Source organism: Plectropomus leopardus, chromosome 8 (assembly GCF_026936395.1).
Source record: "Plectropomus leopardus strain MGB_pleo_1.0 chromosome 8, ASM2693639v1, whole genome shotgun sequence".
Lineage (NCBI taxonomy): Eukaryota > Metazoa > Chordata > Actinopteri > Perciformes > Serranidae > Plectropomus > Plectropomus leopardus.
Window position 1 is genome coordinate 4993218 of NC_142183.1, and position 576716 is coordinate 5569933.

A 576716-nucleotide genomic window follows, 5' to 3' on the forward strand; every position below is an offset into this window, starting at 1 on the left:
ACTGACAATCAGGGTTGGAAATTAACTTTTTTGTCCACCTGCTGCTATGGCTGAGGGAGTCCAAAATCTACCAGCCACTCAATAGATTAGGAGTGTTTTTTTGGCTTGTGAGTGACACAAATCTAGCAGCTGCTTGCTCACTTTGCCAGCATTTGGCTGGTGGTTGGTGCTAATTTCCAACTGACAATACAACATTACAGCCATTAAAACTGAGTAAACAACAAGTTGACTAAAAACACAACAGCAAAAGTGAAAACAAAAACATTAAAAATTCTACCAATTATTAAATATTTCAGGGTTTCCTGCACATTAATGTATTTGTAGCGGCTCACCATAATTATAACATCTGCTGCCACAAATTAATTTTATATTTGGCCACAATTCAGCCTGAAAACATGGGTTTTCATATAAAAAATCAAGAGTCCAGCTGCTGTGCAAGAAAATAAAATATATGTCAGCGAAGGGAAACATTTAGCCTACCAAACTTTGACACTTTATTTAAACAACTAAGTATCTGACCACAGTGAAAACACCTTTTTTTTTATTTAACAACCATAGGTGAAAATGTCTAGAAAACTATTATAATTATAATAATTTTATAATTAAAATTATGTCTCTGAAAATATATGATAAAATAAACATATTTTTCAGCACTCTTTTTATTTTTATTTTTATTTATTTATTTTTTTTGGCGAATTTTCTTGTAACTTTTTTTCAAATTTTTTGCTAATTTTTAGGTCGTATCATGTCAAGCAGCATTTTGCCTTCCCCCTGTGTTTTTGAAAGAAATCAAAACAATTTTCTCAGGTTTCAAAGAGTTAACGCAGCGGCATCAGCCTCTGCAACAAACCTCTATCTGCTGTTTATTTATACGGGAAAAAAAGAACAAAAGATTATTTTTCCAGCTGTTTGATGGTGCTGAAAGCAGCAGCAGGGTGGAGGTTCGTTCACTCACTTCTGCGTACAGTATGTTCAGTTTTGATATGAGCCAGCTGTTAGAAGATAAGTCCCTGCTCCCTCTCCACGTCTTCCTTTCTGCGTCTCTGAAATCCAAACGAGATGTCGGACACAAACGCAGCTCCGGTCTCGTGCTCTCTGAGGTTATCTGCCAGCGATACGCCGCTCTGCAGGCTGGGGGAGTTTCTACTCTTGGCTTCACTCTAAAGCGTTTCTGTGTTCGTCCTGTAAGCAGACAATAGGCTATTGTTGCACCGGATATACTTCAGATAGACGCAGGCGGCAGTCAAAATAGAGAGAGAATTTCTTTTTGTAGTTGATGAGGGAAAATATTTGAGTCTGGGGCCAGATAAGGTCCTCATGCAGCATGCTTTCAGACCTGTGGTGGTTCAGCAAACTTGATTCTCCTTCAGGTGGTTTAGTTTAATCCTTCGAAACCTGGATCCACATCACATTTCTTGCGCTGCATTAAGAGACCATTTACAAGTTTTTAGACCTTTGAGCCCTGAGCAAAATGGGAAAATAGGCATGAGCAACTTGGCAAGAAATTGGCAGATATAGATTTTTTTTTTTTTTTGAAAATAGGGAACATTTCCAGAAAATGACTTCTGACTAACGTAATTTTACATAAAATCATTTTACAGAATTATTGTTTTGAAAAAGTCATGGAATTTTGTTTAACAAACCTGTATAATAACACATTATGTGTTCAAGGACCGTTGGAAAAAAATTGTCAAGTAGAAAATTATCCTGAAAAATTCCAGAAAACTATATTTTTAATGTTTTTATGTGTAAAACTATGTTACAGAAAAAATATGTACATACATATTTATTTATTTTTAATTTGCAGCACTTTTGGGGTAATTTTCTATTAAACTTTTCTTTCTTGCTTATTTTTAGATAATTTACTTGTACTTTTTTTCCTAGTTTCTCTGTCATTTTACTTAAGTTGCTCATTTAATTCTTCCCATTTTTTTTAACAGGGTTAAATGTGGCTGCGTGTTTTGTCTTCACCCTTTTTAAGGAGTCATCCTGTAAAGTTCATTACTTGCAGTTCAAATTTGACATGAGCTTCAGAAGTCAACGTTTGCCCGCGCACAAACAAAAGCCCGTTCTCATAACATCTGTCTGTCAGAGCATCATTAACGTGTTCATCACGTCTCTTTATCACCGCGCCGCTTTGTGCCGAGCAAACACTGCTGTTTGTTCAGCTTTCCTGCAGCTTGACACGGCGACATGCCGGCCGGCCGCAGGCTGGATCCTCCACCTCCTGATGGAGCCTTTCAGCTGTCAGGAGGAAGAAAAGGAGAAGACAAGCTTAGTTTATTTTGATGAGCATTTTCCGCGAGACGGGCCGTATTCTCAACTTGAACCACATGCAGAACGACTTCAGAGCGTACTGCAGCACAGCCTGGACACTCAGTGGCTTTCGACATAGATCCGTTTTCCCTGAATACACTAAATCACACAGCTGGTGTTTTAAGATTTTAACACCCTGGAGACTTTCTGACTTGTTCTCTTGGTGAGAAAATGTGTGCATAGTGTGGACAGAAGGCTGAAATCTGGATCTTCTTAAAAGTGAACTTATGATCCTCATTTTTAGGTTCATGCTACAATTTTTATCACACTGTCTGTGCTTGAACTTCGTTTTCACTCTGTGAAGGGTCCGTTGTATCACCTGTCTCTTTAAGGACCCTGACACACCAGGCAAACAGTCGGTCATCAGTCAATGCCGCCACAGTTTTTGCAATGTGCCCCACACAAAATTTTGGTCTCCGTTAATATGAACATCAGACTTTGTAACATTTTAACATTAAATGTGTAACTTTTGCTTCATTAAAGGTTTTATACCTCGAGTTTTACCACCTGAGGTCTCATTAGGCCTTTTGAAAATTCACAAAAACAAACAAGCAGTGACACGTTTTTCTATTTTTAATTGTTTTTAACCTTTGTACAATCCCCCAGAGCAGAGCTTGAATAAAACAAATGCGTGTTCTCAGGATTTACTGCTGCCTAAATGAACGAAACTCTGGTTTAACTGCTGTGTTTTTGGAGTTGAGTTCAACACTCCTCCATAAAAAGGTGGCAGTTCTTCAATCTGTTGTGCTTGGCCAGCAGCTCCAGCAGACTCCCTCCTCAGAGGAGTCCGTTACCTACTGAGGGCCCCCTGTGTTTGACGTGGATCGTATAAATCCACCCAGTTACGTAAGAGATCCTGCCTTTTTGCTGCTGCTTTAAAGCGCTGTGCTTCCTCTGTGTTGGTTGGATCCCCGAACCGACTCAGGAAGTCGTTTCCTGCTGTCAAGCCTTGGCTTCCCTTTCTGGCTGTTCGAGATGTCTTTAGCACTTCCTCTCTGAAGGTGTGCCTGAGTGTCGGAGAGGAAAAGAACAGAAAATATCATGGTAGAAATCTCCCTGTCGCCATACATGTTCTTATATGAGTTAAACTCGGTTTCTCTACCACCATGGTTCAGAGGTCCGATCCCAGTTGGGGAAGCCTCGCTAAAAATACCTCCACACATGTTGCTGTAAACCAGTTTGGATTTGAAAACAGACTTTTTGTTGTACTAATGTTTGAAACCCAATTTGAGCCAAAGAGCAACATCTTCTCTGAGGTACTAAAGGCAAAGTCCACACTGCAAATAGTCCACCAGAAAAACTGAAAACACAGGACTGAATCTTCCTGAATCGCCAGATTGGTTGAAAAGTTGTTTAACAGCTCAACCAAAACCAGGACATCTGACACCTTCTGGACTCTTGCATGTGAAGGAATTTTGGAAACATTCAACTAAAATGAGAGACCCCATAGCAGTCCCAATCAGCCCATTCTCATCCCAAAGTTGTCATGCCAACATTTTTTTGTGCTTTGGGCATAAGATCCTGACACCAAAAGCCACCTTTTGCAGCCGCATGATACACCGGTGGACACCGTCAGCTGAGAATGCGGCCAGACAGAACTGTTTCCAGTGTTATTATACCCCATCGGAAACCGGTATGATACCTGCTGCAGCAGCAAAATACGTGGACAAGTGAGTTGAGAACACAGCAAGACAGAAACTGTCACGGCCCTACGATATGCTGCTGTACAGCATCAGGTGGAAACGCTGCCAGTAAAGACGTAATACAAGGAGCACGAAGGTCCCTGTAGGGTGGTGTGAGAGGCGGTGGGTGGATCCAGCAAACCTCGGACTTGCATGTGGGAGTCTGGTATTCACTTCAAAACAACCTGAAAGAGATGCAAAATGACCATAAAGAGACGCAAAACAACCACAAAATGACCAAAGAGAGATGCAAAACAACTCCAAAGAAATGCAAAACAACCACAAAAAGACACAAAATGACTACAAAGAGATGCAAAAAAAACCCCAAAGGGATGCAAAAGGACCAGAAACACTCAAAATGTGCCCACAAAGATATGGAAAACAACCACAAAGGGATGCAAAACAACTGAAAAGATGCAAAATGTCAACAAAGAGATGCACAAGAACCACAAAGAGATCCAAAACAATCTTTAAGAAAAGAAGAGGACCAAACAAAGTGACCCAAAATTGATGAAAAACTACCACAAAGAGATGCAAAATGTCCACAAAGACACATAAACCCAAAGAGAAGCAAAATGACCCAAAAGAGATGTGAAATTACCCCAAAGAGGCACAAAACCACCACAAAGAGATGCAAAACAAGACAAATATTTAGTGTGATATATTTTGCTAACCATCACGTTTCTTTATTTTCTCCCCGCGTTCTGTATCTCAAAATTTGTTTGAACAGAGTTTGAATCTGATACATTTAGAAAAGTATAAGCAGGGCCAGAAGAACATTTTTTATTAGTGAATTCTTTAAAAGTCACGGAAAACTTTTGAAATTTTGTCCATGAACGTGTGTGGGAACCCTGTGTGTTCCTCAGCCGTCTATTGTCAGCACTCAGTGACACAGCAGCCTTGTTTCAGCCTCAATCTGAATCAGAGTCTTGATTCCCAGATGTTTTTGTTAGACGAGGGAGTGTGTGACTGACACTTATGTAACGGCCATGTGCAATAATGAACTCTCTCTTCCAGGCGTCGGTCCTGACTCGCGGCTTCTCTTTAATGAAAACAAGTCTCTGTGAATTACGAGTGCTAAATGGTGAGGAGACGGAGGACAAGGCTGCTGAGACAACCGGAGATCTGTTTTCCCCGTTTCCCACAGGACACACAGATTTATTAATAGGAACCTGGTGTACATATCAGATCCTCCGTGGATTTACTGTCTCATGAGGAGGAGGAGGCTCCTTTCTGAACACAAAGCTCAGTGTTTGTGTTGGATTTTCCTCCTCCTTTTCTCTAGCGAGGTTAAACCTCTTGGATTTTGTAGCTTTTTGTGGATTGTTTTTTTATTTTTTGATCTATTTATGACTTTACAAAGTTAAACATTCCTATTTCAGTCATTTTTGGAGTGATTAACTGCGTAGATCTTTTCACCAGAACTCCTTTAAACCTTTAACCCAACCCAGGTGGAAAAACTGTCACTGTCCTCAACTTTTCTTATGCCTAAATTTAAGTATTTAAGGAGCAGTGTGTAAGATTTAGGGGGATTTAGAGGCATTAAACAGTGAGTATTATAGATTACAACCAGCTGAAACTTCTCCCTGTTAGAATTCCCTCTGCGTTCAGGTGCCAGGTGCTGAATTATCTGCAGAGGTCTCCTTCTCTCCAAATTAAATGGACCAGAATAAAGCAGTTTCATACCACAAATCAGTTTTTTTGACTGAGCTGCTAACCAAGCTCATGCTAATTTGGGCTCACCTTTTTTCTTTGATAAGCCCTTTTAATACAGAGATGGCGCTTTAGGGCTGCAGTCCGTCTTCACTGCGTCCTTTGCATTTTTACAAAGAACCAAACAGATCATGCCGCCACAGTGTGTTATTTTAGACAGCATACCGGCATCGTGAAAGTAAAACAGGCATGATGGATGTGATGTATAATACATCAGCCTCTAATGTGATTTATGACATATGTGTCAGGAACGTTTTCTAAACAATAAGAAATTACCCTAAAATAATAAAAAGTTTAAATTTCCACAAACAAAATAATAGAAAAAATGTAGATGTAGATATAATGGCATTCTACAAAAACACTTTGATTCTTGTTTTCAGATTATACCCAAAAAAATATCTATATCCCCCTAAATCCTACCCGCTGGACCTTTAAAAGTTTGACCTTTGACTTAGTTAAAAATGCTCTTAAAATCCAGTTGATGGAATAATTTAATGGAATAATGTTTGATTTATTATACCGGCAAAGGTTTATTATCAGTGGTCAAAAAAAATGATCAGTACTTCAAAAGAGTTTTAAAGTATTTTTTCCTGCAACAGTGATGGTACTGAGTTGTATGTGCTTGTACTGTACTATACTGTACTGTGTACTGACATCAGTCTGCTGATATGATGACATCATGCCTCTGACTCAGACATCAACAGCTGTAAACGTGACTGAGCATCTGTATCCGAGTCGCGAGTCCGACTGTGAGAAATCCCAGGAGCTCCACTGATGAGCGTTCGTGACGAGACTTTGACACTCGTACCTGTAATTACGTGTAAAAACAACATTTTACTGCGTGCCTGTATGATGCAATAATGCGTCTCGCCTTCAGACTGTGAGGGGATGATACCATGTCTCGCTGCAGGAGCGCCACACGAGATCAACATGATTCAGACTTTTTGTTTCGAGTGCGATTACCTCAGGGCTGCTTTATTTTCCCCAGCAGAGGTCTCGTCCTGAGGGAACACGGTGACTTTTGACCCAGATACACAACGCTGCTCTTCACCCTTTGAAACCTGGTTCAACATCAGTTTTCTTTTTTTCAGTGTTCAGACGACTCTCACAAGCTATTTAAATTTATACATTTATATTTTTCATTTATTTTTCATAATAATATTAATTTATATATATTTTTTTATTTATCTTTTTTTATATTTTTATTAATTTTGAAACTTGACTACATTTTTTCAAAAGGCATTGACCAACTTGGCAAGAAATGTCCCACAAATTGCAGGAAAAAAATAAAAGGTGACTAAGAAAATGACCTAAAAATTAGTTTGTAGAATTATTAGAAAATTATCAAAAACAAGGGAAAAAAATCCAGAAAAACATATTTATCATTATGCTTATATAATTAAAATAATGTCACAGAAAAAAAAGTTATATATATTTTGTTTTAATTTCCTGCCCTGTTTTGTTGGGTTTTTTTTTTCTTGTTATTCTTTGTTTTTTTTTTTTACTTTTATTTTATTTTTGTTTATTCTCAGGTAATTTTCTTGTACCTTTTTACTGCATTCTTGCCATTTTTGGGCCATGTGTTGTGAAGTTGCTCATTGCCTCATCCCCGTGTTCTTGCTCAGGTTTTAAAGAACAAAATGCATTTACTTCTGTTTTGCTTTGGTGACTGTTTCTCCGCCCACTACAACATATTTTTGGGTTGTTTCCAGCTGTGTTCAGCTATTAGATTTCCTTAATGTATTAAATTTCGGGAGAATAGTGTCCTTAAACAGCATACTCAAAATCCACTATATATAAGAATACTTAATTTTGTTACTTTTGCCTTATGCTCGTAATCACGAAACCTTCTTTTTGATATTATGGATTTGGGACACAGGTAACGTCTCAATAATCTCTATAAACAGATTCTGTTTATCAGAAGTGTCCTGGTTTCTGTTTGTGAGTAATGTTGACCAATCCAGTTTAAGTTTTGTTGAGACAGAATAAATCAGCCGAAATTCAATCTCAGAGCCCATCTATCATTTGATGATTTAGCTTTATATAAGCTTTTTAAAAAAATCTATCTGAATTCATATGCAGGTCATATAAAGCCGAAATGACTAGTACACGGAAGAGGAAGTCTTAGCTGGGATATCCGCCGGCTACGCTGGATCAGCCCGAAATATTGGCCCTCGCCCCCAGAGGTTTTATTGACATCAGAGCAATAGCAGATGGGTTACGAGATTGATTTCTTGACCCAAAAGAAAAACGGAGGAAACCTGAGGACTGTTAAATTCAGCTGTTAAGGCGTCGACAACGTAGAGAAAGAGACAGATAATAAGAACTAAACAGGCTGTTTTAACCCTTTCAAACCTGAGCAAATAGTTGGATTCCTCTCAAAAACATGTAAAAGAGGCAACAAGCAGCTTAACAAGACATGACCCAAAAATCAGCAAGAAATGTTGAAAAAAAAATTCACTTTTTTTTTTTTTTAACATTTCTTGCTGATTTTTGCTGAAGAAAATTACCTGAGAAAAAGCAAAAAATAGATACAAGCAAAAAATTATACGAATGTATTTTATATATTTTACAGTATTTTGTATGTAACATAATAAATATAGATTTGTCGACATTTTTCTGTATTTTTGGGATAATTTTCCAGCAATCCCACCCTCTTTTGTTAAAACTATTTTTTTTTCTTGTCACATTATACTAATTTCTAGTAATTAGTGAGTAATTTCTTTTTCTTTCATTTTTCTCACCAAGTTTTTTAAGAAAGAAGTTAAGAAATTTGCTGAGGTTTCAAAGGGTCAAATGGCCTGTGAGAGGCCTCTGATCGCAGCACAACAAAACTGATGTCGATCTCGGACTCACAGTATTAAAAACAGAACAGTGTTTCAGATTTATCTGGACTCTCTGAAAGAGACGACTGACCGGGAATAACGTCACCAAGAAATAGTGTCACATAAAACAGCGTGCAGATGACAAGAGCAAACGCTCTCAAAGATAACATATCAAAGTATTTAAAGGTCATTAAGTACACGAGCAGTTTCTGCACCAGTGTATCGCTGTGTAGTGTTGCAGCAAAAATGCATTTAAATACACGTCCTCGGCTCTTCAGATGGAGCTGAATTTTGTTTTCTGTTTAATGAATGATTAACAACATTGTTTTAGTTGATTTTATGTATTTTTCTGCTAATTTGTACTAGTGCTGAAGTCAGCTGGCATTTTGTGGCATTTCCATCACATCATTCAGAACATTTTCATGCACAGTTTAGCTACATTTATAGCTCAATTAGGCCGTTTATACTGTCCTTGTCTGGTATACAAGCACTGGAGGAGTATCGATTTATTGACGGAAGTTTGTCCGACTTCCCAGAGGCAGGTGGAGATACGCTCCCTTTCAGCCAGTTGCTGTTGATCTGTATTTTATATACAGTCTATGATACAGACCGAATCATAACTGGTTTTTTTTACAATAACTTCCAGGTCGAAAACCGCTGAGTCATAAACAAACTGCGCCGAGCAAACTCTGCCTTCACTGATTAGTTTGAAGCCACCTAAAAAAGGAAAGCATACGTTTACAGAGATGTTTCTGTGCATCCGTGCAGGATCATAAATCCAGCGTTATGATCGTGTTTCTCTAACATACAGACCATAACGAGGCTGCCGATCGTCACACAGAAAAACGTTGGCTCACAAATGATTCGTTTTATTTCCTGCTCCGGCTGGAAATAAAAGGTCATGACCCGTGATATTTTTACTCTGGTGTTGGACTCACAGCCACTCGCTGTTATCACAGTGTTTCTCTATTTCTGGCTCTTTATAAGTCCTGTTACCCCTCAACACACACACACACACACACGTGCAGTAGAAGGAAAGCCACGGAGCTGTTCAGCGTGTCAGCACTCAGATTATCTGTGTTTATTTATGTGAAGATTCAGAGTTTCTTCCCTCAGTAGCTGCACGACACTGACTGTTGCCAAAATAAACTCCTCCTGTTGTATGATCGCGGCGCTAAAACTTGTTTCTAGTCAGTCTCGTCTGTCTGAGGTTCTTATGTTGCATTCATGTTTGGTTTGGTTTCATTTCAAACACGTAAAGAGAAATGATACAAGTATGAAAATACAGCTAAATAAAGAATTATACAAAACAAGACGCACACACACACACACACACACACACACACACACACACACACACATACACACCATAAATCCCTAAAGATTAGTTATCCAGCTTCCTATTAACAATAACAAACAATGTAAACTGATCCAATTATATATTTCTCCTTTTCAATATGATGTCAGAAGGTCGTAGTTTCTGAGTTGGGAAGTCGTTCTTCAAACGTCTTTGCATTTATGTACTCTGAGGTCGTACATTTGGAGCTACATGGAAGTTAAAAACTGATTGGTTGGATTTTAATGCTAAGAGCGTTGTGTTATATTTTTATATATTATTTTAGTTCCTTACTGTTGACCAAACATGTTTATGCATTAATGACATCAAGTCAGCAACTTGTGTCATTAAATAATGTTGTTATCAGTGTTAGTCTACTCATCTGGCATGCTTTATAGTTCAACATTTACTGGCTTGCTGCAGCTAACAGATGCAGATGCAAAAATGTGCAACTATTGAAAGTTAAAGACAGTTACAAAATAACAAATTATGTAACATTTTTTACTATTATGTAACATTATTTGTTGACTCCATGCTTCTTGCCATTTCTGCTGCCCTGAAACGCCACACAAACGTCACAATTTGGCGACTCGGTTATAATCGAAATTTCCCACACTTAATTATTTGGGGGGCTGTTCATGTGCTTGTAACTCATAAATACTGTAAATATGATATTTCCAAGGAGCACGTGAAGGCAGCAATAGTCCTCACATAGATTATCTTCTTTTAAATTATTAATAATAAAAGTTAAGCATCTGTGAAGCCAAATTTTATAGTAAATCTTAAGTTTTTATTTTGTTTTGAACAGTCATAATGACTTTGTTTAAATATTTAACCTTTATTGATATATCACAGCTAGATATTAGTGTTCAGTTGCCCATTTAAATTCTTCCAAGTAATAAAAGATTTATATTGATAATATTTTGGATTAAATTCACCAGTTTGATTTGATTTTTATTTCACAATTACGTAAAAAAAACAAAACAAAAAAAAAATAAATAAATAAATGGCATACTAGAAAACAATACAACATAGTAATGAAAAATAAAAGATGCATATAATACACAACCTGTCAGATATACAAACTTAACTTAAATAAAAACAAAAAACATCAGTCCAGGGTAAGGCCAACAGGCTGTTTATATATTTATTTATGAAATAACAATTTCCAGTCTACTTCTACAAATTCACCTTTTTATCGAAGTTATAATATTTCTGATTTTACATCTGACCCTTTGCATCTTAAGCATGCGTTCCTCTTTTTTAATTTTCAGATTAAGGTTTGGATACTTTCAGGCCGTCAGAGATTAAACTGTGAGCTGCTCTGGAGCTAAAATCAGAAGCAAAGAACAAAGGTTACATTTCATGAATTATGTAAACGGTAAAAAGAGTCTACAGTATGTCATTTAACAAACATGACTGTGCTAAACATAGTTTACGACGAGGCTCTCAGAGTGAACTTTGGATCGCTCGTACTTTCTTATCAATGAATACGACCTGATTGATCGTCAGCAGCCAATCAGCTGTGACGGCAGCAGTTTCCGCCATATTTCACAGAACTGTTTGTTTGTCATAAACTGACAGCTTGTTATCAGCTGATCACCATAAGCTGCGTCGCCCGCAGGCACGATAATCATCATCTGTGTGTGGAGGACAACTTTCATGTCTGTCTCATGTGACACAAACACCTTATGAAGTTGTTAAGAAGTTAAAGTTTTACCTCCTTGAAATACCAAAACTGGGACATATGGTGGTTCTGATCATCTGGTTAGATTTTGGTGATTATTTGATCTGCCTGCGGTATTTATTTTTTGAGGTGTTCAGGTGCTTTTGGAGCGTCCAACATCTGGCAGCTTCTTGCCGCTAAACTCTTTTGTATTTTTCGTTGTTTATTTGGAAATCACATTGAGAAAACCAGGAATGAATATACATAACTGTTGTATGTTTTGCTCTGGTTTGTTAAAAAAAGGTCTGTTATTTTGAGTTTGTTAAGCCTGGTGCGCTTAAAACACACAGGCAATTTGAGATTGTTAGAATTTGCACATTAACATTTTTTTTTTTTTTTTACGCTGTTGGACTGTCTGTCAAGGTCGGCGGACACTGGATTTGTAATGTTTCAGCTGTATGTCCTGCCAAGCATTGTATCTGGATTATTTTTGTGCCAGGTTGTTTTGAATATGACCAAAACGACAGAGATAAGCTGTATCAGATAGTAAAACCTCATTTTTATTGCTCAAAAGGTCTCATATCCATAGATAGATTACTGAACAGGGCTACCGGGCCCAGGAGCCCAAAAGTGTCGAGCACCCCCACCCCTGGCCTACACCTCCTAATTTAAGTGTCACTTAAATTAACAGGTACCAACAAGAAAGGCACTTAAATAGAAACACCAAAAAGAGATGCAAAGAAACTGCAGCAAGATAAAAAAATTTAAATCAATAAACTCAAATAGACACAAAATCACCACAAGGAAACACAAAATTATCTAAAAGAAACATAAAATAACAAAAAATACACAAATTTTCCCCAGAGACACAAAATAACTACAAAAAGACCACAAAGAGATGCAAAGAGACACAAAATATCTACAAGAAGACCACAAAGAGATTTAAATAGACCAAAATTGACAACAAGGAAACAAAATTATCTTAAAGAGACACAAAATAACTACAAAAAGACACAAAATTCCCAAAGAGACACAAAATGACTACAAAACAGCCCACAAAGATATGCAAAGGAACTGCAAAGAGACACAAAATAACTTCTAAAAGATGAACATCAAACAAAGAGATGCAAATGAACTGCAAGGAGACACAAAAAAGTGGAGGATAAATTACCACAAAACACAAAATTATCTTAAAGAGACACAAAATGTCTAAAAAAATACACAAAGTTTCCTCAGAGACACAAAATAACTACAAAAAGACCACAAAGAGATGCAAAAGAACTGCAAAGACACAAAATGACCACAAAGAAACAAAACAAGATCTTAAAGAGACACAAAATCACTACAAAAAGACAACATTTTCTCAGACAAAAAATAACTCCAAAGAGACACAAAAGACCACAAAAAGATGCAAAGGAACTGCAAAGAGACACAAAAAAACTACATAAAAACCCTGAAATTTCCTCAAAGAGAAACAAAGTAACTCCAAAAGGCAGTAATTTACTCCACAGACACAAACTCACTACAAAAGACCACAAAAAGTTGCAAAGGGACCCCAAAGAGACACAAAATAACTAAAAAAAAGACAAAAATTTCCCCAAAGAAATCCAAAATCATGTCAAAGAAAAGATGCAAAACCACCACAAAATCTAATAATACGCCCCTGCTTATATTCCATCTTCTTCTGTGGTGTCTTTTCCAGTTAATTGCAAAACACAAAGAAATGTCTCCACATTTTCTTTCATTGTATTTTTCGTTCATGCCTAAAGGCTTTGCGGGCTATCAGATATCAACATCTGTCTCCTTATTCTCATAAATCTTAGCGCTGTGGGATCATTTTTTCAAATTGGCTCAGACTGCACTTTTTACTACAAATAAACAACGCTGTGGAAAAGAACAGCCCTGAATTAAACAAGATCACTTTTCCGGATTAAACTTGAGGAGAAAAACCCTCTGCAGTGTAAACAAACAGTTCCAGGCTTGTTAAACAGGCCTGAAAAACGATGATCTTACATGTCAAATACAGAAGATCCCAAACTATTGTGCAAATACAACTGTATTAAAGGATAAATAAAAAGATCAAGGCATTATTTGCCACCAAAATCCAGGCAAGAGGAAATCACCCAGCGAGCTTTGCAGTCACTTAAAGTCGAGTTTTCAGTGAGTCCCACGTAATTACGGGTCTAATCAAAATCCAAAGATAGCATCAAAAGGAACTGAGGAGCATTATCAGGCCCGTATTTACTGTTTCTACCACGTGAAATTCAACGTGCTCGGTCAGTTTCCTCTGCACAAGATTCACAGCAACAACCAGCTTCTGTCTGATTGAGGTGAGTCTGTAAATATTCTACTGTTAAAGCTGCATACGAACATCAACTGGACAGAAAAGCACATAAAAGTGGTGTGTGTGTGTGTGTGTGTGTGTGTGTGTGTGTGTGTGTGTGTGTGTGTGTGTGTGTGAGAGGAGGTTTATGACTCAAAAGGACTACCTTTGTAGTCCTGCTTTAAACATGTGCCTCCCACTTTGTCAGCATTTTTTATGAGAAAAAATAATATAAACAAAAAGATCAACCTGAAAAAATCGCCTCAATATTCCTGCTGGGGCATAAACAACTTGTGTTGTAGTTAATAAAACTGAGTTATGACGTGATTTATGTCTTTAGGTAATGTTTAGTCTGCATTTTGGTATGTTTGTCCTATTTTATATTACATTTTTAATATTCCTTAGCATAGATTTAAGATTGGGATTATGGGATTAATGTAGGATAACAGCTGTTTCAGTGTTGAAGCCATTTTTGTTTTTAAAAAGTAAATTTGCTGAAAATGTCCCACAGGAATCATACAGGGATATATCGCTGTGATAGTACGTTAGTTACCAGTTAGTTAGCAGTTGTAAACCAATGCAGTTTTTCGGTTTATTTTATGTTGCGTAGTATTCCTGTTCGTAGGCGACTTACTTATCCAGTTTTAGGTTTCTGGTGGCCTTTATCCCTCGTTAAGGCATTTATTTTGTCTTATAAAGTATTACAAGTAGATATTTAAGTACATTTTTTACTTACTTATACTTATTTATTTATACTTATATTTATCTTTTTTTTGGTTTGTTTGTGTGCTGATGCAACAACCTAATTTCTCCTCTCTGCATGAATGTAATTTTGGAGTTATAGTTGGACATTTTGTGTAACACATTTGTTTGATTTCTTGCAGGACGTCAAAAAAGAAGAGAAGATTGATTCCACCTTCGTGCTTGAAAGTAGGCTGTTTCTTTTCGTTATTAGCTGCAGCTCGCCTGTTATAACAAAGACGCCGTGAGGCTGAAACTGCTGTTTACAGCTGATTTTTTTACTCAGCTGTGACAGAGTGCCACAGGGATGACGTTGTTTTGTCGGCTGAGGCGACAAATTAACACTACTGTTTATATTTTTTAAGCCTAAATGCAATTGCCAGAAATAAAAAGCTAATGTTAGGCTACTTCTCATTGCTCATATTACTCCGAGATCTAAACCATCCTTTAACTTAAAGGGCAGCATTGCATATAATGTATGAATTAACCATTAATGAAATTACCTTATATGTCTAAGTATTTAGAGAATAGGGTTATTTACCAAATAAAATAAATCATCCTAACAATATATCTCATCTTAAATACATTCTTCAGGTGAAATGTCCTCATTTAAAAATAAATAAATAAAAACTTTTTTAAAGAAAAAATAAATAAACAAATTAATCTCATGCTACAATAGTCTTTGATCAGCAAGAAAGCAAACAGCCATATTTATAAAATTGTCAAAATACTCCTTTAAACATTGGTTAGTGGCTTCAGTAACTTAAAATCTGTTACAGATTTTTATTATTTTTTATTCAATTTAATCATCATATCAACATGAAAATGGAAAAAGACCCAAACACTGCTAATACTGAAAAATAAATAAATGAAAATCAACTTTGGTGCCCCCCTGTAGCAGTATCAAAAATGAAACTGTGTGATCGTAATAATTATAATTTTAAATGACATAAAAATTTTACACATTGAGTCTTCAGTTTTTGCTTTAACTTCCCGTTATGTAATATTGTATAAGCTATGTTGATATTGATATATAGTTATTATTAATATCCTACATATTGAGTAATTTTTTTTGTGTAAATAGCAAGTATTTTCTCTAGCCTATATGCCAAATATTGGAAAAAAAATTACATTAGATGGAAAATTGTAAAATTACAAACTCCACAGCAAAAGTTTCAATTCAGTGCATGACTGTGGGATCAAGTTTGATTGGCTTTCAATGGCACATTTTTTGCACTTAACAGCGTGACTGTAACAATATTCTTTCCAGTATTTTAGACTTTTAGTAGGAGTTGAGCTGGAAAATCCAAGAATAAACAAAAATACACAATCTGGACAAAATTATGCTGTATGCATAAACACAGCCAAAAATATGAAAATACTAAGAATGAAAAGAGCGTAAGGGTTAATATCCCTTTAAAAGAAGATCCGTAGCTGTTACAACAAGGCCACTGACTTTATTGTCTTCGTGATAACACTACAGGTCAATGAAGTTGATTTGTCCCTGATCATTTTTACCTGTAGTCACTGTAACGATCGTCCTGTAATATTCCCGCAATGTTCCTTTAAGCGGTGTGTTTGGCGGTGTTGTGCGTTTTTTAGGGGGCGGGCTCTGCTGGTGGGAACGGCCTCATGACGTAACTCTGTTGACAGTAGTAAAACCTCCACACACACACACCCACCCCCTAAACACACACACAGCCTCCGCTTCGCTCACACACACTCCCGCCGAGCTGCCACAGAGCCTCCGCCGCTCCGCGCCTCTCCATCTCCGCGCCGCGCGTCCAGCTGTGCGCACATCCGGCTCCGGAGCTCCAAACCAGGGCTGAAGAAGAAAAAACTCCCGCACGGGCTGAAGGAAGCAGGAGGAAGAAGGAGTATGACCTCTAAAGATATGGACAGTATGAATCTGTCGGGGTACCAGAGCAATGTGCTGGAGGAAAATTTTAAAAAAGTCAGACATCCGGCCGGGACGGAGCTCATGCTGATCGCTGCGGAGGCCGGGCTGTCAGAGGAGGAGACAAAAGTGAGTAACATGTCAATACTTTCTCCTTTTCTCCTTGAACAGAAAGAAAATGTGTGCAATTAATTTTAAAAGTCTATATTTACAGCTTTTTTTAGGCTGAAATGTATTCATGAGTGTGTTGTAGAACAAACTGTGTGCAGCATTCCATAATTACTGACCACGTCTGGTCCTTTAAAATAAAATCAATTTGGGATTTATTTGACTTTTATTTTTAGGATGGTTTTTCAATATTTTTGCAGTTTACAGTTTTTTTTTTTTTTTTTTGAGGTGGTTCTCCTCAGGGCTGATTGAAAAAAAAATCAATACAGTATCATACTTATAATATTTTTCTTGCAAATGTAAAAATAAATGCAAAAAAGAAGGAACATAAAATCAATAAAAAAAATTTAAAAAATGCATAAAAAGAGTAGTCTATTGCTCACGAACATGCCTTTCATTGTCTTTAATTGTTGATGCATTTTTTAAGTGTTGTAATACATCACTGAGTAGTTTAATCTAAAGCAAGACATAATATTTTATAAGTTAAATCTGTAAAGTATCTAGCTGAGGAGCAGAAATTATAGCACTCGTATAAAGTGTTGCCAAAATAATACTAAAAGTGTCTAAAAATTGTGCTGAATGGTACATTAGTAAATGTGCTTTGCATCTTAAGTTTGCTTTGCATCAAAATGTGATAAAAGAAGTAGATAATAACAAACATTGTGCAGGAGGGGTTAAAAAAATGCAAATTTTCGTGGTTTTGCTGAAATCACCAACACATACAAGACACAATGACATGCAATTTGGATACAGGAAACTTGACTTTATGGTGTGACAGCTTGGTGTGAAGGGAGTTAACAGGCTGAGGGTGTTGTCAGTGTCATTATCAGTGTGGCAGTTCTGATGAAATGCTGCTTGAAAGGAGCAAAACAATACGATCGTGCTTCTGTTTGCAGGAAGACATTTTCCCTCAAAGCAAAAGAAGACTTTAAATCTGACATTGAACCTGGAGCTGCTCCGCTGACAGTGAATGGAGTCTGTGGACGGTGTCTAATAGCTATTATAATGGCTAATATATCTGTTAAAATGTCACAGTGTGATGAAATAATCCTTTGGGGTGAAAACAGTCACCACAAAGGCAGCAGCGCCCCATTGATGGTCAGTGGAGCAGCTCCAGCTCGTTCCTGATGAAGTCATGTCAGAGTGGCGTTTCTGTCGTTCAGGCTCTCAGACACTGATTCATCTGCACAGGGTGACTTAAAGTTTAAAGAGACGACTTTAAGGGAAGATCATGTGTCAAACAAACAGTGAGGGAAGGACTGTGACTTCAGTTTCTCTTGTGGTCGCTATCGACGCTGGTGTTTATGCTGCGTTCATATTTTGGTCGGATGTGGGAAACGTGGTTTTAACTGACTTGCTGATGAGCAGGAGGGACAGAACATAGACAACAACTACTTTAATGATTCATGGTTTATGTACATTTTCAAGCAAAAAATGCCCCAAACATAACCTAATTATATAAAACATCACATTATCACTCAGGTATTTAATCTCCACCGACCCTGCTCTCCCACATGTAAACACTCCCACCACCCGTCTATCTGAGGAATGTCTCACTGTAAAGTCTGTGCAACTGTCACATCAGGAGCCAGATGTGAAGCCTCAGAGCGCCGATAACACGCTGAAAGTGCTCTTAGGCTCTGCAGGCACCTTCAGTAGCATTCCTCCGATAGATGGATCACTGCAAAAGCACTCTGAGAATTTCTGCTTTTGAGGAGTTAATGTTTAAAGTCTCGTTTTGGAATAAAAATCATCAGTTGGTAATCCCCCTTCAGGATTTGGCAGGGAAACAGCGTGACTGTTTGCTTAGCTGTACTCACAGGGAGGTGAAACCCTACATGTAAATTCAGTCATTTCAGTCATTTGAGTTGACGTAACATCAGCTTCATCTCACAGGCAAATTTTCTGCTCATGTTTGATCTCAAAGGCCAACAGACGCGTTCATATTGGCATAAAAAACAGCTCTCACATGCCATGGCACGTGTGTCCTTTTCATAATTAGCTGTCACAGCACAAACACTTCATCGGTTAATGACTCGTTTCTGTCACACAAATACTTTTTTTCCACCCAAACTCCACAAACCAGTTCATCTAGATTTCTCAGGGCTGAACGCAACTCAGGCGCAAAAGATCTGCAGCATATCTGATCGTTGTGTGCAAACAGGTTCATCAGATCATGTTTATTGTGTTGTAATTGCAGGTGTAGCCTATTTTACACCTTGTTCTCACCAGCTGTACAACAAAAGCAAATCACTGTGGTTACGCATGTTTGAAGCAAATACTTGAAGCTGACAAATGCTTTGAGTTTCAGTTATTTGCATAAAGAGAGAGTGAAATGCCGTTATTGTCAGCTGCACTGATTTAAAGACTAATATCAGATGTGTATGAAAGATTGTAAACCCTGGATAAAACCAGGCTGTTCTCATGTTTGTACGTCTCCCCATGAAAATAATGAAAAAAGAAAATAAGATGACCCATGTAATCCTGAGCCAGTAATTCAGATATATCCAACATAATTGTGAAGGCTACAATTTCATGATCAGTTCGCTGACGGGAGTAAAAAAGGAAATAGTATGCAGAGTTCATGTAAGGTTTAAATTGGGGTGGTGGATGGGTCTAACAAACACAGGACTTTCACACAGGAGACTGTTGTTTGTGTGAAATCAAGTGAACTTAAGTTATTTTATTGTATGTCATCACTTCATCTTACATCAAGTACGTAACTTTACATTAAGTAAGTAATGTGAAACGCTCAGTCATGATTGTTTTCTTAACTGTAACATAATTTACTTAACCAACGTAATTTCATGTTCAGTATGTAACTTGAAAACGCTCGATAATGTTTCTCTTCCTTAACCCAAGCTATGTAACTTTACTGACCTAAACCTAACCTACGTAACCTCACGTTCACTATGTAACGTAAAAACACCCAACCATGTTTTTTTTCCTAAACCTAACATGCTTAACTTTACTTTTGTACACCTAATCTACGTAACTTTACGTTAACAACCCCTGACCATTTCTTTTCCTTAACTAAAGCTACGTAACTTTACGTTAAGCACGCAGCCTGAAATGCCCTACCACGTTTCTTCTCCTAAACCTAAGCTACATAACTTAATGTTAAGTACGTAAAGTGAATTTCTCAACTTTGGTTCTCTTGCACAACCTAAACAAACGTAATTCAACATTAAGTACGTGAAATTCCAAACCATGTTCTTTTTCCTAAACCTTAGCTACATAACTTTACTTTCCTAAATCCAACCTAGGTAACATAACGTCCAACCATCTTTCTTTTCGTAAACTTAAGCTACATATCTTTAATTTAAGTATCTAACATGAAATGGAAAACTTTGTTGCCTTTCCTAAATCTAAGCAACGTAACTTTACATTAAGGACATATCGTTAAAAACTAAACTGTTTCTTTTCCAAAAACCTAACCTATGTAACTTTACATTTAAGTATATAACATAACATTATAACATATTGTGACGACTCTGAACCATGATTTTTTTCCTAAACCTAAAACCCAAACTGGTATGAGTGCTAATTCATGAGATATCATCTGAGCCATCGTATTAAAATACGTTGATAAAACAGGAGTTGTGTGTGTAAATAAGTTTCACAGGAGACACAAACAGCTGTCCTGTGGTCTAAAGTCCATGTTTGTTTGAACCTCCTGCCCTACGAAGAACTTTTGCTCTTCATACTTAATTCGTGTGTCCACCACGACAAAAGATCCTCATGAAATATTGCATCGGCATTGTTTTCATGTTGCCGGCATGTTAGTTTTTAACACATTTCATGCCCAGTGCCAGAAAGTGCATTATTAAAAGCTTGTGTCCATTTAACATATTTCTGCAAGAACAAGCCATCCAATTAAATAATCCCCATCTATTATTAGTCGGTAGTTTTGTGAAGATTTTTGACACGTGTTTCTTCTCGCCCACAAACCTACGCAGCTGTCAGGAACCTCTCTGCTTCAGCTCGGCACCAATCAGCACTATTTTTAAGAGAATTCGCACATGAAAAGACGGTAGCTTTGAAAGATAGCGTTTCATATTTTGCTCCGTCTACTGAGGTTTATTATTCTGCTTTTCCCGCCAGCAAAACATCTATGAAAGTCTTTCTAAACTAAAACTGCACTGCGCTGCCTCCTAATTCCTCTTCCAGTGTTAGTGACTGTTTCCATTCATCGTATACAAAGGTGGGAGGTGCGGGCCAACCTGACCGGGGAAGCCTGCTGCAGGGTGAGGTAAAGGTCTGGCCCCTCATCAAAAGACCTGACTTCATTTCCAGCTGATGTGGAGTTTTTTTACTGGCTTTCTTTTTCTTCTCGCCGCTCCACCCCCCCCTGTCGAGCGTTAACAAAGCTCTCATTGGAGAAGGTTTAGCTGAGGAAACACACCCCGACTACCACTCCCCGTGTCACATTAACAACATTTACAATGAGCTTCAGCCTCTGCGCCGCATGTTTGAGCTCCTTTCATAGACCGTGTTTTATTTGATTTCAGCGCTGCAGTCAGTAAAGGTAGAGTTTGAAAGGCCACGTTATGTAATCCAGTGCCAGTCATTTGGAAAAAATGACATAAGTACCATTGTATGGTTCAGCAGGATTATAAAGCTTATTATTGTTCTGGAGTGGTATGTGTGCAATGCTTTTAAAAGACATTTGAAGGTATTTTGCACTTTGAAAAAGCAAACAAAACAAAGTACAAAACAACTAACTTACATCCAAAATATCATTTTTTAAAGACTAAACCTTTGTAGACTGGATTTATTGATAAACTGTAGGAACTTCTCCCCCAAATTTATGTACTGCATCATGAAAATGAGCTACACGAATATGAAATCCCAAAACACACATAAAGAGCCAAGTTCAGAGAGCAGAGAGCAGCTCTCAGATTGATTTTGTCTTGAGTGCAAACCCAGACGACTCCAAATGAGAATCTCATGTGTTTTCAGGACAAAATGTGGAAACCGTCCCTCCTGCCAGGCGCACGTACGTCCCACAAACCCCGCCAGGGTCTCGTGCCTTAACGCCGTCGTCCCGAATCCCTCCCTCTCCCCTCGGCATTATCGAGATGATGTCAGCATTGTTGTGAATCCCTTGACAACGCAAACCGCAGCGCAGCAATGTGCCGGGTCACGGGTGTGTGTCGAGGCACTCGGCGCAGTCATCATCTGGTCAGAGTTTCAGTGAGCAGTTGTTGGCGGAGCAGTCTGTTAAAGCTGGATGGAAACATTGGTCTTTTGTGGTTTCCCTGATACAACTTCGCCTCGGGGTCACTGCGTGTCTGTGTGAGTCAGCGACCACGCTTACATGCTCCAAAAACTATGACTGTAATGTGTTTATGAAGATAATGAAAGTCTGAAAGAAAACATTGCTGCAGTTAATGATTCTCTTACGATGATAGATTTTATATTTGGAGTTTCTGTTTTGGTGATTGGACACAGAAAAACAAAAAACTTCGTTAAAAAACTCAAAACTGCTCGTAGCCAAAGAAGATATTTCCATTGTCCTTAATGATATTTACCAGAAACCTTTTTCTTATTTAATTTTGACCAAATTAAATAATAATAATTACTTTAGATGGCAAAACATAGCTTAAACTATCCTTAACATTTTTTTGTGAAAGAAAAAACGTTTTTGATTGTTTTAGGGAACGTAGCCCGAAGTTTAAGAAGAACGTTCTGGGAACTAAAAGACAACTGAAAACATAACTTTTGGAAACAAACACTTCTAGCCGCGTTGTTTGATTTGTCTAAAAAATCCTGAGATTACTGCATATAAAACGTTATGTTTTAGTCAGTGTTTAACATTACAGGGACATGATTTAAAATGATAAACATCCTTAAAAATATTCTTTGAACATCAGATTAAAATGTTTTCTTTAACACTTTATTGCAGCTTGCAGGTAATGTTAGCCTGTATATATTGACATGAATTATTATAATGGCAGTTGAATTCTCAGTAAGTTATTGTTGTGTACGTAAACGTAACCAGTGGCCCGAGGATGGAAACAGTGTAACAGTGAATTTGGAGGACAAAGTGATCATTTCTGACAATACAGCAACTCCACCTTCTCAGGAATATTAATGTCATGACTGTTTTCTGTCGGCTGCACCGGTTACCTCATCGCTATTGTGTTTCAGTTTGTTTCTGAACAAAACCTCCTGTTACCGGTCTCTAACACGTCTCTTTTTTGTTTATTGTCTGTCCTCCAGAAATGGTTCAGCCTACGTAACGCACAGTGGCGGCAGAAGGAGGGTCTTCCGGCTGAACTGAGATCAGTGTTGGACCTGTCCTGAACCTCCTGGACGCCTGAAGCTCTGCGCCGACCTTGTTTCTCCTGGAAAAAATGGACCCTATCACCTCCTCCTCAAACACTTCCCCTCTCCATGTATCATTCTCTCTTTTTTATTTTTAAATCTATGAAGCTATTTTAACTTGCTGTACGGAATGTGAAGGTGTTTGTGTGTTGTTGCCAATATAACCGCCATGTTTACAGAAATAAACATATTGTTATTATAAGTTAAAATGACTTGAGTGGTTTTTGAGGTTGTACAGTGGTATAGAAAGAGTCGGGGTCGTTGGGGACAGCGTGCTTTTGTTTCCAGGCTTTGTTTACGTGTCTGTCAGCAGGGGAGCGGAGCTCGACGCTAGGCCGTTCACAGGACTATAAAAGATGTAAGGAAGCGCTGGGACTACAATAGACGCTGCTGGAATCGGCTGCCGCTGTCCAGGAACTTCCAGGGACAAATCTGGAAAATGTCCAGTAGTGGAGGAGGAGGAGGAGGAGGAGGAGGAGGAGGAGGAGCGGTGGACATGTGAGCCAACTGAGCTGAATGGCATCATGGGCTAAACAAAAGACAGGTGATGTCAGTTCATTGTCCTTTTTTCCCCGTGATCATGCTTTGTAAATAAGGATGTGATCTCAGCAGCCAGTTTGAGCTCAAAGATAATCTGTATTTTTCCTACAGTTGAGAAATTCAATTAAAAAAGATCCAAACCAACAATGAATTCATCCTGATAACAAGCTTTGTCCCGTACAGGGCCGTAAATACAGACAGTGCAGGCAGGGCAGCTGCACTGGGGTCCATGGGGTGAGGGGGCCCTCTACAATATTTTTGGCAGAAACTACTAACAGTTCAGGACGGAAACCTGGATGGACATCAGTTTCTTTTGTTGTGTTCAGGCGCCTTTCACAAATGATTAACCCCTTGAAACCTGAGTAAATTGGCTTAATCTATTTCAAAAACATGTCAGGCAATGAACAAGAAATTACCCAATATTAGTAAAGAATTAGTTACAACAAAATTACCTGAAAATTATCACAAAAAACAGCAGAGAGAAATGGTGAAAAAAAAGAAAGAAAAAGAAGGAAAAGGCTTATAAAATGCTAAAAATGTGACAATTCACTTTAAATATTTAATTAAAATTAAATAATTATTTTACAATATTTTTTTCTCTGCCTCTCTTTTTATCTTTTTTTATTTTACTAATTTTTGTCACATTTTCAATTTCAATTTTCGAGACATTTTTGCCAAGTATTTTTTTGCCTTTTAATCCATATTTTCAAAAGAAATCGTAGTTGGAGTATTAAAAGTTTGTTGTAGATAAAAAATGACCTCAAATAGACTTAAAAAGTGGAGCAAGAGAGTGAGAGGGGCTGCAGTTTCTCATTTCACAGGACAGAAGAAATCCTGAACTGTGTGAAAAGACTGAAGAAGGAGAGAGAGAGCGAGGGATGAGGTTTCCTGCCGATGAGCCTGGAGGGAAAACGCTGTGATTGTGGGAAGCTGCTGCACGACGAGCTCAACAGAAACCAACACCGACCCAACAGGTAATTCAACTGCTCATAAAACACACTGCTGCTTTTTAACATGCTGTTGTGAGTGGCATCTGACACACACACACACACACACACACACACACACACACACACACACACACTCGTAGAAAATTAGCACATTAGCACTCATAATCACTTATATGACATTTTCTTTGTAAATCCTGAAACTGTAACTTTAATTTTAACGGCAAAAACTTTCACTTCCTTTCAGTTTTTTTCTATTTGCTTATCAGGAAATTTGAATCACACACACACACACACACACACACACACACACACACACACACGCACACACGCACACATGGTGTAGTTTGTTTCCTGAGCCCAGGGGTGTTTTCCTCTGTAAAACTGAGAAACAAGCATATTTGTATATGGTATTTGCACAAACACACACACACACACACACACACACACATACACACACACAGAGTTATGCCCCTGCCTAAAACCACGTGTTATGTCTGAGACCCTGCCCCTCGCCCACACACTCATAAATCACCATTTTATTTCACAGTTTGGATTGCATAACACCAAAAATGTCTAAGTGTTATTTCACGGGTGATATGATATGATATGGGTGAAATGATTTGTTGCTGGCAGCTATAATGTTAAAATAATACTGAAACCCACAAATGAACAATTTCTCAACCAGGTGATATTTGCAGTGAGGTAAGTTTATTTATTTGTGTATTTTAAGTTGTAGACTCTAGAAAAATACTTGGATAATCCCCAAAGGGAAATTAAATCGTCACAGTAGCCCAACACATTGAAATACAACAAAATTATTTATTTATTTAACCTTAATTTAATCAGAAAAAACCCTGAAGATTAAAAATCACTTTTTCAAGAGTCTAAAATGATTTTCCAGGAAATATTCTATTTCAGGATATAGATCAATACTACAGTATATAATAATATTAGGCCTAACAGTCAAAGAATCATTTATCCATAACCATAAAATATATATATAAAAAACAGATCATTAAAGGTACAGTATACAAATAAAGAGAACATTAATATAGCAGCAAACAGCTGTTTTGCATGCAAATATAAAGTAATTTCTTCTTGTTTTGATGCACGCTTCTCTTTCAGCTGTCTTGGTCGGCGGTCTGGTTGAACGTGCACGTTGTCGTCCCACGGAGGCATGAAGTCCACGTTCCCTCAAGGTGAGTGAGAGTTTACCCTCATTAACACCGTTAGCTCTGTCAGCACTGTTGGCGTAGTTATGATAGTTATCTGTGAGGGCAAAAACAACCTCTGGGTTGTTTGTAATTCTTTGAACCAATCACGATTGTCTTGGGTAGCTCAGCTAAGCCAAGGATTCGGTGTAGGTTCTCTTAAAAGTAGTATCAGGAGGGAACTTGTTTTGTCACAGAAAAGTCATGGAATTTTCCAGGCCTGGAAAAGTCATAGAATTTGATAAAATGACTGAAAGTTTTGTAAGTCATGATTTTGTAAGCGTCAGTACGACAGAGGATTAGTACTATATTAAAGGGGAAAAAAAATCCTTAAATTTCAAGAATAAAGTCAAAATATTTTGAGAATAAAGCTGTAGATTTGAGAGAAGAGTCGTAATATTTTTCTCAAAATATTAGAACTTTTTTCTCAAAATTTTTGATTTATTCTTGAAATTTAGCAGTTTTTTTTCTTTAGTATTGACCTAATCCTCTATCATTGAATGGCATTTGACACTGAAAAGTATGAGAAAGCCTGGGCTATATACATATATATATATATATTTATATATATATATATATTTATATATATATATATATAAACAAAATGTACATAGAAACAGAAAATGCTCAAATGTAACATTTACTGTTATCGTCAGAATTAAGACCTTAAATATTTGTGATTTTCGACTTGCAATGTTATCTGTAAAAACTTACTTAAAGAAAACAGCTGTGATATTTCCAACCTATAACCAATATCGGAAATATGAAAGATTTATAACATTTTAACAAATAAATGGAATTAGGGAGTAGAGTTTCAAACATTTTAGACGGTCATTTTTAGCTGTGCGGAAAGGAGGAGGAGGTATTTAAAAATATTTTGCAGAATAGATATTTAAAGCATGCAGCTGAAGACTTCAAGTGACTTCACAGTAGAACTGAAAGTATAAAAATGAATCTGTCAGAGGTCAGGAAGCCGTGATGGTGCAACAAACGTTCCTGCTCTGATACTGTATGATCGAGAACATGTGCCTCGGCTCGAGTCACTCGGGTGAAACGATGATCCGAGTGTCTGCTGGTGTGCGGCAAGAGTCTGTAAGAGTGTGTGCAGCATTTGAATGCAGTCGGGTTTTGTCTGTTGCTAAGAGGACTCTGCAGAGCTGTGAGGAATCTGCCATTTACGGGCTGCCAGGCTCAGTTTGTGTCACTTTCTGCAACCTGACTTTTGGTTCTGCTCACTGCTGGACTTCTCCAGCTTTTGATGACTGAGTGCCAATTTAGTGAGCCGGCATATTTGAATAATGCACATAAAAATTATACATGTAAAAACAAAATATATGTTTTCCTTTGTAATGCCAAATGAAACTGCCAAACTGTCCAAAGAAAATACCCACTGCAGCTAGCGGCAATAGTACTGATGAAGGTAATGCCTGTGACACTCACTAATATGATGTTTTTATGATATTTTTTGTACCCTGCTTTACTATGACTTTTTTTAATGATATTTTGAATTTTATGCTATTCTATGACTCTTTATAGATACTTTTAACAACATACTTTAATAAATATATTTTTTTACATTTTGAATTTAATGCATTGGTATAATTTTTGATGTTTTTTTCTCTGCAACATTTTGGACGATATACTAAAATATTATTTTTGGCAGAAACTAACAGTTTCCAAAAACATACTATACTATGACTTTGTATGACATTTTGGATTACATACTATATTGTAACGTTTTTGCAACCTTTTTGATAACATATGCTATAACTTTCTTGCAATATTTTTGATGACTTGAATTATTATTTTGTTGCACATTTTTGGACAACACAATATGCAGTTCACTTTTTCGAGATTTTTTTTTGATGACATGAAAAAAGATAATATGATATGACCATTAATGATGTTTTTCCAGACGCATTATACCATGACTTATTTTGTGGTATTCTGTACAGGTTGCAGCAGAAGGAGGAAGCTTCTTCGCTCTGATGGCTGGTCAACTGGGTGCTCCCCGATGAAGCAGGTAGGTGTCCAGAAAACAAGAGACTTTTTTCCAGGTAGATATCCTCATATGTTTATTCTTCTCACACAGAAGAATCTAACAGGCCAACACGTATTTATTTTAGGTTATCAGGGTTGCACGAAGATGAAGCGCCAGGCATTGATGACATTTTTTATGGTGTAGACACTTCGTCAGCAAGCACTGACAGTCTCAGAGGAAAGTACGATGCAGGCTCTATTTCCTGAGGTCCTACGAAGCTCCTGCTAAGATATTCTACCAGTCAGTCGTCTCCAGCGCCCTCTTGTATAGATGTGGCTGCAGAGGAGGATGTTCAGCAGCAAACTATAAGTCCTGCTCGACAGACAGACTGAGAAAGTTTTTTTGTTTTTGTTCCCCTTGCAATACAGTTATACAATTCCTCCCAGCCATGGTAAAGTAAAACTAATTGAATGTTCACCTACATTTTCAGTCAGTCACTTAAGGGTTATGCTAACCGTAATGTCCAAGAAAACGCCATAATTTAGCGTGGAAAAATCTGCTAGAAATTGCACAGTAAGGTATGGCAAAAATGTCAAATTTTGACATGTCCCAAAAATGGCTAAAAACGACATATTATAGTCTTTAAAGACGTGTCATAGCATACAAAGTGGAAACGAGGGCAAAAAACGTCATAATTTAGCATGTTGACAAATCAGTGAAAAAATCGCATAGTATAGTAAGGCAAAAATGTCAAATTTTGACATGTCCCAAAAATGGCTAAAAACAACATATTATAGCCTTTAGAGACGTGTCATAGCATACAAAGTGGAAACAAGGGCCAAAAAAGTCGAAAAACGTCATAATTTAGCATGTTGACAAATCAGCGAAAAAATCGCATAGTATAGTAAGGCAAAAATGTCAAATTTTGGCATGTCCCAAAAATGGCTAAAAACGACATATTATAGCCTTTAGAGACGTGTCATAGCATACAAAGTGGAAACAAGGGCCAAAAAAGTCCTAAAACCTCATAATTTAGCATGTTGAAAAATCAGTGAAAAAATCGCATAGTATAGTAAGGCAAAAATGTCAAATTTTGGCATGTCCCAAAAATGGCTAAAAACAACATATTATAGCCTTTAGAGGCGTCTAATAGCATACAAAGTGGAAACAAGGGCCAAAAAAGTCCAAAAACCTCATAATTTAGCATGTTGACAAATCAGCGAAAAAAATCGCAGAGTATAGTAAGGCAAAAATGTCAAATTTTGGCATGTCCCAAAAATGGCTAAAAACAACATATTATAGCCTTTAGAGGCGTGTCATAGCATACAAAGTGGAAACAAGGGCCAAAAAAGTCCAAAAACGTCATAATTTAGCATGTTGACAAATCAGCGAAAAAATCGCATAGTATAGTAAGGTAAAAAAATGTCAAATTTTGGCATGTCCCAAAAATGGCTAAAAACAACATATTATAGCCTTTAGAGACGTGTCATAGTATACAAATAGGAAACAAGGGCCAAAAAAGGCCATAAACGTCATAATTTAGCATGTTGAAAAATCAGCGAAAAAATCGCATAGTATAGTAAGGCAAAAATGTCAAATTTTGGCATGTCCCAAAAATGGCTAAAAACAACATATTATAGCCTTTAAAGACATGTCATAGCATACAAAGTGGAAACAAGGGCCAAAAAAGTCCAAAAACATCATAATTTAACATGTTGAAAAATCAGCGAAAAAATCGCATAGTATAGTAAGGCAAAAATGTCAAATTTTGGCATGTCCCAAAAATGGCTAAAAACAACATATTATAGTCTTTAGAGGCGTCTTATAGCATACAAAGTGGAAACAAGGGCATAAAAAGTCCAAAAACATCATAATTTAGCATGTTGAAAAATCTGCGAAAAAATCGCATAGTATAGTAAGGCAAAAATGTCAAATTTTGGCATGTCCCAAAAATGGCTAAAAACAACATATTATAGCCTTTAGAGGCGTCTAATAGCATACAAAGTGGAAACAAGGGCCGAAAAAGTCCAAAAACGTCATAATTTAGCATGTTGACAAATCAGCGAAAAAATCGCATAGTATAGTAAGGCAAAAATGTCAAATTTTGGCATGTCCCAAAAATGGCTAAAAACAACATATTATAGTCTTTAGAGGCGTCTTATAGCATACAAAGTGGAAACAAGGGCCAAAAAAGTCCTAAAACCTCATAATTTAGCATGTTGACAAATCAGCGGAAAAAATCGCATAGTATAGTAAGGCAAAAATGTCAAATTTTGGCATGTCCCAAAAATGGCTAAAAACAACATATTATAGCCTTTAGAGGCGTGTCATAGCATACAAATTGGAAACAAGGGCCAAAAACGTCATAATTTAGCATGTTGAAAAATCAGCGAAAAAATCGCATAGTATAGTAAGGCAAAAATGTCAAATTTTGGCATGTCCCAAAAATGGCTAAAAACAACATATTATAGCCTTTAGAGACATGTCATAGTATACAAATTGGAAACAAGGGCCAAAAAAGGCCATAAACGTCATAATTTAGCATGTTGAAAAATCAGCGAAAAAATCGCATAGTATAGTAAGGCAAAAAGTCAAATTTTGGCATGTCCCAAAAATGGCTAAAAACAACATATTATAGCCTTTAGAGGCGTCTAATAGCATACAAAGTGGAAACAAGGGCCAAAAAAGTCCTAAAACCTCATAATTTAGCATGTTGAAAAATCAGCGAAAAAAATCGCACAGTATAGTAAGGCAAAAATGTCAAATTTTGGCATGTCCCAAAAATGGCAAAAAACGACATATTATAGCCTTTAGAGTCGTGTCATAGTATACAAAGTGGAAACAAGGGCCAAAAAAGGCCATAAACGTCATAATTTAGCATGTTGAAAAATCAGCGAAAAAATCGCATAGTATAGTAAGGCAAAAATGTCAAATTTTGGCATGTCCCAAAAATGGCTAAAAACAACATATTATAGCCTTTAGAGGCGTCTTATAGCATACAAAGTGGAAACAAGGGCCAAGAAAGTCCTAAAACCTCCTAATTTAGCATGTTGAAAAATCAGCGAAAAAATCGCATAGTATAGTAAGGCAAAAATGTCAAATTTTGGCATGTCCCAAAAATGGCTAAAAACAACGTATTATAGCCTTTAGATATGTGTGATTGCATACAAAGTGGAAACAAGGGCCAAAAAAGTCCAAAAACCTCATGATTTAGCATGTTGAAAAATCAGCGAAAAAATCGCATAGTATAGTAAGGCAAAAATGTCAAATTTTGGCATGTCCCAAAAATGGCTAAAAACAACATATTATAGCCTTTAGAGGCGTCTTATAGCATACAAAGTGGAAACAAGGGCCAAAAAAGTCCAAAAACGTCATAATTTAGCATGTTGACAAATCAGAGAAAAAAATCGCATAGTATAGTAAGGCAAAAATGTCAAATTTTGGCATGTCCCAAAAATGGCTAAAAACAACATATTATAGTCTTTAGAGGCGTCTAATAGCATACAAAGTGGAAACAAGGGCCAAAGAAGTCCTAAAACCTCATAATTTAGCATGTTGAAAAATCAGCGAAAAAAATCGCATAGTATAGTAAGGCAAAAATGTCAAATTTTGGCATGTCCCAAAAATGGCTAAAAACAGCATATTACAGTCTTTAGAGTCGTGTCATAGTATACAAAGTGGAAACAAGGGCCAAAAAAGGCCATAAACGTCATAATTTAGCATGTTGAAAAATCAGCGAAAAAATCGCATAGTATAGTAAGGCAAAAATGTCAAATTTTGGCATGTCCCAAAAATGGCTAAAAACAACATATTACAGTCTTTAAAGACGTGTCATAGCATACAAAGTGGAAACAAGGGCCAAAAAGTCCAAAACCTCATAATTTAGCATGTTGACAAATCAGCGAAAAAATCGCATAGTATAGTAAGGCAAAAATGTCAAATTTTGGCATGTCCCAAAAATGGCTAAAAACGATATATTATAGCCTTTAGAGAAGTGTCATAGTATACAAAGTGGAAACAAGGGCCAAAAAAGGCCATAAACGTCATAATTTAGCATGTTGAAAAATCAGCGAAAAAAATCGCATAGTATAGTAAGGCAAAAATGTCAAATTTTGGCATGTCCCAAAAATGGCTAAAAACAACATATTATAGCCTTTAGAGACGTGTCATAGTATACAAAGTGGAAACAAGGGCCAAAAAAGGCCATAAACGTCATAATTTAGCATGTTGAAAAATCAGCGAAAAAATCGCATAGTATAGTAAGGCAAAAATGTCAAATTTTGGCATGTCCCAAAAATGGCTAAAAACGACATATTATAGTCTTTAAAGACGTGTCATAGCATACAAAGTGGAAACAAGGGCCAAAAAAGTCCAAAAACCTCATAATTTAGCATGTTGACAAATCAGCGAAAAAAATCGCATAGTATAGTAAGGCAAAAATGTCAAATTTTGGCATGTCCCAAAAATGGCTAAAAACGATATATTATAGTCTTTAGAGGCGTGTCATAGCATACAAAGTGGAAACAAGGGCCAAAAAAGTCCAAAAACGTCATAATTTAGCATGTTGACAAATCAGCTAAAAATCGCATAGTATAGTAAGGCAAAAATGACAAATTTTGGCATGTCCCAAAAATGGCTAAAAACAACATATTATAGCCTTTAGAGGCGTCTTATAGCACACAAAGTGGAAACAAGGGCCAAAAAAGTCGAAAAACGTCATAATTTAGCATGTTGACAAATCAGAGAAAAAAATCGCATAGTATAGTAAGGCAAAAATGTCAAATTTTGGCATGTCCCAAAAATGGCTAAAAACGACATATTATAGTCTTTAAAGACGTGTCATAGCATACAAAGTGGAAACAAGGGCCAAAAAAGTCGAAAAACGTCATAATTTAGCATGTTGACAAATCAGCGAAAAAATCGCATAGTATAGTAAGGCAAAAATGTCAAATTTTGGCATGTCCCAAAAATGGCTAAAAACAACATATTATAGCCTTTAGAGACGTGTCATAGTATACAAAGTGGAAACAAGGGCCAAAAAAGTCCATAAACGTCATAATTTAGCATGTTGACAAATTAGCGAAAAAAATCGCATAGTATAGTAAGGCAAAAATGTCAAATTTTGGCATGTCCCAAAAATGGCTAAAACAACAAATTATAACATTTAGAGACGTGTCATATTATACAAAGTGGAAACAAGGGCCAAAAAGGCCATAAACGCTCATAATTTAGCATGTTGAAAAATCAGCGAAAAAATCGCATAGTATAGTAAAGGCAAAATGTCAAATTTTGGCATGTCCCAAAAATGGCTAAAAACAACATATTATAGCCTTTAGAGACGTGTCATAGTATACAAAGTGGAAACAAGGGCCAAAAAAGTCCATAAACGTCATAATTTAGCATGTTGACAAATTAGCGAAAAAATCGCATAGTATAGTAAGGCAAAAATGTCAAATTTTGGCATGTCCCAAAAATGGCTAAAAACAACATATTATAGTCTTTAGAGACGTGTCATAGCATACAAAGTGGAAACAAGGGCCAAAAAAGGCCATAAACGTCATAATTTAGCATGTTGAAAAATCAGCGAAAAAATCGCATAGTATAGTAAGGCAAAAATGTCAAATTTTGGCATGTCCCAAAAATGGCTAAAAACAACATATTATAGCCTTTAGAGGCGTCTAATAGCATACAAAGTGGAATAAAGGGCCAAAAAAGTCGAAAAACGTCATAATTTAGCATGTTGACAAATCAGCGAAAAAAATCGCATAGTATAGTAAAGGCAAAATGTCAAATTTTGGCATGTCCCAAAAATGGCTAAAAACAACATATTATAGTCTTTAGAGGCGTCTAATAGCATACAAAGTGGAAACAAGGGCCAAAAAAGTCCAAAAACCTCATAATTTAGCATGTTGACAAATCAGCGAAAAAAATCGCATAGTATAGTAAGGCAAAAATGTCAAATTTTGGCATGTCCCAAAAATGGCTAAAAACAACATATTACAGTCTTTAGAGTCGTGTCATAGTATACAAAGTGGAAACAAGGGCCAAAAAAGGCCATAAACGTCATAATTTAGCATGTTGACAAATCAGCGAAAAAAATCGCATAGTATAGTAAGGCAAAAATGTCAAATTTTGGCATGTCCCAAAAATGGCTAAAAACAACATATTATAGTCTTTAGAGACGTGTCATAGTATACAAAGTGGAAACAAGGGCCAAAAAAGGCCATAAACGTCATAATTTAGCATGTTGACAAATCAGCGAAAAATCGCATAGTATAGTAAGGCAAAAATGTCAAATTTTGGCATGTCCCAAAATGGCTAAAAACAACATATTATAGTCTTTAAAGGCGTGTCATAGCATACAAAGTGGAAACAAGGGCCAAAAAAGTCCAAAAACCTCATAATTTAGCATGTTGACAAATCAGCGAAAAAATCGCATAGTATAGTAAGGCAAAAATGTCAAATTTTGGCATGTCCCAAAAATGGCTAAAAACAACATATTATAGCCTTTAGAGACGTGTCATAGTATACAAAGTGGAAACAAGGGCCAAAAAAGGCCATAAACGTCATAATTTAGCATGTTGAAAAATCAGCGAAAAAATCGCATAGTATAGTAAGGCAAAAATGTCAAATTTTGGCATGTCCCAAAAATGGCTAAAAACAACATATTATAGCCTTTAGAGACGTGTCATAGCATACTAAGTGGAAACAAGGGCCAAAAAGGCCATAAACGCCATAATTTAGCATGTTGACAAATCAGCGAAAAAAATCGCATAGTATAGTAAGGCAAAAATGTCAAATTTTGGCATGTCCCAAAAATGGCTAAAAACGATATATTATAGCCTTTAGAGAAGTGTCATAGTATACAAAGTGGAAACAAGGGCCAAAAAAGGCCATAAACGTCATAATTTAGCATGTTGAAAAATCAGCTAAAAAATCGCATAGTATAGTAAGGCAAAATGTCAAATTTTGGCATGTCCCAAAATGGCTAAAACAACATATTATAGCCTTTAGAGGCGTGTCATAGCATACAAAGTGGAAACAAGGGCCAAAAAAGTCCAAAAACCTCATAATTTAGCATGTTGACAAATCAGCGAAAAAATCGCATAGTATAGTAAGGCAAAAATGTCAAATTTTGGCATGTCCCAAAAATGGCTAAAAACAACATATTATAGCCTTTAGAGACGTGTCATAGCATACAAAGTGGAAACAAGGGCCAAAAAAGTCCAAAAACGTCATAATTTAGCATGTTGACAAATCAGCGAAAAAAATCGCATAGTATAGTAAGGCAAAAATGTCAAATTTTGGCATGTCCCAAAAATGGCTAAAAACAACATATTATAGCCTTTAGAGACCTGTCATAGTATACAAAGTGGAAACAAGGGCCAAAAAAGTCCATAAACGTCATAATTTAGCATGTTGACAAATTAGCGAAAAAATCGCATAGTATAGTAAGGCAAAAATGTCAAATTTTGGCATGTCCCAAAAATGGCTAAAAACAACATATTATAGCCTTTAGAGACGTGTCATAGTATACAAAGTGGAAACAAGGGCCAAAAAAGGCCATAAACGTCATAATTTAGCATGTTGAAAAATCAGCGAAAAAATCGCATAGTATAGTAAGGCAAAAATGTCAAATTTTGGCATGTCCCAAAAATGGCTAAAAACAACATATTATAGCCTTTAGAGGCGTCTTATAGCATACAAAGTGGAATAAAGGGCCAAAAAAGTCGAAAAACGTCATAATTTAGCATGTTGACAAATCAGCGAAAAAAATCGCATAGTATAGTAAGGCAAAAATGTCAAATTTTGGCATGTCCCAAAAATGGCTAAAAACAACATATTATAGCCTTTAGAGGCGTCTAATAGCATACAAAGTGGAAACAAGGGCCAAAAAAGTCCAAAAACGTCATAATTTAGCATGTTGAAAAATCAGCGAAAAAAATCGCATAGTATAGTAAGGCAAAAATGTCAAATTTTGGCATGTCCCAAAAATGGCAAAAAACGACATATTATAGTCTTTAAAGACGTGTCATAGTATACAAAGTGGAAACAAGGGCCAAAAAAGTCCAAAAACGTCATAATTTAGCATGTTGACAAATTAGCGAAAAAATCGCATAGTATAGTAAGGCAAAAATGTCAAATTTTGGCATGTCCCAAAAATGGCTAAAAACAACATATTATAGCCTTTAGAGACGTGTCATAGTATACAAAGTGGAAACAAGGGCCAAAAAAGGCCATAAACGTCATAATTTAGCATGTTGAAAAATCAGCGAAAAAATCGCATAGTATAGTAAGGCAAAAATGTCAAATTTTGGCATGTCCCAAAAATGGCTAAAAACGACATATTATAGTCTTTAAAGACGTGTCATAGCATACAAAGTGGAAACAAGGGCCAAAAAAGTCGAAAAACGTCATAATTTAGCATGTTGACAAATCAGCGAAAAAAATCGCATAGTATAGTAAGGCAAAAATGTCAAATTTTGGCATGTCCCAAAAATGGCTAAAAACAACATATTATAGCCTTTAGAGACGTGTCATAGTATACAAAGTGGAAACAAGGGCCAAAAAAGTCCATAAACGTCATAATTTAGCATGTTGACAAATTAGCGAAAAAATCGCATAGTATAGTAAGGCAAAAATGTCAAATTTTGGCATGTCCCAAAAATGGCTAAAAACAAAATATTATAGCCTTTAGAGACGTGTCATATTATACAAAGTGGAAACAAGGGCCAAAAAAGGCCATAAACGTCATAATTTAGCATGTTGAAAAATCAGCGAAAAAATCGCATAGTATAGTAAGGCAAAAATGTCAAATTTTGGCATGTCCCAAAAATGGCTAAAAACAACATATTATAGCCTTTAGAGGCGTCTAATAGCATACAAAGTGGAAACAAGGGCCAAAAAGTCCAAAACGCCATAATTTAGCATGTTGACAAATTAGCGAAAAAATCGCATAGTATAGTAAGGCAAAAATGTCAAATTTTGGCATGTCCAAAAAATGGCTAAAAACAACATATTATAGCCTTTAGAGACGTGTCATAGTATACAAAGTGGAAACAAGGGCCAAAAAATGCCATAAACGTCATAATTTAGCATGTTGAAAAATCAGCGAAAAAATCGCATAGTATAGTAAGGCAAAAATGTCAAATTTTGGCATGTCCCAAAAATGGCTAAAACAACATATTATAGCCTTTAGAGGCGTCTCATAGCATACAAAGTGGAAACAAGGGCCAAAAAAGTCCAAAAACCTCATAATTTAGCATGTTGACAAATCAGCGAAAAAAATCGCATAGTATAGTAAGGCAAAAATGTCAAATTTTGGCATGTCCCAAAAATGGCTAAAAACAACATATTATAGCCTTTAGAGGCGTGTCATAGCATACAAAGTGGAAACAAGGGCCAAAAAAGTCCAAAAACGTCATAATTTAGCATGTTGACAAATCAGCGAAAAAATCGCATAGTATAGTAAGGCAAAAATGTCAAATTTTGGCATGTCCCAAAAATGGCTAAAAACAACATATTATAGTCTTTAAAGACGTGTCATAGCATACAAATTGAAAACAAGGGCCAAAAAAGCTGAAAACCGTCATAATTTAGCATGTTGACAAATCAGCGAAAAAATCGCATAGTATAGTAAGGCAAAAATGTCAAATTTTGGCATGTCCCAAAAATGGCTAAAAACAACATATTACAGTCTTTATAGGCGTGTCATAGTATACAAAGTGGAAACAAGGGCCAAAAAGTCCATAAACGCTATAATTTAGCATGTTGACAAATCAGCGAAAAAAATCGCATAGTATAGTAAGGCAAAATGTCAAATTTTGGCATGTCCCAAAAATGGCTAAAAACGACATATTATAGCCTTTAGAGAAGTGTCATAGTATACAAAGTGGAAACAAGGGCCAAAAAAGGCCAAAAACATCATAATTTAGCATGTTGAAAAATCTGCGGAAAAATCGCATAGTATAGTAAGGCAAAAATGTCAAATTTTGGCATGTCCCAAAAATGGCTAAAAACAACATATTATAGCCTTTAGAGGCGTGTCATAGCATACAAAGTGGAAACAAGGGCCAAAAAAGTCCAAAAACGTCATAATTTAGCATGTTGACAAATCAGCGAAAAAATCGCATAGTATAGTAAGGCAAAAATGTCAAATTTTGGCATGTCCCAAAAATGGCTAAAAACAACATATTATAGCCTTTAGAGACGTGTCATAGTATACAAAGTGGAAACAAGGGCCAAAAAAGGCCATAAACGTCATAATTTAGCATGTTGAAAAATCAGCGAAAAAATCGCATAGTATAGTAAGGCAAAAATGTCAAATTTTGGCATGTCCCAAAAATGGCTAAAAACAACATATTATAGCCTTTAGAGGCGTCTAATAGCATACAAAGTGGAAACAAGGGCCAAAAAAGTCCAAAAACCTCATAATTTAGCATGTTGACAAATCAGCGAAAAAATCGCATAGTATAGTAAGGCAAAAATGTCAAATTTTGGCATGTCCCAAAAATGGCTAAAAACGACATATTATAGCCTTTAGAGGCGTGTCATAGTATACAAAGTGGAAACAAGGGCCAAAAAGGCCATAAACGTCATAATTTAGCATGTTGAAAAATCAGCGAAAAATCGCATAGTATAGTAAGGCAAAAATGTCAAATTTTGGCATGTCCCAAAAATGGCTAAAAACAACATATTATAGTCTTTAGAGGCGTCTAATAGCATACAAAGTGGAAACAAGGGCCAAAAAAGTCCTAAAACCTCATAATTTAGCATGTTGACAAATCAGCGAAAAAAATCGCATAGTATAGTAAGGCAAAAATGTCAAATTTTGGCATGTCCCAAAAATGGCTAAAAACAACATATTATAGCCTTTAGAGGCGTGTCATAGCACACAAAGGGGAAAAAGGGCCAAAAAAGGCCATAAACGTCATAATTTAGCATGTTGAAAAATCAGCGAAAAAATCGCATAGTATAGTAAGGCAAAAATGTCAAATTTTGGCATGTCCCAAAAATGGCTAAAAACAACATATTATAGCCTTTAGAGGCGTGTCATAGCATACAAAGTGGAAACAAGGGCCAAAAAAGTCCAAAAACGTCATAATTTAGCATGTTGACAAATTAGCGAAAAAATCGCATAGTATAGTAAGGCAAAAATGTCAAATTTTGGCATGTCCCAAAAATGGCTAAAAACAACATATTATAGCCTTTAGAGACGTGTCATAGTATACAAAGTGGAAACAAGGGCCAAAAAAGGCCATAAACGTCATAATTTAGCATGTTGAAAAATCAGCGAAAAAATCGCATAGTATAGTAAGGCAAAATGTCAAATTTTGGCATGTCCCAAAAATGGCTAAAAACAACATATTATAGTCTTTAGAGGCGTCTAATAGCATACAAAGTGGAAACAAGGGCCAAAAAAGTCCTAAAACCTCATAATTTAGCATGTTGACAAATCAGCGAAAAAATCGCATAGTATAGTAAGGCAAAAATGTCAAATTTTGGCATGTCCCAAAAATGGCTAAAACAACATATTATAGTCTTTAGAGGCGTCTAATAGCATACAAAGTGGAAACAAGGGCCAAAAAGTCCAAAAACGCGTCATAATTTAGCATGTTGACAAATCAGCGAAAAAATCGCATAGTATAGTAAGGCAAAAATGTCAAATTTTGGCATGTCCCAAAAATGGCTAAAAACAACATATTATAGCCTTTAGAGGCGTGTCATAGCATACAAAGTGGAAACAAGGGCCAAAAAAGTCCAAAAACGTCATAATTTAGCATGTTGACAAATCAGCGAAAAAATCGCATAGTATAGTAAGGCAAAAATGTCAAATTTTGGCATGTCCCAAAAATGGCTAAAAACAACATATTATAGTCTTTAGAGGCGTCTAATAGCATACAAAGTGGAAACAAGGGCCAAAAAAGTACTAAAAACTCATAATTTAGCATATTGAAAAATCAGCGAAAAAATCGCATAGTATAGTAAGGCAAAAATGTCAAATTTTGGCATGTCCCAAAAATGGCTAAAAACAACATATTATAGCCTTTAGAGGCGTGTCATAGCATACAAAGTGGAAACAAGGGCCAAAAAAGTCCAAAAACCTCATAAATTAACATGTTGACAAATCAGCGAAAAAATCGCATAGTATAGAGGCAAAAATGTCAAATTTTGGCATGTCCCAAAAATGGCTAAAAAACAACATATTATAGCCTTTAGAGACGTGTCATAGTATACAAAGTGGAAACAAGGGCCAAAAAATGCCATAAACGTCATAATTTAGCATGTTGAAAAATCAGCGAAAAAATCGCATAGTATAGTAAGGCAAAAATGTCAAATTTTGGCATGTCCCAAAAATGGCTAAAAACAACATATTATAGCCTTTAGAGGCGTGTCATAGCATACAAAGTGGAAACAAGGGCCAAAAAAGTCCAAAAACGTCATAATTTAGCATGTTGACAAATCAGCGAAAAAAATCGCATAGTATAGTAAGGCAAAAATGTCAAATTTTGGCATGTCCCAAAAATGGCTAAAAACAACATATTATAGTCTTTAGAGGCGTCTAATAGCATACAAAGTGGAAACAAGGGCCAAAAAAGTCCAAAAACGTCATAATTTAGCATGTTGACAAATCAGCGAAAAAATCGCATAGTATAGTAAGGCAAAAATGTCAAATTTTGGCATGTCCCAAAAATGGCTAAAAACAACATATTATAGCCTTTAGAGACGTGTCATAGTATACAAAGTGGAAACAAGGGCCAAAAAAGGCCATAAACGTCATAATTTAGCATGTTGAAAAATCAGCGAAAAAAATCGCATAGTATAGTAAGGCAAAAATGTCAAATTTTGGCATGTCCCAAAAATGGCTAAAAGCAACATATTATAGTCTTTAGAGGCGTCTAATAGCATACAAAGTGGAAACAAGGGCCAAAAAAGTCCATAAACGTCATAATTTAGCATATTGAAAAATCAGCGAAAAAATCGCATAGTATAGTAAGGCAAAAATGTCAAATTTTGGCATGTCCCAAAAATGGCTAAAAACAACATATTATAGCCTTTAGAGGCGTGTCATAGCATACAAAGTGGAAACAAGGGCCAAAAAAGTCCAAAAACGTCATAATTTAGCATGTTGACAAATCAGCGAAAAAAATCGCATAGTATAGTAAGGCAAAAATGTCAAATTTTGGCATGTCCCAAAAATGGCTAAAAACAACATATTATAGCCTTTAGAGGCGTGTCATAGTATACAAAGTGGAATAAAGGGCCAAAAAAGTCCAAAAACCTCATAATTTAGCATGTTGACAAATCAGCGAAAAAAATCGCATAGTATAGTAAGGCAAAAATGTCAAATTTTGGCATGTCCCAAAAATGGCTAAAAACAACATATTATAGCCTTTAGAGGCGTGTCATAGCATACAAAGTGGAAACAAGGGCCAAAAAAGTCCAAAAACGTCATAATTTAGCATGTTGACAAATCAGCGAAAAAATCGCATAGTATAGTAAGGTAAAAATGTCAAATTTTGACATGTCCCAAAAATGGCTAAAAACAACATATTATAGCCTTTAGAGACGTGTCATAGTATATAAAGTGGAAACAAGGGCCAAAAAAGTCGAAAAACGTCATAATTTAGCATGTTGACAAATCAGCGAAAAAATCGCATAGTATAGTAAGGCAAAAATGTCAAATTTTGGCATGTCCCAAAAATGGCTAAAAACAACATATTATAGCCTTTAGAGGCGTGTCATAGCATACAAAGTGGAAAAAGGGCCAAAAAAGGCCATAAACGTCATAATTTAGCATGTTGAAAAATCAGCGAAAAAATCGCATAGTATAGTAAGGCAAAAATGTCAAATTTTGGCATGTCCCAAAAATGGCTAAAAACAACATATTATAGCCTTTAGAGGCGTGTCATAGCATACAAAGTGGAAACAAGGGCCAAAAAAGTCCAAAAACGTCATAATTTAGCATGTTGACAAATCAGCGAAAAAATCGCATAGTATAGTAAGGCAAAAATGTCAAATTTTGGCATGTCCCAAAAATGGCTAAAAACAACATATTATAGCCTTTAGAGACGTGTCATAGTATACAAAGTGGAAACAAGGGCCAAAAAAGGCCATAAACGTCATAATTTAGCATGTTGAAAAATCAGCGAAAAAATCGCATAGTATAGTAAGGCAAAAATGTCAAATTTTGGCATGTCCCAAAAATGGCTAAAAACAACATATTATAGTCTTTAGAGGCATCTAATAGCATACAAAGTGGAAACAAGGGCCAAAAAAGTCCTAAAACCTCATAATTTAGCATATTGAAAAATCAGCGAAAAAATCGCATAGTATAGTAAGGCAAAAATGTCAAATTTTGGCATGTCCCAAAAATGGCTAAAAACAACATATTATAGCCTTTAGAGGCGTGTCATAGCATACAAAGTGGAAACAAGGGCCAAAAAAGTCCAAAAACGTCATAATTTAGCATGTTGACAAATCAGCGAAAAAATCGCATAGTATAGTAAGGCAAAAATGTCAAATTTTGGCATGTCCCAAAAATGGCTAAAAACAACATATTATAGCCTTTAGAGACGTGTCATAGTATACAAAGTGGAAACAAGGGCCAAAAAAGGCCATAAACGTCATAATTTAGCATGTTGAAAAATCAGCGAAAAAATCGCATAGTATAGTAAGGCAAAAATGTCAAATTTTGGCATGTCCCAAAAATGGCTAAAAACAACATATTATAGTCTTTAGAGGCATCTAATATCATACAAAGTGGAAACAAGGGCCAAAAAAGTCCAAAAACCTCATAATTTAGCATGTTGACAAATCAGCGAAAAAATCGCATAGTATAGTAAGGCAAAAATGTCAAATTTTGGCATGTCCCAAAAATGGCTAAAAACAACATATTATAGCCTTTAGAGGCGTGTCATAGCATACAAAGTGGAAACAAGGGCCAAAAAAGTCGAAAAACGTCATAATTTAGCATGTTGAAAAATCAGCGAAAAAATCGCATAGTATAGTAAGGCAAAAATGTCAAATTTTGGCATGTCCCAAAAATGGCTAAAAACAACATATTATAGCCTTTAGAGACGTGTCATAGTATACAAAGTGGAAACAAGGGCCAAAAAAGGCCATAAACGTCATAATTTAGCATGTTGAAAAATCAGCGAAAAAATCGCATAGTATAGTAAGGCAAAAATGTCAAATTTTGGCATGTCCCAAAAATGGCTAAAAACAACATATTATAGCCTTTAGAGGCGTGTCATAGCATACAAAGTGGAAACAAGGGCCAAAAAGTCCAAAAACGCGTCATAATTTAGCATGTTGACAAATCAGCGAAAAAATCGCATAGTATAGTAAGGCAAAAATGTCAAATTTTGGCATGTCCCAAAAATGGCTAAAAACAACATATTATAGCCTTTAGAGACGTGTCATAGTATACAAAGTGGAAACAAGGGCCAAAAAATGCCATAAACGTCATAATTTAGCATGTTGAAAAATCAGCGAAAAAATCGCATAGTATAGTAAGGCAAAAATGTCAAATTTTGGCATGTCCCAAAAATGGCTAAAAACGACATATTATAGCCTGTAGAGGCGTGTCATAGCATACAAAGTGGAAACAAGGGCCAAAAAAGTCCAAAAACATCATAATTTAGCATGTTGACAAATTAGCGAAAAAATCGCATAGTATAGTAAGGCAAAAATGTCAAATTTTGGCATGTCCCAAAAATGGCTAAAAACAACATATTATAGTCTTTAGAGGCGTCTAATAGCATACAAAGTGGAAACAAGGGCCAAAAAAGTCCAAAAACGTCATAATTTAGCATGTTGACAAATCAGCGAAAAAATCGCATAGTATAGTAAGGCAAAAATGTCAAATTTTGGCATGTCCCAAAAATGGCTAAAAACAACATATTATAGCCTTTAGCGACGTGTCATAGTATACAAAGTGGAAACAAGGGCCAAAAAAGGCCATAAACGTCATAATTTAGCATGTTGAAAAATCAGCAAAAAAATCGCATAGTATAGGAAGGCAAAAATGTCAAATTTTGGCATGTCCCAAAAATGGCTAAAAACAACATATTATAGTCTTTAGAGGCGTCTAATAGCATACAAAGTGGAATAAAGGGCCAAAAAAGTCCAAAAACGTCATAATTTAGCATGTTGACAAATCAGCGAAAAAAATCGCATAGTATAGTAAGGCAAAAATGTCAAATTTTGGCATGTCCCAAAAATGGCTAAAAACAACATATTATAGCCTTTAGAGGCGTGTCATAGCATACAAAGTGGAAACAAGGGCCAAAAAAGTCCCAAAACGATAAAACAGTAAAAATGTCAAATTTTGACATGTCTCAAAAATGGCTAAAAATAACATATTAGACAAATCAAGTGAAGTAAATTTTATTTTTAAAGCCCATCATCACATTACATGGTTTGCTTCAGAGTGTTTACATTGTACGACATCCCTTTAAAAAAGAACCCTTTCAATGGGGGTAAAAAAGGGGTGAAATCTCAGGAAGAGAAGCAGAGGATGATGACAATCGTGTCAAAAAGGAAAGAGAAAGGGAGAGGGGAAGAGAGGGGGAGAGATGCACAACAATAATGGAAACATACACGTGATATTACAATAATGATTGATGTGAAATTACTAAGTACACACTATGATAATATTGAGGGTGCTGCTAAGAGTCTCATTCGTATATTGATAGTGGAGGAAGGTCTAATAATGGTAGTAGAGGGTTGCGTCGAACGCAATCACGGCATTGATGTAATCAGGACCCACGACACAGGCGTAGCTTCAGTCAGGACCACAGCAGTGGAAAAACCAAGATCACGATCAGCCCGAGCCGGGGGTACAGTATCAGTGCAGCCACATCATGAGCACAACCAAAGGCAGGGTCACAGCGCCAGCACAGCTATTACCATGATTAAGCGCAGCCAAGATTACAGCCAGGATCCGGGAAAACTAGGAAACAAAGCAGAAAGAAAACTCCGGAGAGGCAACGGTGTAAGCGTAATGCAGTAAACGTAGTGCAGTAAACAGACATGAGTATTTTCAGATGAAGGGAGTGTGACAAGGAAAAGGAGTTCAGTGTATCATAGAAAGTCCCCTGACAGATTAAACCTATGTCAGAAAACCTAGGGGCTGGTCCAGGCAACCAGAGCCAGCCCTAATTATGACCTTTATCGAAGAGTAAGGTCTGAAATCTAACCTTAAAAGTGGAAACAGTGTGTGCCTTCCTAGTAGAGCTTCTAGAGACACGTCATAGTTTGCAAAGTGGAAACAAAGGCCAAAACATCATAATTTAGCATGGTAAAATAATGGCAAAAGATTGCATGCTATAGTATGGCAAAAATATCAAAGTTTGACATGTCTCAAAAATGGAAAAAAACAACATATTATAGCCTTTCGAGACGTGTCATAGCATACAAAGTGGATACAAGGGCCAAAAAAGTCCAAAAACCTCATAAATTAACATGTTGACAAATCAGCGAAAAAAATCGCATAGTATAGTAAGGCAAAAATGTCAAATTTTGGCATGTCCCAAAAATGGCTAAAAACAACATATTATAGTCTTTAAAGACGTGTCATAGCATACAAAGTGGAAACAAGGGCCAAAAAAGTCGAAAAACATCATAATTTAGCATGTTGACAAATCAGCGAAAAAAATCGCATAGTATAGTAAGGCAAAAATGTCAAATTTTGGCATGTCCCAAAAATGGCTAAAAACAACATATTATAGTCTTTAGAGGCGTCTAATAGCATACAAAGTGGAAACAAGGGCCAAAAAAGTCCAAAAACGTCATAATTTAGCATGTTGACAAATCAGCGAAAAAAATCGCATAGTATAGTAAGGCAAAAATGTCAAATTTTGGCATGTCCCAAAAATGGCTAAAAACAACATATTATAGCCTTTAGAGGCGTGTCATAGTATACAAAGTGGAAACAAGGGCCAAAAAAGGCCATAAACGTCATAATTTAGCATGTTGAAAAATCAGCGAAAAAATCGCATAGTATAGTAAGGCAAAAATGTCAAATTTTGGCATGTCCCAAAAATGGCTAAAAACAACATATTATAGTCTTTAGAGGCGTCTAATAGCATACAAAGTGGAAACAAGGGCCAAAAAAGTCCAAAAACGTCATAATTTAGCATGTTGACAAATCAGCGAAAAAAATCGCATAGTATAGTAAGGCAAAAATGTCAAATTTTGGCATGTCCCAAAAATGGCTAAAAACAACATATTATAGCCTTTAGAGATGTGTCATAGTATACAAAGTGGAAACAAGAGCCAAAAAAGGCCATAAACGTCATAATTTAGCATGTTGACAAATCAGCGAAAAAAATCGCATAGTATAGTAAGGCAAAAATGTCAAATTTTGGCATGTCCCAAAAATGGCTAAAAACGACATATTATAGTCTTTAAAGACGTGTCATAGCATACAAAGTGGAAACAAGGGCCAAAAAAGTCCAAAACCTCATAATTTAGCATGTTGACAAATCAGCTTAAAAAATCGCATAGTATAGTAAGGCAAAAATGTCAAATTTTGGCATGTCCCAAAAATGGCTAAAAACAACATATTATAGTCTTTAGAGGCGCGTCATAGCATACAAAGTGGAAACAAGGGCCAAAAAGTCCAAAACCTCATAATTTAACATGTTGACAAATCAGCGAAAAATCGCATAGTATAGTAAGGCAAAATGTCAAATTTTGGCATGTCCCAAAAATGGCTAAAACGACATATTATAGCCTTTAGAGACGTGTCATAGCATACAAAGTGGAAACAAGGGCCAAAAAGTCCAAAACGTCATAATTTAGCATGTTGAAAAATCAGCGAAAAAATCGCATAGTATAGTAAGGCAAAAATGTCAAATTTTGGCATGTCCCAAAAATGGCTAAAAACGACATATTATAGTCTTTAAAGACGTGTCATAGCATACAAAGTGGAAACAAGGGCCAAAAAAGTCCTAAAACCTCATAATTTAGCATGTTGACAAATCAGCGAAAAAAATCGCATAGTATAGTAAGGCAAAAATGTCAAATTTTGGCATGTCCCAAAAATGGCTAAAAACAAAATGTTATAGCCTTTAGAGACGTGTCGTAGCATACAAAGTGGAAACAAGGGCCCAAAAAGTCCAAAAACCTCATAAATTAACATGTTGACAAATCAGCGAAAAAATCGCATAGTATAGTAAGGCAAAAATGTCAAATTTTGGCATGTCCCAAAAATGGCCAAAAACGACATATTATAGCCTTTACAGAGGTGTCATAGCATACAAAGTGGAAACAAGGGCCAAAAAAGTCCAAAAACCTCATAATTTAGCATGTTGACAAATCAGCGAAAAAATCGCATAGTATAGTAAGGCAAAAATGTCAAATTTTGGCATGTCCCAAAAATGGCTAAAAACGACATATTATAGCCTTTAGAGACGTGTCATAGCATACAAAGTGGAAACAAGGGCCAAAAAAGGCCATAAACGTCATAATTTAGCATGTTGAAAAATCAGCTAAAAAATCGCATAGTATAGTAAGGCAAAAATGTCAAATTTTGGCATGTCCCAAAAATGGCTAAAAACAACATATTATAGCCTTTAGAGGCGTCTAATAGCATACAAAGTGGAAACAAGGGCCAAAAAAGTCCAAAAACCTCATAATTTAACATGTTGACAAATCAGCGAAAAAATCGCATAGGCAAAAATGTCAAATTTTGGCATGTCCCAAAAATGGCTAAAAACAACATATTATAGCCTTTAGAGGCGTCTAATAGCATACAAAGTGGAAACAAGGGCCAAAAAAGTCCAAAAACCTCATAAATTAACATGTTGATAAATCAGCGAAAAAAACGCATAGTATAGTAAGGCAAAAATGTCAAATTTTGACATGTCCCAAGAGTGGCTAAAAACGACATATTATAGCCTTTAGAGGCGTCTAATAGCGTACAAATTGGGAACAAGGGCCAAAAAAGTCCTAAAACCTCATAATTTAACATGTTGACAAATCAGCGAAAAAATCGCATAGTATAGTAAGGCAAAAATGTCAAATTTTGGCATGTCCCAAAAATGGCTAAAAACGACATATTATAGCCTGTAGAGGCGTGTCATAGCATACCAAGTGGAAACAAGTGAGAAAAACGTCCAAAAACATCATAATTTAGCATGTTGACAAATCAGCGAAAAAATCGCATAGTATAGTAAGGCAAAAATGTCAAATTTTGACATGTCCCAAAAATGGCTAAAAATGACATATTATTGTCTTTAGAGACGTGTCATAGTATACAAAGTGGAAACAAGGGCCAAAAAAGGCCATAAATGTCATAATGTAGCATGTTGACAAATCAGCGAAAAAATCGCATAGTATAGTAAGGCAAAAATGTCAAATTTTGGCATGTCCCAAAAATGGCTAAAAACGACATATTATAGTCTTTAAAGACGTGTCATAGCATACAAAGTGGAAACAAGGGCCAAAAAAGTCCAAAAACATCATAATTTAACATGTTGAAAAATCTGCGGAAAAATCGCAAGTATAGTAAGGCAAAAATGTCAAATTTTGGCATGTCCCAAAAATGGCTAAAAACGACATATTATAGCCTTTAGAGACGTGTCATAGTATACAAAGTGGAAACAAGGGCCAAAAAAGGCCATAAACGTCATAATTTAGCATGTTGAAAAATCAGCGAAAAAATCGCATAGTATAGTAAGGCAAAAATGTCAAATTTTGGCATGTCCCAAAAATGGCTAAAAACAACATATTATAGTCTTTAGAGGCGTCTAATAGCATACAAAGTGGAATAAAGGGCCAAAAAAGTCTAAAAACGTCATAATTTAGCATGTTGACAAATCAGCGAAAAAAATCGCATAGTATAGTAAGGCAAAAATGTCAAATTTTGGCATGTCCCCAAAATGGCTAAAAACAACATATTATAGCCTTTAGAGGCGTGTCATAGCATACAAAGTGGAAACAAGGGCCAAAAAAGTCCAAAAACGTCATAATTTAGCATGTTGACAAATTAGCGAAAAAATCGCATAGTATAGTAAGGCAAAAATGTCAAATTTTGGCATGTCCCAAAAATGGCTAAAAACAACATATTATAGTCTTTAGAGGCGTCTAATAGCATACAAAGTGGAAACAAGGGCCAAAAAAGTCCAAAAACCTCATGAATTAACATGTTGACAAATCAGCGAAAAAATCGCATAGTATAGTAAGGCAAAAATGTCAAATTTTGGCATGTCCCAAAAATGGCTAAAAACAACATATTATAGCCTTTAGAGACGTGTCATAGTATACAAAGTGGAAACAAGGGCCAAAAAAGGCCATAAACGTCATAATTTAGCATGTTGACAAATCAGCGAAAAAATCGCATAGTATAGTAAGGCAAAAATGTCAAATTTTGACATGTCCCACGAGTGGCTAAAAACGACATTTTATAGCCTTTAGAAGCGTCTAATAGCATACAAAGTGGAAACAAGGGCCAAAAAAGTCCTAAAACCTCATAATTTAACATGTTGACAAATCAGCGAAAAAATCGCATAGTATAGTAAGTCAAAAATGTCAAATTTTGGCATGTCCCAAAAATGGCTAAAAACAACATATTATAGTCTGTAGAGACGTGTCATAGCATACAAAGTGGAAACAAAGGCCAAAAAAAGTCCAAAAACGTCATAATTTAACATGTTGAAAAATCTGCGAAAAAAATCGCATAGTATAGTAAGGCAAAAATGTCAAATTTTGGCATGTCCCAAGAGTGGCTAAAAACGACATATTATAGTCTTTAGAGACGTGTCATAGCATACAAAGTGGAAACAAGGGCCAAGAAATGCCAAAAACTTCATAACTTAGCATGTTGAAATATGAGCGAAAAAATTGCATAGTATAGTAAGGCAAAAATGTCAAATTTTGACATGTCCCAAAAATGGCTAAAAACAACATATTATAGCCTTTAGAGACGTGTCATAGCATACAAAGTGGAAACAAGGGCAAAAAAATCCAAAAACATCACAATTTAGCATGTTGACAAATCAGTGAAAAAACAACATATTATAGTCTGTAGAGACGTGTCATAGCATACAAATTGGAAACAAAGCCCAAAAAAGGCCCAAAATGTCATAATTTAGCATGTCAAAAAAAAAGTCCAAAAATCACAAAAAGTCACATAATACAGTGTCAAATTTTGACATGTCCCCAAAATGGCTAAAAACAACACTTTATAGTTTGAAGAGATGCGTCATAATATAAAAAGTAGAAACAAAGGCCAACAAAGGAAAACAAAAAACATGACGTGTCCTAAAAAAAGGGCTGAAAACATCATATTATAGCTTGTAGAGACACGTTACTTCATACAGTGTCGAAATGAAGGCCCAAAACATCATAGCTAAAAACCCACACCGTAGTATGTCAAAAAACGCCACATTTTTTCATGTCGGAAAAATGTCTGAAAAAGACATAATTTGGAGACATAAATTATAGTATAGCATATCCAAAAACCCGCCAAAAACGTCATAATATAGCATGTCACAAAAATTTGGTTTGATCAACAGTATAGTTTGTCAAAATAAATTTGACATGTTAAAAAAAGGGCTGAAAATGACATATTTTATCGAAATAAGTGCTGAACACGAAATTGCATAAACATACTATACTTTGACCTTTTGGAGTCATTTTGGACGACGTACTAATCGACAATTTTTCTGACGACAAATATGCTGTTTTTATGACATTTTGGCCGAGATAATATACCATACAATTTTTAATATCTTTTAATAAATATACTATAATGATTCTATGCCACTTCGGCAACAAACTATACTATGACGTTTTTTATGCGATTTTCTTCAACATACTATGGTATGATGTTCTTATGCAAATTTTGAAGCCATTTTTGATAACATACTATGATATGACATTTTTATGTCATTTTGGATGACATAACCTTTTAGTGACCTTTTAGTGAGGACAGACTATACTATGATGCTTTGATTCCATTTTGGACGGCATACTACACAGACTTTTTTGCAACATTTTTTGCGAAATACTATATTGTTGGGTTTTTTTGTTTTGTTTTGTTTTTTACCACATTTTGGATAAAACACTACACTATTTTTTTTCTGCAACATTTTGGACATGATATGACTTTTTTGTGTCATTTGGGACCACACTGTTGTATGACTGATTTTTTTTACACTTTTTTGGGAAACATAATATAATATGACTTTTTGTGATATTTTGGACGACACATTATACTATGAGTTATTTTGTGTGATACATTTCCTCCCAACCTTGGTGAGTTAAAATGAACTGAATGTTGACCTGCATTTTTTTCATTAGTCTGCTGGACTGCACTGCTGGTACTGACTGGTTCTGTTCACTTGATGCATGATCTGCATTCGTATTTGTTCATTTATTTATCTTCAATTTGTATTTCATATGTTCCACAGAGCTCATAATTCATGGACTGTTTTTCATTTTAATTTAATCACTGCACATCTGTAATACATGCACTGTTAACCACCTCACATTAGCACAACCAGCATTAAAGCATCTATCACAGCTGTCTGCTGTGCTCGACTATAAATTAATTTCTGTGTGTGTTTGTCCTAATGTTATTATTCTTGATCAATGTGTATTTTTCGTTTTTATGCCATGCACACTAAGATACCAGATGTCAAAAAGTACCTTGGGATCAATGATGAATCAATCTCTTTCTTTCTCTCTAACCATCTGTCCATGACTTTTGTTATGACATACTATACTATGAATTTTTAACGTGCTATAGTTATATATATAAATTAGGATTAATAAAAGATTATTTTATTCTTATTTATTTATTTATTATGTATTATTTTATGACATTTTTATATTAACACAACCAAATAAAAAAAACCCTAAAACTAAAATTTAACAATCCTTGGACTTATTTTAAACACCTTTAGATAAACTCTGACATCCACATCTGTTCCTCCTGTTTTGGACCATTCTGGCAAACGAATAAACCAAAGCAAAACCATATGGATGCACCTCATCTCATGCAGCATGAGTGATGATTTATCATGTAAATACTAAGTTGGCAGAGTGAAGTCCAGTCCAGCACATGTATTGCTCCAACTGGTTCTAGTTCAAAACCACACAGCACAGACGTGGTGCTGCTGCTGCCAGTTTCTCACAGCTCAGGGAATATTTACCAAAGAGGTTTTTGTTTGGGGAGAGTTCCTGTAACTCCACCCTGACACGGTTGTTTGCAGAGTCACAGCACGCAATCAAAAAAAAGGGTTAAATTAACTTAAAAAACTATTCAAAACGAAACTTTGTGAGGGGGATTCTAGGTTTTAGTTTATTTGATTAAAATAGCAGAATTTTCTCAATCGTTAAACTGTCGGATTTAAGTTATATTACTGAGGTGTGAAGCAGGAAGGTATCAAAACAAGAACATCACACCTGTACATGAAGGCTGAGGGACTGTCTAATCATCTCACATAGCAGGGTGACAGCATGAGAGCGTCTGGTTTTAACTGTTTCCTGTGTTTAGCAGAAGATGTGGGCTGCACACATCCTGTGTGAGTCTGTTGGCACAGAACAGCTGACAACAGTGAACTAAACCGCAGAGTGCATCGACGAAGATGAGCGTAAATTGGTAAATTTACTTAATATTATTATCGGTAATTTACTGCTAATATTATTTTCAGCATCAACCTATCTATTATAAGTGTCGGAAAATAGAAAAAAAAAAATAAAAATCAAGTTATATTCAATTTACAAGAGAGAAAAAAATGGAACTAGAAAATACTTGGCCTTTTCTCTTAATAAATGATGATTATTAAAATATTATTAATTTTTATGGTGACCGACTTTAAATTAATGGAGTAATTGTTTAAGATTTACATAATAACAGCAAAGTTTGTACTGAAAAATGCAAAGCAACAGCACAGCAATAAAAACATTTACAAAGGTCCTTTAAAAATTTCGTCCATGTTCCAGGTGAAAATCATGAGGAACACCTTGTATTACTCCTTCTCTGCCAGTGAAATATTTACATTTTGTTTCTATAGAAACTCCAATCATCAGCAGATGTTAATTTAATCAGGAGTTTTTGTCAAACAAAAGGACAAGAACAAAATGCGAACACGAACAAAAAAGCCAAACAAGGAATAAAAGTAGTAAAACAGGCTGATCTCAAAAGGCAGTTTAAGTAATAAATGGATAAAAAAAATCTAATGTAACAATAAAAGCAAAAAAAGACGATAAAAAATAATATAAGAAATCAAATGGAAAGACGACATCACATCAGTGGGGATCAAACAAGGTTGAGAAGATTAAAACTAGTATTTAAAAAAAAAAAGAGACGGGAAACAAATAAGTAAATTTAAGAATGAAAGAATGATGAGAACGGGGAAACAAATACAGAATAATCTTACTTGTCTTACTCATTGTTCCCCAAAATAACTTATAAAAGGCGCCTAAAGCTCCCTTAAAAAAAGACCACTTACAAAAAAACAGAGGTCGTGACCTCGGTGACCTCACTGGTGGGTACGGCAACACACACAGGGTGTTTTGGTGACAAACACGAGTGTAAACACAGCTGTTTGACTGTAAAATAAAGATCCTTTAGCTCCACCTGAAGGCTGCACTCAAATTTCTGCCTCTGAGAAATATTTGGCTAAAAGGCAGTATTGTCCCCGGCTCCTGCTCACTACCTTGTGGTCTCAGGTCATGATCGCGGGAAGCTAATCCCAGATTAGCCTCCCAGCGGGACGTGGCTTCAATCCCCTTTGATGTCTAGCCGGGCCGGTCCAGAAACCTGCACTGATCTAAAAGCCGTCGCTGGCTGCCACCGCCTGCAGCGCTCCAAATCAAATTACAGCAGCGAGTCTCCACCTCTGAACACATCAACTGTGACTACTTTTATGTAATACTCACTGACACAAGTGTAAGTGGGATTACAGCGGATTTTCCGAACCGAAGCCTCAGCACCCTTTGTAACCTTAACTGTGGCCAGATTGAGGTTTTCCAACAAGTCATGACCTCTAAAGGGGAAAGGGGAGCTTCTGAACGGCTCTGGTGGAAATTTTCTCACACTCAGACTGCACATGCATGCACGCAGTGGCCTGAAGTGACGCTGTGACAGATCTAAAAGTAGAAAAAAATAAAAACTCATAGCGGACTTACATCTGTCCCAAATCAAAAACTTCAGAGATGTAGAGGAAGTGGTGAGACTGATGTCACCTCAGAGGAAAAATTACGCTTAAATGCTAAAAAAAAACCTAAAGTCAGTGAAAGATTTATACACACATGGTTGTGATATAAATGGGGTTCCCACACGTTTATGGACAAAATTTTGAAACTTTTCCATAACTTCTCAAGAACCCGTAACAAAAAAAAAGTTTGCCCCACTTGCCAAGCTATTTTTTTAGCATATCAGATTCAAAGAAGTCAAAAAACGAAACAACATAAATGATGGTAAACAAAACGTCAAACGCATATTAGAGCTACGATTCAGCAAAATAAATTTGTCATCATGTTAAATTACGTTGGAGGTTATCCACAGAAAAATACTGCAACAATTTCATTAAATTCCATGACTTTTCTAAAACTTTCAATGATTTTCAAAAATTAAGAGACTTTTTCCAGGCCTGGAAAATCTGATTATGTGCCGATAATCGGCCGGGCCAATAATCTGTCGACCCCTAGTTCCTGCTCTTAATTTTGGATTGAACTCAAAGAATCCTGACTGGAAACGGTTCAAGAACCAGAGCTGGTTTGGTTCAGACAAAAGCTGCAGATCTCAGACAGACATGTTTTTATTCCTAACATTTTTCATCCTCTGCTCTGAAATTCAAACCATCAATCTCTCACAGTCTAAAAACGCAGTCCAAAACTTTTATTCATGGTTTTATAAACGTGGTAACGATATCAACAGCAGTGCAAAGAAACAGACGCTCCAGTTTGGGTTGTTCTCACTGACATTTACCCTCCAGACGCCTCAAAATAAGTTTTACATTTTAACATATCTATCTTTCGGCTGGGTTTTCTAAGAATCTATGATTCATTCACAGTTCATTTTTATTTGTTTTAGTCCAGTTTTATGCCATTATTTAGGTCCTGTTACTAAATTTGGGTGTGTATGCTTGGCTTGGCTCTTAACTTCCTTTTTTGTCATTTTATGGTGTTTTATTACAAAAACTGCTCGTCGTAAAGCTTTGTCGTTATTGTTGGCTCAAAACTTTAAATGCACGGTGCGAATAAAGCAGCAAAAGAAGTTAAATGTCCAAAATGATTATCACTACCATCTTTATCGTTTTTAAAAATCAAGATCACATATATCTGACATCTCCTATCACATTATGAGCGTTTGCTGTTTCAGGCTGAATGAAGCACTGACCTGGTCGTGATGTTCAGGGAAGCTCAGACGGACAGGACGTTGTTTCGTCTCCACTCTGGTTCTCGCGGCGGGATGTAGTCCTTGGAAAGCTGTTTTGGAGTCGCCAGCATTTCAACTCGAGCGCTCGCCGTGGCGCTCTTCGCTGCCTTTGAAACCTGATGTTAGAGAATCAGATGTTTAGTTTCAGTACTGAGAAAAATTTGACTTTGGCCCAAAAACTGAAGTCTTTGAAGAGGCGAATCACACTCAGCTGCATTTCAAACAAACGGTCATTTGTCATTATACATTTTTCTGTAAATGTTTCATATGTCAAAATAAGAGCCAGACGGCAAAACCACAGATCATACGGACGGATAGCCAATAAAAATCTGGCGAAGGCGTGTAAGCAGACGATCATGAAACAGTCGTTTGGAATTTTCCAAACACGTTCATCAGCCAAAGTTAATTAAAACATTTTCTCATCATGTGAAAACAAGTTTATGACAGATGGAAAATATTTTAATTGACTGTGTTTGATGTCAAACTTACAGCCAAAACTGTTCCTGCTTTGTTGAGCTGTTTGTTTTAACTAAGATTGTACTCGTGGAAAACATTCTTTCAAAATAATAACTACTGGATTTTGAGTCTTCTACTGTTTAACCCCCTGAAACCTGGGCAATTTGGATTTGGATTTGATTTTTCTTTTTTTTTCAAAAACACAGGAAGAAGTAGAGAAATGACACAGAGATTAGAAAAAAAAAAAACAACAAAAAAAACCCAAAGTACAAACAAATGGAGGATAAAAAACAGGAAAATTACCTGGTAAAAAAATCCTTAGAAATAATAATAATTCTGTAAAATAATTTAAAATATATGATTATGATGATTAGAAGTGTAGGCCTCTGAATGTTTCCCCCTAGCTTTAAAAAAAATAAAATAAAATGTATTTATTTCTTAAGAAATCAAACCTATTTGCTCAGGGTCCGGAGGTTTAAATACTTGTGAAAGGTATCTGAATGCAGCACAAGAAAAGTGACCTTGATCCAGGTTTCAAAGGGCTAACAACGTTTACAAAATACTGCACAAATACTTAAAGAAGTGATTTATCAAAAGGTGCTCTTACCGTCCAGATTGAATCCACCGGGTGTCCGAGCTGGAGGCAGATGTTGCTCTGCTTCAGTCGGGGCAGCGACAGCTGGACCAGCCGCTGGGAGACTCGAGCCGTCTTTGAAGCAAACGAGACGACGGATTTAACGCTCTGTGCAGCAGAAAGACAAATTTAAATTCAAACACTGAAGAACTGAAGAAAAACTGGCAGCTGAAGGTCGAGCTGAGATCATCACTGGCTGTTCAGAAAGTTTTCAGAAAACTAAAAACTCATTTCAAATGTTTCCCCGATATTTATGACCAAAGGCATATTACAATGTGGGAGTTAGGAAACGTGATTAAATCTGCACCACAATTTAAGTAATTTTACACAATGATATCAATATTTACTGCAATATAAAATGCATTTTCTCTATATTTAATCTGTACATTTATATTAGTATTTAATTTTCAGCAAATCCTGTAAATTAAGGGCCGGGAAATAAAAGGTACTTGGTTACATTAATGCATTAATTCTGCAAGACAACAGACCTCAATGAATATTTAAAATCGGAGGAAAGAGGCTTTTTTTAACAGAAATCAACACGGTCAAAAATCTACATGACTGAAAGACAACACGAACACCTCTTTTTTTGTCTGATGCAGAGAGTCTAAGAGTCTTTTTTTCAGTCTATTTTCATTTCTGTTTTATTTGAATTATATGTCATAAAGCGCTTTAGGATCTCACCTGTCTGTTGCTCTGGAAGTCCGGATGGTTCAGTTTGGGGTTGGAGAGCTGAAGCAGCCGCGGTGTGATCACAGCAGATTTCACTCTGGGATTAACGTGCCAAACAGGACAGTTATTCTCACACTGAGGTGTGTGAGGAGGCCTGTGGGACCAACGGAGAAAAAACATTTTCATATAAAACTGCGAGAAATAAACGCCTGACATCACGTGTTTTCTCACTGAGCTGTTTTTGTCATAAAGGTGCAGTTCACCCTGAATTCAAAAGTACATATTTATCCTCTTATCTGCGCTGCTGTGTATCGTTTTTTTGTTGAGAGTTGTCAGAGATATCGGACATGGAGATGTCCGTCTTCTCATTGAGGTGCTCAAAGCACCAAAAAAAGGAAAAACTCAACAGCAATGAGCCTCATGTAAAAAACAACATATTAACATTTTCTCTTATTTTCGCACATATCCAGGATTGTTCTTATTTATTTATTTTTTAAGATTATTTATTTGGCATTTTAGCCTTTGTTAGATAGGACAGATCAATAGTGTGATAGGGGGACATAGAGTGGGGACAAAATGCAGCAAAGGGCCTTGAGTGGGAGTTGAACCTGAGGCTGCTGCAGCAAAGACACGTCTTTAATCATGAGGCGCCTGCTTTATCCACTCAGCCACCGACACCCTGATTACTCTCTGTTTGTTAGTGCCCATTGATTTTTGGGATTCACCAATTTGTGTTCACCAATGTTTTGAGTTAGAGAAAATTTTAAGTTATGGTCGAGGACACTCGTACCAAGATAAGAGAAACATCCTGTATTCACAGGCCACAAGAAAAAAAAGGTTTTATATCTGTGTAATGTTTTTAAAAAATGCATGAATAGAATTTAATCAAATTCAGATGAGGTTTTATAATATTCATAATGACTGGATCAGAGGACGAATAATGCAGGACACATAATGTCAACATAAAACAGACCAAAAACAACAATAGAAGCAATTAAACCACAAATAAAAGGAAATTAAATTGAAAAATTGAATTAACATAAGTAATTTTTTCTCATGATATTGGGAATTTTTCTTGTACGTCTTTGTCCTTAACATGTTTTTTTTCTCCACTTCTAGAAGATTTCTAATAGAAATTACATCTATTGTAAATATTCAAAACATAAAGGCCCACTTATGAGATTTTAGTTGTATCCCACAGAGGGCCAGAATAAGACATTTACTGACATTTTCTGAGAGCTGAGAGACGAGTAAACGGACATTTGGAGCACAAAGGCGTCCCTGTGGAATAATGGCTGCATAAGATGCACACCGTGAAACTGGAAGATCCTTATTTTGACCCCTCTTTCTCTCACTATCTAATAAAAGCAATATATAATAAATAAATGAATAAATAAATAAATAAAAACAGATTTGTGTCACAGAGGTTGAGAATGAATCCCAACATTTCCAAAAGGTTTAGACTTTTGTTTGTAAGAAAAACAAGACTTCAAAGTCTAATACAAACTGATGACAAGCTAAAACCTTTCAAGACATATTTTCTGCAAAAAAATAAAAAAATAATTATTATTGGGTAGCTCAACTGGTAGAGCGGGTGACCCATGTACAAATGTTACATCCTCACCACAGTGGCCGCAGGTTCAACTCCAACATCGGCCCCTCTCTCTCCCCCTTTCAGCTGTCCCATCAAATAAAGGCAAAAAAGCCCAAAATATTCTAAACAATAATCTAAATAATAATAATAATAATAAATGATCACAATAATAATAATAAATAAATAAATCAGGCATATAATTACCTTTAACAGGACTACTGTATTATTAGTATTTGAGTATATAATTTGGTTTATACACATATTGCCAGCAGGAAGTTTGTAAGCAAACAGCTTGTAAAAATGATTATAAACCCCTAAAATAGCTCCCCTACAGTAATCTTTTTCCTGCCATGTGCTGCCATGTGTTTTGTCTGGTTTATTTATTTATCTTGTTTGTGTGTTGTTTTTTTGGAGCAACAGGATGAGGGGATTAAGGACAGCTGGTGATGATTATTTTGGTGCAGGGCATTAAAAAAAAAATCAATGTAATGTCTTCTATCTAAATGATAAAAAACAAATATTTGTGTTGCATGTTGGAATCAGAACATAAATGCCCGACAACACGTTCTGCTGCGGCGTTCAGGATTTATAAAAAGACTTCCTTGGCTGTCTGCGAGTGTCCCAGGGGTCCTGAACTTTGGACAATAAGCTCTATTGTCTCGGCTCGTCTCTCTCCCACAGTCTGACACTGAAATAACAGATGTCCAAACGCTGGCTTCCTCGCACAGCGTGGAGACGTTAGTGTTGGAGCTGAGCCTGTTAGACTTCTCATATTTAACTCTGTGACAGGTTATATTCTGCAGCGATTAAATTCTAGACTTTGGATCGTACGTGGGCCCCCTGAGGGTAAAGAAAAGATTTAGACTTTCAAGTCACAAATCTGCCAAAAAACAGCGAGATGGAGGCCAACATGGAGAGCTGGATGTGGAAATAATCTATAAAACAGAAGAGTTTGTCATGGTGCTGATGCACAAGCTGTACACATTTTTTAACATTTAAGTGGGAACGAGTTGATTTTGATGAATATGTGTCCGATACTTCAGATTATGAACTAATCTGTGTTCTGAAAATGAAAAAAAAAAAAACATTTAACACTGGGAAAAGATCCACTTACTCACAAAAAGAGGGCAAATTGCACTCAGCTGCCAAACTTTGAGCGCGTTTTGGCGTCGGCAGATAATTTGTGCAGATTCCTCTGTGAACAGGGGGCTAAAACAGAGCAGATCGCTGGTCCTAATTCTGCGCAAATCGCGGATCTGGCTCTATGGATTCAAATTTTTTGGGTAAATGTTTTACTGGAAACACCACTAATATCACTTTCCCTGGTAGGAGACAGTGTTTATCAACAGAAGTTGCTGATTGATTTACAAGATTTATCTTTTTGTCTATTTTCAAACAATTTATTTGAAACTGTCATAATAACAGTGATTGTGATGATTTCCAAGTAAAATCGACACTTACTGAGCTCAAAACTCAAATATGTAATGAACCTCACAGAGTCCCAGCAGCTTCAGGCGAGTTAGATTTGAGACTTTTAAAGACTTTTTATTGCCACTCAAAATTAAATTTAGGGCCAGAAACCAAAACTGTGTGGGGGTAAAAAAAACATAATCAACTTTAATTACTTAATATGGACAATTTAGGTCAAACCTTTATTTCAACATAAAACATAAGAGGATCTACTTTAAATGCTGAAAAAAAGTAAAACTTTCTAAAGTGGAACAAGAGGACAAAAATGAACATGTGTCATAAAAATACCGGTTTGGTTTGCCTTGAAAAGTTCTTTATTTTTTCATTAACTTGGATGTGGTAAATCTGACTGTTGTTGGTTCCTGTAACCTAATCTGCCTGATGTTAAATTTGGAAAATTACTTAAAAAAATAATAATACCAATTATTTTGAGATATCATGATGTAATGTCAGAAAAAGTAATATTTATAATTTTCTCTAAATTTTTAAGAGTTTTAAAAGATTTATGTAAGACACTTTAATACCAATTACGACCTTATTTTTAGATTTTATTTTTAATAAATTAAATGAGACTTAAAGACGTTTTAAGGATCTGCGGGAACAATGCTTCCAAATAACTCTGAACATCAGAGGACTAATCCGACCCGAGTTTGTTTGCTTCAGCTGCACTTGTCCTCACTTCACCGGCGGTGTTTGATGTGTAATGAGGCTTTTACCGTGCTTCCTGGGAGCTCCTGGCTTTGGGTGTTGACAAGCGGACAATGTGCTCGTACTGCGAAGTCTTGGAGGAAGGACGCTGGGTCTTCCTGGAGGAGCTCGCCTCCTCCTCCTCCTCCTCCTCCTCCTCTTTCCTGCAGGAAAGTGGAAGCTATTACCACATCCATTATATGTTGTGCTGTGTGCCCGGGAGAAAAGATCGTCTTGAGCCAGAAAAAGGAGGAGATACAGAACAATGCATGAGTGTCAGTGCACGGCTGATGACGGAGGTACGAGTGGAAAATCATCTGCACCAACAACAAAAACATTTAAATTTGTTTAACATTTAGCCGAGACAGCAGGATGACACATGAGCAAGGTCGACTGCTCCCCGCTGATGGTTTTATTTTGGCTCATTGTTCTGCTCATGTGTGGTCAAAAACAGAGCGTGTTGAAGAATTTAAGGAATGCATCATCTCTGCGAAGTCATTTCTGAGTGACTGTTAAGAAAAAGGCTGGTGACAGTCTATACTTTTCCTGTCAACAAATTGCATGAAAATACCAAAATAAACCATAAATTGGTCCTCGTAACAACAAACTTCCACTGAAAATAGATGAACTATGTACTTGTTTAAGTCTTGTCTGCTTGAAACTACTGAGCTGATTTTAAAAGTGACAGATTATTTGAAATCTATTTTCAGGATTTACATCTTTAGTAGGAACCAAAGAGTCAGTGCAGCAGACAGACATGTCTTTGATGTACGATAAATAAACTCAGCAAATTATCACATCTGAGAAGCTGCAAACAGTAAATGTTGCCAAATTTGCTTAATATATGATTTTAAAGTGGGTGACTTTTAAGTTTTGTTAGCTTAGCTGTTCATCTGTGTTGATTACTCATTAGCTCTCATTCTTGTTAAGTATAATAATAATTAGTATTTTTATTGTTATTATTATTAATAGTATTACTATTATTTTTACTATTTCTATTTTTAGCATTCTTATTGCTATTATTATGATTATTATTATTATTATTTATCTTATTTTGGTTTTTTAAATTTAAAAAAAAAGATTTTTTTTGAGGAGGTGGGTGGTGCCTGAACTTGTCTGGGGTGCTGATTTAGTTATTAATTAGTTAGGTCCGGTACTGGCAGTGTTTGACGCTCTTCCTTTGGTGCCATAAATCAAGATATGCCAAAATTAGATATTAATCAAGATCTAGTCTTCACTATTGCACAGTGATGTGAGGTTTATGGAGAAAAAAATCTAACCATTCACAGATGATATTTTTATTTTAAAGACTATTTCCACCATAAAGATTAATCAATGATCAAAATTAAAAAAATAAAATAAAAAAAAACTTTAACTTAATGGACAGAAAATTCATAAATACTTTAATATCTAATTATTATCACTGTAAGTAATTTCTCGAGTAAAAGTGTCTTACATACACTGGCTCCAGCTTGCCAAATGTGAGGATGTTTCTGCTTTTCTCTGTTTACAATGATTGCAAATGTTGTATATTTGGGTTTTGCATCATTGGTCAGACACAACAAACTATATGAAGACGTCAGCCTTTAAGAAACTGGGATTCATTATTTTTTATTTTTTATGTGGATTAATCCATAATGAAAAACAAAAGTAGTTGCAGTCTCAGATTAAATAAAAGCACCAGCTGCCTTGGCCTACATTTTTGCCACACTACTGATACTGAGATATTGCACTAATAATGTTGTGATATTTGATTTCGTGGAGCTGCACCAGACAGTCTGCCAGATAATCTGATTAGAAATTAACAAAATGGACTAGACTTCTTGGCTGCGGAGTGATGAGATTAGATGTGGAACAGCAGTGTGTTATTATCAGAAATTATTACAATCTCAATTTTGGATTCAACTAATCAATACAAAATGTGTCCTTACTGTGTGTATTCTGCAGCCTGAATCAATAATATCTGCTCACAGCTTTTCCACACCGAATCTCTGACGAACATCCTGCTTTGAACCAAACCAGCAGGTGATCGCTGCCATCCTCAATTACAGTAAATTATCGTTATTTGTTCTGGGAGCTACACTTCCTGGGTGAGCTTGTGATTGAATTACTCCACAGATTACTGTGCTTTTAATCTGACAGCTGATAGAGGGGAAAACAACAAACAATATCAAAATAAAAGCCTCTGCCGTCACAGCCTCTCGCGCACTAATTGATGCCGACAGCTCTCAGGGGTGATCACCTCTGATCGCCCTGCAGCTGGCATCAGTCCTGAACATCACTTTGCAGCTTGCATTTCCAGAATCAACTCTGTGCCAAAAAGCATCAGAGAGGCATCAACGTCAACATTTTTCAAAATATGTCGATGCAGCTAAACATAAAAAGCTTTGTGTACGGTGCTCTGGACACACAAACAGCCCTCATGCCTTTTTGATAAGTCATCAATAATGTTCAGGGTGCAGACGGGCTACAGTTACCTCCGGTGGTCCTCCCTTGCTGAGAAGTCTCTTTTGTGCCTGGCGAGGTATTGGATTCTTGCACTTGGAACGGCTCCGAGCGCCGCAGTGGAGACGGGCCTTATTGGCTGCTGGTTGCCCCAGCTCAGCTTCTCACTGATCAATGAAAAAGAGGAAAAGTTTCCAATAAGGAGATGAGATGATGACAGTGTTGGTGCAGAAGCAGGATAAATATTTTCCAAGCAGGCGATTACCAAACGAAAGTGATACTTTCACTCGAATGTGACCGCTCTTGTTCATTTTTCCCATTGTTTCGCCTTTTTAACTGCAAATTCAAAGCGTGCCAAACATCTGTCTTTAATTATGTAATTTAGAGAAACTGCACTCAAGGAAGGAAACACTGACCACAGAGGCTCCTGGACTCTTGGAGTCAATTTCACACCAGATCAAAGAACAAGCATGCAGCTTCATATGATGTAACAGCTGGAAAAAAAACCTCCTGCAACGCTGAAGATGTTTACAGACTTTAAAACCAATAATGTAATAAACAGAGGTCGCTGTGATGTGGCTTGTGGTATCAGAAATGTTGTGTTGTTTTTACATTCACTGATAAAATCAGTAGATCTGCTTTTTTTTTTTTACATCTTTTCTTAAAAAAACATAAAATCAATCAAGTCATTGTCTTCTTTGTGCATCGAGCGCTGTGATTGGCTGTTAAACAGTATGATGTCACTGCTAAAACAATAAATTACTCTCTGCTACACATATAAATAAAATCAATGCAGTAAAACAGAATCAAACATCTTCTAAAAATGTGATTGTTGCAGTTGAGCCTTCAGCTGTTTGAAATAATTTGGATTCTTCATCCGTTAAAATTTGACAAGTTGATTTTATTTACAAACATTTAGGAAACAGATTGCCTTGAAAAATGCAAGTAATATAACAATTAGTCTTAATTTATGTCAAATTTATATCAAAATGTTAAGTTTACTTAAAAATCTAATTATATTTACTCTTTTTTTCCAAGTTTTTGCAACTTAAAAAAATATTATTTATGTATTATTTTATTATAATTTAAAAAAATATATATATTTATTTTAATTCAAGTTTAATTAAATCGATGTTTCTGAATTTGAGCAACTTCAATAAATCAAGTATGTTTTGCTATATTTCTATATTCTGCTGGTTGCAAAGTACTTAATCATATTTGTTTTTTCTTGAAAGACTGAAACAGTACAGACGTCGCAGAACTTTACCACTGAAGTCGCTAACATTTATCATTTTTAAGTTGCAACAACTTAAAAAAATTAAGTAAATGCAGATGACTTTTGAGTAAACTTAACAATTAGATATAAAGTTGACATAAATTAATTTTAATAGTTATATTTACTTTCCATTTTCAAGGCAAATCCGTTTCCAAAATTATTTTAAGTAAGATCAATTTGTCAAATTTTACAGTGTATGTAAGAAAAAAGCAACATTTTAATCAAGAGGAAAAATTTCATATGACTCACACACTCACCAAGGAGTTGTTGCCCAAACAGTTTTTGAGGTTTTGTGCTGCGCCAGCTCCAAGATCCTGCCAAGAAAACACAACATTCCCAAAGCACACAATCAGCTTTAAATACGAGTGTAATTCAGATACTTTCGGGCCCACGGGGAACATGCAATCACTCCGTGGGTTTCCCGTCTGTGTTGAGGGTTTTCTTCGTTCTGAAGGAGCTCTGACATCAACACACTGGTCTCACTCTTCGGTTCAAAAGTTGGCTTCAAACTTAAAACCTCAGTGTGGCCACTAATCAACCCAAAGACGCAACAGTCAAATTTTATCTGTGAGTCGTATGAAGTTTCACCAGAGGAGGAATGACTGAAAGAGAAAAGTTTACATTTTTGGTTTCAGCTTTTAAACGTTTTTTTTATTCCACTGTGACCGCGTAATGAGGTACAGTACACGGTCACATAAAAAAATACTTCAACACCCCAGATTTACCATTTTAAAAGCATGAAATACACAAAATAAACCATTTCTAACACATATAGGTATTATGATGTACAGTATTTTCAACATAACTTCTTTTGTGAATAAATATAAACTAAAACTGTGTTAAATAATCCTTAATAATCCTCTTAAAGACACTTAACAGATGGAGTTAAACTTGGTGACAACATCAAGTAGCCAAGTTTACTCTTTCAATCTTTTTTAAATTAATTTTTGCTTTTAGCTAAAATTTTGACTGTTTATTTGCAATTTTAAGCAAGTTTTTAGTTATTTCAACTACTCATCCATTACTTTTAGCTAAATTGTTTTCCATTATTTTAATTTAAATTTATCAATTTTTTTAGATAGCTATTTATTTCAACTGATTATCTATCACTTTTAACTTATTAACTTTTACTGGCTTTTAACTATTTTAACAGTTTTTCTGATGCTTTTAACTTCTTCAGCTGTTTATTACTATCAGCTGACTATTTAAGTTTTTCTGATACTTTTAGCTTTTGTTACATTTAGCTATCGTTAAGTATTCAGACTGTTTATTTGTTACTTTAAGCTAAATATTTTAACTGTTAAATCATTACTTTTAGCTAGACGTTTTTTTCTGATATTTAATTTCAGCAAAGTATTTAATTGTTAATCCATTACTTTCAGCTATTTTAATTTTTTATTCGTTATTCTTAGCTATTCCAGCTGTTTATCATTTATTTTTAGATAGCTATCACAACTGTTAATTCATTACTTAAAGCTAAGCATGTCAACTTTTTTTAAAATTACTTTAGGCTAGCAATTTTCACTTTTATGTTACTTTTTACTCACCATTTAACTGTTTACGTTACATTTAACTCACAATTTCAACTGCTCATTCATTACTTTTAACTTAACTATAAAATATATTATTATGTATTTTATTTTATTATATATTTTATATATAATGTATGTTTTAATAAAGTATATCCACAAAAGTGATTTAAATGGCAGGTGAATTAGCAAATAAATAAACCAGTAAACACATTTCAGTAAATATTCAATAGATACTTAAAAGTGGTCTTTATTATCTTACAAATACAAATAACTTATTGCAATTGGTAAACTTTTTGATGTAGGGTTAAGCCATCGTAGTTGCATGTAAAAAAAATAAAAATGACGTTACTTCACCTGTTTGATGGCCCAAATCTGGACTGAATCCCTGCAAGAATCAACAAGAAAAGAAATTAGACTGAAAATATGAGACTATGTTAACAGACTGTGATGCACATAAACAGTAAATTTACCTTGTTTTCCAGACATCATCTCGACTTGCAGCAGCAGCAGACCGGACGTGTCGGGCTCGCTGCCTGCTGATGGTGGCACACTAATCTCCTGCTGTTGCTGTGGAGCCAGGAGTCCTTAGCAACCAACTTCACACCTGAGGACGCCTTGAAACTGGAGTCCGTACAACTCAACCTGTCTCAAGACTTCCGAGGCATGATGTTAAAAAGAAAGTGATACTTTAAGGTCAGCGGTGAGGCCGGCTGCTGCAGTATTTCTGGAGAGCTGCTGTGTGTTTGGATCAGATTGCAGATACAAAAGTGCTTTGATGGTCTGACGGCAGAGAAAATGTCAGGAGGTATGTTAGGACACGGCTGTTTCCTCACGAGAAGTCCGTCTGCGTCCCAAAATAAGCTGTTTTTATCAGTTTTACACCTATAAAAGTGGCACCACAGAGTGTCCTAAGGGTTATAAAGTTACACTTTATATCCACGTCTGTGAAAACAATAGATGCATCACACACATCTTCAACCAGCAGCACAGAAGATCATTGCAACAAGCACAGTTTCAAAATTAGTGTCACCAATTCAGCATCTAACCAACTGTGTCCCCTTCTGTTCCTGATTTATGGCCAGAAAAGTGTTTTTGTGTAATGCTTTTAATTTCTTTTGCTCCTTTTATTTGCTTTATTCCTGTTGACCTTTTGTATACGCATTTTGCTCTGGTCCTTTTGTTTGACTTTTCTGGATGCGTGTTTGGCATGCGTGTTGATGTTTATTTTATTATACCCTGAGTTCTTGCCTTTGCTTTGTCTGTCAAAGCACTTTGTTAACAGCTGTTTTTAAAGGTGCTTTATTAACAAAAGTTATCATCATTATATCCTAAACATTTATGTGAAATTTTCACGTATGAATTATTGAGTTGTGGCCAAAAACATGTTCTATGAGTGGACATTTGTGCTAAATTTGAGGAAACTCCCTTAAGGTGTTAGTGAGATATCACATTTAAAAGAATGAGACAAATGCAAGGTCATGGTGACCTTGACCTTTAGCCACCAGAATCTAATCAGTTAATTCTTGAGTCCACGTGTACGTTTGCGCCAAATTTGAGGAAACCCTTCAGACTTTAGATTTCGTACCTACAAGAATGACATGGATGAAAGGTCACGGTGACCTTGAAAAAAATTTAATCAGTTAATTGTTGAGGATGTTTGTGCCAAATTTGAAAAAAATTCCCTGATGGTGTTCAAGGTATTGTGTTCACAAGAATGAGACGGACACAAGGTCACACTGACCTTGACCTTTCACCACCATAATCTAATCAGTTGAGTCCAAGTGAACGTTTGTGCCAAATTTGGAAAAAAAAATCCTCAAGATGTTCTGATCACATTCATGAGAATGCGACACACAAGGTCACAGTGAGCTTGACCTTTGACCTATGACTACCAAAATCTAATCAGCTTATATTTGAGTCCAAGTGGGTGTTTGTGCTAAAATTGATAAAATACCCCAAGTCACACCAATCAATTTAGTGGAAACAATTTATTTAAGAAAAAAAATTAAATAAGACAAACTGTTCACACAATACTGTATGATGGACGTGTTTTGTTATTGGGGACAAAAAAAGTGGTTAACATATTTGAAAAAAAATAGTGCTCTTCAAAAACCTTTACATTCCTCAAAACTGGTACACATTAAGGCTTTGCACACAAAAAATATGTATTTCCCAAAAATGAATGGACAGTGAATTAAATAGATCTCACCATATAAAACGGCATTAAGACAAAATAACAAAAGGGCAGGAAGATGTGCGTTTCTCTCTGAAAAGGAAAAAAATGTGGTTATATTCTTCTTTTCAATTTTTTTTGTTTTTAAATAAACCCACTTTTGTAAACCCTAATAAACTTGTGTCATAAAAGCGATACTGTTTTTAAAGCTGTAAACCACCAAAAACACACAGTAACAATATTATAGGATGGTATTATTGTTTGGTGACTCCGCTCATTCAATAATAAAACTACGAATTAACGGCTGATTATTGGAGCAAACTCGCCTCATTCAATAACTCTTTCATTTAAACCTGACATGGTTGTGGTGTCCTCTTGAAATTTTGCTTTGTTATTTTTTAATTCTAATATTAACGGCCACATCAGAGTCTCAGAAGTTTAATGTTTTTAAAGCTGAAAAACTCAAATTTGCACGTTGGCGGCCCCAAATGGCAGAAAGAGGTCACTGTTTTACCAGAAATCAAACGTACCATCACAGACTTAAAGCCTAAAGTTTTGGTTTTCGCTTTGAATTTTCAGCACAAAGTGAGTGAACGTAACAGATTTTTAGATCTCTTCGTATTGCTGTGTTTGATATGAAAAGTTTGCCCTGTTCAGCTTAAAGTGGAGGTATTAAATATGCTGTTCAGTAATAACAGTGCTTTTGTATTTTGTTGTAACAGACTGTTTGCTCGTTGCTGGTGATAAAGCTGCACGCAGCAGCGACACAGATGGCGCGAGTGAACCGACAGCCTGAAATAAATCCACTGTGATTCGGTACCGCCTGACGCTCCGCACTAAAACTTAAAGGCAGCTTTAGAGCTGCTCGTGTTTCATCATCCACAAGTGAAGCACTAAAGGATGAAAATAAATCTTTGAACCCCAATCCCACCGTAACCAAAGCAACAAATAAAGTTTTCTCATGAATAAATTAAAGACTTTCAGCCAGCCTGGTGCAGTGAAAGCGTTTCAGTGAAAAGGTGCAAAGAAAACCCATTAGCTTTTCTCAGATGGATTAAGTGACAACCACCACGCTGTGTTTTATCTGCCGTCACAAACCATCTGGATGATCATGTCCCGCGCGTCCTGGACGCCTGAGCTGAGCTCCGCCTCGCCCTTCTTCACGTAAGTGCCGATGAGGTACAACCTGCGGTCTCCGACCTCGGAGAGGGACAGAGCGTCGTGGAGGTCGGTGATGCTGCAGGCTCCTGGAAGGTCCTGGAAACGTGAGACAAACACGGTGGAGATTTGAATCACTCCTCTTTACTTCAAGATGCATCAGAGGATACTTCGATCAGTTCAGTTCACTTCAGCTTTACTTATTTTATAGTACTGTTACAGTTTTATAACATGAAACATACTGCATATATTCTTACTTATGCGTATCTCATAGTTCATGTAGCGTTGCACACGTATTTATATTTTTTGTATTTTAAACTTACATACTAGTTTTGCACTGAAGCATAAGGCACAATTTTATATGTTACGCACTTTACACACTCAGCACATTATCCATATTATAATTTAAATATATTTACATACTTGTGCAAGTTGTCTATTACTGTATGCATACTTTATTTACATACCTGTGCGATCTGTTTACTATTACTGTTATATATATATATACACACACACACACATACGAGTATACGTTCACTTTAAGCATTTTAATTAAAGCCCCTTTGTGTATATTTTGAGTAAGATTGTAGGATCTTTGTAGTTTTTACAGCATGATTTTACAGTAAAATGAGACAATTCTTGTGAAACAATTATGCAGTCTGTGCATCAGTTTTGACAATCAGGATTTTTAAAATCCTTCAAACGGTGCCTTTCATTGTTGGACATATTTCAGTGGCTTGTTTTACTCCTGTGTTTTTGCATTAAACTTTTCACAGATTTTGAGTAAATAAAACTACATAATTAACTGCATTTACTGTGGGACAGTGCAAGTACAGCTCAGCTATTACACATCTGTTAATCTGTTACACAAGACAAATACTAAAAAACGCAGCCGGAGCTCCTCTGACTCGGAGTTACTCCTCCGATTAAACACTGAGTCACACTTTTACAAAATTCTGATCTGAAACAATAAAATCTCATCCGCACGCGACGGCTGAAACGGTAAGTTGGTTATTATTTTTGGGTTACGTGGTGGACATTTGGAGACATCACGTTGGTTCATGAGAAACTGTGTCGGACCATTTCTCTATTTTCTGAACATTTTTAAAACAAACGAAAAATCAGAAAACTTAATCAATGATGAAAATAATCGTTTGTCGCGGCTCATTCAAAGACAAAGTCTCGGAAACTGTTGGAGGACGAGAAGGACGCAGGCTTTTGTCTAAACCGACCTGGAGTGTTTTTCTGTCACGCTCACCTGTTTGTTGGCCAGGACCATTAAAGGCAGCTGGGGGTCAAAGGTCAGCAGCTCGTGAAGAAGCCTCTTAGCGACGGAGAAAAGCTGCGAGTCAGACGAGTCGACCACAAACACCAGCAGCAGAGCTCGAGACATGTACCTCTGCCAGTACTGACGCAGCTCCTGCTTACCTCCGACTGAGGGACAGACAGAGGGACAGAGACAGAGAGAGACGGACAGAGAGAGCCGGATAGAGACAGAGACAGAGACAGAGACAGACAGACACAGACAGGACGACAGACAGAGAGAGACACAGAGACAGAGAGAGACAGACAAACAGAGAGACAGAGACAGAGACAGATGGACAGAGGGACAGAGGGACAGGACTGTGACTTCAGACTGATAACTGACGCGGTTAAGACGTGCGCCGTCACGTTGAGAGTTCAGACTTACTCTCCAGAAACTCGACGTGCAGGTCGTCTCTGCTGATGGACACGGCGTTGAAGCCCTGCGTCGGCTCCACGTCCCGCTCCAGGCACCCGGTGGCTATACAGGACAGCAGGCTGGTCTTACCGGCTCCGTCCAGACCCAGAACCAGAACCTGAGTCCCCGTGGACTCTGCAGGTTTGGACTGCAGCACAGAACAGAACGAATCAGATTAAACAGACATTATGACACAAAGACACTTATTTCATACTTAACCCTGAGGAACGTGGACATGTGTGTCCTACACTGTTTTGTTTTACAACACTATGCCAGAAAAAAATAAAACAAAGCTTTTTTTTTGTTTTTTAAGCATTTTGAAGAGTTTTGACAGTTTAAGACATTTTTATACTGATTAAGGCCATATCTTTAGATTAATGAATTCAATGCCTTTAAAGTCTTTCTGTATAATCCTCTGGCTTCTTGACCTCTACTGACACTTTTTTAAATAAAAGTTCAACTTTTCAGTTTTTTATCGTGTGTAAATAAATAAATAAAACTGATATTAGACCATCTTTGGTAATCTGTGATTCAAAATCACTACATTTGTAACAGGAAACTGCTTTACACAGCGTTTCGACTGGTTTGAATCACCTAGTCTGTTGTGTTGGAGAGGAAGATAATTTTCTGCAGATAATTTAATAACAAATAACAAACACTGAACAACAAACACTGAAGGAAATCGTACTTGGAGAAGTTAAGCTGGTTGCATCTTCAGTCCTCATTGTTGGATGCCACTAAATCCTCCTAAATCTTGCATACTGTTCCTTTAATCCACAGATTATTTTCTTGATTAATAGATTAGTCTTTTGTCGTATACAGTATCAGGATTTGGAGGGACAGATTGACAGATTTGGTGTCACAGGAATCTTAAAAAAGTAAATATTGACATTTGATTGCATGCAACTTTAGTGTATTTTTGCATCTTCCAGGGCTGGAAATAAGCACCAGCCAAATGCTGGTAAAATATACATTTGGTTACTAGATTTGCTTCACTTACAAACCAAAAAAATATTTAGAGGCTTGTAGATTTTGGAATCCACCATCCATTGTGGCAGGTGGACAAAAAAGTAAATTTTCAGACTTAGCATCTTTGCTTTAAAAAGCAGACTTAATCGATAAACTGATTTCGCAGGACTAACCTTTGTTTTTCCCATTTTAGACAGTATAAACCTACATTTCCCAGAATTCCACACTGCAGCCCCCTGAAAACTCGCCTAAACTTGTTGCTATTGTAACAATAGAAATGAAAGGTATTAACCCTTTAAAACCTGGATCACATCACTCGTCCTGTTCTGCATCTATACACCTTGTAACCCAAGTAAATTGGTTTTATTTCTTTCAAAAACATAAGAAAACAGCAAAGAGCAACTTTGCAGGAAATTTCCCCCAAATTGCAAGAGATCGGTGGACTTGTACAATTTATTTATTTTTTAAAGAAAGAAAAAAAACAAACCCATTTTACATTTTTTTTTTTATTATTAATTTTATTTTTTGCAAATTTCAGGTAATCTACTCATACTTTTTTTGTTGTTGCTAATTTTGGGGTCTTTTTTTCTTCTCATTGCTTTCTCGTGTTTTTTAAAGAAACTAAGCCAATTTCCCAAGGCTCCAAAGGTATTAACCTGGTTTTAGTAGTATTTATAAACTTTGAACAATGTCTATAATTAAGGCAAAGGTTTAAAGACAAAAAAATCCCCTACGGCTGCTTTAATTTGGTTTATTTTAGGGTGTAACGTTAGAAATGTTCTGTTTTTCGTCGACTGCATGAGTCGGCACGTTAAACTGAATCCCAAAATAAACATTGTCATGTGCTTTTTTGACTTTTTCACTTTTAAACATATAAGTTTATTTTAGAGGTAAACGAAGGTGAAAATCCACCGGTGGTTTCCAGGAGTGTCCGTTACCTGTCCAGTCGCTTCAGCCGGCGTCTCCTCGCTCCTCTGCTCCCCATCTCCCTCTCCTCCCTCCCGGCCTCTTCCGCCGTCTTCCTCCGGCGGTGTTTCACGCTTCTTGTCCCGGGAGGAGGACGCGTAGTTCCAGATCAAATAGGTGAGTCCAGCCGCCAGAGCCGCGGAGGCTCCGAGGGCTCCGGCGAGTCTCAACCCGGACATCGCGCTCAATCGCCGGGCTTTGTTTTCACCAACTGCCGCTGTTTCTCCGCCCGTTTACGCCATCGTTTGACTTCACGTGAATCTTTAACTCTGCGTCCTCCTCTTCCTCCTCTTCCTCCGCGCTCAACAAGTGGACCACAGACAGGAAGCCGAGGAGGAACTTTGCACCAGATTTCCGGGAGAAGTTGCTTTTTTTTTATCTGCAGGGTTACAAAGTCGCCGCTGAGGGGCGCAACTGTTCCCGCGATATTTTCAAGATATTAACCCTTTGGAACCTGAATAAACTGGCTCGATTTCTTCTCAAAAATTACCCCAAATTAGCAAGAAATTATGTACTTTTGGAAAAGTTACAAGGAAATAGCATGGAAATTGGTGTTAAAAGTAAAAAAACAAAGCAGAGAAATAATGAAACGGCCCGGGAAAAGGTGCTGAAAAGAAAACATATATAAATATGAATATAAATAATTGTTTTAAAGATATATATGTTTATAATAGTCATAAGATAAAAATGATTATTAATTTTCCCGCTCCTTTTTTAAAACCAATTTTTAGGTAATTTTCTTGTGTTTTATTTTTAAATATTATTATTATTACTATAAGCACTTCTTTTGAGTTTGCCTTTTTTGTTTTCCATTTTTGTTGATGCTGTTTTGTGTTTACTAGTTTTTTTCAGGTAATAATATATATTAAACATCATGTTACAGAATTGTTTGTTTTTGGGTTTTTTTCTTGAACTTATTGAAATTATTATTATTTTCAAATAATATTGCCAAACAATGCCATAAAAGAATTAAGGTATTAGTTTATTTTTGTGTATTGTCCTATAATTTAAAAAATGAAGAATTTACAGCGCACAAAAGCAGTTTAAGTGATTTCAGTTTTCTAATTCGTCCTTAGAGCTTATTTTTTTTAAATAGTCATTTTTAATGTAACTTACATTATTTCTAAAATTAAAATTCTTAAATCTAATGAAGCAAAATGCTGTTGTTATTTTCTTAATTTTTCTTTTTTTTTTTAATTTTTTTTTTTACTAATTTTCAAACAGTAATATATATTTAAATTATGTTAGTTATTTCAATTTTTCAAGCACTTTTTTAAATTGCTTGTTCTTTTTCTTTATATATATATGTATATACACACGTAATTTTCTTGTCCTTTCTACTAATTTTTTGCTACTTTTTGAGGTAATTTCTTCTTTCATTGCCTTCTTCCCAAGTTTTTGAAATCAAATCAAGCCAACTTGCTCAGGTTTCAAAGTGTTAAGAGTGAAAACGAGAGGGTGGGGAATAAAGGCAGAGTGAGTGAATACATTTATTAACAAATTAAAGGATTCTAGTTGCAAAGTGAGTGAAAATCAGCTCAAATCCAGCTGTTTATAAAAATAAAAGGTATTTTCCAAACCAATTAACTTCATTTAAAGCAAAGCACAGAGCGTCTTCGTGCGTCTGAAACTCTTTCCTCCCATCATCCTTTGAAAGGAGCCGTCTGGTTGGTCCTCTTCACCGGCAGCTTCTCCTGCTGCTCCGGAGCGCTCAGCAGCCAGTTCTGGAGCTTGCTCTCCTTCGCCGTCACCCCGAGACTCTTCCAGGTGCGAGCCCGCAGCGAGGGAGGCCTCTTTTTTCGGTGCAGACCCACAGTCTCCTGGACTTGCTCTGCCCCTGAGCTGGAGTCCACCGTCTTGGCCTGCCGGTGTCTCCTGGACTTGGACGCCTCCTGGTAGTTTCCGTAGCTCTTCTGCTTGATGGCGGACACGAGTTTGGCTCTGCTGCTGCTGGACTCCGTTGGCTTCTCCTCCTCCTCGTCCTCCTCGTCCTCCTCCTCATAATCATCATCATCACGAGACTTCTTGTCTTTGTTGTCCTTTGAGAAAGTCTTCTGTTGCCAGGCGATGAACTCTGACATGCACTCTTTCAGGCCGGCGGCAAAGTCTCGATGTGTCATGGTGGCCTGGCAGCTGACCTTCACCGTCACCTCCTTCAGCTTCTCGTACTGGCTCTGGATGTTGTTCAGCTCCTCCAGGATTTCGGCAGAGAGGAGCTCCTGGATCGCCGTGCTCCTCCCGAGAAACTCTGCGCACACGGGCTCCTTCTTCGGCTTCCTCTGCTTCTGGAAGGTGAGAACATGAGACATGGCGGTGTAGTGTATGGCTTTGCTCGCAGCAAGCTTCTCAAAGATGTAAACGACATCGTGGTGCTCAGCCTCCGCAGAGTCCTTCACAAACTTCTGAATCAGACCCCAGTCCCTCAGAGCGAGTCTGATCTTCACCGGCGGAGCTGCGAGCTGAGTGTGGTACAAACCAAACATCAAATACAGGCCTCCCACTCGGATCTGGTAGCTGTACGGAGGCAGGAAGTACTTCACGGCTGTGGCCAGCGCCACTCTGCAGAATCTCTTCATCTCAGCCATGCTGGTGATACCTATGAAGACGTCAGAGAAGCCCATCTCCCTCCAGATGGCCGAAAACACCTCGTACCGGACGGAGTCAGTCTGCTGGAAACGAGCCAGGAGTTCCTCCACGTCTTCAGTCAGAGGAGCGTAGAAGAAATCAGAGTAAATAGGCGGCACGCGAGGCATCGTGGCCACGAAACAAAACCCCAAACAGGAAACAGCGAAACTCTCAAAGTGCCAGTCAGAAGTCTGAAGGAGCTCTGGACGGATTCAAAGCAGGTGACGCTCATCATTGGCAAATTACCCAAAAACAACGCCCACAAGTGGCGGGAGTCAGTCATAGCGTTTGACCCTCAGAAACTCTTGATTTCTTTCAAAAACATGGAAGAAGAAATGACCCAAAAAACTAAAATGAAATTAGTAAAAAAAAAAAAAAAGTACAAAATATTACCTGAAATTTCAAAAAAAAAAAAAAAAAAAAGATTAAAAAATAGAGAAAAAGCAAAATAAAAAACAAAACTTAAAAGGAAATAAATTGAGAAAAAAATGTTTGGAAAACATTAATTCTGTAACATATTTTTAAAACATCTAATGATGACAATTATACATTTAGTTTTCTGGACATTTCTCTTAGGTTTTTTTTAAAAAAAAAAAAATGTTCTAAATCTCCTTAATTTTTGCAGTTTGCAGGACATTTGGGGTTTTCTTTTAAATGTCTTTTCAAACCCTTCATTTTACCATTTAGTGCATACATATACCCAAATATAAAGTCAATGATACTGGATTGGATATTGGATAAAAGTAAGAAAGCAACAACAATAATAAACATAAAAATACTTAAATAAAGACAGAAATTAAAAAAAGAAGAAAAACAAACAAAAGACGATGAAAACAAAAATGCAGGACATTTCTTGCCAAATTACTAGCTGCCTTATTTCATGTTTTTGAAAGAAATCAAACTGATTTCCTCAGGTCTCAAAGGTTAAATTACCTGTGAAAGGTGTCTGAACGCTGCACAAGTGATTTCAATCCAGGTTTTAAAGAGTTAAAGAGACAGATTAGCCCAAAATTCAAGTTCATGTTTTTTCTCTCACCTCATTTGAGACGAAGTACGTCTCACCTCGAGGGTGGATCACGGGGTGGTGACAGAGAGCGGCGGTCGAGTCGGACGGTTCCCGCCAGCCTTCAGTCTGTGGAGGAAATCACAAAAACACTCACATCCTGTTAGATATTGATTTATCAGACGGTGCGTTCTAATACTCATAAAAAGTCCCAATTTGTAGTATGTCAAATGCATTATACCAAAAATACCATGATGTTATATAACATATGATTGCAGTTTGCAAGCCAGCATGCTTTTCTGCATTTTCTGACCCACAATTCTCTGCACGGCGAAGGATTCATCACATCGACTGAGCTGCAAACAGACAACTTACAGTCAGTGACGCAGACTGAAAAAAGATTGATAACCGATGACCAGTCGAATGGTAATAGTAGGAATAAAAACTGTCTAAGTGAGCAAAATTATCAGAGATTACAAACAACAAAATGAAAGCAAACATTGACAGAGAAACAACTAATTTTATCGTAATTAATACAAAATATAAGAATCTAAAACGTATTCATCCACAACTTAAAAGTTAAAACTACATATATCGCAAAGTTACAACATGCAGAACTCTTTTATCTCCATGGTAACAAATTTATGAGCAAGAGGGTCAAAGTTCAGGGCACACTGTTATAAAGAAGTACTACTCACTTTTATGTGTACTCTTCATGCAACAGTACATACTTTGTAGGAGCAGCCATAGAATCTACTACAAGTAAAAAGAAAAAGTACACATTTCCAAACGCAGACAATATGTTATCAAAGCTGTATAACTTCTGATTTAAAAATCAAATTACACAAACAATACTGTTCTCAGAGGTGGATGAAGTACCCGAAAGCCGTACTTGAGTAAAAGTACAAATGTCTTACCATAAAATTACTTTGGTAAAAGTTAAAGTTACCTGTTAGAATATTACTCGAGTAAAAATCTTATCTGATATTTTCTGCACGTAAGCATCAAAAGTAATTTTATGATATCTAATGTACTTAAGTATTGAGAGTAAAAGTACAAGTAAATGCTGTTAATAAAGAAGCAAGCAGAATTATGAGAATTATAAAGATTATTTCTTTGTAACTTCACCTTAAAATAAAGCGTACATTACACCTGAAGAAAAAAAGTTTGTTTTTTTTTGTTTTTTTAGAAAGATTTAAAGAACAAAATCCTGTTTTTTTTCTTCCTTCAGTCATCCCTTCCTCCCTGTTTTGTAGTAACTTTCTAAGATATTTAGGGGAAATGTTGTAGAGTACATTTACATTTTTTTATTTGTGTAAATATATAGTTATATTTTTAATGTAGTGGAATAAAAGTGAAAGTTGACAGAAATATAACAACTCAAGAGAAGTACAAAGACTCCCCAAAAATATTTAAGAACTTTAACAAAATATTATTAATTTGCTACATTACAGCGCTGCTGAGTTGTGCTTAGTGTCAGTATATTTATGTGTGGCATACAGCACAAGATATTTTAATATATTAATGTACTAGTTAGTCAGTGCTGAACTCCAGCTGAGATGTATTCTGACAAAACTACAGTTTTACCTACTTTTATTCTGAAAAGAAGATCCATATTCTACCATTTCTGTAAATTTTTTTGGAAAATCACGTACATGTATTTTATATAAATTACAAAAATGATGTCTAACATGTGACCACCAGAGGGCTCCATGTGTTTCATCGAGGAATAATTCAATTCAAATTCAAACTCTAAATTTACTCAGCACGATTTCATATAAAAATCAGATTTTCAATAATCATTAAAAAAAAGTCTCTAATTTTACTTAAATAAGTGGATAAAATTCAGTCCTATCAAAAAATAAAAAGTAAAAAAAAAAATCATTTAATATCAAAGTAATACCTCGACAGATCTCAGTACAGTTTTGGAGCGGGGTCATGTAGTCGGATGTTGTAGGAACCACAGGGGTCGTGTGTCATTGTTAAGGGTTTTATTAAGACTTAACAAAAGGGGACACCTGTTCGGTCCTAAAACATGCGTCTGAAAGAATTCAACAATTTAAATTCTTTAGCTTGAGTTTGGGCCAACACAAGGATTCAAAAATAAATATTCTTTAACACCTGTCTTTGCAGCTGATTGAAACTAAAGGGACAATTTAAGGAAACATGAAGCAAAAAGCCAGAGTATGATATACGATATATAATACTCAGAGCCAAGAAATATTAAAGGACAAATCCCCCAAATTTAACTTCAGGTTGCCTTTCAAAAGCAGGTTGTTTCTAAAACCGCATAATTAACGATATTAACAAAAACGTGAAAACCGAGATGACACTGAATTACACGTCCTGTTACTACCTTCAAAGGTCCAAAAAACTGTTCTTGATATCAGGAGGAACATGATTTTACAGTTTAATTAAAACTTCACTGAACAGAGGTTGGCAGGATCAACCCCCAAAAAATCTATTTTAACATTTTATTAAAGAAGCTGTTTCTAAATGTAGTGTCTCTAAAAACCAGACACATCACAAGGTGAAAAATGTCATTCTGAATATAAACAAGAGCACTCGTTAACAGTAAAGACGTTTTTATGATTCATCTGAGCTTCAGTGAAAAATAATAACTGTAGTATTTTTGTTCACTAAACTGTGACCTCAGAAGGTCACGACGAAAGTAAAAACAGCTTTTGCAGAGCAACACAAAGTTAATTTAGGTGAAAATGTCCTTTAAATTGTCTCTTCTGTACCTTTAACGCGACAAATCAAAGACAGAAGAGCAGAGGGAGCTTTTGGTTTCACGTGTTTAAATGATCGGCCGAAACTGAAGTAAAATTTAACTTGGAACATAAAAAAAGAGACATCAGTGGATCTCGTGGCCCCTCTGCCTCACGCTAGTTTCCCTCCGACTACCAGCCTCCTTTGCCTCCCTTCTTCTTCTTCTGTGGTGCCTTCTTGCGTGTGGCCCCTGAGGCTGCAGGTTTCTGCTGTCGTGGGGGGACCACGTTGCTGGCGGCGGCTGCGGATGAGCCGGATGCAGACCCTGGTCTGGGGGAGGTAGGGGGGCTGCTGGCTGTCTTACTGGCGTCCCTGAAACAGAGAAAGACAAAAATCAGCGAGCGCTCTAAAAAAAATAAAATGTTTGATCATTCTGGAAATATTTTGCACCAAAAATTCACCGTTAAACACTTTAAACAAGTTGAATTGTGCCGTGTGTGTTTCTGTGCACTGCAAATTCTTTCAAGCCACTGAAAACCAGGGGTCGACCGAAACCCCGGTTTTTCGGGGCTGGTACTGATTATACCGATATTTGGAACCACTATGCATTATCAAGAATTGGAAATATAAAAAACTCTAATGCACAACTTTGTTTAAATGTCTTAAAAGTGTTTGGCTTCCAAAATCATACACAGCAACTTCCTTCTATAAAGTCAAGTGAAAATTAAAAAAAAAAAAAAAAAAAGAATTTACGAAAATAGCTCCCTGAGGTTTTACAAAGTAAAAGTTCCTCTCATGCAGTTTTAAAATAATTCATTTTATCGGACATCATTAAAATAAAATGCTGATTCAGATCATCGGTAAAATGCCAAATGTTGGCCAGGCCGATAATCTGTCGACCCCTACAGGAAACCCAAATCCATAAGATTTTTGTTGATGCTCAAAGAGGAAATCATCTGTGTTATTATATATGCATTTTTAAGGTGTCAAACCTTAAACCCCATCAAGGGTTCAATGATATGAGTAATAACCCTGATGTAAAAAATAAATAATCAATTATTAAAATAATGTTGATAATTTGTCTATATGCAGTGAGGGGAATTTATGATGGAAGAGTAATTTTAAGAGCTGAGATATTTGATATTAGCAGTCAGTTGATATTTACTCACTTTCTCAAATGTAGAAGCCTTTCTGAAAGTCGTAGCGTATGGATTTTGACTTTGGCTGAAACTAATTCTTATTCTGGCTAAAATAACCTGACAGACAGACAGACGCTCTCGCAGGTGACGTGCACATGCATGTGGTTCAGTACTCACAGCTCGGCCGACGCTCCGGCCGTCGCTCCCTGTGTGCCTTTTCCTATCTGGTCCTTCTTCTTGCCCTTCTTCTTGCCTCTGTAGTACGAACGCTCCCTCATGGGCAGCCACCGCTCAAGGTCAGGGGTCGCTTTGGGGTCGTAGTTTTTGGGTAATTTGCCTGAAAAGAGGATGGGGATGCATCACAGAAGAGTGGCGCTCATCTCAGAATAGTGAGTGAATAAATGAGAGATCTGAGGTCGATAAAAGTCTGCAAAACTTATTATAACGTTCACTGAGTAAGTTTCACACGTTTTAAATACAGATGTGACGATTCATTATCTTCATGTATGTCAATCAGAAACTTTTTGAAGAGTGATAATTTGTTTTACTTTAATGCTAATGACACTTTGTGAGAGTGAGCGCCTTTTTTCATCATTATTTTGGAAATAATCTCTCACACAAACAATATTGGATCAAAGACCTACCTCTCTTTTTCTTCTTCTTCTTTTTGATCTCGCCTTGGCTGTTAGGAAATTCACACACGTTAGCATAAAGCAGGGGGAAGAACAGCCGCCAAAACTCATCCTGCCCACTCTGCTCAATAATATATTTTCAACAAGAAACTGAAAACAAACAAAAAACTGAGTAAAGAGGACTGACCTTTGTTCTTTGGGAAGGTTTTCTCCTGTGACCTTAGCAGCTTTTTTCCTGACGTAGGTCGCTCCGTGCGAGTTCTCCAGCTCGTCCACGTCCACATTGAAGGCCATTGTGTCCGCGGACGGTAGGTGTTTGCTGAGGCTGGAGAGGACCGCTGAGGACAAAACTGTTTTGCATTTCAAATGTGCGCCTTCACAAGATCATCTCAGTCCCGGCCTGAGGGTTTTTGCTTTGTTTTTGTTCGCCATTACAGCGACGCGTAAGAGAACTTGCAATAGTTGCAAGCTTCATGCCAAATTTCAGCCTCTGGGGGCAAACATTCAGATAAATGTTTATTAATGTGCACTGCCCATGTAATCTTAAATTGTAAAAATAAAAATGCAAACAAATAAAAAAAACTGTGGCCACAAAAGGCTGGAAACATTTTCATGGACTGGCCAACTAACGAACCGACCAACAGAGCAAAAATAATGTAATAAATCCCATTATAATTTCACCAAACCCCATATAGTGTCTTCATAGTCCTAACTTTATCTGATCATTAATCCAAAACAACAAAAATATTAATTTATCACAGTAAAAGGGCAGACAATCCTCGCATTTCAGAAGCTGAAATCAGAGAATGTTTTTCTTTTTGCTTGAAAAATAATTATCTGATCAGCAAGAGCTGAAAATGACTAAAAAACACAATTGTTTCGTCTCTAGTTTCTTTCATTTCAGTTATTTCAGTAGATCAAAGGATACGATTTGGCTTTATCCGTGTCCACAAGAGAATACGCCGAGATGAGCTGTGCCAATGTGTGGATGTCGTTGGTGTTTTGCCTGTTTTCAAAAAAATTAAATAAATGAATCTGCATCATTGTGACAGAAGGAATTCAAACAAACATCACCTGACAAAGACTAACACAAAAAAGCAAAAGTTAGACATCAATGTGCATCAGAAGTGCATCAATGTGTAAATGAATAAATTCTTCGTCTTCACATAATTCTGTTTTTTCCTGCTGTGTATGCACATTATAATAACGTTTATCGAGCTGTTTAATAATTTGATAAACATAAGCTGCTTCGTGTCAACAAGACTGAGAATCAGCAGCTGGGAGACCTCTGAGGAGCTCATTGTGTGTTTTTCTGCACTAAATCCTCCACATGTTGAACTTCAGAGTGTTATTTTGCAGGACTGTAACTCACTTCCACAGCTGCTCCAGATCACTAATGGCTTCTTTTTTCCGACCGTACTTCAGTTTGAAATTAGCAGCTTCTCGTACGAGCGCCAAGTGTGCGGCAGATCCGGGCTGCGGAGGAGGAAGAACGGACCGATTACACAGCGGAAACTTTCACAGAAGAAAATTAAAAAAAACCCTAAATAAAACAAGAAAGTAACTTGAATAAAAGTAATCATGCAACATAGTTTTAAACATAATATAATTATAGTTTTCTGGACATTTCCCTCTTGCTTTTTACATAAATGATTTCTTGCAATGTAGCACTGAACCTCCTTTCAGTCAAAGCCAGTGGGATGTAATGTCAGAGTGTTTTTTCTTTCCTGAATGAGACATTTGCTCAGTAAAAGGCATCTGAATGCAGCACAAAAAGAGTTATGAGTTCGCTTCTCAGCTCACAGGAAATCTAGCTGGAGTCTCAGAATAATCACCGCCGTCTTACATCATCTGGCAACAGATATTTTTAAAGATGTGAAATGAACATCAGACACAAACCTGTTCAGACTGGTAATGACCAATAGCTTGTTTGAAAACATCAATGGCGCTGTCAATGTCTTCTTCGTGGGAGTACATCGTCACCAGAGCTGAAATCTAAAATGTCAATGACACCGTTTACGTAACTTGTAGTTCACACAGTTAGCGGTACGAGAACTCTTTATTAATAGAAAAACAACATTTTAATCCAAGTGCTGGATCAGAGATACTATAGTGTTTCATTTCAGACTTACCATCCCTGCTTTGTGCTTGAACTCTTCAATGGACCGCAAAACATCACAAGCTTTTGTTACGTGACCTGAGGACAGAAGAAATGATTTATTATTTACACTTTACGAGTATTTTAACAAAATATGCAGCCATTGTGAAGTGACTTTAATTAAACTCATAGAATCAAAATCAAAATCACTGCAAACGTAGAAAGCTTACTACTGGAATACTAAATTTAATATTACATTTTAAAAAATGTAATTCTTCCAAGAGAACTGTACTCTTGTTAACTAATATTTAAGCCATCAAATGATTAAAAACTGCATCAACTGCTCAGTAAAATCGTAAAATATGCTTTCATTTGACAAAAAATATTTGAGTGTTTACAGCAGAAAGCTGGGAACTGGAACATTTAACTGATATCCTGTCCTGAGAGGGTCTGTCTCAACATATCAAACTTCTTTACTCAATGCAAAGTCATGCCAGTACCTTGTATCAAATAGAGTTGTGCCATAGTCAGTTTGATGCCAGATGCACTTTCTGGGTGTTGGTCTGAGAATTGCTGAAAAACAAAATAACAGTCAGGCAGAACGGTTTAAAAACAACACAAATTACTGTATACACACAAAACCATAATTACTGAAAAAAAGATGGCATAAAAACATAAATTGTATTATTTCTGGGCGTCATTCTGGACTTTTGTCATTTTTACTTTTTTCCATCTGATGTCATTTTTTAAACCTTATTTGGCATATGAAGACAACGTGCTATTTCCACCCGGTGCATTGTCACAATCAATGTTGCTGCAAATCACTGACATATCCCAGGCTGTGATAACAAAAAAATCTACTTAGCATGTAGTACAATGAAAATAATTCTTTTTTTTTTTATCACTTAAAAACATAGTAGCATCATGACACAGACATGGCATTTAAAGGGTTTAAGTTTTTCAAAATTAATGGATACTTAATATTTATGACTAGGACTGATTTGGGGTTAAAAAATAATTCAGTGAAAGTAGAAAATAACATTAATGTATATTTTTTAAAGCTTGATTTTTAAACACCGCATTTTGTAAGCAGAGTGATACAAATGTGTGTAATATTAAAGCGGGCCCTAAGGGTTAATTAGGTTAAATTCTAAAGTTCATGACTCAAGGCCACAACAACAATTTTAAAATTGATGCTATGAAGAGAATAGAATATAAAATACTTCATTGTCTATTTTTTGCATGCAAAAGGCAGATATGTCTTTGATTTGCACGTGCAAAATCTGCTATTAAAAAGTCTAAATTAAAACACATCATCACACTTCCAGACAGGACGCATCAAAATTTACACAAAACACAGAAGAAGAAATAAGGAGCATTTAGTTTGTGTTTAGGATGTTTGTCAGACTGAAGTTAACCAGCAGCGTTCGTCGTTTCTACCTGGAGCAGCTCGATGGCCCTGCTGTGCTGCTTCTCTCTGCACAGCTGAGCAACCTGGATGAGGACCGGCCGCGGGTGACCCGGATTCTGGGACTGAAGACTGGATGAGAGTTTCCTGCACTGGTCAGCCTGTCGACAGCAAACGGCAATGAATGCACCAATAACACGTGGTCAGCTATGAAATGTAAAATTCTGAAAAACCAGCCATTACTGTTCTCATAACAGGTTTTTTTGAGCTACCTGGTTCGTGTACATGGCCAGGAGGGCTTTGTTGAAGTCGATGGCCTGCAGCTGCTTTTTCGCCAGCTTGTATTCAACACCTTCAGCGTTCGTCAGTTTCACCTTTTTCTTTGAGTCAAACACGTTTTGGTCCTATGAAAACAGACAAAGCTTTAATTTAAAAAAAAAAAACAAAAAACCCAAACAAACACTTGATACAGGAGGAATTTTGCTGCAGCTTTAATAGTGACGTTTTCCACTTGGTGAGAATATCAAACTCTCACCTTGTTTATTGTAATGATATTATTAGCAGTCACAGCGAGCAGCCCCACATCTGATGGCCTGCAAATTAAGAGCATATTTTAGTATTGATTTGACATCTGAACTGTTGACACTGAGTTTTTTGGTAAATTGATGGAGAGTCAGTGCATTCACAACACAACTTCAAACTAGAAAACAACAATATGGATGAACCGTGGACTCACTTGAGCTTGATGACCTGGTTGTAGAGCTGCAGAGCCTCGTCTGTCCGACCTTGTAACTGCATGACGTACGCCATCTGAGAATGGATGACAGCCAGCTCTGACTCGATGTCCTCCTCAGTCACATCCTGAGAGAGACAAACCAGCAAGACAGCGATTATGCCGGGAAAAGTATGAACCCATCTGTCATTTTTTTCCAACGCATGCTCTTGCAAGATCAAATCAAAAAAGTATGAAGCACCTTCTATTGTCTTTTATATGAAAATGTAAAATTGAAACGGCTGATTTGCTTGAAAATGGATGAGACTTATGAATGATGCTTAAATGTACTCACAGAATCATCTGCCAATGAGACTCTGCAAAGCTCTGCAAAAGAAAACTTTAATCAGTTCAAGTCAAATCCAGGGCGGATAAAACAGCAGGTTGACAGAGAAGACAGAGCGGAGTGGGACTGACCCTCTGCTTGTCGTAGTTTATTTAGGGCCTCTGTAAGCTGTCCTTGGCCAATCAGAGCGCAGGCAGCATTGTAGCACAGCTCATACGTCGACTCTGGAAGACCCAGATCCTCCTGTAGGTGACGAGAGAACACATCTTAAAAACCATGTAAAACAATAAACACAGAGTCATTTTCCCAGTGAAACATCAAGGCTGACTGCAGTTCAGTAATCTTGAGCTGAGCGTGAACGGACTGTCGGAGCTCTTCTACTCTGGTAAAAATACTACAGGCGTCAAACACAATTGAACAATTAAATCTCCATGACTTTTCCATGACTCTGGGGCAACTTTTCAAGACCATGCATTCTCTGGAATGACCACTGACACTCTTTTCACTTTACATTTTTTGGGGCTTTTTCTTTGCAATAATTTTTTGGGCAATTTGTCAAGACAAGATTTTGCTCATTTTTTTGTCTGTGAAATCTTTGTCAGATTCTAAAGAAAACACACCATCCAAACCCACGGACCATGTGTACTTAAAAAAAGACAGCATTTACCAAATTCAGAAACTGTAAAATCAGAAATTATTGTTGGAATTTCAAATTTCTGATATAGCTTAAGCGCCATGTGTTATTATATGGTTTTGCAAAACAAAATATTATGACTTTTCCAAAACGTTTAGGGTATATTTAGTTTTCCAAAACTTTTCCAGACCTGGAAATTGCTATTTGCAAAGTTCCAAGAGTTTTCTGGGTTTTTCATGAACATACGAAACCTGAAGCTTACTGAATACATCTAGAAAAGTAGCTGAATATGAAAATCAATCCAGAGTAATGATACTAATTTAACTGACTGGAACATTCAGACTGTAAACTTGCTTGCGCAACAGAGGGATAAAAAATGCCTTTTTTAAAATTTCATAGAGGAGTGCTTACCAACGGAGCTTCCTCCCACTGACTCATAGAAGCGACCACAGCAGCGAGGTTGGTCTTCCTCTCCTCCTCGTACTCGTCCTGGGAGTTCCTGATCAGATCTGTGTAGACGGACTTGCAGTCATTGTAGCGCTCCAGTCTGTACAACTGGACCGTAAAGACAGACACAATTCCAATCAGAAGGAGTGTTTCATGTCAAATCATTGCTCAAATGCTGTTTCAAGGGTTCATGTGTCATATTAACAAGAGCATTAGCAGAAACATGTTCTTCTTTACGCTTGAAAGTCTCAAAAGTATACAAATTACAAATGTGAAGCATCCAGGAATAATATGATTTTCTTCAGCCGTACCACTTGACCGTAGAGCTCCTTCAGCTTGTCTGTTTGCTCAGGAGCACTTTCAATGGTCTTCAGGGCACTTTCCACTCTGTTCAGCCGGTACTCGCAGTACGCCTTCTCAAACACAACATCACTGAGAAAAAAGAGTATAAATAAAATACGATGACTACAGGGAGATGGTGCAAAGCGCAAGACAAGTATTAAGTACTTTGTTAGTTGTTTGTAAAGCATGAAACAGGCACTGCAAATGTTGTATTCAGTTATAATATTTCTAACTGTTTTAATATAGGAATGCACAATAATACTGGTAACATCATCAGCATTGGCAGATACTGACTTTAAAATGAAACATTGGAATTGGACAATAGACTAATTTCTGCCAATATCACAACCCAATTTTTTAAAATTATTATTATTATCTGCGAAGTGAGCATGTTCAGAACATCAACCCTAAGTTGGCATATTATTCTTATTTAACATTGGCATTTAAATAAATCTTTGTGCTGGAGTTTCTTATATTCTAAATTCTAAATATTGACTGATAGATTTTCATTTTTATAGTAAATGAACATCAGCTCCAAATATCTGTTTTCAATCTCTCAGTAACCAAAACAAAAAAAAACCAAAACAATATCTATCACCCCTAACCTCTATATGTGAAACATTGGTTATTACTGCTTGTTTGTTAAATGCTGAAGTTGTACTGTGTTAATTTACATTATCCCTATCAAATGAGCTATGTAAACAAATAGATAAATAAATATCAGCTGTCGACTGACCTATATATCAATCAGACTCTAAAAAACAACAACAAATACATTCAGTATACAGTCAGAATAGTGCAGTCACAAATAAGCAATAACAACAGTTGGCTGTTTACCTGCCGAGCACCTTTGAGTGCGTGTTCATGACATTCAGCGCCTCTTTGAAGCTCCCATTCTGCACAAGGCAAACGATCTTACAGTGAAGGGCCGTCACATCGTCCCTGTTTTCGTGCAAAACTGCGACACGAGGACACACAAACACATTGTGAATTATCAAAACAAATGCCAACTACACGCAGATACAGCATGGACTGAAAGCTGGATGATAAAATGCAGAATAAACAGTCACTAAACGGGTTGGTGACAGCTGACTAACAGCTGCTTAGCTTCGGACCATGATATTAGCTTCAAGGCTAGGGACACGTCACTGATCAGAGAAGGACGGCGCATTTCGGGAGAAAATATTACTTAATAACTTAAAATAAAAGCTACATTATCTAGTTTGGTTTTTAACCATAACACTTAATTATGTAAATTTAAGCACATTTTTGGCATACAAAGCTAACTCGGTGTTTGAGGGACCCGATAAGTAGCAGTCTAACTGCCGTTAGCTTAGCCACATGCTAACAGCTGGTCATGCAGCTGGGCGCTAGCTTTAGCCGCTGAAGAAATCAACCGTTTGTCTGCTTTCTGACGGCAACTCCGGTCCAGTTTGAGAGTGAAAATGAAAGAAATGGATACCTACTTTTAGTTAGAGCTTTCAGGGCTCTTGTAAAGTCTCCATTCTGCCCACAGCGGTTCACTTCAGTCCACAGCGAAGCCACAGAGACTCCGCCGCTCGCCATCTTGGCTGAATGGGCTCACAGTGACGCCGGAAGCAGAAAGTGCACACATCCGGGTTACCGGAAATACTATTTATTCAAATATTTGTGTACTATAATATTGCATAATATATAACATTTATTCAAATATTTATATATGTATTATATATATCATTAATTAGCAAACAAGACGTCTTTAGGCGTCAATTAAAAGTTTATATTTAGTACCGTTGGTTGATTTATCGCAAATGACGGTTTTTGCAGAGGTACTTCACCAGTTAACCCTTTAAAACCTATGCAAATTTTTTCTTTTTTCTTTTTCTTAAAAAAAATCTAAAACAAACAAACAAACAAAAAAGCGAAAAAAAGCAGCTCAACGAGAATTACTAAAAAAAGTAGCAAGACATTTGTAAAAAAAAAAAAAGTGACAATATATGTTAAATTACATATTTTATCAGTTACTAATAGCCAGCATTACTTGATTACTTGTACATAGCATAACTTAACATAACATAACATAACATCTTTATATAATCTATGATTTATAAAGATGAGTAGCCAAAATAAGGCGTAAACATGCTTATATCGATAGTGGTGTTATTAACATGTTACAGAATAGTGAGTAAATAAACAATGAGACATTTAATTATATAGTAAAGTGAATGTTTGATGTTAGAGAGACAACATTTAACAAAACGTTATCAAAACATTTAACTTGTTATTTGTGCTTCATTTTCCTAAAAATCTTCTCTGTATTTGCGAATCCACGATGGCAAAACATTAAGTTTTAGATCAAAAATAAACTGACAATTTTGTCTCTGTGATGTAACCCTTTGAAACCTAAGCAAATTGGTGTATTTCAAAAACGTGGTGAGGAGGCAGTAACAAGAATAAGAAAATTATCTTAAAATTGAGCAAAAACAGAAAGAAAATCCCGCTAAAAGTTATAATATTAAAAAAATATCAATGTATACATTTTTTAATGTGATAGAATTTTAAATATAACATTATAATTAGCAAAAATATAGTTTTCTAGACATTTTTCTCTTCTTTTTTTGGATAATTTATACCCTCACCTTCTTTTCAAACTAATTTTTGAAGTTTTTCGTCACCTTTTATACATTTGTGGGACATTTCATGCCTAGTTGCTCACTGCCCCCCCAAAAAAGAAACCAAACCAATTTTCCCAGGATTCAAAGAGTTAACAGTTACATCACGCAGTCCTGTAATACCAGATGGAGTCACTGGGGGCGATATAGAGTTTATTTTCACACCGTCACTTTTTCGGACTAACGAGCCGTCAGAGACAAGTTTTTCTTCTTTTTATCTTAATTTAAAAATTTGTATTTGACATCGGGACGTCTTGGGGTAAGTTAATGAAATACTTCATATCTTTTATTACAATGGTAGACGCCTCTCGTACCGACAGTGTCAGTGTTTTTTTAGTGTTTTTTTAGGAGTTTGACGTGTTTTGGTGTTGATGCGTCACCGCCGAGATTTTACCTTCAGGTCTGTTTTTGGCGAAGTTTTCACTAAATTGTAGGAAAACTAACTGTGCGTGTTTAAACTAACTAGTTTGTTATTTTATTTATTTACTGTTTGGACGAATTCAGTCACCGTGCTCGTCGGCCTACTATGGGTTAAAAAGCGTTTGGACTGAGGCGCATTTCGGATACAGTGAAGCGGAAAATAAAGCCGCTCGGTTTTCTGTGTTTTTGTCGCAGTGAAAGTACACATTAATCTTTTCAGGAAAACTTGATTTAATAACATTAATATGTTGAACAAAAAACAATGTCAAAACTTTGTCTATGTCAATTTAATTAACTTTTTTTTTTTGTATTTTTGCACACGGCTGTTGTTATGTTAATAATGCAACAGAGGGTGCCGCTGCTCAGTTTCTAAATTATTTAAAGGACACATTATGTATATTCAGTTATATAAAGATCCTTTACTTAAAGTACTAAAAGTAAAAAGTAAAGTAAAGTAGGAAAGTACTCATTTATCGCACTGGATTGCATTGAAAATGTATTAATATCATAAATATGAATTAACTTTCTTGATGTGACAATCATCTATTTTTCATTATTTTATTTTTAACATTAGGTGTAATTTGAATTACTGATTATTTAATGTGTACATCACTTCAACGATGCAGCTGGTAGTGGTGGGATAATGTACTTACCTGATATACTAATGCTTTACTTTTAGATTTACACCCTGAACCACAATTAAAGTCTTATTTTATCTCATAGAAGTCTAAAACATAATAATTTATTTGCGTATGTGTAGTATAATTAATCCGAATATGCAGAGTAACAAGTAGCCTAAGGAAGACTATAAAATTAATTTAGTGAAGGAACAGTGTAGTATTGGTATTATTTGATGGTGCGGTGATACTCAAGTATGGGGTAGTAATACTTAAAGTAGGGGAAAAAGTATATTTTTCTCGTGTAGCAACGTATAAAGTAATAAAGTAATTGATTTGTAAGTAGCTGTAAGATAAATGCAATAAAGTAAAAAGTACACTTCCCTCTTAAATGTAGCAAAGGATAAAATAACTTATTCTGGGGGTTTGTCACCTTTTTTTAAAGCAATATAACATAAAAACACATGAAAAGATATTTTTAGTCTTTGCTATTCAAATGTGTATTAACTGCAGTTTGATCTCGTGTCCACTAGAGACTTTTGGAGCTCAACGTGTTTTAGTAAACAGAGACACTAAATTATAAACAACACTTATTTATACACACGGAGGACTTAAGATTGAGAAGATTAATCCTGTAAATGCTGACATTTCTAAAGAATAATAAACACATTTTTATGTGTTCTTTTATTGTTATAACTGTGTTTTAACCGCTTTAAATTCTCATTGGATTATAAGGCAGCACGTGACCCGGAAGAGTCGGCGAGCCACACGTGTTACATTTAATTTTAAGATGAAATACTTTGTAGCGAGTCTGTGACGTTTTCCTTCACTGATGTTTGTGTTATTTTACTGACATTAAACAGCCTGTGTGGACATTATGTGTTGAGCCTTTTCCACCGTCAGTGAGATGACCGGTGCGGAGAAAGACTCCTCTGCTGCAAACACAGTGACAGTATCGCTTCTCGGCCTTTTGGCTAAGATCAAGTGTAGTATCTGTTCTTATCAGTTTAATATCTGATACGTCCCCTACCCGGGGACCATATATTAAATTGATTTTTGGAGCAGGGAGATGGAATAGGGGCTTGCTCCGTCCACTCCACGCATCGACCTGGTATTGCAGTATCTCCAGGAATGGTGCACCCCCCTAAATATGTGAAAATATAAAGAAATGGATTAATTCAGAAATACTGTGAATATATATTAACGCTGTATGTTCTGTCACCATAAAGGTAAAAATAATGTTTTTTGTTATTATTGCTATAACAGCGTTTTAATAGAACAGGAGGCTGTAAAATAGACAGGTGTTTCCTGCTGTGGAAAGTACAGTGGCGTCATTAGGCGTTCAATTTTCAAAGATAACAATACATCCAAGCACTGTTTTTATTATTATGATTATTATGATTATTATTATTTAATTAAACTCCCCCCGTTCGCCCCATATGATGTGTTCATGCACAATCGGAATTTTGAATATCGACCTTAATATCTGTTTTTACATTTTCTCTTGGCTATAACAAATGGTGTAATTTTGGAGATTGTTAATTTGGCGGGCCCATGGGTTTGCTAGTAATATTTGTGTTAAAATGTACCGAAAATTTCAAATAAGAAGAGGGACTTTTTTTTAAGTCACCAAAAATGTTTAAACAAAAAAGAAATTGCCAGAATCGCATGCTCGCATGCTTGGACGGCATATAATATTACATACAATAATATCAATGTAAATTTATAAAAATACATTATTATTGATAATAGTTATAGTAGTAGTAGTAGTAGTAGTAGTAGTATTACAGTTTTATGGCACACTGACTTTGACTGTCTTTTTTGATATACTAAATTATGACTTTTTTTCCCCCCTTCTTTTTTCAACAAACATAAGTATAATATTTAATAACATATAATTACCATCCTATTTATAAAATCTATGTATAATCTTTTATTAATATAATCAAAATATCATTGATAATAAAAAAAAACTATGTATATATATATATATATATATATATATATATATATATATATATATATATATATATATATATATATATATATATATATACACACACACAAAGTAGCCAATTGATTTGTAAGTAGCTGTAAGATAAATGCAATAAAGTAAAAAGTACACTTCCCTCTTAAATGTAGCAAAGGATAAAATAACTTATTCTGGGGGTTTGTCACCTTTTTGAAGCAATATAACATAAAAACACATGAAAAGATATTTTTAGTCTTTGCTTTTCAAATGTGTATTAACTGCAGTTTGATCTCGTGTCCACTAGAGACTTTTGGAGCTCAACGTGTTTTAGTAAACAGAGACACTAAATTATAAACAACACTTATTTATACACACGGAGGCCTTTTTCAAGATTAATCCTGTAAATGCTGACATTACTAAAGAATAATAATCACATTTTTATGTGTTCTTTTATTGTTATAACTGTGTTTTAACCGCTTTAAATTGTCATTGGATTATTAGACAGCACGTGACCCGGAAGAGTCGGCGAGCCACACGTGTTACATTTAATTTTAAGATGAAATACTTTGTAGCGAGTCTGTGACGTTTTCCTTCACTGGTGTTTGTGTTATTTTACTGACATTAAACAGCCTGTGTGGACATTATGTGTTGAGCCTTTTCCACCGTCAGTGAGATGACCGGTGCGGAGAAAGACTCCTCTGCTGCAAATACAGTGACAGTATCGCTTCTCGGCCTTTTGGCTAAGATCAAGTGTAGTATCTGTTCTTATCAGTTTAATATCTGATACGTCCCCTACCCGGGGACCATATATTAAATTGATTTTTGGAGCAGGGAGATGGAATAGGGGCTTGCTCCGTCCACTCCACGCATCGACCTGGTATTGCAGTACCTCCAGGAACGGTGCACCCCCCTAAATATGTCAAATAAAAAACTAATTAGCTTTATCAATTAACAGCAAAACGAAGTCGATTACATGCGTACAACATCGTTATTACTTTTTAATACCACGGCTTTTTTTCTCGAGCAGGAGGTTGTAAAACAGACAGATATTTACTGGTATAGAAAGTTTCGTGGCGTTATTGAGCCTCAGCGTCCGATTTTCAAAATTAAGAATACGCATAAAGGATTTTTTTTTTTTTTTATTATCAGAGGGGTGGCTGTTATTTATTTTATTTTTTACACTCCCAAAGCAACAAATGAGTGACGGAGAAAATGCATGGAGCGTTCGTCCCATATGATGTGTTCATGGACAATCGGAACTAGGGTGTCGTAAAATTCACCGAAAATTTCAAATAACATCAGGTACAATTTTTGTGGTGAAAATGAGAGACATACAAAATAGTCATTTTTTTAAAGTCACCAAAATTTTGAAATGAAAAAAAAAAAAGTTAGAATCTCATTTACATACAATAATATCAATGTTAAAAATAAAACAATCAATAAAACGAATAATAACAATAATTTAATTAAATTATTTTATATTATACAATAAATTATTTTTTATTATTTTTAGTAATAGTAGTATTACTATTATTATTATTACAAGTTTTATGGCACACTGACTTTGAGGATGACTTTTATGATTTAGTACGACTTTTGCTTGTATTTTTTTGATACACTAAAGTATGACTTTTTAAACTTATTTTATCATACTTTACTATTAAGATATATTAATATATTACTAGCATCCTAATTATCATGTACATGTATTTTTTTTTTTAATGTAATTTATATATCATTATTAATACTAGACGACAGATCCTGCATATTGGAATATGTAATTAAATAATTAAAAAAAATCTAATTTTATTTATTTTTTTCCCCTCTGTGTAATAATAATATAATTCCGATGTTTCTCGTAGCACATGAAGGCAACACGGCAGGCCGGTTCGGGCGGAGTCGGGCGGAGTCGGGCGGACTCGGCAGCCGAAGAGGGGGGCACTGTTTTCATTCGTCAGGGCTGCGTGTCGAGCTTTTGTCCAGGAGAAATGGCTGGGATTAAAGGTAAGACATGTCCACTTTTCATTTCGTGCATAAAGCCTCTGAATTTAGGCTCAGGTTAACTATCAAAAGTCAAATTATCCGAAAGACAAACGGATGCGTTTGTCACGTCCGGTAAGCTAACGGTAACGTGAAGAAGTAGTCAGCCGCAGGGCCAATACATCCGTTAGCGTTAGCGGAATAAGCCTTTATCCTGTGGGTTAGAGGCGGACGCTACTTAGTCAACACAATTAAATACATAATAACGCGATGTGACACACTGCAGCCACGTAACTACACGTTATAACACCGTATTTTAAGCTATCCCCTTCTGTTAACATAATAACGTAGTAGTTACCGTTATAATGCTAATGCTAGCTGCACCTTAACTTGAGTTATTACAGTCACTGACTGAGATGCTTTCTGCAGGTGTGCAGCCTGGATTATTAGCTGCTAACGAGCGACCACACAGCCTGTGTTTGTGCTCTCAGAGTTTAACACGAGCCTCTAATTATAAGGCTTAGATTGCAAATGTAGCTGTTACACGTGAAATCAGCTGATTCATCACATGATAGCAACAGTAGCCAAAAGGGCCCTGCTGCTGAGCTGTGAGGGGATACTCAGATTTACTGAGCACTTCTGTTCCCACGGTCATGGAAAACCTGGAAATAGTCATGGAATTTCACAAGCTTGTTTTTCAGCTCTGGAAAAGTAATGGGATTACTGAAAATCATCACATTTAAGATAGGATAAGATAAGATCAAGAGTCATGAGCAGGGGAAAATGAAAAAAAGACAAAAAAAAAAACATGTTTTAGTGCAAAAAAAGTTATTACAAAACTACAAGTTAGATAATAATAATATATATACACTATATACGCCGTGTATTCATACAGATACTGTACGTTTATGATTGACAGTCGCACAGGAATACTGAAATACACATTAAGTGTGTAGTATATTTACTGTAAAAAATATTTAAATATATCCTATGAATAATATTATTGCACAGTGGGAAATTGCATTGCATGTTACTCAGTACTGATAAAAAAATATGAAAATGTGTATATATTTATTTTAATGATCTTCTAAAAAGTCACAGAACTTAGTTGTGTTATTAAATTAATCGGTACAGTGATTCTCTGTAGATAAAATTATACGGCATAGTATTGCATTATTTGTGCGTGTGTCAACATCATATTGATATACATGGTATTAATAATACAAATTAGACTTTTAACCCTTTGAAACCGAAAACAACATCATTTTTTTCGTGCTGCGTTCAGAGAAATAGGCACAGAAGTAACATTATCTTGATTTGTATTGTGCTGCCTAGTTTTACCGTTTAACTGGATTTCGGTTTGGGATTAAGAGACAGAGAGAGGCGCGGGTCTGTCTGTTGATCTATACTTTTTGTGTCCGTGGTGGCGGCGTGGGTGATGGGCAGTACAAAAATGTAGAAGCACAGCCTTTAAGTTTGAGCACTAGCCCAACAGCTTGCAAAACTACACTGGATGAAGTATTTTTCACCTTTGTGGGGGAGTAGGGATATCTAGGCGCAGGTTAGATGGAGAGAAGTTGACCACAGTTCATCTATACTACCCACAATGCTTTGATACAAAGCTGGTACAATACAATGATAAAAACCTTTAACATTTGGAGTACAGTATACCTCACTGTTCTGTTCGGGTCATCCTTTTTAATTATGGGTCCTTGAAAAGCCACTGAAAAGTTTTGACATTTTTTTCCCTGAAAATGTTTGTGTGTGACATTTCTGATGCCCCTCCCCCTCCCCCGCGTCTCCTGCAGCTCTCATCAGCCTGTCCTTCGGAGGGGCCATCGGCCTCATGTTCCTCATGCTAGGATGTGCCCTCCCCGTGTACGAGTAAGTACCACCGCCGTCACACACACCCCGTCAGCCTGTTAATGTGTGTGAGGGAGACTGTTCACACTTGGCACTCAGGTGCACCCTGGGTGATCTCATCATGGGTTTACAGCTTTAAATACAGGTGTGAATGCAGAGCTGGATTAACCTGCTCGGGGGCTCTTGGATACTGACGTGTCACATTAAAAAATATTCCACCTTTGTGAACAAAAAAAAGTTTTTTCTGTGACATTTGTTTCGTATTTCATGGAGGAACATTACAAGCTCCCCAGGTTCACGGTGTGGTCATTTGTGATATATACCTGTCCCACCAACGTCAATTTCAAGCTGCATTTCCACTGCCTGTTCAAGACGGGAATATCACGCCGGTATGCCGCCTCGCAGTTCTGTAAAACGTCCGATCGCGGAAAGAGGGGACAGAGTGTTGGAGGTAGTAAGAGCCCCAAAACGATTTCTGTGTAAAACAGAAAGTTTGAAAGACGTGACCATGGGTGGCACGAGTGTGACGTTTTGATGACGTATTTACGCGTGACCCACCACGGAAGTTTTAAAAAGTAGCCGTTAGCTTTGAGCAAATTCAGAGAAGAATAACAGTGGCCATATATGTCCACACACTGGACAAACAACGAGATGTCAGAAATCTGTACCCCCCCGAGCAGAGGACGAGATCAGCCGCTATGTAACAGAGAAGGTAAATGGTTGCGATTGACATGCGATGCCGTTTCTTAATGTGTGTAAAGTGCTGCTGATGCACATATTATTTCTCATGCTACAGACCGATGCTCGTGTGTCCTCATTGTCCTCATTTGGTTCTGTGTAAAACGCAGGGGCGGTATAAAGAGGGACTTTGTAGCGGCCCTATAGCACGATCTCTGCGTAATTATTGGCCCGACCTATTTTAATTACATGCAAAAAAATCTAAGATGTAAGGCATTTCAAAAGTCTGGCACCAGGCTACTGCGTAAGGACAATATAAGCTGAAATGATGACGGTCTTAGAGCTTTATTTCAGCCTGCAGGATCACATTTTGGGGCAATAAAGCTCCTTAAAGTGATAGTTTGGGATTTTGGGGTCTGTGTGAGATACTTGAGAAAATAAGACATACTTTGAATGGATCCTACAGCAAATTGACTAAAATATGGTCTCTATTTATGGATCATGTAAAAGGACTGACTCTGATACGCTATGCCATGTCACTGGTGATTTCTTTATGTTTAGACACTGCTACTATAATTAATATATTGGACCCCCCCCCTTTTTTTCTCTTGTTTTTAAATGTGCTCATATATCAGGGGAGATGGTATACTGTAGGCCTGTTTGTGTATAATGTGAATATATCTGTATATTACAACTGTCTGTCCAGTTCTATGTGTTTGCATTAGTGAAAAAGTTCTCTAAATAAAGTTATGTATAGTCAGTGTAATAGATAAAGTCGCTGGCGGTCGCCACGCTCCAAGTTTGCAGAAACAGACTCGCACCCCAAAGCTCAGCATTACTCTGCTGTGGAGTGAGGTCGACATTAAAATGTAATTTTAGCCACTTTAAATAGGCCTACCTATAACTTCTGTATTCCCGCACAGAGGCCCACCTGTGCCGAGCATCGTATTACGATGCCGCTCAGCTGTTCGGAGCTGTTTTTAATACACTGACTTTATATAAATATCACAAACAGCCTCACTTCAAAAATCCCAAACTATCCCTTCAAAGCATCATCCAAAGCAGGATTTTGTACTTATGTGTTTCATTTTACAAACAAAGATGCAGTTTTTAAAATGACCATAAGGCAGTTGTCAAGCCTGGGCGTTTTGGGGTGGCTGGGCAGGTGACTGCTTTGCACAGTCAGTAATCCAGCCCTGCCTGAATGTAAAAACACATCAAGGATGCACCAACGTGAAATCTAACGGTGGAATTAAACAGATGTTGTGTGGTTGATACAGTGAATTTGTCAATTCAAACCGAGTCTGTCTGACGAGGTTTTTCCGTGCGATTCCTCGAGCCTCAGCGTCAGATCTGCCTCATATAATCTCATTTCATTTCAGTCGTTATCATTATACGAAATGACAGCCGGAGCGCTGCAGAAAGAAGGGGAAGAAGGCTGTTAGAAAATCAATTAGTGATATTTATTAGTCGAGCCTGGCTGATAGTATCAGCTGATTTTAGCGAATCATAGATGAATAGTATCTGTGTAATTGTCTGCCAATGATTAACAGGAAATTACAGCTCTGAGATCCAGCAGATCCGGTTTTAAAGCCGTTCATGTAATGTTCATCGTGCAGGTTTGTCCACTTCAAACGCTGTCTTATTTAATGTTTTTGTGTTATGTAATTGTCTAATTCAGATTTTAAATATGTATATTTAGGTTATGTTTGGTTATATTTTGTTGCACTTCTTGATGTGTATATATAACTACTGTAGTTTCCAATCTGGTTTAACCCTTTGGGACTGTTTGGTGCATTTTATGCACTTTTCATTCTTCATTTTTTGATAATTTTGGCTGTGTTCATGCATATGGAGTACAATATGGAAAAATTGTGTATTTTTGTTTAATCTTAAAATTTCTAGCTCTGCTCCTACAATACGTCTGAAATACACAAAATTGTGTAAACAATTGTGTAAACAAAGTTGTTACATTCATGCTGTTAAAGTTAGCGTTGGTAACTTTTATCTGTTCACACAAACTGTTACATTGGCTGAAATGGTCTTTCCGCCCTGACAGCAATCAATGACTTACGAGCTCTGAAAAAGGTCCAAAAAAGATGCGTCATCTGTAGCCAACCAGATGCGACCGTACCGTGCTCGAGCCTGCAGTCTGAGCGTGCCACCGCCGCTTTTGCTGCAGCTGCAGGAATAACTTTGTCAAGAGTTTACTGAAGAATGGAAGTGCAAAAACAAAAATGACCACTGCCACGGTTACTAGTTACTGCTCGTCCTGCTAAACAGGCAAATAAATGAAGAACAAAAGCAGAAAAAGCTGCACGAAAAACGTTCTGATAAAGGAGGAGGACAATGTAAACATTGGTATTGCTTTTCAGAGATGGCGACATCTGAGGGAGTTGTTTGTTTGTTTTAGGTGTTTTCTTTCCGCTGAATGAGACATGGTTTACGAAGTTCATTATTCGCATGTAAAACATGACTGTGAAGTTGGATAATGTGCCGAGAGCTGAACGGTGTTTATTCTTTTATCTTTCACCTCACTTGACTGCATCCTTTGGTTTTCTCTCTGCAGTAAATACTGGCCTTTGTTCCTGCTCTTCTTCTACATCCTCTCCCCGATCCCGTACTGCATCTCGCGGAGGGTGGTCGACGACACAGACTCGGCCAGTAACGCCTGCAAAGAGCTGGCCATCTTCCTCACGACGGGCATCGTCATCTCAGCCTTCGGCCTGCCCATCGTCTTCGCAAGAGCCGACGTAGTAAGTCTCAGTGGAGAGATCACTCCACCAAAACTGGAAACCTAAAATCAAAATCAAAGGAAACAAGACAACAAATGCAAAATCAAAACCTCATTATTTCCACATCCTGAAAAAGTGGAAAGGATACAAAGAGTAGATCAGTACCACCGCACATCAAAAAAAAATAAAAAGCCCCATATTCTGTCTTTAAAAACATAGAAATGCTCCTCTTATCTGTCACATTTTGCAAGACTGTCTGAATAACGCTTGTGGCTCGTTGTCGACACTTCAAGAACCTGCGAAGCTCAAAATAATTGTTTCACTTCTTTGTGTTCGTTGTCAAACACACACGTGTCTTCGCTGTCTCTCAAGTTCTGTCTCACCTCAACATCCTGTTTTAAAGAGCTTTATTAAGAACAGTGACGAGACAAAATCCAAAGCCAAGAGTGTAAAGTTCAAAACTATATATAAGAAAGTAAGAGTACATTAAGTAGAGGAACATGCAGGTTACTTATATGATATTATTTATGTTATTAGTGTCAACATAATGAAAGCCAATAATCAACTTCAAATTTAACATTGAGAGCCCTGCTGCCCTGACCTCAGCACATTACTAACGGCATGCAATGTTTCCAGGCTCGTGATGCCATGTAGTCTGCATTACGTGCAATTTGAATTACATTTTTTAAAAAATGACTAATAAATCTACCTTGTACTTTGTATGCAGCTGCGCGCACCAGATCGTGACCTCAGTGCAGTGACGGTTTGGTGCGAATATTTGAACTATTACAGACGGTACAATAGTGAAGTCAGAAAGTTTTGGTTGTCTCGTGATTTGATGAAAACAATAAAAATGTAGAAAATTACCAGCTGCATCTCTTGATGTAGTACTAACTAATCTGGGCTGTTGGGTTCAGATGGAGCGTGCAAAAAGGCATATTTGACAAATGAGAACATTAAGAAGAAAAAATCAACAAAAACCAAAGAGGCAGTTAATTAAAATGACTTATTAAAAGCATGTTTAGCCACAGAGCAGAGGAGCTGACGCAGCAGACACGCAGCAGACACGCAGCAGACACGCAGCAGACACACGCACAGACACACGCAGCAGACACACGCAGCAGACACACACGGACACACGCAGCAGACACACGCACAGACACACGCAGCAGACACACGCACAGACACACGCAGCAGACACACGCACAGACACACGCAGCAGACACGCACGGACACACGCACGGACACACACGGACACACGCAGCAGACACATGCACGGACACATACAGCAGACACGCAGCAGACACGCACGGACACACGCAGCAGACACGCACGGACACACGCAGCAGACACACGCAGCAGACACGCAGCAGACACACGCAGCAGACACACGCACGGATACACACAGCAGACACACGCAGCAGACACACGCAGCAGACACGCACGGACACACGCAGCAGACACACGCACGGACACACACAGCAGACACACGCAGCAGACACGCACGGACACACGCACGGACACACGCAGCAGACACACGCACGGACACACGCAGCAGACACATGCAGCAGACACACACGGACACACGCAGCAGACACATGCACGGACACATACAGCAGACACGCAGCAGACACGCACGGCACACGCAGCAGACACACACGGACACACGCAGCAGACACGCACACGGACACACACAGCAGACACACGCAGCAGACACACGCACGGACACACGCACGGACACACACAGCAGACACACGCAGCAGACACACGCACGGACACACGCAGCAGACACACGCACGGACACACGCAGCAGACACACACAGCAGGACACGATGAGCGTTCAGCTGCTGGCTGCTGCTAATGTCTCGTCCTGCTGTGTGTCCTGAAAGTATAACTGTCGAGCAGCGTGTGGAAACGACTTTGTAAACTGTTGCTGCCGCCAGGCGCCAGATTTTGGCCTAAATATGCAGCCTGGCAGCATGTGCAGCAGCATTTGTTAACCTGAATTATTAATGTGTTGGTTCACAGATCGCCTGGGGGGCGTGTGCGCTCGTGCTAACGGGTAACGTAGTCATCTTCGGGACCATCCTGGGCTTCTTCATGGTCTTTGGATCCAACGACGACTTCAGTTGGCAGCAGTGGTAAAGCAGCAGCAGCGGGAGGGAGGGGGACCTTAGTCTGAACTGTTTTTATTAGCATTACTATTATTATTATTATTATTATTATTATTATTATTATTATTATTATTATTATGGTATTACTGTTTGGTTCTTGTTGTTGTTATTTATATGATGACGCCCATCCATAGACTCACACCAAACCAGTGCAATACTTTGTTTTGTTTTTATTTTTTTTACCGCCTGCATAGTATTGAACTGACACAAGTGGGATGGAAAATGCTGACATTCAGTTGGACTTTTACTCTTTTTAGTTCTTCTGTGTTTGTGAGTTTTCTCCATTTGTGTGTTTCATTATTGAGCGTTGTGAGCTGACGAGCGCTGGTGAAAAACTGCTCGTGTTTATCTGTGAAGAAAATATGTTTAAAAGAATCCAATTGAATGTTGAAAAAGGCTTAAACTGACCAAAAGGACGAGGTCGCACCTGTCTGACTCCTTCCTCTATTTAATAGACACGCTGGAAGACGTTTTCGACACTGAGAGCATAAATGGGAGTTCATCTCCGGTCAAAGTGCTGAGCTGAGTCCACGTCAGCAGAAATCTGAGAGAAAATCTGCACAATATAAACTCAAATGGCGCCAGTCATGATGACGAAAAGCTCTATTTGCTTTTAGATTGAAACTGTGTCTATTTTTCAACCCGTCTCATCCCCAGGTAGTCAATTATTGACGCTTTGTCACGCTTGTTAGTGATATTGACACTAAAGGGACTCTTAAGTGTCTTTTTAAGATGCAGCAAGTTTCAACTATTTCTAAAATCGTATTGTATTGTCGTTTCAGTGTATTGTGGTATTTTGTAACGAGCAGAACAAAGAAACGCGAGCAGTATACCGATGTCTTGGTAGCTTGGTTAGCTAGCTAATGTTACATAGTTTCTACTGATTTTGCATGATAGTCCTGCATTTAGAGATATTGTCGTGTCACATTTCCCCCATTTGAGGCATATAATGTGCAAAATTTTACTTGTCAGCGCAGTCTTGTAGGTTTGGAGCCTGGCTTGCGACTGTTTGCCCTACAGAGGACTGCAAGTGGCCTGGTAATGAAGCAGGGTTATTTCTTTTTTTTAAATTTAAGGACTTGTGTGATCAGCTGCAAAAGGTGGCTGTCTATAGCCAAGAAATCACCACAGCAAAAGCTTTTGTTAATGTAAATGCCATAATAACTACCGACGACGTATCCAGATCTTGGAGGGTTGTCCCATTTCATGGGGAAGATTTCGACCAATATCCCTCGTAAATCTGCTCTTAGAGAAAAGTGGCACCGGAAAAAGAGGGGCAGGAGTAAAAGTAAGAAATGGGATTGGGCCTAAACCCAACTAAGACCCTTTTTACTACATAAACGACGTGTGTTTCAGCTGTGCGTCACATAGACACTAAAGAGTGCCCCGTCAGTCGCTTTCAGACGTGACAAAATCTTTTTTTTTTTTTTTTTGATGACCTGGAATTGAGGACAGGTTGACTTTTTCTCACAGTTTAAGGTGAAATTTCGGCTGATAGCATTAGTTTTCTGCTGATGTAATTCTACCGTCGCTAAGCTGTGAAAGTCTGAAGATTAGCGAGTGTTTGTGAAAGAGTTGGGCTGTTAATGCCATCGCTCGTCTTTCATGTTACATGTGAAAATGTAACCAGTCCAGCACTCTTTTCCTTCTTTTAGTTTGGGCGCATGTTGGATTCAACTATTATTGCTCGAACATGTCGCCGCTTTAATTTATTTTATGTCTGCATTTCATAAAAACAATGAGGAGACGGTAGTTTCCTCTCTGAACTTAGAGGTCAGGATTCATTTTAACGCCCTCACCATCCCGCAGAGATCAAATTAAACCGACTTGGTGATTTCCCAGGTGCCATCTGGGTGCAGGCTGCTTCTTCACCGTGTTATTTTGTGTAGCTGTTACCTCTCTCTCTGTGTCTGGGTGATTCTCGCCCGTGTCAGGTCAAGAAAGCATGAAGAGCCTTTAGTAGCCGCCAGCTAGCGTAGGATTAGCTCGAGGGCAGCAGCCTTGTTGGAAACTGAGCCAAGCTAAGAAGCGGGCGACTTATAAGCGAGGCCCGGTCGGTCACTGACAGCCGCTAAGCTTCTAAATGTGACTCCTTCAAAATAAAAGAATCCGGCGTCAGCCTGTGCTCAGTGTTCATGTTGTATTTCTCTCCAGAAGCACATTAGGTCCAGATTTGGCGCACACGCCGTCGCATTTCCTCTCACCAGCATTTTCATGTCAAATATTCTGTTTTATGATTTGTTTAGACGTTTTTTTAATGTTCTCCGGCCGGTCTGAAGGAACTTTGAGTTGTGTAATCTGCGGCAGGCTGCGGCCGGTCAGGTGCAGCTCTCCTGTTTGCTCTTTAACTGCATTAGTGGGAGCTGAACAAGGAATTTAGCATCTGCTGCTCCGAAGCGCCGCAGTGTTCATGGAGGGTTGAACATTTTCTTTAATGTTTGTTTTTGTTGGGGGGAGGTTTGTTTCTGTGGATGGTTCAGTTTGAACATGTGCTCTCTGGAAGAAAAGAAACGTGATTATTAATGAGGACTAATGTTGATGTATTAGTTTTTTTTTGTGTTCCACTTTTTCAAAACTGACATTTTCTTTAGATGGTACTTTTGCCAAAAGTGTCCACGCACAGCAGATTTCTAATGAAAGTTTAAGCTCTTAATTAAATTGAACATATTTTCCGCTTTTAGAGTCCCTTTTTACAGAACTTCAAAACACAGACAGTCTGCCTATAAAGGCCAAAAATATGTCTCTAAAACACTTTTAAAGCTTATTATTTAACATGATGCCGATCACAGAAACATTTCTTAAAAAAATTGCACTGCATGTTGTGATGTAGTGGGCATTTTTTTGTTTGTTTCTTTCTTTATGGTTTTTTTTCAATGCAGTCGCCAGAGTTAGTGAAAAATTGGCGAAATAGTTGCAATTTTTTCGTATATAATTTATTAATAATCAAAGGCAACTTGCTTTACTGAGAATAAAACCACTTTTTTCAGAGTTTGTGATTTCAAACTGCACTAACTTTATCTTTAACCATGCATATTAAGCACATGTGATAGATGTGGATGCAACAGTGATTTTTTTTTGTCTTGTCTGTTGATTGAGCAGAATTCATAGGGAGTGGTTGAATTTACATCCGTTGTTGCCATGGCAACATCCTGAACGTCCTTCTACAAACAAATATATGGAAATAACAAATTGTGGTTTTAGGGTGTTTTATGTGCAAATGCCGTAAACAATGCTAAAACCACGCAAGTCATTTTTATATTCCTGCTTGTGTGAAGATAAAACAAACAAGATGATACAACACGTTTATCAGCAAACCTTTAAGATGTTGATTTGTGTCTCTTTCTGTTTTGTTTTTTTTACCTGCTTACTCCTGTTGTAAATCTTTATGTTAAAATAATCACCTCTTGGCTCCGCTTGACTTGAGAATATCTGTTATCTCATCTAAATCACTGAAACATCTAAAGTTTATATAGAAGAAAAATTACCAATCAGTGTTTTCCGCATTTGTCCCTGTCAAATAAACGAGGAGATAAAAAAAATAAAACTCTTAAATGAATCAAAGTATTTCCTACAGGAATTAAAAACGTATACCGGAAAGAGAAAAATCATTAGAAATCTGCTGAGGGAACCCGTGGCTAAAAACGCGACCTCAAATGTGTGTTTAAACACTAAAAATCAGCATCAGCTCGTCACACTCTGTTTTTTTCTTGTCCGACTCTTCCAGAGATCACATCCTCAGTGGAGGCACTGATTGTGTTAAAAGCACCATAACGATGGCAGCTTTTTACTTCCCGTTAAAACGTATGAAACTAAGTTACTGAATATTGAAACTACTGACATGATTTGTGCGTATTGTGTAACACTGCTTTGAATCTAGTCGATGGCGCTCTGAACAGCAGGTTTTCCCGCTGGTGGTCGCCTGTAAACCAGTCAGCAGAGTGACTCCGTATCCTGAGCGTCTGCGTGACACTGAATGAATTTCCTCTGTTCTGACGCTGAAAGTCCCTGAGCGATGTGACAGAGTGTGGTGTGTCGCTGTGGGACGAGTTTCTCTGTGTTTCTGTTTTAAGAGAAATGTTAACGCTTTGTTCCTCACAGATTTGGGATGATATTGTATTTATTTAATTTATCGGACGCTTGGTGTCGATGTCTAACGCCATTTTCTATCTACAACTGTTCTGTTAAAGAGGCAGAAGTCAGCATGGTGGTTTTCTTTTCTTTTTTCTTTTTCTTTTTTTTAAATAAATGCCATTTTTGAACATCCTCTTCCTTTGAATGACTACAGATGCATTTGCTTTGCTGGATCAGAAAAAGCTGACTCACTGGAAACGAGCTGAACTGACAGCGTCTGTGTGTTCGAGGTAGTTTGTCCTGTTGGTCCGCAGCTCTCAGCAGAATCAGCCCTGAAGTAATCAGAAAAAAAGAGTCAAAATATCTCATCGTGTCAAGTAGAAAAAAGGTTCTTTTAAACATTTACAGTGATTATTTTATTAAATCTGTCATATTTATGTATCTACTTTGTACACAATTAAAACTGCATAAAATTCAGTAAAGAGCTTGACAACAACAAACAGTACAAAAAAAAAAGAAAAAAAACCCAAAACCCCCAAATTAACATTTTACATGAAAATACAACAAAAGATAAATGACAAACAAAAAATAAAAAAAAACAACAACCAGTGAGTCAACATCAGTCAAGTTGATTTTCTGTATCTACACCAGCAGTTTAGTGAATGATTTTACAGAAAATATAAGTCTCCTGATGTAGGTTATTTTATTACATATATTATTTTATTATTCTATCTTTATTTAGTTTTTTATTAGCAGTATATAAAGATTAACATTTATTTGCAACACACTATGTTGTTGTTGTAGTTGGCTTTAAGTGCTTATAAATATTAAATAGGGAACTTAATATGTTTTTGTAAATGTTTGCACATTTATTTAAAAAAATGGGAAAAAATATTTAATCAAATCTCTCATTTACAAACGTGTTCAGACGTCCTCGAGAGGCTTCACCTTTTGTTTCTCCTTAAAAGTGTGTTTTCTGTGTTATTGGATGTAGATTGATGACTAAAATGGTTACATTTTTAAAAATTATACCACGAGAAATATATAACACAACAAAGTGTGCAAACTTTCCAAAACCGCTGTCAATAATCTGTTTTCCTTTTCAATGCAATAAATGTAATAACACAGGACTGATATTTTTAAAAAGACAAAACATTTACCAACTTTTTGAAGCAGGCCTCTCGACGTGGGGTTATTACAAACTCATGAAGCATCACTGAGACTTTAACCGGCTCTTTTAATTTCATCCATATAAATGTGCTGAGTGAACTTTTAAAACAAGAAATGTATGATTTTAAGGATGGCAAATAACCTGAAATAGTGTTTTATGAAACTATAAAACTCTACAAACTTGAACTGAATCACAGAGACTGATAATAAAAAAATGTTTCCTGGTAGCTGCTCCTGCAGGAAGACTGAGCCTCAACATCTCTTAACTGAGTCAGTAAAAAAGTGCTTTTATGTTGACAACAACTTCTAAACTCACTGAATAAATAAAAACATAAATAAACATACACTGGTTTCCTGTCAGGAGGAGCTGTACTTTGTCTCCCTCTGCTGGCGTCGTATATGAAGTAAAAGGTGCAGTTAGACTGTCGGCTCCTTTCTGAGAAGAAAAAAGAGTAAAGTGAGATCACGAAGTCTCATTCACAGAAATGTAAACAATTCACAAAATCACAATTATTGTTTAACCCTTTGAGACCTGAGAAAATTGTCTTGATGACATTTAGAAACATTTTGAAAATCGAAGATCAGCTTGAAGAAATTACCCCAATCAATCAGTCAATCATCTTAAAATAAAAAAAATAAAAATTAAGGATTAAGAGGAATTTAGCTACATCTAGTGGTGAAGACTGCAGATTGCAACCAGTTGAAATTTCTCCCAGTTAGAATTCCCTCAGTGTTCATTGTGTAGGTTTTTTTTTTTTAACTGGCAGCTGAATTATCCACAGAGGTCTCTCGCTCTCCAAAACAAACAGATCAGGCGATTAAAACCAGTAAAAACACAGAATAAAACAGTTTCATGTTGAAAATCTGCGTTTTTCTAATTCAGTTTGGCATGACAGAAACTGCTGCTAATGTTTGCTCAGCTTATTTCTCTGACTAAAATCAACAATATTTAGTTAAAAACAACCAAGATCTGACATGCATTGTTAAAATGCAGCTTTGAACTGGATAAAAAGTCAAATTACATCAGCTTCTTGCAGACAATCACAGAACGGACACAAGCACAAATGACCAAATGACACAGACTGCGTATTGATGAAAGCTGAGTGTGAACATTGTTTTCATAATTTAAATAAACAAATCATCATCAGTTTACATATTTAACATGGGTCTAGTGGCTTTTAGGCTATATAATACACAGAAGCTGCATATTATCTTGCAGTATCTCATGAGAAAATGACCAGAAACTAAACCGTTTCAGAGTATGTTCAACATAAAAGTTCTGAAACGCAATAATGACACATCTGATGCACCAAATAAAAGACGTAATTAGATGCCAACGACATTTTCCTCTATAAAATCACTTACGCAATCCTAAATCATAAAAGAACTAACCCGAGGCTGCTGCCAGACGCAACACGCCCGACCTGCTTCAGCTCACGACGCCTTAGGAGGAAAAATCTTAAAGACTAAATTTGCATTTAACGTCAGATCAAGCCTTTAATCTGCGCACAAAACAGGTCATAGTTTTCCTATTGATACAAGCAGGGGACCGGTGGAAACAAAACTCACCAGGTGTGAACACACACACACACACACACACACACACACACACACACACACACACACACACACACACACACACACACACACACACACACACACACACGCCTCGCCTCCGTGTTATGAAAACAGCAGCTGGGATTAATGCTTAAACTTGCCCTTTCGTAGGTGTGCTCAGGTACAGATCTGCTGTGAGACAGACTCTGTGCACAGCGAGGGGGAAATACAGCAGAGTCCAGTCTGACCACACCTGCCCGGAGGATCATGGGACGCTGGACGAAGCTTTAAATAGAGGTCACAGAGAAAAGTTCAGACCGCGATGAGCATGAGGAGGTTTTTCCGAACGCACAGGGACGAAGACTACAGTCAGATCCAGTATCTGACGGCCAAGTGCACCCGCCTGGCTCAGGACAAAGGTAAGCTTTGACCTCAGAGAAGAAAGTTACACATTTACAACATAAAATCGTGACTCGACAACACGGGTTCAGACTCATCTTGACCTCTATTATTCCTGGTTTGTCTGTTTTGGTATTTGTCTTCTCTCATTCATTTATAAAAACCTTTGAAACCAGGATCAGCATCAGTTTTCTTTTGCTGCATTCAGATGTCTTTTAACCCTTTGAAACTGGAGCAAAATGAGGTGGATTGCTTTCAAAAACATGAAAAAGACAATGAGCAACGTAACAAGAAATGACCCAAAAATTAGTGAGAAATAACAAAAAAGGGTTACGTGAAAAGTATAATGGAAAGAAAAAAATGAAAACCAACGATGAAATGACTGGGGGGAAAAATAATCATTAAATAATGTATATGAATAAAATATTTATTCTTTCTGTAACAATTTTAAGTACATACTTATAGAAATTAGAATTATAGGTTTTTGGACATTTTCTCTTTTTTTTTTTTGATAATTTCTCTCTTAACTCAGCTTTCTAAAATGTCTTGTATTTTGCAGGACATTTCTTGACATATTGTTGATTGCCTTTTACCTGTTTTTTCTTTTCTAAATAAAGAAATCAAACCAATTTGCTCACATTTCAGGAGTGTTTTTGCTTATAAGAGGCATCCAAATGCAGCACATGAATGCTGATGTCAATCCAGGTTTCAAAGGGTTAAAAGCATTTAAACCCTTGAAACCTGAAAAAAAAAATCTTCATTTCTTAAGAAAAGATGAGGAAAAAGGGCAGTGAGCAACTTGGCAAGAAATATCCCTCAAATTAAAAAAATCTTTAAAATGTGACATGAAAATTACCTGAAATGTTGCTTTAAAAGAAGGAAACTATAGAGATCATTTTATATTTAAAATCATGTTACAAATAATGTTATTTCATTTGATTTAATTATTATTAATTATTCATATTAATTAATTATTAATTAAATTATTATGATAACTGTTTAGCACTTTTTGCAGTTATTTTCTTGTTTTATAATTTTTCTTATCCTTTTTTATTTTCAGGTGATTTGCTTTTTACTTTTTGATATCTTGCTAATTTTGGGGTCATTTCTTAAGTTGCTCATTGCTGTCTTCCCATGTTTCTGCTCAGGTTTCATAGGGTTAATTGCACTGAAGCATCAATAAGTACAAAGACCCAGATTCTGTAACATACAGAGGACCAGATGTCATGTAAAGTTCAATTTAACATATGAAGTTCATGCTTCCTGCTTTTTTCTGGATTTCTGAATGTATCAGGTCAATTTTCAAATCTGTTGCCACGCCATAAAATAAATGACTTACAGAGAAAAAAAATAAATTAATAAAAAGTGTTTTAATGACTTCAGAAGCAGGATTTACCTGTGAATTTCCTCAGTAGATGATAAAACTTAACTCCTTTCAAAGGTCACAACTTGAAAATGAAACTGTGCCACGTTGATTGTAAAAGTGTCTCTCTTGTGTATTTACTGCTTTAAATATCGTCAGAGTTAATGAGGAGGAAATAATATTTAACAGAATTATCATCTGAAAACAACAATTACATGACAACAGATTCATTGTGCAAACAAAGGTGGCAGAGTGCTGCAGATTTAAGAAAAAAACGATATATTCTGGATCATAAAGAAATGCACACTCTGCACTGTGTACCGTATCTGAATGAATGTGTTTATGGGGTATAGGATGAGGCAACACTTAAAAAAACATCCCATAATCATCATGGATACAACAAAAAGAGGCATAAGGATAGTAAATTATCGATATAACGAGGAAACACATTTTTACTCCCAACTCTCAAATAGCGACACATGGTCAGTGACCCTACACGCCGAAATATGACGTGCTAGTTTCCCGTCTTGTGTCATTTTTGGATGCTGAGGGACAGTGTGTGAATTTACGTGCAACTGGTTTGATTTCTTTTAAAAACACAGGAAGAGGGTGATGAGCATCTTAATAAGACATGGCCCGAAAATTGGCAAAAAAAAAGATAAAAAGTTACAGAAAAATTACCAGAAACAAAGGAAAAAAAAGACGCAGAAAAAAGGCTGAAATTTGAAAAATATATGTAGATATTTTTTGGTATCATTTTAATAATTAAAGATACAGTTTTGCATCCAAACGCAACACAAAAAAACTGATGTCGGTTTCAAAGGGTTGAAAATAATGAGCGGTCCAGCTGCAGAGATCTATCAGTGGCGGTGGATGATTGAGTTGTGGCGGCCTGCAACAAATAAACGAATGTGCGGTTAACCCTAAAGCCGTTTATGTCGTTATCTTGAGATGAAATAATAATTAACTTGATCTCGAGATAGCAGCATTTCAAAATAACTGCAGGAACAGTAGTGATAGATAGTGTAGAAACACGCATTTTCTCAAACCGCACTCATGGAAATCAAAGGGTCACCTACACAGTTATTATATTTTTCATGACCTGTTTTTTGAAATTACTATTTTTCTTAATATTTTATTAAAAGAGACATGTTTAATGTAAATGTTTTCTTGTTATTCTGTACACAAGGAATTAAATATAAAGATTTGAACAACTGCTGTTTGTGTGTTGAAAATATTTAGTGGTTTTACAGATTTGTCACAAATGCAGTAAAACATGAAACAATTTTCCTAATACTGATTATTGGATTAACCCTTTAAAATCCTGATTATTATTATTATTATTGTTTTTTCAAAACATTAGGAGACGGGCAATGAGCAACTTGAGAAGAAATAACTCAAAATTAGATTAGATTAGATACAAGGATTTTTTTTTAAAGAAGAATAAAATAAAAAAATATATATATATAATAATAATAATAATAATAAAGAAACACATGTACATATTTCTGTCACATGATTTTAAACATGTAAATATGATTATTTTTTCTGACGATTTTCTCGTGTGTTTTTAAATACACTTAATTTTATTTCTCCTTTAAAAAAAAAATGAACAAATGACTAATTTTCAGGTCATTTTCTTGTCATCTTTTCCTACTTTCTTGCAGTTTGCGGGGCACTTTATTTTTAAAGAAATAATGTTGTTATCAGCTGTTGATGTGTATTTTCCTCTGCAGATCTTTACATGTAAAAATACATATTTTTCCTGCAATTAGGTTCAATAATCTGTACTTGTTTTCATGGATTTAGAACAAAGATTAATTTCTTGTTTCCAATTTAATATTACGAATATGTTTACAAAGTTTATATTGTTTAAGATTATCATGTTGATTTGTATCAGCTGGTGATCAATCGTCACCAGGTTTCTGGTCTCTGATCGATAAGGGTCACACCCAAAATGTCAGAGTAAAGCTGAAGAAGCCTCGGGCTGAACCACATCAGTGTCCGTCTGCTGCTGCGCATTAACAAACAGTATTAAATAATTATCTGTGAAAACGTCGAACTGTAAGAGCCATTAAGAAATCTGACTTCCAACGACCTCTGCTGGTGATCAGGAGGAGCTGCAGCAACAACGTGCACGATGTGCACAGTAAAGTGTGAGACGAGGACGGCAAACTGAGCAGAGATCCAGAGATATGTGTGTAAAGAATCAGGACACACGGTGCAGATATGAGGTTTGAAAAGAGCCAGAAGTGTCTGCAGCTGATATACAACCCCACGTTTAAAGTGTTGTGGTTTTCAAACATTACACTTTTTCTAAACAGGTCCAAGTGGCGCACGTTCAGCACATCTTCTGTTTGAATGAAACCATTACAGTTATCACAGTTCACAGTTACAAACCTGACTGGTTGTTGTTTGCGGCTGCAGCGATGCTCGACAGGGAGTTCCTGCTGTCCAGAGACAGAGAGAGGAAGCTGCAGAAGGATCTGGAAGCTGCGACCGCCCGACTCCTCCAGCAGGAGCAGCTGAACGCGGAGCTGAGGATGAGACAAGAACAACTGATGAGCAGCATCCAACAGCAACAGGTGGGCAGATCATGAATTCAGTGTCTGTCAAAGGAAAAAAACACTACTTGTATACAGTTAAAATCACCTAAAAATACCTCTGTTCCACTTTATTATTCCCACAGAGAGGTTAGGTCAGATACACCATTAGAGGGTCCACAAGAATATTCTAGGCCACTTGGCATTTATTTCTTTCCTTTGTTGAAAACAAGACAGCTACCAAAAAATAAAACAAAACAAAAAAACAAAACAAAAAAAAATTGTGTGTTTTCTTTTTTTTATCTGGCTGTAAAATTATTAAAGATCTGGGAGCTTGTCTTAGATGCATCATGCACAAGCGAAGAGCCTAATGGAAAAAAATCACCTGAAAATTTGCCAAAAAAATACAGAAAAACAAACAAGAAAATGACCCAAAAGAGCTGAAAAAAATGATATATGTACATAAATGTGTGTATATTTATTTATATTCATATTCATATTTATACTTATATTTCATTTTATATTCATATTTTATATTTTATTTATTTAATATTTATTTTATTTTATATTTATATATTCTGGGCTGCAGGGGACTTTTTCACTGCAATACCAGAAGTGGAAAAATAAGCGTCAAGGCTGAGCTGGGTTCTTGGGAACTTATTGATCATAATGTAAAATTGGCTTCAAAGCCCACCGCTCGACCGTTCAGATTACGACACACAGAGCGAGCATAACTTCATTCTCTGCTCATATATTTGTTTTATGCGATATTGATGCTTTGAATGTCGTATATAAAGAAACACATGTGGCTCTTTAGTTGCTAATGTTCCATTTTTCAGCAGCTTTGTTGTCCTCTGTTTGGCGCTGGAAAAAGATTTTTATCAGATTGATCGCACTTTTGTTTGCCTCTGCTGGGAACGAGCCACACAGTAAATGTGCTGTAAAACCAAAACTATTAGTTAAAAAAAGGTAAAAAAAAAAAAAAAAGCTCCACAAAGCTGCAGATTTAGCTGATAATTCACCATCATGAGCAACTTCTTTCACCAAACTCCCAAAACAACATTCAGCTCCATTTCGACCTCAAACGTCGGTTTGGCAGTTAGACTCTTGTTAGGAAACACTTACCTGAACGTCTCTCTAATTCAGTGTAATTTTTTAAAATTTGTGTTATTTGAACTTGTAGCGTTTAACCTCATTACAATCCCATAATTTAAATGCACAAAGCCGTGACCGTACCAGCCGGCCACCTATGCTGCAATTACTGAAATTACACTGGAATTAGGCGACCGGTAAGTGCCAGTGTTAACATACTGTAAATGCAGAGGCTTTGGCAGTACCTTTTTGGGTTTTTTGGCTCTTGGACACAGACTGCACAGGTATGAGCTGTGAGCAGTTTTTAGAGTCCGGGGGAAAAGCAAAGACTTGAGAAAACTCAGTGGAAAATTCACCTTATTTTAATTTTGTGAGGCAGAAATAAGTTGTCTTGTTCTTCTGTCATGTCAGGTCAAGTCAATTTTATTTACATAGCGTGCTCCCACAATTATCTTTGACATCCCAGATTTATCCCTGCTGCACAGTAAGACCTCAGTGGTATTTGTTAGAGATGTAGAGAGTATGACTCACTCGCTCTCCCCACAAAGATCTAATATGGTGTCAGGTTTGGGCATGTCACAAACTCTTTGACCTATAGTCATGTTTGACATCATTTTTTGCAGTCTGTACAAGATAATAATGCTGCGAAACAGGACGTCTCTTAAAAGGTCAGGAAGTACTGAGGAATATCACATTAAAATGCACGGTCAATACGTGGCATTGGTGTATATTTTGTCCAAATTTGACGAGATGAAACTTTAGGTATCAGAATTTAGCAGAGAAAAAGAAAACCAAGTTGCGTTAAATAGCGGAGGAAGCAGAACAAAAACAATAAAAACTATTAAAAAAATAATTTGGTTATTTAAAAACATTCTGCAGAAGGTATGTGTGTTAGTATATAATATCAGGGACTCTCGACCTACTTTGCTTTGGGGCCACTTTTGCTAAATGGCAGGAGGCCAGGGGCTATTGCTAGCATTTTAGGAAGTTTCTTGGATTTGAAGACGTATTTAGGGGTTTAGGACATTTCTGGGATTTTAGGACATTAAGAGCTTAGCTAGGACCTCTGTGAGGGGGAGATCCTCCACTGGCACTTTTCTTTTTATAACTGAGCTCTATTTTGATGCTGTTTTATGCACTCTGACACCTTATGTATATGAAAAGTACAAAAAAAATCCCAGTATGTATCACCATTTTTTTTTTGTTAACTGGAAAATGGCTAACGGTTAACTGGCCCCTGGGCTGTATGTTGAGTATCAATGACTTACATGTATGTCTCCGTGTTTCTGCCCCGCAGGACCTGGTCGACTTTCTGCAGCAGCGTGTGGTCCTGCTGGTGGAGGCAAGCTCTCGGGACGAGGAGCTGCTGCAGCAGGTCGGTTCAGAGCTGCTGTGCCTGCAGAGCTCCGAGGTGAAGCTCGAGGGCCTGGTGGAAGAGCTGCACGCGGAGGCCCATCACAGAGCTATGGCGGCAGAGAGCCTCCAGGCGGAGCTGCACGTTGAAGCTGAACGGAGAGCAGTGCTGACAGACAGCCTGGAGGCAGAGCTGCACAGGTAGGCCCACTTTTCGTGTTTCCTGAAAAATAATAACAGATTGAAGATCCAATGTGGAGGATTTAACAGTTCATAATGCAGCATCAACGCAACATCATCTTTTCCAGAAAAAATGATTTTATTGTGAACTGTTTTTATTTTAATTCACCTTGTATTCTCTTACTGGTGTGCATCAATGTGCACAACTTTTTAGTTAAAAGCACAGCAAAAACTTCACTGTGCTTCAGACGGGAACCTGTCACAGCTCTGATTTGTGAAGGAAATACCTGACAAAACGTCTGCGGTAACCTCCTTATTTTCCTTAACCATGTTGAATTGTTGATGGTTTGATTTGAACACATTCCTTCATGTTTCACCCAGCTGTTAAAACCGAACCAAGTATAAAAACACGCATCAACCCAGATAAGACCGCAGACTAAAAGAAACATTCAAATTAATAATAAAAAACCCACACTAACGTTTGATTACCATCTCCAGCAGACTGAAGCCAAGCGAAGCTGTCACCAGCTGAACTTCATCTCAAACTGTCGTCTCAGGACTGAATGAAAACATCGATTTTAGAGTCAGCAGAAATGCAGCGCCGTGCCTCAATCTGCTGACTGTAAATCCCCGTGGGGAGTTGGCTTAGTGTCAGAATACTTTATCACTTTAAGATTTCAGCCCGCAAGTCAAGAGGATGAAAGAAATGTTAACGTTAGCAGAGAGGTATATATATATATATATATATATTACATTTGCCTTTTAAATTCTTTTTAACGTTAACATTAAATGCACTAAAACAAATCATGAAAATGAATCTCAGTTGCTTGTCTGTGACAGAGTAGAAAGGAGCATGTAGGGCTGTGAACACAAATCAAGATGAATAAACAGATCTGTAGAAGAAACACCTGGAAAAACAGTAAAGAATAAGGATTATTATTTTAGTAATGAGCGCTCCAAGCACCAAACACTCATAGTTTGCAGATTACTTTAGATATAAAGTAATTTAAATGAATAGTATTCTTGCTACTTCTTTCAATAAACTTAACCAATGACTGTTTACGTCAGTTTATTATAAAAAAGTTAGGTATTTTAATGTTTCTTCTCATTCCAGTGGGTTAAAAAATAAGTTCTACTGCACCAATTAAGTTATTATTTCAAACACAAATCTATGAAATGATTTTATATGTAAGGGTATTAAAAAACAGAAGTTATGTTTTTGTTTATTAATTTAAAAGATCAGATGGATGCAATTTGATGGATACGATACGATACGATACGATACGATACGATACGATACGATACGATACGATGCGATAAGATAAGATAAGATAAGATAAGATAAGATAAGATAAGATAAGATAAGATAAGATAAGATTGACAGTGTAGATAAAAGGAAATATAGATAAACAATTAAAATTTGCACATATGCGAAATGTAAGCACATCTTATGAAGAAAATTGCTCTTCGATTAAATGAAGGACATGGACAGATGAGAATAAATAACTCTAAAACCCTAAAAACTGTAAACCATAAAACTATATAACCATACATAGTAGGAAAAAAAAGGGAATGCCAAAATGTAAAAATCATTATATACAGTCCATTAAAAGGCAGTTTGAAGTAGTTTTCCGTCTTGCAGAATGATGCTGACAGTTATGTTGATATGTCTTTACCCTGGCAAAATCAAACTGTCTTTAAGAAATGTGTGAAGAGTTATCGCAGATTAAATCTTTGTGTATTTGTCTCCAACAGTAAGACGGTGGAGCTGGAGGAGCTTCAAGACACAAACCGAACTTTGACGGAGAAGCTGAAGGATTTACGCTCGGCTCATCAGAGGGAGGTGAGAGAACAGAAACCTCTGACACAGTCTGGGTCTGTAAAGTCAGTTATTACAGCTCTGACTGTAAAAAACAAAACTAAACAAAAAAAAGTAACGATAAAGTGTAGCTCGATTAATCAAAATGCAAAGTCAAGATGGATCAAAACCTCAAAAGAAACTCCGTTAGAAGCAGAATCCACTTTTCCACTGTTAATACGTGTGTGTGTGACACCTTTCAAGCCTTAAAACATCGACATTTGAGGTTCAGTTGCAGCTATAGATTTTCATTATTGGTCAAACTGACGATCCTCATCAAAAGGTTAATCATTTGGTCTATAAAATGCTCATTCCAAAAGATCCCAAAGTCTAAAATGATATATTCAAAATGCTTCTTTTGTCCGACCAACAGTCCAAAATATAACATTAAATTTTACTATCAAAGAAGACGAAGAAAACTAAGCAGATCACATTAACATAAGGTCACTTATAGAATAATGATAAAGACTGCACAGTATTGATTAATATTTTTCGGTGACAGAAAGAAACTGACCAAAAAAATACCAATTAGTTGTTACTCACAGCATGACGGTTCAAGAACACGGTACGTTTATTATCCTCCCGAGACCCAGGAGAAAAAATGTTTGAATATTTGGATTTTTTCCATAATTCAAGTAACTGTGACGTAAGAAACAAATCACAAAGTTGTTTTTGTTCCTCAAAAAAGATTATTCATTAATGTTTTATAACATTTCCTTTGCAGTGGACATTGGGTCAATATTTTTGAACAAAATTGAATTATAGTAACTCAAAGTGCACTTATAAAATAAATGTCTCAGTGTCACGTCCTCCCACACAGGACAAATACGAATCGACGGGGCTCTTACATTAAATCATTAAATGCAATTATGATGGGCCTGAAATATGAAACAAAAACAGAAAAATAAAAAATTCAGCGTGTCATGATAAAAAAGTAGCTGCTCTGACATTGTGGGCTGTGTTTGTGTGACTATATATATATATATATATATATATATATATATATATATAGTGTGATTAAAGAATTTATGGTTTTATTTTTCTTATTCTTATTTTTTTATGAAATTATTCATACACAGTAATTAGTAACAGCTCAAACATTTAAAAACCAGCAGCAGCATCTTAATGTCACAATAAAGAAGTGAGAGGTTGTAATGTGACTTTAGTCCAGCAGATGTCAGGATTGGACATTTTAGTCAGAAGTATTTGCTCCTCTGTGTTTCAGCATAAATAGATAAGTAATGCACTTTTAATGGTTTTATAATGAATGTGGGGTATTTCTCTCAGTCGAACTCACGGCCAACTCCTCCAGAAAAAATGCAGCGCAACATCATCCTGATGCCAGCTCCCCAAATCACAGCTCATGGTTTAACACCGTTCTCAGGCTGGTTTGGGTCAACGTGTCCGCGCGCCAGTAAAAAACAGAGAAAATAACAAGTCTGCCGTTGCATTTTGAATAATTAATTTCATGAAACATAAAACCTCGGAGTTCAAAATTTATGTTCTGCGGCCAAATTTGAGAAACTACAACCACCCCGGAGAGAGAAAGCACTAATTCAGATGTTTTTCTGGCTCTGGGTTTGTGTGAATGTGTGTTGAGTCTGGGCATTACTGAAACATTCCTACACACTGTCAGGGTTTTCTTCTTTTTATTTACACTTGGCTTCAAAGACTCACTCCCCTCCTGGCCTCAGTTTCAACCAGTCCATCAAACAGCAAACAATCCAGCTCTATAATTATCTCTCCTATGAGACGGCTGCGCACGTCCAACAGGACACACCGCGTTGTCAGTGAGAAACTCAATGAGAACATTTATTTGCGGTGGATAGAAGCGGTGAGTTATTGTGAAAGTCCTGGGAGTCGGAGATGAAGCCTCATCTTTCCACATGACGCCACTGAGTTCAAGTGTTTTTTCTCATTTGTATTTCTCGTTGTCTCAGTCACATCCTGGTTAAAAAGGGAAATATAAAGTGATGTTTGTCTTGTTTTTGAGGTGAGGGAGCTGCAGCTGGAGAACGAGGGCAGTCTGAGGAAACTTCAGGGGACGGCGGAGCAGTTTGAGTGGCTCTGTCAGCAGCAGCGCTACTGGATGTGTTATGTCAAGAGGTTGGTGTTTTCTCCCGCAACTTTTACAATCACACATAGTGTCTGAAAACTTTTACTTTACGCCTTCAAAAGACATTAAAGAAAAAAATAACTTTCCTGGCGGCCTTAACACTGTTAATGTCAGAGCGATGAGGTTATTTCATATCAGAGGCTCCATTATTTGTGTTTTTCTTCTTTTTTTGTCTCTTTTTTTTAAAACTGATCTCTTTACTTGATTGAACGGGCAAAAACACAATAAATGTGATGAACACCTAATAGAATTTACTCCCGAGATACCATCCACCTGCCCCCAAAGGCCTTTCCTTGACCTCTGGCTCCTAAACTTAAATACATACAAACAAACCCAAACAATACCCAAAAATAAAACCCCACACAAGACTTGAAGCAAAGAGAGACAGCAAGCCTGCAAAAGTTCAAAAGTATGTCACCCGACACCTTTGTAGCCTGTTATTTAAAGAAATACTTTGCACTTAAAATAACTACTTGTCAATCAATTTCTCACCCTGCGTAACGTGAAATTCTTAGTTTTTCGCTCATGCCTCCATGGTAAACAGAGAATCCTAAAAAGGTGAAAATTATTCCCCAATTAAAGTTTAATACAGCAAAACTATATCAAAGCACCAGTTTACAAACTCTCACACAGCTCGTGCAGAATAATCCATGCTCATCTCTCCTGTCACATGCTCAGTACTTCATTAACACATTTTTGCTAAAACATTATGATTTGAAACTAATCAGTACAAACAGAGGAGCACGCCTGGACACAAGAATAACAAAATTCTAATTTTTTAAATCACAGATTCAAAGACTGCCTGACGGAGGAGAGAGATGCTCTGCTGCGACAGGTCATTGTGTTGAAAAAGAAGATAGAGAAACTACAGAAGAAGTCACGTGATGACAGTCCGACACAGAGCGTCCTCTGTCCTCTGCAGGACAATAAATGCTGCGACGGGTAAGAAAGCAGACAGATGCAACAAACAGTAAAGTAAAACTGCACGTCTTTTACCAGAAATCAGCTCTCAAGTGTTAAAAAAGACTGAAAAAACCCTCTTCATCTCCCGTCATTTCTGTATATTTGACCTAATTCTAGTGTCTTCAAGTACAAAATGGTATTTCTGACACGTCTAACCTGCTTCTCTTTTGCAGCAGTCTGACATCGTGGGGTGCAGATGCAGTGGCCGACCTGGAGCCTCAGCTGGAGAAATCAAACAAACTTTATAAGGAGCTCTTTAACCAGGTACCAGTTTCATCTTTCTGCTTCTTAACCCTTTGAAACCTGAGCAGAATTGTTTGATTTCTGAGAGAAGGCAACAAGCAACTTACTAAGATATGGCTGAAAAATTTGTAAAAAATGGAAAAAAGGAAAAACTTGAGAAAATTACCTGAAAATAAGAACAAAAAAGAGTAAGAAAAAAAACAAACAAGAAAATGAATGAAGAGATGGTGCTGAAAATAAAAACAGAAATATGTATATATTTCATTCTATATTTGTTTCCTGTAAAATAATTTTAAATAAGAAATTATTCTAATTATCAATATAGTTTTGTAGACATTTTTACCCTTTTTTTGGATAAATATCTAATAATCCTCCTCTCTTTTAAAAAAAAAAAATTAGGTAATTTTCTTGTCCCCTTTGACCTGTTTCTTGCGATTCTGGGACATTTCTTACCATGTTTGCCTTTTCCGCCATGTTTTCAAAAGAAATCACACAATATTTGCTCAGGTCTTAAAGGATCAAATAGCTTGTGAAAGGAGCCTGAACGTAGCGCAAGTAAACTGATGTCGATCTGAGTTTTAAAGAGTTAATGGTCGTATGTTCTTGTCATGTTCACAGTCTTTTTGTAGCGTGTTCAAGGAATGTTCTGCACCGTGCATGTCGGAGCGCACCGCTTCAGTGTTTTGAAATCTTTGTGTGGGAGAACGTGCAAACCTCGGAGGGAAAATATTAGAGATTTATTAGGGAGGGCTAATATTCATCGGAGTACGGTTTCTAATCCCCGGAGGAGTTACTCTGCTGTCAGTTCTTACAGAAACTAGAAATACGTCTTTAACAGCGGAGGTTAAGTGTGTTTTTCTGCAGCCTGTTAAAAGTAAAGGGGCTTTGAGGTACATTTAAGGGTTACTAAAAGCTCTTTGGCAAACATACATGGAATGCATGATTATTTTTTTTATCAAATAATCCATCTGTCGTTTTCTCCATGATTTGACTGATTGTTTTGTCTAGAAAATGTATGAAAATTCTAAAAAAAAAAAAAAAAGCCTGTTTTCCCACAGAACACGAAGATGTATTCACACTGATTATTACAGTCCCAAAGATATTCAGTCCATACGACGAAAAGCATCATTGTCACATTTGAGAAGTTGGAATCAGAAAATGGTCGACATTACTGCTAGAAAAATGGTTAAAACCATTCACTAAATTACTGAAAAAGCTGACAGTTTATTTTATTTCATCAACTAAACCAACCTGCTTCATTTGGGGGACCACCACCCCTTATAAGTGTCGAAGATATAGGAGAGTTTTAAGGATGTTTCTCAAATTTTAGGACATTTCCAGGATTGTATGACATTTCTCAGATTTTCAGACGTTTCTAGGATTTTTAGACATGTCTAGGATTTTACGACATATCTTGAATTTTAGGACATTTTTAGAATTTTTGGGACATTTTTAGGATTTTTGAAATTTTATCAAATTTTAGGACATTTCTCAGATTTTTAGTCGTTAGGACATACTATCTTGAATTTTAGGACATTTTTAGGAATTTAGAAAATTTGTCAAATTTTAGGACATTTCTCATATTTTCAGACATGTTTTGGATTTTAGGATGTTTTGCGGGTTTAAGATGTTTCTTGGATTTTGGGACATTAGGGTAGCTAGGACCTCTGTCAGGGGATGCGGGGGATCCTCCACTGGCCCTTTTTTTCGAAATACTAGCTCTATTTTAATGCTGTTTTATGCACTCTGACACCTTATGTATATGAGGTATGTAGGTTATAAGTACAATAGCACTAAACTAATAGCATAATTGTGTTTTTTAGAAGAAACCTTCCAATAATCCAATAGCTCGTTGGCTCTTTGTATTTTAAAAGCACCCTCAGATGAGCCTCTATTGAAAGAGCGACCTCATCTGTATTTAAACACTTCTGGATCAAAGACAAACGCTGATCTGAAGACTGAAATAGAAGACATCCAAAAAACAGGACTAATATTCATCTGGGTGCGACTGCCAGTCCCTACAGCGGTTGTCACACAGCCAGAGACTCCATGGGTACTGGAGTCTCATCATTGTTGTCTTTTAAAGGTTTCTTTGTCTTTGTGCAATCACTGAGTGACCGCAGAGTGTTCCTTAAAGAAGAGCTTAATGAACCAACGGAGAGGATCTTTGAGTCATGATTTGTGACCCTTTCGATCCATCCAGCCCGACCTCTTTCGCAAGTTTTTACAGAAGCGCATGAACATCACGTTTCTACTGAACATCAAAGCAGCTTAAGTCGATATTTTAATACCAACAATATTCATGATGTAAAAGCAATGTGACAATGTTTGTCGCTACCCCCAGGTGGCCAAAAAAGGTCTTACACCATTATTATCAATCCATTATCAATCAATTCTGGAGCTATAAAAATAAAAATAAAAATAAAAATAAAAATAAAAATAAAAATAAAAATAAAAATAAAAATAGAAATAGAAATAGAAATAGAAATAAAAATAAAAATAAATATAAAACAAAATAATAATCATAATCACCATTATTATGATGATGATTATTATTATTAAAACAAAATACTGTTATTACTACATTATTATTATTATTATCTTTTATCATTATATTATTATTATTGTTATTATTTTTTTTTAAAGAACTATAATAATAATAATAGTAATGATACAAGTACTTATGACAATTATTTTTATTATTATTATTATTTATTTTTTCTGTAATCTTTAAAAAAAAAGCTCCAGCATTGATTGATAACGGTGTAAAATAGACCTTATTATCATCATCATCATCATCATTGTTGTTGTTGTTGCATTAGGAAATAAATGATAACCATTAACTTCAATTTTTGTTTAATCCTTCCCCTACTCATTCCCCTTAGGTTTAATTTTGGTGCCCGTTTATGTCTCCTGTGTGGAGATCCCCCACTACATATGAGGATTTATTTAATCTTTTAGGGCTAAGGTGCAAAACTACTGAAGCTGGATTTTTAGAAGCGATCCTCAACCTTTACAGTGACCGGTTTAGTCTTTACAAACTGCTGCAAATCTCAGGGGTGAAATTAGAAATTCAAAACACTCAGATATCCATCTGAGGACGGCTGCCAGTCCCCTGTGGACTCACAGTGCAGCCAGAACATTCATAAAACTTCATGGGCACTGGAGTCAAATCAGTATTTTATTTTTTCTGTCCGTCTGCTTTCAAAAAGTTCGAGGCCTTTTAGGAACTTTTGATTGCAAAGCCGTTTTGCAATCAAACAGGAACCCCACAACGTCCCACAAAGAAGTCCTTCAGGAAGCCCTCAGTAATCCTGACAGGACCTCAAACACTTCATCCTCCTGAAGGATTTTTAGAAAGGTGTTCGCCGTCCGCGTCGGGATTTTTAAAAGCTCCCACATCTTCAGAGTGACAAGCTCAGTGTTTTTAAAATCTGCGGATAAGAGGAAGCCTGACAGACGGAACATAAGGCTGATGCTCGTGTGCGGATCGCTGCCAGTCCCCAGAGGAGCCGCCGTGCTGCCAAAGCCTTGAGAGATCGCTGATGCTTTCTGGGCAGCGGAGTCACATCGGGCCTTTCTCTGTCTGTCTGTCTGTCTGTCTGTCTGTCCGTCTGTCGGCTGCACATGGCTTCCTTCCCAAGCCGTCTGGGTTTCCTTCCAGAGCAGCAGAGAGATGACTAATAATGACTGCAGGGAGGTGATTGCCAATAGCCTCTGTGCTTCATTCCCCTCACCTCTCACAGGCTCTGCGCTGCATTTCTTTGGATAATTATTCTGATTGAGTGCAGATGATGCAGGGTGTTTTTTTTTTTTGGTAGAGCTGAGAGAGGGAGGAAATGTAGCTGGAGGAGCGGGGACCGCCGGAGACATAGAGGAAACAACCATGATAAAACACATAACCAGCTCTGACGTGATTTATATGAACTGTAGGCTCAAACTCTGTAGGTGTGAGTATCGTTCTTTGTAGATAACAGGAGTTGGGATCTATTTCACATTAAGATATATTCAAATAAATGCTGTTAAAACTGTCCCTGTAACAGCACATCAACCCCGAGCAGCTTGCAGTTGTTGTGACGTGTCAAGGTCTTCTGACAGACAGTACATACTGGTTATTATATATTATACCACAGCTAGTTTCTACCAAGCATTCTGATTGGTCGAGGCATTCCAGGAGTGATGATATACAGTACAACAGCACTGGGACTTTTAACTTTTAACTCTGCATGTATCACTCCGCTTCACAGCTGTTCTAAATCCGTTAATTAGGCTCACACTGACGGTCAGTAGTTATCTAACGTTACCGCAGATTGTGTCAATGTTTTAAAAGCAAGGAAATCCCGTCTGACCGACATCATCTCAAAAAATAACTGAAAATCCTGCCTGATGCAAAAGCCCTCGATGTGCAGCTCGGGGGGTGGGGGGCTGTGACGGACAGGTTTTGGTAAAACTCCATTCACTGGGAGAAAACCAGCTGTCACAGATGTTACAAGGATGTGCAGTGAGACAGGGACACACTCGTCTTACACTGACCGCAGCCTGAGAGAAACTGACTGACACACACACACACGCACGCACACACACACACACACACACACACACACCCACAGGTGATCGAGGATATCACAGCAGTGAGTGGACACACCGCAGCGACGAACTGTCTGATTAAACTAACTCATCTCAATCTCACAGGCCGCCAAAGATTAGCAAGCAGCGTGCAGTAAAATGTTTGTGTTGCTAAGCAACAGCTGTCACTTCCAGCAGTTGAGGAACGATTTGTGTCGGCAGAGCCAAAAAAACCATTAAATAAACTCTTATTAAAGTCTCTTATTACTGTTAACTAATAAAAGAGGCTTGTACAACTGTTGTACGAAACCATCATCACACTCGAGGTCGTGATGTTGGACTGTATATCACCTTCAGCACTGAATCACAGCAAACATCACTCAACATTTCTGAGGCAGCAGCACCTGTCATTTAACCCTCTGAAATTCAAGCAAAATAGCTTCATTTTTTTCAAACATGGGAAGAAGGCAATGAAAGAAGAAACTTCCAGAAAATAGCAAGAATTGAACAAAAAGTTACATTGAAGTTTGTAAAGAAAAAAAAAGGAACAAAAGTTTGAAAAAAAAAACAATGATATAACCTATGATAATTCTAAATTAACTATAAATTTCCCTAGCTTTTTCCTTTTTACCCTAGACATTTTTCCCTAGCTTTTTAAACACACAGTAGTTTTAATCCTACAAAGCGACTTGTTGCTTGCTGCTAACTCTATAAGTGAGTGCACAAACGCGAACACGACTCCTACACTGGGAACTACAGGCTACAAAAAGGCTAAAAACATGATGCCAGTGACATTTTTCAAAACAAGTTGGCACGTTGGGGCTTCAGGATACTTGGATTATGTCGGACAAGCAGTATGGAGGCATTTTGTGGTTTTATTTTGCATTCTTTTAACGTTTGAATCCTGTTCACCATGTGCTTCAATTGTTTGGGAGATGAGTGCAAAGCCTTTTCCCTGTGAACATCAGGCGGCGTTTTTTTGGCTACAAATATTGACCCAACCTTCCATCAGCATAAGGATGAGTAGATAATGACATGAAATTTCATTTTTGGGTGAACTGTCCCTTTAAGCCCGTTTTTAACTATGATATCAGGATGATGGAACAATCCCCCAAAAGGCATTTATCTCTCTGATTTCACTTTTTGCACATCCTCTTTAATGTTTATTGTCTTTGGTCATCTTCACTTACAGTTTATTTTTCTGTCCTCAGGCAGGGAGCCCGATCAACGGATACCAAAAACCTCCGTGAGGACAGAAGCCTGGAGCCTGAGCTCGTCTTCTTTTTCTGTTCCCACCTCCTGCAAACCAGAAGATAACCACTACATGTTTGTGTGTGCGGTTAGCTTTGTGGAATGCGTCCCAGCTATTGTCATAAAAACCAAGAAATCTTGGAAAATCACACCTGTGAAACCACACATTCACTGTTTTTCTTCCACTATTGTTCACCTGTCTTGAAAAGAATCTGCTTCGTGATGTATGACTGAATTAAACGCCTGCACAGCGCTCCTGTCCTCCCTCTGCTGTGACACATGCACATCACATGTGGTTCCTAAAGTCACCGTTTCCTGTAATTGTCCATTATTCAGACCTTGTAATCAACACCACTAACAACAGCAGAAAGCACCTGAGAATGTTCTCTTTTGTTGTTTTGCCAATGAACCCTCGGAGGGGAAGCAGCAGCAGCTGGTGAGCAGAGGAAACAACAAACGTGCTGTTTAGACCAAAATGAAGCTCCGCTGATTGTTCCCCCGCTGAGGATCTGCTACGACTCTGATGATCAGATCGCTTCTTATCATTTGTCAGCTGAATCTAAAACGTATGTGAGGTGATATCGGCTCACATCAGGGGCTTCATCACATGCCAACCATACGATGCACACATGCAGTTCACACAAAGCAAATGTTTGGGCAAAGACATCTGACGCGTAGATTAAATCACACTTAACTGTAGATCAACTGCATCCAGCAGTGAGTCCATCCAGGACAAAATGTTGGACTCTGTCATTAGCAAATTGTCTTGATTTCTTTGACAAAAGGGAGACAAAGAGCAACTTCACAACACATGAAATAAAATAAGCAAATTTGTTTTAAAAAAGGTAAAAATATACAAAAATATAAGAAAATAAGCAAAAATAAATAAATAACAAAAACAAACAGGAAAATGTCCTAAAAATGGGCTGAAAATATATATTTATTTCATATATCTTATTATATTTTATATTATATATAATTTTTAATATAAAATTGTTATAATTATGAATAGCCTAAGTTTTTTTGACATGTTAAAACTTTTTTGATAATTTTTTTAATTATCCAATTATTATCCAATTTTTTGAACTAATCTTTGTTTTTGTTTTTTCGCAATTTATGTGCTTACCAAGTTGGTCATTGCCTTTTCCCCCATGTTTTAGAGAGAAATCGCAAAAGGCATCTTAACGCAGCAAAGTAACACCGATGCAGGTTTTAAAGTGCTGCACGAACAAATAAGCAGCATCTTCATATTATATTCTCTACAGGCTGCAGGTGCTGCTCATCATCATCCTCCTGTGGCTTCAATTTTAATGCATTTTATTCATATTCATATCATTACATTCTATTTTCTATGATATGCGTTGATTGATCTTTTAATGTTTGTAATTTGCAATTGTGTCTTATATAAGTAATGTTCATGAAAAAAAAATTGCTTTCACATTTTAAAAAAGTTTGCTGCCAGCTTCAATGTAACATTGCCAGGATTTTGTGTAACAGTTAACCCCCCCAAAAAAACTGAAAAAAACCCTGCACATTGTTGATCACCTGTACTCACTCTTCAGTGCCACTTCCACAGACTTTACAGAAATAATTGACGAAGCCACGGTGACGTCACCCATTGCTTTGTGCACTTTGTGCTTTGTAGCTTCAAGTTTGGCATCTTAGATTTTTGGAATTGTGGATTCAAAACTTTCAGATTAAGTTATGTGATGCAATAACAGCTCTTGTAGCTCCTGCTGCATCATGAGGGAGCCAGTTCCTACTGACAAGCTCATAGCCATAGCATCATGTGACCTAGAAAAGACTAAAAAGCAAAAATGTTTTATTTGAATCAGCTGAAATACCACCTCAAAACGTTTTTAAGATAAATGGTTTTGTTTGGTTTTTTAAAATATTTTATATTCACAAATTCATGCAATTTGAGGACTAATGGAAACCTGCGTACTGACTGGGATTTTTTTTTCTAACAAAACAATAAAATTTGCTGAAAGAGAGTAAAAAATCTTCTGTCCACATAACTGATTAGTTTTACAACATTCCTAACCAGAGCTGTAAACTTCATCCAAAACAGCTCCGATTCCAACTACAGCATGAGTAACATTTTAATGCTCACCTTTGGGCACTTTGGCTAAAGTCAGGAAAAGATGGTGGTTTTCATTATCTACTAATAAAGTCAACATGGACTTAACCTGAGGTTTAGTTCAGCATCTTCCTCCACGCACTTAACAGGAGGTATTTTACTTATTAAATATTCAACAAAACCACAACCTTTTTCCTAACCCCAATTACAGGTTTTAATTGCCTTAAATCTTAAGCACCCGGGCAACACAGGATGCAAATTTTGGTTATAGTTGCCCTTAAGTCCTGTATTTTATAACATTAAAGAAGAGGCATTGGATTATGCAAAATTTTAAAGTCACAATCGATGCAAAAACTACATACTTTTATAAAAAGTTGCTTCAAAAGTGAATAGTTTCCACTCACTCTTGTAAACAGTTTGCAGCCTGAAGTTCAGTTTAGTCATCTACCAAAACACTGACTTTCATTATCTCTCCCTGTGTGTAGTTAGGGTGAACGCCAAAATTAATCCGAGATATTAAGGTTGACTTTGCATTAAGTAGAAACACACTCTTTGTTTGTTCACTCAGTGTTAGGTAGGTCATAAACCTATTAAACACAAAGCTGTGGGGAAATATGTGGATTTAAAAGTGATTTAATGGGTCAAAATGTTGCAGATATCTTCTAATAAGTTCAATATTACAGACCCAGTGCTCTACAGGAGATATTAACATAAAAAATGAGCAACAAAGGAAGTGAGGATTCCTCGTTTTAGGAAAATCAACAGATCCACTGAGATTTTAGGTCAGACTTCGAGCAACACTTACTGTTTGTATGGTAAAAAAAATACGATTAGTCAACAATTGTCAGCAAACACCAAACAAGCTGTGGTGAGTACCGTTAGTGGGATCAAGAGCTACTTTGACATTAAGATAATTAAGTTTTCAAACATTTAAAAAGTCTTATTTAGTGACGAGTGAGGATTTCTGCATGCTTCAGCCAAAAAAGCAGTCTACATTTTGAAGCTCCGCTTACATCAGATCAGACGATGAACCTGAAGGTGACGTTTTAATGTCGTTTAGGGGTGTCCATGGACATGTCACAGTTTTACTCAGAGTTTTTGGGATGTCTAGGACAGATTAAGACATATTGACTTAGAGTGTAAAAAAAAGACACAACAGACTAAATTTTGCATTTTTCTGTCCAGTCTTATCGTGTTTTTTAAATCTCATTTTGGGGTAAAAAAAACAAACTTGCTTTTCTAATACTTGTAATATGTTTTCTGTAATATTACTTTCGTCATTTAAAGTGATTTTGGATGTTGTTGCATGTTTTATGTTTAAATGAACTGAAAAGATTAACCGTAATTATGTCAATGTCAGTTGATTAAAGAAATGAAGGGAAACAAATATAATTGTGGCACACTTTTTAATTTACATACTTTCTTTTAAATCTAAGGGCTCGGTAGAAGGCATTAAGTATTTTCAAGTCAAAAGGCTCGAGTCAAAGTAAAATCACAAGTCACTGGTGTCCAAGTCAAGTTACAAGGTTTTTAAAAATTTTAACAATTCGAGGCTGAAGTCATCAAATTTGTTTCATGAGTCTGACTCAAGCCTCAGGGGCCAGTCGCAGAGGCTCCATACGCGTTTCAATTTAGAGCATTTCTAGAATTTCAGGACATTTCTAGGATTTTGGGATGTTTTGAGGATGATTTGTACATTTCTAAGATTTTAGGAAGTTTCTCAAATTTTAGGATGTTTCTCAGATTTTAGGATTTTTTAAAAAATATTTTAGGACATTTCTAGGATTTTAGGACATTTCTAGGATTTTAGGACATTAGGGGCTTAACTATGTCATCTGTCGGTAGGTGCAGGGGACTGTTTTGATAAAAGCTCTTTTTTGACGCTGTTTTATGCACTCTGGCACCTTTTGTACGCTGAAAGTACAAAAAAACCCAGTTTGACTCAACTTATTGTTATTGTGACTTAGAATATGGTTGGAGGGGCCACCTGACAGCCTATTGGGGGCCAGATTTGGCCTGCAGGCCATAAGTTGAGTATCACTGCCATAGACAGTGAATAGTTTTATATTTTATTTCACATGGTAACTGGGCCAGCTTTGAGTCTCAAACTTCCAGACCCAACACTATCGAGTCGCTCCAGGTGGTCCGTGAGAAGCTGCCCTCTGAAAGCACCACGAGGGATGTGTGCACGTTTTTGAGGGTTGTGTAAGACATCCAAGTCTGGTCTGGAGGTTGAGTTGGTAACAGAGGCGAGGCGATGCTGCTCTCAGTTAGACGCCACGTCCCGTCAGAAAAGTGTGGCCCCAGATTTGCGGCGGCGCCGATGACCACGAGGGACCCCGGTGGCAGCGGCGGCAGCCTGCCCTCTGACTGGAAAGCGCTAAAAGAGTCTGACCTAAATGTGCCGTGAGTGGCAGAGGTGTAGCGAAAGATTAACAACGTGTGGCGGCTGGAAACAGGTCACGTTTGCACGCAATAAATACTGCTGCACCCGTCCATGCAGAACGAGACTCAGACATTATAGGCGTTATTAATAGAACAATTTTAAGTACGGCAAGAATAGCATGTTTATGTCCAGCCGTCGTCACAGCCAGGCAAAACACATTACAGATATTTAACACCAGGATAGACCCATTAAAAAAAGTGAGACTTGTTAAAACGGAGGCCCGGAGACTTGTATTTCCACGTGTGACTTTTGTCTGTGCACTTGCTTGTACAAACACAGAAGTACGTACTGTACGCAGCTTATATGGATTATAAATAACACCACATGGGTTTTTGGAAAAGCTCGGTGAATAGAGAGCGTTCATTAAACATTTATGAGAGCTGGAGTCCATTTAGAGAAATATTCGTCTGTTTCTGCTCACAAAACAAACCCGGGGATGTTCAGCACATACTTGTTGCGGTTCAGAGCTTAAACTAAAAGACAAAATGTTAGTGAAACATGGAGTCACGTCTTATTCGCCCCTCGTGGAGATGAGACTTCAATCCAGCTGAGTTAAAAGTTGTTTACCACCGTGTCCTCTGTGTATACTGCTGTTTGGTTTCATCAGATTGATTACTATGGATGTTTTGGGACTGTTTCTGCCTCTCGGAGGAAGAGGCAAACTGCTCGGGACGCATGCTAATGTAAAACAGAGCGGCATGATGCGGTTTTCCCTCTGACACTGTTTGGATGGGTATGTAAATGTTTAACAGTGGCGTGAGTAAACACACACAAGGGTTAGGTGTCGGGGTTTTGAGAGGGTCCTGTTTGGCGGCAGAGGATCCTTTCTGTTAATGCCCGTGCTCCGAGCTGCGAGCAACTCAGCGGCACAAAGCTGTGTGTAAACACGAAGCTATTCTTACCCTGAAGAAACACTGACATCACATGTAGAGGAATCCTCCACATAAACAAAATGCAAACCTGGCAACGTGCTAAAGAGGGAGTTCAGGTTCTTAACCCTTTGAAATCTGAGCAAATTAGCTTGATTTCATTCAGAAACATCAACAAGAAATAACCACAAAATTATCAAGAAATTTAAGAAGTTACAAGAGAATGACCCAGAAAAAAAAACATCGAAAAATAGAAAACAAAAAAAGTAATAAATAAAAACAACTAAGAAAATAAAATGACCTGGAAAATAAATAAAATAAAATAAAATAAAATAAAATAAAATAAAATATATATTATATCCGTAACATAATCTTAAATACATAATTACAGTAATTAGAGCCAAACTTTTCTGGACATTTCTTCCTAGTTCTTTGATATTTTCTAGTATTTTTTCCAACTTTTATATTTTTTTTGCATGTTGTAGGGCATTTCTTGCCAAATTGCTGATTGCCTTTCCCCCCTGTGTTTGAAAAAAAATCAAATGGATTTGTTAAGGTGTGAGAGGTTTAAATACATGTGAAAGGCATCTGAATGCAGCACAAGACAACTGATGTTGATCCAGGTTTCAAAGGGTTAAACAATAAAGCAAATTCATGCACCTGCATCACTAATGGATGTAGGTGCTTTGTTTTAAAACAGTGATCAGAGCTTTTTAAGGTGGAAGTTTGCCGGACTCAGCCACAAAACACTGTGATCACAAACAATCACAAACATATCTTAAAGTTTCCCTAAAACGAGTTAAAAGGTACATAATGAGTAAGAGGAAGCATCAATGAATGCTGGATGAAATGTTTGCGGCACAACTTGCTGCAATGATAGAGGAACTTGTTTTGTTCGTCCTTCTGCAACATGTTTTGGATTATGTCAAAAAGACTATTGACAAGTGATTTACTGTCATGCAAGTGCAGGATGGTCGTCATCTTGTTTGTTGTCTTTGTGGTGGGCATGTCAGTCGAAAGCAGGAAAAGCTGCACGAAATGTCTTTTCGTTCAAACTTGTTCACAATGATTACATGTTGTTGTTGTACAGAGTGCATTCTGTGTTTTTTTCTTCTACTTTCATCTTTCTCTTGTTGACTGATTGTCAGTGTGTTTATGAAGGAGGCAGAAGAGACAGCGATTGGCTGGGGCATAGCTCAGGTCAAGGAGGGTCATCAACAAGGAGCTGGGTGCAAATGCTAGGTTTTAAGATGCAGGTTTGCAAGGCTTTTTAAGGTTTTTGCAAAACCATGAGGAAATATGCTGTTTAACATGAGTCAACACAATCTCATCTCAAGTCGTCACATATTGTTGCTTTGTAATTGACTTCTGCGTCCTCATATTACGCTCTAGGTATCCTTCTGCGTCTGCTGCTGACGTCCCGGGATGCTGCTACCGTGATGATGGCACGTACTGCAACGTATAGTTAGGTTTACACAAAGGAGGCACACAGTAAGGTATAGAAAAAACCCCCAAAACATCTCACTCAGTCAGTAAGCGAACACCGGACTCCCAAATGAAAGTCTGGGGTTTGTTGGATCCATCCACCACCCCACCTGGTCACCATATAGGGACCTTTGTTCCTCTTATGTTACGCTGTACATGCAGCGTTTCAACCTGACGCTGTCAAGCAGCGTATCATGCAGACACAACAGGTACCGTCTGGCCACATTCTCAACTGATGCAAACCACCCACATATCATGCTGCCACGGCAGGTGCCATCCAGCCATCTGACGGCCATCCAGCGGCGTATCATGCAGACTTAAAAAGTGGCTTCTGCTGTCAGGATCTTACACAAAAGTGGTTGTACTTGACGACAGAACGATATAACACATTGCAGTCTGTGTGTAAGGTTTCTATGCATCTTTGCAACATGCAACATCTTTTTTTGGTTGATGGATTAAAAAAAATACAAAACACAAAAAACAGACTCCAAAGGCACTGAAAGAGGTGGTGTTGTTAAATGTTTTTAAATCTAAAATAAAAGACTCAGAAGTTGTTTTAATAGGATGATGTTTTTAGCCTACCTGAAGGTACAACTGAATCCCAGAAAGTTCTCTTTTAAAGCAAATTTTAGTGTTTGTGAGTTGTATTTTGTCTCCCTTTGTGTGTCTGTCTGCAACTTTGTGTTTTTGCTGCTGACTGTCTTGGCCACATCTCCCTTGAAAAAAAGAGATTGTCAATCTCAATGGGACCAATGTGGTTAAATAATGGTCAATTTAAAACTGAATTATATAAAACGCCTTAAAGGGCCTTTTCCACCAGGAGTTGCTCACAGTGTCTCTATGAATACTTTAACCATTTCACTGCTTCCTGGCTCATTTCCCTTCTTTTATACAGATTCGTTAGGCTCTCTGCAGACAGGAGATGATTGATGGAGGTTGTAGCACCATCTGAGCGGGTGTGTCTTTGTTTTGTTATCCAAATGAGAACCAGTGTGAGGTCAATTTGGCTGCTCTTCACTTCTTTAAGGAGCGTTTATGGGTTTGGACTCGAGTTCGGTTTAAGGTAAAAGTTGTGGTTAAGCATGCAGAGCTGGAAGGAGAACAGTTTGAGGTTTAGGGAACGAATGTAGACAATAAAGACTCTCCCCACTGTAGTAACGCTAACATGTGTGTGGCTGCTTGACAGTGGTAAGATGTTGACACACCGTTGACCCCTGGTTGGCATGTGGCGGCAGCTTATTTTACAGCCCGTGGGGTGACTGGAGGGTGACGGTGAGTGTGTGCATGTGTGTGTGTGTGGCGGCGGCGGCGATGAGCCCCAGACGGCTGCCGCAGCCGTGCGGACCATCGAGTGCACAGGTGAAGCACAGCGACAAGGTCGTTCCAGCGTCGGCGTGCTGGGAGGAACAGCCTCCCTTTACTGTCGTACGAAGCCTAATATCAATGGTCTGGAAGACAGATGTGTTTTATGTTGAGAAATACACTTTCCACTCGACGGAGTGTTTACACTGGCACGGCGTTTTGACTGATATTATGCTGGCCATTTCTCTTTGTTATTACATTGTCAATATTGCCAGTGTTCTTTGCTAAATGTTGATAAATTGCTCCGGAGGAGATTTCCAGGATGACCAGATGGATAGAGGAGAATGCTTGAACCCTAATTTGATTTTCAGCTATTAAATGGACTTTTTTATGATCTCATTCATAAAGCGGTGATGTCGATGAAGGCACGTCGACAGAAAACTTTTTAACTCAGAGACACATAAATTGTGAAAAAGAGGGTGAAAGTTCAACTATTCAGAACGTCATGTATGATTCTCGGATGTAAATTTTTTTACACACCAATGAACAAAACTGACAAATCCAGACAAATTGGAATACATTTTAAAGGAACACTTTGACATTTCGAGAAATACACTTTTTGCCAAGAGTTAGATTAGAAAATTGACCAGTCTCGTGTCTACAGAGAGCCAAAGTCGTGTCCGAGTTAGCCCCTGTTCCACCTGCTTATGTAACGCAATGCAGTCATTTATTTTTTCAGACATTCTCAAAAAACTAAGCATGTTTTGGGGTTCACTCTCCATATTTTAAGACCAATAAACTCCACTAAAGCAGGTGCTGCTAAAAAATTAAAACTTAAAACTTTGCAAGCACAGAAAACCAGTGAAAGTTAGCTGCTCAGTCGCTCTTGTTTGCACTCTGAGGTCATAAATCTCTTGTGCGCCTGCTCTATGAGACGCACAATGCAGAAATAGTGCTGATCATCCGGGTAATGTTATACCAGACCGTTGAGTCATTTCGGCTTCATGCACCACTGATCAATTCTCATCCCGCCTCGTCACATGGTGCCGCTCTGTTGGTGACCTTTTGCATCTACTTATGACATTTTAGGTATCCTTCTGCAGCAGCTGTTTACGCCCCGAGATACCGTTATGTCAACAAACGCACATGGTGGGACGATGCAGCAACAGCTGACACAGACCGACACGATGGTTTGGATTGGGCAACAAAATCACAGATGCTTAGGTTTAGGCAAAAGAGTCACGTGGCAAGATGTTAAAAAAAAACCAAAACAAAAAGTCCACACTGGAAGCAAATTCTGGACTCCTGCACTAATGTCAGTTTTTTGTGGGAGCCGTCCACCACCTCATCCGCCTGCCCTATAAGCACACTTGCGTGCCTTATATTATGTCTTCTCTGAGAGTGTTATTACGCTGTCCTTCGGCATTCATGCACAAGCGACAGGTCCTATTCGCTCGCATTCTCAAGTGATGCCGCCTGTGTATGTTACACATGGACATGCCCAGCATATAATAACAACGCCATCTGATGCCGTCCAGCTTTCCGGATGGAAACGGAAGGTGGCTTTTGGCATCACGCTCGCACGCCGAAAGCACTGACAGAGTGGATGTGCATTAAAGCTGTATCCAGGTATCTTTATTTATCCATGACGAAAACTAAAAACAGGTAGAAACATGAAACCTCTTGGCTGTGTCCAAAGGGTAAAAACTAGGAAGACTTATGTTTGCTAATGAACTATTATCTTCACCACAAAACCACAACTGGTCGTTTTTACACTTCTTGTTTTGTGCAGATTAAAAAAATGGCATAAGCAGGCGTGTTACGTAGTGAGCTTGAGAGGAGCTGTAGCTGCATTTTGTTGTTTTTTCGGCTAGCTGTACGGACTTTACTGTACGGACACAAGTTTGTTATCAATCTTGAGAGAGGAAAAGTATATTTTCAAAAATACTGAACTATTCCCTTAAGGGGCTAAATATTTCTTGATGAGACTTTCTTTTTGACAGGTTGATTGATCAATGCCTTTTTTTTGCAAACTTCTCAACTAAAGTCACTTTTTCAGTGGATTTTCTCCTTCGATGTAACACCAGCGAGACATCAGGCCGCACTGCTGGCACCAATTTGGTGTACAAGGTGGACCAGGTTGTAAACATTTCCTCCTCAGGTTTTTGGCAGCGACATCTGCAATCTATTTTCTCCCAGACCTGAAATGCCTTTTGTGTGCCAGGGCAGGACTGTTTTGGAGTTCATTTCTTCACTCCATCTCTTTTTTTTCTCATCTTTTCTTTTACAGACATCCAGCTATTCTTTTGGCACTTTAAAACACAAGATGAGGTCTGTGAAGGATCCTGGCAAGAGTTTCAATGTTTTTTTGTCAGATATCAGTAGTTAAGGATGGATGTCTTTCTTTGACTTTTCTCTTTTTGGCCATTAAACATCAGTTTAGCTCAGGCTGCCTGGCTCCTAGTGGGCGTATCTCATGCTGTGCGGAGTAGAATTATTGTCAACTCTCTTTAAATCAGGTCGCTCTTCCTCAGCATGTGAAGCCACGCTGAAAGCTCTGGTAAAGCCAGGCATTAAAAGGCTCAGTCAGCTCACTCTCAGCCTCACTTTTCCAAACATGTCAGGAACCAGAGGAAAGAATTTGAGCAGCAACAGAGGATCGTGAGCATGCACACATATGAAGAAAAAACTTAGTGCCACTTGGCCAACACATCCATATTGACTCGTATATAAGACAATATTTTTATTCCTTCAGTGTTCATCGTTCAGGAGATCTTTAATTGAGAGCCAAATTATCCAAAGAGGTCTGTTCCTCTCAAAATCAAACAAAACTGGTAAACAACGAATAATGTGGTTTAATGTTAAAAAAAAGTCTGTATTTCTGCAACACTTTTCGCAAGGAAAGGGCTGGAATCGAGCTGCGAGACCAAGAGCACCTGACAAAGAGACGGAGGAGAGCCAGCATCAGGGCGAGGCTGACCCAACTTGGACCGAGAGCTGTTCCTCTACCAAGCCTGGCTAATGTTCGGTCGCAGGAGAATAAAGTGGACGAGATACGATTGAGACTCACTCAGTAACAGGAAATCAGAGACTGCTCTGCACATCTTCACAGAGACATGGTTAACCCCTAACACCCCAGATCAAGCTGTTGCACTGGATAGGTGGACTTTGTTCAGAGCCGACAGGACACAAGTGGCCCGATCCGTCACCATTTTTTTTCTCAGCTCGATTACTCAGTCTGGCATCAAGTACATTACATGACTGATCAATCTGTGAAAAACAGCATCCCTGGCTGTGGCAATCCTAGACTCTATGGTGGCCCCAAGACAAGAAGCCTGTCAAATGCCCCCAACCCCCCTTTTTCCTTCTCTTTTTGTTATTTACTTTTTTTTTGATGACAGTTACATCAGATGTTGTATGTATTGTACATTTACAGGAAGAGAACTGACTGTCCTGACAGTATCCATCTGTCATATGGCAGCTAAAAGGGCCCCACCTATGGTATTTGGGGGCAGCAGTGGTGCACTCTATAGTGCCTTTGTGGGAGGTTTTTGGGGGGTTTCTTTGTCATTGCATGTTGTGCCAAAATGAGTGGCCATCGGGGGACTGTTTTCCCAGATTTCTGGGGTAATCCCCAAATATTCGCCTAATTTTCTACTCCTGATTGTGCACCCTGACTGTATAGGCATGTTCCTTGACGTCTCATGTCACGTTTTATTTATGTTAACTGTTATTGTACTTTCAAATACAAAAAAGGATCTCATCTAGTAAGATGTTTTTATTCCAGGCTCTTTTAAGTGAACTTAGTTTGCACAACATCAGTTTGGTTTTTCAGTATTAATGCAATACTGTGGCCATTAACCCTTTAATCAAAAGACTAAAAGAAAATAATGCATGTTTTAGTCCAGATTCCCATAAACTGTCAATGAAGTTAAACCCTTTGAAACCTGGGCTGACATCACTTTTCTTGTGTAGTATTAAACCTTCAAAATTTGAGCAAATGGATTTACTTTCTTTTGAAAACATGGGGAAAAAAGCAATAACCAACTTGTCACAAACTGTTCTTTACATATATATTTATAGATATAAATATGCATTTAAAATTATTTTACAAAATTATTCTGGCATTTTTTGACATAGTTCATTTTAATCTCTGTATGTTTTTGGTTGTTTTTTCTGTCTAATTTTCATTGTTTTTTGCACTTTTTACTTTTTTTGTGCTAATTTTTTCTTTAACTGCTTATTGCCCTTCACCTATGTTTTTGAAAGATGTCAAGCCAGGTCTTAAAGGGTCAAACCATCTGGAAAACCATCTAAATTTACACTATTCCTTTAAAAGTCAAGGCAGCTGAGGTAGTTATGCATCCGTGTTTGATTCTAGAGAACTCAGTCAGAACAGTGTTTGTGCTCTACATCACGCCGGACATGTATTTCTGACAGTTTAACTTCTTATGATTGACTCGACCACTGGAGGTCCCTCTTGCACCAGGATTGTGGGATTAGTGAAAGCCAGTTTGGCACACAGTGAGACATCTCTCAAATGTGTCTTCAATTAGCAGGCTGCAGTCAACACCATCCTCTGAGCTGGAATGTCAGCTGAGCTGGAGATAACCTTCCTGGTTTTTCTTTTATCTCACCATAAAAACCTCAGCCAGGGGACAGCTCTGTTATAGATGTCCTGCACACATTTTGAAAAGCACATTCAAAGTTGCTCCAGGATAACAAAAAAAGAGAGAGGGAAAAAAGAGCCACTTCTGAGGGAGACTTTTCACTTTTTTCTTCACTTTTGATGTGACTCGTGTTGGCATTAGTTGAGTTATGATCTGCCACTGCATGAGGCGTTTTCTTTTCAGCGTGTACCAGGCGGGTAACCTCGTAATCAACGGGTAAGATGAGAAGACGAGCTCGCCCGGTGCACAGGTGAAGATTCTTTAGCAGCAGGGTGCATGGATGAAACACATGCATGCGTTACGGTTCCACCAGCAGCGGCTTTGAAAGTGGTTACGGATATAATGTCCTGATATTCAATATCCATAAATTTGGCAAATTTAATGTGCAAAAATGACAAGAATTCAGTGTTTTCCCTGGAATTTTATTCACATCACCGTGGGAAAGTCTTTAAGACCATCACAGGACACTAAAACACTCTGACAACAATAATTCAGTTTTTTCCCCCAGTTTTTTAGAGCAGGAAAACCCACCACACATATGGTAGAAGAACTGAGATTCAAAACTTTCTGTGATACTCAGCTGTTTTTGTTTTTTTTACTTTTGGCATATATAGGATGCCAGAGTGCATAAAACAGCATCAAAATAGAGCTTGTTTATCAAAAAAAGTGCCAGTGGAGGATCCCCCACACCTCCAACAGAGGTCAAAGTGACTGTTACGCTGCTGTTTTACAGGACACTTTAGTATTTTTGGGAAGCAGGGTGTTGCATGGAGGATTTGAAGCTCAGTCAGAAGCTTGATTTAAAGTCTTGTAATTATCACTAAGGCTACCGCTGTTTGTTTCTCTGTCAGTTTTCTTTTAGAAATACAGAGAAATAATTTGCCATCAGCTCCCAAGGGAATTCAGAAACTGTCATTTGAATGGCAGTTTTCCCCCAGGAGGACGTGTGTTACACATCAACAAGACCTGCTTAACAACAGTGATGGGTCTTGCATCTTCAAATAAGTTTGTTTTTTTGCCAATATTTTGTTCATATTGGTAAGAATGTTTGATGCCAAACTGATGCAGGCTGTCTCGCTGGTTTAAATATTATTTATCAGTGAGGAGGAGATTTGAATAGCTCAAACAATTGGCCTGTTTACGGGTGTTTTTTATTGATTTATATTGGATCGCTGATATAATGGTCTGCATCTGAGGAACCACATTCTGGTTCACCAATTAAGCACAAAGACGGCAGCATCTGCAGAGGGAGCCAGCAGTAAAATAGAGCATTAGGCCACGCTTAAATGAGAACAGCCCTTCCAAAAATGGAAAAGTCTTTTCTTTGCGTTTAAAAAAAAATTGCCTTGATATGATAACACTGCGAGAACAATCCTTATGTACACGAATCTTGCACAAACAACCAAAAATGCTGTAGTATGCACGACAGGCCAGTAGTTGGCAGTGTAACTTTGTAATGAACCATCACAGAAGAACACCACACGCGTAAGTGAAGTGCGGCCGTGGCGTCACAGTTCTCACAGGATTTACACGGTGACAGGATGGGTTACCTTATCAGAAGATTACACTCTGGAACTCGGTCTCAAAAGTTCGCATTTTCAAGCCCCCAAAACGGCGTTATCATGTGAGCAAAAGGCCAAACCACAATAAAAGTTTAACTTTTCATGCAAGAACTGTTGTCATGTAAATGACCCCTTAGAGTATCTGCTGACGGAGAACAGCAGGCAAGACCGACGTCAGGTGAGCGTCATGCAATGCCCCTCGTACCCCCAGTGCCCTTTGGGTAATGTAGTTTATTTGGGGCCGTTATGAATCGGCAGGAGAGCGTACTGTCAGTTTGTGGAAAGTGTCGCAACAAATAAATAAACAAATAAATCACAGTACACCAGAGAGTAACATGTACAACTGATGGATACTACACAGAGGTAAGTACTGGCCCACTTCAAGCACTGACTGGTATTAACACGGTCAGTGATGCTTAAAATTAGTGTGACAAACACACACAACATGGAGAAAATACTTCTCATTCCAGGTTTGTTTGTGTCTCTGGTCATAGCATGGTGTGTCGGTTCACTGGTAATATTTCACACATCAGCTGACGTGAACACATGCAGTCAGTCTGACACACATGCATGTCGAGAATGTACATGTATGCACTCAGTCACACACACACACACACACACCCTCCCTTTACTCCTGCGTAATATTATTGTAAGGTTTCCCACCTGTCTGCAGCTGTCAGCAGGATCTTCTTGCTTACAGACACCTCCCACCTACTGTGCTGTTAACACACACACACACACACACACACACACACACACACACACACACACACACACACACACACACACACAGTAACCTCCTCCCCAGCAGGACAGAGCCCTATGAGCATGATGACCGACTCGTCCACCGCAGGAATTCAGCTGCCCTTCTGCCAAAATCAGTCACGACAACAAACCTTTAAACATTCAGCAAACAATTATTGATCCCTCAAATTTTAACGAGGCCCACTTTCTGAAAACAAATTTTAAAAAATCACTGGGAGACCCAAAACTATTTTTCCCTCCAAGTAATTTCAGGGTTTTTCCAAATTCTTCCTCCCATGTCGTCACATCGCTTCCAAAAATATGTTTCGAATAAAGTGGAAATGTGGTGCGAGGCTCGGTCACTGTTGATATAATGTGAAAAATATGACTGTAATTAGGTAAAAATTAATAGGTTCAGGGTTGTGTGTTGTGTGCATGTTTTTGTGTACTTTTCACACAAACATTGTGTTGACCAAACGATGAGTGATGTAGGAAGGCGGATGACATCGCTTTAAAGAGCTTTTTAAGCGTGACGAAACAAATATTTGAATAATCAAACAGTTGACAGGAGAGGAATTGGAAACAGAATAATTTAGGCCATCTGTCATGAAAAAAATGTAAAACATTTGCTCGTTACAGCTTCTCGTATATCTGCATATGCTGCTTTTCTCTGTTTTAAATTATTATAAAATTAATAATTTGGGGTTTTTTTTGGACAGTTGGACAGAAGAAATTTGAAGATCTACCCTTTGGCTCTGGGAATTGTGTTTCTGAATTCTCGTGGTTGTATGTTTCCGCCAACCATTCAAGTTGCAGATTACGTCCATGTCTGTCCAAACTTAAATATGTTGTGAAGACACTGAGAGTATTTAATAAAAGGTATTAAGTGTATTCTTTTGGCAAAGTAGAAGTCATCAGTGTAATAACATTTCTGATTCCAGGGAGAAACATGCTGTCTTCACTGAGACTCGTTTACAGTCTACAGAGGACTTGGAGAGATTTTTGTCACATGGTGCAGCGACAATCATCTGAAGCTCAAAATAAGCAAAACCAACGAGCTCACGGTCGACTAACAGAGGAACCGTAGAGGACATGAAGCTGTAGCGTGACAGCAGACGATGCCTCAAATATGGATGTTGCTGCAAAGAAGTTGCTTAAAATTAGTGTCACCAAATCAGTATCTTTCCTTCTGCTCCTGAGATAGCAGCGATGGCCAATAAAGCGTTTTTGCAGATCATGATGATGTCACAGTTGACTTTTGACATTTGGATATAAAATGTCATCACTTCACCATTTTGTGTGAAATTCTGTCATTAGCGCATTTAGCGCACAAATTCTTGAGTCGTGACTGAAAACAGGTTTTGTGACGTTACAGTGACCTCTAACCACAAATTCATGGTCCAAGTAAACGTTTGAGTCACATTTGAAGTAAAATCCCTCAAGGTGTTGCTGAGCGTTAATGAAAATGGGACGAATGGACGACAAATCATAATGGCTCTGACCTCGGCTGGTGTCGAAGCATAAAAATATTCCACTGGGTCATCGATAATGAAAATAGCCTTTCTGTGAACCCACATAAAAGAATTTGTTGTGCTGCCTGAAAGATGAACTGTTTTTATTAAAAAAAACTGCAATTACAATAAAACATATACTGTAAATGGACCTACACTTGTATAACGCCTTCCTTGTCTTCTGATCACTCAAAGCACTTTTACACTACCAGTCACATTCACCCATTCACACACACACATTCACACACATTCACACACATTCACTAATTTCTAATTTCATTTTCTAAAATCTAAACAAAAACTGCATCATTTCATCTGACTCCCTTCATGCACAAAGTTAAGTAACTATTGGTAAAAACTGTTATATGCTGTCTCTCATACTCTGTAGAAGACCTCAAGTTGATTATATGTTAATTTATAAAAACAAACAGCATAAACATTATCACAATGTTGCTAACAGCTTTTCCCTCCTGATAAGGCGAATTTCCATTACAGATTTGCACAAAACTTAAGTGATATTTTCAAAATGTCGATAAAACACAATTGCAAGATGACTGTGTTTCCACTGATGTTATGCGACTTCTCCTCTCATCATAACATTCAAGTAACCGTGGTGACAGATGTTCAAAAAATTAACAGATTTATTTCTATTGCAGCCACCGCACTAGCTGTCATTATTTCCACGTAGGCGTGTTATTGAGCGGTAATGGAAAGTGAGCCCCTTATACGTGGGAGTGGCCACGTATAAGGGATTTCTGGGAGGTGATAGTTGATGATATCACAGAGGAATTGTGGATTCAAGACTTCTGGATGATCCACTAAACTTTTGAAGAGTGTTGCAATAACAGCTCTTGTAGCTCCTGCTGCATCATGAGGGAGCCAGTTCCTACTGACAAGCACATAGCCAGAGCATCATGTGACCTAGAAAAGCCAAAAATGTTTCCATTGCAGTTGTGGCTTTTTCTGATTGCGTGAAATGTCACCTCATGTGAGCATAAATCCTTTTTGCGACAAATGTGAGATTTTTCTATATCGACGTGAAGGTCAACGGAAACCTGCATATTGTTCATCCCTCCTTTAATGAACAGTTTAAGCGCCACATGATGATCTGAAGGTTGTTTTTGTGGCTTTTCCACTTTGGGTGGAAACACTCGGATACACTCTGTAACATGTTTGCATGGGTTCTTTTGCGTTGATGTGATAACCTGCCTGGTGAGTCACCTGTATATGTAGTTACATTTCGGTGGCTTAGCCTGAAGCTTAATCTGCTGCTGCGCTTCAAGTGTCTTTGGACAAGAAAGTCAAGTAAAAAATGACACTGTAAATGAGAAAAATGTGTGTGAAAGCTCCTCACACACACATGCGTGACAGTGTATGCTTTGGATCCTATTTGTGTGTGCATCTGTAAGTAAGGATGTATATACACGTATGTTGGGTGTCGGTGAGTAAATCCTCCTCCACTTGCTCCCCGTCGTCTCTGCCAAGCAGACAGGGTGACATGAGAATTGAACCATCTGCGTCTCCCCCGCTGGCCCGATCGCCAAACAGCCAGTAACTCACTCCAGCTGTGTGGGAATGGAAAAGACGATCCCGAGACGTTCCAAATGAATGGCAACCGCGATACAAAAGAATGAAGGATGGAATAAAAGACGAGAGCGACGTGAGACGAGGCAGATGTGAGATGGTACTTTCTTTAAGCTCTCTGTCTCTTCGGTGACCAAAGCAAACCTTCAGAGGCCTCCTGACAACGTGGACACGACAGGACGGCAGGTTGAACCCGTGTTCTTGTGATGCCTCCGTGTCAGGACTGTCAGAGACACAGCAGGCTCTCCATAGCTCCCGAAAACATGGAGAGTGAGATGAGCTAAAGGCCGTAAAATTGAAGATACACGTGTCGCTATCACAGCAGCTGTATTTCATACCGTTCCAAGTACTTGGCTTCGTAGCTTCGAGCTGGACAACAATGATTCGGAAAATTAAAAACACTCTTTCCCTCCGCTACTCAATACAAGTCAGATTCAATATTATCACAACTGCAGCTAAAATATGATCTTTTATCGGCATAAAAAACTGTGATGGAACAAAAGCATCCACTCTCCTTCACTGATGCCCCACAGGCACAAATGCACAAATGGATTTTTGGCACCAGATACGAACACTTGATCTCCATCTGCAAGAAGTGAAAATTTGGAATTTAACCCTCTGTAAACTGTAATGAAAGCACATTTTTTGTGCTGTATTCAGACGCCTTTTGCAAGTATTTAAACTTTTGAACCCAAAGCAAATTTGGTTTGAATTCTTTTGAAAACACTGGAAAAAGAGCAATAAGCAGCCTGCCAAAACACCTCCCGCAAAATGAAATGAGGTAGTTGATTTAAATTTTTTTTTAAAAAAGCTAGGAAAAATGTGTAGTGAACTATATTTAGAATTATGTATATATATGTATATATATATATATATATATATATATATATATATATATATATATATATATATATATATAAATACATTCATTCTAATTCATAACATAGTAGCAATGATTGCCTCCATCAGCTGTTGTTGAAGGTAAAGAGGACACAATATTCACATGTGATGTTCACTTAAACTGGTATTGATTTTTTTTAGGTGGCTACAGCAGCCTTTGTTTTGCTGCAGCCCGTCCAAAGCAGGACATTTCTCAGCTTCCGTTCCGGTGTTGTGGGACTGCACTTTATTTGTCAGAGGACGGGGTTGGCTGGGGTGTGACTTTAAAATAAATATTAATTACGACCATTTAAAGTTGTATGTCCCTCATCTAAGACAAAATTACAAAAGTCCCTCCTCAGTGCTTACATTTTTTAAAATGCCTGACCAGTTTTGCATCGCCTCCTCCCCGTCATAACGTAATGAACAGTCCCTCCGTAAACACTGAGGGAGGCGGGGCAGCGGCGAGGAGCACGCGCAGATCAACGACTCCAGTTAAAGTCAAACTGACATGTTTACATGACAGAATAGCTCGACTTCCACGAATCATCTGGATGTGTTCGTCCGATTTTAACTTCTTTTTAATTTGATTTCAGTCAGACTAACATGTTTACGTGAATTTTAAAAGTCGAGTGTTAGTCGGACTTACACAATAATTCCACTTTTTCTAAAATCATGTAAATGTACTGAATGTGTGACGTCACAGTGGTTTCATCCGGGATTTTATGCAGCTTTTGGTCCAGAAACAGCTGAATTCACCGTCGTGACTGTTTTCTTTCATCCCTTTCTGGAGTTTGTATTAACCGTCACAGAGCGAGCTGACGATGTGAACACACCACGTACATGTGCAAAGTTGATCAATGCAGCGCTCACATTAAAATAACAATGACAATATTGGCGCCGCTGAGTAAATGATGAGCAGACGATCCTCACTCAGACGTTAGAAAATGGGGAAAAAAAGAGCTGAATAGTTGAAAAGTTTAGTTCAGCTGAGCCACTGTCAAAACAGTTGACGCAACGCTGTCAAAACAAGCAGCTGTGAGTAAACCGTTGATTACAGAGGGAGATGTGTATCTCCGTGTTGTTATGGAAACCTGCACACTGCTGCACGGTCTCTCCTACAAAGTGCTCTCGTTTAACCCCTTTGGTGACGTTCAATCGTGATGCTATCTGGCCGCAAGCTCAGTAGCCTTCAGCTAAACATGTTAGTGATGCTATCGCTGCAGAGTTATTCGCTCTCACTGTTTTATAACACGCTGACAGCAGGAATAAAGCAAACTGCTGCAGAACACTTCAGGCTCGAAGAAATATGGAATGCAGGTTTAGATTTTGTTTACCCGCCATCCAAAAATAAGTGGTTTGGATGATGATCTGCAGCTCATGGATGAGCGTGTGTTTTGCTTCTCTCTGCATGTAACATCACAACTCTGTGCGTGTGTCTAAACTGTGTGTTTGATTTGTTAATTCAGTCCAAAAGCTGAATCATAAGGGTGGTATTCAGGGTTTGTACAGTCATAAAAAAAAAAACTGGAAAAGTCATGAAATTGGCAAATAGCAATTTCCAGGCCTGGAAAGGAATTTGGAAAACTAAATATACCATGAAAGTTTTGGAAAAGTAATGGAATTTATTTCGCAAACCTGGATAACAATATTTGATGTATTTAAGGGCTTTCAGAAATGTGAAAATCCAACAATGATTTTTTTTTTAACTATTTCTGGCTGTGATAAATGGTGTTATTTTGGTGATATAAAAAACGCAAGTCCCTCCCCATTACTTAAAAAATTATTGACATGCCTCTTCCTTCTTGCACCACCCCTCAGCTTTCATGAAAAAAGGCACATTCCCTGAGTCATATTTAAATATTATTCAATTTGAACTGATTATTTTTTTTTAAATATATTAAAAGCCATTATACAATGATGACAAAGAAGTATCGATGGTCGTTTCAGAGAAAGTATGTCCTTTAAAATTTGCCTAAAAGTCATGGAAAAGTCATTGAAATGTTTTGGTAAAAACATGTATAAACCCTTTGTAATGCACAAAATCTCAGTCGGTGCAGAGGAACAACGTTTTCAGCATCAGGCAACAAAGTGAGCCACAGGGTCATAAATCAGCTCAATGTTTCCTGGCTACAAAATGTTCCTCGGCGATTGTAAGAGTGCTGCTGAGGCAAGTGTTTGCACGCCGTTTCTCTCCACCGTGGCCAAAAAAGCTGCCCCGCGTGTCACTGCAGCAGGCACGTTTTAATGCCACCGATGCACAAAAGTCTGAAGCCCAAAATTTGGTATCAAAACACGAGGAACATATTTTAATACTATTTTCTGCACAGTGTGGCTTCTGTACATCCATTAAATTGCCTCAGAGCCGACGTCCAAAGCACTTCAAGACCGCAAGCTCCCCAAAGAAAAACAACGCATTGGAGAAGAAGAAAGAATACCTATTCATCTGTCGGCCGAGGTATTTTCTTTGCGGTGCGCTTGTGACTTTTTTTTAATAATCCTATGTGGGCAGGTTTAAATCTTGACTTTATAAACGTCTGTTTTCCCTCCAGGTATTTTCATTGTCAATTAACCCGTATGGATTGGTGTCAAGGGGTGGTGGTTGACTCCTGGACCCCAGACAGGTTGGAGAATGTCTGGCTGTAAAAAGAGAGGAAGAGGCGTCTGGGTGTGGAGCTGGGACTTGTGGGTTTTGGAGTCGAGGGATAAATGTACTATCCAGGAAGATGGTTTTCACAGCATCTGCAAAGTCTGTGCTTTTAAGAGGCAAACTTGATTTGGTTTTCACCAAAACTGTAGCAACGTTGGGCGTTTTTCACCACCCGCTGAAAAGATGAAATTTCTTTCTTCTTAGCCCTCTAATAGCTAAACAAGTTGGCTTGATTTCTTTCAGAAACATAGGAAGAAGGCAACGAGCAACTTGAGAAGAAATGACGCAGAAATTAGTAAAAACGTACCAGAAAAATTACCTGAAAATTGACAGTAACTACAAAAAACCCCAAAAGAAAATATAAATATATTAAAAAAAAGGAAATTACCTAAAAAACCTTCTTAAAAATTATAGTAATTATTAAAACAATATATAATTATGATCATTTTAAATAGAGTTTTGAGGACATTTTCTCCAAGCTTTTTAAAAAATTATTTTCTAAAATGTCTAATTTCTTGCAATTTGTAGGACATTTCTTGCCAAGTTGCTCACTGCTTTTACCACGTTTCTCAAAGGAATCAAACCGAACTGCTCAGTGTTTAGAGGTTTACATACTTGTGAAAGGCGTCTGAATGCACAGCGAAAAAAGTGACGTCAATCCAGGCTTCAAAGGGTTAAGATAAAACTTAAGATACTGGTGAAGGAGACCCAGTGTTTTCCCATGACCGGTTACACTCTGAGTGTCGCTGAATTTACTCGAGGAAAAGTTCTTGTGCTTCCCGTCTTCCTGAGCGAACTGTACACGCTCACTGGTACCGTTTATGTTTTTCTTTCAGTAATGAACTCTAATGTACTGTACTTGGACTCTTTCCAAAACTCCTCAAGGAGCATTTTGTGTTGAAAAAACACCAAATTGAACTAAAAATCTGATTACAAATCTACAAGCATAGAAAGTAATTTCCACAATCTGTAATCTAGAGCCGAGGATCTATCAGTGAGCCCTGCATTGTTTATCGTAGCGCACCATACATGGTCTGCACAGTTACCAAAGAAACAAGTGTTTTCAAACAACAGACCATCTCCACTAAGCCTTGGAGGTAATTAGCGTGGGTTTGAATAAAGGCCAGTGCAAACTGTAGCATATTGCACACTGGCGAGGGCGAGAGGACACGCTGCTTTGATGTAACATGGATTGGAGAGGACTGAACGGTGGCTGCATTCCCAAAATACGATGTGACCTTTATGAAGAGTCCATCCAGAGCCTGTCTTCAATCTGCTCTGGGATCAGCGCATGGGGTCACAAGCCCACACCGCGCTGATTGTTGATTACAGAAGCCAAAAAAATGATCTTAGATCCACAATTTCTACTAGCTTTCTCCAAAAGCGGAGAGAGCTGGTGGGACGTCAAACGCCAAACTCACTGTACTTCAGTCGAGGCACGAAATGGATGTAAACTTGGAGGTTAGAGATGTCGGCGTGTGGTTGGGAGGTCACAGGGTCGGATCTAAAGGCCAGCTGGAGCACTCGGTCATCTGCTCTTAACCTTTAGTTAGACACAAAGTCTCCAGTGGACAAACTCAGCAGCCAAACACCAGGACTCTGTCTTCATGGCAAAAAATAAAAGCCCTCCCTTCTGCTGCTGATCTGCAGCAACAATAAAAGGTTTGTTGGTGGGTGTTTTCAAACACTCAGTAAGTCGGATTTTTACTATCTCGGTGTTAATTATATTTATATATCACATAAGTCGAAGGAGGGATGTTAGTTTCGGTTAAAACTGCATTCAGGCTGGACTTTACAAAACATTCCCGAATGAATAACCGTGTATTTTAGGGAACTTAAATTTTGATGTGACAAGCAGTTGTCTGACCAACAACCATTATAATATCTTTTAATATTTTCTGTTACTTTTATAATTATACACATATATTTACATTTTTTTCTGTATTTTCTAAAATTTTATTTACTTTTAGTAGTTGCACACTTTAGCAAATGCATCTATTAGCTGTAGCAAGCAAGCAAACTTTTAACTATAAAGCGTGCCAGGCGAGTATACTAACAATGATAACAACATGAACTTAGCTAGCTAAGGTTTTTTGGTTTGTTTTTGCAAGTTCTTGAGTCCTCACTAATACTGAATGCAAGAACTTGAATGCGGAAACAACTTAAAAAGCCCCTCCCGAGCTGATGAAAGGGCTGTTTCTAAAAACACTTATTGTTATGCATTTTCTCGCAGCTAAAAGTGCCAGATATATACAGATATATTTTCTATTGAAAGGTCTGGCTTACGCAGGTTAGCTGATCATGCAATATATGAGTTTGGCGAAATAAAATATTGGTTATATTGATCCATGATAGTTGCTTTGCAAAACGATACAAAAAAATAGTTTTCATGCTTTTACTTTTGCAAAAAAAGGCAATTTCCACAGAAAATAGCTGCAATACAAACTGTTAGAGACAGAGATGTAGTGTGTGTGTGTGTGCGTGTGTGTGTGTGTGTGTGAGAGAGAGAGAACATGGGAATACTGGACAACAGCAGGTCAGGTTACAGGAGAAATGAGGGAATGATTGCAGCTGAACGTTATATAATATGACATTTTCAAATAAACAGATCTGCATTCTGCTACCCTCCGTCACTGATTGCTAAAACACAATTGTGATTCAGAATACAGCCGGTTCATGGAAGCTGCTACAGTCGCTGTTCCAAACGCACAATGTTTGATTGGTCTCTCTCAGGAAAAATGTTCTGGCTGACAGACAGAGATGTGATTTACAGTTCGGCTCCAGTCTGTGAACAGAGGAATGAGCAGAAACTCACCGTGGCCGAGCAGAGAGAGAAAGTAGAGCGCCACCTACTGAAACTCTTCATCAACAGAGAATAATTGAGAAGACTCTGATTCACAAGTTACAGCCCACAGGCCGTATCTTCCCCCTGATAGGGTGCCGGGTGGCCCCTCAACCTTTTTCTGCTTCACAATAAAAATAAAGTGATTCACACTGGGAACTGTTTATGTACTTTTAGTGTATATAAGGTGTCATAGTGCATGAAACAGCATCAAAATAGAATTTGTTTATCAAAAAAAGTGCCAGTGGGGGATCAAATGCACCCCCCACCTAGCTAAGCCCCAAATGTCCTCAAATCCAAGAAACATCCTTAAATTCAAGAAATCTCTTAAAATCCTAGAAACATCCTAAAATCTGAGAAATCTAAAATTGTCCTAAAATCCAAGAAATGTACTAAAATCCTTGATTTGCGCTAAAATTTGAAAACCTATAAAATGTACAAAAATCAAAGAAAAAATTTTGTGTTTGGCTGTTTTCATTTTTTATTAAACTTTAATCCAAAACTGTTGTGAATGGTGAGGAAAATACTCTGGCTGTGACAGGATTGTTACAGTAGTTAACATGTTCGCTAATGCAACTAATAAGCAAATGTTGGACAACCACACGTAATTTATTTTAATAAATTTGAACTCCCATAAAAAGCCTTTACCGTGTGACTTCTGTCACTCTGGATTTTTTGCTGCTCATTCTCGGGTGAATCCTGAAACTCTCTGATGCCACTTTGAGAGAAGATGTGAGACTGACCTCCAGGAGCTTTGAACGACTGGCTTGAATAAATAAAAGTTTCTCACCGTGTTCAAACAATTCTGCCACCTGAATGCCAAACACTGTTTACTCAACCTCCTGTGTCAAAAACACAACCATCATGTCCTCCGTTTAAAGACAGCGTCTGATTCTGTCGTTTCTCCAAAAAACTACTTCTGGGAGAAAAAAACAGAGCTTTGAATCACTTGATAAAATCTAAGATGTGGGCAAGAAATCAGAGATTTGGACCCAAGCACGCATTTCTTATCAAAGGTAAACAGGAGCCGTGAGACCGACATTATTTACAACACATACCAAACCCAAAAGGGCTCCCGAATATCATATTAAAACTATAAATCACTACGAATTCCTTGAGGCTTTTTGTCTTTCTTCATTCCTCTTACACACATTTAGGTCCGGGATAGAAGTATGACAACTCTTTCACAAAATCTTGTTCACATTTCATTCGCCAAACATTTCTGACTGAGTGTGTAATTCAAAAAAATCCTCCTCAGGTGACGTAATTACAAAACCAGTTATATAGCAGCCTCCTTGGACAAAGGCAGGAGTCCGGAAACAATGAAACGAACAGAGCCAACAGGCCGTAATGAGAAAAGCAGTGCTCTACCTGATCCAAAAACTAATTCAGCTGCGTTGTAAACCTGGTGGTGAGCATAATGGCTGCGATGGTGAACATGTAACTCTGATTTCTGGGCAGAAGACGTCGACTCGCGTGCCGGAGAGAGCGAGCTGAGGTGTGCGTTTAAGAAAAAAGAGAGAGCGAGAATTCATCCAGGGTGGCCTTTTCCTTCCCTCTTAAACTTTTTCCATCAGAGACAATGTGTGAAACCAGGAGAAAACTTTCCAAATCTTTTATAACTCTTGGACCGGAGCAGGAGAACAGACGAATTTCACCGTTATTATCGAATAAATTGCAGTCTGGAAGGTTCCAGACGTAAAGATCTCATGTGGTGCAGTCTGTAAAAAAAATAAAAAAAAATCAAACAATCTTTCAGCAGGTTTGATATGAAAAATAGAAACAGAGACTTTTGAAGCTGGACCAGATGACAGTTTATGGATTTCCCGTTTCTTTTTCCCCCTCGGATGCAAATAACTCTACTTCACGATAACACTTGATGGATGTTGCAAATCAGATTTTGGTTCTTGGGGTTCCTGGCGTGCTGGAACATGTGTGATGTCTCGGTAACACCCGGAAAGGGCGCTGTGGGGTGACCCTCGAGGTGAGAACAAAAACTGTTGGCTGAGGTTAACACAGATGTAGACTTTGTGTAGCTTTTCACTTTTAACTGTATATTGTCTGAGCTTCTGATTCTCTGAGGATACTTAGTCTGTATTTTCTTACCTAATCCCATAAAAGGACCAACAGCACATTAGTTTTTCTCTCATGTGAAATGATTTATCTATAAATTGCAGACCATGTTGAAGGAAAAAATGTTAATCTGTTTTTGTTTGTCTTTTAATTAGTATTTTTATTCTGTTATTTTTGATCGTGTTGTCGTGATCGTGATTTCTGTGTTTACAGCTAATATTCTTTGAATTGTATTTACTCTTACTGGTATGGGATGTACCTGTTATTTGTTGTGTTATTCTTCCTCCTTTGTTTATTTCTACTTAAAAATGTGTTATCTATTTGGGATACTTCACATGAACGCACATCGGCCCTGGTATTAAAGTTATGCTGAGCATGTTATATCTTATCTGTGAAAACGTGCTGAAAATGCATGCTCTTCCCAGGCCGTCCAAAAATTATGCTTTTCATGGTTTTTGCATCTTATACTGATGCAGAAAGATTCCCTTTGTTGTCTTTTAACATCTGTATGTAGGTGCCAGTAACTATGGCGATGGATGTTCAAAACATTAGCAGGTTTATTTCTATTGCAGCCACCGCACTAGCTGTTATTATTTCAAATCTAAGGCCACGTACGCATGTAATGCCAGATTATAGAAAGGCAAGCCTCTCATACGTGGGAGCGGCCCCGTGTGAGGAATTTTCAGGAGGTGACAGTCCACAATTTCACAGAGGTATTACTCTTCACAACTTAAGATGATCCGCTCAACTTTTGAAGAGTTATATGATGCAATAACAGCTCTTGTAGCTCCTGCTGCATCATGAGGGAGCCAGTTCCTACTGACAAGCACATAGCCAGAGCATCATGTGACCTAGAAAAGCCAAAAAAGTGTTTTCATTGCAGTTTTGCCGAATACAGCATTTCTGAATCGCCTGAAACACCTCCTCGTGTGAGCGTAAAAACTTTTTTGTGATAAATGGGAGTTTTTTTTTTAAATTGACGTGTTCCCATTAGGTGTATTTTATATTCACAATTTCAGTTTGTGCAATTTGAGGGTTAATGGAAACCTGCCTACTGTGGCTTATTGATGTGTTTTTAATGGACAGCAATGGAGCGCTGCAGCACAGGGGAATAATATATATCAGTGTTTGGCTACACAGGCAAGTCTTGTTAGTAGGATCAATTTATTGTTGGTTTTGGTCTTTTAATGGAAAAATAAAGAACATCATCAGCATTGAAAAAAAGTCTGCAGGATGCAGTATAATTCATTTTTAGGGGACTTTCACTACTGTTTTTGAGCCACCATGATTGGCTGAGTTAATGCAGTCTCAATGTGATGAAAAAAAGGCACACAGTGTGGCACAGTGAGCAAAATATCGCCCAACTTGCATTTCCCTGATGGAAAAAAAGCACACCGAGACTGCAGACCAACAGCTGCTATTTCCTTTAACAGAAAATAACATTAAATACTGCTCTCTGTTGCCTCTGCAGCAATAAACTGTTAATATTAAGTAGGACAGCTAGGAGTATGGAAACAATTAATGTAGGAAAACAGACAAGCATATGACTTAAATACATGTTGTGTTTATCTGTTCAAAGCCACAATAATGTGTAAACAAAAGGTCTGGTGCTTGTGGTGCTCAAAGCCAGAGGCAGTCAGCATTTTTGTAAGAAAACAGTATTATTTTCAGTAAAAACCAGATTTTTTTTCTTTTAGAGATTTTTCCTCTTGACGCCGCAGAGACAATTCACAGCTTTGATATTATCAACTGTAGCCTTTTTCTATCCAACGGCAAACACATTGGTCAACAGTTTAAAATAAGACAGTGAACGCATCATGGAAGCAGAAGAAAGAAAGGAAAATCTGAGCCATTACTCTGATTTCATATGGGAGATTTTCAGCACCGAAATCAACTTCTGTGTCCAAAAAAAGTCACTTCAAATGAGGCAAAACATTCATAAAAGCTGTAACGCTGCCCATTAGTTTAGAAATGCAGCAATGCTCGTGTTCTGAGGTTTTATTAAAGCTTGCCAAAATATACCAATTTATCCTGAAATGTCCAAGATCTCGTGGACTATTTTTACTCTCCCTCTCTGGGAGTGGAGACCTCCAGACCAACGTAATTGAGCAATTTTTTTTCTGTTGAGGAAATTATTCGCCAGCAGTCTTTCTTCTCTTTCTTAAGAATTGGCCTTTTTTTCTTCTGCATTTATTTAGTTAGACTGACCCCTGCGGTTGTGAATCAAGGTTGTGTGATCCCTCCATTTCTATCTGAACTTCCTGCAAAAATACACAGCACAGAGGGTCTTCCTGTATTTCCCCTTCTCTTAAACAGAGAGAGGCCGGAGTCACCGCAGCGCTGACCCGAATGCATTCACAGAATTCTCTCAAATTGCACAGCGAGACGGGTCTGACGGCTGTGTGGTCTACAGCCGAGCGTTTCCTCGCGCCTCTCGCTGGCCCTCTGACCAGTGACGTTTGTGTATTCTGGGCCACAGCGCAGTCCCGAGTCCAGCCGGTGTCAAGGCTTGGCCAGACAAAGCAGACAAAACTGGTTCAGCCTCCAAAGAAGGAGCACGACCAAGATCAACAAACAGACCCAAATACGCAGGAGGAAGGCAAAATAAGCACGACACGGACGGCGTTTTGCAGCCTGTTGCAGGAGGGTTGGATCAGCCTTGGAGGTAATCCCGGGCCACCGCCTCGGAAATTGATTGGCTAAGAAAAACAGGTCTGCAGTGGGTGAAGCATTTGGGTGATAGTTTATCTAAGAAGTGGCTATAAGCCGACATTATGATAATTAGATCAGTATGTTTTTGATTATTACTGTGAAACGAGACACCTCATATATCGGCCCCCACAGGCAAGTGACAACAACGCCGCAGTCTTTTTCAAACTCACAGAGAGGAAAATCTCTCAATCTGGTTTGTGACAATTTATAGCCAATAAATAATTAACAATGCCATCACACTGTGTGAGCTGTGAGCATTTAGATCAAAACTGTATTTTCGTGCACACAGAGTAGGATTTGAAAAAAGTAAGAAAAAAATGAGGAAGCAGAAATGTTTTTAGCCGTGGTGACAGTATGACTCTGTTATGATGGTTCACCACTTGGGTCCAGAATGAAATAAATAAATGCTATTGGATGGACTGTCTTAAAAAAATTGTACAAACATTTATGGTCCCAAGAGGATAACTCCTTATCACTTTGGCGATTCCTTCACTCTTGATCATGTGTCATCAGAAAGCCAAACTTTTAATTCATGCATTGAAATATCTCAACAACCTATCCTGAAACAATGTTTAAGTTATGTATACTTAAACTTAAGTTATAACACGTTCTCATCCCAACCTTTATTTAACCTGGTTGGTCACACTGAGATCAAGAATCTCTTTTTCAACGGAGACCTGGCCAAGACAGTCAGCAGCGAAAACACAAAGTTGCAGACAGAGACACAGAGGACAAAATACAATTCACAAGCGCAAAGATTGCACTAAAAGTGAACTATCTATGAGTCAAAAGAGAACTTTCTGGGAGTCAGTTGTACCTTCAGGCAGGCTAAAAATACTGATATCCGATAGAACTTGCTTCTAAGTCTTTCATTTTAGATTTTAATGACACCAGCTCCTTGAGTTTCAAGTCATTCTGCAACAAATTCCAGGCTCAAGGTGCAGAATACCCAAAAGCCCTTTTCCCAATATCTGTCTGAGTGTTGGGACAGAGAGGATAAAGAGGTGCTGAGAACATGGTGAATACTGCCTGGTACTTTTCTGTGTGATAAAAACACAGAGGTAGTGTGGGAGCAGATCAAAAACTGCATTATATATAAAGATGTACCAATGCAAGAGCCTTCGGGACACCAGAGGAGGCCATCCTACCCAAGAGTGCAACTTACAACGGTGAGTCAGAGCTTTGCAATTTGTAATGAACCTCAACGACACATGGTGAGCTGTAGCAACCGTACGGAGACCGTGAGCAGAGGTGTGCATGTGCAAAAGATCACTGTAGTCCAACACAGGTGAAAAAGTTGCAGCAACAAGATGCTTTTTTACTTTAAAAGAAAAACACAACTTTTTTTGGAAATAAAAAAACACGTGGTACAAAAATAAAGTGAGTCATCAATCAAAATACTCAGGTATTTGTCAAAATTAACAACCTGCTGCTACCGTGATGTCAACACAGGCACATGGTGGGATGAAGCTGCACGGCATTATTTTAAGGCAACAGAAGCACATGGCAACCAACCGGCAACCAACAAACGACCAGCCGGGTCGTCAACAAAATGCACATGCTAGCACGAATGGTTAGGATTAGGTAAAAGGACACATGGTAAGATGTAGAAAAAAAACATCACATTCAGACAGGAAATAAACACCAGACTCCCACATGAAAGTCCGGGGTTTGTTGTATCCATCCATCTGATGCTGCATTTCCAGCAGATGTGAAAGTTGGCTTCTGGCTTCCCCATTTTGCACCAAACACTGTCAAAGCGGCGGCATTTTACAAATTTGGAATGAGAACAGAGCTGTAATGTTGTTTATGGAGTTAGTATCGTTAGCTGCTAGCTGCTGAGAGCTGTGTGCAGACAATTTCCACACTCTGAATTTTGCACATAGCCTCTTAAACTCGGTAAACATCAGCATCTTAACACTGTCTTTGTGCGTAAGTTAGTGATTGTTTTTTTAGCATTTGGCTCTGTGCCAAAAGTCAGCCTTGCAGAACTTTATGCTTCCTTTTTCTACTTTTACTTTTAACCATTTCACAAACCATCTGATTCATTTTATGTCCCTCTGGGGAGCCATGACGCCCAGGTCAAAAAACAAAGCAAGACAAAACACAGTTCTAAACTTTCATTAAATCCATTTTAAGGGCACTTATCAGTCCACTGAAACACTACAAAACAATGCCCTCTCTAAATATCTCTCTTTAAATGGCAGTTGTGAGTTGGTGGTAAAAATAGAGGCGCTGTATCCATCCCAACTGTGTAATTTGAAGGTATATCATTCACAGAGAAAAAGATGGCCCGAGGATTTAGACTGGGAAACCCTTTTCGGATGTGTGCTTTGGTTCTGTAAATAGTTTATAGTGCGTGTGGTTTCAGGATCTTTATGGTGCAGGAGGCCACCTAGCATAACCTATAGAAAAAAACAGCAAACATGAGCGAGAGAAGGGCTTCTCTGGGTTGTAAAGAAATCATGCTTTGTGGTTTTGTAAGACATACAGTAGAGCAGTAAATCATTACTTTGAATGCTACCATGACATTTATCAAAAGCAGCCAAAAAAGTGAGGTCATAATACGATTAAATTTGTGGTGTTTTTGCACCGCAGACGTTTCATTTATGATTTTCTCTTTCTTTTGATTCCTCTCTGCTCTCGACTGCGACAAAAACTCCTCCAGCAGCAGCTTTTTCCTCTCCGCTGTTGTGCGGTCTCCACAGTAACGGCGACCTTTGACCCCTCCAGGAAGAGGGGCACGGTTGAGCTATGGGTTCGAGTAACTTAGTAGGTCCATTTCAGCGCAGTTCAACCCTAAACAAATAACTCAAGGCGTGTATTCTTTGAACCTCACAGCTCCCCAGATTTCCAAGGTTAACACCACTCCTGCTTTGGAGAGTGATCTATAGTTTCACGCTTTGTCGTTTTTATCGAGCCCTCTGCCCCTGCCGTCACACGGGGTCATTTCAGTCGACCACATGAAACCACGAGAGGTAACGAGAGTGTAATTTCCCTCGCTGAAAACTTAACGGCTACACACACTTAATAAAAAGGATACTCAAATAGCTCCTTGGACGTAGACCTGGTGTAAGAGTGGAGTCAAACCGAAGGTCGCGGTCTGGATTTCTTGAAAGCGATCACAAATGTTGAATGAGTGGGAGTCAAGGGGGCAGCTGTGATACGTCTCATAACTCTCGGACGCGTCATCGTCAATCAGCATCAATCAGCAGGACTTCGCTTTACGGCGAATGATGATGATTTTGAACCAGTGTCAGCGCTGCCAATCTAAAGAGCCTCCATCTGCTGCGTGTGCGGAGTGTAATTTGGAGCTCTGGCAGGAAAAATCCTCACAAGAGCCATGAATGTGTGAATGACTTGTGAAGACGGCGTACCTGCACAGCCTGCGCCGCGGCCTCGCTTTCCCAAGGTCATTTATAATTTTTATTGGCTACTTTAATACTTTGGTTTACAAATGAATGGCTTCTTTCCAAAATGCGATTCATCCACTTTGGAAAATATGTCCGTGTGCGCGTTATTAAATATCCTGTGAATGAACAGTTTTGAAGCAAGAAGTTGAGTTACAGGCTGTCCTCTGACAGGATGCGATCATCCTAATTAGTTCTAAATTTGCGCCAACGATGACTCTACTGGAAAAGGTGTGCGTTATTTGAAACAATGGATGTTTTCTTTTCAGACTTAAACTTAAACTCGTATATTTCAAGCCAATCGTCAGTCAGAGCATCCATAACTTCGGCCCGGCAGTTCCAGCTGATATAGGATTTCTTTCCATGATTGTTTCAGGTGATCTGACATACAGAAGATGTTTTTTTTTTTTTTTTGTACAGATTTTGCTCGTCATCCATTACAGCTGTAGCCTGGTTTCAGACCTACACCATTAATGCTAATGTTTTTTTTTTCCCCAAAAAATATTTTTCATTATTTATTCTCTTTTAATTGAATTTAATTAATGTAATTTAAATAATATTCTCTTTTAAATTTAATTTTTAATTTAATTTTAATTCAATTTTTAATTTAAATTCAAATTTAATTTAATTTAAAAGGGATACTGCATATTTTATGATATTAATAACAATAGAAACACCGAGAAATAAAGAAAAAGGAAAATAAAAGAAAGAAAAAAGAAAAAAATACATCTCGTACAGAAATCTTTTTGTAAAATTGTAGAGTTGTAATGTAACATTTTACAATTCATGCTACAGTTACGTGAAATATTCCACAAACGACATCAACTTTTAACCAATTTTTTGTTTAATTTATGCAATTTTCAACTGTTTACCCTGCAACAGTCGTTAAGGGTGCCATTTAAACAACAATAAAACAATTTATGTAAAATCATAACAGGAAAAAGTAGCTGAACAAAGATAAAACGCTTAAAGGGGAATGGCAAGCGATGTGCAGAATAATCTCTACAAACAGATTCTGCAGGAAAAGATTTTGGTTTTGGAAGTTCTGATTTCCATCTGCAGTCTGAGTTGATCAATCACATCTGAAAGACGGTAAACTTTCTCCGTGGAGAGGCAAATCACATTGGCCGAAATGCAATCTTGGAGCCCGCTGAAATCGTCTGACATCGAGTCGGTTTTATATCAGCGTTTAAAAAATGTATCTGCATTCATGAGCATTTATCTGTTTGTGGAGATCAGTCAAAATGAGCTGCGCACGGAAGAGAAATTCTTGGCTCAGTTATCTCCTGGCTACACTGGATCACCCTGAAATATTCGCCTCCGGAGGCTTCATCGTTGTCAGACGGTAGAAGATGAGTTAAGAGATTGCATGCAAAGTAGAAAATGTACAATGCGAGCGATTAATTCAAAAATAAAAACTAAACTGACAAACTGACAGAAACTGAAACTCAGACAGATCTTTGTCGTATCTTGTAGTGGATTTGAATGATAAAGTCACATTTTTGCAAAACAGTAAATGCAAGACTGTACTAGCTTGTTATTTTTTTGAATTATTATTAAGCTATTACATTTTTTTGCACGCTAGCAATTTACCCTTTACCATCTGAATGGACATCAATTTTCTTGTGCTACAATGAAACACCTTTCACTAGCATTTAAACCACTGAAACCTGAGAAATGTTGTTGTTCAAAAACACAGGAAAAAACTTAGCAACTTGACAAAAAATGTCCGCAAACTGCAAAAAAAAGAAGTTATAGATGACAAGGAGGTTATCTGAAAATTAGCTGAGGGGAATTATTAGATATGTGTCCATATGCTGATATAATGTCCATACAACTATACTGATATTTTTCTTAATTTTGTATTTTAAATTATGAGTCCAGAAAGAAAAAAAGTATATATATATATATATATATATATATATATATATATATATATATATATATATATAATTATATCATTTTATATTTTAGCATTTCCTTGAGGTCATTTTCTCATCTTTTAAATTTTTTGAAATTGTTTTTAATTCACTTTTTCTTTCATTTTTTCAAAACTCATTTTCATGCAATTCTCTTGTAACTTTTTACTTATTTCTTGCTAATTTTTGGGCCATTATTTGGTAAGTTGCTCATTGCCCTTTCCCCATATTTTTTGATAGAAATAAAGCCAATTAGCTCATGTTTCAAAGGGTTAAGGGAGTTTTCAAATCTGAGCACTTTGCCAAACCACCAGTACTGATAACCCTGGCAGGTATCATAAAGTCATTCGGGTGCTATGCAACAGTGAAAATATTTCTCGTTGCATCTTAATATCCAGGGAGGAAAGATAACATTTGCATTATATCCAGTTAATCAGGACTTTATCTGTAATCTGCACATCTCCCCTGTGTTTTACGGGGACATGCTTGATGTGGGGGAGAGCAGTAGTTCATGGAAAAGTGTGTGCTTAAGTGTCAGCTAATAAATATTTAACGAGGACGCCCTATTAGATATTGGTGGAGTCGCTGCTTTACTGCTCTCTATCAGCTCAAACATGCAACACTTGGATTGGATTACCATGACGCTAATGTCTTTTGGCTCCTCTCGTAGGATATGATACAAGAATGGGAGTGATTTTGGTGGGAAGCGAGGCCTGGGATATAATAAATAGCCCCAAAAAACTTCTAAGCTTATCAAAAATCGGAGCAGCTGTGGTCAGCGAACAGGGAAGCAGCGCTCTGAGCCCGCTGACGGTCACTCAATCTTGCCAGCGGTGGTTAAGAGGATGAAACGCAGCTGCTTCCTTTACAGTTTGAGACGTTGAAGACGGACTGGATGGACATGAACTGGCTTGTGTGCGGTCCTGAGGGGAGAAAAGAGACCCAAACCACAGCTGCAGGGCAACAAGCCATGTACAAGACCCGCGTCTCCTCACTTCCCCGCGCGCCCGTTTCCTGTCTGAGCCGGGGATATTTTGCAGCTGATAATGACACGTAAAATAATAGCCGCTCACATGATGAAAACACTTGACCTCCGACCTCAGGGGGATTTACATCCGACCTCAGCGGTGCGGAGAGCGAATCTGCTGCCGAATCAGTGCCTTCCCGTCTTGTTGTGTGGCCTCAGGAAAGCGTGAAAGGAGGCTGATTTCTGCAGCCTTGATTCGGGATGAGACAGAGGAGCTGTGGTCACGACTCAATCTGTCCCATATGGGGAAAATATGGAGCTCGAGGGATGAGCAGAGCGAGGGGATCTGTGAGTGTGGGTGTGTCTCCGCAGACAGGGACACGACTGAGGCAGCTCCGTCACGCTGCAGTGGAGGAGGACCGTAGTGTGTCCACAACAAAGGCCAGATGACATTTACCCTTTAATACTTGAGCAAATTAGCTTGATTTTATTCAAAAACAAATGAGCAGCTTAACAAGAAATGACCCAAAAATTATCAAGAATTTTTTTAAAAAGCTACAAGAAAATTACCTTAAAAATAGCAAAAAATAGAAAGAAGAAAAAGGTTAAAAAAATGAAAACAAATAAGAAAATGACCTGTGAAAAAAGTTCAAATAAATTAATAATAATAATAATTTTTCACCTTTTACAAATTTCTTACATTTGTGGGACATTTCTCCTCAAATTCCTGTTTGTCTTTCCCCCATGTGTTAAAAAAAAAAAATCAAATAAATTTGCTCTGGTCTGAGAGGTTTAAATGCCTGTAGAAGGCATCTGAATGCAGCACAAGAAAACTGGCTTAATTAATAAGGGTTAATTAACTTTATCAGCAGCTCATTTATTGAAAGAGTTTAAGCACTGCTGATTGATGGTTTCTACATGAAAAACAGTGAAAAATAGATCATGGTTTATCAGGAGTGGGGAAAAACATAAATACAGCGTAGTATCACAATATCTTGTGTATTTTTTAAATTAAATAAATTAATTAATGTTACAAATACAAGTTTAAACTTTTGGTAGCATACTAGAATAACACAATCAGTCCATCTTTTTCAGTCCACTAGAAATATTTTGCGGCGTCACATTTGAAAGCGGTTGAGCGGAATCGGTTGCGGGTGCATGAAACACTGAAGGACAGCGTCAGGTAACAAAGCTGCTGGTAACAACGTAATATGTGCGAGTGTGTTGATAAGGTGGATGGGTCCCACAAACAACTGACTTTTGTGCGAGATTGCGGTGTTCGCTTCCCGTGTGGATGTGCAACACGTTCTCACTCCGAACTCGTTCTCACTCCGAACTCGTTCTCACTCCGAACTCGTCACATGGTGCCGCTCTGTCAGGACCTTCCCCGTCAGCCTGGGACATCCTTTAGAGTCAGTTGTTTACGCCACGCGATGTCGTTACGGTGATGTCAACAAAGGCACATTGTGGGATGAAGCAGCATGGTCCTAATTTTCTAAAAGTCCCCTCTTTTAAAAAACAACCTCAGGCAATTTTTAGGTAATTAGGTATTTGTGACTTTTTTCACCACCAGTTTTTAATGTGGCCATTACATTTTATTCCCTTGGTTTCAAAGGGTTAACAGGTTTTAACCAGATTTTGTTTCCCCATGCACACAAATGTTATTGTGGTTATTAAGCACAGTTTACTGTAAACTTGCTCTCTCGTGACGAGGATGGCGCAGAATGAGAGGAAAAAGAAAAGGAAAACAAAGATGCAGAAATTATGGTGAAATAATGGGCCCTAAGATGGAAAGACAGACGGAGAACTTTATTAATCCTTGTGGGAAATTGGGGAATACCGCCGTGGTACTGTTGGCGAAGCCTGTACTTTCAATCCCGACAACAGCCGATCCATCAGATGACATGTTGAAGTGCAAGGCTTTTAGCGAGACAATGAAGCCCTCCTCCCTGCTGACGTCGTCACGGGAACACAAGCCAAAAGCCTAAAACGCATTTATAAAATGTAAACTAAGAAGGCTGAGAAATGTGTGTACGGTAAACTTTAGAGGATGACGTTTCCTCCTGGAAAGATAGCGACCTTTCAGACCAAGAGAAAACTACAGGATGCCCGTACTGCGCTATGATTGAGGCCCTGCTACGAGTCCCAGCAGACACCCGTATCATCTGTCTCCTAAAATAAAAAGAATAAGGGACTGCTACAGGCGGAGAGGCTGATACGTTACAGCTGCGATCACTGCACAGAAAACTATCTCTGTCCTTCGCTGGGTGTTCGAATAAAGGTGCAGGAGGGTCTCGTCGTACAGCTGAGATGACTGGAAACGGTTTGTAATGAGAGTGAAATGAGCCGTGTAGCATTATCATCATGAATAACACGCTGTAATTACCTCATTCACACATGGACGCCATAACATTTTGAAAAAGGCCAGCGACTGTCTGTGGATGTGTACGAGTGTGTGCGTTTGTGCAAATATGACTCACTGCCTTTGAACCCAAACACTCGCTAATGAATACTCAACAATACATACCGTGTGTGTGTGTGTGTGTGTGTGTGTGTGTGTGTGTGTGTGTCTGCAGCTGTGTTTAAAGCACTCCAGATATTTAATAGCAAGAAGGAAATCTGGCGCTCCGTCAAGTCAAGTTGGTCTGAGACCACGGCGAGGGACCCGGAGAGAAAATTAATCTGCGCTATATGATCATCCTCAAGGTCAAAGGTCGCTCTCCAGGCTCTGAGAATGCCGTTCATCAGGTTGACACTCTTGGATTTGGCTGTTGGGAGTCTGGATGAAGAGCGGCTGATGGAAACTGACCAGCGGAGAGCTGCTGCTCCAGTTGTGGTGCAGTAAGGAGATATTTAAAGACACAGAGGGCCGTCTGGTGTCAAGTGGAGACCACAAAGGGACCACATCAGCTGTGACGGCTCATTTTTACGTGAGCGGATTCAGCTCTTTCGGTTGTTTTTAGCAAATCCTATGACTGGTCCACCGCTGTGGTTCAGACTAAAATATCCCAGCAACTGTCAGATGGGTTGTCATGGAGCTTCGTACAGACATTCATTCGTACACGAGAGGATGAACTTTAATGACTTGAGGTTCACAACTATGGTGAACACTATGGAAATGGCTAAAAACAAAACTTCTTAATAGATTGCAATGAAATTTGGTTGAGACACACACACCTTTAAGATATTGACGGAAATAACCCACTACCAAGTAGTAATGAAACTTTTGAAGACAAACTACTCTAATTTTGTAGCCAAACATATACATAAAAAAGTATATAGTTTTGCTTGAAGCCAATGACTGCAGGCTTTCTTTGATGAATTACAACATGTGACATACAGTCCGTGGTTTGGTGACGTCAAGCACGATGTATTTGACAAAATTTGCTGTCCAGTGTGCCAAAATCTCACTAAAATGTTCAAAAGTATAGCTAAACGACACACCTGTGGCGTCTGATAAAAAATAAAAATAAAAAAAAAATTTAAAAGGAGGGATTATTTCAAATAAAGTATTTTTTGGCATTGGTATCACTTTACATTGGCACTGGTACTGTAGTTTTTTTTTTTTTACCTATGCTCAGCCCCAGATATTACAGAATATAAGATGAATTTAAACAAAATTGATGATACCTTAATTTTCTTTTTAGCACGATAAGTGGGTCAAACTTTACTTTTGTTTTGCAGGTACAAAAGGTTTCAGCTACAATAGCAAATGCATAAATAATTAGCCTCCATGGTGTAAAAACATCTATTAACGAAGTTACTACTGTTTACTGACATTAGTTTGCTATTTAGCACATGTAAAGTTTGCTTTGGCTGACAGTGTAAAGGAACAGAACTCCCCAAAAAGTTTCCTTTTCTTTCTTTCACTGCAATGAGTGTGGAACTGCAGGATCTAGCAGAGCACACTTTTAGTGAGGGGAGCAGTCAGGAAAAAGTCATTTCAAAATGTGCAGTAGTCATGGTTACAAAAATCCAAGTGTATCAATAATCCAAAATAAATAAATAAATAAATAAAATATATATGCACTGTTTTGCTATCTCATCCAAAAGGTTACAAGATGACATAATGCAATTCAACGCAAAAGTGCATCAGGCAAACAACACTCCCAGGGGGACGTCATATGCTGTAAAGGCCTCTGACGTAAACCGTGTTTTGTGATTATGGGCTTTATAATTAAATTGACTTGACTTGTCTTGACTAGAACGTAAGGTGCTGCCTCTGGATGAGGTACAACCAAGATTATACGTAGTCCCGTAGGTGAAAGGCCACACTTTGAAGTGGAAACGCAAAAGCCATTAGTTTACTGATTCGATTACATTAAGACTCCTTCTTGATTGCTGGCTAATAAAGCAAACTGGATCTATTTGTTGAGATGGCATCGAGACTGACCACATTTTCAAGGACAAACTGAAAGAGAATAAACTAAAAGGAAAGTTTTGACAACTGAACCTCCTTCTCAAAAGTCAATATCCATACACCATGCTGATTGATGACAAATAAATCACTGTCAAAGTTCTCCAAAGTTTAATTAAATCAAACTTTAATTCAATTTCAGCTGATTTTTACTTTGTTGCTGTCAGCAAATCTTCTGATTGGTATAAACATTGGTGTGACTGTAAAGACTGCGGACATGTTGACCTTTTTAAAGGGAGGATCATGTTTGTCCATTTGCTTTTAATGGAAAAAGACTCCTTTTCTGTAAGCGGATACATTAAACCCGACTCAAAGTTGAAGAGAAAAACACTTAGCAGCCATCATGAGACATTTCATATTCCCTCTGAACCTCAATGTCCAGTTTAAGAAGACGGTTCAAGATTCATTTCAGTGATGTCTTGTTTTTGGGGAAAAAGCTAACACCTAGCTCCGGGCAGAAATCCCCTTTCCCAGTAACGTCTGGGGAGTCTTTGGGAGAGAAGGTGAAACCCCTGATTTCCAAATACAGTCCAGCTCAGCCTCGTATGCATGCACTGAATCCTTTTTAATAGGCAAACCCAAGCATGGGCCGGGCATCACTCTGCCATTACACCTTCCTCCTCGCACCTTTGGAAGCAAACACCGAAAACATGTTGGTAATAAAGTCCCTGTCTAATGATGGATGGCTTGCTGAGGTTGGAGCACTGGCAGAGTGTCTGTTTGATTTGGACGGCCACTCTAAGCATCTCTCCAGGCTTCGTTTTTCACTGCGTCCCGTCTGCTCATTTTACCTCTTTGTATGTTAGTTCAGCCCTCGTTCTCTCTCTGTGCCTTTGATATTTTAATCTACGGTCACAGTGCGGGCAGGGACAATAAAACCATGTGGGGTTTGAGTGCTAAAAGCTGACAAATAGAGCTGGAAGGAGTTTAATCAAGTCAGTGAAGGAATTTTGATGATTAAGAGCAGATGACAGACAATAAGGTGCCAGGTGCCCCCCCGTCCATTTTATAATTCTCAAAAAATATAAAGTGATTCACACTGAGGAAAGTTTTTGTACATTTAGTATACAAAACGTGCCAGAGTGCATAAAACAGCCTCAAAATAGAGCTTGTTTATCAAAAAAGTGTCAGAGGAGGATCGCCAACACCCCCAACAGAGGTCTTAGCTAAACCTCTAATGTCGTAAAATCCCAGAAATGTATCAAAAACTGCCAAATGTCCTAAAATCCGAGAAATGTCCTTAAATTCTAGAAACAGCCTAAAATCATATACATTTCCGAAGACCCGACAAATGTCCTAAAATCCGAGAAACATCCTAAAATCCTACAATTGTTTGACAATCCTAGAAAGACCCTAATAATCTAGAAATAACCTAAAATCCTAGAAATGTCCTAAAATCCTAGAAATGTCCTAAAATCCCAGAAATGTCCTAAAATCCTAGAAATGTCCTAAAATCTTTGAAACATTTTTGGGGCTGAAGCAAGTTGAGTATCCCTGATTTAGGGCTTCATTTTAGAAAAGTCATAAAAACAAGGATGCAGCATGTAAGAATTCATGGTTTGATGTCTTATTAAATTTTGAATTTTATGGCGTTTAGGACGTGTTAACAAGCTGAATTCATCACGGTTTGTTGGGCTTTTAAAACTGGGAGGAAAACCGCTGCCACCACATATCAAAACACAACAGTCTGTTTTCAGTCGTCTCGGTGTTACCTGCAGGTGAACTCGGGTCTACAGCCAACGCGAACACACACACAAAGAAAAGGATGTTTTATGGTATTGACATTGAGAGCAGACCTTCTGTTAACATAAATAAAAAACTTCTGGGAGGAGACGTATCTGTAAGGCAGACTGAATCCTGCACGCTGATTGTTGTAAGCCCTTTGTGGCTGCAATCACGAGGAGCCCCAGAGCAGCAACGCAAGCCATCAAATACAACTCCAGAATCCTTGAGATCAGGAACGGAAACAAGTTTCTTGTCAATAGGCCAGAGACTCTAGTAAATTGCAGAATTGACAGGCTGCATTCAGTTTTTTTTATTATCAGTTTTTAGGAGAGTACGGCCTCAGTCGGCAGGTTTACCTGCCAGAGTACTCATGTCAGGAAAGATTTAACAGCGTTGGCTTTAGGTTGTCACATTTCTTTGATCTATACGTGCTGCATTTACTGCATAACTGCAATTACTGTTTAAAAATACATACGATGGTGTTCAAGCCAGGATCGTCCCATTGATACTTTTCTGGGAGGTCACTGCTTCATTCGAGGGCGGCGATAAATAATGTTTTGAAAACTGTACACCATACAGCAGCCCTGAAATAATATTAAAACAATATATATTCATATTAGGTATAGCTACTTTAGTCTTCAATTACACTACAGAAAATCGTCTTTTCATTCCTGTCAGGTAGAGTGTGAGTGTCAGTGTGTAAATGTCTATCTGCAGCTAATATTAGCTATATCAGCCCAAAGACCCAACTTTAGAGCAGAAATAAGCATGTTTACAGCCTGGTCCAAAAAATGGTTTGGGTCTCTAAACCTAATTCAAACACTCATGTCAACTATAGTGAATTTATTATTAGTATTTTTTTATAACTCCACATATAACTTAACATTGTTTGAAGCTTATCATATCACATTACATTTTCATAAAAATGGTCTGTAATCTCAGTCCTCAGTAAAACGTTCTGAATGTTGCTTTGAAAGTGTTCCTCTTTTGTTCTCATGTAACATTGTGGGAACGTTTCATTAAAGAACATCCTATGATCTGTCACCTCTCAACATCACAAACACATCCTCACAATGTTGCAGTTAAAACATTACGTCTTAGTCAGCATTTAAACTTACAGGAACATTATTTGAAATGATAAACATCCTTAAAATGTTCTTTCAACATCACATTAACATGTTTTTAAAAAAAAAAAAAAAAAAACTATTGCAACTTGTAGGTAAAGTTGGCCAATGTTGTGGGAACGTCCTCCACAAGCTCAGACAGTCAATGCTCCTTTTAAACCAGCAGGTCGCAAGTTTTTTGGAGATTGAGTCAGCTAACTACAACAAGGCAGGCCACATTTTGGCTCAAAAACTGACATTCATTGAAAAGTTTGTGTCATTTTGAACCTCTTCATTTGCAGATTAATTCTTTATTTGACACATTATGATATGCACACTATGAGTTGAATAAATCCCAATTTTTGTCATCTATGTCATCATCTGGATTGTCAGGAGCCAGAGGGGAGGATTCCTGCGGGCGCAGCTGTGCCCCGTTCTGGCTGCGGCTCAGTTTCGTACCTCCTGTCGTATCAGGAGAGTTTCGCCTGCCTGACTTGCAGATTTAGTTGATTTAGTTAAACAAAGTGAATGTAATGTTAAGTTATTGAAATAGCGTGTAGTGCAAATTTAATGAACTGCTGACAACATTATTTTTTCAGGCTGGGGAGTGGGGGGCTTGATTTTTGGGAAAAGTGACAGCTCTAAAAGGTTATCATGCAATGGTTTCATTGGCCCATGAACCAAAATGAGTTTGATACCTTTGGCTATCTACTCAGGAAGTACAGTGATGAAAAATGACATGAGCCGGCAACTGATGATAGAGCTTTTTCAGCTGACTAACTCCCGGCTTTGTTTGTCTTTTTGAACTGTAAAAACATGAAATTCTCCTTTTAAAAAGTCAAAATGGAACAGAGTTGTGTTTTTCTCCTTTAAGCCACAGACACACCAAACTGATGTCAAAGAACTAGAAGCCATGAAGACTGACTGTGTGTTGCCTAACATCACCCAAGTTTCGGCCAAAAAGACGCACAAGAGCAGACCGCAAAGACTGCAGCCAACGGCCAACCAGCTCATATATTCTGCGCCTGCGTGAGAGGAAACAACTCTCCACACCAGCAGACAGCGATTATCATTTATCATCATAACCGTCATTCAAAATGGAAAACCAGAAGACCATCTTGACGCTAGTTACCCACTCAGCACAAAAACAACACAATCCAATGTTGACAGAGAAAAGCATATTTACCTTGCGCCAGTAAACAACAGCAACATCAACCAAGAAAACTTTCTGCTGAAGAGTTCAGCAAAAAAAAAAGAAAAATCAATCTTACCTTATGTAACAAGTCCCTCTCGACTTCAGTCGTTTGTTTACTGTCCTCAAAGCTGTTTCTGTACTCGTGCGCTGAGCTGAACGGCCAATCAGAGAGATTTCATTCACCGCCTGCCTCCGCTGTCTCCAACGTTGATTCAGCGCGCTGCATCGTCTGAAAAAAAGCAGACAGTGACGGTCAAGAGCCAACGTTACATAAAACGCCACAGCGACGAGGCCGAAGACGCTCACCGATGGTCCAATATTGACCAACAGCCAACCATCGGCTTGGTGTGTCAGGGCCAAACCATCTTTGGTGAACAGACACAAGCTTTAACAGCCAACGTTTTAATCGTGTAGTTTGGTTAACCCTTTAAAACCTGGAGTGACTTCACTTTTCTTCCATCAAACGCCTTTCAAAACTATTAAACCTTTGAACGCTGAGCAAAGTGGTTTGATTTTTTTTTCAAAAACATTGGACAAAAACTAGGGAAAAATATCATCTAGAAAAAAAACATCTAGGGGGAAAACTATATTTATAATAATCATAATTAGATATTTAAAAGTATGTTACAGAATTATTATAATACCTAAAGTGCTTGTCTTGTTTGCCTTGAAAAAAAGGGCAATAAGCAACTTGGTAAGAAATGTTCCACAAATTGCAATAAATTTGTAGATTTAGAAAGTTTTTTCAGAAGCAAGGGAAAAAATTTAGGGTAAAAAGAACAAACCTATAGGGAAAAAAACTATCTTCATTATCATAATAGCATAATTAAAGTTAAGCTGCAGAATTATTATAATTTTTTAAAGAATCTTTCCCAAGTCTTATTTGCATTGTCCTTTTTTGAAACATTTTCTTTTTTTTAAAATTGTTTTGTTTTTCTAATTATCGGGTAATTTTCTTGTACTTTTTAATAATTTCTCGCTAAATTTTGCGTAAAATGTTGCTCTTTGCCCTCTTTCCATGATCAAGTATGAAAGAGTTAACTCACAAATTTAAAGTTGATACAGCTGATAAACTCTAAAAATGAGCAGCTGTGGTCCTGATTTGATTTTATAGGGAAGTTTGGCACAGTGAGATTATAGTGACAGGACATTAAATCTTTTTTGTGTTAGACTGTTATTGTCACAAAGGCACGCTCTCAAACCCCAAATCATTTTAAGATCATGAAGAAATGTTGGAATTTAAATATCTCCACAGATTAATGCAAAACCGTTAATGTCCACATGCATTTTTCATATTGCTGTGCATCAGCAGACCTTTCACCACATGAAGCCCCCTCTGGATTTTCCCATTTCTCCAGCACATAGAGCACTTGGTTTTCATCTACAAACTCCGAGACAGGAGACGGATCATCACTCATCCAAAACGCTGTGTGCAAAAGAAACAGTAGTACAAATCAGCTCATGAGTATTAGCCGTCTCGAATCCACATGTGAGGCATGGGGATATGCTGTCCTTGGAAAAAGCAGCTTTCCGGCACTTCTGCGAGCCAATATGCCCTTTATTTAGCCGCCAGAGCTAATCACACATTCAGCCAGATTCAGCAGGGTGTGCTCTGGCATTTATTTACAGTCGAGTCCGCAGCCAGGACATATCATCCAGTGATTCAGTAATTCAGGTCTGCAGTACAGGCTCAGTCCCTCAACTGCCACATTCACAGTTACAATTATACTGTTACTTTGGATGGAGCTAAAACATGAGATCACTGTGAATGAAGCCATCTACGGTATCTGGTGATTGTGCGGACTGGCTGGGAGTGCCACCGTGAAATGACCTTGTAAATGTCACATCCAGGCGCTAATTTTACAGGCACAAGGGGACTTTGCCGTTTTCTCCACCCGATGACCAATATTAACTTCTTAATTTGATACCAACGGCAATAAAGGTCTCGCTGCACATGGAGAGAGGCTGAAAATCCCCAATCACCAGCTTACAGAATCAGACCTGGATCAAATTATACATTTCAAAATAACGTTTTAGCCTTTTTCTAAATCTTATTAAAGCAGCAGATGTGTGAAGGTCACTGTATCGAGACAAAACAGTGCCAGAGAAGATGCAAGTCAAAGAAAAGCTCAGAGGATTTACAGCAGTGATACTCAAATCTGGCCTCCAATAGGGTGCCTGGTGGCCCCCCAACCATTTTTTAATTTACAACTAAAAATAAAGTGATTCACACTGGGAATTGTTTTTGTATGTTTAGTATGCATAAGCCCCTAATGTCCCAAAACTTCTAAAATCCTAGAAATGTGCTAAAATCCTAAAAATCTGTGTATCATGCTGCTACAGCAGGATACGTCTGGCTGCGTTCTCAACTAGCATCTCATCTGGACATGGCAGGTGCTGTCCGACCGTCCAGTGGTGCATAAAAACATTGTGAATAGTTCTGTTTGGTCGCGTTCTCAGCTGATGCTGTCCAGCTGTGTATCACACAGACGTGAAAGGTGGCTTTTGACATCGGGATGTCACGCCAAAATCACCACAAAAGCAGCACTGTTTAATGACTTGATTAAGAAACGTGTTGATCTTGAACGCTTCACCTTTAATTTGAGTTTGGATATGAGTGAAGTCAAATGAAAATACCACAGACACTGGCGAATATTTCCTGAGCTCACAGTTCAAACCACTGCGTCAAAATGAGCTAAAATCTGTCCAGACGTCTTTGGACTCCCACTGTGTGCTCACATTTATGTCCTGAACATGCTGAAGCAAGTCACAGTGGATACAAAAAAAATGCAACTGCATAGACTTAGAGCAGTGGAAAAACAAATTGTGAGATTCGCATTGACATGGCTTCCCAGCTGCAGGTAGAATGAATTCAGCTTTCAGGGGCCAAAGGCCCCCAAGTACATAAACATAAGGCCTGGAGCCGCACCAAACTCCATGGCCTCAGAGCTCCATGTTTTGCAGCATTGGCAAGTTTTGATTCCAAAAAGGAAACCTTGCCATTACAAGGCAAGTGGGCAATGAAAATTCAATTAAGGTCCCACACCTATGCTGCTGCACAGCAGCAGAGTGAAACTGTGCAGCGCTCCATTGGAGGACCTTCTTTTTCACAAACGCGGCTCCTGTTACGCTTTGGATGGAAAGCACAGTATTCCATATCCAATTATCCGAACACATCGACACATAGCTGAAATTATAGATTTCAGCTTGTGGTTCAGTAGAGTGTGGTTCCGTGTGGTCTCATATGAAATATGTCATGTTTATGGTTTACTGAGAGAGGATAATAAATAAACAAAACCACTGTGGAGCGAGTTGGCTTGTCAAAAATGACGGATGCACTATTGTTGAAGGACGTCTTTCTTTAAGAAATGACAAATAAGAAACATTTGGTTTGGGCTATATTACCTTCTATTAAATAATATATTCTTCAGACACTGAATTAAATAAGCACTACCTCTGTGACAGAGCTGAAGCAGACAGTGAAATTCTCTCCTCTGGCAGAATTACAATCCAATTGTTCAATTTAAGAGTGCCTCTAAATTTTCCTCTTTTAGCCGCCCGGAAAGGGAACACATGGTGTTTTTACTGGACATTTTTGTTCCAAGCCAAACATTTCTTTCTGGTATTTAAAGTGCATTTTCAGATCTATACAGTATTTAATCCTTTGTTTTCTTTAGTATTTGCACTATATTTGTACCTTAGCCCTATGGCGATGGAAACAGTAATGAAATGTATTTTGGCTCCAGTTTCAACATAACAGTTTGGAATAACATTTAGCATTAGACTGGGACTAATTTCTCGGGCAACATAAAGGAAGCTTTCTCTTGGAAGCACACCTGTTTTCCTACAGTATTTACATTTAGCTTCATTTTATGCTGTACTCTGTTGACTGAAGCCATAGTTTGTACTGTATACAAAACCAACATGTAATTTTCCTCTGAACCAGTTCCTATTAATCTGCGCTCATAAATCTCTGCAGTTTCTACCACGTTTTATCTGTTTGTATTACACTGGGAAATCAGTAATTATGTCTCTAAAAACCTCCTGTCAGAAGAAAAGCAACTCAGCTTTCTCGGATATAAATGAAGCCACAGATTTGACTGATACAAATTGGAGGCTACATTGGGTTACAAGCAAGCGGCAACCTCCAGATTAGCAGACAAATGGAGCCAGGGGGAAAGTGCTTAAAACTGCAGTTCCTTGAATGACCACTTGAGGCTGGCTCCAAATCTCCAAATCAATCTCCATGGACCCCCATGTCAAAATGCCCAACGTTAGAGCATTAAGATGCTTACAGCCTGATGCAAAAATCAGATTTTATTGCTGTAGCTTTCCCCATTTATGAAAACTATGTATAATATACCCATATAAATTTTATCAAGATTTAGAGTTATGCATATCAAGGGCATGGCTGCTTTGGATGGTATTGGTGCTGCCCTCTGATTACCTCATAACATAACAATAACTTATTCCAAGATTCACAAAGTATAGCTGTTGTTATTTCCTGTATTGTCAGTTTTTAAAAAGAAAATTATCACATTTTGGTTGCCTAAAAGAGTCTTGTCTAGCATTTTATCAAACTTAAAGAACCTCTACGGAGCTGAATATTCATTTTTTTTTTGGTAAATACATTTTGTTTTAATGGCTTTAAGCCTATTTTTCACTAGAGAAAATTAACATTGCATTATTGCAGTTACCCGGAGCTGTAAATGCACCTCGACAATCATGCCAACAACTAAGGGTTAGTGCCACCCTCTAATGCAATTATGAACAATCCAAAAATTCAAGACGCCAATGGACAAAATATCAAACTCGAGGCTTAAAAACAGTTCAAAGTAGTTCACAAACAAATGGGAGACGTCACAATGACTTTGTCCATTATACTATACTGTTAACGGTTATAGGTATTATTCCATTACTTCTGAGCCAAAGTTATTAGACTTAAACATGTATTAAAAAACGTCTCTTAGCCACTGAGAAACAGCCAACATAAACACTGATATATTACTACATCATCAGCGTAAAGTTGAAATTTCAGAAGTCTTCGCAGATGAGTTTGATGAAAATTTTAACAGTGAACAAAAACTGTAAAGTTAAGGGCTGAAAATCCAAAACAATCAGCTGAAAGACACTAGAGCGCCTTGTAGAGCTAACAGGAAAAGCACATTCATTTGATTCCTTGTTAATGTAAAAATATTGATTGATGCAGCTTTAAATAAGTTATAAACCTGAGTCTATGTAGCATTATATTTTCAAAGCGTTGAATTTCCTGAGCTCATTGCCAAAACTACTATAATTTATTAATTAATTTTAGGGTAAGCTCATTCCAGACTTACTAATTTATCACAGTTATAAGTTATTTGTTGTAACAATGCTAAAGACAAGGAAAAGTATTAGATCATACAGTATGTAGATTAGATTTTGAAACGTACTCTATAAAGGTCAAAACTTATTCAGAAACAATCATGCTCTATGCTGAAAACTTTAATTCTTTTACCTTCCACCTTTACGTAATACATGACCTACTGTACACTGTAAAGTCACCAATAGTTTGCAGCCCCCACTCACTCCTCACAATACCCCCCAAGCGTCACTGCTCTCTGTAAGCAATTAAGAATAATTTATTCTCTGACTTGATGCAAACCATATTGATATTTCCTCTCCCTCTCCTCTGGATGAATGCAATGAGGAAAAACATGGGCTTAAAGGTTGTAAACATGAAGAGGATCTGGTTGAGAGATAATTACAGCAATTTCCATGATTCAGTCATAGCAAAGCATGCCGATAACGTCCATGAACTCTACAACATAATGACGACATCGAGGGATGCAAAGGAAACGCTGAGGTTTAATGAATCACATGCAGCACAGACACTACAACGAACGAGTAAACAAGAGAGAACCCGTAAAGGGACTGCTGCAGCGGTGCTGTACTTCTCTAAAGCAGGAGCCATGACCTCACTTCTTCATCCCCAAAAGCACTTTGATGCTCTAATCTCCAGAGTCCCATCCGGTCACAAGCTACTGCTGCAGTTTAGGTGAACACAAACAGTTCCTGTGACGCTGCCTGAACTCTGAGCTACAAAACATTTAATGAAGCCGAGTCTGAGTGCACAAGATGATCCAGGGTCAGGCCTCAGATCAGTCTGTAGTTTATTAAAGTATGGCCGGCGGTCAACTTTTTAATATTGTCTTTCCCATTCCTTATCTGTGTTCTATTACTACCACAACTGCCACTACTAGTACTGCTCCTTCACCATGTTTTGCTACTGCATACTGCTATTATTTCCGTTACTATGGCCGCTACTGCCAATATGTCTATAGTAGCCAATCGTCAATAACTGCTGCTGCAGCTTTAATATTACTACTGCTTCTATATACTATACTATACACTACAGCCATTGGTACTACTACTACCAGGACAGCCATTATGACTACAAACACTACAACATTTCTACAGCTACAGCCAATACTTCTTCTTATTCTTCTTCTACTACTACTGATACAGACTGTTTCTAGTATGATGAAGATTGCCACTACTTCTACTACAGCCACTATAACTACTACTGATACAGCCATTACCACTACTACTGGTACTACTACTACTACTATTACAGCAACTAGTACTACCACTAAGACAGCCATTAATACTACAGCTACTACAACATTTATACCACTACAGCCAATGCTTCTACAACTACTATAGTCATTCTAACTTTTCTATTACTTGATACAGCTTTTGCCTAATTACACAACCATTACCACTACAACTACTGCTGTGATGACTACTACTACTACAAGTAGAGGTACAGACAACAGCCACTGGCAGTATAATAATACCATTACTCACAGTAACACTGACATTTCAACAAATTCTATGTTTACTCTACTAATTCTGCTGAAACTGCTGATTCAAACAACAGAACGATCAGATAAACACAATTTGTGTAACACTTAAAGAGTTACACAGAGATTTACAGACAATAAAACAGAAGAGCCACAAAATCAAACATAAAAATGAGATTCATTTTAAACTCTGTCAAACAAACAGGCACAGACGGCTGCAATGAAATGAAAAAAACAAAACAAAAAACTGAACCGAACTCCATCACTTGAAGTGTGTTTTGAGAAGTCATTTACAGGATGACACTGGATCCTTTTTCTCATTATGCAGCTCTGTGTTTGGCTGTCCAGACCCTCGGGCTCCTCCTCCTCTGAGCTGGGTCTGCTTCCAGCTATGACGGCTTTGTTCTTCCAAGGCCTCTTTGGGGCCTGCTAATGCAATCAGGGCGAAAAAGCTCGGACATAAAATATAATAGGGGGGAAAGGAGCAGGAAGAGTTATAGGGCTGGGATGAATAGTTTCCCCTTTGAGTTGGTTCCGTTTTCGTTCAATTTATTGCTCTCAGCTAGCTCCTGACCAGAGAGCTCTCTCTGTTTCAGCTCCACGCCGGAGGGGTCTACTGAGTCTGCAGCAACACTGACCTCATCTGTGAGAGCCAAACACATGTTCTGTTCTGCAGGTTCTCCAGTCAGCTACCCCCCGCGCACTGCAGCAAACTTAGATTAATCCGTCTCAATGCTAACACTACTGTGTGCTGTTGTGGAACGTCCTAACTGCAGATAAATGTGACTTTAAAAAAGGCAAACATCCAAAATCATTAAGGTGGAGGAAAGCTGTGTTTAAAACTGTGGAAGGGCATGAACTTCAGCCTCTTTATAAAAGTGCATGAGTAGTTGGGCTTCACGCCAAATCAAAGTATTTACACTGTCAAAACATTGAACAACAACAAAAAAAAGGTTACGCCTGCACACTTACTCCAAGTGTCCTGAAAAAGATCCAGGCAGGATCGAAATGTTGTCTTCAATAAATTTGTGTGGCATGGCGTAACTTTTTTTCCCCACTGTCAAAATATTGCCCAAAAAAATCATTTAATTTCAACTTAATCAGTTATTAGATCGGCAATCAGTGCAAAATTTTCAAGTGTAGTTTGGAGAATTCTGGAGCACAAATTTGTGCTTTTTACCAAATACAAATCAGTCCAGATGGAGGAAGCTATCGTAACTTCTTAGCTGTTTTTTACCATTCACTTTTATTTAAATTCCTCTGTAGCACGAACTGATCGAGAGTTACGAGATGAAAACGGAAAGTTTGTGAATTTCACACATCTCCACAGTTGAAATCCATTGCCAGTTGTTATAAGTTCTAATTACTGTTTTAAAATAATTCTACAAATAACAATTCAGTAACATTTAAAATATTTAAAAAAATAAACATTTTTGGGTTGTTATGTGACTATTTAGCTTAATTAATTTAGTATTTCAACAGTATAATACAACTGAATAACCACTGACCAGGTTTTATAACCTACAAACTGTTTTATCTGTAAATGCGCTCATATTCCAGTCGAGAGCCACATATTGATTTTATTTGAATGATTTTTTTAAAGAGTTTAAACGTCAAGTCAGCTTTTAATGTCCAAATTAACCCATTAACAGCTATTTAGTGAAGCCTGAGTGCTGGAAAACCAATGGTTCCCTCCATCACGATGTTTCCCCCCTCAGGAAATAGACGCAAAACCCAACTGGAAACGTGCTGATTAAAAGCAAAAATAGCAGCAAGTGTTGAACTCTTTGAGATGTGTTTAGGTGTGAAAAAAATGAGTCACCCCCTAAATGTTCCAAAAACTGAAAAGCATCACTTCTAGACTTCTGAGTTGCTCCTATATCCTCGCCCACGATGGGCTTGGATGGAGTTGGCATCGATGCCGAATGACATCAACAGACTCTCTGGTTCCAATCTCAGCAAGGACATTTATTTCTTTGCTATACAGTCAAACGGGCTGTTAGGAGATCTGAAATGGAACCACACGCATGGATGACTTTACTGATGATTTACCTTTACTGCTAACAGTTTGAGTTCTGCGGTTCCACTTCCATTGATTTCCCTCCAGCAGGCTTCATGCTGTGAGGTGATGTATTGATCACAACAGTCTGTGTCACTGCCCTGAACACTGCTCGACTGCAGTGATGCCAGAGGCCCAGAAGGCACTTTGTAGTGGCAGTAAAGTGGTGCCTTGTTGAAATTGGGATTTCTTTTTTTTTTGTCTCCATCAAGGGAGCCAAACTGAGTTGATTTAGTCTCAGTGGATATTTGGAGCTCATCAAGTGAAAAAGGCCTTGAACCCTCTTTGGTCCTGACTGTATTTCAAACTATTTCAAGCAAAGACGGACATCCTAACATGAAACGCAAAAGATTGACTGTAATTGCAAAACTTAAAGTCCAACATTGGGATAAATCATAGTCCGAAAATCATCTTTATGCAGTATACAAAGATTACAAAAAAGAAAAGTACTAAAAAGCAATGACCCATAACTTGGTCTACAGAAAGCCTGTATATGATTGATATGAAAAATGTAAAGGTCATCAGCATTCAGAGTTTTTCATTAATGCAACACAAAACAGAGGACAGAATTTTACTTAATTTAACATCAATTTGTTTGTTTAAATGTTCAGCCCGTTCTCATTTTGAAGTCATCAAATACAGCTGCTTTTAGCGTAAGATCCCGACACAAACAGCCACCTTTCATGTCCGCATGATACGTCGCCAGACGGCTGTGTTATTATATGCCATTGTACGGCCGCACAGCAGCTTTCTCGGCAGCATTAAACATGCACGGTCAGTGTCAGACGGAACCTGACACATGTGCATGATATGCAGCTTGATGGCGTCAGGGTAGATCGTAACGGTAAAAACGCATTATAGTGAGCACAAAGGTCCCTATAGGACGGGTGGAGAGAGGCGGTGGATGGATCCAACAAACCCCGGACTTTCATGTGGGAGCCTGGTGTTCGCTTCATTTCTGAACGTGATGTTTTTTTTTCATCTTACCACGCACCTCTTTTGCCTATAACTGACCATCCATGCCAACATGTGCTTTTGTTGCCTAAACATAACCACGTGCAGCATAATCCCACCATGTGTTTGTGTTTTGACATAATGGTAGAGGCATCCAGAAATGTCAACAGCAGACACAGAAGGACACCTAGAGCATAATATGTAGACATGGAAGTCCACTGACAAAGCAGAAATATACGACAGTTTGGGATGATAACGTGTCGCTAATGCAGTTTGCCCGCCGCACATTTGAATCTCAGATTTTAGGGAAGCGCACAGACATCGCTCTCTTCAGTAGAGGAATGTAAAGACTTTGCTCTGATACATGTCAGCTCAAAGTCTGACATTTTAGGGGACATGAACATAAGAAAAACACATTTGTGAGTGAAGGGGGCCTTTTACTTTTTTTTCCACTTACTTAAATAAACTCCCGTACAAAGTGAGCTGCTCGTTACAGTTTCCTCCTGCCTGGTTGGTCTATTGCAGAAGCTCTTTGTGTTGTATAAATTTTGGCTAACCTTCTTGCAACACAAAGACTTGTAGGTGTGTAGACACATTACATCTGTTTGAACTGAAATCATGTTACTGCAAATTGATGTACTTCCTTAGAAAGAAACTAGTATTTTGGGTTAAAATCAATCGAGTTCCTTGATGCTGAAACAGTATGGAAAGCATCAGATCTGAGTTATATGAGGAACGTTTTATTGGTTTTCAGATGCAGTGAAATTGCAGAGTGCAGCTTCAATAAATTTGTGTCTAAATAAATCTTGTGGGGAAGTCTTCATCACGCAGTTATGACATGTGCTACATGCTCCTCGGTGAAATGACATCACTGCGTTTGGGCTGACAGTATAAATCAGGTTGAATCCAGGCGGCTCTTTACTGTCTGATCTGATCACTGCGGTGCTACTTTTTACACGTGTAATTGCTGCTCTGTGTCCTCCGCTGAAACGCTGTCACCCCATGAGGCCATTGTTATAAAGTGATTTACTGGACCAAAACTTTTCACACCAAAATTTACAGCATGCTCTGTTGACACAAAGAAAGGTCTAGAAATTATATTTTCCACCCGTCAGTAAGAAGAAAAAAAACCCAAAACGGATATTTTCAAAGTTGGAAAGCGGATTAAATTCCTGATTGTATCTGTAACATTTTGGTTTCAGGCATCGTTGCATGTTAAAAGTGAAGTCGGTTTCAGTTTGGGCTGTAAAACTTCCCCTTTCTCTTTCTTCACTTTGGTGTAATCATGTAATATGTTTTAGTCTCTGGGTCTGCTTCACCTCACAAAACCATTCGGGAACCGTTTCACTGTCTGGCTTTCATCACCGAGCGCTCTGTCACTCCTCCTCGACCGCTGCGCTTTGTTTAATCATCCTCACGCCGAGTCGCGCATCACTGCTCTTGGATGGCGTTGCCTCGCTTGCAGACATGTTGGACTCGAGGATTTCACCGTGACGGTTTTAAAGTTCTGACGTTTGCCTGAACACACGGGGACGGAGCCACGTGCTAATTCTGACACACTGATGCTGCTGATTGATGTGATACAGTTGATAATTAATATTCCAAAGTCAAGGTTTTCAACATATTCTTTTAAATACATTTTAATTTTGTCAAATCCGTCTACTGATTACTAAAACACAGCAATGATTCAACCTTCACGTTTGCCGTCCAGCTTTAGGGAACTCCAGTTTTAAATGTGGTGTTTTGAAGAGTTTGGTGTTTTATGAGGAAAATCTTTGGGCTCACAGGAAGTAGCCTAATACATTTTATGATTCCAGCTTTTTCTGTAATAAACAGAAGAAGAACTGGACGAGTTCAGTCCATGAATTAATAAATCTTTAACACCAAATCCTTAAGTGTGTCCAAGTGGATCATAATTGACTGAGTCAGCAACTTTGCACACGAGAGTTACACTGCATGGTAACCAAGTTTGGGAATATAACAATATAAATACAGTGAGACAATACTGTAGTGTCAGTAAAGTGGTGCTTACAATAACACACTAGGGGCTACAGGCTACAAGAAGGCTAAAAACATGACAACGGTGACGTTTTTCAAAACAACTTGGCACCTCGGGGCTTCAGGACACTTGGATTAGTTCAGATGAGCAGTATGAGACATTTTGCGATATTTTTTAAACATTTGAATCACAATTTTCTTTAATTGTTTGGGAGATGAGTGCATGGGTTTTGTGGACTATAAAACTTCACCCGACTTCCATCAGCATGAGGGTTAATAGCTGATGACTGAATTTTCATTTTGGGGTGAACTATCCCTTTAAGTGCAGGACCTGAATGCTTTAATGCCAACAGCAGTAAATCTCCAGTCTTGAAAATGGCACCTCACAAAATGATTGAGCAGAAAAATCAAAACATTTTGGTACTTTTTAAAGGGGTAATCATCAACTTAAGCCCTCGCTTGACAAAACAAGACTGCTTAATTTCCCATTATGGAAGATGAATTATGAGTGACTCCACGTGTTTCCAAAATAGATGGACAGTATTTTGGAAATGGACTCTTTAATTAAAATTCCCTCGGTAATGTCTGACATTTAACTTCATAATTAGGAGAGCCGCAGTGGGGGGCTCACCCCCACAACGCCTCTCCGCCTTTATCCAAATCTTGGCTCACGGGGCTGCTTAGTCATGATGCAACAGCGCCTGGACTCACTGCGAGGGGTAACCATCTGTTTTCACCTCATAAGGATGCTGAAAAATGAACGAGTGCACGAGTGACCCCTCGCTGTAGACGTCCTCCAGACGAGCACGAGGGAGAGATGATGGAGGGGAAATAATCCAGAATGCAAAAGCCGCAGATGTGCTGCGCTGAAACCCATTCAGGCAGCGGATAAACTAGGCTGACAAAAGGTGGAGATGTTGTAAGAGGTGGAGTTTGAGGTTTTTGGGAGAAGGTCTAAAGACTGAGGCTACATTCACATTGTTGAGACATTATGCTCATTCCTCTCCCCTCTTCTTGGACGTTACTCATATCGTGCAGCTGCAAACAAAACACATGAGCAACTTAACAGTAACAAGATGTCAAGTTTTCGAACCTTTGTTTTTCTCACTTGTTTTGAGCCATTTGTTACAGAATGTGTGGTTAAGTTGTTCGGCCGATGTGGTCGGAGATGTAATGTTTTGGTCAGAGTACAGCGATGACATGTGCGGCTTTTGTAGACACATCGATTTACACTTGACCAATTTGTGGCCAAACTGCTCCCCTGAGGCGGCTTCAACATGAGATTTCAATCACCGCCCTAATGTGTCCTGGTTGTATTTACACTCGGCCTTTAGGCTATTTAACGGTGATTCAATCATTCCAAGAACGATCAAGTGGTTCAAAATGATATTTTGGTTTTGAATCGAGAAAAATCGAGGTATTTCTCTTCATTGTTGAGATGATTTCTGTGTCTATTTCATGGTAAATGAAAAACAGCCCGATGCAGTCATGTTTTTTAGTCTTCTTGTCACAGTTAGGTTTGACATCTTTGTTTCTGAAACTGCGTTGACGCCCTTACTAAGAAAAATGTTCCAGTACCGATGCCAGCATCAAAAATTCCCATGATACTGACACAAATGCAGAGTATCCGCGAGTATGCAAATCTATGCACCAATCTGATACCATTAAATCTTTTAAATCAACTTTAAAGTGGTTTCAAACCATGATGAAACATCAGTTTTCCCAAATCTCAGTTCTCTAAAACAGTAGCCTAAACAAAGTGTTGCACCGCAGCCTCTGGCAGCTACTGTTAAAGAGCGGCAAAGAAGAATTCATTTCCGATAAATAGTATCACATTGTCAAAATGTCAAAAACTCTGGGCTCATCCAGCTGGTGCCCCATGTGCACAAGCTATGTTTCTCTTTCCCCCTTTCATGCTGTAGCTGTCCTGTCTAATAAAGGCCAAAAAAGACCCCAAAAATGAAAAAAATATGTCAAAAACTTTGCAATATTGAGCACTGGAAAGTCCCAATGGTTTAAGGTTGAACCTAAGCGATGCCATAAAACAATGATAGCAATCATTTTATATCCTTAAAAGGTTTATAGCCATGATAAAAGTGAAAAATCAAATTTTGAAAATGAAATTTTCCTCCCATACATGCTGTAATTTCATTATTTACTGACTAGGGACGGGCACATACGTACAGAAATCCCCATCAGCAGGTCACTTGTGTTTTTACTGCATTTATTCCTTCACTCTCTGTTGTGGAAAGAATTTTCTTTTATAAGAAGCTCTCCTTTCACTGTAGCATTTAACTGCCTTCTGGCAAAAGGAAAAACAGGTCTTTAGCACAGCTTGTTGTTGGTCAAACTAAACAAAAATATCAGATCCATTTGATATACGGGGACATATTTTCACATTTTCAGCTGCAGTGTGAACAGAGCCTGCAGTAAGAATCCTCTGGCTTCAGGGGGGAGGCCAAACAGGGAGGAGGATGTGTTCACATCCAAGAGAGAGCGAGAGGGAGGGATTTAAGACAGAAAAAACCTGACTGTATGACAGCGAGAGTGAGAGAGCGAGCGGTGGAGGTTGAGTGTTTGTGGATGCATTCCAACGAGGCCACAACCTCCGCAGCAGATTTGGAGTTTGAGCCACGATGCAGCCGAGCCGAGGGAGCCTTTTGCAGAAACAGGCGGCTGATTCGGTGCCAGATCGCTGAGAGACGAGGGGCTGAGTGGTAGCAGGCACTGACCTCTCTAATGTTTGAAAACAACTCTTCATTTTACCTAAAATAATACCCCCTTTGTTTATAGCATAATATAAAATATGAAATATGGACGCTAAAGTTTTCGACATTAGATTTTTTGTTTGTGTTTGGCATCTGACCGCTTTAAAGATTTTGCAAAGATGATGTCAAAACATGACGGCGCCATAGATTCATAAAACTTAAGATATGTTTGCCATTAAAGACTTGCATTGCAATCGCTCCTCCAGACAGTGATGCAGACTTCCGGGCGGAGTGAGTGATTATTCTGCCGGTCGTGGCCCTGCAAACCTCAAATGTCAAAAACCAGAGGCAGCCTCAGTACTTTTAGTATAGACAAGGTGCCAGAGTGCATAAAACAGCATCACAGTAGAGCTTGCTTATCAAAAAGTGTCAAAATCCTAAAAATGCCCTAAAAACTGAGAAATGTCCTAAAATCCTTGAAACCCCCCATATCCCAGAAATGTCCTAAAACCAAAGTATGTCCTAAAAATCTAGAAATGTATTCAAATTATGCAAATGCTCTAAAATGCTAGAAATATACAAAAATCTTAAAAATCCTAAAATTGTAGCAATGTCCTAAAATCTTAAGAATGTGCTAAAATTCTAGAAACATCCTTAAATCCCAGAAATCCTGTAAAAGTCCTTAGATCCTAAAAAGTCCCTAATATCCTGTAAATGTCCTAAAATCCAAGAAATGTCCTAAAATCATAGAAACCTCTTTAAAATCCTAGAAATGTCCCAAAATTTGAGAAGTGTCCTAAAATCCCAGATATGTCCTAAAGTCCTAGAAAAGTCCTAAACTCCTAGAAATGTCCTACAATCCTGAAAATGTCCTAAAATCCTAGAAATGTCCTACAATCCTGAAAATGTCCTTAAATCCTAGAAACCTGCTAAAATCCCAGATATGTCCTCAAATCCTAGAAAAGTCCAAAAATCCTAGAAATGTCCTAAAATCCTAGAAATGTCCTACAATCCTGAAAATGTCCTATAATCCTAGAAACCTGCTATAATCCAGGGCTGCTGCTTATTTCACAAAAGTGGCCCCATACCAAAGCGAGTTGAGTATCCCTGCTATATGAGGAAGGAGCTAAACCAGAGGCTGAGGACACGCAGCTGTGGACAGGATCTGACACTGTCTCGCCTGGCCAGGGTTTAAAAAAAAAAAAAAAGCCCAAAAGGAAGTGAAAAACCCTTAAAATCTGTCCTCTCTGGAAGACGCCGAGGATCTGACTCCATCTCTGGCAGCTGGAGTCTGATTGACTGCAGATTTCGGTTCCTGACGGTCTATATAAGTGTTTACGATTCCAGTGCATCGCATGTCCTCCGAGTCCGCTGTAAAGATCTGAGCGTCTGCTCGTGGCAGCGGTACAGCTTTCTCGCGGGCCAGATGCTGTCGTCTGAGATGACATTCTCGCTCCGATTCTGCGTGTTGCGGAGGCTTCGTGTTGACCAAACAATCCCTCTGAAACTGATGGAAAACAGATCAAGACGAGGCCCGGCGCTGCGCATACACTCGGGTTTTATTACTCTGACCTTCAGACTGTTTAATGAGCCTTGCACGAAAAATATCGATACGTTCACTGCTGCTCTGCTATTGTCTCCAACTCACTTCACCCTAATTGTCTTTACGGCTAATTGAGTTATCCTCCAATTGTCATGTTAGCATTTTTGCGGCTAGCAGACCTCCTCCGGCTTGTGCAAAGAATCCTCAGCCGTTTTTCGGTTGAGTTGCACACTGTCCTCGCTGTGTGACGGGCGTTTGGTGAAGGAGAAAAGCAGACTAGAATTTTAAAGTGTTTTCTAATCCCCTCTGATTTTCACGTCTCTGCTCGGGCCACAAATCACTTGCTGTCGCTGCAGACCTCCCCTTTACTCTGAGCCAGGGGCGTTTCTAGGATTTTAAGACACTGGTGGCTCAGTCCTGACCCCTCCAGGGGGGTCCACGGGGATCCTCCTTTTTGATAAAAAGCTCTACTTTGAAACCTTTTTATGAAAAGTTTTGTTTTTTAACTGTTCGTTATCTATGAGAGGGGAGGGCCGCTGCAAAAAGGGGGAGGCATTTCAAATTATTCTTTAAGTAGTGGGGAGACTTGTATTTTTAAATCCTTTTGTTTGTTTGCTTGTTTTTACTGCTGATTTCTAATGAAAACATGCTTTCTTTTTTTTTTTTAATTTATTTTTGGCAATTGCTCTCTCTTTTAAAATTTTTGGCAATTTTTTGTTTTCTTAAAAATGTTTGGTCATTTAAAAAAAATCTCAATTTTTTTCCTGATTTGTTTTTCTTTAAAAATCAGTGACTTTTTTCTCTCTTTCAAGACTTGATTTTTTTTTTCTTTTAAAATTTGGTGATTTTTTTTTTAAATGGCAACTTTTTCCTTTTAATATTTTTGAATTTTTTTTCTTTAAACATTATTGGCAATTATTATTATTATTATTATTATTATTATTATTATTATTATTATTATTATTATTATTATTATTATTATTATTTCTACCTGTGGGCCCACCAAAAATTCAAGAGACTCAAAGGATAATATTTGTAGCTTTGGGGAGGGTCAGAAGAAGCCACCCCCGTCTTTAGAAAAGTAAAGAACAGTCCCTTAGGCCTATTTCTATTATATATATATATATATATACATGATTAGATCCAGGGCTATTTATAAAACATTAGGACACCCAGGCCTAATGGTGCCATTGCTCCAAGCACCACACTGCTATCAGATGTGCACCAGTGGCTCTCAATAGATAAAACTTTGGTCTACAGCAGCTGCTAATGACTTGAAGAAAACGTTTTTTCTCAAGTCTTGAACTCAACTGTAAAGCTGCAAATGTGGCTGAACAAGAAAGCCCGTGTGAAGCAGATAAATGGTTAAAAAAGAAAGATCAAATTGTTGGCGTTTGATCTCAGAGATGCAGAGTTATTGTACCCCGAACGCCACGAGCCTCTGCACGCATGTAACAGAGATCCAGAGGGATGCTGTTTATAGCCGAGCAATTTCACGGTGGCGGCGAATCACTGATGGCGGCCAAAAAGCAACAAAAAAAGTGATGTAAGTGTTGCGTTTCACCCACACTTACACAGAAAGAGCAGAACCCACACAATGACTTACTGTAAAGTAAAAAAAACAATCAAAACGACTGTATTTAGTCTGCGATGAGAACCATCTCCAGGGCCTGAGTACACATCATTTTCTAACACAACAGAGGAATAGAAATATTTACTCTGACCGAGCCAAAGACAACAACCGTGCTCCGAAGAAACTAACAATGGCATCAGGGCTGTAAACTCCCGAAACTCTCTTTGAAATGTTTGCTTTTCACATCACGACCAGAGTCGCGGTCGGCTCGCACCAGATCGTGGTAATCTGAGAATCCAGGAGTCGGTGGGTCGCGAGCATCAGTTTTCAGTCTTGGCTGGAAAACTGAATTCTTGACCTGATCAGTTTTAAAACACAACAAGCGGTTTACAGTGTCACTGACAGTTATGTAAGCAGATCTGAGGTCTGTTTCAAGACGCAGGTTTGGTGAGTCAGATCTGAGTCAGCAAAACAAAGAAGTGCTTGTTTTCCACAGATCTTTTTTCCTGTTTGTTTGGTTGTTTTCAGGTTTTAATCAGCAAATTCACCCAGAAAACTCTAATTAATGCATTCATGCTTGAAAATGTAAAGCACTTATACAGGTTTCTGCACGAGAAGTCCCTCGAATCCACACAATCAGTAAAAATTAACTCTTAAAATCCGTGGTGCGGTCCAACAATTTCAGTCACTATACCAATACCGAGTACCGATCCCAAACGTGTTTAATTAACCCTTTGAAACCTGAGTAAATAGTTTTGATTTCTTTAAAAAACATAGGGAGAAGGAAATGTCAACCTAACAAGACAAGGTCCAAAAAGTAGCATGAAATTAGTAAAAAAGTTACAAGCAAATGACCTGAAAATAAGCACAAAAAAAGAAAGAAAGAAAGAAAGAAAAGCAAAAACATAAAGAAAAACCGCAGCAAAAATTGCTACAAAGTTTAATGTTATTATTTAAGTTACATAATTTTAAAAATATAATTAGAATATGTATAAATATAGTTGTCTTGACAATTCTTCTATTTTAAATAGTGATTTTCAGAGCATTTTCTTGTCACCTTTTACTAATTTCTTGCAATTTTTTGGAACATGTCTTGAAAAGTTGCTTTTCCCTGTTTTTGAAAGAAAATCATTCTTTCGGGATTCAAAGGTTTAAATTCTGGTCAAAGGTGTCTGAAAGCAGCACAAGAAATTAACCCTGTGAATCGACATTTCAAAGGGTTAAAGAGTAACCTGAAAAAAATAAAATAAAGCAAAAAAGATTCCTCTACTTTGTTGAGTATGAATGTCTCCACAAAGATGTTTTCTTAGAGCGAATGACATTTATAAACTGTAATTCAATCAAACTTTGTTTATACAGCAACTTTTAAAGTAATCTGTGCACTTCAAAGTGCTTTACAAACAATCAACAAAAAGGACGTTAAAAAAAGTTAAATGTTACTAAAAATGTTTCTTTTATAAAAGAAATAATTGTTATCAACAGTAAAGATAAGAACATAAGTATAAAAATACAACCACAAAATTATAAAACCACGATGTAAAAGCCATGATGCGTTTTTAGTTTATGTTCAAACTCTGAACGCAGCATCTCCAAATGTTTTTGTTCCGCTTTGTGGAAGAGTTAAAAGAGAGTAACGGATGTCATTTCAATCAAATCAAAGGCCAGCACTTTTATTTTTTGAAGAAAGCATTAAAGTGAGAATACGTTGAAACATAAGAAGGAGACGTTCATAACAAACTTTGCTCATAGAGGATAAAAAAACCAGAAATGTCCGCTCAATGTGCATCTCTTTTGTAAATTGTAAATATTTTTTGTGGGTTTTTCAAATGTTTTGGTCGCACTTCCTCCCTCGCTGTAAATAAACGCTCGCTGCTTTGACGTCTTACTCTACTAAAATAAAAGCAGATTGTTTCAAACTCTTGGCGGAGGATAATTTGTTCTTCGTCTGTCATTACATAACGTGGAATGTATCGACTTTGGTCAGCAGCTGACGTCAGTTATTGGTTCTGGTGAGACGTTGATAGGCTTCAGTGTGACTTGATGACAATTACAGAGTCGTTTCGGCAAATCTAAAAATGTCCTGCATGTGAGAGCGTTGCCAAAACCGGCATAATGAGAGGGGCGTTAGACCGAATGGTTCCTCATTTCCCATCAGTCACTGGGAGTTTGTAAACCACGCCGAGATCTGAAATAAATGTTTGTGCTGCGTGCTCGTGTCTCGGGGTGTGGATCCGTGGAAACACCACTTTCACATGGAGAGAATCAAAAGATGTAGTGTTTTTCAATCTCGGCAATTACACTTGGACATGTTGGGTTACACACAGCCCGCGCCGGCTGGAAAATAGAGTCCCCGTACTATGTTTTTTTTTGACAATGGAGACTTTGAAAGGCGTTTTGTGAATCAGCATTTTACCCCCGCCGACAAAGCTGAAAGAGCAGTCTGAAATTACCTCGGCAAACCGTTGGGGAGGCACGAAAAGTGTATTTTTTTTTCTCCGTTTGGCAAGAAAGGTGTTCATATATTTCCTCTCGTCTCCACTGCCTGAACCGCATACGCAGGTACAACAAAAGCAGACTGTGCATCAGATAAGTGCGTCCTGTGGAGACGTGTCCCAAGCCGCAGAGACGCAGGGAGCCGGGATGTCGTCCACGCTGCTGTCTGCAGCTTCAGGACTCTGTAATTAAGCTTCATTAAAGACGCCGTGACGGACGGACGGCAATAAAAGTCTCGTACGAGTGTTTGTGCTTGAATGTGTCTCGTTGTCAGAGCTGTCAGCAGCTCGTCCGCTTCTTCATTTCCTCTAACCGCCGCGGCCACGAAACCCCTCTGTTTCATTTCCTCTCGGTGCAGGTAAATCCTTTTTCCCGTCATCTGTGTGTTAATGCGGGTCACTGCTTCACGTCTGCCCATCAGATAAAGCAGGTTCCCAGTTTTATATCATCTTTAGAAGCGCTGTATGTTTAGGATTGACACAACAAAGACTAAAGTGAGGGCTGCGGCCAACCCAGCCATTAACTCAAGAGAAGTGTTTGTGATTCTTAAAGAACATGTACTGGTTTGAACTTAAAAAAAAAATGTGGTTTCTCTTTAAAAAACATGGGTAAAAAGGCAATGAGCAGCTTGTAAGAATTGCTCTTCAAACTGCAAGAAATTAGTAGATTAAGAAAATTATTTTTAAAAACCTAGAGAAAAATGTAAAAGGGAAAAAAGACAAAGGCAAGGGAAAAAAATATATTTATCATTATCATGATTTCATATTTAAAGTTACAAAATTGTTAGAATTTTCAAGCACTGTTTTCCAGGCCATTTTTTAAAATTTTTTTTTGTTATTTATTTTTGTAATTTTTGCTAATTTTTGTGGCTCATTGCCTTCTTCCTGTGTTTCTGAAAGAAATCAAGCCAATTTGCTACAATTTCAAAGGGTCATGGAGGTCTTTAAAATGTTTGCATAAAGTTAAGTTAAAAAAAAAATGGAGAAAAACTTGCGACTCTGTGAAAGGGATCCCTTGTAGTGAAAACCATCAACTGAATCTACAACACGTTTTTACTACCAACCCGTCAAATAGCTCGTTCAGTGGACGAGCTAGAGTAGATGTAGCTATCGTGATGTCGCTGACTGGTTTGTGGACCGCCATTTTTTAAGCCTCTCGGATTTTTGGAGCCAGAAGTGACCATATTTGGGGCGGGTGGAGCTGCTGACATTTTACGTAGCTTATTTCAGATCATTTCCTTTTTACTTTTACATTTTTTTTAATTTAATTTTATTTTTTCGCTGTTTGCAGGACACTTCTGTCCAAGTTTCTCATTAGATATATATTTTTTTTTTCCCAAAAAAATAAGCAGATTTTCTCAGGTTTCAGAGGTTTAAATTCTAGAAAAAGGTGTCTGAATGCAGCACATGAAAACTGATGTTGATCCAAGTGTTAAAGGGTCAATAAGTTATACAATAAAAAAAAAAAAAAAAATAGATACTTGATACATAACGCAAAACCATGTAGTATTACTTTTTTCTCCCCGAGTTTACTGGACAAACTGGCTCCTCAGGCGAGCTGTCTGACCGAGTCAGAGTCTTATATTCATTTACTGAAGGGTTGTTGGTTTGACCTCTGGCTCCTCCTGACATGTTCCCGAAGCCCAGCTGCTCCTGATGGATCAGGCCAGCGGCTCTCAGCCCCGTCCAGCAGAGAGACTCCGGTTAAAGACAGTCCACAAAAACCGACATCAAGAATCTCAGAATATTCAGGTTTACTGATAATAATATGGATCTGCGTCACCACAGCAGTGTTAGTTTCCATGTAATTATGCAACAAAAGGAAAAAAAAATCTGTTTTACGAATAAACATAAACTGGGGAAAGTTTAAAGACATTTTTATCTATATATTTAAGATATTCCTGACGATGTTTATGTGTAGTGATTTCCATCTTTAAAAAATGTGCACTAATATAATGTTTTGGATTTTTCCGATGCTGTGTGATGAAATATCGTGGAGGTTAAAGGAAGTTTTGCTTTATTTACATTCAAACTCAGTTTCCTGCAGCATGAGGCTTCCTAAATGGGCTGGTCGGCGTTACATTGTTTGCATTGGGCGGACCCACATGTATTACTGTGTAGAAAAACATCACACCACATGCCACCTGAAAATATGATGTGTTTGTGCTTTTATTATGTCAAAGGAGAGCTTTATTTGGCACGGGCCGCGGCACATTGTTTTCGTCTTTCAATAAAATAATGACTTTTAAATATCAGCCGACCGCGGCTCGAGATATAAAATGCATGTCACTATTTTAATGCATGAGATGCGGTTTACTGAACTGCCCTCGGTAGGTTCACTGGATGGTCAGCTGCTCCAGATTGGTTTTGGTGACCACAAATTTCCACTAACTTCCTTTGAAACCTAATCAGGTCTTCCTGTTGCACTTGGAATTCAAAGATAGGGCTTATCCCACTGCACTGATTAGCAGCAAAAATAAAAACAAAAGCCTTTTTCCCAGTTTGCTTTTTGGTCCAGTGGCCTCGGACTCTACGAGGAATATGATTCAGACTTTTAATTTGTGGTTCTCGGTGCTCTTGATCTCATTTCCTTTGGTCTTTCATGCAACTGATAGCAATGACAGACACCAGTCCTACATTAAATGCTGGTTATTAACAGTAAAAGCCAAAAGGTGCCAAGAAGGCTACATTTGTTGTGTTAAAATACTTTTCATGCAGCAGTAAATGATGAAACATCCGCGGCTGTAGACGCGCTGGTATGTGGAGTTTATTGTTGACTTTGGACGTCTCATCAGAGAGGCGGCTTTTGAGGGTTTTAGATAAGACGTCTCGCAGAGTGAGCGGCGATGTGCGGTGTTTATAAAACATCATCATGGGTTTTAGATGGTTTTATGGGCTACTGGATTTTGCACAAAGAATTCACACACTGTAAGTGCAACAACCGTACGTCATGCTGCAGGTGCTGCTCTCTACAGACACTAAACCTAATTTCCACAAGTGTCATTTTTTTATTTAAATATCTCCTCACTTTGTTTTTAAGTCAGCACAGTTTCCATGTTAGTATTTATAGATGGTGTGCGTAGCACCTGTATTTTATTCATTGATTCATGTTCTCAGGGACGTAACAGGGGCATTTAAAAGGGAAAAAAATACAGATCTGGGAAGGAAACACTCTCTGGATTACCCAGATTAAAGTAAAAACTTAATGTCTATATTGTTCTTTGTCAAAGCGTGTCGCTGCACTTTACAAAGCTGGATCATCCGAAAGTTTTGAATCCACAATTCCTCTGTGAAATCGTGGACTATCACCTCTCAGAAATCCCTCATATGTGGCCTCTCCCACGTATAAGGGGCTCGCCTTTCCATTATCACTCCATAAGACGCCTACATCGCCTTGGATTGGAAATAACAACAGCTAGTGTGGTGGCTGCAACAGAAATAAAGCTGCTGACGCTGTGAACATCCGTCGTGATGCTTCTTGGAGCGTTAGCGCGAGAGGAGAAGTCGTATAACATCACTCAGTGGAGACGCAATCATCTCGCAATTGTGTTTTATCGACATTTAGAAAATATCGTTCAAGTTTTGAGCAAATTAGTAATGGAAACCCGCCAACTGTTAATTCAAAAATATTAATCAGCGGAGCTTTAAAGATGCGAGCTGTTCTCGGCTACTTTGTTTGCTGCTAAAGTTGCACAACTGTGGTCATTATTTTTTAACCAGAGGTCATTCAGAGTCACAACACTGGAGAAATTTAAGTATAAAGGACCGATTGTCAGTCAAAGCGCCACAATTTGGGGTTGCATGTTTTTTATCCCCCTTTGACAACAGCAATATGTCAGTCACTAACCCCCATAAATTATAACAAAGTGGTTTATTCCAAACGGGTTTTTCCAGCGTCGCAGCGCGGCCGGTGTGATCTCATGGCTCAGACAGGTGGCTCGCAGCTGATGGAAACCTTACTCTCACTGTCTCGGCTCTCCACCTCCAGCTCGCCTACTGCGTCAAGGTAAAGGCCCTCTGAATTATGTGGAGGTGAATTCCCGGCGGTGGCAACGGGATATGGTAGCAGGGGGCACCAAACGGAGCTCTTTGGAGGAGCAGCGCGCTCATGAGGCGTCGAGTTTCATATCTTGTTGACAGCTCACGGGGAGAATTACCATGTGAGCCATTTGATTCCCCGTACGCCTGTGGGACTTTCTCTGATTTAGCTCCTCGTCCTAAACCCTCCGTGGTGAGACGCTGGCAGAATTATGCGAAACGAATCGCCAGCAGTTGTGGGGTTTCGCTTTCAGGCGTTGTTCATGTCGTGTGGATGTGACACTGATGGAATAAACCCACCAGGAATGTTTTTTGTGGTGTGACACAGTGTTCATTTCCGGCTGTCTCCGGCGTGCGTGCGGATCCTTAAAAAGAGCGAGCCATAACGCAGCACGGTTGGTGACAATAAAGAGGGAAAACATCTTTTAATGCTCGTGTCTGCTCAAACACACCAGCTAACTTGAAAATAAGATTTTAAACATGTGTGATCTGCTTACAGAAGGTTTGTAAACTCGTCAGGACGCACCGCAAACTCACACAACCTCTTAATGGAGTCAGCGTGACTCACGTGGCGCACATATCCAGGGCTGTTTTGACAGAAGGTCGATGTTAGAGGGAAGATTAAACAGTACCTGCGTGCAGCCGGCAGGTATGCAGCAGCTCTGCAGGCCACACACATACAGCAAGAGCCTTAATCACGTCTTTATCCACTCTGACAGAGAAAGAAAGGAAGAGAGAGAGAGAGACTAAAAGGCAGCAAAGCAGAAATAAAAAGGGTTATTGTGCAAGACGAAACTGAAACAGAGAGGAAGGACCTCTGCTCAAACAGCACCGTTACCAGAGGAAAATGTTGGCATTACGAATATGTCGAACACCACTAATATGTCACATTGGTATGTCTTAGAGGTCGACAGATTATTTCGGCCTGGCTGATTATCGGAACCAATTTTTGGCATTTTGCCAATTATCTCTAGCATTGTTTTATTTTAATGATTGCTTGCTTGGTTACTTTGTAAAACCTCAGGGAGCGATGTTTTATTTATTTATTTTTTATATTTATGAATTCATTTTTTTAATAAAAAAATTTCAATTGACAATAAAAAATTTGCTGTATGTGATGTTGAAGTGTCACTTTTGATTAATCATTTGTTAAAGGCATTTAAACACAGTTTTGTGTTAAAAAAATTATTTTTTTTTTTTCTGTCAGGAAAGTGCCACAAAAAGCAGTCGATTTTTACCTGAGACACCATTTTACCAAAAAACTGCTGCAAATCTTGCTTGGATATTAGAAATAGCGACTGTTTTTCACCAAGACATTGTTGTGTTTCCTGGCAGGATTGTGTGTCCAAAACTGGGTATTTTAAGCCAAAACGCCTTTTCCTAACCATAACCAAGTGTTTTTTGCCTAAATCTAACCACACGTTAAAACGTAAAGTGTCAACGTATGAGCTATATAATAATGTACAAGTGTAATGTATCTGCAGTTTGCAGAAACGTACAATGCCAACATTTTCTCGGGGCTTAGGTTGTGATTTTGCTCTGCCATTAAAGCATGTGTGCAGTCAGTGTTTGGTCGTGTTGTTGTGACGGAGACCACACCAATGCTCCTCCATTTCAAGGCATCTACAAATTGTTCTTGCATGTTCTTATCCGAGATTCAATCAGGGTCGACCTTTTAAATGTGAGCTCCAGGCCTCTAATCTGCCTCTGCTGAATGCATCAATCTGTGTCAAATCTCTGCAGAACAGTTCGCAGTGAGCTCACTGTTTGAGTGCCCAGCTTAAACTGCTGGATTACTTTTTCTCTCCTCTTTTTCATCTTTTACTCTTTCATTTACCGTCATCTACTTTTTTGCACAGAAAGTTTTGAAAATATTTCATAGATCTGCTGTGCAGCAGGAAAGAGATACGAGATGAAAGGGCAACAGTTAAATGAGCCATAAATTAATCATAAATGCTGAGAAATACAAAGAATTTTTTTTTCTCTTTTTCATATTTTGACTCAAACTTATCGCCATCAAAAATGTTGGCATTGTACGTTTCTGCAAAACACTGATACATCACGACTGTTCATTATCATGCAGCGGAAACCTTGAAACTTAACATTTCAACAATGCTATGATTAACTTGTGGTTAAGCACCACTTGGCTGTGGTTAGGAAAAGACCATGTTTTGGGGGTGTGAAGTAGTTCAATTGGTAGAGCGAGCTCCCCATGTACAGAGGCTACGACCTCGCCGCAGGTTCAATTCCAACCTCGGCCCTTTGCTGTGTGTCATCCCCTTTTTCTTTCTCTTTCTTTTTACTTTGTGTTACAGTTTTTTTTCATTTTTTTTCATGCACAGTACCCTTTTTTTCAATTTCTCTCTTAAGCTGCCTTATCTATTAAAGGGCCATGATGCACCATCCACTGTCCCCTCATCTTCCAGACAACAAAGACCACTCACAGACGATGTCAACTGAGAAACCTTGATCTTATGCATATGAAACATGCAATTGTTAGATAAACATTGAAAATATTAATTTATTCCACACTGCTCTACAAAATCTTCATCAGCAGAACTATTTTAAAGAAGATTTCAAATCAAGCGTAAATGAATAAATCTTTATAAATTAGAAACAGATTCTATTCCTAGTGGTTTGTGGAGCGGGCGCCCCATGTACAGAGGCTACGTCCTCGCTGCAGCAGCTACGGGTTCGATTCCGACCTCGGCCCTTTGCTGCATGTCATCCCGTTTTTCTCCCCCTTCTTAATCAAACAAAGGCAAAAAGCACAAAAAATTATATTTGAAAAAAATAATAAATAAAAACAAAAATAAACACTTCTTTGGTGAGGGTTTTAAACTGTATACATATATATATATATATATATATATATATATATATATATATATCCTGATTACTTCCTGTAAAACAGTACAGAAAACACTGGTTGGTAAATTCATTTTCATATCCAGCAAACAGCCAAGAATGACTAAAAAAATGTTTCTCCTGTATAATGCTGAACAAATTTATTAAAAAATTCCTTTTGGATACTTGCTTTCTGGGTGGCTTGTGCCGTAATCTCAAACATGAGGTGATTGTGGAGCGGCTCCAACACAAACCTCGCTCCCAGACAATAGCTCGCCTTGGTAGGTAATGTCCTGACTCTCTGAATTCCTCACAGTTTGCGAACACAAAGGCAGCTTTCCTCCCCGAACGTAATCACTTTATGAAGTATGTGAGAAAATACCACCAATAACGTGGCGGTAAACAACATTATAAGGGAGCCGGGGGTTGTCTTGGTGAGGTTACAACCCTGTTCTGCGGGGTTAAACAGAGTTCGGCGTTGCAAAACACAATCTGATGACTTGGATAAGCGGCAAAAATGGTTCGCCATTACAGTCATCCTGTTGAACGTATAGTGTCCCATTATGTTGGTGAAATTACACTTAATTAATTTTAAGGGGAGGGCAGCTGGGGTTGAGGGCAGACAGCGTTCCCATGGTTCATATCAGCAACGGAGGCTCTTTCTAATTTCACTCCCTCAGGCCGGCCGGGTGAATGGAGGGGCCTGTTCCTGATGTGTGGGCGAGTGTGTGGGCCTGATCTTTGGGCCACTCGGGGACGTGATGCCGAACCTGCAGAGCGCTCAGCCTTAATGCCGCCTGACAGCTCATGGCTGCGGCTCAGCTGCTGGCGTTTATGAAGGGAGGTCTCGGCTTACGGAGGAAGCTGGCAAGGGCGGCCGGGGTGGAGCGCCGAGGTTCACCGAATCCTCCGACGGTAGCAGAGCGCCCATGCTGTGAGCTCACCGCGCCTTTCCACAGGCTTCAGCTGTGTCTCAACACCCGGTGTAACATTTCACCACGTAATTAGATTACAAATGTAGTGTGAAATGAAATTGAGGAGGTGTTTCAAGGCGATCTCCGAGGTCACGCTTGTTTTTTTTCTCGAAGGTGCCAGTAGAGTCCATGGTTTCTTTCACGGCGTTACAATGGTGTCACATGTGCTGCCTCCAAGGTCTCCTGCACTTGCCAGTAAAAACAAGTGTCTTATAAATGCCTACTCCGACCCCCCCAGTCCATCTCGAAGGTGCTCTCACACTCACTCCAAGGTTGTTTCAGAATAAAACAATTATACGCCGAGCGCACACACAGGTTGTCGTGCCTCCGTGACCTCCCGAGCACTTACAATAGCTTCCAGCTGTCTCTTTGGGACTCTCAGGGAATATTTTTTAAAGCCAAGTCACTTTACTAATAGCCTTACAGTTGATTAGCGAGGCCTCATTCCAGAGGTGAAACATAATTGTCCCCACCTTGAGGCGCCAATAAATTTCATTATTTAGTTTGCAATGAGGAGAGCGTTTGTCCAAACAGTGAAAAATAAAACGTCATTACAGCAAAAGTAAGAGTTCATTAAAGCAATAAATTACATTAGCTGCACTTTACACAACCCTGTGTGGAATAATGGAGGTTTAGGGTGAAAATAGAGAAGATTAGAAGTTTATGTGCTGAAATGATAAATCAACAATCATTTTATGAAGTCATTCATCAAGAAAAAATGCCAAATATTCTTCAGATCCAGCTTCTAAAATCACCTCAGTTGTCACATAGTCGGAGTCGAACATGCGGCTGCTGCGGCGAGGACATAGCCTCAGATCATGGAGCGCCGCTAAGCTCCCGGGACGATATTTAGAAGACAGGTTGATTTAGAAAAGTCTTGATAGCAGCATCTATACTGTTTATACCACTTGTTTTTATTAATACTCCCCTTTTTTTTACCCCAATTCTTTATTAAGCAAGGACCATGTAAAAAAAACATTAATCTCAATATGAAAAGAGAGCGATTAATGCCAGATTTACACCTGCAGTCTCTGAGCAGGTACAAACAGAACAAACACCGAACACTAAAAACAATTATCACACGCACTAAAAACACGACATTACAGCGACCATACAACTCTGGCTCATGCTTCACTATGGCAGTCATACCCGTTGCCCTGATCGGCTAATTGTTAATTCCTGCACGTCGCCCACGGATCGTCTTCCATTTTGTCGCTTATCACGATGCCAAATGAATCAGCCAACTCGAACTCGGCGGAGCGGCCTGTTGCACGAGTTGTGCATAAGTTCTCTTTTAAGTTTGGGTGCAAAGTCCACATGAAACGTTTGATACAGGCCGCAAATGTTGTTTTCACTTTCTGTGGCCAATCAGTAAAAAACAGCACTATTCTTGATGTGGTGTTTATGAGAAGGTCATGTTGAAACTTTGTCCCAGTCTGTCAGCAGGTTCCTTTCATTTTTCATCAACGCAAACAAAATGACTCCAGAGCGCCGTTCCTTTCCGTCTCATGTTGTAATTCAAAAGTAAATAGATCAGTTATTTCTGTCTGCTTGGCAGAATTGAGCGTGCATATCAACAACATTAAATTATCAAAAGGATGCAGCCTGTCAGGCTGAATGTGCCACTGAAAGTTGTCATCATCATCAAAAAACCTTTTAAGTTAGGAATGAGTTAAGAATGACTCTATGGTACGGGGTAGGTGTAAATGTTAGGTGATATCTTAGCCTTACATCAGACCTTGTATGGTGCAACCGCTCAAATGAAGTTATAGCGTAAATCACCCGTACGTTATAAATGAAGCTACGCTCAAACTCACACACAGCTGGTGCAACACGCTGCGGGACTCTGGCAAACTCAAATGTGAATATTTCTATTTTTTTCTGTTTTGTTTTTTACAAAAGTAAAGTGAATATTTTGGGTTTAGGACTGTCGGCCAGACAACACAAGACATTAAAAAAGAGCAACTTGTGCTGGAGGTAACTGTGACTTTGTGACTGCTTTCATGACAAAATAATCAGCCGAGTAAAAACTAATGAAAGTAATTAAAAGTTACAGACTTAATCAAATCAAAGTGGGTTGTACAAATTGGTGAGTCATGAGTAAAAGATTAACAGACTGGGTTTTCACAAAAGTGAAAATAGCTTATTCTTTCTATTATTAAAAACCAACCAACAGAAACAAAGTCTGAGTCATTCAAAGGTTGAAAAACTTTGATAGAGGGATTTTTTTTCGGTGTCGTCTGGACGGTAAAACACCAGCGGCTGAGGCACCTTCAATTAAGCCATACTGTGGAAAACTCTTTGTTGGGTAAAAAAGAAAAATAGCTGTAGAAAAACACAAATAAATTGAATTTGCTGGGTGTCAGTGACCCGGGGAATGACTAATGTGAGTTGCGGGCCTCTGTGGGTGAGTCTGCGGACATTTGTAAGAGTGGGAAACTGAGCTGACGGAGGTTTGAATGGCACATAATGTATTTTTCTTCAGGAAGGAGAGTTTTCTGAGGCTTGGAACCCATTTCCACATCATGTCAGCTCCAGAGAGCTCCCAAAAACTGCACGTCACTTTTGTAAAATCACACTCCATTCACTTCCTTTATGCGTTCCCCAATCGCTCTTTTTCTCTCTGCGCACGGGCGTATTGAACAGAAAGTATCTCAGACCTTGTACACAGACAGGAAGTGTCCTAATTTCCGCCACCATTACCGAAACCTGGCCGTAATCGCCGCGTTTCTGGAGAATGCGTGCAGCATCACACAATATGCAGGATGCAGAGGGGAACATCTGGTGACAATCAGGGGTATCGGTCTTGACAGCGTAACTGTCAGCACGCATCTCCTGCAACTAACCATCGACTGCCTGCTCGGTTACGTTACCCAGAGGCCGTTTCTTTGTTTCCCCTCCTGTGCGGTTCGCAGGGAGCGTGTTTGTACAGATGACTCCCTGATTGCGCGTTTCTCACAAGGGATAAGAGGGCCTCGACCTTCAGAGTGCACTTTGCCAGGCGGTCGTTACCCGTTTACTGTTAACAGCGCTGAAGGTTGATGTGCTGAACAAGACTGTTTTCATTCACGGCGTATGCTGCTGTATGAGTTTAAATTAGAGACTTGCAAAAGAGTTAGAGATGCACACATCCACGAAACGTTGAGGAAGGTGCTGGAAACACATAAAGTGCAGACATATAACAGGAGGGTCTGCACACTTCAGCTCCCCAGCAGCTACATGCTCTTCTTCAGACTTAAACAATATAAGGCCGCCTTCAAAAATAGGTAAAATAGAAAAAAAAATAAAAATGAGAAATAAGTAAATAAATAAACAAGAATAATAATAATAAATAATAAATGATACTGACAAATAATATGGATAAATCAAAAATAATAATATATTTTTTTATCCTTATTTTTTAGTATCATGTACTTATTATTTATTTATTTATTAATATTTTTATTTCACTATTTTTACTATTTTATTTTGAGCCTTTAATGTTTGTCTTGTCTTATGACACTTCTGTTGTAGAGTTGAAAACTTCTTGGTATCACATGACCTGTCAGGTGACCCGTTCATGCTATTTATGGGGTGTGTCTCTGTATTTCTTCATGTTTGAGGAAGGGCTAATGCCCGACACGTCACACATGTGGAGATAATCAAATAAAGTTTCATGGGAGCATGCACTAGTGTGCAGACTTTATTTATTCCTTCATTTTTATTTTTGGTCCAGCACCGAGTTTTTATCACTTTTGGATGTGCGCTCTGCTTGAACTTTTCTCTGCCATCTAAAACAGGCCCAAGTCTTCACTCACATGAACACGTCACCTGATGTGAACCATAAACCCAACACCTCCAATAGTATTTACGTAAAATATACAGTCAGATAATTAAAAAGGAACACAAAAGACTGGACACAAGATCATAGAAATATAGAAAAATACCTCACAGCACAAGCCTCTAGAACATGTAGAGGCGCCTCTGTTTATATCCAGCTATATTAAATGTATGATGTTTGGGACGCCTGGTGGCTCAGTGGATAGAGCGGCTGCCCATATACAGAGGTTGCAGCTGCGGCCGCTGGTTTGATCCTGGCCTCGACTCTTTGCTGCATGTCGCCCCCTCTCTCTCTCCCCCTTTCACGCTTGAACTGTCCTGTCCATTAAAGGCAATAAAAGCTGAAAAAGAAAAAAGTATGATGGTTAAACTCTATAATTACAATAATTACAATAACTATCTACATAGTTTTCTGGACATTTTACTATATTTAGAAAAAAATCTAAAAAAAAATCTACCCTCACGTAATTTTAAAGTCAGTTTCTTTCACCTTTTATTGTTTATTTTTTTGCACTGAAATTTCTTGCCGAGTTGCTTATTGCCTTTTTCTCATGTGATTTAAAGAAATCAAAGCCATTTCTCTGGTCTGAGGGGTTTAAATACTTGTGAAAAGTGTCGACCAGACTGACGCTGATCCAGGTTCTAAAGGGTTATACAGAAAACATATTTTACACTGAGAATACATTTACTTCCAACGGAGTACTTCAGTGCTGATTTACTCAAAAAAAATATGACAATACTTCCTCCACTACAGATGACAACTTTTTTGGTCTGCATTTTGCAGTCATTAAGCTAAAGAAAACGCCATCTTGCGCCCGAAAGATCCAACAGTGAACAAACACAACACAATACATAAATACACTAAGTCTGACAGCTGCAAGTACGTAATGATTGTCTGAGCAAATACTTTAAATATAATTTTTTCATTACATCATTTCAAACACATTTCTCCCAAATTTTGCTTGACATATTCGTGTCCTGGGAAAGTCTGGGATGTCCACTAAAATTTAAAACAAGGTTTTGTTGGTTTGGAGCGAGTCTGTCTGCACAGCATGAGTGTGTAGCGTCTGACCCACAGGCTCATCAGTGAGGTCTAAGGAGTTTAACTTTGAAGAAAAAGTCAAATATGACATGTGAGATGCTCGAGGAAAACCTATTCTGCTAAAAACAAAACCGATACTTAAACAATTTCTCAGGTTTCCTTTTTTTTCCCCTCAGTGAGCACCTCTGTGAGCCAAGCCTCCCTCCTCTGCGGTGCTCCCCGCAGCGCTGCAGTAGTCCCACATTTCCATGTCAGAGGAAGAGAAAACATCACTTTTGTTGTGATCACACTGAGCACTAACCAAACTGATCATTTTCAACAAGTAATGGTTTCAGGACTGCTAATAGACAGTTAGGTTTCATCCAGCTGGGATGAATTCGGCCACTTGTTGTTTACATTTCCCAAAATGACATATAGAGTTTCTCCAACATGTGCTGAGGAGGTTGGAATATGGCCGCTCTGTAGGTGGGAGCTTTTTCAGCTCTGTGTTGCAGCTGCTCTGCAGTTTATTAACATGCAGGACTGCGCAGAACGAGGGCTCTGTCTGCTTCTGAAACAACACTACAAATATCACTACAGTGTGGGCACGCTCTGTGCTTCGGTGTTTAACTCTGCAAAAACATTTTCCACGCAGATACTCGAGCTTAACCAAACACCGCTGCCACTTTAAAACTGGAAATTATGTACGGACAGGAAATATTGAGTGACGTTTTGCAAGATTCCTGAGTTAGCATAAAACTCAAGCCCCGTTTAAGCGCATTAATTGGTTATTTTAGAAAAAGAAAAAAAAAGAAAGCGTAAATGACATGTTATACAGCTGGGCTGTATAATGAAAACAGTGAAAACACCTGAATTTTAACAGCACGACCCAAAAGCCAGAATATAAGTGAACCACAGGGAAACAGGCGCTCCGAGGATACGGTCAGTGCTGCGTTTGGGAACAGGCAGGTCTTTGGCTGAAAGGTTTGAGTTTCCAGACGAGCTGTCAAGATCTGGGTTCAGAAAGTGTGTGTGTGGATGTTGTAACTGTGACGGAGGTCGAGATGTGCTCAGACGACCTTCATTCACCTCACTGAGGAGATTTGTGACAGTCTTAGATGAATTAAAATGTTAAATTGGGGGATAAAACCACCTATAGGGATGCACGGTTCCCTCTTCACCTTAGAGTTAATTACATTGTTTTTTTCAATGTGTTTTTATTGTTTTAAACCACAGACACACTCTTTTTGGTCAAAAATCTGGTTTAAACCTGATTAAATTAAACTATTGGCTTCAATTTAATGTGCAATTTATACTGTTTTTAAATGGGTGGTATTTATTATCTTACACCACCTGTTTTGGAAAAAGCGACTGATTCAAACCTGAAATAAAGTTTTAAAATGGTTTTTAACTGGTTTAAACTGGTTTTAAACCTGAGTTTTACAGTTCACTCTTTACCTTAGAATTAAAAGTTCGTAAAACCAGTTTGAATTAAGGTCGTCATCGACCAATTGAATTTGCTCAGTTGTCCTAGAAGTATCGATGTTAAAACCGTTCGAGATTTGACGTACTGGTTTAAAGTAGTTTTAAACTGGTTTTGACCCGTTTTTAAACGTGAGAGAGACATGTTTAATTTAAATGTAAATGTGTCATGGTATTGAGTCACGCAGATAGTTTTGGTTTTCTTTGCTGCTGTTTTGAGATTTCCATCTATAGGATTTCTGTCGCCACTGCGGGACAAAAAAATTGGACTAAATTGTGTTTGTGGTGCTCAAAGCTTTGAAAAATTATATTAAAAAATTGAAACAGCAATGTGTCTTTCCAGAAACTGCATTCTTAGCACGTCATAATCCACAGACTTTAACTGGAACAATGAAATTAAGACCGAAGAAAGTCCCTGAAACGCGTCTTACCTCTGTGATTCAACTTTAAGGTTTTGTGTGAATGCGTCAGGGTTCAACCATTTAGACCGAAGTCTCTGAAGTCTTGTTGATGCAGTTTGGTGTTGGGAGTCACGGGGGTCACACGGGTCATGACAGGCCATTTCTGAGGAAGTGGTGAGCTGTGGAAGTGGCGTGACCTGCAACAAGAAGTCATCAGAAAACAATGAGATGGGATCCATATGCATCCCATAATCCTTCACAGTCAAAAAACCACTCTCCTCTCGCAGTGATGGGTGTAGCTGTGGGTTCAAATTCCATACGTCAGACACAGAGCAGAGCGCTCCGAGTGTTTGGCTTTCCCTCCAGACTCTTTGCTGTTCCTGTGATTTCTTTATGATTCGGCAATAGACGGGAGCATTAAATCTGTTTGCACTGGCTCCGCTCAAAGTATGTACACATGTTTTATCTCAGCTTAGATAAATCCACATCTTGTCACTCCCTCCAGTCTGGGACAGTGAAAAGTGTTTGTCTCTGTTCTCTCCTTTATATGTTTTAAAAAGGTTTAATGTCTAAATGTATTTTATGTAGGATGATGGAGACGGCATGAAAGGATTACCCAGAGAGCCGAGGGGTCAGGGGCCCGTGAGCCGGAGCCTCTGTCTGAAGTGACGGTAACATATCTTCTCAGAAAGTCAACTAAATGACTACAAAGAGATGTGAAACGACCACAAAGTGATGCAAGTGGCCACAAACACAAACAAAATGACAGCAAAGAGACACATGACTTCTAAAACAAGGCAAAATAGCAACCACAAAGAGACACAATTTAACTTAAAAAGACACAAATCAACTGTAAAGACACAAAACTTCCAAAATAAGGAAAAATAGCAACCACAAAGAGACACAAATCAACTTAAAAAGACACAAATCAACTGTAAAGACACAAAACTTCCAAAATAAGGAAAAATAGCAAACACAAAGAGACACAAATCAACTTAAAAAGACACAAATCAACTGTAAAAGACACAAAACTTTCAAAATGAGGAAAAATATTAACCACAAAGAGACACAAATCAACTTTAAAAAGACACGAAATGTCAACAGAGACACCCAAAAAGACCGCAAAGAGAAACAAGCAATTATAAAGAGACACAAAGCAACTGTAAAGAGACACAAAACTTCCAAAATGAGGCAAAATAGCAACAGCAATGGGACACAAATCAACTGCAAAGAGAGCAAAACAACAGCAAAGACATCCAAAAAGACCAGAAGAGAAGCAAGTGATTATGAAGAGATGCAAAGCAACTGCAAAGAGACAATAAACTTCCAAAACAAGAGGCAAAACAGCAATCACAAAGAGATGCAAACTGACCGCAAAGCTACACAAGTGACCAAAAAGAGACCGAAAGCAACTGCAAAGAGACATAAAACTTCCAAAACAGACAAAAATAGCAACCGCAAAATAATGAGCACAAAGTGAATCAAACAGCCACAAAGAGAAGCAAAATTACAACAAAATGAGGCTAAAAGACATAAAAAGACGGGTTTCCATTAACCCTCAGTAAGTCGCAGAACCTCACTGAGAGGAAACGCTGTCATCTCGCCATTGTATTTTATTGACATTTTGAAAATATCGCTAAAGTTTTGCATGTCCTTTGTTCTTACATTTAAGCTCACAGTCAGAGTGCCCTCAACGTACATCATAAAACGTTCAGGACCCTCGTTACTGACCTGATCTGCCATTAACAGAAAAGGTTTATACCACACTTGAGTAAGTCATGAGGAAAAGTCAAAAACAACTTTTAGTTTTATGAGTCCAAACAATAAAATTTGGGAGATAAATGTTCCTGCAACAGTCAAAACCAAAGAGACTTTATGGGAGATGACGTCCTTACACATAAAGGTTTAAGCTGTTGTATAATTTGGAAATTGAGCCATGTGTTCCACTTCAGGACTGAAACTTATGCTTCAATATTCCCATGAAAGAACACATTTCAGGCCACTTGGCGTCCCCCAAAGAAAGCCATTGCATCTCCTTCAAACTAATCGGGTCAAATTGCCTTTGGATGCTGATCCAGGGTCTGCTTTGCAATTTCCTCAGCAATATTTTAGGTGAGGGGTTACAGCAGGAATCCTGATTCCCAGTCAGGGAGTCCAGGGAAGAAAGGGACGGCGTCCAGCAAGTTTAATTCTCTTAACCTTTCATTTAATACAGCGGAGAATTCCTGTAATTAATCAAACTGTCATCTCACATCCAAAGTAATAAGACCGCAGAGCCAAAATATCAAAGTACAGTACAGTCCAAATATTTATCGAGCTCTGTGTAATAACAGGAGTCTTGCTTTATGCTTTGGGCCCGCTAACACTGTTTGATAATAGTGGAAATAACAAAGACCTTCATGAGATTATTCATCATTGAGCTGAAGGAAGAAAAACAAGTAAGTTGTGGAAGAGTTTGTGTCTCTTAGGAAGACAAAATCTACGAAAGTAAATCTGTTCCATTTGATTTTGAAATTAAAAAGTTGTTGAATATCTAGCAACATTTATGCATTGAAATTATTTATCAGATTTTTTTTTGCCTCTGAAATCAATTCTTCAAATTTTCATAACTATTTTTCACCTTTATTTTCCAATTTTCACAAATTCAGAATCAAAAATTGAAAAAATACATTTTCAAGTTGCTCAAATTCAACAGACCAAATTCAGAGGGCAAAATATGACGTACACAATTCAGAGCCAACATTTGGGAACCCAAAGATGAGTAGTTAATTCTGCATCAAGTCAAACCAACATCCGGCCACTCAAAGTTACACCTCAATGGTCACGAGACGCCGATGCAGGAAGAAAAAAAATATTTTTTTCCATTTGTGTACTTCACTCTTGTAAGATTCAGTAATAAATAACACACTTATACATCAACAAAATTTATTAGACTCCTGCACGAAATCCACTTGTTTGTGGGACCAATCCTCCTCCCATCCGTCCTGAGCACACTCGGGCATCTTAAATCACGTGGTTGCTGGCAGCGTTGTGACCTGACGCTGTCCTTCAGTGTTTTATGTGCACGCAGCTGGTTCTGTCTGGCTGCGTTTTACGTGACGCCACCCATGCGTGTTGCATGTAACGTGCTCTGTGCCACCAAGCTGTCCATAGACGTGTAATAACAACGCGATCCTTATCCGACGCTGTCCAGCCGTGACCCAGTTGGACGCAGAAGGTGACTTTTGTCGTCACGCTCGTATGCTGAAGCAGTGACAGAGCGGACGCATTTGATGAGTTCGGAGTGAAAGCGGGCTTGACCATTCAGGGTCACGCAGTCATGTCATGTAGTTATGATGCTGTTATTCAGCATCTTTATGCCAACCCCGTCAGGCTGATGGATTATTTTAGGAATCACAGATTTTAACAAATTTGTGACCAAAATTTGAGAGTAAATATCAATTAAGTGCTGAAAAAAGTCTTTCACATAAATTGAAATTGTGAATATAAAATACAGCTGATTAAAACTGTTTTTTTTTTTTTTTGCTTTTCCAGGTCACATGATGCTATGGCTATGCACATGTTGATAGGAAGTGGCTCCCTCATGATGCAGCAGGAGATACAAGAGCTGTTATCGCATCGCATAACTTCTCAAAAGTCAAGCAGATCATCTGGAAATTTTTAATCCTCAGTGAAATCGTGGACTATCACCTCCCAGAAATCCCTCATTCGTGGCCACTCACGTATAAGGGGCTTGCTTTTCCATTATCGCTCACATAACACACCAAATTCAAAATTTCAGAGCAATATATCTATTAAGTGCTTTAAAAAGTCTTAAACTTAAACCTGTGAAAAATGGGAGCAAAAACAAAACAGCTGCGTTTAAATTTTCAGTCAGTATATATGTGCTTACCATCAGAAGGTTTAACTTCACTGTAACACTGATTAATATACATCACATGCAGAAAGATCTAAAATTGTCCCACTGATCAAACGCAGTTATCTGGATTTTTTAAAAAGGAGAGAAACACATTTGCAGACCAACAATCTGGGAAGCATTATGTCCCAAATATTTGACTCGCAGTGAAAAGTTGAGATGCTTTCGTCTGCTTGCTGACAGCGGTGCGCACTGAGACTCACCATGGCCCGTCTCTAAATTTCCACTTTTTTTTAAATACATATATAAACCAGTTCCAGAGGCTGCAGCTTCCAAGAGGAGTTCTGGCCGTTATATCAGACTCATAATCGCCTCTAATTGGCGAGAGCGACCTGGAGCGTGAGGAATTCTGACTTTGTTGGTCACTGCTGACACGTTACAAGACAGTTACACAGTGCAGGGCTGACAGAGCGCTGCAGGTAGAGGACAAAAGGTAAGCGGACCGCACAAACAGCGAAGACAAGATGATAGATTGTCTTCATGCTGTGCTCTCTTTCCAAACTTTTTACACGGTTTCAGCACTTATGGAATTTTTTTTTATGATTTGAGTCACCCTCGGGGCCCAGAAATCTGTCAGACACGCGCAAAAACAAAATATACAACACACAGAGATAAATAAACACAGTTTTTTGAATTTATTTATGCCTGTTTTTGGCATATTATCTCACGTGACAGTCTCAGCGAAGGAAAAAAACCATCAATATTCTTGTCAAAAAATTCCCAGACATCCAGAAAGAGCCACGGGTGGGAAGAAGACGCTTCTTGTTCGAATTATATGCAAATGTGAGCAATCTGCAAAAGCAATGTGCGTGATGGGCCTCAATAAACCTTAAATGACAAATGTTCTTCTTGGTTGCATGAAAGAAAAACAAGAATAGTCCCGTGACAGTGGCTGCGAGCTCTTGGATGCGTTTTCGACCGCGGCCCTCGCGATGACACAGCGGAAGGAACGGGACCTGAGTGAACCGGCTGAACCGAGGCGCTGCTGAGAACCGGCCCTTCCTAACCACAACGCATAGCTGAGAAACTGTTTTTCACCACATGTCACGTCATCAGGCAGATGAATTTAATAACACCTAGAAGGGATGTTTGGAAAGATAAGTAATTTAAAATTGCTATAGTGATGGAAGGATAACAAACATGAGGTCAATAATGGGCTTCATCTGAGTCAAAGTGTGACCGTAAATCCGTCCGTCGGTTCGTTCTGGTCTGAGGATTCGCCACAGAGGGCGATGTAATCTCTTCTGGAAATCTTAGACGACCACAGGAAAGTATTTAAAGGGGAACTCCACACAAAATCCTATTTTTGAGTGTAAACATTTACTCTCTGAACTTAAAAAGATCACATCTTTGCATTATAATGGATTCAAATAGTGAACATAGAGGCAGTATCCAAATTTCCTGAGGAAAGGACAGTTCACACACAAATAAAAATGCAGATTTTTCCTTAATACACACACACACAATTGTAAAACAAATAACGTCTCTTTTATGAAAAACCATTTACATTTTTTGGATCCATGGACCCTTACAGACTATGCTATACTACTTTTTTAATATATATATTTATTGGCATCAGCTATTAATGTCTTAAAATGTGCATATTTAAGGAAACAGGTCACTGATAATGATGGCAAGGATTTTTTTTCTACAAAATAACAGCTACATGAAAACATGTCACAGTTATTTAAAAAGCAGCATCATGTCAATATATTCAGAAATGAGAACGCTACTGAAATCACAGCCTTGATATTTGAATATTTAAGGCAACAGGCCAATGATAATGACATTAGGGGAATCCGAGGGCTTTTTTCCACAAAGTAATGAAAGTGAAAGTTGTGACTGGATGTCACAGGCACATAAAAAGTAGTTCCATGTCAATATATTCATAAATGAGCACGCTCTTGGGTAATCACAACCTTGAAATGTGCACATTTAAAGCAACAGGTTGCCGATAACGATGTTAGGAGAGAAATAGCAAACAGGTAAAAGTTAAAATATGTATTCTAATTTTGAGGGTGAAGTATCCCTTTAAACCTTCATAAATCATAAGCAACTCTCTGGTGTTCATCAGTTTGTTCCAAACATATTTTCTAGAAGATAAGTCTAAGACTTATTAAATTCTTTTAAGTGCAGCTCAGAAACACAACAGCAAAAAGTGCTTGGCACCAGGGTTAAATAAAACGAAATAAACGGAGGAATAACCACATCAATGCCAAAAATTACTATGAATACAGTTAAAAGCATCTCTGGCGCTACATCTCAGCATCAGTTTGACTTTCATAAATGCTTCAGCCTTTATTATGATTTTCCAGATTGAGTGTAAGAGATTTCACAGTACCTCTCTGCAGCGCTCACGTTTAGAGACGAGTTTTCTGGATGGCGTCTGCCGCCGACATGTCCAAATATATGAGGTGTGGCGTGGCGGTGCCCCTCTCTGTTTTAACAGTGGCTCTTCCCAAACACCCGGCACTTTCACCCTGCATGACTATACATTAATCCATACCCTCTGATTTATGTTGTCTGGTTGGCTTCGTGCCTCATTGCTTAGATTAAAATGTCTCTAAAGCGGATTAATTCAAGATAAATGAGGTGAGCAGAGTGCCAGTTTCAGAGCTGATGGAGGGAGGCGGCATAGTTATTTTCACGTGGGAAAATAAATGTAAACGGGTGCGTATATCACCACTGCTGAGCTAAATCACTGCTTTAAGGTGTTTCTGTTTCATACTACAAACACATCAGGGATCCAGACTTTTCTGTAAAACTGAACTATCTTTATCTGAAACACATACTGTAACCAGACGACCGCTGACGTATGCACTTGTTTCACACAGTAACACAACGCATTTATTTCAGATTATTTCATTGTAGAGTTGCACGTGGCTCATTTGCTCAGGCCTTTTTGGTTCTTGTTCTGTTTTCTCTCTGACACAAAAATTATCTCGCTAGCTGGATCTCAGTCCGCTGTGGACTGATTCCCTTGAAGGAGAGTAAGCAGGAGCTCAGTTTGCAGCTGTAACGTACAGCTTTAATCAGGTCCAAAAATCATGTGAGGAGGAGGAAACACTAATTTGAGGCCCTAAAACGATAGCAAGAGAAATGTGAATTTGAAGCTGCAGCTATGAGCCGCTGGCTTCGATTAGCAGAAGGCTAAACTATTAGTGGCATTTTTTCTCAGTCTTTGAAATGCTTTGTCAATGTTGATACCTATTTTGTGTCGTTTATCGTCAGAATCTCTTACCGATAAGTCCGTCTTTCTTTTATGGGTTTTATGGGTCGGTGGTTGTCCCGCTGGTGTCTGCTCTGCTCTCATTCTCTTTGTCCACTCTAGTGCCATTGTCGGTGTGCACTCCGCTTTCATTGTCCGCCAGTGTCTGCTCCGCTCTCATTCTTCGCCTGTGTCTTCGCGGGTGTGTCCACTGGTGTCCACTCCACTCTTATTCTCCACCGGTGTCTCCAAATGTCCGCTCCGCACTCATTGTACGGCAGATGTCTTCAGCAGGAGAAGAGCCTTCTAACCTGCATCTACACATCTCTGAAGCAGCTCAATTTAGACAATTATTTGTGGTCTTTGAGAAACTGTTGTTGTTGTTGTTGTTGTTGTTGTTGTTGTTGTTGTTGTTGTTGTTGTTGTTGTTGTTGTTGTTGTTGTTGTTGTTGTTGTTGTTGTTGTTGTTGTTGTTGTTGTTGTTGTTGTTGTTGTTGTTGTGCAGGTCTTAGTCAAATTAAATAAAGTGAGTTTGTTCAGTGCTGCTTTACATGAAGTAGAATGAAACTACAGACTAAATGCAGTGGAGTAACAGCCTGGATTCACTGTTTGAATCCAGCTGCAGGTCAGACAGCAGACACCAGCGGCGGTGAAAAAGTCTAAATTTAGAGAGGGGGCACAGAATGATAAAACAGGGACACACACAATAAAAACACTTAATTCCTCTAAAAGTTAATATGTAAGCCCTAATACAAGTCAAAAAATGCCCTGTTATTAACACGAGGAAACATCACTACCACGATCACACCACATACCGCATGAAAAGAAGATGAGCTCTCGTCACATCATTATCATTTTTTTCAAAGTTTGTATCTTACATCAAGATACTTGACATTCTCAGAGGCTTTCAGGCACATCTCATGGCCGTCATTAGTGAATGCACTCAACCATCGCCTCAGATTTTCCGAGCTGCAGGAAATGTCAAGTATGTGGAGTTTATGTTAAGAATGTTTTGTCATTCTGATATTTCATACCGTCAATTATGGACCTTCAAGCTCAAGCTTAACCAGTTGTTCAGCTCGTTATGCAGCATCTTGACTATTAATTGTTGCTATGGTTACCTGCAGTTTGAAATACCCTGCACACTTAACAGCTTATAGGGTTGACCAGATGTTTGTTCACAAGTTTTATGGAGCTCTACCAGCCATTCAGACACAAGTATTTCATATGACCTCAACAATTAAATTGAATTATTCTTGTGTGCGCATGAATCACTTTCAAAGTTTTCTCTAAGTGGCTGATTCAAGGATGTTGTGACATCTATGAAATGACAGTCAGCTGTTGAAAAGCTGTGTACTCATGCAGAACTCAAACTGCTGGAGACTCTGATTCAGAGAGGATACAAACGAGCAGACGGATTTTTACATAAAGAGTCATTTGGAATTTTATTTAATTATATTTTGCATTGAAAAGCAACTGGAAATTTCAAAGAAAGTTTATGCTTCCTGTACATTACCACGTCACATCATAACTTTGACAAAAAAATAGGCAACATCTTGTTGCCTACTGGCTCTGTCAATTGATTTTATTTTTTTTTTTTATTAATTTGCAGAAATATGCGAAGTGACTGCCCAGTCGCCAGAAGAAAACGTTTATATGTTTCTGCAAATCACGGACACATATTTCAATTTCATACACGTCACATTAACATTTCTAAAATAACATAGTATATGAGATAACTTTATCATCTGGAGGTCGAGAAACCTGTGCAAGACAGCTGCCAAGCTGCAGACGAATACTGTTTGAGACCAACGAAACAACAAAACCTGCTGTTTTTAGAGTCATTGCTGTGTTTCCAGTGGTTCTTTAGCTGCCAAATGTGGGCTTTTTTTTGAGACCTGTCTTTGCGCTTGAGAAAGTCAAAGTGAAAAGTGTAATGGTTTCCATCCCAGACATTGCTGCTTTTCCTGCCGGGATACTGACACAAAAAGTGTCTCTTTCTAACTGATTACTCAAACATAATAACAACAACACAAATAATAAAAATTATTTATATAGCACCTTCCACAAAGGGAATGCAGCTCAAAGTGCTTCACAGAGAGATAAAATGTGCTATATGAAGGCCTAAAGAAGAAAATAGCAATAAAGGATATAAATGATAAGAATCAGAAGGTAAGATTAAACATATAAAAACACTGCAGAGTTAATAGATCCAAAATCAGAGACAACAGACTAATATGTGACCAATGAATCAACATCATGTCACAACTGAAAAGAAGCAGTGACGTAAAGCGGTAACCAGTGTAATAAGGTTTTTGATCTAAGGGAGGGCCAGAGTAAAAAGGTGTGTTTTGAGCCGTTTCTTTGTTTTGTCGCCTGCCAGGTTGCTGCAATGAAAACTGGTTGTTGTAAATCGAAAGATCACTGACTCTCCAGCAAGGATATTCCCATCAAACGCAGGAATTCAAAGCCAAAATATGACCTTTTTCGAACCATAATCGAGTCATTTTTGTGCATAAATCTAACCACACATTCACCGCGGTGTTGAGAAATGTAGAGAAACATATCTGCTTCATAGTAACGTACAAATGTAACATATTTGTGGCTTGCAGAAACCTACAATGCCAACATGTATTCTGGTGAGTTGGTTACAGTGAAGGCTGCTTTTCTAAAACGGCTGCCTGACCTTTGACCTGTGCTGTAACAGCATTACAGTGTTACACCTTATTTTTCCTTCACAGTTCTCGCAGCTGTGTTGTGTTTTTGATATCACCGGTGATGACCACAGTGCCCACACGTAGCCACAGTGAGAGCTAATGAATGCTTCACTGTGAACAAAATCAAAGGTTATTATACGACGCTGAGCATTTAAACTCAAATTACTCTTCAGGAACGTACAGGAACCTTCAATTTCCAATAAAAACGGACTTTAAGCAGAGCCTGATTGGATCAAGTCCAGTCTGCTGAAAATAGTTGTTTTTCAAGTAGTTGACACATAATGATCCATCGCTGCCAGGCCAGCCGTGTATACTTTGTCCCTCAGGATCCTCCTGAATGTTCCCATTCACTGTGAAACGTAATCCTCGGATATATGGGAGGCAAAGTGGTTTCCTCCCCTTATTAGCGTCCTTGTAAATCAAGCCAATGGGGTGTCCCGTCGTGAACGAGGCCTCCTCGTCTGCAGAGCTGATGCCAGTAAAGGATTGAGGCACTGAGGAGCCCAGAGGACGGACTCCCATCTACCTGAGTACTTCACAGTATTCTGGTACTACCATGGTGTTTTTGGTCCTGTTGACCCTTTGAGACCTGAGCAAATTGGCTTGATGTCTTTCAGAAAGACGGGAATAAAGGCAATGAGCAATTTGGAAAGAAGTGATCTGCAAATTGGAAGAAATTAGAAGATTTCAAATTACCTTTTGGCTTGGGGAAAAAAGATAGGAAAAATTATCTATGTGGGGAAAAGTTAGTAAAACCATAAAACTATGGTTCTACTAGAAACTAGTAGATTGAGAACATTTTTATCATGGGTGAAAAAAAAGCTTGGAAAAAATGTTATGGGGGAAAAAGCTAGAGAAAGAAATCTTTAAAAAAAATCTTAGAAAAAAAGTATAAATACCATAATTAAATGTTCAACATTATGAGGGCATTTTAATTTTTCAAGCAATTTTCGTGTACTTTTTACAGATTTTTTGCCTATGTTTGGTAATTTTTTCTTTCGTTACTCATTGCCTTCCTCACATGCTTTTGAAAGAAACCGGGCCAATTTGCTCAGGTTTCAAAGGGTTTATGCTAAAAACAGGTCCCATGGTGGACCACGGCTGCAAACAAAGCAGCAACTCATCTGCCAATTTTTGATCATAAACACTGTACAAAGCTGTGGTGGAATTTTATCACTGTAGTAAATAGTTATTTTGATGAGCTGTTTTAAATATCAAATTTGAGTATTTTACATTACATCAATTGCTGTTGGGCTGATATCAGAAAAAATGGGCCCTGGTGGCCCCTCAATGGACGGCCAACAACCCCTGCTGTCTCTGCCTGGAGTGACAATGTGATACACACACAACAAACTCAACGACTGTATTTTTCCAGACAGCGTTTCGAAGATGATGTGAATGGAAAAATCAGTACATACTCCTCATGTGAGAGAAAACTGTCTCTGCTCATCACAGCGGGGCCAGACTCAAATACTTTTGGGAAGCCGGGCAGCAATCAAAGCAGCACATAACACACTAACTACATGATGTATATCACAATAAATGCCTACATGCATTCAGAGCATTTGAAGACTTCAAACCAGCATCGATTATCCCGCTCCCCTGACGTTTTTGAATAACCACGCTGCCAGTCAAGAATCCCGACACTGTTTGTGCCTCAAAGACAGACACTTAGCGTCCTACTGTGTCCATGTGGTGTTTTTCAAATCAACTGGGACTCCCTCCGGCCAGGCGGTAAACCGAAACCATTCCTCTTGCCCTCATCAGTCAAGTGTCTGGTTGTGACCTAGACGTCCTATTTTCTCAGTGAGGGACATAAGCTAGGGTTCAGTGAGAAGGGAAATGGTGTGAAGGGGTGAACTCAGCTGCAGCAATTTAACTACAACGACTTTTATGGCTGCGTCTGACACCTTCACTGTTGACCGGGATGGATCGCCAACAGCCAACGCCACTACTAATGATGATGTGAGCACCGAGGGCAACGACGAGGCATCCATCACATCAAATGTGTCGTGAACTTTATTGATTATCCGCGATTGCTGTAATCCTTCACACATGTTGGGCTTGTTGTACAGTGGCAGAGGATAACAGCAGGGCGGCGAGCACCGGTGGCAGCAGCTACTGTGACCTAATGCCTTTAACTGTCAGAGGACCTCTCCGTTTCTTCTCCTCCACGCCGGCTCATGCATCACCTTCCAAAGAAATGCACAGAGGTAGGAAACAGCTGCTCTTTCAGACAGTCGCTGCTTTATCCTCTGATGTTCAAACCAACTGAAGAGGAGCTGGTGAAAGCTCTGCAGCTCTCTCAAACAGCCCGTTTATCCTCTATTCGCTATGACGACACAGATGTTGAGCTTCTGACTGAGTGTTACTCTAGCCTCGAGTCACAGTGGAAGAAACAACAAAATGTCTCGGCTAAAAGGTCAAACACATGAGCCCAGACTTGCGCCAATGTAATCAGTGCAAGTGTTAAAGCAGTGGAGACCGATGATAAAGAGGACGAGACTGAGAGTCTGCAGCTGTGCTGCTGATTAGGATTTCATTCAATTTCAAGGTATTTGGTCATAAAGCAAAGTGTTGGACAATTCAAGTTTTTAGACCCCATGGGGGAACCAGATGACAAGTCAGGAGGGCCGTAGTCACCCAAAGACAATCTCGGTTGACTGAAATTCTACCTACTCTTCAATGCATTGATTGGTCAATGGTGGACACACGGCGTTATTAAAGTAACCCCAACGACTGTCCGACCAACGAGAATTTGGTTGCAGAAGACTGTATCTTCCAATCGGCCAGAAGGTGACAGCCCTAAAAGTCAGTCTTTTAACTATTTATCCTGTAAGAATTAGTTCAGGTAACACATTATAAAAAGCGACAAAGCCCACAAAGGGTCAGAGTGGATGGACGGGTCAAACAAACCAACTCGATCTCACTCCGAACTTGTCAGATAACGCCGCTCTGTCAGGGCTTTCAGCGTTTCAACTTATTAAGTTACATACGCATTTGTTTGCATTTGTTACTTAATAAGTAACAAATGCAGACTACTTTTACTAAACCTAACTATGTCAAGCATGGGTTTACCGTTAAAACCGGCAAAATATGTTGCTTTGGGAGTCTATGTTATGTTTATGTATGAGAATTTAGCTCTTCAGGGTCGTATAAGAGGGCAGGATCAAATTAATTAAGTAGTTATAAGGGAAGGAGGACTTTTTGGTAAAAGTATAAAAACCCCAAAGTATGTGAAATGTTTCATACTTGCAATCGTTAGGTATAAAAAGCTCAATTTAAAGTCAGCAGCCTTCTTTTTAGATGAATGTCACTGTTTCAGAGTCAACATTGATCACCTGACCTTAAGTACAAATTATAAACTGTTCATATAAAACTTCATAAATGTGCATTTCATCAAATGTGGGTGTCATTCTGCCATAATTTCTGTCACTTTTTAGACCAATACTATAAAAGCAACAGAGACGTTAAGATTAAACGAGATATGTAAAGTGAAAACATAATATCAGTGTTAATCGTGTTTCATTTCAGCCCAACAGGATTGATAAATATCGCTGCAGTTAAAGACCCTTTACTTAGATGCTGACATTAAATAAATCCCAAAATAAAAATGCAGCAACTACTCCTGTATCCATCAAAGTGCTGCAGTAATAACTGTAATTATTGCTGTCTGGACGGTCTGCATCAGGAGAAAAAGAGGTTGGCAGATGTATCACAGCACATGGCCAGTTTGGCGCAAATCAAAAAATGTTCCATAATTGTGTTTATTTTTGTGTGTGTGTCTGTTATGTTTGATTTTCTCTCTTTATAATTTAAACGATTACAGTAACATCAAACATCACTAATCAGAGCGTCAGTTCATGACAAAAGAGATATCCATTAAAAGATGCAGCGAAAACACAAAAAAGAATAAAAACCTCGACAAAAAACGTATACTTTTATATTCTTCCTGCATGTTCTGGAGCTTCTTACGACACTCCTAACTCTTTTATGAGGCACTTGTTAATCCACAATTATTTCTAAGAGCGACTCACTTCACAACGCTTTGGGGAAACTCTTAAACCGAAGAGTTTGTAAAATGGACTTTATGATCGTCTAAGACTTGAAATGTTTTTGGGGGAAACGAGGCCCAGGATTTGCTCCAGTGCAATCTCTGCACAGGGAAGTGTTTAGCAGCCAAGACTGATGACAAAGAGAGAGAGAAAAAAACCCGAAATATTCAGCGCTGCATGCAACAGTCAAAAGGGGGTCACTTTTAAATTCCAACTTTTCAAGGAGCTTCCAAGAAGAAAAATCACTAAACAAACACATAAGGCGCTCTGTGGCACCGCTGTGAGACAGGGCGACTGCTCACGCACATTTACACTCAATGAGAGAACTTTACACGCAGTTTTTCCCACAATCTGATTGGGCACAGAGACTCGGCTTCATGGTGGTTTGTCGTCACTTACACACGACGCCCTCAGCTTTGCACCACGTTGTAAAAAAGTCGTTTCCAGAGGGCATGTCTCCATGAGGGTTTGCCCTGACTTCAGCTATTAGCCTGTCCCTGTTTTATAGCTTTCTGAGTAAAAACAATGGCGGTGTTTGATGGGAGTGCACGCTGACTTGACGTACAGGCCCTGTTGTGAAATTATGTGAAAGCATAAGAAGGAAACCTCAGGACCTTCTGGCACCAGGAGTCCCTGCAGGCTGGCAGCTCCCGTGATTCAAGATGACACCGCATCAACTTTCCAGCATCTCTTTTTGCCATAAATTTTAACGAGGACGGGTCACTTGATCCATTGTGTTCATTTTAATGATCTGGCTGCATCCAGTGAGGTAAACAAAGAAACTCTCCAGACATATTTTAACCCTTTAAGTAGTAAAATCTACCAAGGAGGTAAGATTTATTAGCGGGGAGAGGTTATGTCGACTGCAGCTGGTGTGACTAATCAACAAGAATTTGCACACTCACCATTCCCGTCTGTCATAAACTCATTTTAATGAAGTGGAGAATCATCAGGCTGTAGACTGCTGCATCCTGACTGTGGTTTGTACAGTGAAGGAGGATAAATTGAGTCCACATGTAAAATTACTGTTTTATAGTGTCTCATCATCGGGCCGAAGAGATTGTCTCCTGCTGCATATTCTTATAAACAATAATCCCTCAAATCAAGACCATTTAAAAAGACATAACAATGATTGCAAGAAAATAATCAGAGTGACACATAGTTAGAGATTATCTAAAATGACTGTAGCTGAAACAATGTTTGAGGAGGTGAATAATGTTTGTATCAGAAGCTTCAATTGCTTATTTTAACTCTGTGTTAAAAACTTTATTTAACCCTTCCGAATCCTGAGTAAACTGGCTTGATTTCAAATCACAAAATTTTTTTAAAAAAAAATTACATATAAAAATACCTGAAATTATATCCCTGAAAAAGAAAAAAGAAACAGGAAATTAACTGAAAACAGTGCTAAAAAAATAATATGAATATTACATATTTATTTATTTTTATTTATATAACTTGATTCAAAATGTATAATAATCATAAATATCATTTTCTTGATTTATTTTCTAGTTATCTGATAATTTTCTTATGATTCTGTCTCTTACTTTAAAAATCATTTTTAGTTCATTTTCATGCCAAGATGCTGACTGCTTTTTCCCACGTTTTTGGAAAGAAATCAAACCAATTTGCTCATATTTTAAAGAATTTAAATGCTTGTGATGGCATCTGAAGGATTCATAGGAAAATTGATGCTGATCCAGGTTCCGAGTGAAAAATATATGTTTTAAAATATATGTTTGTTGTTTTTTTTGCCTAAAATTTTGGGGGATTTTTAAAAACTTTTGGTGATTTTCTTTCCATATTTTTTTGGCATTTTTTTTCTTTTTGATTTTTTTTTTTGGTGATTTTTGTTTCCTCTAAATTTTTGGTGATTTTTGTTTAAAAAAAAATCGTGATATGTTTTCTTTAATTTTTTTTTTCTTTACGTTTTGATGTTGTCAAATACAATACTTTTGGCATAAGCTTCCAATGCCAAAAGGCACCTTTTAGCATCCACATGACACGTCCCTAGACATCCTCAGTGGAGAACGTGGCTGGACATAACACCGCCGCCGGACAGTCAAAAGGCAACTGTCACAGCAGCATGATAAGAGTGGTCAGCTTCAGTGACAATGCGGACAAACAGAACTTTTCGTGGTGAAACAGTATACCGCTGGACATCAGGACGGCTGGGCAGCACCTCCGCAGCGGCATGATATGCAGACCGGCGGCATCAGTTGAGACGCGGTCGGATGAAACCGTTCACGGTGATAATCCGAACATTTTTAGGCTATTTTATGTGAGTTACTGGATAAAAGAATTTACCCATAAGGATGAATATTCATCTATTCATTTATCCATCCATCCATCCAATAAAAACACATTTTAAAGGGTGCAAACACAGGTGTTATGAACGCAGAAAAAGTGTTCATAACTATTTCAAAAATCCGATAAAAGATTCACTTTCTTGTTTGCATCATGTCAGTTTACATGAACTAAACACTTAAACAAATGATGGTAATACTCTAACATCAGGTAAAAGACTCTCACTCTCTTGTTTATGTTGCTTCAGTATGCAGTCAGACAGTCCAGGAAACTGAGACCGGACAGTTTTCTTGCTAACATCTCTGCATCTCGTGTCTGCAAATGACTCCCAGGCGGCTTTTCCTCCCCTGCAACACGGAGTGGGATTTACAATGAGATTATGGTGCTCCCCTTTGACCCCAGGGGCTGTGTTCAGCTAGAGTCGACTTTTTCTTTCAAAAAAAAAAAAGACTCAGTCAGAGATCCCTCCCTCTCTCTCCCTCTCCCTCCATCTATCCGTCCACCGACTGCATCAAGAACAATGGCTTATTCTCCTGCGCCAGCGCTCCATTACTGGGCCTGTGGCTTGGCAGAGCAGCGAGCCTCAGATTTCAACCACATGTACTGCACTCAAATCAAAAGAGTCAGCCCTGGCAGTACGGACGCATAGCTGAGGGAGACACAGAGAGAAAAAGTCCAAGCAGAGACGGGGAGGGAGGGGAGAAAACAGGGAGGAGGACTGAGAAACAGAGGGAGAGAAAATAAAAAGGAGTGATGTAAAGAGTAAACAGTGGAGGGGACGGAGCGAGAGGAAATATGGAGACAGTAGGAGTTAAGAAGAAACGAGAAAACACAGGTTATGGCTTTAGCGCCGCGAGGTCAGGACGCAGAGAGGTCACGTCTCAGGGGAGCCATTTTGGACGTCAGTGAGGGATAACCTGGCCTTGACCTCCACGTTGGCTGCTCTCGTCACGCTGTAATTTCGGACAGTAGCATTTCAATACAACGCTCAGGTTTTTATTTCTGCAGGGTTACAAATGTGTGCACACTCATCTGGGACCAAAAACAGATCCAATCTGAGCGCACCGCAAGTGACTTGCAACAATGTCAATTTTCTGAAAAACACTTTATTTTGACGTACAATGAATTTGCAGCACAGAGAGAGTTTCCTGCAGTAGAGTGAGAGAGCTTCTTTTGAGAAAGCTAACTATTTCACTGCCCTGCGGCTCAGTATTATGCGTTTTTTTGTTTGTTTGTTTGTTTTTTAAAAAAGAAAAGGCCTAGGGGACTGTTCCTTATTTATCAGAGGAGGGCGGTGTCTTGGTTTTTAGTTTTTTTTCCTTCCCAAAGCTACAAACTTGGGAAAAATGAATTAAGTGTTTGCTCCATAGGATTTGTTCAAGGACCATCCAAAACGTGGAAATCCAACAATAATTTCTAGTTTTACAGTTTCTGGGTGTGATAAATGGTGTCATTTTTGGTGGGTTTTTGTTTTTGGCAGGCCCACAGGTTTTCTTTAAAATCACTTAAAATAACAAAAGGAAATTTTTTTTGAGAAAAAGAAAATCGGCAATTATCTAAAAAATAATACAAAAATGAAAATAATAAAAGAAAAAATAATTGCCACAAAGTTTAATAGAAAAACAACAACAACAAAAAAAGAGCCAATTTTTTAAAAAATAAAACACCAACAATTTTAAAGGACAAAAAATACCCTGAAATTTTAAACAATAAACAATTAATTTCACAAAAAAAAAAACAAAATTGCCAAAAAAATCATCAAAAGTTTTTTAGAAATCAAAAATGAAACAAATAAACAAACAAAAAATCTAACTTTTCTTTTTCCTGCAGAGGTCTGGGCTAAGCCCCCAACATCCTCAAATCCTAGAAACGCCCCTGGTGTTACCTAATTGCACTTTTCTCTTGCATTACGTTTTATGTCATTCTGTTTTAAGCCTACACTTTATTTTCATTTTGTCAAATTAAATTGAATATGTGGTAATTTTTCTTATGTGCGGATTTTGAACTAATGACTAAGAAGAAATCTGGACCCAGAGGCAGGATTACTTGGGAACCACTGCTCTAAAAGTTTACTAAGAGGTTAAAAAGTGAGCTGAAAATGAAAACACCGGGTGTTGCCAGTGTTTTCCAAATGATTGCTCAGTCGTCTGGCACCGACGCCGGCGTCTACTTGGGCCCGCGCCGATACATCTGTGCCTCGGAAGTTCACTGTCAAATGCAATTTGAACGTCAGAGGCGATCGTGTCATTAATGTGACAACCCAAACTTGGAGACGTCCACCTTTCTTCCTCTGGTGTGAAAAAAGAGGAAAGGGGGAACATCACAAACACATCATGACGCGTTAGGAAATGTGTTTTTCCAGTGAGATCTTCACCGGTCGACCCAGCAGATACTTGGACGCCGCTTTGACAGTTGACATGATCTATCTCCTTTAATATCTGCTAGCGTGATGTAGCTTTCACTGTCCATATTTCATGGGAGAAATACAAAGAGGTTATCGCCGCGTGAAGCACGGAGCAACAGCTTTCCTGTGGGAAAAGAGTCGACATTATCGGAGTAGTTAATCTAACCAAATTGAACGCCCAAATTGCAGCGACACAGAAGTCCCCGAGCAGCTCTGTGGGAAATAAAGAGTGCATGCGGGGACAGAAAAGGTTGAGTGTAAGGTGAGCACATTAAGTCTTGGCCTCGGCTCTGCGGTTGTTTGTAAAACAGTGGACAGCGCCTGGAGGGAGCGGAGGGGCATTTGGCAGCCGCCCGGTGAGGTAAACTGCGGGCCTAACGAGAGCCGAAGCAACCCGACACCCCAACAGATGTTCCAAAATCTCCAGAGACCTGCTTCCAATTTGACATCATTTACTCTCACTCCTCTGCACCGCTGCTTAATCTTAATTTCTAATTTCAACCACACTCTTAGAAATATAGGTGCGACATAGAACCATATATGGTTCTACAGCTTCTTCCTGTTGGAGAACCCTTTTTGGTTCCCTTTGGATCCTTTTATTAAGGTTCCAACTTGAATACTTTCAGAGGGATCTACCTTGAACCCAACATAAACGGTAGTACATCTGTGACAGGTTTGAGTCGTAACCCCCTATGAAAGGTTCTACAGAGAACCCTTCTATGGTGTAACCCTCTCTAGGTGTTCTATCCAAAAGCTATCCAACCTCTAAAAGCGCTAACAAGAACCCACCTAAGGGATTCTACTGAGGATGATTTCATATTACAAAGGTTTCATCTAGAGCTTACTCATGGGGTTCTGTTGAGAACCCATTTATATTGCAAGAGTTTCATCTAGAACTCAACCAGGGGATTCTACCTGGAACTTTTTTGTATATTTCATGGGTTTCATCTAAAAGCCTCCAAGGGATCTTACCAAGAACCTTTCCAAGGGTTTCATCTAGAATCCACTGAGGCGATTCTACCAAGAACCCATTCAAATTTACAGGGTTTAATCTAGATCACATCCAGGGGGTTCTATCAACAACCCTTTGTATTTCAAGGGTTTAATTAAGAACTGGCCCAGGAGGTTCGACTAAAAATCCATTTATATTCCAAAGGTTTCATCTAGAACCCAGCTAGGGAATTCTACCAAGAACATTTTAATATTCCCGGGGTTTCATCTAGAACCTACCCAGGGCGCTCTATCAAGATCCCGTTCATTTTCCAAGGATTTCATCTGGAACCTCAGCCCTTCAGGCTGAAGCTTCTCAGTACCTTTATTTCTAAGAGTGAAGCAGGAAACTGGTGGGTTCCCACTCAGAGTTTCCTCATTACACAATCAGACTTAACGACCTTAAATCGGGGTTGAGGGTTAAGTTTGACGTTGGGGGGCGAGTCCGTAATCAGAGCGGACGGTGAGGATGAAGACGTGCGCTCCTGCAGTGACACTTTCCTGTAAATTCAGAGCATCTGCCGCAATGAAAACCCCAAGTCACGATTGTTTGATGTCAAGCTGTTTGATGTCAGCTGGATTTATTTGGATAAAATGTGTCAGAAAAACAGATTGTGCTCAAAGTTCACGTCCTCCGAGTTGTAGCTTTTGCTCCATAAATCTGTTCAAAGCTCACCGCAGATAAAGCGAGAGTCACATCTGTTTCGGTTGAATCTAAATCAAATGTCATTTGCAGGGGAAGATAATAATAAAGAGCAGTGGTCCTTGATCCAAACGTTTCACCCAAACTTTCATCCGTGTACGTCAAAGTAAACACTGAGGATGTCCAGAGCGCGTCCAAGGAATAAAAAACAAGGTTACAAGACAGTCGGTCAGTCGGTGGCAGCGATCCTGTTCTCACAGAGACGATATCGCCAACAAGTTAGAGACATCTGGAGCTCAAACTTGGCCAAGTTTTAACACAAGTGTTTACTATGTAGAGATTTACAAATCACTAAATTAAAACAGGTTGCACCACATGAACTAGAGTTAAAGTAGAAATGAGTCGTTGCTGAATCTTTACACCCAGTAACTGCCAGGTGTAGCTGTTGGTCAGCTAACTGAGCTAAATGGTGTTCTGACAGAAAGTAAAGTAAATTTTAGCTGTAAGCCAGCTTGAAACATACTATTAGTATTGGAGTATTGGAGATGTTTCTTCATTTCAGTTTGTGTGTAATTGCATCTTTGACTTTGTATGAACTTTGATGTAAACCTGAAACAGTGGCACATTTCTAGGATTTTAGTACACTGCATTTTTGGATGTTTGTAGGATCTTAGGTCGATGGGAATTTAAGACGTTTCTCAGATTTCAGGATATTTCCTGGATTTTAGGAACATATGTCAGATTTTAGAAAGTTTCTTGGATTTTAGGATGTTTCTAGGATTATCAGCACTTCTGGGATTTTAATAGGCTTCTAAGACTTTAGTAAGATGTTCGGATGTTAGGACATTTTCTAGAATTTCAGGATGTTTCTGGGATTTTAGGACGTTTCTAGGATTTAGGATGATTGTCAGTTTCAGCACTTTTCAAGGACTTTCGGATGTATCTCAGATTTTAGGATATTTCTTGGATTTTAACACGTTTCTAGGATATTAAGACACTTGTGGGATTTCAGTGGGTTTCTCAGATTTTAGGATGTTTTCATGATTTCAGGACATATCTTTGATTTTAGGAAGTTTCTAGGATTTTAGGACACTTGTAGGATTTTATGATAGTAGGGGTTTAGCTAGGAATGGGGATCCTCTGTGGACACTTTTTTTTAAATAAACAAGCTCTATTTCGATGCGGTTTTGGGCACTCCACCACCTTATGTTTACAAAAAGTACAATATCTTTGGGGGGGGGTTGCATACTTATATTAAACTGCATCATGTGTTTCCTATCAAAACTCATTTAAAAGCACTAGCTTGAAGCCAGGTGGGAGTCGCTTCAGATAGCTGGCGAGACCCAAACCAGGTCTACAAACGTCACTGTACGAAGGCTGAATATATTTCCTTGTGTTACATATTGAAAGATTCTATATACAGTCTGGTGTGACGATATTAAGGACCAAATCTATCGCACAAATATTTTCTGGATTTCATGTTAATCTGTGGAATCTCCGAAAGGATAAACTGAATCTCATCTGATACTCACTCATTTAAATGAAACACAATCCATCTAACTTTTCTGCAGCTAAAACTGAATCCTCTTTAGCGTCACATTGTCCCAACAGTTGGCCTGCGGAGTGAGTGTTGCTGTGCAGATGGCAGAAAAATCCTGATCTGCTGTTTTTCCTCAGCAGTAATATGTTATGTCTTCAGCAAGTGGCCGGTGACAGTCCGCACTCCACTCCTGTAACGGGACTCGACTGGCAAATCTCCCCCTTACCCTTTGACTTCTCTTTATTTTTCCAATTCGGCCATATAATTTAGGACTGTAAAATTGGACACAGTTTAACATGCTTGGTAAATCTCCAACTACTGAGCGCCGACTCCTGACAGACGTTGACCACACCTGTGCCGTTCAAACATTATTTAGTATTCTGCGGATGTTCAACACCGATGCAAAATTAATAAAATCTATTTAAAATATTTCAGCGCTGTACAGTATAAAACAGAAGGGCTTTGTGTCAGTGTGTGAAAACATTTACATGAAATAGTCACCGGCTAGAGTTCATGTCAGGAGTCTATATTTTACCCTGAACAAAGAGTTAAATGTGTGTAATAGCCAGATGAGGGTACGCTGACAGATTCAATTAGGAGGCTATTTTAGAGTTGTGTAATATTTGCAGTGTTTCTGACAATCCTCCACCCCCTCCCGCCTGACTTAATAATCTGAATTATGTCTTTTCGCTCTGCCAGGCCCTAATGGCGAGCTAACACAGCTTGAGTTCCTGTTAAAGGCCGGGCCTGAGCAAAAGCTAACAAGAGAGGTATTTACATCCAGATCTCTGGTAGAGTACTTGTCCATGTGGCACAAAGGCCTGACGCTGAGAGAAGTGGCCTTGTGGTCAGGAGGTGGCCTGTTTGAATACATGAAGCAGCTGCTAAAAAAGCTCAAGTTCCTTTATCCGTCAAGTGCTCTTGAGCAAGGCACCTCCAGTATAGCTCTGTTAGCGATGCGCACTGTCATGAGACTGAGGTAAAAGAGCAGCTGTTCTCATGTAACAAAAACATGAAAAACTTTTACCTCAGGTCTCTACTGAATATCATGTATTCATTGGAACGAGTCATAACAGAAATCAAATCGTGATTGTGCATTTGCAACTGTGGCGCTCATTATTTTGGGAGGTCAGGGGAAGGTTAAGTATAATATAAGCTAAACGTTAGCTACACCAGCAAGCAAAGCAATATGATTACTGGGCCTCATGATATCTGACTCCCTGTACACCTTTCGTTAAAATGAGTTTGGGTGATCAAATTGCAATTGGAAAGTGTTCAAACACTTTCAGCAAGTGCATGACGGAGATTTAGGGCAATATTGAGGAAAACAACTATTTATTGAGAATGCGAGAACAAAGTCATAATATTACTTGGAAAAAAGCTGTGATTTTATGAGAATAAAGTCGTAATTCTAAGAGGAAAAAAGTCTAAATTTTAAGAGAATAAAGTCTTAATTTCACGATAAAGTGGACACTATATTATGGAAATAAACATATTGCCAGCCTGTTATTTTGTGTTTCTTTGTAATTATCTTGTGACTCTAATTTTGTGTCTCTTTGTAGTAATTTTGAGACTATTTGTAGGTATTTGTGTCTATTTGGAATAAATTTCAGATTTTTTTGTAGGTATTTTGCAGTAATTTTGAGGCTATATGTATTTGTTTTATGTCTCTTTGTGGTCATTTTGCATCTTTTTGTATTTTTTTTTTTTATCTTTTAGTTGTTTTGTGTTTGTTTTTCTTCTTCACTTTGGGCCCCTGGGACGGGAAGTACTTCAAGCATGTGAAACGAACTGAGGAAACATTGTGATCATATCCGCCACCTCAGGCCACATTGAACACAAGTGTGAATGCAATTGTGTTTTCATTTCACAAACAAAAACTACATGGCTGGAAATATAAACACAACGCTCTCCCTCACCTGACACTAAAGCTGTGGGGCACATGACGGTGTCTCTATCATCTGATGTGAGCAATACTCGGTCGTCTCCCTCAACTGTAATATATCATTGCTGTCGATCACCGTCTTTACAATCAGTAGACCTGTCTCATCCTAACCTCACTGTTGCCTCAATCATCCCACCTGGCTCTGACATATAAAAACTAAGAAAACCATTTATTTACCGATGTCTCATTGTGTTTTTTGTAACTCAGCTCTTTACAAGAGAAAGCTACACTCTCACAAAAAAAGTCCTGTATATAAATCACATTTCTGTGTTGAATTTGCAGGCTTGGCATCTTTCCTCGGTGCCTACAGCGGTCTATTTTTAAAACACAGGTAACAGGTGAACATTCAGTTGAATGGCTTCGGGAGGTTGGACGCCTGTGCTACAAAAACAGCAGCCAAACCCCTGAGCAGCCGTGAAACATTCAGCAGCAGCACGACTCAAATATGTTCTGGATTTCTGCTTTACGGTGACTGAATTTATTATTTGGAGCTGCACTCTTTTCCCTCTCGGTGTCCTTAATGAGACCTTCAGACTGAATGGTATTTGCTTGGAGGCATCTACATACAATAACATCCCATGTACACCTGAACACGGCAAAGCTCGACTCCCCCCGCGCTCTTTCCCCCCAACGTTTAGGCGTTGTTTCATTAGGGGAGCTTAGACAAACTCAGCGCACATGGCAACGTGTCGACTGAGGAGGAATAACGACGGGAGACTCCAGTTTCAAATTCCTGACCACTTGTCCTGAACAGCAGACGTCCCTTATGAACAAAGGGTGCGATGACAAAATAAATACAGCAGGAGGCTAATGAGTGTATTTAGGTTATACGGCCTGAAGAAACACACAAGGATACACAAACACTGCCTCGCACTAATTACTCCCCAGATGACTTGTAAGAAATAATAATACTGATAAACTTTATTTGTACAGCAGGTTGAAAAGCAGTGTTGTGCAGAACATGACAAAATGTCATGTTAAAACAAGTGAAATGTAGAACAAATATTTTGTTTGCTACAAAAAAAATTACTTGAAATCATGCAAAAATAAGTCTTAGGGGAGACCGGGGACAGTTGCAACACTTTTTGCATTTCTTTCAGTTACTCCAAGACTGTTTAGACTATATCAACAAAATTCTTACAAATTAAACTTATATTTGTCTGCTAATTACATAACAGATGTTGCAGGGACAGTTGCACGCCGCACATTAAAAATACACCCAATTTCACCATTTAACTTAAGTATTACGAAAATAAGCATCATTGTGCAATAATATTAAAATTATAATCTGCTAGTCAAACACACTGACCCAGACGAATGCTTACAGATCACTTAGAAGTCAACAAAACAATGATTCAAACTAAGTAGTTTGTCTAATAATTTGCATATGAATTTTTGAGTTATAGCCAAAGACGTGTTTTGTGAATTCACAGTGACCTTAACGTTTGACCTTCAACCACCAAATTTTAATCTGTTCACTCCTGAGTCCAAGTGGACGTTTGTGCCAAATTTAAGGAAACTCCCTCAAGGGTTTCTTGAGATATTGCAGAAGAATGAGATGGACGCTACATCACAATTACTTTGACCTTTAACAACAAAATTGTAATCAGTTTATTGTTGTGTCCGTGTGGACGTTTGTGCCAAATTTGAAGAAATTCCCACAAGGTGTTCTTAAGATATTGTGTTCACAATGTCTCTCTGTGACGGACAGGGTCACAGTGACTTTGAGGTTTGATCATCAAAATCTAATTAGTTCATTGCAGATTTTTGTCAAACTTTAAGAAATTCTTTCAGGGTGTTTTTGATATATCTCATTAATGAGAATGAAACAGATGCAAGGTCACTGTGCGTTTGACCACCACAATCTAATCATTTCATTGTGAAGTCCAGGTGAACATTTGCGCAAAATTCAGGGAAAAAAAAAAAAATCCTCAAGTTGTTCTTGAGATATCACGTTGTCAAGTTGGCCACCAAAATCTAATCAGCGTAATATGAAGGCCAAGAAGATGTTTTTGCTACATTTGAATAATTTCCCTTAAGGCATTCTTGAGACATCTCGTTCACAATAATGGGACGAACATACAGACAATCGAAAATACAAAAATACAGGTAATGAAAAAATTACTTTCATACCTCCGAAGATTTTTTTAAAAATAAATACAAGAGTGACTGTTGAATGTGTCCTCTGTCTTCCTGGTGAGATCGAAGGTCCTACTACGCATGTGCAGTATCAGTGTCATCACTTTAGTATGTTTCTGATTGGAAGAAGACTTTTTGCAACCTTCCAGTGTGGCAACTGTCCCCCGTCTCCCCTATTCTGTTGCTTTTGTGTGGTCACGTATTAAATTTGTTTATTTACCTTGTGCTGTGCTCTGTAAATCATTACGTTACGCTCATGACTTGGACTGATGGATAATTGCTCTCGATTTCCATGACGTTTGATCACAAACAGCAAACTTAATAATTAGCGGCTGAATGGAGGTAAAGAAAAGTTACAGCTCAGTAAATGCAGACGTCCAAATCAGAGGCCACCAACGCTCCGGCTTAAACGCACCAACAAGGCTTTTTAATGGTGTTATTTTCAAATTAAGTGTGTATGGAATAAGTACAGGTTATTAAGGCGTTGGACGGCCGGTTGCAGCTTGGCAGGCTGTGAGCAGTATATAAACAATGCACAGGGCAATTATTTTAGACTCGCTTATTAAAAAGCCTACAGATGTGTTTTGTACTAATCACTGTGGTTATGGTACCCTCCATTTTCTCCCAATTTTCTTCCTCTCCTCCCTGAATAAGGGCAGAGTGCTACATGTAATTGTCACTGTGTCTGCAGGAAGGACTGCTTATTCCACATGTGAAATAAAAGTACCAGGGTGTGCTTAATTAAAATACCTGACAGGAACTGAACTCTGGTTGTATTTTCCAGGGTTACATGTTTAAGGTTTGGCAGCCAGCGTTGTTTATCTCGGCATGTTTTAAGGTAACTTCGATTTTGTTGTATTTCTCTTTTAGGGGATTCCCTGTTTAACATATACATCCATGGATTTATGTCTCTGTGTGTTTTTTTTAAAACATTTCTGCAAAAGCAATTGCCCACTTTTGGGACAAATAAAGTTGAACCTTGAACTGTGATATACAACCTGAGCTCACAGCAGAGGTCTTTATGATAAATAACAATCCAGCCTTAAAATTAAATCACTTTTTATCATTTTTTGGGTAGAAACCTCAGGAAGAGAGACTGAGGAGGAATCCCTCTTTCCAGGATGGATAGACATGCAATACCTATGTTTGTATTTAAAGGGAGTATAAATAATCACTAAATTTTACACACTGTTCCTTTAACATTACATGAACTTTGGGTTTTATTCCAGGTTTTGTGTCTAATTTATATTTTCAGTCTGAAGCGCTGACAACAACATGCAGTACATGCAGTTAGTCTTTTTCTGTGGTATGACGTTCTTTAACTTGGCATATAAACATGCTGTCAAATGATGTGTTGTTTAGGCGTGACTGTTTTTAGCAAAGCAATTCATCATATTTACATCACTTTTCACTATAATAACCCTTTATTCAGGTACAGTAATGTCCTTACAGGCCACTGTGGTGGAAAGCCCCTAAATTCTATATTCTGATGATTAGATCAGGTTGACTTTCTGCGGCTCAGTTGCTATAAAAACAGCGTCAGTTGCTCCTGATGAAAGAAGTATGGCCCTAAAGTCATTTACTGGCTGTGAAACCTCTAAATGTGTATCATTGTTTTTCTTGGGATTAAGTATTTCTCAGGTGTAAAGTTACATGTGAGAAGATTTTTGGAGCCGTTATAAACTGTATGAACTCTGCAGAACATCAGTTTGGACATTTAACAAAATGATTTCCGTGTTTATGTTTTAATTCAGTTTAATGCTCACTGTATGAAACTGGCAACCAGAGCCTCATGTGATAAAAATGAACGTACACAAAGCTGCAGTCTGTTGAAAATCTAGAAACAAACCATAAAAAAAACAAAGTGCGGCAGGGAAAACTATTTTGCTTCAGCTCCCATAAGGAGGTGAAGGACTGAGAAGACAACGTATACATCATTGGACAAAACACAGGTCTGAGAACTTTCCACTAAGACAACAGAAAGGGGACAGGAAATGAGAGGAGAGAGGAGGGACGATGTGCAACAAAGGTCTGCTGGACTCTTGGAGACATTATATATAAAGTATAAGACTGCACTGTCAATATGTATTTTCACTACATTCTCATCACAACTCGTCACATGGTGCCACTCTGGCACTCTCACAAGGCCACCTCTCAGTGACCTTCTGTGTCAGCTTTTGACGCTCCGGGATGCCGTTACCGTGATGTCAACAAATGCACACGGTGGGATGATGCTGCTCGGTTTACACAACAGCACACGGCATCCAATGCAACTCTCATAACGGTTAGGATTAAGCAACAAAGTCACGTATGGTAAGATTTAGGCAAAGGTGTCACATGGTAAGGTGTAGAAAAAATAACCAAAAAACCCACGCATCATTCCAGTCCACACAAAAGTCAGGTGTTTTTGGGACCCCTCACATTCCCTCACAGCCGTCCTATCAGTGCACTCGCAGTCCTTATATCATGTCGTCACCGGCAGCAGTGTTTCATGCACACCTGCCCGGTTCCATCCGGCTGCGTTCTCAAATGACGCCGCTCATATTTGCATGCAGTATGGGCGGCGGACATATTTAATGAGTTCAGAGTGACAAAGGTCCGGTATTTTACAGGGCTGGCCCCTGAAAGTAAGTGATTCAAATCATCATTTGTCTACTGAGATTCTTGTAGAGGGGTGTAAACAGCCTAGTAGCAATACAGTTTATTCAGAATAAGGGCAAAAGACTGAATATTATGTGCCTGTACAGTGAATGTAGTCATGTAGCTCATTGACAGGAGGTGTTAAAAGGATACTTTATCGATTTTCAACCAGCTTTCTGTAAAACTGTTTGGGTAGTGTGTGCTGATGAACTGTAGTAAACTTTCCTCCATCTAAGAAGCGCCACCTGAGCAAAAATGTCCTTTTTGCCTGTTTTTTTCTGGTCATGTAGCACCAATCCCAAAAGTATTTGTCTCTTTTTACTGTGGAGACGGCCCCATTGTAAGTGAGGACCTCCATATCAGTGAATTACTACTTCAATGTCAGCAAAGACACATTAGCTGCTGTCAATTGTTAAAGACTTTCACTTTGTCAAAGAAAATGTGAGTATCACAAAAGTAAAGGCAGGATTAAAAAGCACTTTGCTGCAAACAAACGAACAATAGAGTTCCGGTTGGCTTCGCGGACCACAGAAGTTCAAGGGTTAAAACATCAGAGAAAGAGACTTTGAAACTTCAGCTCTCAGAGTTATCATGTGAGGGCGAGGGATGCGTGAATTCAGTCTGCGTCTGACTCCTAAACGCTAATCATTTTCACCAAAGGTGCAGTAATTTCTTTTCAGGTCTGAGCAGTAAAGGCATAAGAAAGCGTTTAAAGTGTTGAAGCACTGAGACGTCGCTGTTAAACTGAACGCCAGCTGGACTCAGATGATTTTACAAGCCCTCACTGTGCCACTAAATTAAGTGCTGTGCTGTATACTCGAAAATATTTTGTTTTAAGGTAATTGACTCGGCCGAGAAATAGCATGAATCACTGTCAGATTTGTTGAACTCTTGAGGTGAAAGACAAATATGCAACAGAAATAGCAGCTAATCTGCTTTATTTCTGCTTGAAATGCCGTAAATTGCTGCTGTTACAGTCGATTCAAGTCGGACTACACGTTTAATGGTCAGGAATGAAGTAACACAACAAAGTGACAGATGTATTACATGAAATCTTAATCTTGATTTAATCTACAGAATAATTTAAGAGTGAAATAAACAGCAGGTATCCATCTGTAAAGAGACATGACTTCATACAAATTGGAACGTCAAACCTGCTCCAATATTCCATATTTACTGCTGTTTGGGTCAAAACATTCAGAGTTTAATTGGCTATGGCCGATATGGTTGCTTGGTTTAATTTCCATGTGCATGATGTCACACACTGGTAACAGTCGAGATGTGCCAGCGGTGACAACTGTGGATGACTAATCTTAACACGCTGCTGCCAAAGAGGCCAAGAGAAACAGGTAGCAGAGTGCCTACCGACTTAGAGCAGCTCGCACAGTTTCTTGGAAGAAACGTGTTTTTCCTGACGATTCCCATTGGGCGCTTTAAATCAGTGAACTTGTCAGCAAATGTGTTTATGAGGTAAAATGTTGCTGGAGGTTTTCCAGATAGCAGAGCGGACATCCAAAAGTTACATCTCATGCGTTTTGTCTCATGGGAAAAGTAAATTATTTTAGACTAAAGCAAAGTTAAACTATTAAAAGCCACTACATGTAAAAAAAGCACCTTTTAAATTATTCTGATCTTAGGGTCAAGAGGTCTTTGAAGTCTTTGAGGAAATGTTGTATTTGATAGTAAAACTGGAGAGCAGCAAAGTATGAAATCTGACAATTCAACACATAGTAGCTTTAAAGGTGTACTAGGCAGAATTTTCCTCCAAAAGACAAACAAACAAAAAAAAAACAGTGTGCAGGTGTTCTTCGCAAATGGCTTAATAATAAAGCGTACACCTCAAAGGAAGCTACAAAAATCAGACACGGTAGCGAAAAACGGCAATATAGCGAAGAAAAAAAATGTGTAAAAAGCTCATTCCAAAACAAAAGTGGATGTGGTTAGTTTCACTTTTGCTGACGAGCATTAAGGGAAGGGTTAAAAAATTACGTGGATTTGACCTGTTTTCCGCTGGACGGGTGGCTTGGTTAGTTTGATAAAGAAATGTAAACGTTCCTACAATAGTACCAAAACGTTCTCATCCCAACTCAGTCAGTGAGAGAGGCCACCTCGTTAATATCTTTAAAAGAAAACTAAATACTAAAAACTTATCTCTTCACTTTAGCCTTTAACGCTCTGACTTAGCTGCTTTGCAGTCTGCTCTGCACTTGCGTGCTGCTGCAGATTTTTAAGATGTTGTATTTTCCTTTTATGCTTATTTTATTAATAATGTCAGTGGGTTATATTTTATTAATTTTATGTTATGCATTCTGTGCACTAAATTTGTATCCTTATTTTATCTTACTTTTACTAGTATTATCAAGTTGATTTTATCCATGTGAAGATGCATTCTGTGTATTCTATTTTGATTTTATTTTATTTTTACATGCAGGTTTTATTATGTCTTTTTGTCTTTTATGTGTTTTGATGTGAAGCACTTAAATGTGCATTTCATTTCTTTGTTGTAAAGCATGTTGGGCTGAATTTCTTGTATGAAAGGTGCCATAGAAATGAAGTTTATTATTATAATTATTATTACTATTATTAGTAATGATGTTTGAAGTATCCTTCTGCATCAGTTGTTTACACTTCAGGATGCTGTTACTGTAATGTCAACAAATGCACATGTTGGGATGATGCAGCACGTTGTAATGTTTACACAACATAAGTCCGTGGTAACATGGTAACCATGGCAGCAAAGTCACAGATGGTTAGGTTTAGGCAAAGCAGGTCATTGTAAAAAAAAAAACAAACCTCACAATTAGTTGTCATTGCTGCTCAGATTCATCATGAGCTCCCTAAAACAGCAGAGCCTTTTCTGTCAAAACTAACTATATTTGCTATAAAAACAACAAATCCTTGACCTCAGTGTCCCCGCCTACACTCTGAATCTTTTGGAAACAAAAAAATACATTTTTGGAAGAAATCTTATTTTTCACAGAATCAGTCCTTTGGATGTGTCATGTCATTGTTTGTCTAAGATGAGGTGACTAACCCGTCTCTACGTAATGTCACGCATGTCAGCATAAATACTGATCTAATACTGATGTGTGAGTCACAAACAGGGCTGAGAATCAAACCTCAATAAATTTCTGGTGCAGACTGAAATGTGTCTGTAGCACCAAGAACTGAAATCTGTCAAGTACACCAAAAATCTAAAATGCCCGCTGAGATTTGTTCTTTTTACTATGAGACAGACAGATTCAAATGTAAATTTGTCCAGATTTTAGACTGATTTAATTAAAGTCGCAAAACTTTCCACTTGTTAATGTTGTCTAATACAAACAGTACTGCAGTGACTCTGAAACCTCAGCTCAAAGGCTTGATTTCTTTCAAAAACATTCAAAATAGGCAATGAGCAACAAAAGAAGAGATGACCCCAAAATTAGTCAAGAATTAGTGAAAAGTACAAGAAAATTACCTGAAAATGAATAAATAGATTAATAAATTAATTAAATTAAATTTAAAAAGAAAATACCTGTTAAAAAATAAAGATTGTGACTTGGAAAAAGTGCTTAAAAAATTAACATAACTTTGTAACATAATTTTAAATATGTAATAATTATTGCAATTATAAAAGTTGTGCATCCTTAACTTTTATTCTTTTTTTCCCCTTGACATTTTTTCCCAGCTTTTTTTTCCTTTTTTTTAATGTTTCCTTAAATGTACTGTCTTATTGAAACTTCTTTTTGCCAAGTTGCTCATCGCCTTTATTCCCATGTTTTTTAAAGAATCGCACGCTGACTGACGAAAGAAATCAATGTGCTCAGGGTTCAAATGTTTAAATACTTTTGAAAAGTTATCCTAAAAAGTAGAATTTTCATATTTATAAATGATTGCAGGGAAAGCCACAGTCTTAATGAAGTCACACCAGTTTCCATCCCTCCGGCTGATTCACACAGAGAGTCAAACAGCAGAAATAAAACACTAACTAAAACACCTGAGTCAGGAGTACTGTGATATTCACACACCCATCTGTGTACAGCGCCCTCCCGTTGTTCCCACGCTTAATTGATTTCCTGAAGGTGGGATTTTCCTACGAGCTGTAAATTAGGATGAAATTACGTGCAGCCGAGGTTACAGAGTGCAAAAAACTCAGTTTACTCCTGGAGGGATTTTTTCTTTCTTCAAATTTGCAAAGATTAAAAAATATGAGCTCTTCACACCCTAATGCTCTCTTTATTTTCACTTAAATTCAGCCAGGAACAGTACTGACATTTTAAGCGTTCACTGATGAGCGGCGCGGAGAGCTGCAGTCGAGGTGGGAACATCGCAGATACCTGACACTCTGAGGAGCTGAAATAAATCCTCTGTGACGACGAGAGAGACGAGACTCGATGTGTGTGGCCTCTGGTGTTCATCTTTCAACAGTTTGGTTTCTTAAACGGTGAAGTTAACAGCATCTTTGTGGATAAAACCTCACTCATTTACAGAAAACCCTCCAAATCTAAGAAGTAATGGACTCATGAGTGACACTAACTGATTTCTTACTCTGCAGCCTCGAAGAGTAACAGTGTCGTCAATGTAAACACGTACGTGTCATTTTTAGTTTCTGGAGAGGCCGGTGTTGGTCTGTCTGTGGGTCTGTCTGTGGGTCTGTCTGTGAGTCTGTCTGTGGGTCTGTCTGTGGGTCTGTCTGTGAGTCTGTCTGTGGGTCTGTCTGTGGGTCTGTCTGTGAGTCTGTCTGTGGGTCTGTCTGTGGGTCTGTCTGTGAGTCTGTCTGTGGGTCTGTCTGTTGGTCTGTCTGTGGGTCTGTCTGTGGGTCTGTCTGTGGGTCTGTCTGTGGGTCTGTCTGTTGGTCTGTCTGTTGGTCTGTCTGTTGGTCTGTCTGTGAGTCTGTCTGTGGGTCTGTCTGTGGGTCTGTCTGTTGGTCTGTCTGTGGGTCTGTCTGTGGGTCTGTCTGTTGGTCTGTCTGTGGGTCTGTCTGTTGGTCTGTCTGTGGGTCTGTCTGTGAGTCTGTCTGTGGGTCTGTCTGTGGGTCTGTCTGTGGGTCTGTCTGTGGGTCTGTCTGTTGGTCTGTCTGTGGGTCTGTCTGTGGGTCTGTCTGTTGGTCTGTCTGTGGGTCTGTCTGTTGGTCTGTCTGTGGGTCTGTCTGTGAGTCTGTCTGTGAGTCTGTCTGTGGGTCTGTCTGTGGGTCTGTCTGTGGCTCTGTCTGTGGGTCTGTCTGTGGGTCTGTCTGTGGGTCTGTCTGTTGGTCTGTCTGTGGGTCTGTCTGTGGGTCGAGCTCTCACTGTGGTCAAGAATAAAATATATTTCAACAACTCATGAATGGATTTGAGCTCATTTTAAGGATAATTTCTCCAGACTGTGTGGGCACATCACGTTTTGATTGACACCTCCTTGGATCCCAACTTTGTCAACTGTCTCTTGTCTCCATGACGACAGCCATGGAGCAAAACAGAGTCGGTGTGGTGCAGCTCTATCTGATGCAGCCCTCTGACTCTAAATCCCATCTGACGCTCTGCACTAAAACGAGAGCTGTTGTTCAAAGCCACTGAGCGTCTGTTTCTCCATGAGTTAACGAACGGTTAAGTTCATCACACAATTACTCTGTTCAGCACTTTGCTGCTCCGTCTCCCCAGACAGAGTGCCAAGAGTCGCTCTGACACTCCCAAAGTGCGGCGCTCTGGATAACCAAGCGGTTCATTCCAACAGAGTCATTGCAGTGTTTCTGAACGCAGCCTGCTGACGATTTCAGACTGTCGTGTTAAATTAGCATCAACTGACATGAATTTTTGTTTGGCCCAAATCAACCACGTATCAGGAAACTATGATAAAACTAAAGTGGCAATATTTCAATTTAGATTGATTTATTTAGACTCATTTAGATTGAGGCTAATGTCTGATCAATTTAGGCATGTAAGACCAAAGATTCCATAGTAACAAAGATTTTGGTGATCTGGGTTCCCAGGGGCTTTAAGAGACTGTGCAGGTCTCAGCTTTAAGAAATGGTGGAGTGATTCTTTTAGTGATGAGATGTGCTGTCATGTAAATTTGAGCACATCCTAAATGTCTTGTGGAATTATCAGACTGCTTGGTCGGACCTACATAGTGTATAATACATCATGTAAAAGTGAAAATATCCTCCATTAGGATTTGTCTTGACAGCGTAACATTACCAAGCTATTAATCTTCTAGAAATCTGATCTGTTTTACAAAGTTTTGTGTGCAGCGTTAAAGCGTGTGGGAATAGACGCAGGATGTTGTAAATGCACGAGAGCGATTTTTAAACAGCTACCGGTGAGGATTTTCTTTTTATTCAAATAAAGTATTTTGTGGTGGTGCGATACTGTTTATTGGTAGCAATCCATCACTGTCACTTTTAATGATTGCAAGGTCATATAAAGGTAATTATCGGAGTGATTCTGATTTGAATTTGGCGTGTTTGTGGGCAGCGGAGTTCCCCCTTGTGTCTTTGTGCTCACCCACTCTTTGCCTGCGAGCCAGGAAGTATAAAAACCAATCGGTTGTAAAACCATCGCTTATAGGAGATTGCATGAGAGTAGCAGCGGGCTGGCAACGGGAAAACGTCTCATCTTACAATAATGAGCCGAAATATTCCTCTCCACAGTAAACATGAATATAAACAACATGTCGAATTTGTCAGCAGACATTTCACATTCTTCACTGGGAGCTGCAGAAGTCCGGAGGCTTTACATAATCTGCAGTATTTTCCACCTCTCTGTGTTCGGCTGAAGCGTTGAATGATCCTCAAACACACACACGACCACATGATCACAACACCTTGGATTCCAGTTACTCTCTGGATGAACTGTTGGAGGGAGATTCCTCGGCCGTGTTTGATTTGGACGGACTTGGCTTCTCTCAGGTTTTTGACGTCTCTGATTGATGAACTTCTCTGGATATTCAATGTCTGCTTAATTAGAAGGTTGAGTTGAGCCACTGGAAAATAGTCTGTGTTGTCTTTGGTTTCCCTCCTCTGTTAGGATACAAGCAGCATTCACACGTCATTCTTTTCCCCTGTATCACCCAACTACTGCGGCTCACTCAACATCCCTCTTAAAAGTCTGTCATATGTCAAATTAAAGAAACAAAACGGAGCACATCCACTCTGCCCTACTGAGATATTAAGCAAAAAGTACATTGAGTGAGTGACTGAGGAAAAAGTTTTAGGCCGACCCGGCAAACTGTTTCACAGATATAGTTTGCAGTGCTTTATTTTAGGAATTTTCAACAATTTTCAAGGACCCTTTAGCTCAGTGGGGACCCCCTACTATAAAATTTAGCTACACTTAAGGTAACTGTAAATATTTGCAGTTCTCTCATTCGTGCTTGCCTGTAACGTTGTTTTGTGCATTAGCCTCACTAGGTGGGTTTCCATTAACCCCCAAACTGCACAGATTGAAATTGCAAATATAAAATACGCCTATGTGAATTTTGAAAAAACTCCCATTTATCAGAAAAAAGGTTTTCAGCTCGCATGAGGTGGTATTTCAGGTATTTTGAATAAAGCCATATTTCGCAGAACTGCAATGGAAGCACTTTTTTGGCTTTTCTAGGTCACATGATGCTATGTGCTTGTCAGTAGGAACTGGCTCCCTCATGATGCAGCAGGAGCTACAAGAGCTGTTATTGCATCACATAACTCTGAGAAAGTTGAGCGGATCATCTGGAAGTTTTGAATCCACAATTCCTCTGTGAAATTGTGGACTATCAGCTCCCAGAAATCCCTCATAAATGGTCGCTCCCACATATAAAGGGCTCGCCTTTCCCTTATTGCTCCCATAACACACCTACGTGGCCTTAGATTGGACAGCTAGTTTGGTGGCTGCTATAGAAATAAACCTGCTGATGTTTTGAGCATCCATCGCCATGGTTACTGGAATATTATCGCCAGAGGAGAAGTCACAGGACATCACTCAGTGGAAACGCTGTCATCCGCTATTGTGTTTTATCAATAGTTTAAAAAAACGCTTAAGTTTTGCGCAGATCTATGATGGAAACTCACCTATTCTCAGCACGTTCACCGCTGCTTTCTCAGGGTGGACGGTATTTTAAAGTTCTTGCTTGAGAAGTTACTAAACGATCCACTGTAGCTCACAACAATGTCAGTAAATGTGAAATATTGATACAGCTAATAGGCCAGTATGTTTCAATAGCAGAGTTTCAATCATTTCGTAAATAATTTCATTTATATATTTTACAAAATCTATTTTTCTGATCATTTCAAAAGAGTCAAATTTATTTAATATTTTCCAGTTTGGCATCCCATACTACAGCTGTGATTAAAATATCTAATTTCTTGTTATTTTCCACATCTGTGTTGTAGAGAATAACAAAAGGAAATATTCCTTGAATATTTCACTGTCACCTGTCACCATCTGGTCTCTGAAATCACTGACGACAGACAGCCGTAAACCACTTGGCACCATCCTCCTTCAACATATTATTGTATTCGCAAACCTACACCACAAAACTGAAGGATTTATGAAGTGAGACAGACAGAGAGGGATGACTCTGGTTCTGACCTGTGCACACATGTCGAGTTTACCACAGGAGAGTTACACAACACTGGATTCACCAGGACGGAGCCAATAAAAAGGCAATTTGTCAATTTGGTTCAGGCCTTTTTTTAATTTTTTTTTACTTTGTTGGAAACCTGCAGGGGTTTTTAAAGACATTTCGATACAAGCAGCAGCAGCAGCTCAGTGTCATTAACTCAACTACTTCCTCTGTCAGGTACATTACACTCTATTTATTCGTGTCTCATAAACGTCTAACGTGTTAACAGCCTGGTGTATTTGGTGACACCCCGACAGACACACTTTCCCAAAGAAAATACACTTTTGTCAATTAGAAGGTGTGAATACTGACTTTTGCACCAGAGAAGTCCTGCTGCTCCCTTCTTTTTTTTTTTTTCCTCGCACTGGTGGAAAAAGAACAAATACCTCGGCCATGTGTTCCAAATCAAATGGAAATGATGGAATTAAAATGAAACGGGGCACTCAGATAACCATTTAATTAGCGCTTGTGGTAGCGATCAGGATGGAATCCAAGAATAAAATCATGTGGTGTATTTCTTCGCCATCAAGACTATTGCATGACCGTCAAACCGGTGCTTTCAAACCTCTGCAGCAAAGGACTCATTTCACGGCTGTTAGATCGCTACAGCACCTGGAGCCTGACAGTCGATCAATGTGTGGGAGCCGGGATTTGGATTTCTTATATGTTAATTTAGATTAGATTTTAGTGGAGTTTCCTATCCGCCACATAAGCCAACGCCCAAATAAAAAATGTCGAATCGAAGATCTGCTTCCTCGGACTGCACACTTCATTGACTGACAGTTTTTACACCCGTCAGATTTTAAGAGCCATGAAGGTATTCGGGACTACTGTGGCAAGGCCTGAAGGAAAATAAAGACATCTTTCGCCTCAGCCTAAACACGGGCGCATACATAGTAGCACATAAACAATGTGAAGTTGGAACGTCACACCGTTTCAATCAGGCCTCGTAGCCAAAACACAAACGTAAAGTCTTCCGGGAGTCGGGGCAGGGCCTCCTGAAGCCGGCTCAAGTGCTGAGAGTCCCACACATTTACAGTGTGTTTAATCAGTGCCTGCCCCGAGTGATGAAAGGACAATTAACAAGATGAAGCTCATAATGCAACAGACAGCCATCAATTTCTCGTTTACAGCTTCCTCCCAGCTGTGGAGTCAGAGAACTTGTCTGTGTGACAACAGGAAGCGGTTTCAAGGGCCTCCCTAATCTGAGAGCTGCCAGACTGAAATGCTTGATAAGATACAACAGGAAAATGCAACTAGGACATTCACAGGACTGGAAAATAGGGATGTATGATAATATCGGTACTTTATTGAGGCCGGCAGATAACGGCTTTAAAATGTAATATTTGTGTTGGTCTAATGAACATTGCTGACTATATGACAGGCCAGTAAGGTGACGCATTAATTAAAGAAGTACTGAAATAAATGAACTGAAATAAAGAGAGCCCTCACATAAAACCAGGCCACCTATGCAGTAGAAAGATGCAAATACTTTGGGAATTGGTGCTACATGAGCAGAGGAAAAAAGGACTTTTGCTTAAGAGGTAGAAAAACTACAACTACCAAAATGCTCCGTGCCTTCTCAGGAGGTACGCTGTATTCCCATTGTTCTCAGAACTCGAGGAAAAAACTACCTCCGGCTCAGAAAAGTGCAACTGAACGGACAGTCAAGTCGGGACTCCGAAACTTGAGTCGGTCAAATTTACGTCACAGCAATATGGTGGTGGACACGGTGAATAGTAAGCAGAGTTACCTGTTAGTCAGTTTTTACTTTTAAGTTGTGTTTGTGTTGAGAAACGGGCTACAACAACGTCGTAGTGGCATTTCCATTTTCATTCAGTCGATCTGTGTTTGATTTGCGAGAACGTAGTAGCCTACGAGCCTACTTGTCTCGTCTCTGTCGGCTACCTACATCAGACAAAGATACAGCACACGCCGTTTCTCTTCGCTGATGATGCTATGGTAGCTCATGTAGGTCCTCAGTACATGCTTCTGATGTTCAGTGGCTCGCCAAACAAACAGAAGTTTCCTGCAGACATCCATGTTTTCCTGAGAAGATGCACTGGAACGCATTTAGATCGAAGTCCGAAAAACCAAAACGGAATTATCGAATTCTGACTTGCAATGGAAAGCAGCAGAAATATGGAATAGTTATTAATTAACAGTGTTATTACCTGACGCTTTCCTTCAGCATTACACGCACGGACGCCGGTTCCATCCGGCCGTGTTCTCATGTGACGTCACTCATGCGTGTTACACGTCAAGTAAAATCGCCATCGGTTCTGTCAGAAGGTGGCTATTAGCGACACGCTTGTATGCACTGACAGAGTGGCGCTATTCGACAAGCTCTGAGTGAGAACAGGCTGCCTGTCGACGTCATTGTTAAACTTTTTCATGGTTCTGCAGCTTTACAGGAGTGACAACATGTTACAGTGCTTGTCCCTAAAAACTCGTTCATATTTTCGTAGATTCTTTTCTAAGTTAATTCTTTTAAGAACTAGAACTCCACAATAATGCCAAACATTTTAAATGATAGTTTTTACAACTTATTTATCATCCACTGATAAATGGAAAGATGTTCAATTAGCCTCCAAGATTATGTTGTTTTATATTTGCTTTATTTTTTAGTGTTTAGTGCAAAGACAAATTTTCTACCCTGTGTGGTACTATTGTGGTATTACTAATATGCTATATACTATATCCTATCTCAATCGTGGTACTGTCTCAGGTAGGTTTAACATTGGTGCTAACGCAGCCTGTCTCTGGTGTTTTATTCCTGCTGGAGTCATCAGTTCAGATACTGACATAAATCCGAAAGCATCGCTGCATGTTGGCTGTTACAGTGTGTGAAACAGAGCATCTCTTCATTGTACGATTAACCGTTAATGTTTATCTCATAAGTTCTTGGAAGGTTTTGTCGTTCTTGGCTTCGTGATGAAGGGGAGCGTTTGTCTGGCCAATTTGACTCAACAAATATTGTGCTGAAATATAACTCTTTGACTTTACGTGTTTAATATCGCTTCCGCTGTTGAAAAGCTGTGTGCTGCGAGGCCAGCCAGGCCTTCGCTTCCTGCTATTGACTGCCGGCCTGTTGTTTTTACCTGCTCAAACAATAACTTGGCACAAAGGCTCTGACCGAGAGACGTCAACATGTGCAAATGCAGAAGCCTGTGTGTGTTTAAGGACTATTCAAGCAGTTTTACTTTATATACAAACAGCAGTGGGTTGAAGTCAACTACTGATAGATTTCTGAAAGGGGGCTGCTGATCTGCCTGAAAATCCTAAACGTGTCATTTTTTCCCTTTTCAGCAACGGCTGCTGACGTCACATGAGCTGGATGCTTTTTACCTCCAGTTTCTAGCAGCAGAAAGCTGTGGTTTTATTGGGCAGCACCCAGGTGTAAATGTGTATAATGTGTGTATGAATGTGAGGCGGAGTGTTTCTGGGAAAAAGCAGTGCTCAGCAATCCTCTCCTGGATAGCGATGAAGCTGGAAGGCGCTCAGCAGAGAACAAACCTCCATCAACACGGAGAGCTTCTCCAAAGCAGCAGCTTCCATAAAAGTTTGTTTGTTTATCCTTTGTCCTCTCGGTTTGATTTTCTGACAAAACAACATGCGGGTGCAGTTTCCTTCAGCCAAAGACTTGGAAGGTCTGGACGCCTGACTTTCTCATCAACACATAAATGTAGCACCATAAATAAAAAAAACAAACAAAAATAGATAAGAGTTGGAATCTCACATCCGGATCAGCACCAAGTACTAATCAAGTAATCTGTCTGCTACATTAAAGCCAAATCCATTTATCATCAGCAGACTAAAAGCGACAGCTCCACACTCAACATCTGTCCATGCACACAGATATTTACAGATCAGACAAGACAAACCGTTCCAAAAAAGATGCGCATGTCCTTATCTGTTTGTCTGACATGAGCAGGAGATGGTTTGTCCAGTTCTCACAGCAATCTAACTGTATTTTTGCAGCCAATAAGCGACAAAATATGATGCTCACAACAGAGCATAACAATAAGCACATCTAAAACACGAGTCTTGTGGTGTTTGAACCTATGATCATTCCCCCCAAACACTTTTATGCACGTTTTATTGCACCCTTTAGTGTCTCAATGCCAAAGACTTCAGCATCTTTATGTTATGTGCCTGACTTTCAACTAACTTAAATGCAAAACCATCTGTGGAAATACCTGATATCAAAACTTTCCCTGCCAGAGCATTATTATGAAATTGCCAGCCAGCGCCAGCAAAAGTCAATTCTTTTAACCCTTAGAGCTCACTTTAATAATAAAAAAATGATGCATGAAAACTGAACTATCAATAACCTCTGCATCCAAAATGTTGCATTCAGCCCAAAAAAATGAGACGCTAGCATTAGGTTGATTCATTTTTAGCCATTTTGCAATAATCTCTAAGTTTTGAAAGAAAGGTTCATGACAACTTGACGAAATAGATTTGTTAATGCTGAAATTTTGTTGCACTTTTCTATGAGAGCCATCTGCAGCCTGCATCATCACGTCTCCACAGCAACAACACTCTGGCACAGCGAGCCGGCGGCGCAGTTACTGTGTGAGCTGTCGGCCTTAAGAATATATCACCTCTGAATAAATCAAACCACGACTCTGTTTGTTTTGGCCCGTGACCGCGTTCGTCTGTAGTGCTGCCATGTAATGTGGTAACACCTATGTAAAGTCGTGTGAAGAGTTCTGGGAGCCATATGTGGAATCTGCACAACATCACGGCATGATTCAATAAAAGGTTTGACTTTTGCGAAAAAATTAATTTTCAACAAATGTGATGAATGGCTTCATGGCCAAGTATCATTTCAGATAATAAACCATCGCATCTGTGTACTTGATTAGGGCCGCTTTTGAATGGGATCCATGCTTTTGCACGCAACTGTGTCTCTAACAGGTGCTCCAGTGATGCATGCATGCAGACTGTTTTATGTATTATGTTTTTGTTACTGCATTACCACACTATGAGGTCAGATAAGCAGGTTTCCGTGATTGGGAGGTTAGAGTTTATGGCTCGAGACCACAAAGAAAATCTAATATGATTTTTTATTATCAGGGATGTGGTGGGTCATAAAACAGAGGAATAATGTGTTCAAAGACGAGAAAAAAGGAGAAATGAGGTGAACAAACTAATTCAAGTATGTTTGTCTTTTATCATTAAAGACCCTGCTTTTATACATTTTACAACAGCAATGCAATAATGCAAATAAACAAAGAAACCTCATAAACGGTCAAATATAAAGAAGCAGATCTATGTGACCTCTGCATTTCTCTGCAGGGAAAAAGTTATATATATGCATGTAGGGCTGGGCAGTATGGAAAAAAGTCTTATTGCGCTAATTTTTTTCATACCAGTCAATATCGATATATATTACGATATATATCAAATCATTTTCTGTCAAGCATAAAGGTTCCTGCCTGCCAACATTCCCAGTTAGAGAAAGGGTGAAATAAGGTCATGTGCTTGTGGCCCAAGGCCCCCAAAACATTAAATCTGCCCCTGGTAATAATAATGAGAGCTCAGCGTGAGCGGCTGGATGAGACACAGAGCGATGTGTCCTGGTGTTTCTAAATAATTTATTTAAAGTCTGATTAAACCTGAAACTAACATAAAGTAGTCTGTAGAAGTCTAAAAAAAGTCATCTCTGCAAATTTGGCTTTTGTGAGGCCTATGTCTGATCATTTTTATGCTATTTATTATTCATGTAAGACCCTACATTCCTACATTCTATATTAATAAAGTTTTTGGTGATTTGGGTTTCCAGGGGCTTTAATAACAGCCAAACAATACCAGAAGATGTTTACAAACTCTCACAAATCTCATGCAGTATAAGTCTCATTTCTCCAGTTGTATGCTCAGTACTTCCCAAACATGTATTTTCACTAAAGTCATGCAAAAGACTGTTGGTAACTATGTGTTTTAAGTCTTTATGTTTAAGCAAAAATACATGTGTTTGGGAATTACTGTGCATAACACTGAGGAAAGTTTTTGGATTTACTGTTTATTGTTGAGACATGCAAGAAAAGCATTCAAAAAGTTAAATTAAAAGGTTTTCTTCATGAGTTCAAGGTAACGCAGTGAAAAATTGATATACAATTGGTCATTTTGCTGGTAAAGTGCTCCTTTAAACTCAACACATAATGCAAAATGGTGTTTATCTTAATTTAACTCACTTCACATTAGTTCAGCTGCCTGAGTGCACTGACCTCACGGCTGCAGCATCAGTCAAAAACAAAGTGAAGTGATGAGGGGGAGGTAGTAATGAGTAATGATAAACATGCGCACCACATGAAAACTGCTTCAGCAGAGACAGTTACCAGAATAGAACAGTCACCAAAAGAGACTGAAAGACACAAAACAGGATCTTCAATTAATCACCACTGAATCAACTCTGTCAAATCAACATTATAATATTATATTCACTTTTGTAGTCGTTTGACCACTCAAAGTGCTTTCACACAACCAGTCACATTCATCCATTCACACGCACGCGCGCACACACACACACACACACACACACACACACACACACACACACACACACACACACACACACACACACACACACACACACACACACACACACACACACACACACACACACACACACACACACACACACAGGTGGCCGAGGCTACCATACACAGTGCCACCTGCTATTCAGTTTTTTTATCAGGAGTAATTTGGGGTTCAGTATCTTGCCTAGAGAATACTTCCACATGTTGACTGGATGAAATGAAATGGGGGGGGAAGCAAATACCAACTTGGCAGGAAATGTCCCACAAATTGATAGATTTTTTTTTTTTTTTTTACCAAAAATTCATTGAAGAGGGAATATAATAAAAAATTAAAATATATGCATTTTTTTTATTTTCAACACTTTTTCTAGGTCATTTCTTTTGTTTTTGTTTTTGTTTTTTTTTTTTGCTTATTTTTAGGTAATTTTCTTGCAATTTTTTTTTATTATTTTTGCTAGATTTTAAGCCATGTCTTGTCAAGTAGTTTGTTAGTTTGTTGCCTCCCCCCTATGTTTTTGATAGAAATCAAAACAATTTGCTCAGGTATCAAAGAGTTAATTCCAGGGCTCACCTCCTCGTGTCCAAATGTTTTACGCAAACCAGTTGCCTTACAGAACCATTTTGTTCAGGGCACCACCCTGCATCCTGAGTTTAGTGCTGCAGATGATGACTGTGATTGGTTTAAAGAATACAAATAACCCAGAGCGTTGTTTTTACCTTAGTGCAGATTTCTGATGGGTTCAGCCAGACTAGAGCAAAGAGAGCAGGACTTCTGGCAACTGAAACACAGTTAGGGTTTGGGAAAGATTGTGGTTTTGGTTTGATATTTTATTGTTTTTCTCAGTATTTAACCAAGTCGACAGTCTATCCCTAACCTTCACCAAGTGCTTCGAGATGTTTAGACATAATTAGACAAGTATTAGCTGATCATTCTGTCTTCTGCCAGAACAGCGGATATTGTTGGAAAACAAATGAAATATGTTCGCTGTGAAAGTTTTGCAAATACGTTCAGTATGACTATTTTGCATTGGCAGTACTTTTACAACCCGCAGATATAAACATGTCCTTTTAATATTGATTAAACATATGACGCTGGCAGCAAGTTCTTGATGTGAATTAGTTATATTTGACAGTTTTAGGGCTCAGCCTATAAAACTGAGTAAAACTAATAAAACTGTGGGTAACCTGGGATTAAGTTAGTTAACTTCTAATTATTATTGTTCCCCATAAATTTGTATGTGATTATGTTGCATCCTCTATCTGCACAAAGAGATAGTGTATCAGTAATTAGTCACATGTGCTTGTTGCTGAGCTGCTCTGCCTCCAGCTGCCTATAGCAGCTCAGGCCGAGGCCAGCTGCTGCTGTAAGTGATAAATGTGCAGGTACTGTTCGTGGAAACAGCAGGAGGCCGGGAGGTAGTAATTACCTGAACTTAACAACAATATACACTGGCAAGGGTTCACACTCTGTAAAATATCCTAATATTTACTCCATTATTTCCATCGTTTCTTTTGGAAATTATGACCCTTGTCTCTCCGTCTAAAACTGCTGACCTCCCAAGGGAGGCCTCATTATTCCCGCAGCGGCTGCCTCTCTATCTTTGATTCCAAATATCACCTCTGCGCAACCCTGACCTTTGACCCTGAGTAGTAAATTCTCTGCTTGCTCAGGTACCTCGGCGCCACGCTCCTTCGGGACCCGAACAGCGCCTTTAATTGCTTATCCTCATCTCCGCACAGACGTTTGTGGCATTGCAATTGGTGCGTCGTATAAATTTGTGGGCTTGACGTTGGGTTCGGAGGAGGACCGGTGCCAAGGAATATATGTGAGTCTCTGTGGCCTCCTTGTGTGTCTTGGACAAGAATACAGTCATGAAGAATAGGAGTAGTCGGGTTCAGGGCTCTGTGAACTGGGGCAGACTGAATATGAATAATTTTGCGCTCACTTTGCTATAAAACAGCTACTTTACACTCAGAGGAGCTTTAACGGGTCTGACACATGTTCTCTGATGGATCGCTATCTGTCTCTTCACTGTGGTTAAATTAAAGAGCAAATTATACTGCCGATAAAGTCTGAATAAAGTAAAAATAAATGTGTATTCTGAGTTTGTGACAAAAGAGAAAAATGTGTTATGAACCACCAAGACAAGTTTGAATGATTAAAGTATTGCCAAGTATGTAAAATTAGGTTAAAAAACTGTATTCTCTGCTCTGACATGCTGAGGGCGTGTCCACTGAAGGACAGTCTTGCTCATCCAATATGGCAGTGACATGGCAGCAACGAGCCAAAGCAATAAATGGATAAAGGCCCGATCCCATTTTTCATTTTTATCCTTACCCCTTATTTTGGAGTGCCACCTCACCCCTCCAAATAAAGGGTGGTGCAAAAAACCTTCCCCTATTTAATGGGACAACCCTAAAAGACACTCATCAGTACACACAGTCACTAAAAGTGTTGCAGGAGTTTGCAAATATGCCATCCTCTGCAGTGGGGATTTCTCTTGCTCCAGGCAGCCATTTAAAACTGCCATGAAGCTCAAGATTTATTCACAACTTAAGTTCACACTTTAAAACTATCAAACAAGTCATCAAATCAAAAAGAACTCTGTTTCATTACCAGGCCAATAGTGGTGCTTTTGTAGGTTAGTAAGCCATGCTCCTACCTTGCTAGTCTGCACTGATATTAGAGGAGCGGTAACAAGTGCTGCAACTTTGCTGATGGTCCTCAGTTAAATTTTGGGCATCATGTGCCATTTAAGGTGAATGCAACGTGGAAATTTTGCTGATTTTCAACCAGCTCTGTGTCACTGCAGAGCAAGCAGGCAGTGTGTGCAGATGAAATGTGTTTCAATGATTTCTAACAACACTCAGTTTGGAGGGTGCCTCTGAAATACCTTTGTTTGCAGCAGGTAACACTTTACCCCTACCCCTCTATTCCAACAAGAATCAGCACACCCTACTTCTAGACGTATTTGCCCATTTTCAACCAGCTCTGTGTCACTGCAGAGTGTACAGATGAAATGTGTTTTGCTGGCAGCATGAAGGAAGGTTGAGCATTGTTCATTTAGATGATCTGCACATGTTGCAACAAAATCAAAAAGTTTCCTTTCCACCTGTTCTTACTCCGTCTCTCTCAAACACACAAGTTGTGATGCTCAGTCTTTTTCTTTGTCTGTCTCAGTCCACAGTCCTGACAATTGTAAATCCACAATAATAAATTAAGTTGGCAGTTTTCAGGTCAGGTTTGGGTGGTTGATTAACACATGCAGATAAGCTCTAAAAATAGGTCTTGTGGATGTTAGGGTGTGGTAAGTAAGGAGAGAAGCACTGATGCTATGCGCTCTAGTGTTTATAGTGTATGGATGATGCTGTGGTAAAGGTGGCGTCATCAAGCCATGTCTTTCAGCCTGGCCAAAACAATTCCAGACACAAAAATGGTTGTGTTCAAGTTCAAAACTCCAAAATTCAGAACTATTCAAAGTGTTTTTACATGTTTTCAGCAAGCATTTTTTTAAATTCATAATGTGTTCAGCAACAAGTAAATAATTTGTTTTACCCAGACTTTAAAAAAGGGCAAATACTCTTCATTATAGACATGAGAACAGGCACCAGCTCTGTTCAATCTGCCAGGTTTTAATATAATCCTAAACTGATCATTAAAATAAAATACTGTGTAGTTCACATTGCACATGCCAAGAAACAGGGAGCCGACACTGCTTGTGATTAGCAGTTCATTTCAGCATGCAAACAAATAAATGCAGAGTCAGGATTTCAGCCTCCTCCATCCAAGTTTGTCCAACACTCTGAACTGCATGTCCTCGATAGTCCCGGTCCAAGCCCCAGACCGCACGTTCTTATCCTGGGAGTCCTGTTTTTCGGGGAGTTGTCCAATCACGGCAGCGGCTCGGGGTCCCTCGGTCGACGCGGCAGAGCCAAGGCCCCGTCAGGGACCTCAATCGTTCCTGTACTGCGTCTTTGTCGCCAAACCCCTGGAGCCGACCTTCGCAGCCAGAATGTCCCGTAAAAATAAAAACTACAAGTGGAAAACAAGAGCAGTGAAATGGCGACAACTCTGTGTTTGTACTGTTACTTCCTATAAAAGAAACTCCCCTTCTTCCTCTTTTTTTCTCCCTCAGAGACAAGGAGGCTTAAAGATTTCACATTTTCAGCACTGGATGAGCACATTTTCAGGTTTCCACGGTCGCTCCTGCTTGCAGCCCGAGGCTGTCTTTTTCCACATTCAGCAGAGGTTCGGTTCCATCTTGGAAGGGGTGATGGTGCTCCTTCTTTTTCAGGCATATTATCCTAATCGCTGCCAATGTGCCACAGGCAAAGAGGGCAGCAGGATGATTTATGCCTAGCTTAAGTGATTTAAAAGTTCTTTAAGATATTTTACTGGTCTGCTTCTGCTATAGGATATAAAAACATGTATGGGAGGAGACGGTTACGGGCTGACGGCACAGCTTGCTGTTCCTTCACCGGGATACGCATCATTTATTTGTACTTTAGGTGAGCAATTATGAGCAATAGACGAAATGGGTGAGGGCGGTATCTAATTGAATTATTTAGGATAAGGTAATTCAGAAATTGCAGATATGGGAATTGCCCTTTCCGGGAATTTTCAAGGTAGTTTCAGAGACGTTTTCTTGGCTCCGGGTTGGAGAAATGAAAAGTGTCTGTGGAGAGGGTGAGGGGCTCTGGATCTGCTAAGCTGACATTGATGAAGTTTTTCACAAAGTCATAACCATGCATGGAAAGTCCTGCCCACTGTATCATGCTACCACACACACACACACACACACACACACACACACACACACACACACACACACACACACACACACACACACACACACACACACTCTCTGTGTTAGTTTTGGTGGCTGCAATTCACATTTCCACACATCTGTGCCCGTGTTGTTCTTTAAGATGCTGTGAAATGATACATCACCAGAGCTGTCGCCAGGGACTCAACACCACAAGTACGTGGCGATAAAATTCAAACTAGAACTACCGCCACGCAGTCTTGTGCCTCCAGTCGAGTCGCACATCAAGTTCACATCCATGTCTGTGAAAACATGGACGCTTTGCACACATCTCCCCACCCTCACAGTTAACAATGGCCAGAAAATTTGACTTTCGACCACCACATTCTAATTTGTTCATTCTCAAGTCCAAGTGCATGTTTGTGCCAAATTTGAAGAAACTCTCTCAATGCCTTCTTGAGATATTGCATTCACAAGAATGATACAGACAAGGTAACAGTGACCTTTGACCACAAAATTCTTATCAGTTCGTTGGTCACTAAAAGTGGACGTTTGTGCCAAATTTGAAGAAATTCCCTTAAAGTGCTCTTGAGAAAACTAGTAAACAAGAATGAGACAGATGCACGGTCACAGTGACCTTTCCCTCAAGGCCTATTTAAGATATTGCATTCATGAGAATTAGACGGACACAAGGTCACACTGACCTTGACTTTGGACCAACAAATTCTATTCAATTCATTCTTGAGTCCATGTGGTAGTTTGTGCCACATGTGAAGAAATTCCCTCAAGGTTTTCTTAAGATATTGCATTCAAGAGAATGATACAGACAAGGTCACAGTGACCTTTGACCACCAAATTCTTATCAGTTCACCCGTGACTCAAAGTGGATGTTTGTGCTAAATTTGAAGAAATTCCCTCAAGGTGTTCTTGACAAGACAATGACATAGATGCAAGGCCTCAGTGACTTTTGACCTATGACCACCAAATTCTAATCTATTCATTCTTGAGTCCAAGTCAATGTCTGTTGCAAAGTTTAAGGAAATTCCCGCAAGGCTTACTTTAGATATTGTGTTCATGAGAATGAGACAAATGAGGTCACAGTGACCTTTGACCACTAAAATCAGCCTCATTGTTGAGTCTGAGTGGATGTTTGTGCCAAATATGAGGAAATTCCCTCAAAGCATTCTTGAGAAAATACGTTTACAAGAATGAGACAGAAAAGGGTACAGGGACCTTGTCCTTTTATCTATGAGCATCAAAATCTAATCAGTTCATCACAGAGTCCAAGTGAGCATTTGTACTGATTTGAAAAATCCCCTCTGGATGTTCTTGGGATATCTCGTCACAACAATGGGACATACCAACCTGAAAACACAATGCCTCCAGCCACAGTTATCTCTCAAAGCATAAAAAGCTATTTTTGATAATTTTATCACGACGCTGCAGCTACTCTGTTCTACAGCTCCTCGGCAGATACAACATGCAGAAAGCCTTCAGTCACTGCAGGCCTGATCCCATTATGGTGTGGAAGCAAAAATAATCAGAGCACAATGTGTGACAACATAATTCAGCCGTCAATACACATCTGTGTTACAGTTAAGGGCATAAAAATGCCAAATCTTGACACATGTTTATACAAAATCCAATATGTGGTATTTACTGTTGCTTCACCATATGGACAGAGCAGGGCTTTGGTAATCTTCATTGCTGTGGTCACCAACTATAGTGGAAATGTTTGTATAGATTTAAATATGTCAACCTCGCTCAGGCTACAGCCCCAGGCATGTTGATGCTGCGGGAAATGCAAAAAACCCGGGGGTAAATTCATGTTGATGTATCATTTTCACTTTTTGAACTCACTTTAATTCTTTTAATCACAAACAACACTAGAGTGGAGCTCACTCCAGTGAGTGTTGGAGGCTTTGCCAGGGCGGCAGCGGGCCGACACTAGATGGCAGCAGCACACACTGCTGTCTGCTCCTCCGCTGCATGAAAACTGAGCTCCAGCACTAAATAGGTGTTTGCATAAAGAAGGTAAAGCCATAAAAATTGCACCTCATTTCTATTTGAGAGCAAAGACAGCTTGGCCGCCAGGGTGTGAGAAAACTGACATTGTCACCTGTTAGCCAGACCTGCCTGTCATCACCCAGACTGTTTTCTTTTCAATCACATCCTGGACTAAAACAAAGCTCTAGGAATCCAGTCAATGGAAGGAAAAAGAGAGGAGGAAAATGTCACAGGAACAGCTTTTTTTTTGCATCTATCTTTTGCACACTGGAGCGATGTTTGGAGTGGAAACACCCCGGGAGAGATAAGGTGGGACGTCATGTCTGGCTTTCATCAGGGCACTGCCTCCTGCATGTTGTGGCCACAGTGGTGCAAAGAGCCTAGGAGTCGCTCCAACTCTGCTAAACTCCCACTGCAGGAATCTGAGGTCACTCTGCTGAAGCATGGCAGAAAATATAGCACGCGGCACACTTTAACCCTTTGAAGCCTGGATCGACATCAGTTTTTTTGTGAAGTGCTGAGACACCTTTCAAAAGCATTTAAACCTTTAAAACCTGAACTTTTTTTTTTTTTTAAAAGGCAATCAGCAGCTAGGCATAAAATTTCCTGCCACATGCAAGAAATTATTAAGAGGTGATAAGAAAATTATCTGGAAATTAGCTTAAAAACAGAGAAAGAATAATTAGAAAATGCAAAATTTTCAAAACAATACATTTAGAATTATTATAATTATTATTATATATTTCAAATTAAGGTTTAATAACATTATTTCTATTTAGCATTTTTTATTTTATATTTTTTAGGTCAAATCCTTTTTATCCAGTTTTTTTTACTTTTGTTTTTTGTGCTTTTCTGGTGACTTTTATTATTTTGGGTTTTTTTCTCACTAAGAACCTTTCAAAAGCATCCAATTCTGAGTAAATTGGTTTGATTTTTTTTATTTATTTTTTTTTATTGGCAATCAGTAAGTATGCATAAAATGTCCTGCACTTTGCAAGAAATTCTTAAAAGGTGACTATAAAATTACCTGGAAAATTAGCTTAGAAAACTGTCCTCCAATGTATGAGGGAAATATTTTTCCTGAAAATTATATTTATTATTACTAGAATTATATATATTTTAAATTAACATTAATATTTTTTTGAAATCATTTTTATTGTAGAACTTTTTTCAGGTCATGTCCTGTTTTTGTCTTTTTATTTTTCTTGTTTTGTGTAAATTTTCATTTTAGTTTTTTGTTAACTTTTTACATATATTTGGGTCGTTTTCCACTAAGGTGCTCATTGCTGCCTCCTCATGTTTTTGAAAGAAATCATGCCACTTTGCTCAGGTTTAAAGGGTTAAAGGGGCCTTAATAAATTGAATGTGCTGCTATTAAAGGAGCCTACCACAACACTGGAAGTAAATGTGTTCAGTGAAAGTATTTGCACTTTTTGAAGTTTTTCTTCCAGTAGATGGAGAGTCACACATGTTTGTTTACCTCGAGGGGAGGGCTGAGATTTATATCCCAATCTTTGAGCTGATCCCCAGAGGCACAATTCATCCTGACCGCTTTTTACGGCTTTCAATAAAACACGCTTTAAAAGATGTTCCTTCTCTTTGTCTGCAGCTCTGATCTGATCACCAGAGCTCCTCAGACCGAGGGCCTTGGCCTGGTTTCCCTTTTGAATATGATCACATCCTTCTCTCCCTCCACTTCCCCTGCGATTGAATTTGTTTTCTTAAATAACCACTTAATTCAAATGTCCCCTTTTTTTGTAAAGCCGTTTAAATAACATGCCCGAGTTATCCCACAAATAAGAGATCTGTCAGTCTGCCAGTGACGCTCAGCGGCGGCTGAGAGTCGTCAGTAAAGATCTTTTACCGCCGTGTCATGATTGTGGCATCAAACGCGTCTCTAATTTATAGTCTCACATCCTGCAGCGGCCCTCCCTCGATGTGTTTTGTTTATAAACGGAGGTAAACTGAGAAGCGGGCGCTTTGCTTCTCACGAGGTCGGGCTATATTTCATGCTATAGTTGACCTTTGACCTCGGAGAGCGGGTCAGACCCCGCAGATTAAGTCGAATATTTGAGGCGAGTGCCACATGGGCCGTGAGACGGGACTGTTGAAGGGTTCGTCCATTAATCACAGCTTCAGCTTTGACAGAGTTTGACCTCCGGAGTCAGATTTCCAGCCCACTGAATCAAAGTTGGTAAATGTCACCTGAAGACAAACGAGTCGGTGACTGCGGACACTAAATCAGGACGGAAATGTGTCTTGTTTGTCCAAATGAAATATTAAAGACTTTGATTTAAAAAAAAAAAAATACACTCAGTAGTATAATGACATTTTAGGTTAAACTATACTTGCAGCCCCATCTGTTCAAGTACACAGTGCTGCTTGATATTTTTGCTCTAAATTTTCGTCATGAGTTTAATTTGGTTATGTCATAAGGGGGCGGGGGAGGGGCTATAAGAGTTTCTGATATTTCAGATTCATTCTGAAAATGTTTTAATCTGAGAAGTATTTTGTCCTTATTTAAATAAAGATCGTTATTAGTGGTTGTGGTAGCAGCATTGTTATTGTTTTAATATTGTTATAATTAATATAACTATTATTAGTTTTGTGGTATTGTAAGTTTAAATACATTTACATCATACTGTATAAGCAGCACCTTGTTACAAACCCCCCTGTTACAGTGTTCTTCATGGTAATGCTATGCAGGATTTTATACACAATGTATATTTTAATACAGAAGAGTTAAGACCCCCTTGCAGTATGTGGTGTGTATTTTTCTGTAAATACTTTACATTCTGACAGTATTTCCTTCGTATTTTCTGGGTTCAGGATGTTTATGGGTGTGGCACTCATGTGAGGTTGTGGCTTTACAAAAAGTTAGCAAACCAAGTGGCGGACTGTAAGCAGCAGACATCCAAGACACACAACGCTGAAAAAAACACAATCATATGGAGACGCCAAATGAGAGCGAATCTAAGGTCGGTTTTTACTTTCACATTCTGTGGCGAGCCTGTAGTATACTTTTAAAACTTTATTAGCTTCAATGGAAAAACGAAAAAAGGATTCAATCTCAGTGTATTTACAAATGTAGGTTTGTCACTCAGTCAGACAAACAGTTTGAACTGTTGCTGCTTCCTGCTTCACAAAGCTTCTGAGAGGGATCGTTCAAACCAGAGCTAATGTTAGGCTGCTAACATCAGTAACGTTACGCTGTATATCACATCATCACCAACAAAGTTAGCCTCTACAGTGTTCACTATATCAGATTTTTCACATCAGTGTTTTTCAGCACATGATGGACTCACACAAGCAGCTCTGGCGGAAAAGCGGACTGCACAGTTTATTTTTTAGATAAAATTGCATTGAAGATTACATTTATTTTTCACTCAGCTTAACTAAACACAGAGTTTAGTGTTAATGTCACCCAGTGACAGGAAATAAACGGCTTTGGCGGACATACAACGCTACCAGGTAGAGCGCACTCAGCGCACTGTGGTGATTTACTTATCCAGAGATAATTTGAAGATATTTGTTCCCCCATCGATTGGATATCTATTGGCTGAAGAGTAGGTGGAGTTTAATGATTAAATCGGGTTTCTAGTTATGCAGTATTTAAAGACTCTAAAGGCCCAAAGACACCAAACTGTCATCAAAGAACTCGCAGCACCAAAAGCAGACTGTTGCATCACCACAGCCAAAAAATAGATATGAACACACTGCAAAGACTACAACAGACAGACAGCACGCATTTTCTGCGTTTGACTGAGAAGAGATAATTCTCCACAACAACAGACTGCAGCAGTCTGTAATCGTCAATGAAAAAGGGAAACCAGAGGACCGCCTTGAGGCTAGTTGGCACATTAACCACACAATCCAATGTTGAAAGAAGAAAACATATTTACAGTGTGGCAGTAAACAACAACACAACCAATGAGGAAACGTTCCTGCTGAAGAGCTCAATAGTTTAAAAAAAAAACCAGTCTTACCTTATTTGATAAGTCTGCTTCAACCTCACTTCCTCCTGAATTTATTATGTTTTCGTGTGCTGAGCTGGACTGCCAATCAGAGTGACTTTATTCATCCACAGACTCCGCCGTCTCCAACACCGATTCAACATTACGAATCACCTGAAAAAAAAAAGACAAGGGACGATGAGGGTCAAGAGTGCAGGACAGACTGCAAAAACAAGGGCAACAGTCTCACAGTCGACCCAACGCTGATCAACGGTCAGCGTCTGCAGTCGAACTCATATCAATAATTGGACTGATATGTTACATGAAAGCTACATGGGTTCATGTTCACTACAGACACACAGAAAACCCAAACACACACACACACACACACACACACACACACACACACACACACACACACACACACACACACACACACACACACACACACACCTGTCCAGTCATCAGTATTCTAACACTTCCAGCTGTGCAGCTGCAGACCGTCTCAGTGTCAGCGTCAGAGCTCACTTTAGTATCGTCCATTGTCAAAATACCACGTGAATAACGCAGTGTGGACGTGCCTGAGCAGAGAGGTCAACTCTTCAAAGCAAACACTTGACAGGATTTCATCCTCTGCCATGTAAATGTGACACCTGTTTAATCCGACATTCACAACTCTCAGATCCCACATAATCTCTCTGCAGTGACGGCGACGCTGAACAGCAGAGTCTCTGTTTCACGGCGCATCTGTGAGAGGACAACAAATTACAGTGTTGTGCTTCTCAAGCACTGACACCAAACATGAAACCATGTAAAAGTGACACTGCACCCAGCATCTGTGTGCTGGGTGAAACACACTCACCCCCTGTGGAGTCAAAGGCTGGTTGAGGAAAAATTAAAGGCTCCTTCCTCGTGGAGAGTTGTCTGTGGTCGGCCCGAATTCATGTCTACAAGATACAAGCTACAAGTTCAGGGTTTCCCGCAGAACTTTATAGAGTGGAGATACGCCGCCTCGCCCCTGGGCACAGGACGGTTGGTGCTGAGTGAGCTGCAGCACCCCCTATTGACAAGAGGTGAAACAACTCAGTGTGTAAATAGTTATCAGGTTATCTGAACATTTTTTTAAGAATATTTTTGGCTTTTGCCTTTATTGGGACAGGACTGTATAAGTTTGAAAGAGGGAGAGAGAGGGGAGAATCGAACCCGCGGCCACTGCGGCGAGGACATAGCCTGTTACGTGTGGCGCCCCATCTGAACAGTTTAAAATATTGAACGCATATGATGCCTGTCAGAAATTATATTAAAAAAGGATTTTCGAAATGTTTAAATGTAATTATTTCCATCAATTTGACATAACAACACCATCTCGTCAGGTCAGAGGTCAAGGGTCGGGGTCACCTGTGGGGCAACTGAACTTTTGGAGAGATTTGCAATGTCTTAAAAACACACTGTGCGCATTAAAGCTAACTTTAACCTTGGCTTGATTGAGAAATTTGTCTTTGTCTTAAAAAATAAGCAATATTTTAAATGTAGCTGAACTAAAAAGTCTATGTGCTGTGACATAAAACTGAACTTTTCTGCAGAACAAAAAGATTAAACTGCCTCTTTCAACTATCAGCAGCTTCGTATTTTTTTATCCTCTTACTTTACATCAATACGCAGTGTCTCCATCACTGCAGTATAATCCACTTCTTCGCTGTCTGCATGTTGTAAACAACTCCAGTTTAAAAAAATATGACTAAGGAGCTTTTAAATGACTGGAACATACTGAGCATGAGGTCTGACGCTGGGATAGTTTGTTTTCTGCAGACTGGTTTTGTTGGTGTATATTACTAATAACCTATAAACCATAATAATCAATGTTAATAATGGGGCAGACACAAAATCCTGCCAACGTACAGCTAACACACAGACAGAGGTCAATATGTAATTTACCTATTGTACAGATCATATTCTCTGTGCTCGATGTGCATTGTAATTGCAATATTTGCCTGCCAGAAATGGAAAAACCAGATGAAGTTTCATTGATAATGAAAGTATCATCAGGGATCTGCGGCTGTTTGAGAGCATCCTGGCTGATTTGCTGGCTCACATACAGGAGCTCCAGAATGAATTTATTCCCTTTATCTCCGCGGATGCCAAGAGTCGTGGGGTTCCACAAGGCGGCCCGAGTGCTGCACCATTTATTTATGTTTTTTGGAAGCCTCTGCAGCCATGAGGCAATCCATCATGTGAGTTTTATCTGCAGACAGAAGAGTTTGAGGTAAAAAGGGTTTAGAGACCAAAAAAAAGAGTCTCATCCCTCCTGTTGGCTTTGTACATGACGCCTAAGTAGGCCCAAGTTTTGGAAAAAAGACAAAATCTTGATAATGCGGTTTGGAGCGGTTGACACTGAGTCTATGCAAAAACAATCAGAGTCATTAGTGGGAGATAGTCAAAGCCATTGAGCTGCACCCCCCCCTTGTCCTCCCCCTCCAAACAGACCTTGAGAACCTCTTCACTGAGTTTTTCCTAAGCCTCTTGTGCCGAGAGACGAGACTCTGGCACAAGACGTGCAGAGAGGAAGCATTTGTTCATTTAAAAAAGATGCTGTAATGTTCATCAGATGTGGTTCACATCAGATGTGCAAATTGAATCCTCAGTGTTTTGTTTTAGCCCGCTCGCAGTATCTGGGCGGAGGTATCAACATACTGTAAAGACAACAAACTGAGCGGCCAGAACCTGCAGATAATCACAGCAGATTGGTCGAGAGTCAATTTCATTTCATTTCATTCAAAAGAGTGACATCATCTTTGATTTGTACTGATTGATATGAAGAGACTGAAGCTGTTAATTGGGACTCTGTCTCACTGTAAAGGCATTGTCAGTGTAAATAACACTCAAAGATGCTCTGATAAGCCTGATTTTTTTTTCTTAATATTTGAGATAAGTGTGGCGTATCAAAAGGAGCCGTAATCACATCAAAAACCTCCCTGAATATTCCTATGTGTACATTTGAGTCACTATTGTGTCTTTAATTATGAGCTTATTTTTTGAGATCAATGGACCAAATGATGGAACAACATTTAGACCATTTGGACACAATTTAATGTAAAGATTGATGCCATTTCATGTTTGAAATATTTACACAAAATACATTTCATGCATGTTATATTCAAGTGTTCGAATCACGCTGTGGCTTTGCAGGAAGCAATATTTTTGGGGGGTGGGAGAGTACTGTGCACGTGCACACCTACATGCAAAAATATACTATTGATACATTTTAGTTCATGAGGAGAATATTTAGCCTGGGACAGCAAAGACACTTGGGTTGGGTAGGGTTCACATTTTAACTGATCGCTTCTTTCAATACTTTTTGAATATGTAAACAAAGTCATCACGTGTTTGATCGTTTCTTTTAATTATGTTTTGATGTTTTTTTCATTGTCTGTAAATATTACTTTATGTCTGTCTGTCTGCTTGTTTGTATAATAATTTCTCTATTTTCTTTTTTATATAATGCAGCAGATGAGCGCTGGAGCAATGGTTTTGGCTCACTGGGTAGCCAACTGAGCGGCCAATGGAGCAACCAATGGAGGGGCCAACAGAGCGGCCAACAGAGCGGCCAACAGAGCGACCAACGGAGCGACCAACGGAGCAGCCAACGGGGCGACCAACGGAGCAGCCAACGGAGTGGCCAACAGAGCGGCCAGCGGAGCGGCCAGCGGAGCGGCCAACGGAGCGTCGCTTCAGGAGCTGCTGCCTCCTGTCTGAAGTTGAACTCAGCAGCTCCTTGGAGCTCCACGAATGGCTTCCGAGCCTCGGAGGTCCTTGCTGCACTTGTGCCTCTAGTCCAAAGCGAGTTTTGTCAGCCAGATGGACTCTGCTAACATTTGGCAACGATGGATTTTAGGCTTTTCGGCACTAAGTGGTATCAACATAATTCAGATACCCTTAAAAACACTGAGTTCAGTCATCCTTAAACAAACACAATTATTTACCATCGTAATGTTTTGAGGCAACACAGAAGAACTTGTAGTGTTTGGACAAACTGAAACCACATTAACAAAAACTTTACTGTGCATTTCTTTTCTTCTCCAAATACCCACACTCTCTGCTTCGAACTACCAACCCCCCCCCCTCTCTCTCTCTCCCATAAGAGTTAAGCACTGAGTTATTCCTTTTTATGAAATTGACAAAAAAAGTATCAAGTTGATACAGATCTGTATGTGTGTGTTTGTGTGTGTGTGTGTGTGTGTGTGTGAGTGTGTTTTCTTAAATTTTATATCATGTCTCTGCACTGGAGTGTTTTTAATGTTTATTCACCAAACCACAAAGTCAAATTCTTTGTAAATAAGGAGTTACTAAATGATAAATCATTTCTGATTTTGAATCTGCCTGAAATTCTTGATGGTTAGTAGTTAGATTTTGGTGAACTTCAACCGTCAATATAAATGAAAAAGGTTCTACAGCCAATAGCGTTCTTTTGAACGGCGACTTTCAAAGGGTCTATCCAATCTTATACTTATCTTTCCATATATGTCATTCTGTTGTTGATTTTTTCTGGCTGCCATGGTTGCAGATGGCCTTTTTACTCAACAGTGCCAACAATTTACCCACATTTGGCTGGTAGCAGGTGGACAAATTTCCGACCCTTTATGTAACAAATGCTCTCGTTAAAATAATTGCCCACACATGCAACTTGCGATTAAATTTAAGGATAAAAAGATCAAAAGTTAAGAGTGCAACAGTAAAAGATGCAGGTGATAACTTCTCTTTCTCTGCTGTGATCAGCTTTAATACAAGCATTGTAGAATGACAATGAAAGACACGATATTTTATGCAAATGGAGAGAGAAAAACATAAAAACATATTCAGCATAAGGACTTCAGGAGTCTCAAAATATCACAAAAATTAATGACAGCATTAACTAAGGACCAGATGTACTACTGAAGATTACAGTTATTTCAAAAATAAGGTAATTAGCTTTCCCCTCGAGGTTATCTGATCTAATTCTGCGTTAACTGTTTATTATATCATCAAAAGCAGCTGCTAGGCCAACGCGAGTCTTTTAATAACTATTTCATTCCTGCTTCACTCTTTCTTCTCTCCTCCCAGAGTAATCCAGCAGGAGCCCTGATTAGAAACGGATGCTTCCTGACTTTTTTTTTCTCTTTTCTCCAAGTTGAGGTCAGCAGAAAAGACGTAACGCGAGAGATTTCAGACTTGATTAGCCTCCACTGACAGGCTGGATCCGATGCCTGCATTGGCTAATTGATCGCACCGCTGTTCTGCTGTCGGTGCCAGGGGAGTTGTGTTTTGTTGCCACGCGAATCGCTGCAACTCTCACAGCGCCACGTGTGCTCGCTCTGCACCAAGCTTCAGATCGAGGCCATGGGAAAATATAGTTCCCCAGAGCTCTGCAGCTTGATGTGTCATGGTGGTTTTAAGGGAAGGAATGTGTGATGTGTATTACATGCAAATATTCGTCTGCACTGACAGACAGTTTGTCAGCCTCAAAAAGCTCAGGTTAAATTTTCCTTTATATTTTCTGTATTTTAAGAGTATTTTTAGCTGTGATTATACAGCAGCTGTAGAACTGAATACTTGTCCATTGTCAATGCTTGGGCTTTTATTGAGTGAGTGTTTAAGAAAGAAGTTTGGGATTTGGTAGTGTCTAGCTTTGAACTGCAGATGGCAACCAGCTAAAAACTTCTCCCACCTACAATTACCTTAGTGTTCATTGTTTAGGGGGTTTTTACTATCAGCCGAATTATCCACAGAGGTCTCTTCCTTTACAAAACCAACTAACCAGGTGATTTAAACTGATAAAACATCAAATAAAGCAGTTTCCCCTTAAAAATCCACATATTTCCTATGCAGTTTGGCATGTCACTGCTGGTGGCTGGTTCGACACAGGCTAATGTGAGCTCATCTTTTTACTCAGATAACAAAAGATCCAGATGTTTTCACCAGAAGCTGAATCATCCAACACGTTCTTATCCCAAGTCATCACATGTTGCCACTTTGCAGTGGACCCCTGCATCTTCATATTACGCCCTTGGTATCCTTCTGTGTCTGCTTTTTATGTCCAAAATAGCGCATCTGTGAAGTCAACAAGAGCACATGGGAACAAACGGCGGGACGTCTACAAACACAGACGCTGGCAGGGATGGTTAGACTTAAGCAAAAGAGGTTCCAACTGGTCGCACTTTCGACTGATGCTGCCCGTCTGTATGCTGCTGCAGCAGGTGCCATTCGGCTGTCTATAGGTGTATCATAACACCGCCATTGGTTCTGTCTGGCTACGTTCTCACTTGACGCTGTCCGTCCAGCAGTGTATCATGCAGACGTGAAAGGTTGCTTTTCACTGGAAAAGCAGCAGTATTTGATGACTTCAGAATGAGAATACCCTCAGAGGTCTCTTCCTCTGCAAAACAAACTGACCCAGCGACTTAAGCTTATAAAAATACTGAGTAAAGCAACAAGCACTCAATAAAATATAATAGAATAAAGCATACAAATCAAATAAAGCATGCAACTCCAGCGGTGGTGCAGATAGGCTTCTTACTATGGTGACGACCCAAAAACGCAAATGGCCCCATCTAGAGCCAATGTTTGGTTTGTCCATTCTGGGTTACTGTAGAAACATTGCAGTGCAACACAGTGATCACCGCAAACAATGACCCACTCCATACGAAGATACAAAAGGCTCATTCAAAGGTTAAAAAAAACAACAACTATTTTTTATCTGATTGTACTGTGAAAAATACACTTATTATACCATATTCCATTTCTGCTGATAAATCCCCCTAAACTCTACACACTGGACCTTTAAGTGAGTGTGATCATCGATGAAGGAAAGAATGACTGAGTGATTGACTGACTCGCTGAAATGGCTGGTTATACTCAGCTTTTAACTCTGCGGTCAACTCCTCTGTGTATTGGACCAACCAGTAATCTGAGCAGTGTAGCCTGCAGACGACCTACACACACACACACACACACACACACACACACACACACACACACACACACACACACACACACACACACACACACACACACACACACACACACACACACACACACACACACACACACACACAACAAGGCCTATCAAAAGTCCAGGAACAGGGCCTCATCCTGTAACAACTCCTGCCAACAAGAGAGCCGATTCACGCTGGCACCATCAAAGAGAAGCTCGGCGGCAGGTGAGAGTATTAACATTCTTCGGTCTGAACATGAGGATGTGTTTACTCTCCTCTGCATGTCTAATGACGGCATCTGGAAACCAAGAATCTGTTCTTCCTATTCCTGTCAGTTCGCACATAATTGGGATAGTAACATTTGGCATTGCTTAAAAGATCGTAGGTACGCACCTGTTTGTTTCATTATGTCACAACCGCTCACAGACACTTGTGGTTTTCACAGGCGGGTAACACGTTTTAAGTTGTGTCACTCATGAGCTCTAAACTACCTGAGTGAGGTTTTTTTTTTTTTTTGAGTGTGGTTGGAGTGGCAACAAAGGAAAGCTTTTCCACTATACACGTGGTCTATTTTAGGACATTTGTGGCTGAGCTTTTCTTTACATGACCTTATTGTTACCATCTGAACTACTGGCCATGCTGGCATTTAACATCTCAGTGCGAAAAGGTTGATTTAGTTTCCACAAAAACGTATTCATTATTTTCTTATCCACATGCTAGTAATTTAAGATGTTTTTCACCTTGACTGCTTTTGATTTGCTGCCTTTCCCTGTCTTGCATTATAGTAGTTAAAGTAGTCTTACATTACAGTAAAGTCAGTGTTTTTTGGGGTTTTGGACTATTGAATGGACAAAAAAAGACATCTGATGACATCATTTTGGGCCCTACGAAATTATAACAGACTTTTTTCACTGTTTTCTGCAATCAACAATCAAGCGATTATCTGTGGAAATTTAGAAAGTAATCAATAATGGAAATAATTATTAGCTACATCCCTAAGAGTTTTAGCATATTAGCATGTTAGCTTACTCTGTGGGAATTACTCCCAAATAGGTGTTCAACTAACCTGTCCTGTGGGTGGAAGGAGATGAAAATATCAATTTTAATGTCATTTCAAACAGTAACTGACAATGCCATATTATCCAGACATCAAATCCCAGTAGCTAAGACCCAATAGGGTGATCCCAAATTGAAGTTCCAATATAGCGTTTTGTTTTTTTTGTCTTTTTATTATAATGTGAGTATAGGTGCTTTCAATACTGTGAATGTATCAAAATGCTCAATCCACAAAGAAACGCAACTGTCCGTATCCAGAAACAAGCCGTCAGGACTTGTGTGAGGTTGTGATGTCACAACTATACAATACAAAGGTAGAAACTGACATTGCAGTCATTACAGTTACGGTCATTTTCTGGCTGCAATAACAGTGCCGAGAGCGAAACGGAAGATGGAAGATGTTGACCAATCAGAGCAGACTGAGCTATTAAGGAGGGGGGCTTGAAGAGACAGAGCGGTTCAGACAGACAGTGAATACAGGTATATTTAGGCACAGAATGAGGAAAATAACTTGTTTTTTTGAATAGAAGAACACATAAACTTGCACAGGAAGAAACCCAAAATACAAATATTAACCAATAAAAGGAGCATAATATGGGACCTTTAAATTCTGTGGACAAGCACAGAACTACACATTTAAACTCAGCAAAACAACATTTGGTCTTCTAAAAGAAAAGTCTGGACTCATAAATTAAACTGGCATAAACTTCGTGTTTTATCTTTGCTTGGAGAAATTAGGATTGCAACAGAGCAGGCGTCAGCTGGCTGCCAAATTGAAAACAGTATCTGATTTTATGAAATAAATGTTTGAATCCACTTACTTTGCGCTCTACAATTCAGCTGTCCAAATCCTTCAGAGGGATTCATGTTCAATGTCCTGCCATATTCAAGGGTCATATTTCATTTATACATCATGCTCTAAATCCTGCTTGACCTGAACCCGCTTTTTACTCGACAGTTTAAATCCCTTCATAAATTGGGGTTAAGAAATTAGAGGGCAAACTTCATTGTTCATCGATTAAACAAACAGCATTAATGAAAAACTGTGATGATTTATGCAGCTGCTGCGTTTGAAACGATATTAATCCCACTTTTAGCTGCAGAGGAGCTGCTTCCAGTATCCCCAGTGAGAGACGCCTGGTGAAATGTCCCAGGGACAAACTGCAATGTCCCTAATGTGGCTCAGAGAGCTATTCTGCGGCATTGACAACTTTCCAAAGTCTGCAATTAAGGCTCATCTCTTTGCCCACAAAATACAACACGGGTCAGCATCGACTGGTTTTATGTGCAAGTCACGGTGCAAAGCTGCTCTGTGTGATTACGTCAGGGACGGCATGAAGAATTCAAAGTGTCTCTTTCTCACGGACAAGCCCACATACACGCCCTCTGCCTTCTTAAACATTAATTATGTGCTGCCATTAACTCACAAAAGGAAGTGAGCTGATATACACGAAACCACATTGCATGGGAACGTTTGTTATGGGAAATCTGGTTCTCCTCTATATGTTTCCCTGTTTATGGATCCACCTGGGGGGGCTTTATGAGTCACAACTGACTCAGCCATTCTTGTATGTACAGCGAATGGGCCACTGAAATAAGAGCAGTCATGATAGAAATATTCAAGTCCTTTACTTGCATAAAGCAGCGATACCACAATGAAAGAAAATTGCCCTATTATCTAAAAAGTTCTGCATTCATGATTGTACTTAAACCTGCAATTACAGATCCTCTTTAGACACTTGGGGGCTGCAGAGACAAGTTGTGAACTAATCAGTGACTTATAATAAGCTCTTATATTGGTGATCTTTTTAGCAAACAGTTGCTTATTCACATATTCGGCAGTTGCAGTGCAACATTATCAGTCATTAGGAATAGCATTTCAAGCCATTAGAGTTTTTATTTTATTTATTTTTATTATTATCATTATTATTATTATTTTAGGATATTAGCTTGATTTCTTTCAAAAACATCGGAACTTAGAATGACCCAGAAATTAGCAAGAAATTTGTAAAAAAATTAAAAATTTAAAACTAAGGCACCTTTCACAACAGAGTTTAAAAAATATATATAGAAAAACAACATAGAAATATACTTTAAAATTAGCGAAAACACACAAACTGAACAAACACAAAAAACATATTACTATTATTACTACTACTATTATTTAAAATGATTTTAAATCTATAAATATTATAGCTATAGATATACTTCTCCAAACATTTCCACTAGCCTTTAAAAAAAATGTAAATCTACTAAAAGTATGCCAATACAGTTCCAAATTGTTAATTTACATAAAGCATATATTTAATATGCCAATCATTAGCATATGATCACATGCATTTATTATTTTGAAGAAACCACTAGCCCTTTACCAATAACACTTATCAAGTAATAAGTTAGAGTTAAACTGAAATATTATATTGGAGGAGGGCGTGTGGCTTACTCAAACTAATGAACTCATGTTATGGTATGCTGGTGCGGGATTGGAAAGGGTCCGTCGAAGAAGGTGGGCCTGAGCATGGAGCTCTGCAGCTGGACCCTTTCCGAAAGACACTCATCTCAAAGTACCTGCTAATGTTGCTCTGTCGGCTGAATCAGTGAATAGGAACTTAAGCTCGTTTCACTCAAAATCACTTAGTAAAGCTTTGAGTACAGCACATGAGTAAATGCACTCGGTGACCTTTCACTACGAAACCAGAGAGCAATAAACATCTCACAGATAAAGTGTAAACTAAAACTTTTATTCACTTTGGAAACATTTTTATAGTGTAGCTTAAAAATAGGAGGTCAGTGGACACTTTCACCAGTTAGGAATGTTTTTCCAGAGCAGGAAAAGGTTAAGTCCAATTTCAAGCCTGCGTGTTGCTACTGCTTATTTGGCCAAAGCATCTGTAATAGCAAGAAATGTAGGCCACGGCAGCTGAGGAGCCTGCGGCCCTCAGTCTGTGATGTGCAGGACCAAACCAGAGTTGTGACTGATATTGTTGACAAGCATCATTAACGTCCCACTTGGTTTTCCCATGAAAGCATCCAGCGATGAAGTCCTCTCCGCACTATGTGCTGCAGTGCACTTTGACATCTGAACGTGTCAGCACCATAATCAGCACGGCAGGTTTGACCTCATCTGCTCTGAGGACAACTGACGGTACAGAGCTATAAATTTCTGGCTATTTACAATCAGTACAATGAAAATAAGTTTTAGTATCATGTCAGAGCCAGTATAAATATGACATGGGTGTGTATCCGAGGCTTTGGTCGGAGTTATTGCACTCAGATGTCTGGAAAAAAGAAGCGGGCCTGTTGTTCTCTATAAAGAGAAACATTTGGATATCCTCAGGTAGCAGATGACCGAGGGTGTGACTGAAATTCATTTCTGCTGTTGAAGATACTTGTCGGTTTCGTTTAAGAGGCCTCGGCTACAAAAGGTTCCCTCCACAAAGGCAGAAATCTTGTGAAATTAAATGTGTTTGTTGAAACGTGGCTGAGAAAACTGCAAACTCAATTTGGAGAAAAGGGACTCAAAAGATATTTCTGGTTTATTACAACTTGAATTTTCATTTTATTTATTTTAATTATTTATTTTAGTCATGCAAGTCTGTAAATTGTAGCATGGCCGTGTTGGTTTGATGGTTGGTTTGTTGGTCAACCAGTTTGGTCCAGACTGAAATATCCCAACAACTATTGAATATATTGCAATGAAATTTGGTAAAAACAATCATGGCGCCCAGAGGATAGATCATATCGACTTCTGTGATTGTGACTGATGGATTGCTGTAGAATTTGTTAAATTAAGTAAATCCGTTAGTATGTTTATCACTAATATCACAAATCATGATCGCAAATGTTAACATTGTATTTTTTAACATATTTCTACTTATGCGATAATATTTCATGTTTCAATGCTACACAGCACGTGCATATAACAATGATCTTGTGGAGTCATCGATCATGGCCATTCTGTCTAAATTAAAGGTGTTTATTTGACTTTTTTGAATCTATCCTTTTTGTATTTTTTTTATCTTGTGCCTTTGTTGTTATTCTTCAATCACTTTTTAGCTTTGCTTTTGTTTCTTTAGGTGCTTTAACATGTGAATTTACCCAGTCATTGATAATGTGTCTTATCTTACATTTAAGCAAGATGGTGAACATGCTATCTGCTAAAAATCAGCATGTTAGCATGTTAATGTTAGCATTTGTTGCATGTACAGTCTCACAGAAACACTAGTGTGACTTTATACTCTTACTTTAGATCTTTTAACAGTTATAATTATGATATCGTCCTCACAAAAGTAATTACAACAATATGAAAACATGGCATCATTGTAAATTAAAATCCAATGGAAAGACGCTCAGTTGACGGACAGGTTATAAACAAACTTAAAAGGTTAGCTAGATTATTTTAAGCACTTAATTTGGCGGTAAAACCAAAAGTGAGCGAGAGTGAAAAGTATTTGTGTGCATCACTACAGTGCTGACTATAGCTTAAAGCTGAACCAAATGGTATGTAAACTGTGGTTTACAGTGGACAGTTTGTACCCATATTACCACTGACATCTGTATTCTCTTCCAAGTAAGTTTGGCAAAACTGAACGTTTTTTTTAAAATGCTGCTTGGACAAGAAACACAAACAGTCATATACCTATTTTAAGCCGTGTCACCACAGTTCCAGATCCCGGCAATTATCTCAGAGATGTTGTTTTTACCTTTAAAAATGATGGCCAAAACTACAAAAAAGACACCTATGTTGTTGCAGTTTAAAGTTCGTAAATGTCTCCACTGATCCGTCTGATCCGCACTTTCCACCAAACCATTTCGATGTCAAACAACTGCCTGTTTCCACATATGTCCCCTCCACTCAGTCGTCTTTTGGCAGGGACCAGACTGACACCATAATACCAGCTTTTATTAGGTCATGCTGCCACAATTTCAGATGTGACCGTGGTTTAAAGGCCAAAACTAGCTCGAAATTAATCGGGAGTTCTGTTTCTCTCTAACGGAGATCTGCTTTTAGTAGTTTGGTAAGAGCACCACAATCGTTAACATCTAAGATAAGACTAACGACATGCACGCAATGAAATTCCACCCGGATCAAAACCAAGATGATTAAAGTTGTGACTGATCTCCACAAAGGCAGTCGGTTAGTGAATCTGCAAAATCTGACGAATGGCATATCATTAACCCTTTGAAAACTGAGGAAATTGTTTTGTTTTTTTTTTCCTTTTAAAACATGGGAAAGAAAAGAAATGACCCTAAACTTAGCAAGAAATTAGTAAAAGGTTACAAGAAAATGACCTGAAATACCTTGTACATATGTGGCTTTGATATCCCTTTGCTGCTGTAACAATGCAAATTTCCCTGTTGTGGGACTAATAAAAGATTGTCTCATCTTAAATTAGCTTTAAAAAAGCTGACCTGACCTGACCTGAAAAAAAACTAAAATAAGAGAATACTTATGAGAAATAAAGTAAATATATTTTTTCTGTAACCTCATTTTAAATTATTATAATTATATCTTTTTCTTGCTATTTTTCACTTGTTATTTGGGGATTTTCTATTGATTTTCTTTCTTTTTAAAACTAATTTCCAAGTCATTTTCTTGTCACCTTTTACTTTTTTTTTTCTTGCAATTTGCAATTTGCAATTTGCAGGACATTTCATCCCATGTTGCTAAACACAGCAGTAAAAAAAAAAAAACTTGATATAGTGTTAAACAGACATTGATTTTTTAGGTCAAACGTTTTACATTGGTGAGCTTCCATGTTAGACTCATGCCTGCTTCTCCAAAGTGGGGGCGTGCTGACTAATACAGCTACTGTATGTGATACACTGATCATGTATAAGTACCCCATAAAAGTCCATTTAAAAAAGTCTGAACTATCCCTTAAAGTCAGATAATTGTTGTGATTGTAAGTGCAAACAGGGAGTAAATACGCCAAAAAAAAAGTCTTAGATGAATAGAAACCAACAGCCAAAAGGAGGTGATCCAATCCCCGATGAATTTGCACAAAAACCCTTAATGAGTTAATCTGCATAATCTGAATAAACGCTTCACCCAGTGTACACATACGTGGCATGAAACGTGGAGTGCAGCAATTTTAAGATGAGCTGGCAATAACCTCACCCCACAGGTTTCAAATGATTAATTCCCAGTCATGTGTTGCTGATCATCTGAATATTTCCACAGTACAGTAAAGAAGAATCCTAGCATGACTCAGATCTGCATGCAGCTGCACCACCGAACACATCAAGGAGAAACGGGGGGAAAAAATGGCAGGCATGTACAGAAGCGTATTGACTTACGGTACACCCTGCAGAGACACCGCAGCCACAAAGTAATACAGTCAGACCCCCATCTAATGGAAATGCTAAATGTCACGGGAGTGTGGTCAGTGCCCAGATGATTACCACAGATTTAGCGGTGACCCCAAAGCACATAATGAGCCAGGAAAGAAGCTTGCTCAGATGAAGCAGAGCTGGTCTGCAGGCCTCCTGAAAACTCTGGAGTTTCCAGGAGCTCAAACAGAACAAAGAAGCTGTTTAATTTAGAGCTCAACTTCTACTTCAAGTCCAGATGAAACAGCATTTTGAAGGCATTTTGCCTCAGCATCGTGACGTATTTCCGAGTGAAACAGGATAGGCAGGCGGGATGTGATGTTTGGAGGAATTTGATTTGATTGTTGAAAAGTGGGAGTCAAAACAGTGAGGCGCTGATAGTGTAATGCAGGTGGAATATCGCACTTACACTTTAAAATGTTGTATTTTCCTCAGTGTTATGCAATTTATACACTGTATTTTTAGCTTTATTTTAATTAATATTATCTCAGTGGGTTTTATTTTCCATCTGATGTTATGAATTTTTTGATCTTTCTTTTACTGGTATTATCAAGTGAATTTTATCCATTTGAAGATACATTCCACGTTTTCTGTTCTGACCTTATCTCGCTCTAATATCTGACGTTTTCTGCGGGTCCGTAAATGCAGCGCAGCAGGCGGAGTTCTTTTTATGGCCGGCTGCCAAAGTCTAATTTGGTTATTAAAGAGAAACACTGGACTTTATTTGACTTTATAGTAACTGCAGTTCATTAAATAATTTTGTATTTTAGTATTTAACTTTAGTTTAGGACATTAAAAAATATCAAGAAATATATTGTGTACTGCGATATAATCTTAAATGATTGCAGTATTATTTTGAAGCCATATCGCCCAGCCCCATTGATGTTATTTTCATCGCCAGCATTTGTGAAAGTCACTTGTTTATCTTCCGTTGTTCAGTGAACTACATAGGTATGAGACGTATTAAAAACGTATCTTTGTTGATTATGTGGGAGGTCAAAGCAAAGGATGTGTTTATATGTGGATTGTTGTTGAAAGACGCAGACGCAAAAAAAAGGGGGGCAAACAAGAAGTTTTAGAGCTGCTACTTTAATCACTGCTCTTTTAAATGTGGGTCAAAGTCTGGTTTAACAAACAGTGCAGAATCACTGGTGGTCAAAAAAAAAAAAAAAAAATCCACGGTTTCTTTCAAATTGCGAAGCTGAACCGCATCGCCCCAACACAGACTTCTGTATGTGGAAGGCAGGGCTCTAAAAATGCCATCCAGCTCAGAGAAAATATACAGTAACTCCGCACATTCAGGAATTACGCTCTGAAATCTTTCGTCTCAGAGTCTGTACATCCCTCCCTCTTAATTTAAAATTCATTTTCGAAGTGTTTCTTATGCCGGGCTCCAGCGATTGATAGCAGCTGTCCAGCAATTCGTACCATATGTGAGGAGTTTTGTGTAAATATTGTACCACGGGAAGCCTGCTTTACATTTCAATTACTACATTTATACAGTCAGCAAACATGATACGCAGGAAAAATGGCAGAAACCCGACTCTGCCCGCCATAAGCGCAATTTATCAGGAATATTTCATCAGTTGTTACGGCACTGGAGGTCACCACACTGCTTTGGCACACTTTGAAACAATGATTAGCGATCACTCTGCTCAGTGTCCTGCTTCGTGTGCAGTCACAGGAGGCTGCTGGTAAATTTGATTTTTGTCAATTTGCACTGCTGGAGTCCTGTTTAATGCTGGAGCGCTTCCATTTGCACAAACTGAGATAAATATTTCACTAAATGTTCAAAAATGTTTATAAGTCCTTGTGTCATTTTTGTTTAAAACTTTGTCACGGCTAATAGAGGAAAGAGGAGTTTGATTGTTATCAGATTGTGGAGCTGAGCACTTTTTAAGTGCTTTATTTTTCATTTATTCATTGCCTACATGCATGTGTAACGCACTGTATTTGACTGCAGTCTGCGCTGAAACAAAAAACACTGGCTCGTGCCCGCTGAATTACCTCTGGCACCTAAGGCGGAGTATTAGAAGCCAGAGCAGTCAGAAACACTAGAGCACCTTCAGGAGCGTTTTGGCGTTTAAAAGCATCAAGCTTCTTGGCGGGTATTAGGGGGATTACAAATGTTACCCAAGATGAATGTACTGAACAGTAAGTGTTGTGATTCTCTTAGTTTTGGCTGGTTTTTGCTGATATTTTAAAAGATGCTTCGGTTGCAGCTTGGCCTTGGCTATGAGGGATTGCTGAGTTTCGGTAAGAACAGGGGTGGTAACACATCAATGACATCATCCAGCAGCAAAGATACAGTTACAGCGAAATGACAGATTGGCAGCAACAACCTGTAAGTTATAGAAAATAAGAAACCTTTCAAAAATGACCTGGTTTTAATAATAATTCATGCTGGTGCAGCCAGACCACGTTATTGAGCTGTAGCTTGCAGGTAAGTTTAGAGATTTTACAAGCACTTTCCAAGAAAGGCAATATGGATAAAACCTGTATATGCAATTTTATTATAATAAATGGGTTTTTGGAAACTAGACTGGAAACTAGTAAATATATAAAATAGTTTTATGGCAATTAAAATAAATACCCAACAATGCACAGCAATTCATTGCTGATTATATGCATTATATAAAACTTTTTTTGGGGATGGGAATCTTTGGAAATCTTTTTGATCCATGTTTTTGTTTTTTAATTCTTGGTGTCGTGTCTATCCTGTTACCTTTATAGTTTATTATGTCAACATGTGCACATAGTGCTAAACACAAAGTACAGTTGAGGCTAGGGCTTGGCAATATGGCTGAAAATAATATTGCAATATTTTAAGGCTATATCGCGATACACATGATATATCTTGATATTTTTAAATATATATATATATATATATATATATATATATATATATATATATATATTTATATATTTAAAAAGGCCGCAATACCTTGTGTATATTTGATATACAGCCCACGCCTAGCTGATTTGCTGATGGGGATGTCATTATTGCATGATTTTGGTCATGAACCGATGTACTGTACAGGTGAAAATGTTGACGCAACCGACACATTCTCATCCCATGTTGTCAAATATCAATCTTTGGTCAGTGTCCCTTCACATCAAAATATAATGTCCGATGTACCCCCCTGCATCAGGTTTGAATATTCAGGGATGACGTGTCAATTTCGCTCATTACATGCATTGTGTCACTTTCAAATAAAATTCTGATTTAGTTTAGGCAAAAGCAACCACATGGTTATTCTATTTATAGCCTATTATTATTATTATTATTATTAATAATTACATTTTTTAATTATGTGACAGAATTAACATATTTTTCTTTCCTTTTCTTCTTTTCTTTTTTTTTTTTTTTTTACTTTTTTCAGGCAATTTTCTTGTCCTTTTTTAAAATCTAATTTTATTGCTCATTTTTGGGTCATTTCTTCTTCTGTTGCTCCCTTAATTGTCCCCATGTTTTGAAAGAAATCAAGACAATTTGCTACTGTTTTAAAGGGTTAAACAACCAGAGATTTTAAAAAGTACTCATGAAGGTACCTAAAAACTATGTACGGGCTGACAAATCTCCATCACCACACAGAATATCATCATAATCCTCAGCCCCATTTCACTCTTATCCTCTCGTACAAATCAGACTGAAGAATCAATGAACCCCTAAAAAGCAGGAATAAAGTAGGAAAATGGATCAGGAGCACTTTCTGCACCGCTGCTGCTGCCCTCAGCATATGCCTTGAAAAGCGTTCAATTTATGGTCATATCTGATCTGCTGCGATAACCAGAGGTATGTTATTTTAATCAAAACATCAAAATACGCTTTCCAAATGGACCTCATGTTGCCAAAAAACTAAATCCAATTTGAAACTAATATGATGTGGATACCTGTGCTGCCTCATAAGGATTACTTTAAATTGGAGAAAAAGTGTTGCATGACTGATGACAACCTGTTTACAACATGGAAGCACATGTTCAATCAATTGCTGATATTGCCTTCCTGCGTTACACGCACACGGGCTGAAACACAGTTCCATATTCATAATACAGTCAGTATTAATGTCTCGCTGTGCGTCCTCGTGACATCTTGAAACAAGAGAGAAAGAAGGACGAGTGAATGATTTACGTCTTTCTGTCCAAGTTCATGATGTTTGAATGGAAAATGACTGATTATTTGGGGTAATCTCACAATGCTGTGTCTGTTAAAAACCTCAGAGCGGTTCATGTAAGTACAGTAGGCACTCCCCCCGCCCTCAAAAATTCAGCCCAGAGCAGTGGAGGGAAGCTATGCGCACTGCAGCGAAAAACTCAAACATAAACTCCACAGTTCATATCACTTATCAGCTCGTTGGTGGGAGCATGTTTCACCGCGGGGGTCACTGCGTCTTTGTACAGGACAGACAATGCTTCCTTGTTGAGCCGGCCGTGCCTGTCAAAATGACTGAAAGCTTTTACGAACACAATCATAATATTTTTGAGTTGCTTTGCAGCGGAGCCGTCTTGGCCTCTTTCAACCTGTGTGGCATTGCTGGTTTTTCATGGGAGTGGAGCTGCTGGTTGGTCTGGGTGAAGCCCTCTAGTTCCCAGCGGAGGAGTCGTCTCCATGGGTCACCGTAAGGTTTCTCTCCCGTCCTGGATACTTTCCGAGCACATTGGTCGATTCATGGGACAAATGCAAAGCGTTTGTCCAGACCGTCGGTCGGAAACCTTTACTGTCAAAATAGCCAAGAGCTGCAAACCTTATTTGAACCTTAATATAAAGGCAGCACAGCCTATTAAAGGGAAACACCACCTAAATTTAAAATTAAAATGTGCTATTTTCCATGGCCCGTGAAAGTTTAATCAATACTCTCTCACAGCTGGGAACATGAGAAATAAGTCTTAAACTTCTGATGTCAACGAGTATTATTAAGATTCATACACATTTTAACCCAAAAAAATGTCCACGACTTCCAGGCAAAAATTTAACACCATACATTCTCTGAAACCATCGACACTCCTTATCGCTTCTTTTTAATCACTATAATGGTTTTCTTTTAAATATCTATTATTTATAATTTATAAGAAATTCAGAAGAGGATTAAAACTGAATATCTAAATATGATTTAAGTCATTATTTATGAGAGGGGCAGAGGTGGAAGCATGTCAACTGTTTTCTAAGCACTGGAGAGGGACTAAAGTTTGGGTTTTTTTATTTTATCTGACTGATTTTTATTTTATTTTGGCTTTAGGGGAGGGGCATACAGTTTTTGGCTGTATTTTTTATTTATTTTACTGCAAATTTTTAACAAAAATATTTTGAATGGAGGGTTTTTCTTTACAATTTATGTGGCTATTTTTAAATAAAAGATTTGGGCATTTCCTTTTTAATGCAATTTAGAAAAATATTTTAGTATTTTTTAAAATCATATCAATTTTATTTACTCATTTATTTGTTTGTTTGTTTATTTATTGATTTAATTTCTGTGATTTTAAGGACAACATGCCTTCCAAACCCACCAGCCCACAAATGATAAAATGTAAAAAATTATTAGTATTGGCTACACATTTTCACAGATGGAGAATGTAAGAATTGCTTTAGGCCTGCAACAATGATGAATGAAAAAAAATTAAATGTTAAAACATAACTCTTATTTATTTTCATATCAATTTTTTGTCAGAGCCACGGGGAGCCACCGGAGAGGAGCTAAAGATTTGCACGCAGCTGCGGAGCCGGAGGCTGCCTACCGCCTGGTCCGGCCAAAAGGATGTCGGAACGAGGCTGACGCTTTCATAAAAGCCATAAATCACAAAACAGAGCAGGAATTCTATTATTAATATGTCCACATGCCTGCTTTGGTGCCCATGTTAAATCATTTGTTGTAATGGGATAAACATGACCGGGCGCCATTTTCACACACAGCCTGATTCAGAAACAATCTGTTGCTGTGAACCCGCTCTGTAAAGGTTAGTCTGTCTGGATCGCAGCCTTGGCCGATACACCTGCAGCTTTATGACCAGCAGTCGGGCACCGTTAAAAATATGCAGCGCTACAGTTTCCTGTTGTTTCCTGAGAGGACGAGGAGCTTCAAAATACGACACGACAAGAAAAGACGCCTGAACTGAATGTGTTCATCTACAGTTTTGATTGATAAGCTGTACAAACTGCTGCTTTGGTTTCACATAAAGCATATTTTAATGTATTACCACGTCCAAAACGAAAACACCTGCAGCTTGTTTCTCTTCCCTTTACTCAAAACATCATTCATCACAAATGTCACATATAAAAGACCCTATCTCCAATTTTGGCGTTTTCCTCTCTCTCTCTTTCTCTCTCACTTCAATATAAAACATCCACGGCTGATTATGTGTTGAACGTCTTTCAGGACTCCACAGCCAGACCACCTCTGTATGAATTCAGAATATGAAAACAGCTGCTCTTTGTCCTCATCCCTGAAGCCATAAAGTGTTTTGAAGTTTCATGACTTTCTCCTGTCAACACAGAGTTGTTGTTTTGCCTCGCAGAACCTCTGCGGCATTAACAGCAACTCCTCCTTTATCCCGCCTGTCTGGGACGGGTCTGAGAGGAACTTAACTAGTATCTGAGAGGTCAGAGACCAGATGGTGAAGTGACTGCAGGACAATAAGCCCTGGATCCCTTTCATACCTCTTCTTCTTTCTAATAACGCTCCATGCATGTGGTGGTGATGAACGTCTTTCTTAGAGATTTAGGACACTTTAACACTTGAAACAAAATGAACCAAACAAACATGAGTTGGACTGTGAAGTTGCACAAAGCAGATAACAGCAGCGAGAGTTACAGCAGGCAGGAGACACATTAGAGAAAATGTTTCAACCCTTTGCCAGTGGGGGAACATGTGTACTTCCAGAGCGAGTTTCAAGAGAATAAATCCACTTGAAAGGTTTATTTGTGGTACACATGATCCAAGTTTTTTTTCATGACGACATTTCTCATATTTTGATTTAGATACGTATGACTGTATGACAATATTAAGGCTGTACCCAACTGAGGAATATGCCGGTTGAATCATATTTGGCAAGATTTGAGGACTTTTCTTATTTACACCTGTCAAAACAACCTATTCTCATTCCCAGGTCTTTTAATACAACTATTCATACCTCTTTGCACCTGATAGCGATGCAGAGGACACCCTTTATGTTTATGAGAGGCACGACTGAAACACACTGGTTAAAATGGTTAAAATGCACTATGTGCGTAAAAAGATGCTCTTGAAAAAAGGGAAATAGAATGAAAAGCCATCAGTCAAGGAATGTTAAAAATGTTTGATGTTCAATGTTAGACATTGAAATTTAGATAAAATTTTTTAAAAATTATGCGTTACGTACGCTACGTAACGTGCCGTATATATGTCATGTGGGTGACATCAGTGCGCTACGATTTTGTGTAAATTACATAACATTACCTTAAAACAACAAACAATGTGAATCTAAATACATATTTTTGATTTCAGGGTGAATTGTCCCTTAAAAAAATACCATCCAGTCTCTCCCTCCAGTTTAGAGCGACTGATTGCAGTCGCTTGGCGAATTATCATTAAAATCAATTGGTAACTATTTTCTCAGAATAGGTTTCACTCACAAAACATTGTCTGGCTCCAGATTCTCAAATATGACCTCTGTCATTTTTACTATGACAGTAACCTGACTGGGGTTTGCATTAATTGTTGAATTAAACAGCACATTTGAAGATGCCGTCCTGGCATTTTACTGGGATATTTTGTTAATAAAATAACAACATGATTTTTTAGTTGCAGCCAACTGATGCTTTGCTGCTGTGCTTTTTGTTGTTTTTGGGGAAAGCTACTGTACAAAACACACGCTCCCGTACTACGAAATGTCACTGACCCTTAAGTTTGGTACATTTTACAATCTGCAGTATGTGGTCGCTCCTTGTTTTGTCTAACATTTCTAAATACTGCATCTTTATCCACATTTATGGACTTTAAATATTGTTACTGACAAATATCACCAAAGGGATTGCAGCAGTTTATTGCATCTGCAGGTTCAGATAAGGTTTTTGGAGGGCTCGACTCGGCCTCATGAGCAGAACTTGTAAAACACTTCAGCATCCTGGAGGAGCTTACTCAGCGTATACAGACACAGCCCACTCTGTGCCGTTCCGTCGTAACCGGATCGCCCAACGAGGAGGAATATTTTTGCAGCCTTGCTATCACAGTTGACATTGGCCCCAATCAAAAACCAATCGCACCGTGTTACGAGGTTCAAGCAGAGGAAGTGTGTCTCTATTGGAACTTGACGTAGAAAACAGGCGTGCTGCACAGGCGCAAGTGGGCGGCTGTTTTTTTCTCGAGGTGTCGCTGGATCTTCCGAAAGCACTTCCATCTTTCTGGTCTGGTTAGACATGTGACGGATTGATCCAGCATGTGTAGCTGCTCGGTGATTACAAACACAGTTGCAAAGTTTTGGTTTATACTGATGGTGGGAACTTTTAAAAATGACTTTTTTCCAATTTGCTGCTTTTTCTTTCCTTATTAATTCTTTTGGGAGTACTTGATGACAAGATCCTGGGTTTTTACACGCCGAGTACATGTCTTAATACAATGGTATCCTGTAACAAATGTTTTTATCGAAGCCATTTTCCCAAAGAAAGCAGAGCTGCACTCCAACAAAAAGAGCCAAAAGCCACAAAATCACACGCCGGTGCTTTACAATTCGCTGTGTTTTAAATCTCAAACAGTAAACTTGTTTCCATCAGTTCTTAATTGGAATTTTTAAGTGTGCAGAAATGTCTGTTTTTCTCCTCCTTTACTTCCTTACATACCGTGCTACAGAAAACAAGACCACTGGGAGAGAAATGTAATCGTCTACACCTTGCTGATCGTCAGACCCGTATATAACAACTTACAGTCCCAGCAGTTTTTTTTTTTTTTCTTAAATTTGCTGATTTATCCACCATGTGCACATCCTAGTTCCTGAGACGGCTTTGCATAATATGGTATTTGACAGCCGGATGTGATATGAGGAAAAGGGGAAAAGGATAAAAAAATTCCATTTCAGCTCTGGACTCTGAACTTGGAAGAGCTAATTCTTCTTTTTTTCATCTCCAAATTGCCAGGTGTAAATCCGTATTGGCTCAGGGGCTGACAGGATACAGAGGGGGGGGCGGCGAAGTCTGCACAGCTCAAAGTGAGCTCCATTGAGTGGGAGTCCTGAAGTGACTTTTGATATGAAGAGTGTCAGTTATATCTCCCAGCTGCAGATGGATGAGGTCTGCTTTGATAGATGGGGCTGCAGCGAGCACCTGGACTACTTTTCCAAAAACTCAGGAGAAATAAAGCTCAGGAGTTGAGCAGTACACGCATTAAAGTCAAAACTTTTACTTCTGGCTTATGTTTTAATGTCCACCTGAATTCAGTGCACCCACCAGTGAAACTTTTTTTTATATATATAAAGGCTGCTCTTTTTTAGACCGTTTAAATAAGGAAAGGTGAGGGGGAGCGTCCTGTTGGCTGAGCAGATTTTCCAAATCATGCACTTGGAGAGTTTAAATCCTGATTCATAGTCTCGCATTGCATCTCAGCAGAACGCCTTTACTGTATCCTTTCAAATAAAGCATAAATATCATGAAATACTTTGAATGTGGTTACCACTGAGATGCCCGTTGGCAGAGCTCCTCGGCCTGCTGCGGCTATCGCATCTCTTTCCAATAACCCAATTCTTCCTCTACATATGCTTTTCCAAAAACACATAACGCAAACAAACATGCTAAAAAGGCTATTAAAGATGTTACCTGAGCCAAACGAACATGCATTGAAGACAATAGGCAGGTTTCCATTAACCCTCAAATTGCTCAGATTGAAATAGAGAATATAAAATATGCTTGATGGAACCACATCAGTTTATTTTAGTTCAGCTCAAAGGGCTTTTTTAGCACAGAAAACGTATGTTTACATTGCCAAAGCAAGTGTGAAACGTAAACAAAACTTCTAAGTACAATAAGTAAAGATCTACCAGACATCTAATTATTTACACATCAATGCTGATTGGGTAACACCTCTGACACCAAATAGAATAAAAACATACCTTATGCTATGCATTGTGAGCAGTCAGATTTTATCCTAATTTTATCTTACTTTTATTAGTATTTTCAAGTGGGTTTTATCCATGTGAGAATGCATTCTATGTTTTCTATTCTGATCTTATTTTATTTTTACATGCAGGTTTTATGTCTTTGTGTCTTCTGTGTCTTTCATATGAAACACTTGGTGCACATATTTTTTTCTTGTATGAAAGGCAGTTTTGAATCCACATTGTGCAAAACCAATATTTGCTTTAATTAATGTTAATGCGACACCAAAAGCCAATTTATTATTTTAGTCCCCTTGGCTGGTGAGTCATGAAGTCAATTTCACATTGCTGCTGTAAAAGCTGTAATGCACAGCTGACAGTTGAATCTGAGCGCTGATATTTCAAACAGCGACTGTTATTTTTTTGTTTGTTTGTTCTAAATATCATAATTATTTGTACTCTATATGACAGTAAAGTCAGTTTACTCTCCCTGTAAATGCTATTGTTAGCCTTTGCAATATATCAATACCGTGAATGCCATGAAAACAATTATAAAAGCACCAGGAAAAATCTACCAAAACATTAAATTTTGACAAAACTAATACCTTTACACTCCTGCTATGGGAGTAATTTGATACTATCATCTTGATTTAGCAGAATAAGGAACGTTTGTCTTTGCAGATCTCCAAATTCATTGCTTTTGGGAATGTGTGATGGTATCACTACCAAGCACTTTCAGATGGTGGTTGCTGGAATTGCTTCCAAATGGGTGTGGGGTTTTCCGGCCTTATCCCGCTTTTCCATACTTCTTTTTTCCTTTTTTTTTTCTACAGGAGGGAAAACCAAACACTGATTGTAAAGCCAGTTGAGGTCATTAGATAACAAGAGCTCCTCTCTTTAGTCAGCTTTTTCATTATCCTCTGGTTTTATAGCTTGCACCTCTCTGCGTGATCTCACAGAGTTCAGCTGAGAACTTGAGGCTGGGCCCGAAAGCAGAGCAGGAGTCTGGTAACAATATCAAACAGCCGTCGAGCTGCAAAGGAGCTTTTTGTTCCCAGCTCGGGTGTGACCGTGTTGGCTCGCTCTCCGATCGGCCGCGCTACCAGAATGGAACCTTTTCATTGATAGCCAATGCCTTGTGAGGCGCATGCAGGGGATCTGGCATACGGGTGACATCATCAAAGCTATGTGTGCATTTTTGTTCCTCTCTGAAAATAAATTTCGCCGCACAGGCTCGTTATTTCACAGCCGAACTGCGGAGCTCCCGGTTGTTTTGTTATGGGTGGTTCTCGGGAGCGCCTGCCAGTGGTATCTGCATGCTTAAAGAAAACAGTCCAGACGATACGTGGCCAATTCAGGCCGCCGTAGGGTTCTCAGCTACATAACAAGAACCAAATGTTTATGAGATACTTCTGCCTTTGACAAGATTCCACATCTCCATGATCAATTGATCGGCCATTCGTCATATGGCGTAGACTAAGGGCAAAATAAACACCCGCTTTTGTTGAAAGATATGCACTGCTTGCAGAACATCTGTGAAGCATTGCATTCGTGACAACCTTAACGTCCCCACATCTTGATTAATAACTGCTACAGAACTGCTTCTTAAGAAATGAAATGTTCCAAAGTTTTCACTCAGTTTTTGAGCAATTATTCAGCCCGGACGGTAAATAAATTGATGGAAATATCAAATGTTTACACGCTCGAATAATGAAGTTTTAAGCTATGCTTGTGTTCAAGATAAATTTCATGTGCAGAGTTTGTTCACTGATGTAAACACAAAAAAAGCATTGTTTAAACAAAAGGAGTCTGACACTCTGTTGGGCTTTTAAAGACTTGGACGTGCATCAAATCCAGTGCCATTCAGACCAGTAAAAGAGCAGCAGCTACAAACCCTGTCTGGTGATCGGAGCTTTCCCCTTTCGATTGAAATTACCTTTCATCGTACTTTGTTAGCGTCGGACTGAGCAGGAACAGCTTTGATGGTGTGGAGAAACACTTGGGAAATGTGGGTCAATCCAGCTCACTGCACACCACTATGACAGTCCAGGAAACAAATCCAAAATGAACAGCACTTTGCATGAGACTGAAATGGATATACACAAAGCACTACCAATACGCTTCATAAAAATTCTAAAGAAAACAGTTCTGTGACCTCTGCTTTGAAACACAACTCCCAAATGTTAAAACTTTTAGTTTGTATCTGCGGCATTCATCAAATTTGATTTTGAAAAAAATGTCTGAACTTTAAATCTTTCTTTTCTATTAAGCCACATTTCAATTAATGGAAAATATATGTCCCAGCTCAGAAATATATATATATGTCAACAGTTATGTCTTGAAGACACTTTGGCTGAAGGTTCAACCACAGTAGCAAAACATAAAAAACTTAAAAAACAAAAACAATCCAGTCAACTTGGATTAAATATATTATATAATGTATTAAAAAATCCACTGTGCTCTACCTGCTCAGCATCAAACAGCAGACAGACACAATAAGAGACTAGATGGGGAACATAGTGGAACATTTAGCGGCTAAGGAGACAATGTTCCCCTTTGTTGGTGGAGTGGGTGGAGACTAAAGACAGAGCTAAAAGAGAGAAATTGTTAGACTTACACTTCATTGATCCAGTGATCAGGATCATGACTCTAAATGAATGAAAATGTTGCTCTGTAACTGCTGGAGTTGTAATAATCAACCGCTTGTGAACAAATTTGCCACATTAACTTAAAAGGTGGTAATGACAATATGTTCACAAATCGATTTTCCTCTGATTTCTATGAAGGGTGGCAGTCGTCATCTGTGACAAAAAACGAAACAACAAACGACTCACGTGATGATCGATTTTACTTAGGAAGTGTTACATCCAATCACAGTAATTATTCTAATAAATAAATTTGTTAGACTCGACTAAAAATCCAGAGTCAGAGACCAACAAGACCAAGTCAAAATCCGATTAATTCCGAGATGAGACGAGACCAAGACCAATTACGAGAACTTGAACACTAGCTTCAACACTAGACTAACTATACCGCGCTGAAATTACAGGAAGGTATAAAACAATGCCTACTCATCATACTGTAAGCGTGACGAGTGGTGAGGCTTTATTAGGGCTGTTAGGTGAAGTCAGGAACCACATAGAGTAAAACAGAAAAGTAAAACAAGTCTTAAGCAGACAGGATTCACTATTCAAAATGATTGTAGCGGCCTCTTCGGTATCTGCTGCTCTAAGGATATCAGTTATCTCAGTTTGAGGCTATACGCTCTTTAACTGCAGAGAGATTTAAGAGCAGGGTGTTGAGAAGGGTGCAACAAAATATCCCAAATCCTTTTAATAAAAAACAAAATGTTTTCATTATTTCATTCATGTTAGGGGACGGCACAGGGGTCAAGTGCATTCTGGGCCGACACCATTGTCCGCTTGTCTTGAGAATATACATCTGAACGATATTAACAATCTGATTTCTTCAGCAACCCATCCAAACTAGTTCTCATTAGTTTTGACAGTCGTTTAATCCCGTCAGGGCCCTCAAACCCTGTCACAATCCCTGTTTAATCAACTGGTCTTTACCCTTCCCCAGTCATCAGCGACAGGATTATCATTTAGGGAGACACATCTGTGGCCAATTCACGATGCTTGCTGTTATGTGAATGACCCCGTGAGATGATACAGCAGATAAAGCAGCTGCATTGAAGTCTCCCTCATAAGTAATCCTCTCAGATCTCAGCATAGAACCACTAAGACGTATCGCATATCCGCTAATCATTTTCTAAATTGTTTATTGAAAATACTCCTTGTCTGGTAGATAGTGAGTCTGAAGGGAGAGGAGGTTTTCTTTACATTAGGACTTGTGCTCGGGGTCATTTGGGGCGAGTGTTTCACCTAAATGCAGAATTTTATCTGCAGCTATGTTCTGGGCTTGTTAATGGAAACAATTATTGCATCAGCCTTTTTTGGTTCACTGACACAAATGCCCCTCCAAAAAACCTGCCTTGTATCGAGTGTCTCTGGAAGTGCAGCAAAATTGCAACGTATCCCTGCGAGCCCGCTACATTCAAGAAATAAACAAACCATGACTGGAAATATGCGGTCATCTCCGAGGCACGTGAGCTCCAAAGACATTGATTTGTTTCCCCCGGAAAACATTCATTTGTTACAGATCTGACTCAGATCCTTTGGTTGAGAGATTTCTGTTTTTGTTATTTAAAAAAATACTTGCACCTGCACAATTGCCAGCTGAAAGGTTATTCAGGTTAATCTCATTGTCAAACTACTTGAAGTCAACCTCTAAAATGTTTGTACTTCCTGTTAGAATGAGCGCATTATGAGACAATGGGCTCCAAGCACAGAAATGCAAAAGACCGCACCACCTCTTCTACATAGGTAGTCATGTTGGGTCTGTTTGAGGTCATTTTGTGTCTCTTTGTAGCTCCTTTGTATCTCTTCATAGACGTTTATGTCTCTTTGGAATAATTTTGTGTATATTTGAGATCATTTTTATTTTAGTGTCTCTTTGATGTAGTTTTGTGTGTCTTAGTAGTTTCTTGTCATCTCATAGTAATCTATTTGTGTCTCATTGGAGTAATTTAGTGTCTTTTTCATTTATGTCTCTGAAATATATTAGTCCCATTTTCGATGAATTCGAGAGGATAACTTTTTGTTTTCATGCGCATGTCTACGTTGAACATAGAATGCAGAAAAGGCTAATTTTGAATGAACTGAAGTCATCTGGGGTCTACCTTTAACAACAGAAAAAACTTTATCAAAATATCATTATACAACGTGCAGTATAATCTAAGACTCATTTATATGCTAGTTTACTCAATACTTTCCAAACACATGCATTTTATCAAAAAAATTCAAAACAGTTGAATGAATGTGCAGGCCGAGGCGTGCTACTCAGTGATACATGAAATTTGCACTGATGTGTTTTAAATTGTAACGTTTAAGCAAAAATGCATGTGTTTGGAAAGCACTAAGCATACCACTGGATAAACCAGGCTTGGATTATGTTGCACGAGTTGTGTGAAAGTTTGTAAATTGATGTTTTGATATAGTTTTGTTGTTAAATGCAGTAGGCTTGGATGTTTCAACCGGGGTATACAGTTTGTGACAGTATCTATGTGCGATATTTAATTCAATTCATGAACATTGTTCACCTTTTTTGGATTCTCCATTCACTGTGGAGGCACGTGAGAACATGTTTTCTTCTTAAATTCAAAGTATCATGGAGTCAGTATGGTCATTTTGCAAGTGAAGTATTCTTTTAAAATCTCAGTTGGTAGCAGGAGGTCCAAACATTTCAGAGGCCAACTACAAGTAGTTTGAAAATGGGATTAACCTGAGTGACCTTTCAGCTGGCAACTTGTTCACTCGGGTTTATTTTGGGCGTCAGCTCAAAGCTCCTACACACCGCAGAGCGACAAGAAAAAGGTTGGACCTGCTTTGTGTATTCTTATTTTCCCAGAACTGATGTTGTATACTTTACACGGCGGAATAAAGAAACTGCCAGCAAGAGCAGCTGCACAAATGTATCTGGTAGAAACGTGTCATACCATCGTTGCACTGAGGTGATTGATCTCTAGGATACAAGCAGCTTGGACCAATCCATTATCTCCACCTTACTGAACTTATTACAAACAGAGAGAAACAATATTTCAAAGCATGAAAATCAAAAAAAGGTCAAAAATCAAACTATGACAGTTATCTCTCTCTCTTGGTTTTAATTTTCTGCAGTCATGCCTTAAAGCTATTACTGTTGCCTCTTGCCAAAAAAGACACGGGACTCGCTGCGTTCATGTTCCTCACGTCGCCCACATCACAGTATCTGAAATGGTGCACGACTCCCCCCCTGGCTTTTCTTCATCATTTCATACCACATCTGGCGCTGTGGGGCCGGCTCCAAGCTCCGGTGGAGGTCTGCGACGCTGCACGCTGCAACACATCTCTGAGAGGACCCTCCACAAGACGAAGACAGACTGCGCTGGCAGGTCTGCGTCTGAGCGGCCCGCGATGTTCGTCATGCATTAACATCTGTCCGCAACTCGGCAGGATGCGAAAGAGCTTCTTTTCCATTTTGTATGGGAGCAGGGCTGCTGCTCTGCTTTGTGTTTCTGTGTATGGTGAGCAATGGGTGCACTCGTGCTTGAAGACGATGATGCACTGCAGCATGGAAAGAGTTTGCTCCTGCGGTCACATCTTGGTACAAGAACACTTGTGATTCATGGTTATTTTGCACACGTTTTGGCCGGACTACTGTTACACTGAAAATTCATATTGGTTTAATCTTGTATATCCTTTCCTCTCCTCCTGCGAGCAGTATTCAGTAGTGGAAAGATAAGGCCCGAAAAATTATTTGTGAAACGACTGCCAGTGAGTTATGTGCATAAATTTTCATTCTTTTAGATGTGGGAAAGTCAGGTTTACCAAATCAGAGGATGTGCACAATGTCATTTCTTATAAACCACATGAGATTTATGCTGATTGGTGAGACTACTGCAAAATAAAACCTTCCTAAGCTTCCTGAGTACTCCAAATATTCCTTTAAAGAAATTAAACTTCCCAGAAGCATTTTCCAGAATAATTACACACAGCAGCTCTGACTTGACAGATAAATGGCAGCACCGGTGGTTTGTCCACTTAAAGCTATATCATATCATTTTATAATCAAAAATGGAGTTTTAGCATCTTTCAGCTCATTGTTTTGGTTTTCAGGCATGCGACTTCATTGTTTTGGTTCACCACTGCCATTAGTGCTGCTGCCAGAAGCAGCAGATGTTTTCAGAGAAAAATACTCTAAAAACCCACTGTACAATCTCCGATCAGCACTGAACACACACAGTCAGTATCAAGCCTGTAAACACTGTGGTGCATTTAGCACCTAAAGAGCAGGATATTTCCTTCAGGAGTTGGCGTGGAACAAAACAGAAGGGTCAAAATGAACTTATTTTCATCAGAAACGTGATTCAAATAAATGCTAGTTACTCTATTTGGGCCTGTCGACTGTGGGTTTGGCATTTTGTCCGTCAGCATCATGGATTTCGAAGCCTGAAGTGACCAAATTTGGACATGAGGTTGGAGCTGTGGAGGTGAGCGAGTTACATAAAAATTTCAGCCCCCGTACAGTTGCAATGAAAGTTGAAATTAGCTATAGAGACTGAAATAATTTTTTGTACCAGGCTGTAAACATGTTTATTTCTGCTGTAAAGTTGGGCTTTCTGACATGAGAGGTCTTTATGGATTTACTAGCCAGTTCTTACTCTGAATTTATTAAATTATGTCTGCTCTGTCAGTACTTTTGGGGTACGAGCATGATGCCAAAAGCCAACTTCCTCGTCCAACCGGAAAGCGGTTGGACATGCAACATTCATGGGCAGCTTCACTTGATAACGTGCACATGAAATTGGGCTTTAGGACATTGTGAATGATATCATTTGCCAACCAAAAAGTAAAATGATAAAGACAAAGAAATGTTAGTTGCAGGAGTCATATGCCTGAAATATTCTGCTTGTGAATGAATTCTTAAATTTTGCAGCACAGGGAATCAGATATGGAAAAATGAAGATGGCAAACACCATGACGAGCAAGAAAAACAGAAAATAGATGTTCACATTTGATAAAACTGTGGTTTGGATGAAAATCTACCAGTGGAGGAGGCGAGTCTACCTCAGCAGTACTCTACATTTTCTCTGCTTGGCCTCACGTCTCTTTTTCTCTGAGAGCAGAAAAGGACGTCAGGACTAGCTCCGAGAATCTTATTCGCCTCATTTCAGCACAATTTGTTCCTTTAACAAATTTAAAACATGGAACTTGAATATAAATATGTCCGCTGCCTGAAATCCACGCTTTGATGCCGATTGCACCGCGTAACATCCACGGAGGCATCGGCTGCTAGGTAGCTCGAAATTATACGACTGTCATAACAATGACGATCTAAAAATGGTAGATATGATGCTTCTGACATGTTAAAACATACAAATCAAGAGACATGATTGTGCTGGAAGTATGAGAGAGAGCAAGAGGAGGAATACTGGTGAAGTTTGTTTGAAAGTTGAAGATGATCCCGATGTGCTTCTTGTGCAATCAGAGTCGGCTGAAGTTTGGAAACGAAAGGAAATAAACTGGGAGAGACAGAGTTCATACACATTTTTACCAAACTTTTTCATGAAAAACCGTACACTCCCTGAAATGACCATTGTTACTGCTTATCAGTTCGTTATCTTTAACGTATAATAACTTTTTAAAAAGATATTTTATTATTCAAAAAATAGCATGTCAAACAATTTTTAAGCACTAGGGAGGGACTATGTTGCTTTTTTGTTTGTTTATTTTGTTTTATCATTTTTTTCTTTTAAAGAATGCCCTACAAAATTTCTTGGCCACTGTACTGGAAGACGTTTTCTTGAAAAAAATGTAGCTTTTTTTCCCTTTAAATAGATCAATACTCTAAATTCAGAAATTATTGTTGGATTTTCACATTTCTGGTGGTCCTTGAAGGCATCATGTGTTATTATACAAGTTTGTGAAAGAAAGTTCCATGACTTTTCCAGAAGTTTCAGGGTGTATTTGGTTTTCCAAAACTTTTCCAGGGGTGGAAATTGCTATTTGCAAATTCCATAACTTTTCCAGATTTTTCAGGACCAAACGAACCCTAAAAGACCTCTGAAGTTTGCTGTATCTTTCTGACACTTGCTAGCTTAGATTTGAATCAACACTTCCATCATGTCTGCATGTCTGGTGCAGCGCGGCTGTGAAATGCATTGTGGTTTCGGTTCTGGACAGCTGAAATATGTCAAAACCAGGTGGTACACATCTCAATGCAACATGGCCAGTGGTGAGCATTCCTGCGCCTGCCATCGCTCAAAATCCTCAGCCAGGCGGAGGATCTATTTAAACCGACAGCGATTCTTTATGAAGGAGGAGACTGACATACATTAACCGGGACACGTCTTTATCTTTAAAATATCCTGACTGGTGAGCAGATACGGAGGCATATCAGACTCTAGGTCGACATTTCATACGAGAAACCTGACAAATGACTCTTTAATGTGGCGAGATGGCTCCTGCAGACCAAATCCTAAAGAAGGAATTTCGACTTGTGTCTTTGTCTCTGTCTGCGTCTGACAGCGAGAGCAGTGGAGTCGATCCTACAAGTGGAAACTTCACCTCATGCAAAGATAAGAAAGAGAGTGAGAGGAGAGGGAGGAGAGGGAGGGGAGGTCTGCAGCTGGAAGACATTACGAGTACCAGTCATCCTCGCTGGAAAAGAAATAGACAAGGAAGAAAAAGAAGAAACAAGAAAATAAGAGACAACCTTCAGATATCCTCAGATGTTATTTATTAGAGAGGAGAAGCCCCCCCTTCCCTGCTCATTATTGGATGTACTTGCCTGGAGACTGAACTGAGCTGGATTTGGTCCTTTATGATGTGCTCTGACTCAATAAAGATTTGACAAATGCTTTCCTTCATTATCGCCGTTTCATCACAGTAATTATGTTGTGGCCGAGGGTGATCGAACCCAGGGATCTGGAGCGCGGAGACTCTGGAGAATCTTTATAGAAACACTATTTTTACATTTCTTTGACACGTCTTAGTTGCCTGTTTAACCTCCTGTGACTCAGAGGTTAATCAGTACCTTAAGTTATTCTTATTGGCTTGTATTTCAGGCTAATTAAAAGTGTATAAAAGCACCTCATGATGCTTGTACCACATGTCAGCATTTTTCTTAATTGTGCCAAAGTTTGCCAGTTCCAACTCTCTTTCCATGACAGTATTGATCAGTAACCTTTTGATTATGTTATCTATTTAACCTGAGAAACATAAACAAATTTGCTTGATTTCTTTTCAAAACACTGGAAGGCAATGACCAACGCATAATAAATGGCCCAAAATTAGCAAGAAAATAACAATAAATAAAATTAATAAAAATAATAATAAATACCTGAGAAAAAAACACAGAAGACAATCAAAAAGGACCAAAAGAAAGTTTAAAAAAGACTTGGAAAAAAAGCTTTAAAATACTGATAATTCTTTAAAAGTATTTCAAATATGCAGTTATATAATTAGAAATATTCTTTTTTCCTTTGACATTTTTCCCCAGCTTTTAAAAAAAGTAATCCTCTAAATCTCCCAATTTCTCGCAATGTGTCTTACCGAGCTGCACATTTCCTTTCTTCTCCATGTTTTTGAAGAAAATAAACAAATAAAATCACACCAATTTGCTCAAGGTTTAGAGGTTTAAATACTTGTGACAGGCATCTTAATGCAGCACAAGAAAAGTGATGTTGCACCAGGTTTCAAAGGATTAATCACTCATTTGTTTTTAAATCATGTTTTACCACTGAACAGGGAGGGGGTCAAAGTCATAAACCAGGAATCAGTGTAAAGATCAAGAAGGCCATTCTCATCCAATGACAGAGAACATCTCCCCAATCTGCAGACACCTTCCTGACAATTAAACAAACTCCATCTGCTTATGAAAGCCTTGAAATGTGACTCAAATCTCCAGAAAAAAAACATATGATAAGATTTTTTTTAAGGACAGAATGAACCTTTTGCTTCTACTGTTACTTTGTTCACACCTGAAAGAGCTCATAGACGTTACCGGAAAACTTCACTGTGGTTTTACAAGGTTATTCAGGTTAATCTGATTTTCAAATTACTTGCAGTCAGCCTCTGAAATGTTTGCACTTTCTGCAGCAACAAGAGTTTTAAAGAAATACTTCATCTGCAAAATGACCATTTGTACACCTCAAAGCAAACAAAGCATCCCAAAATGGAGCTAATTCTTAGTGAATTGAAGGAAAAGGGGTCCACATTTAACAACAGCAAAACTATGTCAAAGCATCCGACAAATTCTCACACAATTCGTGCAGTAAAATCAGAGTCTTGTTTGTCCAGTCGTATGTTCAGTACTTTCCACAAAGACTGCCTTCTGATGGGGAACTGAATAAAAGTGAAAATTATCTATGCTCTATTCAAAGGAAGACTCTGTTGATAAAAACACAGTAATTTTACCTCACTGAACATGGGAGCTGCTGAACTACTGCTGCCATGATCAGTGAGTTTGTCTTATTGTGTGACTTTTGAAAATATGAATTAACCCTTTAAAATACTAAAGTCACAAAACAACACAAACTACCTTATTGAGGCAGGTGTAGACTAACAACTCCTGTGTTCAGTGAGGTAAAATTACTGGTTTTGTCAATGAAGTCTGGCTTTGATGAGAGCACCCTTAATTTATCTTATTATTAAAGGATTATTAATATACTCTACCTTACTCCTGACATTGCAAGTCTTGCACTATTCTGGTTGATTATAAATTCAACCATTATTTTTATATTTTTCTTTTCTGTTGTATTTTTTCTTTTTTTCTCATGTCTTTATTTTTTTATCTTTCTTTATTTTAATTTTTTCCTCCTCTGTGTTTTTTGTGTAAAGAACTTTGTAACGTTGGTTTTGATAAGTGCTATAAAAATAAAATATTATTATTACTAATACTATCATAATGTATTTGGGTATCAGTGAGGTGTTTTTGGCATCCTTTGAATGGTGGACTCTTACGACATTATGTTGATGTATACATCTGTGGTACCGGAGGCTGTTTGATAAATTAATCAGATAAAAAAACTACCCAATTAAATGTTGCAACAATAGTACAACACCCTATTTACATGAGGTACTACCATGCAATCTGTCATTTTATATGAGTAAAATGTTCATTTAAAGTGGAAATGAAAACAGAACATAATGTAATTGGTGTGCCGCTGGCTCTGACTGTAATCAGATCTCAGCTAATTGCAATATGTTCAGTTTTTCATGAAAAAATGCACAAGGTCATCTTACTTCGACTCTCCCTGTTACCTCAACCAAGGCCGAAAAAAAGCAGCACACACGCCATTTACCAACAGGAGCAAACACGCCATTGTTTTTTTTTACCCTGGACACACCATGTAATGTCAATTCTGCCTACATAACTTACATACTGAGATACCAAGACATTGACAGCAGAATCAGGACAATAAAAATGTAATGCATTTAGAATGTATTTCATGTTAATAGCAGAAAGAAATCAGGTCAAAGTGACCAAACATTGAAAACTGAAAGATAATTATTATTATATTGTTTTTGTGATATATACAACTACAGTTTTATTGTATTTATTTATGAACATATATTATTATTATTATTAAGGCAGTCAACATGACTGCGACTATGCAACTAAAGTTTTTACAAAACACCTTTGACAAGTTATTGAAAACTGAAGAAAAATTATAATTTTATTTAGTTATATTGTTATTGATAAGCAGTAACAGTTATAATTGTTACATATACAGTCATGTTATCATTAGGGCTGTCAGCATTAATGCATTAATCGTGATGCGATTAAAGTTCTTACATAACACGTTAATTTTATTTAATCGTGTTAATCGCAGGCGATCCCAGCCGTGGGCTGCAGCAGGCTGAGTATTAAAGCTATAGTGGTGATACTGGTATCATATAAAACTAGAAGACCTGAGGAATCCAGTGACACCAACCATGGGCCTAATAGTGCTCCATCATTAGGATAAAGTTTGGCGACAGATAAACAGCAAGGCCATTTCACAGGGGGTCCCTCGACCTCTGACCTCAAGATATCAGAATAAAAAAGGGTTCTTTGGTACCCATGAGTCTCCCCTTTACAGACACACCCGCTTTATGCTGGTCCCAGGCAATTTGGGGCAAATGTTTTTTGTAAGCAGTATAAAACTGCTCCCGCCTATGAGCTGAGCACACAGGTGCAGCTAATCAAACAGATGTCAGCAGACAACCGCATCACCAAAGCACTATTTTGGAGTGTGCGAATCGTCACAGACCTGTGGCTGAAACTAAATCTAAGAAATTAACTTCAGCGCTGCAATGGGTGGAAACTGACTGCAGATCAGCCAACATCAGCCAACAAATGCTGCCATTTGATGCCCAAACAAGATAATCTATTAAGAACTGCTCTGACTTATCAAAATGGACAAAACAGTTTTGAATTAAAACATAATGACAAATATGCAATACAAAAATGCAATTAATCGTGAATAAGTATTGAAATTCAGCAAGTAATCGTGATTTTAAAAATGAATCATTTGACAGCTGCTGATATTATTAAAGTGCATGAAACCGAGGAAGCTAAAACCCTAATGCCTGTATTGTAAACACTGGTCATACGGGAAAACATGAATACAACTGTTAATAAGGGTCTTTTTGAAGAATTATTTTACCAGAAAAAGCCTCATTGAGCCTAAAAATCTGCTTTACTCCTTGCCAAAACAGGCAGCAGCACATTTTTAAAAAGTTGCACACATGCATTATCCATTCACTCAACAGCTCTAAAAGGCTCTTGAGCAAGGCATTCAGCCCCCCATTTCTCCAGTAAGGCTGGACTTTGGCCAACAATAGAAAACCGTGGTTTTACTGGGTAGCTCATATGTCTGAAAGCATGTAATTATATGAAGCGTGGATTTTGCTAAAACTGAGCAAACTCTCTTTTTTATAGGAGGTCAGTTTTGAAATACACAAAATACACCACATCATTTTACAGTATAAATATATCTGGCCACAATGCTTTGCAGAAACAAACCTGAAACTCAACCAAAGAAAGCTAAAACACGCATGAACAGTAACAGAAAAGAGTCAAACTGAGCTGAACTCGAAATGGAAATTCATGCGACAATAGAAAGAAATGAGTAGTTAAGCTGACAGCAGATATGAGTGGATTTGTTTTGGATGCTGCCCTCGTGGTGTGCCATTCTCAGTAATTCCAGTGTAACGAATGGGGTCCATTTTCAGATGGTGTCCATTCTTCTGTGGCGGAGAGGAATGGCGGAAATTATTTGTCTGAATGTCTTCATTTACACCCGAGAGGTTTTATATCCCTCTGTGAAAAGTGCGACCAAAGATTACCAGCCGATAATAACTCATCCGAATTTGCCTGGAACTGAACTTGTCAGCACGTCTCCCCCTCCGCAGTCCTCTGGAAAGCTGGACGTTTCCACACTCAACTCTTCATGCGAAGCTCGCATTGTACCGCTTATCCAGATGTACCCACAAGGCACTGGGAGAGGAAGTGTTACAGCCACGCTGTGATGATGAGGGAGCGTGCGTGGGTGCCACGGCGCTCTGGTGTGGCAGCTCACATACTGTGTAGCATTTTACAATGTTGTTCACCAGCTTCATTTCCTCACAAGCGAACACACACACGCAGACTTGAAATCATGCTCATTAGATGTGGGAAAGGAGCTCATGTGAAAAGCTAACTCAGTTTTCATGCGGCGGGACATTAAAGCGAGGCTGAAACATTGACCGGCGGTGTTGACTGCTCATGAATTCAGAGACAAAAAGAATCTGAAGAGTTTCATTCTGAAGGGTTTGCAAAACAAGAACCAAATGTACTCTAAGTAAGAAACAACTCTGAGGTAGCTGTGCTTTGCTTGAGTATTTCTGTTATAGCCTAGAGTCCAGGGATCCAGGGGACACCCAGGGGACCTCAAGGGAGTCCCAGGGGTCCCCAAAAAATGGAAAATAGTTTATTTCCACTTTTTAATTCATTATAGAGGTGAGTGTTATGTAAATACAACTCATAAGAGTGACTATTCTGATGACAGGTTTTCACTTCCTTAACAATTCATACAATGGTTGCTGAACAGGGTGTTCACGCCCAACTTCCAAAATTCTGATGCTTAACCAGTTGCCTTTGGGGTCATGTACTGATGCACTACTCAACCTTTAGCATCTGTATGAGATGCATTGGGCCATGTCATTATAAGATGCTCTGAGTAACTGACACTGCATTAAGAGCAAGAAAGCCCGCATTGGCTGGAGAGCAGGGGATCAAACAAACACAGGACTTTTACCCAAGAGACCACTGTTCATACCCTTTGTGTAATCAAATGTCAACAATGAGTAATTCTAACTATGTAACATAGTATGTCACGTGAAATACATGAAGTTATGATACATTAGCATCAAACCTAGTTATTCTAACCCAATCTATGTACTTTTTTTTAACCTAAACTTGGTTTAACTTTGTTTGCTTTTTTCAATATTTGTTATATTTTACTATGTCTTTTTTTTCAGGGCAGAAAGATATGAAAGGGAGGGGAGAGAAAGGGAGCAACATGCTGTAAAGATCATATTATATCATACTGACATAAACATTAGGTTAGGTAAATTTATAAATGTGAGAATCTGTCAAAACATTAGGATTTATTTCCTATTTATCTCATTTTGGATGGAAACCTCCCCATTGTTCCTCCTGCATGACTTATTAATGAAACGTGTGTCCATAATTACATGATCGCATAAAGAAAAGCCAGTTTTGTCATCACCCATTTAACTGAACCAATCAACGTGCGTTTAGCGTCATTAGATCATCCTTTGGAAGAGCGCCATTCTTCCAGTGTGGTGTCACAAATGCAGAGCTGATGGTGGGAATGATAAATTACGGTGCAAGGGGGGCGTCTCCACCTCTCCGCAGTATTTATGGCAGCAAACATTGAGGACACATGTAGATAAATTCAACAACTCGCACATCATAACAGCCTCAATGAAGGCTGAGGTTTGTACGGTTCCAATTCTCAAGCAGAGTTCGGTGAGTCCGCTGCCAATTTTTTGAGATGGGGTCAACATTTTAAGAAGCTCCTCGAAAAGTCTGGGGGATAAGGCGCATTTGGGAGTCTGCTTTATGACAGTAATGTAAGCATAGTATGAGTCAGGTTTTATGACTTCTGATGTCATGTACTTGTGTTATGACTATAGAAACTTGTGCCACGCTGAAGTCTTTTCACAGACCACATTCATTCTAAGCTGAGACCAAAATAGCACTGAGGATTGCCAAAACTAATGCGCATGATGAGTGGTAGTTATACTGTAGTGAGCCATAGACACAAGTATCCAATTGAAGAGGAGTCCTTTAGCAAGACATTGAAAAGCCACTACTTTTTATTTGACAGCTTCAGTCACTAGATACTTCACAGATGAAGATTTTGCACAGAAGTATTATCCATAACCATACACTCTTAGAAATAAGGATTAAAAAAAGGGTTCTTCTTGAAGCACTGAGGTTATAACCAGAACTATTTGCCTCCAAAGAGCCCTTTTGTGAAGACACGTCACTACCACTGCCCTACCTTCTAAGGAGAATAGCAGCAGTCTTGAGTCTATTCATTCAAGTTGGAAAAAAAGCATGTGAGTACATACTGAATACTATACTACATAATGAACAATTTTCTCACCCCATTGTCATCAAAGTAAATATTGGATAGTTTTCACAAACCACATATCTTCCAAATACTCTGACACTGGAATATAATTTTTCTGAAAGACAAATCTGTTAAAAGTTAACTTTGAGACATCTGCAATTTGATTTTACTGCAGTGCTGCCAACGTTGCTTCCCAAACAGATACACAGAAATTTAAAGTGCGAAACCATAAAAGTTTAAACTGAAATAAAACTTCTGTTTCTTTGCTTAATAACACTATTCATGTTATAACCTAACTGTGGAAAGGAAAAGAGAGCAATATTAGACTAATGTCACCTTGTAATTGGGTTGATATCAGCTATAGGCTTGGGCAGTATCACGGTATTACAGTATACCAGGGTGTTTAGAAATCCAAAAGGTATGTCTTTCTATGCTACATAAATACAGGCACTCCTCTTTCTATTAAAGTCGTTGTATGCAGTGCACAGCATGCACCACCAGAGCTCAGCTTCCACTGGTGGAATAGGCAGCTGAGCTGTAAGAAACCACAACACCTAGTGGTGGAAGTAGAAGTTACAGGACTGTAAACAGCCGGTGACCAGCAAAAGCAGAGAGAGGTGTGAGGAACAACTGCATGTTTTATGTGTTATGTTTAAATTAGGTGTTAAGGTTTGAAATACTACATACCGTGCAAGCCTAATCAGATAGTAAGCTAGCAGATAGCTAGAGCCTTCTAAAAGGTTTCCAGGTAGAACCTTAAATAAAAGTTTCTACCACGAAACAAAATGGTTCTCAAATGGGGACAAGTTTATGAACCCGATATTGTAGTTAGCACCTTTATTTCTAAGAGCGCAATAGCTGGTGACACCTGTGAAATGAATAAATATCTGATTGCTAATCCCTCATTACTGTTGCATATGTCCATGAGTTATAAGAAGTTCAGCCAAAGACTTATTTTCTCCACTAAACCTCTCAGATTGTTTCATCTAAATAACTGTTAAGAGGTTGAGGAAATAAAAATATAATGTATTTCACAAGAAAAGTAAAGTCAGAGAAAATAAATTAGAGTGGCACAATATTTTTTTTCTTATGTTTAAATATATACCAGGTAAAAGATCGCCATTTAAAATGCAAAAAGCAGTCACATTGACCAATAGTGCTATTTTCTCGACCCTTTAAAAGTGACTTAAATTCCCCCACAGTGATCAGCTCAGACAGTTTTAAGTCACTCTCTAAGTTTTTCCACATTACTGTATGTCTCTTGCAACACCTACATTTTACCGTGTGACCCCCTGGTTAGGTCACAACCCCACAGTGCATTAAGTTGCTATAAAACACTCTTAAAAACGCCAGCATAATAAGTATGTTTACTTTGAATACGTCAGCACATTTTTCTTGTTATAACCTCCACTTGTGGAGTAGCCATTTTCACTTAAAACACATGATCTGAACACTTTCCTGCTAATGTGAATGCCCCCCCACCAGCCATATTAACAGAATGGGTCCATGGTGTGCATTACAAGGCCCCACAGCGATGTTTCTTTTTTTGGACTATTGGTAATTTATTGTGAGATGTAAAAACTGACTTTTATGAACTTGTGCAAATCAAACCACATGGTGTACGATAACACATGCTATCTGATCTCTATAACTAAAGCTTTAAACGTGAACAAGCCTGACAAAGACGGGCTTTGTTTGGGAAGAAAATGGGGACATGCTCTCGATCTGGATGCCATATATTATGCTGTGGGTGGGCTGGTGGCTTCATGCAAAATTACATGCATTCTACACAGCTGTCACTCACTGCGGACCTAAAACATGGCTTTTATAGGTTAGTCTGACACAGTTAGTTAAATATCCCACTGGATCACACCACTTGCTGTTGTTTCCCTCAGGCAGAACAGGCTGATAGATTGTGATCTCGGATTATATGGCACCACGATCACAACAAGTAAAATACTGAGCTCTGCATCTTACAAATCCAAGACAAGAAAAGTACTATGTACAGTAACTGTGTTTTAGAAATACACTGATTCAACATTTGAGGACATAGAATCAAAATAGAATATAGGTGGAATTGCTGTAAGGCGGTCAAAGTTTTGTTCAAGCTTATCTTTATCTTTTAAGTACGATCATAGAAGCTTTCTACAGCTGTTTTCAGTCAGCCTAATTGCCAAAAAAAATGATGGTATGGTAAGTTCCTGCAAACCACCAATATGTTATATCTGTACATTCACACAAAATGCATAAGTTGAAACTGTATATATATCATAAAATTTCAACGATGCTGTGGTCAACAGGAAGTTTGGTTTATGGACAAAAAAAACACTTGGTTATAGTTAGAAAGAGATTGTGTTTGTCAGGTGTTTTCATGTTTCCATTATGCATATTTTATATTCTCAATTTCAAATTTGCGTAATTTGAGGGTTAATGGATAACCTCTGTATTTGAAATGGCATCCTGTCTTTTGAGATGAAATATGCCAATATTTGATAGAAATCTTAAATGTCTGGGACACTGACGTGTTTACAGTCTGATTTCTTTTATTGTCAGTTGCTCAGCAGTCTCTTGGATGCTGATTGACACGATATTCTCAGTTTTCCTGAAAATGGAAATGCGCCACAATCAACTTATTGGGCGGCTTTTATTGAAATCTACAATAAAATTATGAATCATCCCATCTCTAGTGCTTAGTGCTAATTAGCAAATGTAAGCATAGTAGGACCCAAAGTTAGTGTATATGTTAAACTTTAAAAATCAGTATGTTAGCTCAGTGCACAGTGCAAAGAGTGCTGTCACAGAGCTGCTAACGTGGCTGTATACTCTTGATGTTCTCTTCATGACTGTATCAACATGAATGACCAATAGAGTTTTCTCCTTTTGTATAATAAAAGCCACATGCATCTGTTGTAACTGAGCTGTCTTGATCTGGTTTCTGTTGCTCTCATGATAAGTACCCCCGACCATAATGAGTCACTCTGTGCAGCACACCCTGTTTAAGCACGACTTCCCAACAAAGAGCAATGACTACACCAAACAGGACAAGTACAGTACGCCTGCATATTGTTATGAAGGGGCTCGACGAGGCTCACTCATCACGTCTATAAACCATTGTGTTTTTGTTTGACACACAGTGCTGGGAAACTTGACTTCCCGTCCCTTGAAATGGGATTGCCCAACAGGATTATTTCATCACCAATTTATTACCATCTAATCCTGGAGATTTCTGCCTTGGCCTGGTGCTTCTCTCAAACAAACAGACAGAAGAGGGCGGACATGGGGTACAGGCCCTTAATCATCGGCTCTCCTGCTGATTCATCTTGTGAAAATGGGGCTCTTCCTTCATTTTCTCATCACTGTTTAGTTCTTTTGATTCGTACAAGGACAATTCTCTCGTAACGAGTCTGTAATTAGGGAATTGTCTTTGAGGTTTTGGGGGGAATAGCGAAAGGATGAAGTCACAGCATATTCAAGAAGTTTCTCATGTTCAAGAAGGACTCCGTGTGGTAAAAAAAAGGCCACATATTGTCATCTTTAACTTTTTTTGTTATTACAAAGGAAACTATAGGAAGAGAACATATGGTAAGTTGTTGGTGAGATTTTATATTTTGGGTTGTTTTTTCCTCTTATCTTCTACTGTCCACTTGAATTGTACAAAAATAATGCTGAAAATAATATTGTGTTTGAGTTCTAGTGGAACTATAGAGAGGAACATTCCCCAAAACGTCAGGAAGCAGCAGCTACAGAACAGTCCCTAAGTAACGGCTCTGCTGTGATCTCTGCATATTTACATGTTGTTCTGCTTGTTGTTGGAAGGAATCAAACATCAGATATCAGTTTATTCTTTCAGCATAACCGAGCTGGAAACTCACTACACCTGAACTGAAAACCGCGTCCAGCATGTCCTCTCATCATGTCCCCATCACATACACACAGAGCAGTAGGAGGGAGGGGAGAGACGGCGGGGGGGACACAGGCAGAGAATGAGAGCGGAGAGGACACCGGCAGAGGCACCGGCGGCGGCACGTCATACAATGAGAGTGGAGCGGACATTCGGAGACACTGGCAGAGAAACAGGCGGAGAATGAGAGGGGAGCGGACACCGGCGGAGACAATGGCCAATTACGTCACACACCAAACAAGTTAGCAACGGGCAAACAGGTTGCATGTCCAACAGTGACGATTTGGATAATTACTCAGTGCTTTACATTTTGTGCGTACTCTACACTTTACTTGAAGCCTTCGTCTCATTTGGTTTTCTTCCCTTCTTCTTTTGTTTTTCTTTAACAAGTTTATGAAGTTTAACTTCTGAATAGAGCACGTAAAGAACGCCCAGGCCAGTTCAGGTCCAACGGATGCAAATACAGAGTAAATCGACCCCCAACCGCATTATCTAGGTGATTATTTAATTCACTTCATGAAATTGGACTAAGTACGATTTCAGCCGGACTGTCATGTTTAACAAGTATTTTCCAAGTTCAGTTTTAGTCGGACTAACACAATAATTAGACTTTTACTAACATCATTTAAACGCACTGACTGGCTTCCTCTCACTGGATAGAGTTCAGTCCAGCTCAGTAGCTGATTTCTTTCAGTTTCACCATAGATAATGCAAGATAACAAGACAAACTTGGAGCTGAGATGTTCCTTTGCTGCTGTACTGTACATCTTGCTGGCAGTCAGTATAGATACATGAAATGTGAAGGATACTCGCTCCTTTTGGCTAACTGAGACTGACCAAAGCTTTGTTTTAGCCTCTGCTAAATTTCAGGAATGCATTTTTTGCACAGAACAATCTGTGAATTTTGTCACACATATTTTCAGTGTTGTTCAACAAAGGTTTTGGCTTTAGTGCCAGTGTAAAAAATGAGGAATGAATAACTCTTTAAAGAGTCATGTCAGTATTGTTTAAGGAAAGACTGAAAAAAAACACAAATTTCAACTTCTCTGCTGTGCCTAATGGCTCCGGATGAGTCCTAAAACCAGAACCGTTACAGGAGTGAGAAAACTTCACTAGTCCCTGCTGTCATTCGGTACTTATTGCCCAGACTAATAAGCACAGAGGGGTGATCCAACACAGTCGGGCTGATGAGCTTGTTGTGAATAATAGCCCTCAGTTCACATGTAGCATACGCGCTAACAACTGCATCTGACAGAGTCCAGACTGAGAGGAAAAACTTGGAGTGGAGGGGCTTCATGAGGAGTAGCCAGGCAGTAAAAACGGAGCGTATGTGTGTATTGGCCAACCTTGATTTAGTCTCATACCCATTACATACGGCTGAAGGGCTCTCTTGGGGTCAAGTCAGCAAAGCACAGAGCACAGTGTTTGGTCAAAAAATACAAAATGCATAAAATCAGTTGGAGGCTGAAACAATAATTTGGGTTAATTTTGCTGAAAAGCCTTTTTAAATTAATACGCTGGAGGAGACTCAAGTAATTGCCATCCAAGCATAAGATATTTTTGGCGCTCTCAAGAGTTTTTAAAGTGTGTTTCCAGTATGTTTTTGTATTTTGTTTACTGTGTTCATGCAAATCTCCCATTAGAGACCGTAGAGAGACCGTTGGACTTGAACTTCAGATGGAACTCAAAGTTGACTTTTCTCAATTTCCTCATTAACGTGGCAATAAATATTAGAGCCAATAACAGTAAACTAAAGATCCATATTTCTTTTCCTTTCTCGGGCTGCTCTGAATGAAAAACAGCGTCTTTCCAAAATAAAACACGTCATTTAAAGTGTTACATTCACATAAATGGAGAGTTGGATTAATAGTTAAAGGAACAATTCACCCTCAAAAGAAAAATACAAATTTTTCCCTTAACCTGTGGTGCTATTTATCAGATTTGTTTTGGGGTTGTTTTTTTTGGTGTGAGTTGCAGAGTGTTGGATATATTGGCCGTAGAGATGTCTGTCTTCTCTCCGGTATAATGGAACTAGATGGCACACAGCTTGTGGTGCTCAAAGTGTCAAAGAAATACATTTGAAAAACTCAACAGCAATGTCTCTTTCCAGAAAACACAACCTTGTTATTTAAGATAATCCACGGACCCTGTTGTGAGCAGTTTCATGTAGGAACTATTTTCATTCTACCAACTGACAAACGTGTCAATCAAACTGCAGTTTTTGTTTATCAAGAAATTTTGGGCTACTCCTATAAAGGTACTATAATTTTACAAATATTTTCTTGTGTATAATAAGGTGTTAATTATGTCTTGAAAATATGTTGAAGTCATTTTTCATGTTCCAATTCACATGTCTGTATATTCTTAAGAATTAAAAGTTGATTGCTCTTCTAAAGGGTTTACTTGCATGATTTTGCTATTATATTATGATTATATCAGTGGCATAAAATTGTCAAGAAAATGACAATAGTGTATCACAGAGGGAAGCATGCATCACTTATCACCACTGAGCTAGCTAATGTTATAGCACAGCTGAAGAGAACGCCATTAATATTAACATCATAAACTATCAGGAGCTCTTCATCCATGAAATGATGCACGCTTCCTTCTGCGCAGTGAAGCGGCTGGCGGATGTAGTTTTGGTATAAAGAAAATAGGCTGATATCTCCAACACTTGGCACCTCACACCAAAACAATCTAAACTGCTAAATAACACTTCAGCTAGGAGAAAATGTGTATTTTTGATTTGGAGTGAATTGTGCCTTTAACCTAGTATGTGAGCAATATTCAAGTTGAAAGTGATTATTGGCTCTTTACTTGCAATATTTGATGAAATATTGAGCTGTGAATGAAAACAGAAAGAAGCCCTTGTGGGCACGTGTTTGCACTGCGGACAAAGGGAAATAAAACCTGATCACTTTCAAATTAAATGACCTAGTTTTCTGATCACACCACTGTGTGCACAGCTTGTTCTGTATCCTCTCCAGTAATCACTTTTTAAATGTTTTTCCACAACATTTCCCTCAACATTTCACAGATTTTCCACCTTCATCGCTCTTTGAGGAAATCACTCGGAGGAGACGAGGAATTCCCAGACAGTAAAAAGTATCGCAAGAAACATGAGACGTCTCTCTGCTCACATCTGCATCCCCATAATAACACGGCATCCTCCTTGATTCCATACGGTAGCTTGTATATCACAGGTTTTATAGAGTCAAGCCCTGCGTGGGCGGGTAAGACGGTATCCAGTTAGCGTGGCGATAAACTTCACAGCCAAGGGCACAAAGTTCGCCGCTCCGATTGGTGGCCTGCAAGACATTACTTATCATTGCTCGGGTGAATAACAGACCTTGTCCTTTAATGTGGCTTGTGTGATCACGCCAAGCTGCACAAAGCAGCCGTTCAACCCAGAGCAAAGTGTGGTTTCAGAGGAATCCCTTTACCCCCCTACCCATAAGCTTTCCCTCAAACCCCCTCCTTCCCTCCTGGATGCTGCCTCGCCATATTTTCGGGGTACTGCAGATGTGGAGTTAGTAGCTGGCACAAGTTACAGTATACGACTTTGTGGGCTGCGAAGCCTCACTGTGGCAATCAGGGGTGCATTGGACTGGACTGCAGACACTAAGTGGGCTGCTGCCAGTGCTTTGAACTGTGAAAATAAATACTGAATAGGGCTACGTTGTGCTAGCCAGGCCTTGAGTCCTATAGTCATCTGTCTTGGTGTACACACCGGTGGGAGTGTTTGCGTTGGACATCAGCCACCGCATGTGGTAGCTGAGATTTTTTTCCTGCTGGATCACACTTTTGGAGGGCGCATTTAATAAAGCTGGACTCATTTTGCACATGTGATAACTTTCCCTCATCTCGGCTGCTCTCTGCCCTTGTCAGGGATGAGATCTGCACAGAGTGTATCTCTGCGTCTGCTAGAGACGTTTGTTGGAGGGCTGAAAAGGAGATCACTGGGGTGAGAGGATGTGGGCCACTCAGAGGAAGGAGGCAAACGAAGCACCTGGGACAGGTTGATTTGGATGTTTGGACGTCGGAGGGGGAATTTGTTCGGGGGCCAACGCTCTGTTTCTTCACGGAGATGAGGAGAGCTGACAGTGCTACGCTGTCCGCTGCACGGTAGTTTGAAAACAGAGAGCGACAACAGGATTACATGTCTGAATGAACCATTCGGGGGCTTTTCACAGGATTTTACGTGCACTTATAGGTCCCCTGTCGCCATATAGTGCTTTATCTGCTGCAGTGTGAACTTCATCCAACACGTTTAGATCTTTATTTCAAACTTATCAAATAAAATAGGAGGATAAAAATAAAATTTAAGAAAAGCAACACTAGAATGCCCATCTGACATAATCTATAAATGACATAAGTATTTCATGATGAAATCCTATCTTCCTTTTTTTAAATTTTTTTTAAAAACATTACATATTAATTGCAATTGACTTTGACATTTGTGCCTCAATATGATTCAGTTTAACACAGAGTGAGAACATCTCATATCTTAATGTGCCCATTATCTGGCTGTAAACTTGTAAACAATGCTATTGTGTAGTAGTTGACTTTTAGCTCTGTACATGATTTGAACTGTTTTGAAATCCGCCAGATCTTTGAATTTGAGTGCTTTTAATTTTGGGTTTTTTGGGTCTCTATGAGTAGTTTTGTTTACAGCTCTTGGGTCTTTATTTCTACAGTATTTTTTTGTTTAAGATTGGATTTGTGTTTGTATTATATGTATTTCTCCACACTTCCACACTGTAAGTTATACATGGGAGTACAAAGGAACAGGTGTATATCCGAGTTTAAATCAGAAGATTTGACTTTATATAATATTGCACTTGACTGTTATTTTAGCCTTGACATAATTTCAGTTTGAAACAGACAGCGAGATCAGGAGATTGGATGTTGGAATAAACCATTCAGGCGCATTTTCGGGATTGTACACGCACTTATAGGTCCCTTGTCACAATGTATTGCTTTATCTGCTAAACTTAATCCAGCAATCATATCATTCTGAAAAACAGCATGAGTGGAGGGATTAAAATCTCTAACAAGGAAGCATCCTCGTTAAACAGGAGTAGTGTTTGTGTTTAACGAGCCACAGGGAGGATTATGGGGTATGCCATGCATACTTTGCACTAAATACCCTGCTCTTAGTTTTGATTGGAATATCCCTCTGCACTCAAATGTTAGTTTATTCAGGATGGTAGCTCTCCACCGGCTGGGAAAGTCTCTAGCATGTCATATTAAGTGCATACCTTGAGTTTGTATGAAGGTTTTGATTTATGACAGCTTGCCATGCTATTGCTTTTTCCTTCTGGCCAGTTTTCATTCATCCAAAAATGGTTTTGCTGAGTATGCATGCACTTTTAATTCCACCCTATTTTGCTGAAAGACACAGTTGGGAGTCGGCCAATACAACCACATTCTTCTACCGTTGGCCACCAGCTTCACCCAGGCAGTTGGAGTAATCCTCAACCTCACAACTGGCTTCATTTGAATTTAACCCTTTGATCTCTGCAATAGAAATGGTCTGCCAGTGCCTACATTGGTATTTTTGCTTTTTGTAATGTCATTTCTTGGAGTATCATCAAATGTTTCATATTCCGTAAAATCTGTACAGCCTAAGCTAACAGCTTATGTAAGTCAATAAAACATAATAACTGATTAAAGTATTGAAACTGTGTCATTAAAATAATTATACAGAACTCTGACATGTTCTTTTGATCAGATTTTACAAATTAAAAGCATAAAACATTGATTTTAAAACAAAAGAGTTTTTTCAGTGGAAAGCTAAACAAATTTCTGAACACCTCATAAGTTATTCGAACCATTTACATTGTTTAGTTTTTGATAAATGCTCATTTTTATGAGTAGAGTGTCATGATGATGGATTGGATGCACTGCAGTTTTGAGAGAAACTTTGCTGGACACCACGCTTCTATTTTATTCCCATTGCTCGTCTAGGGTAAGGTGAGAAAACATGGTAATGATGTGATGATGGGGAGGACAGGAGCCTTAGCTTTCTGTTGCAAAAAGAATAAATGCTCTAGCTGTTATGGTTCTTTTGTAAAATCTATTTAAACTGAATCATGCAAATAAAGCCCTCCAACAACCTGCCGTCCATGGGAGCTCTGTCTTTAAAGGGTTAAAATGCAGCTGAATATGCTGGCAGCTACAAGTTTAAGTTCTATACAAGTTTTTTTTGTGTTTTTTCATGTTTTCTTTCCAACTCAGCATTTTTGGCCTCTTTCCTTAGTCAGCTCCTTTTAGTCTGCTTTTGTGTTTTGTGGAAACATCGTAAAAACATTTTAATTGTTCAGAAAAGTGTTTTTGTTTAATTATGGAAACAGCATGTTGGAAATACAGCACTTTTAATCCAAAAATGCTAAAAGTGAAATATGCACTATTATCCCACTTGGGGTAGTTTTTGTGGTGTAACTCCAAAATAAAAGCATTAAATCCAAAACACACATCGCCCGCAACTGTCACGCTAACTGTCCCTACATGCATGAATGCCCTCTGCAATGTGAGCCACAAACTTGCACCCATTTCTTCAAGGACACACACGAATATTATCCAGCATAGCGGGAACAGCTATCTTTTGCCTGTTTCCATCTTACAATAGACACCCCACACACACATACACACACACAAAAATCTGTGATCTGTCACTGCTACTGCAAAAAGCCTGCTGACACAGAGCTTGAATGTCACTCGAGGATCCTGCTTTTACTGTCATGCCAAGAGGAGCCATCAAGTTCAATCAAACACTGATCGAAAACAGATCACATCAAGACCCTGGTGACATTTTTTGGTACTAAAGATGCTCCAGGCTGCTTTTAGAAATGTTCCCGTTTTTGCTTTGGTGCGCAGATCGTGATCCAGAATCAGATTATCACGGCTGGCATCCCCTTTTCCAGAATTTGCTCTTTCCCATCTGTCTGGAACAGACCTCATCCTGTTTTTAAGCACATGTGCCATCTCCTGCAGTGGATGTAAATTGAAACATGTTGGATAAAACTGGCACGATAAGTAAGCGATAGCCGGTCCATCTCTCTGACAAGCAGGTGGGGCGATAGTTTTACAGGCAGCTTTGTATATACATTTGGAGGAAGATCGTAAGTGCCTCTTGTGTCCGCTGTTAAAAGAATTCATGGCAAACCATCACAAAGAGACTAAATGCTCATATCTCTGACATGAAGGTATTATGATAGGGATAAAAATACCAGATGTACATAATAAATCTAGATAACGTCAACTGTGTTTCAGAGGGGAATTTCAAAAGACTGATTTTGTTCATGTAGTATTCTCAGGAGTAAACTAAAGAGAACATGCTCATGTGCAAAAATCATTAATATCAATGCTACTACTAATGCAACTAAAAAACATATAGATGCTTTTTCAAAGAAACCAAGCATTTTGTGGCAACGTGGCATACAGAGCAAAAAGTACATATATTGTCTTCACATAAGTGGCCCAAGCAGTCTCAAACCCAGTGTCACAATGACACTGTTGGTTATCAAGTCTACAGGTTAATAAATAATAATACTACATTTTCAGTGTATCCCTGTTGTATTTTATATCATCCAACATCTGCCACTATATCATGACAAATATTAAAAAACCTTGTTTCTTATGCAGCACATGTAGATGCAGCAGCCAATAGCTCCTCAAATTCTTTTCTCTTTTTGCTATATTTTTCTATTTTTCAAGTCCAAGCCCCTCCTGCTGAAGCATAACTTTAGAGAAGAAAGTATCAACATCAGGAAAAGTCATGTGGGTTTTGGACTGAATACAGCAGACCGCAAGAGGATCTCCACCAATGGCATTCGCAGAGTGGCCAGTCAGACTGGAGGGGAGAAATGAAACCAAAAGCGCCGGACGAAGGGAAGAAAGACAGCCGGCATCAGGGCGAGGCTGACCTGACTTGGACGGAGAGCTGCTCCTTTACCGAGCCTTTTTCTGGCTAATCTCTAGTTGCAGGAGAATGGTTGATCCCTTACATCCCAGATCGAAATATTGCACTGGATTGGCAGACCTTGTTCGGAGACGACAGGACACAAGACTCCGACGCAAATTCAAAAAATGCACTGCAGGAATTGTATGATGCCATAAGCAGCAACCGGAGAGAATTTTCACAGTAGCTGCTGTATTTAATCAACTGACCCTTCAACTCCAAAAATGTAGCAGGATCAAGCACAAATCTTAATTTTTTAAAAATGACCTTGGAAAAAAGATGTAGACTTTAATATCTAAAAACAAACAAGTTCCTTTGAGGTTATTTTCAATTTTCTCCAGGGTATGATGTATCCCCTTAGATTACAGACCATGACCTGTGCACTCAGATAAATGTGATTTTGTCTTTGTCTAAAAGGATGATAGATTGCAACTATATGATGTACAATCTTTTTTTTCAATCTGAAATAAAATGATGTCCAACTGTCATTGTTCTTGATACAAGATCATTATTTTTAAATTACTATACCTTATTGAGGGACATTCGGAATAAATATTGCAATGCAATGCTGAGACAAAGCCAACCACCTTAGAATGAGACTTGATGTTCAACTATCTTTCGCCATAGTTGCATACAGCTCTTTTAAGCACTTTTACACTGCATAAATCAGCCTAGCAGCTAGTGGTGTTGCCCTTTACTTATAACTTAACAAATACATGCATTGTTTACATTTTTCTGATTCACCACAAATGAAGTCACTGTATCTTCTGCCAGAACAGCATGGTTGAATTTCAGTATGCATGCAAGTTTTTTCCATTCTGACATTGTTGAAACAGAGCAGGTAGAGGGGACAGCAACAAGTTAGTGGAGTGAGATACTCGGCCAAGTTCACTCAGTACTTTTACATGCACAATTAAGTCGAGCTACGGTTATAGCTTGATTAGGCCATTTAATTGGACTACTGTCCTTGTCCCAGTATACAAGCACCGGGGGAGAATCAACTCATTGACAGAAGTTTGTCCGACTGCACCATGGTAGGAGGCAAAATGCCTTCTTTCAGCAAGGTGCTATTGGACTTTCTGCTGGTTGACCAATTATATCATCTGCCAAAGAAGTTAGCAAGCGGTTGCATGTCAAAAACATGAATAACTTCTCGGTGTTGTACACTGCGTACGTATTCTACCCTTTACTTTTTACCTTTGTCTTGTTTTTTTCCCCATTCTTTTTTCTTTTGTTTCTCCCTGCTTTGTTCTATGAAATTATGCTGTTCGACCTCAGTCAGTTCAGGTATAATTGAGGCGTATACACAACAGTGTAGCTCCATTCTCAACTGCATTAGGTGTGTTTGTCTGACTTCAAGAAATTTAGTATGATTTCAGTCAGATTAACACGTTTACATGTATTTTTTAAGTCTGGTTATAGTCGGACTAACACAATAATTTGACTTTTTCTAACACCATGTAAACGCACTGATTGTTTTAACAGAGTAGTTTATCTTGTAACAGTATAGTTTGAATCAGGCATGTGCTTTGTCTGTTGACCTTTCCTATCTCCAAAATCACAAATATTTCCACATTTTTAATTTAATTTCAAGATACAATGAAATCTCCTGTGCGTGTGCATGTTTGGTTGGCCAACTCAGTGCATTGCACAATGACATCATGCTGCAACCAGAGCCTGGCTCAACTATGTTGCCAGATGAACCTGCTATTAAATGCTGGAGCCCCTGTGTTGTTTTAGGTTTCTGCTGCCAAAAATGTGAAAACTTCCACCATGGAGTCCACACTGGTCAGTGTTTGTGGTCTCTACCTTGAATTGGTCTTGAAGTTTGTTCTGGACATGGTCTGAGCTGTCTCTGAAGAAGGTCTTGGATTTGACTGAGGTGGTCTAAGATCTGCATGTTTATATTTAGGCACAGAACGCCACTTCCCTACTTTCCAACTTTAAACGAGAGGATGAAACACGCTGCCATCTTCAAGAAGAGGAGCCCAATGTGTTTTTCATATTCACTCAGTGACTTCATGCAGTGACTAGGGACACACTTAATGTGGTTCATTACAAACAGTGAAGGCTGGAAGAGGGGAAGGATTGAGAAACCTGATTCTGGCATAACAGTAGTTTACCAAACCCTTCTTGTCTGTTTAGAATTGAATCAGCAGGCAGCTGTTCCCGTGTTGAGTGACTTCTCTTCAGCAGACCGTGGTTGTTTTGCATGCTGGGTACAAAGTGCCAGGCAACGTTTGGCTGAACTCAGAGTGCCGCTAACCCTCTGCCACGCACGTGTCTTTGATTCCCATGTAAGGCTTGAATAGCAACATCTTCTTGACGTCGCAGATGTTGGTCATTAATAGCACATGTTTGTCATCTTTTTTTTTCATCCTGTATCCTAATAGCTCTTGAACTACCATTTTTTTATCACTTATGCTTCCTTTGCTTCTTGGAGGAACATCTGAGGAAGTGCTAAATGATTTAGTGCCTTGTTTAAATGAAGCTCACACGGAAAGTGGGTATAATACTGTCCTTGTGTGAAAGCAACGCCTCTCTCAGAGATGAATAATGCCCATATAACAAATGTTCGCTTTTCAACTTTTGCTTAAACAATTAATTACGGAGACAAATGATAGGATGTGTGGGCCTTTATGTCACTGCCTCCAGGCTCCAGAGACATGCTCAGCTTGACATTTTTGTCTAATTAGTTCATTTTTTTCGGTCTTTACTTATTTGTAAACACTTTATGACAACAGGTAGGACTTTTAGGATATTTACATAAGCTTGTCTTTTAATATTCACACAGTTTGAGGTCCTTATTCTTGGGCTGAGTTTGTTACTCCAGAGAGAGCTGGGGCATATTTTTCCTATTATCATTATCCTACTGGTTGTGTTTACAGCTTTTGCATAATTGGCATGAGGTATGGTTACTTGAGACAACGGCAATCTAAGAAACTCATACACACTGTCTGTTTTAGTCTTTGTCAGGGAGTCAAGCACACGACTGGATTCAGTAATGTAATGAAAGCAGCGCAAAAGTAACTATGGCGCATTTATTTACTGAAATTAGACATTTTCCAGAGGAAGGAGAGAGCTGGAGGAATCAGACCAAAGATTCAAAACACATGCTTCACTGCAGAGCTGTGCAGAGAGAAACTCGCACAGTTGAAGTGGTTTAGAGGAATCGTATCCATTTGCCTGAAGGATGAGAGCGACTGTAAATGACCGGAGAAATAGACACACTTACACTGAGATTTTACGAAGAGATTGTGAGCAGAAAGATTTTCAGTGCATCCGAACAGACAACGGAAAGACAATACAATGTATGAATCACAAGATTTAAGATAGGGTAGTTAAATGTGTCTATATTAGGTATGTACATATTTGTATATTTTTTTTAAGCAACTTCCTTATCTCCTCACTTTATTAAGACTATTTTGTCATCATTTGATGTATAGCATTAGGTGCCTTTTATTTTAGATTTTTATGCTTCATTTTATGTAGTAGATGCTCATCATGTGTAGTATTTTAGGTACTTCTTTATACTAATAATTCCTAAACTTTTGCTGCTTTGACTTTTAAATTTACCAGCAAGATATTAAGTTTATTTTTAATCAAATAATCTTTGTATCTTTTCTAGAACACACCTATTACTAAAATGACACATTTGCTGAATGTGGCGCAGTCTGCACCAATAAATAAAATCCACATACACATTAACCCTTTAACACCTCGATCAGTGGTGGTGCTTTCAGTTGCCTTTTACAAGAATTTAAACCTTTGATACCTGAGTAAGGTGGGGTGATTTCCTCCCCAAAAAATAGGCAAAAAGGTGAAGAGCAACTTGGTAAGAAATGTACCACAAACTGAAAGAAATAGGAAGATTTAAAAAAGAATTTAAAAGCTAGGGGCTATGTCTAGAGAAAAAAAATCTATATAAAAATCTTTATTTTTATAATTTTTAACATTTTTTCCAGGTCATTCCCTTTTGATGTTTCTTTTTAAATCACTGAAGCCTTCATGGGAGTGGGACTTCTAATTGCACCTCTCTAAATCTCTAAGTGCCTGTACTAATAATTCCCACTAATTACTAATCAAATACTCTTAGCTTTTAGCAATCAGGCTACCACTGTTCCTGAAGAGCGTCATGTTCAGACTGTATTTAGGGATCGTGTGAGTTTTCTTTTGACTGTCTTGACTGTTAATGTAAAAATAACCACATCTGATGGCAATATGAATAACAGTAGTGTTGAAACAGCATGTGCAGATGAAATTATGACAATTTTAGTGACTGTGGTTCTGCGGCTTTTTAAAAACCCATTTTAGTCATGGTGTATATCACTGCAGTTTTTAGGTGATTCTGGACGTCACATCAGACTCGAGATGACTGGCCTTTTTTTTCTTCCATCATTATTAATTGTCACTGACAAATTCTGATTTGACTGTCAAATAACAAGCCGCATGTACAGTAAGTAACATGCCTTTTGCATGTGGTTTGCATGAAATCATATATTCATGTCATCCGGACTGGAACTGAACTGCTGATTAAAAACATCAGATCTGTGTCACATGAGGGTGAAGTGGGACATTTTATGAAGCGGCGTAAACAAAAACCAGAGACTTATTTGTATGAATTACTTTTATCGTCCCCATTCACTCTGTTTTCCATGATGAATACATTAAAATCAGAGGATATATGATCATTTTTGGAACATGAGGCACTACACAACTTCAAAGCTGTATCAGCAGCTATGATACTGTGGCATCCAATCTACAACTGAGACACTACAAAGAAATCTAAGCCACCATTTGAGAGCTTGTTTGTCCTTTTTTGCCAAATAAAGCAATGCGGTCTATCTTCCAGCAATGGAAAATGGATCAGGTCTTATTCCTTTTGCAAGATTCCATCTTTTGCCTCGAATGGTAACAAGGAAAAAAACTTGGCCAAACTTTTCTCTGTAAGGTTGAATCCAGCAGTGGAACCAAAATAGTCTGTAAATCAATGGGTTCCTCGCATATGTCATTTAAAAGTGTTGTATGAAACCACCATGCTCACTGAGCAAGAGGTGCTGGGAGCTTTTTCCCAGATGCCTCAGGTTTCATGACTGGACGACACAACCTCACTGTAAAAGCTGACAAGCTAATCTTATTTGAAATAATCTTGGACGTTGCCTTGAAAAGGGAACGTAAATATAACTTTTAATCTTAATTTGTGTCTTCTTTATATAAATTGTTGCAGCTTAGAAATGACAAGTGAAATTACCTTTCCAAGCAGGCGTCCCACACATGTCCATGGATGAAAATTTCAGAACGTGTCCATGACTTTCATGTATTTATATGAAAATGTCAAAAACCTTCACTTCAAAATATTAAAGCTTAATCCTCATATCTAAACCAATAATGAAAACAAAAAAGTTTTGCCCCTGCCCACCATTTTTCAAACTTATTTGATTCAAAGTCTATTCTAACAGAATTTAAGCTAACTGGAAACATGAAGGGAGAGAATTAATAAAAGTATGTGATGGTAAACAAAACGTTACACATCGATGCATATAGAGCTAAATTACGTCAGCCGCTTCAGTAAATAGATTTGCTGTCATGATACATTACGTGAAAGAAAGACTATTGAAATAATTTAATATTAACAACAAAATTCACAACAGAATAATTATTACTCAATCCATGATATTTGAAGACCTAGAAAATGAGTTTGTGAAATTCCATGACTTTTCCAGATTTTCCTTGATCATGGGGACTCTGTCTAAGTTTATTTCTGAAAAAATACTTCAGAAATAAAGTTTTCTTCTGCCCATGGAGTCAGTGAGTGATAACACGGACAGCGCCACTCTGCCATTGCAACACACACTGTGGTCAAAGGTAGAATTGCAGCTTTATTGACAGAAATAAAGAACTATTTTTTTCTACTATTACCTATCTACCTATCAAACCTACCTATTATCTTCATTTAAAAACAAACAGATTTAACTCATCACGTAAAGGCAGTGACTGACAAAGCAGTTTGGGTTTTTTTGCCTGTTTATTTGCGTATTTGGCAAAGTCTGCACCAATATAAAGGTCTGTGGTCTGCACACGGTTGTGGCGTGCATGTCCCCTGAAGTCTGCATGTAGCTGCAGTGCACATATCCCTGGGCATGGACTAGTAAATTAAGACTAATAGTTATATTTACTTACATTTTCAAGACAGTGGCTTTCCAAGATTTTTTGGAATAAAATCGACTTGTCAGATTCTACAGTGCTCAATGTTGCTCTGAAGTGCGCCTGAATACAGGCCACATAATTCCTGTTTACATCGTCATTTCCAGCTCTGTTCCACCAGGTCAGTCAAGTTCAGCTCAGTTTCTGTCAATTTCATCCTACACGCAGCGGCCCCATGTAAACGAGAGGCGAAAAAGGAAAAGGACTAAGGTATTCCATTTCCTGTTTATACAAACTTATGTGGAGACCTTCCATTTTCCCACAAACCCTCCGTTTTCTCCGAGGCCATTGGTTTTCCTCACTTCCCATCGCTCTAAGAGGCTCAGTCCTCGACTGCGGCCTGACTCGCTGCAGCAGTCGGAGGATTATTATCTGTATCTCTCTCAAATTAAATTTGCTGAAAGGAACCATCTGACAAATTAAGTTGGAAGCAGCTGGCATTGTGATGAGGACGCTGGCTTCCTGCCCTTGTTGGTCTGAACGGGCTTCCGCTACCAGCACCGTGTGGGCCGTCCCGCCGTTAATAAAGCGACGAGGGGCCGAGGGTGAGAGGAGGTCACTGAGGCTCGGAGGAAACGGAGCTTTGGAGAAACAAATGGAAAATATGTCTGTGCTTTAAATCAGCGTTTTAGGCAACAGGAGAGGGCTCGCAGCCAAACTATTGTTTCAGACTGTCTTTGTCGCTTTCTGTCTTCTGTTTTTACTTTTTACTTGTTTTTGGACGAGGGAACCGTCTCGCGCTCTGTTTTGTCTCTCAGATATTGAGTCCTCAGTGCTTTTCCAGCCGCTCTGCTGCACCTCGCACTCTCAGGACATTAGAACAACATCGGAGGAGTTACATCTGCCGCCATGTCTGAGCACCGTGCTGTATACTCTAATAAATACAGGTTCCAAAAGGCATCATCCTGAAGGGCCGAGGTTCTACCTAAAACCATTAGCTTCTGAGGAACTGGTGATGTGCAGAGATAAAGATTAAATACAGATTTATCCCTTGGACTATAAGGAGGTTCTCATTAGAACCCTGCTGGGTAGGTTTTAGATAAAACCCTTGGAATATAAAAGGAATCTCTGTGGAACCTCTTGGATGGGTTCTTGTCAGCACCCTTAGAAGATATAACTTCCACATATGGGTTCTGAATCATCGGAATCAGCTAACATGCAAAACATCATCCCTAAATTGACAAAATTCTTTATTTCTCACATTAAATGAATATTTATAATATTTAATATCGTGGGCCGTCACGATAACAGTATGAATGACATGATGTTAATTCCACAACAGAAGAGAACTGATGATGATTGGGGTTTGAAACCGAACAACCCCACATGGTTCTAGTTAGCACCTTTTTTTCTGAGAGTAGATCTCCAAAGCGTGCCATGAATCAGGTGTTTGATCAGGTAGTTATGTTGGCTTAGTTAAATTAAAAGCCAAATATACTCTCTGAGAGCGCAAACGGCTCCTCCTGAAGCCAAACCAACTGAACTCATGAACTCATTATTCTCCAAACGCCGGCCTGCGTGCAATGCCAGAGGGTCACAAGCGCCGCGCTCTGCTCTGTATGTGTGTGGCACCAGTGTTGTACAAAAATAAAGCTTCCAGTCGCTCCGCTGAAAAGGAGTTGTGTGCTCATGCTCACCGGGGATTTCCTGAGGTCTAGTCCCTGAATATTGCAGGCCGGGATAAACCCCGATCAGGAGGCCCTCACAATGAAACATGTGAAATCCTTGGCACGCCGGCTGACTGTGAGAGAACTGTGTCAAAAACATATTGTTTGGCTCTGAAAAAGACGGCAATAAAGACGTGGCATTACTCCAGTCATATAGTAGAGACGCATCACGTGCGATGGGAAACACCTGGTGCGTGCATGCTGCCTCCAGAGGGAGGATAAGGCGCAGAGCGGAGCCAGGGTCAACAGGTGGATGCGAACGCACTCCAGAAAAGGCCACCGAGGGTTGAGTGTTAATGAGAGACAAGTGGTTTTTCTCCTGCGAGTGACTCTCATCTTGAAACAGTCACTTCTGGTTCTCATTCCACCTGATAGTTAACCCTTCCACGCCTGACTTCTGCAGAGGGGCCTCACGCAGATTTAGTTAATGGCTCTTTCGGCTTTCTCTGTGAAATGAGTGCTTATTTGGTTTCAAAGAGGTGGAATTAGTCTGTGTTTTCATGAATATGGAAAAGAAAACATGTGGCTTAACCCCTCAAGATCTAGCTGCTCATTTTAGAATCAACTAAAACTGTACAGCATACGTGCAAAATTAAGCAAAGCAGTTATTTAGACAAATGCTGATGAGCTTTAGCACTAAAAAACATATAAGTGTATTTATTTAGAATAAAATATTAAAGCTGGGGTAGGCAGTTTTATTTTGACGTGATTGGGCAAAAAATTCAATAATAAACTTTGAGCACATCCTGTTCAGAACTCAAATATATTCCAAACACACATCAAAAAATTACAATGATTTCTACTCTAAATGCACTCAAATCATTAGCAAATAAATAAATAAAATTGGATTGGGATGCCTGATTACACTTTTTTTTCCCTGTCCATTCTATAGATAAAGAATCTTAACGCAGAAAATGCCAAAAAAAAAAAAAAGACAATAAATGGTTTTGCACATGAAGCCAAAACGGTTCAACTGCTGCGTATAAAATTACCAGAATGATCCAGGTATTATCGGCACTGTCCTTTGAAAAAACTCAAGCCCGATTGATCAGGTTTCAAAAGTTGTTTTTAAAAAAAAAAAAAAACACCTCAATCAGTCGCTCTAATTTTCTTTAGCTTTAAACTAACTTAACTTAAAATGTAAAAAATAAAAACATAACATTTTCAAAGTTTTCTCTGGACAGCTGAAGTTAAAAGTATCCATAATATGCAAAAAATGGGATTATTATAATTAATCCTGTAAACTGCTTTGACTGGACATAGCTATGCAACACAGAGCGAAAGGGTATACATGACCAGCAAAGAAGGCAGGTTGTGGTCGGGGATATTTCAAACCATAGACTCCATCAACTTAACCATAACTCCGTCTTCGGATGTGGCTACTCTCTCTGACAGATATCCACTGGAACCACAAGCAAACACATCGTGTGATTTAATGTGAAGGAGGAGAGGTCAGAAGACATACCGCATGCATATGTGATTTTCTCCCCCTCCAAACTCCATCCCCAAAGCGATATAAAACAAACCTGATGAAATGTTAACGGCATATGACTTTTGTACACAGACTTGGTTGAGAATCTACAGTAGGCTACTGTGCTGCACAGCGGCGGGACCCCGTAGGACCCCTGCACCTCTGGGAGTCTTTCAGACCATCCGAACTACATTTCCTCTGTGCTGGGTCAGTTGAGCGTGAGCTGATGGAGTTTCGCGGAGGGCCGTGTTATTCCTGCTGTTATTAATCTTTGCTTTGAACTGAAAAATGATGTCGAGGCTGAAAGGCACAGGTTTGCTTTTGTATGCCACATGTCAGATGTTTCAACACGTACTGTACATCGGGCGTTTTATGGTCGCTGAAGAGTCGGGGGAGCTGGAGCCGCAGAATTTTTGGCTCCAAAAACTGTTTGGGACTTCATATGAAAAATGAAAGAATGAATGAATTTGTTTTATATATCCAAAAATACATATGTGATGTACTGTAAGTAACTGTATGCAATATCCAAATCCATCAATGTTTTTTTTTTATTGTTACCATAAACTTAAGTGTATCACCGTTACACACTCCTCATCACATATATTATTACTAACTTTATTTTCATTTATTCATTTTTGTTTTTATTTTTCCATGCTTTTATTTTTGAAGGAAATAGGGGTTGTCATTTTTGTAATGTATATGTGTTAAATATTCCCTAGTCGTACCGTATTACCGTATACAGTACAACATCACTCCCTCTCGTGTGATATTGCTTCAAAAAAATTGTACACACTGAGATCTTTTAAACTTTTTGTCAGTCTCTGAAACACTTCAGTTCAGCCCAAAGAGATTCACAAGCTTAATCTTCACACTTAAGACTTTTCCAAACTCCAAATAACACTTTCGGCACTACGATAACGTCCTGAATCAATGAATGGAGTTGTATTACCCCACATGACACCCACAGAACCTAAATGGAGGGGTTGCATGTCAGGAGCAGCTGGCGGTTTGCAGAGAGACACCTGTGCGGATTAAGCTCCGGTGTCAGGTTGAGTTTCGTTCTCCCAGCGGCCCTGAGCCCAGACTGATAAATGACTCCCGGCTCTCTGGACGCATAGCTTACTGACACACATCTCGCAGACATGCTGCTCTGATTTCACAGTGGAAGTGGCCTGGATAGACCCAGATTCAAAATAGAACGGTTAGGTCATGGTGCCGATCTAGGAACCATTACTGTCGTGGTTAAATATGGATTTGTCGCAGTCTCGTGACTTTTTAAAAATTGGACCTCTGAAAGCGTTTATCATTATTAAATCTCTTCATCATTTTCCATCTATCTGAGGGTCTATACAACGCTGAAGGAAGCGTATCTTTAAGTGAATCCATGACTTCCAGAAATACTGTATTATAGAAAGTAAGAGCAACTTTTTTTGTGATAACAGAGTGTGGTAAAGAGAGTAGGTAAAATGTCGGGCTGAGACGATATCGCTCAATCACAATACAATAGAAAGTCTGATTTAATAAATGTTCATCAGGTGCCACAGATGTCCAATTTCAAGTAACAACACTTTCTGAATTAGTGTCATTTATTCTGTACTGTAAGTTGGATCAGCGTTTTTTACCTTATTTTGTTCTTTTTTATCGTCTTTAATTAAATACATAACAATAAAGAGCAACAGGAAATATGAAGAGAGAGAACAGGGTTGACATGCGACAGCAGCGCCTGACCAGACTTGAACTCAGATCGTTATGGTTGCGTGGCGTGTGTTTTAAACCTCCAGGCCTCCGGGACAGCGCTTTTGATGGTTTCCTCGGTGGAAAGAAACAATGTTTGTCTTTGATGACTTTGTGCTGTGGCATCAATAATATATAATAAACCACGGGGGTGGCATCTCCGTATAATCCACACAGGAAGAGCTTAAAAAAATGAAATAAAACAATACGGGGCTGAGAATTCAACCCTCGTCCTTTAGATTCCCTTCCAAAAAGATGCGCACAATGTTGCTGGAACAAATTTATGAATCTTTAGCAATTTTGTGAGCTTGATGTGTCCTTCGGCGTGAATAACCAGCCCTGGTTTGCAAAAACAGAGAGGAGCTGAAATCCCTTCATTATGTCATTTAGTGGCTGAATAAATCTGCTAACGACAAAAGACAGTGATGAATTATGTTTTAGTCTAAGTCGTACATCTTCTCTGCTCTTTTGCCGTTTTGTGGTGAACACAACTGAGTTGACTTCCTCAACTTAATCCCCACACGAAAAGTTACACCTTGTGATTTATTGGACGACTTCAAAGATAAACGAGAACTTTACCTACAGTATGAAAGACACAAGGAGAAGCTCACCTTTTTTTTTCATTCCTCACACAAATGCTTCTGTCAAGTATTCTTGGAGAGAGGTTGGGAAGACAGCGACAGCAGCCAGAAAAATGTCTGTGATAAAGAGGAAGCTCACATCAAAAAGAAGACAGCTAACCTTGTAGCCAAAATGGAAAAAGAGGAGTGAAATTTTATTCTGTCCAAAGGTATTATTACCCATTTACACCAGAAAGCGGTATTTGAGCACTCTTAAGTATATGGTTGAGGCAGCTTGGTGACGTAGTGACTATTGCTGGGCCCTGAGAAGTTCCCCCACTTTGTATTTTACAATTCTCACCAATAAAATCTACATAAGAGCACCAACGAAATTTACTTTACCTCCCTGAGTGAATGCACTCATTGTGGTGATTCCAGCTAAATTAATTCACACTTGGCAGGTTTCCATTGACCCTCAAATTGCGCGGACTGATTTTATCACAAAAAGTTTTTCTGCTCGTATGAGGTGCTATTTCAGGCAATTCAAAAAAGACATTTTGCAAAACTGCAATGGAAACATTTGTTTTTTGGCTTTTATAGGTCACATGATGTACATCTCATCTGCTGTTCTAAGTACTGGTAGCCAATTTATAAATAGCTATGGCTGTGTGTTGAAAATGGGTTCATTTTTTAGAAAATTAAATAGATGAGGCTTTTTAATTTTTAAAGAACTTGAGAATTTTGCATTGATATTATCGGATCGTTGATTATTGAATAGATAAAACGATACAGATTAATGTATTGTTAAACCCTAAGTGACAATACAGACATTTCATACACCGGGGTCATATACATACCCGGACACATGCTTTTGGGTAGAGCAGCAGCAACAACAATCATGACGGTGACCACATGAAATTTTAACTCGCACTCTTACAAACAGAGGCCTCCATAGCCCTGCAGGAAGGACGCCGTTTTTTTGCCACAATGAAGAAATCTGTTTGGTTTTGCTGTGATCACAACAATGTATGGACATTTCACCGAGTCGTCAGGCAGATTTCATGGAGTCAAATTTCAGAATATTCCCATAACTATAGGAAGACTTCATATTGATAGCCAGCTGTCTGGCTTTCTATAGAAAACAGGTGCGGTCCAAATCAAATACTTTTTCTTTATACTTTTAGTAGGTACTGCAGCTGCACTCAAGCATGCAATATATACACAATCAAACCATAGTGCTTTCTCGTAACATTATGCCTTAAACTGTGACCCTCTTTCTCGTGTAGCTATCTGTTACAGTGGAGAAAAGACAAGATGCTGTTTGCCAAACTCACTCACAGAGTTTGAGATCAACCCAAAGAAAATATGACTTTTCTTTCATAGTTTCCTCAAGATAAACTGAGGTTTGCTGTTGTTACTCTAATTTTAACTTTTCATTCTAAAAAGTAATTCAGGGGTCCTATCACCACCGCCTAATCAAATGCACGGTTGCAGGATGAAGATTATAATTTATTGATCCTGATAAAACTTTTAAGATGGAAACATCATTTTTATAAACTGTGTTAGGATCATTATGTTGATAATTACATTAACTTAATATTGTGAGAAAATGTTACTCAAATTTATGAGTTAATTGATTTAAAACTAAATTCAAGTTGGAGTAAAGTAATGAAATTGACTGGCACAAAGGCCATTTCTGGATTTCTTGCTTAAGGACTTGTGTTTTGCTATCAGTTATTAAGTGAGCGCTACTTAAAAATGCCTTTGATTATAAAAGAGAAGCTAATTCCCCAAACTCAATGTAGTACAATTGTTACACGTAATTTCAATGAAAGTTGTCATTATTAAAAAAGATTGATGTAAACCACTGCGTTTATTGTGTGTTTTTAGAGTGTACATTGCAGATTATTTTCACAATAATGAAATCACATATGCTTTTTCTGTTATAGCCTATATCCATTTGTTGTTGATAATCTCTGTGATTGTTTTGTCTATTAAAGCAATTGATATTCTATTACTATTCGACTGGTCACCCGTCATTACGGCGTCTGTCAGCTGTCAACGACCTGTCCAGCTGTCATCTGTCTGCAGCTCAGTCAATGTGACAAATCTTACGCTGTGCAGAGGATTGTGGCTCAGAATAGCCAGAGAAGCATGCTGGCTTGCATACTGCAAAATGCAACCGGATGCAGTAGGACATCCTGGTATTTTTGACATACTGCATTTGACATACTATGTACTAGAACATACGAAATCTATTTCTGGCAAACTAAATAGCACGGCAGAAAAATGCATACGATAAGCTTAGCGCACCCACCCTGAAATCTAGTCTAAAGTTGACCCTTTGATACCTGACCAAATTGGTGTGAATTCTTTTTAAAAAACATGGGAAGAAGGGAATGAGAATCTTATGAAGAAATTGCTCAAAAATAATAAGAAAAAAAAGTAAACAGTATAAGAAAAAATATCCAAAAAATTTTTTTTAAAAAAAGAAGAAAAGGAAAATTACCTTAAACAACATGCCTAAAAATAATAACAATTATGTAAAATAATTTGAAATATATAATTATGATCATTCTAAATACAGTTTTGGGGGACATTTTTGCTAGCTTAAAAAAATAATAATAATTTCAGTATCTGCTAATTTCATCAAATACCGTCTTGCCATATTGCTCATGGCCTTTTTAAAACCATGTTTTTTAGGGAAATCAAACCAAAATGCTCAAGGTTAAAAGGATTTACTTAATTTGTCAAGTCACATTTTTACCCCATCATCAGGAGATTAAAAAGTCTATTTTCTGCATTATTTTTCCCACAAGGCATAATCTTTGTTTCAGAGCTCAGATAATTTCACAAAAACCTTGCTTTACTGCGTGTTTGAAATGGTGAGCACAGACTTCTTTGTAGTGCTCATGGGCATTAAGGACGCCTCGCAGCAACACAATCCAGTCAGCTATAAACTATAGAGTATGAAAAGGAGAAGAGCGGAGTAAAAGTCCCTGACTAACTGCATTACAGTAAGAGCAGTTAAGTGAATAGCTTTGGATGTCACATGTGTGCAATGCGAACAATTTTCTCTCCAGTCCCAGTTCAAGGCTGATACACTGTAAAAGGAGACATGTGAGACGGTATGCAGCGGTAGCAAACGCAAGCAAGCGACTCGCAACATAAATCGAGCCCGTGATGATGTCATGAGATTCCTGTGAGAGCAGAGACCATAAATGAAAAAATTACACAGCATGAGAGCAGCCCCGAGAGTATATTCCTTGTGTAGCGTCTTAATTTCATGTTTCCAACGTGAAAAGACACAGAGAAGCGTCCTCCAGGGTTTGGCCTTGCCGGATCTGCCGTTCCCAGATCCAGTTAGAGCACATCTGTTTTAGATGCAGAGCTAAGACTGTGGCAAATCATGGCTCGTTATGATTTGAAATTAAATTTATAGTAGGCCATGTTTATTATGTATTGAGAATGTTTACGATACAGACATAAATAAAACTGGAGTTGTCCTTAATTCTAAAATAAATGATGACCGAGAGCAGCCCTGTTGTGCCGGTGGATCAGGTTACCCACACTGGGGTGTTAATTCACACAGTCCAACTGAAACTATTTTTGTCCCACAGCATTGTCTACATTACATCAGCAAAAATTTTAAAGTGCGGAGGGCGATCCAAGTTTTAAAAAACGGGGCATCTACTCGAAGAAAATTAAAGTAAAACTGTTGGATGAATGTAAAGTTATCTTGAGGCAGATAGTTACAAAACAACTAACATTTCAGAGGATGTAGTCATCTGTGTTTTCAGTGAGGCACAACAGTTTGTATCTCAGCAACAAAATATATCTGCAGTGCTACAGAATAAAAACCTTTAAGCAGCTGAAACTGATATTTCATATAATAGAAAAAAAATGGGAAACTCTGTAACTGCATGCAAAGTAAATAAGCCACTGTTTGTTAACAAGTTCAGTGCATATATATATTTAAAGCCTCTGGAAACCTACATCACCCAAAACTTTCTTAATATGTATTTAGAGTCTTACATGCATATTAAAAAACACCAAGAATTATCAGACGAAAGCTTCAATCCAAATTTGAAAAATTGTCATTTTAGTTTTTTCACAGTGTCCTGAAGCTGGGTTTATTTGGGCGTTCCGATCGATAACACGTATTATGGATAAAGCCAATCAAAAATTCAAAGTCAGGTGTCAGTTGATGCTAATTTAACACGCCAGACTGAAATCCCTCATTGCCACGTTGCCAGACATGGCAATGTCATTCTGGCAAGTCTTCAACTAACGCAACGTTTCATGTGCAGCACACGGTGTTTGTGTTTGTTACCTCCATTTTTACCAGCGTTACACAGATCAACACCAGTGAGTATGTGACAAATGGGGAAAGCGATGAAATAATGAGAATAAATTAATAATCATTAGCCTAGATAGGCTGTCTGCAAGATGTCGCCGCACCACCTGGTGTGATTCAGTTCCAAGTCAGGATATTTCCCAATGGAGATCTCAGCTACAACACTCCCTGAAGTCAGATTTCTGACTCAGAAAGTCAAACAAATGTCATTAACCTCATCCTCAAAAATAATATAGGCTTATCTTTGCATCAACAGTAATGAAACTTGTAGTAACATACTCTTTTTAGCACTTCTGTCTTATTTATGGCTTCTTAAAACAGTTGTAAAAACAGGACTGTCCCACCTGTATCTGTGCACATGTTGTTACAGTGTTTGTATCTACAAAATACAGCAAAATGTGTTGATATGAACTGGTATTGCTAACAATGGCTAACCTGGCTTGAACTGGTTTTGCTACCAACGTCTTGGTTTTGCAACTTGTTGTACTAGAGCACATTCAGTTATGGTGTGAAGTCATTCCCAGCTCTGACTTACAACTTCTGAGGTAACTGAAATACAGCATAAGAGTCACATCCACCCCTCGCTCCTCCACAGTTCAACCCTCCCCCTGTCCAAATATGGTCATTTCTGGCTCCAAAAATCCAAATGGCAATGGCCAAAAAGCCAAACTCAATGCTCATAATGGAAGTCCACAAACCAGTGGGTAATGTCACGGTGGCAATATGGCAATTATTTATTAAGTCTATGGGTCAATAATGTTTGACTCATGGCATGTTAAAGATTAAGATTGGCTATATCAAAAAAGTATGTAAATTGTCAACGAATGCCATAAAGACCAAAACCACAAATGGGTCTATACTCACTGACTGACTGATCAGCAATACTTAGCAAATGCAACTCAAACTGGATTACAAAGTGTACTTTCATAAACATATTGGTGTGATAGTGAATATCTACAGCATGTGTGTTTATCATGACGATGCAACATGTCACCAAGACACAGAGAAATTAGTAATAATAGGCTTTGAATTCACAGACAATACTTGTAAGAAGATTTAAGTTATTGTTTGTTTGGTTCTTTCATTTGTTGTCAAGGAAAAAAACAGACATATTTCTAACTTATGTTAAAAATCAAAGTTAATAGTCAGGTGTTGTGGTAACCCGCAGGTCTGAACAGCTTCCTCTGGGTTCAGTTGGTAATGTCACGGCAAAGTAACACAGCCGGTGCGTGTGAATAATTCAAATATGAGTCATCCTCTCCTCTTCTTTTAGTCCCCAAATCACCAATTAGAAGGAAAAAAAGGAGCTCTAAAATGCATCGTTTATAACTTCCAGTAGTGCCGACTTTAATTTTTGCCCAAATTAACCTGTCTGCTCGAGTTAGACATCAGAGTTCAGTTCAGAGGACGAGCCCAGCGGGGGAGCTCCTGCCACAGCAGAGTCTGGCCTTTGAACGGATTTGAAACAGTTCAGATGACACGGAGGGGGCAGGAAGTAGAATAGCGATGGCGATGCTCTTTAACACTGTAATCCTATTGTCAATTTCAGGGATTAATGCTCTTTCATCACGGTCAGTGTTGTTTATGTGTGTATGAGTGCATATGTATGTATGTGTGTGTGTGTGTGTGTGTGTGTGTGTGTGTGTGTGTGTGTGTGTGTGTGTGTGTGTGTGTGGAGGGTGGGCGGAGGTGCACAGGGTCTGGGACATGTCTGCAGTTAATGGCCGAACCAAAACAATAAGAGGCTCACAGTCAATTACAGGTCAGTCCCTCTAAACCTTTGACAGAGCCTGTTGCTGTGTGGGACAATTTTTTATGTTTTACCAACAATACCCCGAAAACAGGAAAGAGCAGGGATGCCAAAAATAGTGTGCAACGACCAGATATGACCCTGCAGGAAATACTTGGCTTTCCTCCTGTGGAGTTCCAGCCAGTAAGGAGGCATTTTAAAGAATGTGGGCTTTAGTTTTGCATACACTGCAAGAATTTTTTTGGACGCAGAGTTGCAACGGAGCTATAAAGGAAGCATAAATAAACAAACTTGGAAGTCACCTTTGTTCAGTGAGTCTTTGTTCGAAAGCCAACACTGAAGCCAATTTAAGTCAGAAAGCTGTTGCAGAACAAATTTTAAAGAAATAAAATCATCTTAAATTCTGCACAAATTAAGAATAATTAAAGTTAATTTCAACTTGGGTTGCAGCCAGAGTCACAAATTAACATCTGCCAAGCGCCAAATACAGGTACCTTTTTCATTTGGCGAGTAAATTTTGGAAGGCCATCTGCGACACTGACAAGCAAATGTCTGTATCAAAATATTCATGTAATTTCACTGTGCTGAAAGTCTATTTGTGCGTTCACGTGATGTCCAAAGGTCATAGTTTCCAAGTTAGGAGTTGCTTTTCTGACTTTGTTGCGTTCATGTACCTTGAGGTCGTAAAGTGGGAACAACATGGAAGCTACAAAGAAGTTGGACTTTTACATTTTATTTTTTATTTATTTTAAATATCATATATTATATTTTTAGTTATTTGTATATAAACGTCACTCTTTATGGACAGCAGTTTGCATGAATATCATATTACACTAGTCGAAAATTGATATTCGATACGTAATTAATTAAAAACTTGATCAAACATGTTTATGCATTTATGACATCAAGTCAGCAACTTGTGTAATAAAATAACAGTGTTATCAATGTAAGTTAACTTCCCTGGCATGCTTTATAGTTAAAAGTTTGCTCGCTAACTGTTAATTGTTGACACTGTTTATATGCTTTCTGGTATTTCTGCTGCCCTGAAACATCACGCAAACGTCACAAGTTGGCAACTCGGGTATCATCGAAAATTTCCCACTGGAAATTACAACTTTGTAGGGCCGTTCATGTGCTTGTAATTCCTAAATACTGTAAATATGATAAATCTGGTGTCATTTACGGGCGCACAACTGTACTGCTCTGCTTTCTGTGTCCCACACACACACACACATGCACCTGTGCCAATAGATTACCTTTGTTTTTCTGCCTGGTGAGTGAAGCAAATATAGCAGCCACTTGCATATTTTACCAGCATTTGGCTGGTGGCTGATGCTAATTTCCAATCCTGATTGAGGGTAAAGAAATACAGCAAATCCTCCGTTTCACAGACTTTGAATTCATACTTTAATAACAGCCTTTGTTTTAGGGGCCAAGTAGCCAAAATAGCTTATTATTCAATGATTCAAGGGGGCTGGGAAATGATTGCTCCGTCTGTGTTGCAGTCAAGTTGCCATGATGAACATCACACAGATGAAAGAGAAGGGAGCTGTTTTTGTCCAAAAACGAACAGGTGGAAACATTAACTGCAGTTGGCAGGTTGTGCTAACAAGCTGGAGGGCGTTTGCAGGCTTTCTGGGATGTGTGTGTCTGCACTGTGGCTAATTAATCACAGAGTACTGACACAGTTAAAATGAGGCAAATGGCTGCGCTTCTCCAGGAACAACACAGAAATAAACGGGTGTGTGCGCCATAATTGATTCCTCATTTTCACAGACTTCAAAAGCATCAGAGAGTTTCAATCAGATTAAAGTTCTGGATGACTCCAAATTTATCAGCCAAATTAAGAAATGTTAAATTTACTCCTGGAGGAGCAAAGATTCTCCTCTTAACAATGCTGGGAATATAATGACCTTATGCTAATAATGCCCATAAAAACTCGACAGATAATACACTCCCCTCAGGGGTTTTAGAAATGCTGTTTCGGGTTAGATGTTCTTTCATGTCTTTGGGTTTGTTTTACATTTATTCGAAAAGTAAGCAAACTTTGGGAAAGTGGAATACTGTCGCTGAGATGCAGAAAATGGTAAGCTTGAACTCAATGAGAGGATGGTCACATAACACTTTTTGAATTCCCACTTTATGACTTCGTTTACATAGTTTTAAATATCCGCCATGGCAAACATCTGACATCCATTCAAAGTATTTAGTTAACAGGGATTTTAGGCTAAACAAAAGCTGTTGTGCAGAGGAGCGCATTGGATGTCAGAGTTAGAGGTATGAAGAACATGTCGTGAGTAAGCACTTTCATTTAGATAGCAGAGATTTTGCAAAAGCAGGGTTCCCACGCATTGTCAGACAAAATTTCAAAACTTTTCCATGATTTTTCAGGACCTTTTTTTTCTTCTTACCCTACTTGCCTGGCGTCTTTCAAATTCAATCAAAATATTCACACTTTACACGTAGTTTCAACATCACACATGATGTGTTCAATGTCTTTTTTTTTTTTTTTTTTACAGTTTCTGACTATAAAAAATTGTGTAGTTTTGGAAATTTTTAAAGAAAACTTTGGAGGAAAAAAACATTTAGGAAAAGAAAATTGCTCCCAATTTTTCTATAAAAATCACCAAAATGTTGGTGTTTTTTTATTTTCTTAAAAAAAAGAACAAAAAAAATTGAAACCTTGTAAGTTTTTTTATAATTAAAAAAATGCCAGTATTTTTTAACTTTTTTTGTTGTTGTTTTTTTAAATAAAATTCTCAACAAAAAAAAAAATTAAAAAGAAGAAGAAAAATCATGGGGCCATTGGTTTGGAAGGCATGTTTTGGCAATACAATGAAGCCTAAGCAATAAAAAAATATGTGACATGCCTAGTGGAAAAACATAAAGGGAGAGACCGAACTTCGAGGGAAAAATTAAGAAACATACATAACAAATAAATATATAAAAATGTAACATAACCAAAACACTGCCACACGTCGAGGCAAAATAAAGCTACGTAACACCGCCAGCTGGAGACATTAAAGTCGCATTGATGTAATTTAATTCATGAAACACAACAAATTTTCATGACTTTTCAAAAACCTTCAATGATTTTTACTAATTCCCTGACCTTTTCAGGTTTTCCATGATCGTGGGAACCCTGTAAAAGTGAGCAGACACTGCATGATGATGTTGGAGATAAAGCACGTTTGCACCAGTTACAGTGTTTATGCGACCTTTAATATCCAACCAGTTTGTTTATAGTATTTGGGATTCGATTACCTCGCTGAGTTTTCACAAAGCAACCCTTCTGCTGATGCTGGACAACAATCAGTGTCCAGTTGTACTTTGTCTTTATTTTTTGGAAATCCCGCTGGGGGGCCTGGCCTAGATGAATCCACATTATCATCCTTATTATGAAAAATCTTTTTTGCATTTCAGCTGAGAAACTTTCAGGCTTCAAGGGCATGATTAATGATTAAGAGGGAAAACTTCTCATCTTTGAAGCTCTTAGAGACATCAAAGCTATTCAGCTTATTGTTAAACTTAGCTGTGCTTTAGGATATGAACCAACACTTAACTGCATTAAAGAGACTTTCATTGAGTGTGGGGAGTGAAGAAAACTGGCGAGTGAACTGTAAGCTGTCAGGAGTGCATTTCATTCAAGTATATTTACACTATGTATGTATATTCAGTCAGGCTTTAATGGAGTGCAATACTGATTTGACCATATAAATGTTTATGGTCGCATATACAGTTTTTCCTGAGGAGACAGTTAATGTTTAAACTCATCTCAACCTAAAATACAGTTCAGAATACATACTGTACATGCAGCATAATGTGTGTTGTAAAAATATATGTATGAACTACAAAAAAGTCAAATAAAACACAAAGGTGCAATGCTGCATTACAGAAAGTTTTAAATAACGCTACAAAAACTTTCAGCCTCAGTTTTACTGTATGCTCATATAAACCTAATATGAATGTAGTGTATTCACTGACAAAACAATAAATACATCAAAATTAGTGCATGAGAAGATTCATAATCCAGACAATCCCCTCCCTGTTCATAAGTAGTTGTTTGGCCATGGACAAAAAAAGAAAAATAAGTTTAAAGGTTCTGCATATGACAGTCAGAGTTTAATTAATGCTGAAGCAAACCACTATTTGTTACATTGTATGGAAAGATAAAGTTGAGTAAAGGCATCATGAGCAGAGAATGAAGTCACGCTATCTCTGTGTGTTGTAATATGAGCTTCTCTGTTTTTTGTTGCTGTAGATGGTCCTGCCGTACGTGCATGTTAGTGCATGTGAGTGCATGTGAGTGTATTCCACTGGCTAGCTAATCGCCACTGCCGTGCACTGAATTGCCATCCATCCAGATCAAGGCTGGTGAAAAAGTGTAGCGCCCACTCTCCAGCTCCCCTCTGGGTTAACACTGTCTGCACTGTTAGCACCATTAGCTCCAGCGACTGGCTCTGCCACCTCCATGTTCAGAGATGTGTGCAAATAACCTGCATCACAGATATGCTCAGATTGTCATATGCAGCTCTTTTGAACTGACTTTTATTTCAAAACAATAATACATGTAACAGAGCTGTGTGGAGCTGTAGGTTCAGCTATTTCTTCTGTAAGTTCACATTTTAAAGTTTTAATTTTAATGATATCCTCAGCATTCTTCATAACAGAAATACAGAAATCTCGAGGATAATGTAACAGTATTAAAGGTTTCTGTTATGGTTTGAATTCTCAAAACTTTCTTTCAGAGATACCATGATGTGTTTTTTTCGATTATCATTCGCATAACACGTCAACGTCGCCTTCAATTGGAAATAATGACGGCTAGTGCAGTGGCTGCAACAGAAATAAACCTGCTAATGTTTTGAACATCCATCACCATGTTTCCTGAAATGTGATCACCAGAGAAGTCACAGAACATTGCGAGAAAAATGGCATAACATCACTCAATGGAAACGCAGTCATCAACAGTGTTTTATCAAGATTTCGAAAATATTGCTTAATTTTTGTGCACATCTGTAGTGGAAACTCACCTACAGATACAGCATTGTGTAACATTTCAAGATGTTTTGTAAGTTTAAATTTGCTGACTATTACCTGCATGATTATTTACAAGACTGGTGTCAGTAATATAATATCTGAATAAGCGCTATTTTCCCTTTTATAGCCACTCATCTTGAGCCTCTTTTGATCATCACGGCTGACCTGAGCTCCTTGCTCACTGTTGGCCTTCGGGGGGGGACGGAGACACTGCAAACCTCCTGAACTTTTGGACCCCTGACATTCATCGGCCGTTCTCTTGTTTAGTCTCACACTGAGACAGTTGGTCGTCTCCCAAACCCACAATAACTAACAACAGACTCCATTAAGTGTTTCACTTGCATCCACATGGTGCCCACAAGCATCCGCACTCACACTGGAATGTGTTTTTAATCCAAAGCAAAGAGTCAAACTGAGGTCCCCGTCTGATAAAACTGACATCCTTAATGACAGGCCTGATTGTGGCCTGAAGGTTAGGGACTTAGAGGTCAGGGGTTCAAATCCACAGAGCAACTGGGCAGAGAACAGTACCAGATACATCTGACCTCCCCATCAACCTTGTAGGGGTCCTTGAGCAAGGCACCTTAACCTTTACAAACCTGAACAAACTGCTTTTATTTATTGCAAAAATGGCAAAAAAATTAGCAAAAAAAATTGTTTGAAACAAAATGTTATGACGTGAATATAAGCTCAATTTTTAGAAATAAAAAATAAAAAAAGGAAAGAAAAAAATGTATGTGTTTTTTGCCTGTAAACTTAATTTAAATAAATAAGTATGATAATTTTCCTATTTGTTTAAAGACTATTTTAAAATAACAATGGTAATAATAGTCACCATCGTCATCTTTTTTTTTTGTCGCCTTTTACTAATTTCTTTCCACTGTGGAATGTTTCTTGCCAAGTTGGTCATTGCCTTTTTCCCTATTTTTTAGAAAGAAATCAGACCAATTTGATCAAGGATTAAACTGCTTGTAAAAGGCGTCTGAACGAAAAACTGATGTCGATTCAGGTTTAAAAGGGTAAAAGTAAAGTTATTTGTCTCACCATCCATGTCTGCGGTAGGTTTCAACAACCTCCAGGCTCAGAGCAATTTAAATACCGCTGTTTGAGCTCATTTTTCTCTCAAACTATTTAAGTGATTGGGATCTTAATGTTCCAAAAAAGAGCATAAATACCATCAAATTTCTTTAAAAACAACCACAGGATAATCCAAGTCTGTTGAATCCACTTTAAATCAAAAAGGCAGAGATCGTACTGTTCTGTGGTTCTACTGTCTTTACTATGAATCATAAAAGGTGGAAAATTAAATCCATCAAACTCCTGATAAGCAGCAGCGACTTGATAATTAGTGCGTATTACCATTTGTCTCACCTCATCCAGGCTGAAACTATGTTCATGTGACCCCTGCTTATTATTTGAAGGAGACGGGACACAGGAGCTAGTTTGCATTAAAAAGCAGCATTTGAGCACTGAGAGTCTATTTTGGCAAAAAAAGGTCTAATTCAGTATTGTAGAGACATTTTGTTCTTGCCTCTTAGTTTGACTGTTTAGTCCTTTCTCTGTTGTGTTATGTTTGTTGATGTTTATTTTGTTGTTCCCTGAATTCCTGCCTTTGCGTTGTCTGTCAAAGCACTTTGCAAACAACTGCTTTTAAAGGTGCTATATAAATAAAGTTAGCATTATTATTATTATTATTATGATTATTGTTATTAATATTATTATTATTATCATCATATTAAAACATGTTTTTCTGCATACGTCTGATTTGTATGGCTGGGTTTAACAGCTGACATCATCTATGTCGTCGTCATCATCACGCCAACCGCTACTGCCATCATTATTAGTCATACCGCCTCTATTATTATGCACATTTGACTCTTAATACCACATGCATAAATTACAATATTTGCATGGAATATTACATGCTATCAGAAATTGCATTGATTGATCTTCATGGCTATTACAATTGTTATATTTTATGTTATCGGTAGTATTATTGTTGCTGTGCATCTCATGTCCTTTACAACATCTATTGCACTTTTGTTTGGTTGTTTGTTTGTTTGTTTTTGCCCATTAAACTCTTTTTGGGGGAGTTTTTCCGTAGTTGTTGTGAGGGTCCAAGGACAGAGGGATGTTGTATGCTCTAAAGCCCTCTGAGGCTAATTGTGATTTATGATAATGGCTTTTACAAATAAAACTGAACTGATCATCAACAAACACACAGACGATAAGTCCTCCATTCCCTTTAATCCTGCCAAGCGATACCAGGTTTAGGTCAAAACGTCACCCTTAAACTAGGGAGCACTTTCCCCAGGGACAGATCTAATAATAGCCCAGCTTGATATCACTTCCACATCTAACATAAAACGTAGCTGCAGCTCGGTTACGATCATATCTTCCCTGCTTTTCCACTATTTTTTGCCATCATGAACCAATCTAAACCAAGCTGGGGAATGTTCCCTGGAATGACAATTAAACGAACAAAGAGCAACCTGTGCACTGAACCAAAACAAATGGGAAGAGCGAGCCGTTGCCAAAATCTATAACTGCGCAGCAGCATTTTATGCACAGTAAAAAAAGAAATGTTTTTGTTTTAACATCATAGTCAGGGCGTGTTTCAGTCTGGCATGATGCTGTGTTTCCTGGTACACCTGTATCTCTCCCCACAGGTCACTCAGCGATGTGACAACCGTGGACTTGTTTTGTCTCTAATATCCCTGAGTCCTTAATTAAATAATCCAAATGGGATTAGTATGGAGGTCTTTGAAGTCCCGTGTTCTTAGCCTCGGGTGAAATATCGAGACACGGTGCTTCTTTTGATCAGTGCAATCAAAATCAACTTTGGAGTGGTGGCTGTGTCAGTCCAGGAACAGAAGCTTCCGCATGGCTTCACCTCCGCAGCGAAGGCCCAGGGAATCCCTCATTTGCCACAAAACGCATTATGAGCTCATAATTATAAACTGTTCAGCTGTTGTTTAATGTGCATGAGGTAATGTGTATTTTAATGATCGGATTTGATTAATGCAACCGAGGAAGGCTTGTTCTTGCACTAAACTGGATGTAAAACTTAACATCCTTCCTTTGAGATTTTCCACAACAACAACATCTTATTTCCCAATCTCCCGGGGAGCACCGGGGTGTGGATTTGCCCGGACATCTGAGCTAATTAGCGCTTTCTTCCAGGGTGGGGGGAGGCTCGGGTTCTCGATCTATAGCTCGATTCACAAATTCCACCTCTGGGTCCGTCGTGTGTGAGAACCGGCGTTGCAAACTTGTTTTTGAGGAGAGTTCAAAGTTATTGAGAGAAGACGGCGCTTTGTGTCGCCTTTCATCGCGCTGAAGAGGCTGAAAGGAGTGAAAAGCGTTGCCATGACGAGCTCAGTCATCTGTGAAAATAAGTGCCTGTGTATTCTCACTATAATGTAGCCACATGTGAGGACGCAGGAAGGTGTTTACATAGTCTGAGATGATGGGCGGATTTTGTCTGCTTTAACTTTGTATACTTATCTTTTTTTATCTTCCATTTTATTTACAAATTAACCTGCTGATTTTTTTTCGTGATTAATTAATAAATTGTAAATTTATCTGAGAAAAAGTCTCTGACAGAGTCTATAGGCTCAACACTAACTTTAAAAATGTCAGGCTGGCTATTACGCATCTTTTTCTGATTGCCAAAGCTGAAAATATGATTACCAATATTAAGTCACCTTATATTTTAAGTAACTAAGCTAATAATTAAAATGTGACAAGAAAAAATTCAAAAGCTTTATCACAGTAACTGAACAAAATTACTTGTAGGTTGTTTTATTTAACACCTACAGATTTTGAATTTTAAGTTTAACGTAATTTGCGTCACCGCTGACTCTAAGATGACCGTGCAGCAGTGACGTGTGGTCAGTATAGGCACCTACCTGGTGCTGCTGCTCTTTTTCCCTTGAATATCACATTTTCTAGACCAAAAATATTTAGTTCTTGTGGTTTCTATGTTTAATTTGTGTATTAATAAAAAAAAGTTTATACGTTACCATGAGAAATGTAGCAGCTACGAATCATCAAAATAATAGAAAGGCAGCACTTTCAATGTTCATTCATTGTGAATCCAGGCTGAAAAAAACATATTTAACATGCACACTGAGGTGCAGAATTATTTTTGAAAAAGCTGAACTGTGTGCACTATTGTCTGGTTCCAGTTCTGACTGTAACTGTATTATTCAATAATCACTCAATAATCATCAAATATTACAAATGTGTTTATTTTGTGGTGCACATTTTGCTTTTTAATGTTCAAGGGTTTTTTATATTTTAAAAAGTGATGGTCACTGATAACAACCAAAGGCCAGAAATCGGTTGCCAATTTTTCAAAATGATTGCCAACAACATCCTGGCAACAACTGCTGTCTTAACTGTGTCAAATGTCTTGTTTTGTCACACAAACCAAAACCCTTCAGATATTCAGTCTTCAAAGATCTACAACAGAGAAAAACAGCAAATCCTCCTCTGGAGAGGCTGTAACCATCAAATGTTTGGCTTTAGCAAAACAATTAAATGGTTTTCAAAGTAGCTGCTAATTAATTTTCGTCAATCCACTAAGTGTTTAAGCTCTTATCTTTTTATAGATGGTTTGAAAGCGGGTGAATTTAAAGTGTTAATGTGCCATCTTATTGGATATTACACGGCAGGATATTCAGATTAACGCCTTTGTGGCTGTGTCAAACTCTTTCCACTCCTCTAATTTGAGTCTTTATGGAAAATAGCGAGAATTGAGAACAGATTTGGAAAATCAAGTGTAACGTATTTTTTTAAATTTAAGTTTAACGACAGATACATATGGCACAAAATGAAACGAAAAAATGACACAGAACTTGGGCATAATGAAACGCAGTGGGCCCAATCAAATTTTACGCAAGCACGAGCCCAGGTTAAGTAATGTGCGACACACATGGCGGAGTAATCGTGGTAGCGTTTGATGTCCTGAGCGCCTTACAAGCTGATTAAACACAAGGTTTATAAGGGCTGTGAAACACTGGAGATGCCTCTCCACAAACGGAGCGGCATGTGGTGCAGCAGTAATTAAGTCCTTAGTTACATGTCCATCCTCTGTGCAAGCTGTTGCGAGGCAAATTTATGGCTCAAATTAGATCCACAGCTTATTACAGCCTGAGTGGTATGGAGCTAATTTTGCATGGCGAGTAAGAAGTCAACCAGAATCTTCTCAACAAGTGTATTTGTCCATATGGAGCTGTTTAAGGCTGAAATGTGTTCCTTACATGGCGCAGCAGTCGAGGAGTTATGAATTAGCCTGTGACATGCAAACAGGTGCACACGGCCAGAAATATCCACCGGCTAAGCTAATGTTTACTCTGAGAGAGTCGCAGCAGGCGTAATGATTATCATTCCACACCACGTCCAAGATTCCTACAACTGTATTAGCAACATTACCAATCACAATGTCACGCTCTGTGTTGATATCCAATCAGCTTGTTTGAATAGCATCAAGATGTGTTGATCCCAAAATGCTGAGGGGAGAGAGTGTGCGAGGGACTGGGGTCAAAAAATGAAATCCAAAAGCTCAAACTTCACCTAATTCTCTATTTTTTTTTCTTAAATTGGATCAGTGCATTTCTGCTCTTTATGACGTTGGAAATTTTGAGTCAAAACTTGTTTCACAATCAGAAACAGGTGGTTATTTGCTAAATTAAACAACATTTTAAACAAAACTTCCTTTGTTTATGTAAAGCAAGCTCATGAAGAGAAGTGCGCCAGCCGTAACAAACCACACAGGTGAGGTCTTACTTAGAAAACTTTCCTTTTCTAAATAAGGAAATATCCGATTAAAGGATAAGTAAACAAGCCTAACTGGACCAAGCACTCAATGACGTATGTTATTTAAAGGGACAGTTCTGTCCATTATCAAAAATACATATTTTTACTCTTAGCTGTAGTGCTAGTGCTGTTTTACCGACATTGTACATGCATATGTGTATTTGAAAAAGAAAGTACAAATTTCCTTTGAAATTTAAGATTTAAGATTTTTTAAAATAATTTCGGTGCCACTTGGAATATAATTAAATTACTCAAAGCTGGGGAGAATTTTATTTTACTTTTAAAATAAAAATTGAAAGACAAAACATGACTTTTTGGTAAGGTTAATACAAGAGGCATTTGGTGAATTATTATTATTATTATCATTACCATCATTATTATAATTATCAGGTTAACCATTATTTTTGAGCTTTTGCAATGCAATGTCAGAAAAAAAGTCCTTAAATTCCTACTTCCCATTTACTTTGCTATTTTTAATTTTTAATTTTCATTTTTTAAATCATTTAATTATCAATTTTACCTTTTAAATTTTATCTGTTTACATTAATTTATTATAAATCCTTTAAAATGTTTTTATATATTTAATTGCTCCGTAAAGCACTTTGATTGCCCTGTTGTATGAAATGTACTGTACAAATAAAGCAGCCTTGCCTTGCAATGTGTGAGCATTTTTCGACTTTTGACAGACTAATTTAAGACATTTTAATGCCACTTCAAGCCTTATATTTTCATCTATGGTTTCAATACCTTTTAAGACTTTTTAAGGATCCACAGGAGCCCTGAGGTAAGAGGGAAAACGCTTTCATTTCAGGGTGAACTCTCCCTTCAACACTTGTCAGTGCTAAATGCTTTGGGAACATTGCAGTCGTTGCCCAATTTGTCATTTAAAAAGCAAATTATGCAGATTTCTTAATACCAAAAAGGGGTGCTTTACTCCTTCATGCTCCTAGATGGGAAACAGCTCATTTAATTATGTATCAAAGCAAATAGCAAAAAGATTAATAAAGTATTTCCTCATTCTGATGTCTTTTGCTCTTTGCTGCTGCTCCGCCACTTTGTGCACGATAAAGACATTAAAAAGTTTAATATTCACAAAGGAATAGTCATTTAAGTAATGTTATCTCAATCTCCTGCTCTCTCTTCAGGGCCTCAGTTACCATTAGCATTCTCACGCGCTGACATTATCTCAAAGCAGGCCGACGTGCCAGCTGAGCCGGCGCTTGGCAGGCTGACCCACTAACCCAGACCCGCCCTTGGCTCAACTCTAAGCTACTGGTGAGATTTACTGCAGCCAGAAACTGGCCAGAGCTCTCAGCTTCAAGAAGAAATCACAACTCCCTGGTCAGCAGAGAGATGCCTCTGAGATTCGGCCAAAAGATAAGTATCTGAGAGGGTTTTTGTATGTTTTAAAATCACACATGTTCACATTGATGTTTTAGGAGGATTTGAATGCCCCGGGGTCATTGCGTATTCACTTTAAATTCGGAAAAGAAAACCACAAAAAAAAAAGAAATGGAAAAGCAGCGGTATGCATTCCAACCAAAACGTATGGATGCTTGAATATCCATCTTCATGTAAAGGATACTTGGAGCAGAGGAATGCTGCCATGTGTCCGTCTGTTTACTTTTGACCTTATCTGTCATGCCAACATCTTAATTCACTTCAGCACAGCAGGTGAAGCCGTTTTTACTGCGTGGTACTCTGCAGATTCCCCGGAGATCAGCTCCAGTATCACTTTTTCATCTCAAGTGAGAAATACTGACTTAAGGATTTAGTCTTAATGCACAATTACTTGGTTGTCATACAGCGATTTGACAAAGTACGCCTCTGCGGCAGAGGAATGCAAAAAGCAGCACTTTCACAGCCACGTTGTGAAAGTCTCCTGGCAAGCTACGATAATTTGGAATCACAAACGTGGTATTTAACTTCACGGGGGAGAGATGTGAATTTAAAAATGCGTGAAATCGAGGAAGTAACGATGATTTATTGTGACAAAGACTGAAGTCGAGCCATCACTGAGGAATGTGAGAGAAACACCAAGTTCAGTGTCAAAAACATGTCCGAGTGTGAAGCCAGAGATTGTGCTGTAAGTGATCTGTTATCTTGGCCATCAGGTTCACAGAGGGCAGGAGGTTAATCCAGATGATGGAGTTTTAAAGATCGCTGTCCAAACATTAGGCTCTTAAGCTGATTCGCTTTTTATCTCCATCATTGCCTACATACTTTTGTGCTCTTAGAAAACTCTGCGGCTAGATATAAATATTAAACGACTGTACAAAATGGTAGAGTACATGCTACAATAAGGAATGCATCAATTGTGAAATTCTGGGCAGAGAGGTGACACGTTTTTATTGATGAAATGAAATGAGAGTGGAGCGGATATTTGAGAACACCGGCAGAGACACCGGTGGAGACACCAGCTGAGACGCCGGGATGAGAGCGAATAAATAAAGGGGAGTGGACATTCAGAGACACATTCAGAGACACCAGCAGAGAATGAGAGCAGGCGGACATTGGGAGACACCAGCGGACAATGAGAGCAGGCGGACATTGGGAGACACCCGCAGAGAATGAGAGCAGAGCAGACATTCAGAGACACTGGTGGACAATGAGAGCGGAGCGGATCAGTCAGCATCAGTAACTTATCCCCAGATGCAACAACATTTGACAGACTACTTAGGAGCACTGGACTCAGATTGTTGTATTGATAACTGCCTGAGTTTATTAAACTTTATAAACTATGACAGTTTGAATACAGTGTATACTGTAAGTACTTGTAGTCCTTGTTGTGAAGTGTGTGATGACTGAATAAAAATACTACTGCTACTAAAAAAATAGAAGTACTAACACTATAAAGTGTCACAAAGTTTGTCAAGCAGTGAGAAGCACACCGGGCTCTCTCTCACATAACACTGAAGCTCCGTGACGTACGGTGTCTCTCTCTCACCTGAGACACAGTCTCTCCTCATCTGTACACTTGACAGTAAAGCCAAGAAGCAGTCTACCCTTGTCCTGAAGCTTTGGAGTGCAAGGTGTCAGCACAATGTCGTCACCAATCCCCCCTCGCTCCAAGTATTCGCTGTTGATGAATTCCAAAGCTCCATAGCCCAGAAAATGGGCAAAACTGGGAATGTCATGTATACTGCGAATAGGGCAATGGCATTCAAGGCAAATAACAACCAATAAATCAGTGCATTCTCCGCTACAATAGGATTTTTTCATTTTACATTTAAGTCAAGGAAGGTTATCTGCATTGCAAATAATATTTATGCCACATATATGACTCAGCTCAATGGACAATCACAGTTTAACGGCACATAAGCAAGGGTGAACTTCTGTCTGTCCCCAAACCTGATGACTAAACATATTTGAGCAGATCTTAGAGAGCAGAAGTTATTTTGCTAGGTCCCCCCTCTCCCTCTCCTCAAGCCTGCTGCCTGCTCTTCTCACTAAGGTTACCCTTGACATTTTGGGGGAGGTTGTGAAGTTTTCATGGACTCCAGGGGAAAGAGCCACACAGCATCAGAGAGAGAGGGTTTCTCCAAGGTGAAGGATGTAATGTGTTTCCCAGAAGTGATGAACTTTAAACTGTAAAACAGAGATGCTGACATGCACAAGAAGGAGCCTCAGCAAAGTAAATAAAGTACCTGTAAACTAACTTTGTAGTTTCTTCTTTTATCAGCAGCATTACAGGGACATTGTATCTGCACCGTCTTTGATCTTTGCTGTGTTGTATTTTTGGTGTTCTTACGTATAGTATAATCTTTGCTGCCGCAGTGACCCAGTTTTCCCTCAGAGATCATTAAAGTTTTGTGGAGACTGAACTTATCTGCAGATCTGGACAAAATAATGCTGCATATTCACCGTTCTGTTAATGTCATTTCTATACTCTTCATCTGGAAACCTTAATATCTTTAATGGACATTTGCTGCATTTGGATCTAGTTAGTAAAGTTAAACTCTTGACACTCTTACAAAGGGCACATTTCTTATTTTCTGTACCACATAAAAGCCGATTTTCTGGAGCATTTCCTCAGACTTTAGACATCTAATGTGCAAATATTTAACCTTCTGCAACAGTGATCCCCCAGCACTCTGTGGAAAACATGCTTCAGCTGTTTGAGAGTCAACACACAACACATTTTATCGTAAAGTCCTGTAATAAAAAGCCTTAGTGGTATCAAACCACAGTTGAGGCAGCAGTACAGCAGTATATTTGGTCGCTGTTGTCCGCTGTAGAGAATTTGGACGAACATGCTGCTTTTTAAAACTCCAATAAAAACAAAAAAATTTTGTTTATAAGTGCGTTCTGATTCAGTCCAGCCAACTCACAAAGAAATGACTATTATGTGAATGTAGAATATGTGCAACACTGACATTTGGCTTCGTCATCCCCACATAGACGCACCACACTCAGCAAACCCGGGCTTATTACCATGCAGGGCCTCAAATACGTCAGCCTGGTCAGAGGCCTTTAGCATCTGCTACTGACACACAAGGCACCTTGAAGCATCTTTATGACACACCCCAGCTTATTTACCATCTCCAAGCACTAATGTAGTAGAATGAACAACAAAGTCCCAGTAATAACCAAAAGAAACCAAGGCTAATGTTATCTGACCAGAGGGACCAGACCAGCATTTTAACACGGAAAGTCAGCTGTCTGTCAGCAAAGCCAGCAGAAAACAAAATAAAGGGAAAAACACTGACACCACAAAACACTGAAATTTCACCATCACTAAACTGATAGAGCTTTAAAATATGATGCTAAAGCTCACTGCAGCGTCAGACAAGAAAGGCCTCATGTATTTCATAAAATTTTGTGATTTTATGTTAAAAACAAAGAGGTTAGTTACTGGTCTATGGGTGTCAGGCAATCGAAGGCAAATTTTACCGAAAATGACATCCCTACATACAACATAATATCCTCATTGCTGGCATATGTCATGTGATAAGTCATTAAAATACTTAAAGAAATGTTATTATTTAAACCCAAATGATGTTTTTTTTAAAATCTAACCACCAAGTATTTTTGCTGCTAAAACCTAAATTCTTTTTCTGTGGTGAATATTCCCGGGAAGACAGAAGTTTACCATGAGAGTAACTGTACCATGTTACGAGTGGAAATTGATACAGAATCTGACATTTCCAAAACTGACGGTGGAAGGACACCAAGAGGGTCATAGTTTGGAGTGAATACCAACTAACGAATATGCCGTATGCCACTGGTTTGGAGTTAGAACGTGTTTGTTTATACAGCGAGGACTGTGGAGTGAAGACAATAACTTCCCTGCTGGAGAAATATAGACTCAGTGCCTAAAAGTTGCTGCTTTCTTTGGTTTTGCATAATTCAATGTTGTCAATAAATCCACCACAGCAGCAGACCCGAGCTGCCTGGACTAGTTTGCTTCACTTTATTTATTTTCAGAAAATGTTGTTTGCTGTTCTGTGAATCAAGAGAAGGTTTATGATCAAACCTAAATGGACTCAACTCTCCGGATTGTCTGCTGATGTCTGCCAACAATCAAAAGTCAATCCCACAGAAAGAGGGGGGGTTTCAGCCAAGTAGACGACTACATATCTGTTTGCCTCTACTTGGACTGGCCGAGTGAACTGGTCATTAATGCAACAAGAAAACCGTATAAAAGAGGATTTTTGCATAAGCTTTAAAATGGTTTGTAACAAATTACTCCGGATTACACTGCCAAGAAAAAGCAAATACGCTGCAACCACCAATACAACGAAAATACAGATGAGATTTTATTTTAATGGAGTTTTTTGCTGCCAGTTTGTAAAACGTACAATGCAGGCCTGCCTTTAGAAGCTGTTATCCCACCAAGAACAATTTCATTACTTTGGTTTGCAGAGTATTTAATGACTTTTCCACCCTCACAAGCATAAAATTCTGGAGGAAACAATGAATCCCCAGAACTTTCTTGAAGGTTTATGGCAGAAATTATGAAGAATTCGGGCGCAGATTATAAGATTTGGCAGCTTCAATCTAAAAACTATCACTGTCAGTATCATTTTTCAAAAGCTAAGGGTTGAATAATTACTCAGCCTGGACTCAATGTTCAACTTTCCTGGTGCTCTGTTCCATTTAGTTTCATTATCACAGTTTGGAAGTTGGAAAAAGAGGGGCAAGCGCATAAATCCTATTGGCTGGTGGCAGAAAGGCCTCGCTGACTGGGTTTTGCCACTATTTCAGCTTCCATTTATAGTGTGGCAGCAGCACTTCCTGCTATTGTGTGCCAGGAAAACCCAGGCCCTCTTGGCTGCTGTCTAATGTCCTGCCTCTCTTATCCAGCCTGAAACTCCACATAGACGTCGAAAAATCACACAGACCAACACACACACACTAAGCTCTCTTGGTAGCGTGCCTCTTACCGCTGACCAGATTATTGAAGAAGGCTCTCGCTTGGGCAAAGCTAACAAAGTACTTTTCTCAAGTTGATAAAAACTGATGTTGAACTACTCAGAGTCAACCCAGCGGCCAGAGGTCCTCGACCAGGAACGGTTCTGGATCCCCAAAGTCACTTGAGACTATAATTTGGGATTGGAAAGTTTTTCAATTGGGAAAACTCCTGGCTCCGGATATCACAAACAGGCAGCACTGTCGGACACACTTTAGAGGAAGCGTTTCATTGCCGCACCTCATCAATGTGCTGCACAGAGTGCGGATTACAGATTTAGACTCCAGGCTTCACTCCTTTTCAGCTTCATTCACGTCTCATCCATCTGAGGCGAATGGCAGCACAGACTCCTTTTGTCTCGGACGCCAGGGTCCTGAAGTTGGGAAAATAATCAGGATGCTGTAAATCATCTTGGGGGCTGAGTGTCAGCCAAAGTATCCTCAATTACTGGACCACATCTCTGTGGATCACAGTTGTGGTCAACCTCTAACTGTACGTCTTTTAACATCTCTCTCATCTCTAAGTGGAAGGTTGAGCCTCTTAGCTTCAAAATGTGTTTTCGGAAATGATCTAATTACTTTCTCAGACAGCTGATACTGGACTGCAGAGTGATGAGCTGCAGCGGGCGAGATGACCGGGGAAAGAGTTTGTTAGTGTTGCTTGACCATTAACTCCTAATGGCTAGGAAAAGTACAGCTGAGACAAAAAGGTTATTGATTTATTAGTTGACTGACAGAAAAATAATCTGCAACTAGGGCTGCAACTGTATGAGATTTTCATGATAAAATAATCGCCTCAGAAAATATCATGGTTTCACGGTTTTACAGAATTATTATTGTTATCAGTTACAATAAAGCTCAATGGAATGAAAACAGAAGGTTCCTCGTTTGACTGAAATAAAGTTTTATTACTATAACTGAAACATGAGATGCTTTTTTTTTTTTTAAATGGAATTATAAGTAAACAGCCTCCTTTCTGAAAAAAACTAAAATGAAAGTGAGATTCTCCATTCAGTTGCTTTTTTTTCATATCGTATACAAGCAAATGTACATGGTATGATAACCATGTTTTACCACGATATATCCTGACTATATCTTCAACTACAAATTTTGCAGCAACTAAAGGAAACAAACTAAAAGTTACAGAGAGGATGAGGCTGGACCCGGTCTATTGTCTGCAGGCCAACAGTTAAGTTAAAAAAAAAAAAGTATTAATCAAAAGAATTTAAATTATTATAAGCGCCCAAAATAAGTCAAGATAATCATATCAATCAAAGGAAAAGTTTGGTCAGCCAAAAAATATGTCACCGCCCATTTCCATGTGACCAAAATCTCTCCGTAACCGTAAACATGAAACTAATAAATAATATCCCGAAACACCTATGAAAAAACATGCAACATTACCAAAATATAAACCATCCAAAATCAATATTAATTTTACAAAATGCTCTCCTTTCTAAATTAATTCATGGCTTTTAAAAAATTTTAGGATTTTTTAAAAGCAAATATGAAAACTTAATCGAGTATACACTTCTTGGATGTAATTATTTGCTTTGTCTTTTGCTTATAAAGCTGATGGTGATATAAAATGTCTGCAACACCAAAAGCCTTTTAAGGCACAACCCTAAATCCAATTAAAGCTGAAATTAAGATTATTTTCATTCTCCATTGAAAACACACTTGCCCCCCCCCAAAAAAAGTCAGAAAATAGACAAAAAGGCCCATTATATTTTAGACTTCAGAGCCAGGTGACACAGTCACATTGGTCGTTTTGTTGCATCATTAGTCTAAAACCTTAAGATATTCAGATCATATGAGGTAAAGGAAAGCAGAAGATTCACACATTTAAAAAGTTAAAATCCATTAAAGTTTTGCACTTTTGCTTGCAAAAATTAATGAAATGCTTAAAAGATTTTCAAAATAGCTAATACAGTTGGGATCAATTAATTACTTTATTAATCAGCTCAAAATCCAGCTTTTATCACAACTTTTATTACAACACTCTTGTGTTTTTCTGTAGTTGCTGCGACCTTATCGGACACAGTCATAAATTAAAATGAAAATTCATCCCATTTCTTTAGTTACTGTGCTGTTTTTGCACTTAGACGAAACTGCATGTTTCCATTTGGCGCGAAATGCAGAATGAGTCCACTGACAGACAAACCTATAAGTAGTACTGTAAGTATAGGAGTACATAACAGTGGAGTCTTTGCCAGTACATGACATGTACGTTTGTTTAAATTGCCTTACTATAGCAAACTACACACAGCTTTACAACCTCTGTAGTGTCTTTAGTTTGGCCTTTTCGGAAACATTTTGGGAAAACAAAGGGAAATGCCAACACAACAGAACATCTTTACTACAGTATGACAAAACCACAGAAACTGGAATGCTAAGTATGACTCTCAAATATAGTGTTTTCTCAATTCAAACCCATCATAATCCACCGCAACAAATGCAAAAATGTAAAGTCCGGTTTAGAGTGAGGGACCAGAATATCCCAAAATCTAGCTTGCTGTTTAAAGGGTCAAACAAAGCATAGCACACAAAGTTTTTAGTTATTCAAGATTGGAGAATGCAAAAATAAGCCCTTTCCCCAAAATCCCATTTCATACAACAACGGACGCCAACTGTAATGTAAAATTTAGTAGAGTCCCCGACACCAACCACAATACGATCATTGCCCTGGTCGGCACCCAGACCACAAAAAGCATATAAAATACAGAACCATAAAATTACCGACAAGCTGCCATGCGGTTATTCCTCAACAGACCACCTACAACATTTGCAACATAATGTTAAGAACATCAAGTGTAAAAAAATGATTGTTTGAAACACATAATTCATTCTATAAAACTCTGTGTATAACTATATGTCCTTTGTTCGTCCTGATAAAAGTCAATTAAGATTAAAAATGTCTTTTTCAAGGGCTACCTGGCAAAGAGGACAGCCTAAATATTACCACAAGTAGACTTGTTTAACAACCACACACCAAAAATGTGTAAAAATAACGTCCAGTTTATGCAATACAAAAAGAAATACATAAACCTAATTTTTTTAAAACTTATAAGAAATCACACAGCAAAAGTGTGGTTTTCTATGAATGACCAGACTGTGTCTTTTCTGGGAATGTATGGTGGAGGCGAAAATCGTGATTTTTTTTTTTTTTTTTAATAAATTTTAAAAAATAAAATCGATTTATCACCCAGCCCTAATGCACTGTGTGGAGAAAATAGTAAATGAATGTATCAGTAGCTATGTTGAGTTTCCCAAAAAAGCCAATAATTATGCATACAGCGAGTTAACAGTAACTTAGCATCCCAATTTCCACTGCACTGTACACTTTGTTTGTATACAGCTGGTAGAACTGCTCAAAAACAACAACAATGAATATTATTGTACATGCTGGAGTAACCCCATAACACACAAAAAACATGAGTATCATGCTTCATCATCACCAATAAACATCATGAAAGCATCTTAAAGCAGGTCAACAAGCATGAAATCAAACACACAGCAACAAAACACAGCACACTAATATTAAACATACACAGGCCAATAAGTTAGCAAAAGCACAACAACCAAAAAGACCATAAAGCATATAAAATGAAAAATAATTCAACAGCAGAAGCTCAATTACTTCAAAAGATTTGAGCACACAAACATCAAACAGCCTGTTAGCATAAGATAGCTAACTTACCTTGTTGAGGTGAAGCAGCAGCAGCATTTTGGCTGAGGAGTTCATCCTTTAGCATGTGAAGATGTGGTCCTGAGCTGGTAATAACATGGCATCCGAAAACTCCTCTGTCTCCCAGGTGTGTTTGAGTCCAACAGGTGAAAGCACCATTCACGTATTCCTCCACAAAGCTACCTGTCCACACTGTCTGCTAGCTTGTTTGTGAAATGCTACCTAGCATTGGTAGCTAACATTAGCAGCAACAGTTAGCATCATGGCAGCAAACAAAATAATGTGAAAATGTGGTCCTGAGGTGACAATAACACGGTGGCCAGAAACTCTTCTGTCTCCCAGGTGTGTTTAAGTCCAACAGGTGATCCCACCAACCACACAGTCCTCCACAAAATGTCCTCAAACGACATGTCCACACTGTCTGCTAGCTTATTTGTGAAATGCTACCTAGCAGAAGTAGCACTGGAGGCTAACGTTAGCAGCAGCTGTTGGCATCATGGCAGCAAACCAAACCAGAGTCTCAGCAAACCAAACCAGAGTCTCAGCAAACCAAACCAGGCCTCCACTGTTTAAAAAGCCCGCCCACCTGTAAAGGTGTGCTGGATTTAGGCTGCAGTCCGTCCTGTGTGGGTGGAGCAGAAACTCAGGTCTCCTGCCTGACAGTCTACACACCATGGAAATAGTTAAAACCAACAAATAAAATAAATAATAAATAAATAAAACGAAATGTAGTAATAATACAAAGAAGAAAATATAATAATAATAATAATAATAATAATAATAATAATAATAATAATAACAATAATACGTAAATTAATTGATTGATTAATTAATTAATTAATCAATTAAAAATAAAATAAAAATAGTAGGAATCTATATGAACTAACTTTTTTGCAGGCATCCATTTATATCAAACACTAAATATTACAAACAACAATAATAAATAGCTCTAGGAATAAATAATTAAAAATAACGAAATAATATAAACTAAATATGAAAGCTATAGATTGTCTTAAAAAATAGACATAATAAACAACACATAGCCAGTTTGTAGAGACAAAACCTTTAGGCATTTTATCAGTTAAAGACTTTGTTTATTCTACCCACACTGAGGATGTAAACCTCAGCATATTACATCTGTACACAGGTTTTTAGGCAATCAGCATTTAATCCAGTTTAATTAATTCTGGTCATTGAGAATATTAAAGGAAGATTTCACATTATTTTATTTATTTTCAATATGGATAATGTCTCGAAACGTTGATTATATTGATATTTTAATTTGGAAATATTGTTATATTGATTTTAAGTCATGAAATCTTTGCTGTTTTTTAATATGTTTTGTAAATATTGCCATGTCTTATGTTCAATTTGGAGACTGTCATTGATACACTGAAAAAATTGAAAAAAGAAAAATGACATTTAGTCATGTAATTCGTGTGTATTTATGACACATGTGGACACACATAATTTCCCTGAGCAAACCTGAAAAAGCTACAGACAAAACACGTTCCACAGCATGCAGTGGTTGTTTTTCACCATAATTTGTGAATTTCTCCGGCCGAGATTATTGCCTTCGCTGATATTACTTGTCATGTTTTGTTTTGTTTGCTTTATTTTTATATGCTTGTGTCCGTTCTTATTTTGTGGCTTTCATTATGTCTTTATCGTAAACTTAAAAAAGACAGAATAAAAAGGCTGCATCTTCCAGCAGTTTTTAGTCACCAAACTGGGCATTTAAGTCAAAAATGATATCTTCCTAACCATAACAAAGTGGTTTTTGTGCATCAACCTAACCATACATTAACCACAGTGTTGTTGAAATTTATCATAATATCCACAACATAACGTACATCGTGTCCATGGTTTGCAGAAAGGACAATTCCAACATTTGTTCTGGAGATGTGGTTGGTATTAGGGCTTCTACACATGGCTGCTTTCTATGTCCCTAACTGTGCCTACCAAGAGACAGCAGGCCCTCCGAATTTCTTTTAAAATATAGTCTGGCCCTGAGCACTTAAGCATTTTGAATGATTTCTTATCCACTCTTATTCCTGCCTTTTATAGACAGTAAACTTTACCAGGGTTGGTTTGATGGAAAACGATGAAACGGGGTCCAGGTTGGAGCCTGATGGAGTCAGACGTCTTGGTGAATAAAGGTCATGCATGCAAAGCGAAATCCTTTTTGGATCAATGAAGATTACAGCTAAAAAGCGGTCCATTCAGCTCCTTGTTCTGCAGAACTTGAAGCTGACACCGGCATCGTCCGTCTCCAGCTTTGATTACTTGAATATCTTCATGTCTCTGATGAATTATTTTGTTTTTGCCAGCAGAAGTAGCTTTCCATGCTTATAGCCAGAGAGGACTTTGGAGGACCAGTAAACCTATCAGGACCCATAATATATGCTCTTTTTCAAGATAATGGCACAGAGCACAGGAATTTACTGCTATCTAATAACCCCAGAGCCACCTCCGTTTGCTAAGTCATAAAAAACCTAAATGTAGACCATCCTGACTGCGGGACAGATGGGAATCTAGGGGTGTGTGGGTTTCTGCATCCATCAGATCAGATAATGTGTTTGCTGACACTGTTCAACAAAGACAAGAACCATGTGAGTCCTTTGAAGCGTCTCATAAAAATACCTGAACAGTATCCAAGATCGACTTGTTCAAGTGGTGGGTACAAAAAAAAAAAAGAAAAAACATTAAAAGATCCCATAATTGTTGCTCTACAGACTGTGTGGCTGTCAGTCTCACTCAAAACTCTTCTGACAGTCCACACCCTGCTGCCAAATCTCTATAAATCTATTTTCCAAATGGCTCCGAGGGCCGTCTCTGCACCTCACCTCACCATCCCAGAAGACAGTCTTTAAGTATCAGCGTGTATTTTATATCTCAAAGAGCTGAAATCAAACGAGAGGAAGATGCAGTGTCCAAAGAAAGCAGATTGTGAGGGTGGAATACGAACCAGGTGCAGAGTTTGGAGGGTCTTCACAAGACTCTCACCACTGAATTTAATCGCCTGGAAATATTCAGGCAAAGTCGTCTTAGCTGACCTGCTGAACTCTCACATGCCGCCCCTTTGCTTTCTACTCTCAGAGCTCTATTTGACATACATTTTGTACAGTAGGATATAATTATGCTATTACTGTGGCTGCATATGTGCACGTAATTTAAAATCCATCACCGAGCACACATGTTCAGCTGCTGGAGGAGAAACAATGTGCTGCGTCTTGTTTTTAGATGTTAATAACGGCCCATCACAGGAGCTGGAAAAGGAAACTACCTTCATCTTTGCACACATGTACGCTGCATTTGCAATTTTCAGGCCAACAGGGCGGAGCACAATTTTTAATTCTCAAAATTCCTCGTGAGTTATTACCATTGTTGTAGCACGCCTGCCTCTGCAGGGACTGTCAGAAGCCAACTCAAACTTTTTTCCAAACATTTCAGTGAGGAAGTTTTTGAAAGGTTCAAAGGTCGGGCAAATCAGCTACAGTATACTGCTACTGTTACCCAGCCTGGTCTCCAGAATAAAATTTTGCAATTGTAAATGTCTGCAATCAACAGATATGTTACATTTGTCTGTTTCATACATATAACATAGTTCAGATTTCTTGTATTTGGACTGAGTTTCTAATTAAAGGGGTTGGTTACGGTGTGACACAAAGGCACTGTGGCTGCCAAACAGCAGACAGCAGCAGAGCATTTTTGGAGACCAACAAAAGTGTTTTTAGTAACAAAAGTGAGTGTTTTATACCAAGAGTTTGGGCCATGTTCAGTCATTGATTTAGCGACAAAAGCAAATATCTTGTTATAAGATTTTGGGAAATGTCTAGCTGTATTTGTAGTGACAAAAGCAGGTATTTTGTGACAAGATTGGGACATGTCCTGCTGTGTTTACAGCTACCATAGAAATTAAACAAAAAACCCCCAAAAACCTCAGTTAACCCTTTGAAACCTGGAGCCACATCACTTTCCTTGTGCTGCTTACATTTGCCTTTCATGCGTATTTAAACCTTTGAACCCTGAGAAAATTAGTAATGAATAATAATGGTAATCAATTTTTTGCAAATTGCAAGAAACTGAGGGTGAAAACTACATTTAAAATTACCATAATTACATATATTAATTATGTTACAAAATTAATGCATTTTAAAACACTTTTTTGAAGTGTTTTCTGTGCTTTTCTTTTCTTTTTTGAATCGTTACTCCTGCAGAACTTATTTTCTATACACACGACGCCACACATACCAGTTAAAGTTTCCTGTACTTTAATACTCTATTTAATTCTCTACAGGTTGTGTATAAACATCACCTTTGCCTCACCTGCCAACAGTGGCTAACGTGAGCTGTTGGACAGCAAGTTTATAAGAAAACATCTCAGAGTACGTTAAATATTTCACATGTTAAACTCTGATTACAGCGCTGTATCAGATACTGCATCCTGATTGTGTTTACAACTCGTCTGAATGGCTGTGGTGACTCTTAAACTGCGGACGTATCCTTTGATTATAACATCACTCCTGAAGTACAACTTTTGATTTATGGTTTGCTGAACTTTTGCGGATGAAAAGTATCCAGTTGCAGGACTTACAAGAGACTGATACCTTTTTTCAAACTGTAAAACCTTCTATTGTGGAGCCGCGGCGCGAGAGAGGGAGCGGCAGGGAGGGAGGCTTTTTTCTGGATGTCATTTTATAGATCTTCCCAAAAGCTTCCCCGCTCTAGGAGTTTAGAGGAGTGAGCTTTCCCAGCTGGAGATATAAAGGGCTCAATCCAGCAGGACCTGCAGTAATTGAGCTAAAGCTGTTGTGGCAAACTGTGTGGGCTCGGAGTCGACGCTCAGCAGAGGTGAGCGTATCAGCAGAAAACCTGGGTGGTACTCTGAGAGGGAAGAGGAGTGCTTGTTTAGCATGAATTCCATTAGTTATTGACTCTTCCCTCTCTTCAAGTATCACATGCAGGATAGCATTATCATCCCATGCATAAATAAGAGACTGAAAGCGAAGCCCGAAGAGGCATCTGCTTACATTGGCAGTGACTACGAGACAGAGCGGAGAGGTTCAGTGGCGGGTCAGCCATGATAGGAGCTTTTGAAAAGCACGCTGAACTTCGGCATCTGCCGAGAGCGGAGAATCTTTCCCCCCTTTTATGCATGATTTCATGGTGGCTGATGAGAACGGAGAGCAATGTTTGGTTTTCTTTGATTGATCAACATGGAGAGGTGGTCTGGATTCAGTGTCCTAGACGCAGACACAATTGACCGCCACGCAAACTCCCACACACACACACACACACACACACACACAGACAGACTTCAGTGTCGGGAAGCAGACAAAGACAACTCTGTGAAGAACAAGGGTTCCCAAAAGGGTTTCTTCTTTGGTTTAGGTCAAGCAAAGACAGCCAGAAGAAAAGGTTGGCACTGTCTGCAAACTATGAATGTTACACTTGTGCATTTCTTGGTATCATTTCAACATTTTTAAAGTGACGTGATGATCTGATCAACATGTTCTCATACCAGGTTGTCACATATCGCCAATTTACCTGCGTCTACGTAATATACTCTAGGTATCCTTCTGCATCTGCTGTTGACGTTCCAGGATGCCGTGGTGGGATTATGCTACAAAAGCACGTGGTGAAGTTCAGGCAACAAAAAAACCTGCTGCCACACAGGTTTAAGATTAGGAGAATGAGGCACATGGTCAGGTGTAGAAAAAAACATCACATTCAGATAGAAAGCAAACACCGGACTCCTGCATGAAAGTCCAGAGTGTGTTGGATTCATCCACGGCCTCTCCTGTCCATCCTATAGGGACCCTCAGACTTCTTATTTTATGTCCTTACCAGCAGCGTTTCAATCTGACGGCGTCCTGCCTCGTGTCGTGGATGTGAGAGGTTCTGTCCAGCTGCGTTCTTAAGTGACGCCACCCGTCTGTACATCAGGCTGCCGGCTGCACATAATAACAGCGCAACTGGTTCTGTTCGGCCGTGTGCTGAGCTGATGACGTCCAGCGGCGTATCTTGTGGACACAAAAAGGTGGGCTTTGGTGTTGAGATTATATGCTAAAAGCATTTCAAAGCTGCTATATTTCACAAATTCGGAATGAGAACAGGCTGGCATTTTCGGCTAATTTTTAGTTACCAAACATTTGTGTTTTTTAGCAATTTGTAGCTGTGTTTCCAGTCTATTGTGTCTTAAAAAGTAATTACTATACACAGAGACACTACTGAATTTCCAGCAGACGTTTTTTCACCAAATGTGGATGGTTTTCAGCAACCTGTCGTGTTTCCAGCTGGCATAGTGCCAAGAAAAGTGTTTGTTTTTAACCAGGACATCGCTGCGTTTCCAGCTGTGACGCCTTGGCAAGACACCTGCCAAGCTTCAGACCTTAGACCATTGTTCCAGGCTACCAAAACAACAGGGGATCATGCCACTAAGAACTTTTCCTGTCAGGAAACATAGCAATTTTTTTTCTTTTTACAGATATCAGTGCATTTAAAAGAGGTGGGGATAGTGCCCTGAAAAAGGGTTGTTTTTACCAAGATATTATTGCATTTCCAGTCAGCATAGTGCCATGAAAAGCTGTCATTTTCAACTGAGACATCACTGCGTGTCTAGCCTGAATTGTGCCATGAAAAGTGATTGTTTTTTTACTGAAATATTGCTGCATTTCCAGATGGGATTGTGGCACCAAAACCACCTATTTTAAGCCAAAAAAATGATCTTTTCCTAACCATAACCAAGTGGTTTTTGTGCCTAAACCTAACCACACATTAACAACTGCACTGTTAAACACAGTGAAATGTTGAGTCTAAAAAAATCCACTATATAATAATGTATCTGTGGTTTCAAAAAACGTACAATGCCAACATTTATTCTGGCAATTGCGTTAGGAACAATTGTATACTTCTTGTCAAATGTCAAAGTGATATTAAATTAAAAATGAGAAAAGTAAAATTGACAAAAAAAGGGATAATTTCATCATATTTTTTCCTTTTATTGTACTTTTCTGCCAGAAACGATTCTCAAGAGAGCCTGCACCACCCAAAACAGCTGCTTGCACTAATCTATAGGGACACTTATTGGAAATCAGTGTGCTTTCCCTCCACAACTTGGATGGAAATTACAATTAAGTCATTTTTTGGCATTTTAATGGTCGAATGACATCAACAGTGACCAAGGAAAACATTCAAACTTGAGAGAAGTTATGGTTTATTATTGTAACCTTCTGCGCCTCCAACTGGCAATTATAAATTGGAATTAGATGAATCAGAGCGTGTAATAAAAACTAAACTAAAAGCCACAAGAGAACAAAAGATGTCTTAAAAGTCAATTGGCGGGCCGAAACTCCGGCCCTGACGTGTTGAGAGTGTGTGGGAGAAGACAGCAGAGTATCACTGGGTGTTGAGATTTTTAACCCCGAGGCCGCAAAAAGGGAAAGCTAGTTTTCACGTTGCGTGGGAATGCCATCTTTAAACCTCGTTATAATCATGAGACACAAAAACTATAATCAGTCAGTGCAGGTTTAATTCCCATCAGGAGTTGCACTGAATTCCCAGACACACATCGATGCTGTTTGGGTGTTGTTTAAGGGTTAATGGTGGAAAAGGAACGGTGAGATTTTGTTTCCAATTCTGGAGATCCTGGTTTCGTCTGATCAAAAACAATGTTTCAGAAGACGCTGGGAAAGAACCGTGATCCGACCTGATCCTCGCCGTCTTGTTTCGGAGTGACTTCATAACCCAAACCAGACAGAGCAGACAGGCCGCCCTTTATGAGCGCCATCACGGAGGAGGACGACTGGAAAACAAAAACCTTCCAGGCCGACGTGTGAAACTAATCCTGGCCGCCGTGTTTCAGTGATTCCCCTCCCTCTGTTCCTAATTTTTACACAAAGCAAAATCTGTGGAGCTCTAATTTAACCCTTTGAAACCTGGAGCGACATCGCTTTTCTGTTGCTTCTTCTAGACAACTTTCATGAATATTTAAACCTTTGAACCCTTAGAAATTTGGTGTGAATTCTTTAGGAAATAAAAGGCAATCATTAACTTAGTAAATGTTCCACGAATTGCAAGAATTTAGTCACAAAATTCTTTTTAAAAAATTCTAGGGGGAAAAAACCCTGGAAAAACCATAATCATAGCTAATAATTACATATTTAACACAAAATATTGTTTTGTTTTTATTATTTTCCTTCTAACTAATAATATATATATATTATATTATAATAATATATATCTGTTTTATATTGCATTTTTTTAATTTATTTTTTTTATATTTCTGACTTCACATTTTGTTGTTGTAGCTATTTACACACTTTACACACTCAGCACATTATACATATTTATAGTTTTAATATTCACACACTACTGTATCTACATGTCACAAATTATAATTTTAAAACTACTTTTCCAGGTAATTTTCTTTCTTTTTTTCTTTTTTGAAAAAAAAAACAAAACTAATAATTTTATTATTTTTTTTAGTACTTTTCAGGCCATTTTCTTTTTACCAATATCTTGCTATTTTTTGGGCTATGTCTTCTTTTGTTGCTCTTTGTCTTCTTCTCATGTCTATGAAAGACATCAAGCCAGTTTGCTCAAAGGTGGTGGTTTCAAAGGATAAATTACCAGCTAAGAGTCAAAAAACAAATGTCAGCAGTGAAATGAATGCTGACGTTGACGTCTTCCACATCAGAGGTAAACTAAAGTTTGTGATGTTGCAGACGCTGCGTTGACAGTTCGGTGATATGGATCAAAATGTTGCTCTGATGATATCAGTATTGTTTCTGAGCTTTCCAAACAAAAACACATGTGGATTCTGTGCAAAAAGCAAACATTTACCCTGCAGTTTTAATTAGCGCAGCAATTTCACTATGAAATTAAGCATCTCCATCATAACTCAAGCCTAAAAAAAAAAAAAATCCACAAAATGTGAAGAAGGAGAAGAAGAAATAAAAATAGCAACAATGTGGAAGCAATTCATGCTAATTAGGCTTTTATTTATGGTCCAATAATTGGGTGCATTTGAATTGTTGATGATGTTTTTTCTTCTTATTTTTCTCCCCCTCCTGTGTTCCCCCATCGCTCCGTCTCTCAGGGAAGATCAAAGCGTGCGCACTTGAATAGATGTTAATGGTGCATGGCTGTCGTCTTAGTCCTGAGCGGTTGGGATCTCTCAAAGAAAAACACCCAATTTGGGGGTCTACATGGACACAATTAGCACAATTTACGTGCTCCTTTTCACGACGGCAATCCCGTTTAACCTGCAAGAGGGGCTCGGCATTCATGTCGTAACTATGATTTTCATAACCTTTAGCTCCCTTTTTTGCCTTTTCGCTGCGTGTGAGCGCTATAGATCAAACCGCTGGCTGAAGAAGTATTGAATTGTGCAGCTAATTCGGACAATTCGGTAGCGCTGCAGTGATGAGCTGTGTGATAAATTTTGGCACAGTGTAGTCGAGAAATGGCGTCTGGACTAACAGCAATCACACGCAACTCATCCTTCAAAAGGTCCCACTGGTCAGCCCACCCACAGAAATTTTCCGCCATAAATAGGAAAGCAAATTTTTTCTTTTTTTTTTTTTTTGCATTGCACGGCTGCAGCCTGAGGCTTTTTACAGTCCCTCCTGAATGTGAATGTGGTGCAGCCCAGACTGAGCGGAGGAAACAAGGTGCATTATGTAGGTGGGAGGTAACCGTGCCATTGAGAGACAATTAGCATGAAGCCCAGACCTTTGGAAATGGCGGGGAGGCTGCCGAGAGCGAGCCTGACAGAATGAAAAGATTAAGACTTGAGAAAAGATAGCAGGGCATGGGAAAATCCAAAGGGAATCGGGCGACTGAAGTAGCCAATGAGCAAAGGAGGCACAATGAGGCAATGTTTTCCTTTTTTTCAGGGGGTGAAAATTAATGTGCTCCTATCAGCTGCCAAGTGTGCACGCATTCCTCCATACCTAAAAAGTGCCATTACTTTGTGTGTGACTTTTGTTTCCTGCTGCAGAAACACGCAAGGCTGTCAGGAGGGTGAAAGCAGCCAAAGTGGAGGCCACGAAAAACTATTCAGCCGCAAAAATTCCACCAGGTATTTGCAGAAAAACAGGGATCTGTGAGGGGATAAATGGCTGTCATGTGCCAGTGAGGAGCCCATATTGTGCTGGAGGTTTTAATGACACGCAATGACGTCGTTAGGAATCGACGTCCGAGGCCTCAAGCTCTAATTTAACCCTTTGAAACCTGGAGCGACATCGCTTTTGTGGTGCTTCTACCACACGACTTTCACAAATATTTAAATCTTTGGACCCTGAGAAAGTTGGTGTGAATTCTTGAGGGAATAAAAGACAATGAGCAACTTGATAAATGTTCTACGAATTGCAAAAAATGTTTTGAAGAAAAAAAAAGGAATTGACAAGAAAAAAAAAACTGCCAAATTAAAAAAAAAACTTGTAAAGTAACAAAAAAAATCTACAAATCAACATTTTTGAAAGAAAAAAGAAACATGCCTTATTTTCTAAAATCACCAATTATAATAATTTTAAAAAGGAAAAAGAAATTGCCCAAAGTATTTAAAAATCACCCAAAAATTTAAACAAAAACAAAATTACCCAAAATATTAAAGAAAAAAGTTTTAAAAAAAACAAAACACAAAAGGTTTCCAAAATCACCCACTAAAAAAAAAAAAAAATGCCAACATTTTTTAAAGAAAATATGCCTTCCAAACCTGCGGGCCCGCAGAGGCCCGGGCGTTAAGCCTCCAGTGTCCTCATGCCCTAAAACTGTCCCTGATGAGCTGTCCTTTCAGATGTTTGCTTTCAAGAATTCCAGTTTGGTGCGGCACATCAACTCTGTATAATAACCGGCACAGCTCCATCAAAATGCTGCCAACTCCCAAGCCACCCAACGCAGCCAAGTTGAAATTTAGGAAACAGATTATCCACGCTGCTGTTGTGCAGTGTGACATTTAGCCTTTGTCATTTCCTACAGGCATCATAACTAATAACCGTCCAGAGTTACAGCGTGGAAACCAGCACGTGGGAAGCAGCACAGAGGTCAGCTGTCTCTCTATACAGTGTGATATGTACACCTCTCTCTCTCTGTGTGTGTGTGTGTGTGTGTGTGTGTGAGAGAGAGAGAGAGAGAGTTTATGAATGTGCTTCACACACATTCGCACTGACAGGGTTTCATAAACATCACAACAGGCTGCAGCAGAGAAAAACGTGGTAATTACATATAGTGCAGAGCAGCTGTTTCTGTGTTTCATAACGTGCTGTCGCTGAGAGAAGACACCAGCGTTACATTAGAGAGGCTCAGTGTGCTCGGCCTGTAAAATAACTGGAAAAAGACAAGGTGTGCTTAACAATTACAGAATGTGAAGCTCCGTCTGGATTCTTCACAGAGAGAGGTGCACTTTTTATTTGGACTTTTTATTCATTTTTGTTCCATTTATCTCAGTTTAAACTAAAAAAAACATCAGGCAAGAAGTTTGAGTTTGATCTCACTTTGACTTCACGCTGCACCAGTTTGCAGAGAAGCTCATCAAAGACTTATTTTTTCTTCATCTGAAACTTTTGAACTTTGAGACATTTTATGCTACATCACTATAATTTTCCTAAACCTAACTTCCGTAACTTTACGTAACTGTATGTCAGGGATGTCAAATCATTCCTGAAGTGTTAACTCACAGGAAATTATATGAACCGTTCCATGAGAATATGTTACATTTCTACCATATTCAACAACTCACAGTGCAGAGTTTTGTTGTTATCAATCAAAACCGATCTGGTTAGAACTGCTTTACCTCGTCCATACGGAAAAATTGATTGAACATGTGATTAAAAAATGCAATTCATCGGTAAGTACTATTTATCTTGTGAGGTAAATGAATATCTGCATCGAATAACTTCAATAGTTTTCAAGATGTTTCACTCAAATTTCATCGAACGCACAGTGTTATCATATGAACGCGTATTTTTTTAAAAACGCAAAGGAAAGACTTTTCTGTCTGAGTGGGGCTGTTTTCATCTAAACAAGTCTTAGTCTGAACCAAATGATTGACTGACATTAGGCTGGTTTCCCTTAACCCCTCTAAATTGCGATAAATGAAAACACATCAATTGCGAAAAAAAAAAATCGCTCACGTGAGGTGGTATTTCAGGCAATTCAAAAGAGCCATATGTCGCAAAACTGCAATGGAGACGCTTTTTTGGCTTATGGATCACATGATGTGCAACACCAGATGGTGGTGATGTGACTTTATAGATGACAGCTGCTATTAAACCCCAAAAACAAAAATAAGAAGTACAACAAAGTCACATGACATTTGTGTGGACGGAGGAAGAGACCGAGATCTCCTTAACTCGACGATATTAGATTGGCTTTATTGAGCGGCTACAATGGAAATAATCCTGCCAATGTTTTAAACATCCATCGCCGTGCTTCTTGGATTGGTATTGCGAGAGAAGTCGCATAACATCACTCACTGGAAACGCAGTCATCTCGCAATTATGTTTTATCGACATTTCGAAGATATTCTGCAGATCTGTGATGTAAACCAGCCTATTGTCATCGTTCAAGTGGTTTATTAGTCTCAGCTTCTTTTATTTTGTGCAGTTCTGTAATTAATGTCTCAGACTCACCAAGTTCAAGGCTGCTGTGACAAACAACCCATCATTATTGATCCGTTAATGATGCACATTCCTGCCCACAGCTGAAGGTTTTGCACCGTGAGGACGGCAAACTGTGAATGAAAAATAATAATATGAGAATGTAGCTGCAAGTCGGCGTGAACAATGCAGCCTTCAAAACCATGAATGACGCTCTGCAGAAGTTTTATCGGTGTTATTTATTTAGGAAATGTACTCAAGGTCCTTAACCAACCTGAAGGAGACACACAGTGTTTTAGTGAGAAATGCTGAAAGTTGTTTGTTTACAGTGAAACTCCGCTGGGTACCTTTAACAAGCAGCCGAGTCGCTGCTGCTGCTTGTTTCTGCGCTCTGATCCTCTCAGTTTCAATTCATCTTTAACGTCCCTGTGGGGAAATTCTCCTTGTAGCCAGATGCATAAAAGCATATAACACAAATACACGAGGCATAACGCACCACTCAAGAGCCATAAAGTCCTGAGTTCATCATCCAGAGAGCCACATTAAAGTAAAAAAGTATTATCAACGTCCTTCTCACTACCTTGTAATAATGTAATCAAGCAAACGAGGGAGAGAGCAGATTAAATAAAGTCTGCTGATGCACAAGAGAAGAACAGATTCCTGCTTACAGCGTGTGTGACATGGCAGCTGAGTTGTTTTGGTTTTATCTAAATCTGAGGTGAGGCATCCCCGTTCAACATGTGCAAAGAGAAATAAACTCTTTTTTCCTCTCCTGCTGATGGTTTTGTGATTGTGGTTTGGACGAAACAACAACAGCCTCCCTCAGTTCATCACGGATGTTTGTTTTTGCTGAAGTAAGATCTTGGCAGCGACGCCAGCATTGTTTTCAGCTCGCAGTAATCTTCTCCTTAACTCAGCACAATAAAAGAAATGCTACTGTCCTGACCAAAAATGTGGCACGAGACGCCACAATCGGCCGCAGGAATCTGGAGTCGACCTGATGTGTCCGAGGAGAAACACGCAGCTCACTTTTAATGAAGAGAGTCAGAGTTCATCAGGACGGATTCAGTCCAGCTGCCAATGAAACATGTTGGCAATGTACGTTTCTGCAACAACAAATAAGTTACGTTTGTGTGTTTTATAAAAATGTTTCCAAAGTGAGCTGATTTTGTCGTTGGGGGGTGGAGGGGATCGTGGATGGAACAAAATACCTGCTAAGCTGTAGAGTGCTGTAGACTGTTTTTAGCGAGTTACTGCTGTGCTTACAGCAGCTTTTCAGGCTCAAAGGTGGGTATATTTTAAGGGCTGGTTGCTGTGGTTTTTTGGGGTCAGACCCCAAATGTTGGTTAACATTAGCCTCAATCCAAATTTAAAATATTGTCATTTTAGTTTGTTCAAAGTATCCTGAAGCTGGGTTGATTTGGGCGTGGTTATCTCTGATCCATATCACATAATATGGATAAAACCGATCAAAAGTCAGCTGTTAGTTGATCGAAGTGAACAAAGTGAGTGTGTGATGTGTGTGGCTTTGAGCAGCAGCATTGCTGTGTTTCCTGCAGCTCTTTAGCCCCCAAAAATGGGTGTTTTTTAGTGACCTTTGGCTGTTTATCCAGCAAGGAGAATGCCAAAAAAGTGGTTATTTTTTTACATAGACATTACTGCTTTTCTTGCCAGGATTGTGCCCCCAAAATCGAGCATTTTCAGGCAAAATATAATCCTTTTAGTAACGATAACTGAGTGTTTTTATTGTGCCTAAACCTAACTACATGTGAACCAGTTTCAGTATATCCCTTACATAACGACATGCAAATATAACATATTGGGCTTTGCAGAAATGTACAGTGCCAACTTCTTTTTTTTTTTTTTGGCAATTGGGTTGAAAGAATCAAATCTTATTTGTTGTTGTAAAAAAAGTTGCAGAATTGCAATACTGAAGCATTTAATTTCATTTCCTGAGTTACCACTGCAGTTGAAAATAATCAAGATGTTGATTCAAGCTACAGAAGCGCAATTAAATAATCCGTTTCCTCAATTAAAGACCAATCTGGAGTAATCATGATTACAATATCTAACTCTGTGATCAGGATCATATTCAGATTGCCTTGATCATGCAAATTAAAGCTTTATATCACTATATTGTGAAAAAACAAAAAACAAAATCGACTTAATTCTTTTATTTTGTGCATGAAACTGCAGCTGAGGCCTCGGAGCGGCTGATCCAGCACAGCAGCGGCTGCAGGAACAGTAAACATTTGGATAGCCAGTCCACCCACACCAGGCGTACTTGGCCACATGGAGACGTGTGTGTGTGTGTGTGTTCGGTTATATTCTGCTCTCGGGGTTTTGGCCCTGCCTGTGTGATTTGCCTGTTGACCATCATTGATGCAGTGTTTTTGTGTGTAAGCCGCGGATCATGAGTGAGTCGGAGCAGACCCCTCTGGAAGATGTTCGGTTGGGGTTTTGGTCCAAACTGAACTGCAGAGAAATTAAAGAACTGCAGCCACAGAGTTAAAGCTTCGATAAGAGCTGAGTCCAAATGTTCCCCTGCAGACTGATGGACCGGGACTAACGTGTCTGAAGAGCTCAGCGTCATCTTGTCAAATCTGAGAGAACGCTAGATAGATAAAGTGTAAACTTTTCTCTTTACATGAAAAGAAAAATTTGCAAAAATAAGATTTGGACAAGAGAGGAGGATTATTGGAAAATTATCCAAAAATACAGAAAATCTAGCTTCTATTTATAATTATCAAAATTATAATAATTTTATGGTTAAAATAATGTTCCAAGTATGATAAAAATACAATGAAATATATAAAATAAAGACTTTTTAAAAAAATGTCAGTACATTTTTCTTGTTTGGCTTTCTTTTTCCTTTTTAATGGAAAGAAATCAGACCAATTTCTCAGTTTTCAAAAGATTAATTAAGTTTTTTTTTTTTTTTTAAACAGCTTTGTTTTCAGGTAGGTGTTTTGGTTTGGGCCGTGTGTTGTTAAGTTGCTCGTTGCCTTCTTTCCATGTTTTTGAACACGTTCTTTTATAATGTTGGAATTTTATTTTTTTGCGATTTTTTGATGCTTCATGCAAAGCACTTTAATTTGCTTGCTGTTGAAATGTGCTAGACAAAATATGCTTCATTGTGGGACTTCATGCCTAAATTCCTTGTAATATAATTTGTAAAGAAAATTCATAACAGACAGAAAAATAGGGGAAAGGATGTCAAAATTGTGAATTTGGATGGATCTTGGAATCTGGGACTCCACATTGTATTTGCAAGTTGGAGAAAGTCTGAAATCTTAATTAAGGGATTAAGTGTCTTTCTCAAAGGCTATTTTTTTTTAAATACACAGTCACATTGAATACAAAAAACTCACAGCGTGTGATGATTTGGGAAACTTACTCATGTGGGACGACTCAAATGAACACAGAGTCACGAGGCGGTGGTCAGGGTGCAAAAACAATGATTCACTTGGTCAAAAATAAAATAAAAAAGGGGGAAAAGATCAAACTAGAGAGTAAAAGCACAGCATCACAGCTCACAGAGTGTTTCTGCCTGGTGAGTGTTTAAGCACACAGACTGAGGACAAATGTACAGCAGGTGTGCAGACAGGTGAGAGTTCAGGTGATGTCAGAGCAGGAAATCCAGGACACTGAGGACCACCGGTGGCCAGGTGAGGAACAGCAGGGTCTAAAGTGACAGGAGAGGTTTGTGCTGCATCACTGTGAGCATGATCAGAGTCAGATGAAGACAAATCTGATGACACTAAACCAGGGGGGGTTAGGGTTAAACAAAGTTAAGCTGGTATTATTTTTAAAATACTGAATTAGATGTAATATAAATTTGGTACCTTTTATTAGAAAAAAATTTCTCAGCTCAAATGTTTTGATATTTTAGTGTACAGTTTTGCTGTAAAATAAGAATGGTGTGACCAAAAATTTTGTCTATTTTTTGTCTTCTTTTTTAAAATTCATCTATTAATTTATTTATTTCTTGTTTATCATTTATTTTGCATTTTTTCCCATATGTATTTGCTTATTTTTAAAAAGAAATTTCATCCAAATATATATTCCTTATTTTCTTCTGTGTGTAGGGTATTGGTGTCACTGCAGCCCTCGAGTTTTGACAGTATTGTTGCAATTGGTATGATTCCCATTGTTTCCGGCAGAGAAAAGAAGGGAGTGGGAGGATGCTCGGGTACTCTGTGATTTATATGTCTTGCATTGTTCTTCCAATTAAATCAATAAATAAATTAATTAAATTTAAAAAAGTTGCGTGTGGGTTTACTTCCTCATGTAACAAAAGCACATGGTTAGCTTTACAAAATAAATATCATGATTTCGGCTCAACATTCATACAGGGAGCAAACACCAGGCTCCCAGGTGAAAGTCAAAGGTTTGTTAACTCATCCACGACATATCCCCCCCCCCACCATAAGGACTTTTAAGCTATTCATATTATCATATTACGTTGTTACTGGCAGTGTTTCAACCTGATGCTGTCCAGTGTCGTATCATACGGCCATGACACGTTACGCCAGGCCATGTTATGAACTGATGCCCATCTGTGTATCTTTCTGCCACACCAGATGCTGACTGACCAGCTGGCTCCATATTGTAACACTGAAAAAGTTCAGTCTGGCCGCGTTACAAACTGACATCATACTGCTGCAAATGTGGCTTTTAGTGTCTGTGTTTGATGCTGAAATCATTGACAAGTATTTAACAACTTAAAAATTAAAACATGCTGCAAGTGACCCCTTTCTGTTTCAGGTTGAAGTTTGATTTGTTGGAGTATAAAAATATTGTCAGCGCAGCTTTAACGTTTTGTTTCAACAAAACATTCTTATATTAAAACTCAGAGTTGACCCTGGCTGGTTTAACTCACCTACAGAGTCAACATCTGCACACAGAGCGCCGGTCATCAAATTCATCCCACAAGTCATCAAACCAACATCTGTCAAAGCAAAAGAAAACCAGTGGGACCAACTGGGAGAATCATCTCGTTCCCAGCGGACCAGCGGCCAAACACTCAGTGAGCTAACCAGCGCTTAAGTCAGCAGCATCTCCCCGAATTAGAAAACAAAACAGAACTTAAAAACGGCTGAAGCAGCAGAATGTCACACGTGGGATCAGAAACAGATGTGTTGTCTCTGAGGAGCCTGACAGAGCGACTCCCTGACAGCGCAGCGGCACTCGAGCCAGAGCTCTCCTGATGACGCTGTTGTCTGTTTAGCATCCATCACACTCTTCTGTAAATGTTCTCCGGCTGGTGGCAACCAGAGCCGCTCCTAATCCGAGCCCCTCGATGCTGCAGGAGAAACCGCAGAGCTTCACAGCCCTGCAGGAAGAAAGGAGCTTCTCCAGAGACGGGACGGCCATCGTCTTCTTCCTCACACACACACACACACATCCATCTTCTCTCTCATTTCCCAACAGCTCGCTGAAGCTTTCATGTGTGTTGAAAGGCCTCGGCTGGCTGCAGCACACAGCAGCATAGAGGAACATTATCGGGGACGAGGCCTCGCAGCTTTGATGCAGATGTGAAACAGAGAGCGGCGCTAAGACCGGGTGATAATTTGAAGAGCGTTAATGTTGTTTCACATGTTAAACTCTCAGAGGACGAACCGGCAGTTTGTCCATCATGCTGCAGAGTTATATGAAGACTAACAAGGGGGGACATGGGGGACTGGAGGTGCCATCATGCTCCTAATCTAACTAGGCGTAGTGTTTCAACATGACACCATCCTGCAGTGTGTCATACAGCTGCAGCAGGGCATATAATAACACCACAAAATGTCTGGTGGCGTTCTCAGCTTATGCCGTCCAGCGGCGTATCATGCAGATATGAAAGGTGGTGCCGAAACACAGAAAGAGTGGCAGCATTTAATGACTTTAACATGAGACACTTAGTGATTCTTGCTTCTCTTTTGTAAACTATTTACAGTTTAATCAGTGATGAAAACAGTAATCAGCTGCACACTTAGAGCGTTCAACACTCTGTCTAGAGGAGTCAATTACACCAGTTTGTCTTCACAAATACTTGATTTACTTGATTTTTACAGAAAATAAGAGGGGAGATAAATAGGATGGCATGCAACAAATAAACATTGCAAAACCAGGGACACTGCAAAGACGCGGTGAGCCTCTTACACTCCAAACACACCAGCGTGTCCCGACTAGTTCAATAACTGACTCTGAAACTACTACAAGTGAAAAAGCACCAAGAAAATAAATCAAATTTGTGTTGAGGTTTAAAAGAACTTCGCTCTTTCTGTTTTACAAACATGTACATTCAGAGTCAAACCAAAAGTTGCTTCACACCAACAAATGAGAGTGAAACACGTTCTTTGTTCAAGCGATGAATGTGCTTTTAATTATGAGTCATTAAAGAGAGACTCGGGGAGGCGCTGTAGCTGTGCGAGGACACCGAGGCTCACAACAATCAATCTCTATAAACAAGCTTTGGGGAGGATTTTTGGGGAGGAACTCTCTGTTTCAAGGCAGTCAATCGCAGCTCAGTGCCACATCCTTTTATAAATACTGGGGAAACTCTTAAGTCAACATGGAAATCATCTTAATGGGAATTATGTTTTCATGACGTTTGTGGACTCGGAGGGAAAAAGGAGTCAGCGCTCCATGGGAAATCACACAGCGGCTGTTTCACACCTTCAGTCAAGACAAATAGCTTCAGTTTGAAGATCTGCAGACACATTAAAGCTGACGTGCTGACACGACGTCATCACTTGCTCTAATCTGAACTCTGTATCTTTTTAAATTTATGATGCATGCACGATATAAATATGTTGCCGCACTGCTCTCTAAAATTAGGACTGCGTTCGTGATAGCTGTGCACTGTAGCAAACCCATTCTCCAGAGCAGATGCTGGCACTGTACGACTCTACAAACCACTGAAAAGTTACATTTGTACGTTATTATGAGGCAGGAAGGGTTTTTTTAACGTTTCAACAACACTGTGGTTAACGTGTGGTTTGATTTACGCCCAAAAAACACTTGTTCATAGTTAGAAAAATATCATGTTTTGCCTTTAAATACTTGCATCTTGTGGCACTAACCTGACTTTTCATGGCACTATCCTGGCAGGAAGCACAATGTCGTCACTGTGAGAACAAACAATTTTCTCCGTCAAGAAACGACTGCTTTTTTGTTTGCACTGTTCTGGCAGAAAACACTTTTAGTGACACTATCTTACCTGGAAACATGGCGTTGTCTCTGTAAACAATAAACGCTTGTTGTGGCACAATCACCAGTGGGTAGTTTAAAAAACACCCACGTTTTGTGGCTATTTGTGTGTGTGTGTAAAAAGCTGCTGGAAATACAGAAATGTTTTGTTGTTTGTTGGTCTCAAACTGCAGTCAGCAGCTGGACAGGAATCTCGCCTAAAGCCACCTTTAGACGATAACGGGCCGACTTAAAACAAAAAAAACCTGTTTAAAAAAAAACTTTATTCATATTATAACACTGTGAAAACGATCCCTGTGTACACAGATCCGCCAAAACAACCAATAACGCTGCAGAAGAAGACGATGGTGAACACACGCACGAGAACCGACAAATAAACTCAGTAGCATCAGCAGCACAAACACGGCTTGGTAGTCCGCCATTGTTGTTATTGTCGTCCTCCTGCTCACACACGGCTATTTGTCTGAAACGTAATGCGCGTGTGCGGAGTGTGACTGTGATGTCACTGTTCTCATAGGATCTGGCTTTGCTAGTTTACACGACGACAGAAGGGATGGCAGCTTCAAAAGATTAAACTGAAACCCGATTTCAAAAGATGGCTTTTTCAGGCCCCTATAACACTGTTTCGATGTAAACGAAAGGTCAAACTGCAACAAAAGTTGCCATTTAACGAACACTAACATCTGGCTTTTTAATGCAATGAGAACGCGTACGTTCGGCATTCACACCCGGGTCAAATGACTCTGCAGTAGACACGTTTTTATCACCTCAAAGCGGCATTGATGGGAACACAACACACTGGTGACTGAAGTAATTTCAGCTTCTTAACAGGCGAGATGCAATGACACGTGGTCACTAATTACCGTCCGTGTCTCAAGCAGCACTCAAACATCGATCCAAATCAGTCTGCACCGAGTCTGAAAGAGAGACTGAATAAGTAAAAGACATAAAGAGAAGAAACCACTGAAATGTTTTCAAAGACCTCTGCTCCTGTTGTCTACAGTTTACCTGTTCTCCGGTCTGTCCGTGACATCACACAGACACACCAACAAAACAGCCCACATACACAAACACACACACAAACACACACACACGCCAAATGACAGAAAGGCACACTCGTGGCTGCAACATAGCCAACTGCCCATATTTAGCGTGTTTGCATGCACTAATCTTGGTGCTAAAAGCATCACACCATCTAACATCATCTCCACCTCCAAAACCTGTACTTTGTCACCTTAGAAATACTGATATGATACACATAAAATGTACAAATGTAACACAATCGCGTTTTGCATAAACATACAAAGCCAACATTTTCCTCTGGTGTCAACGCTGCTGTGACGTTTCTCGTGTCTTTACTAACACAAATAACTTATTGCTCGCTGAAACGGCTCCGTCGAGTCGACAGGAATAACACATGTTGTATTTTTCCAAGGGCCATGTCCTATAATGTAACAGCCAATGTTCGCACTTTGAATAAATACTGCAATTAATCCTTGAACGCATCATAAGCTCCTCTGCCATTCAGTGAAGTCCAGCAGCCATCTGGACAATATCCAAAAACAGCACCCCCCCCCTTTCCACCGCCACAACGCTGCCCCCAAGAAAACCAGGAAGACAGATTCATGTCAGTCCTCGCGAGTGTTTCACATCCGTTCGTACTGTAGAACAATGCGCCCTTTGTGTATACAGCCTGCTCCTGAAGCGGCCTGATGTCTCTCAGTCCGCCGTGTCACATCAGAGGAGATCCTGCAGGTTTATTTGAATCCGTCTCGTATTTACTCGTCCCTCCACCCACCCACGCTCTCATTATCATCCCGAGTGTTATTATTATCGCAGCATCAGCGTGGTACAGCCGTCCCAAAGAGGCCTCGGTCAACAGAGTGCTCTGCAGGACCGAGCCCCTCCGTAGTAACTCAGCCAGACTCGGGCTGTCACTCCGCGCCGGGTTCACGGCTCCCTGCGTTTTCTCTCGTGGCCTCTCTCCCCTCGATGACAGAGAAGATAAGCATGTTGCATACCGAGTCACTGAGCTATGACACAAAAAGAGGTTCTGCTCAATAAGCCAGATGTAAATAATTGTTGAAAGCAATATAGGGCCCTGCGTCGCTGAGTCCGCTCGCTGTTTTGCTTGGCTGTGAGCGAGGTGGCTCGGTTTCATTCGGGTCCTGAAATGCCTTTTTAAATGTTTTGTTCAGACTCGGTGTTATTTAAAGACTGCACAGAGTGAGCCTCGAATATAAAGTACTTTACCACCCAAAGGATTCAGGATGGGGGGTAATCCGAGCTACATCATGAGCATTTTTTAAAACTGCTGACGCTTACACACATCTAAGGCCCTGACTACACATATACGGATATTTTTATTTATGTTTTGGCCTCTCGTCCACAAACAGACACAAAAAAAATTAAAGGTGCCTTTGTTTGGCGGCGCTTTGACGACTTCAGTTGGTGGATGCTGCATCAACAAGTGGCAAGATCTCTGACAAAGTGGCGGTTTCTGATGAGTTTGGAATAAGAACAGGCTGCATTGGGTCATTATACAAAGCAACAAATTGGGGAGATGACTTCATTTTTTCCCAAATGCTCCTTTTTACACGTGCTCTTGCATAAACAGTAACCTGAGTTTTGAATAATCTGCAGCTTTTTAAAAAAATTATCTGTTGTAGTGACCCGATTTTGTTTGCACGTGGACAAGAGGCCAAAACAAAGAGTGAAATACCCATTTAAAAAAATATCCGTGTATGTGTACACAGGGTCTAAATTAGTCGCTAAACACTGCAAGAAAGAAAAAAGTTTCTAAATCATCCTTTAAATAAATACTTTTTTTATTCTGTTATTGGCTTTTTACAGGTACAAAGCATACAGCATGTTATAGTTTTATCAAAAGTGGAAAATACTGATGTTACATATGTAACAAATGTAAAAAATAAGTCTTCAATCTTACTTTCCCCGAAAGTAAGAACATACATTTCAGCATATGAAAATATCCATAAAAACACAGCTTAAGTAATTTTAAGTTAATAAACAGTACAAAAATGTAGAAACCATACATGTCAAAATAATGGACACCAACGACAAATGACTTCACGATTTCTCATGAATTTAACAAAAAAAAAAAACAAAAAAAAAATGTACACAAGTTCATAGTGTTTTAGTCGGGGTTTATAGGATCCATACATCATCATCATCGAACGCTTGGCTGCTCAGAAAATTTGTGACAAACACGTTCACCTCCTCGTCTCCTCCTGAACCAGAAAAACAGGAGAGGAAAACTCCTCCCTGGTGCTGAAATCCTCAAATGTCTGTAAGGCAGGCGACTCGATTAATCCTCCCTCTTGGAGCGTTTAGCCAGTCCTCTGTGAGAAAACACACCCAGACACAGAACAGGGATCACGACACCGGTGGGGTCCGCCGTACCGTGCGAGCAAATCGATCGCTTTCACACCGCGTCAGGTGCAGTCGGATCAAACACACATGCTTCTTTTTAAGTAAATTAAAACATAAAAAAAGAGGTTGGAATTCTCTTCCTGTGGGTGTTAATTTTATCTACCATCTTATCTCTCAGCTGTGAATGTGACAGACGTTTTTTTCGGAAAAAGCGGAGGTAATAAAAACAGAAATGTTTGATCGAGATAACGCAGCTTTGCAGTCGCTAAATTGGATTTTTTTTCGGTGTCAGTGGATACGATGTAATGAGGCCTCGGAGAGATGGATGCTCGATTGCACAGTTGATTTTGGACCGAGAACAGACTGGTAAACTATTCCAAGGTGGTTCAAATCTGTCGTGTCACAGGCGCCGTTTTTCTGCCTTACTGCATTGAAAGTCGTCTTATAATTTTGAATAAAAAAACACAAAGTCCAAAGTTCTCTTGAAATATACAGTCTTCCTTTTTTTTTGATCGGAGAACGTCACCATATTCTACATCGTAATAAATAGTCTCATACATATTGCTCGGCCTCTCCTTCGTTCAGGATGGTCACCGAGCCGTCCCCACTGTTCATTTCAATGTCTTTTGCCGCCGCGTTCTCGGGAAGCAGCGCTAAGTCCTTGAACACGTCTACATAATGTCCGAAGCCGGGGCCCCAGTTCAACAGATTGTCCCAGTTGAAGCCCCCGGCTTGTTGGCCCAGTTTATGGGGCAGGGTGTAGTGCTGCTCCGTCGGGGGCATCTGGGGAATGCCGGGCCCTCCCTCCGCCCTCCGGCTCGAGTACCGCCTCTGCTTGAGCCTCCCGCCGTAGTCCTCGTCGTCTGCGTCCGACTCGTTGACTTGCGAGAGCTTGGGGACTCGGGAGCTGTAGGACACGGGCTTCTCCCGGTCGTACTCCATCTCGGAGCAGGTGAAGGAGTCATGTGAGTCACTTTCGGAAGAGGACTCAGGAGCAGGGATGCCGTCGGCGGGGTTGCGGACCCTCGACAGCGGCCTGCGGCAGTCCTCCTCCGAGCTGGAGCGCCCATGATCGGCGCTGCAGATGCTGGGGTTGCGTGGACGCGGAGTGTTCAGCCTCTCCACCTCCTCGATGGACAGCCCCACCGGGGGCCCCGTCTCCAGCGGGATCTGCTCGATCGGCTGCTTGAGCCGACTGCCGGGCCTGGAGGCGTGGCCGTGGCTCGCCATGGTCTGCGGACTCTTGCTGCGCCTCCCCAGCCGGGTGGCGTAGTTGAACATGGGCGGCGGCTGGCACATGTCGTTGTGCAAGTCCAGCGGGCTGCCCTCACGGCGAGCCAGGTTGAGCTCTCTGGTGGGAGTGTTTCGGTAAAAGGAGGCGGGCTTGGTGAACGGAGCGGGGGAGTGTCTGGAGAGCGGGTTGGGGGTGGGGCAGGCGGAGTGGGAGTGGCTGAGTGGGGTGGACCTCAGCGCCTGCGTGTACTGAGGCTGGTAGGTGTAGCTTGTCGCTCCGAGGGGTAGCGGAGACTGTCTGGCGAAGCCCAGCGGGCTGTGTCTCTGGATGGAGAACTTGGGCGTGTGGCTGCGGAACTGTTTATAGTGTTGGATGATGTCGGCGTCTGAAGGGGCGATGCTGCTCGCGTTATCGATGTCGTAGTGTTCGATGTCGGCCTCGGGGTTACAGGGGGCGCAGGGCGCGCTGGGGACGGTCTCGTTGTTGTGAGGAATGTCTGTCTCATCGTAGATCAGATACGGGTTCTCCCTCTCGATGATGTCCGGTTTGGGGTTCCCTTCTGGTTGTTTCCGTACCGTCATGTCATCACCGTACGGCGGGATGTTGTCTGGGTCATCAAATGCTACGTTCTCGCTCCCCTTCTTCTTTTTCTTCTTCTTCTTCTCTTTCGGTTTCTTCTCTTTCGGTTCTTTTGGCACTTTGGTCTTGTTGCGGCCCTTGCAGTGGTTGCATAGGATCAGGCTGAGCACCACCAGAGCGAGGACCGTGGCACAGCTGCCAACGATGGCGGGCACCGCCCAGATGGGGAGGACCATGGACTCTGCAGTGGGGCTCGGGCTGCAGACAAACCCGCCGTTGTTGGCCGTCTTGCAGACGTTCCCCTCGGGGCACTGCACGCCCAGACAGGCCACCAAGGTCTCACAGGTCTTGCCGGTGTAGAACTCGGAGCAGACGCAGGTGAAACCGGAACGGGGGTCCGGCACGCAGCTGCCTTGGTTCTGACAGGGGTTAGAGCTGCAGTCGCCGGGCGGGACGCACTGGTACGTGTACCACTGGTTCACGCACATCAGGCCGTCCCAGCAGGGGTTGCTCTCACACAGGTTGGGCCCTCTGCAGCCGATCTTGACGGACGAACTGGTCTTGGTCAAGGTGACGAGGCCGTGCTCTCCAGTGAACGGCAGGTTCTCGCCGTTGTACTTCACGTAGGCCAAACAGCCGTCGAAACCTGCAAATGAAAAAGAGAGAAAATTGGCTCAGATCAAGCAGCTGAAAAACTGTCAATCCCCACAGAGCTGCAGGCTAAAATCTACAAATTTACAGCAGAAATCAACATGTTTACAGCACAGATTGAATAAACAATAAACATCGCTTCTGTGATGTCACCCACCGGTTTGTGGACTCCCGTTTTGAAGTCTAAAGTTCGGCATTTTGGCCGTTGCCATGTAGGTTTTTAGAGTCAGAGGGGACCATATTACAGAGGTTGGTGCTGTGGAGAGGCTGAGGACGCTGTCACTCACACCGCCTCGCCTTAATAATGCACGACTTTGAGTCTGAATGAAATGTAAACGGATAAATTGAACCCTGTTCAGTCGTCATAAATATTGAGCTATAGAGACAAAAGCTGTTCGGTCAGAGCTCTACTTCCAGCTCCAAAAAAAAAAAATGCCGAACTTGAAGCTTCTAAAGGGGAGCACAAAACCATTGGCTGATGTCACCGTTCATCCATTAATCTTCTACAGTCTGCTTCAGATACAAAGAAGGAGCCATCGCTGCCAACGAAGACAAAACAGCAACCTGGAGGGGAGTCATTTCCGACGCTGGATTGCTTCCTTGTTAACAGGATCTGGGAGTTACAATCAGAGCCAAAGTAATTTTGTTTACATGGTTTATTAGTTCAATATTAGAACGAAAAAAAGTGACTTTCTTGTGGAAAGCAGCTCTTTAAAAAATTCATATTTTAAAAATCAGTCCTAAATTGAAAGAAATATGAAATATTTTCTCAGAGAATCCTTCGTCGCAGCCTTTATAGCTTCAAGACATACATCTGGGTCTGATGAGCGTCTCTGTGTCTGATTCAATCTTTTGCTTCGTGTGTTGCCTAACAGCGCTGCCTCACCGATGTAAATAGGTTTTTATTGAATTTATCCCGGTGCAGATTAAATCCATTTGTGCCTTTTCATTAGCTCACAACAGCACGGTTCACATGGAGGGAAGAGCCGGTTCACAGGCAGACAGAACACGTGTGCTTTATGTATTTCCTGCTCCGTGAGTGAAAAAGGTCAACAAATAATTCAAATTGCTCATTTTTACCATATTAGTGCAAAGTATTAGGCTAGATTTTCCCTCCCCCTGTAATTCTGTTATTTACTGTTTTGCATGACTCCCTCTGGAAACCCTCTGCTTCACCTTTTCCAAACTGTTCCCAGCTCGCGCTCGAGGACATCGGATCTGTGATTTAAGTCTAAACTAAGACGAGAATCTGTGGAAATGAGACACCAAAAGTCTTCAAATGCGGGGCGTTCCAAGACAAAGTCAAATTAAATCAGTATTCGTTATTTTCTCCATAAATGATTCTCTGATAAAGAAATATTTATTCAGCTAATGTAAATTCATAGCAGGTAAATCTCAGTAGCGTCAGAGTCGTGTTGGACGGCGACCAAATATGGTCAGCAGTTTGAGCTGCAGACTATTAATTCATTTGTGGAAAAAAAAAAAGTGTAGTGGATTTATAAGAGCTCAGATGAGAGCTCTGACACACATGTACCGTACGCGCATGTGCACACGCTGGAGGAGGTTTCCATAACATCAGCTGCTGCATCGGTTATTTACAGTGCAGAGTGGGTGGCTTTCTTGGTCAAACGCCAGGTTTTCGAAAGCTTCCGCAGTTTGTGTTTGACACAGCACATAAATACACGTGTAGAATCACACACATACATGTACACAGAGTGTACATTCAACATGGGTTTGACCGTCATAAATAGTTTTGGAGAGGGTAACATCTAAACAGTGAGTTTTTAGACTTTAAGTGTGCTGTTTTTTGTGGTGAAATGTTTTCTTAAAAGTGTAAAGACGCCTTTAAAGGGCCCCGAAATGCAAAACCGACCTAAAAGAAATAGCGATGATGAAAGCCAACTGTTGCATCGCTTTGCATCGCCTGTGTCTCGGCCAAAAGGCTGCACAGGAACATACAGCCAACCGGCTCGTAAGTTCTGCGCCTGCGTGAGAGGAGATAACTCTTCATACCAGCAGATGGTGGCCGTCTGTGATGTTTGGCTCCCATTTTTCAAATGCTTAAGTTAAAGATCTTACGCTCGGGCTACCTCTCTGAGCTGCTGCGGCTCGCACACTTGTGGTGTTCACACTGACGGCGTTGTTGCTGCGGCGCTGCTGCAGAGCTGCCTGCTGCTGCAGAGCTGCCTGCTGCTGCAGCTACTGTATTTCCACTATCATTTCCAATACTCCACAAATTTATGGAGCTGTGCAGCCACCAACAACACGGTCATGCAAATATTTCACAATAAAAAGTCTCATGTTAACAACTGAAGGGATTCTGTCCACAGAAATGTTGTCTGAGGGCTTTTATTTTGAAACAGAAACAGGACGGGTTGGATTTACGGGTAAAGGAGGTATAAAGTCAGTAAAAAGTCATTTTCACTGTCTATTTTTGCTAAAAAAAAAATTAAAAATCTGCACATCACATGGTAAAAATCAGTAAGACTTCGAATCTCTAGACGTTCTGCAGCTGAGCAGGCAGTGCGGCCTGGGCGTAAGATCGGCGAGCCTCACCTGCTGCGGTTTTCTGCTGAGCCGGTCCGGGTGGGATCCCTCCAAGAGAAAAGGTAACGACGCTGAGACCTCCAAAATCCTGGGTGGCGTGCTGGATGACCCGGGGGTGGCTGCTGTCGACCTGGAGCACCGTGGCCGAGCCGTTCTTGACCAGCTGCAGTGTGTGCCACTGACCGTCCGACAGCACCGCCTCTCCCACGGTCCGCTCCACCTTCCCCCCGACGCCCGCATCTGAGATGTAGTGGATGTTGCCGTTCCTCAGCTGAGAGAAGAAACGGAGAGGGTTAACTATCAAAACATGTCTCTATGTTAAAGAGATAGTTCTGGGTTTGTTTTTTTGTGGGGATCTTGCTCGTACGGCCAAAGAGCAAAAGCAAAGAGGGAGGAAAAAAAGCATTTTAGCCACCTAAAAAAACAATTAGCCACCTAAAAAATCAGTCTCAGTGTATGTAGTGTAGGTAAGTGTTATGTTATTTTGAGAGTATTTTCACTGCTTCATCTTTCTGTCAGACAGCTGGTTTTGACGGTGTCAGTTTATATGTTTGTCTTTTTTTGTGTGATCAGTATTTTAATATTTGTATAACAGGAGGGGAAGTACCATTAACTTAATATAAGTGACAAAAAGGAAATTCAAGCCACCAAACCCCATTTTAAAAACTGTACATTTGGACTTGCTGAACACGGCAGCTGCTGCTCTACCAGAGCTACACTCAGTTAGTTAATGTTTGTTATTGTGTAACTTCAGTCAATCTGAACTAACACTTAAATACCAAAATATCACAATAACACAAATAAAGTAGCATAATTGCGGCAGCGGTGGACCAGCAGCTCCTGTCTTCAGTTATGTTAAATCGCTGTTTTTCTCCATGGATTCTGGTTTTGAAGAAATCAATACAACGGCTTCAGTTTGCCGTTGGAAACTTCTGTCTGACAGTAAGATAAACCAGTGAGAATATAATATAACACTTAATCTGATATTGATTTTTTTGGTCTGACTTTTTGAAAATATTTTGTTTTTTTAAAATACTTTTGTTGCTTAGCTTTCTTTGTGGACTACAGCTTGCTTCTCTAAACTGGTGGGTGCACTGACTGACATCTGCTGTATTTAATACTCTGAGTACTGGTAAGCACCTCATACAACCCCACTTCAAAAGATCATAACTTTTCCTTTAATATGCACACTAAACAGCACATCGTAGATTAGAGATGAGCAGACAGACTGGATGAATCCCTGAAACGTCATACTGTTATAATTCTTAATTTCAGGCGTATGATGAATAATGTTCTCTGAGGAGCGTTGCATAAACAAGGGTTAAAAATGCAGTTTTCCAGATTAATGCAATGACTTAACATGACAGCATCAATCATGAAGGATGAGAAGAAGTCTTCAAAAAACCACTACCACGCTGCTTTCAGAATCTGATCTTGAGGAAAGAGATCGAAAAACAAAAAAGCAGCTTGACGCTCGTAAATCTTCCTCCCGGCGGGACACGCCGCAGTAAATCATGTTCTCACGACTTGTGTGATGTTTTTCAGCCAGATGATGATCAGAAGCTTGCTAACAACAAATTCAGAGGAAACGCGCTCATTCAAAACGCCCACTGCCGAGGCCTCTTTCCAGCAGAGACAGGACAGAGTGCGTCTTTAAAAGAAATTAATCAAGCTCACTTTGGCATGGACAACAAATTTGCGGCTTACACTGTGCATGGTAATCTCATATGTGCACTCCCCACTTCGATGGAAAAGTAATCCCGCTCTCCTCCCTTTTCAAAGACCCCGAAAAATCAGCAATGATAAGTAGCTTCCGGAAGAACTGATTTAAAAAGCAGAAAGTCCCCCAAGCCAAAGAAAACGGAGTCTCTAAACCTGGAAAACCAATCATGGAGTTTATCTATTAAACATCTTTAAACAACGTTTTTTTTTTTATATATCTCAGTATATATAGTTCAGACTCTCAACATATGTACATATACAGGATGTATTCCCCTGCTGCTCTGCGTTTTTAGGCGTCATGGTACTTATGATAGTTCTCCGGACTGTTTAGGAAGCTGTGATGGCGATTCGATGAGCACCAGAAGCTGCTCGGAGCCGGAAAACAAAATCATAAGAGAGAAAGTCGGATATAAAGTGAGAAGGGTTCGGTGGTGGCTGAGAGGGGCTCTAAAAGGAAAATTGAAGAGGATGAATGAGCACTCAGGCCTCTTTGGGCAGCTGCCCAGGATCAGTCAGAGGGGAGGAGGGGGAGCGGAGGAGGAAAAGAGGCGTCAGACTGAAGCGAGGTGGCTGAAAAAACCCCAAAGAGTATTTGAGTATAGCTGGAGAGAGTGTGGGGTGATGACTGTAAGGCAGCGATACTCAACCTGTGGCCATAAACTTAAGGCCCTAAAATCCTAGAAACATTCTAAAATCCTAGAAACATTCTAAAATCCTAGAAATGTCCTAAAATCTTAGAAACATCCTAAAATCATAGAAATGTTTTAAATGACTAGAACTGTCCCAGAATCGTAGAAACTTCCTAAAATCTTTGAAATGTCCTAAAATCCTGCAAATGTTCAGAAGTCCTTGAAATGTCCTAAAATACTAGAAATATGCTAAAGTCCTGGAAACCTCCTAAAATCTAAGAAACCTCCTAAAATCCTATAAATATTTTAAAGTCCTGGAAACGTCCTAAAATCCTAGAAATGTCCTAAAATCTGATAAATGTCCTACAAGCTGAAAAATCCTAGAAACATGTATGGGGCCTCTTGTCATTTTGCAAAAGTGATCAAAGCAAGTTGCAAACACAAAAGCTGCACAAACTGACTGAAAATGCTTTTAGTGATGCAACAAATCGTCATCTGGCAGCCATACTGCAGAACCTCTGCTCTGTCATCTCAGAGGAAGGGACGAGCCAAAGCTGATTTGTGTGTTGGCGCCGACTAGAAGCTAATCGCTATCATGAACTAGTTATGACTCGCACGTTCTGCTAATGAGCGTCTGAGTGTGCACGTATGGCTGGTGGCTGATGCTTACAGTAACAGAGGCTGCTCGGCAGAATTAGCCGGCTAATTAGTGGAACAACAAAGCCAAACTGAGCTGAATCTTCTGAAGTGTCCTCGAAACGTCAACACGGCTCCCGCACAACTCGGCTGATTTAACTTGTGATTGAGGGAACTGCGACTCCGTGCACATGGGTCACAGCATCATCTATTTGGATCTGAATGTACCTTAAAAGACGGTTCACTGCACATTATCTAAATTGAGCTGATGCCACATGAGACCTTAAATAATGATCGAGGTTTATTGACCCCGACACACCAAACTGACATCAAAGAACTAGCTGTGATGAGCACTGACTGCTGCGTCGCCTCTCTGTATCTCAGCCAAAAAGTTGCACCTGAGCACACTGCAAAGACTACAGCCGATGGCCAACCAGCGTGTAAGATCTGCGCCTGCTCGAGAGGAAATAACTCTCCACAGCAGCAGGCGGTGATAGTCTGGGAGTCAGGATGGACACTGAAACCCAGTATTAAACGGGCTCCAGTGCCGAATTATTAAAGACGGAAGTGTTGATAAGCTCCAATGTTAACGGTTCTGCTATCAGTATTGGAGATTTTAAGAAAACATAAGCCTTATCTCATTTATTTAGGTTACAAAACGTTTTCTTTTATAGTCTTTCTCACTGACTGCGTTTCTAATTTGCAGCAAGATAAAAGTATTCGTCTGTGGTCCATTTTCGCTCTTCAGTGCAGAGGACAGCTCTGTGTGTCACGCTCCAAAGTCTGGTTAAAAGCGAATCAAGAATTGATGCCGACACTGTTTGTTGCCACAAATGCAAAAACTCTTTTGTGCTTTAGGGCGAAAACACAACGCTCTTTCAAAAAGGGGAAAGTGAAGACACTTTTGATGCCTTCTGCGTGAAAAAAGGAGCTTCCGTCCCCAAAAGGTCAGCACAGCATCTTTGGATATGTCTTTGGCACTGACCAGCGTTAGTTTAGGCCGACTGTTAGTCTGAGTGACTTTAGGGGGCGAGGGTCAGCGATAGGTTAATTGTTTGGAAGATGAGTGCGCCTTTTCCCCGTGAACCTCCGGCAGTGTTTTGTTGACGATAAAACTTCACCTGACTTTCCATCAGCACGAGGGTGAGCAGATAATGCCTGAATTTTTAATTTTTTGGGTGAACTTTCGCTTGAAGCTCCACAAATCATTAAAAACAACATAAATAGTGATGAGGACAAACAGCAGGAACACGGCGAGCAGAGAGCAGGACCTTCACTTAACCTCAGCTGACAGAGTCTTATTTATAGTTTGATAAATGTGTTTTAATATGTTTTCGCAGGAAGCCTTTCTATTCTTTGATCTGATCCTGTTGGCTGTATCAGTTTGCTGTTGTGTGCTGATAATGCAAACTCCAGACTTCCTCTCATGAACACTTGCAGGAGTTCAGGGCCATTCACTTCCTACGTGTTGTGAACCGACTACCTCAGGTGCTGCGTTTGATTAAATATTTAGAGGTCGCCTGGATTTAAAGAGTGCATAAAGAGAGACACAGCGCAGCGCCGTCTGTGTAATGTTCATTCAGACAGCAGCATTAACTGAAAATGTACGGCGTGTTTCTCCGTCACACGTCTGTGTAAACTCTCTCTCACTCCCCGTCTCTCACCTTCACCGTGGTGTAGTTGCTGCTCTCCTGCACGTGCAGCAGAGTGCCGCTCTTGCTGCGCGTCCTGAACTTGACCTCCACGCTGCTGGGCCCGGCGGTGTCAGAGGTCGCGCCCTGCAGGGACTGCCGCAGGAGGACGTCACGTTTAGGGCCCTGCTTCAGGGAGTAGTCCAGACGGCCGGTGCCATCCAGGGACAGGGCGGTGTCTGCTGTCATGTCTGCGGGAGAAAAGATGGAGGACATCCTCAATCCTCTCTGACTTCACCGAAGTTTATAAAAGCGAATATAAAATCTGTATTTCCACTCGGGAGCTGGCGGACTGTCAGGTCCAAACGATTTTCCTAATCCGACTGCCATAACCACAAACTGGTCCTTACATTCTCACCGGCGGTTACAAATACCTTCCCACAAGTGAAAGATGTGGGTCCACAGAACGTGTCCCTTTAAGCAGGAACCCAAAATCTACAGTAAACTCTCGTCAGCTTCATCCAAACGTCTGGGATGTTAATGTAATTAGTTGCTTGATGAATGATTAGTGTGCATTTATTATGTGTTTTTTAGTTTTGTAAAGGTATACTAAGCAGGATTTTTTGTAAAATAAAATAAAATAAAATAAAATAAAATAAAATAAAATAAAATAAAATAAAATAAAATAAAATAAAATAAAATAATAGCTTTAAAGTCAGGGATCGGACTCATCAGTTGAAGACCCGTCACTCAGCTGACATTGCTTTAAGTTGAGTCATTTTTTATTGTGACTAATACAGAAATTTTCCCTCTCGATCATCATTTGACCCACTGTGGCGGTGCATTTATCTGCAGAGACCCTCTGCCCTTTATCTGTATCGTCTTTTTTACTTTTTTTGCACTGGTCAGGAGATTTATTGGCGTGTGTTCCCGAGTCAAGTCTGGACTTTTTAAAACGGGCAGGAAAGCTACGAAAAGTGCGGACACAGTGCAGTGAATTTAAAGACAAATTTTAATTTTTAATAAATCTACCTTTTACCGTTTGAAAGAAATGAAGAAGTGCAGCATATAGTTGAAAGAAGCAAAATGGTGAGGTGACAAAGCTTGTTCCACAAAGAGAGTAAATGAGGACATGGTTTTACTTTATTTCACTGGCGAGCACTAAAGGAGACGGCGGGAATGAAGAGTGACGCAGAGCTGGCCTGTTTTCTGTCAGTGAGGTAGCTGCTGGCCATTAGTTCAGTTAGCTTTTAAGGCAATGATGCAGTAGACCTTCAATTTAATAAGTAAGCAGTTAAAGAAATGTGTAAACTGCATTGTTATAGCCGAAAAGTGGAGCATTTCTTGGGAAATATCATGTTTATTGACTTTAAATGGAGCCAAAATGAATACCAAATTATGTTAAATATTTACCCAGTGAGAAGGTGTCTGTTCATGAGTCGTGATAAATTATAAATCGTCTTTTAGAAGCAGTAGATATTTACCGTAAATGATAGTACGTCATTATTTTCATTTGAGTCTCACATGAACACAGCCTCTGTACTGTCGTTGATGATTGGCTGTGCTGATGTGATTGTGTGTGTTTCATTTGTGATTATTGTAAATACTCGTTTGTTTGTTATATTGTGATTTTAGGGAGAGAATAATCGCCAGTATTTGAATAGCTTGTAAATTCTGGGGGGGGGGGAGGAGGGGGGGGGGGTTACTTTGGGTCTCTTAACCTCTCCTGCACATGTTTTGCTATTTTTGTTTTTATCTACTTGTTTTTATCACATCTTGTATTCTAATAAATAAATAAATAGGCTCTGTTAAATTTTACAATATGTCAGCGTAGCAAGGCAAGGTAACCTGATGTTACTGGTTAAAAAGAGATGACTCAAGTGATTTAACTCAGGTCCGACTATTTTGTCTTTTCTTCACTTGAAGGAGGCGGATGAGAGTTTCTGGAGAAACTTCACCTCCCTCAGAGGTGCACGGAGAAGAGATAAATTAAAGTGGAGAAACTCCAGCAGTGCTTGTAGTATCGAGTGGACGACCCTGATGAAGGCCCCAAGACGAACGCGTTGGTTTTTCTAAATACTACAAGTGTTTCTGGAGTTTCTACGTCTTTGTCTTGTCGTTACGTGTGACGGCCGAATGAACAGAGATCTTGCTGTAATTACTGTTGCCCATAATTTTCAGTTAATGTTGTTACAATTTAGTCATGAAATAAAAGGATGTCAACTGATACCATAAAATTTTTGTTGACAAAATGAACACTGTTAACCACGAGACCGCAGTGAAGATGGCTGGCAGAGCGTAACTCACATCAGCATTATTAAAGCTCAAAATCTGGATGCTAAACATCATTGCTTCCTTCTGTGAGGAAGATGTTCCTGCGTGTCATCCTCTGCATTTCCTGGCATTGTGTTTATTTTTTTCTTTCTCGAGGATGAAACACATGACTGAGAGAGTACGCTCCATTTGTATTAGGAGAAATGTGGTGCAATGGAGTTTCGTACCATAAAGCAAAACCAGCCGATTTCCCACAAGATCAAACCCAGCGGCAAACAGAGGAGAACAGAATGAAGTGTTTGGGTTCCCAGGCTTCTCAAGAAATGAATTTGCTTCCAATAAGTGAATGAAAGCCTAAAATAAATGTGGCAGTGATTATTGGGAACATTGCTTAACACCATGTTACACCTCACACAGTAGCGACAAGTTTCAGTGCAGCTCAAAGTTTCGTTTCAGTCCTCTGAACTCCTCTGAGTATTTATATCGTGAAATACACAACTGCTTTGAAATAAAGCTCCGAATGCAGTGATGTGGCCTATATTAAGCTACATGGTGCAGTTCGATGACTCATGAGAGAAGAATCATAAATAATCATGATAGAAAATTCCTGACTAAGTGCAGCCTCAGCAATAAAGAAACACTTCAAAGGCGTTTACTTACATTTCTCACAGAATTTGCCCGTGAAGCCGTCCACGCACTGACACTGCTGCCAGGACCAGCGGTCCAAACAGGTGCCCCCGTGTCTGCAGGGGCTGGCGGTGCAGGCTCCTTCCAGTCTCGGACATCTACAGAAACAACGACAAACACAACGTCAGTTTGACAAGTCAGAAGCACAGTCTGCAGCCGGGGGGTCCGGCGAGAAAGAAAAAAAAAAAGGGGGCAGATGAGCTGTGATTTTTTTTCTCCCCGTGCTGCAATACAAAAACCCATAAAGAACCCCGAGAGGATTAGCATATTAAAAGATCTGTTCTCGCCTCACTATTCAGCAGCAGCACAGAAAAGAAAAAAAAATCTCTGGAATTCTGCAATTGGTTTCCCCCGTCAAAAATCTGCCATTTGTATTAAAAAAACACAACAACATCTTTTTAAGATCTCGAGAGGGTTTGGGAGTGTGAACAGATGTCCCACAGCGAGAGTCGAGGAGGTTAGAGGAGACGGACAGATGGGAAGAAGAGGGAGACGATGGAGACAGGGTGAGTGAGAGCGGGAGTGGAAGGAGGGGGGCGGGGTTGGGGTGTGCGGACCTGTCAAGGATGCCACGCGATGCCAGCGCCTGACTGGGCTCCAGCGGGCGGCCGTTGACGGCGAACTCCATGATGCAGCCGACAAAGTCGTGGGTGGCGACCTGACCGCGCCGATGAAGGACGGGTTCTATTGACCTGACGCCTCCAACCGAGAGCCTGTTGGGCTGCACGTCCAGGATCCTGCACACACACACACACACACACACACACACACACACGAACAGAAGCACACAAAGGTTTAAATGCACGCAGACACAAAAGTACATGTGCACAGAAATCCAAAAGCTTGCAAATGCATTCAAGTACACACACACACACACACACACACACACACACACACACACACACACACACACACGCGCGCGCACACACACCTACACACACTGCGGGTCACCGAGTTTCACAACAACATGGTCCTGAGATCCTTACAAAATAAACCTTCTGCAAACCTCTGTGGCCTTTCGTCAGCTGCCAAATCGATCTTTCTCTTTCTCTCTCTCACACACACACACACGCACACACACACACACACACACACATACACACACACACGCACAGTGTCAAGTGTTCACCCCACAGGGCCTGGCTCAGAGCTGCGTGCAGAGGCAGTGATCCTGCACTAACTTCATGAAGGTTTACATCACATACTGCATATTTACAACAGATGACTTCATTTGGACTTTGAGTCATTTTTCTGTCATCATCGCACAAAAATGTACGAGAATTGCATAATTCTTGTTATGCAATTTGCTTTTATCCAGCTAGTTTCACAGTAAGGCAATAGTAAAAAAAAAAAAAAAAAAAAGCTTCTATTGTCCATGGAGCTGCGTCATATTAGACATAAAACAGCATAATTACATTCATAAAATCCAGATCCATTGTTAAAAATAGAAAGAAACAAAGGACACCTGATTTTTTTCTTGTAAACTTCTGGATAATTTTACCACTTAAAGTCTTTTTAAAATATCTTTGAAAATGAACAAAAAAACCCACTCATAAGTAGGTTGCTGCTATGTATCAAGGGGTCATAAAACAAACAGAAGCCCGGAAACGAAAGAAAAGTTCAATTGTCGTAAATTCAGAGTGCAGATATCGTTTCTTATTACGTCGTATAGATTAAAATAAAACAAACAGAAAGAATTCAGTGAACATGTTCACAGCAGGTGCAGAAAGACGATCGCTTCTTTCCATTTCAGACACGGAAAATTTCATTATGCATCGAGTTTTCCGAGCTTTGGATCTTAAACTGTCAACACTGTTTTAATGTATACAGTTGGATCATAGAAGCAGAACATCTGTGTACTGTCTGTGTGTGTGTGTGTGTGTGTGTGTGTGTGCGCGTGCGCATGTGGTTTTCTTACCAGTCAGTGTGGACCGCCACATTGCTCACAGCACAGTAGCCTGGTTCCTGGTCATCACCACACAGGTCCACAGTCAGGGACGCAGCCTGCAGGAAGACAGAAACACACACACACACACATTATTGCCATGTGTGACTGTCTTAAAGATGAACAGCTGTGAAGTCGCACTGCCTCATTTGAGAGTCCTGTTTTTAAACCGGTTCTGGTGGACTGTGGTCGACAGAGTTGGTTGCCGTCACTCTGTTTCTCCCTCTTTATGATCTCTGTCGTGTGGGAGTGTGTGTGTCACCAGCTCTGGTTCAGCACAAACACTGACGGTTAACTCTTCTCTGCCAGATGTTGCTCCACTAACTTGAGTTTAGTTTTAGTCAGAGTTGGTGGTTGAAGCTAAATAAGCTCAGTTTATTGGGGAAAAAAGTATAAAATCATTATATTTTGGGTCTTTTTTGAATGTGTTTAAGCTTGGACTTATCACAGCTGCATAACAATGGACTTTCACTTACAGTTTGATCTGATCCAAATTAATTTTATCTTAATTTTGTATGATAAAAAGTCATTTTTTTATGCAGAATTACGTAGAATACACATATATGCTCATTAATAAAAGCATAATACTGCAGACAGCGCTGGTGCAGTGGAGTGGATTATTAGACTTAGACTCAACCTGGCTAACTTTTCACCTGCTGTTTTCAGTCTTTGAACAACAATCGAAGTTGGTGGTAACTTCAAATTTAGGGTACAGACATGAGCACAGTGCGACAGCATATTAAAATAACCTGTGTACATAAACTTTATGTCATACTTTGACCTTGCTGGGATGCCCAGGAAGGAGGTCCAGCTGGTTGCTGCATAACGTCCCAGACTTTCATTTTTGAATTATTTTTAACCGTAACAGGACATCTTGATTGGACATTCAACCAGCTGTTGTTCAATATCTCAATATTTCCAATAGATTTCCTGTTAACTTGTTGGCATCTGTGGTGTGATGAGATTGATGCAACCTTGCAAAGTGAAGTTATGGGATTTCTTGACCAAAAAAATATACAAAATTTCCATATATTTCTCATAAATTAATGACTATATATGATCAGAGTGAATATTCAACATTTCTGTCTTGTAAATTTACCACATTAATCTCAGATTTTTCACATTAATCTCAAAAATTCAACACTTAAATCTCAGATAATATTCAAGTTTCTTTCTCGTATATTTATTTATAACTTAATTTCAGATAATATTCCATCATAAATTTTCCGCTTTAATCCAAAAAAATATCCAACATATTTTCTCCAGATTTTTTTTTCACACAAATTTGCCACTTGAATCTCAGAAAATATCCAAATTTTTCTTTTTTTTTTACTTGTACATTTATGACTTTAATCTTGGGAATGTAGTTTTTTTCTTGGAATATTACCCCGTTCCCCGCCTCTTTGTTCGTATTTATGTGTTGTTGTTTTTTTTAAAACCTACAATGACCCTAACACAACCAAAATGTTGACTTATTCCTTTACAGCCACACTGTGATCGTCACGATGAAAGAGCAGAATGTGACTTCGTGTTTTACACCACATACGCATGTTAAGGCTTATTTTTTTGAGGTTTTAACAGAAAAAGAGATTCAAAAATCTGTACAAGCATCTTGTTTGTAAAATGATTCTCTGCCTAGATATCATTTGCGTGCACATTTTTAGGACTGAAAACTCATGATGGTGTGCCAGACTAAATATCCTCTCGTGCACAGCAGCATGACTTTCACTGCAGGGTTCTGGTTCAACCCATTGAGGGCTCCTTCAACCGCTAACATTATTTCCCCCTGTGTATTTGTGTAACTAAGTCCTGTTGTTAGTGTGAGCTTTGCCCACCAAATGGCACGCAGGCCAATTATATTTCATCAATTCATCACAGTGGTTGATGGGAGAGGGGCACGAAAAAAATGCCATACATTACTGCACAACATTTCCTATTTCCCGTTAATGGCACTAAAGCTTTTGTCCAGATGTGGGTTATTCTGTTGCTCCCTCTCTCTCTGTGCTCTGACAGAGAACGACCCAACGAGGAAGAAAAGAAATGGGCTGGTGAGGAAAACGTCCGGAAAAGTGTGTGAAAGTGTTGAAAAACCGGGGCAATCACGCTCCACCTCTCCTGGATCTTAAGTAAACACGGACCACACCGGCCCGGATCTCCGACACAAATCATCCAGGAGAGCACGACCCCACAGAGCACACACACACACACACACACACACACACACACACACTTGAGTCAGACACATGGACACGTACACAGAAACGAGTCAGCAACACGGTGACAACAGCAAGGCAGAACAACAGCGCTCATTTGTCTCATTCGTGACTCTCTGAAGCTCCATAAAGAACCACATGAACATTTTATTAATGTTTCTTTCCGTGATCAAAGGCTCTGCAGCCATGACTTAAATACGCTGCTCTCACTGTCAAGTGTCTCACACTGCGTGGAGAAAATATGTATCTTAAGAGCCCCCCTTGGAAATTAATACCGAATGTAACACGAAAAGCTGAGGAGCGTGTTTTTTGTGCTTGGCTCGGAGGCAAAAGTGGAGAAAGCTCCACTGGAGATCATTGTTTTCCCCGTGACTAATACAACAGAAAGACCATAGCATCGCTCTCTGTTGTGGTGTAGTCACTGAGTAACTGCTTTTCTGCTTGTTTCCAGGACAAAAAACTTCAGCTAATCAAAAGCTTAATGATGAGCTGCTGGTGCTAATCAGCTGCAGCGAGTCCTAATCTGTCAAACTCTATTCGCAAAACCTCGTTCATACAAGATTTTGTTTGTTTACGACTTAAAGCCTTGATTTAAAATAAACTAGCTGAGCTCTTGCTTGGATGCTCTCAGCTGTGATCTTTTCCAGGCAGTCAGTTAGCGTCACACGAGTGTTTTTACCGTCACACTAACTGTTATTAATGAGTCATTTCAGCCAAATTACACTTCTTTTTTCTTCTGCTCTCCCCTGGTCATGCAGAGTTTTGTTTTTATTTGCACAGTTTTTGAGATTTCTGCTGCCAGCACCAATACAATCAAGGTAAATGGAATTTAAATTTGAGACTCGAGAGATTTGGTCTAGAGTACACAGACTTGTGGCAACAAACTTTCTTATGATAGGAAGCCAGTTTTATCTCCATCAAAAGGCAGCCTTATTTAGCAACTCGGGTGCTTTTATTAACACTTTCTCCACCAGAATATTATCATCAAGTTGCCAGCCAGCGCCAGCCTTTTTGGTCATATTTACTAATCTTTCAAGACCTCCTAAATATTTTGTGTTTTGAATATATAAGCAGATCTTCTGCTTCCTTACACAAAAAACATTTCTTTAATTCCTTTTTTTTCCAACACCTGACTTTGTGCTTTTTTTTTTATCAAAAAACAACAGCAGTTACTGTGAGCAGCGAGCATGGGAATAAATGACAAAATATTTCTCTCTGTTCCCTGATGATCTGAGTAAGTCGCTGAATGTGTCTGAATGTGTTTTTTTTTTCAAATAACGTCGCTGAGAGGGTCTGAAAAACTGCTAAATAGCGATAAAGTCTGCACGTTAGTAGTCCTCTTTTCCTGTTATTCTCGGACCTTCGATCATCTTGTTTGTGAGTTTTTTTTGACAGAAATATTGTTCTATTGCTCAACATCCGTAACAGCGCCCTCGACACTATTACAATGAAAACAAAGACTAACGGAAAATCTCGTTGATGGCGGTGAAAGTGTTAATTGACAACTATCATGTCCCACAAACAACTTATGCAAAGGCGGCCTTCATCAAGATAAAAAGATACATTTATGAAAAGGTTTGTGCAATTAAAAACTTTCAACCAGGCCGATGTCATCGCCTTATAAGGAGTGTACGCAGATCGGTATTTGGCAGCAGAGGGACACCGAAACACTTGTCATTTGCACACATTACCCACAACACAGTGACACACACCTGGTTAAAAATCGGCAAAGAATCCTTTAAAGAGAGATAGCTTTTTAGCGTCTTGCAGCTCGTTTTGGTTTTAGGACCGGACGCTTTGATTCTGATTGATCTATCAGACACTCAAATATAAACGTTTCACTTCTGACTTTTAAGTTACTACTCCATACATGGAGTGTCTTTTTTATATTATTTGTATTGTTTATACTTGTTTATACATACATAAACTATGTGTGACTGAATTAAAAAAAACATTACTACTCTTTTCTGCCATCTGTTTTCAGTGAAAACGCTGTAATAAACCAACTACCCACCACCTGTCCGGCATCAAACATCAGGCCGACAAAGTTAGTGACGAGCTGGGGAACGCATCGCAGCATTTAGTAGAAAAAGAGCCAAATATTTCCCTCAAGAGTCTTTGTAAATTTGCAACGGCTTACTGACACATTCTCCATGTGAACCTCTGCGAGGTGATAATAAATCAATGTTGTGTTAACAGCTTGTTGCACTGATCCCAAATACACAGCCAACAGCAAAACTGGAGCTTCAGCTCTACAAGATACGTTGGCAAACTGCTCTATTGATCTGACCCGAACACGAGCTCCTGTTGTAAAGTGCTGAGACAAATAGTCCGTGTTTTATTGTGTTTGACGATTTTACAGATTAAACAATGATTATAATCACGATTGTAACACTATCTGTGGACTCTCTGCTCCTTGTAATGACTCAGAGCCTTCATGATGAAGCAGTGCGTGACTGGTGTCCGAGCTTTCTGTCCGAGCTTTCTGTCCGCTTTCCACTTTGGCTCAGAACTCAGAAGGCAGAAACCGAGACCAGACCTCAAGCCTGACCACCGAAATGACCCACAGCACCTTTCACAAACACAGCGATCAGGCTCGTTTTACACCGCCGGAGGGAGTTGGCACTTGAGGCACGACAGGCATTTCTGCCTCATTCTTCAGAAGCCCTTACATGACCACCTCTGCAGAGTATTCACAGGGCACAGTGTCTCCACGTGTGCTGTATTCCTTTCCATCCCGTCACTCTGCACCATCTCAAAACTGACAATTTAACGATTTTACCAGCTTCCTATGAAACTCTCAGTGCTCGGTGGGAAATGACAGATTTGAAGTCCAGCAGGAGAGCTACGTTATAGAAGCTTTGACGGGGCCTGGTTGGATTTTTTTCCCCCCTCTTTCCTTGCCACTGGATTGCTGGCAGGGAGAAGCCTCTCATTCAGAGCACAGGAGACACAGTTTCAACCTTCAGGGCCATTTTGGATCCTCGCATTGTAAATCACAACGAGCAATAAAATATAATTACAAACCATGAAAACCATAAACTGAGCTACCCATGGTTTGGGGGGAGTTTAATTATCATCTGATGGTGCAAGAAAGAATATAAGGCCAAATTTGGATGCAGGTTCCAGCTATAAAAGCACGGGACATAAATGCTATTGATAGTGCAGCACACGTTGGAAGTCCATGTGGCATTTCTCCGATTTTCCGCCGAGCTCTATAAGTGAAAAGTCTTTCAAGAATGCATGATGAAAAGCGTTTAAAATGCGAGCTAATTCCCATCATAAAAACAGACTCACCATCCCCGCTCTCCTGGCGATGACTGTGTGGAACTGCCCGTCCGAAACTTTTATCATGGTCATCAGTTTATAAGTTCCACTTCCCAAGTTGAAGGAGAAGCGCATCCGTCCCTCGAAGATCTCCAGAGCCAAGAACTCCGCCTTGTCTCCGGTCTGGTTATCGTGGTTGTACATAAGCAGCGCGTTGCTCTTCAGGGTAGCAAACTTGATATAAATGTAGTTATTGTTGGGATCCAGAGATGGAAACTCCATGTAGGAGAGCTCCTCAAAGCCATAGCTGTTAAGTTCACAGTGTTTGCCGAAAACCCCTGAGGACAAAAACAGACCGAAAGAGGAATCAGAGAGGAAGCCAATGAATGATTCACGGTGCTGCTGGGATAAAAATATCTGCAGATGAAAAAGAATCTTTATCAAGCAATATATATTTAGTCGTGACAAAGCAGAAATAAATGCTGTCCGATCACAATCTTGCATCTTTAAAAAGTTAAAACTTTTGTCAAAATTGGAGGCTACGTTCACATTACAAGGCTTGTTGCTCTGTTCCGGTTTTTCCCCAGATCTGATCTTTCTGGTCACATTCATGTTTGAAGTGTGAACAGGTCTTTGTCCTAAAGCGCCTCACATATAACCAATAACATCACATACGTGCACGTTTGAACAACAACCAAAAACGGCACATTTGCAAGGCTGGCATTTCGGGAAAAAAAAGTTTATCTCCCGAGTTCAGAAAATAATTCATCAGATGCTGAAGAGGAGATTTCCATTTTTCTGAAGCTCCATTTCTTGGACAGCACTCTCGCAAACAGGAGCACACGGATAATTATTCTGCAGCAAACATCAATCTTAGCTTGATTATTAATACTGTGTGTTTTATCTATAGCCGCTGCACAGCAGCAATAGATAATAATACTTTTGTTTTCACTGTATTTCTGTATTTATCTGTTGTTCTTTCGTACATTTTTTGTGTGTTGATTCAAATCTCTTTTGGGATAATAATAAGTTGAAGTCGATTGTTTAAGATAAGAATACCAGGGTAAGCCAATGAGAGGCTTAGTGAAGCCGTAGAAAAAAGGTCCCATAACGTTGTTCTGCATAATAATTAGAGATAATCTTTAGGTTTGGAGAGTGTGTAGCCTATTTTTGGTAGATGACCCTGCCATGGCCGTTTGGCTTTTAATTAGTTTAATTCCAACCAAAATTTATTATCTGACCAACAAAAGAGTCCAACATCTGTCTGACGTCAGATTGACGTCCGGTGCCGGCTGGGAAAGCTATTATGGCGGGACTCAACATGTAGGCGAGCGTATAGCAGTCAGGCTCTTTTGGCTGACAGGGGCAGCCGACCACAGTATCTAGCGAGTACTGTGTCTGCTGTACTGTATGCAGCGTAATCTGTGCCTGTGCAGTGAAGTATGACGTGGAAAAACCATGGATGTATGGGGAAAACACACATGAATTACGATATGGCTGTTGTCACATGGTCAGTGAACGGACATGTATCGGATTTAAAACCACAAATGATCAGATCTGACTGGAAAAATCTGAATCACTACTTTGAAAAAATCTGATTTGTGTCCTCCTGTGAGTGCAAAAAATAAAAATAAATAAATAAATACAATTTTGGCCACATGTAGTTACAATGTGAACACAGCCTCACTGATGACAGCTGCAATACAAGTCGTGAAAAATGGAGACACAAAATGAAATGACAGAGTCCATTTTTGTTTGATTAATAATGCCATAACTTTAGTTTCTTTAAAGAGACTGCACGTCTAAAACATCTTGTTTTTCAATTTACCAGGGCTCGATAACAGCCTAAAAAGTTTCCTACTATTACTTACCAAATGGACAATGACAGTAATATCCATCCACTCGATTCTGACAGGACCCGCCATTAAAACAAGGGTTACACTCACAATGATTGATGATGGAATCACACGTTTTGCCTGGGTTCACAGAACAACACAAATTAAAATGGATGAGGTGGCAGACAACACAGGAAAACCCCGAGGGGAGCACAGTTCACTTTCCCCACAGGGCCAAGTCATGCAGGCCTTTCATCACCTCGCAGCTGCAAGAAAAAAAGAAAAATCTGCGCTCCAACAAATCATTTAAAGTTGTAGCGAGTCTTAAAATCAGATTTTTGTTGAAACAACCATAAAATATATAACAGGAAGATGTAATTTCATCTGTTTTAGTGCACTTTCACTTATTGTAAAAATTTTTCTTGACACAAGTGATGCTATTTTGGAGCAGAAATCACTTGTCCACGATGACATCATTTGATCCAAAACATCTTGAAACTTTCATTGGAAAAAAAAGAAAAAAGAAATGATCTCACTCAACTGGCAGATTCTCCTCGCTTAGAATAATCAGATTTTCAAACTCGTTGCAAGATCGAATTACGTTTGGAGGCTGTTTCTTTTCTTGCAGTGCAGAAAGACAAACAGTTGCAATGTCAAATCTAAATGACTCCGAGTTTGAACATCATGATAAGGAATGTGACACTGATAATAAAAACAAGAGAGACATTAAATGATCCAGGCATGGCACAATACAAAAAAAACTGACAATGAACTTTTTAGGCTGTAAATCCTGAGACAAGTTGCTTAATGGAGATTGATTCTGCTGCCAAAAACCAGGCGGGGAAAACAGGAAGTTGAGAGTTCACAGTGAGGGCATGCAAACTACTGTAAGTCAATAGGTGCATTTCTTCACTGGGCTCATTTATCTTGATGAAACCTAAAAGATTTGTGCTCATTTTTTATCGTCATAATAAAAAGGGACAGTAATGACTTGACTTGAGGCAAACGGCCTGCCACGGCCCGCTTTGAAAATGTCTTTCAGATGCTGCAGTCAGCTGCTGGACAGCCTGCAGGATTCAAATGACTCCTCTAAGTAATTCCACTTAAAATCCACTCCCCTTTTATCAAGCCTAATAATGCAGTGTATTCATTACATTTACAAACACAAAAAGGCCTGATTGGATCTTTTATAAAGCTGCTCGTTTGTCATACGACTCAGACCGGAGCCAAATGAGAAATCTTTGATTAAGAAACCCTCCTGTTGGATTAGACGTGTATCTGTGTGTGGTCATCGCTGCATGAAGGCGCACAATGAAATGTGATACTGCTGAACTGTGTATGGAGTCCTGACTACTTCGCATCATCCTTTTTATTAAAGCAAACATGGCAGGCTGATATGCATCACAGCTGATACCCCCCCGACTCCGAAAAACAAACTGTTTTTGGCAGCCGTGCCTGTATGCTATGGCTGCAACACCTCTTGGAAACTTTCAGAAGCAAATATTTTCCTTGGACCCGAGGCCATGTGTGTGATTGTTTGAGCGTCAGTGTGTGTGTGTTTTTTTTGTGAGCGACTGTGTGGTCAGACATAAAATGTGACTCCTGCGTGTGTCGTACCTGCAAATCCAGATTTGCAGAGGCAGTTGAAGCCGCCGGGGAAGTTCTGGCACAGCGCCCCGTTCTTGCAGGGATTGGAAAGGCATTCATTGACGTCCCTCTCGCAGGCCATCCCAGTGAAACCTTCAGGACAGGTGCAGGAGAAACCCCCCACCAGATTGTGGCAGGTGCCGCCATTGTGGCAGGGCGATGGCTGGCACTCGTCGATGTCTGTCTCACACAGAGCTCCTGTGTATCCTGGCCTGCAGCTGCAGGCGTACGGCTGCAGGGGGTGGTTGGAAACAAGGATCACTGGGACACTTTCTTCTGTCTTCATATCGGGCCCGACACTCAGACGCCTCTTGCAGCTGCCTCCGTTCTGGCACGGGTTGCGTGTGCACGGATCATGGTCCACTGCATCTATTTGCACCCCGCTCTGTCTATATAAAATGTCTTTGATACTCTGGAAGAATGTGGCCACGCCGCTCGGGTTGACATATTGTCCGTGGCCTCGTTTCACAGCTGCCATCAGGAAAGTCTGATTGTTGAGTTCAAAAGCTCCGTAAAGCAGCACCCCGGTGCCGAGTCCTGCGAGCTGAGAGTTGGCAATGCGTAGGAAGCTGAGGTAGTGGTTGGTGAGGAAGCTTTTGACTCCTTGAGACTGGAGTCGGATTAGTATGCTGTTGTCCACGGTGGCGTTTGTGAAACCCATGAAGAGGACTCGGGCTGTATTGCTGACTGAGCCGTGGACGCCATCGCTGCTACGGATGGTGAGTTCAAAAGTTCCATCTGTTGAGCGAGCTTTGGAGTTGAGGTTGCACGTTCCAGTTGGGATGTTAAACAAACCCGAGGATGGAGGGATGAGGGAGCAGTGGAACCGGTCTTGAATGTCAGGGTCTTGGGGTTTGACGTCTCCCAAAGAACCACCGGGAAACATATTCCCAAAGTAGTGGACGAAGATTTCCATGGACCGTGGCTCTGAGGGATTGTCATTCTGATCGTTTATTTTAACATGAATCGTTCCTGTGGAGCTCATCTGAGGCACACCGGAGTCCTTGATCACAACAGAGAGGTAGAAGTCGCTTATCTGCTCCCTGTCGATCTCTCGGCTGGTTGTTAACACTCCGGCTGGACTCAGGCTGAAGTAGCTGTTGGCAGAGCCAGAACTGAGCAGGCTGTATAAGAAAGGGCCTTGGTTTGGCGGCAGATCTGGGTCAGACGCTGTCAGCGTTGTGACTGCCACGCCAGCTCTCTGATTCTCCATTACCTCAGCATAGGCGGTTGTCAAAGTTGGACCGTTATCGTTGATATCTTCCAGGTTCACAATTACGGTGGCGCTTCCGGTTGCGGGAGGTGTGCCAGTATCCACAGCGAGAACTGTGAGATTATACACGGGAGTTGTTTCTCTGTCTAGCTCTGCAGCCACAGACACTTGGCCAGTTTTTGGGTTGATTGTGAAAACATTTTTATCAAACTCAGGAGCAATGGAGTATGAAAATCTGCTCCAGCTCGGGACAGAGTCAGAGTCCTCAGCGCTCACAAAGGTGACCAGACCGCCAGGTGAGAGACCTTCACTAACTTGGACGTCGTACAGCTCCTGGGTGAACACTGGGGGGTCGTTGGCGTCGAGGATTGTGATGTTCACAAACACCTCGTCGATATCTGCCCCCCGGATGCTCCCTGCGTTCTTTGCCAGCACCTTGAGTGAAACCTTTTCCTCTTTCTCACGGTCTAAAGTACCTGTGACATAAATCTGGCCTGTTTTCTTGTTGATGCCAAAGCCTTTCTTTCTGCTCTTCCCGAAAATGAGGTAGTAAACCACTCCATCATCCCCCTGGTCTCGATCGCTGGCGAACACTTCCCCGACCACTGTGCCTCTTGGAGCCGCTTCAGAGATTTCAAAGTAGTACTGTTTGGAGACAAAGCGGGGTACGTATTCGTTGGCTCCCTTCAGCTGGATGTTGACGTTGGCGAAGCTGCAGCGCTCCTCGTCTGGGACATTGAAGGCCTTCACTGTCAAATGGTAGACCTGCTTAGCCTCGTAATCCAAGAAGCCCTGGGTGGTGATGGTGCCCGTGTTGGGGTCGATAACAAAGAGGTCGCTGTCTGATGACTGTATCACATAAGCCATGACGGCGTTAGCTCCTGAATCTCGATCTATGGCGTTCATTTTGACCACGGTGGTGCCGCTGGGAACGTTCTCCTGCACAACAGGGAAGTACTCGTCTGGATTAAACACAGGTGGGTTGTCGTTCACGTCAGTCACGTGCACTGTGACGGAGACGTAGCTTGTTTTTGCAATCCAGCCGCCGTCAGTGGCTGAAACTCGGAGCTCGTGTTGTTGCTTCTCTTCAAAGTCCAGAGGGCGAGCGAGGGACAACACACCAGTTTTCCTGTTAAGTGAAAACAGACCCTTGTCGTTTCCGGAGGTGATATTGTACGTAATAAGGCCGTTCATTTCTTTGTCTTTGTCTCTGGCAGACAGGGTTCTGATTGCGGTTCCCACAACAAGGCTTTCAGGTACAGTCGCTGAAATTTGGCTTTGTGAGAACTCGGGTGTGTGGTGGTTTTCCTCCGTGACGGCAATCCGCACTGACGTTCGCGCAGACAACGGAGGATTCCCTCTGTCGTTAGCTGTGATGTCAATGTGGAAGAATTTATTCATATCAGATGTGAGCGAGGAGGCAACAGTAATCCATCCACTTGTTTTATCTAGTTTGAATTTAGTCGAGCTGTTTCCTCCCGTTATCAAGTATTCAACTTCAGAATTAAGGCCAAAGTCTTTTTTATCATGAGCTACAACTCTGATCAGCTTGGTGCCGACTTTTACGCTTTTAGTGACCGGAGTGAAGTAGCTTGGTGAGTCAAACTCAGGCGGATTATCATTACTGTCTACGGTATTCACAATCACAGTCGTCTCACTCATCAAAGGTTTCACAGCGCGGTCTGACGCCGTCACGATAAAGCTGTGGCGGTTTATATTTATACTACTAGCACCTGTCGAGTTTTGGTATTTTAACTGCTGCTTTACAAATATCTCTCCGGAGCTGGCGTTAATTCGGAAAAACTCAGACTGGGAGCGAATAAAATAGAAGATTTTGCCGTTAAAGCCTTCGTCGGGATCTGTGGCCGACACCTGTGTGACCAAAGAGCCCACCTCCGTGAGCTCGGGGTAGTCCAGATAGTAAGACGGACGACTAAATCTGGGCGCGTTATCATTAATATCCGTTATAAATATGGTGACGTCTGTGCTTACTGTCCAGCCGGAGTCATGGGCGGACACTTTGACGATATAATGATCCGTGTCTTCTCTGTTTAGTGGCCGACTTATTGTTATGTCACCAGAATTTTGGTTAATATTAAAAGGAAGGCTGGTATCTGTGATTGAATATCGGCTAATGGCGTTTGAACCAGCGTCCTCGTCCGTGGTGGTGACTCTGGTGACGGTGTAACCCACAGGTGCGTTTTCAGCCACTGTAGCGCTGAAAATCTTGGAAAACCTCGGAGCGTTGTCATTAACATCCAGAACGTTGATTAGCACTTTGACCACTGTGTTTTTCGGCTGCATGCCCCGGTCCGTGGCTTTGACTTTCAGAGTGTACTGAGCCACCTTCTCCCGGTCCAGAGGTCTGGTGGTTCGTATCTCGCCGGTCGCTCTGTTAATGCTGAAGCTGTTCTCCCTGTTGCCGTCAATGATGGTGTATTCCAGCTGTCCATTCTGCCCGCTGTCCAGATCGACCGCGGACACCATCAGCACCCGCTGAGGTGAGAGGTTCTCCAGTATTTCAGCGTGGAAAGGATCCTTATCAAACACCGGGTGATTATCGTTTACGTCCAAAACTGTTATTTCCACTTTCTCATAGGAGGAATAAGGCGGGAAGCCCTGATCTCTGGCTTCAATCCAGAGGACGTACTTCTGAATGTGTTCATAATCTAGTGGATGTCTGATGGACAACTCGCCCGACAGCTGGTCGATATGAAAGGCGTTATCCAGGTTTCCGCTGGCGATGTAATACGACAGCGGTCCACCCCTCATAGAGGAGCCCGTCACTGTTGTAACAACGTGGTTGGTCAGCTGGCTCTCTGGGAACGTGAACGCGTGCTCCTTCAGTTTGATGACAGGGAAGTTTCCGCCGGTAACAAAGCGGACGGTGACGGTGGTTGTGTCTGTTTTGGGGTTGGCTCCACCATCTTTCACTCGGACTGTGAGGGTAACTTCCGAAGTTCCGGTTAGCTTCTCGTTGGCGGTGATGGCTCCTCTAACGGGGTCGATCTTGAACTTCTCGGAGTTGCGCCCGATCAGGGAGTAGTGCAGCTGAGCGTTGGAGCCTGAGTCCTCGTCAGTGACGGTGACAGCAAAGACCAGAGACCCTGAAGACAGAAAATGAATTATCGTGTTATTATTTGTTTTTATTACAAAGCTGACAATAAATAAATCTGTATATAATCACGTACATATCGAGAGTATTAAGAGAAAATGAAAAAATGATAAAAACAAGGATCTTTAAACTACTTTCCATTGATTCTAATAAATAATCTAAATATTTTATTATGTATTTGAAAATAATCTAAGGTAAAACTTTATTCATTACAAGGGTATTTGATGTGCAGAAGTTGCATCAACAAGTTGAGAGATTATGCAAGAGACTGAAATAACATAACAGTAGGTGCAAAATACAAAAACTATCCATTATATCCAATTTATACACATTTATACTGTGTATGTATTGAGTTCCACTTTCTGAATGTGTTTGAGACTAAAGGCCTTTACACAACGGGGGCGTGACGAATCAAGAACACAAAAACACTTTCCAATATTAATTTCCCATCAGAAACATTCACTCCTGCAGCGATGTCAATTTGCAACAGTTGCAACACTAGTTCAATAAAAGGTTGGAATAGATTTGTGTCAGCTCCTTTTTCAGAAAAAATGAAGGATTCAACATTATCTTGTGAGTTTGCTTTTAGCAAAATGTGCCGAGTGAATCAGAGCTCCCTCTGGTAAACACTTAGTGTTTAAGTCTGAGGTTTTTATTTTAGAACAGAAGGAGTAGATCTGTTTTCATAGAAGAAGTAGCTGAAGGATTTTGCCAACTCGGATCAAACTACAGCGCATCCATGTTGTTATTTTATAATGGTCATTAGTGCAATACAGGATGCTGAGAAACACAGAGGATCAACAGATCCACCAATGTCATCATGTTCCTATGAGGTCTGTTTTGCAAGATATGATAAGTTGATGCATTTATTCGGGATGCAAAAGCTAAAAAAAATCAACTGGAAAAAAAGTATGTTGCATTTTTTTTGGTTTGTATAAATTGCATTAGGTGTTTGTGTATTCATGAAGAAAAAGTTGAAAGTTGAAGATGAAAATTAAAGGTTGAAAAAATGTATTGACATGCACAAACAGAAAAAAGCCTGACACTAATAATGTCAACAGAATTCACATATTTTCAACTGAAAAAAGACTCACTCATCACTTTTATTTTATACCGTACACCTGGAAAATGTTGTTTTGTCGTGGCACAGTGTGATTGGTAGTGTTCAGTGCAAAAGAAAATAAAGAGAGAAAAAAACGTAGGGAGTCTCTGGTTACCACAGAGATGATGTTAAATCAATTAAATAAATTGAAAACAATGCACACTGTTCTTTTCTAGCAACACTCAATCAAAAGTGTTGAGCGCTCAACTATAAATCAGACTTCAAGGCCTATTTAAAAATATTTAAACAAACTACGGATGCCCTGTGTGACCAAAATCAAACATTATACTTATTATGCAGTTCATTGACAAATTAACTTAACCTGGTCTGACAGTAACAGTGAGAACAGACGCCTTTAAAGACGTTTACTGACCTGCTGCAGTGGAGGCGGGTATGTGGGTGACGTAGGGATGGTGGTGGAAGCGAGGAGGGTTATCGTTGATGTCGGCCACCGTCACTGACACGGTGGCTGAGCTGGACAAACCCTCAGGCTGCCCTCCATCTGTTGCCACGACCAGCAGCTGGTAATTGGCCCTGTCCTCTCGGTCCAGCAGGGAGCTGGTGATAATCTGCCCTGTGGCCGGGTTGATGGAGAACTGGCCGTGTCCCCCGGTCAGACTGTAGCTGCAGGAAACATAAAGTAGGACGAGCGTCAGTGACAGATTTGTGAAATCTGATGTTTAGCAAGTTGACTAACTGAGTTTGTGTTTGATTATTTATGATGGCAGTAATCAGTTCTGTCAGTAAAGTCTTTTTTGTAGTTCGGTATGTTTTATTAAAGAAAGTTTTCACGGGGCTCCTACAGCTTAAGGCAAGTTAGATTTGAGACTTTTAATATAATGCAGGGTTACGGAAGATTTTGCCCAAATGTTTATAGTGACATGAAACATGACTTTTCAGTCTCGTAGCAGAAATTCGGGTAAGCAGAGCTTGAATATTCTCTGAGATTAAAGGCGTAAATTTCTGACAAAAAAACGTAAATGTTCTGAGATTTAAGCGGTAAATTTGTGAGGAAAAAAGGAATATTCTCTGAGATTAAAATTTGAATTTATATGAAAGAAATCATCAATTTATGTAAACAAATACGTGGATATTCCCCTAGATTGAAGTGGTAAATTTACAAGGAAAAAAACATTATTTTATAAAAAAACTTATATACATTCATACATTTATGAACAACAACATGGATATTTTCCAAGATTAAAATGGTACATTCATGAGAAAAAAATATTGGATATTCTTTGAGGTTAAAATGATAAAGTTGATCCTGTCTATAAAAAATACAATCATTTCTAAGTCTACTGAAAAATCAATCTTCTCTTTTTGCCAAAGGAAATTCAATTGTTACGTGTGAAAAACCTAACCAGAAGCTGATAGCTGCTTATAGAAAAAGAAAATAGAGAATCAGCAACGACTGGGGCATCTAAAGGGATACACCTGTGTTTATTTAAAGTTTTTTTGTGTTTTAAATAAGTAATTACATTGTGAAAGGACAAATCTCTCTTTCAGTCCATCAGATTCTCACAGTAACTCCTCCTCAGTGGCAGTAACAGTGAGGTAACTGTGTTATTAAAGCGTTTAATGTAAAACTGACAGAGAAGTGTTACACAAGTGATTCTCCTCAAACCTTTTCTGCAGACTTTGCTGCTCAGCTGGTGACTGAAGGCTCTGCTTCAGTGCTGTCACACTGAGGTCTATAGAGGGTGCTGTTTCAAGCCTCACAGGAGCACATTTAATAGAACAATATGCCCAATAATGGTCACCACATTGTCCTGGCTCCGCTTCAGATCAGTTTGTTGAACTGATTGAAGCATCAGATTCGTGTTGTATCAAATGCAGCCACTGTTTTCTGCTTCAGTGCTCACAGAGCCGCTGTGGTTCAGCCTGGAGAACAACAGAATTCCTTATTGGATTTATCTAATTTCATTTATTTTCCCGTTATTGTGGAACATAGTATTTAAAGCTTTTATGTTTCCAGCTCCATCTGATTGGAATAAGTTACTTTTAAATTTCTGTTCTTTGTCATTATTTCACTTATTTAAAAATGTTCTATGTTCTCATCTTAAAACAGATTGCCAATGTCTTTTTGTATGTCTTTAAGTCTGTGTGCATACATTTGCAAATGTATGTAAATATGCAAGAGATGAAGTTTACAAATGAATTAACTGATTAGCTGAAAAGAGGTAAGAAATCAAAAGTTTTTACTTCCCCCCCACTCCTTTTCCAACATGCAAGATGCAATTTCTTGTTGTTAATTCAATTTTGTATAGGTTATCATCCGTTTTTGATATCTATCTATCTATCTATCTTCTTTTGATTCTTCAATTAAACTTTTTTTCTCTTTCTGTTAGTTTGTTGTTTGTTTGATTGTAGTTTGTTTGTTCATTTGTGTCTTGTACTGTTCTGTTTTGCATTCATTTTCTGAATGTTTGTTTTGGGAAAACGAGATGATGCATCTAAAAGGGTTTTTCCTAAAATAATAAATTTCGATACTGAATGAAAGAAAGAAAAAGTATTGATTAAAGAAAAACATAAATAGCTATAAAAATACATCACATACGAGGACAAATAGCCAGAACACAAAACATACCAGCATGACATCACATGAAGCTCTTCTGCACTGAGGGGCCGCAGTCTTTCAAACTAATATCACGTTTCACCGGCAGGACCCAGACACAAATGTAAACTGACACATACATGTACACACCAGTGCATATTTTGAAAAGGCTCCTTGCAAAAGCATCACCCTCCAGAGATGAGACGACAAATTACAGAGCACCGTGTGAACGCAGAGTCGATGCAAAGCTTATTTGGACGCCATCAACAACGTAAACCGTCTGCAGATCTGAACACAGTCCAGAGACACGTCCAGGTTTTTACATTTAATGGGCTGTGAGAATCAAAACTAATAACTGAAGGTAACCAGTTCTGGCCTCCATTAAGGGCCTCGAACCCCCAGAACCCCTGATGGGCACAACTCGCACTGTCATAGGCAATTAACATCCTCATTACCATGTTTTGGGAAACTGGAGCGCGCTGCGGTACCCCCCAATGTGCACCCAGTGGGGTTACGGAGGAGAGAGGAGGGGGCGGAGTTGAGTCAGTGTCCGGCTTGAGAGAGACCGGTCAGAAGCTCTTACATGCTCCCCCGCGGAGGGAGGGGGCTGCGAGTGTGAAAAAGCTGTCGTCCAGCTTGAGAATCGCGGCCCAAACAATGACTTCGGGTGTTGACTAAAACTCTACACTCTGCTCCTGAGCTCCTGTCAACAATTGCAACATCGGCCTGGAATTTCGCAAAGCTGGTGATGAGGTAAAACGTTTCAGTGAAGGCGTGAGGAAAGCCAAAACCCAGTCCTGTTCGGCCCTGAAAGGATACTTTCACACCAGGGAGCCAGAGCAACGTGAAGCTGACCTGATTACTCACAGTAGTTACTGGAAACACACACATCTCCTCTGGATTGTTAAAAATGGCTTCATTAGTCCTCTGCACACAAAAGATTTTATTCTGGTGTTAATCCGTCAAATAAAGTTTGATTTGAAATAAGCCGTCTGTGCAAATTATCTACTGTTTCCTTCAGAAGTCCCTGGAAAAAACTAATCAAACTATGAGGTCATTTCTGTCAGTTTTACTGGTGTATGATTTTTGTTTTCTTAAAGAATTCTTAAAGAATATTTTTATTTTTTGGTGTTTTATTTGATTTAACAGAAATAGACAGATGACAATTCACTATACAACTCTGACCCCACTCAAACTTACCCTCCACAACAACTCTGACCCAAAAAACTCCACAAATCCATCAACAGCTTCACCAACCACAGTCAGACACACACGGCTGCTTATCTGAACTACACTCACAACTCACGCCAACAGCTGACACCGCTCCGTTCTTTCGTAAGCTCGCAAAACATCCTGGTGCCGACTAATTACTGGAGTTTACAGTGAGTCGGTGCTCCAATCTCATACTGTTGCTCATTTGGAATTAGAAAATGATTGCAGGCATGGCCACTCCTACCCTCTCATTTTGAATGTCCGATCGTCCACCGCTAACATTTTTGCCTCGTCCCGTCTTGTAACGAAATGAAACATAGATTCCATCATAGTTTTCATTATGAAGATCTATTTTTAGCTCAACATCTCATTTTGGTGATGGAAAAATAGGTCATTGACAAAGAATTTTCGTTATAGGTTTAATCGGTGAAATTAACACTGGATCGTACGCACTGGTTGGGCGTCGGTTGTAGTCTTTGCGGTTAGTTCAGTGAATCTTTTTGGCCGAGACACAGGTGACATAAGACGATGCAACAGTCTGTTTTTGTGGCCACTTGTTCTGACGTCGATTTGGTGAGTCAGGATCTTAAAGGAACCAGAGAAGAGAAAAGTCGGGTACCTTATGACACCGTTGATGCCCACGTCTGCGTCGGAGCTGTTGACCAATAGCACGTCCGTCCCCGTTGGGGCGTTCTCCATGATGGTGGTGTGGAACGTAGAAGAGACGAAGACGGGGACGTTATCGTTCACGTCGTCCACTAGAACAGTTACCGTCCCTGTTCCGCTCAGAGACGGAGAACCTGGAGGTGAAGGGAAAAAGAAAATCAGTGACAGCAGAAGTTTGATTTTTCTTCGGTGAGTACACTAAAAAGAAGTGAAGGAGAAAGCGCCTGAACGTCCAGGACAGAAGCAACTCATTACACTTTCCACTCACATGACAGACCTGAACTCGGAGAATGCTCTAACTGACAGAATTAGGGACTCATTTTGTGCCACGGCGAGCTGGTAAAGGGGAAACAGTAACATGTGAGCGCCATTAAGACTCCCGTTTTGACGTTGGACACACGGTGACTTATTGTACATGACTTGTCATTTGCAGCGGGATCCACACTGAACCAATTCATGCTCCTGCGAGGGTTCAGCAGCAATATATCCTGCTGCATTTAATGCAAGCAAATTTCTCTGGCGGCCGGTTTGGGTTTCCATCGGTCGTGCTGCCACATCAACACAGCGCAGAACACATCAAAAGGGCTCAATGTCTCTGAAACCAAATCTTTCAGGCGTCCTTCCTGGGGTCTTGGACACTCATAGATTTAATTTCCACAGCGAGGTGTCTATTTTAAGGTGCGCTGTACTGAGCTGTGGAATTTGAGCGAGGAGAAGTGCTATTTTCAGCAAAAATCCGACCGTTTTTCTCCCAGAGCGGGTGACGAAACGGGGCTCGCTGGGCCCCGGGGGATGGATTTAAATCAATAGCAGATGAAAACGAGCCGCAATGCAGAAAAAAACCTGAAGAGGAAAAAAGGATTCAGACATCTGCCTTGCTTGAGCTGGCCTTTATAATCCTTCCTTAAATGGCACACTGCAGCGCCTGATATATATTCCAAACATAAACACAAGTTCAACCTTATTACTGAATGTCACAATATGGGATCCGGGGACATCTTAAAAAGCTTGGAGGTATTTTGAGCTTGTAATGATTTGCATATGTTTACATTGTTTATGAGGACAAAGAGCACCTGAGGATTGAGAAAAGCTGCACAAGGCACTTTTCCCACCTCTAACTTGTAGTCGTTGCCTCCAGCAGCTCTCCTCAGGAATCTATGTGAATGTGTCAACTATAATACACCCAAATAAAAACATACACAATCCTCCCGGGCCTGTGTACTCAGCTGTCGAAAACATCAGATGCTTGAACTTGCGTACCGTGGGGGCCGGGATTAATAAGAGATAATAAAAAACATTTGGACGGTGGCCACCAGAACTCTGTCTTAATGCTGCGGAGCTGTGCAAAATCAAAACATAAGGAGTCTGAGAGAAGCGGGTGTTGAGGGGTGGAGGGTCAGAAGAGAAAGCTGGAGGGACGCTGTGGCTCTATTTCTCAGCCAGCGTGGATTATCTTATAAATATGATAAAATCAGAGCAACATGCTCATTATATTTTGTTCCAGTTCTTCTCATTTGAGAGTCAGATGAATTTTATTTCCCTCTGCAGCCTCCTGAGATGATACGAGAGCACCGCTGATAAAAGGACTGCTTTCTGTCATAGTGTATGAGCCTGTTTACACCTGGTATTAACATGCGTTTTGGGCGATCCAACACAAGTGGACGGCGCCAAATAGGTGTAAAAAAAGTGTAAACGACCTGTAAATTAAGTGATTTGACCACTCAAAGTGCTTGCCAAGGTGCTCTGGGATGCATTTGACAACATATATTTTGTAGTGTTAATGCTGATTCAGGCCCCCCTGAAGTGCAACTTACTTAAGCCTCATTCCCAGTGCACAAAAAAACTGCTAAATCTGGCTTTTAAATGCAAAAGGAATTCGTACGATCGGCATTCACACCTAGAGACAGGTTTTTATTGCCTCTGCGTCCGATCGGCATTGAAGGGAACACAACAACCCGGTGAACGCCAGAAATTCAGCTCCTTAACCTGCGAGATGCAATGACACACCATCACTAATTACCCTCCATCTCCTCCAAAGCAGTTAAAACAAAGATCCACAAAATCTGCATTGAGTTTGAAAGGGGGACTTCATAAGTAAGAGATAAAGCAAGAGAATAAACCACCAAAACTTTACAAAGACCTCTGATCCTGCTGCTTTCTACCTTTTACATGTTCTCAGTGATGTCACATGGACACACCAACAAGACAGCACCACCCACGCAAGCTAACAGAAAGGCCGACTCACTCTCCAGCGGTGAGTTCAGTGGCAGTGGGAATACAGACAATAACTCATAGTTAGTAGGTTTACCCATGTTTAAAAACCCTGCGTGCACATGCTAATTTGGTCGGGAAAGGGGTATTAGTTTTGTAAGAACACAGTATTCTTTTGGTTTGTTTTTAGTTTACGTTTAGTAAAATATAATAACTTTGGTGACAACTTTGCAGAGGGCCCTTTGAACCTCTCACTTAAGTGCCATAGTTGGTAACAAAATGTGAATGCAAGTGGTCACCTGGAGATGAACATTAGAAGCAGACATGAACGGCGATGTGTCTTGGATGTCCTCTTGAGCTTTGATCACCAAAACACATGTTAACGCCAGGTGTGAACAGGCTCATTGAGACATAATGTCCAGGTACTGGATTTAGATATGAGGTACTTCAATCAATCCATAAATTATTGTCTTTATTGCCATTACATAGCTGTACAAAAAATAAAGGTTTCTCCAGTGGTACACACAGAGAGTCACAGACAAGCATTTTGTTTAGACAGAGGTATTTTAGCCAAGCTAGCCACATTGTTACAGATGGTTTCTAGAGCCTTCTAATTAGCTGGTCAATTGAAATTTTCAGCGCTACAGAGACATTTTTGTTAAAAGTATTGAGGTTCACAGGCCTAGAGCAAAGAGCTGAAGCGTCCCTGAGAAAGAAATTAAATTCTCAGAAAGCTCTGCGGCCGCTGTTAAATCGCTGACGCTACACTGTGACCTCCCTGCGGGCACAGAGGACAATTCCCTAAAGAAGATCAACAAATTTGAGCATTATTGTGGGGTTCAGAGACCACCGCGGCTTCTTTCAAGAGGGCAGGCGATTCCTCACCAAACGAGATTTGAGATAGTTTACTGTAACATCACTTCGCTGCCATGGCTTTACGATAATAAACAGACATTCGACCTGAAGCTTGTCATGCATCCAGGTTTTTTGGGTCAGAACAGAAGTGGCTAACGTGCACGTTCAGCATAAACAGAGCTGAATTCCAGAAGCAAAATAAATGACACAAACAAGAGGTAACAGTAAACAATTTTCATCCCCAAACCATACAACACTAATCTTTAGTGAGTCATTACCAAAATGAGTCATGTCCTTTGCAGGACTTCACTGACTTTTTAAGAATCCTGTTTATAACCTAATATAGGCAGTGTTGAATTTTGAGGTGATTATGTATTTCCACCTTTACAAATATTTGCAATGAAGAAAATGCTGCTTATAAACAAAATACTCTTAAATCATTGGTGATTTATAAAGGGGACGAGTGACGACAAATTTGTTGTAGAACGCAAAGAATTAAAGGGTGATTTCTACATTTTTCAACCCATTCCCTATTTTCCCATGTTTTTTTTGTCCAAATTACTGATGTGAACAACATTTTCTTTTTTAAAAAATTGGTCCACTATTTAAAGAGAGGGCAGCAGCCACACAACTCCCACAATGTAACCAGATGGGGCAATTGTGCAGGGTCACTGTATCCGCACTAAAAGTGAATATTTTGCCACAGACATGACTATATTGGTATTATATGTGTCTGATATATCACTTTACCTTTTGCTCGATCTGTTTATTACAGTGTTTATGTCTCACTCGAGGAGAAGTCTTAATTTGAAATATCAAAAGGTGAAAAAGTTGAAAAATAAAAGTGAAAAGTAAAGGTGCAATTCAGAAAAAATCTGCATACTAGCATATGCTCCCAAAAGATTTATTCAATACCGTCAGACGTGACGTTTCGGGCAATTGCCCTTCCTCAGACATGCAAGATACAGACACACTCCCCAAAAACAGTGTGAATGGGTCACCTGACAGGTCATGTTGTGTCAAGAGACAAAGCTAAAACATAAAAGGTCCAAAAGCAAAAAAAAAAAAAAAAAAGTTCAAGCAATTTAGACACTTACAATAACAATCTCTGTCTGTAGCAAAAAAAAAAAAAATTAACGGACGTACAGTGACGCTGCACAATTGCAACAATTGTTGGCGTTACACACCTGTAGCCCTCTCTCTCAATACTGGACCAGTTTAAAAAATTGGTGCCTTCTTTAGTCATTTAGACACAAAAACATGGGAGTATAGAGTCCACGTTAAAAAAATGTTACCCTTTGATGGTAGCACAATCCAAGCAGAATATGTAATATAATGTAGTTAGCCTCCCGTCTGTCCTGCATCATCACAGGGCTGTTATGTAATCAAACAACATGTGTCCAAGTGGCCCAACAGATGCGGTCAGCAGGATTACTTAATCAACATCATACTTGATTGTCTAATCCGCCTGAGCCTGCGGTGTCACACATTCAAGTGCGCAACGTGATTGGATTGACGTGAGTCATCATTCAGGAGGTTGTCATGGCAACAGATTAGCGTAGCTCCGGCTCGTCCTCGGCTGATCCTCTTTAATTGAGCAGCGATCCAAGTCAGCAAAGGTGTCTGTATCACTTTAAGTTAACCGGCGTGAAGCAGCTGCTGCTGCTGCTGCCGGGCGAAGTGTGTTTAACAGTCAGCAACTCGCTAAGACTGTTGTTGATCAAAGATGTTCTGTTCAGGCTGATAAGTGGCTCTGGGAGCTAAGTGGCTTTGTCTACAAAAGCCATTAGCTCCTACCAAGAGACTGAGTGAATGGAGAAAATATTTGGTTTTGAACATCAAGCCAGCTGCTCTATTTCTGCTGAGCCTCACACTGCCGTCTGTCACACAGCGAGCGCGGTCGTTGCATTTCAATAGCATTGTTTCCCCACCAAGAGCGGAAGCAGGCCGAGCTACAAGGATAGCTCGGTGTTTGTGTGTCGGGAGCGTTTCACTTTTGCACAGGATGTGATGTCACAACCTGTTTACTGCCTCAGGAGGGCCTCCTCCTCCTCCACAGGATAATCTGTACCTAGAGGCAAGTTTTTATCCAGATCAAAAACCGGGGCTCTTACCTAAAAATGACATCTCAAAATTTGACATAAAATACACCCTGCTAACTGCCTCATTTATTATCATAACATGCAAATGATCACATAATGCAATCATCCATGTGCAACTGCTGTTAACATTTTTAACCGCTGAGGTTTGTGTCTTTTTTATACTATTTATATAAAACTTAAAACATTATCTCTGGACGTTTAATTTAATTACAAAAAATAATAAAGTCTGCACACGAGAATCTCCCATGAACATTTATTAAATAACCACATGTGTAGCGTTTCTTGTAACATCATACGTGTGGAGGTTATTTAATAAACGTTCATGGGAGCATTCTCCAGTGTGTGGACTTTATTTATTTTTGGAATCTGTTTTCGCTTTGTCCAGCACCTACTCTTTACTACTTTTGGATGTGTGCACTGCTAGAACTTTTTTTTTTTTTAATTTAATAAAAAAACAGGATGATTATGCTACTTTCTTCCCCAAATCCTCTGACTGATGTAACTTTATTTTTGTATGTTTGTGCCTCTGCTTATCTTTCTTTTTATATGTTTTGTTTGTTTTTCTTTTAAAATGTATTTATCTATTTGTTTTCTCATCTGCTTATCTGTCAGTATCATTTTGCATTTAGAATTCATAGTTGCATCTTTCAGATATATTGTTTTTTTGTTTGTTTTAGTGAACTTTGCTGTAGCTTTTACCTGATGTTTTGTATATGTTTGGTTTGTCAAAAAAAAAGAAAAAAAAATCTCTGCCACACCACTTGTGTGACCTTTGACCTGCATTGCCTCTGTCACCATCAGTGACTCAAAGGCACAGGACACTCCGGCTAATCCTTAGTAAGCATGCAGCAAAGACCCCCCTCTTTTGTGAAGACCTAAATCGCGCTCAGATGCTCCCAAAGCCCCCTGACGCTCCTCTGTGTGACCCTGAACCTGTGCTGACCCCGCCGCCGTCGACAGGTTCAAACGTTTTTTTCAAAAGTCTTTCTTGGTGTATCACTTCTCACAGCATCGTGCGCCTCCGTGCAGCCTCAGGACGTGGCGTCTTAGCCTCCCGCGGCTCGCTGATATCACATAACCCCTGGCAGCTGTTTCCCCCCCAAATCTGCCGTCCGATGTGTAAATAGTTCAAATCTCTCTTGTTACATCGCGTGGGCTGACAGATTTAGTCGTCAAGGAACACTATATCTTGGCAGGTATGCAAATGTATGTAAATGGCAGTTGTTTCAAATAGTTTCGGCGAGGGTGAGACATTCTTAGGATTAATACGACGGCGGCTGCTAAATAACGGGGTCAACATCGCAGCTGAGTATGCCGTCTGTTTCCGATTCTCAGATTTCAATTCCATACCTGTAATCAGTGGTGGAGGAAGTACTCAGATCTTTTACTTTGCTTTCGTTACTTAAGTAAAAGTAAGTATAATCAGGAACATGTACCTAAAATATGAAACATAAAAGTACCTAATACAGAAATAATAACAATAATAATAATAACTTTTAAAAAAGAAAAAAAACAGGTGTTTTTTAATTTAAAAATGAAAAAAAAAACTCAAAATGATTAAAAACAACAACAAAAAAACCCAAAAAATTATATATATATATATATATATATATATATAAAAAAATAGAAATAGAAAAACACCCCACAAAATTCTAAATTATTTTTTTTTAAATAGAAAAAGACTTATATGTTTATCAAAATAGTTGGCAAATAATTTTCTGTGAACTGACTGATTGGTTAATCAAATAATCATTGCAGCTGTACATATATACATTTATATATTAATTTAAACATTTAAAAATATTTTATAAACTTTTCTTGTGCAAAAATCTTAATCTGTAAAGTAACGTAAGCTGTCAGATAAAAGTAATGAAGTACAATATTTCACTCTGAACTGTAGCGCAGTAAAAGTATGAAATAGGATGAAAAGAAAGTACTCCACAAGTCCCTCAAATTTGTACCTAAGCACAGTACTTGAGTAAATGTACATAGTTACTTCCACCACTGCCTGCAATAGGCTTGTTATTACGTAGAAAATAACCTCCATCCCGTCTTTTTCTTTTCAAATTTCAGGGAGTGACTCAACAAGAGAAGAAAGCTCTCCAAGACTGTTGAGAAATGCCAGCATCTCCTCCAAAAAGTCTTTCCTGGAATCTGGCAGAGCCCGGGGAAGAGTGTCGGGGTCACTGATTGAGACGACAGCAGCCGAGGCGAGTGTGACCTCGTGCGCAGTGGCTCAAGCAGAGGAAGAGGTGGGCGGGGCGGAGGGGGGTATGGTGAAAAAATATGCCTAAATCTGGCAGCGCTCAACCTGGCCCACCGCTATACGACAAATGACATCATTTTGCCATGGAAAGAGAGCTGGAAATCTGCAGAGGGAAGTCAGCTGCCTACCGGCGGCTGCCATGCACTCTGTGGTTAGAAAAGTATTTTTTCCATTGGCGAATCCCGTCCCCCAGACCCTCCATTCTTTTTCTTTCTACAGGAGTTTTGTAAATTTAAAACTTTTTGTGAGTCTACATATGAACGGAGCCTGTTTTATTTACCCAAATTACATCTGACGTTTAAAGATGCTGCACTTAAGTTATGAGACTCGATGAAATAAGTTAAAGCAGGGCTCTAACAAATTCACGCTACAAAACTCTTTTCTATGACTTTTCAAGGACGCAAAAAAAAATTATCCACAGAAGATTATACAAGTATTCAAACCTTGGAACCCAGTGCAAATTGGTTATTTTTATTTTTTATTTTTTGGAAACATGGGGGGAATGAAAAAAAGGGCAATGAGCAAGAATGTAAGAAATGTTTCACAAAATGCGATAAATTAGTAGATTTTGAAATAAAAAAAAAGATGAGGAAAAATGTCTACAGAAAAAAGAAAAAAATTATCCTATAACCATAACGAAACTATAACTATATTTATTATTAACATACTTAAACATTTTAATCTATGTTACATAGAATTATTACAATTTAAAAGCATTTCTTTCTTTCTTTTTTTTAATACTTTTTTTTGTGCTAATTTTCTGGTACTTTTTTGGACAGTTAGTTTGGGTCTCGAGGGTTAAAGAGATCACTGATTGAGATACAGAATCATATCGAGGTCACTGCTTGCTCATGTTGGACAATGTTTGCATTCTTACGACCGTTATGCCTCATGACCTCTAATTTGTAGATCAATTGTCGGCCAAAACAGATAAGGCAATCAAGGCACTACCTCACCTCTGAAGTTTGAGCATAATCTTATTTCAGGGGTTAATCTTCGGTTACTTAGGAAAGCAAACCGCCATGACCTGACAGTAACTCTCCTGGTGATTGCAGCCTCACATCGTCTGTATTTACCTCACGCCGAGAACTTATCAACACCATCGCTCAAAAATCACGACAAACTGTTACTCGAGCACTTTCTCTGCGGCTAGAAAATTGTTTTGGAAGCAAATGCCACTCGGTCCAGACGAGTGCGTGTGTGTACATTTGATCCAGATTCATCTGGGTTCTTATTGCACACGAGGAAATGGGGTTTGGATCCAGAGAAGCGTGCTCCCTCAATCAGCAAAGAAAATAGTGGACCTTGCGGTGCTGCGTTTCCATGAGGTGGTTTTGCCCTAGAGAGCCGCGCTGGAGTCGCTGAGCTGTGAAGCGGTATGGAGACCATCAAGGATAAGTCCGAGCTAAGTCCTGGTGATAACCCTGTCTGCGAGACTGAGGAGATTCTCTGTGGGAACACATCAGACTGATGGCATTCAGATAGCAGTTTTTTCATCCTATGAGCCGCCATTACACTGTGGGATTGAGTCAAAAGACGCTGGCGTCGGTGCACCTCGTTTCACACACCGAATCCGTCGGGGAGCTCAACGCGCTCGAGGATTCCTCCCCGCTGTAATTGAATCTTGAAACACCATTAACCATTTAATTAAACGCAGCACATTGCCTTCAGATCCGGGAGTGACACAGTTGGGGCAGTGACAACTAAAACAGAGCCCTCTGAGTGAAATTTAACAACAGTCCTAAATAAAGTGCTTGTTAACCCTTTGGAAACATAACAAATTAGCTCAATTTCTTTCAATTTTTCCTTCTTAAGAGCAGTTCTAACTTTTTTGTGTGTTTTTGTGTTTTTACAGCTGCTGAGTCTCCAAACTGATTTTTGTTGTTTTTAAAAATGACAGTAAGGATATTGACTTGTCTTATCTTTAAAAACATTGGAAGAAATTATAATAAAATTACCTGAAACTTGGCAAAAAAAGGACAAGAGAAATGTTTTTTTTCTGGTTAAAAAATAAAACAAAACCAAAAACAACAAATTATATTTAAAAAAAGTATATCATGTAATAATAATCATAACATTAATAATAATGCTTCATTATTATGATTATGATTATTATGATTATTATGATTATTGTTATTATTATTATTATAGTTTTCTGGATAATTTTCCCTATTTCTATCAATTATTATTATCTCTCTTTTAAAACTAATTTTCAGGTCATTTCCTTTTCCTGATTCTTGCTCTTTTTGGGACATTTCTTGCTTTTTGCCCTTTCAGCCATGTTTTCAAAAGAAAGAAAGAAAGCTGCTCAGGTCTCAGAGGTTTAAATGCACGTGAAAAGCGTCTGAATGCTGAATGATTGTTGTTCCAGGTTTCAAAGGGTTAAACTGGAGGCGGGAATGACACTCACGTCTAATATTTCTTTGCTGAATCTGAGCTCAGATCTGAAGCGGTTCGTTTCAGCGTGGATCACGCTCGGAGAACCCAGAATAACCCAAAATAACTGGCGTCCAGAATAACAAGCTTTCAGGACCCTGAGACTAAACTGGACCAGCTGACCATCTGCTGTCGCCTCGAACGTCCCAAAAGGCCACAGACAGTTTTCTCTGTAAGCCTCTCAACCCAGAAAGTATTGTCTAGCATAAACATATGGCAGGGTCTAAGCACCTTATTAGTGTACATTACCACCGGACAAATCACATTAACCTCCAAGAAGGTGCCGTGGCCATACTTTCTGAACCGGAGGGGGTACAAATACATGTGTTAATGACGATTAAGCGATCTGTTTTTTGACCGCTGCAGCTGCTACGAGGGCGCGCACTGCTGTGAGAGCCTCGCGGGGGGTTGATTTGAAGGAAACAGCAGCACCCACCTCCTGGGAAAAGGCTGCTCGCTCTAAGCTGCGCTAAGAAGCAAGTTTGAGTGTCTCTGCTGGCAAAAGAGATAATCTCTTCCCTCAATATATGATTGATGTTTTATCGGAAAACAGACAAACAAGGATAAAGCCGGGATGTCCAAACAACCGGATTCATTAAAGTGGGAAGTCCAGGACGGGTTGACTTAGGGAAGACGGATGAATGTGTAAATTTATGAGACAGCCCATCTGTAGCCTGAAGCTTAAGGCTAAACGGTTAATTACGGTTTATGGACTGCAGCTAGATTGTGCTCTTAAGGGACAGCGTAAATAAAACACATCATTACTCGGAGGGGAGAGAGAGAATTGGCCGCCATCAAGGCAAAATTGACATTTTTCTGCCTCTGAGAACCTGTTGCTTTGCAACAAAGCTTCTTTTAATGCGACCCTGTCCAGCACCCATGAATGGCCTCGGCGGAGCTGAGTGCAGGGTGCGAGCTGTCCCAATGCACAGTTTGCCAAACATAACAGAGTAAACAGAGGTTTTCTCACACTTAACAAGCGAGAGAGTGAAAGGGATATCTGAGGAAAACACTCAACCCGCTATAAGAGGGGAAAAATATTTCTAATAATACGGCAATCTCAGAGGCATTCGTCAAATTAAACCTAATGTTACACAACTCGCCAGTTATTTATGGAGTGCCGCGTCTCACTGCTTTTGCATAATTTCTTCCCCATATGTTACGGGATAGGGTTTGGCGGTTTGCAGGCCGGCGAGGAAAGCATACTGACGGACAAAAAAAAGTGCTGCATTTTCTCATATTTTAGGGCCTGTGGTGAAATTTAATGAAGTGATGTGCCTTTTGTGTTTTTACTACAATGGTGCTTTTTTATTTGCTGTGTGTGGCTGAATATTTGGAAATCTTTATTTAGCATGTGTGGAACAGTCTGTAACTGTTTCTCATTTTATGGTGACACAGGAACACAAGCAGATCATAACCAGTGTGAGAGGTGGAGAACATACACTGGCAGCGCAGCACGCTCATAACACCACTCTATAATGTTCATACGTTGGCCGTATAAATCTGAAGTATGACGTTTGGAAAAGGCTCCAGAGCGAAAGCATGCAAACACAACCATTGTGAGTTATTTCACCCTTTAAAATATGGATCATTTGCGTGGACAAAACTTCAAAACCTTTCCGTGAATTTTCAAGGACCGTAATAAAAACTACTATAACTACTACTTATATTTTTCATACATATCAGATTCAAACTCTATTTAAAGATAATGTCAGCTAGCTACAAAATATATAAATGTATGTGATGATAAACAAAACACACCCTAACATGGGCTATCTAAGTGTTTTTGCATCTCTTTTGGGTCGTTTTGCACGTTTTGGGTTTGTTTTGCTTTCTCTGTTGTCGTTTACATCGTTGTGGTCATTTTGTATCTCTTTCGATGTTTTCTTTCATCTCTTTGGAGTTGTTCTGATTCCCTGGAGCCGTTTTGTGTCTCTGAGTTGTTTCGAAATCTTTGTTATTGTTTTGCGTCTCTTTGGGGTCGTTTTGCACATTTTGGGGTTGTTTTACATTACTATGTGGTCATTTGCATCTTTTTGGGGTCAGTTTGCATCTCTTTGGGGTCGTTTTATGTCTCCTCTGAGATGCTTTTGAATGCTTTTTGGTTATTTTCATCTCTTTAGGGTCATTTTACGTGCTTTAGGAATGGTTTGCATTTCTCTGTGGTAGTTTCAATCTCCGTGGTTGTTTTGCATCTCTGTCGATGTGCTGCATTATATGGCCTTTCACGAGTATTTAGACCTTTGAAACCTGAGCAAAAAAGGTTTAATTCTCTTTCAAAAATACGGAAAAGTCGTTGAGGAAATTGCAAGAAATTTGTGACGGAAAACAAGAAAAAAAACTAAAAATATTTTTTTTTAAAAAAGGAAAGGGACAGACAAAAAGTCTAGAAACTACATTTATGACTATTCAAATATATATTCAATATATTTTACAAAATATATATTATATTTTTAAATTCTAAACATTTTTTCAGGTAATTTCCTAGTTAATTTTTTTTTTTATTTTCTTTTAACTTTTTTTCCTTTTTGTTGCTAATTTTTGCGTAATTTCTTTTTAAGTTGCTTAATGTGTTCCTCCCATGTTTTTGTAAGAAATGAAGCAGATTTGCTTTGGTTTTAAAGGGCTAAATATAAAAGAAAATCATGAACAGTAAGTTATGATAAAATTGGCTTTATGAGAACTCGATGTGCTAACCAGCGTCCTCAGAGAAAAAAAACAGCAAATAAACATCATTAAAAAGTAAATCTTGCCAGACTAATCATACAACCCACACCACCTTCTCTTTTTAAAACCACCCATGACTTACCAAAGCTATTTACACAAACATTCAGATCGAGCCATTGTTAAAGTGTACCAGGGAGTGGAAAAGAGAAAACAGGCAATAGGGGAAAAAAGTTTAAAAGACCACATTGTAACTGCAGTTTTTTAAGAGCTGATCCAGAACGTTACTGCTGTGTTAAAGTTCATTTGAGGAACCTGATATTTTATTTGGCTAAGTCTTGTGTTGCCACTAGACTGCAGACTGGCTGAAACCTTCAGAAATGGACCCTGGTAAGATTTATTGTGGTAGGCGTTGGAGAGTGATCTAGCAATGTTTAAACGCTGCGTTATCAGTGTTCATACAGGACTTCATTTGCTCCAAAATTTGCTTAAAATGCCAGAGATGAACAGATAAATGCTAAGTTACATTTTCTTTGTTGTTTTGTACAAACCTGACGACAGGCTAGAGATTGACAGATCCTTATTCAATTAATGAAGTCAGTGGGAAAAAAAAAAAAACGGGAGGCAACTTTATACACCCGATTCATGGGAGCCATTTAAGAGAATAAAAGCTCCTGCTTTTAAGTAGGGATGGTCATTAAAATTCTTTATCTGCTAAGCGGTCGTTTAGCCCCAAAAACTTCCCCTCATCCACCAGCCAAGAGGCCATATACAAACAGTGTGGCACTATGGAGCGATGTGCTGGAGGGATGTGAAAGACATGGGATTTCTATGCGACCGTATCCGCCATAATAGGCATGGGCCAAGGGATTTACTGTGCCTTCCCTTTAATAAATGTGACCAAACATGGTGCATGTCAATGCAGCCCGGGGACGCTCTCACCACCACACGCAGACTCACACAGACTCAGAGGCAACACACAAAATACGTAAGTGCACAAAAAACAGAGAATGCATGCAAGTGCATAAACGCGCAAACAGCCATATGTGCAAACACAAGCATGCGTGCATCCTCACCACGCATGAACTGTCACACAAACTAGTTTAACTCAACAATTTGATCTAAATTTTCCATCAGTTTTAGTATATTTTAACTCAATTTGTTAATATAGTGTTTATCAGTCTCTCAGCAGCAGGATGCAGAGAAAAGAGCGCTTATTTCCAACATGGTCTCTGATGTTAAAAACCAAGAACAGCACTGAAGATGAAGTGTGAAATTAAATGATCACAGCCTTAAAGGGAACCTATTACGCTTTTACTTATTTTCTGCCATATATAACATTACATGTCAGTTGTTTATCACTTCTATCTAATCTAAAGTTTTCATCCGTTTAAATGTAATTTTTCATAATAAATTATCTCAGTTTTCTCAGCCAAGAGATGTTGAGGTGAGTTCTTACTCTCAACATGGTCTCTGATGTCACACAACACTGTGAAATTAAATGGCCAAAGACCTATTATGTTCTCTCATATGTATATATAATATTACAGATTTGATGTTCATTTTAAATGTGGCCAAAGCTTCAAATAATCATAAATAAAATAAAATAAAATACTCAAAAAAGTAGATGAAAAGCACAATGCAAAGCACAAAGTGTAAGAAATAGATAAAAATATTAAAAATCACAAAAAAATGGTTAAACTGTATAAATTGTCAATAAATAAACAGATAAAATGAGGCAAACATGTTTAAAAGTAAATTATATAAGCAAAAGCTCAGGTTTTAGAGCATTCTTAATTCTCTGATTCCAGCTACATTTTCTGATTTTGTTACAGGATGATGTGAGATGGTAACAGATTTCTTTAGATAGATCTGCTCCAGGATCACTAATGCAGGTGTTTACATTATGTACACTGCTACATGTAGCCACTGTTCACAGTGAGGTTGGAGAAACGTGTAATCTTGTTCACTAATGTCGGAAATTTCTCCCTGATTCTGTATCATGTTCTCGCTGGAACATAGATAAAGATTTTGGTTCAGAGCTTTCATTAGTGATTTTTAACGGGAAAAAGTGCCACTATACACAGTCATTCTCCAGTTGCAAGTACATTGCTACATGTAGCTACATGCTAACATCAGGGAAGCATGTAATCTTGGTTGCGAATGTTGTTAAAATCTCCCCAGTTGTGGATCATATTCCTGCTGGAACATGTTCAGTTGCATTTTGAAGCTTTTGCTGGTTATTTTTAAGGATACAAAATGCTGCTCTTCTATGTTACTGTCATTCCCGGCTGCAATTACTGTGCAGAGACGCCAAGATGCAGAAGAACCAAAAAAAAAACCACTGATCAATCAGAGCAGGCTGGGCTTTATCCGGAGGGGATGTTTTTTTAACATTACAATGTGTAAACATGTTCTAATAGGAACCCAAAATATAAGTTTGAAACTGAAAATGAGCATATGTCCTCCTTAAAACCCATATAACATCATTATAAACTAACTCATATACAGAAGAGATGACACACATAAAGACAACGATAACAAACACCCACTTGGTGACTCAAGAAACTTTTCTTAATAAACACTCAAGTAAACCCTGATTTATAACTTTACACTAAAGATAAAACCTGACTCCTAAAAGTCCCTTTTGCTTTCCAAGGCTGTTCCATCGTAGGATAACAGCATCCAAAAAGCTCCTGGCAGCATCTACTTACTGAGAAAAAAAGTTTAAACACAGAAAAAGAAAAACTATTTATGAATACTGAAAAAAGGGAGAACTGTTTAGAGAACAGAAAATGCTATCAAACTTTTCAGCTGCAGAAACACACACCTGACCAGCTGCCAGATACATAAAATATGTTTTCTTCCACCACACATGTCGACTTAAAGCTATTCCATAAAGACAAAGTGGGAAAAGTATGTTACTGTGTGACTCAGTTGGAAATCTTATTGTTTCACATTCTTCCATGGAGGCATAACTTGTGCGTTACTAAGCAGTGGCTTACAAATCTGATCTGCCCGCAGCCGATCCCAGATGTTGGCCCGGCGTTACGATCAGACCCTGCAGCTCTCCATGTCTCCCGCTATCTGCACAACTTGTTAACTCAGAAATGCTCCAAACAACTTTCCATAAACAAGGAAGAGCGAGAGAGAGAAAGCAGAAATATCCCAATACTGATCGTCAACTTTCCTCTCAACAAGACGCCTTGTAAAACACCTTTAAGCAGCCTGTATGGATGCCACATTTTGCAGGGCTGCGCTCAGATTTTCAAATAATGGCAGACGTTTGCCAAATTCTGCCGCTCTCCTGAGCCAGAACACATTATGGGAACCGGCACCCGGTGAGCTCTTTTGTTTCCATCCATTTCGTGACAGATTTCAGTCAGCACAGCAGGCAGAGAGAAGCTCTGCTCCGGCTGCGATTAATGAGTTTACCTTCACTGAAATGACCGAAAATGTCCCAGAGGGACGGATCACTTTGGCAAAGTACACAAGCACACAGCTCTGCCTGAATGCATGCAAGTCAGTCGGCAGGTTTCAATTGCTGGTTCGTACAAAACTTAAATGATATTTTCAAAATGTCAATATAACAGAATTACGAGATGATTGCATTTCTATTGAGAGATATTATGCGACTGCTCTCGTGTTAACATTTCAATAAGCATGACGTTCATAACATTAGCAGCTTTGTTTCTATTTCACTGCACTAGCTGTCATTATTTCCAACCGAGGTGATGTAGGTGTGTTATGCGAGCGATAATGTAAAGACAAGCGCCCTATAAGTGGGAGCGGCCATGTTTGAGAGATATCTGAGAGGTGATAGTACATGATTTAAAGAGGAATTGTAAATTCAAAACCTTCAGATAATCCGCTCAACTTTTGAAGAGTTATGTGATGCAATAACAGCTCTTGTAGCTCCTGCTGCATCGTGAGGGATCCAGTTCCTACCGACAAGCACAAAGCCATAGCGTCATGTGATCTAGAAAAGCCAAAAAGTGTTTTCATTGCAGTTTTGCAAAATATAGCTTTTGCAAATTGCCTAAAATTCCACCTCGTGCAAGCGTAAAAACTTTTTGGCGATAACAGTTTTTTTTTTTAAATTGCCCTGTTTCTATTAGCCGTATTTTATTTGCAAACTCAATGCGCGCAATTTGAGGGTTAATGGAAACCCGCCTAGTGATAGTGTTGACACAATACCAAAATTTGACTCTGATATGAACCAGCCAAGATCTCAATACCGATACTGAAATGATACGACGGCTAAAACAAAAAAACAAACAAACTCAAAAAATAACTTGAAAAAAGAGTAAATTGAAAAATATGCCCAGCAGACCACAAACCTCTGCCAACCAGGTGCACTAAGTCGTTTGTATTAAATAGTGCACTTCTGCAGTGTGCAGGCTGCGGCCGGAGATATAGTTGCCGTTGACTACGTGTACGCATGATGGCTGCCACGCCTCCCCTGCATCAGTTTGGTGTTTCCACTTTTAAGTGAAAACCTACTTGGCAATAAATCATTTTTAGATTCTTATTCTGATGCTGGTAGGTTAAAAAAAGTGACATGACAATTTAAACTTGATGTTCATAATAATGTCATACATCCCACATGGAATAAGCCACAATATATTGAATATATTTAATATGTCGTCCATCATTAGTTGGTGATGATGATTCTTTTAGAGAACAAGCTGAAAAAAGCTGAGCACGTTTCTGGTCATAAGTCATGCTGCAGTTGTGTTAAATCACAAAATTATCTCTTCTGCTCATGATGAAGTGTTTGCAGGGCACAGCGGCTGCTGCAGGATTCTGTCTTGGCTGCCGTACAAATACCAAATATGACAATACAACATATTTTTTTGCATAAACAGAAAGCGCAAGTCCTTGTCTGACAGAATAATACTTCTACAGACTGAAGTTTTGCAGTGATAAATCCTCCCGAGTCTTTTTCTTTCTCTCTGCTCCACACTGTGTTGGAGTCAAACGAGTCAAATGTGGCAGCGCAGGAAGATAAAGGCAGACGTTAACATGTTAAGATGAATGTCTGCGGTTGAAAATGGGTCATGGTAGACAGCACAATTGGAGACATGTCTGCACCATCCACCTTCAACGTTTCCTGCCAGATAGCGCCTGGGAGAACCATTTCCCCCCACTGTCTCAGCCGAGGCCTCAAAAATGTGAGAAAATGCTGCTGGGTAATTTGGCCTGTACTATGATTATGGGTTTTTTTGATATTTTGATATTCTACCCCAAATCCCTCTTTCTGCCTCTCACCAACATTGTACTGAGAACGTCCTGTCAAAATATTTTGGAATTGTTGTCAGGCTTCTAAATATGGACTCCTTGTGAAGCGCACAAAAAAGGGATCGAATCCTAATTAGTATGTTCGCTTGTTGGGCAACTTTGTCCATGTGGCACAAACCTCGGAGCAGCGGGAAAATCCTAACAAAGCATGAAGAAAAAATACACTTTTTGTTACTTTGACTCCTGAAAATTTGCTGTTTTTGATTAATGGTCTTTAGTGAAAAAAAAAAAAAAAGTAATCAAACTCTAACAATCTCCCCCACAAATGTGCAGATTATTCAGACTCAAAAGTTTGTTTATGCAGAATATTTTTTAAAAACAAGACCATGCAAAATTGTCTCAATTCTCACCAAAGCCAGAGCACAGTCAAAAATACACAGCATTATGAACGGTCACATGGTCAGTCCAGGAATGAAACAGAACCGCCCTCAGACCATGACGGCCGTGCCAGAGCAGCTCGGGAGAAACATATACTTAACTGGGATACCATGTGATTTGGCTGCAACGGGGATACGCATGTACTCCTTTAACTGCACATTAACTGGCCTCTATGCAATAACAAGTTAACCTTTTATCTGGCTATAACAAGCTCTACCGCCGTATCCAAATAAACAGAGGATGCTGTTCAATCGAACCCGCTGAAAGGACTGCTGGGGAATAGGTCAAAAAACACCCACTATTTTGCAAGCTAAAAACTCCCGAATGTTTAGCTTATTGTGCCACACAAAAAGCGCACTGTGCACACTGTGAAATCAAAATGCTGTTTGTTGACATTGCATGAAAATATTCTTTTCAGCTCGGTTTTGCCGGCTGATTACAAAATATGTTTCTAGCTTTGCTTAAATTCAACAATGACCATGTAAGGAGTTATTACACGGTGCTCAGTCCGCACCAGATCCACCAGATCATCATGATAAGTTGAACAAGTCGAATGTGGTGCGAGCTCAGACGTAAACAACTCATTTCGGAGCGCTATAAACTGAAACATAACACTGCAAGGCCAGCATAAAATCATCTTTTACTTTAAAAGCCGTCAAACATTTCAAGATGGTATCAGCCGCCCGCGCAGCTCCCAAACGTCCAACTGCGGTCTCACCTGAGTCGGTGGCTGTGATCAGCAGGATGTATTTCCCCTGAGCCTCGCGGTCCAGAGTGTGGGTCAGACTCAGCTGGCCGCTGGACGACAGGCTGAACGCGCCCTCGTCGTTCCCGCCGCTGAGCATGTAGCTGAGCTGGCCGTTGGCACCTTGGTCGTCGTCTCTGGCAACAACCTGGAGAACACAGAAACGAGCGTCTTGGAGATTTCTGAGGATCAAACTTGTGCTTCCTCTTGAACATGAAATGTGTTTTTCATTTCCAGCAGCAGAACGACGGTTTGTCCAGGATAAATAGGAGAACCGGAGAGCTGTAATAGCATGGCAGCAGTGGCAGAAAGTAACATGTACTCTACTTAAGTACAATTTTGAGGTACTTTACTGTGCTTCAAGTACAAAACAGCATGAAATGATAATACTTTGAGCGAAACTATGTCACCTTTGAAAAAGGTCAGAACACATTCTTCATCTTGTATAGAAAAAAGTTGAATCTATAAGCAGCAGAAGAAACTCTGACTAAGCTCAATGTCACTACAGCCGTACACGGCCTGGTATGACCCGTAGTTTCCTGCATGTTGGTTAATGCTGGCGAGTATTGGCAAACCATTGGCTGCTCAATTGACACGACTGAGTCAGTCTGCTGACTGTATGATTGTTCTTTACTTGTGCAACATTTATGGGGTAATTGTGAGCACTATTGAACAAAGGTCACATTAAAGGAACAGTTCTCTCCATTATTAAAGAAATACATATTTCTCCTCCTACCTGTAGTGCTTTTTACAGATCTAGATTTGGTGTGAGTTGGAGATATCGGCCGTAGAGACGTCTGCCTTCTCTCCAGTATGATGGAACTGGATGGCAGAAAATCATGACCTGGTTTCTCAAGATAATCCACTGACCATGTTGAGAGCAGATTTATAAAGGAACTGTTTTTGTTCTACTAGGGCCGACCCAAATGTTTCGAAGCTTCAGTCATTGCCCAAATCAGTATTACTGTTTTTTCACCACTAAGCTTGACATTTAAAGTGTAAGACACAAATGAGGTTTTCTCAGCACTGTCACTGATCCCAGCTTCAAGCACTTTAAGTGGCCCGAGCTGTTACAAGCCTCTCGACCATGAGTAGATGCACACAGGCGAGGGCAATAGTACTCAAACATATTCATACATGCGTATCAATCACCCAAACCTGAGCTGACTAAAGTAGTGCTTAGTGCTGCTGCATGTGTGAGAGACAAAGAGTGACAGAGAGGGAAGAGACGGTGGAAGGTAGACTATTTTATGCAGTGTTGCTGTGAGTTATTAATAAACTGCATTGCATGGTTTGAACCTCATCACTACCCGTTCCTTTTGCTCACAGGGGAGCTTATTTAAGTGTTTGAAGCTGGGATCAGTGACAGTGCCGAGAAAACCGGCCTCATTTGTGCCCGACACTTGCAACCCCTTTAATTATCAAGCTTAGTGGTGAAAAAACAAAACCAAGCTTTTGAATAACGATTTGGGCAATGACTCTGAAGCATTCTGGTCTGCTCTTGTAGAACATAATTAGTTCCTACATGAAACTGCTCACAACAAGGTCTGTGGATTATCTTGAGTAACCTGGTCATGATTTCTGAAAAGGGACATTGCTGTTGAGTTTTTCAAATGTAGTTTTTTGGCGCTTTGCGCTCCACAAGCCAGATGCCATCTAGTTCCATTATACTGGAAAGAAGATAGACATCTCTACGGCCGATATCTCCAACACTCGGCAACGTAAACCAAAACAATCCATGCTGATAAATAGCACCACAGGGCAACACAAATTTGTGCTTTTGGGCTACATAAATAAACTTGACATTTCAGTGGATTAGTTGATAACTTATCCCTGGAAAGAAATGTAGAAACATCAGAGGAAAGGCTGGAGTGCAATGTTCCCCAAACTAACAAATTCTTCCACATTAACAGTTTTACTGTTGTTTTGCTCCCTGGATGTTATTTAGTGGAACTTTCTTAGAAAAAACATGTTGCTCAATCCATATAACCAAATATAGCTGCAAGTAACCCAGTGTAACCACCATCCTGAGTCTTTCCACTGAGGCAGCAGAGGGTTAATTATCATCACGGTGCTGGGCGGCACCATGAAGGTAATTGTTGAGGGAAGGAAGATCATTACTTATTCACTTTGCCTAATCAGACTTTCCCAGAGAATCCACAAAAAAAACAGTGAGTATGAAACTATTAGCCTGTCTGACTTTTCCCCCTCGTGCTGCGGCATTAAACTACCACTTTTCACTGGTGTGCCTAAATGCATTGTGGGCTCCTCACCCCTCCCTGCCGTGCATGCTGCAGACAGCAAAGTTAGCACACAGATGTGCGGGCAAGAAAACGTCTGGACCCTGTCCCACCACATAACTGTACCCTCATTTCCTCGAAGGTTACACAGGCGAAAGAAAATGGAATCAGTCCTCCATTTTTTTGCTTATAAATGGCTCATTTAGTCATCAGGGAATTTGGGATGTTAATTACCTTGTCATGCAATTTAGCCCAGTTTCATATTTCGGTGAAATCCTATAAAAGGCCTAATTGTGCAGAGCAGATTGCAGTCATATATCATTTCTGTATCATTTTAGTCACGTATTTGTCATGGCTAAATAAGACCACCATGCTAAGTGGTTTAATGCACTGCTCACATACCTGCACTTATTAAGTTAGTATTACTACAAATTTGGTTAAGGCATTAGCTAATTTAAAGTCTTAGAACTGTCAGTCAAAACACTGCCCTCTCTTCACTCAGAGGGTCCCGTCTGTGAATGTTAATAACATCCTGACTGTTTAACCCTCTAACACCTGGACAGACATTTTTGACAGTTTTCTTTCATTCAGACGCTTTTCACGAGCATTTAATCCTCTGAAATCTGCGAAAATGCTCTGATTTCTTTCAAAATCATAATGAGCAACTTGATAAAAAAATGTCCCACAAAATTGGCAAAAAATGTCAATGACTAAAAGATAAAAAACACACTGACCTGCAGAATGCTTTTCGGTAGGTTCCCCAAGTTCTCCTGAACATTGACGGTGTACGGCGAGAGCTCAAACACAGGTGAGCAGTCGTTGACATCCAGTAGAACTATGTTGACCGTCGCGCGGTCCACTCTGGGGCTGCTGCCTCGGTCGGCGGCTTGGACCACCAGCGAGTAGGAGGACCGCTCTTCACGGTCCAGCTGCTTGGCTACCGAAATCACCCCCGTAACCGAATCAATCCTGAAATCAGAGTTGGTGTTTCCTCCCGAGATAGAAAATCTGATCTGCCCGTTGGTGCCCTCGTCGGCATCGCTGGCGAACACCTGGATAACATCAGTCCCTGTCAAGGTGTTCTCCTCGATCTCGATGTCGTAGATGTTCTGCGAGAAGCTCGGCGTGTTGTCGTTGACATCCAGAATCATCATGGCAACATCCATTGTTGAAGACAGAGGGGGTTCGCCTTTATCCGTAGCTACGACTGTGAGGGTGTAGTTTGAAAGCTCCTCGCGGTCGAGTTCTCCAACCAACCTGACGTCTCCATCGATTGTCCCGATGCTGAACTTGTTACCGAAAGGTCCTTTGAGGGAGTACTCGATGTAGCTGTTGGGTCCACTGTCAGCGTCTGTAGCGTGGGCGGTGAACACCACCGTGTCCACCGGCGTGTTCTCCTGGATGTAGGTCATCCTTTGTGAGGTGAAGGTCGGCGGGCAGTCGTTGACGTCCAGAAGAATGATGGACACCTGGGCGGTGCTGGTGAAGCGGGTCATGGGCGGAGGAGCCAGGTCGTTGACTGTGATCACCAGATTGTAGAAAGATTGGGTTTCTCTGTCCAACGCCTTCTTCGTTTGCAGGACTCCTTCCTTGCTGATGTCAAAGTGGCCCTGAGGATCACCAGACGCAATCCTGTAGAGGAGCTGAGCATTCGGGCCTGAAAAAACATGAAAAGAGACAATTAAGAAGACAATAATTAGGATTATTGAAGTATTTCGAAGTTAGATTTATTTTGCCACAACATTTTAAAAGCTACACTGAGTCACTGCACATGTAGTTAGTTCCAAATGCTATTGAGATTAAGAAATTAAAACCTTTTAATCTTTAGCATCCGAAAATTCAGTTTAGTAAACTGTTGGTCTGCAGCTAATGATTATTTTCACTATGGACTAATCTGCCGATCATTTTCTTATTTATTGTTTATAAAATATCAAAAATAGTCAAAAATGCATGTTAGAATTTCCCATAACTCAAAATGGCATTTTCAAAAGGAAGAAATGTTCAGTCAACTATCACATATGACAAAAAAGACAAAAAAAATGCATAAAATCATCATGTTTGAGAAGATCCAGCCATCAAAACTCAAAAATTTTGCTCCAGGAAATGACTAAACCAGTTATTTGATTTGATTTCTTTTGTGTTGATTGACTGATCTTTGCTGCTCTGGTAAACTAAACACATTGTGTTTTTATACCTTCCAAGTACGACGTGGATATGTACACAGTGTTCACACTAATCTCACAAACTTGACTTTGGGCTCATGTGTACTCGGATTCGGACCTGTAAAAATACTATACGGAATAACAACCACACAGACAGCAAGTCTACTCTCTGTGATTTCATTACACTTGTATTTTTCTCCCAACGTTAAAGCGTGTTACTTTCCTCCAGTGGAGAATTAACACAACCTGGTACCAAAATCTAATTTTGACAATGAGGAAGAATGTAGTGGAGCAAGAATTAACCCTTTGAAACATGGATCGACATCAGGTCCTTTTCTTTTTTTGGATGCCTTTTACAAGCTTTGAAACTTGAGTAAATTGGTTTGACTTGGGGGGAAAGGCGATAAACAACTTAACAAGAAATATCTTACAAATTGCATGAATTTAGTAAAAGGGGACAAGAAAATGACCTAAAAATTAGTTTGGGAAGGGAATTATTTAAAAAATATTTTGAAAAAAAAATAGATGAAAATGTTGAGAAAACAGTTTTTAAATCATCATAATTAAATATTTTTAATTATGTTACTGAAAAAAGTTTTATCCTTTTCAATTTTCAGCACTTTTTTTCTCCACATTTTCTTGATTGTTTTTTTTAAATTATTTTTTGATTTTCTTTGTTATGTAATTAATTTGCTACTAATATATCTTACTAATTTCTTTTAGATTTCTTGGTCAGTGTCTTGTTAGGATGTTCACTGCCTTCTTCCCATGTTTGAAAAAAAAATCAGCCTAATTTGCTCATGCTTTAAAAGGTTAAGTGAGATGCATTTTTTTTTTGTTAAATCTCTTAGACTCTCGGCCTACAATCTGTCTTGGTGTATTTTTAACTACAAACCTTGTCTCAAGACACTCACAGTGCCAAAAAGAAATAAATCTACAAGGAACTATTTAGTATAACCCTGAATTAAAAAATAGCCAGATAACAAACAGAACAGCAGAGGTCGAATGTTGATATTTTTGACAGGCATGCATTGTTCCAGATGTGATTGTTAAATATTCTCTATGTGTCTGAATTAGGCACTTATATGTGTTATCTGCATCCACTTCCACAAATTGTGCATGTGCAGCAGCTGGAGCTCTGGCCGCCACTCTCGTCCTCCGCGTAGACGATCCATTCATGCAGCACGACAGATTGCTATCAAAAGAGAAACACCACTGCAAACCACTTCCTAAACTGATAGTGCGGCTGTGCTGTTTTGGAAAATCCCTCACGACTGAAACATTTATTTAAATGAGATAACTGCTGTGTGACTGAGTGGATGGATGCCGTAAACTATCTCTCCTCGAAATCAGGGCCTAATCCGCAGCTCTCCTCTGGAACTGGGGGTTAAAATGAGCTTAAATTGAGCGTCTGTAATTCAACTCAACGGGGTATTCATGTGGAAAGCGCCGGCACCTTCCCACACTCCAGCGTGTATTTACAGTACACAAGTAATCCCTTATCAAAAGAGTGCTACTTCCATCCGAGTTTAGACTACGTCGTCTAGAGACAAAGTCTGGGGGTCGGGGGTCAGGGCTTAGGAAGTGCTAACAATGGCGGCGTTTTATTTTGACAGTGCAAAGCTGCAACTCTATATCTGCAGTGGACGACGCGGTCAGATTGTGTGGACAGTGGAGAGAGAAGCCAGACTCTGGTTAAAGACTAGGCAGCGTATTTCCCAGGAATGTAGGTCACTATAACCACATTAGGTCTGGGTGAAGCGGTAATTACAGCGGAGGAGAGTAGCGGTGACTGTTCAAATACCACACGGCACTTCACATACACGGAAGCCACCACCTGAAACGCAGGAATAACTCAGGCCACTTAATCATACGGTGAAGACGTATTTCATCAAGTCATTCGTGCACGACGCAAAATAAAAATGAAAAATAAAATGTAGGTTGGAGAGCCTCTGTGTAACCGACAGTCATAACAAAATGACAGGCTTACATTAAATTAATCTGCGATGGTCGACTCACACTTGATTTATACAGAATGAGAGTACATTACTGCTTAAAACTTTCTCACAGAACGGGCTTCTTTAAATACACACACATCTCTGGGATATCTGTCTATCCTTTACAAAAAAACCAACAAAAACACATGCTGAAAATCGTGCTTGTCCTGAAAATTTAGTCAGTTTCGGAGTCAGTGAGTGTATATATATATATATATATATATATATATATATAAAGTTGACAATATATTTATAAGAGCCTGATTAACATATGAAATTATTACATATATTGACATGTCAGTATCAGCATATGTGTGAGCAGCAAATAAACAAACAAACAAGAAAAAAAAACCCAAAACAACCTGCAGTTATATGTGTTTTACAGGCTGCATTATTTTGATAAGTTTTTATATATTTCATGATTCATGTTTTTTAAATATGTTTTTATTATTTAACTTTTCTTAGTTTTCAGTTAATTTTTGTGTTAAAACATGCACTATCATTTCTCAAAAAATAAATAAAATAAAATAAAATAAAATAAAATAAAATAAAATAAAATAAAATAAAATAAAATAAAATTTATATACCCTCCCAAATATTAAACATCTTTGAGGATCCTGCTGCAAAAATATTTGTTTGGGTTATATTATTATTTCAAGAGCAAATATAGTCAATTTTACTCATTATCACACAGATAAATGGTACTCTCAGTACTGTTACTGTGAGTAACATAGTTTGGGCTCTGTTATCTATCGTCCCTTTGATTCCATGCCGTTGTGTATCTTCCCACATGTACGTACCATCATCAGCATCACTGGCCCCAACAGTGACGATACTGGATCCAGGCGGCAGGCTCTCAGAGACAGACGTGCTGTACACGGAGGTGTTAAAGACGGGCGGGTTGTCGTTCACATCCAGGACGTTGAAATACACTCTGACCGTGCTGGCCTGCCCTCCGCCGTCCCGGGCCTTCGCTGTCAGAATGTAGTACTGCTGTGTCTCGTAGTCCAGCAGACGGGTCACATTGAAGACTCCTGTCACTGGGTTCAGGAGGAACGTCTCGTCTTCGTCGTCCTCCTCCAGCGAGTATGTGACCTCTCCGTTCACCCCTGAGTCAGAGTCGCTGGCCAGGATCGCCGCCACGATGGAGCCTGAGAGAGTGAGACACAGAGGCGGGAAGTTAGACTTTACTGCACTTTAGAACAAAATAACTTTAATTTATCTGCAGATGGTTATTAGGGCTGTTTATTGATACCAGTGACTCAGCGATCACGCCGCCAGCTCTGTTTTTTAAACTAACTTGGCCTCCACTGTTTTGGAACCAAAGTTCATCCAATTACTGGTATTTAACTGACGATACAAGGATGAAGATAATACTATTACAGCTAATAATTTAGTGTTTTTATCAGCACTTCACATAATCATATCTTAATTGTATCCTCACTTGACATTCTTTATTTTATTTCCAAAAAATAAAGAAGCCACGCCAGACAGTTGTCAGTATTATTGTAAATCCTGCTGGTCGCTGATAGATCTCCTTATAAATCAAATATCAGTTACTGTCACTTTGACCTATTAAACTCTTAATTTTCCCCTTAAGGGAGATACGGAGGATTTGGAAGAGCTACAGCAGTCGTATAAAAATGTGCTTATAAACGAAGGAGTATTCTTATAAAAAAATGCTCTTATAAACTGCTCAAAGAAGCTGCTCCTAAATATTTGAGGCTCTTGATGACCTTAACAGAGCTGTCTAAGTTTGGTCTGAGGGCTTTTGCAGAAGACATAACATTGCCTGTCTGAGTCTGTGATGTCTATATTCTGTGCATTTTCAGTGTGTTTTAGTTTGCAGTCGGATGATTCACTGAATAATGCTGCATTCAAACCAAATCTGAAGCAAGTGTTATGCATGAAGAGGTTACATACAAAGTCGATGGAAAAACAAGAACAGATGCAAATTGGCAACAGGCGATGCAAATGACCTGAACATGCAAAATATGTGAGTATTCACAAGTTTAGATTTTTCAGCTTTTGCACAAAATAGGTGTGACTTTTTTTTCGTGGAAGCCTTTCAGTTCTGGGATATAATTGAGATTCTCCTGACATAACCGAGAATCAGAAATGGAGGACATCGTCATCGTCTGTGAGCACTCGCAGCTCGACAACTTCATGTCAGAGCTGCACAGAGACGGAATAAAAAGAACAGAGCTCGGAAAAAAAAGTCAGCCAAGACAGAGAGCTACGTGGAGAGTTCTTTAAAAATACGGATTTGTTACTTGAGTGAGCTTTTCGGTTGAGTTGCGTCTTAGCAAAATGCTCTGAGTAATTTCAGCTGGCCTTTTGTTGTAGAGAATAAACAGCAAAGGGAGTGAGGCAGTAACGTACCGCGGTGACAGAAAGTTCTCGTCTTGGTTGACAGCGCCAAGCCTCTGTGTTTACCGTGTTCACGTCACTTCATTCCAGCTAATAGTTGTACTTTATTAAGGACCAAGTTAGACGTTAGCTGCCTTCTTCAGCTGGTTAGCAGAATTGTTAGCAGCTGTTAAGGGGTAAAAATTTGCCAGTTGCAAAAAACTCCAAAAAAACTCAAGCAGCCAAAATTGCAGGGGTACCATGTGGTAAAAATTAGCGTTTTGTTCAGTGTGAATACATCATAAAGCCTTGTTCAAACTGCCAGCCCGTACCCAATTTTGGCACATCCAGATGGTATCCAGACTGAAAAAGTCTGGACAGCAAAAAAAAAAAATAAAATAAAATAAATTTTAAAAAATGTGATTTCTGCAAATCAGATCCACATTCTGAGGTGGTTTGAAAAGCATTAGATTTTAACAGATGCGCCTCAGTTTGGATGCTCTGGTCACTAAAAAATGTGATTTCAAAACGTCACTCACAACATGACATACAACACGACACCAACAACAAACCCAGAGTGACAGAAATTCTGCAACATGACATGATAACACCATTGTTTAGAGGGCGAAACGATGACCCTCCGTTTTTCATGCCTCCGTGCTGAAAAGTTGCATCACAAGTGTGATGACAGGTGCGATGTGAGGAGCTGCAGCTCTATCAGTACTTTCAACACCACACTGAAAAAACGTTTAAAGCTGCTGAGCTCTGCACTCTCTGACCTTGAAATCTGGACGTAATAACTTAATTTGACAAGCATTTACTTGTCATGTTCTATTGTGTGTCGCTTTGAGTGTTTTGTGTGTGATGTACTTTTATGTGTTGATTTATATTGCATTGTCTGTCTTGTGTCTTCTTCTTTGTAATCCTTAATATGATGAGCTATTGTGTCTGTTGTTTGTCTTATGTTTTTTTTTTCCTTTTTTCTTGTACAAGTTTATGTAATTATGTTATTGTGATGTGACTTTGTTCTGTTGAGGGACCACAGATGTGAATTAGGTCGAAGATATAATCTGGTACAGTGCATCAAATGGTAACATTTATGTTTTTAAACTGTACATGGTCCCTTTTAACCCTTAGGGGCTGTTTGGCGCATTTTTCGTGCTCTTCATTCTTAATTTTTTTGATAATTTTGGCTGTGTTCATGCATACGGCATACATTTGACAGGGTTGTGTTTTTTTGTTTAATCTTGGGATTTCCAGCTCAGCTCCGACAATAAGTCTAAAATACACTGAGTTAAGAAAACTGATATATTCATACTGTTAAGTGCAAAAAATGAGCAATTCAAACGGCAATTTTTGATCCAACAGCTATCAAAGCATGAAAAACACAAATTGTATGATTCTGAGCTTTTGCCTTGGAATTTGCAATTTTCCACCCTAATAACGTCATGTTTTAACCATATTTGGCATGTGGAGAAAAAAATAACTCAATAATAGCAGAAAATAATATTAATGTATGATTTTTCTTTAAGCTTGATTTTAAAAAAGTGCATTGTGTGCACAGAGTGATATGAGTATGTGTAATATAAAAGTGGGCCCTAATGGCTAAATAAAATAAAGAAATAAAAAAGTGCAGCTACATAATTCCTGGCGCCTACATCATTACTTCAGCAACCCCAGCAGACAGGTTTGCAATGTCTGGACACAAATCTGATGATCACTTGCAAACACAGAACTTATTTCAGAAACAGACTGATTTGCCTTCAGTCTGAACGCAGCCTCACATCTCACCTGGCGCCATGTCTTCGGGGATATCAAACGAATACGTTGCACGGGAGAACTTGGGCGTGTGGTCGTTGACGTCCTTGACGGTGATGTTCAGCCTCATGTCAGACGACTGTTTCCCGTCATCAGCACGCACCAGGAGGGAATATTTCGAACGGCGCTCCCGATCCAGCTTCTTGGTGGCGATCAGATCACCGGACTCGGGGTCGATCCTGAAGCTGTCATCTGCCCCGCTGATGATGGTGTAGGTCACAAGAGCATTTGGACCCTGAGGAAAAGACAGAAAATGCAATATTTTAGTTTGTAACAGAATGCAAATGTAACCTGAACTCAAAATGTATTTGCATAATTAAATCTGCATGTTTACAACCAAAAAAACCCCAAACTTTTCTGTTTACATGTTGATTGTTTCAAACAGACTGAGCTCATCGCAGGAAACAAACCAAACTAAATTTTAAGTCAATATTTGTTGGCTTCGTTTTCTTGAAGATTGATCCAACTCGCTCTCAGGGTTCAGAGTGAAAAAAAGGGCCCAGAGAGTTTGATGTAATTTGCTGAACTCGGTCCAGGAAGAGGAAGAGCATCGTGATTACAAGTATCAAAGCAACTCTATCTGGTGGGAAATCAGTTAAACACACATGTTAGCGTGTCACGTCTCAGGATCAAACCACCTACGTGTCTGACATTTCACAGAGACGCTCCACAAAGGAAAGGCTTGTGTTTTTAAAAAAAAGGCGACGCGATAGATCGCAAATCAAGACACGGACATCAACAGAAGGAGGAAAAGGAGTAAACGGATGTAAGGGATTATACCCAGCTGACCTGCACAAATGTGAGACAAACTCCAAACTTCATGAGTGTGTTCAATTAGTAAGAAAACAACCCACACAAACAAGTTAACGAGAGACTGTTGAAGACATCAGGGGTGAAACACAAACCCTAAAATAAAAAACTGAGGGAAAAGGAGAAGAAACTTTATTTACATCATTAAAAAAACTCCATCTTATCAAGTCATAGCCCTAAAAGTTTTGTTTTCTTTACCCTCTTTCACTGCGCCGCTCCCAAACATAGATCCAGTTTGTTTAGAGGGGGGCAGAGGGTCTTTAGGGGTAGACAGCACTGTCAAGTTTTTCTAGTCATAAATATGTGATTAACATTGTATTTTGGTTAGACACCTATTTAAACTGTTAGTTTAGAGCCATTCCCATGTTCAAGTATGTTAGCAGTTTTTGGGTTGATACCATTTCATTCACAGATTTGATGCAAATCTTCAGCATTTTTTTTACCACTCGAGAACTGGTCAAACAGTCGATCTTCGTTCCTACCCTCACCTATGGTCACGAGCTTTGGGTAGTGACCGAAAGAACTAGATCGCGGGTACAAGCGGCCGAAATGAGTTTCCTCCGTAGGGTGGCTGGGCTCTCCCTTAGGGATAGGGTGAGAAGCTCGGTCATCCGGGAGGAGCTCAGAGTAGAGCCGCTGCTCCTCCGCATTGAGAAGAGCCAGATGAGGTGGCTCGGGCATCTAATTAGGATGCCTCCAGGACGCCTCCCTGGTGAGGTGTTCAGGGCACGTCCCACCGGTAGGAGGCCCCGGGGAAGACCCAGGACACGCTGGAGAGACTACGTCTCTCAGCTGGCCTGGGAACGCCTCGGGGTCCCCCGGGAAGAGCTGGATGAAGTGGCCGGGGAGAGGGAAGTCTGGGTTTCCCTGCTTAGGCTGCTGCCCCCGCGACCCGACCCCGGATAAGCGGAAGAAAATGGATGGATGGATGGAACACCAGTGGTCAAAAATACCCTTAAATACGACCTGAAGACACCAGGAACTTGAGGAGTACCACATAAAAAAATCTTTTGACGTGTAGAGAAGATTTTTTTTGTACCGTGAGCTCTTCTGTTCTGGAAACTCAGAGACACCTGTGAAAGCCACACATCCTCTGACTGCTCCAGGTCTTTAGTTTGCCACAATAAAGCCCCATAAGGCTGACTGTCCAAGAGGTCATTACAGGTCATTTTATTAAGTGATGTTGATTTAAAAAATGTTCCCACTGTAGTGAAATGGCTACTATGCGGGATAACATCATCACTCGTGAATAAAACTGATGCGCTCATTGACTCCACAAGAGTCAAAAGTTATGCAAGTCAGTGACTGTTTAGGGACCTGAGTATGTAGGGAATATTTCGGTGACTTCTTATCAGATTACTCATTTTCTTCTTCTTCTTCTGTTTTCAAAAGGAAACCACTCAATTTGAAATCCGTCAAAGATAACGTTTACTCATTTGTAATCACATAATCTATAATAAAAAGTATCGTTCATTAGGCTTTTCAAAAAGAGGACGGGTCAGACTAGACAGAGAACGAGAGTTGAATGTTCTGGCGAGACTCGCTCTCAGTCTTTGAACTTTTGGGGACTATAGTGTCCCTCTATAAATGCAGCTAATAGATCCCCTGTTACCTTGGACATGTACAAGCGCCACGACACATGTGATGGCTATAGCGAGAAGGCTTTGGAATAGGAGAGGGCTGAATGTGATATGACGACTGAATGAGGCCGACGACAGAGCCTGACGTTTATATTTGTGCCGGGGACAATAAGAGATCAGACAACTGTCTCACTCTGTGTCTTCTGCCAAAAAGAAAGAGCAACATCAAAAAGCTACTGCCATTCAGTGAGACGGAGCTCTGGTTACAGCTGGTTAAGAGCGAAGCTAAAAGAGACTCTTTCAGCTATGTCTGATGTTTGTGTGATGCTTTTTGATCCCGCCGGACAATGGAGCGGCTTATACAGAGAGGCGTTGCATTAAGTGGCCGCTGTGTCCGCATGTCGACACATTTACTGCCTCGGCGGACAATGGCGCTCGCATCACAAACTATATTTTACATAAACTGAGTGTATGCAGTCATGCTGACGGGTAACATTAACACTCCGTCTCTCACTTCTCATTTAATCTGTAGCTTTCAGGTATGTATCTGCTGAGCACGCAACTTACATATTCAATCCCCTCCAACTATTTAGCAGATTTCTGTGGGAACACGCACGCTATTTTTAGGATATTAAGTTAAACTTTCTCAGCTCCCTGTTGCTGCTTTGCATCTTTACCTCTCTGATGCCAGTGCCTCCTTATGGAGAAGGTTTCCTGTGAAAATGAACCGCCGTCTCTCTGCTTCTTTCAGCAAAACATTTGTAAAGTTTCAGTTGTACAACGCTTTGTGACAAGGTCACGTTAATACGTTTAAATTTATAATTAAATAAGTTATTAAATAAGTTGATTGTAAAAAAAAACTCTTTTATTGAAAGGTTTTATTTAAATTGGGGTTATACTCAAAGGATGAAGGGGGGATAATAAAAAATGACATTGTACATTTAAAGCTTCTCAAAAACCCCAACAGAAGCTTTCAATGTAAAAAATAAATAAATACAATAATTAGTATAGCCGCTGTCATTTCTGTCACATATTAAATATTTTCTTTACCTTCCATGTTTAACAGACTCTGTGCATAAACATTAATGCACCAACAAATCTAGACACAGCACAAGTTTGCCAAAAACTTTCGTCGGAGTCAATATCGTACGGCCAAGTTCATGACTTGCTCTTATCTCTTTCCCGTGGCCTGATAAAATCTCCGACTTCTCGACCCGAGTCTCTCTCATTGCATTACCAGAGACCTGGTCTGGTCACAAATCCAGACCCAGTAAAGAAAAAAAAAAAAAAAGGACGGAGCGAGTCTCCGCTCATCTAAGGACCCTGCTGTCATCAATCAGTGGCTCCAGATCTGGCAATCCCATCAGCCACCTGGGCCGCAGTCCGGAACCCAACACCCGCCGTTTGCCAATTAATTTTCTGATAGGGTTCAGAGGCAGAGCGAGGGAGGTGGGAGAGGCCGAGCAGGGGTCCATCCAGGCCGCAGTCCAACACACACACACACACACACACACCACACACACACACACTAAATAACTCCACTCTCATGTTAATGTACTGATTCCTGTCTTTTTACTAAACTAACATCAGTAATTAAGACCTTAAACACACACTCACTCACACACACTCACTCACTCACACACACACAGTGGCTGATCTCTTGACCTTCACTCAAGACTTCGACTACTTTACAGCTCCGGTTGTTTTTGGGGAGGGGGGTTGGGCCGACCAATTAAACAGCAGCGTTCCAGGGAGCACGGTGTACCCGACTGGAGCAGAAGGAAACTCATTTAGCAGATGAGTGGTTTTTGGGAGCACACAGTTCCTATGAGAAGCGAGAGGTGCGAAGCAGACAGTGCCGACGGGGACAGCGAGCTTCCTGTATGCAACAGCACCGAGCAGGCAGGCCAATCATAACACAGACTCTTGAAAAACAAGCTACGTGTTGTCACTGAGAGCTCCAACATAAAGGTAAAGAGGGTCCAACCGGCTGCGCTGCAAAGCTCTTTTAACCCTTTGAAACCTGAGCAAACTGTTTCAAAAAAATGGAAAGAGGGCAATGAGCAACTTTAAAATTACTGAAAAATTATCATGAAATTAGTCAAAGGTTTCAAGTAATTTACCTGAAATTAGCACAAAAAAGAACCCCGCCCCCCCAGGAAATTATCTCAAAAAAATAATAATAAATATTAATAATATATATATACAGTTCAATGACCTAATTTTAAATATACAATTATAATAACAAAAATATTACAAAACTCCAACTTTTCCAAGTCTTTTCAAAGGCCTTTAATAAAATTCATTCACCATCCACAATGTATAACACAACTTATCGGATAAATATCAAATGATTCTCTCCCTTTTTTAAAAAGGTCCATTTTCTTGTCACTTTTTGCTATTTTTTTTTTTTTTTTTTAATTTTTGAGACATTTCAAAGCAAGTTGCTGATTGCATTTCAAAAGGTTTAAATGCATATGAAAGGCATCTGAAGGCAGCACGAGAACAGTGATGCAGCGTTGCTCCAGGTTACAAAGGGTTAAAAGTGTTCAAAACTACAAAAAGTATCTAGAAATATCGTTGCAGTGGGTTTAAGAGCCTCTGGAACACATTAGTATTAATTTTGAGGCTCACTTATTTTCAAAAACCTCTCCTGAAACAGCTATTGTTGCACTTTTCTTCATGAAGAAAGGTTTGTTTTTTATACCTGTGAAATATTTTCCACATCAGGTCAGCATTCTAATAAAACTTCCCAAAAGCACAAAAAGCAGCATTTTTCTTTCAAATGTGGTGAAAAACACTGGACAAAAGAGCAAAGTTTTATACTGATTTTCTTTCAACCCTGCTGCAAACTCTTCCTTTCTTTTTCGGAGGGTGGAAATGGCGAGAAACGGATGCGTAGAAACAGCATTTTAATACCCTCACACATGAATCCCACATGTAGCACTGTTAAATTGGATGGGATCATTATGATGTCTGAATTCAGCCCGTCAGCTGGCCAACAGCTTGCACTCTTGGCTCCTGCGCGCTGGCTCACACATGTGGCTTTCTCAAAAAGGGCTCCAATGCGTTCCTTACGCTCGGTGTCAGCGCAACTTAAGTTTCCTGCGTAAGGATGTGGGCAAAGGCTTGGCTGGCCTCATATCTGGCTCCGACAGAGAGCTGGAATGAAGTACAGGCTTCTATTTAGCAACCTATTCATGGCAGCACTGAAGTTTGGAGTAAACATCTCTAGAATCTGTGATTCCTAAAAAGACTCCTTTGCATTCTCCTTAAGTGTCGCTACGTTTTCTTTTTTATCTGAATCCTTTGGAGCAAAATGCCGTTTCTCTTGAATGAAAGTTCTTTAAATTGATCATTAGGGAAGACTTGCATATGCGCGCATGAATGCTTAACCCTTTGAAACTAACTTCACTTTTCTTGTGCAGCTTTCAGACGTCTTTCATAAGTATTTAAATCTTTGAACCCAGAGCAAACTGGTGTGATTTCTTTCAGAAACATGGAGGTAAAGTCAATAAGCAAATTGAAAAAAAAAAGTTCCAAAAATTGTGAGAAATTTGTGTATTTAGAAAATTATTTTAAAAAGCTAGGGAAAAATGTCAAAGGACAAAATGAAAATAAAAAGCTAGGGAAAACTATATCTATAATTATCAAAATTATAATTATATTTAAAAATATGGTACAGAATTTTTCAAGCACTCAGATCATTTCTTGTTTGTTTTTCACTTTTTTTTAACAACATTTCTTGTTAATTTTCAGGGTCATTACTTCTTTAGTGTTCATTGCCTTGCCTCCTTCCCATGTTTCTGAAAGAAATCAAGCCAATTTTCTCGTGTTTGAAAGGTTTAAAGAAATATTTCGCCGCTGGAAAGATGCCCCTTAAATAAAACTCAGTAGAAAGACACAAATACTTCTGAAATTTGTGTTACATGACCAGAGAAAACTGAGAAAAATTATGCTTTTGCTTAAGAGTTGTAAAACCTACAACTACCAGAATGCACTGCTCTGCACAAGACCAATAAACAACCCCACTGGATGTTGGTGACATCTTACAGACTCATACATGTGAAACAATGGCAGACGGTTCATCTCTCTTAAATCACTTTGATTGCAGCAAATTTAGTGGACGTTCAAAAAAGCATTTGTTTTTATTATAAGGCTACCAAAAGTTGAGTTTGTATTTGAAATGTTAATAATTTACACAATAAAAAACTTGATTTGTGGTGTTGGTGTTTGTATATCGTTACGAGATTGCTGTGCCTGTTTCGATTTTCCTCCCCACCGTAGGGTTCATTTTCACATACTACTCACTTCGTTTTGATACAAAACTGGTTGAAAATCAGCAAAAAGTATCCCTTTAATTTTCTATAAATACCTAAAAGCCAAAAGTTTCATCTTTCAGCTGAGCTCAAGCTGACACACAAAGTCAGATATGAGGAAAAAGTGAACAACCGCACAGTTTGATTTCAACACCATATGCTTCCAAGATCAAAGCTGTGGATATTTTGGCACTTAAAAAAAGGAAAATAATCAAATAATGTCCTTAAAATCCCCCTACTGAAAAGACTGACCTGCCTCCAGGTCTTCTGAGATTTATAGTCGATATAGCATCACGACTACAGAAAAAACGTCCAGGAGTGAACGGCTTTTCTCACAATCGGAGCAAAGAGAAGGCAGTGAGGCAACAGCTGTGCAATAAAAAACGTGTGGCCTCATAAGTTAACATCGAATTTGAGTCCATATTCTCCCTTTCTGATCTCTCTCCCCTCTGTGGCCTGACTTTTTCCATCCACTTCAACTGTGTCCTTTGGCTCAGGTGAGAGACCGCAGACCTTGGAGATGCCGGCAGGGCCTGCGTTTCGCTCACTGCAGGATTTAATGTCCATATCCTGCCTAAAGCAGCGAAAGATGGAGCCTTTAACTAATCGAGAGTGATCCCGCTGATGTAATGTGAACTATGGGGGCCGCGGAGGGACTATCGGAGCGGCGGGCCGAAAAATCAATCGCTGGCCGCTTTTCCTCCAGGCTGTGTGACACCAGTGGCCTCAACGCGTCTCAGATAACGTCAACACACGAGACACAGAAACGACAATTGTGTGTGTGTGTGTGTGTGTGTGTTCAGAGGACAAAAACGTATGAAGACAGATTGAGTCAAAGTGGTGTGTCTGCGTCCTTCTCAGAGACTTTGTGTCACTGTGTGTTGACAAAGTTTATCGATTTTCGCACTCTAAAGCCCACAATTTACTAATATAATGTAATTTTTTTTTAATTAATTGATGAACTGTTTAGTCTGTAAGATGTCTGAAAAAAGTGTTACGCTATTAATAGCAAAAAAAAGGTGTGTCTGCTTCGATAAATAATGGATTATTTTGATTAATTCCAGAGATATCGAGTCAAGTCACATGAATTGGAAATCACAAATTCGATGACTTAAGACTCGACTTGACAAAATCAAAAAAGACTTTTAACTGGACTTTGACTTTCATACCAGTGAATTACGTGATACCTTCCCCCAAAGTAAGTGTGTTACCTTGATATTTGTGTCTTTTTGTCTCTTTTGTGTCTTTTTTTCAGTATGTTGTAATTCTATGTAGTCTTGATGTATATATTTACCCTTTTTGTCTTTTTACCGTTTTATTTTTTCTTTTTCTTTACTAAAAGCCTAACTAGGTAACAGGAGCTGGAAACTAGTAATAGCTATAATCTCTATATATGAAATATTAGTTACTGCAGCTTGTTCGTAACAAGCTAAAGTTGTACTATGTTAACCCTTTGAAACCTGGATCACATCAGTTCTCCTGAGCTGTTCAGATACCTTTCACAAGCATTTAGACCTTCGAAACATGAGCACATTGGTTTGTCTGTCAAAAACGTGGAAATAGGCAATCTGCAACTTAGCATGTTCTGCACATGGCAAAAAAGTAGTAAAAGAAAATTATCAATTACTGGAAAATATCAAGAAAAAAGAAAAAAACGGTATTTATTTATATTTAAAATAATGTTACAGAATAATATATATTTATTACTATCTCACTACTGCTGTCTTATCATTAAAACAGTCAAAAACAACCTTAAAAAAATTAAAATAATAATAATAACAATTCTAAAAAGGCGCCATGGTCAACAAAAAACAAAATGCAGTATGCAAAATGTTAGGGTCAAAAATTACAAACTACTATTACAAAGAAATTTCTATTTTACCAAATAAATACCAGTTTAAAAAAAAACATGCAGAATTTTTGGTATAGGCAATATTTTAGTCAAACTGGCATTACCTTTGTTAAAGAGTACATTATGACTTGTTTAGCACCCAAAACTCAAAGTTCAGGACTCGGGGCTTGTCTGTCTTGATTTAGGACTTGAGTGCAAAGATTTTATTGTTGCTATGACTTCCAAAACAAAGACTTCTGTTGATTTCTATCCATCAACTGATCAGTTTATTCGATCTTTCACCTCTACTCGATTTCCAAAAGTTACACCATATTTTTTGTCTAAATACTGACTATAACTTCTGAAACTCCTTTATGGCTCATTTTTTTGTGAAATACCCACAATGGACCGCCTCTAAATCTTTTCTATTGTTCACTTTAATACTCATATGCACATAATTCCTTCCATGATCTTAATGTTGTTTCAGTGGCTTTTCTGCTCCAAGTAACTGCAATTCCTTTGGCATGAAAACGGCCTAACGTAAAGACGCTAAATGTCGACTTTGCTTCATTTCATTATTGACAGCTGCGTTGGCCTCAAAACCCCATTTGAATCTATAGTGGTTTCTACACTGTAGGAACAAAAATTTAGAGCATATTTTCTATTCAAATCACTCCCAGGATATCTATTCTGAAAGCAGTGGAGTGGAAAACGGGCACAGAAAAGTACAAAAACACTGTCAGACAGAATAGAAACTGGGGGAGCCATTACCTTGTCTGCATCCGTGGCTGTTAGCTGCATTATCTTGAAGCCATCTCCAACGTTCTCCTCAATGGTCACATCAAGAATGTCATTAGGGAAAACAGGCGGGTTGTCATTGATGTCCTGCAGCGTGATCTCCACCTGCAGAGGAAGAATAAACACCACAGTTTCCGTTAACGCTCTGCCAAACTCGGCCTGCTGCAGCTGTTAAGAGCGCTGCAAAGAAAAAAAAAACAAAAAAAGTCAATTTTGTTGGATTTCAGATGATGAAGAAGCTGCACCAGAAGGGGAAAGTTATCATTCTCTGACTCCAGAGAGGCTGGAGAGGAAAAGTTGTGAAATGATGAAGTGTGGTATATTGACTTGAAAGGTCAAAAACTAAGGAGACTGAATTATTGTTTAGACAAAGATCATTTATTCAGATCTAATAGTGGAATAAGTGTACACTTTAAAGCCAAAAACACAGCAGCTACCCTACATATTTAGTTAAGAGTGAATAAATACCAGAACATTTTGCAATCGGTGTCATTGTATAAAAATTATAATGCCTTGAAATGTTAGTTTTGGCGGAAAAAACAGCAAACCCGACGAGAGGTCAAAATAAAACTGCAGGGGTTATTACAGCTAGCAAATGAGATGCACTAAGTCAAAGCTAATTTACCCAATTTTATTTTTCCAAAGCATCAACTAAATGTAGAGCTGGAGGATACGGAAAAAAAAATCTTCTCACGATCATTTTTTCATATCAGTCTATCAATATATATCATGATATACTTTAAATCAATATTTCTGTCAAGCCCAAAGGTTTCCTTTGACTCCTAAGTGCGATATGAAGATATCATAACCAGTGATGCACGATAATCCGAAACGGATAAACCTGTGGACTCTGACTGTGTATAAATCAGACATTCTGGTAAGACTTGCTTTACCTTTCATTATGGACTGTTTGAAATGTTAAATATTGGAATTATAAATATAAAAAAATGATTGCAATTATAATTAATCACTTAACAGTCCTAATTTACACATATTTAATAAAAATGAATGTATCAAACTAGCTCATTCGTTAAAATGGACGAGAACGCTGAAGAAGTAGAAAGACTTCGCTGTGATAGTGGTGCTGTAATACAACACGGCTCCATTTACAATCCCAACATGTTAAACTGCCAAAAACCAAGATAGAGCTGCACTGTGGGTCTATGGTGGCGCTCATATACCAAACTGTCACTGGAGCTCATGGAAGTCGTACAATTTACAAATTGACTGGAGGCTCTTTTCCACAGAGACTTACAGTGAGTGTAACAGTAGAGCAAACTAACTGCAGCTCAGGGATTTTCACTTTCATGTCTTAGAAACCAAAATAAACACACATTTACTGTCGACCACAGACCCCCCATGCGGATAAACTTTGTCCCATATAGTGAGACTTGTTCTGATAGCCTAAATGTAATACAGACGCAGCAGTGGTGAGAGGGAAACCCGTGATTAGATCAATTGTTTATAGAAATTATGTGATTTCAAGTGAATCAAAGTGACATTTAACTTTTCCGCTTTTTACAAAACACCACGTGAGGCCACTTTAGGATCCCCAGCGGCTCTTTCACCACACTTGGAGAACCCCTCGTCATCATGCTGGTTTGCGGTTTAATATACTACAAGGTCAAAAGTATGTGGACAGCCCTTTGCACATCCTTTTTTGTGCTTTGGTTTTTCGTGGTTCTGGGTAAGCCTCTCGGCTTCTGATTAAGGGGAATCTTAATATTTTAAACAATAGAGTGCTTCCAACTTTGTGGCAACAATTTCCTGTTTCAACACAACAGCACCACTTTGCAACAAAGCCGGTCCATAAGGAAATGACCTTCACAGTTTGGCATGGCCAGCTCGGAGCCCTGACCTCCAGCCAACTCGAGCACTGGCTGTAAGGAGGGCCTTTGTTTGGGCACTGAACTCAGTACTTTTAAGAGTACCAACCGAATTACATTGGTGCTACACAGTACCAATTCATGTTGACGCTATCTGTGCCAAATTTTGGAGAGCACCTGCCTATATAATTGGCTTTCAAAATTCCCCAGAGCCTAAAGTCACATATTCAGATGACATGTTTGATTTGAACACTAAATATTCAGTTTACCGTCATAGAAGACTATGATGGACATTATGACTATGATAGACATCATAGAAAATTTAAAAATAAATTAAACAAAAACATAAATGATTCACAAGTGATGAGTTGGAATCAGAGAAATTTGGCATTTTTCCTTGAAAATGTACTTCATCAATAACTTGATTAATCTACTTGTAGGAACTATTGATGTGTTTTCAGTATTTAGTTGTTGTTTTACTAGTAATAAGTGATATTATTTGTTTGACAATTACATGTTTGCTTTATTTAGATTAGATTTTGATTGTATTTCGCTTCTGCAGTTCTAAAGGGAATCAAACGAACCCACCACAGACCGCCACCTACAGCAGGACGGAGGGAAGAGGTACACAAGCTCGGCTATGCAAATGTCTGAGAGAAAGTGGAAACCCTGGAGACGGTGAGAGTGAGACATTTATGGTTTCAGATGTTCTGTGTCTGGTGTGGCGATATTACGTTTCCACTCCTATCCCACAACTTAAACTGCGATCCCCTCCGCCTCATCCACTAACCCAAATATGCATTTCAAAGCCAGTAAACACGGCTCGCTTTTGAATCATAACAGACATTTTGCTGCGCATTCTCTGTTTATTGACTCTATAAATATGGAAAAGCCGTGTTTAAATTCTCCAGTGATAGGATCTCCATTAATGTTGACAGTGATTATGGTAATTCTTGTGCCAGGCATCACAAGATGCCCCCGCCTCTCTTTCGCAACGCACAGAGATGAAGCTGGTGGGATGAAATGGGAAATGGGGAGTTGTCAAAAGTCGACAATGGGCGCAAGCTTCTTGAGGCAACAAGAGTTTCCCAGCGGGCATTTTTAGTGTAGACAATGGGCCTCATGGCCGCACGACCACAGAGGTGGGGGGTCACATACAGCAAGCTATTTATACCCGCCTATTGACAGGAAAAAGACTTCACATGTCCCGCAAATCTGCTTCTGCAACCAACAGAAGCAGGAAACTGTGCCAGAATTTTCCACAACTAAACACAGAAAAAACTGAAATAATGATATTTGGCCCCGAACAAAAAGATTCAAAGTCAATGCTCACCTCGAAATCCATGAATTCAAAACCTACAAATCAAGCTGGAAATCTTGATGTACTTAAGGACTCTGACCTAAATTTCAACAGCCACATAAAAACAGTCATAAAATCAGCCTACAACCACATGAAAAACATAGCAAGAATGAAAGGATTTCTGTCTAAACAAGACACAGAAAAACTTGTCTGTACATTTATTTTCAGCAGGCTAGACTACTGTAATGGTGTCTTCATATGTCTTAGTAAAAAATCAAATCGAACAGACAGCTGCAGCTCGTCCAAAATGCTGCTTCCACAGTCCTTACTGACGCCAAGAAAGTGGAGCACATTACACTGCTCCTTGAGTCACTGCACTGGATTTTAAATCCTTTTACTTGTCTATGAAGCACTAAATCAGTGATTATCAACTTATGACCCGTGGACAAAATCTGTCGTCAAACCATTTCCTAACTCACAATAAAAATAAAATGATTCGCAGTGAGAACTGTTTTTGAACTTTTAGTATACATAGGGTGTCAGAGTGCACAAAACAGCATCAAAATAGAGCGTGTTTATCAAAAAACTGCCAGTGGAGGATCCTCCGTGACCCCTGACAGATGTCCTAGATATTCCCCTAATGTCCTCAAATCCTAGAAATGTCCTAAAATTCAAGAAATGTCCATAAATGCTAGAGCCATGTTAAAATGCTAAAAACATCCTAAAATGCTAGAAATGTTATAAAATCTGAGAAAGTCCTAAAGTCCTAGAATGTCCTAAAATCCCAGAAACATCACAAAATTCTTGGACTGTCCTAAAATATTAGCCTTTTACACCTTTTTTTTCTCATATTTTTGAAATAATTTAAACCAATGTTCTCAAGTTTAAGAGGTTAAAATGATCGTGAAAGGCGTCCATCCAGGTGTTAAAGGGTTAAATTGGGACATAAAACATTATTGTACACTGTAACTTTCCAATATGATTATTTTTTCTTTAAACTATAACAACTTATTCCCTTGCTCTCACCTCTTTGATTGTCGTGAAGTGTTTGAATGCGATTTTAATGTTTTCGTAGCGTATTGTATTTCATGTATTTCTACGCTCCTGTAAAGCTCGTTGAATTGTGTCTCAATGGCGTTATATAAATAAACTTGCCTTGCCTTGCAACAGCTGCCTCTTTTGGAAAAAGCAGTTCATTAAAGATGACCCAGAACAAAAAGCTTGAGGGAGACAAAGCTGAAATGGTGTCAAAGTCTGGCTGAATAAAATATGCTCCTCGCTGTTTACCGCTATGACACTAACTGCAGCGGGGCAAATCTGCGCAAGGTCACAATTACAACAAATCTCATCAGTGAACACTTTGATTCAGCTTGTGCCAGGGCGAGGATGTTGTCCACTTATTAAAGCGACTCTGAGCTGCATGAGTGGAGATAATTACAGAAGAACAGGGGCAGATTATGTCGCGGGCAGCAGCCATGCGGAAGTCGCACAAACAAGCCACAATGACAGCGGCTCTCGACTCAACTTGAGCCGAGGGACCGGGGCAAAGTCAACAAACAATGAATATTTATCTCCCGCCCTGTGTGTCCCCTTGATGTGTAAATAATGCAAGGCCCACTTCTGAGGAGTGAACTAATTAGGGTAGAAGTGCAGTTTTGAGAAATAATTACGCCTCACGCTTCCAGTTTGCATTACCCGGGCTCCCACAGGACGGGAATATATCAAAGAGCTTTGGTGAAAAATTCATCGGAGGGAAGAGGAAGCAAGGTCAGGAGGGGGGAGAGGAGCAGGAAGAGAGGATCTGTTCCCTCTACCTGTCTGCGGCGTACCCAGACGCCCCGGCCGAGGCAGGTGAAACACATTAGTTTACAAGGTAAAAGATTGTGTTTCACGAACTACTGTTTCAAGTTGCAGGTGCTGCTAACTGGCTGCCAGAGTTTTATTATTTATGGGGAGGTATGAATGATTCACGCGTCAAGTGGTTCCTGAGCGCTGTCGATTATGAGACCGTAAGTGATGGAAGGTATTTGTCCAAGAGGTCGAGGCTGGCGCTCACGCTCGGCAGTGATAAATTCATCTTGTCACAAAATTCCCAAAGCTTGTATGATATACGCAGCAGTGACAGGTGGGATAATTTACAAGTCTGAGCTCATGTTATGTAATCTGGTCTCCTTTTTCAATCCTAGTATTTAAATTTAAAGGCTCAGTTGATCCATATTACACAAAGACATATTTTTCCACTAACCTCTGCGGATCTTTTTTGTTTTCACGTGTCGAGGTTTTGAGATATCTGGAATTTCTGCGGTGACCCCTATATCAATGGGATTTTTTGTTGCGCTCAGGGCATGGGAAAAATACATTTAATAAATTCAACAGCAACAGCTTGTCTTTCCAGTAAAAATGTTCCAGTTATTTTTGTATAATTCACTGACCTCACTGGAACTACTTTCAACCAAAGAAATAGTCCATATGAAAGCTGTTGAGGGATTATCAAGAGTTACCAAAACATTGATTCTGGAAAGACGTGCTACTGCTGAGTTTTTCAAATGTCTTTTTTAATGCTACAAGGAGCACAATTGAAATTCCATTAACCTCCGATGTTCTGTGGTGTGGGTTGATTACCATTCGCACTTGAACCGATACCAGTACCGTGACACAATTGGCCCCTGGGCACTGAAATGCAAAAGGCCCCATCAGCTCCTCTACACACAGACTTTGTGGTGTTTGTGCCATTATTTTTAATTATTTTGAACATCTTTGTTGCCTTTATGCATTTTTTTTTAGTTTTATTGTGTCGTTTTTTGCAGTTTCTTTGCAGTCGTTTACACATCAACAGTTCTTGCATGAAATGTTAAACTGTTAAACGCCAACTGGCCTGGCATACGTACTACAGTGTTTTTGGATGTTTTTTGCAGATCTGTGTACGCGAGGATTGTTTTCAGTTTTTAAAATGCAAAGGAAAGACTTTTCCGTTTTTAGTAGGGCCGTTAATAATTAAATGTGGCCTAAATCCCAATAGAGGAACAACCAAAGAAGCAACCAAAAGAAACAACCAAAGGGGCGACTGACAGTGGGATCACCAGAGCAATCCAAAGAGAGAGCAACAAAGTATTCAAGAGAATGAGTAGCTGACGAAGCACCTGAAGAAATAACAAAATAAATGACCAACAGCTGCCACAAGGACTTTGGGAAGATTGCAGCTCTTTCACCTCTTGTCTGAACCCAGCACTCTCACCCAGACGCGCTCAGGTACCAAAATTTGGCACCAATAGATTTAACATGAACCGGTTCTTATTAGTTCCTACGTCGGCCCCCTTAATGCTGCTTTCACGTGGAATCGTCAGACAATAAACCGCAGACTAACACCCTCTGGATGGTGTGGAAAAAACAAGTTATCAGACAAAATGGCAGGACGCTAAAACAAAACGCACATGTCAATATGCTCTGAAGGTGATGCTGTATAGTTTTAAAAGAATTTAAAAAATATCATTTTATTACATTTTTCTAAAAATTTCCAGTAAAAAGATTGCCTGTGATTTTGGTCTTGTGTAAAGGAGCTACATAAGATTGGGTTGCAAGTTCTGTCACAAAATATTAAAATATTTCAAATTGGAACAGCAGTGCTATCTACCATCACTGGTAATCTATGATGGCTTCACCTAATTTGACTGTCCTGCTCTCATCCACTGAAATAACATCCGATATGCCGGCTGCTGTCTCCCTGATTCCATGTGAACAGGCATAAAAATACAGATTTTGTTACACACCCCTAATTGTGGTTGAATAAACTCGGCGCGGCTATTGAGAAAATGCTGTATGTGTTTTTGTAATTTGGCTGAACTGAAAGTATCAAACTGTTGCTGCACTCACTTTTTGTGACACTGACACTCCACATTTAGCCATCTTTAAAACGACTTGTTCGTGGAAGCAAAGCAGACATCAAAGTTGAGACGTTTACCTCAAAGTGAAACAGAATACACCAAAATAATTCCTCCACCCCACCACACTGTAATAACCTAAGTGTAAAAGAAACAGTTCTGGTTACAGCTGAAGGTAAAAGCATCACCTGCGTCTCTCAGAGCAAACAACCATTGCCTTTTTCTCCACATCTAAAAAGTGGAAGTAGCACAGGTTTTCCTAAGTTTCCCACTTAAAACGTCTCATACTTGCAGCTCTGCCAAAACGTCTGCAGACAGACAGACAGACGGGGAAAAGTCACTGCAGGAGCAAGAGATCTATTATTTGAGCACAATCCCATGTAGGCTGCACACATATTTTGTCAGTTACCCACTTAATAACCGGCGGAGGCTCTGATTAATTAAGTGAGGAATAGTTTGCATTACAGTTGAGTAATACAGTGCACGCTCGCTCTATTGAACACCGCAAACTTCTGAGTGAAAAGGTTGAAATTCACATCATTAAGCACAAACATTTATTCCCCTAAAAAATGTGAACTCTGGAGTGCAACTGACGCAACAGTTGGCCTGTAAATGTTGAGCTCATCTGATCGTAAAAACTGGAGCAGGGTGCGCCTCCTGCAGGAAACAATCATTTCAAAATGATTAAATGTCTCATTAGATGCTTGCTGACGACTCGGGGTCAGGGGTCGGGGGAAGCACCGACTTCCAGCTCTCGTTATAGTCGGCCTCTGAGATTGAACGATTCCACTTTGCATCATCCATTTTTTACAGATGTGCACATGAGCCCCAGTTGGACCGAATGTGTCGAAAAAACAAAAAAAAAGCAAAAAAAAAAAAAAAACTGGGATCAGAGAGTGATTCCAAATATAACACTTCATCATACAGCAGAGCCAGAAATCCTGCTCTGTTAAAAAGGAATTAGTCAGGTTTTGGCGCAGTATAAACAAGAAAATGGCTCAAAGGAATTTTTGCAATGCCATAAAAGACACGAACCGGCTTTGAAACGTGCTGATTCCATGACATATGATAAAGAAATAACCAAATTTAACCCAATCCGAGGTACGATGCACCGTTTGCTTACAATGACATGATGGTTATCTAAGGTTACATCCATCACAAGCCTCAGCTGGGGCCTGGTGTAACGTGAGGACCGTGACCGAGCCAGAGGCTGGTACAGCTCGGGCTGGTTAGCAGAGGACTACAACCAGGGGCGGATTAAGAGACAACGTTTCCCTGGGCACAGATATGCACAGGGCCCCCACCACCCCTCCTACACAGGAGCAAGACACACAGATTTTCTGGTGGTTTTATATGTTTTTTTGTAGTTGTTACGCCTCTTTTTGGCAGTTTTGTGTCTTTTTGTGGTTGTTTTGTTTCTCTTTGTAGTTCTTTTGCAATTTTTTATGACACTTTTTGTTTTTTTGCAGTTCCTTTACATCTCTTTTTGGTCATCTTGTGTTTTGCATCTGTTCTCGGTTGTTTTCCTGTTTTTTCGTGGCTACTTTTTGTTTCTTTGTAGTTCCTTTGAATCTCTGTGCTAATTTTGAGACTTTGTTGTGGTTGTTTTGTGTCACTTAGCAGTTATTTTGTGTCTCCTTGTAGCTGTTTTGTGGCTTTTTGTAGTTTCCTGTGTCTTATTGTGGTAATTTTGTGTCTCTTTTGATTGTTTTGCCTGTTCTTGTAATCATTTTCAGCCTTTTTGCTATTCCACTGCATCTCTTTGCAGTCCCTTTGTATCACATTTTTGTTTTGTGTCTTGTTGAGAGAATTGTGTCTTTTTGGTCTCTTTGTAGTCATTTTGCATCTCCTTGTGGTTGTTTTGTGCCTTTTTGTAGTTGTTTGGGTCTCCTCGAGGTAATCGCGTCTTTTTTGGTCATATTGTGTTTCAGTGTGGTCATTTTGTGTCTCCTAGTGGTCGTTTAATGTCTTTTCCAGGTTGTTTTGCCCGTTTTTGTTGTCTCTTTTTGTCTCTGCAGTTATTTTGAATCTGCACTTTGTATTTTATTTGTCTTTTTTATCTGATTTTGTTGTTACTTTGTGTCTTTTTGCAGTTGCTTTGCATCTCTTTGCAGTCCTTTTGTGTCTGTTATTGGTCATTTTGAGTCCCTTTCTGGTCTGTACTTGTTAATTTGACTTTTGTCATTATGCAAGTGAAGGTTCAGGGGGTCCCCTGACACTTCGGGCCCCTGATCCTTCACCAGGTAGCCCTATTCAGTAATCCATCCATGATTCCACAGAAGCAGAAAAATACAAAAGCTTTAACTGCTGTGTGTCTCCAGAGGAGCAGAAGAGTCATCAGTGGGACTTCTCATATGTAGACGGAGAGGTTACATCCTTTCCAACCGCTGACTGTGAAACCTCCAAAGAACCGCACCCAAGCAGGTCAATAAGGACGTCCCAACTAATTCCCACAACTGCTTCACAAAAGCATTAACATTCAAGAGACTTCAAACTTCCTGCACACTGGAAAATCATACTTTCCCTAAAGTTCCTGCTCAATTTAAGAGCCACTCTATTGTACGGTGGAATCTGTCATCCTCTCAACTTTGAAAATGGATTACGGAGCGTCTAGAAAAAGCCCAGGCCCGCGTCTGCGTTGCTTTGCTTAATCTGAAAACCGTATGGCGTGATCCACGCACATCTGATGAATGCCCTGCTGTGTAAGAGAAATTGTAAAGTGGGTGATAAAACGGCACATTCAACATAATTCATTTCCTGCAACTCTGGAGATGTTCAGACAAAAGCCATCATTATTTCACTTCATCTTCACTTCCTTCCCTACCTCTCCTTGTGGTTGTTTTAACTGTTTACATTGAGCTTCATAGACTCTCGGCTGCAGATTTATGAGGAGTTTAAGAACTCACGGGCTCTGTGGGTCAAGGACACTGGTAAAAGTGCCATCCCCGCTCTGTCTTTTAACAACAAAAGGAAACAAAGTTAAATAATTAAGACAAGGTCAAACGGATCTCCTCCGAACGGTTTCTTTAACACGTGCACAATTGCGACTGGCTCGATCTGTCAAACAAATGCCTGCAGAGTAATTCATCCTCTAACCGCAGTCATCAGGCTCGGCAAAGTGCACGCGCGCTCCGGAGACAGGAATTTGAGCGTGCCGGAGATGGGAATGTGCCCGGGAAGAGAGCAGACAAAGCTGGACGTTGGCCAAACCTCAACGCACAGCGCGAGGGAGAAGTCAGGATACGATCACATCCCCCCTCAAGTGCCCCCAAAAAATCTTCTGGAAAGAAAAAACAGAGGGAAGGAGACAGACAAAACAAAACAGGAGAGCCTGCAAACGATCACAAAGCACCTAGGCCTTATGTAACCAGCAAGGGGAGAGAGAGGAGAGACAATGTCGGACAAGTGGTTTTAATAAAGGGGATCACTGTCCTCTCGGCGGACCACTTCACCAACTGTTAAAAGATTGTTTGTCTACAGCAGGCCCCTTCAAGCCCCCTGCGAACCCTTGCCAAGCGAGGTTCCCTCTGAGCGTTTCTGCTGGGACGTATAATCCAACAGAACGAATAACCCACCAGGTCATCTGGACCGGAGTATTGTTTCACAGAGGCTCCGGGCTCGCCAACATCTCCGCACACAGGAGAGTGGAAACAAATCGTGATGGATTGCCGTTTTTAATGGTCCTGTATCCGGCCATGAGCGGTGCAAACTGGGGTTCTTCTTCACTATAAACACCCATAACTCTTTCCCTTCTTATTCCTACCTGAGAGAGTTAGATGGAAAGTTTAATTAGACCTTGTGCAAGATCAGAGTGGAGCTAATGGAGGCGAGACAAGATTTAGCTCTCCTTGAAGCTGGAGCACAATTCAAAGCCATCATCGAAATTACCATAGCCTATTAAACGCAGCGCGTTGTGTATCCCTGGATTAAGAGGTTAGAAGAACATCAAAACAAGCATTTTCTCCTTCTTGTGAGATGAAAGGTAGAAAACAAAATAATTAGCCTATTTGTGAAAGTATGCTTTGAAGATGTAAGGAAAGAAATGTATTTTCTCTTTTATCAGTTATCTGTCTTTTTTAAAGGACTTCTTAAAGAATTGAAGGAGACCGTAACTGGAGTCAGTCGCCTATCATGATCCATGTTGGAGCCGCAGACTCTGCGTGAGTCTACGGCCTTATCACCGCGCTCTCTCCACAATCACCTCCAATTACGGCTTTCAAACCACGTAGACCATGGAGAGGAGGAAGCTGAGGAACACAACACTTTGTAATTGCTCATAAAAACCCTTAAAATAGATCAAAAACACAAGATTTTCTGATTTTTAACCATTTCTGACACTGAAAAACTACAGATTTGTTGGATATAACATTTTTGGACTCTTCACACTGTTGCTCCTCTATGTTTAAAACAAAAGCTTTGTAGAGCTCGGATTTTTACATAACTCATCCGGTTACATTTTTATTAAGCCTTAAAATTTTTCCTTGAGTGACAGGATGTCGGCTTCCCAGTCAGAGTCACCCTTTCAACAAAATACTCTTGCTTTTGGCTCCAAAAAAACCAAGAAGACGACGGCAAAAATGAACTTGAGGCTTCAAAACACGAGTTCGCCAACCAGTGGGTGATGTCACGGTAGCGATGTCCATTATTTTGCGGTCTATAGTTCTTGTAGGGTCAGGCCTGATTTTTTGGGCTCCATCAGAGCTCTAAAACATTGTACTTTTTATTATTTTTCCTACTTCTGAGAGCTGTTACCACTTAACTTCTCTGCTGAAAAACATTTCCCATCCAACACAAGATAAGCTCATTTGCAGTTTACAGATAAAAACGTCGGCTTTTCAAGAGCTGCCTCGTGTTCGACTTGATGGCGATGCATTTTTACAAAGGATAAGAGGTAAGAGAATGTTTTCCAGCCTGTGGAGAAGCATGTAATCCTTCAACTGATATGAAAGGAGGGAAAATCCCCAGAATTGGAGATACAAGCTTCAGCTTTCATCCGACAGCTGCGATATAACACGTCGCTACGGCTTCTCCAAGAGCATAATGAAGCAGTCAAAGTCTGCGCCACCTGGACCACTTACATTAAAAATATGGCTCGCAGGTTAATACAACAATAAATTAAGACACTGAAAGGGGGTTAGTTTATCTCTCAGTTCAATCTTACTTTTAACAGAGAACTTTTCCAATGCATATACGTATTTATATAAGAGATTTAAGTACTAATGCACGCACTGTTCAAAACAGTACTATTGTCGTCTTTTGATGCAAATTTGATGTGATTTTCTGAAGCCGTCATAAATATATACATAAGACAGGGAGTTTTCTCCAAAAGGCCCAGCTCTCAAGCTTTACATCAGCTGGATTTTAACAGATAAATGCCAAATCTATGTGATATCAGGCATCTCTCTCTAAAGCCAACGTTACTTTCCAAGACTTCTGGAAGATCCGTGAGAGGCTTTAAAGACTATTATGGCATCCATTTCATAGTTGCTGTCAACCGGTGATAAATGCATGAGATTTACAGAAGCTGGGGGGACGAAAAACGCATTAGCCGAGCATCTTTGTCTGGATTTGACCTAATTATTACAAGTCACGTCTGTGATGACATCTCCCCCTCCCTGCAGTCATTCCTTAACCCAGAAATCTAGGTTAAATAATTAGCCTACTGTAATGATGTTTGGGACTGATTCGATTATCAATTCATTAGATCTGGTTTCCGTCATGGTGTTGAAAGCATCAAAGGAAATGTTGTTCCCAGACATTTTCCCGTCTACTTGTTATTGGTGACAGCTTTTGGGTCTTGAAATCTGGAAAAAATAAGTAAAAAAACGTGTCTTCTGAGGGTTTTCCCGGTTACTGTATCAGCACAATATTGAGAAAAGAATAGTCTGCAAGTTGCTAAAAAATGACTCTTTGTCTGGGTCATAAGTCCAGTTTTGTATTAAACTTTTGAACTAAAGACGGGGTTCATACACATTTCCATTACTTTTCTGTGACTTTGAGGCCATTTTAGAAGAAACAACCATCAATACTCCTTATCAGTTCTTTTTATTACAGAATTCATTAAGTACTGGGGAGAGACTTGTGATTTTTAAATTTATTTTTTGGCATCTTTTGTTTCTTTCAAATATTTTGCTGATTTTTTAAAGAAAACTGGTATACCTGTTTGTGAAAAAACACAAATCGAAAAAACAATTCCATGAATTTATTAAAAACTTTCAGAGTATATTTAGTTATGAAACCTTTTTCCAGGCCTGGAAACTGCTTTTCGCAAATTCCATGACTTTCCATGGTTTTTCATGACCGTATGAACCCTGTAAAGTTCAACTGCAAACATCACTGTCTGGAGTTCTTTGTGGGAAAAAAATGAGAGAGAATTTAAAAAAGATGATGCTTCCCTGCTGTTTACTTCTTCTAAACAGGCATGAGTGGAGGACAGCGAGTCAGGAATGTCAGCACGAGTGTGTGCCGGTTGGTGCAGAAACCAGCTTTAATCCAAAACAGGACTTGGATTGTTGTGTGAAAAGCTGCAGGCACCCCCTGCAGACCCTGTTTATGGGGAAAAAAACCCTGAAAACATTAATGTTGGGAGGAGCAACAGGGTGGGGGTGGACAGGGTGTGTGTGTGTGTGTGTGTGTGTGTGTGTGTGTGTGTGTGTGTGTGTGTAGTGGTAGTAGTAGTCAGTAGTCGGTGTTGTAGGCTGACCTGTGCCCTTGAAGGAAGTCTGACTGCCACCCAAAGCTGCTGCTGATCAGACTGAAACAAGACAGCAGCTTGAGTGATAACTTAGAGCAGAAGTTTTGATGATGTTACGTGAACTTAAAGTTCATTTAAAAAAAAAAACTACAAAGATCAGAATGCGCTTCTCTGAATGCACTTAAAGAAATACTTTACCATTTCAGAAAAGATATATGTACAATGGTGTGTCTGTGACAGTGCCTCCATGATGCCGGACTGACCCGGCACCTCCAGTCATTTCTATGAAGGAAAGGTGACGAAGGGGGAAGCGGTTTCAAACATGGCAGGAGGGGTATGGCGCCGTTGTCGTGAATGTGCACAGATTTCACACTGCCATGTGTTAATCTGGGACAGGGGATGTGGGGGCAGAAAAAAGTCGAGATGGAGGAAGTGATAGAGTTGTGCAGGGATAAAAATAATTTGTACGCTGACGTGAAAGTTAACGTCGCCCTGGTTCCCTCATCAAAAAACCAAAAGGATTTGTCCAAAGGATTATTTCATAAAATAAGCTTAATATTAAGCAGCAGTCTGACAGCCTGTTTCTAAACTCCACTCTGGTGGACAAACTGATTAATGCAAGCCTATATAATCTAATCAAACATGGTGCTTCACATCACATTAACCAAGAAATAACCTTCTCTCTTTTATTTATTTATTTTTTTGCTTCAATGTCATTGCTCTTTTTGGTTCACCATACATCTGCCGCGGTCATTTAGGTCTCAGCAGGAACCAGCTTGGCAAGAAAACCTGATCTGAAGACATTCTGAGGGGCAAAAGAAAAAAAAATGACGGAGAAATGTTGATGAATTTAACATGAGGTGGCGTAAAAAAGACTTCTGCCAAATGACTTGACAATGAGGGACAGTTTCCCCCTGCTGAGGCCGTTCATGGAAACAGACTGGAGGACCCTGAGATAGATCTGCCTCTCGTGTCTCTTTGTCTCACACGCAAATACAAATGGAAGAAAATAAAAACTGTGCACCAATTAGTGCAAACTCACAAGATGATCCGACTTTTGTAAATCTAGGAAACCAATTGGCTTAATAAAGGTGAGAAAATATGACTATTAGTTTTAATTTACGCTCATTTCGTTTTCATTTTTCACGTTTACCTAAATTTCAGTTGCATGTACTTGCTTTTGTGAATTGGTTGCAACTTAAAAATGATGAGTGAGTTAACTTGTTTTCATAAATGTTAGTAACTTAAGATTTTAAGTAAACCAGGTTAGTTGGACTTAAGTAAATACTTTTATCTATTTTGCAAGTTGGCTGAAGCTTGATTGAGTATTGATATTTGTGATAAAACGTGTTGTTTAAATCTTAAGTCACAGACAAAGATTTTGTCGGAATATTTCTATTTATTTTAAATGATTATTACTTTTAATAGGGCTTTAAAGTAGATTTATTTTGATTGTACAATTTTGTCTGTTTCATATAAACATTGGTCTTGTCTCAAGGTGCTCATAATGTGAAAATAAAAATAATCCTGCAAACGAATCATTCTTTGTTGTTCGTACTATATTTATCAAAAACAATCAATTTCCTAAATATTACTAAGTAAACACAACTGTTCAGTCAAGTCAGACTAACTTGGTTTGATTAAGCTGCTATCACCAAGTTAATGTCACTTGTAATTTTTAAGTTACTAAAGTAAATGCTACAAAATTTTGAGCAAACCTTAGAAATAGACATAAGAAAAGTTATATTTGCTTATCTTTTCTTAAGTAATCAGTTTCCCAGATTATTTTAAGATCAACTTGACAAGTTGATTTTAATTTAAAAAATGTAGAAAACTAACTGCCTTGAAAATGTAAGTAAGCATAACTACTTTTCTTTATTTATATTTACTTTAAATCTGATTACGTTTTCTTCTCATTTATTTGTATTAACTTGATTTTGGGACGCTGTTGCAACTTAAAAGTTATTCTTTTTAAGTTTAAGCAACTTCAGTAAACCTAGTTTACTGAGCTTTATATCTGTATTCTGCTGGCTGCATACTCCTCAATCATATTTGTATTTTCGTAAACATGTTAATAAAACTGAACTCGCAGATCTCCGAACTTCATCATTTGTGAAATTCTCTTTGCGATGATAAAGTTAAGTCAGACTAACAAGGTAACTGAAGTTGCTAACACTCAGAAAAGAACAGCACAACATAACCTCTAATTTGCATTGACTACATTTTGAGTAAACTTAACAATATCAACAGATCTTCTTATTTAAGATCATAAAGTAAACAAAAATTACAATTAATGGTCATATTTCCTTTTTCAAGACAACCAGTTTCAAAGACTGATTTAAGTGAGATCCACTTGCTAGATTTTACATAGTAGGCTGTAATATTCATACATGAGTGACGGGAAGGCCACCCCTCCCCCACCTCCCGTTATACCACACACATACCTCCACTTCCTCACTACAAGGAGGTCTTACAAAACTTCACGTTTAACTCTCTTATTATCATGAAGATGGGCCTTTTAGAAGAACCATCCATCTTAATTAACAAGCCATTTGTATGCACTTCAGCCTCCAAGACAACATAGCATGGGAAGAAATCCTGTGGCCAAAGACAAATTCTAGGGCTCTAAGACATCATTAGCGGGTTAAAAAAAAAGAAAAACTTCAATGGCCTTCCCATGTTGCCTGCACTTTTCATTATCTCCCAGTGTTCATGGCAATTCCCAGCTTCATCTTTTGCATTCTACGGACGCGATCCAAAACTTTCTCCACGGGGCGAGAGCCTCGCTTCCCATTCCTTTAGAGTTCCACATAATTTGAGGCACTTTCTTCATGATTTACAGCCCGGCCGTAACATCAATGCCTCGCTGTCTGTAAAGCGGCTGACGTATAGCATGTCGCTCTGTGGCTACTGAAATGAGTGAATATAATTTCTGCCTTCAGACGTCAGGCACGCACAAACAAATGTCAGCCTCAATATGATCTGTTTTCCCTCTCCAGTCCTGCTGCTAAACGGCTCGCAATAAGAAGAGCTGTTGAAAGATCACTATTTTAAAGTGGCTCCGTTTTTGGCAGGTTTCTGGCTTTTGAAATGGTCACTATGCTGGGTGGTGTGCACGTGGGGGTCTTCCCACACTCTTGGAAACAAGGATTCTTCCTGAAGGACTGAACCATTTTCTGGTCTTTCACTTTTCTTGTGTTCTGCCAAGCAGTACCACATGGTCTGCCGAAATCCTTTTATCTAATCCACTACTTAGCATTTTATAGTCAGCTCGATTTTGGAACGGAGTTTTGGTTTCCAACCCTACTGCACCAAAAAGTAAAGCCTGTAGTAATAGTGATTTCACAGAATCTCCACCCCCTAAAAACTCAGATTGTGAACCATGAGCGTTGTAGTTTGCCCTGGACCACATCCGCCCCCAACCCTTTAGGACAGTGATACACAATTTATGGCCCATGAGCCAAATCTGGCATCCAACAGAGTGCTAGGTGGCCCTCAACCATTTTCTAAAATCTGATGAAAAAATAGTGATTCACACTGGGAAATGTGTGCAATTAGTATACATGAAGTGCCAGAGAGAGCTTGTTTTTCAAAAAAAGGGATCCCCCACAGTGCAGACAGAGGTCCTAGCAAAGCCCCTAATGTCCTAAAATCCTAGAAACAACCTGAAATCCCAGAAATGTCCTAAAATCGGGAAAGGAAGTTAGTACCAGCTACCAGTCAAATGCTGGTAAAATATGTGAGTGGCTGCTAGATTTTCACTCACCAGCCAAAAACAAATCAATGGGAATCGATTGAGCGGCTGGTAGATTTTGGAATCTACCAGCCACATGGGCATGTTGACAATAAAGTTAATTTCTAACCCTGCCTAAAATCCATAAAACATCCTAGAAATGTCATAAAATCCCAGAAATATGTATGGGCCTGCTGCTACTGGCCCCTGCCCTTCTGTCATTTTGCAAAAGTGGCCCCCAAGCAAAGCAAGTTGAGTATCCCTGAACCCAAAATCCAATGGGGACAAACAACAAACCATATATGGTTCTAGTTACTGCCTTTATTTCTGAGAGTGCATAGGTCTGCAAAACAAAAAGGAAATGTTTCAAAAACAGCCTTATGGGTAATTTGCCTTCACAGCCATCGTCTTTTTTTTCTTTTTCTTTTTGTCTGGCGGCACGCTTGAACGCAGCTGAATAGCCAAGAGACAATTCATCTCAATTCCCCATTCAGGAAACCTACAGAGACTATTAATTGTCAACTCATAAAGGCCCCATAGACGCCCCATGAGAGAGGAGGACTTTTTTCTTCTCTCACTCTCCTCCTCCTTTCTCTCAGCCGCTACTATCATCCATAACACCTTTAGGTTTTCTCCAGGGTTTAGAGGGTCAGCGCGCGAGGTCAGAAGGTGATGATTAATTCCTCGGAGCAGTTGCATTGTGGGAGCCCTTGGTTACTCTGGGGTCAAAACCTCCAGTTTAGCACAAGGGTGTCATTTGTTAGCTGACCTCTACTGCAGCTCTGACATGTTGAGAAGAAAAGCAGACGACGGGGACGACTTCTGTACTTCATTTCTATCACTTCTTGTTTAAATAAATCCTCCAGACTTTTACTAAAAAAAAAAAAAAAGACAGGCGGCCCAGACAACAAGACTTGTGGGCATTTGGGAGTTTGACAGCAAGAAATACTCAGACAACAAAAGAGCAATGCTGTCCTGATTTGGGACGTGAAACCAGCAAACAAAGGGCTTCTTAAAACACTAAAAGTGCAACAAACTTTGTGTTTACTAGCGAGGAAATTGTTTAGTCTAGCAGCAAAAAAACCTGAAGTCATTATCAATATCTTTAGCAAACAATGTGAGGATGAAACACAAGATATACAGTGTATCCGAAACTCACCCCACAGCCAGGCAAACACACAAACACAGCCCTGACAAGTGACATATTAATTCAACATTTACACAACATTTTAAACAATGCATGCAGGAAAAGGCGGATCGTGTTCGGAACCAAGATCTCCTCAAGATATGTTTAGACTCAACACAAATACACATATCATGTAGGAAAACTAGCAAGATCTTATCCTGAGCACGTTGTAAAATCACATTATTTTCCCGTCAGTGTTTGGGGCAGTTTTAACAGGATGTCGACGTCGAAAATGAAAACAATATTTACCCACAAACAGTCAGAACCGCTTTCATGATTTCTTGTGGATTCAGGGAAAACAACGACCGCAATCCGTGCCAGTATCACTACCATACGGCCGGGTCGCGGGACGCTACGTCAAAAAATCAAAACATTGGTTTGACGGTTGCACGTCATCCGGGGCAGGAGGGGGAAACAAAAGCTTCTAATGTCTAAGCTGCAGGACGTCTGGCCGCTGTCAATGAGTGCAGAGAGGAGGATTTAAGTAGAGCTGCGCCGGGGTAAAAGGGCTTACAGTGTCACATATGATCTAGTCACCGACAGGAACAGTCACCACCTCCACCTCCACCTCCACCTCCCTCCCTCTGCCGCCGCGGCCCGGTATGCACGGACGAAACCAGCCATTTGGCATGGCCAGATAGAGAGAGGAGACGGGGGGAGAGAGTGGAAAAGGGGAGTGAGGGCAGCAACTGAGAGACCAGAAAAAGACAAGTGAGGCCCTAAAGTCAATTGGGCCTCTTGTCTCTCCTCTCTGCTTCTTTTCTCTTTCCACTCTCCCCTCCTCTTATCCTCCCCTTCTGTCGCTCCTGAACACCCCCCCCGCCTCCATGCTCTTTGAAAGTCCCGCTCTCAGCTGTACGGCTTTTGTTCAACAGTGTCCCAATATGTTGCACTGATATGTTCACTAAATATCAGAAATCAATGATCCTTTAATGACATCATGGATGGGGAGTATTTATACACATGTAGTTTAACTACTAGTTTAACTACAGTTTGCAGTGGTCGGGTCGCAGTATAACTACATTTAAATCTTAGCACTTTTTTTAGTAGTTCACTAATTTGGGTCATATGGTTTCAACATGTTCTCATCCTTTGTTGTCACGTTTGTTTTGTCAGTGGACTTACATGTCTACATATTACGAGCAAGATATTCTCATTTTTATTCTGCAGTTGTCAAACGATGCCGCTTTTGCAGTGCTTGTGGCGTAAGGTCTGGAAACAAAAAGTCATCTTTCAAGTCCACATATTACGCTGCTGGACAGTGTCAGCTGAGAACGCAGCCGGACAGAACCGTTTGTGGTGTTATTATATGCTGCCAGATAGTACCTGGAACGAGTACAAGAACGCGGCTGGATGGAACCTGTTGCATTTGCATACGAAGGTCCCTACAGGGGAGCCAGGAGGGACAGTGGATGGGTCCAACAAACCCCAGACTTTCATGCAGGAGTCCGGTGTTCGCTTCCTGTCTGAATGTGATTTTTTTTTGTACATCTTCTTATGTGCCTCTTTTGCCTAATCCTAACCATCCATGCCAACATGTGCGTTGTTGACGTCCCGACGTTGGTTGCCATGTGCTTTTGTTGCCAAAAAATAACCACACGCAACGTAATCTCACCATGTGCTTGTGTTGACATCACGGTGGCGGCACCCCGGAGCATCAACAGCAGACACAGAGGAATACCTAATATGCAGACGCAGAAGTCCACTGCAAAGCAGCAATATGTGATAAGAACAACACACAACACTCTGTCTGATGGAGGACATTAGGCACAACCCCGGAGTGACGTACCATGTTTTTAGGGAGTCCGGTTTCAGATGATTGACAACAATTTAATTCTAGACGAACCCCTAAATATAGCATGAAAATCAAAGAATGCTGTAAAAAATGCTGCAATGATCAACTGATTAATCTATTTGCCAGTTGAAAGACAATTAATCCCCAACTACTTTAATAATCTTTTAGTTGTTTCAAGAGTTGTTTTTAAACGCAAAGGTCAAACATTTGCTGGTTCCAACTTCTTTAATGTGGAAATCTGCTGATTTTCTTTGTTTTTTATGACACTAAATAAAGAGTTTTGGGGTTTTAGGGACTGTTAGTTGGACAAAAGAAGCAAAGTGAAGACGTCACTTTTGGTTTTGAGAACATTTTTTTAAAATAATTTCTAGACTAGATTTTATAGACTAAACAATTACTTAAATGATCATGAAAATTTGCCATTAATGAAAAAAAAGCGTTTGTTGCAGCCCTAATTAGCAAAATTCAAATTCAGTATGCACCGTCAGTCAAACTAAAGTCCTTCTCCAATCCAGTCACTTCCCTCACATGCACATCCCTCTCATCTCTCTCTCTGTGGGTCTTAATTCCTGTTTCTATTTTTCCACTGCACGCCAGAGCTCCTCTTTCATTTGACATGTAGCTCAGATTTCCAGTAAATCCAGAGCTGGGCCACCACTGTTTATTCCTACCTGTTTAAACAATGGTCCGAAAGTTAAGACAACTAATGAGATATTTCTAACAAAATAAATGCTACTGTATGTCTCCATTCTGTAAAATATGGCACACCAGACTGTCACACAGCGAGGGGTTTATTTTCCATTATGGTGATATAATTTCCATCTGACACGAAGCTCGCTCCGTCAGTGGACCATTGAAGTCTCATCTTTCTACCCGGGGAAGGGTTTTGCTGAGCCGGCATCCAAGTCGTCTGCTTCACATTCACACAGTTACACACATTCACACCTGGGAGAGGCTCAGTGCGAGCACAGCCATCTACTGTTGGCAGCGAGGAGCTTTATTCAAGCTCTTGTGGCCTGAATGAGTGGGTAAGTGCCTTTCTCAAGGGCACCTAAATGTTATTTATTGAGAAGGTGTTTCTCATTCAAGTTCCTCTCCCTTATGTTTTTACAGCGTGTCCACTGAGTCAAACTGTGGACTTTCTGGTTACTTAAATTTTCGTTTTACAAGCTTTTTTTTGAGCTCTCGTTTTCTGTTCTGGTAGTATTAAAGGGACAGTTCACCCCAAAATTAAAAATACATATTCTTCCTCTTACCTGTAGTGCTATTTTTTAGTCTAGATTGTTTAAGTTTGAGTTGCCTAGTGTTGGAGATATCGGCTGGAGATATGCCTGCCTTTGCTCCAATACAATGGAACTAGATGGCACCCAGCTTGAGGCACTCAAAGCACCAAAAAAAAAAACAAAAACTCAACGGCAATGTCTCTTAACAGAAATCATAACCCTGTTACTCATCCACAGACCTTGTTGTGAAAAGTTTAATGCAGAAACTACTTTCTTTCTATCAAATAATAACTGCCAACCGGATCACTGTGCAGAAGGGAGTGTGCAACTACTCAATGAAATGAGGTCCTTGCTCACGACTGTGCAAGAACGTTTATAGCGTCTCTTGTTTTTAGTTATACTTGCAATTGTTAATATTACAATAGGTTGTCACCCCCAAATCTGTGTGCCAACCGACCCCGCTCACAACTGACCAAACTTGCAATAAAATGACGATAGCCAGCTTCAATCACTCATCACAGACTTCAAATCTCATCAAAAGACCCCCCCAAAAAGCTAACCAAATCTGGTCTCCACAACTACAAAAAAAAAACAACAACAGTTCTCCATGCACAAGTACTGGGAACTCAATTGCATTTGACAGAACTGTAGTTAAAAAGAAACTGAAAAAGTAAACATAAAAGGCATACTGTAACTCATCTATTGCCATGATGATTTTGGAATAAAAGCAAGCTTTGACAGCTGTGGGCTATAATGGCTTTTTTGACAATTATTGAGCTAGCAAAACTAGCCAAAAATGGTGCTAACTGCTGTCTCCACTTTGTCTTTTCACACGGATTTGGTTTTACATTTCTTATCCAGTGTAACATGGTTCTTTGTCTTCATCCATAAAGCTTTAACTCAAGCAAAAAAAAATTATACCTCTGAGGAATGTTTTCATAGTTAAGACTTCAAACTGCCTCTCAGAGAGTCTCTAACTCTTTAGCTATACCGCCTCTCTGTATGTCTCCACATTGTCTAGGAATGCCTTTGCAGAGCACGGTAGCGCTAAGACTTGGTAGGCCAAAAAAATCTCTCCGGGCCAGATGGTTTGGCCAGGCGGCAGAGGCTGTCCACGGAGGAAACACTGAAGTTTTTTCAGTTTCACTCCCGAGCTCCATGCAGCGTTCTGTAATGCCATGATTCAAACTCACTCGGCTGCGTGAAGTTTAATTGAACCACAAGCTGTTAATCCAAGGAAAGAAAATCAACTAATCCAGATTAAGGTCAGCCAGACGGGGAATGGAATTGTCAAAAGCACTCCCAGGCCTGCTGGGTACCGTTAAGGATCGGGCTCATTACTAGAAAGCCAAACATGCTCACGTGAAACAAACACCAACTGGACCGGAGAGGTTTTGTCTCGCCGTGAGAAGATTTTGACATAATCTCACACCAATGAGCGCTTGTTTGTTTGTTTTCTGCTGAACTAGGGATCCCAATCAGGAAGAGATCAGTGTGAGAAATGTGTGACTGGCCTGATCCATGAATGGAATTTTAACAAGAGAGCTGTCCGAGCAGACGGAGGGTAATTTGATAGCTTTGGTTTCAGTCTTATCTTTCGCGTATAGGGAAACACACTTTCTCACTCAGTACTCTCTCTCACAAATACACTTTATCTGAATTTCACCATCTCTCTTTCAGCATCTGTCTTATCTCCTCTCGCCAAGTGAGCGACCAGGCCAACGACATATCTTTCTAAACGCAGCGCTGACAGGCAGAATTCGTAAATAGTTCTCCGTTGCTCCGGTGACAAACCCATTCTCAGAGGAAAATTGCAAGATTATGTCATTTCTGTTCACCACATCAATGCAACAGCAGGACGTTTGGTCGGGCTCACACAGCGCCCACTGAATACCGATGAAAGTATAAAAAAGTGAACGCATTAATGCACTTAAAGGAGAAGAATCTTTTTGTTTTTTTTAAAAAAAAAAAAAACAAATCCACAAAATGGGATGACGGTATAGCTCAATAATTGGTAACACTTAACTTTAAGTCCTCCTATTTGGCATTTAACAGCAGTCCAAAATAATATAATGAAATTGTAAGCTACTAAAAGTATGTTTGTAAATGTTTATTAATGTATAGCATTTGTCAACAATTGCACTTTTCTAGTTCTAACTTTTCTACTATAATGTAGTTGTACACAGCTATAAGAGCCTTTTTTATGTGTACATTGATAAACACTTAAATATGCATACAACTAATGGAAAATGTTTTGCAATAATCATTACTCAATGATAACTAGTTTTCTTGCTCTTAAAATTCAACTTTCCAAACACATTTTCAAAACTTTCTGTTTGCTGAATATTCAAAATGTTTGCAGTCTACAACCCCAGATAACCAGTGAAACTGCCCAAAAAAGTAACGACTGCATGCTTATTCCAAGCCAGAAAAGTTGAATGAAGACGTTTTGATCCCACTTAGATTTTTGTCGTTTTTCGATCACCTTGCACCTACGTGATGTGCATATAATTACTCTCCTTTTGGCAGTCCAATTGAGCCACTGGCAGAGGTGGCTTAAAGCATTACATTTTGGTTGTCTACTTGAAGACCTTGCATTGCTTCAGGTTCTGTTGTGAGTTATGGGCCCATTAAGCTGACTAAGACATAACATGTGATATGTTTATATGCAACTTGATATCATCCCTAAAAATTTTCTGCTTAGACAGAAGCCCAAATGCCACTAAACTAAGACATGTTTACAAAGACGCTAAAGGGTGTCCCTGGTGGTATAACAGTGACACAGGGGCGCACCAATTGGGACACTGCCCAGTGAGGTATTTTGATCCCCTTGAATTGTGACCAGGCTGAAATATACAAATAAACTTAAGTTTGATATGTGAGTATAATCTTCTCCTTGGAAATAGTAGTATATTGCAAAAATGGATAAATGACAATTGAGCAAGTATTCATCAATGTTCATGTTATCAATATGTAAACATGTTATAAACTCAGTTTACCGCCTTATTATGTCAGTCTGAATCACTGTGGTCCATTGTAGCTCAGTGGTTAGGGTATATCCTGCACGCTGCCAGGTTTACAAATGTCTCGTGGCACTATGAGGTGCTTTGGATTAATCTCTTGAACAAAGACAAATAGCATCAACTGCTGTACTTTAATTCTCCTGTTAGTTGGGCCCCTCTGGTACGCACTAATAACCACAGAATGTAAAGTATGTGGAGGTAAACCTCCATTAACATATTGTAAAGGGGACCTGAACCATATGTCAGCCTTTAAATGTAAGATTGTAGCTTTGTAGTCAGCCAGCCATTTTCTAATTCACAACAACAATAAAGTTATTCACACTGGGAATTGTTTCTGAACTTTTAGTATACATAAGGTGCCAGAGTGCATAAAACAGTGTCAAAATAGAGCTTTTTTTATCAAAAAATCCCAGTAGAGGATTCCCCGCACCCCCAACAGAGGTCCTAGCCAAGCCTCTAACATCCTAAAATCCTAAAATGCCCTAAAATCTGATAAATAAATCTGATAAACATCCTCAAATCCCAACAACATCCTAAAATCCTAGAAATGTGCTAAAATCCTTGAATTGTTCCAAAATCCTATACATGTCCTGAAACTCTACAAATGTCCTAAAATCCTAGAAACACCTTAAAATCTGAAAAATGTCCTAAAATCCTGAAAAAAGCCCTAAAATGCAAGAAATGTCCTAAAATCCTAAAAATGTGCTAAAATCCTAGAACTGTCCTAAAAGTCCTTAAATCCTAGAGAGTGTCCCCTAAACAAAGCAGGATGAGTATCCCTGCTGTAATCAGGTAAAATTAAGACTAAAAAGTGAAATCTACAACTGTTTGCAAAATTATTTAACTCGCTGATGCACCTCTTCATGTTTTCACGTCTCTCTCAGAAAATAATTGTAAGGCTTTTAGGCATGTTAACAGATGGGACTACTGCTTTATAATTTAAAGCTGAGGACGGTCAAACGGTGTTCCAGAGGCGGACATGGATAATGCATCCCACACTGTATCCCAAACAGCACTTCTCCACACACCGCTGAGTGATTTCAGGTGGGACTGGACTCTAACATTTATCCACAATGTCTTCGTTTTTCTTGGGGCAGCGATAAAGAGGTGGGGGGAAAAAGGACCCATATTTGAGGAGGCAGCTGTGTTTGGGAAAGGAAACTATTTATCAAAAAGGGGCAGTGATATATGCTAGCCACTCTGCGCTAACCCCAACTCTGCGTGTGACGTCTCATCTGCGACCGGTCTCATATGCAACTGTTCTCAGAGATCCATCACAGCCTCAAAGACGGATCCGTGGCGCTCGGAGGCCTCTGCAATTAGTGCATCAACAGCTGGGGAGGCCATTAGACACTCCTGGGTGTTTGCTTCATCTCCTCTGTTTAGAGAAGGCCGAACAGCACGGACAAATACGGCGCACTAATGAATGGTGTGTGTCACTGTGAGCGGGGACGCCTGGGTGGGAGCCGGGGAAAGTTTTTAAAGGCACAATGTGAATTTTGGGGCAAAAAAAAAGGCAGGGGAGGGGGCCGAAGTGACGTAAGACAAACTGTGGGACTGCCGTTTGGAAAATCTTATTAAGACGTGTAATTTTTGCAGATGTTCATTATACTTTGGCCAGGGTTAAGAAAATAAGTGGTATTACAGTTTTGCCATTTGTCTTTGGAGAATAGATCATTGGCTGAAGCCTCGACTATGAGCTATTTGAGGCCGTTGTAGCAAATGCGAGGCAATCAAACCCAAATGTAACGTTGGCCTGATGAATACTGTGCACTGTGTGCGCATTCAGTCCCACTTTAGAGAACTTAAAGGTCCCATAATATACTCATTTTCAGGTTCTTACTTGTATCTTGGGGTCTCAACTAGAACATATTTTCATGCTTTAATGTTCAAAAAAACATTATTTTTCTCATACATGCGAACGAACACAAAGCATTATCAGATGACGTAAACAAACTAAACAATATGGTGTATTATGAAATTATACACGTTTTTCCTCGCCAGATGATATATTTCGTCATATCACGCAGCCCTACCTGCATCAATACCAAATTCCCATCAATGACACCAATTCCCGTTGATGACACCAGGTAAGATCCAAGACTGGGACTGTGGTGAGACAGTGAGAGCGCTGGGAGTCTGAGAACTGTCCGCCTTATCTTAAACAATTAAGATAACCCAGAAGTGAATCACTCAACATGGTCTAAACCTAATCTGAGCCCTGGCTGGCGTATTCTGCATTATTTCACCTACACTCTGCACACACACACACACACGTACGTAAGAAAACAAACACAGATTACAGATGCCATTTATCCTCTATAAGTCAAACTGAGGGCAGGGTACAGCGTATGCGCACATGATAAAAACTTTTACCCCAAATACCCTAAATGTGGTTAAGTCTGCCAGAGAGATGAGATAGTGTTTTCTGTCACGGCTTCCAAGAGAGTGACAGCAATCTTTTTTTTCTCTCTCTCTTTTGCTTTGGAAGAGTTCAACAAAGATTGTAAATGTAATCCATCCAAAAAGTAGCGCGCTCCTCTTTGCGAGCGACTCCCCTCGATGTTGTTATTGGCAAACGCCCTGGAGCTGGCAATCGAAAAGAGTGATGCTATTTTCTGTTAAACACTCTCCTCTTTCTTTCTTTCTTTCTTTCTTTCTTTTTTTTGTTTCGTCTCTCTTCTCATCTATTCCTGAAATGTTATACACTAAATATGTTGATTTTTTGGTCAAGTGTGGGCTAGAAATCGAAGGCCTGTAATCAGTTTTCCAAACCCTCTCCGCCTTCGCCTGGCCAGGCTGTTTATTTCTATCTTGATGACATTGTCCAAAGCTGGTTCGTGCATAAGTATGAAGCATCAGGACTTCCAAATCCACGCTGCTTAAAAACTGTCAAAACAGGCCTGCTTTTTGTTAAAAAGAAATATAAAGCAGCATAAATGCAGAGTTTAAAAATTAACTTTCTCCTCCTGCGTGATCAAGATCTATTCGCTGTCAAATCTAAGGGTACTACATCTCGCTACGCACATTCCACAAGTGTAACACAAGTGTATTTATGCTGCGCAGCAACCTATGACATGAAAACGAATGGGATAATTAAACCACTATTGACACTAATTAAACGTTCTCCAGCGTCCAGATTTGGAAGATAAACAGAGCGGAGCCAGATTTAGTTCAAACTGTAATCGACTGTGGCCATCGAGTCTGTAAATCAGCTTTACAACCAGAATGTGGGATTTACTACCGAACCAACGCTGCACCGCTGGATGCTCATATGCTCTCATGAGACATGCTGTAAGTATGAAGGTTAAAGGGATAGTCTGGATTTTTTGAAGTGGGGTACCAATCCATAGTGAGTGTGATACATACAGTAGATGTCAGTCAGCACACTGCCAGTTTGGAGAAGCAGGCTGAAGTCTGACACAAAAGCAATGTACTACTGTGGATGGCATTATAGCCACCTAAAAATAGTTCCAGCTAAAAAATAAATCCATATTAGTTTAAGTGTATGCTATATATGTATTTTTACTGCTTTACTTTTCTATGAAAAGATAAGATAATCTTTAATTCATCCCAAAGTAGGGAAATTTGCAAAATTACAGCAGCAATATAGGCAATATAATAATGAGTATGTATTTGTAAAAATCATAAATAAAAACAAACAAAAAAGGTAAATATAATAATAAGTTAATTGTACAAAACACAAAGCAACAAAAACACAGCAATACAATAGGTGGCTGGTAAAAAAGTAAAATATAATGAAAAAGACAGGCTAGGTGGCTAATTTTACGTTACTGAACAGAAGTTGGCCATCGATTATCTCCATTGACTCCACTGAAAAAAACAGTAATTTTATGTCGCTGAACACAGGAGCTGCTGGTCTACGTGTATGTGATACACTGACTGAAGAGAAGTAACCTGAAATATCCCTTTAACTGCAGCAAATAAAAGGTTTCATGCTCCAATTCAACACTTTATTCTCAAGAAAATATTTCAAATCTGCGTTCGCTTTGGAGACAACAGCTGGCTCGATTATCAGTCAGAGGAATGTTTATAATGGAGAGAATAACTTACTAACTCATCCGTTTACTGCGATGTCAAGAGTCATTTAGTCGGAGGAAATGTGACAGTTTTTCTCCATTTCAGAACAAGATGCTTCAAAGGGAGAAAAGCTTTTAGCAGACCACTTTTACAAATGACTTGGAAGGACTCTACGTGGAAAAAAGACTCGAGTAAGGAAGATCTGAGATGGCACCAAGAGTTTCCAAACTTCTGCAATAGGAATAAAGAGCAGAGAAAGCCCTGACAAAGAGCAGCTGAGCTAAATAAACCAGTAATCCTGCAAAAATCCAGAGCACAGATATGATTTCTCTCTATTTAATTGTATCAAGAACTTGTGCAAAACCGACCTCCACCAACAGTGTTCCTTCTTTGTTTCCAAATAAGGCAAAAACTGGACAAACAAACAGCCCCCCCGAGTCACAATGTGAGTGAAACAATACCCAGTGGCCCTGCTCAGTGTCAAACCATTTCAGGCCGGACCTGACCGAGGCGACACGAGGCTGGAGGAGGTCGTAAAGTTAGGTCAGCAGAAGAAGGGAAAGAACGAAACACAAGGGTGGGGATTGTTGGGAGTTCTCACAGCGCAGCCAGCTCAGCTTCCTGTTATTTGTTTTGTAGTAAATGCTGACTCTCAGGGGGATATGAGTGACCGTGCTGCTGGACACAAGTCGCGGTTTGTCCTCTGACCGCCGTTGTCTGCATGGCTCAGTGTTTGAGTGTGTGCGCCTGCATGGGTGTGAGTGTGAGTCAACTGTGTATGTGTCTGTGTTTATAAGTTATTCTTGTTTGTGTTGTTTTTCACAGTTGAGGTTTACTCTGACACAGTTCAGAAAGAGTGAAAGAAGTTAATGCTGATTTTTAAGAAGTTGAACCAAGTGTCAGCCTACCAGGTTGAGAAATGAAGCCAATGCAAGAGTGCAGAAAAAACTGCAGTTCCTCTAATGGCCACTTGAGACTGTCTCCAAAAAAGAGCAAATCCCCATACAGCTACATGATAAAATACCAAACTTTACAGCACAAAATTAATATGTATATAATATAATAACTGTAGCTAATTTCCCTGATCATGGCAAATGTACACATGGTGAATTCTTTATTTAACTCACCCATTCAAATGTTATTAAGGTGTAAAATTATGCATAATTAAGGGAGTGACTGCCTTGACTGGGTGCCATCCTACCATGCCGCCAATGTTGGTTAGGTAATGTAACCATGGCGAAACCCCAGATACAGTAGAGACGCAACTCGCGCTTTTAAAAGTATCATCATACAACAGTTTGAATGATATCCTATGAAATAACGTTCCACAAATGACGTTGCGTTGTTGACATGAAGTTACATTATTAACATGAAGTTATAAAGGTTAGGTTTAAGGAAAAGAAAAATGGTAAAGGTGTACCTTAAAATGACTCAAAGTTCACTTAAAGTTTACATAGGTAATAATACCGCTCTGCCAGTTTAAGTCCCGCGGGAAAGTGCTTAGTTTTGTGACCCATCCGCTACCACAACCATGACTCTTGCTTCTTTCTGGCAATTATATTTAATTTTAAGGGTTTTAATGGTCACAGTTAGCCATAGCTGTAAACGCATGGTGCTAACAAAGCTAGCAGCTGGTGTTAGGGTTTGCTTTACTTTCTTGCTCACTTCTGGCACCAAAAATCAAAGATGGTGAGGCACAACATGCCAAATTCCAGGCAGCTTAACGAATGTCGCTCCTGCATAACAGCATTATATTCTATTAAAATACGGGAGCCTGGATTTAACAATCCTGAGATGAAAAGCAAGAAAAATGTGCTTTTCTGGTGAGTTGATCGCCTGATGACATAAGTCAAGATGCAGCTTGTTGCCCTTTAGACTAGCAAAATGCCAATCTTAATCCTAAATTGAGTCCTATAGCAAGGTGTTTCTGAAGCTACACAGAAACTACACAAACCCACTTAAAGGGGAACTGTTTGGGCCAACATATCAAGCAACAAGCTCTGTAAACTCTGCAGATTTACTTAATTTTCTAATTGCTAGAATGCTTAAACCTGGTAGTCTAACTAAAGGTGGAAAACAGACATGCTGGCGATGTCAAAAGTCCCATCCTACCTATAAATGCGTCAAAGACCAACAGTAGCTATGACTTGCATGAGTTTCTCTTCTTAAATGTATGACAGCAGTGTGTTTTTATTTCATGGCAATCATCTGAAGCGCTGATGTTTTCCTTCTTTTTCTTTCTTGTTGCTGTTGTTACAGAAACAGCACAGTTGGAGACAAGGGGGCATGCTTTCTTCTCTTCAGAGGAGGCCAGGAGTAAATGTGACACTTTCTCAATTATACTTCTGTTTTATAACACGTGTATTCTCAGGAAGTAAAAAATACTTTAACATTATAAACACCCGCAGCAAACACTGATAAATAACTGGAAATGTGTAAACAGACACAAACAGGCAGCAGCCTTAAATTCAATCTATGCGGATGATATATTTAATTCAGCACTGGTTAAGTGTGTATGTGGCCGCGTGAGTCAGGCCATCAATATGTTTACCAGTGACTGATTTGAGTTAACAGCATAAAGAGAGTCATACAAGTCTGCCGCTCTCCTCCATCGAAAGCTAATGGGCCGGGACCTTTCCTCGCCTCATTATCTGGTTCTGCTACTTCTCAGCAAAATAAGACGGAGAGGGGAAAAAGTATTTTAAATTGAGAAAGAGTGAGTAAGAGAGACACAGAGGAGGGACACGGAGTGAAAAAAGAAAGAGAGATTGCGAAGGGAAAAAGTTTGAGGGACGTGGAGTAGGTCGGGGTAAGAGGAGTGAGAAGAAAGTAGAGAAAAACAATGTGCAAAGGGAGGAGAAAAAGGGGAAAACAAGATGACGTAAAGAGGTGAATAATTAAAACGAGTGATAAAGAAATAAACTGGGAAAAGACCGAAAAAAAGGACAAAGCGGTGAAGTGAGAGCAGGCCGCGAAGGACTGAGCAGACTCCACGGCGTGAGTTTTATTGTCTAACTACTTAATTGTAAATAACAGGCCTCAGCGATGTGAACGACCATTCATTCGCCCAGACAGAGTGATTAATCCATGCTGGGCTTTGGGAAAGTGGGCAATGTGTGTGAAAGAAAGAGCGAGAGAAAAAGAGAAGGGTCTTTCTTTCCCTTTCTTGTCTCTATCTCACTGCCCTGCAGGTCCTAATTGGTTAATTTCATAAACTTTACAAAAGGGCGATCACTGAGGCCCTCCCTTCCTTTGACTGAGAGAAACAGGACCCGGTTTAGCTACCTGCAGCTCCTCTGGTCTTTGTTGCAGAGGGGGGATGAGAGTCGGACGGCGGCCGCAGGGGTTCATACAGCAGGGAGATAATGGGTTCGTCGCTCGGGCCGGATGAGGAGGGAGCTCTGCGCCCGGCGTGACGCTGGTCACTTCTCAGTGTTTTGTGCATGGGAAGAGTCTATGACCTGCTCATTATTTCATTCTGGGGCGCTGTCGTGATATCATAGCTAACAAGCTGGTCAGGGAATTGAGCAAATCAGATGTGGAGTCTGGCAAGGTGCTTTTGGACGCCACACTGACTGGTGAAATTCGTTTCATGCATATCTAATCAGGCAGAGCCCCTTTAGCAGGTTGCAAAACATGAAACACAACACAATACCTTTTTTGTTGAAGCCTGCCTGATGAGACAGAGCAAATTTTGCATTTTGCTCCGTCTTTTCTTTAGAATTTGTTGTGAGGCAACCACCGAATCCCCTGTCCTTAGTTTAAACGTTGTTTTGCTGTGAAGTAAACTCACAGGTGCCTTAAAGCGATATCTCACACGCAATATGACCCCTTGTATATCAATTACGGTTTCTCTTGAGTTTGTGAAGAAAACTTTGTTTTTTTGGCATGGCTCCACATTGAATGGAGAACATTCTTCATGAATTAAAGTATATGGGGTCTACATTTAAAACAACAGCAAAACTATCTCAAAACATCCGTTTACAAACTCACACAAGTAGTGCAGTATAATCCAGCTCTAAATGATCCAGCCGTTTGCTCACTACTTCCCAAACACACGCATTTTTGCTAAATCATTATGATTTAAACCACTTCCATCTACATGGAGCATGCACAGCGTAGGTAATTGATATTGCCTTAAAAATCATCATTTCCCAGATGAAAGATTCATATAAAATATGGATAAAAAAATGGACAGCCATGGTGTGGCTGTTCACAAACAGTAGGTTGGACAAAGATACACAGAGATCCATGTGGATAAATGAGAGCCTTAAAAAGAGGAGGAATCACAAGAAATATCACCATCTGGTCCAGGAGCGTTGCCTGGATGTTGGTAAAGTAGTCAAAGCTGCAATTTGTCTAGGGCAGTGCTAAAAGCGAGCTAACATTAGCTTCACATGAACTATGAACTGTACGCTACCACTCGTTATTTGCACCACAGACGGCCTGCTTCTCTATTTCTCTGATTGGACCATGTGTAAAAAACAGCAGTAACATCAGGCGTTTTTCCACTCTGAGTTAATGCTTTTCACCTCAACATGTTCACAGCGCTTCTGCAAAACACAAGATGTAAAACAATGCAAGAGCAGCAAGCAAAAGGCTTCACGCTCATTGAAATCAATTACAAAAAGCTGCTAAAAAAGTGCTTTGTCTTATCAGAGTCTCAATGCAAATGTAGGAGCTGGTTGCAAAGGCTATACATCGCTGAATTAAAATGGGTTGCATCACATTTGTGACTATGACTAACTGACTATGTGCTCATACAGCACTGTAAACCACAATGAACGACTACTCTGTTTCACTTGGTATCTTGAGTGACTCAGATTTTAATTTTGGCCCAAATACAGTTTTCTCATGGAGGGAGTCATTTGGCTTCATACACATGAAGTGTTAATGTTTATTTGCCAAACGAGCAGGAAGTTGTTTCTTCTCTATGAGGCTGAAAATAGATTTGATACGCTTGAAATAACATTCATTGAATGAAGCATAATTGTGCATTACCAAAACAGCCAACTGTAATCACTCAATAATAACTGTATTAAACGGCAGACTCTGAAAATTGGTGCAGCCAGACATTGAAACGTCTACATCAGTTACTCCGTCCAAAGGAGTCGCCACGCAAATGCTGCTCTTATTGGAAGAAAGGCATTATGGAAACGTCCCTATCAAAGCACGGGATCAGACTCTTTCAAGTGTTTAGCCCCTAAAATGAGCAGCCGAGGCTCTGAGGCCGTGTTTACACTCCCTCCTCCATGGAAAAGTAGACCCTGCATGCATGTCTGGTAAAGAGATACCATCGAAGACCCTTTTTGTAGCATGCAACGGGCGTACCGCTGCCTTTCCACCCACCTTGACCGATTATTCCTTTCATTTATTTATTTCTGTCATTTTGCGCCGCAGTATCAAGCTTTTACGAGTGGAATTCCAGCCTTTGTACAGTGGAGGGCCCTTCACAGCAGATAAAAACTCAAAGTATAAACACGCTCCCATTAGGGAACTGGCGGCCAACCAGTCTTTGCCTCAAAGGGATGTGTGTTATCTGCTTCGGTCTGCGTCCGAGTGATTCACTGCAGGGACCGCTGCAGAGGACTTTGAGATGAGCCAGGTCTAGGTGCAGCCGCGGTCTAAAGGCCAATATGTCTCCATAAAATTGACGCGTTCGCCCCGAAATGAAAGAACAAAGGGTGTCAACGTGTTTGGATCCATGTGAATCTTCTCTCCAATGCTATTCTAAACTTGCTACGTGTGAACTTTGCGTTTTAAGTATGCATTAAATCAACAAGTATGAGCCCCACGGACCATTAAGAGCACAGCATTCTCATGAAACAGCAAGACACATACCTAAAAAGATTGAATTTCCCTCAGGTGGCGTTTGTCTCTGAGCTCTTTTACTTAAGAGCTGATAAATACTGTCCCGGGTTCGGTGCTGAGGGGGATTTTAAATCGACCCCTCCCCGTGGTCGTGTGCAACACTAGAGGTACTGTACTGCTGCTGCCATCCATCAGCATCACCACGGCCATTTACAGATCTATAAAAGTGTTACTGTGTCTTTGGCTATCTGTAAATCAGGTGTGCAGAAGACTGACATCATAAGTAACATAAGACTAATAAAGCAGCAGCTAAATCTGAACGAGTTTCATAAATAACGTATATTAAGAAGGTAGGGTGGCAATAAAAACGGAGACTGGTGCACCATGGGAATGCTGTCCTGCTGTTGAGGTAATTTTAAGACTTATGAAAGGCTTATTATGCAAGATTTTCACAAAAAATATATATTCATAAAGAAGTAGTCCTTCTCAATCACCACTTAGAAGTGGCATTGTGTTTAACTGCAGAGACTCTGCCTTCTGACTGTATTTTCTTCTTATTTGGCTATTTTGGGATGTTCCTGGGTTTCAACCTTTAAGCAGTGGTGTGTAGCTCCCAGCCAATAACAGCGCACAGGTGAAGTTGGGACTTAATAAAAAGGTACTAGCAGTAATCATCGAAGAGTAAGATGTGAAAATTGCAGACACAGTGGCAGAAAAACACAAATATAGAGAGCCGAAGAGTCAAACGGACAAAATATGTTTCAAAACAAGAGTGAATCTGCTTTGGTTTTTACTACAAGCAACAACAAGAGATCACATATTACACCAATTTTATCCTCCTATCAGTGGCGGTACCCCAAAATTTCCATCACCTATTCCTGCAAAATATACCTTAAAGGTGCATTCTGTAACTTCTGGACATACAAAATGTTAATTTAAAACAGCAAACAAACAACATGAACTAGCCCTATCAACAGAGAGTGAAGAAGTCACACCTTTGATGTTATGTCCAAAATGACTATGTATTGATCTGCAGAGATGTCCACTACTAAGCAGCCAGGGACGGGTTGTCCCATCTGTAAAAATACATCCTGGCCTGAGAGGAGACGGTGAGTCACTGTAGTCTCTAGTGCGCTGCAGGAGAGGATAAAGAAGTTGAGCCAGCCCGAGTCAATAGATACAGCGCAGAAGTTACAGTCTCAGTGAATCACTTAGTTAGTGTGTAAGAGAGACAGCGATGGCAGAAGAAACCACTGTTATCCCCGTCACAAGTGGTTTAATGCTGACTGGTGAGTAACATCTAACGTTGGCTATTTACAGAAAATACATCTGTAGTTTAACTAATGACAACATAAACTGAAGGCGATAAACTTTTCAAATGGCGTGACGTGACTGTTTTATTACTTTACTTTACTTTATTTTATTTATACTTATTGTGACCGGCTGTATTCTTGCTCTGCTTTCAGTTATGAGTTCCCTTCATTTATGACTTAATTGATGACCCATTCGGTTGGACTGGGTGGGTGGAAATTACATAATGCATCTTTGTAGAGGTTTATCGTGCAATTGGTTTAAGAGACAAAGTCTGAGACAAAATTACAACACAAACTGTAAAATTAGCTACAAGAAAAATAGTTTGCAGGATGTTTCAGTGAGTGAGCAAAAACCAAAAAAAAAGAGAAAACACCGAAACACAAACATTCACATCTGCAACTTTTTCTTTCATCTCAACTTTCGGTGCCGTTAGCCACGACCACTTTTCACATTTGCATTTACATATACTACGACTCTGCAAAAGCCATCTTATTTTTTTGCTTATTGAGGGCACTTATCAGTTCCCAACCCGGCATAAATCCCGAGGATTAAAGGACTTAAAAAAAAAGAAGTTTTTGAGGGTGTAGGAGGGTGAGGGGGAAGAAAGTGGGGGTTTCGGGAGGGGGAAAAAGCCGACAGGATGAAAAGAAGTTGGGGGCCCATAGAAATGCTAAGGAAGTGGCCCTCTTTTTTTCCCCCAAGTCGCTCAGGGGTAGGAAGTTCCCAGCTCTGCCACTTCATTAATTCATGCTATTTAACAAGCGGGATTGTGGTGGGGCTTCTTCGGCCCCCTTCACACTGGAACCAACAACAGTGCCATCAGTAACTGACAACCCCCCGGGCGGAGGGGCTATGGCCTCCGGGGTCCACGCTGCAAACAGAGCCACGGGAAGCAGAACCTTGCCATTCAAGAGTTCAGCCTTTATTTGTCATCCCTGGTTTCTCCCCACCATACACATCCCCAATCATGGGCCTCCGGGGGTGGACGGCGGATTGGAGGATGAATCTCCCCTGTTTCCTATTAGGAGGGGGGGTCCGCTCATCAGAGGAATCAGTATGCTCATCCATAACTTCTTAACGTTCGCTGACCACAGGGTTTGTGAGACGCTGGGAGAGGCGGAGGAGGCGGAGGAGGTGGCAAGTGCCAAAAAAAAAAGCAAAGAGAAGCAGACCAAATCATCCAAACTTTTGTGGTGCATTCTGCTATGTTTTTGTGGCGAAATGATTCACAGGGTGTTTTCTCTTCCAGGAGCAATGAGACAACCAGAGCTCTGTCCAAAGGAAATTTACAGTCTGTGAAAAATGCACCAGCACGAGCTCATTCAGACGATTCTTCACAGATAGAGTGGATTATGTCCCAAATGCATTCATCCGCTTCAAAAAAAAAATGCAGTATTGACTACTGAGCAGTTTATTTCTTTAGTTCAAGGTTGTTACGTTATTTGATGGAGCTTGAAACTAAAGTTATGGTACTGATTTAAAAACACAACACATGCATAGACAGACTAATAAAGGTAAGAAACAAAACACGATAAAAAGCCACAAATGATCAACTAAAATTGGAGTGTTTCCCAGCCTGTTATAAAACAATTAACAGAGTAGGAAAAAAAGGACAGTCTTGCCAATAAAAGCCCCAAATAATCCCTCAAAATGGGATTGCAAGGAAAAAATATATATTTCTCTGAAAAATGTGCCTAGAATTAACACCTACTGACCAGGAACGGACTCAAAATCACCACAAAGAAATGCAAAGGAACTGCAAAGAGATGCAAAATAACTACAACAAAAGGGCGAAATAACCAGAAAGATTACCACATAAGACCAAAAATTTCCTCAGAGACACCCAAATGAGTACAAACAGATGCAAAATGACCTAAAAGAGACACAAAATTATCTCAAAGTGACACAGAATGAGACAACAGAGACAACGAAAACTTAAAAGAGATAAAATAACCTCAAAGAACCACAAAATAACCTAAAAGCTACACAAAATTAGCTCTGAGGCACAAAATTAAGCCCAAAGGGCCACAAAATGACCAAAAAAAGACCCAAATGATCTCACCGACACAAAACGACCAAGAAATGACACAAAATTACCTTAAAACACATGACCAAAAGACATAAAATGACCTTGAAGAAACATAAAATGACCTCAAACAGACACAAAATTAGTTTTGAAAGATAAAAAATAACCTGACACAAAACGACCAAAAAAAGACCTCAAAAAGACATAAAATTTCCTCAAAAAATCACGAAATTACAAAAAGATACAAAATCTCTTTCTCCTCCTCCAAAATGACCTCAAAAAGATGCAAGATAATTTCAAAGAAACACAAAACAACCTAAAACAGACATGAAACAACTACACAGGGATGCAAACAGCTAAAAAAAAGAGAAAAAAAACCCACAAAGTGTGTATCTCGCTCCTATGTGGGAGAGGTGGTGGGGCCCTTCACACATCTGTGCCCAGGGGCCCATTGTCTCACAATCCGCCCATGCTTACATCCGACCTGCGTGAGGCTGCTGGGGTGAGATTTGACTCGTAATTTCATTTAATCTGACCAGTTTCATTGTTGGTCAGTTGTTGTATGTTTGTTTATTAACTGATGTTAGAGTGGAACATCTGTCACTATAATGGAGCAGCTCAAAGCTCAAAGACACAAGGCGTGATTTGGGTTGGCAAGTAGACACTGCATCATTTTAAAACTCAACTGAATATACATTATGCAGTAATACTGCCCGACAATATGGCGTACATGTGGGTTTCATCCGACAGCAGCTTCATACAAACATGCAAAGGACCCCGGGGAACCTCATAAGGACGTAAGCTGACAGATGATCGCAGCCGTGAGGGGAGGCTTGTGTTTTAGCCTGAAGAAAACTGCATGTGAGGTTTACTATGATTATGGAAAGTGAGCTGCTTTATCCTCTCGGTGAATTAGTGAAAATGAAACTGCATTAATGCAAAGAATGCTACCCAGAATCCTCCAGGAGCTCCTGCTTGGGCCTCACATCACTCAGCGAGCCCAAAGGTGTTGAAATCGGGGGTTAAACTCCCATATCTGTAACCTCAACCTCCGAATTTCAGTCAGCCTCAGCTGTTCCCTGATCTGCTCATTTATTATCTTACACAACTGCGAAGGGACGGCGACTGAAAATAAACACTGCGTACGATGTTATATCGTCAAGTGACATTATCTCGAGTCTGTTATCTATTATGGTGAGACCATAATGAATGAGGGTTAAAGAGGACATGGATGATGTCTTCTCACAGCCCATTAAGCCCGGCCGCGAGCGAGCCAGACGGGGGAAGGCGGTGCAATTTGCGAGGACGGCTGCAGGCTCAGATTGCGGCTCGGCCTCTTCCTTTAATTGCTAATACAGTTATTAAGGGACGCCAATGGGGAGACCACCGGGGAAGGATTGTCACTGAATGATCACAGTCGCCTTTCAGGGCCGTGGAAATCCTCTAAAGGCCAGTGATTCAGTGTCACACAAGGCTTTTATCGGGGCCCGGGAGGATCCCCGCTAAGACCCACAAAGCAACAACCTCACGCACACACATGCACACGTAGACTTAGCTCACACATACCCAGCGAGTAATTATTATACATAAGAATAAGAAATCCACATATGATATAACAGCAGGAAACACTAGCAACAATTGCTTTTTTCCACTTAACGCTGCACAAAAGTTCAACAGTTTTGATGCTCTGCTTTTCGTCTCGTCGTCACGCTTCACACACACCACTTTTAAAAACCGCCACGGTCTCTGAACATATGATCAGACACGCTGGTCTTGAACTGCCCTCTTGGGAAGAATGAACATTTAAAGCCTCTGGGAACCAAAATCATCAAAACTGTAATATGTAATTTAGGTTGTTACCATGCATAACAAAATAATGAAAAATGATGAGACATTAACCTCAATCCAAAATTGAAATATTGTCATTTAAGTTTTTTTCACAGTTTCCTGAAGTGGGCTTGATTTGGGCGCCGTTATCCCAGGTCATTATCACGTAATATGGATAGCGCTTATCAAAAATTCTAAGGTATCAGGTATCATCTGATACTAATAAATACTAAAATGTTATCCCTAAGAGCTCCTTTCAGTACTGCAGATTTAATGTTATCATGTTATTGTATGACACACTTTGTGTTACAGTTCATTTGTATAAAAAGTGCTACACAAGTAAAGTCTAATGATTGATTGAGAAGTTCTCAGAGAGTAAAGATAAAGGTAAATCTTCTTTTTTACTTTTTTAGTTTAATTATCATGTTTCAAAGTCACTGTTTAATTGATGTGTAAGTGCACATCTTGAATCATTTTCTGTTTGTAAAAAAGTCATTGATTTCTTGTAAATTAACATGAAAACAGCATACTATGGACATTTCTACATAGTACATACTGTGCACTATTACACGGTATATCCTAATTCTATACTATGAAGTACAGAAGACACATCTGTCTTTTCTCCGAATCTGTACTTGGATGTGGCTGTTTAGTTGGGAACATAATAGCCACAGACATACAGGACTTTCTAACAAGCCAAACCATCAAAGCTTCTTACAAACAAAACTCTGATACGTCTTTGGAGGGGACAGCCAAAATTAATGGCACAATTTTATTTCAAGAGAGGTCATCTTTTAGCTGAAATAGATCTGAGCAGAATCAAAAGTGCTGTTTATTCTTCAGATGTACACAGAAACGAAGGCTCGCAATTAATACACACGTGTCTTCTCTTTGAGTAAACTCTATTCCCATTACCAGGAGCTCAATGTATCGTGACAGACATTTGAAAAAAACAAAGAAAGAACCATTTAGACGACGAGACTTTTTTTTCCCAGGATGGGACACATCTTTTCTGAATGAAGTAATGAACATTAAGGACGCTCCTGCACCACCTCATTTTTTTTGTTTTTTTCCAGCTGGCTGATGACTTTAACATGCACGGATGGGTAAAATGGGTAGACGCTACTTTTTTTCCCCTTAGCCAAACAAGGGGAAATGCCTGGGAATTACCTGTTGGACCCAAGAGATCTCTGCGAGCCCCATACCATGGGCAAAAGGGGCTGCAGTGAAAACACTTTAACAAACAAAGACAGAGGCAGCACAGGTCTCGAGGGCAAAATTCGCTCATTAATTCCACTTAGCTCGATTTTGCACGCTTTTCACTCGAGTTTCCTACAAAGACAGCATTGAGACATCTTCACTTTTGTGGTGAGAATCGTTTAAGTTTGATACTGTCACGCTGCCACTCCGACCACCAATTTGGCAGCGAGGACGTTTCCGATCCGCCTCTCCTCACGACAAAGGAGTCCTTAACACACTTTTTCCAAATTAAACGCAATATGCTGTCAACTTCTGATTGCTGGAGCGCTCCGCTGGGTTCAGTTAAGCATCAAAACGATCTTTTTAATGTGACTTTGTTGCCAGGAAGGAGATCAGCACTTAAAGGGAAATCCTGCAATAAGAGTTTCTAGGACAATGCTGTCAAAAGGCTGTAAAATGGGATGGAAAAAAATGTGCAGATGTGTCACAGTTCATGACTCTTTTCCCATAAACAGATAGTTCAGATTTTGGAAGTGGGGTTGTATGAGGTGCAAAGACAGTAGTTTACATACAGTGGATGGCGTGCTACCAGTTTGGAGAAGCAGTCTGCAGACCAACATGGAAGCTAAACAATGTACTGTTGTGGATGTAAGCAGGGATAAAACATTTTTCAGCCACTTAAAAAAAATGATGATTGTCTGACAGTAATTTCAACCGGGAAAATGACAGTTATATCACTCTCTTAAATGCCAAACTTCACTGAGAGAAACAGTGATTTAACATCACTAAACACAGCAGTTGCCGATCTAATGCTGCCTCAGTAAGTTTGCTTGCTTGTGTTATTGTGTGACTTTGGGGTTTAAAGGGTTAGTTCAGATTTATCAGAGGTACACCAGGGTTCCCACACATTTTCACTGGAAAAATTTCCAATATTTTTCACAACTTTTCAAGGACCCATGATAAAATTAATGGCCATTCACAGAAATGTGTAATATTCTTTACTTCAAATGTTAATTATTACCAAAGTGTCTTGCTGCTCTCCCCCTTCGTACTTAAACTGCACTCTAAAATAAAGGCAAAAAGCCCCCCAAAATAATCTAAAAAATAATAAAAATTCTGTAAATGTATCTTGTTAAAATGTGAAAAACATCCTCTGATAACAAGAAACTTTTCAGGTTATAACCTGATGATGATCTTTTTTTTCTGGCGTGGCAGCAAGACAGTACTGGAAATTATGGCATGAAAATGAAACAGCAACCTCTTTAAATCTGTAATCGTTGGTTATGTTTTACATTACAAAAAAGGTCAGGGCATTGTTACGGTTAAAAGTATTTATTTAGCACGATATTGGAAAAACCCACACGACACCCAACCTTACAGCAGTACATGGCTTAGTTTTGTGTCAGACTCCAGCCTGCTTCTCCAAACGGGGGGGAGGGGGGTGCCAACAGACATCTACTGTATGTAATACACTGACTTTGGATCCAGGACCCCATGCAACCTCTCTTCAAAGAATCCAAACTTCTCCTTTAATTCCACCCTGTATTGTTTCATCTGTGTGATAACTGATGGTGAAACAGACCAACCAGGCGTCCCTTTGAAGGCAACAAAAGCCCCCTGGGTTTGTGACATCTCCGCCTGGTAATCTCAGCGGTCCCAGGCCGTGCCACTATTAGAAGCGGTGCGCGGAGAGCCGGCCTGGCCTTTGCGCTTGCACAAACCTCGGCTAAATCTGTCTGACTCCCATCAAACGCACAGAAAGGAGGGGGGAAAAACTCAGACTCAATACAGACGCCGCACCACACAACTCGCCTGGCAGGCAAAGCTGTCACCATTCAGTTTACTCCAGTCCTCCGAAGAGACAAGCCAGCTACGAAAACAGTCTGGCGGTGCCTTGAATCATGAGGAGTGAGGTAATCGTAATGGAATATGATAAGGAAAAAGTGTCTTTACCAAAACAAGTCAAGATGACATTTAAAAGGTTCGTTTTAATGGAGTTTTGGCGTCAGTGAATCCTTGACCTCTGCAAAGTTTCTTCTCAAGTGGCACAAGACGTTTTTTCCACCTTTTGTGTGTGTGACCCATTTTACCACCTCATCTACGCCCGCTCCGACTGCTTTTTTTTTTTTGTATTTTCACCCCCTCCTCTCCTCTCCAAGGGTTTAACCTCAGGTCACCACCAACTTCTTAATCAGTTCAGCACATGACCACTCCTTTCAATCCCCACATACCAGGAGAGAAGTACTCCCTGATACAGTAAATTACGATAAAGAGCTCACGACCGAAATTCGAGGGACCATATCCCCATATGAAAGTGGGGGCCCTGATACATCAATAGACAGATTTGGGTGTGGGGGCTGCGGGGAGGGGCCGCGAAGCACTTCTCCAGAAAATCCACACTTCAAAAGGAGCCAGTATTAGATTGAGGTGGCGGTGGGGGGAGGGAGGGGGCGTAAGGAGGATAGAGTCCCTCTGCAAAGTCTGCCATGCCGATCCACTGTGGTCACCGAGAGGAAAGAAGAAAAAAATCTGAATGTTCACAAAATTCTTTGAAGGACGCAGAGTCGAGTTTCAAACAGCCTAATGGTTACCAGTTGGCTTATCATCAGTCTGATGTCTTGAGACTAAAAAAATTCAGGAATCTACTGTCAACACTGCATGATTTCCGAGTGTCGCTCTCGCCATTGTGCTCTCATTACGGCCTTTTCAGCAAACGTCGGAAAAGATGGTACTGAACGGCTGTCAATAGGGGGCCGGGCAATTTCCTGGGTTAGCCAAAGAGGCTGAAGGTCAGAGGTCAAAGAGTGCTCAGAGAGGTTGGAAGCCAAGTCAGGAGGGGTTAGAGTTCAGCCTCCGCTGTTGTATTTCTTTTTCCTGCTCAGGTCGACCCCCCTTTTCTGTTAAAAACACTGACAGCAAAAACTAGCGGGACTGCTTTTCATTCCAAATCGTCTCTAAATCCTTTGGTTTAGTTTGTGCTTTAAATCTGCGCGTAAGATTACAGATTTAGTCGTGAAAGGGTATGAGATAAATTAGCTAGAAGTGCAATGTCAGATCTCTGGATTATGTGAGGCTGCTGGCAAATTAAAATTAGTATTTTTTATCTTGAGAAGCCCTCCATGGTTGTTGTCGCATTTGTTACAATAATCATAACTTCATTTATCTGTGGCGGCCTGTCACAATTAAAACATCTGCTGCCACGGATAGATTTTATATTTTGCAGGCTGGACCATTCATCTGGGGCGCCATTGAAATATTTACCTTTTGCTTATTCATTACAACACACTCTCGTAGCACTGAGTGCACTCTGGGCACAGGTGGAGCAGAAGAACGGCAGGCAAATTGAAAGTGAAACTTCATCGTTCATTCCAATCATTGTAGTTTCCCACGAGTTTCACCAGTCATAGCAGCCGCACATATAACATCACCAAACTCATTTCCTTGTTTCTGGTTGTGAAGATGTGTGACACAAACGTCTCACAAGTTCCAATGAAAACACTCTGCGTGAAAGCAATTCTACGGGTTTGCAAAACACAGCTGGAGAACTATTAAAATGTGTGAACAACAGACACGACAAATCACCAGGAAAGAGGCTGTTGCATCCACGTCCATTTAATGGCTGAAGAAATAAAGGTGAGTTAGATTAAATATTCAGGATATTGGTGTATAAATCACTACCTTCCACAACAATTTTCTTTTAAATTTCAAAAACAACAACAACAACAGGGCAGCACGGTGGCTTTGTGGTTAGCACTGTTGCCTCACAGCAAGAGGGTCCCTGGTTCGAATCCCGGTTGGTGCGGGGTTCGGTCCGGGCGGGGGCCCTTCTGTGTGGAGTTTGCATGTTCTCCCCGTGTCCGCGTGGGTTCTCTCCGGGGTCTCCGGCTTCCTCCCACAGTCCAAAGACATGCAGCTCAGGTTAATTGATGACTCTAAAATTGCCCTTAGGTGTGACTGTGAGTGTGTCTGGTTGTTCGTCTATGTGTCGGCCCTGCGATGGTCTGGCGAACTGTCCAGGGTGTACCCCGCCTTCCGCCCGATGACGGCTGGGATTGGCTCCAGCCCCCCCGCGACCCTTGCGAGGACAAGCGGTTACAGAAAATGACTGACTGACAACAACAACAACAAAAACATATCTAAAATAGTTTAAATATGCACAGCGTAGCCTATTCTCCAGAAGCTTTAAGTAAAATCAGTAGTTTAGGTCACAACAATCCCTCCAAAAAATCCTGCAAAATCCTGGAGGGACTGCCTGAGTTCTGTATCTGTTTGTATGAAGAAACAGCAAAACGCTCCGAGGTAAAGAACTAGATAAAGTTTGCACCGCACAGCAGAGCACTGCATCCTTCAGAAGCAAACCTGCCTCAAAACTATTTTTGGCAACCCTGGGCAATATATTAGTTGATGTTTTGGAACATTGAAAAACACCAGAAATGATCCCATCGTTCACACACGCTGGACGTCTGCCCAGACTGAGCCCACATACAGTATTTATCAGGAGGGAAACAGAGCCAGGGCTCACTTCAAAGCGAGGCCTCGATAAGACTGACCTGATAACCTTCAACCTACCAGAGTGTACTACACACTCTGATGAGTGGCCAGGGCTCTTTGGCTCACATGAACTTGTAAAAACAAGACCAAGTGCTTGAGAGGAGGACTTGACCAGCACTGAGCTTGTGTTTTTAGCGGCCGTGACAGCGTGGCTGGTATTGTTCTGTGAGTGTGTGTGTCATCACAGCAAATGTGGTCCTCAAGACTCCAATTGTAGAGGGAAGCTCCATAGAAGTGGTTTTGAGTACTTTGCCAGGTGTTTATATGTCTGTCTGTGGACAGATTTTGTCACCAAGATAGCGTCACTAAGACACAATGCCAGGAAAAAAGTTACCATTGTACATTTGTACAAACCAATGCACACAATTATTTGGCAGAGATATTAAAAACTTTTCATTTCAAAAACAATGTGGCTACGTTTAGGCGCAAAACCACTTTGTTATGGTTCAGAAAAGATCGGGTTTTGGTTTAAAATATCCAGTTTTTGGAACGCAATCCCCTGTGGAAAAACAGCAATAGACTGCTAAAAAACCCACATTTGGTGAATATGAATCACTTAAAAACAAGCAGTGTTGTGATTTATTAGTTTTGGACAATGGCGTGCAGCTTGGCATTTGTCTCACCTAGGAGTCACACCATCCACTGTCCCCTCCTTCTTCAGGTGACATCTCACATACAACATCACTTCAAAAACACTGATTTAGCATGTAGGAAACATGCAAATGTAACATATTCATAATATGTACAATGCCGACATTTTCTGCTGGCGACTGAGGACATCACAACCATGAAAGATGCAGTCACGAAACATTACGTTAGATAAAGATTAAGACTTTGAACCTGTAATAAAATGTGCTATAGAGTTAATATAATTATCAAAACACCATTTTCACTGTCTGTTTCTGTTGACAGCAGGCACACGGAAAAAAATGGCGCATCGACACTGAACTGTCAGTCTACACAAGTAGTTATATTGCTGCTTGTTGCTTTGGCTTGTGCTTGATATTACTTGACAGTTAACACTTGATGTGGACAGAGATTTTTTTTAAATAAAACTGGTGTGGACGAGATTTTTTTTTTAAACTGGAGGAGGAAAAAACGCATTTTTAAAAAAACCCGTGTACTTGTGGGCTAGGCGTTGAAGGGATTGAGTATTAGTACCGAATCATAATCCTCAGCGATAAAGAACTGACAAGACCTGCTATATTACAGTAAAAGGCCGACGACAGACACATGGGAAGAGACGCTCCCTCCTGCAAATGAAGATGACAAACAACCTCTGCACTCGGAGGCGCTGGGACTCGGAGGGAGGGTGTCAGGGGTCAGAGAATGAAACGGCAACACCTCTGCAGCCACTTGACAGGATGAAAAAAGAGCGGGAGACGGGGGTGGCGGGGTGTTTGAGAGAGGGTGGGAGTAGCACTTGAGGCCAGAATGGAGGACACAAGCCTCCCAGCAGCAGCAGTCAGAGGCAGGGGGACACAGGGGCTACTGTTCCCATTGAGGTCTTTGTCTCCCGGGCGCTCTCTTGTTTTTCCTCAGCAAACCGTGGGTACAATGAAGGCGGCATGCTCCCCTCCCCTCCCGCAAAGGGCTGTCAATACTGGACCTATCAGACCCTGAATGGCCGAATCAGCCTTCCCATGAAAATCAAGTCAATGACCTGCTTCCCCTGGCTCTCCTCCTTGTGAAGTGGGTGACAGCTATAATTTCAATAAGTAAAACAGAGAGAGAGAGAGGAGAGAGTGATGGAGAGAGAGAGTTTTCTCACATGTTGCTGAGGGGACTTTGCCGCAGACTCGGCATCCTCATATAAAATGCATTAATTCCTTCGCTGTGAGCTCACCGTAAATGATTTGATTGTGACCGATTCGACATACTCCTCTGCAAAAAAAAAGAGAAAACATGATGCTGGGAATGCTAAGACAATTTTGAACCAAACATTTAACTTCAGCCTTCTGACCCAATCAAGTGGAAGAGAAGACAGGCTTTGTCCACCTTGGCCCATCCAAGAAAAGTTAGCCAAGGGGAGGGGGGGAGAGGGGAGGAAAAGAAATGTAAAGATTTTGCCAAGCTTTTGTCACGCCTTAAGGACTGGCTTAGTCAATTGCTGTCAGATCAAGAAGACAGAAAGGAAAACAGCCGTGGTTGCCTTATATAAAAAAACACTTTCTCTCGCCGCCAAGTCGGGAGAGTCCCCATAGACAGAATTACACAGTTACTTTTAAAGGATTTGCATTTAAAAGATTGCGTACAGGCCTGAATGCGGGTCGTTTCCCCGTGACCATAGAAACACTAGAAAAGGTGGAAAATTCAGTCCGCTGAACTTTAAACGACTTTATTAAAGTGTCACTAATCAGACGTGAAAGACACAAGGTTTTAGTGTTTGGGCAAACGTACAGAAAAGTAAAAAAAAAGCTTAATGACCTGTTAAGAGCATTACTTTGAAAATCCTTGTTGATGTCCCATTTCATAATACAGAAAGGACCACGGCTCACGTCAGGAAAAAATTAATACTCAAAATATTCCAAGAATTTGACTTAAGCATTGTGTTTGAGGAATTCTGAATCCCTTAAGATCTGCTTCTCATTTTGTAATTTTATAACAATTTAGTTGAGTTTTTGCCCACATTAAACAAGATATGCTTTTCCATATAAATACAGGATATCAGTGCCTCAATGAAAACAAGTAATTCTGAGTCTAAAAAATGGAAATGATCTATGATAAATGCTTGATTCCTTAGCAGAAAATTGCTACCTGACTTTGAAAAGACTTTAATAAAGTGTAACAAATCAGACATGGAAGAATTTTAAATATTTTTACCCAATATATTCCAAGAATTTGTCTTAAGCATTGTGCCAAATAATTCTGAATCCCTTAATACCTTTTATCTCATTTTGTAATTATACAACAATTTAGTAGTTTTTGCCCACATACCAATATATTTAGATATTCTAAATTAAAGGATATCCGCGTCTCTTTTTGAAAACAAGTATTTCTGAGTTTAAAAAGTCACGAGCCGTGGAAATGTTACTCTTTTTTAAAAAAAACAACAACAAATGACTGTTTATAAATGCCCTATACAAAACCTGACGTAAAGCATTGTTCCTTTAATATCTGCTTTTTGTCTTATTTTGTAATTTTACAGTAATTTAGTTGGACTTTTGCCCACATACATTTAAATCCAAGATATCACTGCCCGGATTAAAATAAATATTTCTGAGTCTAAACGTCATGACTCGTGGAAAATTAACACTGTTTTTCCCAGTTACTGTTGAAAAATGCTCGATTCCTAAACACAAAATTGCTACCTGAACTCTGAACGACTTTGTTAAAATGTAACAAATCAGAATCAAAACAAGTTAAATATCGCTATCCAAAATATTCCAAGAATTTGTGTTAAGATTGTGCCGAGGAATTCTGAATCCCTTTGTACCTGCTTTTTGTCCAATTTTACAACAATTTTTGCCCACATTTACATATAAATACAGGATATCTGTGCCTCAATGAAAACAAGTATTTATGAGACTAAAAAGTCACAAGCTGTGGAAATCTAGCACTTTTTTACAAATTGCAGATGATAAATGCCTGATTCTAAAACTTTCTGGCGTGCATTTCCCCTCTGAAAAAGACAAATTCCTAAGCAGAAAATTGCTACCATTACAGCGTAATGGGATAACAACCCAAAGAATAATCCCTCGCTAACAATGGGGAGGTTTGAAAAGACTCCTGTGAGTCCCGTTTGGTGTCTGCCAGGGGAGAGCTGCATTTTACAGCCACCAACCGCCGATGTAATCTCCGCTCAATGGAGACCTGGAGAGAGAGCCTCCACACCGGGGACTCAATCCATCCATCCATTTATCTATCTATCCTATCCCTAAAGAAATGGGTAGACCTCATTTCCATCCGACACCAACTGCGCGAAGGGGTTGGTTGGGGGGGGTCTTATGATCGGAAAGAATAAAACAAGACAGGAAGGGATTGAGAGGAGGGGGAGGGAGAGGAGGGGGTGTTGGTGGATGAATTAGCATCGGTGCTGCAGATTAAAAAGAGCCTCTGATCTTCCAGGCTGGTCCTAATCATATACACCCTAAATGAATCATCCTGGGACGTCTCCCAAGTTAATTTCACTGCAAGAATTAATTAACGCCAGAGCGAATTGATGTATGCAGAGCGGCAGAAAAACAACAATGTAAACAAGCCCAACAATGGGGTAATGATTGCAAGGGGCTAATTTGTGTCATAATGATATGAGTTTGATTTTGTGAACGGAGCAGGATTAATGAGGGAAACAAAAACGCTTTTTCTTTTTTTTTTTGTTGAAGATGAGAGGTTTTCAAACGGTACTCATTCCTTTTTTTTTCATAAATTTTGAATGTGCAAGATTGTGCAAGAGGTGCAGAAATTACTGGATTTTGACAATATGCCTCACTTCTACTAAGAAAATCTGACATCAAAAGCACCATTTTTACTGTCTATTTGCAAGTTTGAACTCTAATCATTTTCTGAAAACATTTACTGAAATTTGCTTTAAAATTGGATTAGGTTTGAGTGTATTTTTCCTTTTATCCCAAATAGCCCTTGGCCTCCATTCATTTCTGCACAGTATAATACGTAATCAGCAGACCCCTGGATATAAAATATTTTAAAATAAAATCATTATTTAACATTTACATGATGTTCTGTCACAATTAGCCTATAAATTCTTGAGTTATTGCTGACAACATGTTTTGCAAGGTGATCTTGACCTTTGACCTTTAACCACCAAGAATGGTACGGACGTATGGATGTACAACCCAAAATCATAATGCCCCCGGCCCAGGCTTTCATTGGTGCAGAGGCATAAAAAGTTGAACTTTAGCAGTATTGTAAAACACTGTGTTTCCCAGACATCACTAAGAATCACAAGAAACAGCAAACAGAACTCTCTTTAGGTCAAACTGCCTTTAAATAATATCAAAAAGTGAAAAAATATATAAAAAATGTAATTGTATGAAAGCTCTCTCTTATACAACAAATTCCAGAAATTTAAAATCAGTATATAAACTTGGCGTCAATGTCAGATCCACTTTATACTTCAACATTTCGCCCTCGTAGTCATCCGACCCCCTGTGGGGAGAGATGAGGTGGATATCCAACCTCAACTCCTGTGAGAGACTGGAGTCGTTGTTGTGTTAATACCAAACAGCACCATGTCCACGCAGCCTCCATATGGAGTCCAACATCGGGGGCAGACAGGGCATTTTGACAGTCATGGGATCAAACTGGTTCCATATGACCACAGCTGGCGTTACTCCAGGCCCGGGGCGACTACGGCTCCCTCGCAGCCCGAGGAGAGAGCTCGTGCAAACTCAACAGTGGGGGGACGAGTATAAAGCCTGGGAATAAATCTAGAGTTTCAAAGACAATTGGAAATGTGATGCCCATGGCCTATTACTGATTGATTTCCATGAGGAGAGTTGAATTCCCAAAAGAGGAGAAGAAAGAATTCAAAAGGAAAAACTTCTCACTGTAAAAAAGACGACAATCAAAGCTACTATGCAGAGAATTTTGTTAAAAACGACTGTCCCGAGACATGAAAGTTTTCCATCTTTGACAGGATAATATGATGAAATCACACATGAGGCTGTTTTGTGAATGAGGTCCCATGAGTGTGTCAGTACATTTCTCAACACCAGTGATACTCCACTTACGGCCTGCGGGCCAAATCTGTCCCCCAACAGGGTGTCGGGTGGCTCCCCAACCATTTTCTAATTCACAGTAAAAATAAAAGGATACAACTTCGGAATTGTTTTTGAACATTTAGTATACATAAGGCACCAGAGTGCATAAAACAGCATAAAAAAAGAGCTTGATTAAAAACCCCCAACAGAGGTCCTATAGCCCCAATATCCTAAAATCCTAGAAATGTCCTTAAATCCACAAAACATCCCAAAATCCACGAAATGACCTACAATCCTAAGAATGTCCTTAAATCCTAGAAATGTCCTTAAATCCTAGAAATGACCTTAAGTTCAAGGAATGTCCTAAAATCCTTGAAATGCCTGAAAATCCTAGACACATGTATGTGGCTGCAGTTTTTGGCCCCTTGTCATTTTGCAAAAGTGGCCCCCAAGCAAAGCAAAGTGAGTATTCCTGGTGAAAAAAAACATAAAAAAGCAGCAAAGTGTTGGTCCCCGTAGGTATCTGAAGAGGGACAAAGAGAATATACTGAACTGTTTTACGGTCCAGCCTGCAGCGAGGCATGATGGGAAGTAATAACCACATCATTACCAACAGCGCCTCAGCCTTGTCAGACGTCAGAGGAATAAAAGAAGCATGCAGAGTTCACACTCGGGCTGCCAGTCTACTGCGCTGTCGGCTCCTGTCACACATATGCTCACAAACATTTATCGGCCCGATGAAACACATTTCCTAAAAAGAGTAAATTTACACACACGCACTCAGCGACACACATAGCTGGTTGTTGAGCTGCCAAGATGAGAGGCAGTGTTTCCGCTCAAGTGCTGCCAAGTCGGGTCAGAGGTCACATGATTCACTGGGAAGCTCCTGAGAGTGTTGCTTTCCGTTGGATCACTCACTCATTATCAAATAACTGCATCAAATGGCACGAAGCCTCCGCGAGATCATGTGTGAATCTGCAGGGGGAGGGATTAGCGCCGAGGCAGCTGGCGTGCTGGGTGACTGCAGCGGTTTTAGGGGAAGATGCAAACACACTCACAGTATGCAAACACATGCCTGCTCTCTCCCCCATGCACATGTCTGGGATTTCTCATCCGCTACTGCCTCTCCCTCGCTTTCTGCAAACTTTCTATTAAAATATGATGAAGTCTCCAAGCCCACGCCATCATAACTCCGATGACATCACCGGGGTTGCAAAGCTGCTCTGGAGCCTCAGAAGACATAATAATGTCATCAAACATAACTGTTTTCATGAGCAGCTGAGCAGCGCTCCCAATGATGGGTAACCTGATATCGATGTGGGGTTTCCCTTAAAATCTAATTTTCTTGAAAGCGGACAAATCATATAGTGCAGACATAATATTTGAAGGAAACCTTTTATGTTCATTTTCAGGTTCATACTTGTATTTTGGGTTGCATCTAGAACATGTTTACCGTGTTTAAAAAAAACCCCAAAACGACAAAGATTATTTTTCATTCTGTCTGTGCCAGAGCAACAGTGTCACGCCTCTGTCTGAGACACACTGTTTTATCGCCTTTGTCTTTCTTCCACATCATGGCGTCTCTGCACTGTCATTGCAACCGGGAAAATACTGTAGCGGATAATAGCAGCACTTTCTACCTCAAAAGAATGAACATTTTTTTAAATCACAGATAAATGCATTGTAACATAGCTGGATATGTTTCAGCAGGAATTTGATCTGAGATTTGTGAGTAATTGACAACGTCAGCATCCAAGATTTCATGTTTCCCTGACATTAGCATGTAGCTACATGTAGCAGTGTACTTGCAGCCTGGGAATAACTGTGTATAGAGACACTTTCTCTTGTTAAAAATCGCAAGTAAAAGCTAAATACAAGTGGACATGTCCCAACAGGAATAGATCTCAAATTGAGGAGAAATTAACAACATATGCAACCAAAATAACATCTTTTACCTGATGTTAGCATTTAGCTACATGTAGCAGTGTACTTGCAACTGGGAAATGACTGTGTATAGCTGCATTTTCACCAATAAAAACTTCCAAACACAACCAGACATGCTCTGATCTGATCTTAAATCAGGGAAAAATTAACAACATCGGCAACATAAATTACATTTCTCCGACAATAGCATGTAGCTACTCACAGCCTGGAAATAACTGTAAAATGCAACGATAAAAGCTTCTCAACAAAAATCTTCACAAAGAGCAGGAAATGATCGAAAACCAATGAAGAGTTTACATTAACAACCAAACTTACGTGTTTCTCAGAAGTTAGCATGTAGCAGTGCACTGTACATATAGATAGATACAAACTCTGGACACATTAATATGAACATTGTAATAATAAACCTGTACACTGACTTTTTTAGGGATGTTCAAAACACAAGATTACTTTTCTTGTTTCTTCTTCAGCTACTTAGTTTTTTGTTTTTTTTCGCTCCATAGAGACTAACAAATTATCATAAACGTTTGCTCACTGGAAACAGGGTTGAATATTCTTACTGCACTAGAATGAAATGTTTTTTTTTAAAGATTTTTTGGCGATGTGAAAAGCATTTTGAGGAACCCCCCCTCCTCTCATACACCCACAGGCTCCTGCACTCTGCAGACCTCTGTCCAAGTGAAGCCCCACTAGCAGCGGCCCCCTGGAGGAGATAGAGACACAATGTAATATCTGATCACCCTCCATGTAATACCATAAGAACACAATGTCCTGGGAGGGAGACTTCATTACGACCTGTCCGTCAACAGCAGGCCAGCCAAGTTTAGACAAAGTTTTGGATGATTCATTTTTAGGTGGGCTGTTTTTTGTTTTTTTTTTTTTTTACTTCTTGGGGAGCTACGTGTCAGTGCCAGAGACGCCGAGCATGATAACTGCAGAAAAATGAGGAGAGGGCGCCAAGATTTGGTAGATTGTGCAAAAAGTATGCAAGAACAGCACTGTTTAACGCTGAAGGCATGTACTGTTGTAAGGGAGATACGCATGTGAGCAAGCAGACACACACAAACACACATGCAACGCAATTCAGAATAGCACAGTGTTTGCAAGCAAAGACCATAAAGTCAACTTTCAGAGCAGCACTTTGTTAAATTACACCTCGACATCCACACACAATAGAGCCGGCTGAAATTAGGCCACTTCATGCATTTGCAAAGGAAAATCACAGAGTGGGCAAAAACGAAAGGACAGAAAAAAGAGCAAAAATAGCACATTGTCAACGAATGTAATCGAAGCCAGAGCTGCAGCTGAGAGTTAAAAACAGTCACACTTTCCTCTGCAGCTCCAGATATCACCACCTTTAATAAAAACATAACTATTGTATGACAACAGAGCCAGGGAGGGCGGCTCAGGTATTGTGAGCTAGAGAGGCTGAGTCACGTTGACTGGACCCGCACATCGCTGCCCAGAACCCTCACCAGCTGCTTTCAATTAAAAAAGGGCCCAACTGGAGAGGGGAGAGGAAGGCCGCATTCACCAAAATGGCTCGCTATTTTCAAGCCAGGAGTCCTTTCTGCTCTGTTTCTGACAGATCAGTTGTTCGGAGTTTGTGTAAACACAGTGTTTTGTTTGCTATTGAGGGCCAGCGCTCGCCATGCAGAGCTGCGCCGAGCAAGATGGAAAAGTCTGAAAGCAAAGCTTGTATCCAGTGTGCTCTATTACTGGGACACTCAACTTGCTTTGGTTGGGGGCCACTTTTGCAAAATGACAGGAGGCCAAGGGCCAGTCGGGCATGTTTCTAGGGTTTTAGCACATGTCAAGGACATTCCTTGGATTTTAGGACATTCTAGGACTTTAGGATGTTTCAAGGATGTTAAGATGTTTCAAGGATTATCGGACTGGAATTTTAGCACATTTCTAGGATTTCAGAGCATTTCAAGGATTTTGGGATGTGGATTTTAGGACATTTCCATGATTTTAGAAATGTTTCTAGGGTTACATGGTCATCACAGTTATAGGACATTTCTGGAATTTTAGCACCTTTTTGAGGACATTTCTAGGATGTCAGGACATTTCTAGGATTTTAGTACATAAGGGAATTAACTAGGACCTCTGTTGGGGGTGTGGGGGATCCCCCACTGGCACTTTTTTGATAAACAAGATCTGTTTTGATGCTGTTTTATGCACGTTGGCACTTTATGTATACCAAAAATACGAAAACAATTCCCAGAGTGAATCACTTTTTTTATAGTGAATTAGAAAGTGGTTGGGGGGCCACCAGGCACCCTGTCAGGGGTCAGATTTGGCCCGTGGGCCATAAGTTGAGTACCTCTTCTCTATGATATTCCACTGCAAAATATGATGCTTTAGGATTACTGCTTTGGAAATACAGAGTAGCAGTGCCAGCATCGAGCCGACTCTGATCCAAGAATCTCTTTGAATGAGATAATAATCCTCCAAAGTGAGGCTCATGCGCTGCTCTTATTGTCTCTGTGACCACAAGCTGTTTTCCCCGAGACGTTCCACTCGGCTACGTGCTCAAACAACCGCAGCCTTTCTGCAGAAACGGCTCATGGGAAGAGGATTTGTACACGCAATTTAATGAGCAGGGAAGCCTGTGAGCTGAGGAGGTTTTGTAAGTCAACAACAGAAACACCTGATCAGAAGCACCTGTCGGCTCAGTGAAGGCTTAAAGGGTCAGTTTACTTAAAATGACAATAAAACATTGTTACAGTTACACAATTCATATGTATCTTATCAGTGATTAGTATATGAGCTGACTTCAGAGGGATGCTGAATGGTGTAACACCTAGGCAAGACATCTACAAAGCCTCAGACTACTGTCAACGACCAACAAACAACATGTTTGTTTTTCCATCAGGAATAGCGCCACAAAAAGCTGTTGTTTTTTACCAAGACATTGCTGGTTTTACTGTTATGACAGTGCCACAAAAACTGTTGCTTTTTACTGTAACACTGACACATTACCTGCCAGGATAATGCCACAAAAAGGTTTTTTGTTTTTTTTTCCTGGATATTGCTGTGGTCCAGCCGAGATAGTGTAATAAAAAGCAGATATTTTAAGCCAAAACGTGACCTTTTCCTTATCATAACAATGTGTTTTGGGCCTAAAATTAACCACGTTAACCACAGTGTTGTTGAAACGTATATTTTAAACACTATGCAATGTTTGGCTAATGAGATATCAGTGGAACTGGATACAAAATATCAGAGTCAGATGAATTAAATCTGGGCAAATTACACCAAAACTATCTGCATGGACAGATACGACTGCAAGTAAATGAGAAAACCAGTGTGAATTCAGGAAGATTAACCCTTTAACTTTTCTTTTTTAATCCCTCCTTAAGAAGCTTTAGACACTATCACATATTTAATAAGCTGTCCAAGCTCTTCAATGATGATATATGATGTTTCCACTGAGTGAAATATTCAAACACAGACTCCATGTTTTTTGTGGTTACATAATACATAGGAATGTTAGATAATTAGCACATTGTTTTATCCACTTTCTCCAAAAATGGTGCCTCATATATTTGGTATTTTTGGAAACATTGGGGTCTCCACTAGAATTAATAATAAAGTGTTGTGGGTTTGAACAATGTTCGGCTGCACAACATGACTCTGAGATGAATTGCACACCGCTGCGCTGATGGAGGTAAATTACACTACACAATTACTGCTTGACAAAAGGTTATAAAGGATTTGAAAACAAAGTGAACAAAGCACTAAAAACAGCTGCAATAAAGGGAAAAACTCCAGCAGATCACGCTGGGTAGGCCCTTTAGATTGTGAAGGTGAGAGACAAAGCCAAGAGTGGAAGAAACGGCCAAAATCTTCTATCACGGTTACTCCTGTCATGATAAATAAGTACGTTATTGACCTATTGCACGATATATGGACATGACCGCCATCATTTTGTTGACCTCGATATTGGACATTGTGCTTCTGAGCCTGAATTTTCCCCAATCATTATAGGACTTAGACGCAGCAAATCTCTTCCTTTCCTTTCCTACTTGCACCAATCTGAAGAAAAACAAAAATGTTTCAAAGACAACACAACGCCACGTTAACATTAGCTCGCCGTTAGCCTGCAGCTGCATTTTTGGAGTTGAAGAGTCACAGTCCCAATAGTCGTTAGCTTGCCAATCCCTGACAACATGCCAAAAAACTGAGTTTGTAGTTTTAACCTCCAAAAAAAGCACTGACTGCAGCTCATTTGCTAGATTATATACAATAAAAGCTTCCAAAGCTTGCTAAAATATATACATTTTCCTGGAGCTTCTTTAAGCGTGCCTTTTAGTCGCAAGATGCATCACTTGGTTTGGTTTTTATTGGCCAAATGTATTATTAAGTCTCAAACTGAGTCATTTTGGCAATACTGAGGCTTGGTCAGTGGCCCATCACATCAAACTATAATGTTCTTGATACCCCTCGTGCGTCCGTTTTGGCTGATCAGGAATGACGTGTCAAGATACGCTCGTAACATGCATCGCCTTTTTTCAAAATAAACTCAAGTTTCACTGGAAATGTTAAATTTGTGCTTAAACTTAGAACATATATATATATATATATATATATACACACATATATATATTTACTTCCTTAGCTTTAGGCAACAAAAGCATGTGGTTTGGCTTAAAATATGTTACTAGCATAATATAATATTACATCACATATGTCACGTCACATGCATCAGTAGCATAGTATGCTACACATACTTGCACACTATGTCATTGAAATACCAGTAATTAGACCGATTTTGGTTTCACACGGGACAAGAACAGCACGCTCCAGAGCCAAAGTGTGGAGTTTTTCTTTGAAGGGGTGTTCTTCCATTATTATGCTATTACATTACCATTACATCAGCGGCATAAAATGGTCTTAAAATGACAAAATTATTTGTTCATTGCAATTATTTATAGGATAACATATCTTCCAAAAAAGTTTTTTTCATGAAAGGCTAAGGCCTGGTATATGTAATGTTACATCAGGTGACGGGATATATCACAATACAATTGTTCTCGAAATGCAATGAAGAACACACAGTACTTCATCACATATGATTATTTCCTTCTTTGAAACTTTTATACAAACAGAAAACAACTGCCTCATATGAGACAAAACTTAAGTTAAAGGTAAACTGTTTTTTTTTGTCATATTGCAAGACCATATAGCCAAAAACCTGTCAATGAAGACCATGAGCAGAATTACATCTAACATTTCAAAAATCTGTGAAACTTGCATAGAAATTGATTGCCGGAAAAGTCATGCAGGGACATTTTGAAAGTTTAAATACTTCAGTTGCAAAATTGAAAACAGCTGCAGATCGACTGTGGCTGGGGTTATTTTTTTAGTTAAAACCTGCAAAGCAGAGCAAGCAAAAAAAGTTTTGGAAAGCAACAATCACAACAACACAACTGGAAAACATAAAAAAAGTGACCTCGGTACAAACGCTAAATCACAAGTCGGTTAACCTCTGAACAAAGCGGGAGCGTGTGCTGCACACAGAGCCGGAGCTGCAGCGGATCTCCTGATGGAAAACTCATAAAATAAGAGGGGAGATAACAATAACACGGGCTCTCGCTCTCTGGTGCCAGTCTATCTTTGCTTGTCTCCTGCCTCTGACACTAAAGCCCTCTCCAGCCCTCCCTCCTCCGCTCCCCACTCAAACCTCACCGTCCTCCCCCTTTTTCCTCCCTCCATCTCCCATCTAGCTCCTAAATTATCGGTCCGGGCTGTGGGAGATACCCCTTCCTGCCCAGGGTCGCCCGTCTTACTGCAAGCTGTGGAGACGAGGTGTGTGTGTGTGTGTGTGAACAGTTAGTGGTGTAATGTAACCAAGTATATTTACCTTTTTACAGTACTTTATGGGAGTACTTTACTTGAGTTTTTTTTTCAACTTATACTTTTACTCCACTACAGTTACTAAATAAAATGAGTACTTTTACTTCAATACATTTCCTAAATGAGTAATTTAACTCCATTTCCTAAATAAAATGTGTCATTTTACTCCACTACAGTTCCCAAATAAATGGAGTGCTTTTACTCTATTTCCTAAACAAAATGAGTACTTTTACTTTACTATAGTTCCAAAATGAAATGAGTACTTTTACTCCATACATGACTTTTACTCAAGTAATATTCCAACAGGTGACTTCAACTTCTACTAAAGTCCTTTTCTGATGAGATATTTGTACTTTTACTCAAGTATGACTTTCAGGTACTGCATCCTCCACTGAGAACAGTGAATACGATGCAGAAACGCACATCGTCTCTGCCCCCGTCGCGTCTGATGTCTCTGGAGGAGGGAGGACTTGTAAAGGAGACGACTGCACTAAATGTCACTTTGGAGGTGCTGTTGATTGACGGCCAGCAGGTAGTGAGAAGTGCAAAAAAACAGGAGCGTAGAGAACGAAGAAAAAGAGAGAAAGAGAGACAGGTCAAGCTCTGAAAACAATGGAAATTTGGTGTGTGTGTTCGTGCATGTGGACGTGTTCGAGTGTTTGTTGATGCTAGAGAGCTCGGTAAGTCACGTGTAAGAACAAATCATTCTGTAGCTGGGATCCATTATTACCGCGGAGAGCGTGTGCCAAAATCAACCCTCCGCTCTCCCTCTTTCTCTCCCTTCGTTTTACAAGTGAAAGTAGTGGAACATTTTTTTTTTTTTTTTTAGAGCTGGACAGACTTGGGCATATTTTACGGTCCCTTCACAGTCAGAGAGAAGTGATGAAGAAATCTCAGAGATGGAGTCATACTCAGAAAAAGATTTATTTCCCCGTGAAGCTGGGGACCAAAATCACAGCTATACCTGATAACTTCAACTACACTCTGAGAAATAAAGGTTTCAAAAAGGGTTCATCCTGAAGGGATGAGGTTCTACCCAGAACCATTTTCTTAAGACCAAAAGTCTCATTAAGACCTAAAACCATAGTTGGTGGGAGCGAGATCTATGGGTAATGTAATCAGTTACTGTTTTACAGCCACCCTGGAATATACCCTTACAATATAAAAGGGTTCTCAGTAGAATCCTCTTTATGGGTTATAACTTAAACCCTTGGAATATATTAGGATTGTAGGTAGAATTCAGTGAATTGTTTCACTGATATAATAGGGTTCTCAATAGTATTCTCTGTGTCTAAAAAGGTTCTCGGTAAAATTCCCTGAGTGGGTTCTCGATTAAACCCTTTGAATATAAAAAGTTTCTTGGCAGAAACCTCTCTGTGGGATCTAGATTAAATGCTTGGAATATAAAAGGTGTCTCAGTAGAACCTCCTGGGTGGGTTCTAGATTAAACCCTTGGAATATAATGTGGTTCTTGGAGGGTGTGCACCCTTAGGTGGAAAGGTTCAGGATAGAACCATCAGAGAGGGTTCGGGGATTCGTTCGTTATCTATAGAACCTCTCATAGGAAATTCTAGGTGGAATGTTTCTTAAATGGTTCTAGACACTACCCGTTATGTTGGGTTCTAGGTAAATCGCTCTGAAAGGGGTTCTAGTTGGAACCTTAATGAAAGGTCCTACACGGAACTAAAAAGGGTTCTTCGATGGAAACAAGCCGAGGAACCCTGTATGGTTCTGGTTATTTCTAAGAGTGTACTCCCAATCAGCGTTGCTGCGGCTGAGTGACGATAAAGCTCTGATGGACCTGTGTGTTTACGCTTGAAGAAATGCCGGTAAACGTCTCTTTTTGATCACAGCGGACCAAAGGAGAACTCCCAGTGGAGATTAATAGTCGCACATTTGGTCCCGGCATGTGTTCTTAAGACAGAGCGGTGACCCCTCCCAAATGAGCCATGACAATCAAAGTCACAGAACAAGAGAAATGTATCTCTGATGTGAAAATAAACCCGATGATGCAAAACTCCGCCGAGCATGCACAGCTCCGGCCACATTCATTTATTATTCTAACCCGAGGTCTTGAATTGACTTTGCATGAGGCAGAAAAGGGGCAAAAAAAGTGAGGAAAGAAAGTCTGCGGACAGCCAACCGCGGAGCCGAGAGAGTTTTCTTTTAATATACATGTGCATTCCCTTTATAAACATAATTTAGCGGCAAACCGAGTTTAAAAGCAGAGTGCGTAAATAATTTTTGTTTTAACCTGTTTAGAGTAGCAGCAGGGTGGAGACGCCACACCACGACAATTCAGTTTGCCACAATGAGAGCTACAAAGTGAAGACAATGAAATCTAAAAGGTAATTTTGTGTACTTTTACTTTTGTTTACAAGATCTAACAATATCCTGTGATGCAATAAAACCTACAAAGATAGGCCCGAGTGTTGAACATGGAATGACATGTGTCCACAGCAACATCAAAAACAGATACATCAGTGGCTTTTAAAATCTTTTTTTTGACACCTAATTTGATAACATTTTGCTTCAGGCACTCTAACTGAGAAGATGTGGTTGTAAGTTTTTAAATTTTTTTTGAATTAACTACAGCTGAGAAAGAAAATGTGGAAAAAGTGAAACCTTTGATCAAAGTACTCACTCTTATGACTAACTCTCTTCTTCTCCATTTTTCTTTCCCTAAAACTTCCTTAGAGGACCCCAGGGGGGCCCCGGACCCCATCTTTGTTCCACTGAGTTACATAATCTATTTATTTGCTCTTTTGATCCAATTTTTCATGATTTAAACCAAAATTGGACAATTTTATGCTATTTTATTAAGGTAAAATGTTTTTTCATACACTGAATAGTTTTGTAATTTGGGGCTATTTTGCTCCCCTAATACTCATCAAACATCCAACACACACATTGAGGTGTATATTTGGGATCAGGTTTCTGTTCCAGAAGTTGCAGAAAAGGTGCATATTTAATTAGATAATGCCTCATTTGCATATCTAAACATAACATTTCAGAAAACGGAAATAATGAGGTCAAAATGGCAACCTGATGAAGATCCAAGTAGGGTCGAAACATCGTCTTGAATAAACGTTTGTGGCATGAGTTAAGTGTGCAGGCGTTACTGTTTTTCCTCAAGTCTCATTCCCTGGTCGTCAAATACCACCGCTTTGGGCCGCTTACCAACCTAAGGCTGTTGTATTTGATGACCTGGGAATGAGATTTAATAATCAGCTATTTTTCTCCAGAATTGCAAACTGAACCTTTAACATTTGAGATCCTAAGCAGCTTAAAACAGATGCTCAACAAGCAAGCGACACAATAGTGTACGCCATTGATAATGAATTTGTCTCCTCAGTCAGGTGAGCAGGTAACAGGCCGTGCACAAAGACCTGAATCTCTTCAGAAAATCTGCACAGTTGTAAAACACCAAAACTTGGTGAATTTGGAGATATTACAGCTTTGTGGCTTGTGTCCAAAAAAAGGAAAAAAAAGTTAGTTTTGCTCTTTCATTGCTAGCGTGACACTTGGCTTAACTTTAAAGAACACGGCGCAGCAGAACAATATGACCCTGCTCCTGACCTCTCAGCCCCCGAGTCTGACAAATGTGTGCTGTGAGCTGTGCCAGTCGCTGCACTCGGACAAGGAACAAAGTCAAACGCGGTGAAATGTGAGACGACATGTCAGAACTTTAAAACTACAGACAAAGAAACAGAACTTTAATGTTCATCTCAAGTGATCAGTAGACTTTTACACTTTCCCAAACAAAGCTACACTGCGCCACAAAATAAATGCAACGAGACAAAAACTAACAAACAGTCTGTTGTAATAAAAGGACATAAACTGTCGGCTTTATTAGCCTGAATCTGCAGCGTCGCAGTCACAAAGCATCCCAATGATCTTACTTGACAGCAACATAATCATAATAATCTACATTAAACTGAATTATTTTGACTGTGGCTGCCATTTAAAGTCTCCCTGCTCTTGAGAAGCAGTTGTGGTCAGTGTGTGTGTGTTTGGCAGCGTTTGCTCGCACGCATCTATGCATGAATGAATGTTTATCCAACTTTTATGGCGATTGTCTCATAAAAGCGGACAGGCGCTCTGGGATGCTCCTCGGCACCGGCTCACCCGCAGGTTCACCCGGAGCGACCACCTACCAGGGGCTCATCTCCTCGATGACCGTTTTTAAAAACGCATGTCCGAGCAGATTACAGCGTGAGTTATTACTCTGGTTATGGCCTTTTTTTTTGGACTGTCCTTTTTTCGTGTGCACAAGCGAAGACACAGTCAAAAAATCACAATTAGACCGTGAATTACAACACACAGGGAGGCAGTTTGTTCTGCATCGTTCCTCCTCCAGTTGTAAAATGTGTCTTCAGAGGAACATGAAATTTTAATACTGAGCTTGTGTACGATTCAAATGTAATCAAAGTGTTTTTTCTGCTCGGTTTGAGAACTCTAAATGCTCCGCTCAGGGGGATAACAGTATCAGTGCTCGACCTTTCTCTGGAAACTGTCATCAATATTTAAATTTTTATTAATACACTCAAAAAACAGCGTCTGTATCATATTGTCTGACATGACCTTCTCCTCTCTGCCTTCTCGACCTGGCTGGCTTTACAGGTTTTATCTCACGCTCTCTCTCCTCTCTGCAGCCTCATCATATTTCCCTTCATGTCAGAGGAGGTTCAGCATCACCAAAACACACAGAAAGCAAAAAGAGGGAATGAAAGAGAAGCAAACTTTGAAGTCGGTTGCCAAAGAGATTTATGAATCAGACTGATCCACAACAGAGAGAGAGACACAAACAGATTCCCAGAAACACAAAACAAGCAGAGAGACACAAAAGAGATGCAAAGACACAAAGATATACAGCTCAACAAAGAGGAGGACGTCCACAGCAACAAGAGATCAACACTGACTTCTGTATCTGCCTTTAATCTGCAAAAACTGTGATTGCAAAGAGTTGCTCCCACCATGCAGCAACCTCTAGGGCTGAAAAATGAAGCACCAAAAACTGCAGTTCCTCTAACAGCCACTTGAGGCCGTCTTTAAAACTGACCTTCATGTTAAAATGTCCTACTTTACAGCAGAAATAAACATTTACAGACTGGTACAAAAACGCTTTTGGTCTCTATAGCTGATTTCAGCATTCATTACATCTGTATGGGGGGTAAATTTTAATACAACGCACCCGTTTACATTTTATTAATTCTTGAAATTACTTAAAAATAAGGGCGTGGCAACTCTGAGTGACAATGTTGGTTAGGTAACATAACTGAGCGTCCCGAGATTCCCCGAGTGTAAGTGTAGTCATAGCTGTCACTATTTTAGTGTGTTTTCAGTCTATAAAAGTTGATTGTAAGATTTTGGTCCCTTTGAAAACTGGAGTGTCATCAGTTTTCTTGTCCTGCTTTCAGACGCCTTTCACAAGTATTTAAACCTTTGATTTTTTTTGCTAAGTTCATGAAAATGTTTGGGTCATTCACCATGTTTTTACAGCATATAAGGTAAAGTAATGTCATGATGTAATAACGCCGCAGACAAAAGTCTTAGCTCTCTGCTGCAAAAAGAACCGATGTTCTCACTTACATGGTTTTTATTTTAGCTCATTTTAAACTAGATCACGCAAACAACAATTTTGAATTTTCACAGTTCACCACAGCTGTAAATGAACGGTGCTAACCAAGCTAGCAGCTAGCGTTAGGGTTAGCTCTTCTCTCTCTTCCTAATATGGTCACGTCTGCGACGGTCGACTGCCAAAACGCCAAGGCTTCAAAACACAAGTCCAAAACCAATGTTTGACGTCATGCTGTCTACGTCCATTATTTATACAGTCTCTGTCCCCCACCTGCTCACGACATGATCAGGAGCCCTACCCATGCGTCTTCCTTCCCATGATTCCTTGCACTGCTGCCTGTGTCTGGCCCCTTCCAGGACCCTCCTAAAAACATTTCCCTCCACCCCTCCTCTTCCTTCATTCCCACAACTCCCAACAACACCGTCTGACATGTCCAGAAACCTCCCAGACCCTTTCTTTCCTCGATCTCACAGCTCCGAACAGCCTCCACCGTGCGTCCCTCAGTGGTGAGGAGAGGGGAGGAAAGCTGGCTGACAGGGGCATCCATACACACTCCTAAATCTGCCAAGGCAAAGCGCTGGCACAGACAAAAAAAATAACAAAAGCCTCCCGATCCACGGCCGGGGCAGCGAAACACTTTATCTGCAGAGGCAAAACAAAGGAAGGCCTGTTGAACACTCCGACTGTGTTTACTTTCAGGGGGGAACAATGCCTTTAAGAGGAGGGGGCAAGGACTGATGTGGCACTCGAGGGCCTCTCCGAGAAAAAAAAAAACACTTCATTTTGATTCACAGTGAGTTTAAGAAAACAGTGGTAGCAGTGCGGTCTATAGGGGCCGGAGGGATTGAGTACGAGGCGGCAGATGAAGGAAGAAAGTACAGAGGATAAGACACACAGATAGTCGAGGTGGCGATGAAAAATCTTCCCTGTGATTTATTTTTTCTCACATAGTTGGATTTCTTTTTCTCTTTAAAGAGGCACTCCACCATCATATGAATAGAAACATGGGTTTTTGAAGGCATCTCTAAACAATTTACAGCAGTTACATTCATCTTCTTGGTTGCAAATGACAAACGGAAACAGCTGAAAGCATCATCAAGAAACCCACTTTAACCTGTGGGACATCATTGCACTGCAGGTCAGATGCCAAGAGACCAAACTGGTCAAATAAAAGTCACAAATCTGGCAAAAATATGTATGTTGGGAACAAAGTGATGGACTTTAAAAAAAAAAGCTATGAATAAATCAGTACCTTCTCTAAATTTAGACGTTTTGGGGGGTCTGTGAATGCAGCACAACAATTTGAGGAGTCTGAGCTGTAGGATCTGGTCAGAGCTGATCAGATCCGATCAATGCATGAGAGGAGCAGCTGCAAAGGAACTGTTGGAAGCAGCACAGTTGACAATTTAGTGTCACTTTCAATGCGCTCCCACGTTCTGCTGCTCAGTCTTTGAGTCACTGAGAGGTACGATGAACAACCAAACATAAATTCCAGTAGCGCTCCTAACAAATGATCCAGCCCCAAAAATCTCAAATCAATACATTGTGGCAGATGTTTTAATCATGGCGTGCCGCCACAAATGACTGGATGTGTAGGAAACCATGGATACGGCTTTAAAGCTTACATGCGGCAAGTCTTTGATACTTAGATGATTCATTATCTTATTTATTCTGACTTTGCACCTTGTTCACTTATTTTCCAAATAATTCTGCAACTAAATACCATACTTCTTAAAAAATCAACATATGAACCTCTAATAGGCTTTCAAGTACATCCCACTTCAACTCAATCAGCGCAGGTGTTTCATCTTTAGCAGCCGACGGGAAACACCTGCATGCACATCACTGATTAAAATGTGGCCAAAAATGGAAGCGATTCTTGAAAGTTTCAGCTCGTGTCTGAGGTGATTCAGTGTGGATTCACTCAGTCTGAGTTATGGAGGGGAAATGCTTCTCTGCACCTCTAAACGAGAACATCGCAGGATGTGATGAATCAAAACTTGGAGTGAAATAAAAAACATCCTCCTGGACGAATGGAATCTGGAGTCACCAACAATGGACGAACCTGCTGCCAGGACATTTTTTCTGCATATTTATCCCCTTCTGCTATTAAAAGGGAAGGGACACAAAAGATTTCTGGGTAATGAAGTCATCTGCACAACATTCCAAACATACAAGAACCAAATATCATCATCTAGATTTCTGTAAGGCGTTGTACAATCAGAAATGCCATCATACGTGACCCAAATGTGAGACAAAAGTCACCAACACTCCTGCAATGACAGATCTAATCAACAACCACCAACAATGAAACTTTCTAAGATGCCATGAAGGTCCGGAAAACACCCAGAATCACCGTCTTTTCACTGCTGCCCAGCAGGATCCTGGGTTGTTTAAGATCACGACCGTTGATAAAGCATGTCCAGCCAAATTCTTTTTGTTCGAGTGTTTCCAAAACATCACACATGGCGCATAGAAGACGGGGAAAAAAAATGCCAGCTCTCTCTCATACATCCAATCAATGGGGAGAATGGGAAATGGAGAATGTGAAAGGGTCACAACCCCAGGGGTGGAAATAATCCCCCAGTTGCTACCGGGTATCTGGTGTATAAACACTGCACTGGAAAAACATTAGTCTAAGTCTGAAGGTTTACACTATTGTGCCACACAGTCCTCTGAGATCCAGATGACAGAGAAGATACAAATACTGATCATTTTTTTAAATTACAGCTGTAAATACAACTCCACTGCATAAAACCAGCCCACATTTCCAAACGTGGAAGGTCATTTAAATCCCTCCGAGTTACTAGATCTCACGCTTCTCAAAATGGAGAGACGTCTCCTCAGCCAGGCGGTGTGGTAAAGTCATCTCTCCAAGGGGTGAGAAAGTTCAAGCCTAGCATGAAACCAATCTAGACTTTAAGGTTTTGGGAACGGAGCACCGAGGCACTATATTCTCTCATTAGCCCGACAGTAGAGTCTGCGGGAAAGCAGATTGCCATCTTTCGCTTCAGGCAAAGTGAGACAACATTTGATATTCCCATTTGGCCCCAGCGAAACCTTTAAGTTAACTTAGCTAACACGATTTTGCCAAGTAATCCTTGATTTCAATAATGTGCGAGTTTGTCTCCAAAATAACTGATTGCCGTATTAGATTTCAGCTTCAATATTTGCAGTGGTTGAAAAAGGCATCAATAACAACTGTCAAAGACATCATGTTAATCTCAAAGTCTTAAATCACTTCACATCATAACACAAAGCAGATTTTTTAAAGGTCCAGTGTGTAGGATTTAGGGGGCTATATCAGCAGAAATGTAATTTAATATAATCACTATGTTTTCTTTAGTGTATAATCACCTGAAAATGTGAATTGTTGTGTTTTTGTAACTTTAGAATGAGCCGTTTATATCTACATAGAGAGCGGGTTCTCGTCTAAGCAGAGTGCCGTGTTGCACCTCCATGTTTCGACAGTAGCTGAGAACAGACAAACCAAACAGTGGCTCTAGATAGGGACATTTGGATTTTAACATCAACCGCTGCAGTTTGAAGCCTCTCCGAAATGAGCAGAGCCAGAAAAAAACACTGATGTTTAACGGGTAATGGCTTTACTAAGTGTTTTCACCTGTTTAAATCAGCGGGTCTGTTTGGTTTGAATAAGAGACATCTGTAGATAACTCATCTCTCAGTAAAAACCTCCTGAAAGTCTGGATTTTAAGTTCAAAAAGAAAAAAGGTAAGCACGTTGCAGGTGCCTGGCTACCACTCCATTACTGACACGCCAATCAGTATAGGAAAAACACAGATTTTTAATGTGAAACTGCCTTATTCAGTGTTTTTACTGGATTTAATCACCTTTCCATTTGTTTTGGAGTGGTTGAAATCTCTGAGGATAATATGCTCCTGTTAAAAACCTTCTGAACATCTGGGTCTTAAAACAAAAATGGTGAGCACACATTAACATGTGCTAGGCTAGCTGCATGTCACCGGCTGGCCAACCAGTGTGGGACAAACACTGATTTTTATCTTGAAACTGCTTTATTCCTTTTTTTTACTGGTTTTAATAACCAAATCCATTTGTTTTGGAAAGGAATAGGCTTCTGAGGGGGATTCGGCTCCCGGTAAAAACCTTGTGAACACCTGGATCAGATCCTCACCACTATATGCTACTAAATCCTAAAAACTGCTCCTTTAAGAGGAGAAAAAGCTTACACCTTTCTGTTTTCAATCTGAAAAGTCCAATCTAAATGCAATATGTGTGTGTCATCAAGCCTGTAATAACATGGCATCTCCAGTCCTGTTTTTCCAAAACATATATAGACTCACATTTGTTTTTCATTTGACTGGCGGCTAGGCCTCAGCCACCCAAAACTGGGTTTAGGGTTCCCGCATTACACTTCAGAGAATCTAACTCCCACTCTCTTTAGGAAAAGCCTGAAAAGGGTGCATCTCATAATGCAAACTCAGTGCACAGCTTAAGTTTCACTCTCTCTGCCCTCAGTGTCTTTTCACAGAGTCTTAAGAGGTCACCCAATTTTAATGGTCACTTATTGCCTGTGGAGCAGTTCCCGGTGGTATAAAGGTACCCCAGGACCACCCCCGTGCCAAAACAGCCTCAGGCTAAAGGGCTCAGAGTCATACTGGCACTGATAATGCATACCTGCACTGGAAGACCTTATGAATTACTCTCCTTTTCATTTCTACTGGGGAAACCATCACAGGCCTTGAACCTGAAACAGCAGCCCTGAGTGATTTATGTGGAAATTAGAAAGAGGTCCTTTTTTTGATTTGTGCACTTCATATCCGCTGATAAGAATATTCCAGTTCACAAGAGCACAGGACATGCATTCCCCTTCCCAAGACTGCTCAAATATTAGAGGCACATTTGAGATGAATTGCTATGGCTGGTGTGTTTTTGGAAAAGGGAACAATAAAGTTGCTGCGCCAAAGAACAAGGCCTTCTTACTCATGTCCAAGAAAATTATGATTTAATATAATGCAGAGCCGAAGGTATAAAAGGAATTTAATTAATGGGCAGACAAATGCAATAGGTGGCTCTGTTTTGTGTGTGACTTGGACAGTCTCACTCTGCTTTTTTTCCAGTCAAACCTTGATCTCATCACACTTATTCCATCCAAATGTCTGTAACAAATGCCAGTGGGTGAGTGCATGCCCTCGCTGCCAAACAGATCAAATACAGCAAAATACAAAGGTCCCTGTAGAGAATAGAGAAGTCAGCAGTGTACTCACCTCAGCTCGCTGCGTTCTGGGCTGGCTGGCGTCCGTCTCAATGGCGTACACATCCACCAGGTAGAGGTCGGAGCCTTGCTCTCGGTCCAGCTCCGCCGCCGTCTGTATCACTCCAGTGTGGCGGCCAATGGTGAAAAGACGTCCCACTGCTTTCCCACCACTGCGAACCCCGACGATGAAATACTCCACTTTGGTTGCTGAGCCCCGTGGACTAGAGGCGTCCAGGGAGATGACGTTGGTCCCCGGCGGCTGTCCTTCTTTGAGGATAGTGATGTATTTGGGCTGGGAGAAAACAGGCCCGTCCAAGCCCTGGAGAATGATGGTGAGATCGGTTCTGGAAGTCTTGCGGCTGGTGCCGTGGTCGGTGGCGGACACCGTGAGGGTGTACATGAGTCGGGACTGTACGAGCTGGGAGGCCAGACGGATATCTCCACTGTACCTGTCCATGATGAATGTGTCTGAGTCCCCTTCCACGAGCTCGTACTCCACTTCTCCGTTTGCACCCTCATCGGGGTCAAAGGCCAGGACTGTTGTGAGGATGGAGCCAATGACAATGTTGGGCTCAGCCACGAGGGCATTCTGAGACACAAAAGTGGGCACGTTATCATTCAAGTCTGTCACCCAAATTGTGACATTTTTCAGGGCAAAACGGCGAAATTCAACTGGTACTGCCTGGTCGGTGGCTTTCACTGTCAGCTCAAACAGATTTGAAAACTCCCTGTCGATTTCCTTGGCAGTGTAAATGAGCCCGGTGCTCGGGTCGATGCTGAAGTGGCCTCCCCGGGGAATCTGCTGCACAATGGAGTACTCCAGCTCCCCGTTTATATCTGCATCTGTGTCATGAGCTATGATTGTTATTACTGAGGCTGAGAGGGGCAGATTTTCAGGGATGGATTTGAAAATGTCACCAGGTGCAAATACGGGAGGGTTGTCATTAAAATCCCGGACGTGAATGACCACAGGGATGGACGAGGCGCGCGGTGGTCTGCCGTTGTCTTTTGCAGTGATGTTGAGTTTGTACAGTGACTGAGTTTCAAAGTCGAGCTTCTTAACTAAAAAGATGCTGCCGGTGTTGGGGCTGATGCTGAAGGTGCCGTGGTTGTTTGTAGCTGTGATGCTGTACGTAATGTCCGCGTTCTGACCCGAATCTGCATCAGTGGCTGTAACAGAGGCCACCAGCTCCCCTATTCTCATGTTCTCCAGAGCGTCCACAGACAGCGAGGATTTAGGGAAGGAGGGGGAGTTGTCATTCTCATCCAGGATGCTGATACTAAGCATGCAGGAGGAGGACAGCGGCACGGCTCCAGAATCAACAGCAATGATTTTTAATGAATAAGAGAATGTGGATTCATAGTCAAGCTTTCCTATTAGTGTAACCTGCCCAGAGCTGCTATCAATACTGAACTGTCTTTCCTCGTTGCCCTCTGAGATGCGATAATGAACCTGTCCATTTTTGTTTTCATCCACATCTGAGGCAGAGACCCGCAGCAGTTGTGTCATGTTTTGAGCCGACTCCGAGATGGAGGCCTGGTAAATGTCTTTGGTGAATTTAGGCGGGTTGTCGTTGATGTCTTGTATGTAAACTTGCACTTTGGCCTGGTCTCTGAGGGGCTTGGGGAGACCCTGGTCGGACGAGACGACCACAAAGCTGAACACAGCGGCGCCTCTCTGTCTCATGAGCGCCTCGCGGTCAAACTGCAGCGTGCTGGTCAACTCCCCCGTGATGGCGTTCAGCTCAAAGTTGGACTGCGGAGTCTCAAATGTATATCTGACCTCGCTGTTGGGGCCAAAATCTTTATCCTCTGCAAAAACATACCCAACCAGCGACCCTCTTTTCTGCTCTTCCTCAAAATGAAACACATAATTGGTGCTGTTAAAGAGGGGTCGATTGTCGTTGACATCATCTAGAATCACGCTGACATTGACGGTGGCGCTAAGCGGCTCCACGGCTCGATCTTTTGCCACAACCACTAAGTTATATCGGTCTTGTATCTCACGGTCCAGCTCTGCTTTGATGTACAACTGCCCATCTGGGAAAATGCCAAACACATCCCCTGTGTTGCCACCGGCGATGTCATACATGATCTCCCCATTGAGGCCTGAGTCCTTGTCAGTGGCCTCCACTTTGAAAAAGCGGCTGTTGACAGGCTCAGACTCCAGGATGATGACCTCATATGAAAGCTGGTCAAACACAGGCGAGTTGTCATTCACATCATAAACACTAACAATGAGGATGAGGCTGGAGGTGTGCTGGGGGACCCCCATGTCTGATGCGATGACCTCGACCTCGTAGGAGCTTGTGGTGACCTCCAGCGGCCCGGTCAGCGTGATGAGGCCATGCTTCTCATGAATATGAAACAAGCCTTTGGGGTTTTGTTTGAGGCTGTAAACCACCACGCCGTTTGTGCCTTCATCTGGATCCGAAGCTTTGGCCTGGAAGATGACATGACCTGTGCTCCAGTTCTCCACCGCGCTCACATGCTCCACGGCGTGAATAAAATGAGGCGCATTATCATTTAAGTCCTTCACAGTGATGTTAACAAAGGCCTCTCCTGTGATCTCCCCAGCTCTGGCTACAACCTTCAGCTGATAGAAACCCTGCTCCTCTCTGTCGATCTGGCTCGATGCTGTGATCTGACCTGCGCTGTTCACTGCAAAAAGCCCCCTCTGGTCCCCGGAGGTGATTAGATATGAAATATTAGTGTTTAAATCTACAGTAGTGGCTGATACGCTCCCTATAACTGTCCCGATCCCTACATTTTCAAACATGACAAAGCTGTAAACTCTCTGGCTGAACACTGGTGGGTTATCCTGTGTGTCTATGACAGTGACGGTCACTATGGCCTGAGTGTGTGAGCGCAGGCCGCTACCATCTGCTGCTGTCACCTGCAGCTGGTAGGCAGTTTTCTCCTCTCTATCCAGGGGCACGAGCGTGGAGATTTTCCCTGTGTTGCTATTAATGCGGAATTTGGAAGCGTCTCCAGCTGTAATTATATATTTGACCGTGCCATTTCGACCCAAATCTGGATCTGTGGCTGACACAGTGGTTACATAAGAGCCCGAGGGCTCGTTCTCTTTCACGTTGGCAAAATACTGCACTGGATAGAAAACTGGCCTATTGTCATTAATATCCCTCAGGGTGATGTTGACTTTCCCTACAGAGTGCAGAGGAGGGCTGCCTGCGTCTGCTGCCTGGATGTGGAGTAAATAGGATGCCTGATCCTCTCTGTCTAGCTCCACGGCTGTGCTCAATCGCCCTGACACTGCATCCAGGCGAAACAGCTCCTGGACACTGGCTGGAGTCTCTGCATCAAATGAGAACCGGATCGTTCCATTGGCCCCGAGGTCGTCATCTGAGGCAGACAGCAGCACCAGCTCAGTGCCGGCAGGAGCGTGCTCCACCAGGGAAACATGATACGTGCTCTGTGTGAATGTGGGCACTTGGTCATTCACGTCAGTGATGTTGACTATCAGTTTAGTGTAAGAAATCTTGGGCTGCAGCCCCTGGTCTTTGGCACTAATGTTGAGCACAATTTCAGACACTATTTCCCGATCCAGCAAAGCAGCGCTGGTAACCAGACCACTGTTTTCACTGATGGAGAACCAGCCCAAAGCGTTTCCAGACACCAGGGAGTAGCGCAGGTTGGCATTCTGCCCAGAGTCACCATCTGTTGCAGAGACCCCTTTAATGTAGCTGCCTTTTGGTATGTCTTCACTGATATCTACTCTGTACAGCGTTTCCTGAAATATGGGTGGGTGATCATTGATATCATTCACAAAAATAACCAGACTGGCAAAAGAAGACCTCGCTATAGGCTTTCCATTGTCTGACACAGACACGGTGAGGTTGTACGAGGAGATTCTCTCTCTGTCTAACACACTGGCCACTTTGATCAGACTCAAATTGGGCACAGGAGACGTGTGCACTTCAAAGTGTCTCTGCTCGTTGCCTCCTAAGATTGAAACAGATATGTTGCCGTTAGCTGTGGGGGAGTCTGAATCTGAAACCGTGAGCAAAGCCACAACTGTGCCAATCTGTGCATTTTCATCCACTGAGGCAAATTTAGAAGTTGTGGGAAAATACCTAAACTTCACCACCGGGTCATTATCATTCACATCTAAAAGTTTGATTGTTGCCTCTGTTCTGCCTGACAGTGAGGGCACCCCGTTATCTACTGCATGAATAGTCAGGGAGTACTCTTTCTTACTCTCATAATCCAAGCCCTCTTTTATGATAATAGTACCTGCTTTTGGGTCAATTTGAAAAGGCGTCCCTTCATCTAAAAAGTACCTGATCTCAGCATTTGCTCCCTCATCCTGATCTGATGCTGTGATCTGCAGAATACTGGAACCTACTGCTGCATCCTCAAAAACACTTGTTTGATATTGATCTTGATCAAAAACAGGGGGGTTATCATTTATGTCTTGGATTGTGACGTTTACTTGCAGGTAGCCAAACTTTTTCGGGTCTCCTTTGTCCTCCACTTCGACCAGGAGCTGGTAGAAGGGAGTAACTTCCCTGTCCAAGCCTCCAGTTGAAACAAGGTGCAAGAATGCCCCCTCTCCACTAGGATTGACTGTAATATCCAAGCGGAATTTCCTCTGCTCGTTGCCTTTCACTATTCTGTACGTGGTGTGATCAACTCCGTTACTCCCAATGTCTGAGTCTGTGGCGGTGTCCAGGATCACTTGCCTGCCGCTGCTCGCGTCCTCCTTAAAAGACACCACAATAGACGCGTCTGGAAACACCGGGGAGTTATCGTTAATATCCAAAACTACTATCCTGACCTCGGTGGGGTACGTGGGCTGGCTGGACAGCACCACGACGTTGATGACATCACTTTGCAAAACCTCCCTGTCAATCACCGAGGAGGTGTAAATGACTCCGGTGGTGCCGTTAATCGCAAAAAGTTTGTGGTTCTCGCTGAAGCGGTACGTGAAGCTGGGCTTGGTCTCTATCGTACCCACGTAAGTGCCGACGGGCTGCTCCTCCAGGACCTGGAACTCTTGGCGGACTTGGCTGGACGCGGAGTACTGCGACAGAGTCCATAACAGGAGTAAAATCAGATGAAAGCTCCTACCTGTGAGCGCCATGGTCAGATAGCCAGTCCACCTTTCTCAGACAGAGTCCATGCCTATGATGCATCAACTAAAGCATTGTATTCCAGCAAGTGTGCAGAGAAAACTCAGTGAGAAACCCAGCGGAGAGTCCATCCACAATGTCCCAAAAGTACTCCAGAAGTGTTATTTTATCCTGCGCAACGCTGCCGAGTCAATGCAACAAAATCCTCTGAATGGATTCAGATCAGGAAAGTTTCAATTCAACTCCATAAAAAACAAAACAATCCCAAACTCCCTGGCTCCTTAGAGATGCACGCAAAAGGAAAAAAAAAAAGTTTATCCAAAGTTAGGGCGCACTGAGCGGTGTAGAGCGCGAGCTGAGCCTTTACGCACCGTCCCGTGGAATAACGGTGCAGGCGCTTCAGTCATATTGTGCTCAGGACTCCCAGTAAGTTAGGAACAAAGCTGGAGTTCCACTAAACTCCCTCCCATCGCTGATCCCATTGGATAGCGGTGCTCCTGCCCGCCCTCCCTCCGCCTCTCCCCCTCCATTGTGCAGCGCAGCCCGTTTGTCCCCGCTCGTGGAAGAGGATGTCAATCAAATGAGACAGGTAACGGTGCCGCGAGCGCTCTTAATTACCTCAACGACAGATTAACACGAGTTAAAACGGTCTGAATGAGCTCTAGGTATGAATGTCTCTTAAAAAACAAATGGGAAACATAAAAAAAACACAAAAATCCTATTATAGAAAAAATGTAAAATAAATATTTTTAAATACTAGGGATAATAGGATATAAAGCAGAGCACAAAATGCGGAAAAACTGATTCAAAGTCATATTTGAGCACTTATCTAGAATACTATGAATACTATAATGATACCCTTAAAATATCAAAAAAATAAGACTAAATCTATCCAAACATATTCATTAATGTTTCAATTTGCTGCAGAAACAACCTATTATTTAAATATAACGCTCTAATTTTGTTGGGTGATTAAAATTATTTGCAGTGTAGATTGCAAACTGAAGTTTATTGTCCTCTGTGAATAAAGTGTGGTTATTTTCTGGGCCAAAATTTGTTAAAAATATCACATTTTATTTATGCATTTCTCAATTATGACCTAATTGGTGATTTAACAAAGTTTAAGTGTAATTTTTCATATTTTATTATCCCCAGTGGGATATTTCCATATCATGACAGTTGCAGGAAGCTTCATGTGTGGGCGAATAGCTCCATCTAGGGGCCAAACGATGGTACTTCCAACCAAAATACTTCATAGTAAAACTTCCTCAAGAGTGGGAGGCATATATTTAAACATATGATTACTTTGGTGCTGTGTGTAGTACTTTTAGTGTATGTTTTTGAAACCTTTAAGCATGTAAAACAATGGAAAAGTCTGAATAAAAGACTAAGTGTTCAGAGTAAAATCTCACATTTTGTTAAATTGCTTGTGCAAAAGTATTAGTTCCTCTTGTACGTCCTGATTAATAAGACAAACCATCCAATCTGTCTGATTTTACTGCACATGAAATATATAATTTCCACAGATCCTAAGCTAAGACTCAAATTGGCACAACAAAGATTATCATTCTGCAAATCATAAATGCCAGAAGAGTATCATTGTTTTTTCTGCAGAAGCATTAAATCCTCTGCTTGGTGAACCACGCAAATTAAAATGAAACACATCTGCTTTTAATTTTAGAAGTTAACAAGATGTCTCAGTGTTCATAATGACATTTCCAAAATGCACTTTTCAATCAAAATTACTGATTAAATGTTCTGGAAATATTAAAACTATCCAACTTTTTTTGGCACCATGTTGAGTAAAATTTGAATATGTAACATAGTTACATGCCGAAAAGACATTCAAGGTTGGTCTGCTGTCAATGCACAATAACATACCAATCTTAAACAGAATTTGGGCAACTGAAGGGTTATAAAATATAACTTGTGCATTTTACTGTAACTCAAAATTTGGTCATACGTGTAACAGTTATTCAGAGCTGTCTGAAGGGACTCTTTTACAATCACTCAGTTATAGTAGCTTCTTAAAATTGTTCTCGTCATGCAAATCCTAAACTTTAGACTAAATTTCATAATGCAAATATTTTAGTAAAGCAAGTTTTCTCCTTTCCTGCTTGACAAACAAACATTTCTGCAGTATTCTTATTATTTCATACATTAAATATATTGTAATTTTAACAAATAATACAGTTTCATATTCAGTTTTTATGGCTTCTCGTTATCTGCATCACAGTTTTACTTCTGAGAGTAAAATCTGAGAGGAAGTGAAGGCAGATAATAACACTACTGTAGTACCATCATCAATCACTTTCCAACAAAATATTAAATATATATGTCTAAATTAAATGCTTGCATGCAAGGATTAATTGGACTATGATCACTGATTACAATGTGGAGAAAGGTACAATTAGGTGGAATTCCATCTAAATTGCCAGAAGAAATGTTAAATGTTGAATATGTTGAAACTTTCCCTCTCAACAACACTGCAGTTAAAGTGTGGTTAGGCTTCAGCACAAAAACCACTTGGTTACAGTTTGGAAAAGGTCATGTATTGGCTTCAAATACCAGATTTTGGAGGGCACAATCCTTGGAGGACAAGCAGCAATCTCCTGACAGAAAACAACCATCTTTTGGGGCACCCAGGAGATCACCTGGTAGAGCAGAGGTCCCAAATGCAAAAGCTATGTCCTTGCTGTGGTAGCCGTGGGTTTGATTCCAATCTGTGGCCCTTTACTGCATGTCATCCCCCCTCTCTCCCCCTTTCACACTGAGGCTGTCCTATCTAATAATGGCAAAAAGCCATAACAATGCTTTTCATGCGTCTGTCCCAGCAGGAAATACAGCAATGTCTCGATAAAAAACGAGCTTCTCATGCTACTGTCCTGGCAACAGATAAAATATGTCTCCAAAAAACCCCAACAGCTTTTTATGCCACTTTTGGATGAAAAAAGGCAATGTCTAGACAAAGAAATAAAAAAAGCAAAACAGCTTTTAAGATGGCTATTTCTGCAAGAACAGCAGTGATGTCCTAGAAACAAAACAGCCACTTTTATATACTACTATACTGGCAGGAAACAGAGCATTGTCTATGTAAAAAAAAGTGCTTTTTGGGCAGGAAGCAACGTCTCAGCCAAAAAACAGCCATTTTTACATGCCGCCGTCCCAGCAGGACACCCAGCGATGTCTCAGCTAAAAGCAACTTCCTTTCACGCCACTATCCCAACATAAAATGCAACAATGTCTCTTAAAAAACAGCTTTTGCACCACGTTTCAGGCTAGAAACACAACAACGTTTCAGCAAAAATCAGCTGCTTTTACATGCCACTATTTCGGCAGGGAAATGCAGTGATGTCTTATTGAAAAACAACAAATTTTTGTACCATTCTCCCAGCTGAAAAGCAGCGATGTCTCTGCAAGAAAAAGACACTTTTCGTGTCTAAAAAGCATCTGCAAACACAGGAACGACTGACCAAATCACAACAGGTTTTGTTAAACTGTGGTCTGCAATTTGGCAGGCGTCTCAACAAGGAGACACGCCAAATTCAATCCCCTCCACCTCAAGACGACAAAGTCAACTCTGGCACTACGTCGCTTTAGAAACATTGATATGATTCATATGTAAAGTGCAAATGTATCTGTGGTGTGCTGAAAAGTGCAATGCCAACATTTTATTCTTGTGACTGAACTGAAGACATTAATCATTTCCAGAAAAATCCTTATGGTAAATATCTACAGTAAATGGTGTGGGATGAGGTTTGGCAGGGTCATATGAGTTCATTATAAAGTCTAATGGCAGCAGGATGAACTGAATTTCCATGCAGATGATTTGGGAAGTGAACTCTTGTGCTGCACTTCATCTGTCCTGTGAAATCACATTACGCACGATAATTACAACCCTCCTGGTTTTGAGAGACATAAATGTTTATTCAGGTTTGGTATTTGACAATTTGTGGCTTCCGTAATCAGGCCGTTGGCTGCCTGGACGTTAAGTAGGACATGAGTCAACTAATGTAATTGAATTACAGAGAGGGCTGGACCGGTTGGTAGCTGCGCAGTCTGACACAGATTCAATGTTTTGGTAGCAGACTGAGCATCAAAGTAGATTACTTCCCCACAGGAGACGTTTTGCTAACCTGATTACAGCAGCTAAGCCAGGAGCTCTCAGGATGCTTTTGATATAAATATCAGGTTGTTGTTATGTTTGCGTTAATTCCCTTACATTGACTGATGTTTTTACGTGCTGCCGCTGATCCGAATTTTGACGTGGAAGAGATGTTGATCCCATGGCGTGCACCAGCATTAAAAACGTATGCAGATGCAAAATGAAAGTTAAGACGACTTATGAAGCTGTCTGTGTGAGTTTTTACCCTGCAATCATATTCTATTATAGAAATGCTGAGATTGTTTGGATTGGCGTTAATCTTGGCCTGTTTTTGCTATGCGTCAAATACCTGTCAAGAACCATTCGTGCAAGTCCTTATTCTCTAGTTTTCTCTCATTTTCCTTTGTGTCATCATTTTCATCTGGTGCCACTTTGTGACAACTATTTTACATCTTTCCGAGCACAGTAAGCTTTTCTCCCGGCTTGTGCTACAACTCTAAGAGTAACCAAACCCTTAAACCACATTTTTCAGTTGAAAAGCAATATAAATTGTTTTTTGTTTTTTTTTTTGATAGATTTAGGTCTGACTCTTGACATTTGAGTGCAAAGTATTAAAAATTCTACATATTGTGTATAAATATGTATAGTGTCTGTCCTGGCTGAAACCTGGCTATTAAATTAGATTTTGTTATTGGCTGATCGTGGTAGCAGGAGGCTGCTTTCATCACCAACCAACCACCCTGCTGCTGCCTTGTTGCCGTCTTCTCACTGCCCGACAACATTGTGTATATGCATGGACAGGGAGGTGCTGTGGATCAAGAGGCAGCACAATTGGGTGACAGGGCCTGCCTTAGCCCCAGGCAAAGCAAATTTGTTTTTGTTTTTTCTACAGACAACACAAATGTTTGACAATACTTGTTGAAAACATATGAGAAGACTGGGAACTATGTAGTACTGCATGGTGGAGTTCGACTGGTTTTCCACCATTTTTTTTGGCAGGTCTAAAGGCCTGCTCTATAATGCACAGGAGCCATCATTAACATAACCCTTCCCCAACTCTATAAAAACAAAGAACAAGACGCAGCAAAGCAACAGACTCTTGTTAGCAGCTAACTCGGCAGCACAAAGCACACAAATCCACAGTAGTGACAAACTATCAGCAAGCCAATTTGCTCAGGTCTTAAAGGGTTAAAATGTGGCTGAGCGATTAATAATATGATTTTCTATGGTGTGACATTAAAGATGGTGAAAACAGTTTGTCAATGAACCAATGGATGAGTCTGCCTGTCTAACAGCGGCCAGATTTCTATTAATTGTATTCATGCTCTCAGGTGGAGGATTTATAATAATTTTGGTTACACTCGAGACCATTTGTCTGGCACAAGTCAGTTAAAAACTTCCTTGAAAGTGTGCTGAAAATACCTTGTCAGATTACAGTTCAGTCTGTCAGGCAGGTATCCAAAGTCCAAATGATCAAGCAGAAGGTCAACCTGGCAGACATAGACAGGTAGAAGCAAGGTGAAACAAACCTGACAAAAGATGGGAACATGGGAACTGAGCTGGTGACTGGCTGATGAGGAAATGAGATGCAGGTTAGGAAAATAGGTGGGGAAGCTCAGGTGTAAGGAATGAAGAGATTGGAGTGGATATGGATAATGAAAGGAGAAAGGAGTCTGGGGGCATCAGGTGGACAGGTGGAGAATAACGCTGAAGGTGCCTGCTGGGAGAGTGGAAATGGCTGAAGAGAGCGAGCAGGAATACACACAACAGAAGACATATTTTGCCAAGTTGCTCAGTGCCTTTTCCCACGTGATTTAAAAGAAATCAGCCCAATTTTCTTTCACATAGTTACACAACTTAGAAAAAGCTGCTGAGTGCAGCATTAGAAATCTCATGTCAATGCAGGTTTCAGAGGGTTAATTCATCAAAGAATTTTGCCTTTTTTGGATTCTCCATTTAGAGTAAACATTGAAGAATAAGGTTTTCATTATGAATTCAAGGCAAAATTGAATTAATACATAACTTTTCATTTTGTGGTTGAAGTATTCTTTTAATGGTGATAAGAGTCTAATCACAATAGTCTGTCTTTTTTTGTTTTCACCATGGTAAATATGTACACTTTCAACTGATCTGTCCCCATTTAGATAAAGTATATCAATATAAAAACTGCAATAGAGACCCAGTCAGTCTATAAACTGCAAAAAAATAAATAACCAACAGAACAACAGAGACAACAGACGTGAGATTGATGAGACAACCTCTCTCTAAACAAAATGTTGCAAACTGCTGTAAGGGACACAGTTTGTATCTTAACACCACATTCATTTTGCAGATGTCAAAACTGACATTCTGTTCCAAAATACACAGAGACAATTTTGGTGTTCAGTGTCTAGTTCAAGACCAGCAGGGGATCAAACTATCAAATTGAAAATAAATGCTTGACTTTCTTCACCGCCTGAGTTACAGCTGCCCACTCATAAATGTTTGTCACTTCCACAAAAATGTGATGCAGGCAAATTTCCCTGCTGCATCACACCTCATGATTTCAGCTGATTTTACATAAAAATAGAGGTGTCTTCAGATTAGAGTCGGCACTGAATGGAATACCAGGACACTGTCCTGAAAATCAATCATGCACCAAATGAGTAGTTTTGTTCTGAGTATTTTTCATTTGACAATAACTCCTCCGAGGCCGTGCAGAAAGCTGCATGCAGAACAAGTTTACAAGGATGTAAAAATGAAAGTGAAATGAAATTATCTTTGGCTCAGATGATAACCAAACGTGGACCTGCAGATGTCTGATAGAAATGTGAAATCCCCTCAATAAGATTAGATGATCAAAGGCTGTTTTTTCCTCTGCCTGCTCTCATAAAATCTATCAACATATTGTAAAGTCAAAGCTCGGCCGTAAAGATCAAATGCAGGAGCCGACAGGAGAATGAAGAGCTGCAGGAATCCAAAGCAGCCGTTCATGCACTGTCTCCTGTGAAGTGTACAGAAGTGACCTGAAAGAAGTGACGCAAAGAAGGACAATCAGCCTTGAGTTAAATTAAATATGAGGACGGATAATGAGATGCTAATCACTGTCTTTTCATTCTGCGTTCAGGGTCGCATCCCTCTGGGGTCGCAGTGAAACAATGCCGAGGAAGCGGTTTTTTACAACTGAGATGTTGGTTTCAGTTGAGTAGGCTTTTAAAAAAGTGAGCTACAAAAAGGTTATTGTACGCCTCGGGGGGGAAGTGAGAGCCAGCAAAACAACGACGCCCTCTTTTCCAATAACGAGCATGTGAACGGCTGAACATTAACGCCGACAGTGGATCTATTGCATGTCTGTATTTGTTTAACTGGGTTTTAAATTGTCGTCCCAGTTTTCTGCGACCCCGCGTTGCAGAGTCTAATGTGAGAGCCTGCTGTTTCCGAGCTCCCAAGTTTCCATCTCCCTGGTGTCAGAGCAAGGAAATAAATATCAATCAGTAAACTACGCTGTTGGGTGCGGGCGTTGTACGAGATATCGTGTGCACCGGCATTTGCCAAACAAACCAAACAGTCATTCATTTCGAGGGCGGAGGACCGAATATTGCAGCCATGTTGAAATGTAGAATTACAGAATACAAATCTTTTGATGAAATATACAGGAGGTATTTCTCTCTGGAGTAAGTCAGAGGGGAAAAGGGCGGGATGACGATGACATGAGACGGAGTGGTTAACCCATCATGACACTGAACTCACTAATGAAGCTGCCGGTGCTGTATCATCCAACGCCTGCTAACTTTAAAACTTTGTGACAACTAAGGCAGATGAATTGACTATATGCAGGGTTCCCACACAATTTCATGGATACAAATTTAAAACTTTTCCATGACTTTTCAAGGACCCGTAATCATTTTTTTGTCTTTTGGCACTTGCTTGGCATTCTTCACACATATCAAATTCAGACATAATTCCATCTGGCTGGCATACATGAAAGGAGGGATGGAAGACAGGGTGAAAATAAAAATATGTTGTCATACATCAACATACATTTACTTTGACAATTAATTTCATTAAAATTAAATTACACTTCCAAAACTTTCACCCATTTTTACTAATTCCATGACTTTTCCAGACCTGAACAATTTGACTGTGATATTCCATGACTTTTCCAGGTTTTCCATGACTGTGGAAACCCTGTATATTGCTAAATGTATGTGGACAACCCAGTCTGTTGCATGTCTGGTTTTGTAGTTTGGTGTGCCTCACTGAGCCCTGACTTCATCGCCATCAAACACCTTCGAGGTGAACTGAAATGCAGAACATGAACCATGAATTATGGCTCAACATCAGCAGCCAAAATCAAAAATAACTCATTTTGACCGAATATTTCTAGGAACTATAGTAGGAACTAAACTTTCAACCACATTGCTCCCTCTCTCTTGCTGGCACAATTTTAAATAACAGTGCCTACATTTATTTCCAATTACCAATCTTGGTCTTAATATTAGCCGTTTTTGCACCAAACAGTTTTGGGGGAGCTTCACCAAGAACTTCATTCCTATTTTTCCATTTGCATTTGCACCACAAATAGAAACCCAAAGGTGATGTGCTGTCACTTTCACTTTGACGAGTCAAAATCATGCTGTATTTCCGCCGTCACGATATGCTCAGTAAAGCCTGAGCTTCTATGTCAATCTATGTTTTCTTCCTTTTTTGTCATAAACTGTTGTTTGTGTTTTGTGTTGTTTGTTGTCTATATATCCAGCAGTTTTTAGGGTTGTTTTGCCAGTGCTGCATTGACTTATTTGATCAATCAATGTACACTTACATCACATGCTTTTGTGCTACCTACTCTAAAACAAGTAAGTTCCTCAAAAAGTCATTCTAAGAACAACGCTCATTTTTAGCGCTTTGCATACACAACAAAAAGAGGGGTTTCTGAAACTATGAAGTTCCTCTAGTCCAAAAACACATATTAATTGTGACAACCAGTACTTCCTTATTCTGTGAATAAGGCTTTTGCTGCATCTGTGTTTGACCAGTTAGCCAAAGCTCAGCCCTTCGTTCTCTGCCCCTCCAGCCACTGAGTCATCAGAGAGTATGAACTCCTGGTCATGGGGCTATTATAGATAAACAAAATTTAATGCCTGATTATTTTGGTGTAAATGCAGGTAAAGTTCATTAATTCTTCCAAAGATTCTTGGACCCCTGATGAAGGTTTTGCAAAGAAAATTCCCCATTATTCATGCTGCTGATTAGGAATAAATCCCTGCAGCCAGCTGCCAAAATCTGTTGGAAAACCTTAATACAACAGCGAAGCAGCAGATAAAAGCTCATAGTTTTGGAAAGACAGCAAATAGTCACTGAAAAACATTGATTGACTGACTTAAAAATGTTCATCAGCTGTCTTAAAAAGTAAGTTAATTAACCTAACTTTAATAATCCATTCACATTCTATTTGAATATTATGCAGTACGTACAATATAAAATCAACTGAGTGAGTATAATGAACTTGAGAAAATGTGTTAAAATAATGATGAGTTTCTAAGATCAGTGGTTGAACTGACAAGTTAGTCACATTTTGAGAACATTTCTGTTTTTATATCAAATTAACGGTAAATTATTAGCAGTGTCCACTAAAAACCTGCCCACTTTTTTAAAGTACAGGTGCAATTTGTGGGTCTGCATACTTAATCAGTGTGTCCACACACTTTTGTCCAAATACTGTAAGTTAAGCGTGACACATTCTTAAGGTCTGCTGCTCTATATGTATTAATAAGAACTTGTATCCTCGTAACTACATCAGCTTGTTTATTCCTTTGATTTACAGGGCCAGAATACCTCAAAAATCCCCCCAGATATTTTTCAAGATATACAAAAAAAAATGTAATAACATTTTGCGACATGGTTTTCATAGTGAGTTAAAAAAATTTCAAATTACATCAACTTCATTTTCCCTTGATTAAAAATCCAGAACCTGAATATGCTGAAATCCTAAATTTAGAAAGTCCAGTACTCAACACAAGAAACATGTTAACACTTGCATTAATTACTTAGATCACTGTTAACTTTAAACTAGTTGTGACATCACAAAATCTTGCTTTTACAATGTATTTATATTGAAGGTAAACAGGAATCGTCCTCCTCAGCAGATTAATGTAAAAATAGCCTTCTAGTGACAAACTCAAACTCAAACTAAAATATCTAAGACACTAAATTGAAACACATTTTTGAACCTGTGGGGACTTAAATGTTTCTTTCAAATGACATGGTGATTAAATTTACTGTAATTCTTTGAAACTATTGAATGAATGTCAGGGATTTTTGAGTAAAAACAGCATCAAAACAGAGATACATGAAGTATCATGCTGTGAAACAATGCAGTAAATACCTGCCACTCAACATGCAGTACCCCAGCTGCCTCACAGGTGTCACTGTTGCATCATTAACAAATCTAATCTTTGATCAGCACGCCAAAGTGACAGCGAGGGCAATGCAAAGCAGAATAGGATTTTTTTAAATTAAGTCTTTCCCCAAACCGTTTATTCCTCAGAACACCAGCCTGTTTATAGGAGAATCACACTGATGGAAATCTGGAAAAATATTTTAGTGAGAGTCTAGAGGGGAATTACCAGCTCTTTGCTTCTTCTTCTCACAAAAACACCCTCCAAAAATAGCATCACCAACATGTCAAACCACAGGCACAGACACCATTAATATCATTGACAATAATTATCAATTTTGTAACAAACAAGTCAACAATGAAATGGCATGTGTCATCAAAATAATTAGTTAATTAGAAAATTGTTTTTTATTTTCACAACACAATTTGAGGCTATGTGGGCACTGCTGCGCCTTTGACTAAATGGGCATAATTGGATTGTGGCATATAGCCATTTATTCACATGAAAATGTTGCTTAATTAAAACTGAAGATGATAAACATCATGAAACATCAATCAAAACCTACACAGCAAAAATTTAGACACTGAAAGGATGTTGATTTGGAAGTTTACACCAACACAAATCCCAGAAAAACAGCATATAGATTAGTTTTCAATTAAATATCCACATTATTCAATAAAAAAGGACTCTAAATATCTTTCTGATGTTGGCTGAAAATAGTTTGCAAAGCTGGTTTTCTATTAATTTTCACTCTGCGGTTATAATAAAAAGCTTCTCTGGAGAGATTCAGGCAACACAAGGAAAAGTAACTGAAGTTATTTCAATAACAATCTGACCTGTGAAAGATACAGATGGGGACCGTACAGTAGGGCAGCTATCGTATACACACTCTGCAAATTGCTTTGCTCATGCAGTCGATCCCGATTCGAGATAAGAAAATGAAGAAGATTGTGCTCTTTGAAACTAATATGAGACTCCACAGCGAGGCTGCAGAGGAGTGAGGAGGACAGTGACAAGTTGCAGCGAGTGGAGTGTGCTGCTGTTCATTAGACCCCTTATCCAATTTCACACTCTCACCGGACCTCCTTTTTTTTGCGATGCCCTTTGAAAACACAGTTCTGAGGTCTGAGAGTTTGCCTGAGTTTCTTCAAACATCCTGAGGTGCGGAGGACAAATTTAAACAGCCCAAATGTGAAATCTGCAGGTCTTTTTAGTGGAAATTTCTATATCGCACAGTTTTGGAGTTTGAGAGTTGACTCATATGCATGCTTCATTATGACTGGAAACATACATTTAGGATTAATTTGATAATGACAGAAGTATTGCAGCCGTATGTGTTCAGAATACAAAGTCACAACTGACACTTAAGGAAACAAAGAGAATACTCGTCTGTGATTGGCTGGCAGAGACCTTACAGTCATACCACAGAATAACCACAAAAAGTATTGCATTCACGTGGCATCAGAATAATTGGACAAAAAAGTTTCCGACAGGGAAAATTCATGTGAATGCCTCAAGTCAGAACTACAGCTCTAAAAGTCAAGATTATTTTTGGGGTGGGGGGGCAATTTATTTTTTTTTTTTACCTTTATTAATACTACATCTGAAGCCTGAAAAGAAGAGGTGGGAGAGATGAGGGAGTATGACATTCAGCAAATCTAACCTGAGCCGCTGCAACAGACTCAGCCTACATGGGGTCACACAATCTACCCAGTGAGCAAGAGTTCACCACAAGTCTGTAAAAATGGTGGTTCACAGCTTTTATATCATACACAAAGAAACAAACATGGCAGACAAAAGAGGGGGGTTACTTGGAATTGAATCATCCACAGAGATTTCTTTCTTTCCAAAACAAACTGACCAGGTAATTTAATATGGTAAACACAAAGCAATTTCACATTATAAATCAGTGTTTCTTTGATGCTGTTTGGCTTGCTGCAGACAGGCCGCCAGCCTAGCAACTGCCTAATGTGTGCGCCCCTTTTTTCTCTACTTACATAAGATGCAGACATTCAGGAGGTTTTAAACAATTATCTACAGAGGTCTCTTCCTCTCCGTGACAAATACAACTGTGATATAAACTGCTAAAATCACTTAATTAAGTAGTTTCACGTCAACAAATATCTGTAGAAGGGGCAGCCAACTACAGTGGCAGATGCAAAAATGCATATGGCCCCATGTGGAGCCAGTGTTTGGTTTGTCTCTTCTGGGCTACTGCAGAAACATGGCAGAGCTATTCTGTATGTAGATATACTTGGCTTATTCTAATATAATTAATTATAATATAAATATACACAATATAGAAAACATACCTATTTGATTCAGTTTCTGTCAGTATATCCCCTTTAATCCTGCATGCTGCCGTTTAATTCCTCTATTTTGCATCAATATTTTTTCAGTTATTTATTAGCATCAACCCTGATAACAAGTCAAGCAAAGCAGCATTTTAGTTGTTTTAGGTAATCACTCTGTATTTTCAAGCATCAAACTGGCATATACTTACTACAATACATTTACTTTGTAGTGTCCATGTTGTTTTTGTATCACAACTTTAAAGCTTATAAACTCACCAAAGTCAGAAGAATATCTTCTCAAATGGAGAAATGGGACCATCAGAGGAGCACCTGAGTAAAACAGTTTTAACCACCATTAATTAAGCATGACGAGCTTCCTGAGGAAGCTAGCTAATGCTAGTGCTAATGGAGTAAGCAAGCTTATGCTAGTGCTGACTGGGGAAGCCAACTAATGCTAGTGCTAAGTGGGAAGGTAAGTTAACGCTGGTGCTAACTGAGAAAGCCAGCAAATGCCAGAGCTTACTTTGAAAGCTGAACCGGCTAATGCTAGTGCTAACTAAGAAGGTAAGCCAATGCAAGTGCTAACTGGAAAAGCGATCTAATGCTGGTGCTAACTTAGAAAACTATCTAATGCTAATGCTTACTGAGAAAGCAAGTCAATGCAAGTGCTAACTGGGAAATTTAACTAATGTTAGTGCTAACTGAGAAAGCCAGCTGATGCTAAACCTATATGGGAAGTCGGCTAAAGCTAAATGGGAAAGCCGGCTATTGCTACTTACTGAGTAAGCTAATTAATGCTAGTGCTAACTATGAAAGCAGACCAATGCTAGTGCTAACTGAGAAAGCCAGCTAAAGCTAATGCTACATGGGAAAGCAGACTAATGCTAACACTAACTGACTAAGCCAGCTAATGCTAGTGCTAACTGGGCTTCAAGAAACAACAAGTGGTATCAAATACCAAGTGTAATTAAAAAAAAAAAAAACTCACCAAAAACTCCAGTATCCTAAATGTTACTTCAGACTTTCTCCTTTTTGGTTCAGTCTCTTCTCAACATAGAATTAAAGCTGTTTAAATGCTAAATCTGCAGCTTACAAGCTGACACTTATTATTTGTCCTCCATCTTGAACCTCTGTTGACATTTGGGAAACCCCAGAATTCAGGGTGAACACATCTTAAAGGGAAACTGCGCGTTTTCAAAATTCATACATGTTATTCCTATTCTCAAACAGCCTAAATATACAAGTTAAAATATAATAATAATAATAATAATCTTTATTAAAACTAAAATTTGTGATGTCATCAAGTTTGGAGCTGCTCCATAGAAAATGAATTTAGAAAGATGTTATGGATGACACTGAGAGCACCCAGGAAAATGTTTTGAGTATATGTGTATGATTTAACTGAGAACACTAAAATAAAGATCCTTTGGGCATAAAATGAAAACAAACAGATTTTTTGGGGTCCACAAAATGAGGCTCCCATGCACTGTCTGCATACAGTTAGATTTTTTCCCCCAAAAAGGGAAAAGGCAACTTTACAAGACAGACAAGACAGAAAAAAAAAGCACCCAAAAGTAAAGAACAAAAACAAACATGAAAATAACACTGAAAAAGCGCTGCTAAAAATGTATTTATACATATTTTGGATATTTTTTTCTATAACATAATCTTAAATATAACATTGTTGCCCAGTTGGATCCAGGTTTTAAGGTATTAAACATCTTGTTTTCCTGTGGTAAGCAGACAAAGCAAAAATGTAATACGCTTTTGTCCACAGTTTTTGTGTGTCCCAGAACCTTGCTATGTACAATCACTTAATGAAACCAAGATTTAAATGTATTACATGGTAAAACACGACAGCCTCCCCCTCTCTCGCTGTGAGGTCCTTACTTTTCTAAGATGTTTAAGACATAGCTCATTTCATAAACTAGCTCCCTTGTCACAAATAACGGTAATGACTTGGCAAGAACTGAAATGAAGGTATTATGTGCCATATCAGCAGGGGCACCATTTTCTAAATCCATGAAAACATTTCCAGTTGCAAGAAGCTGTACTTAGCGGGGTTTATGATGTCGGTTTAATGACACAGGCTAATAGGAGATCTGAACGCCACACTGGGTTTGGTGTCAGACTGATGGCATCTCGGGTTAAGCACTAGTTGGAATCCTTTCAGAGGTGATTCACTTGAGCCTGATCGCCCTTTCAGATGAGTTCATGTTTGAATAATTCTCAGGACGATTGCCCGGCTTCGTGTGGAGCAAAGAATCAATAGATAAAGCAGTGTTTCCTCCAGAATTGGGCTTTCACACTCAGATGTTTCACTGATGAAATAATCTTCACTAAAAGGGACAAAAGTAATTTCTGCAATTAGATTTTAACACTCGACTTGATGACTATGGCATAATTGTGGAGGCTTATGGGGAGGATTATGGTTATAGTTGAGTAACCTTTTCCTACTGTTACATCAACAAACACGGCCTTAATTGCCAACACCGCACATGCTGTCAGCAGTGGAAGGTATCAAATCACATTTACTGAAGAACAGTGCTTGATGTGGACTTATAATCTCATAAGTAAACATTGGACTTTTTTTACCTCACTTCACTTATTTGACCGCATTTACTTTGCAAGCACCTATAATAAGCAAATAAAATAAAATGAGTTTTTATAAAACCCATTAAACTCTCTGCACCTTGGCAACATTAAAAGGCTGAGTACACATGGATGCATCAATAATAATTATCCAGTGTAACAATATAAAATTGAAATGAGCTGTTTCATTATGTCTGCGCAGTACTTTTACTATCTTCATTTGTTAATCTTACTTAAAACAGAATTAACTGACTCGTGGCTAGCAGAACAAAGTAGTAGGTGAGGTGGATAACTGATCTGTGGATAGGTTCACAGCTGAGCAGATTGATGGAAGAGAGGTGGTATTTGCAAATTTTTGTAAGTGAAAGACAGTTTTAGGCCCAGCAGAATGAACGGTTGAGGCCTGTTTCACACAGCGTGCATCAGAAGTGCGTGAGTTCAGCCTCGCAGATATTAGTACTGTATTTCCATATTTATTTGCACAAAATCCATTCATTTATGAAGTCACGCAAGCTCCCGCACAGCCAACAACATGTTCCTGTATGTGTTTCAAAATAAAATACCTTGTATCAGCAATTGATGGGATTCTGTCCACAGAGACGCTGTGAGAGGGCTTTTGTTTTGAAAGGGAAGCAGGGAAGTTAGAGTAAAACAGATGTCTTTGTATTTCCTCATCTCTGTGACGGTGAGATACTTTTAAACTGCAGTACTGTCGGTGTTGTTTTTGCGGATAAAAACGGCAGTAGGCTGTTATATTTTCTTTGAAATGTATTGTGTTATTATCATTTGAAGCTAGAAAACTAGGATACTTTGGACAATTTGAAACTGACATGAGCGTGCTTATGTCGTGCTGCGTTATGGTTAAGCTAACGGTAGATAACTAGCTAACAAGCTAATGTGACTTTTAGGTTTCATTAGTTAATGTTGGAACAAAAAGTGGGGTTTCTACGTTCAGCGTGCCTGATGCACGCTCCCGTCAGCTGGCGTTGAGAGCCTCTCCTCACCTAAAAAGTTTGTGAACTGAATATTTACCTTAACCCCATTAATAAACTTAAAGGAGAGCTGGAGCCAACTGTAACATCAAACAGCTGTTTTTGTATTTTTATGATCATATATTCAGGAAGAAACACTCGGTTTTTAGAAGGTGCTCTACGAGGTAGGCTACTGTTACTATGCTAACAACTCAACTTCCATATGCTCACTGTTGTTAATTAAGCATTTATTGATACAGTGAGGTTCACTTAAAATTGGTGACAAACTGAAGTTGGGGTTTTAAGGTTAACCAATTTAACGTAAATGCTACCAAGCCTTTGTTTCCAAATGAAACTTGTCAGTGTAAATTAGCTTCTTAACAGTTAGCTAACATTAGCTATTTTCATCTGTGCTTGTAAGGTGGTAGGGGAATAAGCCTGGTCATGAAGATATTAGAAATATTATGTTACAAATTACATTTGCAAATTACATTGCTGGCAAACTAATACGAAATCTTATCTAACTGAAGTTATTTTGGTGAGTAAGAAGGCTGAGGAATAAATAAATAATCATAATATCAATAATAGCTATATGTAAATCAATAAAAGTCTTATCATAAAATAAAATTAATTTATTAAAAATGGACACTGACAGAAGCAAATAAACAAACAAAAAAATAACACTCATATCACATCACAGGGTTTCACTAGATAAAATTTTGTAATAGTCTAAAAATCTGTTGCTATTTTGAAAATTTGTAAAGGCAAGAGAGTAAAGTGTTGAGTTTAAATCCATCCAGTAAAGACTGAAAGAGGGGTGTGAACCTAATTTTTTTTGTTTATGGATAAAGAATTTCTCCAACAAAAGTCACTGTATATATAGAAAATATACCTTTGAATGACACAGAAATTCTCAATTTTTTTAAACAAACATCTTGGGCCAATGTTTTCTTCCAGTCTGCAGATGAAATCCATTATTGGCAATCTAGTGGCTGTAAGTATTCAAATTTGACCTTCAGTGTAAGTAAGGATGCAAGCTGCATGGTCACTTAATTAGCTGCACCTACAATCAAATGCTATCCAATACAATAACAGCTCTGCACAATTTCTGCCTTAAAGGGGAACAACAGCCATTTAAAAAAAAGGAAAAAAAGAAGATATTATTCAGGAGGCTGTATAACATGGTGGAAGAAATAATAGAACCTGCTCATGAACACGCATATTGCCACGGCAAATTTATCTCCTTTGTCTTTCTACCAGTCCACACTCCGCAACATGGTCCACGCTGGACCTCTGGACTCCAATCTGCTACCCTTTGGTTCCTACACCAGCCTGAGCTACCACCGCCAAACTAGATCTACAACTAGTAAGGGCCATTTTTATTTTCTTTGAGTCCGTATTGTGGTTTTGGTTGGCTGCTGTGCTGACCGATCTGTTTGATTATTGATCGTGGCTGCCGTGCCATGCCTATCCATCTCTCATCTCTGTAACTATACCTAACTATACCTTATCTCTGGTTTTACCTTTATATCTCTCTGTCTATCTCTGTTCCTCATCCCTCTTTATCTATTTCTGTCCGCCGTGCCCTGACTATCTCTCTATATCTCCTCCCTATCTCTCTATCTGCTGTGAGATATAACTGTCATTTACATTTTGCTGCCTTAGAATTATGAGTTTCTATCTGCTTTCTGAGGAGTTTTGGGATATTGAGCTTCAAAGTTTTGCATTCGAAATAGCAAAAATTGTAAGAGCCTTTTTTATCTTTTGTAAATAAAAAGTCCCAAAATACATATAACTTGAAACACCCCACACTGTGTTAATAAGTTGTAACAGAATAAGATTAATACCTTTGACAAAAATGTCAGATAGAACCTCATAATGCTGAGCTGGCGATTTGTGTTGTGTTTGGATGGTTTGATTATCTGTCACGGCCGCCGTGCCATGACTATCTGTTGACTATCTGCTTGGATCTATTAGTTTAGATCTATATGATACAATAATTTTCAAAATTGAGTATTACACTCTGCTATCATCATTTATCACACACACACACACACACACACGCACACACACATGCACACATGCACACATGCACACACAGGACCTATAGATATGCATTGGTAGCAGAGAGATGTTAGACTGATGGAGCTGACACACACTCAAAGGTCCAAGCAGTTAGAGCTTCAGTGCCTTGCTCAAGGGCACCATCCCCCAGTTTCCACATCAAGTCCCTGCAGACGGAGATATTGCCGCACGGCAAGGTCTACAAAAAGTAAGTGCCACTTTCATTTTGCATGTTTGCGTTGTGTTTTTGGTTGGCTGCCGTGCCGACCCATCTGTTTGATTATCTGTCATGGCCGCCGTGCCGTCATGTCTGTTTGGTTATCTTTAATGGCCGCTGTGCCATGACTATCTCTCCATATAGCACCCTACAGTGTTTTTCCCTCATCTTACTAGCTACATCTCTATTTATCTCTTTCTGGCTCATCTCTCTTGCCTCTCACATAAGATATATAGTGTTTTTATCTTCTGCATACAGCAGATTTTAAGCATTGTAACAGTAGTTTTTTCAGTTTAGTACCAGCACTTTTACAATGCTTGCGACACATTTTGTTGATTTAAATACAATTTTGGATGCAAGACTTTTACTTGTAATTATTTTTACATTGTGGTGGTGTTATTTTAATAATTGACTTGTTAGCAGCTGGTTTTTAGTCTTTTTTATTGCTTTGATTTGACATAGCAGCTTTTAGCATTGTATCACTAGTTTTTTATACTGAAACAAGCTGTAAACACTGACACATGACCACCTTTGATATGGCGGGCAAGTAAGTAAGATGCTAAAACGATGCTGAGCTGAGCGGAGCCGCAGAGGCGGGTGATAATTCTCTGTGGGTTTGTCACTACAAGCCTCCATCACATTACACAGTTATTTGATCCTCTGTTGATATGGATATTGATTAGTGCAGCTTTAAGTACTTATTCACCACTGCATGCTGCACATGGTGAGACAAACCCTTCATACAGCGGAGATTATGCAGCTCTTATCTATTTACTCAGATGTGCGGCTCCGTACAGTCGAATATGTTATCCTCTGTGACCATGTGGGAGCTGCGTATCACACACAGATAAAAGCCCGAAGCTGTCTGAGGAGAAGAGTGTAAATCTTTTACTGTACATTGAGCCACCTCTTTAAACGCTTCCCGCAGTTCTGTTATTACCTGGGGATAGATTTCATGTTTGTCAAGGCAGAAAATAATAGCTTTGAAAGCGTTACGTTCATCCATGAAAAATGCGTAAAAAGAAAAGCTGTGTTAAAATGTGCTGACTGTGGGCGAGCGCGTACTGTACCTCCCCACAAGGGAGACGGGGTATTCCTTGATTTGTGTCCCTCGATTCAGCGATCACATATCAGCTGTTGTGGATGAGGGAGAAAAAGAGCAGGGGTGGATCCCTGAGGCACCCCATTAAGCAAAGTTTAACATAGTAAGCATTTCTTGAGTTACACCGGTATCAAATGCACTACTGCCGATGAAGTGCCTTGGGATACACTTTTCAAGTAGGAATAAAAAAGGCCATGGTTCTCTGTGGAAAAATGGTGGACTGTTTCCTCTGGGAGGGGGGTGACTTGCTGTCCAAAGTGAAGGAGTTCAAGTATCTTTGAATCTTGTTCATGAGTGAGGGTAGAACGGAGCGTGAGATTGACAGGCGGTTTGGTGCGGCATCCGCAGTGATGTGGGAGTTGCATTGGACTGCCGTGGTGAAGTAGGAGCTGAGCCGGAAGGCGAGGCTCTCGATTTACCAGTCCATCTACGCTCCAACCGTTATCTGTGGTCATGAGCTCTGGGTAGTGATCGACAGCCATGTTTCTTGCAACAAAACTGGATATTTGGACCCAAAACAAACAAAAGTCTCAATTTGAGAAGGAACCAAAGCTGTCAAATAAATGTAGTGGAGTACAAAGTACACTATTTGCCTCTGAGATGTTTGGAGTAGAAGTAGAACATGGCATGAAATGGAATTACACAACACAAATGTGTGCTTAAGTAGAGTACTTGATTAAATGTGCTTAATTACATTCCACCACTGGCCTATTGCTGGACAAATAGTTGAATCAGGATAATATCTATTTATAAAGTTACATTTGCCATGCTCGGTATGGAGCAAAAATAAACGTCTGTCTCCTGTGAGATAAGCTAGAAACAACCCTCAGACAGAAAGGTGTAACGGGGTTTGGTAGGACCCTACTGCAGCACACGGAGCAGGTGAGTAAGTGGTAATGACCTTTATTTAATCTTTTGGCAGGTTGAATGGAGCAGAGGTGAGTATAATGAGGTTGCGGGTAAGTAGGGACAGTTATCAGTTCAGGGGTGGACCAGAGTTCGTAGAGAGACTGGGGTGCGCTCACGTTCACAGGTGATAGTGTGAACGTGGAGCGGACTAGCAGGAGAATGTATCAGGTGAGTTGCAGAAACACAGCAGGGAGCTTGTGGGAAAAGGGGGGACTCCAGAGAGGGGCAGGCAGGGCTCGTGGTCAAGGAGGAAGCAAAGTTGGTGTCAGGCAGGCAGGCAACAGAGCAAGTAGCGGGATCAACGAGGACAGGCAGGGAATCGATGTACCATCAGAACAATAAACACCAGCAGCACTCACACGGAGGAGGTGTTTTGCTCGGTGGGAGGTTCTGAAGACGGCCGGAAGAATGGCGATCTCTCTTTATGTAGCCAAAGCACTAGAACATCACACAGCCACAGGCGGACGAGAACAAGGAGGTACACAGGCAAAACTCATGGTCGGAGTCAGAAGGCTGCTAGATTTACCGGGGCAGAGACGAGGAGAGGTGGTCAGACAGTCGAAAACAGTCCGAGGGTGAGTGCTGGAAGAACAGACATAGAAGCAAAGATAATCTGGGAAAGTGTGAGTGGAGTGGGGCTACTTAAGTACTGGCTTGATTGGAGATGAAAAGTAGCTGGGAGCACCAGGTGGAGGTGATGAGACTGATGAGGGAGAGTGGCCGAGTAGAGAGAGAGGTGAGGGCAGAGTGAGTGGAAAAAATCCCACAGCAGCAGGAGAGAGGCAGAGCAGACTGTGACAGAAAGGTCCTTTTAGACAGAGGGAGTCATTAGACTGCAGGAAGCTGGTCCCGAAAGTTGGCAAGCTCCTGCAGAGAGTTCCACTGAGGTTGGGAGATGTTCTGTAATTTCCGACCCCGAGCTAATCTGTACAGCATGCTGTGCGGTGAGAGTGCGATTTCCACTCGGGGCGGGGGGATGACAGATTCGTTGCATTTGAACTCCCTCATGTCTTCCTTGTCACGTCTGTAATTAAATATGTGCTCCCTGGGAGACAGTGGGGTTCTGGGTAATAAAAAGCCCGCTTTGTAAGCTTCCCGCTCTTTGCCTCTCCTCCCGCTCGCTCTGCTGTTTTAGTTTGTGTTTGTCGGCATAGTGACAAACCCCCAGACATGCTTAACATGGAATTTTAATGCTCGCAAAGTTAATCTCTGCATCTGCCAAGATCTATCTCTGCTCAGAGCAGGCCACAGGAGTTTTTATGCAGCTGAACAATCTTGTCTAATCTTGACTAAATGACTCTAACAGACATTTTCTTTCAAACAATTCAGGATGTAAAAGAACACATGGAAACACCAGGAGGTGGTGGTGGGTGGGAGGTATGTCAGTTTTTTCACCAAAGGTTGTTTCGTTTTGCCAAGAGTCATTTGGTTTTCAAATGAGTTATGTTAAATATAATTTGTTGGACCATATGAAATAGCTGTTGCATTTCATTGAGGCAGTAATTATAAATGCCTTTAGAGAAGTGATGCACGATAATGATTATTTCAACTGATACAGATAACCAATAATTTTCAGCTTCCTGTGGCTGATAAGGAACCAATAACTTATTTTTATTTGTTTTTCATTACCTGAGGGTATGAAAGGCAGAGATGTAGTGAGTACAGATGAATTTAACATTATAGCTCTAACCTAACCAAATATAACTGCCATCACTACAGTTAACACAACAAAAACAACAGTTCTGACTCTTCAAATGGACATTTTGTTTTCAAATGAAATGCTCTGACAATCTGTCAAATCAGAAAAACTGTAATTTGTATCACCCAATAAAAATATAAAGGCTTTTATATAATCAAAAGCCTATGGCTGCTTAGTCTGTAGATAAAACACTGACGAATACAGATATGGTACACTTTTGTGACCTCCAGAATACTTTGTGTTTTGAATATAAAAACAACGAATACATCAAGATTAAGAACAGATCTTCAGCTTTCATACACAAAAAAACATTTAATTAATGAATTCGAATGAACTCAGCTTTTAGCATTTGGTGACATCACGGTAGTGGCATCCTGGAACGTCAACAGCAGACGTGAAAGTCTTCTGCAAAGCGGAAATATGTGGCAACTTTGAATGTGAACTTGTTGCACTGTTGGTGCCATGCCACTGTTCCAATGATGAAATTCCAGAACCTCATTTATCCTATTGGACCACAAGCCCCTTTTCTCCAGCAGCCTGTTATCCCACAAACAAGCTCCCATTCCTGTTTTTCAAAAATACACATCAGTTTGTTTCAATTTCCAGATGGTGTTTGTGCCATCAATCCCTGTTTTTACCAACCCTTTGGGCCGTTTCTCTGCTCTGCCTCAGCCGGTTCTCAGCTGCTTTGCAGCCATTTTCCTCGATGAAGTTACATACTTAACGTAAAGTTATGGAGATAAGGTTTTGGGAAAAGAAACAAGGGGATGACAAACCTTAAAGTTCCCACGGTTCTGAGTGCCAGCTTGCTCTGGAAAGTCCTGTGTTTGTTTGACTTTTCCACGATCCCATCCTACCTACTACTTCTTCGCTCTCATCAGTGCATTGGTCACAGCCTTGCAGCCTTCCCAAATACATGGGCTTTACATAGATTACTGACTCGTTATTATATGGGATTTGCACAAATTTTGGTGCATTACTTTTCATAGGCAAAGGTACAAACAGTGCATGAGAATAGCCTGAATATAATAGGAAATGAGCAAATTCAGTCCCCCCACCCATTATTAACTCCATGGTTACGGCCTTGTATTTTATTGTGGTAAAAAGTTATTGACGCAGTAAGAAGGCCCTGCTTTATCCTTCTAACAGAGAAATCCATCCAAAGACCAGCTTTCCATAAAACCCTCTTTAAGATACATGAGGATTATGAACAATTTGCTTCATTTGTCTTCGAATATGGAACAATATGTGAATGGCTGTGCTTGTGTTACATGTTTTAACAATGGAAGTAAATCACTTTTCAACAATGTGTGCCTTACAGTGCCCCCAGCATACATAACTGGCCATAAATCCACTTTTATCGCTCCTGCATTCCTGAGGATAAATGTCCTCTCTATAAGGCAGTATTGGGTATCCCTGTGCAAACACAAAACCGATGATATCTCCTTCTCATACAGTATCACTGTGATCGGGGTTGAGGGGTCATTTTGCGCCGAGCGTCTATCTCATATTCCATCTTCTAACAGCACAAGAAGGAGCCAGTCGCTGTGCTTCTTTTGTCAGCAGTTTCTCAAAGTGGTGTGTTCAGCTATTGTGTTTCTTAAGCATGAATTACTGTCCTGAATGTAGATTTTCCAGTGTCCCTAAAACGCTTGGACATGTAGAAGTGTGTGTTAATTTTCATCAGAGTGGAAAATGAATACTGCTTCTGAAATATCCATTTTGACAGCTTTTCCATGATCATATTTCAGCTCTTACATGAGCTTCCTTTCAGCCTAAATGACTGTACAGTATGTTCGAGGAAACATTCCCAGACAAACTGCCCAAGCTCAAACCGTATCTCAGCTTTCATCAGACTGGATAATGCACTGTGGTTCCACTCTGTTGCTGTTGAGATTGCAGTTTTGACCAAGAAAAAACGTCTGAGGGAAATGCAGTGTTTATCATATCTGCCCTGATGCCTGCTGTGTCACAGTGCGTATGCTGTGTTTCTCTGTACACAAGCTCAGGCAGTTTATCACACTTGTTATGATGGACTTGGGTTTGTGTTGTCAACCCAGCAAACGATCTGTGACTGAGGCTGTCTCAGAGCCCTGAACATGCACCGCAATAAAAGCATGTTTACTATCCCTTTTCTGGTTCTTCTTTGTCTTGAGCTGAAGGTTTATATAGACTTTTATGTGTTTTTGTTTTGAGAAATATGTTGCAAAATAGAGAAAAATAGCATTATTTTCCCAGTTCTAAAACTCTTGTTCTTTTTCAGACATAATTTACAGATGTTTTTCTTGTCTGATGCTCCTGTTGTTCAGTGCTCAAGTATTTTAAAGCCTCCAAATGGTGTTTTTTTTAAACTAATTAATTTTTTGTAGTGTTTATTAACAACTGCTGCATTTCCCAACATCGCAACAATATCATAGTGTGGCAATCCGATTGATACGTGAGGCGTTGTCAAATTATATGACAACGCCATAACTGTGGACATGTATTCCCATCTTTGAGAAATGTCGCTTTGACATTACTTTTGATGTCAGATCACAGAGGCAGAAGTCACCTTTCCCCATGAAATGCTGCTGGATGACATCAGGCTGAAACTCTGCCAGTAAAAATGTGATATAAGAAGTATGGGAAAGCATATAGGGCAGGAGGAAGGGGCAGTGGATTGATCCACCAAACCCTGGACTTTCATGTGGGAGTCCGGCGTTTGCTTCCCATCTGGATGTGATGCTTTTTTTTGTACACCTTACCATGTGCCTCCTTCCCATAATCCTAACCCTCTGTGTCAGCATGTGCATTTGTTGAAGTCCCAGCATTGGTTGCTATGTCCTTGTGTTTCCTGAACGTAACCACATGCAGTGTAATCCCCCCATGTGCTCAGTATACCTGAGGCATAATATGTAGATGCGGAAGCAAAGCGGCAACATGTTACGTCTTGGGATGAGAACGTGTTGGAAATATATATTAAGTTGTCTGAACCAATTATAGGGAACCATAGTAATGAGTCTTAAAACCTGGAAACCAGGTTCCTTGTCCCCAAAGTCAATAGGTTTTTGGTTAGATATCTGAGATAAGGTCTAGCTGCTGTTGCACACTGCAGTGCTTTAGCGGAGCTGAAGAGAGATGCGGCACACTGTTGTAAGAACTTTGCCTTCAGGGCTCTCTGACAGAAAGGGATATCTTGGTTAAGCTTCATTAAATCCTTTGGATTTTCTCAAAGAAATAATTCTCTAAAGAATTAGCTCACATAAAAGTGTTTTAACAGGCTGTTACAGGCAATCGCAATCCGTTCACACATTGACATAAAAAATGAATAATACATGTGAAAAGTTACATATAGTATCTGTAAAATTAACTGCACCGGAAGTAGCTAGCACCTAATAGGCATCAGTTTCCCCAGGGCACGCAGATAAAAATACAAATAAAAACAGCAACAACCAAAAACCAACAAACCAAACTTTGATTCAGGAGTTCAGTGCTAGTTTTCCATTTGAATGTGGTGGTTTTTTTTCTGCAGCTCACCATGTGCCTCCTTGCCCTCAACCTAACCATCCTTGCTGTTGTTGCCTAAATACAACCACGAGCTAGGTTATACCACCGTGTGCATTTGTTGACATCATGATAGCGTACCTCGGAGCGTAAACAACAGACGCAGAAGGATGCCTAACTCGTGATATGTAGAGGCAGACGTCCACAGACAGAGCTGCAACATGTGACGAGTTGGGATGAGGACATGTTGAAAATGACTTCTGTAATCTTTAAAAACGTTGCAATGATTAACACTCCTAATTTAATCACGCCTCATCATTTCCACTTGGACAATGTTATGGCTTTCACTGATAAAATAAATCTGGTGCCATGCCACCATAATGCGGATCACTGTTTGCTTATTTCCTCACATCACTGCCAGATTTTTCCTCCATGACTGAGGCCGGTTCAGAGCCGTCTTTAATGGACACATTTGGGCTGCGAGCCAACAGTCATTTTCAACTCTGCTGCTCTATGAAATGACTCACAATTAGCTCCATTGAGGTAACTGTCAGCACGCTAATCTCTGGCTTTTTGATATAATTAAAGGAGAGGCTTTCAGGGTGTTTACACAAAAACATGATCAGATTCTTGGGAACGGCGGCTGTGCTGATGAGCGGGCGCTTTGTGTTTGATCCCCCTGAGGCTCCTCAGTGTGTGTCAGAGACTTGATAGACTGTGTGGGGAGACAGGTCACCTGCATCAACCAACTAACACCCCCTCTCGTCCTCCACCTCCTTCCTCCCCCAGGACGATGAGGGTGGTGGACAGATGAGTGTTGACTAAGTGCTGCTGACATGCTGTTCTTCGCCTACCTTTGTTTGTGTGTGACTCTAACAAACCTGCATATTTGTGCTGCTGTGTGCAAAATGCAGGAATTAAACTCACGGAGGAGTATTTTTAACATTGTTGGTGTTAGCAGTTTTACTTAAGTTAAAGATCAAAATACTTATTCCACTACTAAGGAGACCCCAAAAGGCTCTGTATTTATTCTTATTTAATTTAGGACTTGAATGTTCTTTAAGGTTTCCTATTTTTGTCCTGTTTGATTTGCTTTTCCATCTTCTATATTGGCCCTTTAAGACCTGATTAACATTACTTTTCTTGTTGTTTAAACCTTTGAACCTTGAGAAAATTGATTTCTTTTGACAACATGGAAGACTGGGCAATGATAAACATCCCTTAACTTTAAAAGAAATTGAAACTAAATGAAAAACTAAACCATATTTATAATCATCTTAACTCTAACTATTTTTCAGCACATTTTCAGGTCATGTCATTTCCTTGTTTTTCTTTTTTTTTAGATTATTTTTTGGCTGCTGTGGCAAGGACATAGCTTCCATGGGCTTCCAGCTCTGCTTGGTGATCCTGGACGCCCCATTTCCCTGTTTTCTTTTTTGTTTTTTTTTTTCATTTTATGTTTGATTTGTCTTGTTTTTGGCTGATTTTCTGGATTTTTTGGGTACTTTTTACTAATTTCTTGCTAACTTTTGGGTACTTCGTTCTTAAGTTGCTTAAAGCCTTCATCCCATGTTTTTCTAAGAAATTATGCAGTGTTGCCTAGGTTTTAAAGGGTTAACCTTTTGCTAAGCCCCTCTCCCCCTTATACTCTAAATTTAGAAGTTTTACGCCTATGACTCCTAGATTTCAAAAAGGTTGTCAGAAGCCGGCTTCCAATTTCTGGTTGGTTGTGTGACAACTGTAAATGGTGTAATTTGTCAGCCCTTTCAACTTTTAAACCATGGGCCCAATCTGGCCCGGGTACCGGCCGAGCCCTGAATGTCCTTACTCCTGTGTACACCTGACCTGCACAGGGATACTTTGACTGGATTTTAGTGAGCAGCGCTGCTCATGCCGGCAGTGTGGTTGCTCCAACCCGTTAACATGGGCGCCGAATTAAAAAAGCAATAGGTTTCGCTCTGCTTATGCTCTGCTCACGCGTGCAGTGTGTCCGAGGCGTCACTCTCAACAGACAGGTCTTGCCTACTTCTGGTAATCTGGCAAATGCTGTTCAATGAAGAAACTTTGAGCCCGAACATGGAATCTATGACCAATAAATGTCCTTGTAAAGATGGGAAAATGTGTAAAATTCTCCGGAGTGAGGACATTTTCCTGGTTTTCACTTCTTTTAGAGGCTATTTTAGGTCAAGTGGAAAGAAGAAATCTGAGCATGGCAATGAGACGGAGCCAGGAAATAAATTTAGTCAATGAAAGCTAATGTCAGTATTTGCAGTATGCAGTAAATGCAAGGAGGGGAGGAGGATGGGAGAGATGAAAAAGGAGGTTGAGGCCTGATAGTTAGCTGTCGGATTAGTTTACCGCCCTCAGAGACTGTCTTTGTGAGGGCAGCTTGTTGATGGGGGGTGAGAGTGGGCCTGTACCCGTGACTCACTGGCCACAGGTGTCAATCACACTCGCCCCGGCTGCCAGAGGAATGTGGCAAACAAGGCTGTGTGGTCCCAGAGACCCGCAGCGAGCAGCGTCTGAGTCTCACGGCGGCCGGAGCAGCAACGTGAATCAGAGCCGCTCGCTGCAGTGCAGGTAACACCTGGAGGTGAGGAAGACAGAAAATACTCCCCTATCTCTGCCTCGGCTTTGTGCTTTTTTAGGAGCTGTAATCGTACGCCAGGTCCTGCTGCCTGCAGGCGATGTGAGCAGAGGTTATTGTTCAGTCATCTGACAGCGCACCTTTCTTCCTTCTCAGGTTCCACTTGAGCACTTTCATTTGTTGAGCCGGAGAGATTTCTTTTTAAAGCCACTGTTTCTGCAGGCATAAAGCACCGATCTAAGACAGACCTGCATCAAGTGCTTAATATTTATTTTTCACCTGCTTGATGGGATCAGCAAAGTGTCAGTCTAAAAATATACTATTTTAACTTGCAAATATGTCATTTTTCAAAATAGCAATAAAGGAAAAATGATGAATTTGTGCTACATCTCCAAACTATAGCTACTGTTGAGGTCATTTAAGTCATGACCAAGATTTTTGGGAATATGGGGGTTCAGGAGGAGGGGGCAAAAGTCTACAATTGCACATATTGAATGTGTGGTTGTTTTTTTTAAGATGTTTCTAAAGTTTCTTTCAGTTACATTTTCTAGGAAAGATACTTTATTTTGTTTTGCTCATGGCTAGTCTGAGGCTGGGTCTGGTTTTATTTATATATTTACTTTTTATTTTATGCTACAGTTTTGCTTGTATGAAAAGTGCTACACAAATAAAGTCGAAATGATTGATCAATTGATTGATTAATCAAAACATGGCGTCTTGAGAAAATTCAGCTCAAAACGGCAGTGTTGCATCGCTTGTGGCCAGTTAGAAATTTCACCAGGAAACAATGCTGTCGAAGTGACGCTCGCTCACCTCACATTCAGTGTTAGAGCAAGCATAACAAATAAAGCAATTCCTTCAAGTACTTGCAGACAATAACTGCATTCAGAATGGCACTGCTTTAAACTGTAACTGAATACAGCTACTCATATTTTGCGTTTAAAATATGTAACGCTATTTCTTGTATTTCGTTACTCCCCAACACTGGTTCTTAAACACATACACTCGTGTACAAACATAATTCGAAAACAATACCTACGCAGTACATTCTGGTACGGCACATCTCTGACTCTATCTGCATCATCTCACCACCATGTGCAGTGTTGTTGACTTTCTCTTTTATTGAAAGAAGAAAGAGAGTCCAGCTCAGTGATCGGTGTCCTTGCTGTCTTGCAGTGAACAAACAGCTCTGCACTGTTGCTGCTCACCCTCAGACGACCTCAGACTGAAGAAAGACTGCCGATGTTCACTGTGTGTTTCAACATTTAGCTCCTGAGCTTTACTGTCGGCTCTCTCTCCTTCACTGCTGTTGTTTTTCTACAACTTTCTTGTGCTGTGGCAGTAAGAAAAAAGCGCAATCTGATTTACACTCGCAGCATAATATAGGCTGAATATACAGTATATTTATACAAGTATAATCTAAAAAAATATATAAATGTCAAATTTTGCTCAGAAAAATGTGAACTTTCTTTATTTTTATAATCATGTCCTTTGGGCCGTAGTATAAACATACCTGCAAAGACTTAATTATTGTTCATATCTTAATAAGAAATGGATAAAACAGGACTATGTGACTGATTACACAGTTTCTTTACCTATTTTATAATTTTGTTGAATGTTGCTGAATGCTGTCTGTATTTAATTGATGCTTCAGTTTGTTTTCCTTTTTGTGGTTCTTGTTGAAGTTTATAGTAAATTTACTTGTGCTATAATTTTACAAATGTTTATGATTGCGTCATTGGCTAACTGAGACGTAAATTAAGAAGAAAATGAAAAACAAAAAGAACTTTAAATTGCAGTTTTGCACTGGCAGAGTAAATTGCTACAAAAATGATATCTCTTTGCAAAAGTGTTGTAAGAAAGAAAAACTTTAAAATAGAAAATTATACTATTGTCAATTAAAGAAGGGGGAGCTAAACTTGGTGTTTTTAAAGGCTATACCAGAATTTCCATTTTGCCTGAAGATGGAAAAAAATATATTTGTACAACTAAACAATAACTCACTAATCTCTTTTCTATTTTTCTTCTTATTGGTCTTTTTTTTGTTCAAACAAAAATATTTGACAGATCCAGCCTTTCAAGCGTTTCCACTTTTGTTTGTAATATATGATAATAAACAGAATGTCTTTAGATTTTGACTATTATTTAGACAAAACAAGGGTTTTGTGGATGTCACTTTGAAGTAATTATTACTCGCAGATTATACTCGGTTTGATATTTTATAGGAAAACGAGGAAATCAACAGATTAATCAGACATGAAAATAATCATTAGCTGCAGTTCTATTTTATGCAGTTATTGCACCAAGATAATGTGCTAATGTGGTAAATATATATATTTGTGTGCATATATATAAACTTGGCAAATGGATGAATTCCAGGCTTTTCATGTGAACATTCAGCCAAGTGTTAGATAGCCAGAGATAACCCTCTTTCAGTACAGCGCTGACCTTAATATTCCCACAGTGAAGTGTGTGCATGGGTGTGTTTGTCATTTGTATTTGCTCTCAGATTGGCACCTGATAAAAGCCGCTTGTGTGAAATTCAGGTGAGGGTTTTTCCCAGCTGTCCCCGGTTGGATTTTCAGAGCATGACAGATGATTGGCACATGCAGATTTTCTGTATACACAGCAGCACTTCGGCGTCCATGTATTAACTATGACGTCTCTCTGTTTGCTATAAAACACCTCTATGAAGACGTATATTCTGCTTGCTTTCAACTGAAACACGACATAGACGAACTACATATAGTTAAACAGTAAAAGCATTTCTTTTTCCAAGTTATTTTTTGCAAATCTTCTAAGATAAAAACAAATACGTAATATTTAAAGACCTCTAATATATGTGGATAAATTAAGTACAATAAGGATAAATTGAGTATTTCTTCTTTCTTCTGTGCATCACTAGAGAATCGTCTCTAGCAAATGCGTTTTTCTGGCAGTTTTTGGGCTGTTTTTCCAGATGCGCTTCTAAAGAGCGCCTGCCATTCAAGTTAGAGAAGTGCTAAACTGTGAGTCAGTTACCCGCTCAGGCACACTCGGCCTCTGTAAGTCTAGTGTGCAAAACTCATAGGCCCCTTCATGCAGAAGATCCGGGTACTTTCATACTGCGGAAAACTATTTTTTTCTTGCATCATGTGCTACTGAGAAGCTCTCATAGGAATGAATGGAGCCAAACATATAATGGCTACCAGACAACAGTTTGCAGGGAAGAGGGTTGGAGATCCCGGCCAAAACAAACAAAAGACGGGGAATCGCTGGGCCAACCTTGCGATGGCCCGTCGGACCAAGCTCAGTCCCCTAAACAGAAGATGCCTATCAACAACAACAAAAAACACAACTGCTGGTAATCCCCAGCCCAAACTAAAACAAAGGAAATAGCTACAAGGCCATCTTCCTGCAAACTGAAGGACTGCTGCTGCTCGTGTGTCTCTGTCTGTGTTTCTATGCAGGAGTCTCCTCCTCTCCGCCCCTCAGCTCCCTCATATTCTCTCCATCAGTGATCGCTTTTACCTGCTCCTGTAGAAAGGAAGAGCCAGGAAGAGGAGGAGCAAGTGAGGAGGAAGTCAGGGAAAGAGAAAGTGAGAGAGAGAGAGAGAGAGAGAGAGAGAGAGGAAAAGAACAATCACACCCACATGTAACACATCCCTGATGCAGTCCTGTCCTTGCCTAAATACAAAGACAATAGTAGATAAAAAAAGAAGTTATTTGGGAATATTATGGAATATGGAAAAATCTAGAGTCAATATATTCTGCAATAAAGTAAATTTGTGTTTCATTCAGCATGAGATATGATGATAAATTGTGATTATGAAGGATTCTAAGACATACTCAATAAGGCACCGTTCATTTGTCATTTGGCCAAGATCTATATTGCCTTGGCCGCTGATTCTTTCAGTCTACAGTCCGCTCTCAGATTTAATATAGTTTTTATTTTATGGATGCCTTGGCTCATGGTGCTGTTATATTTGTTTCCGACATTCATATACCTACAGCATTCTGCTGTCACAGCCAAAACTCTTAAAAAGAAGTTTAAATATCCATGTACTTAAATAAAGAAAAAATAAACTACTGCAGTATATCATTTTTATTTCTTACTACTCCTAGACTAGGGTTAATGTAAAGTGCATATGTAGAGCATTTTTATGTATATGTTTTTGGGGTGCTTGTTGTCATATTCAAGTTTTTTGCCTTGCTAGCTTCATGGCTAGCCTATTCTCATTTTGAAGTCATCAAATACCACTGCTTTGACAGTTTTTTTGGTGTGCAATCCCAATACCAAAAGCCACCTTTCGTGTCTGCATGATATGCCCCTGGATGACGTCAAGCTGAGAAAGCTAATCCTCATCATCTGTGGCATCATGTGCATTTGTCGATGTCCTGGTGTTGGTTGCCATGTGCTTTTGCTGCCTAAACATAACTACGTGCAGTTTTATCCCAACGTGTGCTTGTGATGATATCATGGTAGTAGCATCCCAGAGCATACATAGCAGGCGCAGAAGCATATCTACTGTGCAATATGTAGACGTGGAAGTCCACTGAAAAGCAGCAATATGTGACGAATTTGATTGAGAACATGTTTTTTAAATGCTAAAATACTTTTTTTTAAGGCAACCAAAATATTTTAATTACCTTGAAACGAACAAGCAGATGTAGCTGCGACTTTTAAAGGACCTGTATCCCCCTGTCATTCAAAGCAGCCAGACCTTTAATTATGCATGGCTTTTAGCACTGATAACATTTAAATGAGCGAGGTTTATAAAAAACAAACAAAAAAACTCTCCAGCACAGTTGTCATGAATGTTTAAGTTAGCAATCGAGACCAAAACATGTTTTTTTGTTGTTTTTTTTTTGCACCAGGTTATCACATGTTTATTTCTTCTTCAAAGTTGGGCATTTTAACAAGGGGGGTCTATGGGGATTGACTCTTTTTTTTGGAGCCAGTCTCTAGTGGCCATTAGAGGAACTGTGTTTGGTACTTCCATATTGGCTTCATTTTTCAGCCCCAGTTAGCATGCATTAAATACAAAGATGAATATGTGACCTAAACATGATTTAGATTTAAAAATAAAGTTTCATTTATAGTGGGCTGTCATTAGTCTATTGTTTCTTCTGTTACCTCTTATTCACTTTATTATTTTAACATATAAAACATATAAAACTTGTGTGAATCTCTTTTTTTCTGCTTATCTCTACGGCTCTATTATTTTTCCAACACGCAACAATACTGAGAATTAATCTTCCTGATAAGGCACCAAGATACATTCATGGTACGTGTAGTTACAGACCTGAAATCAAGCACAACAAAGCTTTAATTCAGTGCTCAGCTCTATCTAATCTCTGTGAAGCAGTTCAAACAGTTCAGCCTGCAAGAGCTGCAGAAACACTCAGCTCTCTCAGTGTTTCCTACAACAGTTAGGAGACGGCACTAAGTGCTCCACATGGAGGGAGGGATCAATACTTAAGTACTATGCAGCAGCTGCCCTGACAGCCTGTCTTCTTCCCCGATGTCTAATGTAGCAGGGAGGAACATCAAAACATCAACTGTTCGGAGGTCTGGCACATGTCAACCTGACATCCACTTTTGTCATTTTGAACATTTTGACAAATGACACATTTTTTTTTGCGGTCACGTTTCTCTGCATCTTTTCTCAGTATTTTGTCACAGCTGGAGCTGACGTCTGCGCTACAGCTGTGTCTAAGAAATTCCTCACGCTGAGGACTGTGGATGGCTCGTTTTTAACAAAGCAGAACGTCCTCAGCTCTGCAGATCATCAGATAAGAAATAAAAAGAAATGTGGGCTGCATGTTTCAGAGAGAGATGTGTTTTGAATAGGGCTGTCAAATGATACATTTTTAAAATTGAGATTAATGGCAGAAGTTCAATAGTTAATCCCACTTAATCACATTTAAGTCCATATTAACAAGGTAAAGAAATTCTCATCAGATTGTCTTGATTTAGGCTGTTTTTCCATTGCCAGAATTTAGCCTAACTTTGGAGTGTTTTTTTAGCCCCTTTACTGAGAAACTAGCATGGGATGGTTGGTTTCACTGGATCCCCCAGGTCTTCAGGTTTCATGTGAAACTCAGTCTGGTACAGCCTTTTAAAGATGGTCTGAAATATGCATATACATTTCACCTTCCATAACAAATTTCAAATATTTTTTGCTGTATGCTTGCACATATAAACTGAAATATATGTGTGAAAGAAATATATAATATCAAATGTGTCCATATATGTAAAGTTATGTGTTGCAGTATTTAATATATAAATGTGCATGTGCATGTATGGACATATGTCCGACTTTTGTATGGGACAGTATAAAAAATTGGGGTTACTCTCCGTCAGCTCTTTTCTTGTTATTTTTTTATTTTTTTTAAACAAAACTCAAAACAGTTTAGGGGGCCTGAAAATGTCAAACTGTGTGGAACAAATTATTAATGCTATAAATGTGGCAAAATGCATTGTATTAAAACAATAAAAAATGCATAGAATAACAATTAGGGGTAGACCTTAATAACAGTTTAACTAAATAGTTAAATTAGTGCGTCTCTGATGAATAAGATGAGCGCAATAAAGTAGGAGGGGTTGTATTATCTGCAGAGCTGTTGCGTTGTCTTGCATCATATCCTTCAGGTGTTGCTCCTACTGGGTCCACCTCTGCTTGGCACTGCGACAGATGACAATAATACAACAACAGATATCGAGCGCTGACAGTGCTCTCTAAAGCCAGACTACATGTTACATAACACAGCGTCAGAAGAAGACGCAGCACATTTTAGAATCACCAACATGTGAGCTGTGCACAGGGCAGAGACACCGTGCTCTGGCATGTGGCTCATTCTGGGTGTGGTGGCGGCTGCATTGAGTGCGGCTGCTCTTGAAGGGGGCATCTCAACCATTAATTGGAGTAAGCCTTTTCATTCCCCCCAGAGATGAGTCCGATCCAAACCATCTGTGGTCGCGTGGTGAGATGGGGCTCCCCCCTGGGACGTAGGCGGGTGATGAGGTTGCGCTTTGGGCCGCCTGACTAAAAATAAAAGATCAAGGAGCTTCAACCAGACATGCTGGTCTGGTTAGACTCATAGAGCAGAAAAAAGGGTTTTAAAAACAGTTAAAAGGGTGTTGCATGTGACCTAATGTATTTAAATAAATGAGGTTACTTTACAGAGCATAGCAACACGGTAGCAACTGAATGACCATATTAACATTTGAAGTGGAGAATGTGAGCTCACCTTGTTTTGTATAGAGAAATATCCATGTCAGTTGCTCAATGTCAAAAATGTGGTACAATTTTAAAGTATCACGGGATAGTATGAAAACTCTTGGATTCATTACCCTACACAGATTTTAACACTCATTTACTTGGGGCCAGCCGCCACAATTAAAACATCTGCTGCCACAAATAGATTTTCTGCTTTTGGAGCTTGAACGCTCATTATAAGTGCTGTTGGAATGTATAGAAATACTGTTAGGTTATTTATAGCACCACACTGTTGGAGTGCAGAGCGTACTTGGGGCAGTGACGGAGCAGCAAAACACAAGGTGCATTGAAGGTTAAAATGAACCATTCTTTCTGCTGGGTCTAAAAGTTTGTTACAGTTAAGTCACACAGAGAAAATCCAGAAATGTACGGGATAGCAAACAAAATGTCATGCATTTCTGCAATACCTACATGGTGCTTTATTACATCAACAGCTGCAGAAAATAAATTAACTGTTATGTTACATTACATGGAAGGTTATCCACAGAACATTACTGTAACAATTTACTTCATTATGCACAACAAAATTTGGTGAATTTTCCTAAAGTTTCAGATACACGACCTTTTACAGGCCTGGATAATGAGATAGTGGAATTCCATGACTTTTCCAGGTTTTCCTTGACCGTGGGAACCCATTTGTTCTGTAAACACAAAAAATAGTAAATTAAAAAAACAAAAAAACAAAACCATAATGGGGGCAGACAGACCTTTAAGTCTAAGCTTTATTGAGTTTATGCATCATCAGAATTACAACACAGTACTGACTTAAAAAGTGAAATAAAAAAAAAATCTTTGATAACTTTGCATTACTATCTGCTTACATCACTACAGCATTTTGATTGGTGGTGGAAAAAAAACCCTTGAAGGTATGAAGTTCTCAGAGAGTCTCTAGAATGGTATGATCCAAAAAACACCTGATAGCAAAATCTGTATTTGTACAACCAATTTTTTCATATTACATTACATCAAACACTAATCATCAGCTAAATAAAACATTCATGACATAATTGACAATGTTATACATAAAAGTTTAATGTTGGCAAATCTTGGCAAAAAAACTGAACAAAACTTCACAGTGGTAATTTAGATAAAAAAGACTCTTCTACAAAGAATAAGGCTAGAATAATACTACATGTTTTGCTGACAAATCCCATTAAAAGCCCAAAACCAATAATGTGGACCCTTTCTGACTTCTTTCATGGCACTCAGCCCGAAGTCCATGGTTCCCACTAAAGAAGAAAATCTTTACAAATTTACCAAAAATATATTCTTTTTCAAGAATATTTTTTTCTTACATTACTCAAACTGGAGTAAATTGTGAATTAATCCACAAATTAATTCACAATTGTCGCTCTAGTGAGTAGTAGTAGTAGTAGTGAGACTCAAAATAAACTACAAAGTCTGTGTCGTGATAATGAAGGTATGAGACTCATAGCAGGATCAAATCTTTTTTGGGCAATTAAACATATATATAATATCACCAGACTGACCTATTAATGATAACATATGAGAATTAAAGTCAAAAGCCACAGGGCATCGTCAACTGTGTAAATAATTATCTTATAGCTCGCAGATAAACATCTGTTCATAAGAGCAGATCATATCGTTCCACTGTCCCGATGATTTATGCACAGCTTCTCCACAGTCCTGGTTCCCTTTGTAGTTGTTGGGCTGGTTTTGCTGCCAGAACCTGATGAACAAGACAACAGACATACAATTTACTCTGCTTTTTAGATGCTTTATACAGCATAGTTTTTGTTTCCAAACTGCTTTGAATCATTGTTTAATTTACTTCAAATGACAAGTGTTTTTTATACGTAGACCCTATTTACCCATCTTTTTGTATCTATGTGACTAATGGGAACAATATATTGCAAGAGTATTAAGCAACAAACAGGCTGCAGTGCTACCGTTCTGGGTTTATTAGCACAGTATGTGCACTACTGGTGCTTGTTTTTGCAACTGATGCTATCATTATTTTAAGCCTTTGAAATCTGGATCATCATCACTTTTCTTGAGCTGCATTCACACACCTTTCACAAGTTCTCAACCTGTGAACCCTGAGAGAATTGGTTTGATATCTTGCAGAAACATGGGGGGAACAGCAATGAGCAACTTGGCAAGAAATTTGATTTTTACTCTTTTTTTAAAATTTTTATTTATAACAATCATATACTCACTAAGCTTCTAATCTTACAACCAGGGAGTGGATCCCCATGTCTAATGATATTTTACCTCTATCTGTTAGGACTTACGCTGTGGTGACTGGGGTCCCATCCACCCATGTCCAAGTCCCCTCTTTAAGACTGTCAGTCAGACCAATCCAGGCATCTTCGTCTGTTCTCAGCAACCCTCTGACAAATTCCTGTTGGTGCAGACAAAAACATAAATATGATAAATTCTTTCAAACTGTTGTTTTCTACTGTTAGGTTCTCTGCTTCAGATTTCCTGTAATGACATTTGAGTTTTTCATTGAATATAGACAGAATGATAAGCAGATAACTATGATTCAGTTTCATTTTCATACATCCAGAGCAACTCTTATGTTTGCCCTGTTTGTATGTTTCATCTTGACACATACCTAATGCTCATTTGGAAAGTCTGTTCTGTAGTTATAGAGTACCCCGGGAATGAGCCCTCGGAGTAAATGTTTTTTTTTAAAGGATTTTTGGTTAGATGCCTTTAATGAGGTCTGTGGTTAACACAAGCTGAAGAGACATTCACGTTACGTTCTATAACACAAAAAGTGAAAACCCCACTTGTAAACTTTGAAACTTTTATGTTTCTTAAAAAAAGGTGGTGCTAACCGTGGCTAAATGAAACTACACAACGTCATCACACTGAGCTGCATCACAGCCTTGTTGTGATGGCGAAGCTAAGTTGTACGACTGTAGTGAACAAAATGGGATCTTATCGTTGCAGCAAAACAATGACCCTTACTGACAGTCTGATTTAACATTAAAAGCACAACAGCAAATAATCTGAGCATCGATGTAAAAGGACAAGGAAAAAAACAGTAAGACCTTTGGAAACAAAATTCAAGACTTTTAGAATAGAAAGAAATGTAAGACTTTTTAAGGCCTTATTTTGAGAAGATACATTCAAGGCTTTCAAAACCCAATGGGTAAGCTGATTTATACTTCAGAAATCCTAAATTTGTTGTTTATTTGTAAAGCTAATCTTGCTGAACAAAACATGTAAGTATCACAGATGTTTGTTTGCCACAGAGTTTATTTTCTGCCATAATCCAAAATCCAATGGAAAAATCCTGGAGTTTTTTGACGAGGGATCCAGGGCGATGCTAAGCTCTGCATTGGCCTTCAAAAAAACCTCATCCCTGGGACACTCTATTGTGGCTAATGTTACTGCAACCCGCATGCTCACAAAGTGGCTACTGTGATGTTATTTTGAGTGAATCTACTGAAAACGAATGTTAAAAAAGTCAGACCAATGTCCTCATGTCTCTCATGAGCACAGCCTCCCCCATAGAAGCTTTGATAAACTGTGAATAACAACACGTCTATGATCATTCCTAGTTCAGTCTTCTTTCTTTGTTACCTGTTCTTCCCTGCTGTTTATGATGACCAGATCTGCTCCTTTTGCGATGCAGTCTTGTCTGCTTGAAGACCAGCTTTTCTTCTCTTCTGAGATAAAGTAACAGTTGACGTGGAACTTTCTCCAGCCACTCTGACAGTCTTTACATTCAAATTGAAAACATGACAGCAGAAAATTGATCACAAAAAAGCCTTCAATACCAAAACAAATACTAGATCAATTAAATGTTTATGAAAAACATCTTACTTCTTCGTGTGGTCATCTTCTCCAACTGATCTCTAGTTGAAGCCAAATCAGTTTGTAGCTGCTGTTTTTCCCTCTGCAGGGTGTTATAACTGCTTTGCAGTTGATCTTTGTTTCTCCGCAATAAACTGTAGCTGACCTGCAGGTTATTTTTAATTACACTCAGTGCGTTGTAGCTGCTTTGCAACCGGTCCATGTTCATTTTCAGGGAAGAGTAATTGCTCTGTAACTGATCTCTGATTGTTGTCAATGCTACAAACGAAGTTTGTAACTGGGCTTTCTCTCTTTGCAAAGTCCCGAATTTGGTTTGTAGCTGGTTTTTACTTGCTGCCAAATTATTGTTGTTAGTCCGTAACTGATCGCTTTGTTGTTTTAAGGTGTTGTAACTTGCTTGTAACTGGTCTTTCTCATTTTTCAGGCTGTTGAAACTGGCCTTGACCTTGTCTCTCTCAGTAGTAACAGAACTGTAACTTTGCTGCAACTGCTCTTTTTCTCTTTGTAAAGTCCCAAATTTGGTTTGTAGCTGGTTTTTACTTGCTGCCAAATTATTGTGATTAGTCCGTAACTGATCGCTCTCTTGTTTTAATGTGTTGTAACTTGCTTGCAATTGATCCCTTTCGCTTTTTAGATTGTTGAAGCTGGCCTTGACCTTGTCTCTTTCAGTAGTAACAGAATTGTAACTTTGCTGCAACTGCTCTTTTTCTCTTTGCAAATTCCTGAATTTGGTTTGTAGCTGGTTTTCACTTGCTGCCAAATTATTGTTGTTAGTCCGTAACTGATCGCTTTGTTGTTTTAAGGTGTTGTAACTTGCTTGTAACTGGTCTTTCTCATTTTTCAGGCTGTTGAAACTGGCCTTGACCTTGTCTATCTCAGTAGTAACAGAACTGTAACTTTGCTGCAACTGCTCTTTTTCTCTTTGTAAAGTCCCAAATTTGGTTTGTAGCTGGTTTTTACTTGCTGCCAAATTATTGTGATTAGTCCGTAACTGATCGCTCTCTTGTTTTAGGGTGTTGTAAGTTTGCTCCAACACAACTTTTTCCTGTTGCAGCTTATTGTATTTGGTCTGTAGCAGGTTTTTACTTGAGGTCAGTTCATTGTGATCAGTCTGTAACCTCTCAAGATTGCTCTGCACGTCATGATATCGTTTTCGCATTTGATCCTTGTCTTGTCTTAGGTCATTGTAACTTTGCTGCCACTGGTCTTTTTCTTTTTGCAAATTCCTGAATTTGGTTTGTAGCTGGTTTTCACTTGCTGCCAAATTATTGTTGTTAGTCCGTAACTGATCGCTTTGTTGTTTTAAGGTGTTGTAACTTGTTTGTAACTGGTCACTCGCATTTTTCAGATTGTTGAAACTGGCCTTAAACTGGTCTCTTTCAGTAGTCAAAGAATTGTAAGTTTGCTGCAGCTGGTCTTTCTCTTTAGTCACGTTAGTCAGTCTGTCCTCTAACTGTGTTCTCTCAGCAGCTAAGGTATCGTAACGGCTCTGAAGGAGATCGCCTTGGATGTTGTTGGTGGCCTGTGTTGGTTCTGCTGACAGGAGGCGGCCAATTATTTCATCTGTGAAAACAAATTTAAAATATTTGCTTGCCAGTTGGCAGTTGCAAAATGCATTTACATTTTCCTTTGTACCAGACAAATTACTTACAGTAAGTAAACTGTCCTATGTTACCAGCCAACAGGACAGCAACCAGTAATCCAAGACACACAGTCACACATCCACAGGGCTGCTTTCTTCTCTTAAAATTCACTAAATCCAAAGTAAGAAAACAGTTCAAATGTCTTTTAATTTCTCAGAAACAGGGTTGCATGTTTACCAAATTCTCTAGCCCTTTTTTTTTTTTTTTTTAAATTCAAGCTGATAAACAGGTTAGTTTCCAAAAGCACCCCAATTGTCTGAAATTGATCATCTCTACAAAATGTTGCATTTAAACATAATTATGAAGGTAGATAGAGATAGAGAGACCTTACTGCCCACCTCAGGGAAAATTTGCCTTTGGCTTCGCTCAGACACAATTAAGATACGTAAAACCACATAAAACAATACAACATTACAAATACACATATGTACAACAAGATACAGTGGTGCACACAGGCAGGTAGGAGCAATAAATGATATAAATAAATAATAAACGAGAGCATGTCTTACAAAATATTAGTTTTCCTTAATACAGTTATTCTGTGTTCATTGCCTTCCTATAAATGTTTTGTTTTTGGAAGTGATGGCCAGACGGAGCAGCTCAAACTCTGAGTGTAATGGATGTGAGGCATCTGCAATTAATAGTGGATATGTTGAAAACTTTAAATCTCAGCAATTTTGTAGTAAATGTGTGGTTATGTTTTTGGCTTAAAAATACAGCACAATCATGGCTGAGGAAGTTGTCAATGTCTCAGTAAAAAAAAGACACTGTCCGGGGTAGAAAAAAGGGATGGGTAACTTAGCTGACAAAGTCATCTCAAATACTATGCTTCTTGATATAAGCTGAACAGATAAGTATGACACGTACAAATGTTACATATTTGTTACATGTAATTTCTAAGAGCAAGAGGTTGCGTGCTCAATAGATTCTTCACATAAATTAAAAACACTCATATTTATCTAGAAACTTAAATATAAAACATTTTATGAACTACTGAGTCTTTGACTATGAAATATACTTTTAATAATTTATACCTTATATATGTTTTCAGGTTGATACCGTACCTTCGGTCACAAGACCATCCATTTTGAGAGTTTTATTTATATATGGGTTGTCGTCGATTTCCATGAAATCCATTGTGATAATGGTCTTACTGTTCTCCCTGTATAAAGGAGACACTTTTAGATGTTTGTTAAGCCAAAAATACACTAATAGGTTACAGACATAACAGAAGATACTGTTTAGATACTTTTAAACTCTATAAACTCTTTACACAAAATCCATAATCTCCAAAGAATAATAAACTGCCAAGCAATGTAAAGGAAACGGTCATGAGAAGGTTGAAATATCAGTAATCCACATGAAAGGTTTCAATATGTACTTACCTTGGATCTAGGAGGGTAAAACCAAGTTGTGATCAGTACCAAAGTGATGTAGCATATTTATAACAAACTGCAATGAAAGAATGTTAATGCAGCGTTATTTATTGTGCAGAAAACAGGATGCTTCTTTTGCCCATGTCATCAAATGTTTGGCTTAAAATGAACTCTGATTGGTCTGAAAATCTTGATCTGTGTGTCCATACCCTCAGTTCAGATTTCAGGTCAAAATTATTGAACGGGAACTCACCAGCTAAGTTTTGTTATCACAGAGAGGAGTTTATCCCTCATGCTCAGACTTTCATTTTCTGTGGTTTTCGTTCCCTCTTTTCACAGATCAACTTCCCACTGAGGCTAAATAAGTGACAATTTTACATGACCGAAACACAACGTAGGTCATATTGCATGTTTTGAAAATGCAAACTCAGCTTTGTTCTGCTTGATTTCAGGTCAAATGCCATGAAAGTACCTCAGTGCCTTGCCGAGAATATTAATTTTGTTTGGTTGTGTTGTTTCCGTTGAATGGATCATTTTTTTTATCTACTGTTGTAGACAAATGATCTATCCTAGCAGTGGCACAAAATTTAAAGCTGTGCCAGATTTAAAGTGATGGGCGTTCCCAAAAACCTGTTCACGTGGGTCAAGGGACATTTCTGTGTTGATGACACAGTGCTGGTTTTAATTAGTTTTTATTCAACTACTGATTGAAATAGTATCTAAATTTTAATTTGTTTTATTGAGGATTACTAGATATACCGCCATGCGGTTTCATACCTCTGCACACCACTCTAGTAACAGTTAGTTTATATCCATGTCTGTAAAAACATGGATGCTTCACACACATTTTCCCCACAGCAGAACAGAGGACCTATACAATCTTCACAGTTACAAGGTTGATTACCCAAGGTTCTTAAGTCATTGTCCAAGTGGACATTTGTGCCAAATTAAGGTAACTCCACCAAGGCCTTCTTGAGATTTTGCATTCACGAGAATGAGAAGGATGCAAGGTCACAGTCACCTTGACCTTTAAACACCAAATTCCAGTCAGCTCGTTGTTGAGTCCAAGTGAATGTTTTTGTCTAACTTTAAAGAATCCCCTCAAGGTGTTCTTGAGATATTATGTTTTAACTTGAAGAAATTCCCTTGGTGCATTCTTCAGGTATTGTGTTCACAAGAATGAGACAGGTGAGGCTGCTATGACCTTGACCTTTAATGTATGACGACCAGATCTTATCTGTTCATTGTTGGATCCATGTGAACGTTTGTGCAAAATTTGAAGAAATAACCTCAAGGGGTTCTTGAGATATTGCATTGACAAGAATAAAAGGGATGGATGAACATTCTCATCACGATTATTTGACACTGTCAGATATTTATCCCAGACTGTCTTTGATCGCACGACCGTGACAATGGCGGTTCTTGCGACTGTCTCACTGTGTGACGTAGGACCATCGTTTTAGAACCACAACCCAAGATATCGAAACGTTTCTGCCACAATGGTTATCTTTCGTCTGAGACAGCCCAAAATCGCAGTGTATACCGGCCTTTAAACAAAAGGAAAACACCTGTTGACAGCTGATAATGTTACACTGAAGAATAGAGTGTATGTACTGTCTCTCTATCTTCTCCCTTCGTTCCCTATTTTGTAGTAACTAAAATGCTTATATTATGGGAAATGTAGTGATGTAAAAGTGAAAGTTGACAGAAATATGAAAACTCAACTAAAGTACAGATGTTCCCAAAAAATACATCATTTTACATAACCTGAGTAACTGGGAGTGCTGCGATCACATGACCAATGTGCTGATATGAGTAATTAAAGAAGTAGTATAAAAAGGTCTATGTAAAAAGGCAGGGTGAAATGGTGGATGAGTCAAACAAACTTTTTGGAGACCACTGTATTTAACCGTGTGAAACAAAGTGAACTTTGAGTTATTTTAAGGTACGTCATCACCATGTTTCTCCAAACTTTGCAACTTTATGTTCTGTACGTAATATGATGACGCCCAATCATGTGTCTTTTCTTAAACCCAATCCAAAGTTATTTTACTCGCCTATACCCAACCTGCGTATTTACGATAAGTGTGCAAATTTATATTAAGAACATAACATCATTTGTGGGGTGCTAATTTGTTGTCTATCATACAAACCGTTGTTGTTGTTGATGCATTGCATGGTGGTTGAAATTACTTGCTGGCAATGTGTCAAGAAAACCAATGGAAAGCCTATGAAGGACAGTTTGGTTACACTTAGGGAAGAGTATCATTTAATTGTAAGTAAAGTTTTTTTTATTTGCTTAAAAACACGTTCATCAACACAGAGGTCACTTTTTCAGAACAGCTCACACACAGACATATACTGAAAGTCTTGGATCAAAATGGTACATTTTGTTTGCAAAATGGTCACACAGTAAACAGATACGTAATATCAGTTTATCACTAAAGATGTATAAAATAACCGCAGTCCATCATTGACTGTGTGAATAATTTCACTTCTCACAGATCCACTTCTGGTTAGAGAAACAGCCGTCATCGTTCCATTGTCCCACTCCTGCTGATTTCTGCACAATTTCTCCACAGTCCTGGTTCCCATTGAAGCTGTTGGGCTGGCCGGGCTGCCAGTACCTGATGAACAAGATTACAGAGACAGAAACAATTAAATCCTTTACCAGATGCTTTTTACAGCACCCAGTTTCTGTCTCTTAACTATTCTGACTGTTATTCTGATCCAAACTGTGATTGAAAGAATAGTATATTGATGTTTATTTGGATTTATTTGGATTTATGTCTTATTTTATGTCTTATTTGTGTTCTAAAAACTGCAAGATCTCCGTGAATTTTGCTGAATGAATGTCTGCAGATGTAGTTGTGTGAAGTCTCAGCTTGACAGTACATGACCAGTACATTTAGGGAAACAATTAAAAGGTTCCTCTACATTTTCTGATAATGTGTTGTTTTGCACAAAGGAGCGAAACTAAAATTCATTCTGACAGAAATTAGATTTCAGTTCACATAACATGATTAACATATGACCTATTTTTTTTCAACAAAGTAAAAAGTTTAAAACACCACTAATACGGGATATTAATTGATTAATTGTTGCAGGCTGCTTTAACAAGTGATGCTTTCAAAAGTACAATAAAGGGATATAAATACTGAAAGATCTGGATTATTAAAGAGCTGCAGAGTTCCTCAACATAAATAGATTAGAGATCAGATATGAAACCTGCCCAACTGTTATGTCTTATATGACATGATCCTATGAAATATTTTAGTTCATATAGTCTGGCAGTAAAAACTTACGTTGTGGTGACTGGGGTCCCGTCCACCCACATCCAAGTCCCCTCCTCAAGACTGTCAGTCAGACCAATCCAAGCGTTTTCGTCTGATTTCAGGACCCCGTTGATAAATTCCTGTTGGATGTTTTTCCACAAAAGTACTGCATCAAAATTTGGACATATTTTACATAATCATGAGCCAGCATTTTTGTGTATGACCCCCGTGTTTATAAACGTTGCAATCACATGTCCAGAAAGGACAAAACTACGAAGGAAGCAACCTCACATTGCAACTGGAACATGTTCGGTTGTGTTTCGAAACATTTATTAGTGATATTTCATGGCATGCCGATCAATTTCCATAGGTTTTTTCATCCATCCACATCGTTTTTTTGTTTTACTCGTTTGAAGTTTGCATCATGACACAAACATGTCCAAATGCTAGTTTGGACATGCTGACCTTTGACAACACAACTAACTAACACAAGTCTGTAGGTCTGTAGACAATTAAATGCCACAATGTCATGACAGATTGGGAACTTTTTTCAGTAGTTAGGAACAAAGTAAGGTTCTGGAAAATGGTAAGATTACTTTTTTAAGTTTAGAAAGTTTGAAAGTATTTTCAAAAGAAAACAAAATTTTGTTAGACATCTAGTAGCTCTAAGCATCTAACATGAAAACTTATCAACATAAATAGTAATGTAGGCAATGTAGGCAAGTAAAGTTAAAAGGTTTAGAAAGAAGAGAAGAAGAAACATGGTGACAATATATCCTTAAATAACTCAAAGTTTACTTGGTTTGGTACAGGACACAACCATTGGACTCCTAGGTGAAAGTCCTGGTTTGTTTGACCAATGCACCACCTAAACCTGACTCCTTATGTGGACCTTAGGTGTTCAATTGCTAACGTCTTTATTTCTACAAGCACATTGGTCACATGATTGCAGCCTGATTTTACAAATTGTGGGGCATTACAAGTATATGTACAAACAGTGGATGAGAACAGTCTGAAGATGACTTATAGAATTACAGATAGAAATGAAAGCTTGTGGTGGTGATAACATCTTTCTTTCTTTCTTTCTTTCTTTCTTTCTTTCTTTCTTACCTGCTCCTCTCTGTTGTCTATGACGACCAGATCCGCTCCCTCTTTGAAGCAGGCACCTCTGCTCAACGTCCAGTTTTTCTTCTCTGTTGAAACAAAGTAACAGCTGATGTCGAACTTCATCCATCCTGTCTGACAGGGCTTAGCTGCAAAATTAAAACATGCAGATGGATCACAAAATGGCCAGGGACACCAAAACACAGATAGGGAAAAAAAAATTCAAACTTTTTTAAAGAAACATCTTACCTCGGACTTTGTCGATCTTCTTCTGTAACTGATCTCTTATTGTGGCCAAATTGCTGTAATTGGTCTGTAACTGCTGTTTTTCTGTCTGCAGAGTCTTATAACTACTTTGCATTTGTTCTTTGTCTTTCAACGATGAACTGTAGCTGATCTGAAGTTGATCTTTACTTGTACTCAGTGTGTTGTAGCTTCTTTGCAATTGGTCCTTGTTCCTTTTCAGTGAAGAGTAATTACTCTGTAACTGATCTCTGTTTATGGTCAGCATGGCACACAAACCCTTTAACTGGTCTTTTTCTCTTTGCAAAGTCCTGAATTTGGTTTCCAGCTGATTTTTACTTGCTGCCAAATTATTGTAGTTAGTCTGTAATTGATCACTTTGTTGTTTTAAGGTGTTGCAACTTGCTTGTAACTGGTCTTTCTCATTTTTCAGGCTGTTGAAACTGGCCTTGAACTTGTCTCTTTCAGTAGTCACAGAAATGTAACTTTGCTGCAACTGCTCTTTTTCTCTTTGCAAAGTCCTGAATTTGGTTTCCAGCTGATTTTTACTTGCTGCCAAATTATTGTAGTTAGTCTGTAATTGATCACTTTGTTGTTTTAAGGTGTTGTAACTTGCTTGTAACTGGTCTTTCTCGTTTTTCAAATTGTTGAAACTGGCCTTGAACTTGTCTCTTTCAGTAGTCACAGAAATGTAACTTTGCTGCAACTGGTCTTTTTCTGTTTGCAAGTTAATGTAACTGGTCTGTAGCTGGTCTTTACCTGCTGTCAGGTTATTGTGATTAGTTCTTAACTGGTCGCTCTCTTGTTTTAAGGTGTTGTAACTCTGCTGCAGCTGGTCTTTTTCCTTAGTCAGGTTAGTCAGTCTGTCCTCTAACTGTCCTCTCTCTGCAGTGAAAGCATCATGACAGCTCTGCAGATGTTCCCCTTGAATGTTGTAGCTGGCCTGTGTTGGGTCTGCTGAGGCAGGGCGGCTGATTTTCTCATCTGGAATGACATAGGGGTTTTTTTGTATTGCATTCAGATGCTTTTCACAAGCTATTCAACTCTTTGAAACCTGAGGAAATTGGTTTGATTTATTTGAAAAGAAAATGGGGTGATTCACTGGCCCACCTGGCAAGAAATATTCCACAAATTGTAAGAAATTGGTAAAAGGTGACAAGAAAATGACCTGAAAATCGGCATGTTTGAAAATTATCAGAATTGTTCTAATTTTACATTTTTTAAATTAAGTTATATGAATATATATATTTAATAATTTGTTGATTTCAAAAGGTTAAAGGTCAGGTGATATTCTCTACGTATATTGTTTATATTTTTAGTGGTACCAAACAAATCACTTACAGTAGATAAACTGTCCAATGTTACCAGCCAACAGGACAGCACACAATAATCCAAGACACACAGTCACACATCTAGAGGGCTGCTTTCCTCTCTGAAAATTGACTAAATTAAAAGAAAGAAAAAGAAAGAAGAATATAATCGTGCTATACAGAAACATGCAATGCCAACATTTTCTTCTGGCAACTGGGCTGCAAAAAACACACAGATTTTAATTTTATCATGTTCTCTTTGTCCATGTGTTTTCAGTTTATTACTGTACCTTTGGTAACGAGGCCTTCCATTGTGAGGTTCTTATTTATATATATGTCGTCGTCGATTTCCATTGAATCCATTCTGATAATGGTCTTTCTGTTAACCCTGTTTAAAGAAGACATTTATAAATGTTTGAAAAATCACAAACACTCATTTAAGTTATAGACACAACAAGTTAGTCCGAGAGACTTTTTAAAGTCTTTTTTTAAATTAGTACTTATAAGTTTGCACAAATTAATTACTATGCTTGACTAACTTTTATAAGTCTCAGCAGATGTGACATTTATATTTAAATCCAGCTTAATTACTATAAACATGGCTGGCAATAAGAAGAAGCCTTTAAATTATTTTTAAGGATCGATCCAAAAATCTATAATCTCATTTTTGTTTTGTCTTGGACCGAGCACAAAATAAAATTTAAAAGGGATAATTTCTTTTCTTTTTTAATTTAATCTTTACAAGCACGTCAGATATGTTTAGTGTGAAATTTATTAAAATATTCAATAATCTATGTAAATAGCAGCCTCTAAATATGCGCTTACCTTGGATCTGAGGAGGTAAAAAGATGTCCGTGTCAGTAGGGCCTTTACATTAAGGTGTTGATGCATTTATTGTGCAGAAAACAGGATGCTTCTTTTGCTCATGTCATCAAATATTTGACTTACGCTTAACGCTGATTGGTCTGAAAAAACCTTGACCTATATGTCCACATCCTCAGTTCAGATTTCAGGTAATTTTCGGCCAAAATTATTCAAACAAACAAACTGGAATTCACCGGCTAAGTCGAGTTATCACAGACAAGAGGTTATCTCTCAGGCTCCGGACTTAAGTCTCCTGCGGTTTCGGTTCCCTCTTCCCACAGATTAACTTTCCACTGAGGTAAAAGCACTGACAGCGTTAAATGACTGAGGTACGAGGTAAGTCATTTTGCAATCTTTAAAAAAATGCAAACTCAACTTGTGCTTGACTGCAGGTCTGCAGCATCATGAAAGTATCTTTGTGCCTTTTCTGGAAGCATCAGACAATGGAGCCTGCAAAATTACATGCATGTGGAAATACCTAAATTAGTTGTCCCAGCAATGAAATTAAAATTAATTTATGCTCTGCCTGATTGTGTAAAGACAGTTTTTAAACGGAGGCTTTGTTTGTAAGAGCGTTATCTGTTACTGATGCCATTCACATGCCTTGTTTCTGTTGAATAGTGTGAAATGGATTATCGTTGATCTACCCTTGTAGACAAATGATTTAGCCTGGCAGTGGTACAAGATTTAAAACCGTGCCAGATTGGAGGTGTGCCCAACAGCCTGTTTATACGGGTCAACTCATATTTATCTGTTGGATTAAAGACACAGTTTTGGGTTTATTATTTTATCCAAATTCTGATGGATTAATATCTAAATATGCAGTTTTGTTGAGGATAAAGATAAAGGAATGACTGATTTGGTAACACACAATTTATAGTTTTATGGTTATTTATTCTCTTGTATGTATATCCAGCTTCTTAATTGAATTGAGGAGCAATCTTCTTCATAAAATGAGTTTACTTTTATTACAGGACGTGTAATTTCCTCATTCTCGATTTTAATTGTTTGTCTATTTTTTCTTTTATTCAGATTTGTATATTGTTTGTCTTGCTGGTTCGTGTTTTATCATGTATTCTGCAGATGCACTCAGCACTTTTGCCTAAGAAAAATTTCCTTTGGGACAATAAAGTTTATTTTGTCTTGTCTTGTTTTGTCTTATTTCACCCTCCATTTAAAAGCAGTTTATAAACACTTTCACAGTCTAATAATGATATCACACATATATAATGTAGTTGTAATGTTAGATTGATGTGTTACATGATGATCTGTGTAAAACTCTCAAATTTTGCCTAATGGCAAATGTTTTTATGGAAAACTTAGCCATAATGTAGCAGTAATGTCGTTCTTTTTCATAGTTGTTACGCCCCTCCCATCGTCTGACAGACTCATCAGGCAGCTTGCTGACATGGGACGATTTCAGCCCGATTACACTCACCTGGGCCCCCCCAGCTATAAAAACTGGAAATTCACTCTGCGTTGTTGGTTTTGGTTTAGTTTGGTCATTTTCATTTGTCCTAGTTTAATTAATGGTTTTAATAAATTTCTTGTGTGGACTGGATCTTAATAGTAGCTGCTGATTTTAATCAACTCAACATTCAACTCCAAGGATTGTAGCAGGATCAGGGATAATTGTAATATTGTTTTTTAAACTTTGTTTAAAAAATGACCAATAACTCTACCTTCCTTCCTTTCTCCCTTCCTTCCTTTCCTCCTTGTCACATTCACTGAGCCAGTTTGTGTCATAGTCCACTACTGTGTTGTATTTATATAATAAAAAAAATAACGTGTCTGGGGTGGAAAATTTGATGTCCAAAAGTTGTTGCCAGATTTTTGGAGGAGGCTGTACCCAAGTCAGTGGTCTGTCCACTGACCATGGACCACTGCTTACTAACAATAATGGTGATAACGCTAGTGGTCCAGACCAGTTAGTAAGTGGTCTGCGGTCCGCAGTCTGTGTGGTCTTGATCCACTTCATCCCTTTTCTGGATGTGTCGAAAACGCTGTTAGCCGAAAAAAACAAATATGCTCTGCAGATACCGTATTGTTGCACTATATGATTGTGTTTTATTGAACTGTTTATAAACATAAACCAGTGACTCCATATGTTCCCTGTGGTCTGGACCAGCTTTAAAGCGGTCCGTGCAGTGGTCCCTGTAATCGGCACTGGTTCAGTGGTCCGCATGTGGTCCTAATCCACCGCTCACCTCCTCTGTCTTATCTCCCCCAGGATTCCTGCAGCTAAAGGCAAGATCAACTTTTTAAGACTTTATTTAATGTCACTTGGATTTAAGTGTGAGACCAATTTTTTAAAAATGATATTTTGCCCAAATGTGTATTGTTACATAGAGAATAATATTTTTGTCCAGTGAAAAAGTTAGTTTATGAATGTCAAATGTTTAAAAAAAAAAAAAAAAAACCTTTTTAGAGTGGAGCACATAAAAGACAATGAAAAATGTTGTCATTAAAGTATTTTTTTTGGTTTACCAACAGAAGTGGGAAATATCTGGTATTTCTGGCAGGTTTTCTGAGGGATTTTGTGTTTCTCAATCTGCATGCGAGATTCTACTTTTTGGATCCCCATCATGACAAGTTTAAGAAAAGGAATTTATTAAATAATTTACCAAAAATATACGTTACCAATTATCTTGAGATTTTACAATACAATGTCAGAAAATTTCCCATGTCTGAACATTTTTAAAGATTAATTTAAGTCAATTTAATACTAGTTAAAGCCTTATTATTAGATGAAGAAATTCAGTGCCTTTTAAGACTTTCTAATGATCCAGGGGAAACCTGATGTCTCCTTCTCCATTGTCTCTCATTTGTCTCCGTGGTTCACTTTTGTAGCAATTAGTGCATTATTTTTATTGACAGAGACAAACAAACACCACAGATCATAAAATGTACGGCCTTGTAGCCTGCTGTTATCACAGATAGGAAAAAAGTAATGCAAATGAATGAAATAATCACATAATACATAGACTTTTGTCAGATGTTCTTTAATTGCTGAATATACACCCTCGTAATTATAAAAATATAATATTATGATTTACATATTGTTTATTCTTTTATTCATAAGCAGCAGATATCAGCCGGCTGCTCTCTTGATCTGTCGGGCTCTAACGTTTCTCTTGACAGCATGAAGAAGCTTCGGCTGTAACTGAGCTCCGCCACTCAGAGAGCAGATAAAAATTCAGCTGACAGAAAACATGAGCCTATTTTTAGAGGCTGGACTGAATTTCCTAATCACCTCCAGGACTCCTGAATGAATAATGAATAGTATCTTGTCAGTAATATAATATCCAAAAACCAAACCAGGCCTGAGCATCCAAAACATGTTAGTGGTGAGAAAAAAAAAACAAAACAGAAATCCAAATCAGATCAATTTTGTGTTTTCTTATGCGGTAGTTTTTGACCTCAGTGACCATTATCATGCGGCCGTACGAATCTCCCATCTCAGCTAAAGGGAGGCTGTGAATGAGGAGGCTGAAGTTGCTGAGTGTCTGATGGAGATAAGGGGAAATGACTGTGGCTGAGAGACGCCATCCTTCAGCCTGTCACACCCTGCACTGCCCATATTAATTAGCTTCAATAACTCACCAGCTGATGTGAAGCAGCCACTTCACGGAAAAAAAAGACGAGGAGTTATCGACATCTCCAGATTCTGCTATCTCTACGAAATAGCACACTGATTTGTGTTTCCTCTTTGATATGATGCAAACAAGTTGATATGGGCAAAACTTATTTTGTATTAATAAGAATAATTACATTTTCATCATCATTTTTATTTAACTCTAAATTAAATAATGTTTTTATTGTGATAAAACATTGAATTTTTCATATAATGTCCCATATGTGCTTCAGATTTCATTTCCTGACATTCTAATTCATTTTCTGATTATTATTCAGTTTCATTGCTTTCAGACAACAGAATTACGTATCCAAATGACTCATTATCATAATTTCATTACTTAGAATCCCACTAGGATCTGTAATTTAGTCCACCTTAAGTTGAGATCATTCATAGTCATGTAAGAAAATAAGATGAAATCACAGAATAAAATTCAGTAGTTATTTGATGTTGCAGTGTAATGTGGCAGCTGACGATAGTCAGTCAGTTGTGCCTCATATTAATTTCGGTCATGACATTCCCGTATCACAGCATGTTCTCATCTCGGGTCGTCAAATGCCCACAAACTGTTACGCTCCTTTGCGTCTCGACAAGCGAAGCACAGACCGCACAGCTGTAGCACTTTGTTAATGTTGTGAAACAGTCGCAGTTTCCCATATTCCCACTAAAATCTCTAAACAAAACAGTTTCACATAATAAAGAAGCCTCTTTTTCTGATGCTGCTCATTACAGAGGGATTGCCAGCTTCGGTGGCCAAAGCGAATGGCCCTTTCTAGAGTCAGTGTTTGGTTTGTCCGCTCTGGGCTACTGTAGAAACTTGGCAGTGCAACATGGCAATATCCGTAGACGAGGACCCACTCCCTACGTAGACATAAACGGCTCATCTAACTCAATGAAAACACGATTGTTCCTGTTTTCAGGTGATTGTACAGAAAAGAAAATGTTATATTCTGCCAGTTTATCCCCTAAACTCTACACACTGGACATTTAACTGTTCACGTTTGTCAATAATGACCAACTGAAGTTTAATAAGGAGACTGTATAAGAATGTTTTTTGAGGTAACCAACAGAAAAGGACTTTGACACTATTGATTAATGCATTTTCAATAAGCAGAGACCCATGAAGACAGGAGATAGGTGGGATTCCCCAGAGTCTAGACGCTAGCAGAGTTGAGCCAGATCTTTCTTACTGAACTTTTGCCAAAGTGGAGCTGCCAAGCGGACTACAGCTGCTGTCCTCCGAGGAGCCAACTTTAAAACCAAACTAGAGCCAACTTTAAAACCTTCAGGCTGTGAATGATTGATATTTCTCCTCATAGCTTTAAAACACTTGTGGCCCTTTAACTAAAGTGGTCAACTGTTACTTTTGAAAACTGGTGGATACCCAGCCAGCAGGGAACGTTCCCACATCATTGGTCAACGTTACCTACAGGTTGCAGTAATTTTTTAAGGAAAACATTTTCATCTAATGTTCAAAGAATGTTTTAAAGGCCATAGGTTAAGTTACTAAATGCTGACTAAGACTTAATATTATAACAATGTTCTGAGGATGTTTTGGTTATGATCAGAGGCTATAGATCATAGATATGGGAATGTTTTTATAAAACATTCCCACAGTGTTTCATAAAAACAAAGCAAGAACATTTTCAAAGCAATATTCAGAACCTGTTAATGACTGAAATTACCGACTGTTTTTTAAAAATAAAAATGTAATGTGATGTGATATAACAAATAATATATTAATAATTTATAGAGAATGTTATCCTAAGATTAAGAAGAACATTGTGGAAACTAAAAGAACTTGCTGCTAAAAAGGTCTGAAACATTGCATTGTGCCATTCTCAGGACATTTTTAAAACCAAAAATTGCTAGCTGGGTAATGTTTTGAAAGTGTTGCATATTGCATTATATATATGGAATTAAAGGTGCAGCCTGTGTTTCTAATTTAATGCACTTTTTGTCAAATTCAGCGAATATTTCCTTCACTAGCTGTCCCTCATCGCCAACAGTCCTGTCTAGCTGCGATCTCAGCTGACGCCGTATGTGGCTTTTGCCGTAGGGTGCGTAGGGTGCTTTCATCTTGCGCTGAAAGCACTGCAAAAGCGGCTGTATTTAACAAGTTTTAAATGAGAAAGGGCTGGTAAATCTATACGTTTGTATTTTTTGGGGTTTTGAGTTCAAGAATCACGTCCTGAGTCCACCTTTAGTTAAACTCTAGGTATGAGGGATGAGCTAATTGCTGCCCCTTTTGGCCAAAGGGGTAAATACAGTCCTAAATGTGACATAAGGAAATGAAAAATTAACTCTGCATATTTCTCCGTTGCGTCTTAAAATCAGGATCTTTGCTTAACTCAGAAAAAACACTGTTTAAAGGCAGGAAAATGTTACATGCAGGAA

The 576716-nt window shown here is 39.4% G+C and overlaps 10 protein-coding genes, 5 long non-coding RNA genes and 2 other non-coding genes across 19 annotated transcripts; 6 read left to right on the top strand and 11 right to left on the bottom strand.

The window, feature by feature from the left end:
* The first annotated feature begins 16321 nt into the window (after positions 1 to 16321).
* Positions 16322 to 23206, top strand: hopx (HOP homeobox). Its single transcript, XM_042493825.2, has 2 exons — positions 16322 to 16628; positions 22893 to 23206. The coding sequence occupies exons 1-2, from the start codon at positions 16482 to 16484 to the stop codon at positions 22974 to 22976; spliced, it is 231 nt and encodes a 76-aa protein (XP_042349759.1). The 5' UTR covers positions 16322 to 16481; the 3' UTR covers positions 22977 to 23206.
* Positions 23207 to 43821: 20615 nt separating this feature from the next.
* spmap2l (sperm microtubule associated protein 2 like) lies at positions 43822 to 68069 on the bottom strand. Its single transcript, XM_088081418.1, has 10 exons — positions 68055 to 68069; positions 66316 to 66412; positions 66200 to 66230; positions 64571 to 64627; positions 63070 to 63204; positions 60622 to 60756; positions 56854 to 56995; positions 56143 to 56277; positions 55041 to 55195; positions 43822 to 44636 (listed from the first exon to the last, which is right to left on the bottom strand). The coding sequence occupies exons 1-9, from the start codon at positions 68067 to 68069 to the stop codon at positions 55064 to 55066; spliced, it is 879 nt and encodes a 292-aa protein (XP_087937544.1). The 3' UTR covers positions 43822 to 44636; positions 55041 to 55063.
* arl9 (ARF like GTPase 9) lies at positions 67819 to 73192 on the bottom strand. Its single transcript, XM_042493220.2, has 4 exons — positions 72804 to 73192; positions 70867 to 71044; positions 70435 to 70610; positions 67819 to 69275 (listed from the first exon to the last, which is right to left on the bottom strand). Exons 1-4 carry the CDS (start codon positions 73008 to 73010, stop codon positions 69099 to 69101), a joined length of 738 nt encoding a protein of 245 aa, XP_042349154.1. The 5' UTR covers positions 73011 to 73192; the 3' UTR covers positions 67819 to 69098.
* A 937-nt stretch (positions 73193 to 74129) lies between these two features.
* LOC121948347 (snRNA-activating protein complex subunit 1-like) lies at positions 74130 to 75716 on the bottom strand. Its single transcript, XM_042493725.2, has one exon. It carries the CDS (start codon positions 75582 to 75584, stop codon positions 74475 to 74477), a length of 1110 nt encoding a protein of 369 aa, XP_042349659.2. The 5' UTR covers positions 75585 to 75716; the 3' UTR covers positions 74130 to 74474.
* A 2719-nt stretch (positions 75717 to 78435) lies between these two features.
* Positions 78436 to 88553, bottom strand: srp72 (signal recognition particle 72). Its single transcript, XM_042493668.2, has 19 exons — positions 88396 to 88553; positions 87767 to 87887; positions 86899 to 87019; positions 86552 to 86695; positions 85638 to 85749; positions 85516 to 85547; positions 85185 to 85309; positions 84984 to 85041; positions 84721 to 84852; positions 84481 to 84609; positions 83541 to 83613; positions 83075 to 83139; positions 82842 to 82937; positions 82315 to 82418; positions 81871 to 81948; positions 81130 to 81267; positions 80955 to 80992; positions 80488 to 80647; positions 78436 to 79543 (listed from the first exon to the last, which is right to left on the bottom strand). Exons 1-19 carry the CDS (start codon positions 88493 to 88495, stop codon positions 79363 to 79365), a joined length of 2007 nt encoding a protein of 668 aa, XP_042349602.1. The 5' UTR covers positions 88496 to 88553; the 3' UTR covers positions 78436 to 79362.
* A 3018-nt stretch (positions 88554 to 91571) lies between these two features.
* LOC121948571 (U2 spliceosomal RNA) lies at positions 91572 to 91762 on the top strand. The gene has a single exon (XR_006106161.2). It is a non-coding gene; the product is annotated as a U2 spliceosomal RNA (small nuclear RNA).
* Positions 91763 to 93309: 1547 nt separating this feature from the next.
* Positions 93310 to 93500, top strand: LOC121948578 (U2 spliceosomal RNA). The gene has a single exon (XR_006106167.2). It is a non-coding gene; the product is annotated as a U2 spliceosomal RNA (small nuclear RNA).
* Positions 93501 to 94468: 968 nt separating this feature from the next.
* leprotl1 (leptin receptor overlapping transcript like 1) lies at positions 94469 to 106278 on the top strand. Its single transcript, XM_088080772.1, has 4 exons — positions 94469 to 94593; positions 96378 to 96453; positions 99680 to 99866; positions 101874 to 106278. The coding sequence occupies exons 1-4, from the start codon at positions 94578 to 94580 to the stop codon at positions 101988 to 101990; spliced, it is 396 nt and encodes a 131-aa protein (XP_087936898.1). The 5' UTR covers positions 94469 to 94577; the 3' UTR covers positions 101991 to 106278.
* A 16-nt stretch (positions 106279 to 106294) lies between these two features.
* On the bottom strand, positions 106295 to 113116 carry LOC148188828 (uncharacterized). The gene is made up of 3 exons (XR_015777176.1): positions 112980 to 113116; positions 107606 to 107696; positions 106295 to 106422 (listed from the first exon to the last, which is right to left on the bottom strand). It is a non-coding gene; the product is annotated as an uncharacterized LOC148188828 (long non-coding RNA).
* Positions 108667 to 126997, top strand: LOC148188829 (uncharacterized). 3 transcript variants are annotated; one of them, XM_088080771.1, is made up of 10 exons: positions 108670 to 108832; positions 108989 to 109236; positions 113007 to 113164; positions 115512 to 115673; positions 115728 to 115768; positions 117503 to 117590; positions 119599 to 119711; positions 120511 to 120663; positions 120858 to 120948; positions 126705 to 126997. In XM_088080771.1, exons 2-10 carry the CDS (start codon positions 109140 to 109142, stop codon positions 126741 to 126743), a joined length of 942 nt encoding a protein of 313 aa, XP_087936897.1. In that variant the 5' UTR covers positions 108670 to 108832; positions 108989 to 109139; the 3' UTR covers positions 126744 to 126997. The 3 variants fall into 3 exon arrangements, with proteins under 3 accessions (XP_087936896.1, XP_087936897.1, XP_087936895.1); XM_088080770.1 differs by having other exon boundaries at positions 108667 to 108832; positions 115512 to 115768; positions 120861 to 120948; XM_088080769.1 differs by having other exon boundaries at positions 108672 to 108832; positions 115512 to 115768.
* Positions 115657 to 351748, bottom strand: LOC148188830 (uncharacterized). Its single transcript, XR_015777175.1, has 5 exons — positions 351206 to 351748; positions 260014 to 260154; positions 205674 to 205840; positions 170966 to 171118; positions 115657 to 115790 (listed from the first exon to the last, which is right to left on the bottom strand). It is a non-coding gene; the product is annotated as an uncharacterized LOC148188830 (long non-coding RNA).
* A 4874-nt stretch (positions 351749 to 356622) lies between these two features.
* Positions 356623 to 367333, bottom strand: LOC148188831 (uncharacterized). Its single transcript, XR_015777117.1, has 3 exons — positions 367196 to 367333; positions 363832 to 363932; positions 356623 to 357219 (listed from the first exon to the last, which is right to left on the bottom strand). It is a non-coding gene; the product is annotated as an uncharacterized LOC148188831 (long non-coding RNA).
* Positions 367334 to 373802: 6469 nt separating this feature from the next.
* fat4 (FAT atypical cadherin 4) lies at positions 373803 to 521815 on the bottom strand. Its single transcript, XM_042492815.2, has 17 exons — positions 516334 to 521815; positions 446583 to 446714; positions 437245 to 437506; positions 433905 to 434255; positions 429680 to 430602; positions 426679 to 426853; positions 407701 to 407881; positions 403686 to 403936; positions 397853 to 402202; positions 396272 to 396376; positions 394431 to 394738; positions 388894 to 388979; positions 387533 to 387712; positions 386949 to 387073; positions 384048 to 384265; positions 379406 to 379667; positions 373803 to 376844 (listed from the first exon to the last, which is right to left on the bottom strand). The coding sequence occupies exons 1-17, from the start codon at positions 521425 to 521427 to the stop codon at positions 374938 to 374940; spliced, it is 14910 nt and encodes a 4969-aa protein (XP_042348749.2). The 5' UTR covers positions 521428 to 521815; the 3' UTR covers positions 373803 to 374937.
* Positions 521816 to 526896: 5081 nt separating this feature from the next.
* LOC148188832 (uncharacterized) lies at positions 526897 to 535325 on the bottom strand. The gene is made up of 3 exons (XR_015777177.1): positions 535181 to 535325; positions 534469 to 534522; positions 526897 to 527011 (listed from the first exon to the last, which is right to left on the bottom strand). It is a non-coding gene; the product is annotated as an uncharacterized LOC148188832 (long non-coding RNA).
* Positions 535326 to 537483: 2158 nt separating this feature from the next.
* On the top strand, positions 537484 to 566524 carry LOC148188833 (uncharacterized). The gene is made up of 5 exons (XR_015777178.1): positions 537484 to 537795; positions 537905 to 537940; positions 539016 to 539121; positions 543377 to 543424; positions 566394 to 566524. It is a non-coding gene; the product is annotated as an uncharacterized LOC148188833 (long non-coding RNA).
* LOC121948566 (uncharacterized) lies at positions 557783 to 564048 on the bottom strand. The gene is made up of 7 exons (XM_042493996.2): positions 563899 to 564048; positions 563578 to 563675; positions 562522 to 562623; positions 560880 to 562433; positions 560637 to 560773; positions 559334 to 559443; positions 557783 to 558768 (listed from the first exon to the last, which is right to left on the bottom strand). The coding sequence occupies exons 2-7, from the start codon at positions 563648 to 563650 to the stop codon at positions 558639 to 558641; spliced, it is 2106 nt and encodes a 701-aa protein (XP_042349930.2). The 5' UTR covers positions 563651 to 563675; positions 563899 to 564048; the 3' UTR covers positions 557783 to 558638.
* On the bottom strand, positions 566158 to 570778 carry LOC121948565 (uncharacterized). The gene is made up of 7 exons (XM_042493994.2): positions 570647 to 570778; positions 570112 to 570209; positions 569853 to 569954; positions 568518 to 569495; positions 568275 to 568417; positions 567195 to 567304; positions 566158 to 566516 (listed from the first exon to the last, which is right to left on the bottom strand). The coding sequence occupies exons 2-7, from the start codon at positions 570182 to 570184 to the stop codon at positions 566381 to 566383; spliced, it is 1542 nt and encodes a 513-aa protein (XP_042349928.2). The 5' UTR covers positions 570185 to 570209; positions 570647 to 570778; the 3' UTR covers positions 566158 to 566380.
* Positions 570779 to 576716: the final 5938 nt, after the last annotated feature.

Coding starts and splice junctions, on each gene's coding strand:
- LOC121948566 (XM_042493996.2), bottom strand. CDS start 563,650: ATGGATTTCATGGAAATCGACGACAACCCATATATAAATAAAACTCTC. Junction 562,624..563,577: donor GGATGGTCTTGTGACCGAAG/GTACGGTATCAA, acceptor CTTTGGATTTAG/TGAATTTTAAGAGAAGAAAG. Junction 558,769..559,333: donor GGGACCCCAGTCACCACAGC/GTAAGTCCTAAC, acceptor CTTGTTCATCAG/GTTCTGGCAGCAAAACCAGC.
- leprotl1 (XM_088080772.1), top strand. Junction 96,454..99,679: donor TGTGCCCTCCCCGTGTACGA/GTAAGTACCACC, acceptor TTCTCTCTGCAG/TAAATACTGGCCTTTGTTCC. Junction 99,867..101,873: donor TCTTCGCAAGAGCCGACGTA/GTAAGTCTCAGT, acceptor GTTGGTTCACAG/ATCGCCTGGGGGGCGTGTGC.
- spmap2l (XM_088081418.1), bottom strand. Junction 66,231..66,315: donor GATGATGTCTGGAAAACAAG/GTAAATTTACTG, acceptor TGATTCTTGCAG/GGATTCAGTCCAGATTTGGG. Junction 55,196..56,142: donor CGGTGGATTCAATCTGGACG/GTAAGAGCACCT, acceptor CTCTAACATCAG/GTTTCAAAGGCAGCGAAGAG.
- LOC148188829 (XM_088080769.1), top strand. CDS start 109,140: ATGAGCATGAGGAGGTTTTTCCGAACGCACAGGGACGAAGACTACAGT. Junction 109,237..113,006: donor CCGCCTGGCTCAGGACAAAG/GTAAGCTTTGAC, acceptor TTGCGGCTGCAG/CGATGCTCGACAGGGAGTTC. Junction 113,165..115,511: donor GCAGCATCCAACAGCAACAG/GTGGGCAGATCA, acceptor TCTGCCCCGCAG/GACCTGGTCGACTTTCTGCA.
- LOC121948347 (XM_042493725.2), bottom strand. CDS start 75,584: ATGCCTCGCGTGCCGCCTATTTACTCTGATTTCTTCTACGCTCCTCTG.
- arl9 (XM_042493220.2), bottom strand. CDS start 73,010: ATGTCCGGGTTGAGACTCGCCGGAGCCCTCGGAGCCTCCGCGGCTCTG. Junction 71,045..72,803: donor CGGCTGAAGCGACTGGACAG/GTAACGGACACT, acceptor TCTGTGCTGCAG/TCCAAACCTGCAGAGTCCAC. Junction 70,611..70,866: donor GCACGTCGAGTTTCTGGAGA/GTAAGTCTGAAC, acceptor TCTGTCCCTCAG/TCGGAGGTAAGCAGGAGCTG.
- fat4 (XM_042492815.2), bottom strand. CDS start 521,427: ATGGCGCTCACAGGTAGGAGCTTTCATCTGATTTTACTCCTGTTATGG. Junction 446,715..516,333: donor CCAGAACGCAGCGAGCTGAG/GTGAGTACACTG, acceptor CTTCCTCTGCAG/GTGGAGATCACGCTGCAGGA. Junction 384,266..386,948: donor GGGCAAATTCTGTGAGAAAT/GTAAGTAAACGC, acceptor TTTCTCCCGCAG/ACATGACAGCAGACACCGCC.
- srp72 (XM_042493668.2), bottom strand. CDS start 88,495: ATGGCGAGCGGCGGAGTCTCTGTGGCTTCGCTGTGGACTGAAGTGAAC. Junction 87,888..88,395: donor CCTGAAAGCTCTAACTAAAA/GTAGGTATCCAT, acceptor CTCGTGTCGCAG/TTTTGCACGAAAACAGGGAC. Junction 81,949..82,314: donor GATCTGGAGCAGCTGTGGAA/GTGAGTTACAGT, acceptor TTTTGAAAACAG/GCAAAACACCAACGACATCC.
- LOC121948565 (XM_042493994.2), bottom strand. CDS start 570,184: ATGGATTCAATGGAAATCGACGACGACATATATATAAATAAGAACCTC. Junction 568,418..568,517: donor GAAGATCGACAAAGTCCGAG/GTAAGATGTTTC, acceptor TTAATTTTGCAG/CTAAGCCCTGTCAGACAGGA. Junction 566,517..567,194: donor GGGACCCCAGTCACCACAAC/GTAAGTTTTTAC, acceptor CTTGTTCATCAG/GTACTGGCAGCCCGGCCAGC.
- hopx (XM_042493825.2), top strand. CDS start 16,482: ATGACCTCTAAAGATATGGACAGTATGAATCTGTCGGGGTACCAGAGC. Junction 16,629..22,892: donor TGTCAGAGGAGGAGACAAAA/GTGAGTAACATG, acceptor TCTGTCCTCCAG/AAATGGTTCAGCCTACGTAA.